The sequence below is a fragment of the Ambystoma mexicanum genome, chromosome 2q (assembly GCF_040938575.1).
Source record: "Ambystoma mexicanum isolate Mex_15411 chromosome 2q, UKY_AmexF1_1, whole genome shotgun sequence".
Lineage (NCBI taxonomy): Eukaryota > Metazoa > Chordata > Amphibia > Caudata > Ambystomatidae > Ambystoma > Ambystoma mexicanum.
The window spans coordinates 230771538-231348253 of NC_090924.1; the positions used below are offsets into that span (position 1 = coordinate 230771538).

Sequence of the window (576716 nt, forward strand, 5' to 3'; positions counted from 1 at the left end):
TAATGGCAGCCCGGTTTGGGAGAAGGATCTTGTTGGTTGGGGTGATTTCTTGGATGGAAGAAGGGCGTTAATTTAATGAGGTTTTGACAACTGTATTCAGAGCTATTTGCTGAATTAATTTGGGGTGTTTAGGTTCGTCGTTGGAGGGGCACTAGGCATTCTTGTATTTGCAGAGTATTTGCATTGAGGTGTTCATGTGCAGAACAGAGGAGCTATGCAAAACACAGTGGCCCTCATTACGACCCTGGCGGAAATCGAAAAACGATGGCGGAAATGCAATACCGCCATCGAATAGCGCTCGGTGCGACTATGACCCGTCACCGCAAAGTACGAAGCCATTAGCGACACCGTAGTGAACGCCAACGCTAACTGCACCAAGCACGCGCGCGCGCGCCATGCCAAACCGCAAACACCACCATGGTGCAACGGTACGCCAATTCCGACCCTAGCGGACATGTACCTAACGCCATCAGGCATGGCGGAATGTACCATTCCGCCATGGCGAGAAGTACGGCATCGCGAATCAACCGTAAACGGCCCCACTGAGTGCCTGTACACCGCTCCCTGCCCACAAAGTACAACTCCCCGTAGGTGCAATGAAGCCACAATGCAACCATTGAAATGTACAAGTCACCCATGCATGCCAACGAACAAAAGAAACACAACAGGGGCCAATGGGAGCTGCAGGGCACAGATGGCACGAATACAGAAGCCAATCCAATGGACATGACCACAGTCCCCCACCAAGAAACGCACGCAAACACAGGCACCTGTGACCAGCAATATACCGAAAACCACATCATTCAACCAGTCCACCTGGCTGACCGGCATCTGTTACACAAAACCCAATCCCCCGCCCCTGAGCATGACAACATTCAAACTGGCATATTGGCAGCCCCCATCCCTGACCTCACTGGGCTTCGTAGGCAAACGCGCACAGCACAGTACCACGCAACTAAACCCCGAAGCTGGAACCCAATGCAGATCTCCTCACAATACATCGCCCCCCAAATAGGCATATGCCACATCACTTGCAAAGAAAAACGCTACACGGGCCAAATCAGAATAGATATTTATGCACATCAAAATCACCAAGCACATACAGCCATCAGGCCATGAAATCCAAAACACCAACCACCATTGTGGGCTGCTTCCGCAAGAAATGACCAGCCACTACCTGTGTGTCGCCCTGTTCCCCCATGGTACACAGAGCCACATTCACGTCCGAAAAGGCAACATGGAAGCGCACAGAACCGCAGGGCCGTCCCAATGGGGAGGCACTAGTCCAGCTGAAAGGCCGAAATGTTGCTCCGAGCCACCAGTACTGCGTAAGGGCATGTGGCCCATTGGCGATCGTCCCATAAGATCGTAATGCTGCTCCACTGATTAACACGAAGCAGCAGGTGTCGGGAGTAAAATCCATCTGCAGGAGTGGCATACAGATGGCAGTGGCAAAAGGGGAGGAGATACCTGTCAACCAAAAGAAAAGAAAAAGAACAGAATGGCCATCAGAACTACATACCAACAACTCACTTCAATGATCACACGAAATCCACAGCCATATGCATGCTAGCCCACTCCAAAGGAACATCACCACCCCAAAACCACTTGCGACTCATAACCATCTATATCGAGGTGCAAACACCATCACAAACGAGTGTCTGAGGGCGCCTCGAGACAGGGAGGGCTCAACAAGGCCAGATGGACGATGGTCCCACTATGGCAGCCCTGCATCACATAGCGTAGGGGAGGCGGATAGATCCCAAGAAGCCCTGTACATGGCAAACTCTGTATCAAATCACCTGCCCATGCATCCATCCATCATTCCCTCATCCCGGGATCAAAATGCCTGAATAATTACTCACATGACATTAGAAACATCCATTGAGTCTGTGCGTTATGCAGCCTGCTAAATCCACAGTGCCCCAGCCCGTAATTCCAGTGTTGTGAAGTAACATGTATTTGGGAACGGACGGCCTCATCGCCCACGTAGCTATTGCGCATCCCAAACTATTCATATCAATCATTGCTCCCTCGCCATGGGCCCTGTCTCAAGGACATAGAACAATAGAACGTTACATTTGCAGTCAGACCTGTGGGCATCTCCTCGCCGCTAGCTGGAAACCGAAAGCGCCGCCCTTCGAATTCCTCATTTGCAACATCACGTCGAAAAGGCATCTGTGGCCGTTTGAAATCACTAATTATCCCATCGAGTGCGGCTGTGTGTGAAAATGGCAACTGCCTTCACCCACGAATGGGACGCCCCGCCCGTCGTTGCAACTCGGTACAGTGATGCATGAGGGCCCACCGTTACTCGAGTACTACGTCCCACTGACCCCTCACAAGTCTGTTCGCGACTGCACAGATAGTATGTGAAACAATGGGACCACAGCAGAATGAACATATCAACCAATCTTACACGGCCATCGGGTACTAATACATGATTGCAATAGCAAGATACAATTCCCCGAATTGCAGCGTTGTGCGCGGGACGTGCTCGGCCAAAGGGGAGAGCAGTTTGCACAGGTGGAATCAATCACCACAGGTGGAGGCCATACAGCCTGAAAACACATAAATTGCACAGCCAGTCCCCTCCCACAACCACACCGAAATGCTACCGGCAGGACTCGCGATGTTGGCCCTGCGGGACCTGATAGCACTGCAAGTGCTCCGACTCCAAGAAGTAGACGAACACCAACTACAACCAGCCGCACGGAGGAGACGCAGGAGGAGGAGGAGGCCAAGGCAGGGCCAGCAAGGCCCACCAGCACAGCCACTACCACCACGCAGGCAGCCCGCAATTCAACGCCTCCGAGCACATCCGTTCAACCTCACTGATGAGCAGATCCACACCCTCTACCGCCTGGACCGGGACACCATAGCCGCCATTGTGGACATGACACAGGCTGACCTTGTCAGCATGATAGATAGCCCAACCGCCATCCCACCCCTACTGAAGGTGGTGTCTGTACTCCACTTCCTGGCCACAGGCACCTACCAGCACACAGTCGGACAGTTGCATGGCATTTCTCAGCCACTGTTCTCACGGACACTATTGCAAGTGCTCGATGCCCTCCTGAAGCACGCAGACGACTACATCTCTCTACCACGCTCGGAGCAGGAAATAACCAACACAAAAGTGGGATTCCATGCACTTGCCGGCATACCGGGTTGCATTGGTGCCATCGACTGCACCCATGTTGAATTGGTCGTCCCACATGCCATGGAGGCCCAGTACCGCAACCGAAAACAATTTCATTCCCTGAATGTACAGATGGTGTGTGACTCCAACAGGATCATTACACATTGTTGTGCCCGATTCCCTGGATCAACCCATGATTCTATGGTCTTGAGGAACTCTACAATACCACGCTACATGGAACGACACGCAGGGAACAGATCCTGGCTACTCGGTGAGTCTCATTACATGCATGATGATGTGGGGTATGTGAATTGTCAATGACCTGCCAGGAAGGGGGGGGGGGTGTGCGTACGTATCAATGGCATTCCACATCATACGTTTCTCGTCCACATACAGGTGATGCTGGATATCCACTGAAGAGATGGCTCCTCACACCAGTCCGGAACCCACGGGACCAGCATGAGGAGGACTACAACCATGCCCACTCACGTACCCGTGTAGTCATAGAACAGGCATTCGGCCTACTGAAGGGTCGTTTCCGCTGCCTCAGCAGGTCTGGCGGGGCACTCCTGTACCGCCATGAGAAGGTTGCAAAGATGGTCATGGCATGTGTCATGCTCCACAACATGTGCGTACGTAGAAATGTGCCCATGCCCCCTGACGCAGAACTGCAAGCACCTGAAGATGGTCATGATGAGGGTGGGGATGTGGCAGCACCTCATGGAGTCTGCGAGGCACCGGAGGGCCGTGACATTCGTCAGCATCTCATTGATGTATGCTTCTAGCACTCACGCCTGGTGGCTGATGCATGGACACGGGACTCGTGGCACTGCGTGTGTCTGGGACATGCACAATATGGACTGTACGCCTATGATGGCCTAGTACACAAAGATCAATGTCCACACTTCTCATTGGTTGATCGTGCACTTTTTATGGCATATGTGATATCATGTTGAACACCCTATCGACCCGCCACCCAAGTGAGCCCAACACACCCCCTCCACCCTCCTACCTCCCACCCGAACACCAGTGTCCAAAGATGCTCATTGTCAGTGGGCTGTCGCTATTGCATGCCCCCTCTGCGGGTATCAGGGGCACCCCTGCCTGTGGAGCGCAGGTTCCTTCCAGATCTACGTTGGGGGCTGCCCTGGACGGAACTTGCAACGGATGATGTGTCTGCCTGCTCACGTCCATGCATGTCCCTAAGTGTTTGCGAGAGCTCAGTGAGCACACGGCGCACTGCGGCAAGTTCGGCACATACGTCTTTGGACGTCGCATGCAGTTCCCCCCTCAGGCTATCGGTGCTACTCTCCATTTGGACTCTCAGGCTCTCGGTGCTACTCTCAATTTGTGCCCTTAGCGTCTCTGTACCTCTCTCCATTTCTGCCCTAAGTGTCTCTGTTGATGTTTCTATGTCTGCCTTGGTGCCCCCACATTCATCGGCATGGCCCTTGAGGAGTGTGGCCATTTGCTGCTGTTGGACGATTAACTTGTCGAGGGACTGTTGCCTCTGCTGGGCCATGGCCATTTGCGGTGGTGTCACAGAGGGGCTGTTGTCCTCATGTTGCCTTGCCACAGGGCTTGTGGGGGATGGCCAGTCGTCGTCTTGTGGCTGCACCTGCGTGGTATCCTCATGTTGTACGGGAGGGGACAGACAGGGGGATTGGGACAGGTCATGGATGGATCTGACCTCGACATCCCCGTCTTCTGTGTCCGAGCATGCTGCCATCAATGGGGTGTCACCTATGGTGCTGCTGCCACCAGAGGCAGTGCCTTCTGTGGCATCCATTGGGGGGACCTGTGGTGGTGGTGTTGTGGCCATGCTGGCTGCTGGGGTGCCTGTTGATGTTCCCTCCTCTGTGCTGCCACCTGATTTGTGCTGCTGCCGTGTCTTGATGCGTGCAGCTGAGGTGGAGGGTCTCTGGCCGTTGGTCTTGGCCCTCTTTGCAGGTGTGCTGGTAGGGGTGTCCTGTAGCTCGTCGTTTGGATCGGACCCTGTGGTGGAGTAAAGGAGGGCGAGGGTTATTGATGGGTCAGTGGGAATTGGAATGGCATTGTATCACATGCATTGGGGTGGTACCTGAGGGTGATTTGGGTCGGGGTCTTGGAGGTGCTTTGATTTGTGTGTGGAGTGAGGGTGCAGTTGTTTGGCAGCCTGCAGTTAGGGTGTGCCTGCTGCACGTGTAGTGCGTGTTTTAGGGGTTTTTAATTAATTATGTATTTATTGTGGGTTTTAACGTGCGCTATCAGGCCGATGTGTGTGGACGTTCTCCTGGACATGTGTTTCTGTTGCACTATGGGGACACATGGTACTTCACATGAATGGACTTTGTGGATTTGGCATTGTTTTATCTGGCCCACCTACCTGAATCTTCGGATGTCTGCACTCCTTTCTCCATCCCTCCGACTCCCTCTATGCTCTCCATTCCGATGGTGGAGGCACAGATTTCTTCCCAGGGGGTCAACTTGATGGGTGATTCAGGACCTCCCCCGGTGGCTGTGGCAATGTTGCGGTTGGCAGAGAGTATGCTGCGGACGCGTATCCGCAGGTCGTCCCATCGCTTGCGGCATTGCTGTGGGGTGCGGGGTGCGGTCCCCACCGCACTTACCCGCTGTGCCACCAGAGCCCATATGGCCTTCTTGTTTGCAAGTGCCGTCCTGGTCATTTGCGTGGAGAAGACGACGGCAGCATTCTCCTGGAGGGTCTCTGTTAGCACGGTGAGTTCCTCACGGGAGTAGTGGACCTGCCGCTTGCGGTCGCACGCTTTCTTCGCTTCTGTTCCCATTATTCTTGGTTTCGCTAGGGTGGTTGACGGGTTGGGGTGTGTTTCGGGGTAGTGATTTTAGTGGTTGTGTGGTTTTAGTGTATTTATAGGTGTACGCCGGGATGTTTCCCGTTCCGGGCCCATGTTTTAGCTTCCGTTTCCGTATATTTCCGGCCACCGTACTTTCCGGTAGGCGCACACTGCGGTGACCGCTAAGAGGGGTGGCGGTATTGCACCTGGGGCGCCGTACGGCGGCGGTGTGGGCCGTTTTGGGGTCATTTCCGCCATCGCGGACTTTGCACTTCCGCCATGCCGTGGTGCTCGTGTCCGATGGGTCGGAATGGGCCGCACTTTGCTCCTTCGTACAATGGCGGAAACGCTATTTACGCTGTGGCGCTCCGGTCAGTCGCTTTCCGCCAGGGTCGTAATGAGGGCCAGTAGTATCTGATGGGACTGTTTATGACCACACAAGTAAATGTAGCCCAGTTCATAGGGAGCCTAGCAACACATCAGAAAGCAATAACTGCGCCTCTTCATGGACACACAAGTCAGGTGCCATAGCCCACTCGACAATAGTATAACACAAGTCAGTCGTGTGTATTGGTGGGTGTGAGGGGTGCACAATTAGATATCGTGACGGGGGTGCTAGCATGAAAGGAAGAGGGTGGGGCACATCAACTATTGAGCTTTTAATTTAACAAAACACTTTTAGGAGGGTTGTTAAATACTTACTTAAACATGTCTAGCACGTGACTTGCATTTTTGGATGATAAGCAGAAGTAAACAGGGACATACAAGGCAGAGGAGATTATGTAAAGTGAATCATTAACAACTCACAGCAAGTTCCAGAAATGAACAGCTGTCCCTCCTGGGGCTAGATTACAGAAACCTTCCACCGGTGCAAGTGCAATGTTGCACTGTATTAGCACTAGGGCAAAGTTTGCCCTATTTCTAAAAATACAGGTACATATTGGAGAACCACTGCACCATGACAAGTGCTCTTTGCCATGGTATTAGCACCAGGGCAAAATGCCACCTGGGAAAGAAATATAAACTTTGACTGCATTGTTGCAACAGGGCAAAGTTTGCCCTAGTGCTAGCATAAGGGCAAACTTTGTCCTGCTGCATAAATGCATTGAAAATTGATATTCTTTTTAAAAGGGCAATGTATTCCCTTATGCCGATACTATGCCAAACTGCACTTGTCATGGTGCAATGGTGTTCTAATATGTCCCAGTGTTTTTAGGAATAAGGCAAACTTTGCCCTTGTGCTAATAACGTGCAACTCTGCACTTGCACCGGTGCAACATTTCTGTAATCTGGCCTCTGATTATAAAATATGATTGACAGCACCATCAGGCGCAACTGCCAAAGGAAACACTTTGATGTGGTTTGCTGGTTCTTTAGTCGGGGTTTCCTATCAGAGCAGATGCTTGTCAGCAAACCACACAGCTTTGCTTTGGGGTTGGCGTGCCCGTTGCAACTCGGTCTATGCCGTCTGTACACGATTGGTGGTTTGCTGATTATAAGGCATGGTAAGATGTTGCACCACTCTAGAGGAAGTCACGTGTCACTTTCCAGAATTAGTCCCACGGCAGAGTTGACTGGTAGAAGTCATGTCTGATCCAAAAGCTCAGGTGTGGTGGAGAGTGCACAGGCCTGAGCTACCCATGCAGCGGGGATCTTTCTGTAGGGGCCTGAAGCACATCAGTGTTTTAATAGTTGCCCTCCCACTCAGAAAACGTTCCAATTGTAGGGGGGTCTTGGAAATGATTCACACCTGATCAAATGTGCAGTGTTACACATGATAATTACTGAAACGATGTATCAGTCAGCATTCCAAATTGTTTATATGCAATATTCATCATTTTAAAGTGTTCTTTGTACTCATAGGAATTCACAGTATACATAATTTAGATGATTCTTTAGTCAGAATTTCTGATTATCTGCATTTCTCTATATAGTAATAGTGTGTGTTCAACATACATTAATTCATAGATAACACTTGTGATTCAATTTTGTTCCATAGACACAAACATTTTTGTAAACATTTTTGACCAAAATTAAAGGAAAAAAATAATAAAGGAGCTTGACGCGTTTCAAGAATGAATTCTCTTCTTCAGGAGCAAAACGTCTCTTATCTTCGATTCAAACATTCAGAAACTCATTTCTATAACCCACATTTTAAAGAATATGTATATTAGTTTAAATTCTATATTTCAGGTTACTAAGTAGTCATTCTCAATACTGAATGATCATTATAAATACTGCACCTCACCTTGTTCCTCTTGATGATAGTTGGTGTACTGTTCAAGTGCTAATGATGTTCGTTCTGATGTTACCTTTGGAGTAGGAGTATATATATATGCATATATCCATAAAATGTATCACTACTGAGAATTCATCTGTAAGTATAAAGATAACCCGTTGTAAATGTACTTGTTGCCTTGCTCATGTCCTTAAATTTTCTTGAGAGATATAGCCCTTCATCATCTTCTGTCTTTTTTACACAATCTGTTCAAGAGTCTTCTTTCAATCATGTGCCGCCCAAGCGGTCTCCTATGGAGGGAGGTATACCATTCAAAACTATTAATGTGAAGACATACAGTCTACAGACTTTGTAGCAACGATATATAGTGAATACTCACCACTATGTGGTGTCAATATTGTCGACAATTGTATAAAACGATTAGAGGTAGAACAGCTTCTTCTTCTTATATGGAACTGCAAATGCATGTCAATGATAGGAATGTGTAACATCCTTAGCGGTGCATTTTAATTTGCTTACGTTGTACTAAGATATAGGGCCTCATTACAAGAGTGGCGGAATGGGTTAACGGGTGGCGCAAAAGGATGCGGACCCGTTAACACCATTCCGCCACATTACGAGGTCCCCTCGTGGGACCCTCTCTGCACGTCCGGTTTCACCAGACGTGTAGAGCGGGTCCCGAGAGGGGAAGAGGGAGCTAACAATGGGCCGGTTGTAATTGGCCCGTTGTTAGCTCCCTCCCCCATTCCCATTCAGCCGTATGGGGGCTGAAATGGGAATGGGGAAGGCCCGGGCCGGGTTCCTGGAGGGAGGAGTTACCGGGCCCTCCGAACTCGGAATGGCCCGGTAATTCCCCATTCTGGGAACCTGGACCCGATTTTGGCGGCAGCCATGCTAATATGGGTAAATGTGTATAATATTCTTAGGCTCAAAATACGTTTCGTTCAAAGAATGCTTTTTGAACGAATAATTAAAAAATATATACAGTGTGTCTCTTACCCAGGTCGTTGTGAGATTGTGGTATATTCATCGAACTCAACATGGAACTGGCTGCGACAATGTTCTGTTGTAAACCGTTGCTAAGCAATGATTTTCTTTTTATATTCTATGTTCGCGTGCTTGGTGTTCGCAAGTATAGTTGATCAGGCCTTATGGGATATGTAGTCTCAAAGGTTCTGTAATTCTTCTCATTTAGGTAACAATATTATTGCATACTAAGTGCAGTCGCATGGCGTTGGCATGTATACGCAATCTCAATGGTGCCATTCCTATTTTCGTCTCAGTAAAGGCTACTTTTTCACTCTATGTGTATTTGTGTGGCATAAGCACGTGTGAGGGATGTGGCCTAATCATCCTTGTTCAAACATATTGAAAGTCACGATTCTGTCCTTCACATATGAGATTTCTTATAATGGAATTACAAAGCGATGTGTACAATATTGAGGACAACATTCATTGGCCTAATATCTTCTGAGGTTACATTATGTCATAAAGTAATGCTTGGAGTTTTCAAAGAAAGTCACACGACCCAGGCGGAGGACCATGGTGCTAATAGCACCATGGTCCATGCCAGTAATTTACTGACTCCGCCATGGAGAAAGGGAGAATTACCACCCCCATTACAAGGTTGGCGGGCAGTAATTCCCCCTTCCTCCATGGCCCTTCCCCATTCCCATTTTTGCCCCATATGGCTCAATGGGAATGGGGAAGGCGCTAAGTACGGTGCTGAAAATTGCTGCACCGTACTTAGCACCAAGGTCCCTTTGCGGGTCCCTACCTTAACGGCTGTTAAAACCAGCCATTAAGGTCGGGTCCCGCAAAGGGACCTCGTAATTAGGCGCTAATAGGTTAAGGGCGCCGCAGCCTTTTACGGCGCCGTTAACCCATTAGCGCCTGGGTCGTAATGAGGCCCACAATGTTTGCAAATCTTTCGATCAGTATCTGACACGTTTAGAAATCAGAATATTCATCAATACAGGGTATATTTATCACATCTCCAAATAGTTCCATAATTACATGGCTATTTCGTGGAGTTCAATTAAATTCCTGTCATCATTTCACTATTTTTCTGAAACATTTCTTCAAACATTTGCTGTAAGATTTTAGTGATCATTATTGCATAACTAAATGACCCTCTCGTGGGGTTCCGTGTAATGAACATCTGGATTTACATGCAATGTATGACATTATTTCGACCCTTCCTTATAAGCATTGATTTGTGGTGAATTATATTTCTCTGTTGGGATTGTCAAATGTCTCCTCGTTAAATGACTCATTGTGTTCTGGATATGAGGATTTAGTAAGTGTATATTCACATCAATTGAGGTGGATATCTATGGTGTAATTAGACCATCATAAGAAGTCAGCTAACGAAAATTCCTCATTCATGCCCCGGGGTTCTAGTGAGTCCAGTTTATGGACCCAAAACAGTTCTCTGTGTGACATACAGGCCGATTCATGGAATAATTAGCGCGGCGCAAGTGGCCAAAAACGTGCGAATCGCAGTGGAATAGCGAAAATCGCAGTGCAAGTGCGAAAATCGCACGAAAAGCAGCGCACGTCGATTCATGGAAGGCCGTGCGCGAGAAAACCAGCGGATGTGCGATAAAAAAGTGCGCGGCGCACGTTGGCGCACAGGCCATCTAACAGCGTGCGCCAGGTCACAGCGAAAATCGCACAGGCCACAGCGAAATTCGCACATAGCGCGGCGCACGCAACAAAAGTAGGCGGAACACGGGCGTAACACTCGGAATGGGGAACAACTTGCCAAAACGTGGGCGTCACGGGGGAAGTACAGGGCACAAGTGCGCGGAACGCCCACACGCTCGCCTACAACACGTATTCATGGAATAGAATAGGGGAAAAAAGCGCACGCTCAAACCAGCGCACAGGCACAAACACGACCGCCACAAGAAAGCAGGCGGTAGCGTCTCTGCGGCTGTAAGAAATGTGTGCCAAAAGGTGCGCCAACAAATAGCACCTATATACTGCCATGATGAATGTCCCATACTGTGGCCCTCCAGGAAAAATGACGTGCAAAGGGGTACCAACAAACACGGACACCCGCTGACAAAAAATACGTGTGCGTGTATACCGGGGTGCGCGGGAAGTCTCACACGCGATTTCAGCAGGGTACGTGCATCACAGGGGTTCGCGTGAAGTTATTCACGCGATCGGGCCTGGGGGAGCGGGCTACGTGTATTTCAGGGGTTCGCGTGAAGTTTCTCACGCGATCGGGCCTGGGGGAGCGTGCTACGTGTATTTCAGGGGTTCGCGTGAAGTTTCATGCGATCGGGCCTGGGGGAGCGTGCTACGTGTATTTCAGGGGTTCGCGTGAAGTTTCACATGCGATCGGGCCTGGGGGAGCGGGCTACGTGTATTACAGGGGTTCGCGTGAAGTTCCTCACGCGATCGGGCCTGGGGTAGCGGGCTACGTGTATTACAGGGGTTCGCGTGAAGTTCCTCACGCGATCGGGCCTCTGGGAGCAGGCTACGTGTATTCCAGGGGTGCGCGGGAAGTTCCACACGCGAATAGCCTGGGCGCGTGTATTTGAGGGGTGCGCGGGAAGTTCCACACGCGAATAGCCTGGGCGCGTGTATTTCAGGGGTGCGCGGGGAGTTCCACACGCGAATAGCCTGGGCGCGTGTATTTCAGGGGTGCGCGGGAAGTTCCACACGCGAATAGCCTGGGCGCGTGTATTTGAGGGGTGCGCGGGAAGTTCCACACGCGAATAGCCTGGGCGCGTGTATTTGAGGGGTGCGCGGGAAGTTCCACACGCGAATAGCCTGGGCGCGTGTATTTCAGAGGTGCGCGGGGAGTTCCACACGCGAATAGCCTGGGCGCGTGTATTTCAGGGGTGCGCGGGAAGTTCCACACGCGAATAGCCTGGGCGCGTGTATTTCAGGGGTGCGCGGGAAGTTCCACACGCGAATAGCCTGGGCGCGTGTATTTCAGGGGTGCGCGGGGAGTTCCACACGCGAATAGCCTGGGCGAGTGTATTTCAGGGGTGCGCGGGGAGTTCCACACGCGAATAGCCTGGGCGCGTGTATTTCAGGGGTGCGCGGGAAGTTCCACACGCGAATAGCCTGGGCGCGTGTATTTCAGGGGTGCGCGGGAAGTTCCACACGCGAATAGCCTGGGCGCGTGTATTTCAGGGGTGCGCGGGAAGTTCCACACGCGAATAGCCTGGGCGAGTGTATTTCAGGGGTGCGCGGGGAGTTCCACACGCGAATAGCCTGGGCGCGTGTATTTCAGGGGTGCGCGGGAAGTTCCACACGCGAATAGCCTGGGCGCGTGTATTTCAGGGGTGCGCGGGAAGTTCCACACGCGAATAGCCTGGGCGCGTGTATTTCAGGGGTGCGCGGGAAGTTTTACACGCGATTTCTGCACGGTACGTGTATTTCAGGGGTGCCGGGGAGTCCCACATGTGATTTGACAGTGTGGGTCCTCCCAGGTGTACCCTGTACACCCGCCACGGCCCCTGCAGGCAGCCCACACCACAGGGGACTACCCTGCATCCCTGGTCATGTCCCGCAGGCAGCCCACCCAACAAGGGCATGCCCCCCAGCAAAGGCACATGTCTCCTTGAACTAATGAACACCAACTCATGTCCCCTTGCACCCCCACCCCCCAGCACTGTGGGGCACCTGCCAGCAGGCCCCCACCCATGTCCAACTCATGTCCCCCACCACCCCCACCCCCCAGCCACCAGGGTCACCCTCCACCAGGCCCCCACTCATGTCACCCACCACCCCCACCCCCCAGCCACCAGGGTCACCCTCCACCAGGCCCCCACCCATGTCTCCCACCACCCCCACCCCCCAGCCACCAGGGTCACCCTCCACCAGGCCCCCACTCATGTCTCCCACCACCCCCACACCCCAGCAGTGCAGTGGCACCCTCCACCAGGCCCCCACTCATGTCTCCCACCACCCCCACACCCCAGCAGTGCAGGGACACCCTCCACCAGGCCCCCACTCATGTCTCCCACCACCCCCACACCCCAGCAGTGCAGGGGCACCCTCCACCAGGCCCCCACTCATGTCTCCCACCACCCCCACACCCCAGCAGTGCAGGGGCAGCCTCCACCAGGCCCCCACTCATGTCACCCACCACCCCCACCCCCCAGCCACCAGGGTCACCCTCCACCAGGCCCCCACTCATGTCACCCACCACCCCCACCCCCCAGCCACCAGGGTCACCCTCCACCAGGCCCCCACCCATGTCTCCCACCACCCCCACCCCCCAGCCACCAGGGTCACCCTCCACCAGGCCCCCACTCATGTCACCCACCTCCCTCACCCCCCAGCCACCAGGGGCACCCTCCACCAGGCCCCCACTCATGTCTCCCACCACCCCCACACCCCAGCAGTGCAGGGGCACCCTCCACCAGGCCCCCACTCATGTCTCCCACCACCCCCACCCCCCAGCCACCAGGGGCACCCTCCACCAGGCCCCCACTCATGTCACCCACCACCCCCACCCCCCAGCAGTGCAGGGGCACCCTCCACCAGGCCCCCACTCATGTCTCCCACCAGCCCCACACCCCAGCCACCAGGGGCACCCTCCACCAGGCCCCCACTCATGTCTCCCACCACCCCCAGCCCCCAGCCACCAGGGGCACCCTCCACCAGGCCCCCACTCATGTCACCCACCACCCCCACCCCCCAGCCACCAGGGTCACCCTCCACCAGGCCCCCACCCATGTCTCCGACCACTCCCACACCCCAGCAGTGCAGGGGCACCCTCCACCAGGCCCCCACTCATGTCTCCCACCACCCCCACACCCCAGCAGTGCAGGGACACCCTCCACCAGGCCCCCACTCATGTCTCCCACCACCCCCACACCCCAGCAGTGCAGGGGCACCCTCCACCAGGCCCCCACTCATGTCTCCCACCACCCCCACACCCCAGCAGTGCAGGGGCAGCCTCCACCAGGCCCCCACTCATGTCACCCACCACCCCCACCCCCCAGCCACCAGGGGCACCCTCCACCAGGCCCCCACTCATGTCACCCACCACCCCCACCCCCCAGCCACCAGGGGCACCCTCCACCAGGCCCCCACTCATGTCTCCCACCACCCCCACACCCCAGCAGTGCAGGGGCACCCTCCACCAGGCCCCCACTCATGTCTCCCACCACCCCCACCCCCCAGCCACCAGGGGCACCCTCCACCAGGCCCCCACTCATGTCACCCACCACCCCCACCCCCCAGCCACCAGGGGCACCCTCCACCAGGCCCCCACTCATGTCTCCCACCACCCCCACACCCCAGCAGTGCAGGGGCACCCTCCACCAGGCCCCCACTCATGTCTCCCACCACCCCCACCCCCCAGCCACCAGGGGCACCCTCCACCAGGCCCCCACTCATGTCACCCACCACCCCCACCCCCCAGCAGTGCAGGGGCACCCTCCACCAGGCCCCCACTCATGTCTCCCACCAGCCCCACACCCCAGCCACCAGGGGCACCCTCCACCAGGCCCCCACTCATGTCTCCCACCACCCCCAGCCCCCAGCCACCAGGGGCACCCTCCACCAGGCCCCCACTCATGTCACCCACCACCCCCACCCCCCAGCCACCAGGGTCACCCTCCACCAGGCCCCCACCCATGTCTCCCACCACCCCCACACCCCAGCAGTGCAGGGGCACCCTCCACCAGGCCCCCACTCATGTCTCCCACCACCCCCACACCCCAGCAGTGCAGGGACACCCTCCACCAGGCCCCCACTCATGTCTCCCACCACCCCCACTCCCCAGCAGTGCAGGGGCACCCTCCACCAGGCCCCCACTCATGTCTCCCACCACCCCCACACCCCAGCAGTGCAGGGGCAGCCTCCACCAGGCCCCCACTCATGTCACCCACCACCCCCACCCCCCAGCCACCAGGGGCACCCTCCACCAGGCCCCCACTCATGTCACCCACCACCCCCACCCCCCAGCCACCAGGGGCACCCTCCACCAGGCCCCCACTCATGTCTCCCACCACCCCCACACCCCAGCAGTGCAGGGGCACCCTCCACCAGGCCCCCACTCATGTCTCCCACCAGCCCCACACCCCAGCCACCAGGGGCACCCTCCACCAGGCCCCCACTCATGTCTCCCACCACCCCCAGCCCCCAGCCACCAGGGGCACCCTCCACCAGGCCCCCACTCATGTCACCCACCACCCCCACCCCCCAGCCACCAGGATCACCCTCCACCAGGCCCCCACCCATGTCTCCCACCACCCCCACACCCCAGCAGTGCAGGGGCACCCTCCACCAGGCCCCCACTCATGTCTCCCACCACCCCCACACCCCAGCAGTGCAGGGACACCCTCCACCAGGCCCCCACTCATGTCTCCCACCACCCCCACACCCCAGCAGTGCAGGGGCACCCTCCACCAGGCCCCCACTCATGTCTCCCACCACCTCCACACCCCAGCAGTGCAGGGGCAGCCTCCACCAGGCCCCCACTCATGTCACCCACCACCCCCACCCCCCAGCCACCAGGGGCACCCTCCACCAGGCCCCCACTCATGTCTCCCACCACCCCCAGCCCCCAGCCACCAGGGGCACCCTCCACCAGGCCCCCACCCATGTCTCCCACCACCCCCACACCCCAGCAGTGCAGGGGCACCCTCCACCAGGCCCCCACTCATGTCTCCCACCACCCCCACACCCCAGCAGTGCAGGGACACCCTCCACCAGGCCCCCACTCATGTCTCCCACCAGCCCCACACCCCAGCCACCAGGGGCACCCTCCACCAGGCACCCACACATGTCCCCCTGCCCCCAGGTCCTGACGATACTCAATCATGGCAGTAATGGGCAGCATACCCAGCACAAACACCCAGGCAAGGATTGCATCCACCCACATAGTGAATGCAATTACATGATACAACCCCAATGGCAAGTCTGTAAATGAACACATGTCCGTCACACACACATACACAATGGGTGCAAGTCAATGTCAAAACCCATATCATGACATGTAACAAACCAATGAGAAAATAACACAAGTGTAAGAAAATATAAAAAATGTATTAAAAACCAAAAATAAGTGAACTTTTCAAACATACAACGATGTGGCTAAGTAAATAAATGGTCCATGTCCGAGAACAAAAGTGATAAACAAAAAAACAAAGGAATAAAAAATTAAAATGAATTTGTCCAAAGCAATATCATGTCATAGGAAATTAATGAAAAACCATTACGTCATGGTGAAAACAATAAGAAATTAAAAAAATGTATCTCCCAAAAAAACAAACTATATACAGGAATGTTCCAGGGTCCATGAGCCCAACACCAAAAATGAAACCTACCACTAACTAATGTAAAATATATGTACAAAAAAGTGGCCGTTGTCCGAGCGGTCCAAAATAATAAAAATAAATAAAGGAAACCTAGCACTAACTAACTAAATAACTATATACAAAGGCAGCGGGCAAGTCCTGCGGCTCACTTGGTGATGTTGCTGGCCAGGGCATCATCGAACTCCATGTCGATGTCCTGGAGGCGGGACTCTGTCCTGGCCCCGAGGTCTCGCAGGGACAACCCCATGTCCACCTCAAACTCCCTGCGAGCTTCCTCGAGGCACTCAGCCCGCCTCAATGCCCGACGCACGGAGAACTCCGCCCTGACCATGGCGAGCCGCTCCTCTTCTGCCCGCTGCCGCTCCGCACCTATCCGCTGGCCAAACTCCTCCCACACGGAACACACCACCATCCCAGGGTTGCCCTGCCCTCCGGCCGATGCCTGCCCCTCTGATCTTGATGGCCCCGAGCCATGATGCCTCCCACGTCGAGCCCGCTGCTGCCTCCGACGCCACTGCCTCTGCCAGCACGACGGCATCCAGGCTGATGGAAACCACCGACGCCGTCGTGCACGTGCCCTGCCCGATGATGCCGTCACATCTTCCATCTGCTGGGGTCCACTTGCTGTGTTGTCCACCCCTGCTGGACCTCCGACTCCCAACTGTGGCAGGGATGGGATCCCCACCAAGCTGGCTGCATTGGTCGGGGCAGGTCCACAGGGGGCCCTGGTGGCATCTGGGCCGGAAGACGGCAAGGAGAACGACCGGTGGATAGCCTGCACAGAGGAGGAGAGGGCCGTCAGATTGGCCAACACATGCAGGAAACCCCCGAACATGGCCGATCCCAATTGGGCCACGTCGGCACGGTGCACTTCGTGATGACGTGCGTGCTCCTCCCGGGAAGCACGCACGTCATCACGAATCACAGCCGTGCGCATCGCGACCCCAATCAGGACCTTCTCCACGCGGCCAGGGGTTACCACGTCCGCAGGTGGAGGGGAGTCAGGTGACATGGACATCCCCTCTACCTGCGGACGGGCCTGGGACGGGGCATCCCTGCAGGTGCATGGTGGTGCACTCACAGGGTCAGGAACAGTGACATGCACAGGCCCCTCCACGGTGACCTGTGCTGCCTCCTGCCCCTGGCCCTGGACTGCACCACTTGCACCAGCAGGGATGCTCCCACCAGGCCCCATGTGTGCACCAGTGTCGGCCTCCTCCTCCTCTGTGCAAACCACCAACCTGGATGGCTCCTCACCGTCTCCCGCCGTAGCAGGCCCCTGTGGGGGCTCACCCACCCCTTCCGCTGCAGCCGTGGGGGCATCCCCGCCGCCTTGCTCCACAGCGCCGTCTCCGCCCTCTTCTTCACTAGCCGCTGCGTAGAGGGAGACAAAGGACACAAGCATCAGGCTACTGTACAATGGTCCCCTAGACAGGAAGCAATAGCAGATGAGCACCACTGTCAAAGTACACTTCCATCATGTCCCTCCACAACACATGGGTCAGTCCAGGCAAAACACACACAGTAACAGGCATGGTGCATGCCATGGACATTTCCATGCATGTCCAATGGACTCTAGAAACATTCAATGATATGTAACTCACATGCATCATGGCTCATGCATATCACATGCACACACTTCACCTCAGTCACATCCATCAGGCCCCAAACACACCGAACACAGGCGAAACAAGGGTAAGTTGGGTGCGTCACTGAATCTGTGCATTGTCACACACATGTGTCATGCATCTATGGCATGCACAAGTCACAGACACGCAGGTCAGGCACACAGACATGGCTACCATATATGTACCTGGCATCAGCACCCATCCTTCACCCCCATCCATGTCCAGGTACAGAGACTGGCATGCTCTCATGTCCAAAATCTGCATAGGGCTCCCCATGCCGCATTTCAACACATGCAACAACCATGTGGGTCACACATCACTGGTCGCACATGCATTACCATGATGTCCCTGCACACATACATGCATACATGGCCCATGGCACACATACAGGCAAGTATCATAGAACCAGCACACCGCAACATGCCCTGTCTCACACAGTAATGCTTGGACTCATACCGCTCAACTCCAGACGGGCCTCCCTCTCAAGGACCTGGGCGTGGAGCGCTGGGCGTACGCGTTCCAGGACCCTCTTCTGGATGGAACTCATGCGGCCCCGGCCCCCCTCCACGAGGCGCCGGGCCTTCACAAGGGTCCTGGACCTCAAGTCCTCCCAGCGCTTCCTGATCTTCTGGACGTTGCGGGTTGCCACCCCCTCCGCGTTGATGGCAACCACACAGTCGGCCCAGATCCTCTCCCGTCCTTCCTTGCTGGCGCGGGACGATCCAAAGAGGGCATCATACTGCCCCAGGACATGCTCCACCAGGACACCAACTTCGGTGGCAGTGAAGCTGGTGCCCCTCTGCCCCTCTGGCCTGGGGTTGCCACTGGTGCCAGATGTGGAAGTGCCCGACATGGCAACCCCAGAGGCAGGTGTGGGTGGGCAACTGGGTCCTGGGGCTGGGCTGTGGAGCGATGTAATCCCAGTTGGGAGTCTTCAGTTCCAGCAGGGGTGGACACAGCAACTGGACCCCTGCAGATGGCTGATGTGCAGGCACCAAATGGCAGGGCACGGTGGCAGCAGGCAGGCAGGCAGGCAGCAGCAGATAGCACGTGGGAGGCTGCTCGGGGCACTGGGGGGCAGTAACTCGGCCTTCTGGGCAGGAGCGTGGTGTTCCGTGTGTTTTCGGGTGGCCAGCTTGATACGGAGTGATTTGGCACGTGAAAATCCTGCACGTCAGCGTGAAATCCGAGGAAAGGCCCTTAGCGCGTAAGCGCGTCAGCACGCATACGCGATTCTATTGGACCAGAGTCCCTCAGCGCGTAAGCGCGTCTGACGTGACCCGCACGGGCGTTCCCCACTCAGCACGTGATGACGGAACACACGTGGAAATACTGCACGTCAGAGTGTCATCGCGTGATTGGCCTATGTACGTGTATTTCATTGCGTGTAATTGGACAAAAGTGCGCGTACACGCGATTGGCCTATGTACGTGTATTTAATGGGTGCGCGGCCACTTACACACGCAAGTACGTCAGCGAACCGGTATCCCGTGGTGCGTGTGAATTTCCACACGCTATTGGACTGGGAACTGGATTCCAGGGGTGCGCGGGTCACACGCTGTATCCCGTGGTGCGTGTGAATTTCCACACGCTATTGGACTGGGAAGTGGATTCCAGGGGTGCGCGGGTCACACGCTCGCCTAGAACACGCGCAAAGCATAAAATTGCGGACTTTAACAATAACAAGCTCAGACGCCAGGATGAACATACCGTTCCTAGCAGCAGTGGCAGTGGGCTACCAAAGGAGGAGGAGGAGGATAGTCAGGGCCAGAATATTCACACCCAGAACCAGCCTTTTCGGGATGCCTGATGACCAGGTGTATGGGAGGTACAGGTTTCCACCACACATCATACTGGACCTGGTGAGTGAGTGGGAGGATGACCTCACATCACCCACCCTGTGCTCCCAAGCACTCAGCCCCCTGGAGAAGGTCCTCAATGTACTGCACTTCTTAGCCACTGGATCATTTCAGCGGACAAGTGCCATAGTGGGTGGGGTGTCACAGGCCACCCAGTCACGCTGCCTACACCAGGTCTTGAACATCATGACTGCACGCCCATCAGTCCGCAGGCACATATACCTGCCCAGAACACCTGCAGAAAGGCATGCTGCCGCCCTGGATTTTTACGCTGTGGCACGATTCCCCAAAGTGCTAGGTGCCATCGACTGCACCCATGTGGCTCTACGTCCCCCCAGGGCATCTGAGCACATCTATAGGAACCGCAAGCACTGGCATTCCATCAACGTGCAGGTAGCATGTAATGCCAAGGGAATCATCACCTCAGTATATGCCAACTATCCCGGCTCCACCCATGACAGCTTCATTTACCGAATGTCCACCCTAAGCCGGGACCTAGAAGCTGGGCGGCATGGCGATACATGGCTGCTTGGTGAGTATGTATGCCACTGCACATGCATGCATGTTGGATACTGAGCAAGGTCACAACCCCACCAATGATACCAATCACCACCTCCACAGGGGACAGTGCCTACCCTCTCAGCCCCCACATGATGACGCCAATTCGGAACCCCACCACGCCACCCCAGGTAAGATATAACACAGCCCACATTACAACCAGGGGCATAGTGGAGCGCACATTCGGAGTGCTAAAGTCACGCTTTCGCTCCCTTGACCGTTCTGGCGGGCAGCTGTTATACGCTCCCCCAGTAGTGTGCAGGATCATAGTGGCAGCATGTGTCCTGCACAACGTTACAACACGCCGGGGCCTGGCCGTGGACATGGTGGTGGCCCCACATCCCCAACCACATGCACAGCCGCTGCGCATGGGAGGGGAAAGGGCACGGGGGGAGGCAGCCCGTACACAGCTAGTGGCTAATTACTTCACATAGAAATCACACCCCTGTGGAGTGCACACTGCCCTGGCACATTCCATCTGACAATCAATAATGACTCAACCTGACACTGATCCTGAATGTCTGGAGAATGAACCGGGAATACCATGTCAGCCTGAGATTGTTCACCTGGAAGTGTCACAATGTGTGCATCCCTACCCACACAGACACCACCAATGCAGTTTTGTGAAGTTACACATTCAAGCAGCTAAAATGAATACCCACTTGCAAAATGCAACAAGAGGACAGTGCCATGTCAGCCAACCCAACCCCAGCACCGCCACACGACACACCGTGCCATGTCATGCTAATTGCAGGTAAACAAAGTAATCCCCACAACATGACATCAGTCTCACTATGTACAGTGGCACTATTAGAAACCTGCAACACCTGAAATGCTCACAGCAATGCCGGACCAACAACATACTTGAGCACGTAGTACCATTAACATGACATCACAAATGTTACATATTAGTAGTCTCACCACCTGGAAATGCCTGCACTCCCACCACTACCAACTGTGCAGTGTTGTCGCCATGTAGAGTTGTAGGTGCACTGCTGCCAACATGGTCCCCATCTCCAGACTAGAGGTCCTTGTGTGGACATGAGGAAGGGACCTGCAAATTGGGAGGTAGACACAGAAGAAGAGTTACACATCAATGCAACATGCAGTGTACAACACAACAGTAATATGCACTATGAATGTATACACAGTATTGACTACAGACTGGCCACACAGCTCATGGGAGTCCAACGTCACTGTGTAATTCACTGTCACTTGGGCACACCCTTTGCAAGCCCATGGAAACGGGAAGCAGGAGGGGTGTGTGTGACTCAAACCCAAGCATCTGAACCAAATACATTACAAGCCTGCATGTGCCCAGCCACAATGCAGCGTATGCCCACAGGAACCACGGAAGCCAACAGATCGAAGCCAACAGATCGAAGCCAACAGATCGTCCCAAAAAAATTGGGAATAAAAGAAATCAAAATAAAAATAAAAATAAGAAACAATCAAAAATGGCCATTGATGGGCCCGGGGGGGTTGGGGAGGCCACCCAGGAGGTCCGAGGACAGGATGCACACCAGAACCCACCTGCGTGGATCCTGGGAAGATAAAACACCTCCATGGGCTCATGGCCCACACGGCTACCCTATTGTGGGAGTATCACTGCTGTCGCTATTATCACCCTGTGCAGCTGCATCCAGAGGTGGTTGCACTATGGGAGGCAGCCCACGCAAGGCCCTAGTCTGCTCCTCCATGGCTGCAAGCATGCGGGTGTGGTAGGTCTGGTTCTGGAGGATGAGTGTGCGGAGGTCCCCATGCAACAACTCACGGGATGCCCGGACCTCCGCCCTCGTTGCCTGCATCTCAGCTGAGAGCGTACGGGTGAGATGCTCCAGCTGCTGTTCTGTCCTTTGGTGTGTTGAAGCCTCAAGCTCAACAAGAGTCGTCCTGAGGTGAAGGAGCTCCTGCCTCAGGGCTTCCCTGTGGCCCTGGGACTCAATGGAGATGGCCTCCTGCAGAGTCGCCAGTGCCGCCCGCCTGTCCCTGTTGGACCCCAACATGTCCTCCCTGTGTGACTGGCAGATGGAGTCGGTTGCCTGCTCTAGTCGCTCCATCAGCCTTTCTGGGGGGACAATGGAAGTGGCCACCCTATCCATGGCCTGAGCCATCATCTCGGATGATGCAGCCTGTTGGGTTGCCATACCGTAAATGGATTGCTCCCATGCGGTATTGCCGGGTGGCGTACGGCCACCACGTCGGCGGGCACCACACCTGTCTGGGGCAAGGCGAACTGCGCCTTGCTGTGCCGGCACTGCCTGAGGCTGCAGGACTGCATTCCCCCTCTGATCTGCTGGCCCAGGAACAGGATCAGATGTCGCTGAGTGTGACCCTGCATCCGTAACCACCGAAGGCGTAGCTGCCAACACTGACATCCCCATGGAGGGTTCTGACCCTGGTGCAGGTGGGTGAGACAGAACAGAATCCCTCCCTGGAACACTCACCTGCGACGGCACGTAGGTCTCATCCGAATCAACACCTGAGTACAGCTCGGGGGAGGTGCAGCCAGAGACACCCCTTGAGAGCACGACCTGCAGCACTTGTGGGTTCTCCCCCACCACCACACCACGTCCCTCACTGGTGGTTGGTCGGCCTTCGGACCCCTCCTGGGTCTGCACCATCTCCACAACCCCAGCAGTATCAGGTGCGTCTTCCCCTGCAAAGACATGAAAACAAAGAAATGGAAACAGGCATTAGCACCATGGCACACATTGAGGGCTGAGAAGCAAGAGAACCAGTACTTGATTGACACATGTCCCACATGACTAAAACCCTCCCATGCATGCACCCTCACTGCGTATGAAGTCCAGGCAAATGGCACACACTGATGACACCAAGATGGAAGATGAACACATTTTCTGCATGCTGCCTGGCAGTGGCATCACACATTGGCCTGTGATTGGCAGGTGAAACACACATGCCATCACACAGATGGCATGTACCATTGCTATTGAGTGAAGATGGAGAGGAGGGCAGCACCTATTCATTCAGTCCAGTTCCCGCATGTAATAGCTTTTCTATTTCTAACAGGTCAGATTTTTCACCTGGAGCTGCCAGTCTGAAATGGTCCAATTGCACAGGGACATGTGTGTACAAATGATATCCAGGTAACAAAGTCACTCCACTTTACCATACCCATGTCAGACATGTGACTAGTGGACAGCGACATGCCTAGTGAAAGTGGTGGAATGCAAACAAACTGACTGAATGAACAGTGAAGAAGAAGCAAATATGTTGTGGCAAGGTGACACTTCAAGGGCAACTGGCGTGCAGTTGGGCTAGATGTCTACTGTTGGCAGAAGGGATACTGCTATGGCCAAATGCAGCTGCGCAGGAAGGATTGCAGCTGCGCAGGAAGGATTGCATGAAGCACATGGCTGACCCATATGACTCAGGCGCACACACTCTCACCTGGCACCCGAACAGAAGCCCTCACACACACACCATGCACATGGATGACACACACATGCATGTGCACTCACCGGACAATGCCTCGTAATCAGCCAGATCTCCCACGCCTTGGATCTGTTCCTCCGTGACGTAGGTCCCAGCGACTGACTCATGTGGAGTGAGTTCCATGTCTACTACTGGAGACCCACCTCCAGTCACTAGAGTTGCGGCATGACTTGAGGCCAGCTTACTCTTTGCCCTGCGCTTTAGGTCATTCCAGCGCTTATAGCAATCATTGGCTGTGCGCCTCACAATTCCAAGGGCACTTACGATGTCCGCAACAGTCTGCCAGTGTGCCTGGCGTTGTGCAGGTGTGGTCTTGGATCCTGCAACAATGACCATCTCGTTGTCATGTCCGGACACATACTCGACAAGTGCATTCAGTTCGTCATCCGTGAAGCTGGGCTTCCTGGACGGGCCGGACTTTGTAGCCGTGTCTGGGGCATCAGCCTGTGCCGGACGAGCACTCTTCCTCTTCCGCTTGGAAGGTGGTGGTGATCCTGAGTGTCCTGCGCCGCTCTGGACACTAGGGGCAGGAGCCCTGGTGGACTCTGTATCAGGAGTGTGGGATTGCACACTCAGCATGGGAGTTGGTGCAGGCATTAGCTCTAGTGTGATGGTGTCAGGGGGAATGTCAGCAGCATGGACTAGGACCGACACTGTCCTGGATGGGTGTGTGGGGGCTGGGGTGGATGGAGCCGCAGCTGCCCCTGCAGCCTCTCCGCCCTGCCTACTTGGTGCAGCAGATGACCTTGCTGCCCCAGATCCACGTGGCATGATGGCATCAACATGCACCAGAGCACGTGTCGTAGCCCTGCTGACCTGGAAGTCAGCCATGGAGTCAGCCAGGTCTGGTGCCACAATGGGCTGGTCCAACAAGGGCTGAGCATGGATGGTGTCAGCCACATCAGCCTCAATGGGAGGGGGGGGGGATTATGGGTGCCCGTGACTGGTCCTCCACACATGGGGGGACAGGCTCACCCTGCAAGTTACGACCACGTCCCCTACCGGATCCACCACGGCCACCACTTGTGGCTCTTCCACCTTTGCCACCCTTACGGAATCCTCGCCTCCCAGCCATGGCACTGATGTTAATGTGCGTATGGGAGTGGATGTAGACTATTGTCCTGGGCAATTGGGGGTCAAAGGGGTTGGGTACCAGATGGTAATTGTACCCTAGTGCTCTAGCAAGGCTGAATGTAACCCCTGGGGAAAGATGACGGGTCACGCAACGCACAGGAGGCCCAAAAAAGGGAGATGACGTGCACGCAACCCCTCCTAGACCACGTGTGCAGAAAGAAAAACCTGCACTACGCTGTGGCACCCAGAAACACAAGAATGAACGTATGCGTGTCACACGCAGCCTAGAATAACCTCTGAAGGGGTAGGCTACACACGGGGCTATCACAGATGTTAGATACGTGCGTGACTCACCGTCTGCCAGGTAAACAAGCGTGTAAAAGGAGCACGTTTGGTTGGCAACACCCCCGCCAAAAGAAGATTTGTCCGCTGTCTGAGGAGACAGGACAACAGTAGAAGGGAACACTGTTTGAGGGAACAGGCCCAGGTAAACCAGTAAAGGAGAATACAGAGAAAAAGCTGTCAGAGGTAACAGGGAATACGAACTAGAAACGCCGTGAAGTAAATCGCGTGTGAAACGACAAGAAGTACAGAATTCACCCACTCGCTCTCCACGAAAAGCACGTACAAGGAAAACGTGTTCTACACGTACCTTTTATACAGGCCCACACGTCCAGCGTCACTTACGCGGCGTGTACGCGCTAGGGCCATTTCCACCTATTACATGCTTTGTCACTTCTGCGTGTAGGGCCATTTCCACCAATTACACGCTTTGTCACTTCTGCGTGTAGGGCCATTTCCACCAATCACACGCGATTACACTCTGACGTGCAGTCTTTCCACGTGTGCTCTGTCATCACGTGCTGTGTGGGAAACACCTGTGCGGGTCACGTCACAGACGCGCTTACGCGCTGAGGGCCTTTCCTCAGTTTTCACGCTGACGTGCAGGATTTTCACGTGCAAAATCACTCCGTACCAAGCTGGCCACGCGTACGCACACGGAATACCACGCTCCTGCCCGGAAGGCCGAACTACTGCCCCCCAGAGCCCGAGCACGCTCCCACCTGCTGCTGCCTGACTGCCTGCTGCCCCTGCACTGCTGGGGGGTGGGGATGATAGGGGACATGAGTGGGGGCCTGGTGGAGGCTGCCCCTGGTGGCTGGGGGGGTGGGGGTGGTGGGAGACATGAGTGGGGGCCTGGTGGAGGGTGCCCCTGGTGACTGGGGGGGTGGGGGTGGTGGGAGACATGAGTGGGGGCCTGGTGGAGGGTGCCCCTGGTGACTGGGGGGGTGGGGGTGGTGGGAGACATGGGTGGGGGCCTGGTGGAGGGTGCCCCTGGTGACTGGGGTGGTGGGGGTGGTGGGAGACATGAGTGGGGGCCTGGTGGAGGGTGCCCCTGGTGACTGGGGGTGTGGGGGTGGTGGGAGACATGAGTGGGGGCCTGGTGGAGGGTGCCCCTGGTGACTGGGGGGGTGGGGGTGATAGGGGACATGAGTGGGGGACTGGTGGGGGCTGCCCCTGCACTGCTGGGGGGTGGGGGTGGTGGGAGACATGAGTGGGGGCCTGGTGGAGGGTGCCCCTGGTGACTGGGGGGGTGGGGGTGATAGGGGACATGAGTGGGGGCCTGGTGGGGGCTGCCCCTGCACTGCTGGGGGGTGGGGGTGGTGGGAGACATGAGCAGGTGTGCAGGGTAGTCCCCTGTTTTGTGGGCTGCCTGCAGGGGCCGTGGAGGGTGTACAGGGAACACCTGTGAGGACCCACCCAGCCTAATCGCGTGTGTAACTTCCCATGCACCCCTGTAATACACGTACCAAGCCAAATCGCGTGTGAGAATTCCCGCGCACCCCTGAAATACACGTACCCTGCTGAAATCGCGTGTAAAACTTCCCGCGCACCCCTGAAATGCATGCGCCCAGGCTATTCGCGTGTGGAACTTCCCGCGCACCCCTGAAATACACGCGCCCAGGCTATTCGCGTGTGGAACTTCCCGCGCACCCCTGAAATACACGCGCCCAGGCTATTCGCGTGTGGAACTTCCCGCGCACCCCTGAAATACACGCGCCCAGGCTATTCGCGAGTGGCACGCTGGGAGACATGAGTGGGGGCCTGGTGGAGGGTGCCCCTGCACTGCTGGGGGGTGGGGGTGGGGTGGTATACATGGGTGGGGGCCTGGTGGAGGCTGCCCCTGGTGACTGGGGGGGTGGGGGTGGTGGGAGACATGGGTGGGGGCCTGGTGGAGGGTGCCCCTGGTGACTGGGGGGGTGGGGGTGGTGGGAGACATGAGTGGGGGCCTGGTGGGGGCTGCCCCTGCACTGCTGGGGGGTGGGGGTGGTGGGAGACATGAGCAGGTGTGCAGGGTAGTCCCCTGTTTTGTGGGCTGCCTGCAGGGGCCGTGGAGGGTGTACAGGGAACACCTGTGAGGACCCACCCAGCCTAATCGCGTGTGTAACTTCCCACGCACCCCTGTAATACACGTACCAAGCCAAATCGCGTGTGAGAATTCCCGCGCACCCCTGAAATACACGTACCCTGCTGAAATCGCGTGTGAAACTTCCCGCGCACCCCTGAAATGCATGCGCCCAGGCTATTCGCGTGTGGAACTTCCCGCGCACCCCTGAAATACACGCGCCCAGGCTATTCGCGTGTGCAACTTCCCGCGCACCCCTGAAATACACACGCCCAGGCTATTCGCGTGTGGAACTTCCTGCGCACCCCTGAAATACACGCGCCCAGGCTATTCGCGAGTGGAACTTCCCGCGCACCCCTGGAATACACGTAGCACGCTGGGAGACATGAGTGGGGGCCTGGTGGAGGCTGCCCCTGCACTGCTGGGGGGTGGGGGTGATAGGGGACATGAGTGTGGGCCTGGTGGAGGATGCCCCTGCACTGCTGGGGGGTGGGGGTGGTGGGTGACATGGGTTGGGGCCTGCTGGCAGGTGCCCCACAGTGCTGGGGTGTGGGGGTGGTGGGAGACATGAGTCGGGCATGAGTGGGGGCCTGGTGGAGGCTGCCCCTGGTGGCTGGGGGGTGGGGGTGGTGGGAGACATGAGTGGGGGCCTGGTGGAGGCTGCCCCTGCACTGCTGGGGGGTGGGGGTGGTAGGAGACATGGGTGGGGGCCTGGTGGTGGGTGCCCCTGGTGGCTGGGGGGTGGGGGTGCAGGGGGACATGAGCAGGTGTGCAGGGTAGTCCCCTGTTTTGTGGGCTGCCTGCAGGGGCCGTGGAGGGTGTACAGGGAACACCTGTGAGGACCCACCCAGCCTAATCGCGTGTGATAATTCCCACACACCCCTGTAATACACGTACCCAGCAAAATGGCGTGTGATAATTCCCACGCAACCCTGTAATTCACGTACCCTGCCAAATCGCGTGTGATAATTCCCGCATACCCCTGTATTACACGTGCCCTGGCTAATCGCATGTAAGACTTCCCGCGTACCCCTGTAATACACGTTCCCTGGACAATCGCGTGTTGAACTTCCCGCGTACCCCTGTAATACACGTTCCCTGGACAATCGCGTGTTGAACTTCCCGCGTACCCCTGTAATACACGTTCCCTGGACTATCGCGTGTTGAACTTCCCGCGCACCCCTGAAATACACGTACCCCGGCACCCTGGCTAATCGCGTGTATAACTTCACGCGTACCCCTGATATGCACGTTACCCGCTTTGCGTTCCTTGTTTGGCAGCCCTGTAAACTGGTCCAGGGTTAGCGCAGCCCTTTGCGATGATTTAGCGATTTTGATGGCTTTTCCTTGCGCGAGGGCGTTCTTGGGGGCGTTACTGGCGCTGCTGCAGGGTCGCTGCGATACTCTGCGCCACGGCTGGTTTGGGAGCCTAAAATCCATGAATACGCTGTGCGCGGAAATCGGTTTTAGCGCACGTGCCTGGCGCAGACAATCGCACGCGGACACTCTGCGCCAGCCGCTTGCGACACTTTTCTGCGAAATTCTATGAATTATCCTGATAATGTCTTGCATGTTACCTCCTCTTGGGGGTTTCGATATTAGGCCTGATCATGACCTTGGCGGTAACGCTAACGTTATTAGCGCGGGGGCTATTAGCGCGACCGCCATAGCCCCCGGCGCTAATAGCGTGGAATCACGAGTTGGGCGGACTTGGAAGTCCCCATTCCCCATTGAGCCCATTTGGGAATGCCCCATTCCCCATTGGGCTCAATGGGGAAAATTCAGGCTCTTACCGCCGGCGGATTTCCCGCCGGCGGTAATAGCATGAATTTTCAGCGGATTTCCCCCCAGCCAAGAGCTGGGGCAAAATCCGCCGAAGCCCTGATTCGGTGGACCCTTAAATCCGGCAGTAATAGCGCTACCGCCAGATTTAAGAGTTACCGCCGAGGTCGTGATCAAGCCCATTGTCTCTAGAATTACAAATTTAAGTTGGGATATTGAATGATGTTTTAATGCAAAGTGTCTATATGCAGGCGATTTCTCATTCTTCGTCCGTATATTCGACTTGTGCTCTGACAGTCTTTCCTTCGTTTTCCTGGAGGTTTGGCCCACCTAATACTGACCACATGGACAAATAAGTCCATAAATCACAAATTTACTGTTGCATGTTGAGAAAATATGTAGATACATTTTTTGGCCTGTGTATGGATGTCATATGCTATTTCCCTTTTGGACATTGTTGCAATGGCAACAATTGAGACATGGAAATGTTCCTTTCTTATGTTTGTTTAGGAAAAGCTGTTTATTTTTCTCCACTCTTTCTGCTTTTACCAGGGAGTCACGTACATTTTTTCCTTTGAGCAGGCCATTAGTGGTGGTTTAGGAAATAATTTGCTCAATTGTGGATCCAATCTGGTGATTTTCCAGTTTTTCTTCAGGATTCTGGATATCTGCATACTTTGTTGTGAATATTTTGTCAGGTATATTAGTGGTGGATCCTTCTTTATTCTTGTTTGCGGTGTCAGTAGTCTCGATCTGGTTTTGGATTGGCACTTGTTCTCTGCCTTCGTCAGAATTTGTTCTGGAAACCCTCTTTCCTTGAACCTTTCGATTTGGTCTTTTGCAGCTTCCTTATGTGTGTCTTCATCTAATACAATTCTTATTCTCAATAACTGACTAAGAGGCAAGTTGTTCATTAAGTGTTGTGGATGATGGCTTGTGTAGTGTAGGCTATTGTTGATATCGGTGGGTTTTCTGAAAATGGTGGTATGCAGTTTATTCTCTCTCGCTGCAATTTTTACATCTAGGAAGTGTATACTGGGAGTGCCCACTTCCAAGGTGAATTGAATTCTTGGGTTACAGGTGTTCAGGTAATCCAGAAATGTTTGCAGTTCCACTGCTGGTCCTTTCCATATTCCAAAGATGTAATCTATGTATCGCCTCCACATGGCCACTTTATTTGACCACGTGGGGTGTTCAAGGATGTGCTCTGCCTCGAAATAAAACATGAAGGTATTGGCATAGGCAGGTGCCATTGCTGAGACCATAGAGATGCCCTATATTTGGAGATAATACCGATCACGAAATTATTGTATAGAGTCATCTTTGCCAACTCTATCGCAAACACTTAATTAGAAGGAAAGTATTCTTCTTGTAGAAGAAACCATTCTAATGCTTCTAGGCCATCGCCATGTGGTATCGAAGTGTAAAGACTTTGGACATCTAATGTGAAAAGTCTCCAATGTTCTTCCATATGTTCGATTTCCTTGAGTGTGTTCAGGAAATGAGTAGTATCCCGTAGGTAAGTTGAAGTCTTCTGTATTAAAGGTTGTGACAGTTTATCTATGTATTTGGATAGCAGATCGAAAATACTTTCTGTGGTTGCTAAGATTGGACGAAATGGAGGATTGGTGTAGTTTTTATGCAATTTCGGGTTTACATAGAATACTGGAATTATTGGAGTTTTATTGCATAGAAAATCTTTAGTCTTACATGTAATCATTTTTTCAACATAGGCTCTATTGAGAACTTCCTCAATCATTTTTTGGATCTCGTTAGTCGGACTAGTGTGGAGACTTTGTTCCTAATTTATGTTGTTGCCTTTTGATGCCAGCGTCACTTATTTCTCCCTCGCACCCTGAACTTAATTAAAATTCTAGTGAGCTACTGGTTAGCTTGATACATATTTTGAGAATAAGAACTCACCATTTTTAAGCTTGGTGTTTCTTAGCCACTTCTTAATTTTGTGCAGTGTTACACATTAGCCTACTAAATGAAGAATCTGCAGCCTGAGAGCATGGTAGCATTCAGTCCATCTTTTCCATACCCACTCTTTACGCATATAGCACTGTTATATTACTGTTACATTGCAGCTTGACCCTAGATTGTTGACACTATTTCTGTGAGAGCATCGTCTGTAATCAACACAATAGTATGGGGCTCATTCCGAGTTTGGCGTTGGTGCAGCAATTTCGTTACCACCACTTTTTGGGGGGAAATCATGGCACCCTATCACATACTGGTGTTTTGACAGAGTACAATATGAGTGCCCCAGACTGTCCAACTTGCAATGATAACCTTGTATCAGAAAATCATTTTGATGGTTATTCTAGGTTTGGATAATGTGCTCTGCTCAGTAAAACAAGTATAACATTGTTGTTATTATGACTGCAACAAATGCTGGAAGTGATCAATAGAAATGAACATAGTACAAGATTAACAATAAACTCTTTACAGTATTAGTATAACTAAATACTTTCCTTTTCTTATAGCTTCTTTTGCAAATAATCTCAAAGCCCGTTATTAACGGGCCCGTTGTTAGCTCCCTCCCCATTCCCATTGAGCCCTATCGGGGCTCAAATGGGAATGGGGATGTCCGAGTCTGGGTTCCCTGAATGGGGAAATACCGGGCCCTCCAAAGTCGGAATGGCCCGGTATTTCCCCATTCAGGGACTACGGACCCGGACCCAGATTTGGAGGCAGCCATGCCCTTATTAAGCCTCCAAACTCGTAATGAGGCCAAATTACTTGTGCCCATCCTGAGCTGCAGCATATTTATGTGCCTCTATAGTCTGTATTCCCCAATCGTCCCTGCATTTCCTAATAGTTACTTTTCATGCTGTAGCATGTGCAGCCTTTTACTTGGCCATTCTGGTGTATTTGATGTGTGTCTGTGGGTGGCAGTGTGTTTGCTTGGCATTTTGTATCATTACAGACTGTTGTGTGCTACAGCATATGGTGGGGTGCCTTCCTTTTGGCTACCGTGGGTGGCAACGTGGGCCCAGCATCAATACTGATGGGGTAGGGATGAGCGCGCTCTACCACAAAAATGCATTTTCAGTTATGGCATCCTATTCATTCTGGGACTTGTGGTCCCTTCAGCCCAACTGCTTTAGTGTGTAGGGCATGGGGTGCTTGCAAGGCCTTATGGAGTATACCCCAGGATACTTTGTGCTAAATGTACATCTTTCCCCCTTCACTTCCACATTCACCTTCATGGATACATACCAAGGATCCAAGTGTGCTGTCCTATGTGTTTCTCCATGTACGCAGGAAGGGTGCTGCTTCGTAGAACCTTGGTGTTGTGACATGAACCTTGAAAATGGGGGCAGCAGTGTGTCACAGTAAGATCTGCATCACATGTACATTGCACAATCAGGGAATGGTGCTGTTTCCTGTTTCGAAACACATGCTCTGATACCTGGTATGCCACCAATGCCACATGTGTGCATACCAGAGCTGCTATTACATTGGGGCAGTGGGCAGTGACATAAAATCTGGCCTTCGTGGCATGGACCTCCGCAGGGGTGCTGGGCAGAGGGATGTGCTGGTGCACATGTTTCAATAGTGATTCCAGCACTTCTCCCTGCCCTCTGGAAAACATTGCTTGTGACATGCCATGCAGAATGCCAACAGTGTGCTGATATGTGCCTGTGGCACAGAAGCACAGTACTGATACCAGCTTAGGTAGTGGTGATAAGGCTGTTCGTATGTTGATGGTACTCTCAATGTCCAGCTGGATAAGGGTGAGGAGTTCTGCAATTGTTGGGCGGTTGAGGCGATACAGTGTTATCAGCTGTGCATCTGTCAGTGTCCAGGGCAATGGTCTGACTCTGGGTAGGGAGCCCTCCTTCTCCTCCTCCTTGGCCATGGCTGTTGCTGCTGGTGTGCTATCCTCTTTAGGTCAATATATAGCAGGAGTCCCTGTATATCATATTTAGTAACTGGCATGGGGTTGCAAGATGCTTGGAAGTGAGTTTGGGGAAGGTGGGCTCTTAACATACCGTGTTTGAGTCAGTTGGGTGCACCTGTGGCTTCATTTTCTTCAGCTTCTGTTTGGAGGAGGTAACTGAGCCCACCTTTTGGTGGAATTATTGCCACTTTTGTCAGTATTTTGTCAGTATTTCCACTTGTAGTACTGTGGAATTACCATTTTTATTCCTGACGGTAATACTGCTGGCAGAATTAGCCCGGGGCTAATTCCACTGGATTCCAGCAGTAATACCGCCAGCGCTAATACTGCCTGGGCTAATTCCGCCAGCAGAATTAGCACCTATTTCTTGGAATGCTTAATTCGCCATGCTTGTAATGAGGCCCATCATTCCCAGCTTTTCTTGATCAGCCACCTTTCCTGAGTATATTAATATGCTCAGCATGAAAATTACATCACAAATAATCCCCCAAAATAGACTATTTATTACTGAATACTCATAGTGCAAAGTGCTGTAAAGCTAGTTCTCCTTTGGCCTTTCTCTCAGTGCAATGTTTAAATATAATTGAAGCACCCAATCCGCATCGCTGTCAGGAATTCGTTTTAGGTGTAAAAGGATGGATAAACAATGAGTCAAAGCTCTTGCCATAAGTGATGGCTCCAGAGTTCATTTATGTATACATTCATATTGAGGGTAGAGTAACAAAAAGTGCATCAAAGTCTCCACATTGCATCAGAAGGAGCAAATGTTAATAGATTCCTTCGATTGATGTCACATGGGCAATGTATCACCAATAAGCATGTAGAGGAGGAGCCAAATACCCCAACTAAAAGCTCAGCCCCCATGTTACCTATATGTTTGGAACCAGAAATTGCAACATGTGCAGTACCAGTGAGGATGCCTATACCAGATTTCTTGATACAAGATATCCATTGAGAAAACCCTATATGCATTCACAAAGAAATAATGGTCTTCTTAAGAGAGTCCCGGAAGAATTATGAAAATTAATGAGAAAGGAGACTGGTGACGTCACGTGAAATAGAACTGACGCAACCAGAAAAGACACAAATGAAGAAGGAACATAAGAATTCTATAAGATCTGAAGAGGAGGTGTCAGAGATAAGTAACATTTCGGGATTGAAATGAAGATGCTCATGCAAAGAAAAATGGAGAAAATCCAAAGTAATTTTACACTTGTACAGATGCTGTAACGCAAGTAGACAAAGTAATCCTGAGGCTGGCTACATAGTGAATAGATTGCAGCGATGCACCCATGTATATACATAGGAATGTATAGAATCTGGATGGTCCACAATGCACTTTAGCAAACTTGAACCCCGTGAATGGAAAGCGCCTGATCGTGGCACAGTTGGAAAAGTAGCTGATGGCGAAGGAGAATTCAAGAAAGGCTGGCTGGCCCAACACCAAGAGTCGAGGCCACCGTGAGCCTGGTTGTCTGTCAAGAAGCTACATGAACGTGAGAAAGAAACAAACTTCTGTTTGAGGTGGGATGGAAAAACACTGAGAGTTGATCATTTAATAGTATTATATGCAACGAAAAGCCAAAAATGTGGCCTCCAGTCACATGGTCAGATTGAAATAGACTGTGGGTCGAGCTACACTGAAACCAGAAGATAAAACCATGCCACACTCCCTTTTATTCTTAGGCACAGAGAGATTCTGCAAGACCAAGTTCCAAGCCTAATTGAATGGCAGACCGCAGGAGTGATTATAGATGTTGGGCTAATTGGGTGGGGAGGCATGACCAGGCCGACCCTCCCAGCACCTGGGGCAACCAGCTTGCATGCTGCTGGCAAGTGGAATATTCCAGAAGTGTACAAGCCTGCCAACCAATTATAGAGGGCCACGTATCAGGGAGCCCAATAGTTTGTGTAACAAATTAATCATCAGGTATTTTGTGACAATGAAGATGACTTGCACTAGAGGAGGGCTTAGTTGTCCACCTGATCGTAGAGACCCAATCACGATTCCCGTCAGTATGGAACATATACCTAGATGTTCCCCGTAAGCCTATCACATCCCCAAGTACGTTTTTGTAGTTTGCCACATAGTGTGACACCAATAATGACACATTTTCACTAGATAAGAAAACCTTTTTATGAAATTCGTTGAGATTGCTTGTGGGACATCAGATGATGTCCGTTGTACTCCCTGTTGTACTCCCTGTTTTAGATCATTGCAAATAAAACAGTACTAAAACAGTACTAAGTTTTGCCAAATTCCTGGTTCGGTTTGATTATTGATGTATGAGTAAATTCTGCATCCCCATCCATCTCTAAGTTTTGCTACCTTGTCTTAAAGGGCCCCAGGTCAAGCAGGTCAAATCTGCACCTAGTCAGTCATTTCCTTGTGTTCCCTCCTCTCAGATCGAAAGGCGGTAGTTCTTGGTCACACCATAGGTGCTAATCACATAATGAGACGCAAATGTTTTTTTCTGTAATTCAGCATCCTCCCTAGACTCAGTAAAATGTTGGTTAATTTGTCCCCAAATATACCTTTACCTACTTTACCAGTGGTTGATGTAAGAATGTAAAGGTTGTCTAATTGCCTCCACGGCACAGGGTGCATCCATAGGACCCGATTCATGGAATTACCTGTGCAGAAAATAGGGTACTTATGAGCGATCAACTGCGTACAAATCCGCCTTTGGCGATTCATGGAATCGAATGTGTGGTACTTTCCCTGGACTTGCGTGGATTTCGCAATGGGTCATCACATCTGTGCAAGCCATCGAGGGCCTTGCGAGTGACTCTGAGCAGAGCATGGCCGTGGCCTGCACCGAGGGCTGGCAAGGGGGCGGAACACCAAAAATGGGGAAGAACTTGCAAAAATTGGGTGTTGCGAGGGATGGCCTGTAGGCGGTCCCTCGCAAGCCCACTATTGCATGGCACAAGATGGATTCATGGGTTCAAACGGGCATCATCTTGGCTTGGAAATGGCCACACAAGTCCTCCATGTGATCCGCCACCCAAAGGCAGGTGTAAATACACTTGCACATAGGATTTTCAGCACGCAGGTGGTGTTGCATGTCAGATTTCAGGGTGTGTATACTCAATCGGGGTTCTGATGTAACTTATGGGTGTGCGTAAGCAAGTGTGCCAGGGTGCAGGAATGTTTTATGTGGGTCTGCATGCAGATTTCCTGAAAGATTGCCGAGTTACGATCTTTTCAACGCATGTTGTCGGGATACTAGATACAGTTACGTGGGACCCTGCGCAGGGCACCCAAGCCGCAGGCCTGCTTACGGGGTACCCCACGCACTTTGAAGGGTGCGCCCGCAAAGATAGCTGATCTGGCAGTTTTCTGCTCTGTGTGTGGGCGTGGCGGGGGCGTTGCAGCCGCGACTTGTGTATACGGTTACTTTGCGCAAACAATTCCATGCATACGCGGGGTGCACATTTTTTCTTCTGCACACAGGCTTGCGGTGTCCTTTTTGGTGCGTGGCCCTTGCGCAATTTCTGCATGAAATTCCATGAATCAGCCCCTTAGGCAGCTCTCCCTTTCAGCTGATCAATAATAGACAAGTATTGGTAACTTTAATCAGTGCATTTTAACAGTGAAATGAGAATTGTGTATAACGTTTATCCTTTTCACCCTGCAATATTCCATTTGGCAGACTATTACTTTATTTTTACTTCAAACCAGTATCTTCCTTGTGTGATGCTAGGATTCTGCCACTAGGTGTGAGATAATATTGGAAACCCCGATAAAAGTTAACATGGGGCTATCATAGTGAATTAAAACTACATTGCTAGCAGGCGAATTTAGCACTTTGAAGACTGAAATAATGAGTAAAATACGTTCTACAACTCTATAGTTACATATGAATAGACTAAGAATCAGCAAACGATAGCTGTATGATATAATCCCATCTCGTTAGTGTCCGTGGTGGACACTTAAACTGTTTTAACATGAAATCCGGTTTCAAAGATTTTCAGTTGAGCACTTGAAGTTGCATTTATCTTTTTGTATGAGAAATGGCCAATTCATTTTTCAGCTGCTGGCATGTCTTCTGACCAGGGTCGGATTGGCCCATCTACCACTCGGCCTGTGGCCGGGCCAAAATCATGTGTAGTCCATAGGGGGTGATTTATGCCCACGCCTGGACGGTTTGAAAATAAATATATATATATATATTATTTTTAACAAAAAAAAGCACCCGCAATGGCATAATTCATCAAAGCAAGGTAACACATGTTACCTTGATGTCATGATTGATTTGCATGCATGATGTGTGCATCATAAATTATGATGCCTGCATCATTCACGCTGCTGCAGCATGTGGCCAACTTTGCACCAGACCTGCAGATGAACTTGACTGGTCTGCTGTTAAATCTCAGTTACCAGTTTAATGGCATCCACTACAGAATAATTGCTCACTTGGCTATAGCCGATATGATAGCTCAGTGGGGCGAGCGCTGCTGCTGTGATGTGTGTGTGATCTGCAGGTTGCAGGTTCAAATCCCAGCAAGGCCATCTCAGCTTTTCATCCTTATGAGTTCGATAAATGAGTACCAACACAGGTTGGGTGATATTGTCTGCATATTTGTTCTATAAAAAAGAGATTAAGTGGAAGTGCTGTACACTAGCATATTATCATTTGACCTTGGACGGCTGCTATTTGACAATATGGATCTATACACACAGATATTAATGATACATATGGTGGTCCATTCTTGTATGAAATACAAATCACATTAGTGAAATCATAATCATATGTTTCGCAGTGTACTTAGGAACAATGCTATTTGATGCCACTTCCTGTTTTGTCAAGGGGTGAAAGGTTGTGTTTCATCAGTTCCCAGGATGTCACTTTCTGGTGGGGAGAAATGACATCACTTCTGGTGATGTCATCAGATGTCAAGGGTCGTGAGGCGAGGGTTGGCCCACTTTTTCTTGGATGTCCGGGCCTATTTCTTGTCCCAGCCCGACCCTGCTTCTGACACTACATTGTGGACGTGTACATATATCACTACAGTGGATACATGTATTTAAGTCGTGTTGGAGTCTTATCTAGCAAAGTTCCCTTCTCCATCATTTAGAAATGCCTTCTTGCGATTCAGGTTTATTCTTTGGCCGACAAATGACATATTAGCAAGACAGAGAATTATTATGAAATCTGAAAATATATGTCGCTATTGCAAGGTGCCAACACAGGCAGAGTCACTGAAACACACATTCACGGAATGCTCCAAGCTTAATTATAAGCAGACTTTTTATTTGAAAAAACATTTTAAACATTTTTAAGATTCTTAGCTCAGAACGCCTTTGGCAACACATTTTTTGTACTAATCGAATATAAGTCAGAATTGCTACTTCTAAGTCTCTCGGCGATTCATGTACATTTTGGTTGTTCTGCAATTTTGTCTTTTGTTACTTCATGCAGGTTAAATATTATATTGTGTTTTAGAGTCGGAAGAAGTGACATTTGTATGTAACTTGTAAGTATGGTTTGGAATTTGTAAATAATTCTTTTGAATTTTGTATAGTTAAACGTTGAAAGGTTGATTATGATTCAGCCAAATCAATAAAATTAAAAAAATAAAATTAAGTCATGTATTCACTTAGCATGAAGCCAGCTCGGGTAACCACTTGTATTACCCTTTATCAACAGAGCACATTTTTATTTTTTATTTATTTATTTATTAGGCTTTATAAAGCCCGCAGCAGCCCATGGGCAAAGTGTGTCTGTTTAGCAGAGCACACTGTAATGCAGAAAACACACCCGAGGCGGGGGCATTTTGTAACATTGAGCACCATGCATTTCTGCTTCTTATGGTGGGGAGAGAGACTTCTGAACTATGAAGCCTTTGGGCAGTTCTTTTTAGGGTGTGTGTGATCCCACGTGCTTTGTGAGCCCATAGGTACCTTTCATTGGTCAGAAGAGTGCAGCTTCATGGGTGCACCATCAGTGAGGTGCAAGGATTGGATGACTGCGTCCAGGCCCGCGGACGGGGATCTGCTTATTTATGGGGCTGATAAAGCAGTGCCCCAGACAGGGGCGTTGCTAGGGGGGGGTAAGGGGGCTATAGCCCCTGATCTTTTGGTTGTAGCCCCGGATAGAATCTCAGGAGCTACAGCCAAAAGACTAGCTAGCCCCCAGTCCCAACAGTTCCGACATCAGCTTAGCCCCGGGTCTTTTCCAGACCTAGCAACTCCCCTGGCCCCAGATAGGCCAATTACATCCTCTGTGTCATCTAGATAAATAAGTAATTATTTGTGAAAATAAATCAGCCACCCACCCGTGGGTGATTTTGTGGTCACTTGCTGAGAGATCTCAGGGGGGGCACTTAAACCCCTTACTGCCCTTTGATCGCTTATAACTGCTTGCTTTTGTTGATGTTGTTTTATCTGCTAAGGAAAGGATGCTCGTGTACAGACAAAGCATGGGAGGAAGCAAAGAATGTGGCTGTTAGCAACTGTTCTGTGGAGTGGTTCATAACATGTCTATGGCTCACTGTGTGCTCTGGGCCGCGGCCAGTTGGAATCCCATCACGAATGAATTGTCTGCAATTCTGCCATCAGATCAACAAGCAACTTCTTGCCGAGCACCGATGCAGTGGAGTCCCCGCAGTCAGGGTTCTGCTTCAAGGAAATAATGAAAAGCAGAAATGTAAAGTAAGGAACGACTACACCATTAGAAATAGATGCCAAGCAGTTACTGTGGTCAGCGTGATGCAAACAGAGGGCAACAGCCACAGTTGCCCTCGTTTATCAAATGGGCTCCTCATGATAAATCATCTTAATTAAAAGCTCCTGTGACACAGACTGCCAAGCTCTACTCTACAACAGCGATTTACAAATTGGGGTCTCCACTATAGTTGAAATGATGTTAACAGGTCCTCAACAAATGTAAAGAGGTCTGATATTTCGCCCTTCTGCCATCTTTGTTGGCCATGCTAGGATTATTTATATTTCCTTATCCAATGATTTCAATCCAACTAAACATTCTGAAATTCTGATTATTATTGAGGCACACACACAACCTCAGGTTCATCAATGCTCCCTCCGCAGAACGACATGCAGCAGACACTGCTGACCTCAGCACCTCTCATAACCTATCACAGAAAAATGACTCAACCTCCCGTTTGCACACACATCCTGGATGTCCTCACAGGCTACAGCATCCAAAGCAAGGACCGCAAAGGCAGGACTGGCAGAGGGCTTGCTGTTAATCACCACACCTGCATCTATGGACAGCATCACTTTCCTCAGCAGCTCATCCACGATCAGACAGCTACCTGTTTGGCACCATGGACATTAAGTCACTTTCCACAGAACCAGAACACCACACATGAAACACACTGACCTAGTGTGTTGCACCTCCCCAGCCATTGTATGGTTCCCTCCCCCCACGCACCACCTTGGACTGGACAGACCATGCAACCATACCCATCCTGCTTCGCCACACACTGCCTCGACTACCTGGATCAACCCAAATCAGTGCTCTTTCAAGAACTTCCCAGTGAATGCAGTAGAAGGGAACCTTATTACTCAGACGTCTACGTCCAACCCTTAGAGAGTGTCAAAGCTCAGCTGAGCACACTCAATCATACCCTGCCTGAGACCACCAACACCCATGCACCACTGAAGCTTCGATGCAGCAAACATAAGCTCCTCACACCTTGCTACATTCAGGCACTTATAGGCAGCAACCATGCCATAAGCAGAGAAGCATTTTGCTGGAGAAAATCCCAGCAACTACAAGACCTCATCACCCTGAGAACCCTCCATTCAGCACACAGAATACCCATCACCACAACCAATGCAAACGACTACACAACAACCATAATGAAAGCATCTAAGAAGAGCAGAGCAATCTTCCAAGTTGTTAAGCAGTGTGTCAACCACCTGCCAGGCCCTGAAGTACCACGATCGACTTATAAATGCAAAGCTATCAACAACTTCATCATAGACAAGATATGCAAATAAGGCAACACATTGACAGCTCCAAGCACTCCACCAATGCCCAAACCATCCCATCTCATAATATGTCAAGTGGACTGAATTCAGGACAATTACTTCAGAAGACCCCTGTCTTGCAGCTCTCAAACCCACCATCTACAAAGATAACATTATCCTCTCCTCCTCCACTGTGAAGGTCATCACAGGTTATGGAGAAATCAGACTCACACATCAGTGTAGAGTAGCACTAGAGACACAGATAGCTTTATTTGCCTTGCAAGATAAAACCAGCCAACACATCTTCATTGTACCAGAACAAATCACAACAAGCTGACCTGCTCTCCAGAATGTTTTGTCATAGTCGGGTGACGAAATTGAAACTACCGAGAACCTTATGGAGCCTAAGTCATAGGCCTGCAGACTGTAGAAAGACGTCCCACCCCCATCAAGTCTATTCAAACCTCTACACAGCAGTCCATCATCAACGCAGATGGCCGTCCAACAGATCGCGTGACAGTTCCTTCTGAAAACTCTCACTGAAAAGAATTACCAACACTGCCTTTCATAGCACTCATTCACAATATTCATTTTGGATGTTCTGGTCTGTACTGGCTTATACCACATGCTTATAAAGGGCCTTGGCATGGAAAAGGGGAAGGCAGTAGTTTTGATATGAATTAATGCATGGGAAAGAAACACAGAATGGGCATAGAACACCATAGAACACGAATGATCAAGAGTTAGTCAATTCAAGATGCAGATGAAGTGTGTTTACAGAAAGAGAAACTCTTAGTTCATACAGAAAATAACAAAGTGTCAGACTCAACTTTCTTTCACTTGTGAAAAACTCATATCCAGAACCCCCTCTTACTCACCTGAATCTTTGGGCGTGGATTCCTGTTTTCGGCCTTTCTTTTTCTGACCCTGGAGTTTCTTTTTTGAGAAGAGAGTACAGAGGACCTCCTCCCGAGAGCGCCAGAGTGTTCAAAGTTTGGTACAGTCTCTGAATTCTGGAATGCAAGAAGTTGCCAAAGTTTCTTATCCAGAGTAGAAACAGAGAAATGGAGGCAGGCCCGGGAAAGATGATAACAGCTCACTACTTCTCAAAGTGGAAGGGTAAGCCTATCCAAGGACCTGGTGGCAGGTAAGGACTCCAAGTGAACGTTCCGCCCAAGAGTGGAACCGGAACACAAATAGAAGGGAATGGTACAGTAACAGAAGCAGGAAAGAGACATAGAGCCACGAAGAAAGCAGAATACCATGGCTATGGAAAACTGTAGAAAACAGTAGACGTACCGCACGGTAAGGGAACTGGTAGGTACGAAATAAGAAGGCGGAGCAAGAGAAGGAGCGCGACGGCAGAGGTAAGAGCGAGGACAAAGATAAGAGGGGCGGACCCTGCCGAAGTCGAGCCGCGTAAAGGCAGAAACAGAACAGGAAGGAAACTACGGTGAAACAGAAAGTGAAAGAAGGCAAAGGGTACAAAGGCAGAGAAGAGCTGCACGAGACCCGAAAAGGGGAGAAGGACCAAGAAGGCAGCAAAAGGATAAAGGGAAAAGTCAAAAACACAAAGCAGTACTAGCACGTAAACCCGGAGTAAAGTGAAGGGTTGCAAAGCGCCGAGCCAAAAAGTGGGCGGTGTTAAATACGGAACAGAAAACAGGAAGACAGAAAAGACTAGCACAGAGAACAGGAAGTAGATAGAACACAATGGAACAATATAATGGTGGTGGAGTCGCCTGCGGCCCTATAGACACCAAATGGGCAGGCATGAGTAGCACATGACAGTATGCCCCCTCCTAAGGGGCACCCCACCAGGCTTGCGGAGAGGTTCCAATGAAACTTCTGTACTAGTCTGGGTGCATGTAGGTGGGAAACGGGCTGCAAGGAGTCTTCAGACCGGGGGTAACCTTTCCAATGCATCAAATACTCGAGATGGCCTCTTCTGTATCTGGAATCTCAGATGTTTGACACTTCAAACTCCTCTGGTGTCTGGTCATCCACAGTGTGCGCTCTCGGTATGGGATGATGGTTTTGGTCTTCCTGATATCTTTTTAGCAAGGAGGTATGAAATACAGGATGTATGTCTTTCATATGTTTCGGCAACTGTAAGCGGTAAGCGACTGGGTTGATCCTGTCAAGAATGGTGTATGGACCCAGATATCTTGGAGAGAGTTTGGAGGGGTTTAACCAGCCAGGAAGGTATTTAGTGGATAGCCACACCTTGGTTCCCTTCTTCCACAGTGGGGAAGGAAGACACCGTGGATTGCTTTGTGAAACATAACGGAGCTAACTATCACAGAGGCTTTCGGTGGCGATCTTATGAGCTTCAGGGATGTTGGAAAGGACGGCATCCACTGAAGGTATCAAAGAAGCTGGAGCATTGGAAGACGGTAAGAAACTGGGATGAAACCCATAGGAACAGTAAAAAGGGCTAAGCTTGGTGGCGCTATGACAGGAGTTATTATAGGTGAACTCCGCCGTTGGCAACAGAGCGACCCAATTGTCCTGTTGATGGTTGATATAGCATCTCAAGTACTGTTCTAGTGAGGCATTTAACCGTTCGGTCTGTCCATTAGTCTGAGGATGATACCCCGAAGACATTGCCCTCTCTATACCTAATCTCCCACAGAGTTTTTTCCAAAAGCGAGAAATGTATTGAGAACCCCGGTCAGTTATTATCTTTTCCGGCAATCCATGTAGACGGAAGATATCTTTAGTAAAAATAGAGGCCATCGCGGCTGCAGTAGGGAGACCCACCAGAGGAGCAAAGTGAGCCATCTTAGTGAAACTGTCTACAGTGACCATAACCCAGGAACAACCATTGGACAGTGGGAGATCCACAATAAAGTCAGTGGTGAGCACATTCCATGGTCTGTTAGGTGAGGGTCCTGATGTAGGAATCCCACCGGTTTCTGGGTGTTGTGCTTAGCTTTACTGCAGACGGGACAGGAAAGTACATATTTAGTAACTTCTATGGTTAAACCAGGCCACCAAAAGTGCCTCTTGCGAAGATCGGTGGTATTCAATACTCCCCGATGACCTGCCACAGGGTCGTCATGGCACCATTTGAGGGCGCACAGTCAGGATTTGTGGTCCAGCAAATACAAATAATGGTTGATGAAGTACAAACTGTCTTGTTTGTGGAGTATGTCTTGTGGTTTAGCCTTAGGTGGTAACGATAAAGTATTTGTGGCCCCGCAGACCTCTTCAAGAAAGGAGGTTACGGAATTTATGATTCTTCGTTGAGGAAGGATAAGATCCGGCTGACGGTCAAGGGGAAGACCAGGAATGGGTATCCTGGAGAGTGCTTGTCACGACCCACATCCAGAAACCCCTCTGGCAAACCCATGGGCCAAGAGGGGTCTTGGCTCGGGTCTCCCACAAACTTAGGCATCCATTGCCTAGTCCCTTTTGGGGCCGGTCCTGGCGCCTTTGGCACCAGGCTCATATTTAATAAAGACTTGTGTTTAGGGAACTACTTTATTTCAAGTGCCAGCCAATATGGAGGCATCCACATAGCTTGGTTCCTTGGAACCAAGCTATGCGGTATAGTGTTTTGGGTGTGGTAGCCTAGGAACTACTTTACCTGGACTACTTTCTTGAAGCTATTTAAACAACACCCGACTTGGATAACACACTTCGTGTTACTTTGCAATCCTGCAACGTGACGTTCACTGTGTTCAGCTGTACCCGCGAACCTCGGAAGAACAGCACCTGTAAGAAGACAAAAGGACATCGTTAGCAGCAGCAGCTTACCTTTAATTTCATCGTTAGCTGCCCACAGCTCCTGCAAACAGCTTCCTAGGATCAGCGCATCTCCCAGACCGATGGATCTGCAGAAAAAGGAAGAAACAAGATATTAGACACTTTACAACATAACGAACTGTGCCGAAAGGCTTAACTCGCAAGTCGCCCCTCAACCAGCATCGCCTCAGAATTCCACACACCGGGTGAGCACCGCGATCTATGGGAAAGAAAAGACAACAGGTTAGCAAAGGCAAGGCATCACAGCGCTGCTCATAGCACCTACTTACTGCATCATAGCGCTCTTTACATGCCATAATTTACCGGCGAGACCCAATTCAGCCAACGCATCACACTGGACTTCCGCACACCTAAGGAAGAGGAAGAGACATTTATTAAACCAAGAAAGGCATGCAAGAATAACAACATACAACAGCAATAAGACCTACCTGAAAGACTCCAAACGGGCCGGCATCAGTGAAGTAACTAGATCGCATTCGCCCCCAAAGGACAACACGCCCCTGCCAAGAAGGCAGGATGGAGAGCACACCTGAATTAACAACAAGGTGAGGAGAGGCCCAGAGGGGCTGCGGGCATACAGGGCATTGGGGGGCTGATTACCCCAGTTGGCCAGTCTTGAACATAGCCCACCTGTATTCCAGGCAGAACTCCCCCGCTGGTGACACCTGGGAACCGCAGAGAAGGATATCAGAGTCCTTACAGCTGGGTGGCGTCCCCGTGGATACCTGGTGAGCGTAACAGAGCTTCAGCGAGCACGTTCTTGGAACCTGGCAGATAGGTTAAAATGAAGTCATATTGAGAGAAGAAGTGTGCCCACGTAGCCTGGCGTGAGTTGACGCACTCCATTTGTTGGATCACTTTGAGATTCTCATGGTCTGTCCTAAGTATGGAGGTGTGAGCTGCCCCTTGTAGGAGATTATTTATTTATTTATTCATATTTGTTGAGCCCGTGGGCATTGTGGCGCTTGTTACATAGTGTTTACAGCTTAGTTACATACATAGAAACATACATAGGACGGGAGACATGATCAAGGTTATACATGAGTGGTAAAATAATACACTGCTTATACTTCCTATAGGCAACTAGGCAACTAGGAATCGGGTCGTATAAGGAAGAAAAAGGAGTTAATTGAAGAGAGACGTTTTGAGGCTTTTGCGTAATGCAAGGTGAGATGTTTCGGCTCTGAGGGCTGTTGGGAGTGCGTTCCATAGTTTGGAGGTGAGGTAGGGGAATCCAATACCTCCAGCCATGATCCTGTTAATGCATGGTCCAGTGAGTTGGTTGGAGTAGTGTAGTCTGATAGGTCTGGTGGAAAGCGCTGTGGTAATCGTGTCTGATAGGTATGAGGGTGCTGAATGTTTAATGCATTTATGAGTGGTTGGGAGGATTTTGAATGTGATGCACTCTTTGACTGGGAGCCAGTGCGCGGTCTTTCTTGCTTGTGAGATGTGGTCTCTTTTAGGTATGTTAAGTGCAGCTCTGAGTGCGTTATTTTGGGTTGTTTGGAGTGTAGCTATGTTTTTTTTTTTGAAGGTGCCGGCTAGGAGAGCGTCGCAATAGTCCAACTTGGCTCCAATGGTGGCTCTGGCAATGGAGAGGCAGTTGTTCATTGTTAGAAATGGTTTTATTGCATTGATCAGTTTTGTGCTCAGGGCAGAAGCTGAGGTAATAGCGCTAACTTGCTTGCCCATGGAGAGCGTAGCATCAATGTGTACACCAAGAGTTTTAACAGAGGTTAGTACAGGGATGACACTGTCGTTGATACGGAAGTTTAGGTATAACGAGTCAAGATTGGCTAATGTGGATTTTTGGCCAAGAATGAGGATTTCGGTCTTGTCCCCATTGAGGCATAGACCGTTCGTTGCCATCCATGCTTGTATGGTGGAATAGATATTTTGTAGGGTGATGGTATCCTCTTTGTAGTTCCCAGTAAGGGGGAGGAGCACTTGGGTTTCATCAGCATAGCTTGTGTACGTGATCCCAAGTGCATCCAGTTTATCGAAGAGGGGTTTAGGAAAAAAGGTTATAAAGAGTGGGGGCTGTACAGGATCGTTGGGGTACGCCACAATGAATGACAGTGGGCTCATTGTGGCGTACATTCTTCACAAGCCAATTTCATGACGAGCAACTCTTTTTCTATGACTGAGTAGTTTGTCTGACTGGAAGAAAGAGTTTTGGATACATACGCCACTGGATGTTCTGTACCGTCCTGGTCCTGTAGCAAGGATGCGCCTACTGTCGCCGCAGAGGCATCCGCTTCTACAATAAATGGCCGTCGTTGGTCAGGCTGATGTAGTACAGGAGCAGAACAGAGAGCCTTCTTCAATAGTTAAAACACAATGTTGGCATCCTTGGACCAAAGCAACGGGGCTGCTGGCTTTTTCAAGAGGCTGGTAATGGGTAGCACCATCTTGGAGAATCCACAAATGAATTTACGGTAAAAATGTGCCAGTCCTAAGAACCTCTGAACGTCTTTCACAGAGGTCGGTGAAGGCCAATGTAGTATAGCTTCTACCTTTGTTTTTCCATCGCAACCCCAGCTTCAGACAGAATGTATCTCAGATAGGATACGGTGGAGACCTGGAAGACGCATTTTTCAGAATTAACCAACAGTGGTTTTCCTTCAGAAGATGAAGTACTTGTTGAAGATGCACCTTATGGAGTTGTTTGGAGGCAGAATACACCAGTATATTGCGACACAATAATGCATTGGAACAGGAGATCAGAGAAAAGACGGTCCATGAACCTTTGAAAGATGGAAGGTGCGTTAACAAGACCGAATGGCATTACTCAGTACTCAAAATGTCCGAATGGGGTCCAAAATGTGGTTTTCCATTCATCTCCTGAACTGACACGTAGCAAATGGTAAACCCATCACAGGTCTAGTTTGGAAAACACTGCGGCACCCTGCACAGCTTCCAGTACATCTTTGATGAGGGGCATGGGGTATCTGTCTCAGATTGTTACTCCATTGAGTCCCCGATAATTTATGCAGGGCCTTAGTTTGAACGTACCTTTTTTTGGGACAAAGAATAGCGAAGCCCCGGCTGGGAAGCATGAAGGCTGGATCAGTCCATTGTGTATATTGGAATCCAGATACTCCCTGAGTACCTCCTTCTCCTTGAGAGAGAGAGAAAACATCCGCCCAAAGGGGATGAGGGCATCGGGAACAAGATCGATGGCACAATCTTCGGGCTGATGTGGAGGTAACTCCTGGGGGTCTTTTTCCTGGAATACCTTGCTGTATTCGCATAGTTCAGTAGGTATGGTGTGCACCCGTAGGGTTGTTGGTGACTGTGCGGAATCTGTCACCGCCTTAACTGTAGCATAGTGGATTTCTGGTAAGCATGACTTAAGACAGCATTCAGAGGTGAAAGACAACTGATTCTTTTTCCAATCAATTGTGGGGTTGTGCGTTCGTAACCATGACACTCCGAGAATTACTGGGAAATGAGCCACCATTATTAGATCGAATCGTATGTTCTCAGTGTGTTGCAGCACCGTCATGGTTACTGCGGAAGTGGTATGAGTTATAAGTCCAGAGCTCAGGGGTTTGCCATCAACTCCTTTGACCTTTTGGTCCTCCTCCTTTTCCAGCCTTTCAATGCCCCTCTTGTTGGCCCATACTATGTCCATAAAGCATCCTTCTGCTCCACAGTCAATAAGTGCCAGGACATCGATATGTCCTTGGTTAACGTAGAGTTGTATGGCAACCACCATAAGCCGGTTGTCTTCGGAGGCTGTGGTGGAGGTCACTGACATCGAGACATAGGGACTAGGAAATCTCCCTCGGAAACTTGTCCCTGTTAGTTCCGAGGAGGGCGTTTCCTGGCCGTCGAGGCGGTACTTCAGGGAAGTCCCTCAACAGATGACGGTCGGAACCGCAATACATGCACAGGTTGTTGTCCTTAAGCCTCTTGCGTTCTTCTGAGGTTAGGGGGCCTCGAGTGGTTCCTATTTGCATTGGTTCTTCTTTAAGTTGAGGAGGTGAGGGGAGTGTCGGCATGGGTGGATCTGGAGAAGGAAACAAGATGCAACCCTTTCTTCGTTCAGACCTTCTTTCTGAGAGACGGAAGTCCAACTGCAGAACCGTGGGCCAAAGATCGGGCAATGTGTTGGGTCTTGGAACCCTTGCCAGTTCGTCCTTCAAGTCCTCTCTGAACCCTCGCCAAAAGATGGTATATTGAACAGTCTCTGGCCATCCGGTCTCTGAGATGACTCGTTTGAACATTGAGATGTAAGACAATAAGTCGGAAATGCCTTGACGCATGTCCAGTAGTTGTTAGCTAGCGACTTGAGCAGATTCTTGTCTTTCAAACGCCTCTTTAAATTGTGATGTGGAACCACTATAATCCTGTAACAAGGGACTGGCACTAGTGACCAGTGGGGTAGCCCAGGCTAAGGCATTCCCTGTTATATTAGATATCAGGAACCCTATACGGGCCTGGTCAGAGGCATATGTTTGGGGTTGGAAAGTGAAATAAATAATACAAGCTTCCATAAATTTCTTGAACTTGTGGGGGAACCTTCATATTTACCGGAAGCTAAAGACATGGGAGGAAGCTTGGTTCGTGGTTGGTCTCGGTTGCCTACCATCTGCCTGAGGGTGCTATTTTCTGCCTTGAGGGCTTGAACCTCTTCAGAAAGACCTTGTACTGTCGTGAGCTGCTCCTGTACTTGTTCTGCGGTAGTCATTGTGGGTCTGTTCGGGCATTGCAAACTGTCAGATTGGACTTTCTCGGCTTGTGGAAAACTCATCCAGAACCCCCTCTTCCTCACCTAACCCTGCCGAAGTCGAGCCGCGGAAAGGCAGAAACAGAACAGGAAGGAAACTATGGTGAAACAGAAAGTGAAAGAAAACAAAGGGTACAAAGGCAGAGAAGAGCGGGACGAGACCGAAAAGGGCAGAAGGACTAAGAAGGCAGCAAAAGGATAAAGGGAACAGTCAAAAACACGAAGCAGTACTAGCACGTAAAACCGGAGTAAAGCGAAGGGTTGCAATGCGCTGAGCCAAAAAGTGGGCGTGGTTAAATACAGAACAGAAAACAGAGACTAGCAAGGAGAACAGGAAGTAGATTTATTTATTTTATTTATTTATTTATGTATTTATAACGCGCCGAAGCTTCAAGCATCAGGGCGCGACAAGAACACGAAAAAAAAAGAGGTCACAGGACTACATAAAAGAAAAGAGGAGGACTCAAGGGAGTCCAAGCTGAATAATTAACGAATTACCGAAAAAGTAACGTTTTCAGCTGCTTCCTAAATAGGGAGTAACTGCTTTCCAGTCTGAGGTTATCTGGAAGCTCATTCCAGAGTGCAATGGCTTTGGTGGGAAAAGCTCTCCCGAGTCCAGTAGCTCAGTAGAACAGAATGGAACAATCTAATGGCGGTGGAGTCGCCAGTGGCCCCATAGATGCCAAATGGGCAGGCGTGAGTAGTGCATGACACAAAGAGGCACTGGCATCAAACCAATGGAGGGAGTTTTTAAGCATAACCCATTTAGAAAGAAATAAGAAAATTATCTGCGCCCACAAAGCTGAAGCACTTACACGCCACTTCTCAATGTCATGATAGCATCTATTACACAGGGCACCTTCCCATATGCACAAAAACAGAGAGATCTTCCCACTTTCTAAAGAAACCCACACTCAACCCAGATGACCTGGCTGACTGTTGCCCCCAACATGCATCTACGAATCCTCAGCAAAGTGGCGTCAACTACTGCATCACGTTTCGCCTGCGTACCTGTTCTGCATCTTCAGTCCATCATGGTGTGTCTAGACGAAACCCTGAAGAGCAGCTGAGCGATATTGGAAACCGGGACAACTACAGGGCTAGAGCTGGCTGGCAGGGCTAGCTACGAGAAAGGAGGAAAGGGGGCAAGGCAAGACAAGCAAGGGACAAGGCAGAAGGTAGTCAGGTCACTGAAAGACAAGTACGGACTGGGTGCATTAAGACATGTTCAGCCGTGTGTGTTTGGGGTTCAGATACCCCTCCTAAACTGAGGATGAGCCTACTGGCATGGTGTTGCAGCTGCCATGATAACCCAAGACTGACGACAACACTGTGAATGCGCGGAATCCGGGAGCTGGGCCGACGCACATACACAGTGACTCCAACCTACCAATGCCCAGGAAGGACTAGCGTTCACGCATGGCTTTCGCCGAAGAATTCACTGGGCTTAGGTGCCAGCAGTAATAAATGCGCCAGTATGGGCAGTGTCAGTAAGTGGAATGAAATACACGCTTGCCTGCAGCTTTACGGGTGCTTGTGAGGTCTGCGTATAGTGTGTGTGATACATCTGAGTCTGAATGCAAGCGGGTACGATGTTGCATGTGTGTGACAATTGGTTAAAAACAGTCGATATCCGTTGAATGAAAGAATTACTCAGGGAATTACTATCTGTTTCATGACAACGATACAGCAAAAAGAACGCCACCATTGTAGTTATTGATATTGCTGTACATATCCTAGAGAAAGGAGATGGCAGCTTACTTGTTCTTCTCTAAATTTCTGCCACCTTTAATACCATTGACCACAAAGCCCTTCTCAACATCCTTCCCGCAAGAATGATCTTTGAAGGAAAAAGTTCTGCAGTATTTCAATGTATACCTCTCCAGAAGAGATCAACTCTTCCAGATGGGCTCCAAAATATCCCAGTGACACCCAGTTATGTGCAGAGCTCCGCAAGGATCCATCCTGTGCCCTATCATCTTCAACCTCTACATGGAACATCTGGGGAAACTCATCGCTTACAGTGACATCAAGATACAGGAATACGAAGATGAAGATCTATTGCACCATTGATATCCATTGAATCAAGCACTGTCCACTGTCAGTCCCTCATCCAACACTGGATGTCATGCAGCGTCCTGATGCTCAACTCGACCAAGTCCAACATCATTCTCCTAGGAACCCCCACCAAGCATGCCTAAGTCCAGAACTGATTGACTGGCATAAAGCTTGATGCCTCAACTCTTATTCAGCTCTTACCCAGTGCAAAGTCTCTCAGCTTTACCATGGACTGTGACTTCTCATTTGAAATGCATGTTGCTAAAAAGACCCAAGCAGCTACATACACGCATGCACTGCTCAACGAAGTCAAGCCTTCCTAGCTTGCCACAAGTTTAAGAACAGTTAGCTAAAACCTTGGAATCCTCCATCTGGACAGTGACAGCACCACACTCCCAGGAGTCTCAGATGCCACCTTGGTCCGTTAGAAAACTAGCCAGCATGCCTAGTCAAAAGATTAAGAATAAGCAACCATTTCACTCCCATCCACAAGGAGATGCACTGGCAACCCACTCAAGTGCTCACCATGGGCTTGACAGCCTGCATCACCTACAAAGCAGTCACAAGCAAAACTACCAGGTCAAGAAACTCACCATATCCAGAAGCCATTGCTCCTCAACAACCCACAACATTGTTTGGCTTGAAACAAAGAACTGCAAAGGGAAAAATAAAACAGGACACTGCCGTTTCCTGCTATGCACCCTGTCTCTAGAATAAGATAACCCAGGCAAATTTGACTGTCACCCTCAATCCTACACTTCAGTAAGGACCTGAAGACCCTAATCGTTAAAGAACTTCTCGCCAATCATTGATCGCTCCACTCAACTAGTTCCTCTTGTAATCGCTCCCCTCTTGCGCCCACTTTCCATCCCAGCTTTCATTCTTCCCCTGAATCCTCACATGTAATCCCCTGGGGACATCCGCTATGTACAGCGCTCTGTTACTTCCCGGCTGCATAAATGCCACACAGGCTAACACATTAGAATGTATGATTGTTATTGATACAGAGAAGCAATCATCCATATACAGGACACCAAGTTATTCAAATGAGGAATCCAGAAATAGGATTTTTCTTCATTTTGTCAAATTTCCATTACGGGTACACCTCCTTGAATATTGCTTCCTCAGCCTGGGACCCACCAGACGCATAATGTTAACGTAAAGCAAGTAAAATTTAACAATGTGCACCTGTTGCCCAAATGAAAGTCCCAAAATAAAAACAAGGCAGCACAGGAACGTGATGACACCTCTTATAAAACAAAACAAATGAAAATGGCGGTTCTAATTTTCATCTTTTTTGAAAAATTATTTTTCTTTAAAGAAATTAGATGTTTTTCTGGAAAATTGTTTTGTTTAATGAGCTTGTCAAGATCTTCTAATTCTCCATTATCTAACAGTTTCGTCCAATGAGAGGTGTGTGTGCTTGCGCGTGTGTGTGAGTGCGCGTGTGTGGGCATGCATGTGTGTGAGTGTGTGTGTGTATGTGTGTCTAGAGAGTGAGAGTTTAACACTAGAGGAAAATCAGGGCTGACCATAGAAGCGAGGAGGAAAGGTGAGGGGAGGTGACCATGCCGCAGCTTTTTATGCCTTGCTACGGTCATTTCATGCTTTTCTAGCCCTTGTTATTCCTTCATATACCTTGCTGGTTCTTGTTATGCTATATTATGCAATGTTAAGTCCTGCAGCACAACGTCATATTCCCAGCCTATGCTTGGTGCAAACTCATGGTTTGCACTTGGTGGTCAGTTCGCCAAGCCCTCACACTGACTGCCCGCTGACATCTCAGAGATATTACAACTGCAGCACCACTCAGTTGCGCATGTGGTTAGGAAATAATGCAGTTGTACTTCCACTCAGAACTAGCAAATGCCAAAGCCAACCATGCACATTGCTACTGCATCATTACGATCCTGACAACAACAGTTAGCAGACAGTCGACCACATTTTGACTGATCACATATGCTGTTCTTCATGTAATGTGGCGCGAATCCCTCTTTGCAAAGCATAAAGGCCTTCAGCACACTCTGATGGTTCCTCTCCCACCCACTCACCGGAGCTTTCCAGGAAACTGCTGCTGCTCGGCCACGTGACCCAGCCAAATAACCACACAGCCTGCCCTCATGCTCATGGACTTTTTGCAAATCCACTTTCAATTCCACTATGCGTGTTGTTAACCAATTCTGTTTCCCAGCACTTTCTCGTCTTTCACTCCTTCTCTTGACTTTACTTTTATCCAGCTCTCTTTCATGAATATTTTCTGCTTTTCGTTGTCATTCCCTCATTCATTCCGAAAAGCACTCCACCCGTACCAGTATGCGTTCACAACTGTCTTATCCTGCTTCTTTCTCCCACCCTTTCCCAACCATTCCCAATGGTCTATGCAGTGCTCGCTCTGCATTCGACAAAACGCATGCATCTCTTGATATATTCTTCATAGGGAACCTGCAATGTCTTTGTCTTAATCAGGCATGAATCTTATCTTTAAATACTCTCACCCGTGCAATTACTTATTTCCCCCACACCGTTGGTCTCTCTGGGAATGGAGGAGGCACAGGCAATATTTACCACTTGATCTGTTCTTTCTCCCCACCTCCTTCATCTTCCTACAATCTTTCTACACACTACAATTTTCTTATTTCATTTTTACCACCTTCCCGCGAGAATTGGAGATTTTCTCATTTTCTATTGCCCTCGCTGCCTTTTGTCCACCTTCAGCTTTCCTTAGTTCTCCCAGCTCTCCTTACTTCTCACAGTTACATTTTCTTTTTCCCTGGTTGATTTAACTTGGCACTGACTTTCACCCACTTTTCCTCTTCTTCCTGTCCTCTTCTTTACTCTCACCATCTCCATCTTTTCCCTACCTCTCCCTCTCATACCTCAAAAATCAGGGGGCCATCTTCGACTCCAATCTCTCCTTCTCCTCTCACATCTCGGCCATCACTAAAAAGTCTCACTACTAGTTGCACCTCCTCAGAGATATAGTTCCCATTCTCCCTTTCTCACTTTCCCCCCAGAGGCTTACCGTCTCCATAGGCCTGGTCCTCGCTAAAATGGACTACTGCAACAGTCTCTTTTTCAAGCTGCCTACTTCTACCCTCCCACCTCTACAACTCATCCAGAACAGAACCGCAAGATTTATCTTTGGCCTCAAGCCCTGGGACCGCATCTCTCTGACGCTGAAATCCCTCCACTGGCTCCATGTGGCTGCAAGGATCAAGTTCAAGACCCTCTGCATAGTCCACAAGGCCTTCTGGGGACAGGGCCCGCACTATCTACAACTCTCTCTCCCCAAACACTCTCCCTCTGGAGCCCTCCGCTCGTCCTCTTCCAACTCTCTGCGGGAGAGTCATTTTTCCAAACAGAGATTTGGGGAGGATCTTTATCCTCAGCAGGTGCTTCCCTGTGGAACAACCTCCCTGCCTGTCTCTGTCTTGAGCCTGATCTCCTTAAGTTACAGAAACTCCTTAAGACCTTTCTCTTCTCTTCCTCTTTCTCTCTCCCTCTCCCTTGCTAAATGCCTCTCCATTCCCTCCTCATCCTCCCTAACTCTGCTCCGTTTCTGCTGACTGGACGCCAGGTGCACCTACATATCCCCCCAGGTCCCAGGCTCCCCCGCCAGTCTTTGCACTTGCCCCCAGGCCTCGGCACTCTGCTCACCACGACTGCACTTCTGGTATTTGCTCCATGAGAAGGACACCTATCTGCACTTAACCCAGGGCACTGCTTGATCGACGATGCACACTTATTCTCTTCCCCCTCCTTTTCACTTCCTGTTGTGCACTTACATTACCTAGAATGAACTAGTCCTAGTTCTCCTGGCCTAGTATAGTTTTTTTATTTCTGTTTGTTTTTCTCCTCCTCATCCGCTCCCTTATCACGTCACTCTTTGTCAAGCACTTGCACTATCTGAAACGTTGTTGGCCTAGTACGGTAGTCTATGGATTGTATGTCTCCTCCCCTGTTCACCTTCCTTCCGGTCGTGCACTTCACTAGTAGTATTGCTGTCAGGCCTAGTATGCTAGTCGTTTTTTGTTAGATCATTCAGAATCTTCAAGGCCTAAGAATGACGCTGTATTCCTTTGTTCCCTTCCCGCCTTGAGGCGCTTTGAAGCACTTCACCTGTGTATAAGCGCTTTACAAATAAACAATTACAGTTACAAGCACAGGTGTGTGCAGCATCACAAGTGCTTATCCAACCGACCATAAACCTTATTGGATCCACGGTCCAGGTCCCTTCATTAGCCTAGCCCCCTCCGATGCCAGTTTCAATGGCCCACCAATTTGTGCACCTAACCAGTGTTCGTTCTGCCCAACGACCCTCAAATACCCATTCCAGTGAACGGGTGCAGAGAACGCTAAATCCGATCTTCAGCTGGCTGCCCCAGGCGTAACCGCTGCACAGCACGTCTATCCCTATCTGTAATAATGTTTTATTTATTTATTTTTATTTTTACATTTGTAAAGCGCCACGCAACCCAGAGGCATCGGGCGCTGTTGCAAGAAAATGAATTAGTTGCAGTGCAGGGAGGGGTAGATCGAGGGTGTTACAGCGAGATCGTATCTACCCCTAGCCTGGGAAAAGGGAAGTTTTGCCTTTACAGAGGTTATAATGTTGTGGATATCAGCTTTTGGCTGCCCCACTCATTTGTACTGAAGCAGACCGGATATGGCAGAGAATAGAATGTAACGTGAAGCTCACGTGATGAGGAGGTAGGGCGTTGCTTGGATCTGCTTCTCGGATGGGAGCTAAATACTACCCTTCTTAAGAAGTGCCAGTGCTCAGCTCCGTCTCTGAGGGAAGTACTGGGGCTGGGCACCGGCAAACCCTGCCACAAATGAAGCACTGCTCTTCCTTAATCTATTCATAACTCTCCTATATGTCTTATTTTCCGCCATTGCATTTGTGCTTCTTTTTTAGCTTCCTTGTGATTCTCGTCTTTTCCTTCACTTTCTCTGCATAGACTTAAAATGTCTTCACAGTCTGGCTCGACCCTGTCCTTCTTTTCTGGTTTATTGCTATCAAACAACGCATCTGCTTGAATCTCAGTTTCTTCTTGCTGTCCCCAAACCTCCATGTGATCAATCACTTCTGCCCGTCAAGCACTGGTATTCATTAGCTCTCGACATTCAATCCTTTTCCCAACCATCTTTTCTTCACCCTGGACTCAAATCTCACGATCTTCCTTCTTTATCTCAACCAGGAGTGGACTGGCCTATGGGAAACTCTGGAGATTTCCCGGTGGCCTATGCACCCAGGCAGAGGTGGACTGGCCTACGGGGAACTCTGGAGATTTCCCAGTGGCCTTTGCACCCTTGGCAGGAGTGGACTGGCCTATGGGAAACTCTGGAGATTTCCCGGTGGCCTATGCACCCTGGGCAGGGGTGGACTGGCCTACGGGGAACTCTGGAGATTTCCCGGTGGCCTATGCACCCTGGGCAGGGGTGGACTGGCCTATGGGAAACTCTGGAGATTTCCCGGTGGCCTATGCACCCTGGGCAGGGGTGGACTGGCCCACGGGGAACTCTGGAGATTTCCCGGGTGGCTTATGCACCCTGTGCCTCTTTAGTGTGCTATTTCCAAATGTTCTCATAGGAAAAGGATTAGGCTGGCTGAAAATGTGTTAAATGGGGCCACTTTGAAAATTATTTCCATGGCCCCTTTTGTTCCCCTGTCAACCCCTGATCTCAAATTATCTAAGGTCTTTGTTAATTTATCTTGTCATATATTGTACCGTTGAGTCACGTTGTGCAGCATTTTGGCGGAAGAGCTATACAAATTCGGAGAAAGTACAAATAAAAAAATAAAGCTGCTAAATATTTACGATTTTCACCTGTCTCACACAATGTCATTTTTTTGTTATGCCAGTTATACTAGATAGATGGAAATAACGATGGAAATAACCTGATGTCAGTGCCCTGCCTTTCACCTCATCTAAACACAGTGCTTTCTAGTCTCGCAGCCGCCCACCCTCGTGGACATCACATACCAATAACCCTGAAACACTGCATAACAACCCCCTCGTACACAACTCCAAAGTCCATGCCATGCATGCATGCTTATGATGGGGCCAACACACAAACTCAAACTTGCTACTAAAAGACTATTTACTCCAGGGAATGTCGAGGCTGGAATTCAATGGGGACTGCACCTCTTTCCAGAAAGAGATCCTTGATTCTTCTCATCTGCACAAAACCACAATGGGGCAACAACCACCGAGAACTTCCCAACACACAACCCACATTTGCAGGTTTGGGTCAAGTCCTAAAAATTAAAGTGAGGGGGCTCATCAACAAACGCAATGGAATGTGGCGTTAACAGAAATTAGCATATCAAGGTGAAATATGCACATTTGATTAAAGTGGTGTTGCATAACCACCGAAACTGCACAGGATGAATGGCATGTTCCTTTCATAAAATCAACACACACACAAAACCAAGAGAGGCTATTTTCTGCTAATAGTGTTTTTTTTAAAAAAACGTTAAAAGGTGTGCATGTTTTAAACTCCAAGGACCAATACAAATGTTTTCCCTGGAGCTTGCAGTACCCAAATGGGACATTTCACCTTGAGTTGTTTGTAATTTTTCCTCAGGTTACATAGTGCAGTGGTGAAGCGTCCTACCTGCAAACCTAATAACTGCAGTTCGAGCCCTGAGGTTGGCTTTATTTAAAAATTTAAAGAGGACATTCAATGGTTCTCATTTTAGCTGTGGGGAGGGGACTCAGTCCACCCTCTGAAAAAAGTGGGTGTCCAACCACCTGCGTGTACCCACGACTTGAGCCATGTTTGCAGGCCATGAAAATGGCACCTGTTGTGCTGTATAAGGCCCAATAACATAACATAACACGACAATGCATTTAAGCACTGACGTATTACGCATCTTCACCTCTAACAAGGAGCACCTGTGTGCTGTTGTCAAAGGTTATTCAATGACCCATTCAGAGTTTGCAAATTACAGCTCATGTTACTTCTCAAACGTGTCTTCATAACCACTGAACTCTGAAACAATTCGGGTGAGACGCTGTACTAAAGGGTGAAACGACATTCACTGATCGTTTACGAACGTGCAGATTCCTCGGTAATAGTTTCCGGTTTCTGCCTGTAATTCGCAACCCATGAACAGCAGCAGCCAGGAAGTGGTACGCCTAGAACTGCTTTCTGTAAGCTTGTGGCTGCAGCAGTGGTCGGATACGGTTCCACAGTTCCCACAAGTGGAAGTTCTTATCCAAGTTCTCGGAGGCTCAACATTCCATATTGTTCCTTCCTATAAATACGGTTTGGGTACGTTTGCCCGTGTTTTTTTTGATCGCGGCAAACTGACCGAAAATTATTTGATCGGGTTCCAATTTAAACGCACATGCGTTTTGTTTTGTTTTTTGTCCTCCGCCTTCAATTGTAAGGTAGCGGCGGACAGGGGTGTTGCTAGGTCTGGAAAAGACGGGGGGCTACGCTGATGTTGGAACTGTTGGGACTGGGGGCTAGCTAGCCTTTTGGCTGTAGCTCCTGAGATTCTATCCGGGGCTACAACCAAAAGACCAGCGGCTATAGCCCCCTTAGCCCCCCCCTAGCAACGCCTCTGGCGGGGGACAACCCTGCACTCCTAAAATGGCAAAATACCAACCATGGGAAGTGGTGGACACCCCTGCAACCCCCGCTCTCCAGGGTTGGTATTTTGCAATATATGCAACCAAATTGCCCCGAAGGCCAAATTACCATTGATATGATATGATATGGCATTTATATCGCACCTATATACAAGTGTATCAAGGCGCAAAACACCAAATGGACCATTAGGTCAATAGTTTTTTGGTCAAATAGGCTAATACCATAAATGCCCTTCTTTTGACGGATTTCGACCACAAATGTGGCACTCCGGTATTGATATCTAAAAGGGTAGATAGGGGTCTGCTGTTAACTGTAGGGCCTTGTCTCGTTAGGACACAATCACCTTCCACCTACAGTAGCAATGCACCCAGCTCTTGAGTAAGCAAAGCCAGCAGTGCTGTCCTCTCTCATGCTCAGAAGTTTGGGAGGCAGGGTGCCCCATGATACCAGGGCTGGTGCTATGATTTGCAGGGCCCTGGGCCGCAAAAGAAATGTGGGGCTCCCTAATTTGCATAAATAGTGATATCAGTGATATCACAGAATGAGTCTTTAGTACGCAAAGGTATCATGGCAAGTTAAGTTAGAAAGATGTTGCCATGCGTAAGTACACTGTGACGTCCAGTATATGAATTGTCAATATAAATATTTGCCTATGTGGCAATATCAGGACTTTTTTTGAAGTAGCAGACAGCTGAATACATTGTACAGACTTCTCATTTTGGCACAAAAGTCATAGTGTGATAAAAGGATTTGCCTGGGAACACTCACTTTGGTTATGTAACAAAGCCTGGATTTGAGAGTAGCCTGCAATTTATGAACTTGAACACATCTCTTCCCAGATGTAATTGGTATAAATACTGTTTGCAAAAGTTATTTTTGAAACTTTGGTTTGAAAACACTATGGGCCTGATTCACAGAAGTGTTTTATAATGGTGCAATCCCATAGGAAAACATTCTGTGAATCAGGCCCTACATGTGGAAGGCATTGCAAAAATATGGGGATACATGTTTTTCTAAATGAAACTAACTGCTGCTTTTGCAGAAGTTTCACAATTGTTTTTATTTTTATTGTGTGTATATTTGGGCAATACTAGCGCCTAGATGCCTACAGGCTTAGTGTGATTTACAAATACAAAAATAAATAAATAATAACATACATGGTCTCCAAATTGGCAATATTCTTTTTTTTTAGAATCTACACATAAGGATTACTTTGACTGTCAAAAAATGAATAAGGCGACTGAGCAGGTTAGGAGACTGTTGCTGAGATGTTATATGTTTAGACCTTTCTGTAAATCATATCTTCTTTCCTATTCCTATGACATGTGCTGTAAAATGTGCTGTTTTGACATGCGGATGAGTACGACTCCCTTGTTTCACTCAGTGTGCAAACTTTTGCCCCCAGAGTGAAAATCAAAATCTGGCACCCAAGAACATACGAACAGTAAGTGAACATATGTTAAAGTGAAAGATACAAATTTAGTTTAATTCACCTTTCCCCTTGGTATCTCTTATTTGTCACTTAGTGGCCACCATGCCTCGATGACATTTGTAGAGGAGCAGCCGAATGCCTCTGCAGGAAGTCCCACCCCCCTGCTACCTGTATGCTGGAAGCCTGAAATTGTGTCATGCTTGACACCTGCAGTTGTGACCATTTCGCTGTCAATCTGCGAGAAAAGATACCCAGTGAGAAAACGATATCTGATGCATCCTCAAAATGATGACAATCTAATGGAGGAGCACCCCGAGTTGGTGACGTCACAAGAGCGAGCATGACGCACAGAGAAGATTGGCCGAGGAAGATGCGTGGGCCTTATAAGAAACGGATGACAAAATAAAGTGTTGTGTAAATGCTTGTATGTAAAATGAAGATTGCATGTGTGAAGAGCAGTGCAGAAAATACAAGTCATTTAATAACTTTACAGATGCAGAAACACAAATAGATTAAGTTATCATAGAAGCTGGTTATACGTAGCGAATAGAGTACAGGCGAAGCCGCCATTGTATAGTATCTGGATATCAATGTCACAACTTTAGTAACCTCAGACCCACTGAGAAAGATGGATCAAGAGCTGTGTCGCAGCAAAGAATTAGCTGAATTTACGGACTTGAATGGTGAAGCTGTCTGGCCTCGTATCAAAGTTAAAGCAAGCCAAGGCCGGTTATCTATTCTCAAGGCAGCAAATGTGATAAGCTGAATCGCTCCTTGTTAAGCTGCAAAGCAAGAACATCATGCATGACAAGTTTTATTCAATTAACACATTTAATTATTGCAAAATGGACCAGATCGTGGCCTCCTGTCACATGAGTCAAGGATAGAACTAGAGTTGGACATAGCCTTCCAGAACTTTGATAAGCGCATGCTCACACTCCCTATATTCCCAGAGGCAAGGATACTCTACAAGGCCAAGTTCAAAGACAATTTTCATGGCAGAAGGCATAGGTGATGAGCGTGGGGAGGCAAAGTCATGCCCAACTCCTAGCACCTGGGTATGAGCTTACGTGCTGCTAAGTAAGCTGAATGTTCCAGACTGGCACGAGCATGCCAACCAATTGTAGAAGGCCATATGACTAAGGGCCTTATAGTTTGAGAGCCAATAGTATACTGTGTACTTAATAATGATGAAGATGGCTTGCACTAGAGGAGGGCACAAGTTGTCCACCTGACAGTAGAAATCCTATCACAACCCAACCCTTTATAGAAAGTATACTTAAATGTTCCCTTTGAACAAATCACAACCATACTAAGTACACTTAGTATGATTTCACGTATGACACATTTTTTGTATAAAGGTATAATTTTTTAATAAATGCTTCCAGAGTGCTTGTGCGACGTCCGTTGATGTCCGTTGTAACTCCCTGTTTTAGACAATTGATATTAAAACAGAAATACTTGCCATCTTCCTGAGTTGGTTCTGTTATTTGGTGTAAGAGTTACTCTGCTTCCCATCCACTGCAGGATACGCTACCCGAAGGGCCGTATGTTCACGTGGTAGCAGTGTTGAATGGTTTTGATCCAAACCAGTTCTGCTCCAGTATTTCGGACGATCTGACATCCTCTGCCATCTAGCCGGAAGATTGCTGGGTTTCCTGTGGAGAGCGGGCAAATAGAAAACCTGCAAGTAGAACCAAGACTGTAGGCAGGGTCCCTCTTTGATGAAATACCTGCCTGGTTTCCACGAGCGCTCTGCGGATGCAAGGTGAAGTGGTCGGTTGGAGGAGACAATATCGAAGTCGATTGACGGATGAATGGTCAGTAGACTAAGGGGAATGGCAAATTAAAGGGACAGGGTTTTGAGAAGGTTTAAGTAACAGGAAATATTATGTAAAGAGATAATAGCGCCTAGAATCCTGGCTCAAGAGAGCTTCAGAAGAAATCATCTCACACTCCTGAGGGAGTCAAATAGGCTATATGTGAACAGGTTTGCATAAGGAGATGATTTAAACCCTGTGACAGGGTAGGAAGTGTGATTATGGAGTATTTGTATTGATGTGTAGAGTTGACTAGTCTGTATATTTTGTATTGAGTAAAGGTGTTGAAAAGGTGATAAAAAGTTGTGAAAATATTGAGACAAAGTGAAGGAGCTCTAAAGTGGCTATCTAGTGAAGTGGTTGGTACCAATCCAGAGGTAGACGGATTTAATTGAAAAGGTAGAGGTTTGAGAGGTGGTTGTTGGGGCATGTTCATTATGTTGATTTTGAAAGTATTGAAAAAATGGTGAGAGTATTTTATAAGGTCTGGTAAGTATTGACAGTCAAATGAGACTCATCACAAGTGGAAACACCCCTCTGATGAATTTATGCAAGACAATGCCAAAGCGCATGCCCAAGATAAAACAGTACAGTACGGAATGGGTGAAAGGCACGGCAGATAAAATGTACATGCCATGGCCACAAGGGGATTCACTATCAAAAGCAGTATTGCAACACATGACTACATACTTGCACCTGCCTACATGGGGAAGAAATAAGAGAAAAGGTTGGCTATCCTAGAATTCTGGAAAATGTACCAGGAAGAGAGAGAGGACCCACCACCCGAGAAGTGGATGCTTAGCCAGTGTGAGGAGGAAGGTGTTGGGCCCTTAGCTCCCATTACCTCGCCTAAATTGAAAGACGCTAGTGCAGAAGACGTAGGTTTGTATCAATTAAAGGAACTGAAAGCGGCAGCAGGGCATAGTAATCCAATATACGAACCACCCACTTATAGCAGTGACGATAGTCCAGAGGAGAATAAGAGATAATACAAGACAAGAAACAGAAGAGTGAGCGATTGAATGTGTCGACAAAAAGAGAAAGAGAAATTAAGAGATGGAAAGGAGAAAAGGACAAAGCTGATGAGATAACACTTGTGCAGAATGTATGGATGGGAGGACAGATATTACTCAAGCTAGATGGGAAAAGCATCGAAGAAGTTAGGCAAAAAGAACAAAAGGACGAACAGGATAGAAGGGATTAGGAATGGGAGAAGAGATTGAAAGAAGATGAGTATAAAAGAAAGAGCAGAGAGTGACGAGAGCAGATGTATCAGGAGGAGCAACAAAAGAAAGAAGAAAGAGCATAGGAGCAAAGAAAATATGATAATAGTCAGAGGGATGGAAGACAGGGCTAGAAGAGAAAGGACGAGAGAAGAAGAGGAAGCGCCAAAATTACTTGAAAAAAGAATACTGAGATGAAAGAGGAGAAAGAAAGGAGGGCAGGAGTAAGAAGGGAAGAACGAAGGCAAGAGGAAGAAAGAATTAGATGGGAGGAGAGAAAACTAAGGGAACTAGATGAAAAATTAGAATGAAAAATGAGACAGTGGGATTCTGAGTATACCCTTATTCGAAAGGAGCCACTAGAGCCAAATCCAGCAATACAATGGCACAGAACTGAAGAGTTCCTTCCATTAAAGGGAGCAACGCCACAGGCATCCATAATAGTATTAGAAGAGGGCTTTGATATAGGAGGCATCGGAGATAGGATCGATAAGGCTTATCAAGATTTGAAGGGTATCAACAACTATGGAAGTCGAGGGAAAGGGGAAGCGTCCCCAGCATTTCAATCAAGAAATGAAGAAGAAAATCCATTCTGTCTTGAGCATAGAGCCTTGTCCTTAAGTAGACTGAACTTAGACCAGGGTGAAGGAGAGAGCAGTCACACTTCTTGGGGACAAGATATGTCAGATGAAGAAAGAGAATATTTCCTTGGGGGAGAGGAAGGAAGCGGATGCACCCCCTTAGGAAGCCTGCAGGTAGATAAAGAAGTAAGATCGTCAGATTTAAAATAACCTATGGACAGGACGCCAGATTCCATAGCATATCCAGAATGTCCCTGAGGACGATGACATAACGAAAAGGGAGAATTATCGCCATATGTGAGCAGATTGAGATCGCTACCAGCAATGAGACGGTCAGGAACGATCATCCCTGCCATGTATAGGCTGACAATGGGAACAGATTGCGGGTTGGGGTTTACGCAATTTCCTTTACTGGAAAAAGGGGAGCAAGACCACAGTATATTCCATGGCCACAGATGGATAGGGATAACTTAAGATGCAAGCTCCCGAGTATGACATCGGGCGCAGAGAAATGGATATACGAGTTAGAAAAAATGACGGCAGGGAATACACTGGGGACATTAAGGGTCTCCTGGCAGCTATCCTTGGGGAGAGGGCTGATGACATATGGAGGAGAGCAGGGTATTCAGGTGTGACAGCACAAAATACAGCGCATGATGGTCATTTAATAACTGCAGAGCAGATGTTTGGAGGGCTTTCAGGGTACAGAATCCTTACACATCAGATATGGGTGCAATCATAACACGCAAGATGAAAGAGGATGAAGACCCTATTGCTTACATGCTGGATATTCATGAGCAGTGGCAACTCGAAACACGGGAGCCGTGGGAAAGGCAGTAGCATTGTTTTACCACATTTTATGTGAAGGGTTGCCTGAGCCAGTACAGAGGCAGATGAAGAAACAAGTGGGGATGGAAGCAAAACTGTGGCCAGAGATACAACTGACAATATTGCATCACTGTCAGTTACTGGAAGAGAAGAATAAGAAAAAAGATGGGGCCAGAAATATCGAGGAACAAATTGTCAAAATATGCCATTGAAGGGGCGGTATTGACAAGCCGAGAAGGATTGGGAGTGCAGCAAACAGTAGATGTTGTTTAGACCACAGATACCTATTTAAGAAGAATAGGGAAGACTATCCCTATAGAATTAGAAGCAACCATAGTACGGGGAAAAGGCAATGCTCGAAGGAATGGACGATGAGCGTAGACCATGCAGGACAGTAATAGCTCTCGAAGAAGAGTACAGATTGACTGATATCACTGATGACGACATGTTTAGGGAAGACCAAGCAGATGATGAAGTGGTGTTCTTCATGAGCATCACATACTGGATAAGAATAGAGAAGAGTGAAGTCCCACAGTGAATGTGGCAGCGTCCAGCATTGTTTGAGGAAGACTTGGAAAAAGTGCTGAATGTCCTTTAGACTGCAGCCCCCTATGATGTAGGGTTGCTGAAGGGGATAGGGGAAGTCAAGATCAAGTTGAAACCAGGAGCAATCTTACATCGAGCAAGACAGTACTCCATGTCTCGAGAAGCCGATGAGGGTATATTTAAGACCATTTCAGCAGTCATGAAACAGGACATTCTGCTGACAACAAAGTCATTGTGTAATACTGTGGTGAATCCTATCGGAAAATCAAAAGGAGGGTCATGGAAATGTATACAAGATGTGAGACAGATTAACCAGATTGTAGATGCAGAGTTTCCTTTAGTTCCTAATCCGGCGACGATACTATGCAGTATCCCAGTGGAAGCTTGATATTTCACAGTAATCGATTTGAAGAATGAATTTTTCTCTATCCCATTGCACAAAGACTCACAAGACATGACTTCCTTTATGTTCTGCCAAACTCAACTGAAACATACTCGTTTGCCCCAGGGGTACTGTGAGTGTCCATCGATCTTTAATAGAGTCCTGCAGATGGACTTAGACAATATTGATCTTAACAGTGCTGTAAAACAGTATGTAGATGACATTTTAATTTGCAGCACAACAGAAGATGAATGCAGACAAGACTCGATTCAGTTGATGACTATGCTAGCAAACAAGGGATATAAGGTAGACAAGGAGAAAATGCAGTATTGTCAAGAAGAGGTGTTATACATAGGGCAGGTGATTTCACATGAGGGAAAGAAGGTGACACCTGAAAGGGCTGAGGCAATCAGGAAAACGGCAAAACCAAATATAGTCAAACGAATGCAACCGTTTTGGGGATTATGCAACTATGTAAGAGCATGGGTGTTTGATTACAGTTCATATAAAAGACCTCATTTGCAAGTGTTAAAGAAGGCATAAGTGAACAAGGAAAACAATTGAGTGGACTGAGGAAATGAAGGAAGAGTTTGAAGAGTTGAAAAAAGACATTTGTACAGCTCCCATTTTGGGAATCCACAATTATACTGAGGAGTTTTATTTATTTTCACACATAAATGGGACAGTCATGACAGCAGTGCTTACACAGAGGACTACACTGGGGTACAAGCCTCTAGCGTATTACAGTGGGATTTTAGACCCAGTTATGAGAGGACAACCTCCTTGCGAACAGTCATTGGCAGCTGCTGCATTTGCAATTGAGAAGTCTACAAGTATTGTGGTGGGGTTCTCTATGACTCTCTTTGTGGAACATGCTCTGTTTGCAATTTTAGAGAAACATAAAGGCACATTGACATCCCAAAGAGCTGTAGCTAATGAGGTAATGATTTCGAATCCAGCTATCAAAATTGTCAGAAGTAAAATAGTGAATCCTGCCACGTTTATAGCTGAACCAATAGCGGAGGGCAATCAAGTGCATGACTGTGCTAATTATGTTGAATTCTAATACCCCGAGTGAAAGAAAATGCATTGCCAGGGTGACAAATGCTCTTTATTGATGGTTCTTCGAAATCTGACCAAACTAGTGGGGAAAGGCATTCTGGCGCAGCTGTAGTAAGGCATAGACTGAATGGAGAATTTGAAATTTGTAACAAGTGCAGGGCTACCGTCCACTTTTCAGTGCAAGCAGCAGAATTGGTGGTGCTTATTGTCGTGCTCGAGAAACATGAAGCGCAGGAAGTGACGGTGTACAGTGACTCCTCCTATGTGATGTCAACCGTACATGCAGGGCTAGCAAGTTGGACAAGGAGGGGCTACCTCTGTGTGGACAGCACTCCCGTGCAACATGCATCCTTATTGGACAGGCTTATTAAGGTACTACAACTCCCAATGGCCATAGCGATCATTAAGTGTGCCGCTCACACTAAACTAACAGATTTTATTTGTTGCAGGAAAGAAGCCGCAGATGTAGAAGCCAAGAGGGTTGCGTATTACCCAGCTTTTTCAAGCTTTGACACTCCTAATGTAAAAGAGAAAGTAGTCACAGTTATTGTAATGCAAGAAGGGTTTAATAAACTACTGATGACCTAATTAATGGAGATTCAAGGGAGTGCACTGCAGGAAGAGCAGGAATTATGGCAACAAAGTGGGTGTTCTTTACCCCCACAGAAGCATTATGGCGAGAAGGCAGCACTGGAAAGCCGGTGATGCCATTAGCATTACTAAAGGTTGTGCTTGAACACTGCATTGCCCTGCGCATGTAATTAGGGAGAGTCTTGCTGCAATAATTGCAAAAGACTGGTTCATTCCAAATTTGCTAGCATATGTTGCATTCTTTGTAGCAAATTGCATTGTGTGTCAAAGGGTTACCGCTAAGCACACACTAAGAATGATAAGAGGAGTAATACCTCGAGCTAACAGTCCTTTTCAGTATTTACATATCGATTATGTTGATATGCTGCAAGTATTTTGTGAATACGGGTATCTGATAGTGTTGATGTGTACTTTCTCTAGGTGGATCGAAGGCAGGTCCATGTACACACCCTGATGCCACTTGCACTGGAACATTTCTAGTACGCAAAGTCTTTCCAAGATGGGGTGTGTGTGAAGTGCTGCAATCCGATAATGGACCACATTTTTTTAATGAAGTGTTTGAACAGATAGGGCTTCTATTGAATATTAAGCACATGTTTTCTTATACTTATCACCCGTAAGCAAATGGGATATGTGAGAGACTCAACAACCTCCTGAAAGAAAGGATTGCTAAGATAAAACTGACTCTGAAGAAGGAATGGCTATATTGACTACCCTTAGCTTTATATGCCCTACAGAATCAGCCTGGTTCGAACCATCACCTCACCGCCATGAATTAGTGACAGGACAGTGAATGAGAATGCCTCTTACACCTCCATCGAGGAGTAGAGGTGATGCCCAAAATACAGCAAAACTCTTAGGTAATGAATTAAATGAATATATGACATGTATGCCATCTAGCATCTCTCTCATTTCAGATCAACACAGGTGTCAGAGGGGTCGGTCTCAGAACACAGATGAAGACAATTCAGCAACCAGATTATGTGAACTTTTATCAGCACCCAAGTTATTTGTTGGGGACCTTGTGCTCCTAATAAATGTACCTAAACGTGGCATTAGCCATGATTCCATGGCCCTTTTTGCATTGAAAATATAACCCCTTCAGCAGTAAAGGTCCAAGGCAGGCGAGCTTGGCTTCACTTAGGAGATGTGAAGATGTACAAAGGCAAGACCGCTGTCAATTCAGAAGCAAGACAGGAAGAAGAATTTCAGCGTGTGTAAACTTGATCGATGATGAAGAAGAAGGACGATAAGGAAACCAGCTGCTAATGCAGATTTTGTAGTTGGACTAAAACTCGATCGGCCACTCCTTACAGATAGTATAGCAGGAGTGTAAACCCTTGCTGAGAGTTTTAGGAATCTCGAAAAATGAACTTTAGAAATGATATTGACAAATCAAAGTTATGCCTAAACGTCAGTTTCTAATTTGCAACTGGAAACGTGCTCAGTACCCCTATTCATTTCTTGGTACATACTTGTTCTAAGCTGTAAACCCATAGTGTTGACTGATAGCGTTGTGCACCAACTTGCGCTTGCTGTTTTTGTGTTTATCCTTCAAGCTTATCCTGCTCTTGTCAGAAGAGATATTTATATTGACACTTTTTTACAGGATCCTAAAAATGTACCTGTAATCAGAAGGCTTCGTATTGCTATCATCGAAGAGATACTGCAATTACAAATGTAAAAAAAGGAAAAAAACATTTTCTTTGGATTATAGTAGAAATGAGACACACAGGAGTTAGCACGATTCTAGAAAATGAACGAATACAGCCAGACCCAGGATGGCGCGACAGATGGATGTCGATGGTCTTATGCATAGTATATGCTTGCACAATTACTTTTTTTGTCTTTCTGTTTCTCCTGTTTCACACTCTCTATCCTATTGGTTCTAATAAGGTAGATGTTCCTATGGTTCTCCCCAGTGTAAAAACTACTTGTGATTCACTTCATGGCCAGTACACACACCTTGCTTGTGGGAGATATAGGAGAGATGCAGAGGAAGATAATGAGGGGATAAACACATATCTAGATAATGCAGCACACTTGTGTAAGAACCTGTGGTACCAACACATGAGAAAGGTGTTAGAGAGGATATCCAAGGTGAGTTGCTATGTTTGTGCTCTCATACCCTATGCCATGAATACAGTATGAACTTTCATTTCTAGAGAAGCTTCAGAACACAATGCCAGGTGTCTCCTTCATCTTGCAGCATGCATGATCAGAGGACAATTCCAAGGAGTTTGGGCTACTCTGCGAAGGAGATCGAAATGGTCATTCCCATTCCACGATGATTATATAAAGACTATACAGATGGAAAAGGAGCCTGCATGGAAGAGCAAGATGCTAACGTACCCGGTGACCCAACAAGAAGAGGTAGTCATCACAGAGATGAAGAGAATGGACTACCCAGATAAAACACAAATAGCTGGATCGCCTGGATTTTGGGAGCGAACTCAAGTCTTAGTCTATGGACGAGTAAAATCTAAGAAGTTGTCCTGTGCAGCTAATTTGCTAAAACTGGAGTTCATGCAAGAAGTGCAGAGAGTAAACGATGGATGCTTAAAATTGTGGGCCAAACATGCTAAGCTGCTGACATGTGTAGAAGATGAATCCGGTCCTATGATTGTGATCCCATTGGCGAATGAAACATCATGCTTCTGAAGACATGGAAAGATACATGTAGGAGATAACAAAGGCTGCAAAACTACAGTTGATGTTATTAGAATGGGAGCAAGAACTGCTGTACTGATGGATCGATATTGGGCTCGTGAGCCAAGGGCCTATATGAAGCTGCCCAAGGATTGGGGAGGGACGTTTTCCTTGGTGCTCATCCATGTTCCAGCATTAGTGATTCCTCAGAGTGACCTGAATATTGGAGAATTCCCGAAGATAGATGCCCATTTGAGAAGGAGAATATTGCCTGAATTTCTCAATTGAACAAAGAAAGAGAATTACTTCTGCTTCTCAGCTAAATCAATAGATGCATATGAGGCCATCCCATATGAGCATAGGCTGTTCAGCAAGACTGCTTCAATCTTCACGACTATCTTCATGCTTGGGATCCAGCCAATGTCCAATGCTAAATGGTTGCAGATCACCAGATGGGAGCTCCTGCAGACAATTAATACCACCATAAAAGGATTCAATGCTATCAAGGAGGAGCCAAGGGCAATACAACTGATGACCCTGCAGAACAGATATGTCCTTGACATGACCACTGCGATGGAAGGAGGGGTTTGCGCCAAAATCGGGCCATCATGTTGCACATTCACACTGTCAGAATTCCTCTTCACTGGTTGACCCCGTAGTGTAGAAGATGAATTCTTCCCACTAATGTAACCCTCTGAATGGTACCAAGCACACATACAGAAGGATCAATTAATTGAAAGATATATGGAATTCCCATCGAGACCCACGTAGCTGCAGAAGGAAGGAAGCACAATTAGTATACAAGTATACTTTTATGCTTGAAACAGTCACTAACACTGCTTCCCCAATAAGCTAATCAAGGACCGAGCTAATCTCTGAGCATGAGTCATACTTCATAGTAAGTACTGCAAAACATTAACCACCCTTCTGATCACAACCCTTTAAGTATGAGACTGCCAAGAACACTTTAACTGTATAATAACTTCTTACCAGGCTGTATTCGCTGGACGGGTAGCGCTCCCACGTTGCAGCAGAGGCTGTCCCCCGGCGCAGCGGAGGCTGTGCCACTGGACGGCGAACGTTTCCCACGGTACAGCGGAGGCTGTATTCGCCGGACGGGTAGCGCTCCCACGTTGCAGCAGAGGCTGTCCCCCGGCGCAGCGGAGGCTGTGCCGCTGGACGGCGAACGTTTCCCACGGAGCAGCGGAGGCTGTATTTGCCGGACGGGTAGCGGTCCCACGTTGCAGCAGAGGCTGTCCCCCGACGCAGTGGAGACTGTGTCTCTGGACGGCTAATGCTACCACTTAGCCGTGATCGTATTGAGAAGGAAGAAAAGTTAACTTAGAAACGCAATCCTTTGAACAAACCAGGTCGTAACCACACAAGCAAAAACAGGCCAAGGAGTAGACAGATTCAAATCCAGGGACGGAAGACGAAGTTCAAGAAACCAGGATATCACCGAAGCGACGGAACAGACAAGGAGGATCCGAAAGCAAGTTCGGGTTCAATAGCAAAAGTCAGAAAACCAGGGAATCAGGAAACAAGATCAAAGACGAGGAGCTCCCAGAAACAATACTTGATCAGAAGCACCGAACAAGCAGGGAGGCGGTGTTAAGTAACCAAGAACACATGATCAGTGCCGTGACCCAGCACGTACGTTGCTCCTCCCTAGCAACGTATTGCCTAGCTTCCATGGCAACCTCCAGCCGCCTCGGAAAGCCGGATTCATAAGTATTCGTTTCCTGGTTGCATGAAGCGTGCGTAGCCTGGAACGAAACCTTGCAGGCATAACAGTACCCTCTCCCAAAGACGGGTCCCGTCCCCTCGAGGCCCAGAACTCCGATACCAATCGAGGAGCATGAATATGACTCACAGGCTCCCACGTTCTCTCTTCCGGACCGTATCCCTTCCAATCTACGTAATACATCCTGACACCCCTGGAAACCTTGGTATCCAGTATTTTATGGACTTCATACTCATCCTCACCCTTCACAGACAGAGGAGGCGGGCGGGAAGGGAGCGTGGTACCAGGATGAAAAACCTTAACAAGAGATACATGGAAGACAGGATGTACCTTCCACTTGGCAGGTAGAGACAGTCGTACCACAACAGGATTCATCACTGCCGTGATGACAAACGGCCCGATGTAGCGTGGGAGAAGTGTCCGTCTACCAGGAATATGCAAATTCTTCGTGGACAGCCAAACTTTATCACCCACTGCGTATGTAGGGGCCGGAGAACGATGGACGTCAGCAAAACGTTTAGCATCGGACTGAGCATTTTTGAGATGAAGTTTTACCTGCGTCTGTATTGAAACAAGCTGCTGAATACAAGCGGACGCCGCAGGGTGATGTGTAGGAAGAGCCGGAGAGAGAGGCATCGACCTAGGATGCCTACCAAATAAAGTAAAGAAAGGCGAAGAGCGTGTAGATGTGTGGAGAGAGTTGTTATATGCAAATTCTGCCATAGAAAGTAACGAAAACCAGGTGTCCTGATACTGGTGAGTAAGGCATCTAAGATACTGTTCCATGGTTGAATTGAGGCGCTCGGTCTGTCTGTCCGTTTGAGGATGGTACGAGCTGGAGTACCTTTCATCAATCCCAAAGGAATTGGTAAGAGATTTCCAGAAACGAGACGTAAACTGCGAACCCCTATCCGAAATGATAATAGACGGGAGGCCAAAAAAACGGAAAACATTCTTTAGGAACAGATCCGCCAAAACTGGCGCGGTAGGAAGACCCTGACAAGGTATGAACAACGCCATCTTGGTAAAATAATCAATGATCACCCAGATGGTGTTGAAACCAGAAACCGGTGGCACTTCCACCACAAAGTCCATGGAAATCATGTACCACGGATAGTCAGGAATAGGCATAGACTGTAGTAAACCTACAGGTTTGGAACGTGAACTTTTACACTGAGCACATACATAACAACGAGCGATGTGTTCTGCAACATCTTTAACCATAGAAGGCCACCAGCACCAGCGTTGTAGAATGTCGAGGGTTTTCTTCGTACCCGGATGTGCTGCTACCATCGAATCATGGCACCATTTGATGGCCTTTTTACGTACATCACCAACTGGAAGGAACAATACACCCTTGATATGGGGCAAACCGTTAATAACTTCAATATTAAGTGCAGCTGCTTCCGTAGGATTGACTCTCACCCATTTCTGCAATTCATCCCGCAGGGTAGGTTGTAAGGTACAACCACAAATCACCTGAAATGGCAATAAAGGACGACCATCTGTGTTTGGGGAAGAGGACTCGCCATGGAGGCGTGAAAGAGCATCAGCCTTCGTGTGCAAAGAACCGGAGCGATATGTTATGGTGAAGTTGAACATTGAAAAGAACTCATGCCACCTAGCATGCCTGGCCGTAGAACACTTAACTGACTGTAAAGCCACTAAATTTTTGTGATCAGTGAAAACCTGAACTGGGTATGCTGTACCCAATAAATGATGTCGCCAGGTCAGGAAGGAGTCCGGTACCGCTAACAATTCTCTTTCAGTGATAGTGTAGTTTCGTTCATAGGATGTCAATTTCCTTGAATGAAAAGCCACCGGATGCAACCCCTTGGTTTCCGGACACTCCTGAGACAAAATGGCACCAAGGGCAATGTCTGAAGCATCAGCTTCTACCACAAAGGGTAGGCCAGGATTAGGGTGTTGAAGCACCGGAGCGCTAGTAAATGCAGCTTTGAGACACTGGAAGGCTTGCTCACAAACCCTGTCCCAAAGAAAACTCTTTTTGTTGCTTGTTAAGGCTGTTAATGGGGCGACCAAAGCAGAAAAATCCCTAATAAACCTCCTGTAGAAATTAGCAAACCCCAAAAAGGATTGCAGAGTTTTCAACGAGGTGGGTGGGGGCCACTCTAAAACCACCTTAACTTTAGATTGACTCATTTGGATTCCTTTACTGGTTATGTCATACCCGAGAAACTCCACTTCTGAAGCATGGAAAATACACTTCTCTAACTTAGCAAACAGTTGGTTTTCACGTAGTCTATGCAACACGCGAGCAACGTGTGTTACATGTAACTCATAGGATGTGGAATATATCAAGATGTCGTCCAAGTAAACTATCAAAAATTTGTCCATCATGTCGTGAAAAACATCATTGATGAAATATTGAAATGAAGCGGGGGCATTACAGAGTCCGAATGGCATGACTCTGTATTCAAACAATCCGTACCTGGTTTTAAATGCCGTTTTCCACTCATCTCCGCTACGGATTCTTACTAAATTGTAAGCACCGCGTAGATCCAATTTGGTGAACACAACCGCCGAACCCAGTTGATCCAAGAGTACAGAGATGAGAGAGATGGGATATTGATTCCTAACAGTGATGGAATTGAGAGCCCTATAATCAATGCATGGACGGAGATCCCCCTCCTTTTTAGGCACAAAAAATAAAGGAGAAGCCGCCGGTGAACGAGAGGGGCGTATAAACCCTGATTTTAGCGACTGATCTATGTATTCTTTAAGAACGAGATCTTCTTTGTGGGTTAAGGAATATATCCGGCCTGATGGTAGCTTACCCCCAGGCACCAGATCGATGGGACAGTCGTAGGGTCTGTGCGGAGGCAAAACCGACCCACCTCCTTCATTGAACACGTCTTTGAATTCAGAATATTCCGTAGGCAAAACACTGGTTATAACCGCTCCAACAGTAGAGGCAATATCCAGTAGAGAATGGCAAGGACTATTTGCTGGGAGCTTGTTCTTCCAACACAGATTCTCACAATACCCTGATACAAACTCAATCCTACCTGAGTGCCAGTCAATGGATGGATTGTGTAAGCGTAACCACGGAAGCCCCAATATGAGCTTGAACTGCGGGGCAGTTATGAGATCAAAGAAAATAGTTTCTGAATGTCCCATTATAGTCTCCATTGCCAAATCCTCTGTTTGCTGGATCACCATTCCAGATACCAGGGAAGAGCCATCCACAGCGTTCACAGCTATAGGATTTGCTTTATCAATAATGGGAAGACCCAGCTCTCTGGCATACAAAGTATCAATATAATTTCCTGTAGCGCCAGAATCTATGATTGCTGTGGCTTGAACGAATTTGTCTTGTGATAGCTTGAAATTTACCTCCATTTCAACAGGTTGAACTAGCAGGGAGTCCTTGAAAACGTAATTACTCGGCAATTGGACTCCTTTCATTGCCGAGCTTTCGCGTTTCCCTGTCTTTTGGAGGGTTTCTTGGTACAGGCTTTCAATAGATGTTCCGATGATCCACAATAGAAACATAGATTGTTCCTCTTACGATTCTCTCTTTCTTCTGGCGAAAGAGGACCTCGTGTAGCTGCCCCGATCTGCATTGGTTCTGGCGCAACAGTAGACGATGTAGGGTTGATGTGGACGTCAGGAACCACACCTCGTTTCTCCCCTTTTCGAGCTGCCTTGCGGGCGTCTATCTGAAGGACTAGCTCTAGTAATTCCGGAAAAGAAGCTGGTACTACTGGAACCGTAGCAAGGGTATCTTTTAGGGTTTCGGATAATCCCTTGTAAAACAAAGAGGCCTTCTTATCATCAGGCCAGCCCGTCTCAGCCGCTAATTGATTAAACTTTGCTAAATAACCTAAGAGCGGCATATCCCCTTGTTGCAAATTTAGCAATTCCAACTCCATGACTTGGGCCTTGTAACGAGTATCGAAGACTTTCCCCATCGCTTCAATCAAGGCGTCACAGTCAAACAATAAAGGACTTCCCACTTCCAGGAGGGGGTTAGCCCAGGCAGCGGCAGTACCTCCAAGATGGGACAGTAGGAAGGCTGCCTTTGTTGCTGAATCAGGAAATGAACCAGGTCGACATAGAAAATGTAGGCGACATTGATTTAGAAACGTCCTGAAATGTTTTGGTTCCCCATGGAACCTCTCCGGTGGGGGCCAAAGGAAATTGAGATGTGACATACACTGGCCCGGCCCCTGCCTGTGCAGGTTCCAGTACCGGGGCAGCCGATATTACTGGTGCTGCTGGAGGCATTGGCTGAATAGCCGTTTGGAGTTCCAGAATTTGCTGTTGAGTAGCGGCGTGAGCATTAGCCATATCTGTTCTCAGATCTGCCACTAATTGGAGGAGGTTAGTTAAGGTCTCGTTGGGGTCCATGTTTAAAGGCTTCTGATTATGTCAGAATTCCTCTTCACTGGTTGACCCCGTAGTGTAGAAGATGAATTCTTCCCACTAATGTAACCCTCTGAATGGTACCAAGCACACATACAGAAGGATCAATTAATTGAAAGATATATGGAATTCCCGTCGAGACCCACGTAGCTGCAGAAGGAAGGAAGCACAATTAGTATACAAGTATACTTTTATGCTTGAAACAGTCACTAACACTGCTTCCCCAATAAGCTAATCAAGGACCGAGCTAATCTCTGAGCATGAGTCATACTTCGTAGTAAGTACTGCAAAACATTAACCACCCTTCTGATCACAACCCTTTAAGTATGAGACTGCCAAGAACACTGTAACTGTATAATAACTTCTTACCAGGCTGTATTCGCTGGACGGGTAGCGCTCCCACGTTGCAGCAGAGGCTGTCCCCCGGCGCAGCGGAGGCTGTGCCGCTGGACGGCGAACGTTTCCCACGGTACAGCGGAGGCTGTATTCGCCGGACGGGTAGCGCTCCCACGTTGCAGCAGAGGCTGTCCCCCGGCGCAGCGGAGGCTGTGCTGCTGGACGGCGAACGTTTCCCACGGAGCAGCGGAGGCTGTATTTGCCGGATGGGTAGCGGTCCCACGTTGCAGCAGAGGCTGTCCCCCGACGCAGTGGAGGCTGTGTCTCTGGACGGCTAATGCTACCACTTAGCCGTGATCGTATTGAGAAGGAAGAAAAGTTAACTTAGAAACGCAATCCTTTGAACAAACCAGGTCGTAACCACACAAGCAAAAACAGGCCAAGGAGTAGACAGATTCAAATCCAGGGACGGAAGACGAAGTTCAAGAAACCAGGATATCACCGAAGCGCCGGAACAGACAAGGAGGATCCAAAAGCAAGGTCGCGTTCAATAGCAAAAGTCAGAAAACCAGGGAATCAGGAAACAAGATCAAAGACGAGGAGCTCCCAGAAACAATACTTGATCAGAAGCACCGAACAAGCAGGGAGGCGGTGTTAAGTAACCAAGAACACATGATCAGTGCCGTGACCCAGCACGTACATTGCTCCTCCCTAGCAACGTATTGCCTAGCTTCCATGGCAACCTCCAGCCGCCTCGGAAAGCCGGATTCATAAGTATTCGTTTCCTGGTTGCATGAAGCGTGCGTAGCCTGGAATGAAACCTTGCAGGCATAACACACACCTTCTTATGATGATGAGAATGGAACCTTGACAGAGGCTATAACGTTGCTGACAAACCTGCACAACAAGATGGAAGATGAGATAGAGGACATTGCAGATGACAGTTGGTACTCGTCTATATTCTCATGGATTCCACAGTGGATGGCAAACATTTTCAAGTTCCTTGGAGCAGTATTAGTGATGGTAATGTTTGGATTCTGTGTGATAAGGATAATAATTACACAGTGCAAGAAGACCGCAAAGAAAGCAGTACGGATAAAGATCATGATCAATGTTGAGTCAGGGTTTGGACCCAAAGAATTGACAGATGAAGATATCAGAAAATACATGGAAGTCAGCATTGTAGCACCTGAAGGAACAAAATTCCTGTATCTGGAAAATCACAAGAAGTATGTTGGACAGAAGACATCTAAGGAGAGTTGCTATGTCTGTGCTCTCTTCCCCTATGCCATGAAGACAGTGTGAACTTTCATCTCCAGAGAAGTTCCAGAAGACAATGCCAGATTCCTCATTCATCTTTGCAGCATGTATGACCAGAGGACAATTTCAAGGAAGTTGGGCAACTTTACGATGGAGATCGAAATGGTTGTTTCCGTTCCAGGACGATTATATCAAGGCTACACAGATGGAAAAGGAGCCTGGATGGGAGAGCAAGATGCTTGTGTATCCTGCAGCAGGACAAGAAGAGGTAGTTGTTGAAGACATGAAGAGAATGGAGTGACCTGATATAAAAGAAACAGCTGGATCGCCTGGAATTTGGGAATAAACTCAAGTCATAGTCTATGGACGAGTGAAGTCCAAGAAGGGATGGGAAGGAGGTCTGATGACCTGTGCAGCTCATCTACTAAAGCCAGAATTTGTGCAAGAGGTACAGAGAGTAAATAATGGATGCTTGAAGTCATGGGCTAAGCATGCCAAACTACTGGCATGGGTAGAAGATGAATCAGGTCCAATGGTTGTTGTGCTTCCATTGGTGAATGCAACATTGTGCTTCCGAAGACATGGAAGGGAGCATGTAGGAGACTACATAGGCTGCAAAACTACAGTTGACGTTTCCAGGAAGGGAGCAGGGATAGCCATCCGGATGGATCAATATTGGGCTTGTGGGCCTAGGGCCTACATGAAGCTGCCCAAGGATTGGGGAGGAACATGTTCTTTGGTGCTCATTTATGTTCCAGCATTAGTGATTCCTAAGAATGACCTGAACATTGGAGAATTTCCAAAAGTAGATGCCCATTGGAGAAAAAGAAAATCGCTTGAATTTCTCAATAAGACTAGAAGAGAGAATGACTTTGCAGCCAAGTCAATGGAAGAATTTCACTCTATTCCATATGAACACAGGTTGTTCCGCAAGACTGATTCAATATTTACTACTATATTCATGCCTGGGATCCAGACAATGGCCAATGCCAAATGGTTACAGATTACCAAATGGGAGCTTCTGCAGACGATCAATACCACCATAAAGGGATTCAATGCTATAAAAGAAGAGCTGAGGGCCATAAGATTAATGACTGTGCAGGACAGATATGTCCTTGACATGATCACAGTGATGGAAGGAGGAGTTTGCGCTAAAATCGCCCCATCGTGTTGCACGTTCATACCTTCTCACGATGATGAGAATGGGACTTTGACAGAGGCCATAACGTTGCTGAAAAAAATCCATAACAAGTTGGAAGATGAGACAGAGGACATTGCAGATGACGGCTGGCATGCTTCCATATTCTCATGGATTCTGCAGTGGATGACAAGCATCTTCAAGTTTCTTGGAGCAATATTGGTTATGGTGATGTTTGGATTCTGTGTGATCAGGTTAATAATTGCACAATCTAAGAGACAGCAAAAAAGGCAGTATTAATGAAGATCATGATCGATGTCGAATCAGGGTTTGGACCCAAGGAGTTGACTGATGAAGAGGTCAAGAAATACATAAAGTCTAGCATCGTAGCACCTGAAGGAACGAAGTTTCTGTATCCAAAGAATCATAAGAAGTAGTTGGGAAGATGGGTCTATTGTAATCCGCATGTACAGTGCAACTACATGACTTCGAGTGTGAATGAACATGTTAATTCAGCCGGCACGCTGAGGGGGGTGATGAAGATCTGGACTCCAAAGAAGCTCTTCTTAAATAGAAAATATCAGGATGTGGAGACACTGAAGAGGTGGTCGATGACTCGACCAGAGGGTGGAATGTAGAGGAGCAGTTAAATGCCTCTGCAGGAAACCCCACCCCTGACCTCCTTTATGATGGAAGCCTGAGATTGTGCCATGCTTGACATCTGCATGTCTGCCAATTCCACTGCAAGTGTTTGAGAGAAGATATCCTCTGAGAAAACCCTATCAAATGTATCCCAGAAAAGACAATAATCTGATGGAGGAACTCACATAAGAAATATTAAAAAGAATGAAAGAGGAGCTGGTGACATCAAAAGAGATGAGTGTGATGCCCTGAGAATATTGGCTGAAGAGAACCTAAGGATCATACAGAAACTAATGAAGTTAAGAATCGAGTAAACTTTCATATGTGAAAATAAGATTGCACAGGTGCGAAGCACTGCAGAAAATACAAGCGTTCAATGATTGTACAGATGCTGTAATAGAAGTAGACTAAGTGATCATAGAAGTTGGCTATACGTAGTGAATAGACTGCAGGCAAAGCCGCCATTGTATAGAAACTGGACATCAGTGTTGTGAATGTAGTAATCCAGGACCCATGGAGAGTAAAGGCCGAGAATTGTGTAGCAGCACGAATAAGCTACGATGGCGGATATGGACGCCGAGGCTGTCTGGCCTGGTGTCAAAATTGAAGCCAGCCAAGGCCGGTTATCTATTCTTGAAGGCAGCGAATGTGAGAAGCTGAATCATCCCTTGTTAAAGTGCAAAGAAAGAACACCAAGCCTGCCAAGTTTTATTAATTTAAGACATTTAAATGCTGCAAAATAGTCTAAATTGTGGTCTCCTGTCACGTGAACCAAGGATGGAAATAGAGTTGAGTGTGGAGTCCTAGAACAATGATAGTGCGTGCTCACACTCCCATATATTCCCACAGACAAGGATACTTTGCAAGGCCAAGTTCAAAGACAATATGCATGCCAGAAGGCTTGAGTGAAGAGAGATGAAGGGCTAATTGGGTGGGGAGGTAAAGTCAAGTCCACCTCCTGGCACCTGGGTATGAGCATACATGCTGCCAATTGAACCAAATGTTCCAGACATGGCACGAGCATGCCAACCAATTGTAGGGGGCCATTTAATGAAGGGCCTTATAGTCTGAGTGCCAATGATATACTGTGTAATATGTTGAAAATGACATGTTTAGAGGTAGGCATAAATTGTCCAACTGACAGTAGATATCCAATCACAATCCCACCCCTTATAATAAAGTATACGTAGATGGCCCCCTTAAACCCTCGTAGGTTTTTCTTATTTTCCACATAGAATGACGTCACATCTGATGTATTTTTTGTATATAAGGCTGTTTTTATGTAAAATGCATTCCGTGCTCGAGCGAACGTCCTTTGATGTCCGTTCTAACTCCCTGTTTTAAATAGTAGATATTAAAACAGGAACCTTTGCCATCTTTCTGAGTTGGTTCGATTATTTGGGGCATTGCTAATTCTGCATCCCCATCCATTGCATGCACGATACGCAGAGGGCTATATGCTCACGAGAGAAAGAGTGGAAGCTAGAGGAAGCACAGGGAGAACGAGGAGCCCCAAGGGTAGTTGAAGAGGCAGAGCAGAGATTACGAGAAGCTTGTGGAGTTTGATAGAGGAGGGTAGATACAGTGGTCCCTTACCATGTATAGATTTGTGAACCAGGAGCATAAATTTAAATCTGGCCCTGTTTTACATCGTCAGCTATCCAGCCTGATAACGGTATGAGGAAGTAGCTGTGAAGTGAGGGAATTCAAAGAGAGTCCTGGTAGCAAAGTTTATGATCTTGTCGAGAGGACAGAAAGCATAGTTGGGGAGACCAAAGAGGATGCTGGTACTGTAGGCCTATTCCAAGGCCTACTTATGCTACATTCTTGGGTATTTGAACTAGGAATCTCTGTGATCCATTGCCCTTTTACTGGCATGTTTTTACTTTTTCCTTTCTTAAACTTAGTTCTATTGTTTTTAGTGTTTGACAGTGCTTCTTTTCTTCCACTTAGTACAAGTTTGGGGTTCTGAAGAAGGCAATGCAGTTACTTTCCGCTGAAACGTAGTTTCTATGTTGACCCTTTGATTGCAATTTACCTGCTTTTCTGTGTTCTTTATGCTTTAATTGACTTGGCAATTGTGTGATTGTAATCTACCTGTTGTTTTATGTTTCTATGCATTGGTTGACCTCTTATGAGACACCTTGAATTCTGTAACTGAAGTTGATTCTGCGAGTACAACTTATCCGTTGTTTATTTCAATCTCCTAGGAGACACCTTGATGTTGCTATGATCTCTTTGAGACATCCTTTTTTCTGAACAAGTACGATACTAACTTTGTGACAGTAACTAACTTGCTGAACCTATGTGGTAGACAATCTTTCTTAAAGAAGCATGACACTGACTTTGTATAAACAACAAGAAACTGCTCCCACCAGGAATAATTTGGAAATGTCTATGCTTAAAGACAATTACTGTCAAAATGATTTACCCAGATAGGGGTACTCTACTTCAACCATTTATATTGAACAAACCATCAAGGAAGCATATCATAATTCCTTACAGTTGCAATAAAATAAATAAATAGCAAATACAGTAAGACACTGACTTTGCGACTGTAATTAATTTGGTGGATTGTCTGTAATGTGTTAATATCTATCAATATTTTTTGCACTGTGAATTATACATTATGATGCTTACTTTTCTTATCAAATGTAAGATTGGACAGGTGACCACTTTTGGTAATAAAATAAGTGTCATATTGCAATGAACTCATTATTTTCTTAGACTATCCCCAAAGTTGCCTAATTTGATATGGAATACCAGTGGAATGTTCACATTAATTGTTTTATTAATTTGTAAATGCCATAGAGCTGTCTGAATACTCTCCGATAGGAACAATCTTTTGTGTATTTGTCTTCCCCCTAAGGAAGCCAGCCTCTCCTCCTGGGAGAGATGCCAGAATGCACACTAGGAGCATATAAGGTTTCCGGGTGCAGAAGCACCCATGAGTTATGGGAACACCGTCAAAGGCAGATGCCTGCAGCAGATGTTTCTTTCATCTGTAGGTAAAAGTGTAAAGCCGGAGCTGGGGGATGAAGTATGTCAGAACATGTGCTTGTGGCTGTTTCATTTAATCCCCTCATGAATTACTATATCTATCTTGGGGATAGAATATAGCTCATCTTTACTTTAGAACTATCCCTAGAAAGGGACAGTTGCCCTGCAACCAGATTCATGAGGTTAACAGTTAGCCGTTTGGTTGAGGTACTTTTTAAAAGCGTCACCGCTGTGCCGCTGAAGATTAATTTAGCTTTAGCTGCCAGTTTGTCATTCCATACCATACTTTCCCTTACATGAATAGAGAGCTGAATGATATGAAAGTGCTTCCGTAGCACCAATGGCGCTTTTAAAAGGAAGTCCAAGAAAACCCACGTGAGAGGCTGCTGCTCAGCTCCGGCATGTGCACATTTAAAAAAAGATAGCCAATTCAAATTTAAACTGCTGGGATGTTTGGAAATGCACATGAATGCATATGTGAACTATATGAAAAGCAGACTAACAAGGCATATAAATAGCCCGGCTATAACCCTTGACAGTACCCATTTAGCAACAGAAAATATGCAGAAAATGTGTCTGTTAAGCAGCACCACTTCCTTGCAGAAAAAAAACCTTCAATTGGCATGACAAACATACAAAAGCTCAGGATTGCACACCGTCTCAGATGTCATTCTGCAACAGTCCCTGCATGGGGGAACTGGTGAAACAAGTGGCAGAGAAAAGAGAGCTAGCTATTCTCTTTCACCCCAGGCATCCTGCTCCTATCAGGAAGAAACATGTTCAACCAGCTTCAGTAATTCTTTAAATGCTTCTGACATTCCGGCTCACCTGTAGGTAGGTTGCTTTGGTGTGCAGAGGCAATCTTGTGACAAATAACTATCATCCAGGGACCTCTCATAGGGGCAGAACCTTCTGCCTTCATTTTCCGGAGGTGTTTGGATGTTTTCAAGTCGACTTATTTGCCTCCAGGGTGAAGCCTTTCCTCCCCTGCTTCAGTTTCTAGACCCAGGGTTTGCTTGCTTAGAGTCTGTACTCACTGTCTCTGACCTGGCACTCCTGCTTTATAATGTCTTTCCCTGGCTGACCAACATTTTGAAAATCATCAAGGAGCAGGGTACAGCAGTGATTCAGTGTAGCCGCTCCTGGCAGAGGAGGCCTTGGGTTGCTCTTCTCTGACAGATTTTGATGGTCCAGGAGATGATTCCGCCCATTGATTCCCTCTCCTCTTCAATGTCCTCTCCTTCCATGCACTGCTTTCTCTGCACCCAATGGGCTGGAAGCTGAACAGAATGGCGTTCAGAAGCAAGTCATCTCACATGAAATGGCTCTGGCTATCCAGAGGTTCCTCAAACCTTCTATCATGAAATTACATGTCCAACAATCAAACACCTTCAGTTCCGGCCCTGGTGCATGCGGCTATCCTGTGACCCCAGTAAAATTACAGTTTTCTCTCAGGGAAAAACTCCAAGGTAGGTTTGAGGGCTACTAGGAGTTGCGGGCTCGTGGAAGACCCCAACACCTTCCCCCAAAAAGGAACGTAGACCCAGCCAGACAGCAAGTTCAAACTGTGGTTTGTTACAGCCAAAACCAACAGGGATCAGTACAAGCATAGAAGAAATCCAAAGACCTCTCAACGTTCCCTGGCTCGCAGGCCAGCTTTGTACCCAAATGACATCAGAGTGAGGTTACAACCAGGGTCCCTCTCCAGAAAACCTATTGCACTACTGGATTGGGTACTGAGTAATAGTCTACCTATAGTGGACACTATAAATGTTAGTCTATTGGCGCTCGTATGTCAGGTGGCTGGCCTGGTCAACCCCAAAATTACTATCTCTAAACAATGTTGAAAATGAAATGTTAACTCTTAGATGCTAGTTTGGTTTCCGACTACATAGAGTCATGTTCATGCAGGAGCAGGAGGAAGTCTGAGATTCTCTTTTTCTTACAATATTATACCCTTGTACATCACAGACCCCTGGAACATCAATAATTATTGGGTATGACCTATTTTATATATCCTTCCCCTCAGAGGCAGCACTATATGTACTATGCAGACACTAGAACAACCCTCTTCACTTACTGTTTTGTCGTGATTTCAATAAGGCACAAGATTTGTGATCACACTCTACAGGACAGTGGGCCTCATTACGAATATGGCGGAAAGGCAACAACGGTGCCAGTAGTGCTACCGGCGCCGTTGTTACCTCTCCGTCACATTACGAGTTTTGCTTGCCGGTGCCGGACTGCACGCGTGGTCTGACCAGGCGTGCAGACCGGCACCCGCGAGCAGAACTCATGATTGCACCAGCACCATTATTAACGGTGCCGGTGCAACCATGCTCCCGACCCCCATTCTGCCCTATAGGGCAGAATGGGGAATCGGGAGGCCGGCCATACCGGCACCCACGAATGGCCAATTACCGGCCCATTCATCTCGTAATGGCCCGGTAATGGCCCACTTGCGGGTGCCGGGGCCAGTAGCGAATTTGGCGGTAGCCGTGCCCTTAATAGGGGCACGGCTACCGCCAAACTCGTAATGAGGCCCAATCTGTCTTTTCCTTTTCCAATTAGGTATTGTTGGGAAAGGTATCTCTGTTAGCAACTTTCCCTCCATTTCTATGGACCCCCAAACATTTTTCTTTTTATTTCTGAATCTGACCTGAACTTTATGCAGTGCAGTGAAGACTTCTCCTTCCCTACACTGGCTTTTGCTCATTGTTATAGGGAAACTGACACGTCTTTCAGGCTGACAGTACTGAGAAACATTGGAGGTGTTCTTGTCCTCCTCAAAGCGTTTGTGAATCTTTAAGGAGTATATTCACCTTGACTAAATGATTTCTGTGTCATACAAGATAATTGGGAATATTTTTGTAGAATAGAGTGTAAGGATGACATCAATAGAACACCCACCACCATGATGAGACAGAGATCTTTATGCACCTACTACCTGGTAGGTTTTTAGTTGGATCCGCTCCAACGGTGCCTTCCAGCTTAGCAATGAATCGACAAGGATCCCCAAATATCTATAAGATTTTACAACTTCGACAGGCGCTAGATTTAAGGTCCAATCATATTTAAAACATATCTTACTGTGTTTAGGTCTAAACACATACATTTTTGATTTCCCAGTGTTAATTTAAAAAGAATTAAGATTAGTTTATGCTGAAGCTTGTCCAACAGAATCTGCAAACCATAAGGCATCAAGTCCAGTAAAGCAACGTCATCAGCATGTGCAAGCCACTGGAGCCCAACATTGTCTAGTTTAGGGGGGAATGGAGTTAGTAAGACCTTCTCTGAGGTCTGCTAAATAAAGATTAAAAAGGGTGGGGCAAGTATACAGCCGTGTTTAAAACCAGGGATAGTATCAATCCAATCAGTGGCTGTCCCAAATTGATCCATTCATACTCTCCCTCTGGTGTCATCATGTAGAGCTATGATCATATTGAGTAATACTGAGGGTATTTTCCAGTTCTTAAGCTTAGACCATGTGGATGTAATCTATATACGCCACATAGATCATTTGCTTGTGGATCAGCCAAGCTTGCTGAACAGTAGTTATTAATGCAAGAACGTTGACAGTAGTGTTGAAGCCAATCCTGAAGCCTGTTTGATTGGACGGTTAATGCTGAACCAGTTAAAATGATCTTGAATCCTGCCAAGTCCTTGTCATGTGTACCTCAGTACCCTATTAATAGACAGGCTGAAGAAGGTTTCCGTCCTGTAATAGAATCCCCTCTCCACAGCCCATGTAACACTCCTATTTTGCCCACTAAGAAACCAGGTAAAGAGGTTTATCGTTTTATTCAGGATTTGCATGCAGTTGATGCTGCAGTGATACCGGCTTTTCCAGTTGTTCCCAATCCATCCACCAGTTTATCATGTATTCCCTACACAGCTAAATATTTCATTGTAGTAGATTTATGTTTGGCATTTTTCTCCATACCCACACATCCTAACAGTCAGTATTTACACAATATGCGTTCACTAGTCTTCCAATGGGGTATGTAGAAAGCCCTATCCTGGTTTCTCACATTTTTAAAGAAGATCTTGATTCAGTACAGTTTGCAGGAGGGTTGATGCTTTTGCAGTATGTAGATGATCTGTTCCTGGCCACCCCCTCCTTGAAAGCATTTGAGGAAGACTCACTCATTCTGTTGAAAGTGCTTGCTGAGAAGGGTCACAAGGCATGCAAAGACACATTACAGTGGTGTCTACCATGTGTGTGATATCTGGGCCATGAGATTTCTGCTGTGGAAATACACCTGTCCCAGTATTGCATAGCAGCGATCCAGAAAGTTCCTAAGCCTCAGACAAGGATGCAGATGAGGGCATTCCTCAGGATTGTGAGTTACTGCACGCAATTCCTTTGTCTCCATTAAACAGGCGCTTGCAATGGCTCCAGCTTTAGGTCTGCCGGATTGCAGCAAGCCCTTTGTCCTATTTTGTGGCAAGTACAACGGGTTTGCTCAGGGTGTGTTGACTCCTTTACACATTGATACGCACCAGCCCGTCTCCTATCACAGCGTTGCTCTGGGTCCAGTAGCCACAAGACTTCCAGTTTTTCTGCAAGCTATCACTGCTGCTGCTCTATTGATATGAAAAACAGTAACGATTGCAGTTCCCCATGCTGTATTGTCATCATTGCCAAAAGGGAAGACATGACATGTGTCAAATCCCCAACATACCAGATATGGGAAGGTCCTCATTTCCACTGCTAATGTGACCCTGAGTTGCTGTTCAATTGTGAATCCTGCCTCTTTGTTACCAATCCCTGAGGATGGGGAGCCACTTGACTACCATGTTGTTGTGGAGACACTGTCGTCCCCTGTTATGTTATGTTATGTTATGTTATGTTATGTTATGTTATGTTATGTTATGGTATGGTATGGTATGGTATGTTATGTTATGTTAAAACTCTTTTTAAGCGCAAACATCCACCAGCTCGGGCATCTTGGTGCTCTGTGAACTAGTTGAATCTGAGGGAAGGGAAACTAGAAGAGGAGCATTTTAAGAGCACACAGAAATGCCAAATGATCATGCGCGGGGCTGAGGGATAAAGGAAAAGCATTCCAGAGCCATGCAGCAGCAATGGAAAAGGAGCCCCCACCAATGCGGGAGTGCTTAAAGCCAGGGATGGAAATACAGCAGGCCGATGATGAGCGGAGGCAATAGGTAGGGATGTAGGGGCAAAATTTGGCCCCTAAATAGCCTGGCCAAGATTTATAGACAGCCAGATGGACAATGCACAAGGCCTTGAAAATAACCCTCTTGGCTACCGGAGGCCAGTGGATCGAAGCTAACAGGAGGGTGACTGACGTGAGGCAAGAGGCTCCGAAGGCCACCCTGCCCACAGGATTAAGCTGGCTGAGACAGGTAGAGTACGTTGCAGTAGTCAAGAGAACTAGAGGTAAGTGCTGAGACAACCAGAGGGCGAAAGTGGGAAGGCAGATAAGGAAGATCATGCCGGGGGGTCTGAATTCTGAAATGGACAGCCTTACAGACCACTCTGACCTGTACTTCCATAGACAGTGAGGCAGATAACTACACTCCCTGGTCCTTAACGCACAAGCTGGGGCTAGGGAGGGGGTTCAGTTCTGATGGCCAAAAATCACCTGACCAAAGTGGGGCATAAGCTTTTTTGCCACCTGGAAGCTGGTGAGTGTCTGGTAAGAGCCTCCTGTTTACCTAAGGCCGCTTGAGTTGTTCCCGAGCCCCCCACTCGACCGCCTGCCTCCCCAACCCACCCCGCTCCCTCTTCCTGGTCTCCAGTGCTTTTCCCGCCCCCACGATCCGACCACCCCTTCCCATTGGCTGTAGTGTGCATCGTTGCGAGCCTAACGACTCGTAGTGCCCCACCTGCTCCATTTGCCACCTGGAAGCCGGTAAGTGTCTGGCAAGAGCCTCCTGTTTACTGAAGGCCGCTTGAGTTGTTCCCCGAGCCCCCCAATCGACCACCTGCCTCCCCATCCCACCCTGCACCCTTTTCCTGGTCTCCGGTGCTTTTCCCACCCCCTCAATCCGCCCATCCCCTCCCATTGGCTGTAGTGTGCATCGTTGCGAGCCACCTGGAAGCCGGTAAGTGTCTGGTATGATCCTCCTGTTTACCTAAGGCCGCTTAAATTGTTCCCCGAGCCCCCCACTCGACCGCCTGCCTCCCCTTCCCACCCCGCTTTTCGCACCCCCTCGATCTGTCCACCCCCTCCCATTGGCTGTAGTGTGCATCGTTGCGAGCCTAACGACTCGTAGTGCCCCACCGGCTCCATTTGCCACCTGGAACCCGGTGAGTGTCTAGTAAGAGCCTCCTGTTTACTGAAGGCTGAATTTAGAACTGTACCTAATAGCCTCTCTGTGCAAGACTTAGATTTAGAAGTGTGCCTAATAGCCTCTCTGTGCAAGACTTGAATTTAGAAGTGTGCCTAATAGCCTCTCTGTGCAAAACTTTAATTTAGAAGTGTGCCTAATAGCCTCTCTTTGCAAAGTTGAATCTAGAAGTGTGCCTAATAAGCGTGCACTGGTTGAACCTAGAAGTGTACCTAATAGCGTGCCCTGGTTGAACTGACTTGTGTCCCTAATATCCTCTCTGTGTAAAGTTTAATTTATAATGGTGCCTAATAGCCTCTCTGCGCAAGTCTTGAATTTAGAACGGTGCCTAAATAGTCGCTCTGTGCAAGACTTGAATTTAGAAGTGTGCCTAATAGCCTCTCTGTGCAAGACTTGAATTTAGAAGTGTACCAACTTTCCTCTCTGTGCAAAGTTGAATCTAGAAGTGTGCCTTGTAAGCGTGCACTGGTTGAAGTTAGAAGTGTACCTAATAGCGTGCCCTGGTTAAATTTAGAAGTGCAACTACTCTGAACAAAGTTGAATTTAGAAGTGTGCCTAATAAGCGTGCACTGGTTGAAGTTAGAAGTGTACCTAATAGCGTGCCCTGGTTGAACCTAGAAGTGTACCTAATAGCGGGCCCTGGCTGAATTTCGAAGTGTACCTACTCTGTGCAAAGTTGAATTTAGAAGTGTGCCTAATAGCGTGCCCTGGTTGAACCTAGAAGTGTACCTAACAGCGTCCTCTGGTTGAAGTTAGAAGTGTACCTACTATCCTCTCTGTGCAAAGTTGAATCTAGAAGTGTACCTAATTAGCGTGCCCCGGTTGAAGTTAGAAGTGTATCTACTATCCTCTCTGTGCAAAGTTGAATTTAGAAGCGTACCCAATAGCGTGCCCTAGTTCAACTGACTAGTATTCCTTAATAGCCTCTCAGTACAAAGTTGAATTTAGAAATGTGCCTAATAGCGTGCCCTGGTTGAATTTAGAAGTGTGCTTAATAGCATCTGTGTGCAAACTTAATGTTAGGATTGTGCCTAGTGGCCTCTCTGTATAAAGTTCAATTTTGAAGTGTCCCTAATAGCATGCCCTGGTTGAACTGTCTTGTGTTTCTAATATCCTCTCTGCGTAAAGTTTAATTTAGAACTGTGCATAATAGCCTCTCTGTGCAAGACTTGAACTTAGAAGTGTGCCTAATAGCCTCTCTGTACAATACTTGAATTTAGAAATGTGCCTAATAGCCTCTCTGTGCAAAGCTGATTTTAGGATTGTGCCTAATAGCCTCTCTATGTAAAGTTCAATTTAGAAGTGTGCCGAATAGCGTGGCCTAGTTGAACTGGATAGTGTCCCTAATAGTCTCTAGCTGAACTGACTAGTGTCCCTAGCAACCTCTCTGTGCAAAGTTAATTTTAAGATTATGCCTAATAGCCTCTCTGTGTAAAGTTGAATTTAGAAGTGTGCCAAATAGCCTCTTGTGCAAAACTTGAATCTAGAAGTGTGCCTAAATATCCCCTCTGTTGTAAAGTTGAATTTAGAAGTATGCCTAATAGCGTGCCCTAGCTGAACTGACTAATGTCCTTAATAGTCACTCTGTCCATAGTTTAATTTAGAAGCGTGCCTAATAGCGTGCCCTGGCTGAATATAGAAGTGTGCCTAATATCCTCTCTGTGTAAAGCTGAATTTAGAACTGTGCCTAATTTCCTCATTGTGTAAAGTTGAATTTACAAGTGTGCCTAATAGCCTCTCTGTGCAAGACTTGAATCTCGAAGTGCGCCTAAATATCCCCTCTGTCCAAAGTTGAATTTAGAAGAGTCCCTAATATCCTCTGTGCAAAATTGAATCTAGAAGTGTGCCTAAATATCCCCTCTGTCCAAAGTTGAATTTAGAAGAGTCCCTAATATCCTCTCTGTACAAAGCTAAATTCAGAAGTAATAGCAAAAGCTAAATTTAGACCTAATAGCGCTCCTTGCCCGAATCTAGAAGTGTACCTAAAAACGTGCCCTAGTTGAAATCAGAAGTGCCCCTAATGCCCTCTCTGTGCAAATTGAACTTGGAAGTGTACCTAATATCCTCGCTGTGCACATAATATCCCTCTCTGTGCAAAAAGTGCCCATTAACGTTGAGTTATTACGTGAATATAGAAGCATCCCTAATATCCTATCTGTACAACTCTCAAATTTAGAAATAGGCCTTCGTCTTCAAGTCTCACTTACACGCCTCAATCATCGACAACCAACCTTCCATTCCTTCCTGTCAATCACTCCTCGTTAAACTATCCCTCTCCCTGTCATTCTCACATAGCTTCCTAATAATCCACAGACCCCAAGGCTACGATAGACAATTCCATCCTGCCCTCACCCTTCTTGGAGATTTCAATATATGGCTCGACATCCCCACCAACCCTATGACTCACTCTCTGGTTGACGGTCTAGACGCGATTAACCTCCAACCCCACATAAACAGCCCGACTCACTATAATAGACACACTCTTGACGCCATCTTTAGTTCCCACAACCGGATACATCTAAACCCCCCACCCCTATCATCTGGTCCGATCACTTCATTGTTTCTTTCGCCATTCGCTCACCCGACCCGCTTCCCGTACTCGAACCTGAACCTCCGAATCTACGCAAATGCTGGAAAAAACTAATAATCCTTCCTGACCTAGCCAACGCACTCCTCCAGTCTCCTCCACCTACCTGCCAACTCAATAAACAACTAACCCCCGACGCCTTTGACTCATGGCTCAACACCTCACTAATGCGGTCACACCCACTTCCAAACCATCAGCCCGCCAGGGCCTGTTCCCTAGATGGTTCACACACACCTAATTTGAAGACCACTAAACAACTTTATAAATACTTAGAAGGCAAATGGCAGAAAGACAAAACCCAAGAGAGCAGAGCCACCTTGGCCCGACACCTTCATCATTAGAAAGCCGAAATCCGGAAAGCAAAAAAAGCCCACTACAACTCCTGAATCCTAAACTGCTAAAATCCCAGCAAAGAACTTCACAAAATCATCACCGATTTCACCAAACCGGTATGCACTAACGCCGTCCCGACCCCCTCACCATAACTGTGCGACTCACTCTCTCCACTTTTACGACACGGCTCTCGAACGAACAAATGCGCTAAGCACCAAAATGGCTCTCTTACATCCACCAGGCAACTCACCCCCCATACCAGCCACCCCACTGCCTGTGACCACTGCGCAACCAACGTTCGACTCCTTTAGTCCAATATCACCCCACCAATTTCTCAAAATTCTCTCTGCCTGCAAACCATCCGGCTCTCCGCTAGACCCTTGCCCGGTCAAAACCCTCAAAGAAATGTTTGCTTCTACCTGCGCAGGAGAACACGCAAGATCCATCATAAATGACTCCCTTTCCTCGGGTGTTTTTCCCGAAGCATTCAAAATGGTTCATGTCAAACCTCTAATAAAAAAGCCTTCGCTCGCCCCTCTCGAACCCAAAAACTACTGCCCCATCTCAAACACCAGGTTCCTTGCCAAACTCATCGACCGAACTGCCTACTCCCAACTAAATGCCTTTGTCGAAGCCAACAATCTCCTAGACCCCGCGCAATCAGGTTTCAGAGCCCGACAAGGAACTGAAACCACCCTAACCTCAATCTGGGATGACCTTAAAATCACGGCAGACTCCGCGGGATGTGCCGCATTAATCCTTCTTTACCTAGCCACCGCTTTCAACACAATTAATAACTGAATCCTCCTTGACCGCCTCCACTCCCTAGGAATTCGTGGAACCGCTCTCAAATGGATAGCTTCATTCCTCAAAGATAGGTACCAAATAACGCTACTCTCCAGATATTCCTCCCAAGCCAGACCAGTCAACACGGGAGTTCCACAAGGAGCTTGCCTATCTGCCCTCCTGTTCAATCTCTACTTGATCACCCTCCCACTAATAATTCGTTCACACAACATCCTATGTTACAACTATGCTGATGACACTCAACTAATTCTAAAACTCCTGAACTCAAATACCAACTGCCGACCTGACCTCGCCTCCTGCCTCCTCGACATAGAGCTCTGAATGACCCAAAGCCACCTCTTGTTAAACCCCTCCAAAACGGAAATCATGGTATGAGGCAACTCCGAACTTCTTCCGGACCCACTACCCTGGCCATCTGCCATGGGCAACTCACCGACTCCCTCTAACTCAGTAAAAAACCTTGGATGCACCCTTGACTCTGACCTAACACTCTCGCGCCAAGTCAAGAACGTCTCAAAGTACTGCCACTACCAACTTAAAACTCTTAGGCGCATCTTTCCATATCTCTCCTTTCCCAACAGACTCTCTGCGGTCCAATTAATTGTTATATCAAGACTGGACTATGCCAACCCCCTCTACCTCAGAGTCCACGCTTACCAACTGAACAAACTTCAAAGAGCACAAAACGCTGCAGCCAAACTGCTACTAGCGCTCGGCCCAAGAGACCACATCAACCCAGCCCTAAAACTCTGCACTGGCTTCCAGTGGCCCGAAGGGTGACTTTCAAAACCTTATGCATTTCTCATAGAGCATTGCATAAAGTCGGACCTCAATATCTTCAAGATAAGCTAAAACCCTATCACCCTGCACATACTCTAAGATCAAGCTCAGCCGGCCTCCTAGTCATACCTAAAACAAACTCAGTCAGGTTAGGCGGATCATCATTCTCAGCCTTAGCTAGCCCCCACGCTGTGTAACGCACTCCCACCCCACATCCGCCTAAATGAAGATCTATTGTCTTTCCGCAAACTACTGAAAACTTGGCTCTTCCCCTAAAAACCAACCCGTACGCAAATTAACCCAAACTGAATAACAGCATCTCAACCCAACAAACTACCAGATCTTGAATAACAATAAGACAAATAACAATACAACATCAAGATCCATGCGAGAAATCGACAACTAATAACCTCTAATATAAACTAAAAGGACAAACAGATTAGAACGAGTAAAGTAGCTCAAAGCAGTGAAGTGAAAAATAAATAAATAAATAAATAAATGAAATCGTACGAAAACAGTAATGAGGTTTAAATTAATGAAATGGATGTAACGAATGCGATAGACAAATGAATAAAATGGGCAAAATGAATAAAGAGAAGACGATGGAAAGATGAATACAAGAGACTGATGAGTACACAGACAGATGACACCGACTGACTGTATGAGTGCATGGCATCAATGGAAAGTACAGAATAGACGATACAAGTACATGAGACGGGTGTAGTGCATGAAACAGATAGAAAGCATGGAACGGATCCAATGCATATGACAAGTGACATGGCCTGAATTGATAATGCATAATGAATGAACAAAGTGAACGGAGTGGATGAAATCGTTAGAATGGATGAAGTAGGTGGAGCAGATGAGTGCGCTGAGCAGATGAATGCACTGAGCAGATGGGTGTGTAGATCGGATGAGTGTATAGAACGGATGAGTATGTTGAGCGGATAAGCGTGTTGAGCGGATGGGGTGTAGAGCGGATGAGTGTCTAGAGCGGACGAGTACGTAGAGCGGATGAGTGCGTAAGTGCGGAGGAGCATGTAAAATGCAGGAGTACATAGAGCAGATGAATGTGCAGAGCGGATGAGTGTAGAGCAGATGAGTGTGTAGAGCGGATGAGTGTGTAGAGCGGACGAGTGTGTAGAGCGGACAAGTGAGTAAGTGCAGAGGAATGTATAGAACGCAGGAATGCATAGAGCAGATGAATGTGCAGAGCAGATGAATGTTCAGAGCGCATGAGTGCATAGAGAGCGGATGAGTGTATATAGAGTGGATGAGTGTATAGAGCGGATGAGTGCCTATGAGCGAACGATTTTGTAGAGCAGATTAGTGCATATAGCAGATGAGTGCGTGGAAAGAACGAGTGCATAGAGCGGATGAGTGCAGGGAGCGGATGAGTGCGGGGAGCAGATGGGTGCGCAGGGCGGATAAGTGCACAGTGCGTGATGGGTGTGCAGAGCATGTAGAGCAGATGAGTGCGTAGAGCGGACGGAATGGGTGAAGTATGTGGATGGAATGGGTGATGTATATGGATAGAACGAGTGATGTATGTTAATGAAACGGGTGACATATGTGGTTGGAATGGATGATGTATCTGGTTGGAACGGGTGACGTATGTGGTTGTAACGGGTGATGTATGTGGTAGGAACGGGTGACGTATGCGGATGGAATGGGTGACGTATGTGGATGGAACAGCTGAAATATGTGGATGGTACACATGAAGTATGTGGAAGGTACTGGTGTAATATGTGCTATCCAGGAATGGTGTGCCGCCAATGACCTCTGCCTTAATGCCAGCAAGACTGAGATTCTACTCATCGGCACACCCACTCCCTCCTTCCCTGCAGCGCTCTGGCCAGCCTCTCTTGGCCCACTTCCTGCTCCTACTTGCAAGGCAAAAAACCTCAGGGTCATCTTCGACTCCACACTCTCCTTCTCTCCTCATATATCTGACGTCTCTAAGAAGTCACACTACCAGCTGCACCTCCTCAGAGGTATTCTTCCCTTCCTCTCCTTCCCCCAGAATCTCACGGTCTCCAGAGCCCTAGTTCTCTCGAAGCTGGACTACTGTAACAGCCTCTATCTAAATCTGCCTGCCTCCACTCTCCGCCCTCTGCAACTCATCCAGAACAGGACTGCGAGACTTATCCTTGGCCTCAAGCCCAGGGACCGTATCTCTCCAGGACTGAAATCTCTACACTGGCTCCCTGTGGCTGCGAGGATTAAGTTCAAAACCCTCTGCATTGTCCACAAGGCCTTCTGGGGCCTAGGGCCTAAGTACCTTCAACTCTCTCTTCCTAAATATCTTCCTTCCCGAGCCCTTCGCTCATCTGTCTCCAACTCCCTCAGGGTCAGCCGCTTCTCAGAGCAACGAGCTGGCGGTAGATCTCTCTCTGCGGCAGGGGCCTCCCTCTGGAACAGCCTTCCTGCCTCCCTGAAACTTGAGGAGAACCATCTTCGGTTCCGGAAGCACCTCAAAACCTTCCTCTTTGCTTCTGCTTTCTCTCTCCCTCTCCCCTGCTAAATTCTTCACTGAAACTGCACTGAACCTGCACCTGGGCCACTCTCACCGACCTCCGTCCTTGGCCCAGCCACTTTCCACTTGCACTGCCTCCCTGGCAACCCCTGCACGGCGGGACTGTCTCTTCATCCCTACAGCCCCCCACCCTCCCAGCACTTGTCTGCACTTACCTTGAACTTGCCACCAGCTGGCCCTATTTATTTATTTATTTTTTATTCTACTTACCCTGTTCAGCACTTCCCCCTCTCCCCTTCCCCTTGCACTTTTTCCCTTCCCCCTACCCCTGCACTTGCGCGATCTGAATGACACCTGGCCTAGTAGGATCGATGTCTGTCTTCCCCCCTGTTCCCCCCTCCCTGCCTCGTCGCGCCTTGAAACACTTGTGTATAGGCGCGTTACAAATGCCATATCATATCATATCAAAGGTACGGGAACTATGTGGATGGTACAAGTGAAATACGTGGATGGAGTGCATAAAACAACTTAGAAATACACAGAACGGATCGGTGTACATGGAACAGATTTGAATGCATGGAACGTATCCTAGTGCGTGGAACGGATTAGAGTACGTGGAATGGATTGGAGTGCGTGGAACAGATTGGAGTGGATGGAGCGAATTTGAGTGGGTGGAAAGGACTTGAATGCGTGGAGCGGACTGGAGTGCATGGGGTGGACTGGAGTGTGTGGGGCGGACTGGAGTGCGTGGGGTGGACTGGAGTGCGTGGGGTGGACTGGAGTGCATGGGGCAGACTGGAGTGCGTGGGGCAGACTGGAGTGCGTGGGGCGGACTGGAGTGTGTGGGGCAGACGGGAGTGCATGGAGCGGTCGTGAGTGCGTGGAGCGGTCATGAGTGCGTGGAGCGGATTAGAGGGCATAGAACTGCACGACTTATATGGAATGGATTGGAGTGCATAGAACGTTTGAAAGAGCATGTAACCCATTATATCACATCACCATGCTTACTCTCTTCTTTACACCACCACTCAACTAGAACACAGAGATACTATGACACCATTCGATATAGCTGTTCTCATACCAACATCTGCCGCATACTCCACATCACTCAACTAAACACTTCTGGTTACCAAAGGTGTTGCTAGGTCTGGAAAAGATCTGGGGCTACGCTAATGTTGGAACTGTCGGGACTGGGGGATAGCTAGCCTTTTGGCTGTAGCTCCTGAGATTCTATCCGGGGCTATAACCAAAAGACCAGGGGCTATAGACCTCTTAGCCCCCCCCAGCAACACCTCTGCTGGTTATACACCCCAGCCAGGCGTTTTCCTCCGGCCTAACGCAGCCACAATCGGTCTGGATAAATCCTGCCAGAACGAACACATACTCGTGATCTCTCAACCACCACACCTAGCGCTAAGAAGCAGCTATTACACGGATGCCACACCAGCTGCACACATATCCGGTGCTCACATGCACCTTTGACTCTCTCTACTCTCTCAACTGACTTGAACCTCGGTTCCCAAGGGCGTTCAATCTACCAGCACCTTCAGACCATACCAATGGTATGTAAGGCGCTATTTAAATGCAAAGTAACATAACATAACATAAGCGGCCAACCCATTCAGAAGCACTTCCATTTTCTCACCATCAACACAGAGGCAGTTGTTGGACATCCATGTGTGGATGGCCCCCGCAGGCAACAACGGCAGATAAAGGCAGTAAAAGGAAGAGAGAGATTAAGGCGCACCTGGATCTGAGTGTCATCTGCGTAGGAATACTACTGAAACCCAAAAGAGTGAATCAGTTTTATTAAAGGTTAAATCTACACATTAAAAAGAAGAGGGGAGGAGAGCTGAACCCTGAAGTACACCACAAGTGAGGGGTATAGCAGATGACTTAAATGGAGAGAGAAAAAGAGACTGTGAACGGTCAGAAACGAAAGAACGAAACCAGTTGAGGACCGAGCCCTCAATACCCACTGAGGTGAGCCTGTCGACCAAGATGGTGTAGTCGACTGTGTCAAATGCAGCAGAGAGATCTAATAATATCAGTGCACTAAGACCCTCCCCCCCCGATCAGCGATCTGGGCCAGGTCATCTACGGCGGAGACCAGTACGGACTTGGTAGCCCGACTGGGGTGAAAGCCAGACTAAAAAGGATTGAGGAATCCAGAGTCCCCCAGAAAAAAGCACAGCAAAGGGGTGACCAGAGACTCCAGAAGTTTCATAGGAAAGGAGAGAAGGGAGATAGGCCGAAAATGATAGTGAAGCAGAGGATCAAGTGAGGTTTCTTGATTAGTGGAATAACTAGAGAGTGCTTCAGAATAGAATGAACCCGTCTAGAGGAGAGGGAAGAATTGACAGCCAGAGTCAGAGCGGAAGAAATAGAAGGGATGATCTCTTTAAGAATGTTGTGAGGAAAAGTGTCAGCAGGAGAAGCTGATTTAAGGCCTTTGATAGGATGAAATCAGAAGCAGAAAAACAGGGAAAGTTGTCCCAGACCAAGACAGGGACAGAGGGATTCAGGAGAGGGGGAAACTGAAGGGAAAGGACGGCTGAGATCCTCTGGCGGAAGGCAGCAATCATATCCTGAAAAAAGAGTGAAAGGGAGTCACACAGCACTAGTGAGGGCACGACCGGATTGGAAGGAGAAACTGAAGAAAGAGATTGATCTCATTTAAAAAGTTCATGGGGCTAGTTACTACTAGTTTAACCTGTAAGGTGTAATGGGTGCAATTCACATCGATAATGACTCTCTGATACACAGCAGAGGCTTTGCGAAGCGCCAGGTGGGCAATGGGGCAGTAAGAGATACACCACTTGCGTTCCAGCTACCGGCCGTAAGCTCTGGTGTGAACCACGGTTCAGAAAGACGACCCCGAGGCTTAGTTGGCTTAAGAGGAGCCAATAAATCAGCAGTAGAGGTCAGAGCAGCAGAGAAAGACGAGAGGTCGGAGAAGCGGCAGGAGGCCAGAAAGCTTTTGATATTGGAGGAGAACAGGGAACCAGCGGTGAGATGTGGTTTGGGGCAAGACCGGAAAAAAGGCAACAGAGGGTACATTAAATGTAAAAGGGAGGATCATATGATCGGACAAGACACAATCAGAAATGAGAAAAGGGAACACAGGGCAGGGGGTGCAAAAGCAAGATCCAAAGTGTTGCCGTGAGAATGCGTAGGCCCTAAAACATGTCGAAAAAGGTTGAGGTCTGACAGAGCTGAAACCAGTCAGGCAGCCTGAAGATCTCAGGGGTCTTTAGGGTGCATATTAAAGTCCCCAAGCACGACCAAATCGGGGTACCGGCGCGTTTGCAGGTCAGTCACCACATCTAGAAAAGACAGGACAAATGAGGGATCCGGACCAGGCGGGCTGCAGACTAGGAGAATGTAAAGTTGTAAGATGAAGAAAACACAATTTGAGCCAAAAAGGCCTCCATACTGACAGTGTGGAAGAGAGGAATCAAGGAACAAGGAAATGAGGAGCGATAAATCAGGGCGAGACCACCCCCCGGATGGAACGAGTCCCTATCGAGCCAAAGAATGGAGTAGTGCGCAGGGAGGGCCGGGGCGATCAGTGGGAGGGGAGAGGAAGCATTAAGCCATGTCTGCATCACACACACTAGATCAGGGGAGTGTTTGTGCATAGAACTCCAAGACATAAGCCGCTAATGAGCGTGCATTACAAAGGAGACAACTGACAAGGGGTGCTGCCACCGCAGAGGGTCCGGAAACATCCTTACCAAAGTGAACACAATTAGCTGGAAGGAGAGTATCAGATGGGGCCCACGACAGCGGGTCCTTTCTTGTGTACTCTAAATCTGGATAAGTATGGACCGCCATCCACACGCCATCTGTAGAGTGGATGGGTGCAGATGGGCAGGACTTTGGCCGGACTTTGGCGTGGGAGAGGTGCTTCTGCTGCACCTGTCCGCTGCACCTCCGTGGCGGCAGTGTAGATGAATGACACATATTATCGCCATGAGCCAATTGGCTTGAGTTTGAGAGCAGCAGCAGAGAGGAAAGACTGGCGAGGTGTGTGCAAGGAAGAAAGCAGATTAAAGGCAGCCCTGCTGGGTGCGAGCCCCGGGGGAAATGCAAGAAGCTAGGCAACCGTGAACCGCAGGAGCGGTTACAAGGAACTTAATGAAATAAATAAATAAATAACTGTTAAAATATTTCAACGCAATCTGAGTGGAAAAATAAAATGTGAAAACTGGTGCCCAGTCAAACACCACAGGTGCAGAAGGTAGCAACCATTGAAAGTAACAAAATCAAATGTAAATAAAAACAAGAAAAGCAAATAACAATAGAAAGCAGGAGCAAGTGGTGCACACCAAACAGCTAGTCGACTCGCCTCTGAGTCAGAAAGCCGTAAGAGGCATAGGCCCCCAATCGGCCTGAGTTTGAGAGCAGCAGCAGCAGGGAAAGACTTGCAAGGTGTGTGTAAGGAAGAAAGCAGATTGAAGTTGGTGATTTGTCCGATGTACCTCAGTTGAATCCTGACTTGATTTCTTTTGTTGACGGATCTTGTATTTGTGTTCCAGAAACAGGGGAATTGGTTTCTGGATATTCTGAATGTACCTCCCATTCTGTTCTAGAAGCATATTGATTACGTTTGGCAAATTCAACCTAAGTAACTGAGCTTGTGTCTCTCACACGTGCGTGTACTCTGTCTCGAAATAGATCGGCTACAATATATACTGACTCTAGGTACACCTATGGGGTGGTCCACAACTTCAGAGTTTTATGGAAGCAACGTGGATATTTAACATCCACGGGCAATATTATTCCAACATTAAATGGAAAGTATCAGCTTTATTGTATGCATTGTTGCTCCCTGCAGCGTAAGCCATCATAACCTATAAGGGGCATGAGCCTTCACAGCCCTTTAAACCCAAGGAAATGCTTAAGCTGAAGGTGCAGCTTGCTCCGTGCTCTTGAGAGGCCCCCTGGCTCCTAATGAATGTCTTGTCTGTGTTGCAGTTCCACAGTCACCTATCCGTTCCCTGTACAGTTTGGCGATACTCCAAGATCAAGCTCCAGAAGCTGACAAGGTGACCTGGAAACAACATTCGTGAAGCCCTGCATGAATTGGCTACTGAACCTTTCCACCCTCTGCAACCAGTACACTAGGTCCTGGTAAAGGCCATCAGAGGAAGTATGTACCTCAGCCAAGGTGGTGTGGTCCCTTCCAGGTCCTATTGACCACCAACACAGTGGTGAAGTGTTCTAACATCCCAGCCTGGATTCATGCAGCACATTGCCACCAAGTCCCCACCCCAGCCGATGACATCACCTCGATGTCCATTGATCTTCCTCAGGTTGGTTCCAGTCGTTCTGTGATCACAGACACCACCAACATTGACGTTTCAGAGTGTTTGCTGATGTCAGACTTTTCCAGGGTTCCTGGAACAGTACGAACAGCGTAAGAAAGCAAGGGCATGATTCTTGGTCAGTCAATACGTTCACATGCTGAATCAGGACCTGCAACTTCTGAGTCTTTTTTACACAGCGAGGTCTCAGAAGGAGCTGCTGCTAAGGCTCCTTTGTCAGGCAGACAAAGTCACAAAGGGGACAACTCTGATTCAGGCCCCACTGTTGGTGGACCATCTCCAGTGTCCGACCCTTCTGGACCTCCCAACACAACCTGCAAGAGGTACGCCTTGGGATTTCATGGAAAGTAGCTTTGAACAAAGTGTCAACTGGCTGAATTACTTGCATCTGGATTTGTCCCATCAACAATGATGAATCCACCTAAGGCTGTAGTGCGCTGGCGAAGAGCAAATCCCACTGTGGTTAATTCACTGGTATCTGCAGGTATCTGCAGGTTATGGCACTTGCTGCTATCATTTGTTGATCATTATTTTTTTTTATAACAATCCTTATTTTTGTTTGGCTCTGTTATCTCAGATATTTGTAGTTTTGACTCGTAGGTGGAAGAACTGTGAGTCACGGATTCCCTTGTCCAGCACTTGAGACTTGGTGGAAATTTGGAAGATTGGTACATACTTGGTTGCATCTTTTCAGAGCTAGGAATACTTTGAACTGGAAACTTGGTTGAGCAGATTTCCTTTGCCTGGGCCCTACATCTTCCTAACTGGGATGATCTACAGTGAACTTCGTCTGCAAACCACAAACATTTATCCTGAGGGTCCGAGTCGACCTCAGAACTTGGACATTCGAGAAGCAGGCTCGGTGTGCAGAATGTCGGGCTAAATTTCTGTTGTTGTTGTTATCATTAGAATATTTATATATTCTTGTTTTACTGGGAGTGACATTTTCCGCACCACTTACCATGAGAATGAAGAATTCTTTGCACATCCGTAGGTTCACAGTGAAAATACTTATTTACACCTCTTTTGGCAGTATGCCTGCATCTTTAATTTGGCCGATGGCTGGGCTTGTGCTCATCTGCCACATGATTTATCCTACAGGTTTCCTATTTCGCCCATCCCCTTCAGTGGGGGGTGTCTGTCTGGATCTCAAGTTGGTTACTTAGGACCTTGTAAGGATGCCCATTCCCACTTGGGTTTTACTAGTGCTCCAATTTGCCCACCCAAGGCAAAGTACGCATTAAACCAATATCACTTCAGGTTTCCTCCCCTGCAGTGGGTATCTTATGCTATACTAACCAAGGATGATTGTTCATGGGAACTAGCAAATGTCAGTATTATTTGTTCACTATTTCTAGTGTGGTGATAATGAATGTCACCTTTGCCTTTTAACAAAATCTTTCATTCTCCCAAACTGGGTACGCTACCTATTCCGGAACGTACTTCATCTGTGGGTCAAAGCTTACCCCTGGTTGCTCTGACAAATCAAAGGTATTCATCCCTTATCCCCAGGGGGATCAACACCCTTTAAGGCTAGGGAGGTGAGCCCACACCATAAGACCCTCCCCAGGGGTCTGGGCAAGTGAGACCTCACTGGGAGTGATTCCCCCTTTGGGGACAAGGACTCATATTCCCACGAGGAACTCTCTAGACCAACCACCATATCTTTATATATGGGACTGCCTTTCATGAAGGATATCGTTTGTCCTCCTTCTATTTGGCTTCAGACAATGTTGAGTTAAACAAATCATTCCAAGGAAAGGAGAATAGCTCTTTAAGAAGAGATGTGTTTATAACCGGGGCTATTGGATCACAGAGTAGGAGAGAGTACTGTGTGCATGGAAAGACCCCTGCATAATCATGCCTTGGTGAGGCAGAACTAAGAAAAGCCGCGGAGACAGTGGTGATTCAAAACCTGAAGAACACAAGCTCAGGAAACCAGAGGAGTGGCAAAGCAGAGGAAAGAGAAGTCATATTGAGGACAGGGAGAGAAAACCTGCCCGACATGGTGGCGCGACCACAACCATACTGTGGTGAACTAGGCTCCCGTAAAACAATTCCAGGACCATTGCAGCGGAACACGCTGACAGCTCCCACCCGACAGAGTCCACCAAGCAGAGCAGCATGTGGAGACGCCAGGAATGGGAAGTGGAAGAAGGTTGGACTGAGAAGTGACCAAGCAAAGCAGTTTACCTGTGTGAGTGCCGAATCCTGCAACATAACCCTGGGCAGGTGCAGGTTCAGGGGCGAATGGGAAATGCAGTCGGCTGCTGGGGGATGGGAGTCCTATTTTGAGAAGAAGTACGTGTGAAAGCCATGAAGGCAACATTCGAGCAGTAAACTAGAGTGACTGCCTATTCAAGAAATGAGTAAAGAACGTAACAAACAAAACTGAGTGGGAAACTGAGGAAAGGTGGAAACAAATACCCTGGAAAGGAGGGAAACAGCCACATGCACTCAGGGGTGAAGAGTGGGGAAACCATCCTGTCCAAAAGTGTAATGAGGGATGTAAATTGAGACTGCCAAGTCAATTGAATAGTAAGACAAAAAACCCAGGAGAGTGAATCCAGGAAAGGGGGATTCCTAACACGGATCAAGTAATAACAAACCTAGGAAAGGTAGGATCTCAAGGATTTGAGAAAACCAAAGCCAAGGCAAAGACTGTGAGACAATATCACAAGGAAAGTTGATATAAGCATAACAGTGAAGAGAGTACAAAACCAACCCACATTTCGGATGAGCTACACAAGCTCATGAGGAAAACCCCAAGTTGGTCTTAGAGAAGATCAGCATAAGAACTATATTTCTAAACACAGACATTTGTGTTATTAACAATACAAGGAGCTAAGATAAAAACCTTGAGAGAGAGCGGCAACCAACAGGGAAGAAAGGGAAATGACCAAGAGATGAGAGACACTCCGTTTGCCTACTTAGTTGTTCATATTAGTGGTAGGGTCAGGTAGTGTTAGGTTTGGGACTGAGGACATTTACTGTAGACTTTTGGATGACAGGCAAGCACCTTTAGTTACTTCAGATATGCAGGGAAACCCTTTTAGCAATAGAGAGGTAGCCATTTTCTTTATAATTTAATTAAAAGTAACTTAAACATGTTCAGAGTGTGTCCGATTCCTTCTCGTGACCCCCTACATTGCCCAGTGATTGGGGAGGGAGTTGTTACATGGGGTATATTCTGCCCGCAGTGCAAATGCCACTGCATCCTCCCTGACTTTGTTGTCCTGCGAACAAGTAACCATCCGAACCATGATGCTTCAGAATGGCATGGCTCTAGATATTGTCCTGGCCTCACAAGGAGCTGTCTGTGCAGTCGAGAAGAGTGAATTCTGTACTTTCATACTGGAGTATGCAAGCAGCATTACTGACATCATCACCCACATTCGGCATACTGAAAGTATCTTTCACATGGATTCATAGGCTTCCTGGACCTTCAGGTCATGCATTGTCAGTCTATTGGACCCTTAGGTGCGTCCATTGGTCAGATCTTGCTTATAGCAGAAGTCATAATCGCAAATGCAAGTGCCTCTATTATAGGTTATACAATGCCTGTTCTGAAGTTTCGCAAACTGCTCAAGTGTTTTACTGTCATATCAACAAAGATATAATGTGTATGATATGCTGGAATGTGATATTTGTTCCCCCAGAGATGTTTGTAACGCGAATGGAAAGAGGGTCTCATAGAAGGTGACGGTGGGGGAAATGTGGGAAATTAAAATTGTATGTACTCCCCTTGCCTATTACTGTATTATAATATTGAATAGGCACTGTAATCTGACATGTTTAACCACTGTTTCTCGCTCATGCGAGGCAATGTCTGTAGAGTGTATTGCACGTGTCTTTGTAATGAAGGGCCCTCATCTAGCTTTTTGGAATGCTCCCCTTCACATCTCTCGCCTCTACCATGTTTCCTTTTTGGCATATGTAAGTGTGTTTTAGGCTCCTGCTTTCTTAGGTAAATTGGCACTAGTAGATGGAAGTCATCAGGCGTGCAAGCGCTCTTGCCTGCTTCTAAGCATTTGTGACCCTTTAAGGAGTATATTCACATTGACTAACTGAATTATGACCGGTTGACCTCTCTGAAAACACTAGCTAACATGAAAGAATGTAGCTGGGGTCAAAGGCTTGCATAACGAGGCTTTGTTCTCTGCCAGAAAGAAGAGTTGGGACGCATGTGTTCCATTGGGTAAAATAGAACGGGGCACTGAGGGAAGGGGGAACTGGTGCTGAAGTCGCATGTTGTTGTTGGGTCTGTCCTGTCATTGCTTTTTACAAATAAAGTCTTCACTAATACACCGGAATCGGGAGTGGTCGTTTTTCCACCACAGTATGAAAGGGCCTTATTCTGGTAACTGGTCTTAATCTAATCTGGGCATGATGTGGTAAATGGGCACATTGGAAATTGACCAGGAAGTGCTAACTGTGCATCCTGAAAATTAGCAATGATGCTGTAACTGACTCAAGGGCACTGTCAATTGTATGTTAATTGGGTTTTAACCACTGTTACAAGCCTGGAAATCTTCAAGTCCTGTCAGTCTGTGAGCACACTTTTACTGGCCCAATGAGCAGTGAATTATAAACCCTTTGACACTGAATTTCCAAAGAAAGTCCTAGAGGAGATCCTGCCGACCTCCTTTTAAAGTTGCTTTACAATCATACAGACTTCTCATCAATATCTGTATTTCAATGCTAATTAAAATGAATAACTTGCCAGCAGATGTTCAAAAACGAGAACGGCCAACTCCGGCTGTTAAGTGACTTTTATATCGGTTTCGACAGATGTTACCGATCAAACTGTGCTTGATAATTAGTGCATGCAATTTCTACAAGGGGAACTCTCCTGGGACCCATGTTGCAGGGTCGTACGTCAACCTCATTAGTGGGAGTTTCTAGACAATATTGCGTCCAGGGCAAAACACCAGAATATGCCCCCACCCACACGCTGCTTCTCTACTGCTACAATGCACTACATTTCCTCTCAAAAATCATTAAATCATTGCAATTTAAATACAGTTTTATTGACTTGCACTTAAAATTAATAGACAACATAAACAAAAATATTGTAAACCGAATTAATTTCTACCTCATGTTTTTATTAGTTGTCTAAATGAAGGACACTCTCCAGGATGTTGCTGGTGAAAAAAGCTTCTATAGCTCAGGTTAATCTATTTTTCCAACAATTTCGATCTCAATTGAAAGTGTGTCAAGAGAAAATAGCTCTCTTCAGTTGGTGAACACAGCGCTTAGAGGCCAGTGCAAGCAAAAGCAAGCTCTGGTGGAAGAACAGAAGATGGATGTAAAATATATGGATAAAGTTACACAGCTGTGAAAAAGAATGAAGTTCCCAGCTATACTAAGTAAGGTTGGATTACAAAGAATTTCTTGAAGCTACTTCAAAGGGCTACAGGGGAAGACCAGAGAAGCAGGTAGGCTATATGATCTGATTACCCAGACAAAGAATAACAATACCTGTCAAGTGGTGCGAGTGCATGAGCATGTGCTTGGAAAACCTGGCATATGGTGAGAGTACCCGAGTATGTATAGGATTGCAATAGCTAGAGAATGGCATGAATACATAGCCTTGTGATGGCTATAGCTGCCTAATAGTGCATGGGCATTTGATGTTAACTTCTGGCAAATAGTTGCATGCTGGATGGATAGCTCATGTGCAACGTGCTGGTTTTTTAAATGGGGCAATGCCAATGCAACAAGTTTGAAACCCTGGTTGCACTGACTAGGTCCGTCTTCATTAGAAGGGCAGTGAATCGAGTACCATTAGTGGGCAATAATAACACACATTAATACAGAGCTTAGAAGTTGTCAATCTACATGACGATATATAAGAATCTAATTATAATTATATGATGCAAGTACAACATGCCAACATATTGAAATTCCTAGTCAATTGTGCTTGTTTCTGTTGTCTGATGGCAAAAGCTGGCCATTTGTGGGAATAGCTGGCAAAGATGTGAGTTCCTTACTGTATGATGACAATGGGCCTCATTACACGGTAGGCGGTGAGCCATGGCGCTATTAGCGCCATGGGTCATGCCGGTAAAATACCGGCACAGCCTTGGCGGAAAAGGGATTTACCACCCCATTCCAAGGTTGGAGGGGTGGTAAATCCCCCTTCCGCCATTGCCCTTCCGCATTCCCATTTCTGCCCCATAGGGCTCTATGGGAATGGGGAAGGCGCTAATTACGGCACCGCAATTTTGCGGTGCCGTAATTAGCTGCGAGGTGCCTTAGTGGGTTGGATTTTAACGCCTGCAAAAAGCAGGCGTTAAATCCCCCAACCCGCAAAGGGACCTCGTAGTAAGGCGGTAGGGATTTACCGGTACCGGTATTTTAACGGTACCGGTAAATCCCTAACGCCATCCGTGTAATGAGACCCAATACCTGTAATAGGTTGTATGTTAACATATTCTGGCAAAACCTATCAGATGCAATTGTAACGCTAGGCAAATTGTGACTGTACAAGGGCATGTGATCTCAATGCCTACAGGAGCAAGAAAGAAAAGCTTTTTGAAACTATTTTTGCATCCCATTAAAGACCATTGCTTGGCAGAGTAAGTGCATGTCTGTGAGTACATGTTTCCAGTTCTGGGCTTTTGTGTAACAAATCAATGCATTCTGGTAGTTGTAGTCTTTTATCTCAACTGGATTAAAATACCAGAAAACAATGATTTTCAAAAGAACCCCCACTGGTGTTCAGATGTCATGGAGTCACTCAATTGATTGCCCTCAAAAGTCCCTTAAACTAGAACATGTGTCTAGTCACCTGCTAAAAGACCATACATGATTGCCCATTCCCCCTCCTCATATTACACCTTCCTTTTGCCATTTATTTTGCTCCCCCATTCCTGTTCCTACAACCACCTAGTATTAGCCCTTTTAATTAAGCCAGTACCAACACAAAAAGCACCTTTCAGTCCACTGTAAACATGCAACAGCCACCATTCAAGCATGCTAGTGTATGCAGAAGTTGTAAGAGGATTCAATCCAGCACTACAGCTAAGTCAATGCCTAGTCTGGGATACTGAATGGAAACCCTTATTGATATATCTTTATGTCCAGTTCATGAGTTCTGGATGACTATCCCTATATAACACCCCTCTCTTGGAATCCCCCTGACCCCACTGAGCCAAGAAGTAGTTTTGTTTTGCAAGTTAAAAGGTTTATTTGAGAATTTAAACAATATATATATATCACACTTTATAATAAATTAATAATTGAATATCACACTTAATCTGAGCAGTAATCAATAATGGATAGTCTGGCACTAGCACACTTCTTTATAATTAATGAGTGGTTATGGGATGGATCAGATAGCAACAATACTTTTCTGGGATCAAATGGATGCAAGGTGGAATGAAAATGCAGTACAGAAAATGACTTGGACAGGGTTTCAGCATAAGACAATGTAATCACTTTCTTGGACAATTCACCCCCCCTTTTATGCAATGTAAGGAGATGAAGATGACACAGTTCTTAGGAATGCAATCAAATGTAATTCAGTTCAATTCAGCAAGCTTATACAACAGATAGGAGTTTTGAAACACAGGCAAAATGCTTTGAATATGGTGACAATGCAGTGAGAAATATGCTGAAAATGCTTTTAATTCCCTTCAGGAGGTTCAGGGTGAGTGGTATCTAGTTAATATGAGTGCAGGATCACTCTAGCAATGATTCAGGGATGGTTCTTAAGAGGCAAACGAAATTTAGTAGTTCAGGCAAAAGCAGCTATCTTTTTACAAGTAAAGAAATCGGGCCAAATCGCAAATTGCGGCAAAATTCGCGAGTGTGAGAATCGTGATTGCGGAGAAAGTATAAGGAGTAACTAGGCTTGTTGGAATGGTAAGATTCTAAGCTTTCAGAGGAGAGTTAAACCAAGTTCCTAGCCCAAACGGTTACGGAGTTATGAACGATTTTGTGAAGGTTGTTTTTTGGACTTGAAATTTTAAAAGTTCAAAGCGACAGGTTACAGCTTGCAGCTAGAAAATGACAGGTGGCAGCTTTGCAAATGACAGGTGACAGTTAGGAGGCAGTTCTGGTTAGATTTAAAATAGATTGAATTATATTATTTTAACTAAGAGATTGGTTCTGCACAGTTCTGCTAGGTACTCACAATATATTTTGAAATAGGCCTCCCCACGGATCTGGTCAGGTTTTGGACTGGACTCCGGTTCTGGTCTCGGCACTTCACAGTGATCTGGGTCAGCTCTCTGGGTCTGCTAACAGCGGTCTGGGTCACTCTGGATCTCTGGCCTCTGGTTCTGGATACTGCTCTGCTTTCTCTGGGTACAGCACTGCTTCTGGGTCTTTCTGCACAGCTTTCTCTGGACCCAGCGCTGATCTGCACGGCTCCTGGATGCTGCTACCGCTGTTAGGTTTGCTGGATGCTGAGGCCTACTGAGAAGAGTTCTCAGTTTGTGGGTTTAGGCCCTTGCTTTGAGTTCTGAATCAAGTTCTTTGGAGTTTTAAAGTCTAAGTGTTGAATCTGGTATCTTCTGGATGTTGTATGGTCCGGCAGAGCGCGTTGCAGCAACGGGATTTGAATGTCCCTACCTGTCCCAGCAGTCTCTTTTTATGTGTTTTGAAAGTTGGTGGAGAGGCTAGCTTTCTAGGCCCAACCCCTTCAGAGTTCTGATAGGTTGGAGAATTCTTTGCGTTCTCAATGGAGAGCAGGATTGTGTGTCAGAATGATGTCATTTAATGGCTTGCAGAAAGGACACTCCCCTGTCAAATTGCACACAAATCTATATTTGATCAAAATACACATTTCTCAAATACATAGTGGTTTGTCATTGCATGTACATATTACCTATCGCATGAGGTATACTCTGTTCAAACTCTGCTCTTCCTAAGGGCTTGCATTCAAAAATGGCAACTTATTTTCGATTTTAGTGGGTTATGCAACCTTGGTTCTTCATTAAAAGTTATACACATATACACAGACTGTCCATACCTACTCCAGTAAATTCCCATATCTCTAGCTTAAACACAGAGTATGTGGTGTCAATAAATGGCAGGGTTTTGCCCCAGAACATCACACAAATTGGAGTTTGGGCTTGAATCGAAGGTACAATTTTTAAATTAAGGCTCTCAAAGTTATACATTCCTGTCATTTGATTACAAAGAGTTATCAGTGTTTCTGTAAAATATATATTTTGCTTTCAATTCAGTTCTCAGAGTGTTGGAGTCCGCCTCCAAGACTTGGGTGGGTCAGTGACCATGCCTCTGCTGGCAGGCAGGCCTTTGTTGACAGGAAACAGTCAAAATCAACATATTCTATTCAAGTGCCAGAGCCTATTGTGTGGTCTCCAGGAGGCTCCCAGCCAGTCTGCCTTCTATCAATCAAGAGGTCATGTGAGATTCTAACTCCTGGTGTGAATCTCTGGAGGTGAGAGGTTTCCCAGCCTTTGGCCTGTTAATTAAATCAGATTGTCTTCTGGGAACAGCATGTGGTTAAGATTTTAATTAACTCCCAGCCTTTGATGTAAAGGCCTCTCCTGCAACTCCTGACATGCAGTTTCCCTGTCAGAGTTTAGACCGCTAGCGCCGCCCTCAGTCAAAAGCGGGTACTGCATGCAATTTCTTTTGGATCAGTCTTGAATTCAAGCATTTTAAGAGATATTACATGGAAGTATATTGTACAGGTTCAACAAATGGCATTGGTGTAGTTCTGCAGTAAAATAATTTTGTGCCCATAAATTAGCCATGTTTGACCTGAAGAAAACGAATTCCCACCAGTTATGGTTTGCTTTTGGCAATCAGCATTGCCCCTTTTGCAATGGTTTTAGGCTCTGTGCCCTTCTGTGCTCACAACATAGGCAGAAATGGGTGGCAGCCTATTCTTCATGCATTTCCCTGTGCATTTTCTGGGAAGTTCTGGCCATCATGATGTTTTCCATGCCAGTACTGCACAGTTTTTGTGGTAGGGCTCGGATGCATGGGTAAAAACATCCCACAAGCATCACACTTTTTACACATTATTTGTTTTACAAAGAGATGCTAATTTGGGAGATGTGTTCCTTCTTAAAAAAAAGCTAAGATTGTTCTTGGTGACAATAAATACATTTGGTACATTGTATACTTGACAATGGGAGGCTGATACCTATGTTGCTCTTAACCAAAATTCTTGATTGTAATTGTCATGCCTTCGCCATTGGTGCACACATTGGCAACCATCATGGACAATGTGTTATTCATTTATCTTCGGAATACTTTTGGAACAACCGCTATTCACACTTTGGTACTTAATTCCCATTTGCGTGACTTTGGTGCCTTCTTATATAACTCAACTAACTACATGTACCACAATGCACCTTGCTACAGCTATCAATTCCTGGCCATTCCCATTCGTCAGCATTGGAACCGCAATCCCCAGAAGCCCTAGGGATCAGTGCTGCTTCCACCATCTCAAGACCAGAGAGGGAGGAGGCAGATTGTATTCAGGTGTGCTGCTCCAGGTGCTGCCAATTAGCCTGCCTCAGTACAGGGCAGGGCGGTATTTAAGCAGCTGCCTGCAGGAGCTCAGTCTCTTGCATCAAGAGTCCTCCCAGCCCCTTTTTGCCTTTTGTCTCGAATTTGTATGCTGTTCCTGCTGCTGCATTTTCCTGCTTTTGTTCCAGTGCTCTTTCTGGGTCTCCTGCCTTGCAGCCTGCTACACCCTGCTGCCTACAGCCCTAGCCTTTTGGGCTCCCTGCCTCACAGCCCTGCTCCGCTGGGCTTCCTGCCTTGCAGCCTGCTACACCCTGCTGCCTACAGCCCTAGCCTTTTGGGCTCCCTGCCTCACAGCCCTGCTCCTCTGGGCTTCCTGCCTTGCAGCCTGCTACACCCTGCTGCCTACAGCCCTAGCCTTTTGGGCTCCCTGCCTCACAGCCCTGCTCCTCTGGGCTTCCTGCCTTGCAGACTGCTACACCCTGCTGCCTACAGCCCTAGCCTTTTGGGCTCCCTGCCTCACAGCCCTGCTCCTCTGGCCTTCCTGCCTTGCAACCTGTTACACTCCGCTGCCTACAGCCATAGCCTTCCGGGCTCCCTGCCCCGCTGTTCTGCTCCTCTGAGCTCGCTCCTTGCTGCTCTGCTTTGCTGGGCTCCCTGCCTTGCAGCCTGCTACTCTCTTCTGCTTTCAGCCCTGACCCTCAGGTCTCTCTGCCTCTATGCCCTGTTCCTTTGGGTTCGCTCTTTGCTGCCCTACTCCTCTGAGCTCTCTGTCTGCCGCCTCCTACAGCTCTCAGTCCTGCTCCTCTGGACTCTCTGCCTAGCAGCCTACTACAGTCCTCTGCAATCCACTACAATTTTTCTGTACCTTGTACCATTTGGTACTGCAGCCCTGCTTCCTTGTTTGCAGCCCCCATCTTTCCTGGCTGCTGCTCCCTTGCTCTCTTCCTTGTTTGCAAGCCCTTGTTCTTGATCCCTGTCCTTCTCTTCCTTGACTCCTCTGTCCTCCCCTTTAGTTTACCCATTTCTATTGTACTGTTTCTTCCTTCATTCCCTTCTCCTAGATTTTTCTTAGACTTCCTTGTCCCTGTTTATTTCTGTTCTTGTCTCTCTTGTGTCTTATGTTGATCCTTTGTACAGAGCTTGACTGTTGGTTTCCGGCAGGCAACCTCTGCCCCTTCCCTTGTCGCGTTTTCTGTTTAACAGACACCCACAGCTGTTGTTCCCAGCCATGAGCAGACAGAGTGGGCCTTTGTAATAGTAATCCGTGCAGAAGGCTGGAGTTTCCAAAGGTCCGTGAAACACACTTTTTCCATATCTGCATACATCCCAAGAGGGAATCCAGTTTGTTTGTATCTTTGTATTTCCTGCCCCTTTCTGTTCACAACTACAGTTGCCTACTTTTCTTTCTTGATGAGTTTCCTGCTATGTGTGTACTTATCTGTCACCTTACATCAACACAGCCACCCAAACCCTACCTGGGGGCCCTGTGCCACTCTTGACAGAGTGCCATCCTTGACAGTAATGAAGGCACCCTGTTTTCTGTTTTACTGATTTTTTACACTTAAATACAGACGGAAATCACTCCTTTTCTTTTCAGTATTTATTTGCTAATATATGATAAAAAATTGAAATACAGGTCTCTTGTTGGGTCTTTGAGTTGTCAATCATGCATTGCAGGCCAATGGCTGTGCAAAGTAACATAGAGAGAGGTTGAAAAGCGAATTGTATTCCTTTTTAGTTTCGGATATTAGATGGCCCAGTAAGCGCTACCTTTAAAGTCAAAAGATATGTCATTAACATAGAGCTTCAAATATGGGCTTTGAAGAAGGGTGTCTAATGCTTTTCCAATTGAGATGAAATTTGAGGAGGGATACACAGTTGTAATCCCTCCCATTCCCTGCCCCTAGCCAATGTAATCCCTATGGCTAACCCCACCCATTCCTGCCCACCACCTCGTAACTCTTTGAGTTTTTTTTAGCTCGAACATGGAGGCAGCCATCTTGGATAACTGTCTTTAAGGAAGCTCTCTGGAAACAAGCAAAAACTAGCAGCCATCTTTGAATGGGAACGATACCATGCATCTTGTGTTCTACTTCCTGCATTTTTTCACACAGCTTGTTATGAAAAGATGTGGGACAGCCCTGACAAAAAGAGGCTTGGATTGAAGTTGACCCAAATATACTCAATAAAATGTTTACACTTAGCATATGTAAAACTTGTCTAAACGAAACATACCTATGATACATGTACTGCTCCCTCCCTGGTGCTAGATATGCCAAGGGCCGACTCAGTTGAGACGACCCTATTACTAGAGCACTAACTAAGTGTTACTAACGTCGGTTATATCTTCTTCTTCAGATGAGAAAGCAGATTCACACCCTTCCCCCAACTCCTCACCTTCCACTTTCTTCTTAAGTTTTCCTTCCTTGTGTCTTGAAGGCTTCTCCTTTTTTTTATGAAGATAAGGACGTCCTCGATAGGATGCCACTGTGCCACTAAGATAGGGGCAACGGGGGCGTTCCCACCGGGAGCGCCACCCAGGGGAAAAAGCCAAAGGCACAAAAAACACCTAAAGTCTTCCTTCTGGTAGAATTGGCGAAGCAGACTGAAACGCTGGAGAATGGTAGGTGGTGGAAGAGTCGACCAACCAACCGGCACAGGTTGGAACCAGGAGCACAGCGAGGTACCAGGGGAACACCAAGGCAGTTCGGTAGGTAAACACGGGACTGTAAACAGTAGATCCAGCTAGGTTCAAGGGAGTAGCAAAGGCAGTCCGGAGAGCAGGCAGGGTCAGTAAACCAGCAGATCCAACAAGGTACAAAGGAGTAGCAAAGGCAGTCCGGTGAGCAGGCAGAGTCAATAAACCAGCAGATCCAAACAAGGTACAAGGGAGTAGCAAAGGCAGACCGGAGAGCAGACCAAGGAAGAAAGAAAAATAAGGGAGAAGGAAGAAAACAGTTATAAGGTAAAAAGGACCAGAGCAGCAGAAGACAGAAAAAAGGAGGAGGGAAAAAGGAAAGGAAAGGTAGGCAGAAAAACTGGGAGGAAAGAAGGGAAAAAGCTAACTAGAATCAAGGGAGAGGCAGAGTAACCCTAGCAAGGCAAGATAGACGAGAAAAAATGCTAGTGGGAACAACAACGGGAGCGGCAGCAACACAGGAAGGAACCCGGAATGCTGCAACGCGCACGCAACCCAGAAGCGGTGGAGTTTATACCTCCGGCCACGTACGCGCGCAACGTCCAGGATGGCGCAGGGATCGTGGAGCAAGAAAATCAATGACGGACTGTCTCGCCAGCGATCCCGCGCCAGCGATTCCATACCCGCCATCTCTGCCGCGATGTAAAACTAAGAAAGAAATCACTTGTAAATAAGTTGGTAGTTTTATTGCCCCTGGCCTGTGTATGTGAGTTTCTTATACAATGCTTCTCACTCCAAGTTCTACGGCATGTATAAATAAGAGTGCCCACCCGGAAGCAAGCATCCAGTTTTCGTGTCTACATGGACTGATATTTTTGGGGAGTAGAACATGAGGGTAAGACCCTTTTGGCTGCAATTATTCCTTTCCTAATTGTTTAAAGTATAATATGGACACTAATTACACGTGTGCCTTTTTCCTTCCTCTCACCCCCTACCCCGCTTTGTTTCATCTACAGGTGGGGTCTCCTGTTAACAGCAAAACTAGCATGCCTCTAAGCAATTTTTAAGATGGCACACCAACAAGTGCTTGTCAATTAGCCCTGATGAAAGTGGTTCCAAATTATAAATACCACTGAAACCGGTAGGTTTTTTTTGTCTTCCGACCTGTCAAACAAGTGGTGAAGCAACAACTTGGTGATAGGCTGGATTGTGATCCCCTTACAGATTTATGTAGACGATAAAGATAAATTCCACGCTTTGAATAGAGTCTAAGAAAATTCCAAGACCTGTTTCTAAGTGTACGGGTGTACATACCGAGCAACCTCTGTCTTTTACTTAACTGTGTCTTTAGAGTTAAAACACCATTTTTTTGGCACTTTTTTTTGCCAAACCTTTTTAAATTGTGCTGCCCAGAGAAACTGAATAACATTTTGAAAACATTTCATCTGTTAAGCAGCCTTTTAAAAAATACTCAGTTTGAAGACTCTGACAAGAGGGCAAGAAAAATAGAATCAGCAATTTTTTGAAAACTGAAAAAAACTACAAATTGATTCACCCGAGGGCCATATTTGTGACTATGAAAAAATATGGGACAGCCCTGACAAAAAGAGGTTGGGACTGAAGTTGACCCAAATTTGCTCGACAAAAATGTTACACGTAGTGTAGGTAAAACTTGTCTAAACGAAACATACCTGTGATACATGTAAAAAATAGTAAGGAGTAGAGAGCACCACGTTTGACCCTTGCTCACCCAGAGGCCACCAGGGACGGCAGGGGGCAAGATGAATAGAAATGCGTGGCTTTCCGACACTGACAGTCAGAAGAAAGCAGCCCAGAACGCAGCCCAGAGCAACAGCCGTGGAGACAAGAATTGTGCTGGCCAGGCACAAATGCGCAAAGCACGCAGAAGATCCTTGCCTCCGGTATGTTTGACCAGGAAGGCGGACATGTTTGTGAGTTGGTGAGGGCGCTGCTGCCACCTCTGCTTAAGTTCAGGGCACCGACCAGCACTTAACAACCTGGAGAGAAAACCAGTTACAGCAGAGAACAGCGGCACCCCTCCTTACCCTTGAGCTGGATCCGGGGCCAGAGCGGTCGGTAGTTCTGGGGGCCACTGACAGTCATTCAGGGTGATGCCGCTGCTGGGCTGAGTTAGAGAACTGAGCCCCCTAAGTGAAACAATGTCCAGCACCGGTGAGAGCATGGAGGCCCTTTTGGGGCAGATGGATGCCATGATGCAGGACCCAGAGAGCCAGGTGAACACTGACTGCCTGCTGGTGAGTGAAAGACTCAGGGACAGGGAAGTGCAAAAGAAAAGTGCATACAGTGGTGCTAGGGAATGTCCAAAAGACATGCAGTGACGGATGGTGGGTTGTGAAGATGCAACCAAGAGTCTCTGAGGGAGTTCGGAAACATCACCATTTGACAGTCCCTAGATCCCAAGATGCAGTGCTGTTGGAGTGCTTGGAGCACCTCTGCCAACTTGTTGATGTCTGTTGAAAGCTCGGGGTTGTCGGTGCCTGCCCTCAGATCATTGTGTCAGTTCCTCAAGCTGATGTCAGTGTGCCCCTGCATGGGCGGCCCAAGTGCTTTTGTCCCAAGGTATGGTAGTTCCTGCACAGCTGCCTCTGCCCCAGGGTGTTACTCTGGGAGCCCGACACCTGCGGGCGAACTGTTTACCTGCCCCCGAGAAGCTCAGCAGCGAGGCTCCTTTGACAGACTTCCTCCCCTTGAACCCCAAATAAAAACCCTGTATGTATTCGTGCCTCTGGGCTGTATCTTTCCCATGCCCATCTCGTTTGGGTTAGCCAACTAGACCTGTTCTGTGTGTGATAAGTTTACACAGTGCAACGTGTACTACCTAACCTGTGTGATGCAATATTGCAGCCTGAATGGTAATTGGCCTGTGAGTCAAGCTTGCACTGCATCCGCCCCCAAAGTACGTGCTGAGGGTTAGTAAAAGAATCTGGCACTGCTGCTACTATGGCTGTAACAGTTCTCTGCAGGAGGAACACTCACAATGCTACTGGCTGGGATGTGTTTGCAAATGCAGCAGGAACATAGTATTTCTCAGTGGTTTAGCTGTTTTGTATAATATTAGCTCGCCAACAATGAATTATGATCCTGTTTGCAATAACTAAGGAGTCTTGCAAGCTGTTGAGAACCCCGGAACTGCCCATTTTCTGATGTCTAAAGCCAATACTCCCTCCTGTCCCCTTAAGCCAGACGGAGGTGGAATACCTCCTTCTGCAATGTTTGTAGTTGCATATTGCTGTGCTGTATTTCTGTTCCCTGTGGCTAATCCGTCAGTGGTACAGTACTTGTGAAGAGTAATCCTAATGGAATGGCAATTTAAAAGGGCACGGTTTACACAGTTTGTTTTTTAGACCTTTGTGTACATTGATTGTGGTCCAAAAGATTATAGAACAATAGTTCTTCATAGGCCCATAGCTCAGGTGTGACGCGGCACCGTAAGACTGCAGCGTGCAGCCGCAGCTGTCCCCACTGCGATTTCTTTGCAGGGGTGTAGGAAGGGTATTGAGAAATGCACAGCCTCGGAACATCAACCATACCAGGAGAACAGGCTGTACTGTTTTGGGTTTACTGCACTAAATTACCCAGACTCGCTTTTCAGTGGAAAAGGTCCCTTTAGTGTGACAGGCCACAGCTCACAAAACTGCTTACCGGGCTCCCTGGCCTTATAAACTAACATATCCATTTTAACAATTGCCAAACAAATACATAAATAAACAATTTAAGTTTCACAACAAGTAACTAAAGAATTTCAATTCCTTCCTTCCTGTCCCTTGCGCCCTCCCCTTAAATTCCTCTCAATCTCAATTCCCGCTTTCTCCCATCTTCTCCCTGAGGCCACACCCCTCCTTCTTCAATAACTCTTCCCCCTCGTTGTACCCCTGGGATAGCCCATTCATGCAAACAGCACCACCCCTCCTTTACCGCGCTAGTACCCCATTGTGCTTCCCCCACCCCTCTTCCAAAGGGCCATGTCCCTGGCCCTACCGTAGCACCAGAAAAACCCTCCCCTGACGTGTCCTTTCCGCCCAACCCCTTCTCTACCCAACTTCTCCTCTACCTCCAACTCTTTACGATATCCCCCACAGCCAACCTAACATCACCCAGGTAATACATGTTCCCCAATAATGACAAATGCACCCCATACTCCCGAAATAATGCTAAATCCTCGTAAATGATTTCCTGGTCAGCGTGTCCACCCCCCAGGATCCGCACAAATTCACCATCTCCCTGTTAATCTTTTCCTCGACCTTTCTACTGCACCTTCCTTCACAGCCCCCCTCCCTACTCTTCTTGGTAATAACTTGGTCCAAACCAACCCCACCTTGGGCCATATCTCCCTTTACCAACTCAGGGCCCTTTTCATCTTTTTTTAGCAGTGACACCCCTGTATCCTTAAGTAGATCATTCTCCCATGCATGCCAAATTATTGATGCCGGAACCCCGTGATGCTCCCTCAAACCCGCTAGCAAAGGCAGCAGTTGGTCCCACCTAAGCTCCCCTATCCCCGAACATTTCACTAAAGCAATGTTATAGCTACATCACGATTGGGTACAGAAAATTATTTTTGCTGCATCTTGCCCTGCCCATTTCACTATGGTGTGTCCACATATCCAGAACTGCGTCAACTCACCACTACTCTGTGCTACATCTGAAAAAGGAAAAATGTTATCAGTCATCTCTCCACCAACTGCATTACCCTCCACCCCCGCCAATCTCTTTCTTTTACTAACCGGCCCCATTACCCAGCTCTTCAATGTATCCTTTGTATTTTGTTGATTTCCATAGCCCCAAACTCTTAACCTTCTCTTCAGATAGGTCCATCATACTACCTTCCGATGCTGCCCCCATCCTAAAAGAATGAGTACCAAAATCTTCAGCTCTCTCCCCCGAAGCCAACAGAGACATCCTCATGACCCCCAGAACTTGAGCTGTCGTCACCTCAGACCCATTTTCATGCTGGAAAATCAAACCCTCTCTTCCCTAACATATTTCCTGCCACGATGCTCCTGCCCTGGCTGTTACGGTCCGGGGTTCACCTCGTCCTGTGCCTGGGCTCCTGCCACCATCATCTTTAGCAGCTCGAATCCCTAGAACAGTGAGTACAGATATCAGGAAAGTCAGGAGGGTTATAGCACTCCGCAAAAGGATAAGGCATAATGCTGCTCCTTTTTATACACGGTGGCAACTGCCGTGGCAAGTAACACGAAACTACGTTTCCCAGAAACCCTAGCTCCATGTTGTAGTTCGGTGATGGAGCCTCACTTTGTCTAGCCCCGCCTACTTCACTGATGTATTCCGTGGCAGCAGCCAGGACGCGGATTTTGTTTAAAGTTACACCCGGCTATGAGAAGTTCCTCCTTCAAGTGCCAACTCCTTCATTTATTACGGTATGGACCCAGATTCGTTAACTGGACTCCGCTTTCTTTGATCTCCCTGGCTTGTACTCGTCTACCTGTGTATCGGAACCTTGTTGATTTTCCTGGACTCCGCACTAACGTTCTGTCATTGTTTTTGCCTGCATGTGTACCGGACCCCTGCTTGCTTCCACGGACTCCGTAAAAGAACGTTCTGTCTTGGTTATTGCCTGCACGTGTATCAGACCCTTATTTGCTTCCGGACTCCTTTTCTACATGTTATGCCCTTGTTTGCTGCCAGCTAGCGTGCCAGACCTTGCCTGTTTTCACGAACTACATTTCCTCCTGGACTACCATTCCGTCTGGATGCTGCTCTCCTTTAAACAACTGCAACCTCTCTGCCACAAGTGGTAAGTCTTATCTCCTTTTGTGAACTGAATATTGGATTAAAGCTTGTTTTACTTGTACACATTGGGACGCTCTGTAGCTGTGCACCATCCCGAAACCAGTGCGACCCTCGTGCCGCTCAGGTATTAGTATCCTACTAACCTAACCCTTTTTCTTAGTTTATCCTTGTCGTCGTGTTCTGAATTTCTCCAATCCTTCAGTCCTCTTCCACTGGTAAGAACCTGTACAACTCCTGATTTCTGTCATAACTTATATCGAGTTAGATTCTAAGTCTCGTTATTTTCCTAGGTGGTTTCCTGTGATGTACCTTATTTTTCATGCCACGGGGGGAAAAGCTCAGGTATTCCATTAGTTAGTAAGACTCTCAGCGGATAAGGGCTACCCACAAAAACACTTACTTGTTGTTTTTTCCTTTGCAGCTTGGTCCATGGCGGTGCGTTCTCCCCGCTCTTTTGGGTGATCGGTCCACTTGCCTGGTTATCATACAGCAAGGGGTCATATCATTTAAAAAGTCTTATTCCCTCATAGAGAGGAGGCTTGGGTGGAGGCCCCACCCAAAGCTCTTCAAGCAACTTCCCGGTGGTACGGTTCTAGTCTCCTGTTTCACGTGCTCTCCTCTCCTCACCGGTGAGTAACAAAAACAAAAGCCATGGAAGAAGCCGATCCTTTGACCGTCTTGGTTCGTTTAGTGTCAGAGTTACGGTCTGACATGACAGTGGCTCATGATGCCATTCGCCAGAGGATCGATAGCTTACGGAGTGTTCCAACTCCCCCAACACCGGGTGTAGATATGGCTGGCGCGGCCGCCTCAGGTTCTGGTTTACCCCCAGCCTCTGCTTCGGGGTTTTCTGCAGCCTCGGTCTTGATGGCTACACAATTCCCGTTGGCCCCTCCAGAACGCTTCACTGGAGACCCAAAGCAATACCGGACTTTCATAAATCAATGCAAATTACATTTTCTGTGTCGGCCTACCACCTTTCCGAACTCCACCACCAAGGCAGCCTTTATTCTTTCCCATCTCCGGGGCACGGCGGCTGCTTGGGCCAACCCCTTGCTTGTGTCTAACAGCTAAGTCCTCTATGACTGTGATGAACTCATTTTGGCCAAATATAGAGTGTTTGATAACCGATATAAATCCCAGACATCAGACCTGGAGTTTCTGAATTTACGACAGGGCACGTCTTCTCTTTTTTCTTATCTCACCAGATTCAATAAGCTAGCTGCTGAAACGGATTGGCCCGAAGAGAAGAAATCAGCTGTGTTTTTTCCAAAGGGTTGTCTGAAGATTTAAAAGACATCCTTGCCACAATCCCGGTTGTCCCTACTTCTTTCGGCGAATTGTAAGAGTTGGTATTACAAATAGGAGGTCGGAAAGAAGAGGGGAACGAAAAACCCCGGTCCTTACCCCCTCGCCAGTGGAAGTAGTTAACCCTCCTGGTCCAGGTCCAGAACCTATGCAGATAAGGGTGGTGAGAGGCCCTCTGACTCCTGCACAACGTGAATACCGCCGTTCATATAGTCTGTGTATGTATTGTGGGTCATCAGAACACCAATTTAAGGACTGTCCTAAAAAAACAGTCAAAAGGGTGGGAAACGCCAGATCCCAGCGATAGACCGAGTCCCTACACCGGGAGTGCTTTCTTTGGACTCACATGGTGCTTCCTCTGCCCCTGTCGGTCTTCTGGTGGTATTCACCACTACAAATGATGTTACATTCTCCTCTTTGGCTATCATTGATTCAGGAGCTATGGGGAACTACATGGACTATGATTATCCATAGTACCCAAGGCTCAACCCAAGGTGGTTCATACAGTGGACGGTATGTCTTTGATATCCGGCTTAGTTACACAAAATACATCTCTTGTCTGTATGAAAACCGAAGACGGACACACAGAATTGATTTTGTTCGATCTAATCAAGGCTCCTCAATTTCAGGTCATCTTGGGTATTCCGTGGTTACAAAACCACAACATTGAGATTGATTGGGCAAAAAAGAGTGTTTGCTTCCCTTCTTTGGAGTGTAATAATGAACACTGTTTCCAGGACACGTGTGTATGCCCAGAGTCTTCTTGTCAGGCCTTGGTGGCTTCTTTGTCTATTATAGGCGCCATCACTCATGACACTGGTGCAGACATTCCTCCTGAATACAAATCCTTTCGGGACGTTTTCGACAAAGGTGGGGCAGATCAACTACCTCCTCATAGACCCTATGATTGTCCTATAGACCTGTTACCAGGGGTCAAGATACCAACCGGCAGAGTCTATTCGCTTACATTACCAAAGGACAAGGTTTTGAAGGAATACATATATAAAGCCCTGGCCACAGGCTTTATAAGGCCTTCGAAGTCCCCTGCGGCTTCTCCTCTCTTTTTTGTCCCTAAGAAGGAGGGGGACCTACGCCCTTGTATTGATTACAGGGCATTGAATGCGATTACTATAAAAAATCAATACCCCCTCCCGTTGATCTCAGTGCTCTTGGATCAGCTTGGTTCTTCAGTGGTGTTCACTAAACTTGACCTTAGGGGGGCCTATAATCTTTTCCGGATTAGAGCAGGGGACGAGTGGAAAACTGCCTTCAAAATCCGATATGGGTTATTCGAATACCTAGTGATGCCGTTCGGTCTCTGTAATGCCCCGGCCACGTTTCAAGCATTCATGAACGACATCTTCCATGACTGCTTTGATCAATTTGTTGTGGTTTATCTGGATGATATTCTTATCTATTCATCCTCTACGAAGGAACACCATGAACATGTACGTTTTGTGTTGCGAAGATTAAGGGAAAACCATCTATACGTCAAGGCAGAGAAGTGTGTTTTTAATTCGACCGAAGTGGAGTTCCTTGGCTATGACCTTACCAGCCACGGCATCCGAATGAGTCATTCCAAGGGTAGGGCAATCTTGGAATGGCCCATACCAACCTCTATCAAGGCTTTGCAGTCCTTCTTGGGGTTCTCCAACTTTTATCAGCGCTTTATACATTCCTTTTCATCAATCTCTGCTCCTTTGACTGCGCTGACCAGCTCCAAAAAATCGTATACTTGGAATCCAGATGCACAGCAGGCCTTTGAGACTCTGAAGGCCGCTTTCTCAATGGCACCGGTCTTACAACACCCGGACCCTCTTCTCCTGTTCCTTGAGGAGGCGGATGCTTCTGGCTCAGCTATCGGGGCAGTGTTGTCGCAGAGGTGCCCTGATTCGGAGGAAGTCCATCCAGTCGCATACTTTTCCAGGAAATTGACCCCATACAAACGCAATTATCCTATCACAGAGCGTGAACTACTAGCCATCAGAGATGCCTTTGCTGAATGGCGCCACCATCTGCTGGGTGCCCGTCATCAAGTCACTGTTTATTCGGACCATCGCAGCCTCCTTGCATTTAAATCGATGAAATGTCTTACGGCCCGACAGGCTCGTTGGCATCTCTTCTTCTCCCAATTCAATTTTGTCATCACATACCGACCGGCTCGTCTCAATGCCTGTGCTGACGCCTTGTCAAGGTTATCCCACGGCCCTTGCTATTCTAAGACCGATCGTCCCCTTTTGTTGCCTAACAGGGTGGTTTGCGCCTGCACACCTCAGCCATAACTCTGTGCCCTTATCTCGTCTTGGGTGATGTCTAATGTGGGGGAATGCGACTCACTCAACCTTGACATTGTGCAGGGCTTGCCCTACATCCAAGGTCATCTCTTTATACCTCCTGGGAAAGCACGTCTTCGGCGCTAGCCTGGTCACACGATTCGCTGATGGCGGCCCATCCAGGGCAACAAAAGATGCTGGAGGCCTTGCGCCGTTGGGCTTGGTGGCATCCATGTCCAGGGATGTTATCGATTATGTGACCTCCTGCTCGGTGTGTGCTCAATGCAAAGTCACTAGGTCAAAGCCCATGGGTCTTTTGTATCCCCTTCCGGTGCCACACAGACCATGGTATATAGTCTCCATGGACTTCATTGTGGATCTACCTCCTGTGAACGGTTATGATACCATCTGGGTAGTCATCGACTATTTCTCCAAAATGGCTCTGTTTGTTCCCTGCTCGGGTTTGCCCTTGGCCCCCGTCCTGGCTTCTTTGTTTCTTAAGAACGTCTTTCGTTTCTTTGGACTACCTTCTATCATCATTTCAGACCGCGGCCCACAGTTTACATCTCGCTTCTGGAGGGCGCTGACTACTTCACTTCACATTGATGACCGTTTCAGTTCTGCGTATCATCCACAGACAGATGGACAAACCGAAAGGGCTAATGCCACTCTTGAGCAATTCCTCTGAAACCTTTGTCTCCACTTTCAGTCCACCTGGCTGGAGATCCTCACCCCTGCTGAATTTGCCTACAATAATTCGGTACACTCCGCGTCAGGGGTGTCCCCGTTTTTTGCCTTATACGGGTTTCATCCACGGTCTTTGCCTTTGGATCCAGCGCTCCCCGTCGACAACCCGGCAGCTCAAGCTTGTGTTAGAGAGTTAGAGTCGGTCCGTATGGCAGTCCAATCTCATCTTCTGCGTGCCCAGGTGAGGGCCAAGAAGTATGTTGATCAACGTAGGATTACGGCCCCGGAGTACAAGGTGGGCATGAAAATTTGGCTGTCTACGCGTAATCTGCGCATTCCTGGCAAACGTCTGCTGCTGCCAAAGTTTGTGTGTCCCTTTCCCATTACGGACGTCTTGAATCCTGTGGCGGTTCATCTTTCTTTACCTACTTCATGGAGACAACATCCAGTGTTCCATGTCTGTCTCATTAAACCTTGCCTTCCCTCTACGTGCCTGCCTGTTCGACCTCCCCCTGTTCGTGTGGATGGCGATGATGAATACGAGGTAGCTGATATCTTGGACTTTCAACTCCGCAGGGGTCGTCCATTCTATCTGGTGGACTGGAAGGGGTATGGCCCTGAAGACAGATCCTGGGAACCTTTGAGCAACATACACTTAGCGGTGCTCCTGCGTCGCTTCCACGCCCGCAGGGGGTTGCCGCCGCCTTTGTGGGTGGATGCTGTTACGGTCCGGCGTTCACCTCGTCCTGTGCCTGGGCTCCTGCCACCATTATCTTTAGCAGCTCGAATCCCCAGAACAGTGAGTACAGATATCAGGAAAGTCAGGAGGGTTATAGCACTCGGCAAAAGGATAAGGCATAAAGCTGCTCCTTTTTATACACGGTGGCAGCTCCCGTGGCAAGTAACAACACAAAACTACGTTTCCCAGAAACACTATCTCTATGTTGTAGTTCGGTGATGGAGCCTCACTTTGGCTAGCCCCGCCTCCTCACTGATATATTCCGCGGCAGCAGCCAGGACGCCGCTTTTGTTTAAAGTTACACCCAGCTACGAGAAGTTCCTCCTTGAAGTGCCAACTCCTTCATTTATTACGGTATCGACCCGGATTCGTTAACTGGACTCCACTTTCTTTGATCTCCCTGGCTCCTACTCGTCTACCTGTGTATCGGAACCTTGCTCATTTTCCTGGACTCCGCACTAACACTCTGTCATTGTTCTGTTCATGCTAGGAGGTCGGAAAGAAGAGGGGAACAAAAAACCCTGGTCCTTAACCCCTCGCCAGTGGAAGTAGTTAACCCTCCTGGTCCAGCTCCAGAAATCTATGCAGATAGGAGCGCTGAGAGGCCCTCTGACTCCTGCACAACGCGAATACCGCCGTTTACATAGTCTGTGTATGTATTGTGGGTCATCAGAACACCAATTGAAGGACTGTCCTAGAAAAACCAGTCAAAAAGGCGGGAAACGCCAGATCCCGGCGATAGACAGAGTCCCTACGCCGGGAGTGCTTTCTTTGGACTCACATGGTGCTTCCTCTGCCCCTGTCGGTCTTCCGGTGGTATTCAGCACTACGAATGACGTTACATTCTCCTCTTTGGCTATCATTGATTCAGGAGCTACGGGGAACTACATGGACTATGATTATGCCACTTAAAACAACATATCCGTAGTACCCAAGGCTCAAACCAAGGTGGTTCATACAGTGGACGGTACTTCTTTGATATCCGGCTTAGTTACACAAAATACATCTCTTGTCGGTATGAAAACCGAAGACGGACACACGGAATCGATTTTGTTCGATCTAATCAAGGCTCCTCAATTTCAGATCATCTTGGGTATTCCATGGTTACAACACCACAACCCTGCGATTGATTGGGCAAAAAAGATTGTTTGCTTCCCTTCTTTGGAGTGTAATGAACACTGTTTCCAGGACACATGTGTATGCCCAGAGTCTTCTTGTCAGGCCTTGGTGGCTTCTTTGTCTATTATAGGCGCCATCACTCATGACACTAGTGCAGACATTCCTCCTGAATACAAATCCTTTCGGGACGTATTCGACAAAGGTGGGGCAGATCAACTACCTCCTCATAGACCCTATGATTGTCCTATAGACCTGTTACCAGGGGCAAGATACCAACCGGCAGAGTCTATTCGCTTACATTACCAGAGGACAAGGTTTTGAAGGAATAAATAGATAAAGCCCTGGCCACAGGCTTTATAAGGCCTTCGAAGTCCCTTGCGGCTTCTCCTCTCTTTTTTGTCCCTAAGAAGGAGGGGGACCTACGCCCTTGTATTGATTACAGGGCATTGAATGTGATTACTATAAAAAATCAATACCCCCTCCCGTTGATCTCAGTGCTCTTGGATCAGCTTGGTTCTTCAGTGGTGTTCACTAAGCTTGACTTTAGGGGGGCCTATAATCTCATCCAGATTAGAGCAGGGGATGAGTGGAAAACTGCCTTCAAAACCCAATATGGGTTATTCGAATACCTAGTGATGCCGTTCGGTCTCTGTAATGCCCCGGCCACCTTTCAAGCATTCATGAACGACATCTTCCATGACTGCCTTGATCAATTTGTTGTGGTTTATCTGGATGATATTCTTATCTATTCATCCTCTACGAAGGAACACCACGAACATGTACGTTTTGTGTTGCGAAGATTAAGGGAAAACCATCTATACGTCAAGGCAGAGAAGTGTGTTTTTAATTCCACCGAAGTGGAGTTCCTTGGCTATGACCTTACCAGCCACGGCATCCGAATGAGTCATTCCAAGGTTAGGGAAATCTTGGAATGTCCCATACCAACCTCTATCAAGGCTTTGCAGTCCTTCTTGGGGTTCTCCAACTTTTATCGGCGCTTTATTCATTCCTTTTCATCAATCTCTGCTCCTTTGACTGCGCTGACCAGCTCCAAGAAATCGTATACTTGGAATCCAAATGCACAGCAGGCCTTTGAGACTCTGAAGGCCGCTTTCTCGATGGCACCGGTCTTACAACACCCGGACCCTCTTCTCCCGTTCCTTGTGGAGGTGGATGCTTCTGGCTCAGCTATCAGGCGGTGTTGTCACAGAGGTGCCCTGATTCGGGGGAAGTCCATCCAGTCGCATACTTTTCCAGGAAATTGACCCCATACAAACGCAATTATCCTATCACAGAGCGTGAACTACTAGCCATCAGAGATGCCTTAGCTGAATGGTGTCACCATCTGCTGGGTGCCCGTCATCAAGTCACTGTTTATTCGGACCATCGCAGCCTCCTTGCATTTAAATCGATAAAATGTCTAACGGCCCGACAGGCTCGTTGGCATCTCTTCTTCTCCCAATTCAATTTTGTCATCACATACCGACCAGCTCGTCTCAACGTCTGTGCTGACGCCCTGTCAAGGTTATCCCACGGCCCTTGCTATTCTAAGACCGATCACCCCCTTTTGTTGCCTAACAGGGTGGTTTGCGCCTGCATACCTCAGCCTTAACTCCGTGCCCTTATCTCGTCTTGGGTGAAGTTTAATGTGGAGGAATGCGACTCACTCAACCTTGACATTGTGCAGGGCTTGCCCTATATCCAAGGTCGTCTCTTTATACCTCCTGGGAAAGCACGTCTTTGAGCGCTAGCCTGGTCACACGATTTGCTGATGGCGGCCCAGGGCTGTTATCGATTATGTGACCTCCTGCTCAGTGTGTGCTCAATGCAAAGTCACTAGGTCAAAGCCCATGGGTCTTTTGTGTCCCCTTCCGGTGCCAAACAAACCATGGTATATGGTCTCCATGGACTTCATTGTGGATCTACCTCCTGTGAACGGTTATGATACCATCTGGGTAGTCATCGACTATTTCTCCAAAATGGCTCTGTTTGTTCCCTGCTCGGGTTTGCCCTCGGCCCCCGTCCTGGCTTCTTTGTTTCTTAAGAACGTCTTTCGTTTCTTTGGACTACCTTCTATCATCATTTCTGATGATGATAGAGGGCTCTGACTACTTCACTTCACAAGTTGGAGTTGGTCCGTATGGCAGTCCGATCTCATCTTCTGCGTGCCCAGGTGAGGGCCAAGAAATATGCTGATCCACGTAGGATTGCGGCCCCGGAGTACAAGGTGGGCATGAACGTTTGGCTGTCTATGCGTAATCTGCGCATTCCGGGCAAACGTCTACTGCTGCCAAAGTTTGTGTGTCCCTTTCCCATTACGGACGTCTTGAATCCTGTGGCAGTTCGTCTTTCTTTACCTACTTCATGGAGACAACATCCAGTGTTCCATGTCTGTCTCGTTAAACCTTGCCTTCCCTCTATGCGCCTGCCTGTTCGCCCTCCCCCTGTTCGTGTGGATGGCGATGATGAATACGAGGTAGCTGATATCTTGGACTTTCAACTCCGCAGGGGTCGTCCATTCTATCTGGTGGACTGGAAGGGGTATGGTCCTGAAGACATGTCCTGGATACCTTTGAGCAACATACACTCACCGGTGCTCCTGCGTCGCTTCCACGCCCGCAGGGGGTTGCCGCCGCCTTTCGGGGGTGGATGCATTTACGGTACGGCGTTCACCTCGTCCTGTGCCTGGGCTCCTGCCACCATCATCTTTAGCAGCTCGAATCCCTAGAACAGTGAGTACAGATATCAGGAAAGTCAGGAGGGTTATAGCACTCTGCAAAAGGATAAGGCATAAAGCTGCTCCTTTTTATACACGGTGGCAGCTGCCGTGGCAAGTAACAACACAAAACTACGTTTCCCAGAAACACTAGCTCCATGTTGTAGTTCGGTGATGGAGCCTCACTTTGGCTAGCCCCGCCTCCTTCACTGATGTATTCCGCGGCAGCAACCAGGACGCCGCTTTTGTTTAAAGTTACACCCGGCTATGAGAAGTTCCTCCTTCAAGTGCCAACTCCTTCATTTATTGCAGTATCGACCCAGATCCGTTAACTGGACCCCGCTTTCTTTGATCTCCCTGGCTTGTACTCGTCTATCTGTGTATCGGAACCTTGCTGATTTTCCTGGACTCTGCACTAACGTTCTGTCATTGTTTTTGCCCGCATGTTTACCGGACCCCTGCTTGCTTCCACGGACTCCGTAAAAGAACGTTCTGACTTGGTTATTGCCTGCACGTGTATCAGACCCTTATTTGCTTCCGGACTCCTTTTCTACACGTTTTGCCCTTGTTTGCTGCCCGCTAGTGTTCCAGACCTTGCCTGTTTTCACGAACTACATTTCCCCCTGGAATATCATTCCGTCTGGTTGCTGCTCTCCTTTCAACAACTGCAACCTCTCTGCCACAAGTGGTAAGATTTATCTCCTTTTGGGAACTGAATATTGGATTAAAGCTTGTTTTGCTTGAGCAATAGGGACGCTCTGCAGCTGTGCACCATCCCGAAACCAGTGCGACCCTCGTGCCGCTCCTGTATTAGTATCTTACTAACCTACCCTTTTTCTTATTTTATCCTTGTCGTTGTGTTCTGAATTTCTCCAATCCTTCAGTCCTCTTCCACTGGTAAGAACCTGTACAACTCCTGATTTCTGTCATAACTTATATCGAGTTAGATTCTAAGTCTCGTTATTTTCCTTGGTGGTTTCCTGTGATGTACCTTATTTTCCATACCACAGGGGGAAAAGCTCAGGTATTCCATTAGTTAGTAAGACTCTCAGGGGATAAGGGCTACCCACAAAAACACTTGCTTGTTGTTTATTCCTTTGCAGCCTGGTTCATGGCGGTGCGTTCTCCCCGCTCTTTTGGGAGATCGTTCCTCTTGCCTGGTTATCATTCAGCAAGGGGTCATATCATTTAAAAGGTCTTATTCCCTCATAGAGAGGAGGCTTGGGTGGAGGCCCCACCCAAGGCTCTTCAAGCAACTTCCCGGTGGTACGTTTCTAGTCTCCTGTTTCACATGCTCTCCTCACCGGTGAGTAACACTGACTGGACACAACTCTTTACTACTGCTATCCAGAAGCACCCAAAGGCTCTTTCCTTTATGATCTGTCTTTGATCTGCAAATCTGTATATATATATGCTTATTTATAAGTGTACATCTTCCCACCGCAGACCTCCTTCATCTCTTCTCCCCGCTACCAGATCCAACACCCTAAATTGCCCAAAGAACAACCAAATAAAACAGGTCGAAAACATGTCCCTCTCCCATGATGACTAGTACACCCCCCCAAAACCTTGGACAACCTCAATAACAGGGCTGCTGAAACTTGTCTCCTGCTATCCTTACCCTTCCTTTTTTCCCCAGCCCATCCTTCCAACATCCTATGTGTCATTTCAGCACTACTGGGCTGAAAGCTCCAAAACCATTGCCCGTAAAAAGCAATGCCAACCCTTGTCCATACATCCCAGTATAAAATCAACCACATCATCCCTTTTTCTCTCCTCTGCATCCTCCATACCCTTCCAACTGCACGCTCCCCCTTTTATAAAGTCCAACCATGCCCTCTTGTATGCAGTCGTAGACGCTGGGGCTAGCAAACCCTCTACTAAGCACAGTGCTCTCAGTTTCCTAGCCGCCACAGCTCCTCCGGGATTTGATGACCGCTCACCTATGCTTCTGGTGCCATTCCACGGAAATCTCTGACATTGAAAACAAGATAATGCATCAGTGATGCCATTATCCTTCCCAGGCACGTACGTTGCTCTAAACACCACATTCAACTTCATACATCGCAGCACAAATTCTCTCATTAACCTGGCTACCCTCTGGCTACCCTCTGGTCCTTAGTTCACGATGTTGACCACTGCCTTATTGTCGATATTGAAATGTACTTTCTTATTCTGTAACTCCCCTCCCCACAACTCCATTGCCACTAACAACGGGCAAAACTCCAAAAAGGCTATGCTTCTGCCTCCTCTGTGCCAATGCTCAGGCCACTTCTCGGCACACCACTTATCCCTCAAGAACACTCCAACCTGCCGCGTCTGAAAAAACCTGAACTCCCCATGAAACTGGGTCCCACTGCAGCCACATCGACACCCCAATAAATTCTTCCAGAAATCTTAGCCAAATCTTGCAATCCTTCCTGACCCCTCCCGACAACCTCACCCAGTGATATGGGTACTTAGCCTCTGCCATAGAACGTGCCATGTTTCAACAAAAAGTGCGACCGGGGCCACTACCCGACACATGAAATTGAGATGCCCCACTAATCTCTGCATGTGGACCAGTGTCATTTTACGGCCCGCAATTGCCTTCTCAAGCAACCCCACAAGCCTGCTCACCTTGTTGTGTGGCAAGCATGAGGTAATGGCCACAGAATCCAGCTCTATACCTAAAAAGGTCAACACCACCACCGGCCCTTCAGTTTTATCCTCCGCTAATAGCACTCCCAATTGCTGCATCAATGTCTGAAAGACCTCTAGCATCCTCTAACATTCCTGTTCTTTGCCTGCCCCACTGATGAAAAGAAAATCATCCAAATAATGCAACACTCCCTTACAACCCGAACTGTAAGTAAAAACCCGCTGCAAAAAAGAGCTAAAACGCTCAAACAATGCACATGAAATTGCACAGCCCCTAGGCAACGCTTTGTCAACAAAAATTTGGCCTTCGAACTGTATCCTCAGCAGTCAAAAATCTTCCGGATGCTCCGGTAACAAACAAAACCCTGCCTTGATATCGCATTTGGCCATGAACGCCTCACAACCTTCCATTCTCACTAAGCCCTCTGCCTGGTCTACCCTGGCATAGGACACCCTGCAGTCTTCCCGTGCAATGAAGTCATTCACTGACATGCCGTCCAGCCATGATAAATGGTGAATTGGTCTGAATTCTCCTGCTGCCTTCTTAGGCACGACCCCCAAAGGAGACACCATTCAGTCACCCAACAAATCTGCCAATGGCCCTACCTCTCTCCCTGCTGCCACCACCTTGTACAGCTTCACTCTCAACACTTCCAAATACTCCCTAGCAAACTTCAGATTTTCCACCCACCGCTGCATACTTGGCGTCTGATTACCCAATTTAAAACCATCGCAAAAACCTTCCCCCAAAATCTTGCCCTCTTCCCTATCTGGGTAAAAACTGAGCCACTTTTCCAGAACCTCAACTTTAACTGGAGTATAGGCCTTTCCCTACAGCTCTCCCCCTGCCCCCTGTTTGAAAACATTGTGTAACCGGATTCCATCCTGCACATTGGCTACACTTGTGCCTAAATTTGCAAACCGTTCCTGTGCAGCTTTCCTTATTGATTGCCCAGCATGCTGCTGATGGCTGACCCATGCCTCCACCTTCCACCCCCTCAGAGGCGGGGCAACCATTAAAGGGCCGGTAAGGCAAGGGTAAACCACTTGCTGTATGCAGCGTTGGTGCTGGACGCGTAGGCGCCATCCACCGTAACCATAAGTCCATGTTGATCTCTCCCCATACCGCTTGCTTGTGCTCACCCATCCTTGTCTAAATTCTTATTCTTATCTCACCCAAGAAAATCCCCAAAACTCATAAAGGCTTTTCGTGTTATGCCCATGTATTTTAGCAACGCTACACACCTCTCAGGGAAGTTTTCGCAATAAACACTTGCATATATAATAAATGCTGATGTCCAATTTTCAATTGTCACCGGTACCCTTGGTCTTGCAGCCAACTCCTGCTCCTCTTCCTTGGACCCTTCTTTTTCTCTCACCTCCCTGTGTAAAAGTTTAAAAACATCCACAAACTCCCCTGCCCATATTTTCTCTTTTGTCGCCACCATCAGATGCGCACCCAGTGGCTTTGTAATGCCCATATAAGGCATCTTTGTGGCGTTCTGTGCACTCTCCAATGTCCTCTTCATAGGAACCTCTAGCACCCCTTGTGCCACGGGCTCCACAACCTTGTCCGTTTGTACTTCAACTGAGGAGACACTTCTTCCAATCACCCTCACCAATGCCCTTGCGGACAACCTCTCCTTCTCCTCCCCATGCCCAGTGCCCTAACCCCCCCACTGTGTGCTGTGTGTCCCTACCTAGTACCCAGCCTGACCCATGCCACCGATCACACCCTTTCTTGTTCACCTCTTCCTGCCCCACCGTCACTTAGACGTGTCATCCTGGCCTCCACACCGACACTCCTCCTCTCCTTCCTCACCGGGCTCCTGCTGCGAGGACGAAAAACATCAGCAGAATCTCCCGACCAATCTCCCCACCGTCCTCTCGCACTCCTGCTACCACCAGCCCCGTCTTCCCCTTCAAACCTTAAACCCCTCCGCACCTTTTCCCTCCCTCTCCACTCTCTGTGCTCCTTATCCTGCCAAGGCACACAAATCTCTTGCACCTGTTCATCCTCCCCTGTTAAATACCATTCCTGTTGCGAGCGGACGCTCTGGCCGGGCAGATCTTCTTCGGGCGAGTCCGGGGCATCCACCCCAATGCTCCTGTCACATCTTCTCGGCGGGGTCGCACCAACCCCTTCCTGCTCTTCTCTTCTCAGGCGAGGAGTTCTCTCCTCCACCCTATGCTCTGCCGTGCTAGGGGCCGTAACTGTGCCCTCTAGTCTGTCCTCTTCCGCCTGCCGGAGGGGGATCTCTAACCGTCTCCTTCCACCTTACTGTGTAACCAGAGGGCCATAACATTCCCTCTTCATACCACCCTATTTTGTGGGGAGGTCGTTCCATACCTTCCCCTTCCTTCCCTATCTAATGACATGGCCCTTTCAGAGGAGGGGTCGGGGAAGCACAATGGGTTACTAGCGCGGTAAAGGAGGGGTGGTGCTGTTTGCATGAACGGGCTACCCCTGGGTTACAAAGAGGGGGAAGAGGTATTGAAGGAGGGGTGTGGCCTCGGGGAGAAGATGGGAGGAAGCGGGATATGAAGACTGAGAGGAATTTAAGGGGAGGGGAGGGAACAAGGAACAGGAAGGGGGGAATTTAAATTGTTTATTTATTTATTTGTTTGGGAATTGAAATTGTTTCTTCATGTATTTGTCTGTCCTCCTTCTACCACCTGCACTCTTCTGGAGGCATTTCCCACCTGGGCCCCTCTGCACCGTCACCCCTCTTGGGTCCAAGCCGACCCTAACATCATCACTAACCCGTCCTGTGCCCACTTCTGTCCCCATCCTTCCCCCGCTAGCAACCTCGCCCTGCTCATCAACTCCCGGCCCACTACCTACCCCCCCCTGACATCTGCTCCCCCACTCCTAGTTGCCCTGTGGGGTTTACCCCTCCTACTTTTTCTGGCCCTTTTGGCCCATACCTCTCCCATACCTGCTGCAGGCTCCAAGCCACCACCGCTGCAAGGGCCCCGTCCAAAGCTGCTCTGTGTTGTGGCCTCCCCTTCCTGGCACCGTCTCCCCCGAAAACTGCCCGTACTGCCCCTTCCAGCTGGGTTTTTGATATCCTGCTAATAATGCTCAGTGCCTCCCGCAAAGCCTAGGCAAGGCACCCTGTATTGCCATCCTGCTCCACTAAGTAAAATGTATCAATTAATGACACTGACCCCAACAGCACCTCAAAAATCTACTTCCTGCCGAGCCTGGTTATTTAGATCTCCCTGCTACTGGCTTGTTTATAATGTATGTATTGTAAGAAAGTACCTAACTTTAAGAAGTATACTTTATATAATTTCTTTATTATTAGTTATGCTGTATACTCTTAATGACAGTCAGGGGCGACCCCCTTTCCAAAGCCGAAGGCTTCTAACAATGTCCCACCTCACTAAGGAGAACTATTTCCTGCCATCTATAATCAATATAGCATCCCTACATTCCTTAAAAGGTAATAATTAATAGAATTCTTCCCCACCCTGCCCAGAGCTGACAAGCAGCTCTCAATCAATCCTGTGTGAGGCTACCAAAAGGCTCTCTTTTTATTCTGTGCGTGTCGCTCACTAGGAGTGCAACCACACTGCCCCCAAGTGGCAACAACCGGCACCGCACTTGTCCCCAAGTGGCCACCACGGGCACCACTCGCTGGCCTGTGCAGCTCCCAAAAACATCCCGGCGGAAACGCTTGCGCGTTCCCCATGGGGCCCCCCTTCTATTACATAATTACTCAGAGTTATGGTTGTGTGGGTATTACAGCAGGGCCCTCACTTTCTTTACTAGGCGAACACGAGCACATGACAGTTGTCTAGCTTTACACCGATTGTAGTCCTGCAGATTTTAGCACGTGGTTTGTTGGCAGGATCAATGAATGACGTTTATCCGTTTGGTGTACTAGCAAATATATTCGTAACGTGATTATTTTGGTTGTAAAGTGGCACCTCTTAAAGAATGCACCTAAATTACTTCTCATATTTTCAGAATGTGTGTTGGATACAGAACTTAATTTGAGTCCAGTACAAGGATGAGGTATCTGAGTAGGTGGGGGAGGAGGACCTGTTTAGTTTGGGTTATTAGATTGCGCATAAGAGCCACCTATAAGCCAAAACAATTTCACATTGGAATACAGGTAGAAGGGAGATGACATGTGAGAAGGGATATACATCTTGTGGTGAGTGTTTGGTTATTTACCCTCCCATTGACAGCCTATGGCCATGCTAATCCCTATGGCCTTTTGCCCCACTACTTGCCCTGCCTTGACCAAAATACATCCTGCTGGGATCTTTTTGAGCTTACTCTATCAAGCAGTAATATCAAACCTTAGCCTGCCAGTGTTATTTCTAAGCAGGCTACTGAGAGTTATTGGCTTAATTGCATCCGTAAATGGCTACCGGTGTAATAAAAATGTCTTAACTAAGTGTGCCTTCAGCTACTGGATTCATATCTCTTCCATGCACTGAAATTCCCAGTAAAAACAAGCAACAACAAAATCAACAGTTTTGGGTGGAGGCATTAGATAAGCATTTGCCAGGTACTGACTTCATATTCTCAAGCAATCACTTCATTTTCCAGTTGTTGCGATCTTATGGCCAGGGAGCACCGTTGTATCAGTGCCTGGCAAATGCCTACCCAAAAGCCCAAACGGTTGGCTTTGCCAACGCTTGTTTAAATTGTTGAAATGTCTGCAGATATGCAGCACCTGTGCAAGAACGCAGCTGTAGGAGCTTCCCATTCTATTCATCCAGGTGCACATATTTTTTCCCCCTGTAACTCAATATGAACAAATACTAGTTAAAGCTTTTTTTTCTTTTTACATAGCAAGAAATATATGTGGATGAATACAGATAAAATGGCCAGCAATTATTATGGATAAATACAGACGCAAATGGTGCAAACATAAATACAATAAAACCGGGAGCCTTAATAGTAATGATCACTTGCTGCAAGCACGCACAGCACACTCCTTGAGAAATGTGTCATTGTAAAGCGGCCCCCAGGCCAGAGTAGATACTCAGCAGTGTTGAAGCTTGCACCCCAGAATAATGATCCTGCTTGGGGCTCTAGTGAATGGGTATGTTATTTTGTACATGCCTGCTTATGTTTACATTCTCATTGCAGCTGATAGGCGGTTGGGACTTCAGTCAAATCCCTCCCAGTCGGGCCGCCTCAGCTTCCAATGTAATGATTTACAGAACTACGCGAGGGCTCGCCCTCTTCGGATGCAGCGCAAGTTCTGGGAAGCCACGTGAGCAGCCATCTTCCGGGCGGGGGCTGCCCTGTGCGCGGCGGCGGCGGCGGAGGACTGCGGGAAACAAGCGCTTGTGTGGCACTCGCCTCTCACTTCACGCGCGAGGCGGCGGGTTGGCACAAGTTTGGACAGCTTCCCTCCCTTTGCCGCTCTGGAAATACGCCGGCTGCTCACCCTTGGCAGTCGGGAGAACACTTTTTTTTTAAAAAAACAGCCCGAAGAAGCACCCTGCGGTCTGACCAGGTAGGTCAGGGATGATATGTGTGGGTATTGTTATGACAGGACCTTTGATGGCGTCACGGGAAATGCATTGGCCAGAATGGGCTTGCCTTCTTGCTGTGGTGCCCAACACCTTCAAGGGACGATTTTGCTACCTCCGGGAAAGCTGATGTTCGGCCTTTGACTTATTTATCTGTGAATAAATAATATGCTGGTTGATAAAAGGTGGCTTCGCTTGTATGCATTGGCTTCACAGCCAGTCCCCCTGAGGTGAACTGCTGTACAGTTCTTTAGGGGAGCGCGTGAGACAGTCGTGCAGTAGTTCTACGAAACTGCCCAACTCTGCTCTAACTTTCGGTCGCGTTCATGAGTCACGGCACAGAGCTGGAAGCGTTATTTCTTCCAGGAATTGTAACTGCAGTATTTATCGGTGAACTGAGTAATGGCACACGTCAGCTCCCCCAGGTAAGTCTGCCACCCGGTTTTCCTTGAAATGTCATAATCCCCACTATAAGAACACTAACACGGGGCATTCACCAGAATGTATGTAATAGCGCCTGGAGGCATGGTGTGCCCGATTCAAGACCTCCGAGTTTTTTCTGCATTGCAGACTGCGCGAGCGCCAAGGACAGGGTGGAAGGCAGCGACTGGAGTGTCCATCAGCTGCCTGGAATCAGACACCGTAAACTAAGGAGCGTCTCCATCCTCCCACGGTAGGGTGACCAGATTTCCCAAAGCAAAAGCCGGTGAACTTCAGCAACACATACAAAAGGCATAGACGGAGGGAAACAAAAGCTGAATTCTAACAAATGGCATACACTGGCACTGGGGATGAATTCAGCTGAGAGCACTACCTTTTATGCCTTCCATTCCTTGAGCCCATCACTTTTTTTTTTTAGACATTGGCTATTTTTCCCCCAGTAATAAGAGTCGCGCGTGTTTCCGCGGCCTCTCCCCTCACCAATCTAGGGTTTAAGTGGGCTGGGGCTCAGTTTGAGGTGGTCTTAAAATAGACCCCACATCGGACCCTGGCCGATGCTCATTGACCCATTTCATTTAGCCACACACTGTGTGACTGACCCACTCCATTTTTTTAGTTCTCTATTTGTATCACTTTCTATCTATGTCTTAGAAAGTACACAAATCTCAAAACCAAACATGACATTTCAGATCAGAACGCTATAGAAGCGTGTTATGCAAAATGGGAATTATGCTAGTTTATTGTCTCCTTTACAAAGGAAAGTATACAAGAACCAGCATACTAATCTATGTGATCCCTGGGTGTCCATGTCATAATTTAAAGCTTTGCATACCCCAAACACACAAGGTTGTGGATTGCATTTATGATGCGCAGAAGAGCCTTTGAATTGTGCAAAAAAGTCGGCCCTTTTTTTGTGTCAAATAGGCAGACCTTAAAATATGCTTGCCGGAGGCCTGTGATATTGGGTGCCCTCTCTTCTGTCTAGGACCCCTTCCACTCAAATGGCCTACATACAAAGAAAGATCAAGTAAAAGGATAAGTAATGCCACATAGCATGTGAGAGGTAAACCTGTACACTGAAGACAACACAGTACTGGCAGTGATATAAGATGATTTGTCCAAGATCACAGTATCGTCTGCTGGCAAAGCCAGGATACGAGCATGAGCGCTTTGGTTATACAGTCTTGAATTTGGGTAACCATTCCAATCACCTCACCGGACTAGCAAGTTATGCTCCTGTTTGGGGGTAGTTTCCTAGGTTTTACAACCCATGTCTGAAGAAACCATTTTGTAGATCTTTACCGTAGTGATGCTGTCTTTGTTTTTATAGAAACTGCTATTTGGTGCAGGCACAGCAGTGATAATATGACTCATTGTGCTGCAAAACAAAGTACAAACACACACAGGTTTAGCAACCTCAAACATAAGACAGGCTGAGTCTGCATTGTGGAATTTCGTATTGCAATCTTGCATATGAACACACATCTCTGCAATGCGTGTTTAACACACTGAGCTGTATTGGGACCATTGCGGCACACAGATGCATTTATATGCATTTCCTTTTATTTATGGTGTGCCACAGCTTAAATAAACTTTTCACATATCATAGAAAACATAGTACTCCACATTTAACACAATGTTCCAACATCACTTTTTTAATCCAGTATAAACTCTTAAACATATGTGAAAATCAAGGTTAACCCGTCATATAGTATTTCCCATCATATATACTCCTACACGTGATACATTGTTAAAATCGTCGTATAATCGAGCATAATTCAGTAAAAGGGTTAACCAAGTTAGTTGACTTTCGTTTCGTTTGTCTGCAGACCTTTTAACTTCTTCGCCCTTAATGCCCATAACCTGCCCAGTGCAATGATTAGGCATATGTGAGTGCCAGATGGGCAGCAACCTCCAAAACGTTCTGTTTTCATATGATCAAGATTATGCACACATCGCCCTAAATGCACCATGTATTCATGCATCAAAAATAGACAACAGGTCAGCACGTGTCTATTGGTTTCAAGCAGAGGAGTTGCTTTGCATAGTGTACAATGTCCATTGGCTTTAGAAATGCCAAGCCGAGGTCCGTATACTGCTACAGTCGGTAATAGAGTCTTAGCACCATTAAGAATCTCCTTAAGTGTGGAGAGGGCCATCGTGGCAAATAGTCCCGAGGCAGCGTATCATTAAAGGAGAAGCACAAGTATGTTAATGATACCAATCCCACCCCTCTACCTTTTTTGTTAATGCTAATTTCAGCTGGTAATGATCATTATCCCATTCGAGGCCCCATCCCCATCCTTTCTCCTGAATAAACTTCTCATTAAGTGCTTTAACCTTCAATAATGAGTGTTCTGTAATGCTTCTCATTGCTTTGCCTGGGAGAGTTAATAGAGGGCATGCTGGCTCTTTCATTGTAATTGGTTATTTATAACGCGCTTAATACCCAGAGGTTTCTAAGCGCGGACCCGGGGACCAAACCCCTTGTTTCCAAGACGAGTGCGTTGCCCCTGGGCTATCCTCCCATTGGCTCTATCTGTAAGAGCTCTCTTTTAAGTAGTGCCTGACCTGTTAAAGAAAACAGCCCAAGATCTAAACGAATTGCTACTACTGGTATACATTGGGGCACGTGCATTTCCACTGATAATTGTAATCCCCATAGATAAGTGAGCATGCTACAGGCGTTGTGCCGTGGTGAACACACAATCTAGTGAACACACAAAGCATTACAGGATGAATTGGTCAGAGGCAGAGCACAACAGTCAAGCCATGAAATATCCTGGTGTGTGCTGTTTAAGTTTAGTGGAAAATGGGACCTGACTTCTTGAGATCAGACAGCCTTGTGGGCCCCACCAGGGTGGGGCCCCAAGGCACATGCTCCTTTTGCTCTCCCAATAAGACGTTTCTGCTGCCGCTGTGGGAGAAAGGTGGAGGGGGAGGTCGCAGATTTCCATAGCAAAGGGAAGACGGCAGGAGTTTAGTCTTTCATTGCAATAAAGTTAAATAAAAAACTTTCATTTTCACTCACCCCATAGTTGAGTACTGGTACTCTCTTTCAGGCTTTGAGAAGTGCCGGCACACACAGCCTCAAAAATTGGAAGTGCCGGTTGTGAGGAATTGCCATCTGGCAAGGGTGCAAAGCCCTGGCTTTTTTTATTTTTAGTACATAAAATGATGCAGGTGATTCCATCTTCAATGGGGTAATCTGCTAACCAGATCCCCCTTTGTCGCAACTCCATGCTAAAAGCATAGTGTACTTGTGCCCTGCTGTATAAGTAGCCATATCCGCAGCACCCGCTCTGCTTGTGGTGCAGAGCAGGTTCAAATGTCACAAGAGGCCCACTTGACCGCCGCGCTGACAGCAAAGTCACTGCAGCATAAGAGCAACATTTAAGATATGCCCAGTGTACCCAAACTACAACAATCATGCGTACCCCATGATGGTGGCAGGGTAATCACTAAGAATTTGCTGTGACTGAGTTCAGGCATAGTGCATGGCAATAGTTATGATCGTGGCCACCGCAAACCAATTGATATTGCACATGTGTCAGCTCCTTTGAGTCAGCTCTGCTGTGGAAGGGAATATGTAGTAGGGTCAGACAGGCCGATACTGCCACCTGGCTGGACAGAAACCCTGAAGACTCAGCGTCTCTGATTCATTTTGTAGGGGCCAGTAACCCCCTCTCCCAGAGACCGCCACACAGCCGGAAACGGCCCTCGGCCCAGGTATCAAAGAGGCACACCCATTCAGGAGGCGTAGCTTCATCCCGGGGCACTTGCTGCATGGCTAAATGTCTTTTGTTATCAGTAGGAGGTAACAGGGGTGGGAGTAGGATAGGCAGGAGTGCTCTGGATAATGGAAGAAGCCTTCCAACATCTAGTTTTTCACTGTCTCTCTTCCCCTTTCCTGTCTCCTCCGTTACCCCTGGAGCAAAGCACTTTGGCTGCAAGATCAAGAGGACAAAGTCCACTCCCGCCAGGAGCAGGGATTGTTCCCTAATGTAGGCTAGTTATAGACCAATCAACTGAGGACTTATGACCTTATTATGCCCTTAAAAGAAGGACTCTCGCACCCCTTCCTTAGAATACCTTCAGTTCCTCGAGGATCCTTTAAGGCCGAAGAGACTTTCTGGGGACTCTCACCTGGACTTACATTGGGACAGTTGCACTGTCCAAAACCGAATCTCTGGATCTCCGATCCTAACTTGAGGTTGCCACATGGCTTGCCCCAGCTAGCCTGAGAATTGCTGCCACATTGCTCGCACCACGACGCCCCCTTGGTCACCACTTCATGACCAGCACCTGTGTCTAAAGCCTGACTTGACCGGCGTAAACGTTGAAGCGTTCTTGGGACCGCCCTAAACCGCAGCACCTGAACCTTCACTTTTGACCCCACCGGGCACCCGTTTGGGACTGCCCTAACCTGCAGCACTTGAACCATCACCGTTCACCACACCGGGCACCCGCATTCGCCCCTGATTGATGCCCGCTTGCTGCCAGGGCCTCCGCGATCCTGCTTGCTCGACTGAGCATGATCAGCTTGCATAAATGTTCAACCTTGGTCTGATGCATCAGCCCATCAAGAACCGAATTCAGTTGCTGTGACACTGAAGTACCCCCACCCGATCCACTTGGGCCCTAGAGACTGATTAGGTCACGATCACCCCTGTATTGACCAAGATATCCTTTCTGGTAGTACCTTACCTACCACCCCAGGAACTAAGCTCAAAATGCTACTTTCTACAGTCTGTCGCATCTTCCCTGTCTTTCTTCTGGGGTGGGTTTTTGTATAGTAATCAAAGGAGGTATATTTCTTAACTGTCCCTGTTTTACCTTTATAATTGCGTTGTGTTTTGGTTTGTAGACGTGTGAGGGCTGATAGAGCCATTTTGTCCCTGCTCACCCTTGCACTCCGGAGAGGCAGAATACAATTTGCCGTATGAGTACTGAGGGCCAGGCAGGACCGGCCCATTTAAAGCACTGGTCATTAACATGGCAACACCTTTAACAAGACACTGGGCCTCATTACGATTGTGCCGGTCTGGTAACAACGGTGCTGGTAAGCCTACCTGCACCGTTTACCAGACCGGCACACTCCGAGTGTGCGGGCGGCTGCCGTGCCGTCCGCCAGGTCTGATCTGGCGGGTGGGATGGCATCCGCCCGCAGACCTTCATGGAAGCTCCGGCAGATGCTTCGTCATCCCCATACGCATTGATTCCTATGGGACTCAAATGGGAATGGGATTAATGATTTTCCGGCGCCTGACTTCCAGTAACACCAGGGTCGTAATCCACCAGTGTTTCCGTGAAGCCAGGCGCTGGAAAAATACACAAGTCAATCGGAAGCCTGCCGGATTTACCGGCACAGCTACCGCCGATCTTGTAATGAGGCCCAATGCTTTGAAAATAATTCACCTATAGAACCTTTTCCAAAAAGAGGGACATTTGAGACTTTTGAAGAAGCTTATCTGAATAGTGACACATGTTGAAAAAAAACATTACTGTCCCCAGTGCTCCAGATAAGATTTTGATGTGGGAGTATTTTTCTCCCTATTTTTTAAAGTTGGGAGTAAAATTATTTTTTAGGGAGTAAAATCGTAAGTCCAGTTCACAACAGGAGTATTTTATAAGCGAGTAAAAATGTTTTAACAGGAAAGCAGAAATGTTTTTGAAATAATAATTCCTTTGCACCTAGTTATTCATACATATTAAAAGACACAGGTTTACTTCTTCCAATTAGGCAGTAACAATAGTAGTTTCTTCCTGTGGTAATACCTACACGACCATGTCATCATATCCATGGATCCATGTGGATGAAAGCAGGTCCACAAGGTCCTGCAAGTCTTGTTTCCTATTTTCTGTTGGGAGTATTTTTACCCCCTTATTTTTATTTTTTTAGAGTATTTGCCTATTTTTAGGGAGTACAAGTCGGCGTTACACCCCTTATCTGTAGGGCTGACTGTCCCCCAAAACCTAGACAGATGACCACCCTATCCCATAAACACAGCAACGTAAGCAGACTCTATTATCCCCCTTCCACCTAAGTGCACACAGTAATCAGAGTAGCCCTATTGTCTACCACAGGGTTCTGCCACATTTGGCTCTGGCACGCCAGATGTTTTGGACTACAATGCTCGTCAGCCCTCGTGATCAATGGTAAGGCATCATGAGAGCCGTAGTCCAAAACATCTGAAGAGCCACAGATTGCAGCCCCCCCGACCCCACCGGTCTATCAGGTGAATGCAGGAATAACCTGCCTTTAATTTCTTCATGTTTAACTCTGGAATACATATATCCCCTTGTTTTCTATGGCTTATAGATTAACTCATTAGCCCGTTAAAATATTTCATTTAAGAGATTTCTAAATGCTGTTCCCGTCTATTATGACTTCATGCCATTACAATATGGAAGCCATATTCAAACTGATGGGAGATAAAAGTAGGGCAGTACAGCATTTTCTCTGCCCCAATAAGTCTTGGGTGGCGTTGAGAGGGGATGAGGGTGAGAACAGAGGGAGGTGGGGGATGGTGGCAAGACCTCAGGTATTTTTGTTTGTTTATTTTATTTGTATAGCGCAAGCCAGGCCCTTGGGCATTGGTTACAATTTTATTTATTTAGCTTTTTTTTTTAAGCGCTCACAAATCCTGGGGGTATCGAGGCGCTATTACAGGAACATGTCTCGTAGTTGCGTATTTATAATACGCTTAATACCCAAAGGTTTCTAAGCGCAGACCTGGGGATTGAACCTGTGTTGCTTCGTGTTGTCTTGTTTCCAAGGCAAGTACTTTGCCGCTGAGCTATCCTCCCAGGTTTGTGCCCCAGTGGTCTTTGTGTACTTTATACTTCTCCAATCCACTCCCACTACTGCGGGGCAATGGGGGAAGGGCAGGGGATGGAAACGGTACACTATGGAGGGCATACACAACATAAACGTGTAGATGGACATCTCGCAACAAATGGTTTCATCAACATCACACATAAGGTTTATTCGGTAAAAAAACCATCAAAGCATACACCATAAAAATAAAATGAAAAAAACAGTTCATGAAACCACAAGCAAAGAACCATACGGAATAAGACAAGTAATATCCCAGCAGATCATTAAATATATCATAATTAGTCAAACGATTTAAAACACACAGGGCCTCATTACGACCCTGGCGCTACGGGGTAAACAGCGCCGTAAAAGGTGCCGGCGCTGTTTACCCCGTACCGCCTCATTACGAGGTCCCCTCGTGGGACCCAGGAAGCAACGCCTGGTCAAACCAGGCGTGCTTACCGGGTCCCACGAGGGGAAGAGGGAGCAAACAACGGGCCAACTCGTAATGGCCCGTTGTTTGCTCCCTCTCCCATTCCCATTCAGCCCTCTGGGGGCTGAAATGGGAATGGGGAAGGACCGGGTCCGGGTCCTTGGAGGGAGGAATTACCGGGCCTTCCGAACTCGGAATGGCCTGGTTATTCCTCATTCTGAGGACACGGACGCGATTTCGGCAGCAGCCATGCCACCAATAGCGGCATGGCTACCGCCAAACTCTTAATGAGGGCCACTGTGTTGTTGGATAAACCTGCAAAGCACATGCAATTAAATAAACCACTAAGTTAAAAGCATGCAAAGGATCAGTTAACGTTAGAACAGATCATTAGATATATCTTATATGATAAGACCGATTAAAACTCAGCACTTGATGGGGTACACCTGCGTGTTCCATCTTTTAGTTTGTAGAATCACTTTTCGCATCCAGTCACATTGGGAGAACTGGTTTGTATTTATCAATCTGGACCTCCTCAGCCATGCCGGGTTAGGAATTTAGCCACAAAATAAATTATATTAAGATCATCAGAATATTTATAATGATCCATTGCGCCGTCTATCCGATGAATGGACGCAAGCCTAAAAGAGGGAAATAGGTATCTTGATCTTAGGTCTGTATAACCTGCAAAAAAACAACATTAAGTGGGCAGGTGACTCAGCTTGAGCTTCACAAACTGGACAGGCTGGACCACTGGAATAATTCCAGTTCTTAGTGTAGCTCGCTACCCTCAAGGAGTTGGACCTGAGTTCAAAATAAAGTCCACCTGCGAGGTGTGGGCTAATAACATCCAATTAAAGTTCAAATCCGAAATCCTGTGTGATTCTCAAGTAAGACAATCCACTACTGTGTTTAAGGCACGCTTCTTGCATAGATCGCCTCGATGCCAGCTCTTTTTACCTTTTCATTGGAACCTTTATTCATATCATGTGGTGACTCTCAGAGTTCAGCAAGATTCAGTTTAGTTAACCAAAGTTTCACGTGCCTGTACCAAAGCAGTATTTTGATATGATAGGTTATTTATAACGTGCCTAATACCCAGAGGTTTCTAAGCGCAGACCCGGGGATCAAACCTGTGGTGTGCGGCATCCTTCCAAACACAAGATGTATCTTAGTACATTTCTATCCCTGGACTGACCCGGAGCAAACCATATACTGGTCCAGTAAGGAAGTGTTTTCAGGCAAATAAGATCTTCAATTGGACATAAATCGCACTCCATGTGGAGAGTGGCATTTGGGGCACTCATCCGGGTGAATAAGCAAAGATTTCATTAATTTATTTTCCACAATTTCTAGAGCCTGGGCTTGCATATGTCCTCAGATCTCTGCACCATAGAGAGCTGACGGTATTACTTGCAGCCTATACAGCTGAAATGCACCCCCACCATGGCATGCTGAAAATCTCCGAACACTGCCGCTATACTTCTCCAGAGTCACTGTGGCTTTAGTCCGTTGTTGCATCCAGAGACTGTTTTCGGAGCATCTGGTGCCCAGATAGTCATAGGTAGATACCTGCTCAGGTTTTGTGCCATCTATTTTAATGTTCAAGTTGGTATGCTTAGCTAATCTGTGCCTGAAGATCATAGTTTTAGTTTTTGCTTTGTTCAATTTCAGGCATAGCTCATTACATTGGGTGGTAAATCTGTCCAGAGTGTGCTTAAGGCCCATCGTAGTAGTTGACAATAACACTGTCTCATTGGCAAAAAATAGCACCAGAAATTGATCTTTGCCCATCTTGGGAAGATCCAGATAGTGGGCTACCAACTCCCCAATTACCTTGTTGATATACAGCAAAATTGGAGGGGGGGGTGGCAAAACACACTCCTGTCCCACACCTCACTGAACATCGAAAGACTGAGTCAGTTCTCTACCTTGGCCCCAACGAGCAGACATTTGTTTCCAGAATATAATTCCTGGATAATGGACAACAGATTGTTGAGGATGTGCTGAGGATTGCACACTTGGTCAGGAAAAATACTCAATGATGGAGGACTCAGGTGCACGTCAAAACCCAGCTTTATTCAGACAACGAATCTAAGCCAGAACAACATACAAGCATTTCCTCTTGTAGCTCTCGTCTTCCAAATGATTACATGCTGGTTTTGTTATAAAATTGCATCAGAAAAGAGGTCAGATTACATAATTAGTATACACATTTTACGGGGAGTTGGGGTTGGTTAGTAGGTCGACCTACATATAGAATGTTTAGAGGTTAGTCACTCATTTGGTGGATACCTATCTGATGGCTCCACCTGGGCCTATCCTATTTACAGATACTATTTCTAATACAGCACTATAGGGCTAATCGATTGGTTGGCGCTATCCATCATGGGCGGTGTGACAAGGGAATATATTATTAGTTGGTATATAGCTTATCAACCTTCGACACTTTGACAGAATGTCGAGATACAAGCCAGATATAGAGTAGAGGGCGAGAGGCCCATGGACTGCTCTTCTTCCAATTAAAAGTTACCATCCCTCATTCTCAGACCATGAGACCCGGCAATCCCTTTGTACTTGGCCTTGTGTGGTGATTCGTGTCTACATGTGATTTTAGGGAGTATTGCAGGTTCCCCATCTGTGTTCACTTCTAATGAATGGCCAATGTTCTCCATGTCTGGGTCACGTGCTAAGAGGCCACGCGTGAAATTGAATTACCTTCTATACCTTCTATTTACTGAGGGTTTAGCTAATATTAATGGGCGTGTCATGTTTTCTCTTGCCACTGATGACACTCTTGAGTTATTCTTCATGCAGTCTTGTGGCTTACTGCTTTACTGCATCTTACTATCAAAGGCTGTTTGTGCCTTTCTGAAACCTTAATTAATCTGGGCGTATGCTGCTTGCCTCTTGGGAATCGTTATCTTGTGCCTTTGTTCCGCCGTCCCAATTCTCCCTTATTTCCCTCTAACCTTGGCATTTGTTGCCAGCTACTGCCTGGGCTTTGCGCAAATATGTGTTTCTGTGAATTCAGCCTTTTTGGGTCTTCTGAAGCCTGTGCTCATTCTGAGACATGCTGCTGCTTCCATCTTTGGGAAGATGACTTCCCAATTACACTCTCGCTTCCATGTTAGCGAGCTATATTCGCGTGTCATTCATGTTGCATTCAATTTATACATTGGTCATGTTAATGTTCTTCGTGTTTTATGGATGCTATATTAGTATTCTTCATGTCTAAATGCACATAATATCTATTGTATGTGTTCTTCACATGGAGTGCATGTTTTCTTCATGTCTAATGCATGCACTTCTGCTATGTGTACTTCGTGTGTATGTGTGTAGCCATACAGTTATTCTCTATCTCTATATACATGTATATACTAACATCTACCTGTCTCTCTTCTGGTCACACTATTCTATTCAAACCAACATCTTCATGATCTTAGTTACTTTCACCTTTCACCCCCGACTCTTGGGGCAGCAGGGCTGTCTCAGCTGGTAAAATTTCTCATCTGGACGATACTGGTGAAGGGTAGGATGAGGAAGTGGTACTTGCATACCCATCTGAGGTGGGGCAGCAGGTATTACCTGAGCCTTCATCTGCCCCATTTCAAAACTGTGAGGGATATTATAACCAGCAAGGACCTGCCACAATTGCCTCCTCTGAACACAGTCAAATGCGGTTCTTAGGCCAACAGAGGCTGCATAAACCCTGACTTTGTTAAGGACCGTGTATTTCTTCAGTATAAAATCAAACCGGGAGCTCTGGTCAAGAGTGCTAATGCCTTGCCAGAAATCCACCTAAGGATGACTTCTGATCCCAGCAGACTCAGCCCAGACCTGGAGGCTCCCAAGAATAACTTTGGCATAGATTTTACCTGCCACATTTAATAGAGAAATTGGGCCGTAATTCCCCGGGGATTCCCTCTCACCCATTTTATAAATTGGGAACTGTTCCCAGGGAGATAGCAGCATTAAAAACATGACATAGCACCGGTTCCCAAACTGATATGCCATCTTTATATAAGTCAATTGGTGTTTTATCAGGGCCCGGAGCTTCCCTGCTCCCCAGGGCACCTACTGCCTCGTCAACCTCCTTTATTGTGACTCTGTAGTTAGATTCTACTGGCAATGGCCTCCAGCCTGCTGTGATATCTTCATGATCAGTTACTGATGAGTCCCTATACAGCGCTCTAAAATGGTTTCGCAAAACGCCAGGGCGCATACTGCACTGCAGATCACGGGGATTCATTTACATCTTTGCCAACCACAAGCTTCCAAAACAATCGTGCATCGCTATTCTAACAGGCGTCTAACAAGGTGTCTCATCTATCCCTGAAAAAGGTATCCTTTCACCTTTTGGTGATGTTTTTGTAGTTGACATGAAGGTTACAGAGGCGTGGTTTATCTACTGGCCGACCCTCCTTCAAACATGTTACAATTCTCTTCTTGGCAAACCTACAATCTTCATCAAGCCAACCTTGGTTACTCAGCATACCGAGCTTAACCTTTCCCCCCAGGGTCCTGCAGGATATCATTGTCAACTTTGCCTTTGCTTCAGATGTCACTCAGAGCCCCATGCTGGAATAGTTCTCGGTTGGCGATAGCCAAATATAATTCTGTGATTGGAAACTGAAAAAGCCTCTAGTGTCACTATGTCTGCACAGCCTTCAAGGGACCATCCGTTGTCTCCAGGAAGAAGAGACAACAACAAACCACCGTTAAATGTATAGCAGGTGGCCAGAGAGAGACATCGCCATCTAAAGCATCAATGAAGACCACTGTTATAATACGAGTCTCTGATGCTTCCAGAGGTAAATAAAGCACAGTTCCGATGGCCCGTGGGCGGCACAGAAAAAAAAAAAAAAAAACTCTGGCGATGCATAGGCAGATAGAGGGTTAAAGAAAGCCCCTGAGGACCTCTCAGAGAATATATGCTTGAACCCAGCCTCTGATGCCCTTTGGTGGTTCACCTAAGCAGCCTCTGATGCCCTTTGGTGGCACACCTAAGCAGCCTCGGATGCCACTTGGTGGTTCACCTAAGCAGTGGACGCACCTCGTGAGCCATATTCTAGTTTCCAGCCAAAGGTCACTGCCACAGAAGGGAATACAGCTGCAGTATTTAGACACTACCCACATTCCTAAGGTATGCTTTCACCAAAGACTTTCAGGGAGATATCATGCTAGGTCTGCACTTTATATCTGCTAGACACATATTATGTACGAACAAGTATCGATGCAAAGCTTCATTTACAGTTAACGTTGCAAAACAAATATATGCTACATAATATGAAAGAGGTCCATTTTCTGATCTCTGCAAAACATTTATACAGTGAAACACAATGATCACATTGCTCCCTTTATTGAATGCTCCACCATTCAAAATGCTTGGAATTCAGAAATTGACTCCTGGGGCCAGATTACAGAACCTTTGCACCAGTGCAAATACAAAGTTGTACAGTATTAGCGCTAGGGCAATGTTTGCCCAATTTTTTAAAACAATGGGACATATTAGAAAACTATTGCTCCGTGACAAGTGCAGCTTGGCATGGTATAAGCACTAGGGCAAACATTGCTATAGTGGCAAAACTATATTTTTTCGATTCGTTTTTTCACCAGGGCAAAGTTTGCCCTAGTGCTAATACCATTAGCACTAGGGCAAACTTTGCCCTTTTGCAATAATGCAATGAAAATGTATCTTTTATTGGCCCAGGACAGTTTTTGTCTTGGTGCTTTAACCATGCCAAACTGTATTTGTCATGGTGCAATAGTTTTCTAATATGTCCCCGTGTTTTTAGAAACGGCAAACTTTGCCCTAGTGCTAATACCATTCGACTTTGCACTTGCACTGGTGCAAAGTTTCTGTAATCTGTCTGCTGGTATTGTGTTTGTTGTGGGCCTACCACATTGGCTTGCAATGTCAAGGGACAGGAGACTTGCACGCCCTTGGAACTCCCTGCTTCTGAAAGGCTGGTAGCTGTGAAGAACCATGCAATCCTCACAGGGGAGAAAGAGCAGAGTTCAGAGAGAGAGAGAGCAGAGAGTAGACACGCTGTAATGTTTGTTTTCACTTACTGACCCGTCAGGCTCGGCCACACCCCTCGGCACCGTCCCTCCCCTTTGCCACAGACATAAGATGCGGATAAACATAAGCAGTTGTATTATCATGCATATGTATAATTATACCCTGAGACAGATCATTGTGGCAATAAAAAGGCTGTAAGCTTTATGACACATAATACCAAATAACATTATACATATTATGATTCCCAACAGCAGGTGTGCTGTTTGTCTTTGCTCTGTGCTTTTGGGCACTTGGGCCAGACACAGGAAGGTTGCCCTTAGTCACCAGTGTGCAGGCATTGCGACAATAGCCATTTTCCACGTCAGTGCCAGTGGCATGCCAGGGTGCCCACCACGAGGTGATAGTGTTTCTGAATGGTAATACTTCCCTTGTCTCCTCATGCCATCTTCCTGTCTTTTCCCCAAAAAGGAGGCCCTGCAATCCAGGCTGACCTGTAGGGGGCGTTGTCATTTGTTAACAGAATATGTTGTGTAACTCGGGATTTATGTACCTTTTGTAACATCCCAATGCCCAACCCTCCAGCTGTTTCACTCCCTGTGACCCCAGGACTCCCTTCCAGGCTTAGGTTGCTGCTCCTATTCTAGAAGAGTGGGTGCCATATTCTTTGGGGTTCCATCCTGACATGGCGATCACTTTCTTCATGACTGCCTAAAATTGAAAACGGCTGAGTTCCACTCCATCTTGTGAATCCGCAACTGTACCCCCAGGGAGGGAGGGGCCTGTGGTGAGGAACTTCTTTGTGACACATATTATACAGTTATCTTTATCGTCTATGCAATTCAGGTCGATCATTCTACCGTTCCCTTCTCGTTCTGGCTTTGATCTTCTTATCAGGATTGTCATGGTATCTGTCCCCATGTGCACATCTTCCATGGCTAGCCCATCGCCTGCCATTGCGCTTGTGGCTATCGATTCACTGGCCCTTGTAGACTCTGTGTGTTCGAACCCTTCCACCTGCCAGTTTCACAAAGTGTGCTACTGCTGACAAGTGTGCCCTTGCCCAGGATTTCTTATTTTTCGGGCAAAAGACCCATTCCACAAACTTGTTAACATCATTTTCTTTTATATCTCTTGTGTGCTCCACATTTGCTACTTGTTTGACCTGTAGCCACTTACCGTAATGCTTTATTGTTCTTGTTGTTAGCTCCTTGTTGGCCAGCTCAACAAAACACGCAAGGTGACCTATGGCTCTCTCACAGGAGGGGAACTTATATTGGCACCCATAGCTGTGGTGCGTTTTGTTGCGGTGTCTTTTCATGACCCTGGCCCTTCAGCGTGGGCCTCTCTGTTGGTGTTAGCCTACTGTCAGGACTTCCTAAACCTCCTCTGGCACCTTTCCCATCTGCTGGTTTGCATCTGGACTGAGGCGTCTGAATGATTCCCACCGTAAGCGCGACGAAGCATCTACAACATCATTCTCTTGCCCACAACGTGTCTCGCCTTCACTTCTACATTGTTATACATAGCAATTTAAGCCATTGCCCTTAGGACATTCAGGACCAGCTGACATGATGTGCTTCCGCTGTTGATGATGATGACCACTGCCATGTTGTCTGACCAGACTTCCATCTCCTTATTGCTTAAATCCCTGACCCATAGCCACATGGCAATCCATATGGGGAAGATCTCCAGTAATGTAATGTTTCTGGTCCGCCCGTTGCTGTGCCATGCCTGAGGCCAAGGGCGGTCCATCTTTTTCCCAAAATTGCCCCCAAAGCCCTTGCTGGCAGCTGCATCTGTAAATAGCACTCTCCTCTTTTCCAAATTTAATGGTGTGCACGATATCCCTGATCCGTTAAATTTCCTGAAGAAACCTTCTAATGTTGCCAAATCTTTATTGACGCTCTCCATTCACCAACGAAGGGCTGCAGTGTGGCCCACTGGCAAGCAGTCTGGCACCACACAGACACCCCAGCAGCTGGCCCAACACGAAGGGGGTGGTGGGGACGCTTTGGTGCAAATCTGGGCTAATCATAATGATGTGATAATTATGTGTTATTTATATAGTGCTTTCATGAAGGCGCTTTACAGAGAACATATTTACATGCAGTATCACCCCACTGACACTGGCACTCATTTATCGACCTCGGAAGGATGAAAGGCTGAGTTGCCCTTGCGAGGATTCAAACCTTCCTTCCCCTTAACCAGGCACTAAGAGCCTACCCGAGAGAGGTGAGCTCTTACCTGGTTTGTGCCGCCTCTCCTTTTCCAGGCTTACTTATACCCCCCGGCCTTTTGTTCCTTCTTGGGGGTGGCCGGGCTACCCCCCCTTACTCCTTGCTGTTACATTTCGCACCTTCCCAGGTGCTGTTTCCAGCCCTTCCTGGGCTTTTGTTTCTTGCGGCGCCGTTCGGACGCCCCTCCCTACGCTTTCGCGCCGTTTTCCCCCACCCTGCACCTAAACTCCCAGACCCTCTATCGTCCTGTATTTCATGTGCCCGGGGCCTGGATCACAGGCTGAGTAGTGTGGGTTCACTTTGCTTCTCTTACCGGATCCCTAAGTAATAAATCACAGACTTCTTATGTGTATGAAAAAGTTGTAGGCTGTAGGCATTTTATTTTCTTACAGAAAATACAACACAACAAAATAATTACACTGCCATATGCTTTTGGGCACCTTGTGTCCAGTCCCGAAGTTGCCCAAGGCCCTTCCTGAGTCCTTGTTATCCCTGGGCCTTTGTTCCTGGGCACATGCCGCCACACCTGAGCGGGTGTTCTTGGAGTGCCCTAAAAATGTTGTCGGAAAAAACCCCCATCGCCTTCCTTGATAGGTGTACCCCATCCTGGTGAAACATGTCTGGATTGCTCCGGTGCAAGCCATGTTTTATGAAGTGCAGCCCTGTGTTCTTGCAGTACTTTTCTACTGATTTAATTAGTTTCTTTCTGGCTATTTCAATTGCGTGCCTCTTCTGTGCCCCATACCAGACCCTTCTTGGTATTATTTCTGACCTAAAAATCTCGGTTTTCCATCAGCTGTGGGCTATGCTATGCAGCGACTCGCAAATGTTCCTTTGTAATTTACCCCTGTTTGTGCTCACCAGGTCGTTCCCTCCGAGATGTATGACTAGGTACTCGAGGGGGGGGGGCCTGAAACCTATCAGGTCCGTCAGCCTGTCGTGGATGTCCTCCCAGTGCATCCCCGGGAGGCCCCACCAGGACGTAATTGTGTTCCTGAATTGTAGTCCTTGCTTCTCCTCTTCCAGCCACCTGCCTGCCCGGGTCACGAAAGAGTGCCCCACTATCCATACCGATTTGTAGGGTCCGGCCTCTATGGAAAACGGGGGAGATAAGTGTCATATCAGTTCTTCCCTTATGTATTTTTTAAAGCATTGCGACTTCCATCCCCCAACCCTTCTCACCCCCTTTGCTCCCAGTCCCACCGCCCATGCAGAGGTAGCTGCTCCTATCCTGAAAGAGTGTGTCCCAAACTCGGCTGGATCCCATCCTGCTTTTGCCACCGCTTGTTTCAATACTGCCTGAAACTGGTACCTGCTGAGTGCGCTGCCGTCCCTATGTATTAATAACTGTCCGTCGACCTCTGGTCGCAGATCTAGGAATTCTTGGGTGATGCATCTGGGACAGTGGTCCTTCTCTCTGATGCAATTGAGATCTATTGCTCACATCTTTTACATGCTTTTCGTACTGCTTACCCGTTTTGTATGTTAGGGCGTTCCTGGTCAGCTTGTCTATGACCCTTTCTTTTCTTCGTTCTTCTCCCACTTCTTTTGAGTCCACCTTGTGGCCAACCGTGCTTTCCTCTTTAGTGCCTCCAACGGGACCCATGCCTTCCGTGGCGTGGGCGTTCTTTCCTTGTCGACGTCCGGTCTCAGCTCCCTGAATTTTTCCCACTGAAAGCGAGAGATTGCATCAGCCACCACATTTTCTTCCCCAGCGATATGCCTCGCCTTTATGCATGTATTCATTTTTAGGCCAGTGTGATTGCCCTCATTAATTCCAACACTACCCTGCATGACGCACTTCCTTTGTTTAACATGTGCACCACCGCCATGTTATCTGACCATACTGCCAACTCCTTGTTTCCTAGCTCTTCCCCCATGCGCATAACGCGACCCATATCGGGAAGAGCTCCAGCAGCGTTATGTTTCTTGTCCATTCCGCCACTTGCCATGTTCTTGGCCACTTGCCTGCACACCATTTTTTCCCCAGTATTGCGCCACAACCGAGGCCACCTGCTGCATCGGTGAACAACACCCTTTTACCTTCCTCGTTCACCAGTGAGCGCCATATCACCAACCCCTTGAAGTATTTTAGAAATTCTGCCCACACTTCCAGATCTCTCTTGATTCCTCCCCCCAACCTTACTCTGTGGTGCCCCTTGATAGCACCTCTTGTCTTCAGCGCGATACTTCTTTCGAACACCTTTCCCTGTGGTATGACTCTTCCTGCGAATTTCAGCTTCCCCGCCTGCGCTTGCAATTCTCTCACTGTCGCTTTGTTTTTTCCCTGTAGTTCCTTTATTGTCTTCAGTAGATCCCTCACCTTGTCCTCCGGGATCCGACACCTTCCTTTGTTTGAGTCAATTTCTATACCTAGGAATTGGATAATCTGCGTAGGCCCCATCGTTTTCTCCTCCGCCAGAGGAAAACCCCACTCGCTTGTTATTTCCACGAATTTGTCCAGGGTTGCCCTGCATAGCTCCGAACCTTTGGGCCGACAAATATAAAATCGTCCAGGTAATGTACCATCATGGACTCCCTCATCTCTTGTGTTACGGCCCATTGTAAAAATGAACTTACCCTCTCAAAGTATGCGCATGAGATGGTGCACCCCATCGGGAGGCATTTGTCGATGAAGTATTCCCCCTCCCAATTCATGCATAACCATCTTGGTGATCCGCTGTTGACTGGCAACAGGTGGAATGCCGATTGAGGGGGTAATTCATGGATTATTTGCACTGAAAAAAACGGGATTTGTGCGCCATTCTGCCCGCAAATCCCCATTCGTTAAACAGGGATTTGCGGGCAGAATGGCGCACAAATCCCGTTTTTTTCGGTGCAAATATTCCATGAATTACCATATTAATGTCTGCTTTTGCCATCCATGCCCCTTTCCCGCTTTCCTGACCAGTTCTACTGCCTCCTCAAATGATACAGTTGCATCGCTCTGGGCAATGCTGTCGTTTACTGAGGCCCCCGGGGGGTGGGATAGGTGGTGTAACAGCCTGTATTCCCCTTCTTCTTTTTTCGGCACCAGCCCTAGTGGAGAACATATAAATTCTTCGAATGATAAGGCCGTAAATGGCCCCTCCACCCTCCCCAGTTCTACCTCTTTCCGGATCTTACTGGTCACTATATCTCTGTTCTCAGTTGCCGATTTCAGATTTCTAGGAATGTCTTGCACTCCCTGCCCTGTAAACGGGATGTTAAAACCTTCTCTAAAGCCTTGTCTGATCCGTTCTGCCGTTTCTTGGTCTGGGTATTTCTGGAGCCATCTTTCTATCTTCTCTATTCTTACTGGCGTGGCCCCTTTCCCGCCCCAGTCCTTATTTCCGCGTTTCATCACTTCTGCCGCTTGGAGCTGCGGCCCTTGTGCACTTGGAGCTGCTGTGGTCACCCTTACATCTCTCGCACTTGTGGCTGAACTTGCACTTCCATCCCCAGCTACAGGGTACCCCCTTTTCAAAACTCCTGCATTGTCCGGGTTCTGCTCGTTTTGTCCCCGTGCTCCCACTGCCCCCCCCCCCTGTGTTGTCGGGGGCAGGCTGCTCTGCCACCCTCTCTGTGACCCATAATTTCTGCTCCGAAAACTCTGGTCTCTATTTCTGTCATAGCTGGATTCGTACTTTCTGCCATTGTATCTATAATATGCTTTGTAATCATTCTGCCAATACTGCCTTCTCTGCTGTCCCCCTGTGCTCCGCTCCTTGGAATCCCATTTCTCCTTTAAAACGTTGAATATGTAGAGATTAAAGTTTTCTTCATCCCAGCCCATATCCGGAAAGCAGTCCATCTCCTTCCTGAACTCGTGGTCATACTCCAGCCATGCGTCACCTCCAAAAGCTGCGTGTACCTTCATCACCCTCTGTTGATATGGTACTAACGCTACCCCGTCTTCCGGGAATTTCTGTAATATAATTGTAGACATTATGGTGAAGGCCGACATCCAGTTGTCAAAACTCCTTACTACTGGCCCCTTTTTTAGTAAACTTTTCTCGTCCTCCTTCATGTCCTCTAGGGCCACATTCATCCCCCTCTTTTGGCAATCTGACAATGTAAAGATATCGATCAATTCTTTCCTCCATATTTTTTCCTTTACTTTGTCATTTATGTACCAAGCCATCGTTTTTATAGACCTGCCCTGTGCGTCTTTACCCATGGTTGGCCTGCCATATTTCGTCATGAGTGGCCCCCCATTATCTGCCGCTGCCACCATCAGTGCTGCTCCCGGTGGTGTGTCCCCTGTCACTACGTTTGGCCCTGCCGGTGCACCTTGCGGTGCCGGGATTATTGGTGCCCCTTGTGGCACGGGGCCTATCGGTGCCCCTTGTGGTGCTGGGATCGGGGTTTCCCTGGGTTATACTGATGCCCCTTGCGGAGCCGGGCCCAGGGGTTTCCCTGGGTTCTACACCAGCCCCTCTCTGTTTTTCCCTGCTCACCACTCCTCTCCATTTTACCCAAGCCCTTAAGTGATCCCTTTCTTCGTCATCACTGCTTTCTTCCGTTGAGGAATTCCTCTGCTGCTTCCCCCGTCTGCTCTTCTTGTCATTGGTTCTGGGCGACTTACCCGAAACCGTGACACAATTTTTAAACATTTTTATGATTTTATTCCCCACATTATTAGTACCTTTCTTTTTATCTTTTTTCTTTCTCTTGGTCGGTGCCTCTGTCTGTTCCTCTGATCTCTTCGACTCTGCTCTTCCCCTTTTCTGTCCTTGCGGTACCTCGTCTTCCCCTTCGCTGCTGCTGGGCTCTATGAACAGTAGAGGTGACGTTGTCTTCGCCGTTTCTTCTTTCTGCATTATCTCCAGCACCTATTGTGCCCCGTATTCCTTCTCTGCCTTTCTCGCCCATTCTGAGAATTCTTGGGCCCTTTTTGCTCTTCCTTCCGCCATCCTTCTCGTCTAAATTCTGTCGACCAAGCTTCTCGCTTGACTGCGACGAAACTTCTTTGTTCGTTCACCGCTGGTATTTCCGTGTCACTCCTGCTCTGGCACCGCTGGGCGACCCGTAGTCACTGCGGTTTAGACAAACTGAGAGAGGTAGAAAAATGCGTGAGCTCGCAAGAGCAAATGTTTTTCCTTCACCTTAACCAGGCACTAAGAGCCTACCCGAGAGAGGTGAGCTCTTACCTGGTTTGTGCCGCCTCTCCTTTTCCAGGCTTACTTATACCCCCCCCCCGGCTTTTGTTCTTTCTTGGGGGCGGCCGGGTTACCCCCTGCCGCCTTGCTGTTACATTTCGCACCTTCCCAGATGCTGTTTCCTGCCCATCCTGGGCTTTTGTTTCTTGAGGCGCCGTTCGGACGCCCCTCCCTACGATTTTGCGCTGTTTTCCCCCACCCACGCCTAAACTCCCAGACCCTCTATCGTCCCGCATTTCATGTGGCCCGGGCCTGGGTCATCATTTGCCTGTCTGTCAATGGAGGTTGATAAATGAAGACCTCTGAAGTGCATGCCAAGAAACAACCGTTACCTAAAGTGATAAGAAGGAGGTATTGTAGGTCTCTGGTCATGTGACTGAGCAAAACCTTCCGAGATGTCAAATAACGTAACACAGTCTATTCAAAATATGGCGTTCTGACTTTTCGTGTGCAGCGAATGGCTGCCCATCATTTTACTGCATTTGTGCCAGTGTCGCTCGCCCTTGCATTGTATAGGATTTCATAGTCCATTGTATTTACTGGAAGTAAGTAGAGTGGGTGTGGACATTAAGCTTCGCCAGCTGAGGGATCTTTCTAGCCTAATAAAACGCAATTACACATTGCATTACAGCAAAAGATTGAACGTTTACTAATTTACCAACTGAGATAGCACGACCCGAACACCCCTTCACACATTCTCATGAACTCACGCAACTAAAAATGACCCACCATATGTAAATTAGCTGGACAAAATGCAAGTTAGTAAAATACTCCCAGCTGCACACGCAATGAGCACTTGGATGCCCGTTAACCTGTCTCCGCTCACGGGACTTTCGTTAAATGCACCTCTTGCCAGAGTTTTGTGAGATGGTGAGCTCCAGGAAGGCCCTGGGCGGCAAATGGAAGTTTTGCTTGGGCGCCCTCCTGTATACTGTGCGTGCAGCACCCAGTGGGGTGCACCGTGCATAGACAGGAACATTTTATGCATCCACTAATTAAAACGATATGGGTTACTAAAACAAAGCTGGGACGGGGCGGGTGAGGGAGGGGATTGACGTGTTCATTGGGCTCTCCTGCCCCTTTGCACTTGGACCATTTGTGTCCGTGAGCCGCGCTTCTGCAGTGCCCCAACTCTGCCCTCGCCACATAATCCAGGAATGCTCCGTGGCAGGCCAACATTACCTGTACACATTTTGCTTGTAATACCCTTTACATTTACATTCTTTGTTTAGCACTATTCAGTGTCAATACCTTATCAACTTTGTGTGCACTTATAATATTATTTGCGTGCATTTACCAAATTTACATTTTCTATATCAAACGTTGGAGGACTGCATTCCCCAGCATCCCTAACGGGCCTTTATTTAACCTTGAATTGACCCTGACGGGATTCCATAGGTACTTGTCTGGCTAGGTGAAACGAAACAAAGCTCTGATGCTTTAAAGCAGCTTAGAGTATTTTCTTGGGTGTGTTTTTGCTAATCTTGGCGTGCTTGCTACAACCTTTTTGAGTTCATTCCTGTTTGTGCATTTATAATATTATTTGCATGCTTTTGCCACATTTAAATTTTCTACAACAAACATTGGGGACTACATTCCCCAGCAGCCCTAACAGGCCTTCACTTAATCTTGAAATGACCCTTGCAGGATTCCATAGGTACTTGTCAGGCTAGGTGAAACGAAACAAAGCTCTGATTCCATCCCAAGTGGTAAATTTACCTTTTGCCAATTTGGTAGCCCTTCCTCCTGGTGTACTTTGAGATCTTTTATACCTGACCTCACAAAGAACTTGTGACACCGCTTGAGGACTCGGCGCTCACAGAGTAGCCCCTTCTCTCTGGCCCGGTGATCTCGAGAGGCAGAGGACTGGTGTACCCAGGGCTCTTTTGCCTTCCATGTACCGAGTAACCTTGCGCAATGGGCTTTCCCGAAAACCTCCATCTGCTGTTAGCAGCCCAAAGAGCTAACCACCTTTCAATTGTTAATAAATACGTGCAATAGACAATCTCCATGATCATGGTCATTTCATATGCCCCAGTTGAGCGCCAACCTAGAAACACAGAATGCCTCCACCTGGAGTCCTATTGTACTAGCCCCGTTTTTGCAGTGTGCAAACATAGGGATTCCCCAAACCTCAAAAGTACCATTCTTTAGCTTATGACCACAGATTCCTCAGGAATTAGTCGAGGATGGGCGACCCACAAAAGCCCCAGACCAACCGCGCTTGCACGCCTCTCCCTTGCCCGCCCCCTTCCATCAGTCAGGGATCACCTTCACAAGCAACAATGAATGGGGGCAGTAACAATTAAGAAAGTTGAAAAAATAGCATCACTATACACAGGGTCAGGTGGGAAAGTTAAAATGGGCCCTTTAAACACAAGGTCCCTTAAAAAACACACCAGTGACATTAATGATTATATTATAGATAGGGACCTAGACATAATGTCTTACAGAAACGTAGAACACTGATGCCAGTGGTCCAATGATCGATTTGGCGGTCCTGGAGGGATACTGTATTTTCTGCTAAAATAGGGAACACAGCCATGGTGGGGGGTGGCCTTTATCACAAAGAGCAAACTTGAATTTTTCACTTCTCCTTGTCAATGTCAAGATTGTGATATCCTCCACATTAAAATGACACAGTCTAACCAGGTCTGTATTAACTTCAGTTACTGAGCAAATTTAGTGGCCTAGATTCTGCCACCCTCTTCTTAGGGGATCTAAATCGTTGGCGGGGACACACTGTGGGCAACGAGGCCATTGACTTGGAACTGGCCCTCAATAACATCAACCGCCATGTTCTCAACATTGAGCACACCACTGCTAAAGACAATATGCTGGACTGGGCGGTGATTAGAAATCTCACGGCACAATTGCACCTCCCCTTGTATATGGTCGGATCACTATGATGTTGATTTTCACATCCAGCTTCAGGCTCCTTCCGTGAAAATCTCTAACAATATAAAAAAAAAGTAATCTGTCAGAACTTTAATAAGGTACTTCCGCCTTATATCCAAGTTTGCCTGGAACCACTTATCTCATGCACAGCTGACACTGACTCTGCGGAGACCCTGGTGAACTCCTTCTCCACCACCTTTGTGGATATATCAGACAGAGTAGCAAAGCTCCGGGCTGAAGTTGGTTAGTGCTAACATTGGCACCAACAATGGTTCACTCCAGAGCTTAGCTCTCTAAAAAGGGCCAAAAGAAAACTAGAAGCCCAGTGGCTAAAATGCCCATATGATGAGAATAAAAATGCTTGGAAAGTGCAGGAAAAACTATATAAACTCAATATAGTGGAAACTAAATAGAACTTTTTTAATACTCAGATCAATGAGTCTTCAAACAGCCCAGGAAAACTCTTCGAGATATTAAAATCATTTGAGAAACCTAGAGCGGAATCCATAATACTCTCGTCTGCAGCTCAGGGCTGCACAGATGTACAGGCTGCCTTCGAAGCTAAAATAACGAAAGCCAGGGATAAAATTAAAATCAACCTGGCCTCTATTTCTTCGATTGGAAACCCACTGGTTTCAACAGTTACAAATCAAGAACACCTTAAATTCACGCTGTCCCCGATCTCTATCACTGACATGGAGTATGCAATCTTCTATGTGACCCACGATATGTCCAGAAAACATTCTTCTGCCCAAAGATATTCTGGAGCACAATTGCTCCTTTCCTTACCCACCTGGTTAACCCTTCCTTTTGGAACAATCATATCCTGGACTCAGTCAAGGCAGTTACGGTAAATCCCCTGCCCAAGAAACCCAGCATTGAGCCCAAAGACCCAAAGAATCTTAGACCCATCACAAATTGCAACTTCCTCTTAAATACTTGACAAAATAGTTACATCTCAGCTTCAAGCTTTTGTGGAAGAGAATGGTGTTCTTCACCCCAGGCAATCCAGCTCCAGGCCAGAACACAGCACAGAGATGGCTCTCGTTGATCTCCAAACACACATGCTGAGTACCATAGATAGTGGAAGGGCTGGTCTTCTGGTCTTAGTCGATCTGTCGACAGCGTTTCACCTGCTCGACCATGATCGCCTCCTCCACACATTTGGACATCTGGGCAATTGCTCAAACAGGCTAACGATTGGATCCAGTCCTTCCCGCCCTACTGTGTGTCCAGAATTCATTGGGAGAGGCCTTTTCACCTTCGGCCTCCAATCAGTGTGGTGTGCCCCAGGGAGCCCGCATGTCGCCTGTGTTGTTCAACCTGTATATGAGACCTCTCTCTTCGAGGAATCTGGCACATTTTTTACATTACAAACTACGCGAATGACACAGTTAGTCCTGGAAATCAGTGGTGACCACACACGGGATGGTGCCAATATTCTCTATACCTATAGTCTTATCAAGTCATGGATGACCAGTAATTGGATGTGCCTCAACGGAAGCAAAACCAAGCTTCTGATATTCGGCTCCTCACAGGCAGGATCGAACCTGAATCCTGACTATAAAAGTTTTAAAATCAAGAACTGTACAATTCCAGTGCCGAGTAAAGTAAAAAGTCTAGGCGCTATTTTGGAATCCTCCTTGAGTGCTGACGTCTACGTCAACCAGGTCAGCAAGAATTGCAACTACTACCTCCGCTTTAAAAAAAAAACATTCAGCCCTTCCTCACCGAACAGAACTGCGCCACTATCGCCCGAGCAACCATACTATCGAGGTTAGATTATTGCAATGCCCTGCTGATGGGGCAAGCAACACCTGCTTGCAGAAATGCCAAGTCATCCAGAATGATGCATGACGCATCATTAAGTGAGTTCCAAAGAGAGACCACACCTCCCATTATAGGAGAGACCTCCATTGTCTTCCGGAGCGGGACCACATCAACTTTAAAGTAGCTACTCTTGTACATCGCTGCCTCATTGGGACTGCCCCTCCCTACCTAAAGTCCTTAGTATCCCTCTACACCCCTACCAGATCATTGCGCTGCTCCAACCTGGCACAGATCTACTGCCCTGGACATAAACTCTCCCATGGCAGAGGAAGATCATTTCCAGTTTGCGCTGCTGAAGTTTCGAATGCCCTCCCACTAAAATTCAGATAAGTCAGAATACAGGGGCTTTCGGCAGAGCATTAAAAACCTTTCTCTTCAAGTAATCAATCACCCAATAGGCTAGCGGGTTACCTTAGGATCTTGATTGTCCTGTTATATTTGTTTGTTTAATTTGTGTAATTGTGCGCCCGGATGCCTGCGGGCTATCGGCGCGTTATAAATAAAAAATAAAGTGAATTAATAAGAGGCATTTGCAACAGTTAGTTTGGCAGCTTTACGTTTGAATTGAAGAGAAGCATTTTCGCTGCAAGCTCTTGGGTTTAGGACGGCAAGCTTTCTTTCTGGGGATTGAAACCGTGGTCTCATGCATGCAAAGCATGCGCTCTACCACTGAGCTACCTTCCCTTGCGCTAGTGGGACCTTTCTTATAGAGATGCTGCGGCGTGTGAAATAGTGCATTCCTTTAATGTCCCCAGCGCCATCCCTTACTGCGCACATTCTTGTTGCCAAATAAATATGATGTAATGGAGTGCAACTTCGGTCCATTTTTAAAGCACGGGCATCCGGGCATTACTCTTCCCTTTCTAGTTTCTTACCTACACCCCATTCAGCTCCTGCGCGCCCCTCTGTCACAGAGGGCTCTGGGCTTCTGTGGGACTGAGCGTGCACTCAGCACCTATGTGTGCTACTCCTTTGCTTCCTCGCTTGCTCCCACTTTCCCTGTTGAAGTGGGGACGTGTTGGGCCTTTTGTTGCACCCTCCCCGGCGCCGGCGACCTTCTGTGCCATTGTCCTTCCCCCCAGCCTATGCTGAGAGTTCTAGGATGAAGGTGATGCGTGGGGATGGGGGAGGGGTGCCTTTCAGTCGCCCTCTTAATTCTTCCCTCCCCACGCTGACCCCCAAGTCAGCTAGGGGTTCCATCCTCTTAATGCCTGTGCCATTTAGCTCCTTGGGTGCCCCGTTCCGAGGCACAGGGCAGAGAACTAATTGCACCTCCAAGCCACAACCTTGTGCTCTGGGCGGTATCAGGTAATAAAATTGCGGAAAAAATGTCACCGGAAAAAAAAATCGTGGTAAACACGCTGTGGTTTGACCCGGTAAAAGTGTACCCCATTATACCATTTAAGGGGAGCAGGGGTTGCGGGGGTGTCCTCCGCTCCCCTTAAATGGTATAATGGGTCCGGGGTTTGCGGGGGTGTCCCCCGAATCCTTTACATGATTGTGGCAGTAAAACCACAGCATTTTTGCCGCAATATTTTGTAAACGCGCCCATTTTTGCCACGATTTTAAGACATGGAACCTTCTGGGCTTCATGATGATTATTGGGCAAATATTCAGTGTCCAGGCATGCACCATGCCTGCACCGCATGCTGCAGTGATGGCATAGCAGTGTTCCATAGCATCACATTCTACTGCTTGTTTCCTCACAGGGGTAGGCCGACGTACACAATATATACATTGTCAGTGCATGAGGTGCTTATTGTTTCCTTACTTCCAAGTTTAAGTGTCCCCAAATAGTGCGTGCATATCTAGATGATGGCGTCATGGTGGAGGGGGGACTGTAGTGTATGATGCATGCTTGCGGCGAGGCAAGTGTTTGGAGAGGGAGAGAGAGAGATGCTCACTGTTGGAAGTCGAGATCTGATGCATCTATATGTTTGCATTTGCCTGCACTGAGAAGCAGAATAAAGAGTAATCTACCTCATTTAAGCGAGGGTTGGAGGGGAGGGCGGGTGGCATTTTCCAGATCTTTGTAAATTGCATTGATGGAACCTGTCACGTTTGCACTTAGGCACTAACAGGTTTCTTTTGTGCAATTGTTGTCATTTGCGCTATGAAGTGCAACAAGGAGGAGTAAAAAGCAGATGGAATTGCATGTATGCCTTCTTTTTGCATTTCGTAGAGCAAATAGTGTAAATACTGCCTGCCATTTATGCATGGCAGGTGGTATTTACAATGCATTCCAAAGGAATGCATCTGCCTTTATAAGGTGTACAAAGCAGGCAGATTTTATAGGGCTCTAATACAGTGTTGCTAGCATGAAATTCAGGTTTTTTTCTTAATCCTTTTTGTATGTGACCATCATTCACTTGAACCCTACCATCTGCAACTGGACCATGGTATGTGTTTCTTCAATGCTTACTGGTGTCAATGTATTTTTGCACTTTGTTGATAACTTACATTTTGTGTCGTCTAATATCCAACTGAATAACTCTTTAATTTTATATCCTAAATTGTGATACCTTTGTGTTTCATAAATATGTATAATATTGGACTTATACAGCCTTGAGGACGACCCGTAGTTCGAAACACGTGTCGGCTGTCCAATCTCTGAATAACTTCAAGTTCTTCACATGAGAATCTACGCATTTGTGGAAATTTCCATTTTGAGATTATTACTGTTATTTGTTCACTAATTGTGTAGACGTGAGCGCGTGATCCCTACCCACCACACACAATTCTGCTTGTTTGATTTTTCCAGCTCTTGCTGGATGAGCTGGAGGGCTTTGGAGTTCACGCTGCCTGCTAGACTGAATATACCAATGACTATCGTATATATTTAAGGAGTGGTCAAGAGCGCACAGCATACCCTTTTCGAATCCACAACATTTTAATCTTTCGTCTTAATAGAGTATCCTCACTGTTTATCAATAAATTGCTTCAACACTCTGGTATGTCTCATACAATTAGCGTATGTTTATTCCCAATGCACGGTCCATTTAAGTTTATCAGTGATCATGACACCCAAGTATTTATAATAACCAACTTGTTCAATTGGCTGAGAATCAAGCCTCCAAATTTTGAAGCAGAACTCTGTGCCAACGTGAATACCATAATTTTAGTTTTTTCAATGTTGATATGTAGGCCATTTACTATAGCATATTTTCCCAGAGTATCTATCAACAGTTGGAGCCCTCTCGGGGTATAGTCCAGGAAAAGCATATCATCTGCATATCCCAGCCATCCCATTTTTAGAGCCCCAACTTTAACTGGACAAACTGCCTGTGTGACCAGATCAGCAAGGTATAAGTTAAAGAGGTTTTGGGCCAATATGCAGCCCTGCTTAACCCCCCTCTTAGTTGGTATCCATTCCGATACTCTGCCCTGCACGTCTAGTCAGACTCTCACCCTGGTGTCTAAGTGCCGCTGCATGATCATCGGCAACAGGCCTCTGGGAATGTTCCATGACACCAGTTTCTGCCAAAGGAGATTTCTCAATGCAGTGTAAAATGCTCCACTGAAATCGATAAAAGCAGCATACACTGGTGGATGGCGTCTATTCTACTACCGACTTGAACCATAATTTGCTGCATAAGTGCTTTATAAATATTGAATAAAATAAATAAATAAAGGAACTCAGGTTGTGTATGGTACTCGCTTAGCCTCTAAATCTGATTTGGCGGGAGGATTTTCTTCTGAGCAATTCATTGGTTCAACCCGTCCAAAAGTACTCTTGCAAATAGTTTTACCTTATGTCTAACATCGTCAATAAGCAATAATTTTCAGGGTTCTTCCAACATCCTTTTTTTAATATATCGGCAGGATATTACTTTCCTTCCATATGCGGGGAACCCTCCCCTGCTTGCCAAAGCCCACAAAAAGTAGGTGTAGCGCAAGGGCCCAAGGCCACGGTGATGGTTTAATCAAGGCGTTTTTAAGTTTAATTTTCCAATTTGTATGGCAATGTGTGCCACAGATCTTTTGCAAGTCCAGGTTGCTATCATATTCGGCCTGTCCACATCTGCTGGTAGCTCAGCCCCTAGCGTGTTCCCTATGTAGGTGCACTAGTAATCATCGTAGACACTATTGACCGGTCATTTCTTCTTCCCTCCCTTAATAACACACAATATCCCAGTGTTGTTATTTACCCTTGTATACTTGGCCAACTGCATCCAGACTCCCAAAGCACAGAAGGTGGTGGTGACCCATAGCCATCTACAATACCTTGTTTTTAGTCTTTTGATTTCCTCTGTGACTCCATCCGGTGACCAACATGGCTGTATATGGTTGAGTGTACATGCAATGTCATGATGCAATTTCTTTTTAGCAGCCTGTATTCTGCTATCATAGTGTCTACTTTTTATGACCATTCCTATTCCATCTTTCACTGGCACTCTTATGAGTTATTTTAGTCATAATTTCTTCTTTAATGCGATTAACCATACTGACAAAGTCATGGATAAGGGTAGCTTCATCCCGACCGTACTGGTCAGCCATTTAATACTATATGCAGGGAGTTCCATTTCAACCACCCTCTGTGCCTTATCTAGGTTCCTAGGGTTCCACTGTATGCAATTTGCTCTATTATTAATAAAAATGTCCCCATTCAAGTCATATTGACCAATCTGTTCCTCGGATTTTAATAGAACACAGACGGGCAGATGATCACTTTCTGATGATATGATATGTTATTTATAACAAGCTTAATACCCAAAGGTTTCTAAGCGCGGATCCGGGGATCAAACCTACTTTGCACCGTGTCATCTTGCTTCCAAGGTGAGCACGTTGCCCCGGAGCTATCCGCCCGAGAATATCACTTTCTTCACGATTTAATATGACCAGATTTTTCACTTATCTAAGTGCAGCATAATTCACAAAGACATAATCAATTGTGCTAGCACTCTTCCCACTTTTGCGTGTAAATGCTTTGTGAGCATCCCCTACGCACTGTCCATTTAGCATGGTTAGTTGGTGCAGATACAATATTTCGGTCCATGCTTTACCCTGTCATTTACAGTCCTTCAAGTTGACAAGAGTAGACTTTTGGGGTCTGTGAAACCTTTAGTAGGAGGACGTTTAGCATTGAAGTCCCCTGATATGAATAGGGGAGCACAAGGATCGACACTGCTCATCATTGTTTTAACTGTTGTGATGTTCTGCCTATGCATCACACAGTTTGGGGGATCATAGATGTTGATGAGTATTATCTCCCTGCACTCCCCTAAATCACACATGATTCTACCTGCTAGCAACGTTGGAGTAGTCTGCTTTATTTCCTTAATGGTCCAGGGGTGACATACTGGGGTCTTTCACTGCCAGTGACTGTAGGCTACTCTTTCCATCAATTTCAATAGCCTCAGTCATCCATGTCTCTTGCAGAAGAACTACAGAGCTGTAATTTCCAACAGGCCATCATCAGCTGAGAGACGAGCAAAGCCCCTAGTGTTCGATGATCATATCATGCGCAGTTGTCAATGTGACAAGTTTGAAAAGTGGGCCTGAAAGACCTTTGGGAGCCATTGCCAATTCCGCTCAGCTCTTTCACTTACAACATTACTTTCATTTATTTCCATATTATGTTGACTTTGTATCAGAAGGGACCTATTCTCCTCTCTTTGTCCATGAGTTTCCCTTGGCAGTAGGGATGTAGGTGTTTCTTGAACGTCACTTTGATGTTGAGTTTACTCTGGAACATTTATTTACCAAAATATTTACCAAGGAACATCGATATCCACGCTTTAATATGCCATCTTCATACCGCAGAATGTAATCCAGTATTGCCTCAGACCTGAACCAAATATTTGATGTGGTCAATGCCACATCGTGTAACTGGTCTACTATTTTGATTTCATCTGTAGAGATTACTAGAGCGGTATTAATGAAAAATTGACTTTTATTCAAACAATAAAATGCAATCAACTCATTAGAAAACACTAGAAACACCCACCCCTGTAAAAGAAGGAGATTTTTGTGAAAGGGCACTCTGGGTGCATGAGCAGGGATGTTTAGACACTGCCAACAATGTCACTGTTCAAGGATATGTCTTTGAAAAGGGTAGAGAAGGGGGGCTTAAAAGTCATGATGGTCCCAAGAAGTGGACCAAGGGGACAGGGTCCCTCCACAGTACCTTAAGTCTTGTCTTTGGTGCTCAACAGCGTTAAGCCAGGCTTTTTGGTGTCACACCTATAATTGCTCTTAGCAGGCCGGTGTTGAGTGGTGAAGCAGCAGCGATAGGTCGCAGCAGTGCTGTTCGGCAGTTGCATCAGCTTGCAGGACAAGGATACTGGGAATGGCAGGCAGTGTCGGGTCTGCAGTGCTGGAAGACTCAGTGACCATTGAAACAGTGAAGGTGAGGCTTGCCTTTAGTTACAAGTGGGCTCGGCTGGCTCAACATGGCGTCAGGGCATTGCAGCAAATGCTAGAATACTCAGCAGGTCCCAGATACGGAGAAGGTAGAGATTTGGCATTAGCATTGAGTGAACTCAGAGATGAGGAGGCAGCCGAGCATCAAGGTCAAGGAGGACTTTGGAAGTTGCCTGGATGCAGCTTGGCTAGCATAGAAGTTTCCCAAACTGGGATTGAAGCGGTTTGATGATGCAGGAAGGGCCAGGGGTTGCTTCTTTGGTTCTGTGGTTGATGGGAGATCCAGTCCAAAGTCTCCAGATCAAGGTGAGTCTAGATGGTGTGCACTCTCACATCAAGGAGTTTGGTTTGCACCTAAAGGAGATCTTTCATTTCCAGTGTACAGGGTCCTGGTTCCAACACATGCAGCAGAGGGCTCCTAGTTCACAGCAGCTCACATCCAATGTTGCCTGGGGATGGCTACGGGTCGGAGGTCTCCGCTGCCTTAGTTTCCTTCTGTCTTCACCTCTATGGCCCTCATTAGGACCCTGGCGCTAAGGGGTTTGCGCCAGCGTTAGCTGCGCCGACCCCTTACCGCCAACTACGAGTTCCCATAGCGCCATGGACATTTTTCCGCCCGCTTTTTGCGGGCGTAAAAATCCATGGCGCTATGGGACCTTGGTGTTAATTACGCCACTGTAATTTACGGTGGCGTAATTAACTCCTTCCCCACTCCCATTGAGCCCTATGGGGCCGAAATGGGAATGGGGAAGGGTAAATGGGTCAATGGGGACTTACCGCCCCGCCGACCTCGGAATGGGGCGGTAAGTCCGCCATCCGCCATGGCGTAAAGGGACTTTGCGCCATGGCGGAAAAGTCCGCCGACGGCGGAAAAAATCCGCCAGGGTCCTAATGAGGGCCAATGGCTGAGGACTTTGGAGCAGCCTGTACTCCCAACAGAGGTCCAGTGAATTCATCATATACTTTTAAGAGTCCAAAGATGAATCGAAGAATAAGAGTGTATCCATCTGCTTTTAAAAGCAAAATGTCAAAGGGGATTGGTCCAAAGCAAGGCTGTGTGGGTTGTATTTACTCTGGAGTGTGCGTTTAGAGGGACTCGCCTTCAGCTGCTTTACAGGGTCTAATCCCTATTGCTTTAACAGGTGTCCCTTGCCTTCTGACATCACAGACAGAGTGCCATACTGCAGGAAATGAGGGGGTGGTGCACGAGGGGAGTGGGGTGTGACAGGATGTTTTTGAGAGCCCAACAGAAATCAAGATGGCAGAACCCCTCTCTTAGCCCACCTCTCCTTTCTGGCTACTCTAACTTCCTCCATTCCATGTCTGCTGACTTCAAAGGGATTTCAGTGGTCAGCACTCAGTTGTGAGTGTGGCTTTGTTATGAAAATATTGCCTCTGAACCACAGATTCCAGTGCCCTGAAAGGAAGGTATTGTCCTTCCTGCAGGAGGATCAAAAGTCATTATCCTGGCCATTGTTCCACAAAGCGGCTGTGGATACAGTCAGACCAGACACAAATAAGCATCAGTAATGTCATAGCTGGGCCCTGCTCAAAGAGATGACTCTTGTGTGAAATCAAATTTCTGTGGCTATATAATTGTATGCTCTTAGTAGTCACCATGCCCCAATGATACATGGTTTATATATCTGAAGATGTATGTGCCTGCACTAGCCTGACTAAGGCATGTAAATATTACATTTGGAAACATGGGTGCGGAAGATTAAACAGCCACCTGTGCCTGCATGAATTTTGTGTTCCAGTAGGTGTCTGGAATCCACATGTGACCTTTGTACCTGCCCTGTGCCACTGCAGGGCTGGTGCCAAAGACAACGCAAGGTCATGGGTGCACTATAATTTTACCATTGAGTATTTATGAAATGGGGTTCTGATAATCAGACTTTTCTTTCAGAAACAGAATTACTTGTATTGTTTTATATCAGTACAAATAATTTAAAAATTTTGGGCTATCCCACTCTTATTGGATGGCCACTTGGTCAAAGGATGGGTGTGGCCTAAGCAGTAATTCCTCCTCTGTACACTCTTCCATATAGATCAAGTAACATATGAAGTAGTTTAAATGCATACATAAAGGTTTTATGCATGCCTTTCATGTATGCTTTCACACTACTCTGTAAGGACAGCGATATTCATGGGTCTGTGGTCATTGACGAAATTGTAAATGGTTCCAGCCATGCCCAAATGGTAGGAGGCATTCACACAATTTGAGCATCAAAGTGCAAAAATAAGGTGTAAATGGAATTGCACTTGTTTTTACTCCTTGCACCCATTTTACAGGTGCCCATAACATTCAAGGAGGACCATGTTAAGTCACTAAGCTCCAAACGGATGTTCTCCATGCAATGTTAGTTATGTGCCCATGTATGCTTTCACACTACTCTGTAAGGACAGCGATATTCATGGGTCTGTGGTCATTGACGAAATTGTAAATGGTTCCAGCCATGCCCAAATGGTAGGAGGCATTCACACAATTTGAGCATCAAAGTGCAAAAATAAGGTGTAAATGGAATTGCACTTGTTTTTACTCCTTGCACCCATTTTACAGGTGCCCATAACATTCAAGGAGGACCATGTTAAGTCACTAAGCTCCAAACGGATGTTCTCCATGCAATGTTAGTTATGTGCCCCTTGAAGGGTAATAAGGAGTACAAACAGTCAGAAACACCCGCACGCCTTCTTTTTGCACTTTGTAGGGTAAATTATGCAAATACTGCCTGCTATTTGTGCATGGCAGGCAGAGCAGACGGAATCCATAGGAATCCAATGCATTTGCGCCAGCATAAAATTATCAGATATGTATGGCAGAGGCCATGGGGGTTGTCCACACATCAATTCTGTTATGGGCCCCGCTCCACAATACAAATCAAGCAAAACATTGCGTAGAGTTAAACGTTTTACACATGCATTTTCCTCATGCTTTTTACTCTTCTCCGTAATGAACATGACCACCTCTGTTTGTTGTGCAATTTCTAGACATGCCACAATAGTGCTGGAGGGCATTAGATACAGGTTTATTCACTCTGGCCAAGCACTACAAGCACTTTCAATTCCCCCACATTTATTCTTATTTTTTAAATGTAATCTCTCATATGCGTTCAAGTTAATATATTCCTTCAGCCATATATTCCTTCAGCCACGCTGATCCTTTCTTCCAGTAGCTAAACCTCCCTGGGAAGGATTTATCTATGCTATTGTGCCCAGTGTAGGTGTCTACCTCTCCAAAAGCACAAGGATTCTATTCTGGATGGTGCTGGGTCTACCTGACAACCTTAGTAATAAAAGGGGGCTGGTTGTCTTAGAGTGGAGTATATATCATGCGTAAAATGCATGAGTAAACATGTTATGCATGGATTTGACTCCACATTTTCATACATTTGTATGGGCACGAGGGGCCACGGAACAGAATTACCATTTGAGTGACCCCAAGCCTTTTCCCCTTACAAATGTGAACGCCTTTTCGTCAGCATGGGAATCGGACTGTTTCCATAACAATCCATTCTAGATGCTGCATGCCATGCGTAATTGACAGACAGCATTTACTCACTTTGCACTGCGAAGTGGAAAAGGAAGACGTACATGTGACTTTGCCTGCTATTTCCACCTACTGTTTGCACTTTACTGTGTAAATGATGAAAACATTGCAGAGTGAGCTGCTGTTTACGTCTAAGTGCAAGCGTAACGGGTGCCTTCCCGGCAGTTTACGACTGGAAGGAAAATGACCACCAGCGACTTTCACGTTTCAGACGTGATCTGGTCATAAAATGGATACTAATTATTCCATGGCTATAGATAGAGTAAATCAAGCGAGCATAAACGCCCCGGTTCGAGGTAGCACAATGGAAAGCGAGAGAAAGCTTGTACAGCGTGGCACCGGAACAAATAGAAGTTCCCTTTTCTGTAGAGGGTGGTACATGGATAAGAGCTGCCCAGCATCAGGGTTGCCATGGGCATAATCAATAACCAAATTCAACAGCACATGAAGTGACCCTGGTGAGAGATCCTAGTGTTGGAAGCAAGGACTATGCTAAAGACTATGGCCCTCTACGATGGTTCTATGAGGCAGGCGAATTGGGAGTTCAGATGGTCCTGGCAAGCCTTATCTGCTGTCAATATTTGTACATGAAAATAGTTTGGCAAACATTACTTGCCCCCGAGCACACTTCCTGGAACATTAAGGCACTGCCCTCAGACAGATCCTGTTTTGTCTTTGGATTGCTTTTGCTGTAGCACACTTGGACGTCCATAGTCATGGTTGCCCCCTAAATGAACCGTAGACCGCAGGTAACTCTAGATGCTCACAATAAAGGTCCACATTCAAAGCATCGCAGAGTGCCCCAGAGAGTCCAGGTGGAGGGACAAAAAGCATCACACGGAAATAGACCTTTCAGACACAGCAAGTCAAATCAACATGCTTGTACGGGTGCAAATGTGCAAGCAGATTAACAAGATTTGAATCCTTAGTTTAGCATGTTTTGGAAAATAAAAGGCGAAAATATATCGGTCAGGCAACATTTATGTCAGATTTGTAAACAGTAGTTTACCAGCCGCCAGCAGCAAGTAATCCTTTCTTTTTTTGAAAAAAATGTTTATTTGTGAAACATTATTTAATGTATATCTTTTTAGTACATAAAAAAATCAAAATGTAATTCGAAACTAGATAATTGAGTGATCACATCTCCAGTCCCAATGAAGTTTAAACTTTCCGAACGTATTTAACTTTAATTACTTTGTACTTTGAAAAGCATAATGCAACTTTTGCATCCCTTTCCAAGACATTCTTAAAAATTGCTCTATATCCTATGCGATTTTTGACTTCTTCTTGGAGTAAAATTAATAACCAACCTCCCACATAGCCTTCCGCAAAGCAATCAAAACGTTGTTATTTGTATGAACCTGCCGGCACCTAGCCTCTGCGCACACAACATGTCATACACAACGGACTACCTCGCTGCACCTAATGCCTAGTAATGTCTCTCATGTAACACTTGTATGCTTCTTGTAACTAAGTCATCTCTATGTAATACCCGTTTGCTCCATGTAACTAAGTCATCTGCATGTAACAGCGCCTCGATGCCCTCGGGCTGTCAGCACGCTTTATAAATGCAAAAAAAGTTTTAAAAAATAACATTTCACACGAGATTAGAATCTAAAAAACGTGTGTCACGAAGTATGTAATTCTTATTTTTACAATGATCAGTTTTGCCACAGTTGGAGCCGTATATAAAACGTGCAAATATTATTCATGTGCTTCTGAATTACTTCCAAAAACAACCACAGGTTTGTAGGGGTAACGTTTTTCATGACCATATGCAACATTCTAGGAAAGTCTTCTACCCAATAATATTGCAGTTGCACATGTTAGGCCTTTTCAAGGGATTCTTTTTGCCCTTTTGGTTTTGGGTCTTCGCGTGCGGGAGTTGGTCGTAGGATCGCACATACAACAATCTGGGTGCAATCCCCTTGCTTTTTCTTAATGATTTCTCCATACGAGGATGGGGATCAGGAGTCTGAATCAGAGTGTCTTATTTATTTACAGCATTTGTGTAACGCCCCGACCGGAGGTATCACAGCGTTTGTACAGGTATAGCAGTGAGCAAACAGCAGCATTAATGTACAGTAAGACATTAATCGTATTTGTTAAACAGCCAGGTTTTCACTAGTCTTTTGAAGGCTGTGCAGGAACGTTCGTTGTCTGATGTTGGCTGGTAGAGTGTTCCAAATGAGGGGATCTGTGACACAGAAGCGTACTCCTCCTGCTCTGGAGTTTTTGCATCATCGAATGAGCAGAGGAATGCTGTTGGATGATCGCAGAGAGCGGACATGATGTTTCTGGGAAATTGTTCAGGTAGCGAGGTGCCAATTTGTGAATGCAGCGCTGGGCAAGGGTAAGGGTTTGGAAGTCGATGCAGGCTTTGATGGGAAGCCAATGGAGCTCTCGCCTAGTTGAAGAAATGTGATCAGAGCGATGTAAGCCTAAAGCTGCACGCAAGGCTTTATTTTGGAGAAGTTTGAGCTTGGCAAGGTTAGTTGCCAACGTACCGTTGAAGAGTACGATGCAGTAGAGTTCAGCTTGCTGATGATAATGGCTCTAGCGAGTGTGAGACAGTTGTCCATAGAAAGAAATTGTCTGCTTAGGGAGATGAGTTTGGAAATACATGCCGTGGACGAGGTCAGGGCATTGATGTGTTTGGCTATAATCAGCTCTGCGTCAAGGTAGACCCCCCAAGGTTTTGACCTGCGTCAGAACAGGTTTGGCAGTGCCATCTATGGGGAACAAAGCGAAAGCCCTGTTGAGGTTTTTGAGGCAGTGCGGGGAACCTATAACAAGTAACTCTGTTTTGTCGTCATTAAGGCAGAGCTTGTGGATGGCCATTGAATTTTGGATAGTGTTGTAAACCCTATTAATGACAACAGTATCCTGGGAATGGTTGCCTGTGATAGGTATGAGGATTTGGGTATCATCTTCGAAATTGGTGTAGGTGATGCTATGGGAATCAATGACGTTCAATAGAGGCTTGGCCTAGGTATTGTAGAGGGTGGGACATAGGCAGGATCCTTGGGGAACACATAGGGGGACTGAAATGGGGTCAGCTGCTGAGTTTCCAATTAATACACTTGATGTGCGTTGACTCAGGAATGATTTGATGATTTGACCCAGGTACTGGCTTCTGAGGAGAAGTGGAAATGCGAGCCAAAGTACTGGCATAACATGTCATGGTCCACTAAGTCAAATGCTGCAGAGAGGTTGAGGAGGAGGAGAATGGTAAGGTTAAATGAGTCATGGATGCTGTCTAGCTGAATTTTAAGGTCAAGCACGGCTGTTTCGGTACTGTGTTTAGGGGAGATACCGGACTGCCTAGCACCTTAGACGTGGTGTAGTTCTAGAAATCTTTGGACTTAGGAGTAAGTAATACGGTCCAGTATTTTAAGTAGAAAGGGGCAGTATCTGGTCGAGAGAGACGGGATGAGGGATGGGTTTTTGAAGAGCAGGGTGACCCAAGCTGATTTGATACTGCTGGGGACCATGTTGGCCGCGAAGGAAGCGTTGATGAATTCAGTGATGATAGGTGACAAGGTTGTAGCTCACAGCTTGACGTTATGCGCAAGGCAAGCGTCTCCATTGCAGTTGGCGGGTTTCAGGGACTGGATGGTGTCCAGAACATTCTCTTGGAATACTAGGGAGAAGCTAACGGAGTGTGGCAAGGTGGTGTTGGGAGGGGCTGGGAGCCTCAGGGCGTCAGGAGTTGGGGGTTTGGTAGCAAGTTGTGTTTTTTTGCAGCAATTGTATTGCGAAGTAGGTCGGTTTTGTTAGCAAGAGTGACTTGGATGGTGGGAATACCAGGCTTTGTCGGCCATTGTCTGGTGTTATTAGGAAATGGGTTTTCCAGCTCTCTTAGTATAGAGATTCGTTTTTTGGCGTTTGAGCTGGTGTTGGAGATTCTGGTATTGTAGGATTTTGCTTTGTGCAAGATTATGGCCCTCTTGTAGCACTTGGACGCATTGGAGAGGTTGATGCAGTTGGCAGGGGTGGGGTGCTTCCTGTAGTGGTGTTCAAGGCCCCTCTTGTTTCTGCTGAGAGTGACCAGCTCATCTGAGAACCAGATGTTAGCAGGCTTATGCAGTTTAGGTGTTTTAGTTTTTAGTGGCACATGCTGGTCCATAGTACGGAGTAGGCTCTGGTGGTAGAGGTTTGCTATGTCTTTGGGGCTTCTGTTAGCTGGTACCATAGGGATAAGCAACGTTTAGAGAGTGGATCTGAGGGTCTCATGCATAGATTACATGTACTGCTGGCCTGAATGGAATTGGTAGGTGGAGTAGGGGAGGGTAGGGGTTTGGAGTGAGAAAGACATAACTCTCAGAGGAAGTGGTCAGCCCAAGGTACAGGGTTTATGGCGAGATGTTGATAGTGGAGTTAGTGGTGAGGATCCAGTCTAGCATGCGCCCTAGCATGTGTGGGAGACAAGATTAGTTGGTCAAACTTCATGTCATGAAGTGAGTGGGTAAGTGCGGCTGCTATTGCATCGGTGGGATCGTCAAAGCCTATGTTGTGGTCACCAAGTTTGATGAATTTAGTGGCTGGCTTGATGAAGGGTGTTATTAGTAGAGGGATGTCAGACTCAAGGGTGCTGAGGGAGTTGGGCTGACGGTAGAAGAGAGGAAGACTTTAAGTTGACTGCGAGTTAATTGTATGTTTTATGAGCAGTGTTTCGTAGCTGAGCATCGGAGGGGTGGGGATGGTTCTAATAAGAAGGGGGGATTTGGCAATAAGGGCTACACCAACTCCTTGGGTATTGAGGTGGTCTGCTCTGAAGATGGAGTAGCTGGGTGGGATGGCTAATGAGAGAAGTGGGCCAGAGGCAATGTGGAGCCAAGATTCAGCGGTGGTAAGCAAATTAAAATTAAGGTGATGGTCAATGATGAGGCCATGGATATCGACAGCATGGGCTCCAAGGGAGCGTGCATGCGCAGTTAAGCGATACATTCTGATTAGCTGGGGGCATTTGGGCTTCGTTGCCTAGGCCCAGATAAGACACAACAGGGGGGAAGGGGATAGGTGGAGGGTTGGTACGGGAGGTAAGCCTTGCTAGTTTAGATTCTCATACATTGGGAATGGTGAGGCCTAACACAGTTGGTGTTGTGCTGGAGATTCTGGAGTGTAACTTGCATAGACGTTGCATTTGAAGGCAAGAACGGGTAGGGCCTGAGGTGCCGTCCAGTTGTGAACAATGTGTGTTTTATGTTTGGGGGCAGCGTGTATGAGGGCAGGCTAGGGTTGCTGCAGTCTGGGCGCGTTGGTAGCATGGTTGTTGGTTGCTAGGCGAGAGGAGCTTGGAGTGAAAGTGTGGCTGAGACTGTGGGAAGGGTTTGGGTTTAGCGAGGGCATCTGAGTCTGTGGGTGAGAAGTGGGTGGAGGCCAAGGAAAGAAGTGGCCTGTCTAACAAAAAAAGAATAGAACCATCTCAGAAACCATGCAGACATTTCATGTACCAGTTCAGAGTTTTAGCTATGCAAATAAAGCTTCCTTTTTCTATTCTTGCTAGCAGATGAGTGAGCCTGGCTTGGAATATGGGTACCAGTGGCATGTTATATGTGACAGCTTTGAAGTGCTGGTGTAGGTGTTTTAGTGAAAGTTCTTGATCCTTGCTAGGACAGCGGTGGCTTCACTTTCGATTTGGCTGTGCCTTGTACTCTCAGCATGAGTTCATGACAAACTCTTGCAAATGTGTGCGTTTTGCGGTGCTTATCAGTTAGAGTCTGGACCATCCCTATACCACGGGGGGGAGGGCATTGATATGACCTCACTGTCCTTTATGATATGAAAACAGGCCAATGTTGTTCTTTACCCATGAGGGCTTCCGTGCTCTTCTGAACTGCTTCTGGGGGATGCTCAGATAATTCCCACTTTGCATGAAGTTGATGTTGTGGTTCAATGAGACTGGCTCATTATTGAAATGAGATGTTTGCAACAGTTTCTGCGCAAGGAAAACTGCACATTTCTGGAATTGATTGCCAGGGAAATACTCCCATGATGTCCTTGGGATACAGTAGCTTCTTGGCTGCAAATGTGGCTGAAGATCTCCAATCATTCATTGAAGAACTGACATTGATTGATGGGCACAGTTTTCCTGCGGTTAGTCGGCCCCTGTAGCACAGCCCCCCGTTTTGGCAGGAGGTCATCCTCGGTGTGGGAATGCTGCAGAACCCTGGTCATCACTCATGCTAATGACTCAAGATAGACATGGAATGGCATTGCAAATCATTGCATGCAATACTTCAGCTCTGGACAAACTACCAACATGCAAAGAACAGTATCTTCGAATGCCTTCATATTTTGTGTGTTGAAAAGGTTGTGATGGATTGGGACTCGTAATTCAGTTTCTCTAGGTGGTGTCCAGATTTGAAGGTCAGCTTGAAGAAAGCGGCATCTCCTGTCAGATCTGCAGTCAGGTCATTGATGGTAAATATGTTATGTCTCTCCCTGCACATGGCTGCTTCATCTCCCTCATAATCATGAATGATGAAGCCCATGATGTGAGCCCTTGTAACTTCCCAATGATAACAGCCTTCTTCAGTGCTTTAAGCTTTTCCCCCACATTTGTAATTTGTGTGCACCTGCAACGGCACTCTGTAATGCTTGGTGTCTCTTGGCTGGATGTTGTTGTTAATATAGAGCTTACTCACTTTTCCTTTTAAGTAGTAAAGGCCATTGAAGGTGGCCTTTAACTCTTCCATCATGTATTCTAATGCAGCGTCTTTCAGACACACTAAAAGTAAAATGTATTTATTTTATTTATTGTGCATTTTTAAGGTGCTTATACATCATGTACATTTTGTTACAAAGCGCCCACAGGCCAGAAGTGTGGGAGCATGGGAATGAAAATCAAATACAATAATGAAAGATAGAGGCGGCCCTACCAGGCCTTATGAGAATTCAAAACGTGCAAGTGCAGAGAGCGAACGGGATAAGCGAGTGTGGGGTAAGTGCTAGGTATACCAGGAGGCAAGTGCTAGGGAGTGAGCATCTGTAAGAGCCTAGGTGAGTGTGGTCAACTGCCAATAAATAAGTAAGTACAGGTCAGTGGTGAATAGACCAGTGGGTGCCATGGCTAGTGCTGGGAGCGGATGGAGGCTGAAGGAGATTGGGTCTGGGAGGCCAGGACCCAAGAGGACACATAAGGGCCTTGGACACCAATCTCAGCAACTGAGGAGGGAGGAAGGGAAGGAGGAGGTGAAAAGGAAAATCTTGACAAGCTTACGGAATTGAGGAGATCCAGCTCAAGACGAAGATGAAGGGGGAGGCTGTTCCATAGGAGGGAGCCTGCTGAGGAAAGAGATCAGCCACCCGTTCACTGTTTATTGAAGCGCTTGACACAAAGGAAGTTGGTGCCGGAGGAACGCAAAGATCTGGAGGCAGAGTATTTAGTGAGAGTAAGTTGTAGATAGCATGGTCACCGGCCCCGGACTGCCTTATGGGTGATGCAGAGGGATTTGAATTTGATTGTTGCAGCAACCAGGAGCCAATGGAGAGTTTTTAGGACTGGAGAGATGAGGTCCCTGGGCTTAAGGCAAAGAATGAGTCCCTCATTCCTATTCTGGATTAGCTGGAGGGGTCGTAGAGAAGAAGAGGGAAGATTAAGAAAAAGGCTATTGCAGTAGTCTAGCCTAGCGAGAACCAGTGCTCTTGAGACATTGAGCTTCTGGGTTGAAGTGAGAAAAGGAAGAATTCCTTTGCGGAGGTGGAGTTGAAAGTGGAACTTCTTGGCAAGGCCTTGAATGTGAGGGAGGAAGGAAAGTGATAAGTTGAAGAGGACTCCAAGGTTTCTGGCTTCAGATGAAGGAGAAGGAGGAGAGCCCATAAAGATGGCCAGAATGAGGGGAAGAAAGGGGGAGCAGAAGTCCCAATATGAAGGATCTCAGTCTTGCTGGCATTGAGGCAGAGATCATTGGAGGTACACCAAGACTGGATGGCAGATAGGCAGTCAGGAATGATGGAGGAAGTAAGGAGAGGGTTAGAGGGAAGTTTGAAGAAGAGTTTTGTGTCATCCGCGTAACACTGGAAGTTAGGGGAGAAGGTGGAAATGAGGTGTACAAGCGGAGCAGGATAGGTGTTAAAGAGCCAGGGAGAAAGGTTGGAGATAGAGGTGGGGAAGGAGAAAGAGCCCAGAATAACCTGGGATGGATGGTAATTGAGGAAGGTCAGCCAGTCCAGTGACCGCTCCGAGATACCAAGGGTATCGTTGGAGCCGTTTTATGAGGATGGAGTAGTTGACCATATCAAATGGAGAGGAAAGATCAAGTAGAATGAGAACAGCGGAAGAGTTAGTCAAGAGCTGCAAGCAGGTCCTGACGGGTGTTCAGAAGAGCTGTTTCCATGCTACTGGATGCTCGAAGTCCAGATTGATGGTCGTGGAGGCAACCAACAAGTTCTGCGAGCTGTGTCAGTTGGAGGAAGACAGACCAGCTTCTCCAGCAGTTTCCCAAGGAAGGGGTGATAGATATGGAGTGAAAGTTGGCTGGACAAGACAGGTCGGAAGAAGGTTTTTTTCAGGAGGGGCGCACAAGGGAGTGCTTGAGGGAGGAGGGAAAGAACCGGTAGCAAAATAGTGGTTGCAGAAATCAGCAAGTGCAGGGGCAAGAGAGACAATATTGTATTTAATGGTTCTGGAGGAGCAGGGGGAGACCTGTTTGGAGGAGACCTTCATGGAATGGACAATTCTGGTGACCTCATCAGATGTGATAGGAGAGAAAGTGGAGAGAAAGGCAGAGGGAGGATGGGGGGCCATAGGAGGCAGGGGGTGCGGGAGGGGCAGAGAGGGACGCACAGGTGCTCAGGATGTCCTGAGTTTTTGCAGTGAAGTGTGTGGCCAGTGCGTTGTAGAGGGCCTGAAGGGAGGAGGTGAGGAGGAGACTGTGGAAGGGTTGGCTAGATCCCTTGAGATTTTAAAGAGTTCAGCCGTGTTGTTAGGTGCACCAGTGATGCATTCCTGGATGAGAGCCCTTTTCTTGGTGTGGATGGAGTGTCTGTATGGCCTGAGGTCTGCCACTTCCGTTCCACAGCTCTGCACTTGCGTTTCAGGGCTGCAAGTTCAGAGATATACCAGGTGTTACGCTTGGAGGCATGTTTCAGGCAAATCTTCATGACTGGGGCTAGAATGTCAAGGGTATTAGTAATGGCAAGATGGAGGTTACTGAGAGCAGAGTCGGAGGTAGAGTCTGTAGTGGGGCGAGAGGGGGGGTGAAAGTAGATGGGAAGGCAGCAGCTGACACTCGTTTCATCTGATGGTTGTTCGTGCACTAGGTTGGCAGGGCTGGGGAGGTGTGGTCAGCAGGGGTGTTGCTAGGTCTGGAAAAGACCCGGGGCTACGCTAATGTCGGAACTGTCGGGACTGGGGGCTAGCTAGCCTTTTGGTTGTAGCTCCTGAGATTCCATGTGGTGCTACAACCAAAAAAACAGGGGCTATAGCCCCCTTAGCCACGCCTCTGGTTGTCAGAGGGCCGAGAGGACCCAGGTGAGAGGAGAGGAGGGAGTGGTCTGACCAGGAGAGTGGGGTGATCAGTGGGGAGGAGAGTGAAATATCAATGTGGATGAAGGCATCAAGAGTGCGTCCAGCCAAGTGGGTAGGTCCAGAAGGGAGAACAGAGAGGGAGAACAAGGTGCAGAGGTCACAGAAGAGAGTGAATGCCGTGATTGAGGATTCAAGGTGGATGTTGAAATCTCCCATGAGAAGGAGATTAGAGGTGGTAGGGAGGAGAGAGGAGGAGAAATCATCCCATTCAGAGAGCAATAGGGCGATGGAGCCAGGTGGCCTCTAGATAGTGGCAATTGTCAGGGAGGAGGTGGGATAGATGACCAGCTTGCAAACCAGGCTCTCAAAGGAAAAATAAGGCTGGGTGGGTATGAGGGAAGAAGGGACCCACTCAGGGAAGATCAGAGTAACCCCACTGCCAGCAGGGTTAGGGTGAGCTTGGAGATGATCTTATACCCATCAGGGAGAAGGAAGTCAAAAGCAGTGACTGAGCTGTCATTGAACCACATCTCTGTAAGAGCAAGGATATCGAGGTTAATGTCTTTAAGAAGGTGGCAGATGTCGGCAGAGTGTTTGATGGCAGAACGAGCATTAAGCGTGGCTAGATTCAAGATATCTCCACCTTTGAAGGTTTTCCGAGGAGGTATACAGAGGCGTGGTACACCAGTCAGAGGGGGAGGGTCAGATAGAGTGGAAGAAGAAGTAGCAGGTGTGGGAAGGAAGTTAATGAGGGATAGCAGGTGCCGATCAAAGAGGAGGAGGTTGGGTTGAGGATCCTTAACCAAGATAGTGCCATTGCGATAGACATTAATGTTAGACTTGGATGATGCGAAGCCCACCAAGAGGACTTCCAATCTGGCGCCACCATTAATGAGTGAGGATGTGAGAGGAGAGAGAGGAGAGATGAAATGAGGAGTCCATAGATCTAGAGAGGGGACAGAAAAGAGGATATCAGTGAAGATCTGTCTGGAAGTTGCTTTGACATAGGTCAGTGTTGATACGGTCACCTTGTTTGGCTGCCTTAAAACTGAGCTGCATGTCAGTTCCGGTTTGTATACTAATGTGCATCGATGACAGCCTTCTTCAGTGCTACCAGTTCTTCCGCCACCTTTATGTATGCCAGAAATTCCACTCTCAGATGCCTGGTGACTGTCGGCTGATGTTGTTCTCAATATAGGCCTTTACCACTTTGTTTTTGTATGCATTCAATGCGTTTGAATGTGTTCTGTAACGTCCATCTGGTCTTCTAATGCGCCTGTCCTTTCAGCTCCTTCTCTTCTAAAATTCTGTAAGGCTGGCATTTGCAGCCAGGTCTCTATTCAAATCCTGGATTTGCACCCTCTCTTTGTGGAGAGAAAAAATTTCTGGAAATGGCAGGACTCCAATGGAATGTGTATCCCCATCTCTTCTAGAATTCTGTGGGGCTCAGAAAACCCAGTGAGGCTCTTCTCATATCCTGAAAATCATTATTTCGGGAAACAAGGAGACCGGATGGAGTGACAGATGTTATAGCTGTTTTATCCTCACCTCTAAACCCTTATTCTGTCTGGATATATATATATGGTTCATAATTGCAAACACTTTAATGATAGGATGACAGTTGGGAAAAATGAAATGAGCACCAAGCCCACTGTGTATTATGTACTTTGTAATGCAAGCATGCAACCTTTTATAACAGCTATATTGTTCATAAATAAAGCTCTCTGGTCATTCTTAAGTACCCAGAATACTCTTTGATTTTAGGAAACTCAGCCAGGAACCTATCATTGGCGCTGTTTGTTGACTCCCCATTTCTTAAAGGGGTAATTCAAAAAAGTACAATGGGAATATAACAGACTGCTTATCTTGGAAAAATAACCTTCTATGTTAATGTTAATGTTAAAGGATATTTGTACCGTGCACTATAACCACCGCAGTGGTCCCCTTGCGCTCTGGCGGCTCTGAAAAAGGGGGGAAGAGGGGTGAGTTAGTGGAGATAAGCGGGGAAAGTGCAAGGGAGCAGTGATGTGTCGTTGGTAGCCTCAACCCGGTTAACACTGTTCGCTGGGCTTGCAGTGTTTTCCATTCGGTGGCCATCGTGTGCTGTTGTGTGAGTCTATGTGTGGTTTGTTTTATTGTTGCAGTGTAGTGAAGTTTGTGCGGTTTGATGTGTTATAGGGGTGTGTTTGTTTAGAGTTTGAGAGGTGTATGCAGAGGGGTGAAAATTGTTAGTGCATTGGTTAATTGGTATTGCTGTCTGAAAGCGAAGTGCTAAATTTCCACATTCCCTCCAGGTGTGGCACGTGAATATCTCTGCACCTCCCACCAAATACAGCACCAGCCGAGACCCACAATCTCTTCCACACATGATGCTTACCCGCATTCATAACTGTGTCCAAGTTCGGCCCCTGCCCACCTTTGTCAAACCTGTCTGTATGCGGGGCAAGCAAGGGTTTGTGGTTCCATCCAGAACTGGCTCTGATAGCATTCCCGATCCAGTCCATACGCGGCATCGGTCAACCAATGCTACTCCATCCAGATCTGGCAATGGTTGGCATCCACAGTCCTATCCAGCTGCTCATGCAGGCTACTGCTCATAGCCCCTTCGAAGCATGGCCCATGCCAGCACTCGCAACTACGTCCAGGCGCTGCACCTGCCATCATTCACAACTCCGTCTGGGCCCGGCGCATGCCATTGTCCACAACTCTGTTCAAGTCTGGCAACTGCTAACATTCACACAACTCTATCCAAGTATGGTAGCTGGTGGCATTCACAGAGAGGTGAGGTTGTTGGATGGAATTGGGCAGGGGTGCTAATTTATGTGTGCATCGGGGGGTGTTGTTTGTGTCCTGTTTGACCTAGCGTCGTCTCACTTGTTATTATACGAGTTCCCCTCAGTCGGTTCTGGGTGTCATCCTAGATTCAGTCATCTTGTTCTCTGTGTTTCCTGTTTGATTGTTTGGTTGCTTCAATTTGAATCTGCGGTGTTGAAGAGCCAGGTTTTTTGTAGTTTTCCGAATTGTAGGTGGTCTTTGGTGTTTGTTATTTCTTCCGGGATGTTGTTCCAGGTTTTTGCGGCTAGGTGGGAGAAGGAGGAGCCCCCTAGTTTTTTCTTGATGTATGGTTTTGGTTCCAAGCAGATTTCATTGCTTGATTTGAGGAGTCTTGTTGGCTTGTAGATTATTTTCTTTTGTAGGAATTCAGCTCCCTGTCCGTTGATTGCCATGTCTGTTATGCACAATGTTTTGAAAGTGATGCAATGTTTTACTGGGAGCCAATGTAGTATTTTCAGTGCTAGGGTGATGTGGTCTCTTCTGGATAGTTTGAGGAGGAGTCTGGCTGATGCATTTTGGATGTGTTGTAGTTTCTTCAGGAGATATTCTGGCACCCAGCGGTAGAGGCTGTTAGCGTAGTCAATTCTTGACATGATGAGGGCAATGATTGTGAGTGTTTTGTGGGCGAAGGAGAGGAAGGGTAAGATTCTTCTTGTTGTGTGAAGGAGGAGGAAGCATTTCTTGATTATTGCATTTATTTGTGGCTCTAAAGTTAGGGTGTTGTCCATCAGGACTCCAAGATGTTTTACTTCCTTATATGGTGTTGGCGCGGTTTCTATCAGAAAATGATGTGTATGGTTATTCTTGGTTTTTATTTGATTGTTATTTGTATTTGAATTTATTTGAAGAACAAGGATATCAATTCGATCAGAAATGACTTACAATAAACACATTGCCATATGGTGGAGGCATTCCTCCGAGAGGTGCCTGCTCAATAGCACAAAGATGAGAGCAGTTGGTGAGCCGGTTTATGCGGATGTGATCAAAGTGGACATAGACCAGGGACAAAAGGAAAAAGATCAAATAAACCCGTCTCTTACAATGGTAACATTAGTCTAGGTGGGTAAGTACTTTAAACTAAAGAGGAGTACTGTACAAATATATAAAAGGACCAAATTATGCGGTACTGGAGGGAGTTGTCAGTCAGGGAGTGAGGATGGGGGAACTCCCTCTTTGGCAAGTAGGTGAGGTTTAAGATGAGCTTTGAGGAGATCCATAGTCGGGCCTGCTTTGATTGTGATGGGCAGTGTGTTCCAATAAATCGGGGTGAATAGGGAGAAATAGTGGAAGCAATAGCAGGAATGAGGGGCATGAGATAGTGAAGTTGAGTGCAGAGGAGGAGGAGCGGCGAGACCTTGATGATGCAGAGGCAGAGATACAGTGTTCCCACTACTAAAGGGCAAGTCCATTGATAGCTTTGTAGACTAGGAGAAGGGAGTGGTTGTGCATGGAGAGACAACCAGAATGGTGTAGGTAGGTAGATGTGGGGAATGAACTAGGGAGTTTGTAGGGAGTGCAGGTAGCAAAGTTGAGGACTTTGTCTAGCGGGAGGTAGAAATAGAAGGGCAAGGAGCAGGCACACACAGTATTCCCGTTTGCTAAACACAAGGGTGTAGATTAGCATTTTAGTAGAGTGGTGAGTTAGACATTGACACATTTCCTGAATGTTGAGAAGTTTAAGCAGCAAAGGTGTTCAAAGCGATGACTTGTTGCAGCCGGGGGTCATTTCTAAAGGACTCCAAGTTTGTGAGCCTTGTGTGAGGGACCAAGAAGGTCAGGCAGGAGGGTGATAGGAGAGGGGAGTGGAGGGATGATGTTGGAAGCTGGGTCCAAGATGACATACATTTCTGATGAGTTTGGCATGAGGCAGCAGGGAGCCATCCAGTGACATATTGCATTGAGACAGTTGGTCATTTGTTCCGAGATGGCTTGAGTGACAGGAGGGAAAGGAGGACAAGATTTGAGTATCATGAGGAAAGAGGTGATAGTCAAAGCCTAAGGATAATGTCTTAGCTCAGTAAGACAAGTGTAACATTCCGATTAGGACTGCAAAATGTACTGGAATTAATCATTAGAAATTAGCCATCTAAAATGTTTATAAAGAACCAGTTTGTGAATTTAAATAATATCTTTTTTGTAATAGAATACCATTGAGTTCATTTTTAATATACAAATTCATCCAACTGATATATATAAAAATACATAAAACACAATACATCAGTTTACAATACTATTCATCTGAAAAATGAAGCAGTTCCAATCTTATTTTTCCTAATTCTCAAAACACTAATGTCCCAGTTCCCAACAGACACAAAGATCCTGACATTGCATGATATAAGACTAGGCAAATCACCATTGATTCAAATTTGAAGCTCTTAAAATTGCAAATAATTCTTTTTCACGCGGAAAGGAGTACCAGCCATACAATAATAGCTTAAAAATGTAATAACTTATGACCAAGAATACACACCATCATGTCCCTCGAAAATGCTCCTTCCTTCTCGGAAAATGTCAGAGAGAGCGAGGCGAGAGGGCTAGAGGAGAGAGCGAGAGAGATTGAGATAGAGAGAGCAAGGGAGTGAGAGAGAGAGCTAGATAGAGAGAGGGAGCTAGAGAGAGAGCGACAAAGAGAGGCATACATACAGTGAGACAGAGGGAGCTAGAGAGAGCTAGAGAGAGAGAGAGAGATAGAGAGCACGAGAGCGTGACAGCTAGGGAGAGCGAGAGAAAGAGAGCTAAAGAGACAGGGAGAGAGCTAGACAGAGAGCTAGAGACAGAGAGATACGAGTTAGAGAGCTCAAGAGAAGGACAGACAGATAGAGCTAAAGAGAAAGGGAGAGAGGTAGTGAGAGCTAGAGCTCAAAAGAGAGAGCTTGAGAAGGAGCGAGAGAGAGAGAGAGCTAATGAGACGGAGAGCTACATAGAAAGAGAGAGAGTTTAAGAGAGCGATTAAGAGACAGAGAGACAGGGAGAGCGAAAGAGCTAAAGAGGCAGCGAGAGAGCTAGAGAGAGAGTGACAGAGTATGCTAGATTATGACACGGATATGGTATGATTTGCTAAACAGCCAGTTTTGTATTAATACAGCAACACTTACAATTATTCACATTGCAATACATTGTTTGTACCATTCCAGGCACGTCTCCTTATCTAGTTTACCACTTTTCTATAGCCCTTTGCCCTGAGCCCGACCATGACGTTGGTTTTAATGATTTTCACGTCTCTTTTTTTCTAATTTCCTTGTTAGGAATGTGACGAAACATGGACCAAAGCAGCTTATAGTGAGCAGAGAGCACTGAGATGCTGCTTGTTTTTCCATCTGACCTGCCTGTGATTTGATTATTTCAATCGTTCATCTATAAAAGGTATGTGAAATTGGCAATCTAGTGAGCACATTTTTTGCAGAAGGAAAGTATACAGGTTTTATCAGACAAAACATGCAGGACGGACTGCTGTAATGTAATGTAAATAGATTTATTGAGTGCAATCAAGGCCAAAAGGTATCTGGGCGCTAATAGCCAAAAGCAAAAAAGAACCTAACGATCACAAAGCCTGCTCAAAACAAGAAAGTCTTTCCGGAATCAATTTAGTGTTGAAATCAATTAAAATAAAACCCAATTCTTCCAAAATCTTGGAACAAACATCAAGATATAACTTTGTGTGATTTTGTCTAAAATGTAGTTCATGTCTTCATATAAAGAATGTTTGACTAAATTTAAAAATGTATAAGTTAAATTTAAAAACCTCTTTTTGTTCTGCATGATATAGAATATAACCCTAATTTATATCTGATGAATGCCATTGGGACACAATTAGGTAGTATCAAAATACTGCTCCGCATTAGCGCTTCATAAAATTACAGCCTATCAAATATACATACGGGTGAGACCTCAATGCCATACAATAACTTTGGAATCACTCTACCCTCATAATATTTTATTAATGGAAGGATGGAGAATTTCCCTTATTTATTGTCAATACTTTTCATTTGTCTTCCTAAACTTTCTGCTTTGATTCTCAGGCGTTCCATGTTTTTTAAATTTAGCAGGCTTGCTAAAAATGGAAAATCCCAAATAAATGAGTCTGTCCATGCAAGTCACTTTTTCCTGATTTAAAAACCATGAATGATCGACTCTTATCTTCTTATATCATTTTTAGCATAGACAACAAAAGCATTAATGAAACCCTGTAAACCACGGCTAGTGCAGTCTAATAATATGACATTGTCTGCATATTCCATGCAACAATACTTGAATATCGCAATTTTAGGAGATGCAAATGCAACATGAATTATTTCCTCTTCTAAATCGGATATATATAGTTTGAAAAGGCATGGGGCTAAGAGACAACCTTGTCAACGTTCGGCGTCAGCTGAAATCTCTTTTGACAAGCATCCATGCCTATCCAACTTGACTTTAATGTAAGTGTTACTGTACAGTTTAACTATCCACTTCAAAAGTCGTTTAGGACTTCCCCATTTCACTAACTTATACCACAATAAATACTGGTTAACTGAATCAAATGCCATGGTTAAGTCTATCAATGCTACATAGCATCAAGGGCCTATAATTAGAAGGATCCTTTATGTCTCCGTTCTTATAAATTGGGAGCACATATGCAATTTGCCAAGATTTTGGAATGAATTGTGATAAAACAAGTGAGAAGTACAGAGTCATGATTTTGGCCCATAACTCAGGAGCAACTTTTAGCACCCTATTACTCATCCCATCCGTTCGAGGGGCTTTCGAGGGGCTGGCTCTCTTGGTGGCCAACAATATATGCTTGAATGTCATAATTTATCCAAGGTACTCAGAATCCTTGTCAAACCATGCAGAAGGATGTATAGTTGCCTCAGGCTTTCTATATATGGAAGCCAAGAGGCTTCTGAAATGTCATTTTGTTGTATATGAATTCCATAATGTAGGGGCCAAAGCCAAAAAAGAGCGCCCCGCTCGAATTTTGCACAAGTGCAGAACTTGCAGCAAATTTGCAGAGACTGAGCACAGGGGGCGAAGAGGCGTATATCGAGGATGTTTCGACTGAAAAAAAATATGTGCAGTGAGAGAAAAAGCCTGATGTGCAATGCACAGTGCCTTGAACTTTATGCAGCTTCCCACCGGAAGTCTAGCCAGTAAGAGCGAGGCGGAAGACTGTCTCGGAAGCATTCAGTGCCAATGGAGCTGCCAGATATTGCAGTATCTGGAGCCGTTGGATCGAAAAATCTGGTTCACCCAAATAGATGCCATTGCACGAAACTGCAAGGGAACAAAAGGGAGCACTTTCCTTAAAAGTCTCCGTTTAAAGAAACCCACATTACAGATCTCTGCGATCTGCCCCTCTCTAGAGCCAGAGGGGAGAAACTTGATACCTAAGCTCTTAACAGAGGGACTGGGGGTTGGACAGGGTCCCAGAGATTCAGATTCAGTTTTCCTGCTGTTTAGCCCTGACCACTTTGAGACATCCACTGATCAATCTCTGACAGGTAAGCTTTAGCTTAGAGGCGGGTTCTGATACCAGAGAATTCAGTCAAAAAATGAATTGTTTGTCATCGGCGTATGCATACAAACAAACACCAGACGAGGCAAGGAGATCGGCCAGCGACCCGAGATATAAATTGAAAAGTAGCGGGGATAAAGATGAACCCTGTGAGACACTGCACAAAGTAAGTGTGGGCGGGGGCATAGAAAGGAGGCAATGAGACAGTCTGCATACGGTCCGAAAGGAAAAAGAGAACCAAGTCAGGACGGCTACCACTTCCATACATGGTGCTTAGTCTAGATATCTGCACAAAGCCGACAAATCATAACACCATTGTGCCACCCATCGAACTCACCACTGGAAACCAAAACTAAAAAGGCAAAGATATAACTTACGCACATGCTTTCATGTTTGATTTTCAGAAGCCACAATATTTGTGAAGTTTTCTGTAACACTATAAATACTTTACGGATTAGGACCAAACTCATGGTGGGAATGCAGTGAAATCGACTTGAAACTACTGATGTCAAACAAGTATGTTTTCACAATGAGTTAAAAAAAAAAAAATAACAGCCCGAGCAGAGTAGGAAGATAGGTATGCTGTGGAACCTTGACCTATGACTAAACTTTCCCAGTTGGGGATGATATTCAACACTGGGGTTAAAAGGTAAATTGGCAATGTAGGAGAGACTGCGATAAAAATAGGACTTAGTATCACTTTGCATGAGTCATGTGAAGTGTGAAAGGTTTCTGGACGGCACCTTATGTGAATTTCTCTTGTAGGTAGAGGGTAAGTATTTCCTACTGAAAGTCACTTTCTAGTAGTGCGTGTCTTTTCGTTGTAACCTGGCAGTGGGTGGACACGCATGACGGTATATTTGACTTGCAGATCTGTTGCCCAATCCAGAGAATGTTTTGTAATTTTCCCAGTAACAGGAAGCGTTTTCTTTAACTCTTTTGTCATCCAAGTATCAGATATTTCAGTGTTTGCTTTAAAAGTGATTGCAATTTTATAAACTAAAGTGGATTTTTTAGAAGTCGGGGTTTTTCGAGACTGTTTTGAACTCCACTCTTTGAGGCCAACACGTACTCCTCAAAAAGCATAGCCATCCCCAAACATTTCACAACCATGTTCCAGAGAAATGCCAAGAGGTGTGGGATGAGAAGACAGATTAATTAAATTAGCATTTTACCAGGGTATTCAGTCCTTATTTTTGGATTGGATTATTTTCCGTAGGTTGGGAACAATAAAAACAATGTTTTTACAACAGTGCTAAAAAAATAAAAACGTTGCAAGCTGCAAAGACAGATCACTCCGTCCTCCAATTCTCCACATACACACAGCACACCATCTCTTAATATTTTGTTTAAATTGAGCTTGTATATCGCGCTTAATGCCCGAGACTGGCCTCTGAGCACTGCAGGACCAGGATTGAAACCCATAATGCTCTGCGCTGTTTTGCTCCCAAGACAAACACGTTGCACCTGAGCTATCCTCCCCTCTTACTCATTGAGAGTCCTTTCTCACTAACAATAGGTTAATGGCAAGTCAACATTTTGAGGCCTGATGACAGATAAGATTTGCTGCAAGCAAAAGTGGCTTTTTGGGAGATTGGGGGGTGGCTTGTTTCCTTTTGTACATATTAACACTTGTGGACTGTCTCTCCTCTAAATTTAAAGCTCTGCAACACACACCAAAGCAAGGTCAAACATTCATAGGACATCTATTTACATTAATTAAATCACCTATAGGTATTGTATGTGTGTGTTAGAGTGTATATAGTGCAAGCTTAGCTGTGAAACAACTGAGCGCTGTATAACGAATGGTTAGGATACATTATCTGGCTCCAATTACAATGAAAGAATATTAAGGGTATACGTAGAGATGTATACAGGTCTTGTGCACATAGTACAAACAAAAGGATTTATTAGACACAACACTAGAACGACAGTAAGGCTTAGAGAAACTGGTTCTTCAATAACAGTGCAGAAGGTCCAAGGAATAAAGAAACAAGAATAATTGAAGTTTGAAATATGGATTGTGGTCAAAATGTCTACTAGGTAATAGTCCATGTCAAGGTGAGCTCTCCTGACAGTTGTCCAAAGTCACTAGCAGTTCTCAAGTTTACAGTGTTTTAGTAAGCTCGCCTGGTGGCTGCTAACATACGATAACCCTTGAGGGCAAAGGTTGCAGGGCTAATATTACTCTATTTCTTCTCCGGCTGTCATGGGCCAATTTTCAGGATCTTGTCATTATGAGCACCTTAGCCAAGGGCAGTGCAACACCCAGAGGTTGATGAGCCCACCTGGCTCTATGCCTTCAGGAACCCCCTGGCCCTGCACCACACCAATCTGGTGTATGTTCTTTGGTTTTTGGGTGGGTTCCACCAGGGTCTGGTCTGCAATGTGGCTCCTAGCTGTGATGTCCTCTCTTTTTCTCCCTCTCTTACAGGGTCTCCAGATAGTGAACCCAACAATCCCTGGAAGCAGATCAAAAAAGTTCTCCCCTTCTTTAGTGCTTGTCTTTTGGCTACACCTATGCTTAGGCTCAGCTGTTTCCACTTCTCTGTGCGCACTCTTATCTGTCAGCCCTTTTGTCAAAGCAATGCCAGTTCTTTGCTTTTTACCTACCTTTCCACCCCCTTATCACGTCTTCCACCCTCTAATGAATTCAAACGTCTTCCTTATCTTGCTGTCTGCTACCCTCCTGTAGCTTCTCTGTCTCTCGACCAACAACCGCCTTCTCCTTTTTCATCCTTTGTCTATTTGTTTTATCTTTAACTTTCCCTTGTCCATTGCCTCCCAATTACCCTTCTTTTCACTCCTTCCTGCACTCTTCTCATCTTTCCTTCCAACTAGTCTTCGATTTTTCTTCACTTTCTTATTTCCTATACTCCACTCCTTGTTCTATCAATAAATTGCTGCACTGTCTACTTATCTCCATACTCCCACATCCTTGCTTACCGACGGCTCACTTTTTTTTCCTGTGTCCAACTTGTAATTAGGAATCTGAGGGTTGAAGTGCCTATAATATGTTGCTAACCTTCATGTGCATTGGGTTAGGGCTAGGTGTCCCACCACTGCCCCAGGTGTAGTCACTAATGTGTACATTATTGCTTGTTTGGGAGTGGCTCTGTGAGTCGAGGCCGTGTGTGCCTTTCATCGCCCCATACTGTGACTGATGATTGTTGACGAGTGTCCTTTATCCATGTCCACAGTGAAACACAGGTAAACCTACAAATGTAATCACACAGTAAATTGAGATCCATGCTTGTCTCCCCTCATGCCCGAAAACATTTAGCCACAACCGCGATCCGTGTCCACAAACCATGGGCACCTGGATCCACAAATTTGATCTCTCTTTCCAAACTGCAAGCACACAGGCACCTCCGTTTTTAAAGTCTGTTATTTCCAACCCATTTTGGGGTTCTCAGCGCCCATAATCTCAAGTCAAGATTGGGGAAAGGTGCATGGGAACCATACGTATGCTTCCTGCGTGGTGCGCTGGCCCGAAAGCTCCTCCCAACTTTGACTGGGCATTGAACTGCATATATGGAGTGCCACTCAACAAGATGGGAGCCTCCCAAATGCTGAACATGGAGCAATCAGACAATAAAACAATGGCTCCCTCCATTTATGAATAACAATTCTGCGTCCCAGTCGTCTTTCACAAATGTGATCAAACATTTTGTGAAGAAAAGCAGAAGGTAGTCACATATTTACTAACACGATTAGCAGAGTAATGCTTTCTAATGTTTTTTTTAGAGAATGTGGGTAATTAATAGCAAGTTTTAAAAGAAGAATAATCACAAGAGTACTTAAATAAAGACCACATACGCAGTAAATGACCTTAATCTTAAACTCGCATTCAAATGAATGATTACAAACTATTAGATTAAGCTATCTTTTAGCACTGTTCATGCAGATATTGTTTTTCATTGGGACAGTAACCATAAATTGGTAGCTCTTTTCTTTACAGATCCTTATCGTTTTTTTTAAAAGGAGTATAAACGAACTTTGTATTGATTTTACACCCACTTCTAAGATTCCCATTAGAAGTACACATAAATGAGGTGACTTATGAAGCCTACGGTGTATCAGCATTTGTGATATTGCGTACACTATAGACGATCACTGTGATAACTCAATGATTTCTGCAATTAGTTACTGATATTAGTTTTCTCTGATTACTTTCAGCACTTGTTAAGGAATATACCCCTGAAGGAGAGAACAATTTCTCGAAATGTGATGGGTTTTGTGTTATATTAAAGTTTGTCAGTTTCATGACAATAAAATTGGATGCCAAGAATAATTTCTTTCATGAACGATTGATGACTAACCATGTACTTCATGTACCTCTATGCAATCATACATGTATACCTTTTATAGATTGATTTGACTTTAATAGGCCTAAGATAGTGTGCAGGGGATGGGAGCTCCCACACAATTAGGAACTTTAGTTTCTTGTCTACAAGGCTTTTGTCCACAGATGAGAGCTTTTTTTATTCAGAGGTGGCCACCATGGGATAGTTGCATTTGTGTGAGGATAAAATTAAAAAGGATTAGGTTACTTATCAGAGTTAGCTTTGTACCCTGTACCAGGTTGACTCATTTTACTGGGTCAGCCTAGAATTGCATTTTTTTAGTGCAGGTGCGTAGCATCTGGACAGTATTACTGCTGGTTCCGTAGCACCTCCAGTGCTTGCCAGAGTTCATTAGGGCACGTTTGAACAACTTTGCTGCCATTCAGTGTGATCTGAACTGGATCGTCTGTTGCGACAGCGATGGTTACAGATTTATGAAGACTCCGGGGATCTCATGTGTCATCACAACCATTGTTCAGCAGTTATTCCAATCTGCAGCCCCCCTGACTAGTCCATCCTGCCTTTGTCAAAGAGATTAATTCTGTTATCAATGTTACTTTTGCAGATTTTTGAGCCCACCATAATTTCCATTAAGGCAGATTTGTTTGGTTGCTTCAGCACCAGATCCGTGAGATCTAGATTGCGGAGAGGTGAGCGATTCCAAACCCCAGAGCACGTCAAGGCATAATCCTTGGTGAGCTCCTTGAATGACTTCTTGTTCCATTGTCGATCCTGATGTCTTCCATCATTTGTATCTTCTTCCATATTCAGGTGCTCCTTATTGTTCAGTAGGATGTTAGGTTTCTTTCATAACAACACACCTGATATGTATGTACACACAAAGTTTCTCGATATACTGTCATTTTCAGTATACCTCTCTTAATGCACATGTTTGTTGGCTTCAGAAAGTAGAGTACAGTAGGACTTAATGTGTATGGCCCTCTCTAGACATTCTTTTCACCAGGTCTTCCCAATTCAGTGTCTTAGGCGTGGCGTTCTCTAGCTATGGATAGCAAAATTATAATAGTCCTTTAAGCACGGAAGGACTGACTTCTTTGCTAGTAGGTTTTCACAGCTTCTGTATCAACAACATCAGTTTTTCTTTTCAACACAAAGTTGGTAACCAGTTCCTTAATTTCTATGATTCATGAGACTGGGGAATACATGCTTGTAATTGTAGATTGTTTGCATTTTGGTCACCTGTAGGTTTTCCCAGAGCCCTAGCTAGAGGGTGGACCACCTCACTATATTAACCGAGATGCCTCAGAGAAGAGGATCCAGGTTCGGAAATGCTCTTGATGTTGTTTGGGAATGTGATTTCCTCGATCGGCAAGTTTTTGTTGAATTTTGAATCCGCTTAAGCTCCAATTGTCGGTTTCTTGTATAAGGGGGCATGATTGTTGATCTCTTCCAGTTTATCTTATATCCCAATACTCTGCCGTATGCACTGATCTTCTTAAATGTCCTGCAGGGCTGCTTCTGGGTGTCGAATGAACAAAAGCAAATGTACATCAAAGTTTTCACTTCTTTGGTCTGTAATTTGGCCCCTTTAAAATTCTCTTCTGAGCAAAGTCTGAAGGCCAATGTGTCAAGACTGTTCTAGGAATATGTTTTGAAAGGCAGTGTTGCAGAAATGTGTACACGCAGCACTCTCTCTTGCTGGACCTTCCTCACTGGAACAAATCCTGCTTAATATGAGGGCAACATATTTGCTGAGATTTCCGTGATCTTTGTTAAGATTTTTGTGAGTGTCGCCAATAATCAAGGATTTTGGTCTTTAACTACTGAATTGAGTTTGTTGCCGTCTCTTCCTGGCTAGCGGAACACATTTATGTTTCCATTCCTTGCAGGCAGGATGGATGTGATCCCCGGGCAATCCATTGCTGTGTAGCAGCCGTGCAATGGCATCAGTTCCTGAACTCAATAGGGAGTTCACTCAAGACAAGCCATTTGCCTTTCTGCACCGATCTCATGGCCCATTGTACTGCCTCTTGAATGATGGGAGCGTCCATGTCGTCCCTTGTCAAGGTCAATAATGTCAGGACTAAAAAGTCCTCTGGAACAGCTGCCGCTCCTCTTCCCTGCGTCTCTTTAGTTTTATAAAAGTCAGGAGAAAATGTGTAAATCGGATTGCCTCCTCATTATATCACATCTCGACGAGCGAGTCGAGATTCAACCATAATAATCAACTCCAGTGTAATGAATGCACTGCCTTTTCTCATCTGCGCAAATTGTTATATTTGCAATTATATCTGGCTTTTAACTTACTGCCAGTAGACGTTGCACACGAGGAAGCCGAATCCAAGATGGCCAACGGCTTTCCCGGTGTCCCTGCCTGACCTGCTTTGCCTCTGATTGGCCCACGGAGCATCTTTTCAGGCCAATCCATCGCCGTCAGGCAATCGCCGTCCCACCCACGAAGGACCACTCACAAAGGACTGCTTCCTGTCCTACCCTGTCCATGCCCGTCCCTGCCTCCTGCCAGCCACTCTGCCCAACGTTGACCGTGCCATCCCATCTACGGCCATCCGGGCCGAGCGCTGCTACAATGAGGACTCAAGAGGAAGGCTCGAATGTCACCTGCCCCATATAACCACTAATACCCATTAGGGGCCCTCCATATGTCCGGTGATCCACATGCTGCTTATGAATATGAAATGTAAGAGCCCACCGCGCAATGCCATCATTGTTATCCAGATGTAAAACCCACCCCACATCCTATCCCATCTGTACCATTATGCTTCAAAACCTGAAGTGTCAGTGTCTTCGTATGCTGCTGTCCAACCATATCTTAGCTTAATTGCCACAATTGTCTTACCTTTGCATGTAGATGCTGCCCTTCCTACTCTGAATGTAGGTGTTGCCCCATAGAATTACAGTTTGAGTGTTCCCACCCAATTTTAGATGCATTTTAGCTTAAGTGTCTTAACTCAATCTTAGATGAATTTTAGCTCAAGTGTCTTAACTCAACTCTAGATGCATTTTAGCTTGTGTTTTAACTCAATTTTAGATGCATTTTAGCTCAAGTGTTTTAACTCAATTTTAGATGCATTTTAGCTCAAGTGTTTTAACTCAATTCTAGATGCATTTTAGCTCAAGTGGTCTACCTTAACTGCACTAACAGTTTCTAACCTATACTGCATACTTGCACATCTAATTTATATTATCTAAGCCACCTCATCTTAGCCCAGGAAGCATTTGCTCTGTACGGTTTCCACCTATCCAATTACAACGGAGCTCCGCACAATGTTAAGCTCACTCAATATCTGTTGCATAATGGCCATATCCTCACTTTTGGTCATTAGCAATCAGGACTGCCACACCGATGTACCCCCATGTGAATCAGTATTCATCCTACCTAATATGACAGATACAGTTATAAATAACCCTGCCTACATCCGCTCAAAGCACCTTGCTGTGTCAGGACTAGTAGCCTATGCTTCCCAGCCCAGCTCGACCAATGATAGAAACAACAAATTACGTGCCAGACTCAACAAATTACATGAGTTACCTAGAAGACTTCTCCCTGCTACAAAACTTGAAATGAAATGCCAATATAATAGGGAATGTAATGCTCCTAATCTCGTCCCTACCCTACCAACCGCAACAAACTCTCAAACCCCCAAATCTAAGCCTAAGTCTAGTGTGAGAAGTATACCAAATCTTGCACAAATCAAAGTGGATACGGAGGCTCATTCCTACAAAGGAGCGCTCCTCAATGTAAGATCACTAGTTGCCCATGCCCTTGACATAGCAGACCTAATTACTGAAGCCAACTTGGACTTCATGGCTATAACCGAGACCTGGCTACATAATGCAGCAGGGCCGTCACTCATGCTGGCCATCCCTGACGGTTACACTATATTTAGGCAAGACCGAGAGGGCCCCGCAGAGGCGGAATTGCCATTATATCCAAAACGAATTTATCACTAAGGCTAGCCCCCACCCAAACCTTACAATCCTGTGAAGCCCTCACGGCTAAACTCCCCATAAACGACACCCAATCACTAACTATTCATCTAATTTACAGACCACCAGGCCTGCTTGGGACCTTTGAGGAGGATCTGCACAGTCTACTAACCAACAATGTCAAAACTACTTCACAACTGTTGGTGCTAGGAGACTTCAACCTAGGATTAAATGACCAAGCGGACGTGCACGCTTTGACCATCGCTAACTCTTAACTCAATAGAATTATCCAAGAAAGTTAATAATTCTACCCACATGAAGGGCAGAATACTAGACTGGGTCGCCGATTCTAGTTGCACAGCCACCATTTCTTCTTTCTCACCATTACCTTGGACCGACCACTCACTGGTATCCATCAATCTTTTTACCACCCGACCTTCGACCATAGCTCTACCTATGGCACCTTCATGCCTAACTAGAAACAAGAAGAACATGACAGTGGACAATAAAATTCCTGCTGTCCTCCCTAAACTAAATGCACTGCCTGACAACTTAGACCCTAGTGTACTAGTTCACGAATATAATAAAATCATGCTCGATACTATGGACAAAATCGCCCCATTCAAACTACGAACAAGCAAACCGAAGGCCCATCTAAACAAATGGTTCACGCCGGAACTCAAGGCCTTACGCCTAACAAAGAGAAAATGTGAATCTGCCTGGAAACTTTGCCCAACCGATGAGAATAAGGTGAACCTAACTTCCATTTCTAGTCACTATGCAAAAAGAAGTCTGCCTGGCAAAACGGAATTCATACCATGACCGCATTGCTAATTCTAACTCGAGTATGAAGGAGCTCTTCTCCATATTGAAGGAACTTGAGTCGCCTATTGCCACACCAGACATTTGTACCAAGGATCAAACCTGGTGTACAGATATCCAGCACGCACTAGCAAATAAAATAAACACCCTCCAAAATAAAATACAACTAAAAAAAGATTCATTAAACCTTCCTAATCTGCCCAAGCCACCACCCAATGCTACCCTCAACAAGGCTAATACATTTTCCTTCACCAAAACTACTACAATAGAGGTAGAGAAAATCATCCTCTCTCTTAAACCTTCTAATTGTAAAGGTGATATTTGCCCTACACAGATAATGTTAAGACGCTGCCAGAGATTTATCACCTTTCATCTCCAAACTCATTAATGCCTCTTTCGCCACAGGCATTATCCCCACCAACCTAAAACAATCTTGGGTGCTCCCGCTTCTCAAGAAGCAGACTCTTGACCCTCTCATCCCTACTAATTACCGTCCAATTACCACGGTACCATTTTTACTGAAGATATTGGACAAAGTGGTTTATACACAGATTCAAAAATACCACGAACTACATACACTACTAGGAGTTAGACAATCTGGCTTCCATCCACTTCATGGAGCGGAAACAGCCCTCATTGAATTAAAGACCCAAATAGATGAACTGAGAGATCGAGGAAAGACAGCACTCCTCTTCTTACTTGATCTCTCAGCTGCATTGGACCTTGTGGACCACAAGGTCCTCTGTAAACATCTGGACTCTGCTGCGCATTTCTCTACCCAGGCTATCAGATGGATAGAATCCTTTCTGAGTGAGAGAACTATGAGAGTTTTCTCCCCCTTGGCAGCAGCTGACCCGACACCCATCACATGTGGAGTCCCCCAGGGCTCCTGTGTCTCTCCAACACTATATAACATCTTCACCAAACCTCTGTTCGATGATCTGGACCATCTAGGTATCACCTACACTAACTATGCAGATGATACACAGATTCTCCTCCCGCTTTACGGTGATCATAGTAAGGACAGGGAGTTGCTGAATAGAGTGTATCTCATCATTCAGGCATGGATGGCATCTCACAGTCTCTGCCTGAATGATGATAAGACATAGGTGATTATTTTGGGCACGCAGGCCAACATCAAAAAATTAGGCCCGACTACTCCACGTTCAGCATAGACTGAAACACCATTAAGGTCTCTAGGGTAGTAAAAACGCTTGGTTTTTACCTTGATTCTACCATGTCATTCACTAAACAGGTTAATTCCTTAGCATCAACCACTGCCTACACCTGTAAATTAATAATAGCAGGCAAGCCCTTCCTATCCAACGACAGCCGCATGATCCTGGCGAGAGCCCTAATACTTTCCCGACTCAACTACTGTAATGCCCTTTACAGTAGTGCCAACAAAGCCATTACCAAAAGACTACAAATCCTACAAAATAATGCCCTAAGAGCCACACTTGGCATAAATAAAAGGGAGCATATCTCTTCTATTAGACACCAACATGAATGGCTTTCTATTGATAAAAAAATCCATCTGAAAATGATCTCCTTGACCCACAAAGCCCTTAATAATGCTGCTCCTAGTTATCTAACGATAAAATCAAGAGAAAAACATCTACCAGACCGATAAGAACTGCCAATTACAATTGCCTGTTAGTACCAAAATTTAAACTTGCCAAAATTGGCGGCATCAGCTTCCCTGTGATAGCCGCTAAACAATGAAATGCTTTGCCACATAACCTGAGAGCAGACCAACCCTTCTCACACTTCAGAAGGAATTTCATCAAACACATCAACTCGAATAACTTGTAGATACCCATGTATCGTTAGCCCAACTGGTTTGTATTGATGTTTTATTAGAAAACCACCAACAAATGTATATAATTCCAACATTGTTTGTAAACTTATTGTACCTTGTATATTACTTCTCTGTAATTATCTGCACACATCTGTAAATATGTAAATTGTTTATTTTTGTAACATTGTCATTGCTTGATTCTTGTAACACTGTAAGCTTTGCATATTCTTTCTGCTGCGTCCGGTTACCTTTGGGCCTGGCGCACATTACAAATAAACAAACAAACAAACAAACATCTGCTACACATTGGGTACCCAATTTATGTACATGTACATGCACATCCAGCTCCTGGTACTCCTCGTACCATCGCACACCAGTGTTTTTCTCATTTGAAGACCACATTAGGTTTTCTGGCGTATCAAAATTGTAGTTTATTGGTGTTTCATTACCCCGTCCAGTTCCACCAGTGCATTCTTTGACCTTTTAATCATCCTTGTAATCATTGTTCCTTTCACTTTACAGGACTGTTGTTTCTGGATGCAAGTCACCGGGGCAATTGTGTTCTCAGTGCTAGCATCCTGTAAACCCTGGGTATGATGTCCTTAAGGCTCTGTTTAGTTTTGGCTCTTAGGTGTTGCTTGTGATACCTATAAGCCTCCACTATTGCAACACAGTACAAATAGGTAGAAAAGGCATATAAGGAGGGGCACAAAACATGTAGGTGTTGTTTGGTTAAATGCCCACCCACTGACTGCCCATGGACATGATAATCCCTATGGCCATTCCCACCCAGCTCTTGCTCCTCCCCGCCCCCAAACACCTCCTCATGGTAACTCTTTGAGCTTGTTTTACTCAAATCTTACCTTTAAACCATGCACTCGAAGTGCCTGCCATTGCTTTTTCAAAGCAGTCTTTTGAGAGTCAATGGCTTAATTGGAGTTGCAAACCCGCAACTAGTGTAATAACAGTGGGCCTCATTACGAGGTGGGCGGTGAGGGTTAACTGGCAACGGTAAGGAGACCGGTGCCGGTGAACCCTTACCGCCCTATTCCGAGGTCCCTTAGCGGTTCCCGCTATGGGTGCCTGGTTTTAGCAGGCGCCCTTAGCGGGAGCCGCTAAGGGACCAGTGAGCTAATAATGGGCCTGGTATTAGCAGGCCCGTTATTAGCTCCATCCCCATTCCCATTGAGCCCAATGGGGGCTCGAATGGGAATGGGGAATGGTTCTCGGAATGGGGACTTACTGGGTCCTCCAAGGTTGGAATGACCCGGTAAATCCCTATTTCGACAACCCGGACCTGGAATGCGGTAAGGGGGAAGCCATGGTGCTAGTAGCACCATGGCTACCGCCTACCTCGTAATGAGGCCCAATGTCTTAACCAGGTCTGCCTTCAGCCACTCGATATGTAAGTAGTCTGCGTGTCCTTCACTGAAGTCCTATTAAAAGAACAGTTTTGGCTTGTGTATTAGTATTAGACATTCGCCAGGCACTGCTATTAGATACCCAGGTAGTTGCATCATTTTGCATCTGCTTCCATCAATGGCCAGTTATTACCACTACAGATGTGCCTGGCAAGTGCCTTTCCTGTGCCTTCTCAAAACCCCAAACTGTGACTTTGCCAATGCTTGTTTTATAACTCTGCCCGCTGTTTTCTGCCATCCGCTCCCCTGACCTGTACAATACAAAAATAAAAAAAATGGGTCACTTCACTCTTTCAAAAACATGGATTCGGTCAATTCACCTACATCCTTTGTAACATGCTACATCTAGGCAGTGCACACGCAGCCTTCGGAAATGCTGTGTGACTGCTACAAGTAAAGGCAGTGGTCTGCTGAAATTGTACAGGTCAGGGGAGTGGATGGCAGAAAATAGCAGACCGCGTTATAAAACAAGCATTGGCAATGCCAACAGCTTGGGCTTTTGAGTAGGCACAGGAAAGGGAATGTCAGTGATTTGACCGAATCCATGTTTTCGAAAGAGTGAAGTGACCGATTTTTGTTTTTATTGGGGGGGAGACCTCCTGCACCCCATCCTTCCTCCTACCTTTATTAATATCCCTTAGCCTACCCCCACATATATAATTTATTTTTAAATAATTTTTTTCGGTTAAAAAAAATATATCAAAAAAACAATTTGGTCAGTGCTTACTTGAAAACATTGGATTTGGTCACTTCTACAGTCTCGTGTTACAAAGTCTGGGCTCTGACAAAACCATATAGTTTATCATGCAAACATCATCTAGAAAAGGAGCATTTCAGTGGTGGGAGACCGATGGCCCTCAAGTTTTGGCCTACAGCTCCCATCAACCCCAGCCAACATATTCAGTGATGAGCTGTTCGATTCCAAAACATCTTGAGGGCTGCATTGATGGGAAGAGAACAGGGATGCGTGCCTTTCAAATGTCTAGCAGCGTCCAAAAGAACGAGACAAGCGCATTCAGGGCAGTGCTTGCAGTGAGCACAGTCAGCTCTCATGTGGTTTATTCGGCAATATCCAGTTCATTGAAGTTAAAAGTCGTCTAATTGCCAAAAGTGTTGCCACTTCAACCCGCTAGCTTAGAATTTGCAAAAGTAGATCAGATGAAGCTGTACATTAACCCCACAGTCAGCCACGTACAACCTGCTGTAGCAAACAGAGTGAACACACCACTTCTTAAAAACGTAGGTGTGTTTTCTGGGGACAGGTGATTTGCTGCCACTAATCCATGGTGATCAGACATAGACATAATACTGGGGAGGAGACGTATTTCAGGTAGACAGCACAATCATTCATCGAAGTAGATTGCTCAATCGCACATCCGCACATTTCTACGACTTAATCCATCTGTCACAGAAATGTTCCTTACCCATAAGAAAGGAAGCATTTTCCAAAAATGACGTGGAATGGCGGGGAACGCGGCAACCTTCGGCGGCAAATGGCGGGTGCCACCCTTGGTGGGGGCTCCCACCCAGCCAACCAAGGAGACAAACAAGGGGCGAACAATAGGCCCTGATTTGCGGGAGGGGGGCGGCATGAGGAAGCACGTTGCAAGGGGGCGACGAGGTGGATAGGGGGAGCTGGACCAAGAGAGGGGAGGGATATATAAAGCCTTTGACCCCCCGGTACATCCTCGTGGTCCTGCTCCCCTCACAGAATAGTGGAAATCCAACCCACCCATCCCACTGTATATATGTTCTTTACTGTCTTAATAATATGTGTGTTTTCTGTGTCAGAGCGTCCAGCAGAGTTACATTGTGATCCCCTAGAAAAGTACTGACAGATCCCATAGGGGACTGGACAGCCAATGGCTTAGAAGTAACGCGCCCCAGGAGGAATGGGCTCAGGGGAGGCCCCGGGAACAGGGGGAGGGGTTAGGGGGCTTGGAAGTCCTTCAAAGCCCAAATGCGAGGCAGAGGGGTGGAGAATGGAAACTGGGGGAAAAGGGAAGGGAAGTCATGGGGGAACGAAAAGAATGCGTTACAGTAAGGTTTGGGTAAAGACAGAAGTAGGGGATTGGATAAGGAGGGTGGGGTAAGGAAGGAGTGGATAAGGAAAGAAAATGGGGAAGTACCTCGGAGAAAAGGAGGAGCGGGGGACTGAAAGGGCTCTGGGGTGGGGTAAAGGTTGGCAGGGCTGGGTGGAATTAGGCGGTTGGGGAAATAACTTGCTGGAGGATGATGGCTAGAACCGGGGGGGGCTGCGGGAGGGGCCGGCAACTTGTGTAATAGAAAGAACTGAATATGGAAGCAAGGGGTGGCGGAAATGGAAGAAATCTAAAGGGGGGCAAGCACTGGGGGAATAGGGAGAGACTTGGGAACAAAGGTGGGGTGTTAGATGTGGGAAGGGGTCTGGGGGTGGAGAAGGATACGTTTCGGAATTAAATACAAAAGTAAGGTCAATGAAGACGGGTAGGATGGGAAATTAAGAACTGGGAATTATAATAGTAGCATACTAGACAGAACAAGGGAACAGAAAATAGAAGTGAAGGAAAGTAGTGAACACTAAGCACTAGAATTCGAAGGGTAGAACAAGGGAATAGAAATTAGAATGAAAAGAGGTATGTGAAATTGGTAACTGAAATATAGAATTGAAGACAAAAGTGTATTGTGAAATGTGTACTGTGAAAAGTGTACTGTGAAAAGGAAACAAAGAAATGGCCATGGGTAGAGAGAAAAATGTGTATGGAGGGACGGTCTTACCCGGCAGGGTCCTCAGGACACTGACAGCAGGGGGGGGAGAGGAGGGGTTCTTAAGAAGCCACACACTGTGTAGAATAATCCTGCGGTGTAGTGGAGTAACGGACCACCTGTAAGATAGCTCCTGGATTTATGCAATAAAGCTTGCTGCGGCATTGTTACTTCCACCTTGAAAACTGGTCTTGCCTCTTTATTCCAGGGAACCTCCTGGAGGTCTTGGCCGGGTGAGGGCAGGGAGTTAGGGTGTATGAATGTGGTAAGAGTGCCTGCGTCCGGGGAGGTGCAATTGTGGGATGTCCCCGCTACGGCTTCTTCTATGACCCTAGCACAACAGGCCCATCACAGAGCCCGCCTTCTTGCGTTCTTCGATAAGCAGTCCTGTTTCTTGCCGCTTTACTGTTTGAATAGAGCCCTTCACTTTTAATACACTTTCTGTGGATTGCTGAAGCCTTCATGTCTCCCAGGTGGTGAGTTTTACATAAACAAGGAAAATATTTATTTAGTGAAATGCTGCTATACAATCTTGACTCAAATGAGCATAGCAGCAAAGGGCGTTGAAACATTCGAGTATCTTATTGCCCTGCCTCGTCACTTGCTAAGAGTAAATAGCGTGACTTGCCAACATAAGCATATGCTTTCAGAGCTCAGTTTAGTTTAGTTTAGTTTATTATTTGATAATGCGCTCCAAACCCAGGAGTAGCCAGGCGCAGCCGTTGCAAGAATACTTAAGCTTAGGTACTTGCCCTTCCTATTTGCTAACAAAACTGTGGTTACTTATTAACGAAACAACACTAATTAACATGACCAATCATGTAATGAATAACAACTACAATTTGCACATCAGATTGGGTGTAACAATAAGCTTTAAATATTTCCCGCTGGATAAGGCTGTGCGACATTCAGAAGGGGTGAGGGAGGACTTTTAGTGTTACTCTGTATGCAGGATGGACAGGACAGACCGTGACAGACATGTGCCGTGATGTATGTTTAGCCAGGCTCCCTCGCAGAAGTAAATGCTATCACGCAGGAAAGGGAGGATTTACGCAGAACATGTTTACATTAATGCTCTTAGTGCCATTTGCCGGGATCAGGACTAGCAATGATTTTTCAAGCATAAGCGCCACACATTCTTTTTAGAGCTGCTGTATGGAAGCATGGGATCTAGGCCATCTGTCATTTGAACACTTTGTTTTGGCACTCTAGGGAAACATTGGCTGGGAGTCAGGGATTTAAAGAGCTGCGTTAATGTTTTAGAGCATTAAATAAGACTTAGCCTAATATAGAATTGTGGATTAAACAAACTCTATTTTTACGTGAGTTCAGCCAAAGCAATTTTAAATCCCAAGGGCAGCTTGCGCAGCAACAATGGGTTCACTTCCTCGACTCTTGAGGGAACTTGCAGGCCGCATCCCAAATGGAAGGCATGCTCCAATAATCACGTACACTGTCACGTATGTTATGCCAAAAGCTTGTACCCTGTGCCTATGACAACCTTGTCTGAGAAGAAGTCCCATTGGGCACCCCGCCCTTGGTAACCCTGGTAACCATCCCTAAATTCAAGCTCGCTAAGGCAGGCGGCAGCAGTTTTCCCATGAAAGCTGCTCAACACTGGAACTCTCTCCAGCTCAGAGAGGACCTACCTTACCTGATCTTCGGATGCAACTACATTAACTTGCTCAAATAGTCATTGTAGGCCTGTCTGTTATGCTTTGTGTGACACCTCAGTATTGTATCTATACCTTCACCCTAGTACCTTTTCACATGACTGTTGTATATTTGTATATATACTTGTATTTGTATATCTGTATTATTTTTGTGTGTATAACATGTACTTATGCTTATTATCTGTAACATTGTAACCTAAGCCGTGCATTTGCTTTAACTGTTGAGCCCTGATACCCCTGGGTCTGGCGCGCATAATAAATAAATAAACAAACAAACAGACAGTACTCTGTGGAGGAGGAAGAATGGAACACGGGGCAGGAGCAGGGTCGGACTGGGCCATAATTGTCTTGGGCACCAGTGAAAAAGTGGCCTGCCGTTGCAAATGGCTATTCATTCCGTGTGTGACACTGTTTGAATAGTAGGGGGAGTTTTTTGATAAAGTGTGATGCAAATTGTGCATTTTAAAGAATATTTATTCAGCAAAACTGGGCAAAACAACTAGCCGCAGAGTAAATTACCTCATCGAAATGGCCCAAATTGGCCCAAAAAAGTGTCCCACTATGACCAAAAGAAAAAGAAAAAACTGGCACCACCATTTTGTTTGGTTTGGCCATAGGCCTATTGCCCTAGAGGCCAGTCCTACCCTGTGCACGAGTAGGGGTAGCAGAAATGCAGGAATAGCACAGGGCCTGTGCGTAATTAATACTTGAAGCAAGTGACAAATTCCTCACATTTCCCAGAACCTGGTGTTTATGTTGGCAATACAACTTCAGCAGTAAAAACACTGCATGGGCGTCTCCCTTTACAGAGCTAGACCCTGATTCATGGAATTATTTGCGTGTAGAACAGGGATTTGAGGGCAGAATGGCACACAAATCCCCATTTTACTCACAAATAATTCCATGAATCAAGGCCCCAGCAAGGGTTTACATGTTGGTAGTGGGTCTATAGGGGTAGGGTGGTTAAACATCTGTAAAACTGCTACTGGCATTGTTTTTACTGGCATCATTGTGCTGCTGGCAAAATCATGTATGAGTGACAGATAGGGCTGTTGCACAAAGCTTCTGAGAAGCTTCCTCATTTTGCGCTTCTATTTAGTTTTGTAAATCAGACGCATTTTGCTCATTTATAGAGTAAGGGCCCTATTCATGAAATATTTGCCCAGTTGAAAGTGAATTTGCACTGCTGAAAAGTGACTGTGCACATAAACCCTGATTCATGGAACTGTGCAAAGTGTATTTCTGCTGTGCAAAGTTCAGGCAAAGTCAGCACATAGTAATTTTGCAGCGCATAGTCATTTTTGCAGTGCCATGAATCAGGGTTTGTGTCAGCAGTGCAAAGTCACTTTTCAGCAGTGCAAATTCACTTTGAACCAGGCAAATATTCCATGAATGGGCCCTAAACATCAATAGGCGATGTAAGTGCTTTTGGGAACTAACTTTCCCTAAGTGACTCAGCCCCTTAGAGTTCTGTCATGTGTCAGCCCCTCAGAGCTCTCTCACGCCCTGGCCAGTTACCACACATAAAGTTGACATGGTTTTAAAGTTTTATTGTTGGGTGTCAATTTACATTGAATAATTTCAAAATTAAGCAAAAAACCTGTCAAAAGCAAATTTCTCAATACATGCTCATTTGAAGGATTGGTGATTTATTTTATGTGCATTTTAAGGAAAAGTGTTCATTTGAGAACAAACAAAATACTGATCTCAAACTGTACTTGTCAAAGGAAAATTCAGGATGGAATGGCATTTTATCGCAAAATAACTCCTACATTGGCACGCAAAAGCTGTCAGCTAGCTTGATGCCTAAGAATGAGTCATACCCAGCACAGTATGCAATCATCCAGAAGCCTAAAAACTTTGGGGTAGGCGTTTTATGATCCAACACGGAAAAGAGGTCCACACTATGTAAATTGTACTAGGCTATGGTGAGGTTGGTTGAGAAGAATTGAAATGAGGGTTACTTTGTATTTTAGTTGGATTCTTTTTTAAAGTCACAGTAGGCAGCAACATGTAGCGGTGACATGGATACAAAGCATTATGCAATGCACAATTTGTAGTGCTGAGAAGTATGTAGTGGGGAGCTTTATGCATGCGTTAAAGGAGTTTATTGAAGGGGACACTAACATGTGGGAATTCAACAATATTTAAGATTGCAGACACATTTAGGGGATTGGAAATTTGGGGTTCATTGTGAGTACATGGATACATCGCAGAATGCAGGTTTCACCTACTTGGAGTTTTAAGAGGCAGCAGATTTAATGAATTCACAGGAATGGGTTTTTGCCTGGTTTGGAGAGCTGGATGACCTAGCTCACGTAAGGGGGTTGAAAGTGAACCACATATGTGCAGTTGTGATAACATCTCAAGGGGCTGAAGGTGAGAACTGGATGGAAAGCCATTTGTTAGATTTTTATGGCCAGGTTGGGTTCTTAGATGCAAAGTGTAATTTTCGTGGGAGCACAAAGGCTTATTTTTTTGGATGACCAGAAAGGTCTGGTTACATGGAGGGTTAAATTGAGAACTGATAGTTTATGGGTGTGCAGGGAAATAGGCCGAAGGCTGTATGACTTGAAATGGCAGTCGCAAATAGGACGTACCAGAATGCAGGAAAAATGGTATGGGACGCCTGGAGCATCTGGGAGGACAAGGATTTTAACTGCTGCTTCAAAGGCATGCTTATTTATTTTGCTCCCTCCCATGCCTAAAAGTGTTTATGGAAAACCTTGCATAATCATCATTTGGGTTAAATGGGGTTCTGTCACATGGTCTGAATAATAAACTGTTATTTATGAATGAGAAATATATTATGTGGAGTATGTCATAACTGACGAGGGAAGATCACATGTCTAAAGGTTGTTCTTTGTGATGTGAATGTATCCATTGGGGTTTTAGAGCTAGGGGGATTACATTGCTTTGTATTAGAGTTAGCTAATGGAGGGTTGGGGGATGATTTTGTAACAAAATATTTTTGATTATGTAAATTGTCTAACTGGGTATATAAACTGTAACTTTGTTGTCATTCAGATAGAATCAGGGTAGGTTTCAGCTCCAAGGAATTGACTAGCCCCTCCCGGTCATTAGCAGCATAGACAGGGTAGGGCCTGAGCAGGCAGGCCCACTCAAAATCTGTAAATGCCCACTCAACAGTGTACTGTGTGGGCATTTACAGGTGTTGATGTCACTGTGGTGGGCCCAACTACATAAGCTTCAGTCCCCATGTGTTAGGCAATCCGGACTACGCCTCTGCGTTAGCATGCAATAAACTTGCTTTCCTGGCAAAAATGCATTTGTTTCTTCGCTGAAGCCATTCTTTCGCATTGGAATGTTTGAGTTACTTCCTTTCAAAAGATGCTTGTTTCTTCCCACCTTATCCAGCCAACCCACGTCCCATGCCACATCCTGTTCATCACAATCTTCCTATCCTGTCTTGAAAGATGTTATATGTTCGGTTTCACCACACACTTTTTGAACCTTCATAAAGTGCTCTGAGCTCTGGTGGGGCCACTTTGTGGAATAAAATAAAATAACAATAATAACATTTCTTCTCAAGTTAAATCAGATTCTGATGCTTGTAAATCTGCTCTGCAAGTTCATCGGTAGGGGAATAGGTGAATTCACACTGACACATTTAGTAATACCCAGCTGGGCCGCTGGTGTGGCATGTCACTGGCTCCTCGATAATGCTTTTTTTCGATTCAGCACCTTGTGTTAAATCGTGGAATTCCTCAGGTTAGAGAATATGAATATCAAATTACGATCCTTGGCAAAGCGATGCTGGAACTTCACACGTCTTACTCTAAATGGCAGTCAAACACCAGGCCAGCATTCACAATAACACCATTTAGATTTTCAGATGTTCAGATTTTTCACTTCCACGATCCATTATAATCGTTTCTGAAACTAACCCAAAGGAAACATGGAGGAGGGGGCTGCACTAATTTCTATCCCCAGTATTTTAAGGGGTGACACCAGGGCTGGACTGTCCCACCGGGACACCCCCTGATAGGCCTATGGCCGGCAGGGCCTCTTTTTGAGCAGAAGAACACATGCACATAACATTAAGCAAATCGCGTGATTTCGCCTCGGCTTCTCCTGGGTGGTTTGCCTTGAATTGGCTGCCACCACCGACCGAGCCGAGGCAGGCACAGGCGCTGCAATTTCTTTTTCTTCTTCCCAGTAGCCGGGCTGGGCCCGCTTCTGTGCATGAGGGCCTCCTGGGCTGGGCGCCGGATTGGAATCCCACATGCCCTGCTGCAGCCCAGCCAGTGCAGGACACGCAGCCAGGCTGGTCCGCAGGGCAGGCTGCAGGCAGTTGGTCCGGGCTGCATGAGGCCTTGGCAAGCCGCAAGATCGTTGCCGATTGTCAACTAAGGAGGTAAGCAAGACACTGAACGTCGCAACAATATCACTATCATGATTTGAAGGAACTTTATATCGAGACAAGATTGTGTGATCTTTTGCTTGAGGATCTCGTTCCTCGATTAAATAACTCCTGGCCTGCCCCTCTGTCAAGTTCCCGTAGTCTCGACCCACTAGACTCACTCTCTGAAAGTAGGGGAGCAGTGGACTGGGCCTGGGCTGTGCAGAACGCAGTGCGTGAGGAGGCTGTGCGACATGAGTTGTTGCGGAGAGTGGGCTGTAAAAGTGAGTTGGGCCCGCTTGCGCCTTATATGCAATAAACATGCACACACAGTATTGCTGGCATGAGACACAAAGGTGTCCTATTTATTTACCTAAGCCCGCCGCATTCATGTCCTAGGATGTTTACCTGACTCTCAGCATTCTACTTCATAAGAGCAAACCCAGGCCCTGTCGGGCACAATATTGCATAAACACTACCGAAACTGCACCTCGTCCAACTAACCAACCCCATACCACGGCTGCACAAGAGTGGCAGCACCACTTCTACCGAATCGTGGATGCCTTTGTGCTGCTAGAATTTCTTAGCTCCTGCTCACTCCCTTAATGTTGGCTCAGGCACGATGATATCTCTGACCATGGAGCATAATGACGGGGCGATGGCTCTTGCTGCTCCCTGTTGCGATGAGTAGATGCCATTATGTGATGGGGAGTCCTCAAGCAATCGTGGTGGGAGTATGTTGCGTTGTCTGTCTATCTTACTATGTGCCACTGGTGGTTGCAACTAATGTTCAATTCTACGGTTCCCCCCTTACGCTGGTGATATGAGGAGGAATACAACCACTCCATAATGTTATACAAACTCCTTATAAGCACCAATGGGGCTACAGGCATTGAGAAGATCAAAACAGATTTTAACCTGTCACCTACAGTTTCTCAAAGGTGTCTGGGTTATAAGCCTACAAAGCTACATAGGGCTTTGTGAAGTTGATGAGAAACCCCAGTAGGCAAACCCAGAAATCTCCCAGGATGGATGGCCAACAAATACTACCAGAATATTCCATTTTCTTGGCTATTAGCCATGCTGTTTTTTTTGTGATCATATTTTGGAAAATAGCCTTAGAATGTTTGATAATATAGTTAATCTAAGCCTAGAAAAGGGCTGTTGAAGTCCATAAAATAAAAATATTGCCTATAATTGTGTGGGATATATTGACCCACTCAACGGCATTGCCCCACCTCACTTGAATTTGCACAAGAAACAGCAACCTGGCTGCTCTGGCTCCTGTGCGCACCAGGACCTCAAAACTGCATTTTGGCAGCAACAAAAAAAAGATGGCTGCACCATCCTGCCTACCACACTTCAGGTAAAATGGAACAAGGGGACACACTGAAAAAGTGTTCCAGTGTGTTCTGAAACCTATCAATGGAATCAAGTGAAAAAGCAGCGTTGCTTTGCTACAGAAGCCAAATTACCCTTCAAAATGAAACATTTTCACCCTTTAAAAATGCTGTTTTGATGCCAATTCCATCTGTTCATTCTGAAATCACTGTGGTTAAAAAGGCCCTGCCATGCCCAGGATATTTCACAGTGCTTCAACTATACAAGGCATAATTCCTGAGTGACAGGCCCAGCCAAACCAACTCTGACAGAAATCAATAAGCAACTTTACTTTCACTCACACAGGAACACACGTTTATTTCTTTCCAAATGTATCCAGGCTCAGCAGTTCAAATAAACTTTAATTCTCTGAGCCAGGTCAGTGTCAAATGTATCTATAGTTTAGATAAAACTCCTGCATTCAAGGAAATGACTACAGCTGCAAAGACAGTGTGGGCAATCTGAGGGAGCTGCCAAACCGGATTTAAAGAAAGAAATGCTAGCAGTTTTAGCATATATGGAAAAATGGGCTTTGCTGACTGTTCTCCAAGCTGGGACAATAGAAGTCCTGGGTCACTAACCTGTCAAGTGTAAAGGGGCAGTTGTTCGCTGTATACTGGGCCGAGACTAAGGTGTGCGTTGCCTGATTGAAATCCTTAACAATAGTAAAATGCACTAAACAACTGCAGTCCTCGAACTATTGGCTTATTTGCCAAGGCATGTAAACTTCGGGCAGCTCGGGCATCTGGGGTCACTGTTAACTATTCATCCAAAGGCTTTGTTTCATAGAATTATGAGGCTCTGACGCTGAGAATGGTACATTTCTGCTTGCCCATCCTGTTCCCTTGTAGAAAGTATATTTGCACACCTGTCCTAGCCCTTGTACTCATTCTTCCCTCTTCTGTACTCCCTGAAGCTGTGAAGAGCTATTTTTAACTCTGCCAAGCTAAGGACATGGCCCGCTTCACTGCAGGTTTGAGGCAAGTCTTTTCTCCAAATATTTATTTCCTACAAAGGTACACTTTGTATTCCATGCCAAAGGGATTTGTGCACCCTTTTGAACACCTTTTGAACACCTGCCCTTTCCCCACTCATCCTTTCCTCTTCTGCGCAGCTGCTAGTTTTAACTTTGTCCCGCCCACTTCTTCACTTCTTTTAAACTGTGTGATGAAAGGCATTGCTGCGTGATGTGTGTTTTCTGCAGAGTCAAGGGGAAGAGATAGTGACAGAACTCTACCAGTTCCATATCAGGGTGGGGTTGCCCACCTGATAATTGGTTTTATTTGTTGCATTCTGGTATGTCTAGTTTTCTATTTCAATTATGAATTCAGGACTGTAAGTCCCAGAATTATATGATATATGATTGGTTATTTATAACGCGCTTAATACCCAGAGGTCAAACCTGTGTTGCTCCGTGTTGCCTTGCTTCCAAGGTCAGCATGTTGCCCCTGAGCTATCCTCCCAAGCCTAAGAAACAGCCTATAGATTTAACCAGTGCAGGATAGTCTTCAACTGGGTTGAGGTGAGAACTCTGGTTCCATGCAAGCAGCATTTAAATACCTTTACATGTGCACTTGTCCAGTGTTCTCAGAGCCCCACACCTGCCTATCACCCACCCACAGCACACACACACTCGGCACTTCCTTTTTTGCACTACCTTAAGGTGCTTCCCTCGTAGACCAATGCTTTTAGTCTTGCATTCAGCAATGTAACAAATATATATTTATATATGTCACTTGCTGGGAGATGCTGATTGTGACAGTATGCCATTTATGAGGCTGTACAGGTCTGAGTTTTTGTGATACTTTTTTTAAAAAAAAAAGAAAATACAATGATACTGGTAATTCTGCCTCTGAAAGAGAGCTCTGCTAATCAGACCCACTTTCATAAATGACCCATGCTGAAAAGAAAAGTGTAGGCATGTAGCTCTGCTGGCCATGTCTACTGGCTCCCCTCGCAAGCTGTACCTCTAGTTTGGCAACATGGCAGTTACATAGTGGCATGTGCATTCCAACGTAAAGTTCCACCAGCTAAGTTCTTCAGTTTAACCATAGGCAGCTATTATTCATATTATATATTTGTGTGCTCCCAGGGCATGGTGGTATATTTAAATCTAAATTTAAGACATGGTAAGACAAATGGTAAGATCACATGGTGTGCAGGCATTTTGCTAGGGTTGGGGATCGTCAACACATTTTGTTAGTTGCTTTTCGGGTTGTGGAGGTTGCAGGGCTTTGCGTGCGGGCGAGAGCAAGAGTGGTGGGGGCGGTCCCTGGAGTTAGGGGACCACCATTAGGGGGTTATCAAAATGCATGTGCTGAACCTTCACCTTAGGGCAGATAGATAACGGGTACCAGGCCGATCGGGCCAAAGGGTGAATTAATTTTGCAACGGTCCATAACTGGGATCGTCGTTTTTGGAAATGAGGAATGCATTAAAGAGGAAACTGTGGGGAGGCGTGATGAGTAGTTGCGAACCACGGGTTGGGCATGCAGGGGAATGCAGGGGTCTTTTACCCTGGTTTTGTGTTTTATGGTTGAATTAGGAAATGTTAGTAGAACCGGATCCTTTGCAGTGTGCAAGAGCCGCATTCTAATTATGCTCAGTAAAACGTTTGGTGCACGGAAAATCATCAGTGTATTGAGGACGTCATGAGCCATTTATGCAGTTTGTTAAGAAAGGGTATTCTCCAATGAAGAGCTTAATGTATGCATGGGTTGCAATGCTTTCTTGCCCAGTAACGCGTTCGGTCTATGAAAAGCATCCGTGAATTAGGATCGCATGCAGGACAGTTTTGTGAATCACTGTGTACTAGGACGACTCATCAATAGCACCCTGGCCCTGAACCACACCCAAGCTCCATCAGACCCATGTCACGATAGATAGCAAGGGAATAGGGAACACCCAACCTCAGCTCCTACACCAGAGGGAGATAAATAGACATACTCAATCACATTATACAATGCTCATTAGGATACAACTGAGAGAACGCTGCACCTTCACACACCACAGTCAGAGAACCATTAGAGGAAATCAACAACAATCATTAGAGGAAATCAGCAACAACCAATCCCCTCATAGAAGGGATGGGCTCACGCGCTGTGCTCGCTCCTCTGGCGAAATATGGGGCCACTTTGAAAATAATTTCCAGGGCCACTTTTGGTTTCAAGTCCAGCCCTGGCTGACAACTTGCACAAATTGGGTTAGTCAATCGGGAGAGGTCAGTCAATCAGAGGTCAAGTCCTAAAAAAAAAAGTGGAGGGTTTCATTAACATACGCAATGCGATGTGACGTTACCGGCAATTAGCATTTCAAGGTCAAAAATGCACATTTCATTCAATTGGCTTTGCATAACCATTCAAATTGCACAGGACGAATAGCATTTGCCTTTCATAAAATCAACACACACAAAAACCAAGGGAGGATAGTTTCTTCTAATAGTGTTTTGAAAACGTTAAAACGTGTGCATGTTTTAAACTCCTAGATCCAATACCAATTGAAAAACTTGTGTACGATCGTGATACAAATAAAATATCAGTATCAATGTTTTTCCCCGGAACATACTGTCCCGATATGTGAAATGTCACCTTTAGTTGTGTGTTGTAGTTTATCAGGGCATATGGTGCAGTGGTGAAGTGCTTGGCCTTGGAACCTCCCAACCACAGTTCGAGTTCGGTGTAAATTGAAAAAAGTCAATTTTAATTTTTTTCGTTTTACGACAGCCTGTAAAATACCTAGGGGACTGCGTCCGCCCTCTGAAAAAAGTATGCGGACGCACTCGACTTCAGCCCTGCAGTCAATACATAAACGCTCACCATAGATTTTGAGCAGTCCTGATCCCAATGATTCACCAGGCTTTCTTGGAAGATTCAAATTGGGAGGGACAGAAAACTGATCGGACTGTGTACAGGAAATGCAGCAAGAAGCTAGCCAGAAGATGTAACGGTTCCATCTCTATAGTGCACCATTCTCCTGCCTGCATGTCTTTGTCTAGCTACTTTTGAATCTCAGCTTTCAGCTCTTCGGCTCCTGTATCCGATTGGGTTTCCCTACACACGCTCAATGCACCCTCGAAACAAGACAAAATCATGCCCATTTCCATATTGTTGTATGCCCGTTTACAGAGTAAATTGTGCTTTTCTTTTTCTCTGTGTGGTCCATGCTCCTTTTTTCATTTGAAGGGTCAGTCTCCCACTTCACCCTCCGAGTCTTGCCGATACCCATGCAAACACCCTACCAGACCGGCCTGCATTTTAAAAAGAAAAACCTGCAGATTGATGCCACCCATTGCCCTACCCACATCCACTTGTTAGACTCTGCCTACTGCCCCACCCACATGCTGGTACGCTCCACCCATTTACCCTGACCATGGGTATTTAAAAAAAAAACACACACAATATGATAGATATGAGGTGGGATTTGCTTGTTATACTGTGGTTGTGGGAGCAGTTGCTGGGACTTCCCAAAAATCCCAGAGACTCTGCACTGTTCCCCAGCGGAGTAACTTTGCTGAAAATGTTGGGGGGAACATGACATCTAAAGGAAAGGTGCACCTGCCAGATGAATGGGGATAAAATGGTGTGCCACAAAAGTTGGGGGGGCAAACACCCTTGCCCCCCCCTAAAATTAAGGCCATGCTCTTCCCCGAAGAAGAACTTGGAAACCCAGAGCCTCTGGGCTAAACCCGGAGACAAGGCAGGTCTGCACCCTACTACAAACACTGCCGTCCTCCTTGCCTGCCACTCTCTCCCCGCCTCTGTTCCCAATGTGTGGATCAGTGCCGCAAAACAAGTTTGGCGCAGTGCGGAAAGGACCTGTAATGGATGTAACTTTTGCTAAGTGAATCAGTTCATTAACAATCTTGTTTTGAAATGTAAACTGTCGAAGGGCACGCGAATGATAGAAGATGTTTCGCACTGTAAACCCAGAAGGGGTCAGTCACCACTTGGATACAGATAGCAGACAATTGCAGATGTAATATAGTGTGTGCAATCCTGTTTTGTTTCTATTGATGTTTGTCCAATGTTTTGCATGTACTTATGCGATTTTACAAGGCTTAACTTGGTCTTTCAGACTTTGATAGTGGGGTGCACAATTTTTGCCCGATAAGCCACTGGCCACCTTGGGCAAAGTGAATCTGGAGTCCTGTGTTGGGAGCAGGGCATAGGCTGATACTTTCCGATTCTAAATTACTCAACTTAATACTTTGCAGAGGAAAGGATGAGTCCAGCCATCCCGGATTGAGAAAAAGACGGAGGGGCCCATGCTATATTTGCGAGTGAAGTGTCCCTGACCAAAGCCTACCAGAGCTAAGTAAACAAGCCCAGAATGGACACGGTCTCTGCAGAAGGGTGTCGCTCCTTCCTGTTTGACTCTCTTGGTGACCTTGAAGACCTAGTTCCCCTTTGCAAAAACATGTAATACATGAGGAGGAAGGATCAGAGTTGGCCCTGGAGAATGTTGATCCTGCTCTTTTTTTAAAAAGTGGGAGCTGGAGCAGATTATGGGAATACAGCCCCAGCGGAGGACAAATCGTTTTTTTTTGTTTAGAATCATTGAGGTAGTTATAAACATTTCGAAATCTTTCCCAGGGATAATTAAATGGACCTTTTCGAATGCACAAACCACGTTCAATGTTTAAAAGGAAACATTAACCTAAGTGGAGCTAAAAGGTCCATCATCTTAGGCACTTCATGGAAAATGGTTCCTGCGTGACCATTCCCTGTGAACTGCCTAATGGAATAGAAGCAAATATGGTAGCAATCAGAAGAGCTGCATTGAGACTGTTTGGGTATGGATGGCTTGATGGCATGTTGTCATTAGCCTGATGGGTAAGGGATGTGACAGCATCTACCAGGCCATTTCTGTTCGCATCAAAATTCCAGCAGCGTGGTGACACTAAGAGCGCACTCCAACATCTGGCAAAGACAACCGTTTTGGCTTTGTGTTGGCTCAGGCTAGCCATTTGCCAGGAACTTCCATAGCGGTACTACTTGGCCATAAGCAGTAACAGCTGCAAAATGGTTCAAGTACCTGAGGAAATTATTGCAGTGCCTGACAAATGCCTACCTAACACCTGCATGCAAGCCAATGACGCTATTAGGAACTTTCAGCACACAGTGTGATGTCACTGCTTGATAAAGCTTGATTGGGAGCTTCAAACCCACTAACAATTTCACCCCTCTGCATACACCTCTCAAACTCTAACCAAACACAACCACAACCCTATAGCACACCAAACCGCACAAACTTCACTACACAGCAACAACAATACAGACCATACATAGACTCGCACAACAGCACACAAAGGCTACCGGCCGGAAAGCACCCCAAGCCCAGTCAACAGGTGTTAACTGAGCTGAGGCTGCCAATGGTACATCACTGCTCACTTGCACTTTTCCGGCACGTTCCCACTAACTCAGCCCCTCTCCCTTTACAGAGCCGCCAGGGCACCACTCTGGTGGTGATAGTGTGCGTTACAAATATCCTTTAACATTAACATTAATATTAACATTAAAGAGATCCTGAGGGGATGTGTTCTAGGTGAGGTGAGGCAGGCGGTGGGTGGGAATGACCATAAGGGATTAGTGTGGCCAGGTGCAGTCAGTGGGTGGGTAATTAACCAAGCAGCATTCACAGGATATGAGTCCCTCCTCACATCCCATCTCCCTCCCAGCTGTACTCCTGTGCAATCTTTTCATCTTATAGGTGGCACTTTGCACTAACCAATAGCTAAAACTAAAATTGGACAGGAAAAGACGAGAAAGGCACACTATCCCACTCAATATCCCTTTGGGATGCATCAAACAAATTCTTTGTTAAATGTGTTTTGTAATATTTAGTAGAATTGGTTAAAGAAAGAGGAATTCTACCATTACAATAGGTGCGTTTCAAAGGATAAAGGAGTACTAGACATGCTTGATAACCATTTTTAAAGCTGGGAGTCACATTAATCTCTGCAATGTTGACTTTTGGTAAGCATTCATGAAGGTAGGAAAAATAATGGGGCGTGGGGTGGCTGTTAAGGGTTTTGGCAGGGAATCACATGCATAGATACTGTAACACAAATAAAGGGCTAACACACCTGATATGTATCTGGTGCCACACACTCAACATTCAGAATGAAGTTAGGCGGGTGTGACTGGAGTGCATAAATCCTACGTGTTGGACAAGAGTGTCAAGGGCCAGACAGAGAGATTGTCTAGCATTCCTTACCTGACACAGGATCTCCTTAGGCTGTGCGCATTTGCTGCCTATCTAAAAGTGGATAGAAGAAGAATTGGACAAGCACTTTTCTTTTGGGCAAATCTCGTCACACACTTCGTAATAGAAACTCACTTCATTCACTCAACAATGAAGGCTTTCTGTATCCCAATTATACATACAATTATACATAAAACGGGGCTGATGAGGCTACACCAGACTGCTTGTGGCAAAACCTATTTTTAATGTACAGTATTCTGTGTGTGCTTATATTCCATGCCCCAATGGACATCTATTAAAATCTTGTGAAGACACCTAATTAGATCAGGCATGGACTAGTCAAGGTTCTTCGTCCCCAGTGATCAGATATCAGACTTTACCTTTACTTCAGTCTGTTTCGTCTACCGGTTTTCAGTGGTACAAGTTATTGTGGCAACTTTCATCAGGAGTGTCATCGTTAAAAAAGTGTAGAATTCTCACTAGTCTTCTATTTATGCGCTCATGAGGGATTTTCTCTCATAGCTGTAATCTTATTAGATTAGAGACTTGTGGGATGTATTTACCCATGCATCCGAGCCATACCTCAAAACTGTGCAGTACTGACATGAAAACATCATGATGGCCAGAGCTTCCCAGAAAATGCACAGGGAAATGCAGGAAGAATAGGCTGCCACCCATTTTTGCCGATGTTATGGGCACAGAAGGACACTGCCTAAAACCACCATTGGACTATCCACACAGTAGTCTGAAACCATTGGGAATGGCAATGCTGATTGCCAAAAGCAAACCCATAACTGTTGGGAATTCATTTTCTTAAATCCCAAAAATGGGTGCAGTACCAGTACTCACCACTATCCAAAAGCCGGCAGTTTAAAACCACCCTGTGTTTCTCTGAAGGCAGGCTCAAACTGTCTATTTTAAACATTGCAACACATCTAAAAACTCACTGGACACCAGCAGACATTTGGTGGAATGGAGTGTTGTGTGCCTACAAAATCTGGGAAATGAAGAGCCCAGAACAATGCTTATAACAAAACTGGCTGAGCTATGGAGTCAGCAGTTTAAGTTGCACTGGATTTAAAGACACTAAAATCGAAAATGTTTAGATCAAATGAGTGACCTATGTTTGGTGTCACATGCCTTTGTAACTGTTGAAATGCCATAGTTTTGCACTTAGAATCAGCCTTCTAGCTGCATATGTGAAAATGTTTAGTTTTATTTGAAGGCAGAAACTGGGGAACAAAAAGTGACATTTTATCTGAAACCTGGCTTAAGGAACTGAATTCTGCCTGGCAACTACCCCCATCAGGAGTGAAACTTGAGTCACAGCTGTGTTCCCAGGCCTAGCTGCCCTTTTGCTGCTCACACTAAGGATATGCCATCTATCTGATAATTGAATTACCTGTGCTCTGCAGGAAAGTGAACAAAGCCCTGTCCTGGCTCAGGCAAAGGTTTTATTGGCAGGAGTCGTAAATGGTCGTAAAAAGTGGCTTCCTCCTGAGGAAAGGGGAGGGGCACTGCCTGTGAGAGCAAGCTGGCTTGGCAGAACTGGAAAAACCAGAAATTCAACCTTGTGCTGAGGGTAAACCACACCCCTTTGGAGCCAGAACATAACTTTAAAAAGATGAATAACTCATAGAGCGGACATGTGAAAATTTTATAAATGATACCATAATTCTTGTGATTTTTCTGCCCACAGTTTAAGAGGTTTTTAGAACCGGTGGTATGTTCAGGGGGGTGTCTGCGGAAAAGTGGATATAACTCTAAATGTATGCATGTTAAAAATCTGAAACTTCATCAGTTAATGTCCATACTCCCTGCGCACATGTATGTAAAGTTGGGTCAATGTCAAGAATTGCAAAATCAGTTAAAAAGTGAAATATGTGCCATTTCTGAATGCAAGCTCCCAGGAAGAGCAGAGTTTGAACAGGGGATACCTCCTGTAATGCATGATGGGTGCATATGATTTTAAAACAATATGTACCTCTGCAAATATGTATTTGTTTCAAATCTAGATTTGTGTGTAAGTTGACAGGAGGAGTGGACTTTCTGCAGGCTGTAAAATGACATCACTCTGACTCACAGTTCATTCCCCAATCAAATGATAAATGGAAGTTTGACCAATTAGAAGCTGAGAGAGAGGTAGGGTCAGTGATGCTAGAACACACCCACATTCTAAACACATAAAAGCAGACAGACAGGACAGATAGGGACTTCTTCAATTCCATCTGCAGCGGGACGCTCTGCCGGAAAAATCCATACTTTACCTCCATCAAACCTCCAGAGAGCCAAACTAGAGACTTCAATCTATCCAGAAAGAGAGAGACCCAGACCAGCAGAGAGAGCTGACCCAGATCACTGTGAAGTGCAGAGGCCAGACCAGACCAGACCAGAGTCCAGTTTAAAACCCTGACCAGATCCGTGACGAGGCCCGAGAGAGCTGACCCAGATCACTGTGAAGTGCAGAGGCCAGACCAGACCAGAGTCCAGTTTAAAACCCTGACCAGATCCGTGACGAGGCCCATTTCACTCAAGAATATAGTGTGAGTACATAGTAAAACTGTGTAGAACCCATCTCTTAGTTAAAATAATATAATTCAATCCATTTTAACCTAAGTAGAACTGCATCTTAGCAATTGTGTTATCCTGCCATCATTTTTAAAGCTGAAAAAGTGTGCGTTTAAAATTTCAAATCTGAAAAACGACCTTTATTCAATCGTTCATATCTCCGCAACCGTTTGTGCTAGAGACTTTCATTTTGAAGCTGAGATCCTAGGCTTTCCTAGGACCCCAAAACGATAGAGATAGTCCTTGTGGTTCCTCTGTAATAGCGCTCGGCGCATCCGCGAATTTTGCCGCGATTTGCAAATTTCTTCACGTGTAAAAAGCTGCTGCTGCTTGCCTTCCATTGCCAGAAATTCGTTTAACCTGCTAACTATCCCTGCATCATTGCTAGTGTGAGCCTGGACTAATATTAACTAGATACCAATCACCCTGAACCTCTGAAAGGGAATTGAAAGTATTTTAGCATACTTTTCAATTCATTGCCAGCACATATCAAAGCAATTTGGGCCTGTGTTTTCAAACTTCTGTAGTCTAAGCTTGCTGGGGTGAACTGAATCACATTGATTGCATTTCTGAGAACTGTGTGTTTTCCTTCCATTTCCTTGCATTGCATAAAAGGGGGGAGGGGATTGCCAGAGAAAAGTGATTACATTGTTTTGCTGAAATCATATCAAGTTGTTTTCTATACTGCATTTCATTCATTCAACCTTGCATTTCCTTGAACCTTATAAAGCATTCTCTACCACATTATACTTCTGTACCTATTTACCAGTGTGCTACCTTATCCATTTCATGTCAACTCCTTATTGATTATAGAGAAGCGTGTTAGTGCCAGATTCTCCGTTGTTAATCTTTATCATATCAGATTAAGTGTACTAGTCAATTATTAATTTATTATAAAGTGTGATATATATATATATATTTTAATTTATCAAATAAACCTTTTAAACTTGCAAAACAGAACTACTTCTTGGCTCAGTGGGGTCAGGGGGATTCCAAGAGAGGGGTGTTATATAGGGGTAGTCATCCAGAACGCATGAACTGGACCTAAAGATATATCAATAAGGGTTTTCATTCAGTATTATAGACTAGGCGTGGACTTAGCTGTAGTGTTGAATTGAATCCCCTTACAAATTGGGGGCTCGAGCCGAGACGTTGGGTTAGATTTACCACTTGTGCAGCTTAATACAGTGTGCTAACTGACGGGATACATACATCCGGTCGGATCACCACGCTGCATTACGCTGTGAAGCATTCCTCAAAAGGGACACTCCAAGAAAAGTTCTGTTCTGCAAAAATAAAATACAAACTTCTGTAAGTCAGGACAGAGACCAATCTCTAGAATGACGACCTTAGTAGACATGAAAATAGCCAGAGAGCACCTCTTGCATAAGCTATTTGTGAGAGGTGAATGGACCGAACAGGGCCAGGATGTGTGGTTGCAGGCCATCACACAACAGGTCACTGAAACAGGGTCAGATATATATAGAGATCAGGGTCCCTTACATGTGGCCCTGAGTGAACTATATATGGCTCCTAAAGCCAAAGAGGAACACAATAAGATTGCCAGGATAGCAGCATACCTGTACCTATATATGGGAGACATGCAGGATAGATGTGCTGAAAGCCAAAATCTGGCAAATAGGCAACAGATGGCATTACAGAAGGCCCAATCTGATCTGGACTCTTCTGAGCAGAGGCTGCAGAGGAGCCAGGAGGCAGAAAATGATAGTAGGCAATATATCATTAAAATAAAAGAGGATATGGGCATCCTACAACAGGAAAAGACAGACCAGGATACCCGATTTCTGGCCCTGCAGAAGGAGCACCAAGACAGTTTGGACTCCTTACTGCAGAACCAGAAAAAGCTGGAGCAACAGATCAATTTCAACAGGGCATGCACAGAGCAGGTAGCCACCCTGCAAATCCAACTAGACAGAGAGAAAGAGGAGAGCAATAAACTGATTCTGAAAGACCTGGATACCCAGGCAGAGTTTGATGAGGAGCGCCAAAAAGCTGGTGCCCTTCAACGGCAAAGGGACGACCTGGCGGCACAAATGCAGGCTCTTAGTCAGGAAAGAGACGCCTTAGGCCAGGAAGTCTGCCATTTAAAAAGAAAAATGGAAGAAAATCACCTGGCCCTCCAGGGGCGGGGTGATCTCCAAAAAGAAAACCAGAACTTGGTAGAGCACACCAGAAGGGCGGAAGATGCTCTAGCAAGAAAGGAGCAGGCCAATAGGGACATTGCCCAGGAGGTAAACCTCCTGCAGCAAAGACTGGCCCAGTTCTCCAGGACCAACCAGGAAGCACAGAGGGAGAATGAGGCCCTCTGTCAACACAATGATAGGCTCCAGCAACAGGTAGCGATGCAGGAGAAACTTATAGAGTCGAGTAAGGCCTTAACAGAGGAACTGAAGGCACAAATGCAGGCTCTTGCATTGCAACAGGGAGCAGGGGCGGATAGAGATGAGGTTCGCTGGGAAATGGAAACTCCGGAGCATAACCTCAGGAGCCCTAGTACCAGAGGCCCTCATACCTCTCAGTCCCTGGACTCTGCCACCCCCATGTCCCCTGGCGCACATGAGCACAGGGCCACAGGGATGGCAGATTACTATCCAGCTAAGAGTATGGGGCTCATAGGCCAGTACCACTCAGGAATGGAGGGGTGGGCATCCGGGTATGGGCACCCAAGTACAGTACAGTTCAGTGGGGAACCCCAGGAGAGTAGGCCCATTAAGGGCATCCTGAAAACCTCTGCCCAGTTAGGTCAGTGGAGGGGGTACCCATCAAATCCTGGCAGCAAGGAGGAATCTGAAGACTCCTCTGAACTGCGCAGGACACAGGAGACCAGGTCCCCACATTCTGCCAGCCATTCCCAGGCTCGCAGAATCCGGGAAAACCTGGAAGATCAGACGGGAACCTCTGGGAGCAGTGCCTCTGAGTCCGAGGATGAATGGACAAGGGTTACCCGAAACAAAAAGGCCAATAAGGCAAAAAGGGCCTTGCTTAAGGACCCCTTAAAGCAGATTAAGGCGATCAGGAGCGTCATCACGCCTTACCATAAGAACGCTAAGTATTCTGTTTGGGAGCACTTAGAGTTGTTTGAACAAATGATGGAGACTTTCCATTTGAAGGACAGCCAAAGCTGTATTCAATATGTAAAGTGGACATTCTCCCCGGAATACTCCAGTTTCTTTGCGGGGCTGGAGGACCAAAATCATTTAAGATGGTCCACATATAAGGCGGCCATCCTGAAACATTTTTCTGTTCACAGAAATCCTCAAGAGGCTCGCAAGGCAGCCTACAATTTGCAATGTGGGGAGGATCAGGCCCCACAAGAATTTGTGCAGGAGTTAAAGCGTGCTTTTGCACAGACCACAAGAAGGGTGCGCACAGATAGTAGAGAGTTCATAAATACGTTTTTCCATGCCTTGCCCAAATACATCATGACCCAGCTCGTGAGGGATTTTCACGAGAAAAGATCCTTAGATTGGGTCATTGAACAGGCTACCCGGATCTATGAGGTGCAGAAACCGGTAGATAGCAAAAGTAATGCCCAGAAAAACCCCAAAGCCAACACCACCCCTGCTGCTGCCAAGGTGGCAGAGGTAAAGATCACCCCCATTTTGGATTTGGAGATGGGGGGGCCTAAAAACCTACCTGCACCTAATAATGCTAGGCCCAGAAGGTCCTCGGGTCAGTCACAGACAGGGAGCCAAGGAGACAGCCCCACAAATGGGGTCCCTCGCTCTCCTGATTATGTAAGTCCCCGTTACAAGGGAAATCGACCCATCCTGGGTTATGTGTGGACTCCTCCAGCCCAAGGGGGGGGATCCAGCCAAGCACCTAACCCAGGGAACTTCCCTCCAAGCTTCCCACAGGAGGGCAGAAATTTACCAAACCCTGGGCAGAACTTTTTCCCCAGATATCCACCCGACTTTCAGCCCCAAAACCATCCATCCTTCTTTCCCCAATTCCCTGAGCCCAGACCACTGAATCCGGGAGAGGGGAGGCCAAGGGTGGAGGGGTACCCAAATCTTCCCAACCCGGGGTATTACCAGAGGAGGGACAGCTACCCTTCCCGGGATCAGCCCAGGGGAGAAAACAGGGCCCCGTATCAGCCTGAGCGGGTTTCCCAGTTAGAGCGCCAGGTTCAAAACATGGCGCGGGATATGGGTCACATACTGAGGGCTCAGCAGAACCCTCAGATCAGCATGCCAGCGCAGAACGCACCCAACTCTGGACCTGGTGCTCCAGAACAATGACGGGGGCAGCACCCCGATAACTCACCGGTTCCCAGGGAGGAGGCACAAGGGGAAGGGGGGTGTAAAGCCTTGGAGGAAGCTTCCTTCCTCACTTGTAAACAGCCCCTGGAAACCCAGGAACCGGAAACAAAATCTCTTGCCCCTGAAAGTCTGCCTCCTAAGGAGCAGAGGGGGGGTAGGAGAAACAAAAGACCCAAACAGACTCAGTTTGAGGAGGAGGTACAGATCTTCCAATTTGAGGGAGAGGGATCCTCAGAGGATCCTGAGAAAAGGATCTTCTCCTTCAGAGAGGGGGGAACTCCTCCCAAAGAAAAATGGGTCCCTAGGAATGCAAATCCAGACTGGGGAGATGTGGAGACTGAGCTACCGCCGCCCACCATCTCATCCCAGAACCAACAGCAAGGAAATCCCCTGGTTCAAACCCATCCTGGTGACTGCCTCCAAAAAGGGGGGGGCGGCCCAGAACCGGAGCCAGGGGAACCCACAATGGCTCTGATCTCCAGTTGCCAACTTTTTCTTTCAGATTCCCAAGACTCTCCACAGAATTCTGCCCAAATCTCTACGCTAGCAATGTCCAAAACCAGAAAGTTAGCCCACCAGTTGTCCAAAAATGTACATTATCTGTGCCCCCTTGAGGAGAAGGAGGGAAGATATTATGCCCCGGTACAAGTACAGGGGCAGGGTACAATCTCGGCACTGGTGGACACTGGATCTCAAGCTACCCTTCTGTCCAGAAGGGCCTTTGATGAACTGAATGCAGGAAGGGGAGAAAATTACCAAATTCCCCTCACCTCTCTTCCGGGACAACTACAGAACTTTGACGGGAAGGAAATTCCCGTTGAGGGGACTGCAGACTTGGACATTAAAATTGGGCGACATAAGTTGAAACACCCGGTCATAGTTCTGACCCCAGAGGGCACCCCTTGTTTACTAGGGAATGACCTCCTGAGAAGGTTGTCACCCCTAATAGATTGTGTAAACAAGGTCCTCTGGACCCAGACTAGCCGACCAATAAAATTAAAACAGAGTGTCAACCATGTTAGTTTAAACGGCACATGCCACATGGTTGAACAAAAATCTGACCAAGTAGAATTTCACTTCCAGAATAGCCAAATTCCAGACGTGACAGTAATAGCAGTAGGACAACAGACTGGTGATGGAGGGTCCTCTCTATTTCTGAAAATCAACCTGCCTTCCAGTCTAAAGTGGTACTCCACGCTGGAAGGAAACACTCTGAGATTCTATACTAATCCACAATCAGAAACTCCCACTCCTATAGTCCAGAAAGATGTGAAATCAGCTCAGAGCCTGGCTGATATTCAGCAAATTGGAGAGCAGTTGTTCATCCCTGTTCAGTTAAATGATGGGAAGGACTCTGTTCTCGCTCGAGTGTGTGTGAACAACGGTAAGAGCTTCATCAGCGAAGCCATGTTCCGCCAACTCCCAAAAGATCCAGCCATTCCCACCTTCAAACTGATAGACAAATGGGAAATGGACCTGGAAGCACCTAATTCCAAACATCTCCTGCCAAGCAGGTGTATGCTCAAAATCTCCATTGGCAACAAGAGCATAGTCCACAATTGTTGGGTCGTGCGAGACGTCCCTGCCGCCTTTTACTTAGGCAGTGACATTCTCAATCGCTTTGCCATTAGTTTGGACCTAATAAACTTCAAAGCTTGGTCCCGATTAGCGGATAATCCCATGGGCTTTGATGATCCAGAAAAAGCATTTAGGTCAGCTCAATTGCTACCTTATGCAGTTGAAATTCAGATTAAAGAGGAAGTCACCATCCCAGAAAGGACCCGACAATTCTCCCTGGAAGTGAAAGTTAAAAGAGGACAACATTTGAAAAACCCTGATGCTTACATACATCTAAATGCTTCTCTCCAACAGCAAGGGTTAGGGGTAAACCCAACACCATTAGTCAACATAGAACATGACACCATTCTAATAAAGGTGGATAACAGCGACTTAAAGAGTATTACTCTAGCCGCAGGCACCATTATTGGAATGGCGGTTGATGACCGACATTTTTCCATCGACTTATTAAATGAACTGTTAGGACCAATCCCCAAGGACTGTTTTGACAGTGACAGTGAGGACAATACAACACCAGACAGGATTTTTACCCGGCATGGGGGGAACTTCCTGGTGTACACTTCCTGCCCTTATGGTAAGGAAGATGTGACTTGTGACTTCAGGAGGGATGAGGTGATTTTCCAGGTCCATGAGGGATGCCTTTCCCACCTGAAGCCTCCAGTCCAAATCAGCACTCTGACCAGGGACTTCTCCACCCAGCTGGAGGAGGCCGCTGAAATAGCCAAACCAGAAGTCTTTCCAGGCTTCAGGCAGATGGTGGAAGAGAGAGTCAACCTAGCTGATGCCTGTGTGACTCTGGAACAAAAGCAAAAGTTGAAACAAGTTTTCTTGGATTTCCAAGATCTCTTTGCGGTAGACTCATATGACTGTGGTCGCACTGACATCCACACAACAACAATCCCCACGGACCCTGGCATGACTCCTGTGTTTGTGAAGCAATATCGCTTGCCTCTCGCATCAATGGAGTCCCTTACTGAAATAATTAAGAACCTTGAGTCCCGGGGAATAATCCGTCCAGTCCACAGCACCTTCAATAATCCGGTGCTGGGAATATTGAAGCCAAACGGCCAGTGGAGACTCTGTGCCGACCTCAGGGAGCTCAACAAACGGGTCCATACTTCCCGATGGCCTCTGCCCTACATTGACCAAGGGCTGGCCCAGATCCAGGGGTCACAGGTATTCACTGCAATAGACCTGACCAATGGATACTGGACTGTGCCTGTCAGTAGGGAGGACCAATACAAGCTGGCTTTTACCTTTGGGGGCCAGCAGTACACCTGGACCCGGACTCCCTTCGGATACCTCAACTCCGGCAATGAATTCAACATTTTTCTACACAAGGCCATGCCTGACTTGGGTGCAAGGGGTAACCTGGCTTATGTAGATGATGTCCTCATCAAAAGTTCATCTGTGGAGGAACACATAGCGGAGATCCGTTATGTTCTGACACAGTTGAGGGCTGCCGGAGCAAAACTTTCCTTTCAGAAAGCACAGTGGTGTAGAACCCGTGTTAATTTCTTGGGGCATGAGATTACTCCTCAGGGTCTCTGTCCCCAGGAAAAGAAAGTGGAAGCACTTCAGAAACTGAAAGACCCCACAACTCTGCGGGAACTAAGGAGCCTCCTTGGACTGACTAATTACAGCAGAAAGTTCATTGAGGGCTACGCAGAGATCACCAGACCCCTGATTCATCTCCTGAAAGGGGGGGTCAAGTGGGAATGGGGTCCAGAACAAGCCGAGGCAGTAAAACAACCCAAAAGAAGCTTCTCACAAGCGCCTTGCCTAGCTTACCCTGTCAGAAACAAGGAGTTCTTCCTGGAGACGGGGTTCTCTAATACGTGCTTGACGGCAGTATTATACCAAAAGCATGACAAGGTCAATAAAGTAATCTCCTATGCGAGCAAAACTTTATCCTCTGTGGAGGAAAAATTCAACGATTGTGAGAAGGCACTCCTGGCAACGATGTGGGCATTGAAGAATTACCGCCCGTTTATCCAGGGGGAACACATCATAGTGGAGACTCCACACCAGCCTCTGCAATATCTCCAAAGTGACAGAATCCGGGCCGGAAATGTGAGTAATTCCCGAATTACTTCCTGGATTCTGTCAATGCAAGGCTTTCCTGTGGAGGTCAGATATGGCCAAAACAAGAAGAGTCCCCTCGCGCAAGGTCTGGCTGACTTGCATGATTGTGCCAGAGAAAACTGTCTCGAGGACGAAAGTCTAAAAATAAAGGACAACACGGAGGCATACCTTAATTCCCCACACAAAGTCTTTGAAGAAGACAAGTGTGAGGGAATGCCCACTGTCTATGTGGATGGATGCTCTTACCATGTTGACAACGACGGGGAGAAAGAACTGGTGGCTGGCGTAGGGAATGCATGGGTGAATGAGTCCCCAGAACCCTCCGCTGGATACAAAATCGGTCCCCGAAGTAGTCAGGTGGCAGAATTGATGGCTGTGCATCATGCCATCCTCACTGCTGTCCAGCATCAACTCCACGAACTGGTCATAATCACAGATTCGGATTATGTACGGAACGGGTTCGTGGAGCACCTGGTTAATTGGAAAACCAGAGGCATGTTATGTGCTAACAACAAACCCTTGAAACATGGGAAGTTGATCCAAAACATTGATGATCTGGTCACCTCGAATGAGATGACCATCTATTGGAAAAAGATCAAGGGTCATTCTAAAGTAGAGGGACCAGACAAAACTGGAAATGACTTAGCTGATCAGCTGGCCAAAACCGGGGCCATCCAAGGGGATCTAATTGAGATTGAGTCCCTGTTGGGGGAAATCCAGGTCACTGCTATCACTAGGTCCCAGACAAATGCTCACAACGACCTTTCAATTGTACAATGGAGTAAGGAGACCCCTGATGCTGATTTGATTACCGCTCAGAAGGGGGATCCAATTATTGGTAAATTTTACCAGCACCTTGAGGACCCTGAGAACTTTCCCCTGACGGATACCGATTACATTGGGAAAGAGGACCTAAGAGTGTTGATGAAATGTCCAAAAATATTCCGGATTCAAGACGGTTTGCTGGTAAGGAAATCCAAAGCTGGTCACGATCAGTGGGTGGTTCCTACCTCATTCCGAAGCCTGATGTTAAGTCACACCCATGATGCGGCCACCGCCGGTCATAGGGGGTTTCACACAACATTGGAAATCTTAAGAGAGGTTGCATACTGGCCACACATGGGCCAGGACCTCAACCAATATTTGAAAGGTTGTCTTGTGTGTGCACAATTTCAGCCGACATCCCTCACACACCGGGCACCTTTACAAAAGCGGGGGATGACACTGCCATGGTCAGATTTACAAATCGACTTTGTAGGCCCTGTGATTCGCTCGGCTAGGGGGAATAAGTACATGTTGACTGTGACATGCTTGTTTACCAAGTGGGTGGAATGTCTCCCAGCCCCAAACTGCAAGGCAGAAACAGCAGCTGCCTTGATGATTAACCACATCTTTTCCCGTTTTGGTCTACCTCAAAGGATTGAGTCAGACAGAGGTAGCCACTTCACCAGTGAAGTAATGACAAAGATGTGGGAGATACTGGGGGTCAAGAGAAAGCTGCATATTGCTTATAGACCAGCTTCTTCTGGGGCAGTAGAGAGATATAACCGGACAATTGTGAGCATATTAAAGAAGTTTGTGGCAGATTCTGGGCCAAGTTGGGATATCCGATTACCTCTGGTCCTAATGGCTATCAGATCTACCCCTTCATCTGCAACCAAAATGTCACCATTTGAGTTGATGACTGGGCGCAAGATGGTGCTTCCTCAGCATTTGCTCTACAGGACCCAAGAGCAGACACTGATAAATGCCTCCACTACTCATGAGTATGTGGAGAATTTAAGGAAACACCTTCAACATGCTTTTGCTTATGCTCAGCGGAATCTAGAAAGATCGGCTGATAGCATGAAGACCCATTATGACCTGAAAACTTCCAGGAAGGAATATCAGGTGGGAGACCGGGTCTATCTATACAACTTCCAAAGGAACCAGGCCAAGCAGCGCAAATTTTTGCCTACATGGAAGGGACCATTTGAGATCATCGACAAGATCTCCCCTGTGGCCTACAAAATCCACATCCCCAAAGGTCCTTTGGCAGCGGGGGAAGACAAGTGGGTCCACATAAACCAGTTGAAATGTTGCCACCCCAGGCACACTCTGCAACAACTGGAGGAATCCTCTGGAATCCTAGCGGGTACTATATCAGACTAATTCAGTTCCAATCATAAAACATACCACATCTAGTCTCTAACATACTGTGATTTGTATGAAACTGTCTCTTAGTTATACTGTTTTTTTTTCAAAATAAGAATGTAATGTTTCGTTATGATGAAATGCATATGCTGCCCCACTATCTCAACAGTGGTGGAAAAACGTCTATGAGTAGGTATTGCCGCTCTTCCTTTGTCGTCCTAGGAGAAAGAAAACCTGAAGACGGGCCAAGGAGGGCGATCCGGAGACCAGGAACGAAGATCCAATGGGCCCGGGGTACCGCCCAATCTTCCCATCAGGACCGGCGAGGAGAACCGATCGATCAGTACCGGATGGAGAAGAAGATGCTGAACTGTGCCATCTATTGGAAGAAGATGAGGAAACATCCCAGGTCTTGCGAGTCCCATTCGTGAAATAGAATGGCCATCGCAAGAGGGGGGCTTGTGGGATGTATTTACCCATGCATCCGAGCCATACCTCAAAACTGTGCAGTACTGACATGAAAACATCATGATGGCCAGAGCTTCCCAGAAAATGCACAGGGAAATGCAGGAAGAATAGGCTGCCACCCATTTTTGCCGATGTTATGGGCACAGAAGGACACTGCCTAAAACCACCATTGGACTACCCACACAGTAGTCTGAAACCATTGGGAATGGCAATGCTGATTGCCAAAAGCAAACCCATAACTGTTGGGAATTCATTTTCTTAAATCCCAAAAATGGGTGCAGTACCAGTACTCACCACTATCCAAAAGCCGGCAGTTTAAAACCACCCTGTGTTTCTCTGAAGGCAGGCTCAAACTGTCTATTTTAAACATTGCAACACATCTAAAAACTCACTGGACACCAGCAGACATTTGGTAGAATGGAGTGTTGTGTGCCTACAAAATCTGGGAAATGAAGAGCCCAGAACAATGCTTATAACAAAACTGGCTGAGCTATGGAGTCAGCAGTTTAAGTTGCACTGGATTTAAAGACACTAAAATCGAAAATGTTTAGATCAAATGAGTGACCTATGTTTGGTGTCACATGCCTTTGTAACTGTTGAAATGCCATAGTTTTGCACTTAGAATCAGCCTTCTAGCTGCATATGTGAAAATGTTTAGTTTTATTTGAAGGCAGAAACTGGGGAACAAAAAGTGACATTTTATCTGAAACCTGGCTTAAGGAACTGAATTCTGCCTGGCAACTACCCCCATCAGGAGTGAAACTTGAGTCACAGCTGTGTTCCCAGGCCTAGCTGCCCTTTTGCTGCTCACACTAAGGATATGCCATCTATCTGATAATTGAATTACCTGTGCTCTGCAGGAAAGTGAACAAAGCCCTGTCCTGGCTCAGGCAAAGGTTTTATTGGCAGGAGTCGTAAATGGTCGTAAAAAGTGGCTTCCTCCTGAGGAAAGGGGAGGGGCACTGCCTGTGAGAGCAAGCTGGCTTGGCAGAACTGGAAAAACCAGAAATTCAACCTTGTGCTGAGGGTAAACCACACCCCTTTGGAGCCAGAACATAACTTTAAAAAGATGAATAACTCATAGAGCGGACATGTGAAAATTTTATAAATGATACCATAATTCTTGTGATTTTTCTGCCCACAATTTAAGAGGTTTTTAGAACCGGTGGTATGTTCAGGGGGGTGTCTGCGGAAAAGTGGATATAACTCTAAATGTATGCATGTTAAAAATCTGAAACTTCCTCAGTTAATGTCCATACTCCCTGCGCACATGTATGTAAAGTTGGGTCAATGTCAAGAATTGCAAAATCAGTTAAAAAGTGAAATATGTGCCATTTCTGAATGCAAACTCCCAGGAAGAGCAGAGTTTGAACAGGGGATACCTCCTGTAATGCATGATGGGTGCATATGATTTTAAAACAATATGTACCTCTGCAAATATGTATTTGTTTCAAATCTAGATTTGTGTGTAAGTTGACAGGAGGAGTGGACTTTCTGCAGGCTGTAAAATGACATCACTCTGACTCACAGTTCATTCCCCAATCAAATGATAAATGGAAGTTTGACCAATTAGAAGCTGAGAGAGAGGTAGGGTCAGTGATGCTAGAACACACCCACATTCTAAACACATAAAAGCAGACAGACAGGACAGATAGGGACTTCTTCAATTCCATCTGCAGCGGGACGCTCTGCCGGAAAAATCCATACTTTACCTCCATCAAACCTCCAGAGAGCCAAACTAGAGACTTCAATCTATCCAGAAAGAGAGAGACCCAGACCAGCAGAGAGAGCTGACCCAGATCACTGTGAAGTGCAGAGGCCAGACCAGACCAGACCAGAGTCCAGTTTAAAACCCTGACCAGATCCGTGACGAGGCCCGAGAGAGCTGACCCAGATCACTGTGAAGTGCAGAGGCCAGACCAGACCAGACCAGAGTCCAGTTTAAAACCCTGACCAGATCCGTGACGAGGCCCATTTCACTCAAGAATATAGTGTGAGTACATAGTAAAACTGTGTAGAACCCATCTCTTAGTTAAAATAATATAATTCAATCCATTTTAACCTAAGTAGAACTGCAGCTTAGCAATTGTGTTATCCTGCCATCATTTTTAAAGCTGAAAAAGTGTGCGTTTAAAATTTCAAATCTGAAAAACGACCTTTATTCAATCGTTCATATCTCCGCAACCGTTTGTGCTAGAGACTTGCAGTAACTTTCATTTTGAAGCTGAGATCCTAGGCTTTCCTAGGACCCCAAAACGATAGAGATAGTCCTTGTGGTTCCTCTGTAATAGCGCTGGGCGCATCCGCGAATTTTGCCGCGATTTGCAAATTTCTTCACGTGTAAAAAGCTGCTGCTGCTTGCCTTCCATTGCCAGAAATTCGTTTAACCTGCTAACTATCCCTGCATCATTGCTAGTGTGAGCCTGGACTAATATTAACTAGATACCAATCACCCTGAACCTCTGAAAGGGAATTGAAAGTATTTTAGCATACTTTTCAATTCATTGCCAGCACATATCAAAGCAATTTGGGCCTGTGTTTTCAAACTTCTGTAGTCTAAGCTTGCTGGGGTGAACTGAATCACATTGATTGCATTTCTGAGAACTGTGTGTTTTCCTTCCATTTCCTTGCATTGCATAAAAGGGGGTAGGGGATTGCCAGAGAAAAGTGATTACATTGTTTTGCTGAAATCATATCAAGTTGTTTTCTATACTGCATTTCATTCATTCAACCTTGCATTTCCTTGAACCTTATAAAGCATTCTCTACCACATTATACTTCTGTACCTATTTACCAGTGTGCTACCTTATCCATTTCATGTCAACTCCTTATTGATTATAGAGAAGCGTGTTAGTGCCAGATTCTCCGTTGTTAATCTTTATCATATCAGATTAAGTGTGCTAGTCAATTATTAATTTATTATAAAGTGTGATATATATATATATATTTTAATTTATCAAAAACCTTTTAAACTTGCAAAACAGAACTACTTCTTGGCTCAGTGGGGTCAGGGGGATTCCAAGAGAGGGGTGTTATATAGGGGTAGTCATGCAGAACGCATGAACTGGACCTAAAGATATATCAATAAGGGTTTTCATTCAGTATTATAGAGTAGGCGTGGACTTAGCTGTAGTGTTGAATTGAATCCCCTTACAGACTGCAACCGTGGCCTTATATTAGAGGCAAATACAGAGAGTCACGGTGCTGTTACACATTATAGGCAAAAATCTATAGGATGCCGCGAAAGTGGTTGCGACTCATGTTTCTTAGTCTTGCCAACATTAACACAGAACAATTCGACATATAAAAATGACCTTTGTCTATTGCAATTTGTACATATTTAGAATAGTCCATGAGTGGTTTACAGAGGTATTATAAAGACCTGTATACATAGTGCTGACCTGCATGGCCCTGCTGATATCCCCATTTCAAGTTGTATTCAATTGCAGGATATATCTGAGTTGCTCAGCAGACTATAATTATTTTGTCTTTTCATGTGATTCTTTCCATGCACTAACAGAGAGAGAAGATGACATTCTCAGTTTCCCAAAAATATTTTTAAATCCAAAACACTTTTTTAAAAAACTGTCATTATTCCATCTTTTCTTATGATTGTTCCCATGCACAAATGGGGAACAATAGGGAGAGGAGAGGGAAGGACGTTCTTAGAGTCCAAACCTCTTTAGATTGCAACACTCTTTTTGGACAGCACCAGATCTATCTTGTATTAAAATATGAATATATATATATATATATATGTATATATAATGCCACTGAAACAATCTTGCGGGTCGTATATATGGGACAGGTTAATATAACTGTACCCATATCAATAGAGGATATTCCCCCCGCCTTGTCTTACTGTGTGGCTTTGTATGCTGGGCGCACCGTACATTTCCTTCTATATCGGGAACTCTGTAATGACTGACTTCCGTGCAGTGTTGCCAACTCCTCAGTAAGGAAAGTAGCTATTGGCTGTCCTAAAAGTAGCTAGAAGTATCTAAATGATGTCATCGTCTAATTTGCATAATCAGACATAATGCATAAGTGCAGAACAGCATGCATGTCAATATGTCGCAGCCAGAAGTAAATACCCAGGCCTCCAGATAAGGGTTGTACGAGTTCTTTTTATGCATGAAAATCTTGCATATACTACAGCTTTATTATTTTCCTCCGTACATGTATGCACAAGTATAGAGCAGTGGGCAGTGCAAAGGTCAGGTTACTTGACAAACCAGAACGCTTCTTTTGATTTTTATCTGCAGGTATGTAATTGCAAGCCATGGAGAAAAGTCTCTGAAAAAGAATTTATTTCTCTGAAGACTTTCGAAAAAAGAAACTGCACACTGTGATAAAAGGAATAGTTTCTTTCCATTCAGTTTCTGTTGTGTTGTCTGTAGATGTTCATGGAGCACACAGCAGCACTGTGCATATTTATTTTCCTAGCATCTGTTGTAACAAATTATGCTTTTTTGCCACTGAAAGCAAACCAGTATTTCACAATTGTATTTTTCAGAGTTCCTGTGCTGTGTGCATAATCATGTGGAGGCAGATCATTTTTACTTTTATAATTTAATTTACACACTAATTATAAAAAACAGTGTGTAAAATGATGAGTATGCATGGTCTCGTTTACATCCATTCAACCTTCCAATGAATGGGGTACATTACTATAAATGGTCAGTAGCAGCAGAGTCTTTGCTGAAGGGTGAGTGATTGTCATTACACCAATCACAGGTGTTATAGCCTCTCAAATCTTCAAGACCTGACTCTCTAGGAAGTGCAAGCGCTGTTCAGAAACAAATAAATGAAAGTGACATTTGTAATTGAAATAGAAACTCCGCAAAATCTGTCTGTGTGATAATCCAGATAGGTATTTAACTTTTTGTAGAGCTTCACACATGATTCGTCCAACATCTAGGCACTGTGATAATTATACCTCAGTCGGTACTCAGTTTACCGACCTCTGAAAAGATGGTAGCCAATAAGATAGCTCAGCCGGTTATGTGCTCCTTTCTGCAATCTGGGTGTGATCTGTAGGTTGCAGGTTTGAATCACGGCAAAGCCCACTCAGCCTTTCATCCTTTCGATGTCGATAAAGGAGTACCAACTTCGGTTTGGTGATAATTGTGATCAATATTTTCTATGTAGAGAGCTTTGCCAAAAGCGCTATATAAATAACAATTCGACCATGAGATTAGGTATAGAATTTAACATAGAGTCCTTGCCTCTCATACTTTAGGTAGTAATAGCTCCAGGAAATTAGGACTTTCATTAAACATCAAAAGACAATTCTACTATCAAACCTCAAAACACACAATACAATTCCTGTTTGCGTTACTATTTAATTGGCTAGGTTTTACATTTTTTACATTTAAATATATACAGGAAATATCAAATGGCCAGACCTTAGAGAATTAATGAAAGGTGTATTTTGTCACAATGCAGAAAGCTTCCACATGGTAATGATTTCCATACAGTTTTTTCACTCTCTTGAAATCATGTTTACTCTCACAGTTTAAAAGTAGGGAGTAAAATACTCCCACCTCAAAATCTTATCTGGAGTACTGTAAATACCTATCAGAAATTGTAATAACTATATTTTGTTTCTTTATGAATTGCCGGAAAAAGGTCCCGGGAGGATAGCTCAGCGGCAGCGTGCGCGTCTTGGAAGCAAGACGACACGAAGCAACAACAGGTTCGATCCCCGGGTCCGCGCTTAGAAACCTCTGGGTGTTAAAGCGCGTTATAAATACGTAACTAAAACAACAAAAAAAAAAAACACAATTACGCAACTAAGAAAAACAAACAATTCCTGTAACAGCGCCTCGATGCCTGTGGGCTGTGTGAGCGCTTTATAAATGTAAATAAATAAATAAAAAAATAAAAATGTGTAAAATTCCTCTTCAGGGCCCTTGTCCGCTTTCAAACCAGCAACTATTTCAACCCTAAATAGCTGTACAAGTTTGAACGCTATAGGAATCTCGAACCACCCAAATTTGAGTGTTTTGAATTTCCCTCGAAGTGGTTTGAGACGGAATAATTATAAGGGGTGCGTTCCGCAAACGTGGAGCGATATAATGGAAAAGGTGGTGCCGCTGCTTCGGCAGTAGAATATCACTTTTATTCAATGTAACAGCATATGCACATGGACCGGCTCGTGATTCATCATGTTGTCCTTTTTTTAGCTGGAACTGCACTATTGCTTTTTGGGAACAAGCACCCTGCCCCAATATTACAGAATAAGCAACGCCCCGAATGTGTATCAATAGTGAACAACAGCACACTGTGCCAGTTTAGCATTTTGGCACACAGACACCTCCACTATTGAACTTCATTCCTGGCCTGCAGCACCCAGTGATAGGTCAATCCTGTGGTCCACAGAAGCAGAGCAGCCATGCCAGTGCACATTTATCCTGACCTGAAACTTTCTCTTATGTTTCCGTACTGGGACTCACGTGCAGCTCTGCTAATGCACTTTGCCCCTGACATGAAGCAGAGCAACAGTTCCAGTACTGACACAATGCACTGCTCTGCCAAAACACCTCACTTAGCTACTTCTGATCTGCAGAAGCCCCTGCTAGGTCAGCGTCACAGTTGGACTCGGGCATATAATTGTCTCGGGCACCAATGAAAAAGCGGCTCACAGTTCACAATTGCAAAGGCTCTTCATTCTTTTGTGACAGACATTTTGAAAAGTACGCAAGCAGTTTTTGATGAAATGTGATGCAAGTTGTGCAGTTTAGAGAATGTTTATTCAGAAACAATGGTCAAAACTACTAGCCGCACATGGCTAGAATGAAATCGAACTACTTTTTTCTGTAGTTAGTTTTTTCTCACTAGCCGCTTTTTCAGTAGAAAGTCGCTAGGGAGGGTGTGATTTCTTGCTAATTATAGCGAGACAGTCGCCAAGTTAGCAACACTGCTTCCATGTCTCGTTGCACCCCCAGGACACGTGATTCTAAATATGATCATGTGCCCTGCCCTATGGTGCCGAAGGGCACGTACTTGTATCACGTACGTCGGATGTCACAAACATAGAGTCAGGCACAGCAGGCAGTTTGCTACATACTGCGAGTTGCTGTTCTCATTGATGTAACAATGTTTTTTTAAATGAGCATATCCCGCATTTCAGGGGCATTCGCACCTTGCCAGACAAATAGACAATTCTGCACCCCAAACTGAATCAAATGTTTTTGTATTTCCTAAAAAAAAATCTATATGTATATTTTTTGTTGCAGATTAAAAAGATCGATGACTGATCTTATAGGCAGATGCATAAGAAAATGTGATCAAATTTATTTCTACTTGATTCCTGTATGCATAGGATGTGTTCCCATGACAATATTTCTTGCATTGTATATATGAGAAACACAGTTAACCGGTGGTTAATATTGAAATTTTCTTAGTAATCATGTGTGTTAGTGGAAATAGCACACTGTTTTCAGTGAACCTGCTGTATGCATTCATCATACATATTATGCAAAGGTCCTATGTGCACAGCCTGTTATCCTGGGTACATTTTTCACAATATATCTGATATATTTCCATCTGATAGTATAATTCTGATGTAGATTTGTCAAAAGGGGCTTCCTAGATCTCATGAGTTCTGCCACACGATCCCTTCATTGAATCCAGTTTTGTCAATTTCTAGACGGAATATCAATTTTCGTTCTTTTTTTTAGAAGTAATGTCTCTATGTCTGCACCTCTAACTGGGCACTTTACCTTTTCGATAATCATCCACTGTATGTTTTGTGGGGTGAGCTGATGTGCCGTGAAATGAGACACCAATGGCGCATTGTCATGTCCCAATCTAATGCATGGATCTGTTTTTTAATTGGTCCACTTCTCATCCCTATATATTTGAGCTGCCAGGGACATCGGATCAGCTATGCATCATTGTGTGTGTTGCAATTGGTGAATGAATTCTGTTTCCAAGGTGTTTTGAGGTCTGAATTTATAGCACTCGTCCATGCTGTAAGTGGGCATACATTGCATTGTCCACAGGGAAAATGTCCCTGTGAAGGTGATGTGCCCCACAATGTATCTTGGCACTTGATTATTGCTGGAGGTTGGTAAGATTGCACCAGAGTATCTCTTAGATTCTGTCGATTTTTGACTTTTTGATTGCAAAATGTGGTTTTGGAAGACTAGATGACCCCACATTCAGTAGTGGCCATAATTTCAATATTTTTCTTTTGATTATTCTGTTGATTTTATTACAATAGCTAAAGACTGCAGTTATCACTTGTTTTCCCCTGGGTCTTTTGTCCTGTCTCAGGATTATCTCCCTGGGGATGTTCTGTGCTCTTTCTTGCATGTTTGATCAATTTTTTCAGATATCTCCTTTCTCTAAGATGACTGGTCAAGCTGTGGCTGGTGTATCATATTCTGTCAGCTCTGAGCAATTCCTTCTGTATCTTAAAAATTGCCCAAATGGTTGATTATCCCAGATATTCTGCAGATGGAAACTAGTATAATCAAGGACTGAGTTCCTGTCTGCTGTTTTTCGGAACACTGAGGTCGAGAACTTTCCATTGTGGGCTCTAATCTCTATATCCAAGAAGTGGATTATCTCTTTACTAAGAGTATAGGTGAAGTTTAGGTATCTATTCCTTGAGTTTAGCCATGATATGAATTCCTTGAATGTTGTTTGGTTGCCTGTGTATATGATGAGTCTATCATCTATATACCTGGTCCACAAGGTAATCTGTTTGCGAAATGGGTTGCCTTGCCCATAGATCTATTTTGTCTCAAAATCTCCCACATATAAATTGGCTAGGGAAAGGCACAAAGGTTGTCCCCATTGCCGTCCCTGAACATTGTTGATAGAACTCAGCCTTGTGCATGGAGAAGTTCCTTGTCAGGGCTATTTCGTTAATTGCAAGATAAATAGTCTGGGAATTTTGATCGCTGGTGTTAATTCCTCAAGCACCTTGTCAATAATCATTAGTGTTTCCATTTGGGGAATATTGGTATATTGGTATAGAGGGATTCTATGTGGCTAGGATCTAAGTGCTAGGATCGAAGTTCATTGTGTCAATCAAATTTAAGACTCCCGTAGTGTGCTTGCAATATGAGTGCATTTTGGGCATTTCTGGTTTCAGGAAAAAGTCAACCAATTGAGACAGAGGCTTGAGGATGGAATTAACGCCTGCCAGAATTGGTCGACCCGGTGGTGGAGTCATTTCTTTATGCATCTTGCGCAGGGCATAGAATGCGAGGACTTTAGGAAACTTGGGACATAGAAAATCAGCTTCTTTTTGACTGATGTATCCCTCGCAGAGTGCCTCTTCTGAGATCCCTGTAACCTGTAGTCTCAGATTGGGGGTGGCATCACATGGCAATTGTTGATAATTGTCCCTGTTGTTGAGCAGGGAGGATACCATCTCGTCATAGTCAATATTATTAATTATGATGATGGCTCCCCCTTTATCTGCTGAGGTGTGTCAGGGCAATGCCTTTTTCTATATACTCTGGAAATACTGTGTGTCCTCTGCTTCTATCTCCGAGTTTCCTCAAAATTGCCTATTCAAAAGTAATAGATTCCGCTTTACTGATGTTAGGATGAAATGTAGACTTGGGCTGTAGACCAGTCACATCCTTCTGTTTGTCCCCCTGGTTACTGTCTATCTCTCCACCCAAAAACTATTTAAATCCTATTTTGTCACTGGACAGTAAATAAGTGGATAGGCTAATGATTAGAAGTTCTGCGTCAGTAGCCTTCCTCTCCCCCTGCTCATTGTGATTCTGGGGGAATTCGGATCTTGTCTTCCCCTCATCCCCTACCCCTCCCTCGCTGATATAAAAAAGATCTTTTAAACTGTTCTTGCCCATGTCAATTTGGTCTGCCTTGGAATTGTACATGTCGGTCTCTCGACTTGTCTCTGTTTCTAGGTATATGCCGATCTTCTCCCATAGATGTACTGGGAGTGTTATCTTCTTCCGAGCCTGTGCTCGAGAAGCTCCAAGCAGCAGGTGTATTTCTTTTGTAGTTCTTTTTCATCAAGGTAGCACAGCAAGATTTGGAAAGATGGGCCTGTAAGTTACATCCCCCCAGATGTTCTCGACTACAGCTTCCATGATCCCTTACCATTCAATATGTTAATTATGGCGATGGGAGACTCAGTCTCAAACATCTGGAGAGCCAAAGGTTTCAGACCCTACTTGCACCTTGCAAATCTACCAGAAAGTCTTGGTATAGTGTGCTTTGCCACGAGAGATGGCTGCATGCTTTTTTTAATGCATATTAAAGACACCATTGCCGTGGAACAACAAATACCAGCCCCCTAAAAGAGCATGGGCCATTGCTAAGGTATCGTGACGGAACCTTCACTCCGGCGACAGACACAACTATGCACTTATATAAATGCAACTATTGGAGCAACATGGAGGGTTGGGGATAAGCTCCTAATGAATGCTGCTGGCTTTGTAACAGTCATAGCTGCGTGATGGCCCATTGCCATATGCAATGCCTTCAGACTTTCCTGGCTCTGCACATTGCATGCTGGGATATGTTGTTTAAAGTTTCCCATTAAAAATAGGGGTTTACAAGTCCAAGCATGTAATGTGGGAAACTGGCAATGACTGAAGTAGTCACTTATGACATGCAGGCACTTGGCAGCTATGGATGTTTGCTATTTTTTTAAATGAAAGTACAAAAACATGTTATACATTTCCTTCTTATATGTGCATACATTGCCACAGCTAATAGAACATGCTATTTTAGCTCTCCTTCATTTTTGGTTGAGGGTGTTTTGTTGTGTCAGTAACTCCTTCAGTGTTGTCTGTGTGTCTTGTCCTCTTTACTTCACTGTCTCATCCGCTGCATGTGTCCTGAATCCGGGCCTGCATCCCTTCTCTTATCCCACTGCCGTCTGTTACAGACAGTCCCTGTGTTGCGTTCCCTGGGCTCCCTGTCTCCTGTGTCTCCCATGATTGCCGCACGGTTTGAAGATGCCAAGGGAATCGGTGTGCAGCCGTTGTGGGGGCTTGAAAGGTTCAGGCCGCAACTGAGCTCTTGAACTCCATAAGTCTCCTACTTACCATCTCTTATCCCTATAATGAATTGTTTCTGCAAGTCTTGGTGTATACTGCTTCCCTCTTCCTGGGGACTCAATCCCCAATACTGCCGACGAGGATGGGATAATGCAGTGGTATTCAAACTATTTTGTAGTGAACCCCCCTTGAGTAAACCTATTGTTGCTGAGCCCCCCACCCTTGAGTAAAAATATTGTTGCTGCCCCCCCCTAGATGCAGCTTATATTTTATTTAAAGCAGATACCATACTCCTTTTTCAAAGAGCTTTTGCAAAGATCTTCACCCCCACTGGACATCCTTCAGTCACCCCTTGGGGGCCTGCGCCACAGTATGAATACCACTGTGCTATATAGAGTGCCTCTGAACTCCTCTCCTTTCCTCACACACAGGTGAGCAGAGCTACATCAGTGCTTCTGCTCTTGGTCAGAGTTGAGACCCTGGTCTACGAGGAGTCACACATGTGGTCTTTTTTGATGAGGCCTTGTGCTGACTTAAGTTCATGCTCGCCCCAGCTCATCCAGCTGCCACGGTGTTACCAACACCAATGTTTTTTTTTTTTTTTTTTATTTGCATTTGGTTCATAATACACAACAATTCATGCAGAACCTTTACAAAATTTAAAAATATTACAAATGATCGTTTTACAATTACAAAAATAGCTCTAATTCATTCTCGATGTATTTACAAAAACTTGCCAATTCGTATATTAAGGGTTTGTGACATCCCTGCATCATTCTGGTCCATAAAACTTCAAGACAGTCCTCAAATTCATTTTCCGCAAATTTCCTCAATTTGAGTGTCCTTATATTCTTAAAATGCGGACAGTACAGTATAAGATGTTTCAATGTTTCGTACGATTCATTACATTCAACAAATCGACATCCCACGCGATCATTTAATTTATTCATATCCCAGTTTTTAGTCCGTTCCCGTGTATGGAATAGATTCAATCTAAAGCGAATATATACTTTTCGGATATTTTCGCAAGGGAATAACGAAACATGGTCATAACGTGGAATGCGCTGTTTTACATGCATACTGTATTCCTTATATAACACATAGTTTTTAATTAAATCAATAGTAATACACCAATCCATTTCAAAAAGTTTTTTCTTAACATAACCGGGACGATATTGCATGTCCTCCACGGTTGTGTTTATATTACCTAAAATTTGTTGCATTTTCAATTGATAATTAAAAAGGGATTTTGGATTTTGCATACCCAACATTTTATTTAAATCGGTATACAGTGAGTTAATGGGAGGATAATGAATTTTAACGTAATTGGACAATTGTCTCCATTTCCAGCGAGTTGATAATGAAACCAGACCCAGTTCGTGTCGAATAATAGCATTAGGAGTTGACATCGGGAGAAACATTGCAGATTTTAAAAGAGAACCCTGTATACTGTCAAGCACGCTAGTCATGTCACACAGACAGATATCTAATGTGTACAATATGACACTTTCGACTTTCAATATCATAAAGTCTATTAGCGGGATTAAAGAGAGTTTGCAGTATTGGCTATAAATCCTTTTCATTTGAGACAACAGTGGTCGAGTTTTGTTCCTAATAATATTTGACCATGCGTTAATCGAGTTAAATGGTGATATGTAATACCCTAGATAGATAGCATTGTTCACTTGGCAAATTTGTGTATTCAATATTTGCCATCTGAAATTCGCGTTTTTTGATTTCACGCCAAAGGTCATAATGGCAGTTTTTACAGGGTTAGGTGTCAAATTATGTGCTTTTGCAAAATTCTCAAATAATGAGAGTTTGGTTTGGAGCCCTACTGGAGTAGGGTCAAACAAAATAATATCATCAGCAAATGCAATCCATTTCAAATGAATACTCCCCACTTTAACAGAAAATAAGTCTCCCTTTTCCCAATTTTCACCGAGATCGGATAGGTATAAATTAAATAAGGTAGCCGCGAGATTACAGCCCTGTTTTACACCTATTGTTGTACGTATCGGGGCTGTGGTCCCACCTTCTGGGGAAATTCTTATTCTATACGAAGTGTTAGTGTGCAACTTAATAGTCCAATACATCAAAACAGCTGGGATCCCTAACTTCAACATTTTCTTCCACAATAAGTTACGGACCACCGTGTCAAAAGCAGAACTCATGTCAATCATTGCTATATATACAGGATTAGAGTTCCTTTCTTTTACTCCAGCGATAACATGCGACATGATAAAAGCATTTAGGGTTGTACTCATAGACTTCCTGAATCCAGTTTGATATTTCGAATACATATCATTCGCCGTGATAACTTTCTCCAATTCATTTAATAGAAGGATAGAAAAGATCTTAGCCTCAGAATCAATTAACGATATCGGACGATAATTTTCTGGGAGAGATGGATCACCCTTTTTAAAAATTGGTACTATATTGGCAGTAAGCCAAGAGGGTGGAACTTCCCCAGATTTAATAATAGAGTCAAACTTAAGTTTTATGATGTCAGCCCACAACACGGGATCTGCCTTATAAAGACAGGGGGGAAGGCCATCAGGACCTGCAGCTTTTGAATAGGTCAATCTGGAAATCGCCCATATAATATCGTTACAATCCCAGTTCAACCTTGGGATATTAGAATATTCGAGAGAGACATCAGGGACAAAGCGAAATTTGCAAGGTAGTTGGTATTTTGCCTTTATGAAGGCTTGCCAAGTGTGCTCAGGAATACAATTTAACGAAAACGTTGCCACGCGTCTATTATCAGCTTTCAGTGTGCGCCAAATTACTCGTGTGTCATGAGCTAAGATGGCACGAATAAATGTACAATTAGCATTGTTATAATTTGATATACGAGCAGATCTCAATTTATGTTTGTAGGCTAATAGTATACCATTCCTCCTTGTCTTACTAACTTCGCTGCCCAAGTTGCCTCTCTTTAAATGTCTCAATGCCCTGTTCTTCTCCCTTTTCAATAGTTTACATGTATGATCATATGGATGTGGATGTTGCACATTACTTTGTGTATTGCGGAATCGTTCAAGAGCTGTTGCAACTATGTCTGAATACTGCATATACAATGTATGATCGTAATTTCCCCCTGCACTTCTAATCCTCTCAATCTCTGAGGAGATTTGTGTAACAACAAAGTTGCATATTCCTTGATTCCATCTAATGGAATGGAAAGGACGATCTATTTCAACCATTGCCAGAGTAATGTTAGGTGTAAACGAGTTAAATTTTAGTTGAAAGAAGGTAGAAAGTTGTGCATGATCACCTATCGCGATCCGACCTATTTCTAGGGGTGCCATATGCATAAACAGATTATGAGATACAAATATATAATCTATCATTGATTGCATGGATCCTCTTGACCATGTATTACCAAGACTCATGTCGTTTCTGACCATCAAGTCCATATCCCACTCCGTGAGGAGTTCTCTAAGTTTGCCTCCTCTGCTGCGTGAAAGAGTGGATGATTTAAATTTATTGATTATAGTCAAATCTCTACAATCGGAATTAAAATCACCGCCTATAATGATTTCACAAGTGCGGTATCTGATAGATATATCCAATAAACATGCATCTAATTCATCTAACATTTCATTGATTGAGATGGCAGCTGGATTCCAATATAAGGAAATTATCATAAGAGATGAGTACCTAAATGAGGGTATTACAAGATGAATCGCCAATATACTGACAGATTCCCAAGCTAATTCTGATTGAGCCTGCAAAGAGATCTTGACTCCAACCAACAAACCCCCAGATGGACGACCTAACAAAGATCTCCTTGCAGGAGATGTAAAAGTTAAATATCCAGGAATCGCAAATGGGTCAGTTTTCATCGTTTCTTGTATCATTATTATAGTAGGTTGTTCTGAGTAGGTTAGGGCAGAATGCCATTTCATCAGGTTTGCAAACCCACAAGAATTCCATGATAAGAATTGCATGCGTGTATCAATGCATAGCTATTTCGCCGGGATCGGAGGATTCGGACATAAGATTGCCGAGAGCATAGGTTCCAACCATGGTAGGCCTTTTGTATTAGCTGCAAGTTTCAAAATTTCCATCATTCCTCCCTCCAACCCTGATTCAAGTTGCACGCACGGGCCACCTGCAGTTTGAATTTTATCAGTACCCTTGCCCGGAGTTTCTAGAAATATTAAGGCCTCCGATTCACAATCAAAAGCGAACAGCGTCAAACCCTCCTTTTCTATTTCCTCACGATTAAACCATATAAATTTCATTATAGCTTCAGAGGCGAGATAGCAGATAGCCCTATGATTATTTGTACTTGCCAGAGAAACCCTTGTAATATCTTCTGATTTGATTATTCTCAATTGAGGAATTTTTGAAAATACAGAGAATGTATAGGATCGATTAATACGATTACCCGCCAATATCTTTGCATCTCCCTCAAATCCGATGATGCATTGAGTTGCCAATTCACTTCGATGATGCCTAATAGCAGGTGTACTTTTTTCTATGTTCGTTAGAGATACAACCTGTGTAGTTGTCGTAGAAACCGCACAGGGATTCGGCTCAAGTGAAAATGTACTCCTACTAGCAGGTAAAACGTAATCCCTATTTGAGTTAATGGTGTTAATTTGATTCTCAAGTAGGGACTTACACCAATGTTGTTCACACCCCTTTATGTTTTTCTGCATACCTTGGGGGGTTTCACCCTCGTTGTGTAAGGGTGTTTGAGGTATGGACACCTTACTACAAGCACAGAGTCAGTCAGCTGCACCAGGCTCACAGACGATGCAAGAGAAGGCAGAAACACATGACCTGGGACTGGGGTTTGTATTCTTGTTCAGATGAAATTGCCTTCTAATTCAGTGCAGGATTGGTCTGACTCATGGGTGGGATGTAGTTGCAAATGTCTCCCAGTGGTAGAAGGGTACCGAAAAAAGTAGTAAAACTGTGTTCTCAGCAAGGGAGAGGGTAGGCAGAAGTATAGTGCAACATGTAACAAGGTGTTGCGGCTGGGGCTTTGCAATAGTCTAAGTGACTAGTAATTAAGGCTCCTATTACAACTTTACACTTGCACAGCGACATAAATGAACAAATCTTCTATATAAAATGGTGAAGATGGTCATAAAAAGTAGAGGAATGGGAAACAGAAAAAAATGAAAGTCGTGGAACACATCTGCCGGCGGTTCCCTCTCACTTCGATCACTGAAGTCTCCCCTCTGAGGGCCCTGAGAACAAAAGCAGGTTTGAGGCCCTCTTGAGTGGCGCACAGTTAATCCAACAAGCTATTCTTCATAATTGGGTGTGGGTTTCTCACACGCCTTTGTATTTTAACATAATCACACTAAAAAAACTTTAGTCGAAACACAAAACATCAAATTCATTGACATTCCCTGGGTATATTTACTACAGTGACCATATAATTTGGACCCTGTCATGCACACTGCTCATGACAACACAGCCAGGGCTTACTTACATAGAAAAGCGGCGCTTGAAGTAAAGGTTTATGGGTCATTTGGGCTTGCATTTGTGTTGGCCCTCAAATCAAAATGAACTCATAGGCAGTCTGGGCTGCTAACCTAAATTTTCCTTAGCTCTTTTTGTTCCTTACGCCTAATTAAAACTGTGGGTACCTGCATTTCATCCATCATGTCATGTGTGGCCTGGTGAGCTGTGCATGGCGGGGGCCAAATTATTATTGCTTTAGAAACAATTTCTGGCTAGAGTATAGGATTTTTGTAATTTGTGTTGCTATCATAAAATCCCTTCAAAGTTTGTTTTTACCGTAAACATCTTTTTACTATAACTGTACTAGACAACTTTTTCCCCTATTTTTTTAATGATGTATGCTGACATACCTCAGGTGCTCTCTGCCCATACCCCAGGTACGTCAAAGTAATCAAGTCTGTCCAATGAGCATGGTTGCATTGCATGCCAAGTGACCACTTTGCCGGACGTTTGGCTATAAGCATGGTCTTGGGAGGATAGCTCAGGGGCCACGCGCTCATCTTGGAAGCAAGACGACGCAGAGCAACACAGGTTTCATCCCCAGGTCTGCGCTTAGATACCTCTGGGTATTAAGCGCGTTATAAATGACCAATTATAATGATAATAATAATAATGCCTAATGCCCCTGATACAGCCAACGTGCTTATTATGCCCCGCTGCCCTGCCCATTGGACACTGTGCCTGGGGCATGGTCTTTAGACATGCTCCAGGCTCCTGCCGGAGCCCCAATGTCATGAGACATATTGTCCTACTGGCATGCCCAGTGGGCTCTTTGCCTGTGGGTTGGCCTTTACCATGCCACTTGCCTCTCATTCCTACTCTCTAGTGGGCATGGCTTGGCTCATTCCTTTGCAATTGCTTTTTTGCAATGTTTCTGTTAGTTCAAGGGCCATGTTTCAGGGCTGTGAATTTATCAGTTATCATTTTCGTAGTTGGTGGACAAGCAGCCATATCCAGTTACGGTGTGAACTAGGCACATCTATCAGTAACTCTACAACACAACTAATCAATTCTGCTGCTACACCAAGGGCAAGAATCTATATATATAAAATGCTTAGATATGTTTCTGTACTCAGCTGATGCAATGTATCAGGGTTAGGTTGCCCTCTGCTGTCCAAACGGCAAAGTGCACCTCTGTGTGCCCTTCCAATTCAACAACAGCTATCCTTTTAACAAACAGAATGAGCACAGTACTACATGGTCACCTTCACCCTCCACTATCGCAAACATTCGGAATAATTTCAAGTTACTTCTTTCTATCCCCATCTCCACTTCTCTTTACACAGGGCATGGCGGTTCCAGTGTCAATGAACAGTTAATTACAAGCTCAACGTTTCAGTCTCTAAAGAGCAAAACGCTGTAGGACGAATGCCTCCTCACAAGCTAAAACTAAAAGCAGGTGATGTAATTATGCTACTACGCAATCTTATGCCATCACAGGGGCTCTGCAATGGAACAAGGTTGACAATTACGCATCTACAAAGACACATCATAGAGGCCCGTGTTCTTGATGAAACTTGGATACTGTTCATATACCGAGCATACCTCTGATTCCATGTGATACAAATATGCCTTTCAGATTCAAAAGAAGACAGTTACCTGTACTTTTAGCCTTTTCAAAGACCATTAATAAGTTACCGGGGCCTACGCCTCCTTCCTGGAAGCGATCAGTGGTGAACAGAAAGATGGAACGAGCTGCAGATTGGGAGAAAGGATGAGGGAAGAGTGCGATAGAATGAGAGAAAGGATGCCAGATGCAGAAGTAGCAAGAAAGAATGAAGGATGGTAGACTGACAGAGAAATTGGAGCATGTAAGGTGTGAGTTGGGAGTATGGATTTTGGTGTGTCAGGGACTGGGCTGTGCGAGTTGTGCCTAGGCAGAGGGCCAGAGCACATGAGTATGTGTATGAGCATGGGAGGTTTGGGAGTGTAAGTTGAGATGGGGTATTGGTGCGTGTGAGGGGTGTTGGTGAGAAAGGTGTTTGGTGCTTGGGAGATTGTAGAACATAGAAGGGGAATATTCTCACCATTACAACCGATAACAATCAAAGGGAATAATATTAAATTGGCATGCACATTAGATTAAAAACGTATTGCAAAACAAGTACTGTGCTATCAAGCCAGGGACATATGGGACTATTCCTATTAAATGTATCTAAAAGGTAAAAATAATGACAACCTGGCTCTCTTGTAGCCTTGCGCACTGCATCTTTCCTGCCATGTGCCAATTTTACACCCATCAGTCAATACAAAATGTGGCGCAAATATGCTGCAATAAATCCAACATTGTGCTGCAAAATTAGCTTTTTATGCCACAAAATGTTCAATTGCATGCCACAATATCATGGAGGTTCTAAATAGGAAGATGGCATATTACATTAATATGCGGTTTCCTTTCGAACATTCTCCAGCAGATTTTTCAGAATTGAAAAAAACAACCATTTTCTGTCTAAACAAAAAAATAAGTTTGAGTAGCTTTGTCAAAACTGTGCATGCCATTGAGATTGTGCCAAAGTTCATGACACTTGTGTCCAGACAATGGGAGTTCTTAGTCAAGCATATGGTCCTACAAGTCCATCAGGCTTAGCCATACACCCTGATTTCCAGACTGGAGAGAGGAGTTGGTCGTGTCAGCAAAGAGCAGTGCAAGGACTGCATCCTCTGCCTCTTAATGGGATGCACAGCCAATGCACATTAAGCGTATCTGCTGTGGAGTAGAACACCCAGGGAAGTGATGGAAGAGCAACCTAAATCTCATCCCTGTGTTACCCAAAGAACGACTGTACCCATGCACCTACCCACTGCTTGACTTGGAGGATCTCAGTTCAGTACAGGGTGCTCAGCATATGGTGCTCAGGAAAGGGTGCTGACACTTTGGACCCTGGGCCTCCACTTACTTTTGTGGCAGTTGTGCACACCTGGAACTTACCTATACAGTTAACTCTGACAGAGAGCTGTAAGTTCAGCCCGAGGAAAGTGGCTAACAGTGGTACTCATGGAAGGCCCTGGTATCTTCTTATGGCCAGGCAGAGATAGCAGATGCTCTAAGTCCTCAGTGAGATGGGGTGAACATCATGCTGCTCCAGAGCGTCCATCTGTCTCTTCCAGGTTCTGATAAGTTCACTATATTAATTGGTATGCCTGTCAAGTGAGAGCTTTAGCTCCCTCCCCGAGCTCTAGGTAGGGCACTCTCCCACTTACACACACACACACACACACACACACACACACACGCACATGCGTGCAATGCTCACAAATATGCTCGCTCATTCCCTCTCTCTGGGGCTAATTTTTGCAGTCTGGGAGCCCATTCACCCAACACACACCCACCCTACTCCCAGCCTCTCCACCCCCATCCCCACCCTCACTATCCCCACCCACTACCCTTCCCCCACCCACCTACCCTACACTCACCCTCTCTACCTATAATCCCCCACCCAACCCCCACTTTCTCGACCACCCCAAACCTACACACACCCTCTCTACCCCAATAACCCACCCTAGCCCCACTTTCAATACCATCAACCACTCCCTCTACCCCCAACCACCCTACACTCACCTTCCCTACATCACCTTCTTTACCCCACCCTCTCTACCCCCACCCACCCTATTCAAACTCTCTCTACCACAACTACCTACCCTACCTCCACTCTCTACCCTCACCCACCCTATGCTCTCTGTCCCTCACTCAGCATACCCCCCACTCTACCCCCACCCATCCTACCCCAACTCACTCTAACTCCACTCTCTCTCAAACCCTCCACCCTCTCTACCCCCACCTACCCCACTCACTCTACCCCACCCACCCTTCTCCCACTCTACTGACACCCTACCCCCGCTTCCTCTATTTCCACCCACCCTACCCATGCTCTCTTGTCCCCCACCCACCATACCCCTGCTCTCTACAGGCATCCCTCCTAACGCTGCTCTCTCAAGCCCTGACCCACATATTCTATGCACACTCTTTCTACCCATACCCTCTCTACAACCCCACCTACTTTCCCAACCCCCACTCTCTCTCTCTACCCCACCAACCCATCCTATCCACATTCTCTCTACCCCCACCCACCCTACACCCAATCTCTCTACCCCCACCCTATCCCCACTCTCTCTACCCCTACACACCCTACCCCCACCCTCTTTAACCCCAACCTTCTACCCCCACCCACCCTACCCCCACTCTCCATCCCCAACTACCTACTGTACCCCCACTCTCTACTCCCAACTATCTACCCTACCCCAATTCTCTATACCCCCACCTACCCTACCCTCCACTCCCTGTACTCCCACCCACCCTAACAACACTCTTTCTACCCCCACCCTCTTGACTCCCACCCTCTCTACCCACCCCCACTCTCACTACTCCAACTACCTACCCCACCACCACTCTCTGGATCCCCATCCACCCACCCTAGTCCAACTCTCTCTACCCCCACTCACCTACCCTACCTCCACTCTCTCTACCCCCACCCTCTCTAACTCCAGACTCCCAATCTTTCTGCCACCTCCCACCCAAGCCCCACTCTCTTCACCCGCAATCTAAAAAGTCCTACCCTGTGATGCTTACCTGTTTGGCAATAAGGTAATCTTGTTTGACGGGGAATTAGGTGGTCTTCTAGTTAATGAAGGAAGGAGGGATACTACTGACTACCATTGATGCTGCTGGTTAATGGGGCTAATAGCCAATGACAGGGTAAATTATGCCTTTTTTTAAATAACTCTGTTTATTTGAATTTAAACAGCACAACAACAACATGAATATAAACATAGGCATTCATCAGAGAAACAAGGCAACATTGACAACGGCAAAGGCGGTGCAGGTCAGAGGGGCCACGACACAGCCGCAAGACGGGTAGTTGCTGGCAATACTGGTAACGTCTTGTGTCCTCCATTTAAGGGGAGGGTGAACGGGAGGAGCAAGAAGGGGGGAAGGGGGAAGGGGAGGAGAGGGAAATAGGGAGGGGTGGAATTCAGTGAGCATCGAGCCATTTACCCCATATATTTTCAAATTTACGGGGGCAACCCTGCACATTATTGATTCGGCGCTCCAAAGCTGCACATCTGTTTAGTTCATTGCTCCAACGGTTCGAGTTTAATGGGTCTGCGGAGCCCCAGTTAGCTGCAATAAGGCTTTTGACCGCCCCCAGCGCAACTGCCACATTTTCTTTCCATACTTTGTCAAATCCACTTCTCCCCAAATTCCCAGAAGTGTCATTTTGGGGTCTTTAGGAATTGGTGTCACCAGGACGGTAGAGATCGTATTGATGCAGTCCTCCCAAAAAACTTGTAATACTCGACAGTCCCAGATCATGTGGTAGAAGGTGGCCGGCTCTCGCTTGCATCTAATGCATGTCCCATCCTCGGTCCTCCCCCAACTGGCCATGGCTGTGCGAGAGTAGTAAGAGCGGTGGAGGATTCTAAGCTGTATTAGTCTGAGCTTGGCTTCTATCCCAATCTCTCGGGGGGGACATTAATGCGTCTATCCAGTTTTCTGGTTCCATTTCACCTAAGTCTCTTTCCCACCTTTCCTTGAGCCGATCTATTTGTTTAGCCCCGAAGGAGTTGAGGGCCTGATAAAGGGTGGAGGTGACCTTGGAGAGAATTCGTTGCGGGAGAACATTGGTCTCAATGGGGGAGCAGGGGGTATGGTTGTTGTGTCTGGGAACTGGGTGCGAATGGCATGAGCCAGTTGTGCATGTCGAAACTGGTCCATAGGTGCTAAACCGAATTGATCTTGCATGGCATCAAAGCTTAGGAGGCGACCCTCTTGGATCATGTGCTCTAGTGTGTTTATCCCTTTTGCTCCCCAATGTTAAAAAGAGCCCATTTTCACTATTTCCGGGAGGTATGCATTATGCCATATGGGTTGGGATAGTGTTGGTTTCCCTTTCCAGCCAACCAGTTTGTGTGCGTCCCTCCAGGAGTGACGGATATGGCGTGTTATTCTTGGTAGTGTGGGGAATTGGTTGTTGGTGGCATACAAGACCTGTAGTGGGGGTATTGGGAACATGGTCTCCATTTCAATACGGATGCGTGGCAGTGTGGGGTCTGCGTGTAACCAATCATTTACCACCCCTATCTGTGCCGTGAGATAATACGTGCGTATACAGGGTAGACCGATGCCACCCTCCCATACCGATCTTTGGAGCGTATTAAGGGCAATTCTGGGTTGTTTCCCTCCCCATAGCAGTGTGCGGAGGTTCCTATCAATAAGTGTGAAAGTTTCCTGGGGGATAGTAAGCAGGAGAACGTATAGGAGTCTGGGGAGGGTCATCATCTTGAACAGCGTTGCCCTGCCCATTAGTGATAGGGGGAGCGATTGCCGGTGGAAGACATCTCTATTAAAGCGCTCTAATATAGGGAGTAGGTTGAGTTGAAGGAACCCATCTAGTGTCGAGTCAAGCCGTATACCCAGATATTTAAATTCCCTGATAAAGACATGGTACGGGCAAGTCTCTGGAATCGCAGACTCGCCTCCCTGGATCGGGAAGTAGATGGCTTTGGCCTCATTCACCTTTAGGCCTGCAAAGTTTTGGTATTCCTTGAGGATAAGAGAAATGGTCGGGCATGAGGTAATTGGGTTACTGAGGTATATAAGGAGGTCATCTGCGTACAGTGAGAGTCGATCTTCTCCTCCCCCTGACCAGGCGAATCCGGACCAATTTTTGTTTAATCTGAGTTCTATTGCTAGTGGTTCGATGGTGAGGAGGAAGAGAAGTGGAGACAGGGGGCACCCCTGTCTAGTACCTCAGCCCAGAGGGAATGGTCTGGAGGACCTGTCATTCACCCCTCACAGTGGCTTCTGGAAATGCATATAGGAGTTTGACCCACGATATGAAGGTATGCCCAAGGTTCATTCTGGCAATGATTGCCCATAAGGCGTCCCACCTCACAGAGTCAAATGCCTTCTTAAAGTCCACCGCCAGGAGGCCCAGAGGTGACGGTATTTCTGCGGCACTGCTCAGGACAAGTTGAACTCTACGTAGGTCCATGCGAGTGGATTTATTGGGCATAAATCCACAATGATCTGGATGGACCAGTGTCTCAATCACCTTTAGTAGTCTATTAGCAAGTGCTCTGGCGAGGACCTTAGCTTCTCCGTTGATCAGTGAAATGGGACAGTAGGAGGCACATTCCTCCGGGGGCTTTCTGGTTTTATGTATGACCACTATGCATGCCCTTCTGAGGTCTGAGGGGAGTGCGCCTTGCTCTTTACATCGTAGGAACATACGGTGCATATGAGTCGATAGTGCGCCACCAAGGCATTTCCAGGTCTCTGTTGGGAAGCCGTTGGGGCCTGGAGTTTTCCCCAGTTGAAGCTGTGCGAGTGCCTCTTGTATTTCATTCTCAGTGATTTCGGTGTTCAGGAGATCCGTTTGTTGTTGTGAGAGTTTCGGGATCTCAATCGGTCAAGGTAGCAAGAGGGCTTGGATGTGGGGCGTTCGGTAGGTGGAGTATAGAGTTTTTTTTATAGTAGGCGGCAAATGTTTTCACAATGTCAGAGTCTTCCGTCAGCAACGTTCCCTCCGGAGATCTGATAGCTCGCACCTGTCCTCTGCTTTGTTCACGTTTCTCCAAACAGGCCAGGGTTTTGTTTGCTTTGTCACCTTTTTCATAGATTTGGCTCCGGAACGAGACGATGGGCCATTTGTGCATTGTCCAGAGCTATGTTGCTGAGGGCTTCCTGTGCCGTGACCAGGGCTTCCTTTGCTTCTTGGTTGTTATGTGTTAGGATTTGTCGTTCACATTCTAGTACATGCGCTTCTGCCTCCCTAACCTTTTGGGCATGGCGTTTCGGGTGGACGGATAACGCCGAGATAGCTTCCCCTCAGAAGACCGGTTTATATGCCTCCCAAATCGAGATCGGGCATTCCATTGAGCCTTCGTTTATTTCGAAATATTCTGCGCTCTTTTCTCGAGTTCTTCCGCAATTTCAGGAAGCCGCAAGTGGTATGTGTTCAGGCGCCAATTGCTATCTGGGCGTTGACAGGCATTTTTCATGGTTATAAGGAGCGTAGAGTGGTCCGAGATTCCTCTTGCAAGGAATTCACCTGATAGAAGTCTATGGGTTGTGCTACGGGGGATGAAAGCGTAATCAATTCTTGAGAGCGATTTATGCACACCGGAGAAAAAGGAAAGCGCCATGAGTCTATTAGCCCCGGTGCTTCGACAAACGCGGAGAGCGATGTTGGGGCAAGTCGGCTTACAGTTCTCTTGTGGGATCTATCGAGTGTGACATCCATCACTTTGTTGAAATTTCCCCCTGTGACCCATAGGCTGGCTTCCTCCTCCAGGAGCAAGTTCCGTAGCTCAACCAGCAGTTCCTTCGTGATCGTGGGGGGGGGTGTAGATCGCAGAGAGACCCCATTTCTCACCCCAAATGTCTGCGAGCAGTATCACATAACGGCCCCGAGGATCGGTTCTTACTTTTCTGACCTGTAGGGGGACTCGTTTATGGACGAGTATCATTGTACCCCTGGCGCCTTTTGTACATCCAGTTTGGTAGGTGTGCTGGTAATTGGATCTTTTGAAGAAGCTGCTGTCTGTGCCAATCAGGTGTGTTACATTGAGGAGAACTATGTCTGGTGAGTATCGGGTGAGATACTGGAGCGCCAATCTTCGTTTCACGCTGGAGCCGAGGCCGTTAACATTCCAGGACAATAAGGAGAGCGTGTTGGTGTTTGTTTTATCTGCAGGGGTCACGTAGTGGGGCATCTGGGAGGATTAATGGTGGTTTCGTGTGTTTCCGAGGTGTCTGGAGGTATTCACAAGAGGGAGGCGTCCAGAGGTTGCCATGTGTTTGTGTCATTGATATCTGGATCGCTCGGGTATCATTGGCCCCGCCAGTAGCCAGTGTTTGATTTCCGTGCCGGTATGCGTCGGTGTCATGCCTCCTCATCCTGTGATTCTGGTTACTTACACCCTTAAACTCCCCCCACCCTGTACTTCCCACCCAACTGGCAGCACCTGTCGCCCAAACATTAAACTTACAACTCTTCGGGATGACCCGGACTGGGGTAGTGCCTACAACGCATACAATCACACACTAATCCTTTTAACGGTTGACCCACTGAATCATCCAAATGAACACAGGAACATACTAATCATCCATCCACAAACTAACAATCCTTTCAGCCTTCCTCTGTCCAGCAGACTTCCTGTGTTGAAAGGGAGTATCAGTAGGTGTGCCTGCTTGCTCCGGGTCCAAGACACCAAGGGCCTGATATACAAAGCGTTTTCCAAAGAGAGTGTGCCATTGTAAAACGCTTTTGTAAATCAGGCCCCAAGAGAGCTGACCCATCCCCTTTTATACCCATGTGAATTTTGTGTTTTGGTCCCTGATTGGTTCCTTTCCCAGATTTCTTTGGTAATCCTCTCTAGTGCTTATTTCCCTTTGCTAACTCTTTAAGAATTGGCATTTTTTTCATGTTGTCCAAAGGCTGCATGTATTCCCTTCGCTCTGGCATACAACTGGGAGGTTTCTTGTGGCGTTTCACGTGGCTGCAACTTTGTCGGATCTTGGTGATGCCTCTGACTGTGTACAGTGTAAGTCAGCTAAGCATCCTTGTGGCTTCTGCTGAGTCTATCTGTTTTAGTTTACAGACACTCATGCTTGCACAGTTCACCGATTTCTAAGTCTGAAAAGTGTTCAACTTTATCATGGTCGGCATAATTGTATCTCTGCCTGTTGGGGTGTTCGTATGTTGTCTGGATGCTATACTGGGGAAAGCTTTTACCATTGCTTAAGCCCATATTATTACAAGTGGCTGTTACTAACGCTGCTGGTACTTGTAGTTAAAGTTGCTTCCTTTGGGCAATGGCCCGCTTGGTGGAGCCACGAAACTAAAGCACCTCTTGGGGGGGTATCAGGCTTATGTGAGCTCTCCTCGTCCACCCTTGGGGAGGCACATTGGGTAACAGCCAGATCCACCCCATCCTTAGCAGCCCACTAACCCGCTTAGATTAATATAGGGAATTCACCACACCATCAACCAACCCACAAAACCACAAACATTCATCCATATGGCCACCCACTAATATATCCATGCAAAAACACTCAAGCATACCCGTCAACCCTCCCAATAACCCATCAAAAAAAGCCCACAAATGGTATTATGTGATTATAATGAACAAATAAATAAAGAATGAATTTTTACCGCACACAAAACAATGAAAGAAATATAAAACATTTTTGAGGGTGGGTCCCTGCTCCCATACCCCGGTTTTGCCATGTCAAAAGCTCTACCCCAGGCCCCTCCCCACCAGATTAACCCCTTACCCCACCGCCACACATATATATTTTTAAAAAATTGTATTTTTTCGTTGTTTGTAATTGGTTAAAAATTACTTCTTTTTTTTCTATTCGTTAAAATCACTGGATACCCCCACACCCATTTCTACACATTTAAAGCATATTGGGTCAGACATAAGGGACACAAATGTATAGCTTGCTTCTCATATGGAAATTAGAATTGTGGCATGCTATGTATTAGATCTGCGTTGTCCAATGGTAGCTTTTGATCACTGTTTGATGCCTGCTACCAGTCTGCTGTTTTCAGCTACTCTTAATTAAATCTTTATTTCGACCGTGAAGGAATAAACAAATACAACGAATGCTTGATTTATTTGAGGGTGGCTCTGCCTGCTGCCTTCCCAATCACTTTACACAGAGATACAGTCCAATACAGTTCCTGTCACCAGCAGTCTACCATTTAAAATCCCTGTAGTGCTTGATTTGTGGGGGTGTTTGCCAGGGCTCAACCCGGTACTTATTGCTCAGCCCAGTTTGATTAAGTTGTGTTTTTTTGGCAACTTTATTATGTTAATTGTCAGTCAGTTGTAGTAACACAACCAGCACCAACAGTGTGGCCTAGGTTTGCAGGTCATGGCTAATTATCCATTTTCATGAATAACAATGAGTTGGAAGGTGACAATGCTGGTCACTTATGCTAGCAATGCCTGCACATTGCTCCACTCAGCCTGCATGACATTGGTGCCAACTCTGTACCTTAATAACCAGTAGCACTGCCACAGCAGGGTGGGTTGGTAACAACAGGACTGTCACCAGTGGGCAGCCCCAACACAGACAACGTCAGTGAAAAGGTCAATGCGGAAGAGGAGTGAGTGACAGCCTATACAAGAAGACCTTGCTGCAGTGTGTTAAGTAATTCAATCAGGCAATACACCCTGTTCTCATCCTAGTATGCAGCGCACGGCTAAAATGCTTATTTTATTATATGTATAGGTTGAATATTCTGAGTGATATACCACTCATATCACACCCCTTCTCAAATACCCCAGGTCACAATTGTCCAGGAATCAGGCTGGTGGTAAAGATACTATTTATTTAAAATTCAAATCAAACATATACTTTTAACATATAATTTTAATAGGGAGTAGCAATAACCAATGTGGTGACAATAACAGATAGGAAGGTATGTAATGCACATAAATTCACTCTTTAGCAACACAGAAGGAACACACTAGAGAAAAGAGAGAAAAGAACACTTTTGGCTTGTTTGGAAAGATAGCACTTAAGTTAGGATTTCCCCCTGCAAGATTCCTCAACCCACAAACAAACCATTCTAAATAGATATAAGGAGGCAGCAGGTAATCGGGAATAAGGAATAGAACATAGAATTCAAATCTAACCTTCCCCTCTCCAAACAAGAGCGAAAAATGGATTGGAAATCTTTCACTTTAAAGTGACATTTTCAGAAATTGCTGGGTAAACACTGAATGTCTGCAAAAATTCTTAAATCAGTACAAATCTCTATGGGGCAACATTGGAAAGATACTAACAATCATGAGCTATAGTTTGAGCAAAAGTAAACACTTTGAATCTGAATAGAAGGTTGAAAATAATTTAAAATAAAAATCACACATGTAAAACTTTGCAAAATTGTGGATTTCCGCCTACAATTAACCAAACGGTTTTTAAGAAAAACGGGTGAAATATACTGAGTGCAGTTTTTGGGTTGGGATGTAGATTTAGGTCTTAGGTATAATGCAGAGTTGAAATGAAGTATCTAACTATTAAACTGATGAAGCTAAGCAATGTTCAATGAGAGGCGTTTTTAGAAAAATCGGGTAGTGAAAACAGAAAAGAAACTCAGTTTTGACAAAAAAATATTTACTATAGTTTTACTCTATGCTAGAGCATTCCAGCAAGAATACTAAGGAGGGACACAGTAAACTCTAGAGTTTATTCATGACTTCAACACCAGATCCCCAGTGCCCACTCTGGCGGAACCAGTCGGATCACTTGAAGGAGGATTGATAGTTTCAAGATTTACACAAGATAAAAATTACTAAGAAATGGCGCTTAACACGATAAATCAAAGACGGGACTGCAATAAGGATTGTGACAATGTGACAAGTTATTAAGGTAAGGACAGGATGGCTTAGAGATTGGGATGATACAAGGTAAGGCAAGGTATGCTGTGGTTTTCTATGATTCCTATTAATACTTACAGTCCACTTTAATTTAGGATTTTGGACCGTCAAGGGTTCTGGTCATCACACGGATCGGGTCTAACCAAGGACAGCTGGGCAACTCGGGCGGAACAGGATCATCTAGGGCATTTTGGTCACTGCACTGCACTGGACTGGCCTTTCTGGAGACTGGAGATTAGTGGGATGGCGAGTTTGCAGCAGGCATGCATATAGAAGTAGCAAGCCAGGTTGGATCAGGATGCTTCCCTTGGGTTTTTGGGATTTTTAGAATTAGAAGCCTAGCTGAAAAGGGGTTCAGCAATGCATAGGCCATGGCTTTGCAATTAAATCTGGAATCAGGATCTAGTAGGATAAAGAATCAGGAACAGGACGCCACACAGTAAATCAGAAAGAAAGTCAGGATTCAGTGTCTGTGTGTTATCAGGTTCCCTTATTTATCATGCCAAATTACATCACTAAAGTATATGGCAGTGGCAGGCTTACTGTCCACACCCATAATGCTAGGATTGGGCAAGAGCATAGTTTCCGCCTTGCTCTTCGCTGATTGGATCACAAAAAAGGATGTCATGTTTATGGAGTGACTTTCACAATGTCTAGAAACCTCCCCTAGCTCCAAGAACCAAAATCTAATTTTACCACAAAATACATATTTATACAGTGATAACCTCTGAAAAAATCAGATACACAGTTTACATATTTTGTGGGTCAAATTTCAATCAAAACCCCAAGTCTGTGGGACCTGGTTTAGCCTTTCTGCTACATTTTGACAATTTTAACCATGAAAAAAATTGGCCTAAAATTTCCCAATTTTGTACACAGATGTGCATTTACCCCTGTGATGTGTGTATAAAATGCTATGTGCACAATATCAATATTTTCTCCACAATCTGCCATTCTTTACAACTTCTGTTCCTTATGCAGTAGTGAGTTCTACCAAGTCTTCACAGAAAAAGCATAAAATCAGCTTTAAAACTACCAACTTTCATATTTTTCCTCATTTGTGCTGCAGAGTTACATTTCTTGAAAGTTCAGTTACAAAATAGGCTTTTAATACCAAAAAGAAGTCTATTGTCACTTATCAGTTTTCTTTCTTTTCCCCACTTGCTGTCAATTGTCACTTTCTTTGAAGCAGAATGAGTGGCCTCTCTCTTGATTGAAGGTTTTATTGCTCCTCACACTTGACAGGTGAGAGTCTGCTATTGTCCCAGCCTGGAGCAAAGACGAATGTCTGATGAGCTTGTGAAGTTTCTTTGTCCTGATGCATTTAAAGTCTTTCAAGCTTGCAATTAGCGCTTTCCAGTGCCAGAAGTTGAGGTGTCACCCTTTCTCAGGGCTAGCAACTGGCAGAGCAGGTTTTTTTTATATAGTTAACCAACTTATCCTGGGTTTAGCTTTGATTTTCACATTTTAAATCTTTACTTTAAACCTATGGAATTAAACAGTTTATAGGTGGATTTTTAACAGTAGCAAATCCTTTTACATTCTTAAATAATCAAGCCTGTACACAATAATATATTTTAAAAATAGGCTATTTTCTCTCTTCAGTTAGAAAAAGCACATTTTACTATTTCTTTAAATTCGGTTTTCATCTCCAGCAAATACACACTTTATGCAGCTATAGTTCTTTTCTTGAGTGCTGGAGTTGTTTCCAGCATGGATAAATGAATCAAGCATTTGTTTAGAATCTTTCTCTGGACAGCTGATTCTTTAGATACTGTTGCAAAGAAATAGCCTCATTTGTTTGTGTTGCTTTTCCAAAGATACTTTTTGTAGGAGCTGTCATTCAAATGAGGCCCGGTTCCTCTGAGACTCAAGACTGATCCTGGGCATTGCAGGGCCCCTTTGGTCACAGTGGTTCATAAAAAATGAATGGATTTAGCACCAAAACAGCACTTTTTAAGGTTGAAAAGCTGACATTTTAAAGAGGCATTTTGGGTTTAGAGCAAAGTAATGCTGTTTCTTTCCTTTGCTCCATGTAAAATGTTGCAGAGCACACTGGCACATTCCTGCAGTGAGTACTCTGTTCCACCCCACCTGAAATGTGTGTTGGCAGGGCGGTGTAGCCATTTTCTGGTTATTGCAAAGCACAGTTTTGGGATCTTGGCGCGCACAAGAGTCAGCACATCCATTTTGTGCTGTTTCTGGCATCAAAGCAAAAAAGCGGTGTAACATAGCACATCTGAGTGGGTCAAAATATCCCACAAAATCTGCCCCCCCCCCGACTTTGTCTGGACTTCCAGTCCTGGGGGAGTCGGGCAAGTGTGATTTTTCTTTCTTGAAAAAGCAGGTTCAGTTGGGTAGGAGTCCTTCTTCCATCAGCGAATGATGCGACACGCTCTCCTCGCTGCCTCTGTTTGGAATGTTGAACGATACCCTAGCCTTCTCTCAGGTTTTCTTTTCTGATGTGGAGTGACACTCCTAATTTCCTTGGGTTTCTCCTTCCGGGTCCCTGAGGAGGTCCTCCTTGGTTGTTAGGTATAATCAGTGCAAATCTATAAAATAGAACACAAACCGGTTATGACAATTTTTCCCCCTACTGTCCTCCAATTGGGATTTCAGCAGTGGGATATACGCATGCATTCAGTGAACATTGAAATATTCTATGCTTCAGAAGTATCCCTTACTTTGTTTTCTATGGACTCCTCTATTTGCCACAAAGTGTGCCTCGGGTGGCAACTCTGTAGCTGATTGATGTGGACCCACTTTTTTCTTATGTCAAGTTGCCCTTGGGGAATCGGATTCTGTAGGCGACTGGTGAGATTTTGTCCACAATTTCAAAAGGTCCCCGCCAGCTAGGCAAAAATGTGCGCTCTTTGGTTTGGTTCCTTTGGAAATTGTAGAAGTAGACCCTGTCTCCTACTTGATATTCCTTTTTGGTTGTCTTTAGATCATAGTGGGTAGTCATGATGTCTGCAGATATTTCTAGATTCCGCTGATCATACGCAAAAACATGTTGAAGGTGTTTTCTCAGATTCTCAACATACTCATGAGTTGTGGAGGCATTTATCATGTCTGCTCTTGGGTTCTATAGAGCAGATGCTGGGGTAGCACCATCCTTCGTCCAGTCATCAGCTCAATGGAGACATTTTAGTTGCAGAAGAAGGGATAGATCTGATGGCCATCAGGACAAGTGGTAATCGAATATCTCAACTTAGTCTGCCACAAATGTTTTTAGTATGCTCACAATGGTTTTATTGTACCTCTCAACTCCACCACTAGAGGACTGCGGTATGCAATGTGTAATTTCCTTTTTACCTCAAGGATCTCCCACATCTTTGTCATCACTTTCCTGGTGAAGTGACTCCCTCGGTCTGACTCAATCCTTTGGGGTAGTCCAACATGCGAGAAGATGTGATTGATCATCAGGGCAGCTGCTGTTACTGCTTTGCAATTTGGGGCGTGAGACATTCCACCCATTTAGTAAACAAGCATATTACGGTCAACATGTACTTGTTCCCCCTAGAGGAGCGAATCACGGGCCCGGTGAAATCTACTTGTAAATCTGACCAAGGCAGTGTCATCCCCCTCTTTTGGAGGGGAGCTCGGTGTGTGAGTGATGTTGGCTCAAATTGTGCACACACAAGACTTCAAGTATTGGTCGAGGTCCTGCCCCATGTGTGGCCAGTATGCAACCTCTCACAAGATTTCTAATGTAGTATGAAAATCCTGATGACCGGCTGTGGCCACATCATGGGCGTGACTTAGCATCAGGCTTTGGAATGCGGTAGGGACCACCCACTGGTCACAGCCAGATATGGATCTCCTCACCAACAAACCGTCTTGGATTCGGACATTTTTGGGACATTTCATCAACACTCTGAGGTCATCTTTCCCAATGCAATTGGTATCCATGAGGGGAAAGTCCTCAGGGTCCTCAATGTGTTGATAAAACTTACCAATGCTTGGATCCTCTTTTTGAGCCATGATTAAATCAGCATCTGGGGTCTCCTTACACCAGAGGGCAGTTGAGAGTTCATTGTGAACATTTGTCTGGGACCTAGTGATAGTAGTGACCTGAATTTCCCCCAAAATGGACTTGATCTCAAGGAGATCCCCTTGTATGGCTCCGGTTTTGGCCAGTTTATCAGCTAGGTAATTTCCAGTTTTGTCTGGTCCCTCTATTCTGGCATGACCCTTGATCTTTTTCCAGTAGATGGTCATCCCACTAGAGATGACCTTATCATCAATATTTTGTATTAGCTTGCCATGCTTGAGTGGTTTGTTGTTAGCACTTAGCATGCCTCTGGTTTTCCAATTTACCAGGTGCTCCACGAACCCGTTCCGGACATAATCGGAGTCGGTGATTATGACCAGTTCGTGGAGTTGGTGTTGGACAGCAGTGAGGATGGCTTGATGAACTGCCATCAGCTCTGCCACCTGACTACTACGGGGACCGATTTTGTACCCAGCAGAGGATTCCGGCGCATCATTCACCCAGGCAATCCCAACGCCGGCCACCAGTGCCTTTTCCCAGCTGTTGTCAACATGGTAGGAGCACCCATCCACATAAACAGTGGCCATTCCCTCGCACTTGTCTTCTTCATAGACTTTGTGCAGGGAATTCAGGTACACCTCCATGTTGTCCTGGATTTTAAGACTTTCGTCCTCGAGATAGTTTTCTCTGGCACAATTATGCATGTCAGCCAGACCTTGCGCGAGGGGACTCTTCTTGTTTTGGCCATATCTGACCTGCACAGGAAAGCCTTGCATTGACAGAATCCAGGAAGTAATTCTGGAATTACTCACATTTCCAGCCCGGATTCTGTCACTTTGGTGATATTGCATAGGGTGTTGTGGAGTCTCCACTATGATTTGTTCCCCCTGGGTGAACGGGTGGTAATTTTTCAATGCCCATACCATTGCCAGGAGTGCCTTCTCACAATCGTTGAATGTTTCCTCCACAGAGGATAAAGTCTTGCTTGCATAGGAGATGACTTTATTGACCTTGTCATGCTTTTGGTATAATACTGCGGTCAAGCATGTATTTGAGAACCCGGTCCCCAAGAAAAACTCCTTGTTTTTGCCAGGGTAATCTAGACAAGGCACTTCTGAGAGGCTTCTTTTGAGTTGCTTTACTGCCTCGGCTTGTTCTGGACTCCACTCTCACTTGACCCTCCCTTCAACAGATTGATCAGGGTTTCTTGTGATCTCTGTGTAATCCTCAATGAACTTTCTACTGTAATTAGTCAGTCCAAGGATGCTCCTTAGCTCACGCAGAGTTGTGGGGTCTTTTAGTTTCAGGAGTGCTTCCACTATCTTTTCCTGGGGACAGAGCCCCTCAGGAGTTATCTCATGCCTGAAGAACTTGACACAGTTCCTGCACCACTGTGCCCTTTGGAAGGATAGTTTTGCTCCAGCAGCCCTCAACTGGGTAAATAGGCCAGGTTACCCCTTTCACCCAAGTCGGGCATGGCTTTGTGTACGAATATGTTAAATTAATTGCCTGAGTTGATGTATCCGAAGGGAGCCCGGGTCCATGTGTACTGCTGCCCCCGAAGGTAAAGGCCAGCTTGTATTGGTCCTCCCTACTGACAGATACGGTCCAGTACCCATTGGTCAGGTCAATGGCAGTGTATACCTTTGACCCCTGGATCTGGACCTGCCCTTGGTCAATGTGTGGGAGAGGCCATCGGGACATGTGGACCTGGTTGTTTAGCTCCCTTAGGTCAGCACAGAGTCTCCACTGGCCGTTGGGTCTTAAAATCTCTAGCACTGGATTATTGAAGGGTCTGTGGACTGGACGAATTATCCCACGGGACTCAAGGTTTTTGATTATTTGCGTGAGGGACTCCATGGATGCGAGAGGCAAGCGCTATTGCTTCGCAAACACTGGAGTCATGCCAGGGTCCGTGGGAATTGTTGTTGTATGGATTTCGGTGCGACCATAGTCATATGAGTCCACCGCAAAGAGATCCTGAAAATCTAAGAAAACTTGTTTCAACTTTTGCTTTTGCTCCAGAGTCTCACAGGCATCAGCTAGATTGACTCTCTCTTCAACCATTTGCCTGAAGCCCGGAAAGACTTCTGGTTCGGCTATCTCAGCGGACCCCTCTAGTTGGGTGGAGAAATCTCTGCTTAAAGTATTGACCTGGACAGAAGGTTCCAGGCAGGGAAGGCAGTCCTTGTGGACCTGGAAGATCACCTCATCCCTCCTGAAGTCACAGGTCACCTCTTCTTTTACCGTAAGGGCAGGAAGAGTACACCAGGAAATTCCTCCCATGCCGGTTGAAGATCCTGTACGGTGTTAAGTCATTGTCGCTATCACTGTCAAAACAGTAATTGGGGATTGTTCCTATCAGTCCATTACCTAAATCCATGGAAAAATGTTGGTCATCAACCGCATTCCAATAATGGTGCCTGCGCCCACAGTGATGTTCCTAAGGTGGCTGTTATCCATCAATATTGGAATGGTGTTGTGTTCTATATTGTCTAATGGTGTTGGGTTTAACCCCAACCCTTGCTGTTGGAGATGGGCATTGAGGTGAACATATACGTCAGGATTTTGCAGTTTCTGTCCTCTTTTAATTTTTAATTCAAGTGGGAATAGTCGTGTCCATCCTGGGATGGTGACTTCCTCTCCAATTTGAACTTCAACTGCATACAGCAGCAATTGGGCTGACCAAAATGCTTTTTCTGAATCATCAAAGTCCATGGGATTACCCCCTAATTGTGACCAGGCTTTGTAGTTTATCAGGTCCAAATCAATGGCAAAGCGATTGAGAATGTCACAGCCTAAATAGAATGCAGCAGGGACATCTCGCACGACCCAACAATTATGTACTATGCTTTTGTTGTCTATAAACATTTTCAGAATACACCTGCTAGGCAGGAGGTGTTTGGAATTGGGAGATTCCAGGTCCATTTCCCATTAGTCAATCAATTTAAATGTGGGAATGGCTGGATCTTTTGGGAGTTTTTGGAACATGGCTTCGCTGATGAAGATCTTATCGTTGTTTACGCACACTCAGGCGAGAACAGATTCCTTCCCCTCAATTAATGAATAGGGATAAATAACTGTTCTCTAATTTTCTGAATATCAACTAAACTTTGAGCTGGTTTTTCATCATTTTGGACTATGGAATTGGGATTTTCTGATTGTGACTTAGTGTAGAATTTCAGGGTATTCCCTTCCAGTGTGGAATGCCACTTGAAACTGGAAGGAAGGTTGATTTTCAGAAATAGAGAGGAATTCCCATCACCAGCTTGTTGTCATACAGAAACTACTGTCAAGTCAGGGATTTGGTGGTTTTCAAAATGGAACTCAATATGATCCTGTTTTTGTTCATGGCATGTGCGATTTAAACTAACAAGCTTGACACAATGGGGGTCATTACGAGGTTGGAGGTAACCATGCCACAATTTACGGGTCCCGCGAGGAGACTCATAATAGGGCGGTAAGGGGTTAACAGCGCTGGCACCATTACCGGTGCCGTTAACCCCTTACCGCCAACCTCATAATGACCCCCAATGTTTTAATTTTATTGGCCGGTTAGTCTGGGTCCAGAGGACCTTGTTCACGCAGTCTATTAGGGGGGACAACCTTCGCAGGATATCATTCCCCAGTAGACAGGGTGTGCCCTCTGGCGTCACGACTATGACTGGGTGTTTCACCTTATGTCACCCAATTTTAATTTCCACATCCGCAGTCCCATCAACAGGAATTTCTTTCCCATCGAAGTTCTGAAGTTGTCCAGGAAGAGCGGTGAGAGGAATCTGGTATCTCTCCCCCTTCCTGAATTCAGCTGATCAAAGGCTCTCTTTGACAGAAGAGTTGCTTGGGATCCAGTGTCCACTAGTGCCGACATTGTACACTGCCCTTGTATTTGGACTGGGGCATAAAATCTTCCCTCCTTCTCCTCAAGGGGGCAGAGATAATTTTGGACCAGTTGGTTGGTCAATATCTTGATTCTTGATTCCGACACAGGGGTAGTTTGGGCATGATTTTGTGTGGGAGTTTGGGGAGCTGCAAGACAAATGTGGCAGTTGGATATTGGGGGAGTTTTGGGCTCTCCTGGTTCTGATTCTGCCCCCCCCCCCTTTTTGGAGGCAGTCACCAGAATAGGTGTGCGCAGTGGGGTTTCCCAAATTATCATTCTGGGGTTCAATAATGAGCGATTCTAACTCAGTCCCCACATTCACCCAGTCTTCATTAGGATCTCTTGGGACCCATTTTTCTATGAGAGGAGTTCCCACGTCCCTGAAGGAGAAGATCTTTCTCCCAAAATCCTCTAAGGACCCCTCTCCTTCAAATTGAAGGACACTAACCGCCTCCACAAAATGGGCCTTTTTAGGTTCTTTATTTCTCCTACCCGCCCTTTTTTCCTTGGGTTGCAGACTTTTGGGGGCAGAAGATTTTGGTTCTGGTTCCTGGGTTTCCAGGTGCTTTTCACAAGTGGGGAAGGAAGCTTCCTCTAAGTCTTTACACCTCCCTTCCCCCCGTGCCTCCTCCTTTGGAACCCGTGGGTTGTCTGGGTTCTCTCCCCGTCATTGTTCTGGAGTGCCAGACCCTTGGTTTGTGGGGTTCTGAGTCGCCATGTTCATCTGAGGTTTCTGCTGAGCCCTCAACATGTCACCCAGATCCTGGGACAGGTTCTGGACCTGGCGCTCCAGTTGTGAAACCCGTTCTGGCTGGTATGGGGGTCCCTGGTCCATCCTAGGTGAATCCCGGGAAGGGTAGCTATCCCTTCTCCCATATTACCCTGGGTTTGGATAGTTGGGGTAACCCTCCACCCTGGGCCTCCCCTCTCCCGGATTGGGCTGTCTGGGCTCAGCAAAGTGGGGAAAGAAAGGAGGGTTGTTCTGTAGGTTGAAGTTTTGAGGGTACCAGGGGAAGAAACTCAACCCGCCATTTGGGGGATTACTGCCCTCCTGGGGAAAGTTAGGAGGGAGGTTTCCCAGGGTGGTACATACCTGATACCTGGTTGGATCCCCCCTTGGGCTGGGGGAGTCCACACATACCCCAGGATGGGTTTGTTACCCTTGTATCGGGGCCTAAAGTAATTGGGGGAGTTAGGGGTCCCATTTGTGGGATTACCTCCCTGACTACCACCTGTCTGGGATTGGCCGGAGGGCCTTCTGGTTCCTTGGTTGGATGGATTTTGGACAGGCATATTTTTAGGCCCCCCCCATCTCCAGATCTAAATTGGGGGCAACCTTCACCTCCGCCACCTTAGCAGCAGCAGGGGTGTTGGCTGGTTTGGGGTTTTTATTTGTGTTCTTGTTATCTACAGGTTTTTGTACCTCATAAATACGGGTCACCTGTTCTATGACCCAGTCCAGTGATCTCTTCTCGTGAAAGTCCATCACCAGCTGTGTCATTATATATTTGGGGATTGCATGGAAGAAGGTGGCGATGAACTCCCTACTATCTGTGCGCACCCTCCTGGTGGTCTGCGCAAAGGCACGTTGGAGCTCCTGCACAATTTCTTGTGGGGCCTGATATTCCCCGCACTGCGGATTGTAGGCCGCCTTGCGGGCCTCTTGGTGGTTTCTATATGCAGAGAAATGTTTTAAGATGGCCGCCCTGTAGGTGGACCATCTTGAGTGGTTCTGATCCCCCAGTCCTGCAAAGAAACTGGAGTATTCAAGGGAGAATGTCCATTTCACATACTGTATGCAATTCTGGCTGTCCTTCAGATGAAAAGTGTCCATCATCTGTTCATATAATTCTAGGTGTTCCCAGACAGGATACTTTGCTTTTTTATGATATGGAGTTATTACATTCCTAATGGCCTTGATCTGCCTAAGGGGATCTTTTTGCATAGCTCTCTTAATTTTGTTTGCCTTTTTGGTTTTACTCACCATAGTCCACTCGTCCTCAGACTCAGAGGCACTGATACTGGAGGTGGTTTCTTGATCCTCTAGGCACTCCCTGATTCTGCGAGCTTGAGAAGGGCTTGCAGAATGTGGGGGCCTAGTTTCCCTATTCCTGTGGTGCTCAGTGCTCAGAAGAGTCTTCTGACTCACCGATGCTCCCAGGATTGGCAGAGTATACCCCCCCCCCACTGCCCTAACTGGGTAGAGGTCTTCAGGATACTCTTTTTGGGTTTATTTGCTGGAGTTCCCCACCAAATTTCACACACTGATCTTTTGGTAGGCGGTATTTTTGTGGATCCAATTCCCTGACTTTCCCCTCATAGGAGTCTTCCTGGTCAGAGATATTAGCCCTAACATTTGGGGATCTGTACAGGGACGCCTGTCCATCAATTTCTGTCAGTCCCATATTACCAACTCTATTGAATTCTGCCCTCCCCATGGCCCCCGGTTCATATGAGCCAGTAGACATGAAGCTGTCAGAGTTCATGGTATTGAAGGGGTTAGAGTCCCTGAGTACAGGGGTCCTTATGTTATGATTAGGGGTTGCTCTGTCCCTCTCTACCTTTTCTTTTTCAGCCCCTATTTCCTGGTGATAAGCAAAAATCTGAGCCTTTTGTTCCTCTATTAAAGCCTGACTGTTCTCAATGATTCGCTCCTGCATTGCCACTTGCTGGTGGAGCAAATCATTCTTTTCACAGAGAGCCAGATTGTCTCTTTGCGCTTCCTGCATGGTCTGGGAATACCGGGCCAATTTCTGCTGCACGAGACTCACCTCCTGAGTTTTAGCATCTTTGGTCTGGGTGTTCCCTCTCCCAGAGCATCCTCCACCCGTCTGGTGAGCTCTATTTAGCTTCCCATATTCTGTCTTTAATTCATTGAGCTCCTGGATGACCAACTTTCTTCCCTCTAGCTCTGTTTTTAATTGGTTTACTTCCTGGCCCAAGGCATCTCTCTCCTGATTTAGGGTGCCCCTCTGTTCAGCCAGGTTGTCCCTTTGTTTTTTTATAGTATGGGATTTCTGGCTCTCTTGATAAAATTTCTCTCCCCAGAGTGGAAGTCTCTCATAATTAATTTATTATTTTCCTCTTTCAAAGTTTCTATCTGCTTTTGTAGGGTAACTATCTGTTCTGTGCAGACTCTATTTTAATTGAATTGTTGCGCCAGTTTCTGTTGACTCTGTTGCAGAGAGTCAACCCTTTCCTGACACTCCTCTTTCAGTGCCTGTAATTGGGTGTCTTGCTCTGCATTCTCTTTCAGTAGGAGAGACAGACCTTCATTTAATTTTGTGACATAATCTCTAGATTCTGCCTCTAATTCGTGGTCCTTCAGTAGCCTTTGTTCTGCAGAGCCCTTCAGTAGCCTTTGTTCTGCAGAGTCTAGATCATTCTGGATTCTCTCTAGTGATTCAGTTTGATTCTGTGCCAGAACAATGTTTTCAGCATGCTTTTCCTGCATCACACCTATGTGGAGGTATAGGTAGGCGGCAATTCTGGCAATTTTGCTTTGCTTCTCTTTAGTTTTTACGGCCATGGACAATTCACTGAGCGTTTGATTTAAGGTGCCCTTGTCCTGCCATGTATCCAGGTTCATGGCAGTGACCTTTTCTGTGAATTCCTGCTGCCAGACATGTTCATTCTGTTCTGGCCACTCACCCCTGACAAAATGTTTGTGCAGGAGGTGCTCCCTAGCCATTTTGATTTCCACTGGGATCGGCATTTTGGAAATATCACTTTCTTTATTAATGATTTTGGGGTTGACTACTTTAACTTTTACAGACCGGCCTGGTTTTGCAGTATTTGTTTTGGGAGGCGCTTGTACAGTGTAGTACAGTACACCAACCAAGCAAATTGTCTCTACCCTGCAGGTTAGTCCGCTGTGCTAGACTGTCACGGATGGTAACTCAAACTCAAAATCACGGCACGAGTCCCCAAATCTATTAAGTATTTCAATCAGGCGATACACCCTGGTCTCAGCCTAGTATGCAGCGCACGGCTGAAATGCTTATTTTATTATATGTATAGGTTCAATATTCGGAGTGATATACCACTCATGTCACACCCCTTCTCAAATACCCCAGGTCACAATGGACCAGGAATCAGGCTAGTTGGTAAAGGTAAAATTTATTTATTTACAATTCAAATGAAACATATACTTTTAAAAGGGAGTAGTAATCACATGTGGTGACAATAACTGATAGGAAGGTATGTAATGCACATAAATTCATTCTTTAGCAACACAGATGGAAAACACCAGAGAAAAGAACTCTTTTGGCTTGTTTGGAAATATAGCACTTAAGTTAGGATTTCCCCCTGCAAGATTCTTCAACCCACAAACAAACAATTCTAAATAGAAATAAGTAGGCAGCAGGTAATCAGGAATAAGGAATATAAAATAGAATTCAAATCTAACCTTCCCACCCCAAACAAGAGAGAAAAACGGATTTAAAATCTTACACTTTAAAGCAGAGGTCTTCAAACTGTGGGGCACGCCCTCCCAGTGGGGCGTGGCCGCATCCCAGGGGGGGGCGCCAGAGCCCAGCATGAAATGTTAAAAAAAAAAAAAAATTTTTTTTTTAGATTGGAGGAAATGTGAAGGGGCAGCTCACATGGTCAGACTGGACCATAAATCAGTCTTAGGCACCAATGAAAAAATGGCCAGCAGTTGCAAATGGATATTCAGTCCTTTAGTCACAGACTTTTTGAATAGTACCCAAGTGGTTGTTTTTTGTTCAAATGTTAACAAATTGTGATATTTAAAGAATATTTATTCAGCAACAATGGTCAAAACTACTAGCTGCATAGTGAAGTAACTCCTCAAACTGGCCCACGTTAGCCAAAAAAGTGGCCCATTTTGACTGGCCTACACTAGCATTTTGCATTTTTGGTACGGTCATCGCCCTATTGCCCTAGAGGCCAGTACAAGCCTGCCGGCTCATCCATAATGGGTGAGGGGTGTCCACCCACTGGCCACCTCACCCATTATGGAGGAGCTGAAGAGCCAGCCCAGTGAAACACTGAGCACTCCCTCAGCTGCTTTTTCCAGCTGAGGGAGTGCTCCTGGGCTGGCTGAACTGTCAAAGGGAAACACTATTTCCCTTTGACAGTTCATTTCCCCAGCCGCACATGATCACTGAGCCATGCAACGCTGGGGGTGTTTTGCTTCGCCAGCCTTGCATAGCTGATTGGAAATGCTGGCTGGGGCACTGCATGTATGTATGTGCGAGGGGGTGCTCCTGCGCCTCCTCGCACATACGGGCAGAGCAACCTGGAGCGGGGCATTTTAGCAACCACGCACAGGCCCCTGCAGAAGGTACGTTTATGGTGATTTTTTTTTTATTTAAATGTGAATGGATGTGTGTATGCTTGTGTTATGGGACTGCTGGGAGCAGAATGGGTGGCAGCACTGGGATAGTGGTGGGAGTAGGGTGGGGAGATCCCAGGGTCTGTACTGGGAGTAGGGTGCGGTGACGGCACGCAAACGTTCTTAGAGATTTCTACATACTGTCTATCTGGAACTTTTGGGGGGGCCCGGCCTGCCCAAACTTTGCTCAGGGGGGGCCCAGGCCAAAAAAGTTTGAAGAACACTGCTTTAAAGTGACATTTCAGAAATGGCTGGGTAAAACACTGAATGTGTGCAAACATTCTCAAATCAGTACAAATCTCTATGGGAGCAACATTGGAAAGATACTAACAATCATGAGCTATATTTTGAGCAAAAGTAAACACTTTGAATCTGAATAGAAGTTTGAAAATAATTTCAAATAAAAATCACACATGTAAAACTTTGCAAATTTCTGGATTCCCGCCTAAAATTAACCTAGCTATTAAACTGATGAAGATATGCAATGTTGAATGAGAGGCATTTTTAGAAAAATTGGGTAGTGAAAACAGAAAAGAAACTCAGTTTGGACAAGAACATATTTACTATAGTTTTACTCTATGCTAGAGCATTCCAGCGAGAATACTAAGGAGGGACACTGTAAGCTATAGAGTTGATTAATGACTTCACCACCAGATCCGCAGTGCCCACTCCGGCGGAACCAGTCGGTTCACTTGAAGGAGGATTGATAGTTTTAAGATTTACAAAAGATAAAAATGACTAAGAAATGGCGCTTAGCAAGATAAATCAAAGACAGGATTGCAATGAGGATTCTGACAATGTCACGTTATTAAGGTAAGGATAGGATGGTTTAGAGATTGGGATGAGACAAGGCAAGGAAAGGTATGCTATGGTTTTCTATGATTCCTATTAATACTTACAGTCCACTTTAATTTAGGATTTTGGATCGTCAAGGGTTCTGGTCATCACACTGATCGGGTCTAACCATGGACAGCTGGGCAACTCGGGCGGAACAGGATCATCTAGGCCATTCTGGTCACCGGACTGCACTGGACTGGGCTTTGTGGTTACTGGAGACTGGAGATCAGTGGGATGGCGAGTTTGCAGCAGGCATGCATTTAGTAGTAGCAAGCCAGGTTGGATCAGGATGCTTCCCTTGGGTTTTTGGGATTTTTAGAATTTGAAGCCTAGCTGAAAAGGGGTTCAGCAATGCATAGGCCATGGCTTTGCAATGAAATCTAACATCAGGATCAAGTTTAATTAAGAATCAAGAACAGGACGCCACGCAGGAAATCAGGACGAAAGTCAGGAATCGGTATCTGAGTGTTGTCAGGTTCCCTTATTTATCATGCCAAATGACATCACTAAAGTATATGGCATGGGCAGGCTTACTGTCCACACCCATAAAGCTAGAATTGGACCAGAGCATAGTTTCTGCCTTGCTCTTCGCTGATTGGATCACAGAAAAGGATGCCATGTTTATGGTGTGAATTTTACAATGTCTAGAAACCTCCCCTAGCTCCTAGAACCAAAATGTAATTTGACCACAAATACATATTTATGCAGTGATAACCTCTGAGAAAATCAGATACACAGCTTACATATTTTGTGGGTCATATTCCAACCCAAACCCCAAGTCTGCGGGACCTGGTTTAGCCTTTCTGCTAGATTTTAACAATTTTAACCATGAAAGATTTGGCCTAAAATGTCCCAATTTTGTACACAGATGTGCATTTAACCCTGGGATGTGTGTACAAAATGCTATGTGCACAATATCAATGCTTTCCCCACAATCTGTCATTCTTTACAACTTCTGTTCCTTATGCAGTAGTGAGTTCTACCAAGTCTTCAAGAAAAAGCATAAAATTAGATTTAAACTACCAACTTTCATATTTTTCCTCATTCGTGCTGTTAAATGTCTTGAACGTTCAGTTACAAAATAGGCTTTTAAAACCAAAAGGAAGTCTATTGTCACTTATCATTTTCTTTACCCCACTTGCTGTCAGTTGTCACTTTCTTTGAAACAGGATGAGGGGCCTCTCTCTTGATTGAAGGTTTTATTGCCCCTCACAATTGACAGGTCAGAGTCTCAGCCTGCTATTGTCCCAGCCTGTAGCAAAGACGAATGTCTGATGAGCTTGTGAAGTTTCTTTGTCCTGGTGCATTCAAAGTCTTTCAAGCTGGCAATTAGCACTTTCCTGTGCCAGACGTTGAGGTGTCCCCCTTTCTCAGGCCTAGCAACTGGCAGAGCAGGTTTTTTTTATATAGTTTACCAACTTAGCCTGGGTTTAGCTTTGATTTTCACATTTTAAATGTTTACTTTAAACCTATGGAATTAAACCGTTTATAGGTGGATTTTTAACAGTAGCAAATCCTTTTACATTCTTAAATAATCAAGCCTGTACACAATAATATATTTTAAAAATAGGCGATTTTCTCTCTTCAGTCAGAAAAAGCACGTTTTACTTTTTCTTTAAATTCGGTTTTCATCTCCAGCAAATACACACTTTATGCAGCTATAGTTTTTTCTTGAGTGCTGGAGTTGTTTGCAGCATGGATAAATGTATCAAGCATTTGTTTAGAGTCTTTCTCTGGACAGCTGATTCTTTAGATACTGTTGCAAAGAAATAGCAGTGTCCCCCCCCCCCCTTGGAAAATGAAAAACAAAGTCCCTGGTTGCTTTTCCAAAGATACTTTTTGTAGGAGCTGTCATTCAAATGAGGCCCGGTTCCTCTGAGACTGAAGACTGATCCTCGGCATTGCAGGGCCCCTTTGGTCATGGTGGTTCATAAGAAATGAATGGATTTAGCAACAAAACAGCACTTTTTAAGGTTGAAAAGCTGACATTTTAAAGAGGCATTTTAGGTTTAGAGCAAAGTAATGCTGCTTCTTTCCTTTGCTCCATGTAAAATGTTGCAGAGCACACTGGCACATTCTGCGGGTGAGTACTCTGTTGCACCCCACCTGAAATGTGTGTTAGCAGGGCGGTGCAGCCATTTCCTGGTTATTGAAAAGCGCGGTTTAGGGATCTTGGCACACACAAGAGTCAGCGCATCCGTTTGTGCTGTTTCTTGCATCAAAGTAGCAAAGTGGTGTAACATAGCACATCTGAGTGGGTCAAAATATCCCACAATTGTTTCACAGGAAAGGTCATGAGTTCAGTAATGATTGTGCCTGTATCTGTACATCAATTCCCCATAGGAGGAAAGCATGTTTTTCTCTTTTGTCCGTGGTTAGATGGTCAACATGTTTCAATTGCCACTGATAGAATCAGAGCAAAATGTTACAAATGATGTGTTTTAAAGAAAGACTTAAACATTTATGTTATTTCAAGCCACAACTAATATGTTATGTCACCACTTTCATGTCAGATGATTCCTCACCTTCAGTGAAATGGTGGGAGTTGCAGCTTTAACCACAAATATTTGAACACTGTATGGAGCAGTTGTGGGTGCTATCCACCTCGGTTGGTCACAGGCGTGCTGGAAACTATTTGGGCCCTGGCAATAACTTTCTTATGAATTAAGCACTGCAGGCTGTATGCCACGTGCACAGTCGAGCACCGCAACCTCGATTCACTCGTCCAAAAGCCAGGCAGGGTTTACTCGGCTCTTCATCTTTCCTGAGTGGATAAGGTAAATTCAGTGCTATGAAACCGGGTAATATTTGAATCGAATATTACAGTGCTTTGAAGCAGAAAGAATCTGGCATTACCGCCGGTAGTATTCCTAAACTCTGCCCAATCCTAAAATCTGCCCAATCACTGCTTTGCCACTGTATCAGTGTGCCTGCCCCTTCCATGCATTACATGGCAAGGTGGTGAGAGGGAGAGCATCATGGATGCCCACTTTTTCACCCTCTTCCAATGGCCCCTTTCAAAAAGTATTTTCCCTGTAATGAACGGAAGTGCTTCTGCTTTTCGGAACTTTGCAGTTTGTACCCTGTAAAATCATGATAGTTACTGCTGGTGAGTACTAAAACCGGAAGTATTTCGCAAATACCTCCTGTTTGAGCGTTAGTTCCAAGGCTGTAATGAGGTACAAGGTCAGATTTAAACACCACCTTTTTGTCTGAGCTTCCATCATTACTTGTTGCCAAAGTTACATTTTATCGAAATGCATTGTCCTTTTCATTTAAGTGCAGTGCTCTGGGCAAAAACACCATGATAATGGTAATAAATTACATTCATTTATGGTGTTGCAGCATGCAGGGGTAACAGGAGTTTATCACAGGCCAGCTGGTTAATGCGTCTAAATGCAGCAAATGCACTCAGTGAAACTACTTTTCAACAGTGCAAATGCAAATTTGCATGGTATTAGCACCAGGGCAACGTTTTCCCATGTGCAAAAAACATTTGGGCCATATTAGAAAACATTTGCACTATTACAATTCATAGATGTACCACATGTAAATATGTGCAGACTAAAAATACAAACACCTGCGAACAAGGGAAGGCTGATTTGGAAAAGGTTTTGCAAATTTGCAATCGTTTCAGTCAAAACCTTCTATAACATGAAGTTAGTCCCAACAGTGATCTTTGGGGCCGATCGCTTTGGGACACTACCAGGACAAACATGGGAAATTCTGCAGGGCAGATTCTGTAAGAAAATGCTGAAGATTCCTAATTGTGTACCCTCTTCAACAATAATAATGCAAGAGCTTGGCTTGATTTCCATGAATGCTCAGGTCATTTGAAAATATCTGACCTTATTTCAGAACTGCGTCCTGGACACACCAGTCAGAGGCTTTGGTATCTTAAAAGAAGCAATCATGGGCGGTCGTGATAAAGATCTCCAGGAGTGGAGAACAGCTTGTCCGGATGTGTTGCAAGACCTAGCTACGACGGAACAACAGCTTATGACTAATCCGGTCTCGAAGGTCAAATTGCGGAGACAGGACTGGATCCAGACCCAAGACAAAACTAGCCATGTGAATTTCTGTCACCAAGAAGTTGTCGTATGCAGGCCTTATAATGTCTTGCCAAAATACCTGTTAAAGTGTGCAGGTAGCGGGATTCAAGCCAGATACACGCGATTCCGTCTGAATCTTTATCCCACCCTGGACATTGTAGCCTTAAGGAAAACAGATGGTGCAAGGAGTAATACATGCAGACTGTGCAAAGTAAAGAACGAGAAAGAAAAACTTAAACATTTTGTCCTGTTCTCTAAAGCAATTACTTCACACAGAACTGTGATGCTGGGAGCCTTTTTTGGAGAGTCCAGAAGATGTGACGGTGAAGACTGGTGGCAGATCTGCATGCAAGAAAAAGTGCATCAATGAAGAGGAATGACCTATCATCAGGGAATAGGGACCGAGAAGGGAACTTTGCAACTCATGTCTTGGACAGAAGAGTGTTTGAATTCTTTCTGTTAATTATTTTTGTAAAGGTTAAGCACCCACGATAAAGTTATAATACCTTTTTAATAAAAAAAAACAAAAAAAACGATTACAGTTACCATTTTGCATGTTATTAGCACTAGGGCAAAGTTTGCAGTTTGGCAAAAAACCCTTCTTTCAATGCACCTTTGCATGCAGGCAAAGTTTGCTCTGGTGTCGATTCAAAATGGTATTAGCACTAGGGCAAAGTTTGTCTTGGTGCAAAAATGCACTGAAAATATATATTGTTTGTCCTAGTACTAATACCATGTAAAATTGCACTTTCAATGGCGCAAAGGTTTTCTAATGTGGCCCCAATGGGTCTACTTTACAAAGCGTTTTCCAGTGGGATTGTGCCGTTGGAAAACGCATTTGTAAATCCGGCCTAATGTATTTTGCACTAGTAGCACTGTGGAAAATTGCACTTTGACCAGTTCAACGTTTCTGTAATCTGGCCCCTGGTACCAATCCACATGATACAGCCTTTCTGTTTTTGTATTTATTTTCCTTATGAAGTGTTGCTAGCTGAAACCTTTGAAAACGTCTGATCTATGACCCCTGTCTTATGTTTTTCAGCTGTTCAGCAATGAAGGTCATGTTTCCAAAGAAAGAAGAGTGCCGCTAACTGCAGGATGAGGGAAAGACAGGCTATCTACGTGTGGCTGCTGGTCGCCCTCTCTGGATGCTACTACAGTAAGTAATGAGCATGGAGCGGTGAATAAAGTTCCATAGGAACTGTTTTTTAAAAAGTCTGTAAAAATTCACATGATGAGTTGGGAAAATCAGGTTTGTCAGTTTCCACTTACACAAAAAACATGTTTACATAAAATAATTTCAGGGCATTGCTTCCAGTGAACATTGCCCTATTAGAATCTAATCTTAAAAGTGGAATCTACTTCCTCTTGTTATAGCACAAAGAACAGAAATTCATTGGGGCTCATTTAAAAAAAATAATGTAACCTGCACGCACGGGCAGGCCTACATTTGCACTTTATCCTCTTCGTGCAATTTTGATAATTTGCACTACGAAGTGTAAAGAAAAGTGTCAAGCAGGGAAAAACAGATTCACATGCTTTTGTTTGCACTTCGTATGTGCAAAAAGTGTAAATGCCTTTCACAATTTGCAAATGCTGAAGGCATGTACAGTGGATTCCTATGGAATCTGACTGCTTTTGGCATGTGCTAAAAGCAGGCGGATTTCATAAAAATCCTATGCATTAACACCAGCCTGTAAATTACAAGTTAATAATTATTTTTGGCAGGAGGAACATATGGCGCAGGTGGACACAGCAATTACATTCTTTGCCCCTGCTCTGGCCACCGAAATAATGAAAATGCCCTGGAGTGTAAAAACAGATGCAAAATGTGTCCTAAACCTTTTATGGCAGGCGTGTACACTTATTTTTGTACCGCACTGCATGCAAAATAAGCGCTGCTCTGTTATTGAGCAGTGTTGTTTTAACGTATTTTAAGAATGCACTTAGTGGTTTGTGGTACTGCCGTAGACTGGAATATCATGTTAAAAAAATAGTATACCTTCCCTTTTAGTAAGTGGGCAACTAGTCTTTAAAAGATGGATGCTACTGAGGAAAGACCAATATTGGTAGATTCCATTCGGACTGAAAAGTTGCAAGTCACAGTGCTGGTTGCAGGTTTTACGATCTAACTTTTGAAACAGTTTCACATTCTATTGTGTGGGATATTTTGACCCATTCCGATATGCCCCACTGCATCACTTTACAAATGTGGAAAGAAACAGTCAAAAATGGATGCGCTAACCCTTGTGCGCGCAAACATCTGCAAAACTGCGAATGGGTCACAATCATAAAAGGCTGCACACCCCTGCCACACACAGTCAAGGTGGGGGTGAAAACAGAATTCTCATTGCAGGAACATGCCAGTGGGTGCTGTTACATTTAACATGAAGCAATGCCATAGAATTGGGCTAAAAACCGAAAATGCATTTTAAAATGAAGCTTTGCAACCTTCAAAGTGCTGTTTTAGCGCTAGATCCATTTTATTTTCCAGTGAACCATTGGAATTAAAAGGGTACTGAAATTACAGATTATCTAGTGTTGGATTGAGGGGCTCAGATGAGCTGGGCCTCACTGACTGACAGCAGCTAAGAAATGTATTTCATGAAAAAGGCAGCCCAGCAACATTTGTTTTCAGTTCCACTGGAAAAAATGCAGCTAAAAATTGCAACATGTAACAATTTCAGCTGTGCAGAGAGAACTCCAAGCAAAGGCTGGATACATATATCCATACTACAAAGAAATCCCAGCACTCAAGGACAGAAATAATGCTGAATAACATGTGTGTGCTGCAGAGGAAAATCTGATGTAAAAGACTCAATTTAAATGTACTTTTTCATGAAGGAAGTGCAAAATCACCTGTTTAAAAAGCATGTTTTTGTGAAAGGCCAAATTCTTTAAATATCAAAATCCACCTATAAACTGTATTCATGTATGTGTTAATGAAGGATGTAAGGAACTTAAAGTCAAAAACCAGTCTTGAGTTAATTAAATAGTTAAGTCTGAGCTGACAGCTTCAGCCTGGGAATGGGTGACACCTCACTGCGGGCAGGAAAGGCTTAATTGCTGCTGGAAGGCCTTGCATACTCGGAACAAAGGCCCTCATTAGACATTCGTCCTTGCTTCAGGCACAGACAATATAAGAATTGGACATCCATCCTCCAAGAGGAGGGGCAGGATGGGGGGGAGGCTTCTTAGTGAACTTCAAAGGACTGGCCATTTGCTCACTTGGGAAGTAAGAAAAAAAACTGACATGCTGCAAGTCTAATATTGTATACCCGTGTTCTAGGGCTGATTACACAGATATGTACCGGGTTAGGAATTGTTAGGCTAAATCTTTATGATTAAAATTGACATAATTCCACAGAAAGACAAAGCCAGCTTGCACTGACGTAGGAGTTGGAGGTAAAGGTAACCCACAACATATGTCTGTGGGAGTTCCCAAGTCACATCATAGAATATGACAGCTCTTTCTGTCTTCCACCCAGAAGAAGGCAAGTGCCTTTAACCACTCAAAGCCGTGTGGGTGTGGACTGTAATTCTGCCCCTACTCTAAACTGAGCGAAGTCACTTGGCATGATAAATAAGGGAACTTCACAACACACAGACACACACTGATTCCTGACTCCATTCTGATTTCCGCTTGATGCTCTGGTCCTGACTTATTCATCTTGTTCCTGAATTCTTCATCTTGACCAAACCAAGGACTCAGCATTTGCTGAACTCTTTTCAGCTAGGCCCACATCCTGAAATCATCCCAAAAAACTTCAGGGAAATCATTCTGATCCAGTTTGGCTTGCTACCATTCATGCTTGCCTGCTGAAACTCACCATACCACTGATCTACAGTGTCCAGAAGGGCCAATCCAATCTGAGGTGCAGTCCAATTGACCAGAACCGCCCAGCTGATCTAATTCCGCCAGAAGTGCCCTGCTGCCTGTAGACCTGATCCGTGACGACCAGAACCTGACGGTCCAATCTTAAATTACAAGTGGACTGTAAGTATCAATAAGAATCCTAGTAACCCATAGTATATTTGCCTTGTCCTATCCCAATCTATAACCCATCCTCTCTTTAACTTAAGAACCTCTAATATTGTCAGAACCATTCTTGCAACCCTGTTTGTAATCCCTAGTGTTAGCGTTGATTTTTGCTCATTTGTTTTACAAGACCATAAGTGATTAGTGATTTGGATTAAAGTAATTCCCATAACGAAAAACAGAGTATCCGCCACGTGAAGGGTTACAATCGGCCGTGCGTAACTGTGGAGATTCACGGGTGGCATTCTCTTTTTCTTAGTCATTAATATAGTTTAAATTAAACCAATCTGTCATTTGAAAACCAAATTTCTGCTTTTCTCTGGTCTACTTTTCTCAAAAACGACTCTCATTCAAACTTGCATAAGTTCTTCAGTTTTATAGCTAGAGACTTAATTTCAACTCTCACTTAAACCCAAGACCTGTAGCTACATCCACAAACAAGAACCACATTGCGAAACAGTGTATTTGACCAGTTTTTATTAAAAATCACATAGTGAAATTTAGGCGGAAATTTGCAAATTTGCAAAAGTTTTACATGTGTGTTTTCCCATTCACAGTATTTCCAAACTCCCATTCTGATTTGAAGTGTGTTCTGTTGCTCAACTTGTGGCTTATGTTTGTTAGAACCTGTTCCGTATTGCTCCCATGGGAATTTATATCAATTTAAGGATTTTTGCACACTTTTGATTGGTTCACAAAGCCATTTTCAACTGTCATTTTAAAAAAGTGTAAATTTCCCAAAAACGTTTTTCTCTCTTGTTTGGGGAGGGAAGATAATATTCAAACACTGTATTCAGTTCTTTTAATCCTGAATACCTACTGCTTACTGACATATGTGTAGAACTGCTCATTTGTGAATTAAGGGCTTTGCAGAGGGAATCTTAACTTAAACGCTATCTTTTCTACAAACCAAAACTGTTCCTTTCCCTGTGTTTTATCTTCTGTGCTGCTCAAAAGTGAATTCAATTGCCTTAATTATTTTCTGATTATTTTGTCACCACATTCGTGATTGCTGGCCCAAATATATTAAAATTTGTGTTTGATTTGAATTTTAAATAAATAAATAAATGTTTACCTTTACCAACCAGCCTGATTCCTGGTCCAGTGTATCCTCGGGGGTGTTTTGAGAAGGGTGTAATATGAGTGGTATATCACTCAGAATATTCAACCTATAGACACAATAAATAAGTATTTAATCTGTGCATTACATGCTAGGCGAGACCTGGGTGTATTGCCTGATTGAAATCCTTAGCAATTGGAGCGATAGCAGTTCACTAATATTGGAAAGTGGCAAACTGTAACAATGGTATCCAGTCATTTTATCATAAACAAAACAGAGTGGAACAAAACAGAGTGGACAATAACAAAGGAAAACACTGAAACGTTTAAATAAATATATAAAGGAGATTGGGGTAAGGGGTTAAAATGGGTCAGGATGGGGTTCGGGTGGCTTTAAAAGGGAAAAGAAAGGGGAGCTTGGAGGGGATGATGAGGGGGCCACGCAAAGTAAAAAAACAAAATATCTGTGTTTTTTGGTGTTTTGTCAACAATAACATTTTCCACTCTGTAATTGAGGTCGGTAAGGTCACATATAACTGTAACAATGTGTGCATAAAGGCTGCATAAATCAACACATAGGCAAGGTCTCTTGTTACATGGTTTTGAAATTAGGACAATAGGGCTGAGGCTTTCTACAGCATCATTGGGTTCAAGGATGGAGTATCTGATCAATGAGTCTTGCAATAGGGACAATTGTTTATTTGCAGTAAGTGAAAGAGGTCCCAATTTATTCTTAATGGACAATATCATTGTTTTAAGTACTTGGGCATTTGTGGAACTCTGTTGCATATTTGGCTAGTAGGTTTTTGCATTGTGGCCTACAATCAGCAGGACCTTTTTGATAGTGAGCATTGATACAAGACAAATATTCAGGAGTCGTTCTTTCCATCCCAGGCATGGTAGACCAATCAATGCCAAATATTATTTCCTTGGGCTTGGTGATCATTGAATCTGCAACGGAATTCAATATAGGACTTTTGAAGTCTCCAGTGCCATGGGGCTATGTCTGGTGTCAAGAAGAGTTGGTCATGAATGCGTTCCGGAGTTCTGCAGAAATGATTGTGTAGTCAGAGCTAGAGATGGTCAACAATTTGGTTGATATGTCATAAAGTAGTGCATTGTAGGGTGGTTTCCTCTTGCAGCATCTAATTCAACACAGGGAACCACTTGGTCGACGTTGTGTAACTTTGCTATCATTGTCATTGCTGCCTAGTTCATCAGTGTCAACCATAGCCACAGTTCAATACACTGAACACTTACACACTCTGGCAAGGTGGCCACATTTAGGGAACACTGAATGCTGATGGTTTTGTGCCGGGCAGTGGGAATGATTGGCAATGTGGCTTTTGCTGAAGCACAATGCACGCGTCTTTCTAGTATGCCCTTTTCATACTTTCCATGGGATACTTAGGATTATAATTATAATTGTTCTTTTATAACACGCTTCATACTAGCAAGTGGTTTCTGAGCACGGGATCGGGATTCGAACCTGTATTGCGCTGCGTTGTCTTGCTTCCAAGACGACAAATACGTTGTCCCTGAGCTAGCCTTCCTCTATGATTGTGTAGATATTTGTCATTGGCAAAGCTTTGGTGAATGGTGGATATTTCGTTCTTCATTTCAGTCTGCATTGCTTGATGGATTCAAATTAAATAACGAGAAAAAACGAGCTAAAAACAACAATGTTGCTTTACTCGGATTTCGAATTTATTTTTCTTTTTTTGCACATTTTTTCAAAATGTAATGCAGTGGAAGACTCCCCACGGTTCCCTCCACATCCCCCACCTTAATGTATCCCCTAACCCTACTCTATATCTATTTATTTTGAAGAATTGTGGAAAAAAATCAAACAATTTGATTACAACATTTCAGTGTTTTCAGCCTCGTTATTTTCCAACTCGTTTTTTTTCAGGCAATACCTTGCTTTGTTCATGCAAAACGGTGAATGTTCAGTGGTTAAGGGTGTTCATTATTTCTTCCACAAGGGAGGGGTCTTTGTGCATCCTCAAAGCTTTTTGCACCTTTATGTTGTAGCATTGAGGTACTAACTGAGTGCATATGATTTGATCAGCCATGAAACATACACGTGGCTGGAAAAGGGTGCTGCCGGGGTTCCTAAAGTAGTCAGTAGCCCCAGCCAATGAGGCTGCTAGAGGCCAAGACCTTTTTTCTGCAGCCTGAAGATCTCACTCATGTGCGATAACTTCAGGCTGTATAAAATAATGTCTTTTCTTTCATAATTGTGGCGCAGGCCCGTGGCGGCGGGGGCAGGCACCACAATTGTGGAAGCAAAGGTGAGGCTTTTAGAAGCCAAGGCAGTTTTTTCTAAAGCCTGAAGCGAGAGCTTCAGGCTCTACAAAAAAGGCCTTGTCGTCGCCTTTTCTTGCATAATGGTGGAGCTGGGCCTGCACCTTTTCTTCCATAATGGTGGCACTGGGTCAGCACCACCATTAAGGAAGAAAAGGGGTGGTGTCGACCCCCACCAGGCATCCCTTTTGTTATGAGATGCAGGGCTCAGCACCCTCTCCCCCTGGGGAAGAGCGTGCTGATTGCTGCACATTTCTGCCTGGCAGGGGTCTCCTGCAGCTCATTCATTTGGCTGTTAAGCCGGGGCTTATTCAGTGGTTGTGGTCTAATGGGCTGCACGCTGAGACGACCCCCTGCTTGACAGCCTGTTACACCATGCCCCCTTAATGAGCCCCGGCTTGTTTTTCCATGCCACTTAAACCACTGACAGGGATACTACTCGTAAGTCGATGTTGCACTGCTAGCATTTGCAGATCTAAACAGAGGTGAAAGTGGGAGGGAACTAAAGGGCACGACGTTCCCTTCTCAGGCAAATCAGTCATAGTTCCTTTACTTTATGTCACCTGGAGCACCATTCCAGGAGAGTAGGAAAGGCCAGTTAACATTTTTCTTTAAAAAGACAAACAGCTCCCCTGCTGGAGACTTGAACCTATGCTCTGTTGTTGTCAGTCCTGTGTCAAACAAAGTTGTGTTATCTCACAAGTCTTGGCCAAGCCCTGTTATTTCAACAAACTGCCTGCGAATGAACCAGTGCCTTTGTACTACTTTAAAAACCTCTGCTAACACTAATGGAAAAGCAATTTGGCAAGTTTCTAGTTATCAAACACCCAATATCTTGATTATAAGCTTTTCACAGAGCTTTTATTTCATTTCATAGGCTAAGCCGACATGTGTTTCGACCTCTACTTTAAAGCTCCTCTTCAGGGCTTTCGCCAAAACAACAATAGCCCAAAACAATACATAATGTTGATATAAAAAATGTATACAGGCCAGTTCCACACCATAGGAGAATCACAACGTAGTGAAGAGAGGCACATTAAATGGTGAGCATGAAAATAATGAAGAGAAAAAACTTAAAATACAAGTCAAACATGAGATAAAAACATCTCCCTACATTTTACAACCAATACATGTCTGGTCATTATTGCTTTCTTGTTTCATGCAACTTAACTCATAAACCAATGAATTAAGCCAGTAATTCCGGCACACCATCACCAAAAAATACCAGTATTACCAGCACCGGTATTACTGGCAATTCCCCCCATGGAGTCCTACTGGACTCCATGGAATGGAGAATACCCATCCTTCCCGTCACTTGTACTCTGCCGGTAATTCCGTCAGACCAAGTGCCAGGAACAGTAATCCGGTGGGATACCACCAAACTCTTAATGAGGCCCATAGAGGGTATTAAGCAGGACTGCTCATGGTAAAAGACCTAGTGTTATCCCTCATGTACAAACAATCCTGGATTTTTAGTAAATAAACCTTTGCAGTCAAGGGTTTAGGGAGTTGGGCTTACCTGTCGCAGAATGGACAATGCCATTGGCCTAAAAGACAATACTGGTGTGCCAAGCATAACCTGGAATACTGGCCTGGCAAGCATAAACTGGAATACTGGTGTGGCAAGCATAACCTGGAATACTGTTGTGGCAAGCATAAACTGGAATACTGGTGTGGAAAGCATAGCCTGGAATGCTGGCGTGGCATGCATAAACTGGAATACTGGCGTGGCAAGCATAGCCTGGAATGCTGGCGTGGCAAGCATAACCTTGAAACTTTGGGGAGCTATTCTGAACTTGGATAATAAAGACAAGTCTCTGTCAGGTTCCATGGCTAAAGATGTGCGATTAATCCACTATATCGTAACCCCTAGAGCGCTAAACGTGTCTGAGGTGTCGGTTTTGTTTTCCATTGTAACTGCTGAACTGCAAGTTCCAAAATGCAAAGCAATAACAAGACTTGAATAGTGGTTCACACCTTACATGTGACAACTTTAGAGTTCGGAATTCGTTTAGTTCTTTTTTAAAATACATGTTTGTTTTTATTCTACTTTTTAAATCCATCCTCGCAAAATGCTATTCCCCACCACACCATAAATAAATCCCACGTCCTGTGCAACACACTGTGGGCCTCATTCCGAGTTTGGAGGCAGCCATGGCGCTATTAGCGCCATGGCTGCCTCCAAAACCGGGTCCGGGTCCGGTCTGGTTCAATGGGGACTAACCGGGACATTCCGACCTGTGCAGACCCGGTAAGTCTCCATTCAACCAACCATTCCCCATTCCCATTGAGCCCCTATAGGGCTCAATGGGAATGGGGAAGGCGTGAATTATGGGCCCGCGAATAGCAGGCCCGTAATTAGCACCCTGGTCCCTTAGCGGGACCCGTAAAGGACGTGTGGTCAGACCACATGTTCTTTGTGGCTCCCGTTAAGGGACCTCGGAATTGGGCGGTAAGAGTTTAACGGCACCAGTCTCCTTACCGGTGACCGTTATCCCTTACCGCCCAAGTCGGAATGATTGTGTGCACACATCTCAAACACTGAAATAACACTGAGATGAATATTGTAGTAACCCCACCGAAGAAAGCATTATTGGAAGTCAATGAACTCTGCCGCCATAACATGTTTCTGCAGAGATCGCCCATGTTGGAAAGAATCTTTAAAGCGCTCATATACATGCCAACATGGCCTATATCATTCGGGTGATGCCTATACACTCCTCTTCATTACTTTGTCTCCTAGAACTTGCAGTCCTGGATTTATAATGTGAAAAGCAGAGCTGCTAGTCCCAGAATTCAAACAGAAAAACAGGCCTGTGCAAACATCTCTTGAATGAATGGCGGTATGGAATTCTGGGTGGAACCCTCCACTCCTTTGATTGGGCAAACACTTCTCAATCAGAAGTGAGAAGAGGGCCCATAGTGAAAACTTTTCAGGAAGGTGGACTGCTCAGCCAAATCTCTTTGGCACAAATTCCTGGCCTTTGGAGGGCAGATGACAGGTTTTTCACTTTTCACTGGACACATGGGTCATATCTGCTGACCTGGTGGTACATTGCAAAACGCTCAGTCACCCATGTTAAGCTCAGGGTTTATAATTCCTGGGTTCTATTCATTTTCTGCTTGTACCCTAGATGACCCTGGTTATCTTGACTGTAGCAGCTACCAGGAGCTACTTTTGACTCCTCAGGCCAACTGGGGCCATGCAATTATACTTATGTGACTTAACTCTGTGTGTTTGGGATGTGTGTTTTGGAATGTGTTTAAAGGAGAATTAGGCCACGTCCATGGTAGAAGACATTTAAAGCATAATGGGTTATATATAATAGACACAAAAATTGTAGTTTGCATTTCACGCGTAAGTTAGATAGTGTACAGGCAATGTTCTTGCTCCTGTATCGTCTGAGGTAGCTCTTGCTTGCTGGGTGCAGCTGTTTTTAGCTCCTTCTAACCAAACCTTTTTTTGATCCATGTAAGTTGTCTTCAGACCCTCTGGTATGTTGACCAATATTACCGGACCAGTATGCTACAGATTGCTCAATTTTTCACTGCTTTTCAGCAAACGTCATTAGGAAATAAAACCAAACGTCCCATTACACCCCCATCCCATCCAATGCAATGTGGTCTACTGCATGTTGTCCTGACAAAGAAAGATAAAACAAGCCCATGAAGATGGGATCCCACATCCATGACTGGCTCTTGTGAAAAACATTAGATGGAGGTAATCTAAGGGAACTACGGATGAGTTCCGTATACAACCCCATATGTGAAGAGAATAACAGGAGAAGAGATGAAAATATGATACAAGTTTGACAAAGTTGAACAATCTCTAATGACATGCGCCCTGTTGTTTGCCAATCAGTGATTTGTGGTCCTGATGAATGCAACCCTGCTGTTATAGTTGCAGAACCAGTTGACCTCTTCTTCAGGGACATCCAGCATGTGCTGTGGATGCCCTTCCCTGGAAGATTGTTTTTAACCACTATATAGCAGAAATAATTCAAACGAGGGCAACATTAAAACATTAAAAGTACTTTGAAGTTACTGTATGAATGTTCTGCTTTTATCCCAATAATTCTAAACTTACAGCAGTGGGCCAGGCTAGAATATCCTTTGTAAAATACATGTCTTTAAGGCTGTAGTTAGGGAAAAAACCTGTTTTCTATCCCTAGACGACAGGCGGCCCATCACTGTCACTCAGGGGCAGTGATCCGGAATTTGAGGGACGGCTTAGTGCTTCCAAAAGGGACGATCAGTGACTTAAACAGGCTTGAATTAAAAGGGTTATTCCCGCTTGTGTGATTTAGAACTCGTGCATGTTGACCCATGTTACTGTTCAATAATCACTCACAATGGCTTGTGGTGATTTGAGGCCTGCTTTAAAGGTAATAAAACTACCATTGTTATGATTAATTTGCTCATGTATGCTGTGACTCCTTGCATATGTTTGGCAGTTCATAAATGCTGTATTATTCAGTGTCATAATTACCACCCAATCGTGTATGGTTGCGTTTTGAGGATTGTTACTTTTCAAATGTGCTTCCCGTTTACACATCCAACACTAACATTGTATTATAATAAATATTTGGTTTTGAGACGTACTTGCGTTAACACAGGAGTCTCTGAGGGTCTGAGGGTACAGGGATGGAGGTTATGTGGAGTGTAGGGGTGTGGCCATGTCAGGAGAGCATATCAGCCTTTTTAGATGGCCGCAGGCCTATTACAACACACGCAGTTCTAGTGGACCTACAACAAATACAAGTATTTTAGTGTGCAGCAATTAAACTAAGTACACACCCACATTATTATTATTATTATTATTATTATTATTATTATTAGTATTATTAGTATTATTAGTATTGTTGTTATTACTCATTATTTATCGATATTATTTCTACTATATGCACAAAGGCTTCAGCCTTCACTTCAAAATGGGTTGTTTACATAGTTACACGATAATGGAGTGGTAAATGCCCCATGTGCGCGGTACCCTGAAATGGGCTTAATGTGCCCTGCTGCAGGTTTCTGTCCATCTTGTGCTACTCTGAAGAAGCGTTTGGCAAATAGTCTCTGGTCACACAAAGCATTGGCATTTGTGCTGTTCAAACATAAACAGTATCTCTTTTAAAGCTATATTTTAAGATTTTATTGTGAAGATGGTTGCAGTTGTTAGTCTTATAGTACCGAGGTAGCATACACGTTATTCTTAAAAACCACCAAAGTAATCATTGTGTAGTGACTTGGGCTGTATCTGGAATAGTATGTGTGCATGAGCTGTGATGCAGTGTATGGAAAGTGGAACCTGGAGGGACCTGAGTGCTCCAGAGTCGCCAGATCCCCAACTAGGCAGATGTGCTTACCTGTTGCTCCTGCTCTTACTTTCTAACTGTACCTGTAATGCCTTCTAATTTCTACTTACCTGCTTCCCGACTCCTTCCTGAGTGGTTACTGCCATACCTGGACCGCAGATACATGATTTTGCCAGCACACACACTGATAACACTTACCTTTCTATTCCTAGTCTCATCCGTTAGCATTGCTCAACACTGCCACCCTGTCTTTGCACCACTTCTCACCATTAACCAACCGCACACCACTGCCCAAATCTTCCTCCACCAACAGTGGTTTCAGAAACATCATAATACCCTTCTCAACTTTTCTTCCAGGCCTCACCTTTACTACGGTTCCTTTCGGCATTGCCCCCTCTCTGACACAAATTTTCATATGTTTCTTTGGCTTTAATCTGATCTCCAATTTCCCTCCCCTTAACTACATCCTCTGCAACATCCTGCTTCTCTCACCTATGTTATGTTAAGTTATCCATTTTTGTACAAAGTACAGCGCTACATTCACTGAAGGGAATCTTGGCACTAAAAGACTGGTTCATTCGCAGGCAGTTTGTTGAAATAACAGGGCTTGGCCAAGACTTGTGATATAACACAACTTTGTTTGACACAGGACTGACAACAACAGAGCATAGGTTCAAGCAAACACATCCGTCAAACACTCCTCTGACATTTGTCACCTCCTTGAATATCTCGACCTTGATGTCCTCCCTCTCACCGAGACGTGGATCACTGCCAGCTCTGTCATGAGTTTTGAGCCTCTCCGCCCTGAGGGTTACAAGATCATCTCAAAGCCCAGGCCTAAACAGTTCGGGAGTGCAGTAGCCTGATCTTCCCTGAGTGGGTGCCTGCTACTATCATACCCACTCAGGCCTACTCCTGTTTTGAATGCCTCGTCTGCAAGCTTGGTATCTCTCCTGTCCTCTCTCTGATTCGGACCACCATCTACAGGCCCTCTGGCCAGGTCTCCCGCTTTCTCTCAGAGTGGGCTGACCTCAACTCTTCTCTCCTGGCCTCCACATCCCAGCTTCTCCTCCTCAGTCACTTCAATGTTCACCTCGGCTCTCCTGATGCAACCTCTGTGACACTTTCCCTCTCCATTCTTCCATCCAGTCCGACGCACTCAGCAGGGCACACCTTGGATGCTCTCATCTCTGCAGACATCTCCATCTCTAACCCTCTCATTACTCCTCTCTCCTGGTCTGATCATGATCTCCTGTCTTCTCACTTGGCCCTCCTGGGTGTCCCGGCTAAGCCCCAACCGTACTGCCAGTCTCCTTCTCCATCATTCGAACTATGAAGTGTGTTTCAGTTGCTCCTTTTGCTGCCACCTTCACTTCCCCTCCTACTCCTGCCACTGACTCTCGCTCTCCATCTCCAACACTCTGGACATCCTTGCCCCTGGCATGAGGATCAGCATGAAACCTGCCTTCAAACGCAACTCCTGGTATGACTCTGTCCTGGCCTTGCTGAAACGCAAGTGCAGAGCAGCTGAGCAGAAGTGGCAGGCTTCAAGCACATCCTCTGACACACTGGCCTAATGCCTGCTCCAAAGGCAACACAGACTTTCCATCTGCTCAAAGAAGAGGGCCTATATCCAAGCCGCATCTCTGGGGCCACTAACAACATGGCTGAACTTTTCAAAATCTGCAAGGAACTCGCAAATCCTACTGAAGTCTCAATTTCTCCTCTGCCTCCCCTACCCCTCTGCACTTGTCTTGCCACTCGCTTCATTACTAAAACTCAGTACATCCTGTCCTCACTCTCCTCTACACCACACCCTTCTCCTTCACCCACTCTCAAGCTTCTATTGCCCCCTCCCCTTCCCTCCTACTCTCCTCTTTCTCTCCCATATCACCTGATGAGGTTTCTCGACAAGTCCGCTCTATGAAAGTCTCATCCAAAAAATGACCCCTGCTCCTCTAGAACTATCAAGTATAACATTGTCTCCCTTGCTCCATCCTTGGCTGATTTCTGCTATCGCTCCTTTGCCACTTGATCCTTCCTGTCACTCCTCAAGCACTCCCTTGTGGAGCCTCTCTTCAAAAAGCATTCCGCTGACCCTTCCTGTCCAGCTAACTACCTCCATATTTCCATTACCCCTTCCTGGGAAAACTCTTGGAGAGCTGGCCACCTCCCAGTTTATCCACCACACTGAATCTGTTGTTAGTCTCCACAATTACCGATCTGGCTTCAGAGCGGGCAGAGGCATGGAAACTGCACTCCTGAACACCCGTAAAGTCTCTCCTTCCGTTCTCATCCTTCTTGACCTTTCCTCTGCCTTTGATACTGTCAATCATGCCTCCCTTCTAAATTGGCTCCATAATACCCTTGGCATCACGGACCTGGCTCTGGATTGGCTGACCTCCTTCCTCTCTGAACACCCTTCCCAGGTTCAACTGGGCCCTTTTCTCTCCTCCATCTCACTGTCCACCTGTAGGGTCCCTCAGGGCTTTATTCTCTCACCTTGGCTTTTCAACATCTAACTTGCCCCCCTTGCCCATTTGATCTCTGCCTTTTATCCTAACTTCCAGTGTTATGTGGATGACACACAACTCTCCTTCAAGCTTCCCTCCTCCTCCTCCTCTTCCTCTCTCATTCCTGACTGTCTGTCTGCTATTGAGGCATGGGGCACTGCAAACAATCTCTGCGTATAATGCCAGTAAGACTGAGATCCTTCGCATTGGGCCCCCAGCTCCCTCCTTCCCTCCTACACTCTGGCCGTCCACCATGGGCCCCCTCCCCTCACCCTCCTGTGAGGCAAAAAACCTTGGTGTCATCTTCAACTCCTCTCTCTCCTTCTCTCCTCACACTCCAGGCCTTGCCAAGAAGGCCCACTTACAGCTGCACCTCCTCAGAGGCATTCTCCCTTTCCTCACCTTCTCCAAGAAACTCAATGTCTCCAGAGCTCTGGTCCTCTCCAGGCTGGACTACTGCAACAGCCTCTTCCTCAACCTGCCTAACGCCTCCCTTCGCCCCTTCAACTAATCCAGAATAGGGCTGCAAGACGTATCCATGGCCTCAAGACCAGGGACTGCAGCTCTCCAGCCCTGAAATCTCTCCACTGGCTCCCGGTTGCTGCGAGGATCAAGTTCAAAACCCTCTTCCTCATCCACAAGGGTTTCTGGGGCCTTGGACCTCGGTGGTCAGTCATTTTTTCGGAAAACAAATGTCGAATGACAATTTTTGGGAAAAAATAATGTCGAAAAAAAAGTCAAATTCCGTTTTTTTAAATTATATATTTATTTTGGCGTCCGGGAGTAAAAAAAAAATGGGTAAAAAAAAAAAAGGGGTGGGGGAACAACCCCATTTCGAATAAAAAACGTATAAAAAAAAAATTAGACCTTTTTTTGACATTTTTTTCTCGAAAAAATGACTTTCGACATTTTTGCATTCGGAAAAATGACTATAAACCTATACCTCACTATATCCAGCTCTCTCTCTCTCTCTAAATACCTCCCTGGTAGAGCCCTTCGGTCTTCTAGCTCCAACTCTCTGCAGATCAGACGTTTCTGCAAGCGGAGAGTGTGGTGTAGATCTCTCTCCTCCGCCGGTGTCGCCCTCTGGAATGGCCTTCCTGCCACTCTCAGACTTGAGCTGGATCTCCTTAAGTTCCTAGAAGTTTCTCAAGACCCTCCTTTTCTCTTCCTGCTTCCCTCTCCCCCTGGTAATGTTCCCCCTCTGCCTCTTGACTGGCTGCCTGGTTCCTTCAGATTCTACAGGGGACCTGGCCCTCCCAGACTAGTCTACACCTGCACTTGGTCTCCTCTGTCCCCCACCAATTTGCACTTGCCCTTCTGGGCTCCCTCCCCCTGCACTAGCCTGTCTGGGCCTGCACCCCCAAGTCCTTCCAGCCCCTTCCTCGCACATGGACCCGCTGCCCGTGCACTCTGTTCTTCCCCAGGTTCTGTCCACTTGCCTCCCCTGGCACTCGCTTAACCCGCTGGTACCCCCCACACCTATCCCCCTGCACTCTATTTACTGAACTTGCACGATCCGAATGTCCCAAGACATAGTAGGACCATTTTATATTTTATCAACACCCCCCGCCCCCATCTTGTTGCGCCTTTAAACACTTGTGTGTAGGCATATTATAAAAACCAAATAGTAAAAATAAATTAAATAAATAAACCAAGAAAACATTTTTTTAAAAGCAAGATTTTCAATAGCGGCAAAACTGCAAGTGGTCGGCAATAGGCCGCAACACTAGCAGAAAGGTGTTCTAGAGCTTAGTAGCAGCCACTGAAAAGGCTTGTACACCGATCCACACATATCAAAATCCAGGGACTATGATAAGAAATCTGTTCTTAGATCGAAGGAGACGACAGGGGACATAGGGACAAAACTTGAGCTGCAGATATTCAGCTCCAACACCATGAAATGCCATGTGAAGCAACCACAAAGATTTAAAATGAACACGCTTTGCCACAGGGAGCCAGTGAAGAGCCGACAAAACTGGAGAGATATGATCCCTAAGCGGAACACCAGTGGCCAGCCTGGCTACAGAAGTCTGAAGAATCTGCAGCCGCTTGATCAACAAAGTGGGTTGTGCCAGGTGCAGGGAGTTGCAATAATCAATTCGGCTTAACACAAAGGTTGCAACTACACGGTCACAAAAATGCTGAGGAAGGAACCAGAGAATCTTCCTCAGAATCTTCAACTTGAAATTACCAAACTGTCAAACTGTACTGAGTGAAGCAGAACGTTTTAGCACCAAGATGTTTTAATGTGGGGACAAGAACATGAAGCAGACTAATAGAAGACGGCCAAAAAGAAGAAGTCCAAAGGGAGTACGATGACAAAGGACCCACCACCATCACCTCAGACATTCCCCCATTCCGTTTAAGTAAGTTGTCGCTCATCCAACCTCTCCTATGGCACTTAAATAGTCTTTTGACTGAGATGCGTTTGAATGATGAGCCAGAATTGATCAAATGATAATGTGTTTATCATCTGCATACGAATAACAGAAGAGACTGTGGGAACGAATGAGTGCAACTAAAGGTTTTATGTGACTGTTGAACAGGGCAGATGAAAGGGCAAAGCCTTGCGGAATACCACATTTCAAAGAAGAGGGTACAGAACAAAAAGGAGAAGGAGACAAAGACTGTGCACAATTAGAGAAAAAAGAACGAAACCAGGACATAACCATGCCAGAGATCCCAGCCCCAGAAAGACGACTTAGCAGGGTGGAGTGGTTGATGGAATCAAAAGCTGATGGCAGATCTAGTAAAATCAGTGCAGCCACTCCATCCTGATCAAAAAGACGTGTCAGGCTGTTCAGCACAGAAACAAGCACGGTTTAGGTGCCACAATCAGGAAGAAAACCTGACTGAAACAAATCAAAAAGACAAGTGTCTTCACAGAACTTACCGAGCAACAGAGATATCGGAGACTCTAAAAGTTTAATCAGGAAAGGGAGTAAAGATATCGGGCAAAAATTAGACAGGATCCAGAGAGGGCTTCTTGAGCAAGTGAATGACCAGAGCATGTTTAAGCTCAGCCGAGATCTCACCGAAGGAGTAAGAATGATTGATTGCAGAAACAACGTTAGTAACACTAATGGCATACGTTTTTTGAAAATGTTGAAGGAAATGGCATCAGTAGGTGAAGCAGATTCCATTTTATCAGTAGCGCCAAGAATATCCGTAGGAGAATAAGAGGGAAAAACACCCAAGAATGAGCGTGATCAGCAGAAGGCAGGACAGCCACATGCTCATTTGTCCTTAACCCAGACAGTACAATATCATTGTGGATATTCGCAATCTTTTGCACAAAGAAGTTAGACAAGGAATCACAAAATTCCAGAGTGGGAGGAACAGAATCCTGAGAGGAAGGATCAGAGGACAGCGAGCGTACCACATTTAAACAGTTCTTTAGGCTGGTTAAGCACATTCTCAATCCGATTGGTGAAGAAATTGCACTTAGCATCACTAATGGCCCTATGGTAGGTCATAATAATTGCTTGAAGAGACACCCTATCATTAAGAGCATATGAGGAGGGCCATTTCCGTTCTGCTTGCTTTCGCTTTAACCACAGTAATTTAACATCCCCATTAAACGATGGCTCTGACGGCCGGCCATGGACCCTAATACCTTTTAAAGGAGCTACACGATCAGCTGTAGTAGAAAGATCCAAGGCAGGAGAGGCAGCACACAAGTTATAAATAAATAGAGGCCCGATCAACCAAATGCCAATTGCGTTTGAGTATATTATGATTTCGGGATAAAGAGAGTCATTAAACTTAAGTACAAAGGGTATAACAAAATGATCAGACCAGTTTATCCTATGGGCTGACGCCACCCTAGTGCCTATAACCTTGGTGAAAATCAGATCAAACCGGTTAACTAGTCAAATTTGCCATAGCAGAAATAAAATTAGAAGCAGCATGATCAAAACCACTAAAGGATTGGCATGTTGCAGCTGTAAACTAGCTACCAAGTCAACAAAGCAAAAACTGAGTCAGAACGAGGGAGACAGTAAACAATCCAAAAATGAACTGACCTAGAAGCTGATAGAGCCATACAAATGAATAAAGCTTCCATCTTACTACTGGAAGAAAAAGGGATGGAGACAGAAGTAAATCAGATTTAAAAAATAAAAGCGACACCAACTCCAGGATGATCTGAAACCCGATCACATCTTAATATATTGTACCAAGCAGCAGTGGAGTAACTTTGCTGAAAATGTTGCGGGGGACATGACAACTGAATGAAAGGGGTGGGGTGAAGGGAGGGTGGATGGTGGCTCTGACGGATCATTTCGACCAAATTGTTAAAAAAAATTGGTTGAATGTTAGATTTGACTGAATTCGGTCACCACCATTAGTTCGAAGCAGAAGATACCGAACATAAAGAGCAGTGGTTGCAGGGGTGGCCCCTTCAGCCCATGTTCATATTTTTGGCTTTGGCGGCTGCAGGGTTGTCCCCTGCTTCCTCAGCATTGGTGGCACGGGACCCAACAAAAAAAAGAACAGAAGGGACGCTACAGTGTCAGATCCGAACAGCATTAATGGGATTGATCTGACGCTGAAGGTTACAGGAGAGGCAGCGGATAGAGAAAAGGTAAGTGGGGAGGTTTATGAGTGTACTGGCAGTTTGAGGGGACATGGGCTTGGTTTTTTGCACCTCAGTAAAAATGTAGTGAAAATGACTACTGTTAATTCCACTGTGATTTTGTACGTCAGTCAAACAACCTAAATCCCTGAGGGATAACACTAAACTACTGCACCACAAGACTTGCTGACACTCTGTTATAACTTTCATAAGACTGGTATCTTTAAAATTCAATTGGGCCCCCGCACATCTTCAGCCAGCCTGCGATGCACCCAGTGAAACAAAATAAGATTCACAAACTTAATTCCACTAGAACATACAAGCAATGCATTATTTATCATTCATTCAAACACAAAAGTCAACACACCTATGCTTGTACACACTCTAACTCACACACAAATGTACCCAGCACCTCCACTGACATACACTGTGTGCACACAACATTTATGTGTACATTTACAATAACACATGGAAACAGTGGCGCAATGTCCATTGAGCAGACCAGACGTGATCACCCCCTGATAACTGAAATTTTGGGTGACTTTGACTTGACCTAGCTGAACTATAAAGCCATGGCCGAAAGGACCAGATTCACTGGAATGTCATCAATTTGCCTGATTTTTCTTTTTATTCAAAGTCAGAAACCATTGGTTAATGCAGTGCAGTGGGTGACCAAGTATAATTGGTATAGATTTTTAAATGCCATATATCTCCAAACTTGCGTTCTGCACAGCACCTTATATGTGTACATGCTAATAGATGTTTTCTACAAGATTCTGACTGATTAAAATTAAGGTATGTTTTCCTGTGTGCAAATGGCTCCAAGCAGTGGAGTACCGACCGGGAGAGCCACAAGGGGGTGGTCAAGCTGCCCCCCCATAGCTCTTTTAAGAGCCAGACCGGGACATTTGCCATTGGGACACCTCTCCCATTTGGCACCTCAAAGAGAGTGCCCAACTGCAAAAATGTCCCGCTGCCAGGACAATGTGTGCTGAGCAATTCCTGCTCAGCACGCTCATTGTCCTGGCAGCAGGGCTCCATACCAGTTCCGAATGGTAGAGGTGTCCCACTGCCAGGAAAATGTCCCAAGGAGCTCCGGGCAACAGAGGTCCTCACGTTGCTCTGTATCAACAGAGTATTAGAATGTGAGCCATTAGGGACTGACGGGAGGGAGGGGGGTACTATTAGCAGGGACCTTTGACCCTTTAGAAATGTGAAAGGGAGGGAGTGATCAGAAGTGAGAAGGGTGCATAATGTGGCATGCATTATGAAATAATGCCTATGGGCCTCATTACAACCCTGGCGGTAGCCGTGCCTCGTACAGGGTGATTCCAACCTTGGCGGACCCTGTATGTCCCCATTGCCAGGGGCCGGAATCCATTACTCCCCATTCCCATTGAGCCCAGAAGGGCTCAATGGGAATGGGGAGGTCGGATGCACCTGCAGCATTAATAACGGTGCCAGTGCATCCGACATGCTGTGCTCGCGGGGTGCCGATCTGCCTGCCAGGTCCGACCTGGTGGGCAGAAAGGCACCCGCGAACACAACTCATCGTTTGCCGGTCTGGGAAATACGGTTCCGGCAAGCTTACCGGTACCCTAGGTCCCAGACCGGCAAACTCGTAATGAGGCGCTATGTCTTTAAAACCCAAGGAGGATGTGTTAGACTCACATTAATCTGCATGATGCTATTGCGAGTTTGCATGCAGAATGGGGAGAATGAAACTAAAGCCATACCGCCGTTGCTCAAAATATTTCTATGACAATGTATATAGTGTATGGTTAGTTTACTATGAAAGGCCAGTTTATTATGTAATGTGGTTTGCTTCCAACGCATTGCCATAAATAATTATAGGTTATATGTATTATATAAATAATAAGCACATGAAATGTAAAGCCAAACCTTAATATCGATATCAACTAAGCCTTGAAAGATGTGCACTGTTGCTTAAATTGTCCACATCCCAGTTTCACCATTTAACCAAGTGTGTGATCCTTAGCAAATTATTTAATCACATTTTGTGCCTTATCTTCAGCTCTGTAAGTAATTCTGATTCACTTCAAAGCTTATGTTAATGTATCATGCTATTATAATGGAAAAGCCTAATGACTATAGAATTGCTCCACATATAACACTGTGCAATTTAGGTATTTTGCACCACAGAATTATTTGTCACTTGGCTTATTTATGGCAATTTATTCTAAAGTGACTTCCATGGTGCCTCCAAGTATCAAAGACTGATGATGCGCCTTGCAATGTCCTTTTCTGTGAAGTCACTTCTGTTGGTGCAATCCATATGCTAATTAGGACGTTTGCATGTATTTTGCCTCTGAGGGCTTGACAGAGCTCCCCAACAAACATACACAAACACAATAAAAACATTTTTCTTTTTTAAAAAAGTACCTCTGCTCTGCTTTTAAATGCCGCCTGGGCCACGTCTCATGTTACACTGACCTAACCTCTTCGCACTCACGCGCCTCCAGACAGAAACCAGGAAGCTGAATAAGCTTCCTAGTTCCTGTATGTGTGTCGCATGAACACGAAGCCGGATAGCAATGCTCTGTGGTGCTGGTCCCTGGAAGTGCTGCTGCTAGCGTGACAGCACATGCGCCAGGCCCTGCAGCACCCAGTTCAGCACCCTGGCTGCTGACTTTGAGTCAGGCCAGCCAGGGTGAGGGATTGAGCCACGCAGGGCATTCCAGCCCTGAATATGTTGCAGCGCGGCTGCCAGGCATCTCTGCATTATGTAATGAGACAGCGCAAGCCTTGCTGGGCACCCCAGCCGGGCTCGCGCTGTTCAATTACATAATTTATGATTGCGGCCCACTGCCCTCCCTCCAAAAGATGGGGGGGGGACAAACAGGCATGCCACAGAAGTTGGGGGGGACAAAACCCCCTGTCCCCCCCTATAATTACGCCCATGCCCAGCAGGAAGCATTGAGACCACAGCAGAGCCAGAAGAATCTGACAGCCAAGTTTCTGTCACAAACATGTGGTGAGGCATAAGATCTTGCAAAAGAATGTAGCATTCGGCAGCGTGAGTCACTAGAGGCCGCGCATTACACAACATGCATTTAAACTCCCTAAAATTGTGAACAAGCTGACTGACTAGCCGAAGGGCCCAAGACAGAGCCCGGGGGCCAGTCGTTACTTAGTGGGGCTAAACACAGCAAGGCCTCACCGGACTGAGGGGCTTGCTTGTATAAAGAATGGAGTTGCAAAAGGGTGGATAACTTTGCGCCCCAAGGTCCACCCGAGGTTTGAGCGGGTGCAGACGGTCTGGACTATGGTGAGACTTCGACGTGAGAGGCCCGTTCCTGCTGCACCCATCCGATGCGCTTACGTGGCACAGCTCTGTCTTAAATACACATCATATCACAGTAGCCAAGGCCCCCTCATGTGATGACCAGCGAAGAAAGACTCACGCTGAGTCAAATGACTGCAGAATGAAAAGAAAGCCGCAGCTATCAGGCACGAGACCCTGGAGGCGGTACGGGAAGCCGGGCACCCTACCACTGGCTAATCCAGTACAACGAGGCAGAACTAAAATAATAAAGAAAAAGAAAAGGTACATTTAGCAGCAAGTATATTAAAATACAGGCGTCCACTCACCCGTCTACTCAGGAAGCGACTCATAAAAGGAAATAAATTAAAAAAGGGCCAAAAACCACTGCAAGTACAAGCAAACCAAGGAAACATAATATAATACAAAACAACCTGGCTGATTTCTCAACCTATACTTATATTTCCATCCTGGGTGCATTTTTGAATATTGAGGCCTCCTCCTCAACACCTCAAAAGGTGACCCTCCAGTAACTCGATGCAGCGCCAGTCTGTACTGTACCACTCTCTCCATTACCAAACGCACCCAATCTTCTCCCGTCGCAACAGCAATCCTTATCACATCTTTCAATATTCTATTGAATTTTTCCACACCAGCATTCCCCTTGGGATTATACAAAGCAGTTGGTGCATGCTGTACACCATTCTACTCCAGAAGCTCCTCAATTTTTTTGGCTATAAACTGTGACCCATTATCAGATGCAATTTTCCTCAGGAAACCTTCCCTCCAAAATATTGACTTCAAAAACGTCACCACTCTACATGCGCTGATGTCCTTGAGCACATGCACCTCAGGCCATTTTGACAACATCTCCACCGCTACAATCACATAGATGCCTTCACATCCTCTCCCAATGATAGGCCCCAGAATGTCGAGAGCCACCACACTCATTGGCGCTGCCCTGGCAATGAGCACCTTGTCACTGTCTCAAAATGCTTCTCACTCCTTCAACTTTCCCTCTATACCATCATCCATTCCCAGCCACCAGTATTTCTGTCGAATCACCCCTTCATCTTGCAAATTCCTAGGTGTCCCGCGTGTGCAACTTTCATTACACTTTCCCGTAAACCTTCAGGCACCACCATCGGTCACCTCTCACTAGCACTCCCCTATCCACAAGCAACCCATTTAGTATTCTCTTATACATTTTCAATACATCGTCCAGCTCCTCGTCCGGCAATCCTTTTTGCATGAACTTTATCACTGTCTTGTAAAGTCCGTCTTCAGCACAACGTGCCTCCCAATTCTCTTCATTGTCAAGCCAGCAATTTGCAAACACTGAACCTTCCATAACACCTGCATCGCCTTCCGCGTTTTCAATGGCATTGCCTGATAAAGCATCTGCAACCATATTCAGTTCTCCCTTGATGTGACGTACTTCAAAATCTAAACCTTGCTCACCTGTTATCCACCTTATTATCCTTCTTGACACACCATTCAAACCTTTCCTATCGAAGATGCTGACCAAAGGCTTATGATCCGTCACTATCAAGAACGTCCTTCCCCACACACATATTTAAAATGTTTCCACTCCCCAGGCGCATGCCAGAGCTTCCCTCTCCACTACAGAATATTGCATCCCCCCTCTCCTGCATGAGCATACACCCCAATATATTTTCGTGAGGTAGCGTGTCTAAGTGTACGTCCCAATCCTCTTTGAACCCTTTCAACATCGGGGCACTCGCCAAACTCATCCTGATATTCTCGATTTCCATTTGACATCTCTCAATCCGCCACAATATCACACCTCTTTTTACAAGTTCTCTCATGTTCTTGGTTCTCTCTGACAAATTTTGAATGAATTTCCAATAGAATAAAACCAGGACCAAATATGAAGACGACTCTGCCTTTTCCTTCGGCGTTTCATTTGTTCTCTTGCCTGCATTTTGGCCATTTTAGGATTGATGCCCTGAGCCAACAATTCATGACTCTTGTCCAATTGAAATGTACACTTTTTCATTGAAATAGTTAAACCAGCATCACACAGTCTTCTCAAAATCTCCTTCAACCTGGCATCATGCTGACCAAATATTTTCCCCACACCAGTATATCGTCCTGATGACCCTTGAACAATCTACTCATCACCTTTCAAAATACACTTGAAGCTGATATTAGGCCAAATGGTATCCTCTTGCACCGTTATAGACCAAACGGCATAATAAAAAATATTAACGCCACAGATGCAGGATGCAGATGAACCTGATGGTATACTGCTCTTAAATCTATTGTGGAAAATATCCCAGCACCTGTAATTTCTGTCAACAAATCGCCTATCTTCAGCAGCAGAAATCTGTTCGGTACCACACACTTATTCAAGGCCCAGAGGTCTAGACATAATCTCACACTTCCATTTGCTTTTCACACTGACATAATGGAACTGACCCACTCTGCTGCCCCTGTCTCCTCTATAATGCACATAAGTTAATGGCAATCCCAGGTTCATGTTTCACTGAACGCTGTGTCAAACCAGAGAAGACTTGTGTGGCTGTCATGTATTTGAGGTACTGTGATGGTTTAAATGAGATTGCCCTTAGCACAGCTGCAGCATCGGGAGGCGGAAGTACAATTGACTGCTACAGGTTATGTTTATGACTGCTTTGGTAAGCAATGAACTCACTAGAGGAACCATTGAAATGTCAATATATGAAGATTTGTTTATTTCATGGTGTACTGTTTAATCTCACAAAGAGTTACCAGTATCGAGTTCCAACCAGTTTTGAGGGACAGTTATGTTTTGATCCTGGCACTTATGTTTCTCTTTCACAAGAGCGGCAGGCAGGGCTGCTGTTTTTACCAAGGAAATAAGAGATTTAAGTGCACTAGATGATTTCAGGAATTTGATTACGCTACCAAGTAATCAAATAAGGTTTTAGTGATAAGTAAACAAGTGCTCTAGGAGCACGTGATGAGTAATCTTGGAAAGTGAAGTGTATTTCAAGTCTGTGAAGGTTTATCAATTTTGTTTTATTTTAAGTAATGCTATAGAAAGGAAAGTGGTTTTAATTGATGTGTTAAAGTAATGACTGATAGTAGAGTAGTTAATGGTGTGAAGTTAAAGGGTTGCGAAGTCATGTGACATTTGTGCATGACTGATTGTAGAGTTAGGTGTATGATAGTGCTGTAAGGATTCTGAGTTAGGGTTAGAGCAAGTGTGAGTTAAGGTTTTGTGAAGTATTGTGAAGTTTTTTAGGTGTACAGCAGCATATAGAGTGCATGTAAATGTTAGAAAAGACATGTTTAACCATACAATAACTGTCTAGAATGCATAGGTTATACTGAGAATATCTATAATGTGGTGACTAATCACCACTGCTATGTGGGAGTTATGATGCATTTCTAGTTTTCAACATATATGCACAGTATGTTTGATACAGTTAGAGTGAAAGCGAGGTGAACACATAGTAGTTGTGTGATGAGAGTGTGTTAGAGCGTATAGTTTTTAGCACTTTAGTGAATTGTAAAGCTGTAAGCGCTTCAGAGATTAGTACATTTTAAGCACATCGTTTTTATAGAAATAAAAGAAGTGAATTGACATGAATGCAAGAGTAAATGAAGAAGGCCATAGTGTGCTGAAGCGTAAGTAGCAGCACATATCATGCATAATCTTAATTAGTAGACAACACATAGATTGTAAGGGTTTAGGAGTTGAAGTATTTTACAGGTTAAAGCACTTTGCGTGCAAGAATGTAACAAGAGAAAGCACTTAGCTTGCTACAGTTTTGTTGTTTAGAGTTGGAATTGTGAGCCACAAGCACGTTATGTGTTGCAGTTTTACCACTGTTGTTAGGAGCAGTTGGCCACACCTTTTGGTGCATCATTTAGTGGCACGAGATGTGTCTTTAAGCCACTGAGTGCTCAGGCAATCGAGTAAATTGTATTTTGTATTTAAAGGTCCACAGTGGCACTGGAAGTGTTGAAAGTAGGAGACATACAAGATGACATTTGGATATATGTATTTTAAACATGGACTAAGGAGAATTTTGTGAGATGTTGTGGTTTTATCCATGTGCAATTAGGAATAGTTTTGTGTCATTAGAGATTGTTAAGATGATGAAGAGAACCTGTATAAGAGATTGTGCATGGATACAACACATTACAAATTATGTTTAATCTTATTGTGTATCACGCAAATATAGAAGTAGCTACCCCATGTTTGCGTACTGGGCTAATTCTCTACTTTTGTAGTTGCATTACAAGGCATAAAATAAGCAGTGTTGCACAGCAATTTGCTATGCAATTCTGTAGGTTTGCTCATTAAATTGACACTTGTGTAGCAAATCTAACCATTTAATTTACTCTGTTCAATGAAAGCACAACTTGCCCTGTATAGCTCTCTTGCCCTCACGGATCTCTCCACCCTACTTTCGCTGTTCACTGCAAGTTTAAAAGGGCTAACGGAGAGAGAGTGCAGCAGTAATCATCTCCTCTGCTCTTAAGTGCCAAAGGCTTGTTTGGGGATGCTAGGCAAGAATTGTTTTTCGTTTTCAAATAATTGCACACCAGAAATAATTGGGATGATATGTTTATTGGGCTAACTATATTCTGCCTGGTAAAGCACAATATGTGCTAACTTTACTTTTTCTTTTAAAAGACAGTCATGCAATTCCATTCCCAATATTATAAGTTGTTACATAATGCATAATTACAGTACTGCTACTGTAAAACACTGCATTTTTTATTTATTTAAAATTATTTAGTTTACATATTAAACTTTTCATTTATCGATTTTGATCCAGGTATATAAATAGAGTACAAGATACCAATACCAATAAAACAGAAAATAATCAAATCACAGAGTTGAATGGTCTTCATGATTGGGACTTGTCAAGTTCGAGAATGTTAGTTAGGAACTGGACAATAGTGTAAATTATTATTTTTTCCTTCCCGACTAAGATCTTTGCCCATCTAGTCTCTGTGTCCATTTGTTGTGCCACAATTTGAAAAGTTCTCCAAAGAGCTTTCTCTTTTGAGCACGTGCCGGGCATACCATGACAATGTGATGCAATGTTTCTTGTGATTGTTGGTTGAGACAGAAGCGACAGAATTGGTCTGTCATCATGATTTGTCTTGTTTTGGCTAGTCTGTATTTTTTGGGAATGGTATTCAGTCTGATTTTCATAAAGGTGTCCTGGATTTTGTTATCTGGAAATAGATTCAAGTAAGTTGGAATATTGTTGATGGCTCCTATCTCTATTTCAAATTGAATGTTCATTTGATATTTTGTTTTCTCTCTGAATGTCTTAGCCCAGTCATTCTGTTGAAATTTTATTTTGGCGTTTTGCGGTCATAGAACTAGCATTTTAATGGAGATGTCTCCCATTGTATTCAGAATAGTCTGTAGAATTTGCGTAGCCGGAGTTTTGTCGTTGTTCGTTATTTTGCGGAACAGATCCAATTGTTTCCATAAACGATGGAGGCCAGTGACTGGGTTGCGATTTCGTACCTTATTCGTGCCATCAGAAAGTTGTTAGGTAGAGCAAGGATCTTCCGCCAGAACGATGCTTCGAGCTTTTGCCACTTGATGTGTGAGGTATGGATCATTGATTCGCTGCCGTGAGTCATTATGGTGATTACCTTTTGTCTGTAGTATGTAACGATGGGCTTGAATGAAAATGTTCCATATTTCCGATGAAGAAAACGCCCTTGTCTCGCTAAAAACTGTATTCTTACTTCTTGGTGATTCACCCATTCTTTTGACTTTTTAGATTGATTTATAATAATGCCAGGATATTTAAAGGAGCTCACTTCAATAAGATCTTTCCCGTGCTGTCCAGTCAAACGGTCGAAAACATTTGATCGAATGACCATTTGATCGACAGTCAAATGGTCGGAAAAAAAAGGTCGAATTTTTTTATTTATTTATTTATATATATTTTTGTTTGGGTTGGTAAAAAAATGTTTTTAATAAAGAAAACGGAGGGTTGGGGGGAACCCCCCATAAAAAAAAACGACCCCTTTTTTTCGACCATTTGACTGTCGATCAAAAGGCATTCGATCCTTTTGTTTTCGACCAGATGACCTACAACCCTTTCCCGTCTAAGCTGATGGTGAGGTATCACTTCTTCTTGGATGGTTGGTTCGTTAGGTTCATGATTTTTGTTTTCTTTACATTGATTTGGAGTTCGTTGGTTCCCATGTACTCTCCCATCATCTTCAAGCTGGTTTGTAGGCCGCAGGATGTTTTGTTCATCAGGACTATATCGTCTGCATACATCATGATGGGGATTGGCATAGAGTTGATCTTAGGGCAGTTGAGCGAGTGAGCTCTCATATGGTCTTCAAAGTCTGCTGAAAACAGGTTGTGCAGGGTTGCTGCAAGAGGGCACCCTGTTTCAATCCATTCCATGTCTTTATGGGAATAGTAGTGGTCCCATCTTTTGTAAGTCTGATGGAGATAGCAGTATTAGAGTACAGGAGTTTTATCTGCTCTATAATCTCAGTTGGACAATTCCATGCCACTAATTTGTCCCACAGTTTTTGTCTGTTTATTGCATCGAAAGCCATATGGAGATCAACGAAGGCGACAAGGACTTGGGTTTTATTCCGGATGGCATTGTGCTTAATGAGGTTTAGAATCATTAGGTTCACCAGTGGCGGCCGCTATCATAGGGCGGCAGGGCGCCGCCCCCCCACCTGGGCCCCCACCAGGTGTGACAGTGTTCCAGTATAGTAAACAGATTCAGAAGAAGTTATTCTGAATGTGTTTGCATTTGGCAGCAGCACAGGGCGCTGTGGCGAATGCTGTTCTATGGATGCACCCGCTGTGGCAGCCGAGCCCATGATAAGAGTCCTATCATGGGCCGACTGCCACTGTGGGGTGCGTCCCAATTTGCACTGCTTTTCCCATTGTAAAGTGCGTGGAGCTTATAGCTCCACGCACTCTATGTAACGTTTGTAAATCATTTAAACTAGGAGGCTGGCGGGGCGCTTGAGGGGTGGCCTCGCCAGTCCTAATATGTGCGCAAACAGCGCGCTGAAGAAATGATAATTTCCCCCTGGCCAGCACAGATACAGTAATGTCATTGGCTGCTTACCAGCCAATGACATTTGAGCGTTAGGATTGGGGTGATGGCGCAGGGTGCGCGTGCGTGTTCACGTAGAAGACGACGAGCTGAGCTGCCCAGAGAACAGCAGGCCCACTTCACCGCTGCCTAGTTAACCCTCACCAAGCACCAACTCCGGTAAGTTAACTATTCTCCTTACTGTTCTGTTCATGTGCATTAATATGCTAACGTCTCGGCCCGAGCCGAAATGTTAGCATATTTAATGCTTCTCGGCAGTCGCTCTACATGTAATGTCGCACTTGTGGGTTTGCATGCTTATTGAAGATTGACTACTTTAAATAGTCAATCTCCAGTAAACGCGCGCGTGTGTGTGAGAGTATGTGCCTGCTGAAGATATCTTAGCCCTTAAAAAACCCTGCAGTCAAGCCTCATTCTGTCTGTCGTGACTTGCCAATTCTTGTGTTTTTCCCCTCTGAGCCAATTTGTAGTCCCATTAGAAGGGAACTGTGGATTGGCAAATCCGGCATTCCACAAGCTCTACGGCAGTAATTCAGCAAAGAACGGGTTTCCTGTATTTGCTCTGCGTCATGTTTATGTACTGTGTTAATAAATGGCGGATCCACATTACTATAAAAAGTTTACAGTGGACACATGTACTAGCTCACATGCACATTTTAAAATCCAGTGTCATGTAGAAAATAAAATGTCCCCCTGGCTTTCGTTTCTGGACCATGTCCAGTCCATCTCCCACCCTAGAGGTCCAGTTCAAATCACCCTGAAGCGCAATGCTTGTCTCGCTGTGCCTTGCCAACGTGCTTGGCAGCTGGGCCACGAACTAACCTCAGTTACCCTGTAACTCACTTTCTGGAACTAACTAAGTTGTATTCGAGAGCGTTTCACAGAAAGGGGGAAACGATGCCCGTGCGCAAGTTTCACTGGGTTACTCATGTCGCACTTGTGGGTTTGCATGCTTATTAAAGATTGACTACTTTAAATAGTCAATCTTCAATAAACGCGAGTGTGTGTGAGATAATGTGGCTGCTGCAGATATCTTCCCCTTACTTTAATTAACCCTGCAGTCAAGACTCATTCTGTCGTGACTTTTTGAGCACGTGCCAGCTGCCAGATTGATTGTTATTCCACTTTGCGCTTTCATAGGCCATGAGTGCACTACTCAGAATATTTAGCACACTTTCCCACCATGAATACGTTTCTTGAAGCACACACCCTACCCGTCCCCCCCTCCGGATACTCCCGGCCCGAGACTATTGTAAATAATAGCAGCGTGATGCAATTGCGGTGTGCAGATTGAGGTTTGCCAAGACACAGTGAAAGCAGGTCCAAATACCACTGCTGTTCTTCAATTCTGTAAGGAAGGCTGAGTCTGTGCTGTAGAAAGTGTTGGGGGTCGCCTGCCATGGACATCCGGCAGGCGCCCCTGGGTTCTGTTACCATCAGCACACCAGAGGCCCAGTGCCTGTGGGGATTTGGGGGCCTGCCATGGACATCGGGCAGGCCCCTTGGCACTATGGGACATCAGCGCCTTCAGGGTGGGGGCACAGCCTGCCAGGCTCCTGACCATGCAGATCCCTGCCACCGTTCTGGCACGAGGGTCCCATGGCAACAGGGCCTGTAGGCCTGGGCCACCACGTGTAGGCCTGCGGCCTACCTGGTTAATGAGACACGGACTCGGACCAACCTCTCATGGAGTCTGCAGCCGTTCTGTCTCACGTGCCTGCAGGAGCTCCTTTTATTAGCTTGGGCCATGACACAGTCATGGCCCATCTTAAAGGGGCAATACACATGAGGAAGGACACATCCCCTTAAAGGGGCAATGTACATGGGAGGCTCACCCATAACATTCCTCCTTTTTCATAACAAACAAACAAACGCGACTAAAACATACATGCGTCCCACCTGTTACAGAACGACAAACTACTTCTCACTTCAGACCTTACTGAATACCCAAACACTACAATATAACACTAACACATACCTAGCTAACTCAAAATAGTTACAAATATAGCACATACTAACCAATTCTAAGCATGCTCCGCGGGTGACAGTCGCGGTGGGTGAGCTGCCAGTGGAATGTAGGCAGTTCTCCCACAGTTTGCAAGACCCTTTATTAACCTGGGGTTCGGACCGGCAACCACTGACAAAACGCCACGGCCTGCGGCTGGCTCTAAGCATACCTCACAACTGCAGGGCCACCGCTTCCCCTTATTGCTCTTTACTGAGACCACTCTAAGCATGTGACTATTATGCAGGTTCACCGCAGCAAATGCACAGGATCACAGAGTCCTCTTTAAGCAATTGCCGTACCGCAGGGTTCCACCGGCGTCTTGTTCAGGAGTCATTTCCTGGGCCTAGGTCCCATGATGGTACAGTCCATGGCCGGTAAAGCCGCACCTGGCGGGGACCAGGGGCCACATCGGCATAGTTCATTGATGTTCAGAGCGGAGCAGCAGGGCACCGGTCGCCAGGCGTCCATGCCTCTCTACGTGCTGTTGGTGGGGCACGGTGCTGTTGATTCGGCATGGGGTGACAGGACATCACCTACCCCCTCTCCGGAGTGTCTCCATCCCTCAGGAGCGCACAAGGGCGCACAAGCACTCATACTGAGCTGCAACCCATTTCTAGCCTAATGTGCTGATTCCTGGGGGTTGGGGTCCAGGGCTGCCTGGTTTGCATATCAGTCCCACACTGTTCGAACTCCGGGGTCCTGCAGGTATCTTACCTCCCCCAAAACCCCGCCTTGTCTGGTCCTTCGGTGGCATGGCATGCAGGGTGTCCTTGGTGACCCGCATTTGGGGGCCACCAGTTTGGCAGGCCGGGTGTCTCGTGTTCTGCTGGCACTGTGCCGGTAGACGACTACCTCACTGCTGGTTGGCCTTCGTTTCTGCTTGCTGTTACAGTGCACCCTTCCTCGGGGTTGGGGGCACACACTTTGTTCAGCCTTGCGGCACCCAGAACACTGGACGTCCCGGTAATCATGACCATGAACCGTGAGTGGCGTGAGGGTGAGAGTCCCAAGTTTGCTATGGTGAGGCCATGGTTGGTGCTGGGTCGATGCCATCCTTCAATTGTACCGGGCGGTCATTGTTGCACAGAGCCATTCATCCCTTCCGTGCAGCACCCTGGGCACGGCACTGGTGATGAGGCACACTCAGGTGCACTCGTGCCTGGAGCAATGCTGTGGTGCTGGAGGATTAATTCTGCCCTGCAGCCAGTGTCGACATGGTGTATGTGATCACTCACATTCCTCTGGATTGAATGGACTCATCTCGACCTGCCCACTGCACCGCTTCTTCATGGCAGTGCCAGGGTTACCCATGTTCGCCGGTCCGACCCCCTGGTGGTTGGACTCAGGGGGGCGGAGCCGGCAGGTCTCTCCCCAGGCCCACGCTGGCCTGGTCCGCCGACCTGATGGCACGCCGGGCAACGTCAGCAGGCAGGCATGCAGGCAGGGCCACCCACTCCGCGGTCCTCAGATAATTTAGTAGGGGACCTTCGCGGCAGGGTGTCGAGGCCACTTGCAGGGCCGGCAAGGAGTCTTCATTGTTGGGGGGTCCGGCTCCTCGATGGCACTGCCATCCAGATGTGCAATGCACAGGCATCGGCTGCTGAAATGTCCTGGTTCGGAGTTCTGATGAACATGAGGGTGGGAGTCCCCTGTTGGACACACCACAGCTCTTGTTGGTGCTGGTGCAACGCCACCCTCGATCACCAAATTGCTACATATGGTGCGCCGCAGCCATTCCTTCTTCAGGCATAAGTGCGCACCCGTGGCAGTGGGACACACGTGTCAGGGCGAAGCTGGTGATGTGGTGCTGAGGGTGGAGTGGGCCGCCACATGTTCGTCGTTCAGCTCCTCTCGCATGGTGGCATGGAGCATTCCCTTGTTGACTCCGCTGGGCTGAGCTCACTAAAATCCCCTTTTATTTTCCAAGGCTCCGGAGCGCTGCTGTGAGTCACCGCCTTGAGCCCGGGGATCTTCATGAGCTTCCTGCGGCCAGAGTGCACATCTTCTGGGAGTATAGGGGGATCTGCGAGTGATATCACCCAGTCCCAGACACCCAGATCTGCTCTCCCCAGCAGAACACCTTAGCTCTGATGTTGGAGCTGCCCATTCTGCCCTGCTCCTTGGCTCCAGCGTGGAGCATAAACAATGTACATGTTGTCTCCTGGCCTGGGCTTTTCTCTTATCACCACCGGGCCCAGGATCTTTAGATGGCACCTCACACCATTCGACTCTGCTCCGGCCGTGGCAAACTCCCGCAGCGGATACTGGACGCCTGCACACGGGCTGCTGCCTGCCCGTGCCGGAAATGCCTGGAGCTGGCGGTGCGCACCATGTCCTTACTGATGCCCCCGCCGGCCTCCGCTGCATCCTCCAGCCCACACACACCAGACACAGCGAGCCGCAAATGTCTGGGGCTGCCGCGTATGGCGGATGCCGCAGGGGACAGCCGCTGACCCTCTCCCCAGCCGCACGAGCACCCCCCTTTTTGAGGGCCACGGCTAGGGGGGAAAGGACCGCCGGTGCCCTTTCCGGTGCCGGTAATCCCCTACCGCCTACCGTGTAATGAGGCCCTGTATATCTACAGATCTACTGCAATACCATACACTGTAGTTGGCCTCCAGAGCTTGCTTTGCTCTATGATTAGGATTGTATTATATATTAGCACCTTTGTGAGAGAGGTAGCCAAACTGTTTTATAGAGACCATATCCATCTGTGTCCATTCATGCTGCTAATTGTTTACATGTTACAGGCACTCAACCAGAGCCTTGCAAAGTCCTTTTGCCCACTCACATAGTCAAGTAGATTTTATGAAGGGTGAGTACCATTTGCAGGGGATGTTTGAAAAACATTTACATTGTTTGCAGTAAATGTCAAATAGAAGTTTCACTGTGCATGGCTGCCCTCTGTGCGGCCATAGTGTGCTAAACAAAGTGAGTTTGTGGTTACATGCACCATTTTACACAAAGTGCATTTACATTTTATGTCAGATACCATGGTTCGAGTGCATTTGTCTTAGGTCGAGTAGGTAAACTAAGCTACTTGACCATCAGGACTAGCAGAATTATAACACATTTGCAGGGCCTGACTCATCTCACTAATGACTTACTTCAGCGGTACACAACTGCTGTTTTGTTGCTCATTTTGTGTGCTGGGTACAAATAACTTCTGGTAACATTCAAAATATTAGTACAACATTGCTAATCAAATGAGTGTGTTTGCTTATCAAGAAAATGTTAATTAGCAAACTCTGCTTATCAATTTTTTTAAACTAATTTATGCCTTGCATTAGGTAAATTGCATCATGTGGGGAAGTGAAGTTACCAAATTCTGCTTGTGTGTACAAGTGTGCACCACTCCCTTGTGGTTGTGTGTGTTTTCATGTGTTATTGTTTAGTTTGTCCTTTTCCTTCGTATCTGCCTTTTCAATGTTTTCCTTCAGGAGAGATGGTGGTTAGTACGTGTTGCTGTTTGGTTGTCAGCTTGGTAGTTTGTTTGACTCCCAGTTTGGTGGTCTTGGTTCTTGGCTAGTGTGTGCATAGTGTGGCTTGACGCGATTTAGGACGTCAGTGGGATTGCTCTCTACACAGAGTTGATGCTCTTTGTAGCAGAGTGAGGATGGGCATAGAAGTGGCAGGCCTATGGTTTGGGGGTGGTAGACCCATGTTCAAGGAGCTAAGTTTTCTTTTACGTGGTTGCAAACGTTAGTAATTGGTTTCATTCTCTTGTGGACAGATTGTGTTTTGGTGTGGCAGGCCGCAGGCCATTTACATGGCAGGTCTGGGCATAAGGAGTCATTTTTCTTGATATGTAATTGTTCCTGTCTATTTAGTTCAGTGTGAGCCTTTTCGAGTGTGAAGCTTTCTGTTCCTGTTAGAAAGGGAGATGTCTAGTGACTTGTGCTGTATCTGAAATAGTATGTGTGCATGAGCATTGATTTGGTGTATAGAATGTGGAACCTGGAGGGACCCGAGGGCTCGTCAGTTGGGAACTGCAGAATTGGAGCCCTGACATGGAAAATGTGCTCACCTGTTCTCCTGCTCTTACTTTTTAACTGTATCTGTAACAATAATGAAACCTTCCAATTTCTACTTACCTGGGTCCAGACTCCTTCCTGAGTGATTACTGCCATGCCTGGGCCGCAGATACATCACAAATGCCATCTACAGTATAAGCAGCTAGCAGAACACGGCCAGATTTCATTGCGCCCAAAGCACTTCACAGACCAGTTACATTACACAAAGCAAGCACAGATTAGGGAGATTCCTTTATTTGAAATTGCTAAAAAAGAACAAAAATGTTCTACATTTAGCCATCTTTTTCTTTCCGTATGATAGCTCCCTCATATCCCACTGCCCACATCCGAGAGACTCCCTTTTTGCCCCAGTTGGCCAAACACTTCTCCATGAGCCGATCACAGAGTAGCCCGTCTCCTGAAGTTCCTCCCTCAGCCGATCTCCACAGAACAAATCAGCAGCTATGAGAGCTCGTCTCTACTTGTGTCCCTCTTCATCAGAGCCTCTGAGATCCTCTTTTACAGCCCCACCTACAGCCATCACTCTCAGACATGCCACTTTCTACGCATCAACTGTCTCACCTCGAGTCTCTCACGGACCTTCTCTCATCAAACCCTTTTTTCCCAAGAAATCTGTCCTGAACCTTTTTCCCTCAGCAACTCTGTGTCAGGATCTCTCTCAGCGCCTCTTAGGGTAGCTGTGCTCTCCAGAGCAAACCTCCTCATTGCTTATCTCACATCACTTTTCAGAGACACTGCTTTTCAGAGGCCCCTCTGCGTTAAATACCCTTTCTCCCAGGGGTACAGCATGTTTTGTCACAAGCCTTTTGGCGCCAACCGTATTGGCACACCAGTTTGGCTGCAGAGCGTTTTCGCCATGGGCAGATTGGCGCGAAAGCCAATTCAGCACCAGCCATTTGGCGCAAGGGATGTTGAGACATTGCTGACATTGCAGCCTATGTGTTAACGGCTCTTGTGCCAAATGGGCCCGCGGCCACCCATTCTACCCATGTACATGGGACCTCAAGAGCACAAAGGACTGTCACCCCTACTTGCAGGTTGAAGCAGGTCTCAGTACTGAGTGAGGGAGCCTGTGAATGAACCTGTTTCGCAGTAGGTATGCATGTGATACGGGAGTCTGTCCGATAGACCTGTTTTGCAGGATTATCAGGTTTGCATTATATGCGTGAGCTTGGCAGATGGCTTGCTTCCCAGGAGTCTCAGATATGCATGGTATGCAGAAGTCTGTCGGATATGCCGACTGTGCAGCATTCTGTCTGATATCTGCTGTGCCAGGACGGATCGGCGGGTGCCAGATCTGTATTTTCTGCTGCAATATGTCATATGTGACTTCTGTGCCGGAGACAATACAATATTTATTTATTATTGCATATTAGTTTATTACAAAATACAAACTTAGACAGTTCCTAAACTCCAAAAAGTCCCCAGAGTGGGAACTCTTCTTCAAATCACCCTGCTAGGACCAATAATTCTTAGGCCTGTACCATAATTTGGGTCGTAGTTTCCTTTCATCGTTTAATTCAATTTGCCCCCTTTTCAAAGGGCGTCACTGCTCAATTTATCCATAAAGTTTAAAGTAAAAGCCAGTGGTTGGCAGCAGGTCTAGGTTTTTAGATTTAGATATTCTCCATTAAATCAATCACGGCAATAGTTCATCCTACACGTTTCCACCATTCTTCAGAAGTTAAAGTTTCTTCATGTTTGATGAATTTAGCCAAATGCTTTAACCTCAGTTCCGTTATGTCCTCGCTTGCCGTCACTAGATGTTGCAGTGTTTCCTGGGATTCTACCAATCTGCTAAATCTGCTCGTAGGCAACATTGTGGGATATCTTCCTTTTGCTGCCAAGATCTCCCTAATTGGTAGGAGATTGAACCTGATACTCATCAGATTGGCTCTATAAATTGGATCTGGGAATTTTGCTGTATAGCTGAGTGGCTGGCTGTAAGCTTTCTCCTCAAACTCCAGCTGCTTAAATAGTTTGCATTCTTGGCCTTCATCCCCAATCTTTATCCAATCTCGTTCAGAGTTTCTGTTTAATTTTGTCTGGATTCGACAACAGCTCCTCTGGGGAGGCCTCAATTGTGGTTATCAGCTTTCGACACAAATCTCCCCCCCGTAAGCCTAGTGTATTCTTCCGATTTACACATTCAGCCTGTATCATTTCAAAGCAGGGAATGGTGATATATATTTCCTGTAGAAACGTAAAAATGTCCAGTCTGCTGCCCTTAGTGAAATTAGACGCAATTATTTTTACTTTTTGTATCAGTATTGATTTTGGTAATGCAAGCACACACTTCCAAAACTTCCCTTCAAGTATTTGCTACAACTGATTAGGGACAGACACTAGTGCCTCAGCTCCGTAGGTGGTTGTTGGCACCACTTTCGTTTTATAGAAGTCAATAACAGGTTGCAAAGGGAAAGCACAGAATCTTCTTTTCAGTATTATAGCTTGATTGGCCAAAAGTTCTACTTTCCGTGTCAAGGCCGCCATATTAGCCTTCTCTGCTTGCTTCACAGAAATCATCGGGCCCAGATATTTGAACGACTGAACATTCTCCAATTATTTCCCACCAATGTACCACTTAATGTTACTCTTTCCTTTGTGCTGTTATAATTGCATCACCTTAGTTTTCTCTTTATTAATTGAGAGTTTGTTCAGCTCTGTGTACTCTTCTAGGTGATTCAATTGCCTCTGTAGCCCCATTGGGGTTCTGTTCATCAAGACAAGGTCATCGGCATATAAAAGATGAGTCAACTTGTGTTCCCCTACTTTTGGGTACATGCAGGTGCAGGCTTAAATAAATGCAGCGAGATCTGAAATGTACAAGTTATAAATGTAAGGAGCAAGTGGGCAGACTGTTTTACTCTGCAGCCCTTTTTTATTTTATCTGTTAGTGATCCTTCCATATTTAGCTTTATTCTGACCGTGGTGCCCATGTGGAAAGCTCTGATCTGTGCTAGCAGATTTGGTGGATAGTTCCACTTGGTTAACTTTTCCCACAGCAATTGTCGGCTAATGCTGTCAAAAGCTTTTGTAAAGTCAATGAAAGCCAAGTAGCACTTACTTTTAGATTTTAGCAGTTTATTTTTCAGTAGAGCCAACATAACCTGCGGATTTGAGGTTCGCAGGGCTTTGGTGAAACCAAATTGGAAGGGATCTTGGTGTCCAACCTCTTTTGCTCATGTTTTTAGTCTCTGGAGAAGAAGGGTGGCATACAGCTTCCCCATCAGATCCAAAAGCGTGATCAGCCGATAGTTCCCAGGATCAGCACGATCACCATTTTTGAAGATCGGCACCACGATTGTCTCCCGGTTTTCTCCTTCCTGGAGTCGGGGATCGATCTTGCTGCAAGCACTGATTTCAGGATTGTATCCATGACAGAAGCCCATTCTGTTGGATTTTCTTTGAGCATTGAATTTGATAATCCATTCGGGTCTGGAGCACGGGAGGCTTTAGCTCTGTTAATCAGGGTGGCTATGTCATCTTGGGTATATTTCAGTTTCCAGGGAACTTCCTCGATTGCCATAAGTAGCTCTCCCTCAGGTGGTGCATATAAGGTCCAAAAAACGACGCCCACTGTCTTTCGGGGAAACCGTTTATTAAAGCATGATTTTGGCTGCTTACCGTGGAGTTTATAATTGCCCAAGTCTCTCTTGCATGATTCTTATTCATCAGCTGCAGCATCGCCTGGGCATTCTTTATAATCAGCTCCCATGTCTTTGCTTTCAGACAGTTTTTATAAGTTTTCTTCAAACATGTAGCATTCTTTGTACCCACACCCTTGTCCTGTCCTTTAAGGAGTTTTAACTCTCGTCTTATGGTGATTTTTTTTCTTTGCTATCTCTGTGTCACTTATGGTGATTTTTTTTCTTTGCTGTCTCTGTGTCATATGCATGTCTGTGATCAGTTTGGTGTGACTTGCGGTTGTGCTTTGGTTTTTAACAACCTTCCAATAGGGCTAAGTAATCAATGGACTTAACACCTTGCTGTTGATGGTTTCCTTTTAGTTGTATACTCAGAAGATTGGGCAAGTTGCTAGCGTCTTGTTTGAGGAGCCTTAGCCTTGTCCCGTCTGGCTCCACTGTCACATTGCCACGGTAAATCTGGGTTGGTGTCTTGATAACCATTGAACTCTCAGAAGATTGTGATCACTCTGCTGCGTGTAATTTATCTTCAATGAGTCAATGAGTCAATATTTCTTCTAGACGCAAAAATGTAATCAGTGACCGAGGCCTGTGATCCTGCATCCCAAGTTGGATTGCAGGTCTTGTCATCTTCAAATGCTCCGTTTATCATATGCATATCACGTGATTTCATCAATTTCACCCAGTGAGCTCCTCTTTTATTTCTTTGACCCATATTGTTCTTCCTTTCTTGTTCGGTCACGGGCGTCCCCGCCTCACAAATCAAATTTAGGTCGCCACAGAGTAATATATAGGTGTTGTCCAGGGTATAGACCTCATCTAGGGACATAGATACATATTGCAACATTTGTGTTTTCCTTTTTTTCCAGATTCCAATATATATCAATTAGAGCTAAGAATCTCAATTTCCTCTGTGTACTGGATTTAGTAGGCTCACATAATTTTAGAGTCGTCAGCTGCAGGTATGGGCCATAGTTCATAGAGCTAAGCGGTACAAACATGGACCCATTTTTAACCAAAGTCAACAGTCCTGCAGCAGGGCGACTCCGTGCATATGTTATTACCGGATTTATAAAGGACGTATCCATCCAGGGCAGGATTTCTTGAAAGCCACGTTTCTTGTAGACATGAATTCTGCATTAGACCATTCAATGTCATTTTTTTTGTCAGGTGAGTGAAACCTCTCTTATTCCAGGACACAAGTGATAAGGTAGGGTGCCCGTCCTTCTCCTCTGCTTGTTGCTTGATGTTCTTTTCCATGGAGTTTGAGACTCGAGATGCCAAATGGCGAGCCACAGTTGTCACCATTCTGCACTGACGGCTTTCCCCCGTCTTTTCAATTCGAAGGACCACATTTTTTCTCTCCTGGCTTGATTTAGATGGTCCTAGCCTTTGGCCATATAAAGGTTGATCTGTCCGCACAGTAGGAGAAGAGCTTCTCAAGTCTATGTTGTCCTGTGATACTTCTGGGGAGATCTTCTCAAGGCTAGTTGTTAATCTTGATTGCCTGGCTCCATTTGCGATTGCATTTTCTTGGGGGACTGCTCCACACAGGTTAGTTACATCAAAGTCAAACGGTAGCAGACTGGATGACGCTTCCAGCAACAGGTCTTTGATGATTGAAGAGCGTAGATGCAGGAACACCTAATCAATATGATTTTCATCTGGAAACTCCACAATGCAAATGTCACCCGGGACTATTAGTCTCATGTTCGGGATACAGTGACATAATTTCATGATGTTATGTCTATTCATGGGTGCACTCCTGTCCTTTATCCAGCACTCTTTCTATTCTGATACAGTGAGCCTAGTCCCTCTGCAGTTTCCGATGATAATACCCCCTTCTCAGTGGATCACTAGTCGTCTGGCATCGGCTCTTATCCATTCGCTTAGTAGGTTGTGATTTGAAAAAACGAGACGGTTTTAGTCGAGGACTTTCTATCAGCCTTGTGGCCATACCCTTCCCCCGGGGCAATATCTGGTGCACTGGCGACTGCCCCGGTGTTGTTTTCCTGGCCACTTATATCAGGCTATTAAGATTTATAGTTGGAACTTAAGTCCATTTGTCAATACCGGTCTTCATTGACACTTGATTCCTTCTTTCAGCCAGCATGAGGAACACGCTATTCCTCCTTCCTGGAAGGCTGTACTACCCGGCCTCATCTCGCTCTTAGTGTCGAGGGCCATTTGTGCTTCTATCAGCTCCTCCATCCCTTAGTCAGTTCAATATGAGGAGATGTTAGTTAGCAAGACATGATCATCCACCTCTCAAACCTGGGAGGTTATGTTCAGGCCTTCTGAATTTGGTTTGAGCCAGTCCATAAGTCTCTCATCCGCCAAATCGTCTATATGTATCGCATCCACATTATGGTGATCCGGTTCAGGTTGTTTCAATAGAGTTTTTTTTTTTTTGCTCTATTGGATTGACATTTTAGCTTTTTGCAAAGGGTTCTTTTGATTTCCAGCCGAGCCACAGGTATTTCCCCTTCCACTTTGCTCGGCCAGACCATTATTTGGTTTAACAAAAAGCAAGAAGCTGTTTATCCTGGTCTTTTCCTTAGCCATGGCAGTTCGTCTACTTTTGGATGGCCTGGCACTGCCAAGTGCATCCTGCTGCAGGTTACTCTGCGCCTCTTCCACTGTCTCAGTGGGCCACCACTTTTCCTGCAGCGTCGTATCACTTGTGACAGTGTGATTCGTAGTAGAACAAGGGGCTGCCTGCAGTTCGGGGCCCCCCTCAACTGCCTTCCCAGTCTGGTGTTTAATACTTTTTTTAAATAAGGTCTCCGGTTAAAGTTGAGGTTGAGCGTGAACGTTAGCTCGAGTTAGCGAACAAAGGTGTACTTTGAGTTGCCGCATCCCCTTGTTTTGAGCTTGCTATCACAAAGACCTCCAACAAAATCAGCTTGGAATGGAGCATAGCCAGCCACATTGTGTGGTCTTTCAATGTCTTGTTTAAAACTTTGTATAGCTTTGTAGATGGCGCTATGCCTATGGTCATCACTGACATCTGGGCCAGGAGGTCGCTGTTACCTTTATCCGTTTTCCTTATTTTCTTTGCCTCCCTTCGGCTGTATAAGCGAACTCTCACTCACAGAATGCCTCCTGATAGTAGACCGGGAATCAGAGGGGCTCTTCAAAGCTGCAGAGGCCACTCTCTCCTGCTCGTTCTCGGCATTCTCTCCTTGAATCCTAGTCCGTTTCAGCCGGAATCCGTCAGTCGAGGTACTTGTTTCCGGGCTTTGGGCATAGAAAGAGACCTTATCCATGATCCTTCCTTCCACCCATTAGTTTGGTAACGGAGCTGCCGCGGGATCCTTTTGCTTCAAAGCGTCTGTATGGCTAGACAGAACCATTAGGTCTTTTGGGGGTGCCAGTGAGTTGCCGTCGGGAAGTTTCTTGAAATCCTTACACACTAAGTTGGAGCTCTCCTGTGAGGATGTTGACAAGGAAACACTTGGTCTCTTCAGGGCAGGCAATCTCAGTGGTTCCCTGAGGGCTAGTACTGCTTCATCACCCAGTGGGTGCTACCAATCTTCGAACTCTGCCAGCCCTTCTAGAATTTCCCTGTCATTTGGTTCTTTTTCTGTTTCCCAATTTCTCCCAGTATCCCAAATGGATTTATGAGAACATTTGCCAATAGTTTTCACTCTTGGGCGCCAATCTCGCAATGGAGCTCATCAAAATCGGTCTGCAATCGGATGCAGGCCAGCTCTTCTTTGATTTTGCGGTGAAGAAGGCAACCTCCATTGGCTGACAAAGCCCTTCGCCCCTCTCCGGCAAGACCCCAGTGGCACCGGTCCCAGACTACATTCCCCCGTCTTTTGTGTGCAGGGAGACCTTGACCCGATTTCCGTAAAGGCCGAATTAATGGCTTGTAATGCACAAGAGGGGGGGGGTCTCCGTCACCAACACGAACCAACTCGAATGACTGTCCTGTGCCAACAAATGTCAGTGCCATCAGTTCTGAAGGATTCTGTCAGTTGGGCATTTTCGATGCATACTTCGGATACTGCCAGACACGTATTTCATACGGCACCTGCCCTAAACGCGTCTGTACCCATCTGTCCGTCCCATGTATCTGCTCTGCTGGTAGGGAGATTCCCAGACCACCCTTTGTTTTGATATATAGCTTACATACAATCCATGAAAACATACAGACATTAAAATAGGGAAAACACAGAAAACCTAACAGTATAGGTCACATTACAACAATCTCTAACACATATCTCCATACTAGACTAAAGGTTCTGGAATATGGGGCATAACAGGGCATCTTCAGAAGCAGGAAGCAAGAATACATTTGGCAAAAGGGAGCATCTTTGGATGCATAGTTTAGACTCTTTAAATGAAGGTTTGAACAACCAAGTAGAGTAGAACATGTTAAGATGTAATGTTATAGATGCACCCTGTCTGAGTATATGCAACTTTATATTTAACATTTCATCAGATGTGTGGCAAACAATATTTTCAAAGATGGCAATGGATTTAGATACACTGAGCACAATGACTGTTGTGATATGAAAAAAAGGTTTCACCCACATTCAGGGAAGATTGAATCTTTGAATTCCATTCAAAGATTGCCACGAAGTTAGGTACTTGTTGCTCTTGCCCTGATGCATGGGTGAGGCTGAAAGCCACTGTGGCAGTGCATCACTAATATTTTAAAAGCAGTTTCTCTTGTTACATGCGAGAGAGAAAATCTTTCAATGAGTATGTTATGCCGACAATGGTGCAATGATAACTGTTCTATTCTTTCAAAATGATAGCCAAGGTGAATTGTCTCTGAATGAGCCCAGATTCCGATTAGAATTTGAGACCTGCATAATAGCTCAGCCGTTAAGGGGTTAAATATTATTTGGCTAAGTGTTTACAATCAGGGGTGTTGCTAGGTCTGGAAAAGATCCGGGGCTACGCTAATGTTGGTACTGTCGGGACTCGGGGCTAGCTTGCCTTTTGGTTGTAGTCCCTTAGCTTCTGTCCGGGGCTTCAACCAAAAGACCCGGGGCTATAGCCCCCTCAGCCCCACCTAGCAACGCCTCTGCTTACAATATGTCTTGTTTAAAATTCTTAAAGGGGTGTAGATGTGTCAGTGTTTGCCCTGGGATGGTTGCACCAACCTAGTTGGAGTGAGAGTGCGGTTTGAGCTATGGGGGGGTGATACTGTCTGCAACAGGTGAGGACAGGGCAGGCACACCTAGCTCACCGGCTTAGGTGGGATGTAGTCAAGAAGTACCTCCTCACAATTTCTCTCACACGGATGTTACCATACAAGTTGGTGTGCTGAGAGTTAAGTTTTAATTTAGATCACATTCCCAGGAATATTGCCTCATATTCCTTGGTTACAAACATATCAGTATGTGACTTGGCTGACATCAAAAATAAGTTACATACAGGTGTTATGCATGGACCAACAATAACCTTTGGCGCACATGCTATCATGTTTCGCCAATCCTTTGGCTTTTTCTAGGATCAGTTGGCTAGTATCTGTCACAGCAGGGTGTGGTCAACCGATTAGTTACATTCATTCTTTACTTATTAGAGGTTGTTCATTGGTTGCTTAAATCCTGTCGTGGTAATAAATATCATGTTAGTAACCAAGGAATATGAGGAAATATTCCTGGGAGTGTAATCTAAATTAAAATGTAGCTGTCAACACACCAACTTGTATGTGGTAACATCGGTGTGAAAGAAAAAGACAGGAAACTGAGAGCTCAATTGTGAGGAGATACTTCTTGACTAGTTGTTTTAATTCTTACTCTACCATGATTATGAATCATAAATAGTTCTGAGTTTGTTTTTCTCTGCGTAATAGATTACACATACAATTTGGATTATTTTCATGCTTATGCTTGGTGGAAGTAAGTGCATTTTTAAGGGGCTGCTAAAGGAAGAATGCGCCATAGGTGCAGCATAAGAAGGAAGCCACAAGCAGCGGCTGTGCATAAACTCGTTGCACTGGTTGAACTGGTTGCACTGGTTGACACTTGTCTTTGGCATCCAATAAATGATTGGCATGAATGACCATATTATGGCCGCAAGAGGGGTGTCATTCATTTGGTCACCCCCGGCGGAGGTTTTCATCCATACATGCATTTGTTTAATGGTTATTAAGATTGCGCTCTGTACCATCATTTTTTAAAAATCGTTTTCCTGAGTTGTTCTTCGGTATTTCATGTCATTTTTAGTGAATATGTGTAATGGCCCTGAAGATGATGAGATCCAGTTGAAAGGGGTGTGTCGTTGAAACTAGTTGTTTTCGGAAGAAAATGTGGCCATCACATTTTAGGCTTTAGCCTTAAATAGTTGGGATTCAGACAATTTTACATACAAAGTTGTATGTGGTATGCAGATTGGTTCATAAACCTTTTTTCTAATATAGAGACATTTGTTATACATGTTAGTGATTTGATCTATAGTGTTATGTTTTCCATGTGTTGCCCATTGTAATGCCGGTGTGTGTTCATGTTAGCTATGTATTATTCTCATTCTCTCCGTCAAAGTAAACTTGGATAGCTAATTGGATGTTTATAGAACACCAGAAGGCAATTTCCAGTTTAATTCTCTGTGAGTTCTATTACATTTTTCTGAGCAATGTTTGTAATTGATCCAATGTGTTCATTTTTGTGAGATATTCATCACTGGTATTGCTTGGGTGTCTGGATGGTCTAAAGCTGGAGCTTCATGCCTCTGGGTTAGTGCAGGCCCTTCACAGACCAGTCCAGGGAAAAACATGCTCACAGCCGGCAACCATATTACAGGATTGCAGGCTTCGCAATACCTTAATGCCTCCTTCTTCTCAATGTCTACACCGATCCAGTGGTGGAAGCACCAGCTGGGCAGCAACCTTGGTCAGAGGCACATGAGGGGCATGCTTGCCAGTTTCTGTAATATAACTACAAATACTTTAAAAAAAGAACAATGAAAAGTATTGCTTGGCAAATTCAAAGTATATGCAATAATAATATATGATGTTTGGTAAATAAAATATGCTTTCACCGTGGAGAAAATATTCACAGTCCCGCCATCGGCTCAGGTGAGTGGAAGCTGGGGGAGTGAAACAATATTTCAGAGCTGAAAATAAAAATGCTCCCAACCAACCAACCAACCAACCAATTGCGGGGCTTTTCATTCTCTGAGGCAGAGAACCTCTGTTCGCAGTACAATTCCTCAAGCAGTGGTTCTCCAGTTTTGCCTCTGTTAGGTTGGAGTAAGACTTCACAGAAAGGTGGTGTGTTTTTACTGACTATCCTTTGTCTTTGCTCCGGTGTGAAAATATGGTTCGTCTAGCCCACAGCTGTTGACCAAACGGTTTTTTTATCGTTCAAGTTCAACATTTGCTTTAGGTTATGTTGAAATAGAGAGTTTTTGAATAGCGTGACATAAAAGGAAGTACAAATAAGATAAAGTGATAATGTGAAAGAAGAAATGATACCTGTTTTGCCACTCCTGAGAATGTAAATGACTGGTAAACTGATACTTCTTTGTTTCATGGTGTGTCTGCGGCTTCTCTCTAGGCAAAGCAGATGGGCAGATAAGAGACCTGAACTGTTTGAATGACTATGACACACAGATGATTTGTACGTGGGAGGTGACCTTCGACACCAACTGCTCGACTGAATACCAACTGATCTATGAACGAAGAGCAGTACCATTGCCGTAAGTCTTGTGTCATAAGCTTGCACAGTGTCATTAACACTGCACTCTAGTGAGAATCAACATCACTGTTACCTGTACAATTTATATGACTTGCCTATTGTGCTTCCTTTGGCTTTCACCGCATGCACCAATTTCCCATATTCAATATATGCCAGGAAAACGTTCCACTTCTCTCGCAAACACTAATCAGGGTTTGAGGTCAGTAGCCACTAAAACACTATTTACATCAGTTCTCCTCATGCATACACATTGTTAGGATAGAAAATCACAAAGCATTTGATGCTCGCCTTATCACCAATTTGCACCCAGGGGAGAGTTTCCGACTGATCATGTGGCCGGAAATGCAGGTGGAATCCCATGGCGCCTCCCACCAGATCTCTGCCATTTTTATTAAGCTGCCCCACTCTTTATCCCGCATCCCTCAAGCCCCCAACAACCCTTACTTGCCACTCTAGTCCAGCCCTAGGTCATCTCATACTTCCACCATGGAAATAGAAAAGGAACTATTCCCTTTTCTAGTTGCCATGGTAGTGGCCATCTTTATTTTTTTCCACTGGAGATTGGGCGTGCGCAACACGCATAGCACCCACTCCCTTGCACACAAATATTTTAATATTGTTAGCACTCTGGAAGGAGCCCCGTGGGTGTTAATAACGATACGCCCTGTAGTAGCACCTGACAGTCCTTAACAGCCCTTTGCCCTTGGCTACGCTCTGCCTGACTAGGTTTGGCAGGCGTTACTCGTCCTGGCAGGCTACCATTGCGGGGGTTTATCACTATAAACATTGACACGATTTATGTGTAGTTGCAATTTTCACTGAGCCACAGCACTAAATTTAAACCAAATTAAGATCACACCTAATTTGTTACAACAGATCTTTCCTCTACAAAAACATTTGAAAACAAAAAGATTAGTAAAATCATTTACATTAGTGACATTAGGAAAACAAAAACGTGTGTTTTTATCTAAGGTGCTTGTGAAAAGCAGGCATAATTGGAAAGGAAATTTGACGGATAATATCCTCTTCCCTTTGCCCCAATCCTTACCCGCTCTTGTCATCCTGAATTTCTAGCTGTGGGTGTTAGAATCGGGAAGGTAGTGTGATTGTATTTCCTCTTCTGCAACACTTCATCTTAATAAGCCTTGAGCACCACTAACATCACCAATCATCCGGATTTGTAATATCAAACATTGGTAGCAGGTTGCATCATGCTAACATTGAATTAGAATTTCCACTGGAAAAAGAACTGGGGGCAATCATCACACAACTCTGCAACTAAACTATACCTTATATATCTTATTCTAAGTAAACCAAGACTTTACACCTTTGACCTGCCCCAAAAATGCAGGGAGAAGAACAGAATAGCTGCCCCATTCTCGCTAACACCATCTCTGACTGGATGGAAAACATTTAAAAATCCAAGATAAAAGAAAAACACTGAACTATATTCGGGTTACCACCGACCCACTGAACAAACCTCATGGCTTTGGGCCCCCTGGTCAAGGGTTGAGCCACATGCACGCTGTTGGATTAACCACCAAGTTAAGCAAAACTCTACCAAACAAACTAATGCTGTTTTTGAGATCAAGAGTCAATCTGGCCACTTCATGCAACATACAACAACATATTACTTGCTGCACTAGCACACATATGCATTATCAGAGAAAGTACATTGTCTTGCAGCTTCTTTGAACCTCTAGCATCGCTTGGATCCAACTAACAGGGAGAGAGCAGTCCACGCAGCCCCTGAGTAGATATCCTAGTCGGTGAAGGCATATTTTACGGGTCTCTGGAGTCTTGCATTCTTCAGATAGAGCTCCACCACAAAGGCGGCAGTAGCAGTGTGGAATCCAAGTCAGGAGTCCATACAAGCATAAAAGAAGATTCCACTAATTCAAGAATTCATGAATCCCTTCCATTTTTATAAAGGGCCCCAGTAGAAAGCATAGAATGAATCAGTGTCTATGTACCTGGCATATGTAGGAAGCATTCTACAATACCACATCCTTGCTGAGTGTGCCTGCTCAAAAAACTGATGTGAATAAAGAATTCAGAGAGTGCATCTCATGTTACTTTCATTTGTAGTCTCTTTCACCATCGGGGCACAGTTAGCATGTGATGTGGATCTCAGCCTCTTTTGATACGATTGTACTCCACTCTCTCTTGGCTCTCAATTTCTATTTCAGCTCTCCACTCACGTAAGCACCATTCTCTCCAGGCATGCCTATACGTGATACCGTCCCCAGCTGGACCTTCAGATTTCCACAAGTACAGCCAGCCTTTACACCAAGATCTAGGGCCACAGGGAGCATGGTTTATCATTCTAAGATGGCAGGGGACCATCTCCTGATGTGCTCCCCCCCTTAGAATTTATGGTTGGATGATCCCATGACTATCTGATCTGTTATCATGTGCAAACGTTTAGCACATCTGTACGAGAGTTCTATTGGTATGGTATGATATGATATGGTATGGCATTTATAATGCGCCTATACACAAGTGTTTCAAGGCGCGACAAGGCAGGGAGGGGGTACATAGGGAAGACAGACAACGATCTTAATAGGCCAAGTGTCATTCAGATCACGCAAGTGCATCGGAAGGGGGGAGGGAAAGTGCAAGGGGCAAGGGAGTAGGGGAAAGTGCAGTACATGTGAAAGTGGAATAATAAGATAAATATATAAGGGGCCAGCTGGTGGCAAGTGCAAGGTAAGTGCAGAACAAGTGCTCGGAGGGGGGCTGTAGGGATACGGAGACAGTCCCGCGGTGCAGTGGTTGCCAGGGAGGCAGTGCCGGGGGCAGGTGGCTGGGCCAGGGCGCGAAATCAGTGAGAGTGGCCTGGTGCCAATTCAGTGCAGTTGCAGTCAGAAATTTAGCAGGGGAGAGGAGGAGAGAAAGCAGAAGCAAAGAGGAAGGTTTTGAGGTGCGGAACCGGAGATGGTTCTCCTCAAGTTTCAGTAAGGCAGGAAGGCTGTTCCAGAGGGAGGCCTCTGCCACGGAGAGAGATCTACCCCCAACTCGTTGCTTGGAGAAGCGGCTGACCCTGAGGGAGTGGGAGGCGGATGAGCTAAGAGCTCGAGATGGAAGATATTTAGGAAGGGAGAGTTGAAGGTATTTTGGCCACAGAAGGCCTTGTGGACAATGCAGAGGGTTTCGAACTTAATCCTCGCAGCCACTGGGAGCCAGTGAAGAGATTTCAATCATGGAGCGATACAGTGCCTGGGCTTGAGGGCAAGAACAAGTCTCGCAGTCCTGTTCTGGTTACCAGTTCAATGAGCTTTGTGTTCCTGTGATTCAGACAGAGCTGCTCTCTACTGATTTTTAAAATTGTTCTTATTTTAAGTTATACTTTAGGTATTACCCAAATTGTTCGTTTACAATTGTTCGACCTTTACACAATTGACCGTATATATATATATATATATATATATATATAGGGTTTTGGGGGGTTTGGCGTTGGGTGGTTGGGTGGGGGGTTGTGGGGGGCTTCCCCCCACATATATGTTACAAATGACCTTCACAATTCAGTCAATTGTGAAAAGGTCAATTGTAATTCGAACAGTTGTAAAACGAACAATTCGTATACAACCACATTTTATCATCAATGTACGTTTTCCATTAAATTAAAACACATGGTTTGTCCCCTTTAAATGTTTCATTTCTTGTTATTCGTTCCTTGTACACTTTTTTTTTTAGGCCAGGAGCGCGCCAGGTTTCGCTGTCCCTTTGTGATTGCTGCTGCGATAGTTCATAGTTCATTTCAGTTTTAAAACAATTCCAAGACGCCAGTTGCCATCCCAAGATATGTCCTTTCTGGACTGGACATTACTATCAGATGCACATCTGCCCTGCCTTTCTGCATCTGCGCAGTGAGTGCACACAACGAGTGCGCTGCCGGGGACCAGTCGGCCCTGCGGCTGGGCTCTCAGTGCTAGACCTTGTCCGTGGTGATACAGTGTTAGAGGATGGGTCACAGGCAACCTGCTCCTCCCATGCCTTCATATTTTAGCTGGCTCTCCCGATCCTCTCCTGCAACCCATCGCATCTTTATTGGAGTGATTGGAGTGTGCGGCTGTGTACTCTCCATGTGACCTTAATACCCTGGACCATAAAAGTAAGTTAACTGGTCAACCAAACAACTCATTTAGGGGTTAGGAATTGATTGCACTTCCATATTTCACGTTTTGTCCGCGTTAAACGTGCCTTTTAACGCATTCCATGAACCTGGAAGCCACTTAACTGCACATGGCACAGCCACACACCTTCTGTGCAAGCCCTCTCTATTGCATCCTGGCAGAGCTCCTTATCATTGCGGCCAAGGCCATGGTGCAGCCAGCAGTTCTCCATGCTGCAACTTGTACCATCTGCACCTGGCCTGGAGCAGAGGATTGTATAAAGTAATGGTGAAATATTTGTCATTGGAATGCTTGTAGCTGGCACACGTTTGGGCTTTCATATCCAGTGGTCGAAGTGTACGAAAAGAAGTGGAGCTATGTTTCCTGCTGGCCTGCACCCACTCCCAACAAACCCCATCGCCACGCCCCCCATCCCCAACACGCACAACACAAACCCATAAACACATGCACCTGCTGTTTAAGGGAACGCTCAGTGCAGTGCACTAAAGTGCGAGTTTCAACTGCTTCCTACACTTTTATTTTAAAACGAAACCATTCCGGAACGTTTTCTTTTTAAAATGAAAGTATAGGAACAGTAAAACTTAATTTAACAAAAGTAGAGCAGCAGAGCCTGCAACTGCTCCCACCCGCTTCGACCACTGTTCAAAGGCTATCTTTATTGCATTGTAAACAACAGATGTTGCTATTCCCCAACTAAATGGTACTCATTGTATCGATTGTGTGATAATGAAAAGTGTAAATAAACCTGCCAGAATTTGAACATATGTGCCAAAGTTCCACAACCATTTCTGGAGATCTACATATATGTGAACTGAGTAATTCATGAACATCTCCTCTCTGTGCTCTCCCTGGAGTTCTCTCTCTGCATTCTCCCCCTTTATTTTCAGAGCCCTGTAATTTGGTAGTTTAGATCACACTATATAATTATCTCTTCTGCCCCACAACAGTAATCTGCATGCCAGTAGTGCACACAATCCCCTGGCCAGGTTTCTCATCCAACGACTTCATTCACTCTCTAGTTTCTGAAAAATGTGCTGAAACGGAGCACCCACATTATGTTTTGTGAATCATTTTTTATTGCTGTATTTGTATGTATGTATGTATGTATGTATTTAGTTTTTATATAGCGCCGTAAGCCCGAGGGCATCAGGGCGCTTGTACAAAGAACACTGAAACTGCGAGACAACAAGACGGACAACACGTGTGAGACGGACAAATGGTACAGCTAGCTATTGAGCGGCAAGGTCTCAGAGTGAGGTCCTGCGCCCACGATCCTATCTAAAGAGGTATGTTTTCAGCCTCTTCCTAAAAACTGAGTGATTGACTTCGGACCTAAGTGATTCCGGGACGCTGTTCCACAGTTTAGGAGCCAGCACAAGAAAGGATCTGCCCAGCCCTGTTTTTAGCTTAAACTTGGGCACGTGCAGAAGGCATTTTCCACCCGAGCGTAGGTTTCTGGTGGGGTTGTAGGGCCTTATGTGTGTTTTCAAATATGAAGGCGCTGTGCCATAAAGGCATTTGTGGACCAGGCAGAGAACTTTAAACTTAATGCGCTCCTCTACTCTGAGCCAGTGCAGAGCTAGCCTCTCTTCGGTAACATGGTCTTTCCTTTTCAGATTTTTTACTATTCTGACCGCGTTGTTCTGGATAACCTGACAACTGGATAGATCCTTGGATGCGGCCCCCAACAACAGGGCGTTCCCATAGTCGAGCCGTGAGAGAATGATGGCTCTTGCTATCGTAGCCCTGTTTACTTCGTTAAGCAGTGGTTTAATTGCTTTCATAAGCCTAAAATAGTATGCTGTGTTTTTTTGGAGGAAGTTAGTTTGGGCGTGACAGTCGACGACTGAATCGACCATCATGCCCAGGGTCTTCACCTTGGGAACCACCTGGATAATGGCATTTTTAATTTGAAAAGAGTTATACTCTGCCCCCAGTTTTTCCAACTGACGACTGGAGCCAAACAACATTAATTCGGTTTTGGAGTCGTTCAGGCACATCCAGTTTGCCTGCATCCAGTCGTCAATTAGCTTGTAAACCTTGGTGAGCACTTCGCTATCTGTGGCGTGGTTCCTACCCCCCAACTCCAATATGAGTTGGGTGTCATCTGCGTAATTAGTAAATGACACTCCGGCTTTCACCAGAAGGGTGCACAAAGTGCGCATATATATGTTGAAAAGCATTGGGGATAAGCTAGCACCCTGGGGCACTCCGAATATGATGTCGCATGAATCGGAGAAACTGTTACCCCAGTGTACTCTCGCTTGGCGGTTGGAAAGAAAGGATAGGAGCCAATCAATAGCTCCCTCCGAGCAGCCAACGCTCTCCCTAAGCGCCTTGATAAGAAGGCTGTGATCCACTAGATCAAATGCTGCGCTGAGATCTAAAAGCATCAGCATCCCCAATTTGTTGTCGTCCAGCATCGTCAGCATCTGATTCTGCAGATCCAGCATAGCTGTTTCAGTGCTGTGGGATGCTCTAAAGCCGGATTGTTGTTGGTGCAGAATCTCCTGATCTTCGACGAAGTGTTGGAGTTGCTGTGTGGCTACCTTATCCAACAGTTTGAGAACAAAATTCGAGTTAGTTATGGGGCGAAGATTTGCTGGATCCTTGGGATCTAGTCCCGCTTTTTTAACGAGAGGAGTGATGGTGACTCTCTTCAGATCTTTAGGCACCAAACCCTCATGAAATGACGCGTTCACTATTTTCCGGAGGATGGGAGCAAATATATCCTTATGTTGAAGAATAATGCCAGGGGGCAGGACATTTTCTGCACAGGTAGTGGGTTTCATGTTATTCATCACCTCTAGCATATCTGCTTCTGAGATGGGGTCAAATTTAAAGAGTTGTTCCCTGACAGGTACATTCCCTTCAGTGGGGCGGATCTCCTGGTTAGAGGTAGATCTGGCCTTTATAATGTTTTGCCTCGCCTTTTCCGTTTTGGCTTGGAATGCATTGAGCACCATATTACAGTCCTCCTTGGATGGAGTATTGCTAGCATGTCATTTTGCATTCCGGTAGTTTCATTATCGATGGCTACAAATAGAATAATTCAATATGACGTGAGTCTGAAATCCACCATTGCTTGATTATTTCACACCTGGCATGTGACAACATGCAACCCGGAAACACGAGTTGCTTTGCTGTCAACACAGAGACTCACTCAAGATGAGCCTGTCTGATAAATCCTCAGCCTTTTAACCGTTTTTAACACAGGCATGCAGCTTGTGTACATGCTATTCATGCAAAGCATTAGGCATTCTGTGTCACCATGCATCTTTCAGCTCGCAGGACAGCTGAGAATACCAGGTTGGGCTTTGGAGGCTGGGGCACTAATGGTGGGCCTTGCACCTCATTCCATATCCTGCCTACACTACTGGTGCTAAACACCACAGTGCGGTTTTTCAGCTAAATCATGACACTCTTTGTGCCACTAATGACATGCTTACAACTAACTATAACATGTTATTTAAAAGTAACCGTTTAGAAAAAGCGTGTAGTAGCACTTGATTTTACAGATAACCTATAGGTTAAAAGGGTAACAGACCGTTCCAATGGTGAAGTTGACTGTCTTCATGTGCAACGCATGGTTTCAGGGTACTGCTCTTAAAACATTTCGATTTTGTATCACCTGCGCACTTTGTGATGCTCTTTTTGCCAATTGTTAAATTGATTGTTCTCGATTAAAGTTCCAACTTGCAGCCATCACTGTATAGCAGGAGACATGAATGTGTGACGGTGTGGCCCTGACCTTTCAAGCTAAGCTGCTGTTAGTACTAAGTTTCAACCAATTGGTTTCATCTTGGACATACGTTGGATGGTGTTCTCACCACAACATCTTAATTTGTCATCGATACTCTGCAAGAATCTGGTTTTGACTTGTTATTTTGGCATTCTGATTTACTTTTCTTATTTAAGAAATCATAACGAATACCAGTCTAAAGAAGTCGACCCAAGGAGAAAAGAACTGTTGATAACGCCTTCTGCGGCTACCTAGCCAATAGAATTTAGTTATGTACCTAATGCATTTTTGCTGTGATTTGTTTTACAGACGACATTTTTGCAGTGATTGTATTACCTGATACCGTGCTAAGAGTGTTGAGTGCTACACGGTCTGGCCTTGCCCCATAAAGCCCCACTACTATGATGTCTGCTGGACAATAATCAGGAATCATTGTGTGTTGTCTTTCTACACCTTTCCTGCTCACTTTCCTGGGGCAAGGGGCAGAGTATGGAACTCCATGGACAAGCATAGGTGTTCTGAAACTGTTACGGTGGAGTTTTGGTACAGTATACAATCACATTAACATAACATAACTTTCCTCCTCAACCCAGCCTCCAATATTCCTGATGGTGGTCCTGGTCCCTGGGCAGACCACAGCCCTCCGTGTTTTGGAGGGTCCTGGCTGTGCATGGGGGTCTGGCCTGCAATGATTTCTGTGCAAAGACTGGTGAGTCTGATTCTCATTTAACAGTTGTTAAGGCTTTCTGCAGACTCATTGTTCACAACTTCGATCCATGCCAGCTTGGACAAGACTCTTGCTATGTCATTAACAATCATGTATAGTTGTGTCGAATATAGCGCCATGCAATCATCTGCAAACACCTCTTTGATCTCACTGTTATCAGGGTTGGATTGGCCCCTCGGCCTTTCAGCCCGTGGCCGGGCTGAAATCGTCCCTGGAGGGTGGAGGCCGGTTTCTGGCCACGCCTGGGCCAGTTTGGAAAAAAAGAATTGAAAAAAGTACTTTTTTTTCATTTTTTTTTTCTTTTTTCAAAAAGCCTTTCGTCCTTCTTAGGTCGATAAATGAGTACCAACAACATGTTGGGTGATATTGTATGCATATTTGTTCCATAATAAAGAGCTCAAGCGTAAGTGCTATAAAATAACATATTATCATTTGGCCTTGGACGTCTGCTTGGATTCACAGTAATTTGACAATATGGATCTATACACACCAATATTAATGATACATATGATGATCCATTCTTGTATGAAATCTATATCAAATTAGTGAAATCATAACAATATTTTTCGTAGTGTACTTAGGAACAATGCCATTTGATGCCACTTCCTGTTTTGTCAAGGGGTTAAAGATTGCGTTTTATCGCTTCCCGGGATGTCACTTTGCGGTGGGGTCAAATGACATCACTACTGGTGATGTCATCAGAGGTCAAGGGTCGTGAGGCAAGGGGTGAGACACTTTTTTGAGGCAAAGGGTGGGCCACTTTTTTTTGGGTGACCAGGCCTATTTCTTGTCCCAGTCCGACCCTGATACTGTGACAAATAAATCAAACGGAATGTGTCTTTGCTGGGAACCAACTCTGGAGTCTGTCTTCCTTTTCTGTTTTCTGGGGCCATTTGACCCCCCTCCTGAAGTCCAGTTGAGGATTCCAAAATCTCACTGGAAAGATTGTCAGCTGTCTTTGACCGGCCATGTAGATCTTGTACCTATGCCGAGGAGGAACCCAGGTACAGCCAGGGAGAGATCTGGTGCATGCCCGGCTGACCGAAACCACTCTCAAAGACATGGTAATTTAAGGTACCCCATTATGGGAAGGCTGTATGTTGAGATACAGAGTGCTAAAGCCCATAGCAAACTGAGAAAACATTTCATTATTCAAACATGGCATATTGGAAAGCTATTGATAAATCGTCCAGAGAGAATACTAAGAAAGCATTTGTCTACTGAACTTCTCCATGTTGGGAAATTGAGTATTAAGTCCGACAGCAGAGAGAACAAACCTTTGAGAACTGATGCATGATATGTTGAGAGATAGAGTATGAAAGCTTACAGTGACCTGTTAAAACCTCTAACTCTTATTAGAGGACCTGATTGAACAGTAACGTCTCGGCGACAAGAACCAAACCACCTCCTAAGCCACCCTTTTGTTCATTCACTTATGAAGATACGTTTAACTTACAGTTCTGAGTCTGTCATATCTATATAAAGGCCACCAGTCTGTTCCATGTGGTTGAATAAGTGGGATTCATTGGACTTGACTTAGAGATCCCACCCACTATGGAAAATCATATCTGGGTTTTGAGAATAAGAGACAACCCCATGAAGAGAGACATTTTAGATGGCTGAAATGGCCCCCTTCCAATACAAACAACCTCAATTACCTACAGATAATGAGGAGAATTAGACCAAAGGTATACAGGAGGTATCTGTTTTTTTCAGGTATGCTCTGATCCAGAAGATGAGTTATAGGGACAAGCAAATTACTGTTCAGATCCCAAGAAAGGCTAATGGACAGCCAAGGAATCCAGAACCTCTAATGAAGGGACTTGAGAGAGGGGATATAACGGGCACCCTCCCAGATCAGTTCCCTACCGATTTACCACAATGCACAAGTATAGGGAATCCAGTCAAGACTTCAACTGACAAGGGGTGTCTCATTCAAACCTTACCTGCAGAGCGGAGAGTTGCACCGGCAGCCTTAAAGACCCACAGCGAGAAATAATTGTTGCCCAAGAATGCCAACAGCCGTTATCACTCAACTCAAGGAAGCCATACCACTATCACAGGTACACCCAAATACCCCCACCCAGGGCTTTAAGTGGGGTAAGAAATCGAGGGGGGGCCTCATTTGGGGGCGTGGCTTGTGGGAGGGGCGTGGCCTAAAAAGTACGCAAATCGTAGGGTATACCCACAAATATATATACATGTTATATATTTGTGTGCGTACCTTACTATGGTTTGTGTACTTTGCAAGCCATCTTTTCTAAACATAGAAATATGTAACATATTTCTACGTTTAGAAAGGATGGCTTGAAAAGTACACAAACTATAGTAAGGTACGCACACAAATATATAACGTGTATATATATATTTGTGTGTATACCCTACGGTTTGCCTAGTTTTCAGGCAATCTTTTTTAAACATTTCAGGTTTATAAAAGATGGCTTTGAAAGTACACAATTCAAGCCATCTTTTATAAAGCTTTGACTACGGACAAAATTGTCCGTCAGCAAAGCTTTATAAAAGATGATTTTGTGTACTTTCAAAGCCATCTTTTATAAACCTCGAAATATGTCGAGGAATCCCCAGGTTCGCCGAGGGTTAAAGACGCCTCGGCGACCTGGGGGAAACAAAGGGACATTAACTGCCTCTGGTGACCTCTCGCGCGAGGGGTCACCAAAAGCAGTTACTATGACTGACGGAAGTGGCAGCCAGTCACAGCGTCGCTGTGACTGGCTGCCACTTCTGTCAGCTTGCCTGACTTCATTGCAGGCGCATCTCCCGTCGCGGCTGCGGCCGCAACGGGATAATGCATCCCGCCAATGTTGCGGTAGGACGGGGCCCCGGCAGGGCCCCGGTTCAGCCCCACTTTTTGGAGACTGCCGGGGCCCGGCCCCAGCAGGCCCCGGCCCACTTTAAGCAATGCCCCCACCTCATACTTGGGAAATACACAGGAAATGAGGATCCTGTGGCCTTTTTAATCAACTTCATAAGAGTTCACAGAAGTGCCAGCAGGTTGGGGCAAAGATTGGGGCACTATGTCAGTTTCTTATTCACTGATGAATGCAAGGGTCTTACCAAAATACCATTCATATTGGGAAATTACCTTATACTTGGATCAAGAAAGTGATATTAGAATGATCAGGGGAGGACCAACAGACCTACCACCAGAAGATTCAGTCGCATCTTGAACCTCGCATGTATATGTACTACTGGCTTAAGGATCTGGCCCATAAGTGGAAAAGCACCAGTGATGCTAATAAGGTCCTGGAGGTTATTATCCTGGCACAATTCATGGAGTCCCTACCCACCCATATACAGAGACTGGCAATACAGCGCCAGGCACATGGTAGTATATGCCATTAATGTCATCTCTGAATTTCTGCAGGCAGGGTAACAATCACCAGCTATGGGTTGGACTGCCAGAAGAAACCTCCAAAATCAGATAGAAGACTACCTGTGCCTCAAGGGTCACCTGCGTTACCTACTCGAATACCCAGGAGTAACACTGAAGCCAAGAACTTTGAAACATGTACGCATCAGTATATATCAAACACACCAGTGTGTCTAGACGACCTGCAGAGATTCAGGCCCCTTCTCATGGCAGTGCCCCTGGACACTAGAGGATGAATCTAGGAAAACGGGGACAAGGCATAAATACCATCACCTTGTTTATCAAACAGATTTTCTGCAGACTGGCGAGAACCTTTGCACTTAGGAAGGGAAGGCGACCCCGAGTTATCTCTGTGTTGATACCTGTTTCTTGGAAAGACTTTCCTTGATAATCCACAGTTTGACCCTGGGAATTTTAGCTCCACCTAAAATTTCAGCGAGAATTACAACACCCTGGTCAAAGTACATAACTTAACAACACATAATGTTAGAATCAGTCAGTAAACAAGGCTTTCGTGCCTCAATGACTAAAACCGGGGGAATATGGGAATCTGTTGTTTTTTTCAAATGTAGTTCTACGAATTAGGCGATCTGCATTCTTTACAAAAGTAAATATTATCCTCATTATTATAAGCATATCTTACAAATGGGGGTTAATCATTTGCTTACTAATAAACAATCCATTAATATACGGTAGCACTGCTTAGGGAAGCGTTCACAAGTGTGGCAGAAAGCACTATGTGGCAAATGGTATGCCCCAGGTGGAGTAAGTGAAAGGGCTTTGATGGGGATCTAAGGGGCAAGAGACATGGATTGGGAGGTGCAAGGGGTGATCTGTCCCCTGCAAAGAGCAGGGCATTGTAGGCAGGGGAAAGTGGTATGCTCGGTTGTCCCTCCCTACAAAGAGCTGGAAAGAAGGGGGAAGGAGAGAGGATCATGTTGACACAGAAAAGTAGAATTGCAAGTAACGAGTCAGCAAGGTAGCACCTCTTTTGAGGAAAGGGGCCTACCAGGGCATAGAAAGATGATTTGAAGGAGACAATGACCAGATTTGGAACGGCTGATTGTAACGAAACGTGATCTGTGGAAAAAAACCTGGGAAGAAAGTCGTTCTCTGTTCACATACAGAATGAGCTATCCCAAGGCCCTGGTAACTTTTGAGATTGAAGGAAAGAAGGTTACTTGGAAAATGTCTGCAATGCCCCATCTTCTGTCCTGTGTACTCCTCTGAATAAATTCTACTTACTTTGAGTCCTTATTTGAGGACACAAAGGCAAAGAACAAGCTACGCATGAGGCGCATCCAGGTGTTCTCTCCTATCAGATCCAAATGAGAAGTAGCTGAAAAACTGATTTTTTGGATGCCAACTTTCAGTTAACAAACATGTAGATTTAAATTAGAGCACTCTTTCCTATCCTCTTCACCCTAGGGAAAAGCCAGGAGACGAGAGAGTTAAGAGGGAAGATATGTGACGTTTCATGCACAACAACTCGAGAAGCAACTCCTGAGTCTTTCTGCCCGCTCCAATAACCCATCCCACAGAGTGAGCAGAGATTCAAAATGGTCACTGGAGGAAGGATCAGTTGCCTTTCACCTTTGGCATGGAGGCCATATCTACTCCTTTGAGGAAACTATGTACAGAAAGAGATTTTATTATACTTGTGGCATAGAGGCCATGCCTGCACCCTTGATGAAACTATGTACAGAAAGAGATTGTTCTTATACCTCTGGCATGGAGGCCAAGCCTAAGTCCTTGAGGAAACCTTGTACAGAAAGAGATTTGTCTATTACGAGTAGATGGATCAAGTGAGCTGTGAAGGCAAAGGGATTACTACAAGGAATGTTGTGTGAGTACATAGGACTCAGGTTATGTCCAGTGCTGACATCTTCTCTTGCAAGAATGAGGAAAAATGACCGTGTGCCAGTCCCTGGCCACCAAACGTGAAGCTCCAAACTAGGGACAGGGGTGTGAACAGAATGAACTGAGAACATATTTGATTACTGAAATGCTGCAACTTGGGAAATTGAGAGTTCAAGCTCAGGTACGTCATTTAAGGGTTACCAGGGGGCACACTTGCGACCCCGAGGTCTCCCTTGCTACCCCTAAAAAAAAGGAAATAAAATGTTGTTTTTATTTATTTTTTTATTTACAAATTGAAGCTAATGGGCTGTGGCCAATGCCATGTGGCTCTTTGTTTCTAGAGTGGCTGGCTTTCTTGTTCAGGCTTCTTAAAAAACAGGGGGTTCCACAAGTGTAACACTTTGAGCAGTGACCCTAAATAACAAAGAATAGGAATAACAAATAATTTGTCTTTTTGGAATTCCATACAATAATTGCTAGACTCATTACAGGTTTTATTCAGGCACACTTCAGGGGGTGAATCACTGATTTAGTCTGTTCTTAAACACCTCAAATTCACAATGCAGACAAAATACTACAAAAAGCATTTAGAGTAGAATAAGCATCCATTTAGGACTATGTATTTTGCTTTTTGCAAGTTGCAGTTATAGCATGTTTTTTTCTGCCGATACATATGGTGATCCTTTCTTGTATGAAATGTTTATCAAATTACAGTGATATTGTATTCATATTTTTCATAGCATGCTTAGGAACAATGCTATGTGATTCCACTTCCTGTTTCGTCAAGGAGTAAAAGGTTATATTCCATCACTTCCCATAATGTCACTTCGGGGTGGAGTCAAATGACATTACTTCCTGTGATGTCATCAGATGCCTAGGGTCATGTGATTTCTCTTCTGCTACCCCTGGCATTTTGGTGAATTTATGTCCCTGTTCAAGCTCACAGCAAACAGAGAAAATATTTGATTTATGAAATGTTGCATTTTAGGAAAGTTACACCCACAGAACACTGAGAAAGCATTTGATCAAAGAAGCATTTCATATTGGAAAACTTAGTGTTAAACACCACAGCACAATCAGAAAGCATTTGAGTACTGAACTGACTGCTGCCTGTTACGAAATGAGATATTAAAGCCCGGACCAAAGAGAAAGCATATGATTATTGAAACGTTGCATGTTGGAAAATTGTTTGCTACAGCCCTCAGCGAACTGAGAAAGCATTTGATTACTGTGAAGGCATCATGAAGAAGGACACAGACAGCAGATTCCAAATTAAAAACAATCAATTTTATTAACTTAAATGTCAGGATGGAATAAGGCCTAACTTGCCCTATGCTATTTCCATTCCTAAATAAAACTAAGGAACGTCAGTGTCCAAAACCTATGCTTGCCCTCACAACTAATCTATACAAAGTGTAGGGATGTCAGCAATGAAACAAAAGTGTCCAACATAAAGTTCTGAGCTTCTTTCAGCTCGCAGCTTTCTTTTTGCTCCCTTCCCCAAACATAAAACAGTTCCACAAAGAAAAGTCTAAAAATGCCCTATCTTGGATTGAGGATGCAAGAATCTTATTCAGGTCTCAGGGTCTCCTACCATCAAGTTAGGACTTGAGTACCCTTCCCCAAGTTCCAAGTCATGCAATTCAAACAACCTTGAAATGAAATGCTCCTGGTCAGGGCTCAGGGTTCCCTTCCCCAAGTTTCAAGATATAGAGTTCAAAAAAGAAACACAAAATATCCTTTTCTCCATAGTTCAGGTAATGTTTTTTAAAAATATTTGTTCAGATAATTTGCAGCTTTCACTCAGGTTGAAATGTCACTGTTCATCAGGCTTCAGTGTCTTATTTGTATATTCCTTGAAGCCACATTAGCTTTCAAAATACTGTGGTTTGTTTAGTAATTCAATATATATAATGGTTTGCTTGTATTTCTAGTTTCTTTCCCCTTTTTGGGTTCAAAAGGTTTTAATTCTGTTCGGTAGCAAGGTTTCGATTCAGTTCAGTATTCAATAATTATACAGTTCGGTATTCAGTAATTATACATCTTGCTTATGGTTAATTTTCACTTCATCCATAGTTCAATATTTGATCATTTCACTTCAGTTCAATGGATCAATGTTCAGAGTCTTTCGACAACGTGTTTCTTGTCACATGTGACCACTCCCCTGTTTTTTATTTGAAAATGAAAGGATTGAAGACTTTCAAAAATGTGCTAATCCAAAGCATGTGACCACTCCGATACAAAGTATTCAGGAATAAAGAGTTCACACACGCGCGCACCGAGTTTCTAATTCACCAGAAACTCACTGGTCGCTATAAGAGTTTGTGCTGCAACGTGGATCACACAGACTTCTGCCTTTAGTGTCAGGGCTCCAGTTCCTGCCCCTTAGACACTCCTGGGGTGGTTCTCCACCACAGGGGAATGAGCACTTTGAGCAGAAAGGAAAGGGGCAGCCTCCCCGCACGACTCACTTCATGTTCTTCAATCTGCTCCAGGGAGTCCCAACTCCCACGCCACATTGTAGGGATCTTTGCTGCATACACTGGCCTCCTGGTCCTTCTCCTGTCGTTCCCCTTTGCCGTTGGGCAGTGCTCCATGTATACATATGCAGCCCCTTGACAGGCTGCAGGTGTGGATGATTAACCAGCTTTGTCTGACCACAATTAAAGGGAAATGTCTGACCTTCACTGCTCTTAGCTGGCATCTTCCTCGTCCCAGTACTAGTGTGGTCAAAGAGCATAGTCTTCATTGTTCTTAGTTACCTCTTCTTCGTCCCAGTACTGTAGAGTGTCAATTGTAGAGAAATGAGGAGAGCTCGCTTATAAAAACCCATAAAGGTTGGACAAGGGTTGGGTTGGTTGTCACTAGGGAAAAGGAGGATACCATGTCTTGCCCAAGGGCACCCCACTCCCAGTCCACAAGGACCCTCCACCCAGCAGCAGGGACATCATTTGGGGGTCACTAGGTGATGTAATGTACGTGTGTGTAGTACGTGTGTGTATATATCATGTAATATGTGTGAATGAGTACATGAAGTTTGGGTGGCTCAACGTGCATGTGTGAGGAAACGGTGAATGAGTGCATGTGTAAATGAGCAAGTGGTGTGTGAATGTGCATGCTTGTGTTAAATACCTGGATTACTTACCCGTAATCTTTATTACTCCTAGTCCCACTCTTCCTCATCCTAGTACTTGCCTATGAAGCACCTTGCCTCATACATAAGTACTGGGACGAGGAAGAGAGACGTTGAGGTAATACTGGGCCAAGGAATTGATTTTGGGTTTTGGAGAAGGCGAGTGGGAATCAGAGGGGACATTTGAGAAGGGTGGGGTAGGAGAGGGGTGCACTAATACATAAAGGTCATCAATGATAAAGCAGGCATGATATGTATTAATGGCATTTGGTACAGCCAGTCTAATCAATTCTTACTGTAGCATGACATTTTTACTGGCCAGCTATAATAAGGTAAGCATGATATGTGTTATTACCTGCCTAGCCTGGCATGTGGGTGCAGCCAGTACAGCCTTTTCTTACTGTGTCATAACATATTTTGTGGGCTTATATAATGAAGTAAGCATCATAAGTGTAATTATTTGGCTAGACTAGCATTTTGGTGCAGCTAGTCTAGCAAATTCTTACTGTGGCTTGGCATTGTGTACTAAGCATCTCTGATAAAGCAATCATGTTCAGTACAATTACCTGGCTAGACTGGCATTTGGGTGCAGCCAGTCTGTATTTTTCTGGGCATCTATGATAAAGTAAGTATGATAAGTGTTATTACATGGTTAGATTGGCATTTTGGTGCAACCCATTTAGGTATGTCTTACTGGGGCATGGCATTTTTTACTGTGCAATCTTAAGCCTACAGCAAACATGAGTGTTATTATTTGTCTATGTTATGTTATTTGGCATTTATATAGCGCTCTATATATCATTGGTATGACCTCAAAGCGCTGGTTGGTTGAACGTCCTCAGGGACCGTAGTTCAGGTCAGTTTAGAGAGTAAGGAGTCAAAGGGTGCTTGGGTGCACCAGTTATGTGTGCAGCTGATGCAATTGCCTGATGGTAGCTGCATCCGAGCATTAGGTGTGGTGGTATTGATATCAGTTGAATGTGTGCAGTCTGGAGGGTGGACACCAAGACTGGGTTCTGGCTGCGTTAGGCCTGTGTAGGCCACTTATTTGTGCAGCTAGGTCGGTTTGTCATGGGATGTAGCTGCGTTTTATTAGAATGATGAGGTGTACATGGGGTCATGTTCGTATGTGAGCAGCTAGGCCGAAATTGATCGAGGGGTGTAGCTGCACTCTTGTTGTGTGTTGGTGTAGAGTAGAGAGTAAGCATAGGGATATGGGAGGTGAGTGTTTGGGTGGAGTTATGATCTAAGGAGTTTGCTATTCCGGATTCCAAGCAAGCATTTGCATAATAGTGACTTAATACGCATATTCAGTGGCGTCAATGCTCAGGATCTCATTGAGCATTAATCATAGGGTTGCAAGGCTCAATCATCTCAGATGGTCGTGGGCGACATTACGGAAAGAGCCACATGTATAGAGCTTTGCAGAACGTCATATTAGTTGGGGGGGAGTGAGTTCCACAGAAATGGGGCCAAGGTTGAGAAGGCGGATCATCCAATCCTACCAGAGTTAGTGCTTGGAATCACTAGAAGCAGGGCAGTGCTTGATCTTAGGGTGCGAGGTGAGAGGTAGGGTTTTATCTTTTCTTGTAAGTACAGTGGGCTGGTCTTGTGCACTGCTCGGTGAGTGATGCATAGGGTCTTGAAGCTGGCCCTTTGTCCGACTGGGAGCCAGTGGAGGGTCCGTAGAGTTGGTGAGATGTGGTCTCTTTGACCCAAGGCAAGGAGCAATTTTGCGCTCTTTGGAGTTTGTTATACTATACTAGGTATAGGGAGGTGGCATAGCCCAGTCTCGACATCACAATAGACAGAATTGCGGCAAGTCTGTTCGGGTAGGAGAGGTAGGAGAAAAAGGAATCAGTCTAGCATAAATTGTGCAGCCAGTTTTGACATGTTTTCTTATTGTAAGATAGCTCAATGGTTTGGGTGCTCGCTGCTGCGATTTATTTGTGATCTGCAGGTTGCAGGTTTGAATCCCGAAAAGGCCAACTCAGCTTTTCTTTCTTCCGAGGTTGGTAAACGAGTAACAACAGTTCGAATGATAATTGTCTTTAAATGTGTGCTATGTATAGTGCATGAATGCTCCGGTGCATTGTGGGGGACTTGCATCTATTGGATTTTTGGATACTGTTATATCGCAGCAACTGGCAAAGTAGGGGCTCTACTTATCATATAATGACAATACCTGACATTCACCTGTAACTGGTATAATATGGAAGTAACTGCCCATACAATGTTGAAGTGGCATATCTATGGCAGAGCCTTGCCCTATATTGATTCTAGTGGATCTATCATATCATGACCCCATCCATGGCATATGAATGCAGCACCCTTATAAAAATGTGCTTGGTATCTAAATTATTCTTGTTTGCTTTAGTCCCTATTTGGTATTTAACAATGCTTATATGTATGTACTTTTTTTATGCCCGCAAGCCACTTCTGGTGTTGTCACCAGGGTTAAAGAGGAACTGACACTCTCCAGGTCAGATGGCCTATGACATCACTTCCTGTGATGTCGTTAGGTGTGTGATGTCACTTCTGCTACCCCTGGCATGTTGGTGAATCGACATCCTTGCAAGGCAAATGATTTGCTATCTCCTTTGATAGTTGTATGCCCAAAATGTGTAATACTTGCGCACATTCCAGCCAAACCAGGGAGTGTTGAATAGACAACCTTGGGATGCTAAAACATTTGTTGACAAGATTTGTCATATTTGTAATTTCCAATGTAAGTTGCTGATCACCAAAACCTCATCTTGGCTATTACGTAAGTCAGCCGTTTCCCTATATATGAAAAAAATATCTTTCAAACAAAGAGTGCCTTTTTGAATTTGTGTCAAAAAATTACCAGCAGATGACATTTCAGAGAACTTTTAAAAGTGTTGGACGATTTAAGTTCGATTAGGAGCTGAAACACCATCATTACAACTACTGTGTGCAATAATACGGATCTCTTTTTTTAGCTGGCCCCTCATTTTCCAATTCCAGTCAAGGTAATTTGGGTTACCTCTGGTTATCAAATGCCAAATCCTTACAAACCTTTTGCTTTATCTCCTGTTTCCCATATGGAATTTGATTAGCTAATTTCAAAGTCCAGACCTTCACGATAGCCTAGAATTCCTGCTCTTGTCAGCATAATTAAGTCCAAGATAAAAAAAGTCTGTTTTTTCATCAATAATTCACTAACTGAGGTGGACATTTCATCTGCTTTAAAAAATCCGCAGATCTTTCTTTGCTCGAAGAAGGCAAGCCTGAGTCAGACCTTATGTCGCATCTCGCTGTTTTGGGCAATCTTTTGAATGAACAGTGTACTATCAGCGGAAAGCCACTTACAGTCTAAAGCCCTTCAGGTACGGTCACCCGAGGACTCCATGCCATCAGGGGCACAATGCCCCCATTTTCAGGCTTTACATGTTCAATCAGGTGCATTCTGGTAGCTTTAGTCTTTGGTCACTTCAATTGAATAAAACAAACTCAAGTCAAATAAAGTAAAAGTAAAGCCCAGGACTGGAGTTCGGTATTGCCATCACTGTCACTCTTTCTGGGTCTCCAAGTGATCCTCCACTCGTCTCCCCTACAAGTCTCCCCTTCACTTTCTCTTCCACAGATCTAACTCCATATTCCACTTATTGGGATCTGGCCTCCGATATCTGAATTCACTCTCCCATCTTCTCCTCTTTTAACTTAGCTACGCTCCTCATCTCCAACATAGATTCACTTCTCCTCACGACTTTTCACTTGTTCTCTCCCCTTCCTCTCTTTCAGCTTCTCCTTCCAGCTCTCCTTCACCCCTCTTCTCCCCTCCTATTCCCCACTTTCCCCACCTTCTCCAACCTCTTTGGCTTCCCCACCTCCTCTTCATGTGCTTCAAACCTGTCATCTTCTGTCAAGCACTTTCTCACTTCCAACCTCTAACTTCTCCTATGTCTTCTGCCTCCTCTGCACCTCCAAGCTCCTCTGCAAGTCCGGCCACTCCCCCACTCCCCGTCTCGATGCTGCACTATTCCAAATAGCCACACTAACCTAGGCCTCCTCCTGCATTGTATGGGTCTCTTTCTCCACCCTGGGGGCCAGGCTACAGCTGTTTTGCATTTGATTAGTGTTATTAGTTGGAATGTGGGATTGGCTCTGCACATAACTCCGAGTGAAATCACCTGTCAACACCTTTGGACTCCTAGGGGGGCAGATTGCATCTACAAGGGGCTGGTAAACCATCTTGGTACCCTCTTTGCCAGACATGCCTAGTGACACGTACACCCTGAATTTTATGAGCAAAGGTAGCGCTGCTTGCACAAATCCCAGCTCACTGATCGATGCATGTTTCTTCCTTGCCTGTCATTCTTGCCTGCTCTGAGGATCAGTGGATGAGCTTCACTTGAATAAGCAATAATGTAAACGTATAATGCTTTAGATCCACACGGCGCAGTTTCCTCGGCCAGAGGCATGGCATTCCTGATCTAGCTTCCTTAGGGAAAGTCCAGCATCGTCCAGGGTATGCATGTTATAAACCCCTACTACTTGCTCATGTTGCTGTTGGAGAGAGAAGAGGATCCACTCCATAGCTCACTGGCCGGTGGTGGTTCCAGGCCTTTCAAATTCCACCTCCCCAAGCACCCCTCGGGTTAGGCAGGGTACATCATACAAATCCTCTGATATGTAGAACACCAGTCTGTCACACTGCACTTAGGGCTATTTCTCAGAACCAGTCAGTCAGGTCTGAAATCTTGGCATGATATGGATAGAAAATTAACTTGAATACCTAATGCAAACAAGATTGTTGGCACATGTTTCGCTCAACTGAGTCAGCTCAAGAAGCTGTTGCATTCTTTCTCTGTTCTCTATCAGGTAACTCTGGCAAATGCTTTTATATCATTCAGATGGAATGTTTGCAAGTCAATCAAACTAGGACATCCTGTGTATGCAATGACATAGGCAAGGGATATTCACTTTGCCACCACTAGGGCCCTACTGAAATGAATGAGCCAAGTGCGCACCTCACCAGCTCGTAAACCAACCGCACTGTCTACCACCAGTAGTGCATGGTATTATATTTAAGGGATTGTGCATGGCACATAATTATTTCCGCCAGAGACGACCAATATTCGCTGCTAAAACCCATATAGGCTGTGCCCACGCGTGACCCTTGTTCCGCACCTCTAAACCTGTTCAGAATAGACACACAGGTTTTTGTAAATTGGGCAAACACTCTTTCATAGCACTGGCTACAACCATCTCGAAATCTATTTGGCTGACTGTTAGAAAGATTAACAAGTATGCCCCGTTGCACAAATATCTTAAATCTTTGTTTTAGTCCCTCTTAAATCTGTGACCTTGCCTAGTTTGATTTGACATGCTTACGATGCTCCAAGTCGTCCACCTACATGCTGCCCCTTCACGGGTGAAAAGTCTGCACTTAACAAATCCCACTATAGGCTGGAATCCATAGATACCTTCCAAAAGTAACAGCGCAAGCAATTGTGGGTGTGGAACTCTGGCCCTCCCTTTAGCTTTCGGGATGTCCACGCAAAGTACATTTAGCTGTAGTAAACCTTATTGAGAATGGCTTATGTAGTCTGTGGTTCTTCTGAAAACCTGGTTTAATTGCCCAGTCCCGGAGGCCAAAGATGGAGACTCTTTTATCTGCACCTGTATTTTCTGCAGAGGTGAGAGCTTAACAGCCTGTAGAGAATCCCTGGAAAGGCAGAATCCACTGTCAAGATGGCGGCTGTGCCCACAGAGACAGCGCAGTGCAACCGACTGCGTTCATATTACCATTCGAGTGGTATCTGGCTTTGCATCGAATACCTTTCCATCAAATGCATTTGCATCGAAAAAATGTGCATCCAATGCATGTTTTTGGGGGATAACTTATCCCGGATAAGGGATTCATTTTTGTTGTGGGTTTTAAAGGGTAAAAAACAGGGGGTTAGGGGACCCACCCCCCCAAAAAAAGAAACAAAAATGCATTTGATGCACATTTTTTCAATGCATAAAATTCTATGGAAATGTCCCTCGGTGCAAAATATTCAATGGAAAGACCATAAACCCATTTGAATACATTACATTTCAAAACTATTCTAATTTAGGAACATGGGAACAGCAATAGACGTAATAGAAGCAGTTGCAGAGCTGGAATCCCAGATCCTTAACAGTTGCATGTTTCTCTGAAGAGGCATCTGCTTGACAAATATGCTGTAATTAATTTTTTAGTCACTTTGTGTTTACGTTTTTTTCACAGTTCCTCTTAACAAACTTGTAGTGCTCTTTACTATGAATAGTTTTCCTTTTATAATATTTGCATATTTGCCTATCCCCCAGTATGACATTAACAGAGTTCTCGAGCACACCTCTGCCGTGCCTTTTTTCCCCATCATACTTTTCAAGGTCCTTCGTCTTTCTCCTTCTTTTGCATTTTAAGCGTTTTTCCAGCGTGTAACAGGGGAAGTCCGTTGCTAATCTGTATTTTTCACCATGTCCGTTAACCACCTTACCACCGATTAACCCGTTCATCAGGTCCACGCCTTCGACTTGCCCCTTTAACCTTGAAAACTTCCACTTTTCTTCTTGAATGACTTACTTTTTCCTTTTCCCATTAATTAAAGAGCATGGCTATGCATGCACTCCTTTGTAGTGGCCATATGTCAGTGTAGCTCATTTTATTATAATCAAAGACATATTTAGACAAGTTTTCCATTAAGAACGAATGACAAAAAGACTGCATATCACCTTACCAGCTGCCAGAAACAACCATTTAATTACCTTTATGTTCTACTTCTATTTGGGCTGCCAGTTGAATATATTTCTTCCTATCACGTACGGTTTGTTTGTTTGTTTGTTTATTCATTTGGTAGAGCGCACCAAACCCGTAGGTAGCTGGCCGCAAGATACAGATACCACGAAGATGCAGATATCTACATTACACAAACCAATATAGCGTGCCAGCTACCTGTATGATAAAAGCCCCCATTCCATACAGAGCAAACATGGCATCATAGGCTGTCCACCTGTATGTTAAATCGGTATCCAGTGATAATATTGCAGGAAATAGAATACATTAACAGAGACGAAAAAATATTCCAAGAAATAATAGAGCGGGTAAAAAATACCTAACAGCAGAAAACATATCAAAATAAAGAAAGAAAATGGTATGGATGTGTTTTAGGTGTAAAAAATAAAATAAACAGATTTGGGTTAAAATTGGGATAAAGGGGAGGCAGACTAGGAGAGTTTATTTATTTATTTATTTATTTATTTATTTGGGATTTGTATAGCGCACTACAGCCCATGGGCATCGAGGCGCTGTAAGAAAATGTATGAAGGCTTGCTTCAGGGTTACAGGAGCGTGGTCCTGGGTTGATACAATTTGCTTAGTTACACTGGGTTAGTGGACATGTTCACGGGTTGCATTGCAAGATACAGTACATAGTATGAGAACAACAGAGGGCAGAAAGCACGGTGCAGGTTAGAAGGGGGAGGCCATCATACGAAGAGGCTGTTTTTTAATGCCTTTTGTAGTTTAGGAGTATGTGCACTGTAAAAGACATTTTGATTTTTTTTCTTGCAATATGTTTTGCACTCTGTAATTGTATATCTCTGTTATTTCTGTTATTTCTACAATAAAATCACAGTGAACTGTTATGTCTGGATATGATGTGATGTAGCGGTAGGAACCAGGGAACAAGCCTTCTCGAGAGGGACTTCCTCAACCATAGTCACACCCATAGGATTTTAAAGGACCAGACTGAGGTAGAAACAACAAGCATACCTACAAATAACCTTCTGGTGTACTACAAATACAAACAAGGCCAATGCCGATGTTCCCCGGACAGTTATCTACCCTCCCCAGCTGAACAATCAGCACAACATTGTTAGCAATCTGCCACCCAACCTCCTGGAATATGCAAGGCGGAGAAACCTTGACACAGAAACAACACTGGTTGCATTCAGACACCCTAGTAATGTGATACAAACAAGTGTCAAAAGCAGACCTGAAACCAACAATGCACAGGAAACACCCATGCATTTGCTAATGGATGTAAACCTGTGGACACAAGATGGCGCAGGTGAAATTAGCATACCACAGCACAATTACAACTTTACAATCTGCGCTTCCTTCTGCTGCGCTCCTGACCATGTGGTGTGTCAACAGTCAGGTACCCTAACCGTCATTTCCCTTGTTGGTGAACTAGGGCAAACATGCAGACAAAGGACAAGTAAGCACCATTACTGCATTAATCACAGAAACACAGTCACATCAGTGTGTTGCACATTTTGCAGGGCATTTGGCAAACCTCAGCTGGAAACTCCAAACCTCTAACGACAGACCAAATTGCAAGTTCACAATGATGCAGAAATGTAAGACTCCACAAAAGTGAATTAAACTGGAGTCAAGGGCGTATATATCCCACTTTTCAACTCGAACCCCATTTCCTCTGAAAGCAACCCACCGCCTTAAAGCTGCTAGGAAAACAGACATTGACCCAATTGATCTTGTGTTGCCAAGGTGAAGTATAAACCTGCCTCTCGCCCTGCGATCTTCCCTCGCCTTGTAGAAACAGCTAGAAAAGTAGAATGCAAGACTGCTTCAAGCAACCCACATAAAGAAGCATGTTTTACCTTTTCTGCTTTTGCTAAACTTGTATTTTAACCACATACCGCTAATCATTCGCCTGACCTCCCCTTTGATACAGGTACCTGGTTAAGTTGGACTGTTAAATCCTTATGCACTGACATATGTGGCTTTGAAAACCTGCTAGCAAAACAGTTCGTCTAATGAAGCCATCTTCCTTGCAAAATCACACTGGAGCACCAAAACCTAATTTGATGGTTCACTTTTAATTGCGAGCGCCACTTGCCACGTGCGCGTGGCAAGCGCCGCTCACAATTACAAATAAATGGGCAGCATTTCATTTTCATTCCAAGCACTGCTGGCAATGCTGCTGCATTAAGCGGGCGGACGACATAGGGATGGATCTGTGGTGGCTGCTCTGGTGCCAAGCAGTATTGATTACTGCAACGCTCTCTATCTCGCTCAACCGGCTTACCTTCTGCACCGTTTGCAGCTACTGCAAAATGCTGCGGCCCAAGCAGCACTTCGACTTTCCTTTAGTGCCCATATGTCACCTCTTCTTTGTCGGCTTCACTGGCTCCCCATTGAGAAGTGAGTGGTGTTCAAGTCACTGTGCATCGCTCATAGAGCCTTTTATAAACTTGGTGCTGTCTATCTTCAAGCAATGTTTCAGTAAGGAAGAGTATATCTAGGGAGTGTGTGCGAATGAGTTCATTAATTTCATGTGTGTGAGCAGGTGCAGGGTTGCAGTTGAGAAGAATGCAGGTGTATACAATTTGTTGTTTTAGTGGAGTGTTTAGTAGTTTAATTTGAGGTTGTGTGTGTGCACTGTATGTGAGTCATGTTAGTGGCAGCCTGTGGCAAATGGGCTAACAGAGAAGACAGAATGAAATAGCAAAGGATATAGCAGCAACCCTTAACTCTGTCTTCCCTTTGCTCTGGATGCTTGGCCGAATGGACGCCCAAAGGACAGCACTAATATACCCAAAGTAATCCGGAAGTAACTTTGTCAGAGGTCACACGAGCAGTCCCTAGATGGATCCTGGATGCTTCTTGTTGGTCCCCTGACCTTTGCAGGCAGCCTCAGGCAAATGGAAAGTTATTGATTACTAATATTATTGTCAATGGCACAAACAAAGTTCAATTAGGTTACATTTTTAGATCATACTTTTGCAAGCTCCACCTCATGTTTCTTATGCTTTCTTTGTTTTTTAGATCTAACTCCTGCATTCCAATAAACCTGAACCATCATGGCGTTGTTATTCCGAACAAGTGCTTTTGCATAATCGTGGTCCCCGCTTTTCACGTCGGTGATCAGTATGACATAGAGGTACAGTCTCACGGGACTGTGTTACAAAGTGACCTCATCTATCCATATCAAACAAGTAAGATATACAAATACCTCAAATTTACACATTGTACATCTTTGATGGCATTGGTGCACCTTGATGTCTCTCTTCATTGCCCAGGGTTATTCTGTTGCCATGTGGGAAGCCTTGAAAGTACCAGGTGGTGATCCAGCCAAGCTGTGATGATGACCCGCGTTGGGAAACCCGACCATGATCTGATGTTTCATTTGGTTTGAATGCTGCTATCATGGAAATGATAAAACGGCCAACTCCTGAAGCAGAGCATGTAGGCTGATTGAGCACAGAAGGGGTTCTGAACGGAATTGCTGACAACATTTGGACACATAGAAGACATTCTAAGCACAGTGGGTCTTATAAATGGACAACACATTATATATAGTGTGTAGCTCTTCTGTTGGACATGCAGCATGCCATGTACTTCTCCAGAGGTAGCACCTACTTACTTGATGGTGACTTATTTCAAGAATAAGTTTATTTGAGCGCCTGTTCGTCATATCTTTATTTTGATCCCGGTAGTTCCATATTTCTTTAGTCAATCTAAGATCACAACTGTTTTTTTTTTTTTTAAGTATGTGGGTCTGCTACATACTGTAAAGTACCCTAGTGGAATGTTCCTCCTGTAATTGTTTTTTTTATTTCCTTGTGTAATATATTGCTAAACTAATGATTGCTCCCTTTATATTTACAATAAAACATTCTTCACTATTATTTTGCACGTAACCTCGAACAAAATAATCCATAATTTACTTTTATGTGTCACTGGTATTAATGCTGGCTAGTAAAAAAAACAATTCCACCAATTCTTATATTTATAATGGTTAAATTACTATCAGTGCCTGTTTACAAATAAGGTAAAATCAGTGGAAATGTAATTAATCTATAAACATAATTGCAATGTATAATGAACCCAGGTCTCTGAATCTGTTGATCTCAATACACATAGGGTATAAAAGTACTGTGGGATTCAATGTAGCATCTGTCAATGTAGCATTTGTTAAGCTGCTATCTTTATCAAAAAGTAACATTAAACATTGTGATGTACGTGCTTGACAGTGTTATTTCAAAGCAATCTGCTAAAGGTTAGTGGCTCAATTGATGCTGCAAATATGCCCCTAGTGTAATATAAATGTCTTAACCACTTGATTTATACCCATTATGCATGTCCTTGCTTTGGAGTCCTATTAAAAACACGCATAAGCAAATCCAACTGTTTTGATTTGTGTTGATGAGCATTTGCCAGGGACTGCTACGATATGTCCAGGTACTTGAACCATTTTGCAGCTGCTACCGTTAATGTCCAGTTAGTGCTATTATGGTACTGGCTGCCAAATACCTATGCCAAGCCTTCACAAAAGTCAAAACTGTTGGTATTGTCTCTACTTGTTATAATTGTTCATGCCATGTACTTAGATCATATGCATGCGCATGCATTCACACCTCACAGTCACACCATTGTGTGCGCACATACACAAGCAAACATTCAGTCTTACAGAAGCAGAAATTAACAAATGCCCTCCCATTGATTTTTTTGTGCAGAGGCATTCGCTGATTCACAGACATGCGGCACCCACAGTCAGACGTATGCACTCTCACATATATGTACACCAGCAGCTAAAGCCATGTACAGATACACATGCGCATACCTATGTACTCACACACAGAAGTATTCGTTGACACACACATTGAAACAGCCACGCATTGACATGCACACATATCCGGGCACAAACATGCGCACACAGCTACACACTCATAGCAAATAGCCAGCGACACCTAGCCAGTAAATAGTTGAGTAGAGGCGGATATCCTGAATCACTATGCAGCATCCCAGGCAGCTGCGCAGGCAATGCCCTCTATGCCACAAGTTGGATAGAGGGGCAATGGGGGGATTTTGAGAACAGAGAAAGTAGCTCCCGCCCCTTGTTTGTCCATTGGGAAATAAGAGTGGAAAACATGCTCCTAACCGACAGTTCACTGAGGGAACAAACGCCAATTAGCCATTCACAGCGGTCGCTCGGCGTGATCGCAAATCAAAGAAGGGATTATTGAGCTGCAGTAGAGTACTGATTTCTTCATGCTGCACTTGAATCGACGGACTCACGAAGCAAAATAAAGTTTGCCTGGGGGTGGTGGAGCAAGCACGCCACCTGGGGTTTCCATATTAATTTCCCTGGATGTCTCCCCAGGACCTAAGGCAATGCTTCTAATGATGTCCATCAAATGCTGTCTTCATTGTGATCCCGGGAGGGACTAGGAAAACACTACCAGAAGTCTACACGTCGTACAATTAGCAGACCATTTCTGTGACATCCACAAGCTACCCAGAAACCAAAGTCCTCAGGTGTCACCTTTGATGGTTGAAGGTGGAAGACTCATGTTTCCCACTCCAGAAAATCATGTTTAGGATCCCCCTCAAGTGCTCAGCCCGATGGAGGGAGGGGGATATTTGGCGGATGCAGGCACAGAGTAATAGAAGGCCTACCAATCAAAAGCCTGGAATGCCCCACTGAGCATCAGAATGCTTTATGGGGGTATGAAATCAGTTTATGGGAGAGCAAGGTCTCCTTTGCCAACTTAATTGTGTAGTAGTTACTGACTCAGTTAGCAGTGGGGTTGAGTCTGCCAGACAACTTCTCCAGGCTCTGAGGTCCTAAGGTTGGCTCTTAGCACTTTTACTGAAGTAGACAACCAAAGCTCTGTACCATATCCTGTGGTCACCATATTTTAGCGTTGATCAAACAATATGAGCCAAGCATTCTGCAGCGGAATGGGGTGATTCAGATATACAGGGCCCCATAGGAAATAGGCAAAATACGGTTTAGTTTAAATATGTTCTCTCTTTGTTGTCTTATTAAATAGTGACTTGGAGTCAAATATAATATCCATTTGTGAAAAGCCCAAAAAACTAATTTTAGAAATAAACTTGTAAATGACATGTAACGGGCCGCTCCAGTTTATACTCAAGTATAAGCAGTCTCACTCGGTGCAATTTTGAGTGGTGTTGTCCGTGGATGTAAATCCAGCACAGAAATGTGGGCAGAGCAGGATCTCTGTGCTGTTGCACACTCAATCCCAAAAGCAATTGTAAATGCCACATGCAGTGTCCATCTACCTTTAATTCAAATCAACGGGGGGCAGAGATGCAAGTGCATTTTCTTCACTTTCTTTTACCTGGGAACGCCCAGAGCATCCACTAAATATGATTCCTGAATATGCCACTGAAATGGGCTCTCACCTCCTGAATACGTTGTTCTGTTTTGAAATTAAATGTGTACAGGAATCCCTGCGCTTCCACTGCACCTTATTTAGAAGTCCTTCTTGCTGTCTTCTGTGCCCTGCTTCATTTTTTCAAAAACGGTTGCAGGTCATTTGGTCGAAAACCAAATGATCGAATGCCATTTAATCGAGAGTCAAATGGTCGAAAAAATGGTCGAATTTTTTTTTTTTTTACATTTTATTTTTAGGGGGGTTCCCCCTAATCCCCCTTGTTCTATATTAATTTTTATTTTTTACCAAACAAAACAAAAAAATATAAATAAATAAATAAAAAAATGTGACCATTTTTTTTCCGACCATTTGACTTTCGATCAAATGGTCATTCGATCTTTTATTTTCGACCATTTGACCGGACACCTTCAAAAACTATTATTGTGCATAAAGTTTACAATATTAAAACCTTGCACATAATCCAACAATAGTGAAAACATACTTTCAACAATCATTTTATTCACAATGAATTAATACAACAGTCGTTTCATCTGCCATCCTTAAAAGGACCAACAAAGGATAAAGATAAAAAAGAAAAGGAGAAAAGTCTTCTGATGCAGTACGAAATTTTCCCATAATCGGTACAAAGAAGGTCCTACGTTTTTGTAGTAAATAAGGGCCTTCTAGAACTAAATGTCTCAGCGTTTCTACTTTGGTCTCGCAGAACTCTTTTCTTTCTGACCATTCCAGTCGCTATCTCTGCAGCCTTTTCTGTCTGCTGTTTCTGCTTTGGTGTGCAGGGTTCCTCAGAGCTCTGCTCTTTCTCCTACTTTGTTCAATATTTACATCCAACCTCTTGTGGCTCTTATCCGCTCCCATGGCTTCAGATGCTACTCTTACGCTGATGATACTCAGATTTTAGTTCGGCTGGACCTTCTCCATCCTATCCATGCCACTCAGCTGAGAGAGTGCCTGCAGGCCTTTGGGAGCTGGATGAGCGACAATTGGCTTAAATTGAATGGGGGTAAGTCTGAGGTTTTGGTTGTTGGCTTCAGTACACCCTGTTTTGGTGCCACTGTTTCCCTGCGGGCCTGTTCGGCGTGGCCAGTTCGCTGCAGCGGCCGATTTGGTGTGCCCATTTTGGAGCAGGAGCCTTTCAGGTGCGAGCGAATTGGCGTGAGGGACGTTTGGACGTGACTGCAGCCACGTCTAAACTCCTTCATGCCAAATTCAAAAGCATAATTCTTTTCAAATGCAGCACGTTGACAGGTACTGTTAACGTGTTGCATTTGAAAATAATTGTGGGTGTGGGTTGGTTTAAACTTTGTTCTCCCTCTTTCTCCCCCTTTATCGACAAAACGTTCTGCTTCACAATCATTACAGTGCACTAGCGTGCACCTATGCTGGAAATGCGGCCCCCTGCACAGTGTTCCTTCTAGTGCAAAGCATGATGCGAGATGCCAGCATAGTTACACAGATCATTACATCGAACACAAAGAAGGTGTAAATGTAAACTATAAAATAATTATGTATGTACTTTTTAATATTAAATTTATCTAAATATAAATTTGCCCGGCTGCACTAAAACTGTAAAAATAATTATATTACTTAACTCTTTTTAGAATTAAATTTATCCAAATATATGTAGTTATTTCTCTACTGTGATTTGCTCTCGAGGCCCGGTATAATTCGGCAACTGGTTCCTGGATCTCGTAGCTCGCTGAAGGGTTCCTACAACCGGCCCCCAACCCCTGCCCCGATGACTCTGCCCCCTCTATGGGGTCTCTACTCCAAACTCTTCTTGGGAGTTATTCTCACCCCCTGTTCACCCCACTTTTATCCAGCCACTGTACTCTGTCCACTGCCTAAGATACCGAGGCGTTGTCCAAGGTGCACCACCCCCCATTTAAAAGTCCCTGAAGGGATATCAGCTTGATGCTCGAAGTTGCCGACTTCACTCTTGCATTATAGGGTGCTCCTGTTAAAATCCAGTGCCAAGTCACGCAGCTAAACTTTGTTGCTGTGAGTGAATGGGACATAGACATTGCCATACATGGGTATGACTTCTGCTGCCTTGGAGGCACTGGAGGCAAGACATGATCTGCCCAGATAAATAACGCGATAATGTGATAAAAAAGATATAATTATATATATATATGTATTTTAAAAAAAAAGTAAAATATTGAATTACGCTGGTAAACTATGGAATTTGCGCACATTGAAATTACAGCAGGAGTTTGGCCTTGGGGTTTAGTTCTCTGCCCCACAGTCTGGCAGCGTGCCATGGTTCGTGGCTGAGCTAAACCTTTATTTTTTTTTAAATGTGCAAAACATTCCATTATTTTTAATTTAATGGAAAAATAAAAAAAAGGTTCAGTTTAGCCAGGAACCAGGGGACATGCAAGCCTCTGTGGCAGATGTCTTAACCACAAGGCCAAACCCACCTTGTAGTTAGTGTGTGCACAAGTGACATATGCAGCCGGCATGGAAAATGTATTTTGCGAGCTTCGGAATATGTATCTGTTTATTGCTTGTGAATATATTGGTTGGCCATTTTTTGCAGCATCCAGCCGGCATCTCTCGCACCAAAAGATCCCGTCGGCGAAACGTTCCAGTGCCGAACTGGCTGTGCCAAAATGGGCGCACCAAAATCTCAGCTGCGCCAAAGCGGTCACACCGAAACGGCCCGTGCCAAACTGTCCACACCAATACGTCCTGCTCCGGTTGGCTCTGCTTCTGTCACTTCCTCTTGAACTTTGTCTTTTTGGCCTTCTTCTTTTGGTTCTTTCTCTGTTGCTTTGCCAGTTGTAAAGAATATTGGTGTTAAACTATCTGCCTCTCTATGTCTTCTCAGATCAGCTAAGTCTGTCAGGCCGGTCATTTTCAGTTGAAGATTCTTAGACCGGTATTGCAGTATATCCTCTTTCATCTTCGCGCTTCAGTGGTTGCAGCTCTAGACCTTAGTCGGATTGATTACTGCAACTCTCTATATCTTGCGCGACCTGACTACTTGGCACAACGCCTTCAAATTTTGCAGAACTCAGCTGCCCGAGGGGCTATTGGCTCCGCCTTTAGGGATCATATTACTCCGGTTCTGCGCACTTTACACTGGCTGCCTGTGGTAAAATGTGTGCACTTTAAATCTCTGTGTCTTGTACACATGGCCTTCCATTCTGTCGGGTCTGAGTATTTGCAGCTTAAGTACCGGCCTTATGTTCCTGGTTGAATGCTGCGCTCAAAGGAACGATTTCTCATTGCGGTGCCTACATTTCACTTTGTCGGAATTGGCGCCCGCTCATTCTCGGTGAGGGCTGCCAAGCTGTGGAATGCCTTGCCCATTTCACTTTGTTCTACGGTGGCCCTCCTGCAATTCAGATGTGCTTTAAAAACGTTACTCTTCTGATTCTTTTGCTCGGCTGCGGTGCCTTCCCAGTCTTGTTAGCGCCAGGATGCCTTTTGGCATCAGTTGCGCTGTACTTCGGTTCAAAAATGGATAACATAAAATAACAGAACTGACAGATTTTATCAGCAAACCCCTACTTTTTCCATAGCAATCCATTTTCTTTTGTTCAAAGCGTATTTAGCCTGAATCGCAAATGGTGTGACACCATTTTGTAGATGGAAATTCGACAAACTAAGGGGCGCAGGTATCTACCCTCTTGTGTACCATTCTCAACTCAGGGAGTCTTTTATATTTTAAGACGCCCTCACCCGTCGGGCATCAATCAGCTCTCCAGAGTATTTTTTTAAATGCCCCCGCTTTTGCTATTACCCTCTCATATTTTAAACCATTTGAGTCCAATAACAATCTGCAATTTGAAATATGCCAGTCTATGGGGTCTTGCGTCTCTCTTGAAAAGGCATCAAACAGGGAAGCGGCTGCTAGGAATTCCAGATTTCTGCACAGCAAGCTTTGTTTCCATAATATCCTTGCATTCAAGGAGTCTAGCCGCAACTCAAATTGCATTGCAATCATAGGGACTTTTTCCAAAAGATCCTTCTAGGATGGTAAAATCTAGGTCGGCAAGTAAATGATGGATCACAATGCCATAGAAGGAAGCTCGAACAACATTGGCCTCATAAATGTTCCATACTTATTGTTAAGAGGTTTCATCTATATGGCCAAGTTGATAGCTGTCAGGATTAATCAGGTGAGTACAAAGGCAGCGAATATGGCAAGGGAAATGTGCAAAAAATTGCACAGTGAATAACCTTGATTCAAACAACGTGCACACAAGAACCACGACTCATATATATTAAAAACCAGGAGTGCAGATAGAGTGAAACAAAAATACCTATATATGAAAAGGGATGTGGGGTAAGCATTTAGAACCTCCTTATGACTGAAAGGAAAGTCGGCAAACTCCTTACCCACTATGCTATTACAGATACTGACAGCGCTAAGCCCACGTAGAGGGCAAGCAAGGACAGGATCTGTGTGCTGACACTCTGGATGATACTGAATAAGGAACTTAGAAACAGTACTCACGAGAACCGGGAAGACCACTTGAATGTCAGTAAACCCACGAACTCAGTTGATCAAACAGGGACCCAGAAGGCTATAACAGCAATGGGTGGAGGATAACTAAATACCTAAGACCTAAGTCAAGGAGCAAGTAGGAATTGTGATTAAAGAAATAATGAGGAAAACAAAAGGCATTCACACAGGGACTAGTTACAACAGCACCCCACACCTAAATAATCAAATGGGAAATAAATGCAGAAGTGAAATGGAAAACATGGCATGGATCCCAATAGGAAGTAAGGATCAGGAGCAGGGAAAATGATATCACAAAAGGAAACCTTACCCACCCATCCAAGGAGAAAAGGCAGGAAACTAAATCTAAAAAAGGAAAGACTAATGCATCAAGTTTTTCAGTAGCAAAGGACAGCATCAAAGAAACAGAAAACACAGGCAAATTGGGCTGCATCAAAGGGTAAAGCACAGAGAAAGCCTGCCTGCAGACAGAGGAAGACAGAAAAGGAAATCCAGAAAGCAGAAATCAATTAAGCACATGAATCTGAAATCCAGGGCGGAGGAACAAGAAACAGGAACTAGGAACTAGGCACAAAAGCCAGGAACAAGGAACAAGGGACTAGTCACAACAGAAACACTGCAACGATGACCAGCGCTTGACTGAAGCAAACTGAGGTTTTTAAAGCTGCTTAACAAGCACACCCATTAGGTGTGCCGCCTGCTGCACCTGCAGCCACAGGTGTTGCCTATCCTCCACCCAACCTTTTCCTGCAAGGGAGGAGGTGAAGCAGTGAGCCAAGCATTCTGGGAAGCATAGTCATTTGATTAAAGTAGCATGCTGGCTGCCAAAAACCTGGAATGGATCCGGAAGGGAAGTAACTTGGAAAATAAGGTTTTAGCGCTCCCAATTCATCACAGCACTGTAGCATTAGGTTCGGAGGAAATGTCCAGTAGGGATTAAACCCCAAAACATGTCCCCAAGTGGCGGGAACGGGAGCAAAGGGAGCGAGTCGTGACAATAGCCTTCTCCATATCGAAGGTCATTGAACCAGTTATGCTTGGCTGAGCTGAAATAAAAAAGCTAAGGTACCTAAATTCATTAACCACCTCAGTTTGCTGCCCCTTTGTCCACCACAAAGATCTTGTTTGCGCCCCTTTGCAAAGGATACAGTTTTGGTTTTAGCAGTGTTTATCAGTATATCGTTATTGTCACAAAAGGTTTCAAATGCCCTCAGTAGCCTTTGCAACCCAACAAGGGTTCAATCCATCAGCACAATGTCATCCGTGAAGGATATCCAGGGGATCCTGGCCCACTTAATGTACGGCGAGATGAAGGAGGTCTCACTAATAATCCTACCTAGATCCGCTAAATAAATGGTGAACATAAAGTGGGCCAGGATACATCCCTGGTGCAGACCCCTGGCTGTGGGGATTGCTCCGGTGAGATCACCCTCCAAATTTAATCGAACCCTGATGGTTGTGTTGGAGTGGCGGTGGATTAGTATTGTTAGCAATTCCATTGGCAGTCCCAGATCCCTTCATTTTGTCCAGAGAATTCCCAGATTGACCTGATCATATGCCAAGGAGAGGTCTATGGTGGTGGCAAAGATGTTCATGTTAACCTGTCCCCACACTGACTCCTGAACCGTATGTACCACATATCCTGCACAGGTTGTACCCACTCCTGCCCTAAGACCAACTGGTCAAGGAATGTTATTTACGCCGGCCCAGCAGGTTCATTCTTGACGCAGGAGGTAAGTGAAAATGTTGGAATAAACATCCAGTAAGGTTATCGGAAGGTCATTCGTAGATGTCAATCGGCTTCCCTTTTTAAAAATGGGCACAACGTGTGACTGCTTCCAGGTAGTTGGAGTTTGCCTCCAGTTAATAATTAACTGGAACAAGTCGCACAGTAGCTTGACCCACATTTTTGGACTAGTTTTCAGGACAGTCCATTCGGAACCTGGGGCCATTGATTTGCTGATCTTTATGATCAGAAGTTTCAGTTTCAGCAGAAGTACACAAAAGAGACCAGCTCTCCTCAACCTCCACGTTATAAGAGGTCACTTTGTCTTTCACCTCTTCATTGAGCTTTAAAAGTGGTGAATCCATCTACTCTCTTCAATGAGGTTCACCTGTACCAGGGACTGGAAATTGTCACCTTGGTTTATCAAGCTCCAGTATCTGACATCAGATTTCCTCATGATGCAGGCCAACATTCTTTCTTGATTCGCCAAGATATCAGTTTGTTTTTAAACTGACTTTTTAGGTGTTTTAACACTAGGACTTGTTCAGTTATGTCCGAGAAAATGTCCTGGCCCACCTGTGATACATAGTAAGGGTTCTTGTTGCTTCCTGGATGTCTCTACTCAGAGGCGTAGCCAGGATTGTCTAACAAGTGGGGTCTGAAGGTAATGCAGTTGGGCCCAACACAGTGACAGTAACTTCTGTAAATGCCACACGGTGCTGTTAAGTGGGCATTTACAGATTTTGGGTGGGCATTGCCCGCTCAGGCCCTACCCTGTCTACGCCTCTGTCTCTACTGAAAGACTCCCTTGTTACCGGCCCCTTTTTATTATTATTCTGCAGGGTCTTAAGATTGCTAATAATAAAACTAGGAAAGGTTTGAGGGTTGAGCAAGTCGATTCCTTATAGTCTATTCTCTATAGTCCTTCCCTCCAGTGTCTCCATGATGTTGAAGATGGCTGCATTAAACCTCTCTGCTTCCTTTCTGGAAAAGTCACTACTTATTTGTCAAGTTGCCCTGTATCTGCTGTAAAAAGCTGGACCGATTACGTTTTTTGTGGGGATTGTGAGACAAAGTATTGTCCCCTGTAAGTCTATTGGTAGAAGTGGCAGCATGCAGAAAAGAAAGCCAAGACCAGGTGAACTGCTCCAACGTAACACACGGCATCTTGAAATCTCTGGGCTGAGAGGGGTGTAGCTTCCATCTCCATACAATGCAGAAGAGGGAAATGAGATAGAGACTTACCTTAAACCCTAATATTGTACACATGCCAATCCTGATTGTATTACCTAGATTTGGTTATTTACGCATTCCTCTCAAAAATCGATTCCATTACATTGCAATCAAATCAAATCTGTCCCCTTCTTTGGGCCCGCTGTTTCACTTTCCTCTGGTAGGAATATATAGGGCACTCACTCACTCTGCTCCTGCTATGGTAGCTGACTTTCAGAGGGTGAACGCCAAACTGGTGGTACTGTTGCAAGGCAGCTTCACCTGGCTCTTCACCGCACCCAGGCTGAGCCACTTGTAGATGTGTGAACAAAAGGCGAAAGGAGGAGGCGTGTGCATTATGGGCTCGGCTGCATCTGTGGTGCAAACTGTGGATGGTTGAAGACGTACTGCGCAGACTGTTCTGCTGGCAGACAAGCAGCAGTGGCACAGTGGGGAGAAGTGATGTAGACACCCTTCGTCTAGAGCGAAAGAACCTGCCTCCACAAATGACAAGTCCTACCTACACCAAAAACTGCTAGTTTAACCGAGTTCAAGCCCTGCCACACCCCGTAGACCGGTAGCCTCCTGAGTGCCCACAGAACCATTCACAGGCACTTGTCCTGGGAAGTACTCATGTTGCTCTATGCTTATCTGCCTGTTCCACAGCTCTGCAATAACTCGGTGACAGTGATCTGAAAAGTTAGGTCTTTTATAATCGTTTGTCACCTCAGGAGTCTCCCACAGTTCCTCTGTCCTGTATGCTTCCTTCCTGCATGGTATCCAGGTTTTGCTGATGCTTCCGAAAAAAAAAAGAACTGCAGAATTTACTTAGCCAATGGCAGCCATTTTGAATTGGGATTTGGAACTTCTGTTTTATTTACTTTGAACATACAAATTGAGACTTCCATAAGCAACAATAATACTAATACTGCAATACATTATAATGCTGCAGAAAAGGGGAAAGGAACACTGTACTAAGAGGCAGGCAGAGAAACAAATCAAGCTCTTTAAAGCACCATTAAGCAAATCTCTCACACGCTGTAACATCTCCAGTGGCCCTTACAAAATGGTCATTGCCATAACAAAGCTTTGTTCAATCCTCTTTTGTATGCATCTTCCTTAGCTCTCCCTGTCGGTGATCAAAGCTTGCAGCAGCAAGGCTTACCAATCAGAATGCTTTTTACCAAATATTTCTCCTGCATTCGCCTCCGAGAGAAGGAGGGCTTTCAAAAGTAAGTGCTGGGGTGCCACGGTTGAGGACGCTACGCACATAACAAAATATGACTACATCTTCAAAATATATGATTTTATATTTAATGTATCTATATGCTTTTTAGCCCTGCAGTTGTAACTACCCTTTTCATGCCTTCTTTCTGCAAATCTACACTTTATTCCTCTGATAACTGGTCTTTCATATCCGACTACAGTTACTTTTGAAAAAACATTATTCAAGCAGATCTGCAGGTTCAATTTCTGATGAGGAGCACCAGTGTCAATAAACTCTGACCTCAAAGCCCTTTGCCCTATGAATAGGGCAGCCCCGGGATACTCCTCAAACCTATCTTTTCCTTCACAGACACACATGTGTTGTGTCCACCTGTCCACACAATGGTGTCATGCAAGGAACTCATTGTCGTGTTAAAACATAGATATATCTTTATTATATTTCTTATTTGAAAACATCAGCACCTAATGCACGTATCTCCCTAATCCTGTGCATTGTTTTTATCCGTTGGGGTTGTCAGGGAAAAATGAAATGGCTTCCTGTGTGCCCTACATTCCATTTGAAGACTTTCCCTACCCTACTCCAAGTTCTTTAATAGCCCAAAAAATATTTTAGCTGGAGATTATAGTCCCCTTGTATACAGGAGCATGAAAGCAAATACAGTTCCCTTTTTAGCATAAACTGCTTGCCAAAGAGGGATACGGTTGAGATAGATGTAATACAATTGTATTAATTAAATCCAGGTGTCTTTCTGCGTTCTCAGTTCATATTTTCAGTACCATGAATCACGTTTTAATCGGAATTATTTTTTGCTGTAAACATTTCTCCCAATTTGGACACTATAACACCTCCTTGCAACCTTTCTTTAAATGCTCCTCTCCTGGGTGAATCCTAGTGGCAATTGTTATCATACCATAGTGTTATCATTTTCATATTCTTAATTTCCTAATCCTTGTCTCCACCTATAGAGGTTGGCAAGAGTATTTTGAACTATAATAAACTGTGTGGGCATTTTCTGGAGACAGGTTGTGTCGAGCACGGTAAGGTCCTGGGTACCAGCATGGCTGGCAGAGAGGCAGATATTGCTCCAGCAGCAGGTCGCCCCTAATGTGTCCTGGGAATGGGTAGGGAATGGAGTGTGCCCGTGCCTTGGACTTCCTGTCTTCACTTCACAACTGGAGGATTTTGGAAAGGACAACTCACCCAACATGGTCCAACTAAATTCTTCCTAAAGGGTTGAAGTCCAGAGATGAATCAGTGAAGAAGTGAGTGTAAAAGGCAAATGCCTACATGTGATTGGTCTAAAGCAAGCCTGCTTTAGGGGTCCAATCCCTTTGCTTCAGAGAAGTGTTCTTGCCTTATGTCATGCCCGCGCCGCTGGCGCACGCATTGGCAACCATCATGGACTACTTGGTACTCATTGATCCTTCTAATACTCTTTGAACAACTCCTATTCACGCCTTGGTCTTTTATTTCCATTTGCTCAACTTTGGTTCTTTCTTATTTTATTCAATTAACTACATTTACCATAATGCACCTGGCTACAGTCCTCAATTCCTGGCTATTCTCATTCATCGTTATTGGGACCACAATCCCCAGAAGCCCTAGCGGCCAGTGCTGCTTCCCCCTGCTCAGGACCAGAGAGAGAGGAGGCAGATTGTCTTCAGGCGTGCTGCTCCAGGTGCTGTCAATTAGCCTGCCTCAGAACAGGGCAGGGCTGCATATAAGCAGCTGCCTGCAGGAGCACAGTGTCTTGCATCTTGAGATCTCCCCGCTCCTGTTTGCCTTGACCCTCTACTTTGTATGCTGTTCCTGTTGCTGCATTATCCTGTTTTGATCCAGTGCCCTTTCTGGGCTCCCTGCTTTGCAGCCGATCTCGCTCCGCTGCCTTCTACCTACAGCCCTTGTCCTCCGGGCTTCCTGCCTTGCAGCCTACTACAGTCCTCTGCAGCCCTCTATAGTCAGCGGCCCTGCTCCTCTGGGCTCACTCCTTGCTGCCCTGCTCAACTGGGCTCCTTGCCTTGCAGCCTGCCTCATTCTGGCTGCCTACAGTCCTTGTCATCTGGGCTCCTTGCCCTGCAGCCTGCCTCACTCCGGCTGCCTACAGTCCTTGTCCTCTGGGCTCCCTGCCCTGCAGCCTGCCTCACTCCGGCTGCCTACAGTCCTTGTCCTCTGGGCTCCCTGCCTACAGCCTGCCTCCCTCCGGCTGCCTACAGCCCTTGTCCTCTGGGCTCCCTACCTTGCAGCTTGCAACCCTCTGCTGTCTCCAAGCCCTTGTCCTCTGGGCTCCCTACCTTGCAGCCTGCACCTCTTCACTGCCTACAGCCCTTGTCCTCTGGGCTCCTTCCTTGCAGCCTGCTCCCTCCGCTGCCTACAGCCCGTGTCTTCTGGGCTCCTTCCTTGCAGCCTGTCTCCCTCCGCAGCCTACAGCCCTTGTCCTCTGTGCTCCCTGCCTTGCGGCTTGCTACACTCCTCTGCCTTACAGCCTGTTTTACACTTAGCTGCCTACGGCCCTGCTCGCCTGGGCTCCCTACCTTGCAGTCCTATTATTTTGGGCTCTCTGTCTGTCGCCTACTACTAATCTCTCTCTGACCTGTTCTTCTGGACTCCCTGCCTTGCAGCCTACTACAATTTCCGCAGTCCACTACAGTTTGCCTGCTCCTAGTGCCACTCCTGACTGCAGACCTGCTTCCTACTTTGCAGTCCTTCTGTTTTCCTGACTGCTGCTCCCTTGTTCTCTTCCTTGAGTCCTCTGTACTCCACCTTTGGTTATCTACTTCAGTCTAACTGCCTTTCCTTCATTTCCTTCTGCTAGATTGCTCATTGACTTCCTTTTCGCTGGATATTTCTGTTCTTGTCTTCTCATGTGTCTTATGTAATCCCTTTGTACAGAGCTTGCCTGTTGGTTTCCGACAGACAACCTCTGCCCCTCCCCTTGTCACGTTTCCAGTGTTACAGACACCAACTGCTGTTGTTCCCAGCCATGAGCATACAGCGTGGGCCTCTGTTATAGCAATCTGTGCAGAAGGCTGGAGTTTCCTAAAGTTCGTGGAACACTCTTTCCCACTTCAGCATACACCCCAAGAGGGAATCCAGTTTGTTTGTACCTTTGTATCTTTTGCCCCTTTTGGCTCACAGCTACAGTTTCCTACTCTTCTTTCTTGTTGAACTTCCTGCTGTGTGTGCTTATCTGCTACCTTAATTCAGCACAGCCACCCAACACCTACCTGGCTACCCTGTGCCACTCTTGACAGAGTGCCATTCCTGACACCTTATGACATCAAACCCAAAGTGCTTTCTGTTAGAGGAAGTGGAGGAGACAGGAAGGAAGAGATATATAGAGTGGAAACAAGATGGTGGAATCTTCCTCCAGCTCACCTGTGCTCACCCTCTCTACACGCTACACTAACTCCTCCCCTTCCCTTGTCGATACCATCAAAGACCCTTTTGGTATGCAGCACCCTGGTGTGAGGTTAGTCCTTTTGGGATAGGTGTGCCCTTTTAATCCCAGGCCAGCTCCTGCTGGGAAGATGGCTCACTGGAGAGAGGTTCTACTCAACATCACAATGGATCAAATGAGATCCATATCCATCCAGTCCCCTGCCCTGTCACTTGGCAGAGCTAGGCTGTCTAACAAGAATGCATATAGCAGTTCCACAGTTTAGCTGGGCTTGCAGTGCTGACACATGTATGATATCAAATTGATGTGGCTGTAATAATTATGAGAGATCCTAGCCCCCATACCCTAACTCAAGTATGGATTATATTTAGAATGTACAACTGCCATCAGGATTGTAACTCTCATAGTTATGTGGTTTTGGGAGCAGGCGTGCATATGACTTGACTGTCACTGCAACTGTCAGAATTCACCTCTGCCCACTGAACCTGCATTGGACCAGAATGGTTCTCTTGACCCATCACTGCTCCCCTGGTCATTCTAAGGGCCCTAGAGACTTGTTAGCCCACTTTTGCACCATTTCCACTGAGCAACATATTCTTTCTGAACACTGTGGTTGCTTTTTGCATTTGTATCCCTGTTTTCATTACCTAGAGAGCTGCATCTTTATATCTGTTGCTTATTTTGTGTTCCTTCTTACAGGAGTGGGTTGTATACTGTTTGTAATACTTTTTTGTACATTGGTGCATTTAATTAAAATATATCCTTTCCTCTGCCCACGTTACCACAAAAGGTAATGGAGGTTTACCTCTTGGCTGTGCCAGTTTTACATTTATGATTGGGATCCCTGTTTGCTTGTTGAAGTGTTGGGGTTGAGCAGGTGGTTTAGCCGCTGCTCATTCTTATACTCCTCCAGAGCAGAAGTAATTTTGTCACAAATGTAGTAACACCTTTTTGCCATAATGTTGCTTACCAGCAATTCTATGCATATTAGGACGCGTGTCCTATGGGAGGTGGTTCTTTTTGTGTTTTCCAATTTACAAATTCTTCATAACTGAGCAAAGGGCAAGTTAACATGAGCCACCCAACCAATGTGCTCTATTTTATTTCCATTGCACTTATCGTCCGATTGAACGCCTTCAGCTCCGGATATTTTTTTTGTGATTTTTATGTAAATGCCACAACACGCTCTAAAGCATGCGGAGATCTGAATCCTATATGCAGCGTTTACCACACAGAATCAAAGCCAGATCTCCAAACAGTCTCTGGTTGACTTTCAATCGCCACATCACTAGATATTGGGCAAAGAGATCTTCAGGGGAGACCTGCCGAGCCTACCCCGTTGCTCCCTAATGCAGAGCTCTTCACTCCCCCTGATAACACTGCTCAGCTTCATTCAAAACAGTGCTTCTATTCATTGCGCAGGCTTGATGTGGCTGGAAGACAAGTTGGTATTCTAGGTTGTCAATGTGTACAGAAACATGCAGTGCATTACTGCTTTGGCTGCTGAGCTCCTATCAGTTCATGCGCATTAACGTAGCATGAGGATAGAGTAGAAGCTCGATAACCAGCCAGATAACTCCCTCTGCTCTGTTCTGCACATAATGTAATATGTCATTTGTATAGCACCTTTCACCATTTGTATGTTCATAACCCGCGGTAGGTTGAACGCCCTTGGGGGGACCGGAGTCCAGGTATGGGAAATTCGAGGAGGGTTTAGTATGCATATGTGCATATCATACTGGACTTCCGAAGGTTCTGCACACAATGATATGCATCTTCTGCAGTAGAAATGTGAGTCAGCCCTAAATTGCAGAGCGGATGCAGCTTTCCTGAGTTAGCACAAAAGATAAAAGGTGTGTACCGGAGCTTAGTACCCATCGTGTCACTCTGTGCTATCACCCCGGGGACACTGCTGGTGGAGTCTACAGCCACAGGCACAACACAATGTTGGCTATATCATCATAGACTCAGTTTCTGTAATGCACAAATATTATTATTAGATAGCAACATTCATTTGTATACAAAAGGGCCATTTAAAAATAAAAAAGACGCTGAAAAGCTCCCAGGGCTTTCGATGTCAATTGACCGCATACCTTTGTCTTTTTCACATCCTGTGTGGTGGCACTCATGAAGCATAGTCCTGCAATTACAATTGAAGAGCGCTGAGAGAAAATATATCTTCAAGAGGTTCAGTGTTTGCTTGTGCTTCAATAATGAAACAGTGGTTAAGATTTCTAAGTATATTGATTATATTTTTGCTACAAAAACTCTATCTGGATCCATTATAGACTCCAAGATATCCAATATAATTATTTCTGACCACGCTCCAGTCATCACTTCCTTCTCCCTTACAGATATGAACAAAGGTTCTTCCAGATGGAAACTTAACAATTTTCTTTTAAATGATCCTAAATCTATTCAATTCATCAATACTTTCATTCAACAATACTTTAACGAAAACCAAGATCAAGATACCTCCACTGTCAATAATTGGGATGCATTCAAAGCGGCCCTTCGTGGTCACATAATGTTCCTATCAGGCAAGAATAAAAAAATCAGGAAAAAACATCTTGATGATCTTTATTCTAAACTCACTATTGCAGAACAACACTACTATACTGACTCTAACTCAGCTAACCTACGGCAAGTCATTAAGATACGCTTTGAAATCAATAAAGAAATCACTGAGTTAGCTGCAGGCACCATTCTTAAATATAAAACAAAGATCTATCAAACCTCTAATAAAGCAGGAAAAATGCTAGCTTCGTACTTAAAAACCAAAAAAGAAAAAGTTCAAGTCTCTCACATTCAAGACAAATTGGGCAAAGTGCATCATAGGTCTGAAGAAATATTGGAATGCTTTAGAAAATTTTATACGGATCTATATACTCCAGAATGTGCTATTCCCAGAGAAAACATTGATTCCTTTTTGAACAACATCAGCAGAACCACCTACCCTGAAATTGATCTATCTCATCTAGAAAAGGACATCACCTCTATTGAGATTACCAAAGCCATCCATGGCCTCGGAAAAGGTAAAGCACCCGGCCCTGATGGACTATCCACGGAATTCTACAACACATTTTCTCAACTCTTAACACCTAAGCTCAAAAAACTGTTTTCATATTTCATTTCACAAAAATGTTCCTCCGGATCCTTTTCTGAAGCTTTACTTATCATTTTTCCAAAACCTGACAAGGACCCTACTCTTCCTAGCAACTATCGACCCATTTCCCTTATCAATATTGAAAGCAACATTTTTGCCAAAATACTCGCCAATAGAATCGAATCCTCACTCCCTAGTCTAGTTAAACCAGACCAAACAGGTTATGTTAAAGGACGTAACATATCCTCTAATGCAAGACTCCTACTAAACGCCATAAACCTTGCAGCCAATGACAAAAAAGACACTCAAGGCTATGCGGCCATTGCATTAGATGCGGAAAAAGCTTTCGATCGTGTTGACTGGAATTTTATGTTTCAAACTCTACGTTGGCATGGGTGTGGTGATAAATTTATTTCACTGGTTAAACTTCTTTATTCTGCCCCCAAATCTGCTATTTACTTAAATGGTCAAACCTCCTCCTCTTTTCCCCTACTAAGAGGAACGCGTCAAGGTTGCCCCTTCTCACCATTACAATATATCCTCTATCTTGAACCACTACTTGAATTAATAAGGGCTAACAAAAACATCCCGGGAATTCAAGTCGGTGCCTCAATAAATAAAATAGCCGCATATGCGGATGATATTCTTATATTAATTAAAAACCCCAAACTTCATATTCCCAACCTCTTGAGTGTATTATCGCAATTTGGTCAGGTCTCAGGATATAAATTAAATACGCAGAAATCAGAAGTTATGCCCCTAAATCCATACTGCCTTAAACATGATATTGTCACTTTTGGCCTCAAATGGTGCAGTAGCTCTGTCAAATATTTAGGTCTTCGTTTTGCCCCAACTATCCCAAATACAATCAAACTCAATACTGAAACACTACTGGGCACCCTTAAGGATCTAACATCCAAATGGTCTCCACTATACCTCTCCTGGTGGGGGCGCTTAGATACTATCAAGATGATGCTTACTCCCATAATTCTATACTATTTGCAACTTCTCTCCGTCCCACTATCCCTTTCCTTTTTCAAATCCATTTACTCTATTCTACTTAATTTTCTTTGGGGAAAAGGAAAAAGTAAAAGAATTTCTCTGACGAAACTGAAAGGCCCCTATGATATGGGAGGAGTTAGATTCCCTGACTTTAAGTCATATCACTATGCATTTCTTATAAAACAATCTCGTCAATGGTTCATGGATCCTATATCCGCTGATATCCCGACCTGGTGTACATTAGAAAAACAAGTAGTTCTACCATACGACATCACGGACTATATATACATATTCAAACATTTGTCTAAAAAGATTTTAGACCCTATTAAAGTTTCAATCTCAGCTCTACAAACCTTTCTCTTTCCCCACACTATAACCCCAAATAAGCATCTTTCCCCAATATTATGGCATAATAAGAACATAGTAATTAACAATAAGATCCTCAACCGCAAAACATGGATTCAAAAAGGTATCAGATTCATCCAACACATTATAGATGACCCGCATATCCTGTCCTTCCAACGAATCTCTATCACATTTAACATTCCCAAGAAGGACTTTCAATTTTATAACAACTTAATTAATTCCTGCCTTGATGCACTTGCCCAATTTTCCAATGAAATTCTCACTCCAGATGCTCTTAGACTAATGCACCTTACCATAGTTGGTGAAGTTCGAGCCTCTAAAATATACAATATGCTCACCTCAACTTATAAGATGTTCCCTATACGTCGGAAATGGGAACTTGATTTGGGCTTCATGTTTGAAGATGAGATATGGTATCGTCTGTTTGCTAAGATCAAACAAATATTGGTATCAGAAAATATTTCACAACAGTATTATTTCTTCATGCATAGAGCATTCATTACTCCGGCCAAACTGGCTAAGTCCTATCCGAATTATAATGCAAAATGTTGGTCGTGTGGCATATCTCCCGCCACGTATATCCATATGTTTTTTGAATGTTCATTTATTGTTAAATTTTGGCAGGAAATTTGGAAGCTTCTTAAGTGTATCTTCTGTGTTGATGTACCCTTTTCCTATGTTAACATATTTTTAGGAAGTATAGCCATTACAACTTATTTCCCATCTGACTCTGCTAGACTTTATGATTTATTTATCTGTATAGCTTTAAAATGCATCACTGCTAACTGGAAAGTCTCTAGTTTGCTTTCTACCAAAATCTGGTGGAATACCATTTGTAACACTCATAAATTGGAAATGTGCATGGCCAATAATCATAACACAATTCCTAAATATAATGCTAAATGGTATTATTTCACCAGGTATCTTAACTGTTTTAATGCAACCGCTCATGGTACATGAATCTACACCCTTATATTTGCATCACTATCTATATTTCCATACTCATATTGAAATGCTCGAACTTAATAATGTTCGAAATGATTCGTTTATTTTGATGAAATAATCCAATATACCCACCCCCCCATCCTCTACCCTCCTGATTCTTATATGTCTCTTGTCTGTCTCCCTGTACGTCTCCCCCCTAATCTCTATATTCACTACATATAAGTCACTCTTTGCAGACTTGTACTACTATTAATTTTATACTACTGGTCATATTAATGCGGCTTATATCCACTATAGTTTATTTGATATTCGTAAGTGATTTTAACAAATTTCTTAACAAATGATTTAGCTATATAGAAATACTATTACAAGTGACCAGAATCATTTACTATGTCATTTCTTTATGGTTCTTGTTTTATTCAAAGTCTGTAACTTGTCGATATCTGTATCAAACTCAATATTTAAACAATAAAAATCATTAAAATAAAAAAAAGATTGCTAAATAATTTCAAAGGATATTTAAAGAATATATTATTTCTGATCATTGCATGATGTGGTGCCCAATGATAGTGTGTCATGTACGCCTTTACCTTTCCAAATAGAGTTTACAATAAACCGCATTATGTGTATGTCCCTCTCTGTGTGGCTGGAAGGGCCTTTTAAGTAGATGCTTCCTTGTCCAATTTAACAATGTGTCTACCATCTGTATCTTCTCTTTCAATGTAGTTAAACCAAAACCACCAGAAGGTCTTACTGCTGAATTTAATGAAAATGGTGATTCCATACTGAGCTGGGATAAGAAGTATTCCTCGAGTAACATTTTATCTAAATTCCTGACTTTTGAAATTTACTATTACAACAAACAGGATCCTTCTGAGGTAAATTCAAGTTTCTGTTCTTAGTTGTATTAAGTACCGTATGTTGGAGTGAACGATTTCCGTTGTCTTGCTAGATAACAAACTAATGATCAGGGTTACTCAAAACATGTTATATTGCGTTGCTTAAAATGCTCACACTACAAAGTTGTTTATAAGTGCTTTCAGGCCAGAATTCATGCAGGATTGGAGGGATTCCAGCATGGCTGCTTCGATTGCAAACCTTTGTTAGAATGGGTCTGTTTTCAGATCATCCCTACAGGGAAGAGAGAAGATCAGGCCTGGATTTTAGAGGAGTTGATTTAAGTAAGCTTTTGATAAGTCTGGCAATATGAGGCAGGGGACAAAGCAGGCCAGTTTTCATGTAGGCCTCACTCGGCTTGTGATAGAGGGATAGATGTACACAGTACTTAATTTGTGAAGAGGTGGCAGGGCTCAAAAGGTTGACAATGAGACAGCCATCCCAACCCGCGCTGTTGCCACACTCTGCCACTGTCCTTTATGACCACTACTACCGGTGCCACCGAACACCATCTCTGGCACCACCTAATATCACTGCATTCTGTGCCATCTCTGCGGGTTAGAAATCTTGGATTAACACCCAATGTTCTTAGGAATTCACAGGTTTAGGGCTACTATATCCAGTGTGCCACATAACACTCAGTTTTAAAGGCTTGATCCATGCCATTCTGGCAAGTTTTCAAATATTTCACAACTCACCAACGAAAGCATGAGACATAGAACCCAGTTAAAAGATATGCTATTGAATCTGATTGTGGAAGCACAACACAGTAATCGAATACAATACGTAGAGCATATGTACACATAGCAGCTAGTTTTAAAAGAAGCCTTAACAGAATGCACCTGTGCTTGACATACTGTCTAATCATTGACCCATGAGAATCCATGATTCATTGAACAGAGTGATTGCCAAATGGTCTCTCTTTCCCATTCTGTCTTTTCTTCCACACCAGCTCATTGCGCCCCCTTTACATTAAGTCTCAGCCTCTCTCTCGCTTCCTTCCACTGTTTTCACCAGTTTTTCATTTCAACTACGTCCTTGTCCTCTCTTGTCCACCCCCCTCTATGTCTACCTTCCGTCTTATGTTTCTCCGGACCTTGAACTCATCTCCATCTCCTCGTGCATTGTCTCGAGCTCTCCTGTTTCACACCATGGCGTTGCTGAAGACCCCCACTGTCCATGTGGCATATGTCCCTCCCTTATGTCGTCCATTTCCCTATGCACCCACCTCTCTCACTGAATGCACTGAGCCCATCCCTTACTTTAATTTCTGTACCCTTCCACTATTTGTGTCCCTGCGATACAGGCAAATGGTTAGAAGTTGGTTGAAGTGGGGGGTCCAAATGCAGTTTGATAAAACCAATCACATTGGTACTCTGTTCCTGCATCTGGGATCCCTCAGATTAGGGTTCTCACTTCCTATATCTGTGCTTAAAATACACCTGGCCATACATTATACATATATACCCTTAGACAGCACTTACCAAGGGCCTGATCACGAGTTGAGCAGTATGCCAGCTGGGATACTGCCCAACTTTATTAGCGTTAGCACCCACCTGTCCAGCGGTATTACCGCCGGATCGTGGGTTGGGCACTAACTGTTAGTCCCCATTCCCCATTGGGTGCATTGGACCCAATGGGGAATTTTTGTCGCAATTACTGCACCGTAATACCTCAGGCGGTAATTGCACTGAAAATGGGCATTTTTCCAATGTGTTTACCCCCAGCCCTGAGCTGGGGGGTAAACACGTCAGACTCGAGATTGGGTGGGCCCTTAAATGCGGCTGTAACATGGTTACTCGTGATCAGGGGCTAAATCCCCCTTTTGAGTTCATAACAGATGAAGTAGATTCCAAAATCCTCCAATCTTTACGTAATACATAATTTCCAGGGACGTGTGGCACGCATGACTGAGTTCCCATTATCTCAATTAGAATACATAGGCTGTGCCACAATGATACCCCATTTCAGAGCGCCACATGTATTTTATATTTCACAAAATAATTCCCATTAGCACACATAACAATCCCTATTGCAACGCACCATCAGATGAAATAATACCTTATGGTCCAAAGGATAATTAGCATTATCATACAAACCCGTTTCGGCCGAGCCAGCATGCATAGAATACGCATTTCATAGCGCCTACCAGGTACTCTTTCACAAGTTCCCCTGCTGCTCTCTCTGCCTAACTCCTTTGTGGTGTCTCTTCTCCACTGTCCTTGCTCCTTTCTCTTGTCGTTCCTCATAGCTGCCTGTGACGCACTTTGCAGATCCTCCTGTCACTCACTTTCTCTGCACCGATCGGTTCTCTGTGCTGTTACAGACCTTTATTTACCGCAGATATTTTTACCACTCACTTGTTACTGTTTCTTTCCTGCAAATTGTTGCTAGAGATCACCCGCACCCCTTCAGCAACCCTTTCCCCTCCCCATCTGATATTGCCATGCCAAGCCCCTTCCAGCCCCCTGGATTTTGCAGGAAAAAACAATCAGTAAAAAACGTGCGCCCAAAAAAATGTGCAGTGAGTTTTGCGTAGTAAAAAATACCATCTCTTGAATCATTGTGCATGTCTCTGCTATGTCTTCCCAGATGGCCGTCACACTTGCTGAGCCTGGTGCTGATGCCTGGCGTTGCAAGCACACAGCTGAAATGTGGGTGCGCAGTCCAAATCCAGCATCCTTTTATCATCCCCTCTCATACGGGGCCTCTGACCCTTTATCGAACATAGTAGGCTTCTCTAATCCACCCATCTGGTGGCAGGGGCTATATAATCCTAAACCCATTACTCAAAGTATATATGGGTATTTTAAATGTTGGTAGCTTCTGAGAGAGAAATCAGAAAAGGGCTCAGGACCCTTATGGAAAGGCGCCCCATATCTCCTGGTTTGTTTGCAGACTCACTGTTTCGAAGGGATGACCCGCCTCCTAATTATTTCATGCACACTGACACTGGAGTGATGGTGGCTTGGTGCAGCATGGCGGTGGTAGCTGAACTCTGGAGTGGCAGCAGAGAGATAGAAGCTCAGGTGACATGTCCCAGAATGCCAAGTTAGAAACAGGACTGGGCTAATAGCTCCAGAACGGAATGAGGCATGCCGGCACGCATGTGTTCCAACTGGCTTCCGGCATGCATCTGTGCTCTCCATCCATAGAGTTCGGCCGTTTCTTCTGTGCTCTGGGGATACCAGTGCATGTATGCCACAGCCCCACACGTATCGGAATGAACTGATCCACCCCTCAGTGTGGAATGTACACCGATTGCCCCCACTCCTCCTTTAAATCAAAGCATGTGCCTTCTCCTCGGAGCACATGCTTTTCATCTATGTCAACAAAAATATAGCGTATTTTATGTAGCCTTTAATCGTGTATTTCTCCTGTATTCACAGATTTTACCAATATCAAGGCCAATAGTAATCAGTGTATTGATTTCAAAGGTGTAAGTGGCTCATTCAGCCCGAGAACAACGCCTGTGACTGTAGGTTCAAGCATTAACCCGCTGAGGTACATGTCAAGCATCTATGTACATGTAGCATAGATGCTAAGCTCAATGGTTTCTTGGAGTTCAATTGGCAGCTATCGCTGTTGGTGCTTATTCTATCCACGTTGGAAGAACTTGTGAGTAAGTTGTCCGCTGCCTTTATTTAAGCGTGCAACCTTCAGGTTACAGGCAGACCACTGCAGTTGGAGAAGATAGGATAGGTTATTTATAACGCGCTTAATGCCCAGAGGTTTCTAAGTACGGACTCGGGGATCAAACCTGTGGTGCTCCATGTCATCTTGCTTCCAAGGGGAGCATGTTTCCCCTGACCTATCCCCCCGCTGATATGTCCCACATGACTCACTGGCATTCTATGGCAGGTGATCAGACACACAGACACTTACTTACAGGCAATAACAGCATCCCCAAAATATCTTGGATTGAGTTTTGCAAAGCATTCAGAACAACAATGCTAATTGGCGCTTGTTAGATCAATACATGTTGCTGACTCTATGCCAGCCTGACTAGCCTGCTCAGTCCAGCAAACTAGGCTGAGCAGGCTTGCCTGCTATCCTTGCGTGAGTCCTTCAGAGGAACCGTCTGCTGGCCAGGCTTTGGTCCACGGAACAGTCAAAGCCATGGCCTAAAAGCAGAAGCATGGACTGACGCAAGCACCTCTCTTGCGTGATGAGAGCAATCAGGCTGCTTCAGGGAAATGGCATCCAAAGCACCCCAACTGTCCCAGCGGTCTCATGAGCCAATAGCAAACAGCCATTTTGAAAAGAGCAGATCGGGGGCTGAAGAAACAGCACACAAGGTACCCAGGCCAGTGTAGTGAGACCCTGCCCACACACAATCAAGTCTGCACGCATTGCGTGGCAGCTAAAATGAGTTGCTTGGTGACTATCAGAGGCGTTGCTGGGGGGGGCTTAAAGGGGCTACAGCCACCGATCTTTTGGTTGTAGCCCCGGATAGAAGCTCAGGGGCAACAACCAAAAGGCTAGCTAGCCCCGAGTCCCTTCGCTCCTGATATTAGCATAGCCCCGGATTTTTCCAGACCTAGCAACACCCCTGGTGACTATGAAAAGTTACATCGGAAATAACGGCGTCCTAGTTAGGCGGATGACTTCCGCAGATCAGCGGCAATAATACAAGTTTAGCGACAACACTGCCAGAAGTGCTGATGCTCAACACCGCTTTCAAAATGAGTGCTGGGGCTAGGCACCGGAAAACCCAGGCACAAATTAAGTACTGGATGTACATAACATACACCTTGTTTGTTCCACGGTTCAAGTGCTTAAGTTTGATTTTAGCATTGAACAGGCGAGGAGGGGTTTGGATCACGGGAGTCAGGGGTGACTTAATGAAAAGAAAAGACAATCTGTATGACTGGAAATGCTTGAGGCTCCTGCGTGTTACTACGATTCCTCTGATCCCCCACTATTGACTATGGTAGCTAGGGCGGATGGGAGCTGTAGTCAAGAGCATCCGAGAGACAAATGTTGCAGACCCCTGTGCTAATGTATTGTAGCCATTGCTGATTAATCTAGACATCAAAGGAGGCTCTTTTTCTCACTCTAGTCAGTGGGCCAAGTCCTTACTTCTACAGACTGCCATTTACCCTGTTGGTTTATTCAATGTTAATGTTTATATAGTGTATCCAGGCCTGTGTGCAGGTTGATGGAATACAGAAGTGGACTCTGCATAGATTGTTTATAGGACCATGTGGTGATAATGTACTTGGCGTGCATGCTTCCTTAGTTGTACAGTTAGACTCCTAAATTATAAACCACTTTGGAAAATGAACAACAATGCGTGCCCACTGATGGGCCTTAAAGGGGACCTTAACAGGTGGCTGTTAATGTGTGAGTTGGAAAAGGGCCATGAGTTAGGAGGGTACCTTCTTCTTGAAGGCCCTTAATCCTACCCAGTATTTCATTGCATCCCATTGTAATTTCACCTCCAAGGAGCAGAGTTCTTCAGTTTGTCTGTGAACCATTTTCTGTGTGAGCGAAAGCTTTAGTGTCCAGGCTGATCCTTGCTGAAAGAGAGACACACGTGGTCCATGTCTTTATAACAAATCCATAAATAACAAACACTTGTTCAGTGAAGGAAAAACAACGAAAAAATGACGATTTATTTTCCTCTTTTTTCTTTTACGGTGCCACGCCCAAGGCCCCCATTCCCCTAGCTTTATTACATCCCAACCCCCCATGCTTTTTAAATCCCGTACCCCACCCCCCATATATAATTTAAACCAAATATTCGACATTTGTTTAATTATTTATTGTTCGATGTAAAAGCAGTTCGTTATTTATTTGTCATTATAATCACTGTATACCGGATTCATGGGTCTGTTAGGGAGAGCACCAACGTTTTTTCAGTGCTCCTAAAACGTAGAAAGTGTTGCAGATTTCCAGGCCGGTCCCAGAATCAAAGTCTACTGTTAGGTATTATAGTATCTTTCAGGTTTTTGAATACTGAATGAAGAGCAGGACACCAGCATAGCCCGACCATGTAATATGAATGTGGACTTTGGAAAGAATGACGGGAGCTGATAAAAATAAAAGCGTGATGAAGCATGTGTCCAGCATAATGGGTTGGTGCAGCCACTACTAGGAGTATCAAGCCGACGTCTAAAGGTGACCCTGTTAGGTCCTTGGCACGTTCATCATGTAGGTCCTCAAACTAGTAATTCACACCTTCAAGCACATTACAGGTAAATGGTTATTGCACAAGGAGAGGTCAGTGAATGCACTAAAAGTGCCAGGCTATTATGCAAGCGTACTCGTCCTTGGCACTTAAGGGATATTGTGCAAAGTGATGTTTCGTATTGGGTGGTCTGTAAACTGATAAAGTATAAACACACTGTTTAGTGAGAGCTTTTGCATGAGAACCACCCGGGCTATCCGTATAAATAAAGCTGCCAAGTCACCTTATCCTGTAGTGCAGGGGTATCTGCAACCTTTTGGTTCCCAGATATTTTGGACTACAACTCCCATCAGCCTTAGGCAGTATATTCGATGGCAAGGGATCTTGGGAGTCATGGACCCAAACATCTGGAGAGCCACAGGTTGCCAACTCAAGCTGTAGTGTGATTTTTTGGGTATAATCCTTTACCCATCCAGAACTGGAAACAATGAAGAGCTTTTGATCAGACAGGATTCACCATACATGGAAAGTCTGATTTATGTTGACAGATAATGTTTATTTAAATGTATTTACCGTGGCTTTGTTATTTCACAACATTCGGTGCCAGGAGTCAGAGGCCGGGGCTGATGATCAGTGCAGGAGAGATTTTGGTTTAACTCCATCGCCATCTAACTAAGAGGTGGGCCAGTGCACCCAATCTACAATGTTCACCAAACCTCTCTACCGTGGGTAGCAAGGCAGAACAGTCAATGATAACTCAGGGAGGCGAAGTAGGCTGACACTGAAGTACTGTATTTTCACACAGTTAACCAAAGAAACCCCACTGTTCTCCTGAAAAGTATACAACTTCATTAAATGCCACATACATATATCCATTAGTTTAAATATGTACTTGAGTAGACAATGCATCGTACAAAATACACATTGTATGTAAAAGAAAACAGTACATTGTCAAGGAAGACACTTCCCTCCCCTATACTAAAATTCAAGCCCACTATGCAGTGAAGGGCACAAACCATACATTAACTAGTGCTGTGAAAAGGGTTAAAAGACACTATTAAAGTCAGAAGAAGACCTCAATTGCCGATACCAAACGCAGTCTCAATATGTCAAACTCCAAAAACATGCTATCATGTATAACTCAAATGTGTACCTGATAGTATAGTAATAACATAGTAATTGTAGCGCAGCTCAAGTCGAGGGTACACGCGGGGAACAGACTCAGTCCCCACTAGCTAAAATTAGAAACATTGAATGTCCTCTTTGAATTTATGCATTCAAGGCGACCATGGGGATCGATCCACAGTCATCAGATTTGTAGGCAGGGCACTTCACCACTGCATTATATAACCTGATGAAAAATAACAAACAACTAAAGGTGAAATGTCCCATTACGGTACTGCACGTCGCAGGAAAAACATTTGCATTGGTCCTTGGAGTTTCAACCATGCACACCTTTTAACGCTTTCAAAAACACTATTAGAAGAAAATATTCTCTCGTGGGTGTGTGGGGGTGTTGATTTTAGGAAAGACAAAATGCCATTCGCCCTGTGCAAGCTAATTTGATTTAATGTGCATATTTCACTTTGATATGCTAATTTCTGGCGACGTCACATCCCATTTCATTTGTTGATGAGTACCCCCACTTTAATTTGTAGGACTTGACCCCTGAATTGTAGGACCCAGATGGAGAAAAAAGGGGCAAACACAGCAAGAGATCACCAAAGCTTAGGATGCATTTAGTCTCATGGCAACAGTAAGTTACCTTCCTAGAGAAAAATAGATGCATTAAGTCTAAATATTGTAATCAGGCACTCTCATAGGTATACATGTAATGGCCTAAAACTGCCTGGACCAGAGGTGAATACAGGACACATGTCCAGAGGGAGGTAAGTACCTCTAAAATCACTTTCAGAGGTGTTTTAGGTGAGTCAAAAATTCCGAATAGGAATAAACGGGACACAGTCAGTAGGCAGATCTGCATGTGAGGTTAAAACGTAATTGCCAGCTCTAGCCACAGGTGCGAAGATGGAGGCAACAAGCCCCAGGGGATTCCAGAGGAGACCGCCAAGAAGGGCTCCAGGGCCAGGTTCGTGTCCCAGCAGTCCCACGAGGAGATGCATCCAAGCAGGATTCAGCCCTAATACAAAAGAAATTGAAAAAGGCGGTAGAAACCTACCTGAATAGAGTTTCGACCATGAACCACAGAGACTGCTGAGGATAAGTACCAAGAACAATCCACCAACCTAGGGACCAGAGGTAAGTACTCATGGTGATGGTTCCTGAACAGATGGTTCAGGAAGCCGGAAACAACTCACTGAGTACACTCTTCTTTTCCAGGTTCAGTTTCCCGGAATCAAACAGCCAAGGGACTTAAACCCTGGTCCAATGACATCCCAGACGGCCGAAAGGAAGAAAAATGAGCCTTCCTTGGACTGCTAGTCTCCAGCACAGAAGTGAAAGCAACGAGGATGACTCCTAGAGGACCATGGAACCAGGCAAAGCAGGTCTCTGTGACTCTATAGACAAACGTAGGGCAGCACGCCGGCACAAATGGTGGAGTCAATGTGGGACTGTCCATAGACACCAGAAAGGCAGGGTGTCGGGATCCCAACACTCTTTGGATAATGGCAGCGTCCTACACCAGGTGGGCAACCAGAGCTTTAAACCAGGAAGACAGTGGTGCAACAGCCTAAAGGTGGTCCAGCATGCATGATCCCGCATAGCCCACAAAGAGGACCAATGGGACGTAGCGGACATTCCATTCAGGACATCCAGCAACCGGAAATCAAAACCAGAACCAGGTACAGAGACACAAGCCCAGCAAGTATGGCATGACTTGGTCTCAAAATTCATCAACTTTTCAGCCCGTACATTTTCCCAGAAGATAAGTAAACCTGCAGCCTTCATCAAAATAATCCAACAGAACTGAGGGTAACCAGAAGGTCTCCTATTGATACGCCGCCCCCACACACACTTACACACCAATCACACAAAGAGGTTTAAATTAAAGCTTTTAGCAGCTTACCTATCACGTTGCCCCCAAGAACATTCAGAATACCAGGATCGCCCCCAAAATATATACATTGGGCAACCCGTGGCGCTGACCAGTTCATATCACTATTGAGGGTGCATGGCTGGGTTCAGGGAGAGTCTTTGTGTGCACATCAGTCATTCTAGACCTGCCTTATACATTCTGTGTACAATGAAAAGGCCCCAAAAAAGCAGGACTTAAAAATTGCATTGGTACCCCCAATGGCTGCCAAAAAGATACTTTGTGCTACTAATGCAATAACCCAGTGTACGCCCTTGGTGACACCCAAACGAAATTACATCTACGACCAGCCTACTACCTAAAAGAATATAGGGTAATACAATTACCCTCATGCCACAATGATCAGCTTAAAAGCAACTCTTTCCCAATAGCCTTAGCTGATACCATGGGACTATTTACGCGAAAAGGCTTGCCGCGGCAGTGGACTTCAGTAGTTGTCCCTCTTCCCACACAAAAGGGCCAGAGATCCCACAAATAAGAGGGAAAAAGCAAAAAGTGTAGTTATCCCTAAAAAAAAAAAAACAGAACCACCAAAAACAGAATTCTGGCTTCACAAAAGAGCTGCACAAATGCCCAACCTCTGAAAGCTAGAAATGTGCCCCATGCACAAATGCCCATGCAGTGAGCCTGGGTGGTATGTATTTTCCATTCTCCGCATCTGAATCACCCCATCAAGAGGTGAAACCACAGAGTATAAGCAATAATTAGCATAATTGGTAGAGAATGAGTACTACTTATATTCTGTGGTTTCATCTCTACAGATCTCAAAGGGATCGGTTACATCCCGTTAGGTTTCATCATAGTGGGAAATTAGATATATATGTAGGGGGTGGGGGTGTGGATAGGTGGGACAGAGTGGTGGATTACATGGGTATGGGCAAGCTGGTATGGGGCACTCCATTAAAAGGAAAAAAGTGCCACAATGAAATCTACCATGATATCATTTGAAAGGGATTAAATCACGTAGACCCATACTGTCATGATCAACAGCACATCCAGAGTTTCTGTTGCTACTCACTAAAAGGCAATGGACTGGAGCAGAAATCATGCCTGTGACGTGCCACCAGCGTACCCCCTGCATGTCATCTGAGTACAGTTTTGTACACCCCCACCCCCTCAAACAATGTATGTCCAAGACCAGCAAGTGTCAGTAGCATCATGGGTACCTGAAGCTCAACCCCTACAAGACCAAATTCCTACTGCTGACCAACAATACCGAACACCCTGACATCCAGACCTGGATCTCTGCTATGAGCCTTGAGAGATTCACACCCCAGCTGACCACCTGTGCCACATCCCTTGGGTTCTCTATTGACAGACACCTGACGTTCAAAGAGCACATAGCAAAGAAGACTCAAACGGCCTGGCACCAACTTTCTCTCCTGTGGACAATCAAGCCCTTCCTCTCATAAAATAACTTCGGATTCACTGTCTAAGCTTTGGTCATCTCTCTCCCCTGGATGGTGGTAATGCCCTTTTGGAAGGCCATCCAGCAACTACCCTGGCACCCCTGAAATGTGTCCTGCATGCTACAGCAATACTCATTAAAGGACTTGGCAAATTGTACCAAATCACCCCGAGCCTCATCGAACTTCACTGGCGCCCACTGCAAGCTTGTATCATCTTCAAATTCTGTTGTATCATCTACAAGGCTGTCATCCTGAAGTCCGCAGGCTACCTCACTGAGAAACTCTGCATTTCCGAAGACCTGCGATGCACCACAAGAAATTTGCAGGCTTGAATTGTGACTGTTCAGGAAGGAAATAACCAGAAGACAGGCCTTCTCTGTCTAAAATCCAAGACTCTGGAACCTCTTCCCCGTGAACATCAGATTTGCCCTATCTCTTCTGCAGTTCAGGAAGGAGCTCAAGACCTTCCTCTTCAAGGAATATGGCTCCTCCTTAACACCTAGGTCCACACACCCTGCACTCCCTACCCTACCTAAGACTTTGTGCTCTTCTCCCCACTGTCTCCCACCTTGGTTGCTTGTAGATTTCTTGCTGCCAATTGCCCACCCTGGCTCTCCCCTGTTAGCTCCCTGCTCCTTTTTTCTCTGCTTCACTCACTGTGTTCTTATCCCTATGATTGTAAAGAGCGCTGTTGCTTACCGAAGCTTAGTCCGCGCTCAATGAATACACTAATAATTATAATAATAACGGGTAGGATGTGTCGCTTGAGACAGGAAATGAAATGCATTTCCGATCATAGTTAACTGAGCTGTTCATCTCAAAAGACCTGACCAGCTTTCATTTATGTGAGTATTGCTAAAACAGTTTGCAAACACGAACATCGCACATGGCATCAAGCAATAAAAAAGGAATTTGAAATATTTGATCCTTCCCTATGGTTTTCATGGCAAACTGTTTGAGTCGTTTATGGCAAATGGGGCAAATTTTGTATTGGGAGCACATTGGGCCATGGACGTTGGCCATGACCACCAGCTGCAAAGACCGTACAGAGATCATACGCTGTGTGCTATGCTCATGTTACCCATATTTGATGCCAAGATAATTCACTACATCAAGAATGTACCCCACGAGAATTATTTTTTTTCCTCATTTTTAGCAATACACTGTCCTCCTCAACCAACTGGAAACACGTTTTGAAATCAGTAGAAGTCAGTTAAAACTTGGCTACGAGTATGTTGCCAAAGTTCGGACAAAAGCAAAGGAAGTATTTGAAGGCAACTGGAGTGACTACAGCCCTGAAATTCAATGGCGGAATGGTGAGTTGTTTTGCTTGGGACTCAGTCATTGGCATATTTTGTTTTGGTATGCACGTTTCATAATGCAATTGCAATGATGGAACAGATTTGGAGGGTGTAGCTTCCTCTTTTGACATTCTTAGCATGCATCCCTTGCATACTGTTTCCTGAAAGGGGGGTGGAAGTAACACAACACAAATGGGGAGGTGGATGGGAAGGGGAATGGGAAGGGCAGATGGGTAGCTAGATGGGCAGAAAGATGGATATGAAGTAGATGGGGAGATTAATAGGCAGGTAGATTGTTAGAGAGATGATTAGGTAGGTATATGGATAGCGAGATGGGTAGGTAGGTGGATGGGTAGCGAAATGGGTAGAACGATAGTAAGGTAGATGGATAGACAGATGCGAGAGATGGATGGGTAGGTAGATGTCTAGAAAAATGAATAGGTAGGTACATGGGTAGAGAGGAGAGATAGACAGGTAGGTAGATGGGCAGAAAGCGGTGTAGATGGGTAGATAAGTAGGTATATCTGTAGGTGGGTGGGTAGGTTGGTGGGTGGGTAGATGAGTGGATAGATGTATGGTTGTGTAGATAGATGGATAGGTAGGCAGATGGGTAGCTAGATGGATAGGTAGGTAGATGGGTAGCTAGATGGATAGGTAGGTAGATGAATAGATAGATCTGGCCGTTTGGAGGAATGGGTTGCAAGCAGTGGGGTACTTTCCCCAGTACAGCTGGGATTTCGCCAGGGCTGGGTACGGTAGAACAGGTATTAAACCTTTATTTGATGATCACAAATTCACTTTACTTGACGTAAGAGTCTATCTATCTGGTGTTCATGGATCTGAGCACAGCTTTTGACAAGGTGAACCGTGCCAAGCTGTGGGAAATGCTTGGGTCCATGAACTGCCATCCGGCCCTGATGAATCCTTTGGCCAAACTGCATGACTCCACACAGGCTAGAGTGAGGAGTGGAGGTAATGAGCACTGTACTGGCTCCTTCCCGGTCAAACTGGGGATGCGCCAGGGGTGTGTGCTGGTGCCCTTACTTTTTTGTCTTTATATTATAGGTTGGTTCAAATATCTCCTTCAGAATTCCTCACCAGATGTTACGAAGTTAAGTGGCCTCCTCTGCTGGTGTTGGTGTAGGTAAACGATTCTGTTTTGATGGCACGCACCCCGAGGGCTCTCCAGGCTCTCATCACTGATTATGCAAAGTTCATGGAAGGTTTAAACCTTGTAGTGAATGCAGCAAAGTCGGCAGTGATGGCCTCTTGGAAGGGCAGACGCCTGATTAAATTCAGAGATATACGCTGTGGGAGTAGTGCAATCCCCAGGGTTGACTACTTCGACTACCTGGGGGTCAGATTTGCTGCTAATATTTGCGCCTCTGCCCATGTAGCAAAGCAGGCAGCATGATTCAAACAGACTCTGGGTGGGGTCACCAGGGCAATGTCTACGTTTAGAACCAGACCGATGGAGCCACTAACGCAACTGTATAGGGGCAAGGCGGCCTCTGTCACCAAATTTGGGATGGAACTCTGGGGCTTTGCCAATGTTAATACTATCCAGATTACCAAGAACCAATTTCTGAAACAATTGTTGGGCCTGCCCGATTCAGCCCCAAACTTTGGGGTCTACATGGAATTGGAGTGCAGGCCGATTGCTGATGTGGTTTCTCTGCAGCCTAGGTTTCACTGGCTCAGGCTCTGGGGCAATGAGAAAGCAAGCCTCATGCAAGAACTGATCATTTTTATGATCTCCAAAGATCGGGGTGGCAAGGTTCCATGGCTGTGCCATATTAAGAAACAGCTGAATGCGGTTAACATCACACAATTGTACCCACCAGTTGCATACTCTCTCGGGCTGAGATAAAATTGGGGACCGCCCATTTCTTTGTTTGTGTGTATGACTAGAGAGAATATGGCACTGTGGTAAACCAAGAATCGGGGGCTAATGGCTATCAGGTCACCATGTATACAAAGATACTTGCTGTAGGCAGAACGCCTAGGAGATAGGGTACTGATAACCAGGGCACGTTTCAACTGCATTACTCTGCAGGCAGTGGTGGCAGCATGGCCTGGGGAGAGTGTGGACGGGTCTTGCCCTATGTGCGAAGCGCGGTCTGAGGACCTTGCGCACTTGGTATTTTTTTGTCCAGCATATGCAAGGGCCAGGGGTTTGTTTTTATTGCCCTTACTGCAGGAATTGTTTTTTGTGCAGTAACGGCCCACTCTGATGTATTTGTTGTGGGTGGAGTCTACGTGTGTGGGCTGGTCTCTGCTCACATTTCTGAAATTTGCACTTTATTCACGGAAAAAGAAGTACTGAGCTTTGAGGTGAGTGTAGGTTCACCTATAAATGTTTGGGTCATGAGGTATAAACTGGTTACTTTGTAGGTATATCAGCTGTAGTTTTTATCATGTTGTAACTGGAAAATGTACCACATATCAAATGGTTTTTGTATATAACTTGCACTGTTTAAGATTTTCTACTGTTTTATGGAATGTTTTGTGCATATCCGAATAAACGTGATGATGATGAGATAGATCAATAGGTGGATGGGTAGGTATGTAGATATGTAGGTAAATGGATAAATATATATATAGGTAGATAGATACTGCAACATTATAATTTAGAGTACATGACACTTATATTTTACAAGAAAGTACACCTTGTTCTGTGCTTTTCAGCCTCATCCATTTAAGTTTACCTGATTTGGCAAACAACGTGTCTTGCTACATGTCAAAACACATGCAAGCATGGTGAACTTCCACATTAAAGTGTATTAAGCGTTTGTTTTGCATTGGGGTTTCCACAGATCCTCCAAAAATGTGCTTTTGCGAGCCCCACATCTCAAAATGGTCTCTTTGGTTTTTGAAATTTAAGGCATGCTCCGAGCCATGTTAGGGAACTAGTGAAATCTGCGAAAAATATAGAAATTTTAATCAACTAAACTCAATATATGCTTCCAAAAAATACATGTATAATTTTGATCTGCGCATTAGGCCCAGATACAAAAAATGATGGTAATTTGCAGATTATGTAGGTGTGTTCTTGCGCACACACACGCACCCACACATGCTGGATACAGCCTAAAAACACATGGGCACACAAATACAAAAGCACTTACATTACAGACATGATCATAGATACAGTTTATGGGTGCACACAAATATTCACAATAAGGATGTCTGCAGACATTCTCACCGATATGAATTTCAACCACCACCTGAATATTTGCCAGCATGGGAAAAATATGTATAACACATGCACAAACACAATCATCCTTCCAACCCTCACGTGGTTACCTCTAGATATTGCAGCAGGTAACTCATGCGCACACACACACACAATTACTAAGCAGACATTTCCCGACATTTCAGTGTATATGGATCACATATGAATTTTCACCATCAATGAATATTTCTTGATGCCAGGACAGCCAACTGGGACAAGTACAAACCCTCAAAAAAAGGGAGAGAATACCACTCATCTACTGAAATAGAAACGTCTTCAGTGCTCTTCTAAATGATAGATGATCCTGGATACTGTGCAAGAAGTAAGGCAGGGATTTCCACCAGGTAGGAGCGGCCGCCAAGAAGGCCCTCCCACTAACAGTGGTCTGGACAAAGTGGGGTACAGTTAGCAACAGCTGATTGGCCGAACACAACTGCCTGGACCATACATATTTGATCAATTTGTCATGCAGGTAAAGAGCTCCCATAGAAGGCTCTGTGAACAATACACATAGATGTAAAAATAAACTGTGCCACCGCAGGGAGCCTGTGTAGGCTCCAGAGTATCGAGGAGACATGGGTGAATTTGGGGAGATCCCCTGCCAAATGTGCATCAGAGTTCTGCAGCACTTTCAGCAGCTAGAGCAGAAATTTAGGCTGAGCAAAATGCGTGGAATTACAATAATTCTGTGTCCCCGAGATGGTAGCGGAAAACACAATACCCCGGAGGTTGGGCGGGATGAACTGAATCACCCTTCTAAGCATTCTCAAATTGAGATGATCAGAACCACATCTGTCACAACCACTTGCGTTTTAGCAGAAAGGGACGAGGCGATCTTGATTCGTAGGTTCTTAAACAAGGAAACAGGAGTGGGCAGTGGGCCTAGTGAAGAGGGCCAAAAGTCAGGTGTCCACAAAGATTGTATTTCAGGAGAGCGGCCCGCCACCATGGCCTCAGTCTTTTCTGCATAGAGTTTCAGCCAATTGGCATTCATCCAATGGCCTACATCAGATAAGCAGGTCCTAAGGAAGCAGGTCCTAAGGCGAGATGCCACAGAATCATGTTGGTGATCAATACGCAACACCAACTGTGTATCATCTTCATAAGCATAAAAGAGACACCCATGAAAGTGAATTAGTCTAGCAAGTAGCAGTAAATAGATATTAAAGAGTAGAGGGGAGACAGCAAGCCTTGAAGGACCCCACAGATGAGGGTTGAAGGAGCAGAAGAGAAAGGGGAGAGAGAAAGAGAGAACCTGAGTCTGATTAGTGAGGAATGATCAAAACCACCCAAGCGCCAATTTCTTCCAGTCGGTCACACAGAGTAAGATGGTCAATAGTGTTGAATGCCGCAGACAGGTCTAACAGGATGAGCAGGCCCACTCCTCCCTGGTCCACAACCATCGTAAGATCATCCATGGCAGAGATAAGCACGGATTCTGTACCCATTCTGGGACAGAACCCCAACTGGAAAGCATCCAGGATGTTGGAGTCTTCAAGGAAATCTCGAGCTGAGGTGCAACCACTGCTTCCAATGTCTTCATTAAAGACATAAGAAGAGAAATTGGCCTAAAATTGGCAAGAATTTCCGAGTCCAGTGTTGGCTTCTTCAGAATGGGGGAGACTATGGCACGCTTCAGTTCAGATGGTGTGGACCCGGAATGATTCAAAGCTGCCATCAGCACTGGAACAATATCAGCACCCAGTGCTTTAATCTTTTTTAAGGGAATGTGATCCAGAGGGGAGGAGGAGCTAAGTTTCACAATGATTTTTTGAACTTGGTCTTCTGTGACCAGATGAGAAGTCAAAAGTTGATCTTTGAACTTGATACACATAGTTTCTGATGAATTAGGGGAGCGAAACGCGTCCTGTGTAACTTGAAATATTACCCCAAACCTATGCCTGGCAACCACGCAAACACACAGAAGAACGACATACTTTGTAACAGCATTGGGAAACAGACACACAAACACTGTCTCAGCAGCAACATTAGTTCACACAGAGAGACACATATTCAAAAAAAGCATTGGGAAACAAACACTCAGCAACACACGCACACACACAGAAAAATGTGCACACTTAGCATGGGAAAACACACGAGGAAGTAAATTGAGAACACATGTTTTGAACAGAGTTAAAGTTGCTAACCATTAAAAGATAAAGTCAACAAAACAAATGTTGGGAATGCCAACATCAAGGTTACTACAAACGCTCACTGTAAACAAAGTTCTTCATGGTAGACATTAAGGGCCTCATTACACGGATGGCGGTAATGGTTAACGCCCACCGTTAATGGTAACGGTGACCGTTAACCATTACCGCCTTACTACGAGGTCCCTTAGCGGGTTGGTGCTTTAACGCCTGCTTTTTGCAGGCGTTAAAAACCAACCCACTAAGGGACCTCGGAGCTAATTACGGCACCGCAAAATTGCGGTGCCGTAATTAGCGCCTTCCCCATTCCCATAGAGCCCTATGGGGCAGAAATGGGAATGGGGAAGGGCAATGGCGGAAGGGGGATTTACCGCCCCTCCAACCTTGGAATGGGGCGGTAAATCCCCTTTCCGCCAAGGCGGTGCCGGTATTTTACTAATAGCGCCATGGCTCACCGCCTACCGTGTAATGAGGCCCTAAATCTGCATTCTGGCTGCAGCACTCCCTCACAACACTTTATGATTTGATATGTAAAGGCTGCCCAAGAAAGTGTGATCATTTATCTTTCTAAACCACTTGTTAGACACACACGCACATCATGCATCTGGATTACATGTTGCCAATTTTTTACCGAACAACATGTTGTCACAATTTAACATTGCAAAAAGCTGACATTCTTCCAGATATTGTCATGTTAAGAAATATGTTTGCATGTGATTCGCTTTTTTTTTGGTGTGATCCCATGTCAATCTGGAAGTAGCCATCAGTAACCTTAAAATCCGGTCTCTTAAACAAAAACAAGGTAGTCTTTGTTTAAGAGACGAGATTTTAAGGTTACTGATGGCTGGGCTAGAGGCATTTGTCTGGTCCAGAACGCTTGATCCACAGACCCACAAGAAAGGTTCAGTTTCAGCTGACTGGAGACAGCTAAATCTGACACACTCCAGAGGGGAAGGCGAAGTGGATAAAATAAAAAACAGATTTCTGAACTTCACTGCTGCTTTGAGATCTGCAAGGGGCGATAACATAGACAATCGAAATCTTACAAATACACACCTTTGAACCTCGCAAAGTGTCCTTAAATACCCGCTCTCCTCTCCAGAATGCCCAGAATAGAGTAAATACATTGTGCTCTGAAGAAACCTTGAGTTACCAAAGAGTTAAGACGCAAGGCCAGTGCTTCTTCACCAGGATTCCAAACTCCAGACAGATTAAAAGTCACCCAAAACATTTTCTTCTGTTTCTACTAATCCTAACTGACTGTCCCTAACTAACTAACTATGTTTTAAATGGTTTTAGAGTGTATGTGATGCAAGAACTGAGCCAATCTAGCAGGAGAACACGAGGTTCCTTTAACTCTTCTCACTTCTTTAACAACCTTGGGTTTCACCATAGGATCAAATCTCCTTGAGTTTCAATGTCTAACCTTTGCTCCTGTGTCTAGCTTTATGCTTTTCTGCTGCTGTGTTTGGAGTTTGCTCTGTTTCCTTTGTCGCGGAACACTAACCTCCTAAACGTCCCCCCTCACAACACTTTGTTGTTTGTGAATTAACTACAGAGACCTTTTCTCCTTAAACACTCCTTGGTACGATCCCTGATCATGCGCATTGGAGTTTCTGAAACGATGACACTTGTCCGTGCTTTTCGCCCTGACTAATACTAGAATGACATTTCCCCTGAACGACATGCAAGTTGGATTTTTGGTAATGGAGACGCCTCTGCTAATTACGCATGCACGCTGACAAATGTTAACAGGACACTTTACTTTGGAAGACATGCGCACTGATATTTTGAAAATGAACACACCTTTCCTTGAATCACGTGTGCGCTGGCTGCTTTGAAATGAAGACACTTTCCTTTTACCCTTTGCATAAGATGACAGTCTCTGAAGAAACGTTTCTCCCTTGAAGCATGTGCACTGGCTCAGGTGGAAAGCACATTGTTCTGTCTGCGCCCTGCATGTGTTGCAGCGTTTCAACAACAAACGTTGGACGAGTCTAAAGCTAACTTCTACACATGAAGCTCAGAATTACATTTAATTCTACAGATTGTAGTGGAACGGCTACTGATTAGGGCTGATTTGTTTTGTTATTAAGCGTCTTTTAAGCTTAACATGCTGCGCTCCCCCTTATATCTCCTCAGTCCCACACATACACCTAAACCTGCAACATGCTCCTGTTCCAAAGGTTAATTTCCTCTTTCATCACAGGACAGGCCTGAAGTTCTCTGGAGGCACTGCATACTGGACCGTCCTGCTTGACAATTTTTATTGAAAGACAGTTTAGAATTCTGGCTGAGAGTGCATGTTCCAAACTCAGTCTATCAACACTCAGCTGCCCCTCCACCATATTCGCTTTGGAAACTCTCCTGTCTCTGAATACAACCAGTTAAGCCCAGACCAACAGTGAATATAAAACTAAGAAAATCAGTGTCAATTGCGATAGAATTGCATCTTTCTCGGATCATGTCTATAAGCATGTTTCCTTTTGTTGCGTGAAAGTACCTTCAATGGAAGACTTACACGTTACGATTTCCGTCGCATCAATCAATTCGGTATGAAAGTTATCCCAGTGCATATTCAACTACGCTACACAGGTTTTGCTTCTTTGACCAAAACAAACATTGCATAGAAAACTTTGATATAATTCCATCAATCTCATGCATTAAGTAGATTTTTTTTGTAATAATATGTCCTTTTTTTATACATATTTTTCAAGAATGCCTGCTTGTATGGTTTTCGGTTGCCGTCCTAACAGCCATGACAAAAGTAAGGGCACAATCATGCATACATTCCCGAGGAATATTGATCTAATAAGAGAATGGATTCGATATTGTGGATTTCCGGTGGACAAGCTTACAAGTAGAGCCCAGGATGTCTTGGGAGACTTGAGGGCCAATCGATTCCACATCTGCAGCCTGCACTTTACCCCGGATATGTATGACCAATTGCAGTACACAAAAAAGCATCGACTCAGAATGTCTCGTAAATTGCTTCCAAATGCAATTCCAACTCTATCCATGCACACACTGCCTCTGTGAGTCCCGGATGATGAATTAGCTGTGGGCGGTGCAGTACTGAACAGGTAACCTCATGAATGGATTGGTGCTTTCGGTGTAAATGTGTATACTAATGTTTGCATATTTACCAGATTATACCACATTTTACTAAACATCTGTCCTTGGTTTATGGAGCATCATAGAAAGTAATTATGACCATAGAAAACAATGCCATAGTGCCCTTCAAAAGAAGCATAATCTTTTCATAATCAGTTGCTTGACATGTACATTTGTTTAGGAGAGCATACTGATGGAAGCAAAGACCCTCTTAAGTGACAAAAACACTGACATGCCCAGTATACCAATGGTGAGCACTACAGACTTGCAGAAGTTCATATTATCGAGAGTTGGATCTTCTCACAAATATAATGCAAATCTAATTTTCCCTTTTACCACTTCGTGACAATGTACTGAAAATGAAGGAGCAAGATTCTGCATCCATTTCTTTTCAGGAGTCAACAACAACTTTGAGCATCTATCATGTCATTTTATTTCACTTTTCAATTACGAGAATGTATTATGCTGGGAATTTAAAATAATATGAAATTGTTTATGTATCCTGTTGGTTGTTTACACTACGTGTCATTTATGGGTTTCACTTTATATGTACCATTTTCTTCATCCTATTTTCTCTGTTCCATTTCGCTGTTTTCATCCATACTAAAACAAGTATTGTGTTACAAGGGGATGCTTGTACTTCGACTAGAATGACATCATCCTTTGGAGCTGGTCCAGAGTATGAGGTATGCGTACTGACAGTTCCCTTGAATGAAATAAACTAAATCCTACATAGGATACTATTAGACACTGACATTCATATAAACATGCAGTGTTTCAAACTTTTATCATTTCAGTTCTAACATTACAATTTCTACTCTAATGCAGAATACATTACAATCATACATTACAATCAGTATGTTTTGCAAGGTGATCTCTGATAGAGTACACTTGCCATCATTCAGGTGAAATTCGAACTGTAGATTTTGACTAAATGACGTACACTGTTTACGAGGGCATGCATGTAAGTGATGTGTGTGATGAAAGATTTTAACTTCAAATACATTTGACTTTTGTTTTTTTTAATAAATATTCTATTCAAGGAATGTATACAAGGTCGGGAATTAGAAGAGAAGGCACATGTGTTGGACCAGCTTGCTGGTGCAGTCATTGCAGAGAAGACCACGGTTTCACAGCAAATAAAAATAACAAGGGTAACTAACAAACAATTTCGTTTACTAAAAGTATTTTGGGCTGGTGTTTTCTTCATAACATGATTTTTATCTAAAGTGCTATCTACTGATTTACATTGAACATGTTTTTACAACCCATCTCCTAGAGGCCCAGAGGATAAGAAGTATAAAGACACAGGCAACAACCAAAGATGCTGCTTGCCAAACAGATTTCACCATGGAGCAACTACTATTTGAGGCGCAGCAGACTCGAGATGCCCAATGGCCAGAAAATGAATTGAATGTGACTGGCAAAGCCAGCAAAGTGTTATTGGACCATTGCTACAATGTGAGAACTCGACAAGATGAAGGTGAAACTGAATATAATGAAGATGCTTTTGAACTTACCGCTGACCACTTGACACAATCTACACCCGCAATAAAAGGTCCACCCAGTAAACAATCGACGTTGATGGTTTCTCCAATTCATGTGGAAATAACACAAGCTGAACTAACAGAAACTGAAGCTTCAACGCAATTGACCGATTGAACTTGCCAAAGATCTCGACTGCAGTTGGTCTAGTTTGGGCGATTTGTCTACCACCACAGCTGAGTCACAAACCGCATTCATGCCGGACGATTGGCTAATTAAGGAGCAGAAATACATTGTATCCGACAGCTGCCTGGTAGAGATTATACTGATGCTGAAATGTGTCCATCCAGTGAAGGAGAAAATATGCATGGAGCCAATGGAGAATGTGACTTGTTTATTAAAAGGCATGAACCATGAAAATCCAAGCCACTTGTGCCCGTCTCCATGATACATTTTAATGGTCCACTCAACCGATGCTGGGCAAAGTGCCAGCTGGAAATCTACTGTGTTCAGCAGCTTTACTTTTCAGTGGGTCGACTTTTATTGAATTGTCAGTTTCTTTCAATTTGTGGGAGTTCAGTTCATTTCTAAAATGCAGTACTACAAATATCAACGAGAATTATTATTCCCCACTATTAGTTAAACTTGGCAAATTTAACAAATGTCAAGAGAAAGGACATTCGCTGGCAAACGGTTCAGGCTAGCTGGCGATGGACAGTGTGACAGCCCCGAACTTTCAGAAAAGTACTGCACATACCACTTTTGGGATATGGAAACTAAAAAAATGGTGAGTTCAGAGGTCGTGCAGATGTCCCAATGTAAATCCTCAGTGGCTATGGAAAAACTTGGTTTTATAAAATCGCTTGAACATCTTCAATCAAGGGAATTCAAATCGACATGATAGCCACTGACCAGCATTTTTCAATAGCCAACACCATGTGAGAGCAGTTTCCAAACATTTGCCATCAATTTGATGTATGGCACATTTCCAAATCAAGCAATAAAAAAAATCACAGCTGCAGGTAAAAAAAAGGGTTCTGAAAATATTTTTGCAGTGGTCCTAGTCTTTCAGCAACCATCTGTGGTGGTGCTCCAAAACTTGTGATGGGTCTGTGGAAATTCTACTCGAAAAATGGCACTCACGGATGCACCACTACTCCAACGTCCACTCATGGACAGAAAACCAATATTTTCACCAATCTGCACATGGACCTTTATCGAAGGAACAGGAACGCAAGAAGAAGTGGTTGGTTCCATCTTCACCTCCACACAAAGCACTTGAGAAGATTGTGGTTGATAAAACTCTTTCAAGAAACCTAAAGGGACTCACAGAGTTCTGTCACACCGGAGATTTGGAGGTGTTCCACAATATGTGCATAAAGTACAGGCCCAGGAGGTTGCATTTCGGCATAGACGGTATGCAATAATATTGAACATTACTAGCCGTATTAGCACATAACGAGAGTCTAAGCAGAGATCAATCGAGAACTGCAGGAAACTTTGGAATGCTTCGGTACACAATGGCCTTTTCAAAACTTTGACTCTAGTGGCCATGCATACTCAGGGATCGATCATAATTTTGTTCCTAGAACACATACATTACCACAAAACATTGCAAACGAGCCGTGTCCTCCAAAAGCGAAACTCGTTAGACAGTTGACTTCCCGGTTTAAATGATTAGCAGCGGTGTGTATGTTCCACAATGTTTGTACATTGTAAATGACCAATGGAAATCTAACTTGAATTTCAAAGCTAATAAAAGTTTTAAGAAGTATTGCGTCAAAATTGTCTTTTCAAATGTATCCTCTTTGTCATTTTTTTTTCAATAAGTGCCTGTTGGGGGATGCCATACAGTGTAACTCTGTGTTTTCCACCTTCCCGCTTTCGGCCAGCTATTGTGGGTCCTTCACTGATCAGGGCATGGTAGGGTCAGATGGTTATCAACATGAAGCAACTGTGGGGTCTTCACTTGCCTTAGCATGCACGCGTCAAAAAATAGACAGAATAAATATGTGTCCCACTAGGGAATGAGACCTAAGCTAAATAACAAACTTGGCATGCAAGAACTAATGACTGTAAGCAAAACACTGCTTGAAAGGGGGCTGTTGGTGTGAAATAGGTGCCTTCTGACCTATATTTTATGGGGGCATGTGTTAGGGGTCATTCTTTCGGATGCCTCTTTAGAAGGGAAGATCTTTGATGTGCGGCCTTTGGAGTCTTACGATTTCAAACACAGTGGGGATAGGTGTTAGTGTTACCAAGGTATATGACCACTCTAGATTGGGTATATGGTAGGAGAATTGGAAGTGGTGCGGGGGTAGGGTCTAGTGACCAGATGCGTTCAAAGGGAATAGGGGGGCATGGGTTCAGGGGACCATGGCCTGGCAGGGAGGGGGTGGAGATGGCATGAACTGTTTCCCGAAAATAACGAAACCACTATTAATATAGATGAGCAAAACATTATTCACGATAGCGCAGCACTGGAGGATGCCAGCAAACAATTTTTTATTTTTCGAACATAGGTTGAATGTCACGTTGGACGGCCGGGCTAATCGCTCCCATGGAGTCAAGGTCACTCACTGCGTTTGATGTTGCTTGTGGGCTGTTCACACTGAGGCATCCTGTACAGTATGTTTTTGATTTGTGGCTTTCCTTCACCAAAAGGAAACTTAGCATAGCTGCTCCTAATAAGGCTCAATTATTGTTTGTCCTTGGAAGAAAGGGAGAATTCGGTATGGATTGAAGGACGGGAGGTGTGTGATACTCTCAAAAACTATATGGTTGACCATTTAAAAAAAGAAAACTGTTGATCTGAACGGGCACTCTGCTTTATGCCAAGAGAATGGAAATACCAAATATAATGTAAGTTTTACTGAAGTTGGGACATATTGGTTGGGTCCTATTATGACGACCCACAAACACAACCTGTATCTATTTGTCTTTGTCCTGGGCACATGGGCCGTCCAGCACCGAAATGCATGGATTCCACATATGGGTGCCCCCAGGCTCCATCAACAGCAAGTTCGTTGCCAATATTCCGTTATAATACTGTCTATGTTTTGTTCAAATTCTTCCGTTAGCTTCCGTTTAACCATCTGATTGTGAGCTAAACATACACCACAGCACTAACCTCTGAAGCACATTGTACACTCCAACTTTCCACAATGTTTCCTCTGTGTTTCCAGTGTTTCTGGGTTGTGTTCATTATTAGATTTCACCCGGTGCAGAATTAAAGGGTACATGGATAATTTGGAATAAAGAATGGCTACTGAAATATATTTCTGTTATGTTTTCTACACAGCTACATCCTTCTTTTCTGCGAATGTCATTGTTTCCAGATACCAAGTGACGGGTTCGTCAACATGCAGTGGCAGATACACCTAAATGGTTGGATCTCAATTACGCTTTTGTGGGACGATCGCCCGAAGACCGATATGCCCTTTGGCAGAACCAGAAACAAGGAGCAACCTGACATTGTTTACGGTGGTCTAGCAAGAAACTGATGCCGAAGCCTTGCGATTCAAGGTGCGACCAATGCGCTTCTTCTAGCGAAAGGAACACCGTGTGCCTCATGAGAAAGATTTGATGTACGAACACAACGAATTTAAACATTTTGTTGAAAATGGAAATTGGCAGATGTTCTCAGAGCGTTTATTGTGAAATAAAAGCACAATAGAAATTGCAGAGTATTGGTGTTTCCCTTAAAAATAGTGTTTTCTATTCTGATTTGGGACGTGCTGTGCTATGAGAGGATGTGTGTGTTGATATTTCGGGTTCTGTGTCAACTAACAATAAGATGTAGGTGATAACTGGGCACGTTTGGTTACGCAGCCTACTAACGTCATGAAAGTAGGTGGAGAATATCGCTAGGAATAGTGATGTCAGCTACAGGGTCGGGGGATATGATTTACTGCCGCGAAGGCAGTTCACCTTAGGGCGATGCGGCAAAGGATAAGATTAGCACAAGATGGCTGTACCCTGCTGCTTGATTTCGCATGTATAAAAGTGAGGAAAACTAAGGTTAGGTGCATAGGATTTTTTTTTACAATCGATCAACATAAGCTTATAACGAATTGCCCGATCAATCGGGACAATAACATTTTTGAGCGCACTATTCCTTTAACATAACCAATTTGTAAGTAGAGGCAGGCGGGGCAATAGAATTGAAGGCCCCGCCAGCATTATTTTCTGCGCGAACAGCGCTGTCAGTGCAGATTTTCCATTGGCTGGCTGTGCACAGCCAATGAAAATCGGGATGAGTGTGTGGGTGGGGTGATGGGCGGACACACTCGACCTCACTTCCGTTCAGTTTGCGGTTTGTCAGGGAGTAGAGCCAGGGTGTGGTTGGCCAGGCCTAGGCGTAGCTGCTGTCTGATCCAGAGAACAGCCGCCAGCCACTTTTTGCACACGTGAGCCTGGTGATATGTTCGCCAAGAGGGACAGAAGTTCTCCCAATAAACTTATAGTCAGATGAGAAACAATGCAGTGGCTAGTTTGTGCAACTTCGTTCCCAAGGGAACTTTCTATGCAAAGCTAAAGTTAAAAAGCCCTGTTGTGCCACACCTTATATTAAAAGCCCCAAAGGCTGCATTTATGCAGCACCAATGCAATCCGGAAGTTTGGTGCCACTGCCAATAAATGAAATAGAGGATTTAATCCAAGTACCTAAAAGGCATAACAAAAACTTTCGAAGCTTGTCCACGGAGCTCAATTTCACAGTTGCTCAGCCTTTATTGGTGGAACCGTAGATTTAACCTTGCGGTTCAGCAGCACATGAGTAGACGGACCCGGGTGTGTCCTGTAGCATCGAATCAGCACTCGCTGGCGCTGCTTAACTGACCACCAGACTCCAGTCCGTCCGCACGCTGCTGGTTGGTAACTTAAGTCTCATCTGCTCCCTAGGATATGCATATGCTCTAACATCCCAGTACTCGTTCAAAGCACTTCTTAATATTTTGGGTGTTTCAGTGGGCCAAACTGTGTACATTTCCCTGCTCACTGTGCTCAGAGAGTCACAGCTTCACCTCACTGATGAGGCCCAACAAGGCTGAAACACGTGTATGGGGTTGCTGTTGGTACTCTTGTTCAGAGAGGAATTGCCATAGCATTTCGGTGCTGGACTGCCCCTGTGGGCGGGACAAAGACTGATATGCAAATGGGTATTTCCCATCTGTGAAAAGTAAAGTGAGCAAAAAGCGTGTGCTGCAAACTCTCATCCCAGAACAGGTTATCATGCCATGTTCTTTCTGGAGAGGAGCGCCTGCTACCTTTTTTGAAATATGGCCGGAGAAAATGTCGGGTCATGCGGCCATCCCCTAAACCAACAGGTCTGTTTATTGTTTCCATTCACTGATTACCAGTCACGGGTTCTGTACTTAAATACGCAGTCAGTGGTTAAACACCTCAATAAGGAACTAAACATGGCCAATGAAGAAAATCCAAACGAGTAAATCGTTTGAAGTGTCTGCTGGTTTTTCTGAATTGTAACATATTGTTTGGTTTTGTGTTTGTGTATGTTAAGAACTCAATTTAAGTACAGTTACTGTTTGCAGATTATTTTATGTGTACAGCAATCATTCTGAAACCTTAAAGGCGTGTTCCTGTAGAAGCAGGTGTGGGGGGGGGCAGCATGTGAACGTGTTAAATGAAGCACAGGTGTCGCTACTCCAGGCTTTCACATCCCATCATTTTTCCCTTCAGTCACTATCCGTTTATTTTCGTTAAAAGTATGAGTTTACCTGTACCAGCATCAAACACAATGTTCCTTAAAAATGCAACCGCTATGATACGAAATTCAAAAATCACCCCTTCATAAACTCCACCGGTCACTGCTGCAAGACAGAAAAACAATGAGCATTAGGCAGATCAGCGCCACCTCCCCTACCAAATGCATTGCTACTCTACTTCTCCAGCTGTCCCTTCTGCTTTGCAACCCTAGACAAACTTCAGATGTGTGTAACTCACTCTCAATACCACTCCCCCTCTTGATGCAACATCAACCCTCTTCAATTTCCTCCTCTTGGTCTTCTCATCTTTACAGGAGCTCCCCCAAACCCCCACACACACAATGATTCCCGATGCCACCCGTCACCCTTCAATTCCTCACATCCCCCTCCCACCCTGTGCTGCCTCTCCCTTCCACACCGCCACCCTTCTTGCCCTGTACTGCTGGAACACTTACTCCCTCCTGACATCAGCAACATCACCACAATTCTAGCATTCAGAAGCAGCACCTCCCTGTCCGTTTAAGGCATGCACTGACCCATCGCGTTGTCACACCTGATCTGCTAACTGTAGGCAATTGTATATAATTTTGAATGTTACAAAATGCCTGGTGTAGTAATGTACATGCCGGAAAAAAATTCCATACGCTTAGTATGGGTTCTCCCCTCTTTTCATATCCCTGTAAGAACCACCCACGCAAAACTTGGTAATACCAGGATTCAGTTGAGCGCGTAGTGTAGCCGTAGAAACCTTCCAGACAATGCAACTCCCAATAGTACAAAGGGACTATATTGGAAGGGGAATTGCCCAGAAGATTATATGATTCGGAACACAGCTACCTAGACAAAGAACACAATGTCAGGAGTTGGGGTCATGAAATAAGACATAAACAAGGCAAATGAATGTAGATCAAACAACGTACTCACGTAGGGAATACCTCTGGGCAAGGATAGTAAATCAGGCAGGACAGAGGGCCAGGATAACCAGGATGTCAGATTTGGTGCTTGACAGTGTAATATTCTTTGTCGTGGAAAGGAAGATGAAAGGAAGTTCGTCCAATGATAACAGCCCCGGAAACAGGGACAATCCAACCTATACCTATACCCGCCGGCACGCGGATGCCTAATGAAAAAATGTCCGTGAATACTCCGAGTTTCTTGTGATAAGTTCCAAAGGAAATGTGGAAGGTCCAAAGAACAATGTTCCGAGTGACAGTATTACCTAAGTAAGAGAGTTCCGTGATAAGTGCAAGAAAAGGTCCGAGACGCCAAATACAGAAAATGCCAGGCAAAAGAATGGTCGTTCGTTTCCGAGGTCGAGTAAACAGGTAGAATCCAATACAAGGTTTAAGGGTAGTTCAAGATCAATCCGTGAGACAAAAACAGGGTCCAAGAATAACAGGCCAGACAAGAACACAGTAGGGAGCTCCAAAAATCGAAAATTCAGAAGCAGCGTTCCGAATGCCGGGCGGAGATTTAAACTAATCACGTGACCCTGCGGGGAACGTTGCCATGATGTACTCGTGCACGAACGTGCTCAGGCAACCAACGTTTCTACGGCAACCCCCAGCGTTGTCTGATACTCTGGAAACGCTTCAGCTCTGTGTGTTTTGGAATTGTGGAACGTGTAGTTTTGACATAACGCTGGATGGAGCGCGGAGCAGACGCTGATTTATTGACAGTATCCTCCCCCAAAGATGCCCTCACCCCCCGAGAGGCCAAGAATCGAGCCAAGAGAACCGGAGCATGTACATTGGATTCAGGCTCCCAAGTACGATCCTCGGGACCATAACCCTTCCAGTCAATAAGGAAATACCGAACACCTCGGGAAACCTTAGTAGCTAGAATAGCCTTCACTTCATACTCCTCCTCCCCCTGTACTTTGATCGGAGGCGGACGAACGGGGAGCCTGGTCCCCTCCGAACAGGGCTTCAAAAGAGATACATGAAAAACCGGATGGATCTTCCAAGTATTTGGTAGTTCAAGTCTCACTGCAGACTGATTAATTACATCCTTGACAGGATAAGGACCAACATATTTGGGTTTCAAACAACTCCTCATAGGAATACGGAGATGTTTGGTGGAAAGCCAGACCAACATACCCGGGTGGTAATCGGGCGCAGGAGACCTATGCCGGTCGGAGTACTCCTTAGAACGATCCTGAGCTTCCTTCAAACGGGAATGCACCTGTTGATGTAGAGAAGTAATATCCCTAAGACTGTCTTGGACCGCGGGATTGTCTGACAAGACTGGAAGATCCAATGGCAAAGAACGGGGATGACAACCATACAAGGCAAAGAAAGGAGAAGTACCTGTGGAAGTATGAACTGAATTGTTGTACGCAAATTCGGCAGTCGCTAATGCCGACAACCAGGATTCCTGATGCTGCATAGTTAGACAACGTAAATACTGCTCAAGTGTGGCATTCAAACGTTCCGTCTGACCGTCCGTTTCCGGATGATAAGCAGTGGAATACCTTGCATCAACACCCAGGGACATAGTAAGATGCTTCCAGAAACGCGAGGTGAACTGCGAGCCTCTATCGGATATTATGACATCAGGAAGGCCGAACCGGCGGAAAACATGGCGAAGAAACAGATCCGCCAGAACCGGCGCCGTAGGCAAACCTTGACAAGGAACAAACACGGCCAGTTTGGAAAAATAATCGATTACCACCCATATGGTGTCAAAACCCTGAATGGGAGGGAGTTCAGTGATGAAATCCATAGATATCATGGTCCATGGTTTGCTAGGAACCGGAAGGGGACACAATAAACCCACGGGTTTCGTGGTTGAGGACTAACACTGGGCACAAATGGCGCAGGTAGAGATGTAATCCGAGACATCTTTCTGCATTGAAGGCCACCAACACCATCTCTTGAGCTGTTCCAGAGTCTTGCGCACCCCAGAATGGGCTGAAACCAAAGAATCATGACCCCACCTTAAAGCTGTTTGTCTGGAGTCGACATCTGGAAGATACAGACGACCTTTAACATAAGGCATGGAGTTAATTATGGTCATATTCAAATTCTCAATCTCCGGAGGATTCCCCGAAACCCATTCTCTAATGGATTCCTTTAATGAAGGCTTCAAGGTACAGAAGCATATTACCTGATTTGGTAACAACATTCCACCAAATTCCTTGGGAGAGGAGTCATCCCCATACCTCCTTGAAAGTGCGTCTGCCTTGGAATGTAGAGCCCCAGGACGATACGTGATCTGGAAATTGAATTGTGAAAAGAATTCGTGCCACCTGGCATGCCTGGCTGTGGTGCATTTCACTGACTGCATGGCAAGAAGATTGCGATGATCAGTGTAAACTTGTACTGGAACACCAGTACCCAGAAGAGGATGTCGCCACACCTTGAATGCATCACGTACAGACAATAATTCTCGCTCAGTGACAGTGTATCTTGTTTCATATTTGGTAAGCTTCCTGGAATGAAACGCCACAGGATGAAGGAAACCTGTGTCTTTGCAATACTGAGACAACACCACCCCAACCACTTGATCCGAAGCATCGGCCTCCACATAGAATGGTTGCATAGACTTGGGATGCTGGAGGACTGGCGCGGAGGTGAACGCTATCTTGAGGTTGTCAAAAGCTTTTTGTGCTTCCGCCGTCCACTTGAACCCATTCTTAGGACTGGTAAGGGCAGTCAAAGGGGCAACAATAGCAGAGAATGAGCGAATGAAACGTCTATAAGAGTTCGCAAACCATAAGAAAGATTGCAAGGATTTGATAGACGTAGGAGCAGGCCAATCCAATACAGCCCTTACTTTGGGATCGCTCATACCAACTCCCTGGTTCGTGATATCGTATCCCAGGAATTCCACATGCTGGACATGGAAGATGCACTTCTCTAGCTTAGCATAGAGATGATTGTCTCGGAGCCTTTGTAGCACCGTGGAGACGTGTTGAACATGGGTATCATAGTCCGGTGAGTAGATCAGGATATCATCAAGATATACAATGACATAGTGGTCGAGTAAATCACTGAAAACATCATTAATAAAATACTGAAACGTAGCCGGGGCATTGCTCAAACCAAAAGGCATGACCAAATACTCATACAGGCCGTACTTGGTTTTAAACGCCGTCTTCCACTCGTCACCCTTCCGTATTCTGACCAAATTATAAGCGCCCCGCAAATCCAACTTGGTGAAGATGGTAGAAGAACCCAATTGGTCTAGAAGAACCTAGATGAGCGGAATTGGGTATTGATTACGGATGGTGACAGCGTTCAATGCACGGTAGTCGATGCAAGGGCGCAAATCGCCTTCTTTCTTTGGAACAAAAAAAAAAGGAGATGCAGCTGGAGAACGTGATGGCCTGATGAAGCCAGAAGCCAAAGACTTGTCCAGATACTCCTTGAGCACTAAGTCCTCTTTGTGGGTTAAGGAATAGACACGACCAGGTGGTATAACAGCATTAGGAACCAAATCAATAGGACAGTCATACTGTCGATGTGGTGGTAGAATCTCAGCACCTCTCTTGTCAAATACGTCCTTAAAGTCTCGGTACTCCCCAGGTAATACCGAGTTCATGACTGCTCCAATGACCAGAGCGGAATCCAAGAGATGAGTACTGGGTCCCACAGATGAGGATCCTGATGTCCCACAAGACGTAGCACAGTATTCAGAATGAAAAGAAACCGTCCCTTTAGCCCAATCCACTAACGGATTGTGTTTCCTTAGCCAGGGCAACCCAAGGATTAACTTGAACTGGGGTGCTGTAATGACGTCAAAGGCTATTGGCTCGGTATGCCCAGAGGACGTAGTCATGAAAAGATCTACTGTTTGTTCAGTAACCAGACCAGATAACAAGGTCGTGCCGTCAACGGCGTTGACCAGTTCAGGAGAAGGCTTGGGAATCAAAGGAATACCATGATTCTTAACAAACTGGCTGTCGGCATAATTCCCAGTGGCCCCTGAATCCAATATAGCGTCCGCTGTACAAGAAACAATGGAAGGAGCGCAGACATCAACCGTTATGGGAAACAAAACCATGGTATCAGAGCCCGTATTCAAGGGACTCGACAAAGGGGCTCTCTCTATTGCCGAGCTTTGGAGTTTCCCTGTTTTCGTGGTTTTTTGGGGCACTGTCTCAGGAAATGTTCCGAGGAGCCACAGTAATAACATAAATTGTTCTTCCTACGATTCTCTCTTTCTTCAGACGAGAGCGGAGCCCTGAGGGTACCTATCTGCATAGGTTCAGGCGTAGCATGGCTCTGATCAGCAGCTACTGGCGTAGGATAGGGAACCAGACTCTTTTCCCCTTTGCGTTCTGCCCTCCGTGCATCGATTTGAAGAACTAGATCAACCAACTCCGAAAAACCAGTAGGAATCACTGGGACAGTGGACAAAACATCCTTGAGAGAGTCTGAAAGCCCTTTGTAAAATAGAGCCCCTTTCTTTGCCTCGGGCCAATCCGTCTCCGCCACCAGTTGGTTAAACTTGGCTAGGTAGGACAACAAAGACGAATCCTTCTGTTGTAAAGAGAGTAATTCCAAATCCGAGGCTTGGGATTTATACCGTGTGTCAAAGACACGGGACATAGCAGAGATGAGAGCATCACAGTCGTACAAAAGATGGCTCCCTTGTTCCAGTAATGGGTTTGCCCAGACCGCTGCTGTGCCCCCAAGGTAGGATAACACAAAAGCCGCCTTGGTAGTGGCATCAGGGAAAGACGTAGGACGGCACAAAAAATGCAGCCTACATTGGTTGATGAAAGTGCGGAACGTCTTAGGATCCCCCATGAAACGTTCCAGAGGGGCCAAGGGAAACTGGGCCGTCATGTACACAGGTGCATTCTCTTGTCGAGGAACGCCAGCTCCAAGGGCAGAACCAGAAGGAGAGGTGCTAACACCGCCACACGCCTGCAAACCGGCCTGAAGGGCGTCGATCCGAAGCTGGGTGGCATCATGAGCCGCAGTCATAACTGCGCGTAAACCAGCAACCAACTGAACCAAAGCTGCCAACGGATCATCGGCAGTGTCCATTATAATGGATATACGGCTTCTGAATATGTAAGAACCACCCACGCAAAACTTGGTAATACCAGGATTCAGTTGAGCGCGTAGTGTAGCCGTAGAAACCTTCCAGACAATGCAACTCCCAATAGTACAAAGGGACTATATTGGAAGGGGAATTGCCCAGAAGATTATATGATTTGGAACACAGCTACCTAGACAAAGAACACAATGTCAGGAGTTGGGTTCATGAAATAAGACATAAACAAGGCAAATGAATGTAGATCAAACAACGTACTCACGTAGGGAATACCTCTTGGCAAGGATAGTAAATCAGGCAGGACATAGGGCCAGGATAACCAGGATATCAGATTTGGTGCTTGACAGTGTAATATTCTTTGTCGTGGAAAGGAAGATGAAAGGAAGTTCGTCCAATGATACCAGCTCCGGAAACAGGGACAATCCAACCTATACCCGCCGGCACGCGGACGCCTAATGAAAAAATGTCCGTGAATACTCTGAGTTTCTTGTGATAAGTTCCAAAGGAAATGTGGAAGGTCCAAAGAACAATGTTCCGAGTAACAATATTACCTACGTAAGAGAGTTCCGTGATAAGTGCAAGAAAAGGTCCGAGACGCCAAATACAGAAAATGCCAGGCAAAAGAATGGTCGTTCGTTCCGAGGTCGAGTAAACAGGTAGAATCCAATACAAGGTTTAAGGGTAGTTCAAGATCAATCTGTGAGACAAAAACAGGGTCCAAGAATAACAGGCCAGACAAGAACACAGTAGGGAGCTCCAAAAATCGAAAATTCAGAAGCAGCGTTCCGAATGCCGGGCAGAGATTTAAACTAATCACGTGACCCTGTGGGGAACCTTGCCATGACGTACTGTTGCACGAACGTGCTCAGGCAACCAACGTTTCCACGGCAACCCCTAGCGTTGTCTGATACTCTGGAAACGCTTCGGCTCTGTGTGTTTTGGAATTGTGGAACGTGTAGTTTTGACATAATGCTGGATGGAGCGGGGAGCAGACGCTGATTTCTTGACAATCCCCTCTTCCTACTCGCAGGTTTGCTCATGTATATTCCACCACTGTTGTAAAGCATCTAGAAACAGGACTGTTGCGTGAACTGTTGTTTCTTTTATGCTGTGTTTGTTCAAACGTAACAGGGAAGATAGGGTTAAACTATAGTGGCATAACTTTGGCGTTTACTAGACATTAGAGAAAGCACTAGTACTCCTATGGAAACGAAAGGGCTCTGTTTTTCAGGGAGTTCATTATTCACTCAAAGGGCTATTTCTGTGGACAAGTCTGAAGGCGGGCAGATTGGGGCTTGGACAGCTGGTGGGGTGTTGTCACCTGTGCGGTGGGTGCAGTATGGCAGCCAGGATCGCCAAGTGGAGTGCAGTGTGTGTATTCCATATGCTATGGGGGAAGGGCCTTTAGGCGGGGGCCTGGCTGATGACCTTTTGAAGCATTGTAATCTCACACATGGATGCCAAATTTGTGAGAAAAAGAAGATATTCTCACTTTGGGTGAAAAGTACCACTTATGTACCTTCATGCACAGCAGTCACGCCTTCGGCACGAAGGGAAGAAAGGGGACACGGACTCAGGCATTCCAAGAAACACATTGAAGCATTTAATTTACAGTGCATTGGACAGCTCTGGCGGTTTCTTGCAATTTTCCTTTTTTCAAATCTGAAGTAAAGGTCAACATAAGACAAAATCTGCCTTTCTTTCCAGTTCAAATTACTCCGGCTTGAAATTGCAAGGCTGTGTGACAGGCAGGTAGTTGATGTGTAGGTTGCCACCTGTTCTAGCGTTCAGTTGTGTGCCAGAGGCAAAATAAGACGACCCGGCAATGAACTATTTCTTCAAGGGAATGCGGGCCTGCTTCCCAGAGGCCAACACAATTAGTAGCCACAATCTTCGAAATCGCGTGTCTTTCATTCCAGACAAATGCCGGGCGAGGTTTCGTTATAATGTGTCTGTGTGATTCCTGTATAACTTTCGGCCCTGGGAGGGCGTGCTGAACACCTTCAAATGTCAACACAGACCAATCCGTAAATGCCCACTCAGCAGCGTGTGTGGGCATTTACAGATGTTACTGTCACTGCGCTGGGCCCAACTACATTAGCTTCAGGCCCCAATTGCTAGACAATCCTGACAACGCATTCTCTGTGCAGTTGAGGAAGGGCATGGAGTGGAGAGAAGAGGGCCAGGGGGCAGAAACTGCTACATGGAGGTCAGGGGCAAGATGTGGCATTGTCAGATGCAAGAGGGAATCGGGTGGACCATTGCACACGTAAGAGTAATGTACCATCATTAGTAGCTAAAACCTAATGCGTTTTACGGCATGTGTGTGTGGGTCTGGACAGAAAATCACACATTTTGAAAGCCTTTTTCCAAAATGTTCATGGGGGAGAACCCCAAGCGGACCACCCTTGATGTATGCTGGGCTCGCTTGCAAATTCGCCCTGTGAAATGTACACCCCACCACCTTTCAAACTCACCAGCCGCCACTGGTCACAGACCTTGATCACCGACAAGGGCACGGCAGAGTATCTTCACCGGGGAGCGCCAGAGCTGCTGGTCTTTACCCGTGTTCATTCCCGCAATTCTGACTAGCGCAATTCTGACTTCTGCACGAGACCAGAGGTCGATGGTTTATGGTGTGTGAGCCAATGATGCTGCTTTCATATGACTGCCGTGCCGGACACATTCAGAGAGATGCACACACATGCCTCTATTTGGGATTGCTTGCATGTGTTGTAAAAGAAGCCTGACATTTTAAAAAATAATTGTATATGCACAATTTGGCTTTTCACAACATTTATGAATCGTCTGCTGTAAAACTAAGAGTATGCTTTTGTCACATGTGTTCAATACAAACCGTTAATTGAATCTTATATAATTTGGTAAAACCCCTGAATCGTGCATTTTTCGCTACACGTGGCTATATACCATTTCTTGCTATCTAGCACAAGATTCCAACTTGAATGAACATTGCTTAGCAACCTTTTATACACAGTGCTCTGATTAGATGTCAAAAAGTCAAAATAAATGTACAACTGATATTCCCATGTCAAGCGTGTGATGTTCAGCCAGTCCGTGCTGCGCATATGTATGTGCAGGCCAATATTTATAATGCAGACGGTAAAACTACAAGTGCCAGAATGCACCATTCTCTCTACCAAGTCCCTAACCATCCTAACCCCATTCTCTCTACCACTACCACCCTACCTCCACATGCTCTACCCCCACCCACCCTATCCTCACTATCGACCCCACTCTCTCTACCCCCACCAAGCTCACCCCCACTCTCTCGACCCCACCTAACCTCGTCCACTCTCTCTACCCCACCCAACCTCTTTGACTCACTCTAACCTCACCCACCCACCGTACCCCCACTCGCGCTACCACCACCCACCAAACTCTCCCTACAAACCCACCTCACCCCCACTCGCTTACCCCTCTCATCCTTCCTCTCACACACTTCCTTTATGTCTTACCCTCTCCCTCTCAACCTCTCTCTCTCATATGTCCTCTTGCTCATCATCAATGGCGCCCTCTCTTAATTGTTTCTTCCCTTGCTCTATTCTCCTTCCTTCTCTTCCACTCCCCCGCCCCTTATCGATTCCCCCATTGAAGCTTCACACTCTCCTCCTTGCACCCTGGTACATATAAATGTAACATTCAAATAACAGCTGGAAACGCCAAAACGATTGGCATTGCCAATGCTTGTTTTTTTACAGCTGCTTTCACGTGGGTTTACCATTCAGTGAATCCAAAATGTGCACACCCACGCAGGGTTGGGCTTTTCATTTCCCATTCCAGCTGGTTTCGCTTTGCATTGCATTGTAGCCAGTCAGGTCACCTCGTTCTGATCTACTATATTTTCTATCAGTTTAGTGGGAGAAAGTGACCTTAAACCCCTTGGTACTGGAGGACATTGGGCCCCATAACATCCAAGAAACGCCTCGTCGTATTTAAATTTGGCAGCTCCTCTCGCTCTTTGCCACATAGAAGACCTTTGAGGTACGTGCTCACGACATGGCTTTAAAAAGCAGCTTCCTTGCTCCGTCAAAGGTATGATGTAGTTTTAGTCCAAAGCGGTATGGTTTTCGTGAGCTTCCAACACAGACTGCTTTTGCACACAGAATAAGCGCATTTAAGAAATCCAGATATGCCACAAGGAGTGTTTTTTTTCTTTCTTGTGCTGACCCTTTTGTTGAAGTCTGAAAACAGAGAAAAAAAACGGCTCCACTGAATCTAGGTCTGCATAAATAGTGCTTCCAATATTTTCCTGAAATAAGTCTAAGTGGGTCATCTTAAACTAGATGGGGTGGTAACACAAGGGCGTTAAAGTGGGTAAAGCAAGGTGTGACGTGTTACGCCTTGCTTTACCACTCCATCCCATTTGTGTCCTCTTGCAAGGCATTGGAAACGCACACAGCGGATTCTGAAGCTCCGCCATGCATTCCTTCGCCATTTTAGCAGAGCACAGCAATTTACGCCTACAGGAGATTTTCATGCAGACGTAAAACGAATGGATTCCTATAGAAGTGGCCTCAGGCTAGCACCTGCTAATGAACAGACAGACCCTATAGGAGTCCTTTAGTAAATGTCTATGAAGCATCATTTTCAGGCAGAGTTTACTTTTTTGTAAAGGGGAAAGTAAAAGCATAGCGTAAAGGCGATTTTTGCCTCGTTTTACTCTTTACACCCTTACACCCCGCCTTGTCAAAGTTGAAAATTGCAAGCGGGGACCCAACAGAACATAAGGAAGTTGAAAACGCTGTACGGCGTGAATTCAAGACAGGAATCCATGAGTTGGATAAGAAGGAGGTGCCATCTTTAGTTAGAATCATGTTACGCTCTGGACCTTGGTAGAACATCTTGCCTCACACGTGGCCCTTCCTGCACTAGATCATTTGCCTCAGGGCACCTGTTCTGAGGTGTACTATGCTCCACAGCTGCACTGTTTCTAGAAGAACTCATAGCATCCTCCAAGCCTAATAACCTACCATAAGCCTACTAAGATCAGCATACCTGCTCATGTTAGGCAGACATAAAATTCCTAGATAAAATCTTCATTTCAATCCAACATGGAGTTGTTAAATTCAGAGAGCCTTACCGGTGGAGGCACTTTGCCCTTGTAACAGCGGCATGCCATCATGGATGCCATGTCATGCGCCGCTGACAGAGCGATGAGAATCTGGACTTAATATTGTCCTGCATACACTGATGCCAGGTCATCTCTAACAAAATACACACACAACGAATGAAAAAAGCTCTGCAGATATCTCTGAACCCTTCATTATCAACATTGTGATGTACACAGGAATGTCCCGGAATGCATGCACCATTCATGGACGTCATCTAGACACTTCTCAGAGCTGCCAAATGTCGCGTTTAGCCAGTAGTGGATTTTCATGTTTAACTGTGAGATTTGTAGTTTTGGTTTCTCTTCATAAATATGGGCTTACAAGTCCCAGCATGTAAATGGAAAAGTCAGGCCTCGCTGAGGGTGTCACACATGACACAGGGCCACTTGGCAGCCATAGAAGCCTACATCCTGTTCTCATGAATGTTGCGTGCCTAGAAAGAGAGTGCAGGCCTTTTGTTTCTTGCAAAGTTTCACTCTCAACAGTCTATTGAAGTATCTGGTCAACATTTATTTGTTGTTGTATTCTTATGATTTCCCATGTCCCCCCACCCCCTTTTGTCGTGCCTGGAAACACCTGTGTATCAGCGCCATACAAATGCCCAAAAAATAAATAAATAAATAAAGGATGTACATAGTAATATGTGTGTCTACAATAAATAGTGTCTTTCTGTAGTTAGGTTAAGTAGCTCAAATGTGCGTACATTAGTGCATTCGTGTTCATATAACACAGAAATTCAAGTGCTAACACAATTGCCTGTGCACTGGTACAAGTGCAGACAGCTACACTCAGCCCTACAGATATGGGGTGTATCAGCCACTTTCATTCCCTAAAAATAGGCAAATACTCCCAGAAAATGAAAAATAGGGATACAAAAACTCCCTGAAAAAATAGGAAACAGACACATAAGGTGCCTGCCCCCCTGCTTTCATTCATACAGCTCCACAGTAGTCCAAGTAGGGCCACGGAAAGAAACTGCTTTTATTATAGCCTGATCTGAAGAGGTACAAATGTATCTTTCAATCTGCATAAATAACTATGTGCTAAGAAATAAGGATTACAATACAGTTACACATATTGTTACTCGCTAAGAAACTACTCTCATTATGAATGGGATTTACATATGACTCTCTAAAAAACATTTTACTCCCAACTTTAAAAACCTCTCACAACTCTACAAGGGTGACGCCCCACTCAGCTTCAAGGAATGCAAGAGCCGCTTTCATCTGGCGGAGAAGGAGAGGTTCACATACGCCCAGATACGTCACTGGACGTCACTACTGGCGGTCCGACAAGGGGCCACACAGGATTTGCATCCTCTCAAGCACGTGCTCCAGGAAGGTGCTCACCGGGGTCACATCACCAGGTTGTATCGACTCCTTCAAGAAGACATGCTGACGGTCAGACCTCCGTACATGGCTAGATGATAGGCGGACCTGGGGCACCTCATCGAGGATCAGACATGGGTGGAAATATGGACATGGATCAACTCGACCTCCAGATGTGTTACACATAAGGAATGTGCACTGAAGCTCCCCCACCACTGGTATTACTCCCCGGAACACCTGCACCACTTCCACACACCGATAGACCCAAGCTGCTGAAGGCGCTGTGGCACACGGGGGACCTTCTTTCATATGTGGTGGGGGTGCCCAACAGTACATGCCTTCTGGATAGAGATCATACACATTATTGGGGACATAACTCAACGAAAGCTGCCCATGGACCCATAGGTGATCCTCCTAGGAGTAGCAAGTCCCGACTGTTACCCTAAAACACGGCACACCGCCAAACTGCTCACACACTTGCTACTGGCGGCTAAGATAACGGTGGCCCTCAAATGGAAAGCACAGGAGGGCCCCGCTATTGCCCCTCTGGGGGATAAAAGTTTGGGAAATCCTGGTGGCTGAGAAAGGCAAAAGAAGGAGCTCTCCATCGCTTCACTGACTGTTGGGCCCCAGTGCTGGAATAACATAACCGATTCCCAGCACTAACCTTCCAGCCACGGTTGGTGACAAACTTTCTGAGACCTTAGGGCCCCCATGCCGCCCCTGGTCACCAGCGCTTCATGAACAGGGGGGAGTTCACAACGGGGATGGTCAGGGGTATGGTTCGATATATTTTCTCTATCAGATGAAAAGTGGGTGGTTCCAGTGCTGATAACTAAACGTATATGCTGTAACCGGAATAAAGTTGTTAAAAAAAGGCATTAAAATACCCCTGCTTCAAGATCTTATCTGGAGCACTGGCAACCTTGTTTATGTGCATTTAAAATATGGTTTGGGTCATGTTACCCAAAATGAAAATTGCACAGGAGGGATCGGCCCTGTTTGCACTTTTGTGCCAAAATGTCCCATCCATGGAATTTTCATTTCTTCCGCTGCATGGAAAAGTTAAGAGTAAAACACAGGCGAAACTGCCTTTGTTCTTCACCTTTCCACTTCTCGACTATGGAAAAGTGTAAATGCCTACTTCAGTTACCAAATGAGTGAGGTTTTTACAATAGATTCCTGTATCTGCATGCTTTACCAGGTGGTAAATTCATGTGGATTCTCTAGGAATCCATTGGTTTACCACTAGTATGAAAACATGATGCAGGAAGCTAACCAGGCGGATTTGTTATGCAGAACGGAAAAAAGCCGCAGAGATGAGTAGTAGATGGGGCACCATCCTCTTCAAGTACATTTTGACAGGTGGGAACGCCCCTTTGTGTCTTTAGTCCCACCCCCTTTTGATAGGCGTTTGATATAAATTGTAATAAACATTTTTTATATCAAAAAGATATCAAAATGATATCAAATGTGTATTTTTATAGGAAGTTTGATATGTTTTGATATGAAAAGGGTATCATTTATATCAGTTTGATATACAGTTTATATTAAAATGATTTTAATATAAAGCTTATATTAAAATGTTTTTAATATGGGAGAGCGCGTGAGCGCTGTTGCTTGCTTGAGGGCATAGTGAGTTGTGAGGAGTTAGCCAGCAAGTGTGAGGTGTTGGTGACGATCTGATGACGCAGGAGTGGGTTGTGGCTGTGATGGTATGACGTCATGTTATATAAAGCTGGCCTTTGATAAGCCTTTTAATAATTTTATATGAACTTTATATTATTTATATTTATAAAAACAAAAAAACAAAACAAAAAAGTGCTATAAAAAATGTTTGATACCAAAAATGTTATATTACATTTTTAACAACATTTGATATCACATTTTTTGGTTGATATCAACATTTTTGATATCGAATTGTTTTATAGCAACATTATATCGGATTTTTTTATATCAACATTTTTTTTTAAATTATATTAAAAAAAAATGTTATGTAAAAAAAATAATTGATATCAAAATTAAAACCAATTTTTATATACAAATGTTCACATTTCTTTATATCAAAATGAAAAAATGTATATACATTTTTATATAAAAATTAAAAACAATTTTGTATATAAAAATGTTAAACAATTTTGATATCAAATTTAACAAAAATGTATATCAAAACATTTTTTATATCAACATTACAAACTATTTTTATATAAAAATGCTACAAACATTTTATATCAAAATGACCAAACTTTTATATCAAAAGTATATCATATTTTTTATATACTTTTAAAAAAATGATATCAAAATTATTTGGATAACCCTTTGAATTATTTTATATATACTTTATATTATTTTTATATAAATCTGGACTACATATAATAAGCCCTGAATACGTTTTATATAAAGCATGGGTTTATCAAAAGCTTCCAACGCATGTTTTTTAAAGTCATCCAACCCCCACCTCAGCAGAACACCCCCACATCCTGCCTATTCCCCGTGCAGTCTGCTGGGGAGCTTTGAAAATCCCTAGTCACGGGGGATTTAGAATACAATGGGTCAGTCACATGCCGACTGAAGATTACAGACGCCTTGGGGCTACGCTTCCTTTACAATGAATGTGGCCATGCAAATACAGTTTAGTCACACCAGGCACATGGCGGCGCGTGATTTCAATAACCTCGGGTCTTCGCAAGGTTGGATCATTCTGATGTGGCTTCATATCATTTGTAATAAACAGGGAAACAGAAATAATTGAGTCAGAGCTTCGGGTCTCATGTGTGTGTCGTCATCTGTGAATTCTCTGCCCTGCCGCTGCATTTTCATAAAAGCAAGCTGCAGATTTGTTGCTGGAACACTGCTTACTGCACAACAGGAATGTAGAGGAGGAGCCAAGTATCCCTACCAGAAGCTCCACCACCATGTTGCCTATATGTTGGGAACTGGAAATTGCGAAAAGAGCAGTACCAGTAAGGATGCCCATTCCACACAGAATTCTTGAGACAAGGTATCCATTTTGGAAACCGTATATGCATGCACAAAGGTTCTTCTGGAAGGAGTTCCGGAAGAAGTGTGAAAATGAATGGGAAAGAAGACTGGTGATGTCATGCGTAGTAGAACTGATGCACCCAGAAGAGATGTTAATGAAGAAAGAACATAACCATTCTATAGGATCTGAAGATGAAGTATCGAAGTTAAGCAACATTTCGGGATTGAAATGAAGATGCTTGTGCGAAGAAGCACCAAAGAAAATGCAGTCATTTATACAATTGTACAGATGCAGTAACGCAGGCAGACGAAGTAATCATAAGGCTGGCCACGTAATGAATAGATTGCAGCGATGCACCAATGTATATACATAATAATATATAGTCTCTGGATGTTCCACAATGTACTTTAGCAAACTTGGATCCATGAGAATGAAAAGGGCTTGAGTGTGGAGCAGTTGGAAAATAGTTGATGGCGAAGGAGAAATTTGAGAAAGGCTGGCTAGCCCAGCACCAAGAGTCGAGGCCACCGTGACCTGGGTGCCTGTCAAGAAGCTACAATGAACATGAGAAAGAAACAAACTTCTGTTTGAAGTGGAATGAAAAAACACTGAAGGTGTCAAAAGTTCATCATTTAATAGTATTTTATGCAACGAAAAGCTCAGAAACGTGGTCTCCATTCACATGGTCAGATCAAAATAGTTTTGGGTCGAGCTACACCGAGACCAGAAGATAAAACCATGCCACACTCCCTTCTAGTTCTCAGTGCCCAGAGAGCTTCTGCAAGGCCAAGTTCAAAGCCTTAATTGAATGGCAGACAGTAGGAGTGATGATGAATGTTGGGCTAATTGGGTGGGGAGGCATGTCCAAGCTGACCCTCCCAGCACCTGGTGTAACCAGCTTGCGTGCTGCTAGAGAGTGTAATATTCCAGAAGGCTACAGGCATGCCAACCAATTGTAGATGGCCACGTAGTACAGAGCCCTATAGTTTGAGTAACCAATGAATCGTTGTGTATATTGTGACGATGACGATGACTTGCACTAGAGGAGGGCTTAGTTGGCCACCTGATGTTAGAGACCCAATCACAACCCCCGTCAATATGGAACATATACTTAGATGTTCCCTGTATGCAAATCACATCCCCAAGTAGGTTTCTTAGTTTGCCACGTAGGATGACATCAGTAATGTCGAATCATTAGTATATAAATGTATTTTTATGAGAAATGCTCTGAGAGCTCGAGCGAATGTCAGATTATGTCCGTTGTACTCATTGTTTTAGACAATTGCAAATAAAACAGTATCATGTTTTGCAAACTTCCGGAGTCATTTTGATTATTGATGTATGAGTAATTCCTGCATCCCCATCCATCTCTAAGTATTGCTACCTCGCCTTAAAGTGCCCCAGGTCCTGGGGTTCAGGGAGAATGGTAGAATCCAGTGCACCAGCATTTTGCATGTGTTTGCCTGTGTTTTTTTTTGTAGACCTGGAATTAGATCTTCACTTTTCATTTTGTTATATATTATTAACTATATATTCAAAGGCCCTGTAACTCAGCTATTTATAAAAAAAAAAAAATGTGTGCAGCTTTTGGCCTATGTTCAGAACACTTGCTATCAAAACATTGTATATGATTTTTTTTATTTTGATATAAAGAAATGTTGATATAAAAAACTTAGAATTTTGATACTAAAAAATCCGATATCATTTTGATATAAAAAGTTACGACATTTTTGAAAAATGTTGATGTAAAAAATTGATATTTTGATATCAATGTTTGTAATTTTGATATCAACTGTTTGTAACATTTTTATATGAAATTATTTTGTAGTATTGATATACATTTGTTTTGATATAAAACGTTTGTCATTTTGATATACATTTTGAACATTTTTATATAACATTTTTTTAATTTTGATTTAAAAAGTGTGATATAAATTTGATATAAAAAAAATCTGATATCAAAAATGTTTGAGATAAAAACAAAATTTTATATCACATTTTTAAAAATTTGTATATACTTTTTTTTATATCAAACATTTTTTGATATCAAACCAAATTTTTTGATGCCACATTTTTCTCTTTTTTTCTTTTATAAAAAGAATATAAAGTTTATATAAAATTATTCAAAGGCTTATCAAAGGCCAGCTTTATATAACATCACAACATCCTACCATCAAGCCCATAACCCACACTTGCTTCATCAAAGCTTCACCAACACCTCACACTCACTGGCTAACTCCTCACAACTCACTATGCCCTCAACCAAGCAACAGCGCACATGTGCTCTCCCATATTAAAACAAGTGGCACAGCGAGTAGAGCGCTCGCTTTGACATCTGTGCAGAGCTTGCTGACGCAGGTTCGAATCCCGGCAGGGCCAAACTCAGCCTTTCATCCTTCTGAGGTCAATAAATGAGCACCACACACCGTGGGTAATAATAAGCAGTGCTCAGATAGGACTAAAGACACAAAGGGGGCGTTCTCACCTGTAAAAATTTACTTGAAGAGGAAAGGCGCCCCATTCTACTACTGACATGTAAAGACCGCCCTGCTTCCCCACTCCACCTAATTAATCCTACAACAACCATGCAGATTGGTAAAAGTGGAGATAATCATTGCTGCCACTTTTACCACCTCGTTTTACCAATCTGGGGCTTGGGAAATGACCTTCCAGGTGCCACAAGTGACACAAGATGGCCCCTAATCATGAGCTGTAACCAAGCAATATACAGAAACTGCACACCATAAGGAAATAACTACGACTGCAGAGAAAGCAGTCAGCAAATACCTTCACATCACTTGCAGGACTGCCAGGATCGTGTGGCTGATTCTTGGGATGAGAAAGGACAAAGAGAGCTCAGTTTATCTTTTCTCCACCACAAATGGAAAGTTAAATCACAAACAATATTTAAATGAAAGTGAAACACTTGCAAAAACAAACTCCAGGTGTGCAGCACTTCAGCTCAGAGTAAGTATTTCACTGAATTCCAGTAGAAAAAAAGCATTCAACTCCAGCTGAATAGCTATTTGCTCTTCGACTCCTTCGTATCTGAATGTAATGTAAACATTTTTTAATTTGATTTATTTTATTGTGCATTTGTTAGGCGCTTATACAACAAGTAAATTGTGTTTCAAAGCGCCCATCTCAGAGAGGCAACATGGTGTGCAGTTTGCAAATGAAAATGGGATTAAACATTGTCTGACAGCATTCCTGATTAAATATCTGACTACGGTAGATTTGTCTGGAGAGAACGAGTAGCGAGGGTGTGTGAGAGATTAGCATGGGTTCTTTCTATGGGAAATGCATTTGAGAAACCTGAAGAATTTACCACATTTAGTGGAGACCAGTATGGCTGAGGCAGTCGGTTATATGTCAGGCAGAGTGACCTGACCTGCCCCTGCCCGAGATGCCCCTCAGAGAAGCACATTTTGGGTAATCCCTCCAGTTCTCTCGTGGGCCTTTCTGCCCTAGGGAGTGTAGAGAGGCAGGTCTGAGGACTTAGTTTACATGGGACATAGTTAGAAAGCTACGCTCTGTTAATGAAATTGGTAGGAGGGGAGGGTGTTTTTGAAATCCGAAGACTTTGCAACAGACTGGCCCTTCTTCTACTTGAAGAGGGCTGGGGATGAGTCAGTTACATGTCAGGCAGTGCAAGATATTTCCCACATTTTCCACCCTTATTGGCCTGTTGGAAAAACATGCATGCGCACTGGGAAATCTATCGAGTAACGTCATATAACAGTCTGCCCCAACAGGCAAGGGCACATTTTGTGTAGAGAGAGAGCAGTGTGCAGGCCGTTGTTGGGGGTGGAGGGTTAAAGAGAGTGATACACAGAGAAAGCCTTTACGCCTTGCAGCATCTGGTGTGGTGGGAAGGAGAGGGAGTAAGTGGATTGACATTTGGGGGAATTGAGTGACTGCCAAGAGGCAAGTTCCTTCTGAGAGCAAATTCAGGCTTTCTTACTTGTGATCACTCTAGCTCTAACCCTATCCGCCAAAGGGATACTCCTCTGACTCGTTTGGCTTATGAGGGGGCTTCTCTAACCTCACACAAATCCGTGACTTGTGTCCGGCATGAGTGAAGAGAAACCATTTTAAAATTCTATGTGAGGTCCAAAAAGGTTTGAAACTCTCTTAGGACCTACTCACAAGAGGTTAGAATGTGTGCAGTTCTCAATGGCAGGTGTCAATTACAGCGTCCATTTTGTTCATTGTAATTTAGCGCTTTGCAGAGCCTGCCAATTCTTCCTTGCATTTGGTCTGTGTTTTTATGTTAATCTGTTCTTTTCTGGGTTCTATGCTTTTTTACAGCTGTTATATTTGATAAAATTAAGAGAAATACATTAAACATGCAGTCATATTTAAAATAGTGCTTTCATTTTTTTCCAAATAGTGTGCTTTTCAATATTGACCATGATGTAAGCAATAAAGCCACTAGTTATGTTCAAATTTCAACTTCGGCTGTCTACTTGACGAACCATTCGATATTCGGCCGAATGCTAAAAATGCTATTGGATAGGACCCTAATAGAAATAGAAACAGGGTTTCCTTACATTTTAGAAAACAATTTACTAGATGGCTCCAAGTACAGGAGAGATGGGGTTGAAGCAGGCTGAATTAATGGTGCTATGTTAGCAACTTTCACAGAGCACAGGATAGCAAAGGAGCTAGGCGCTGGTCTTGGAAGCAATACCACACAGAGCAACAGAGGTTTGAATCCTGGATCTGTGCTTAGAAAGCAAACTCAGGTATGGTATTAGGCATGTTATAAAAAACAATTAACTAAGTAAATTATCTGTATGTTGGATCATTTTCATGTTTTGAACTATGCCATTTTATGGTAATTCAGTCTAAAGGCTGGAACTGAACATGCATGTGAGATGTAATGCCTATAATAGCCACGTTTGAAAATGTCACCTGTCAATTTTTTTTTCATCTTTTAGATCGCACAAACAATTTTGTATTTGAGTCCATGCCACTGATTGTGACCTTAATCTGCCTCCTGATGTTAGTTCTGGTGGCGGCAGGCTACTTCTCCATACGCACGTAAGTACCGCACATTCTCTGTTAATGGCGACCACACTAATGTCAGGGCCAGAGTGTGGCGTACTTCTCGTCTTACACAGTGCCCACAGATGAGGTGATGAGCTGCGCTGTGTTCTCACCAAGACATTCAATGAATAGCGGACTACATTAAAAAAGTTTAAATAATTGAGCCTCTGTGTTAATTTGGCAGTCGAGTGCTTAATGGGGAAGGCAAGGGGGCTTGGGGGGGGACTATTTATGCACTGTGTGTATGTATCATACTGCTAGAACGATGCAACTTTCTGTTTTCACATTGCAAAACTGATGCAGTGCGCAGTTTGGGGGTGGGGGCACTATTTCCACAAAGGCATGCCATAAACAGGAAACTGTTTTACTCTACACCATTTTCATATAAAAGAGCACAGAGTGATGTGAAATTGTGTCTCTTCTGCTTGTTTTTCTAGAAAGTGTATTTGCGTGTGTGAAATCCTATGCTTTTGTTTCCGAGTGCAGTCTTCTGCAGGCATGGATTTCACAGTGACGCAGGTACATTTTCCAATTAGTCAGGCAGAAGATCACCGCTGCCCACTGCAGAGGAGAGCTTTGGGGGAAACGGGGAGACAGTAAAAGGAGCACCTCTCAAAACCCAAATTAAAAGAATGCTGTAAATGAGGGCTTAGTTCCGCTGAAACCTTCAGCATTGCCAGCGACATCAACAGGAATAGTACTAGTTGGTCAAACGGCCAGGACATTCAGGATAGGTGACCAGGGTCAGTTTACCAAACTGTCAAGGTAAAAGTACTCTCACCATTATGCTGACTGAACTTGCAAGGCTTGATGCTGTCCCTGTTTCCTTTGTATACAAACAGCCATTATGGATGATAACTGTGGAACCGGTTATCAGAATCATGAGAACTCAGGGTACTACATTGTTGGGTAATATGCTAAAATCTTTATGCAATCCAATATTAAATGGAGTTCTTTATCTTTATCTCAGAATCAGATGTCATTTGCACAAGCGGGAGGGCGCTCAGCCAATCAGGTGGCTGGATGAGAGAGCGAGAATACACTGTCTACCACCCACTCTTTCCAGCCACCCAACGCATTTCCCCCAGGTGGCGCCATCTTGATTGTTGGGAGGCAATAGGGAGCATCTCCCTGTTGGCTCCCCACTCTCCTCTCAACCCCCAGAACAAAACATACCCTTTCCCCAACCCTTCCCGCCCTCCCCCCTTACCTGCTGGAGGTAGCTTTGTGCTCTGGCCCCGGCGCTCCTCTCGCCTGTGGCCGCCGCCATGGAAATGTAAAAGGGACTTGTCCCTTTTCCTATGGCAGCAGCAGCAGTCTTTTTTCTCAGCGATATTGGCATCATGCAATGTGCGCACAGCCCATCCCCCCCAAAAATTAAAACAAAACTGGACCCTGGGCAAATGCTGGGGTGCAAATAGTTATCCCTCGCACCCCCCGGCAGGGGTGCATACATGGCCAGAAAGGGCCTGCAGCTCTCGCTGCTGCACTCGCTTCGCTCGGGCTTGCCTAGGCTCAGGCTGGCAGGCCATTACCCCCCATGTACGCCCCGTTACCCAAGGGTGATCGCTATTTCATGGTTTATCATCAGGCCTAGAGTGAATAAAGGTCTGTTTCACACAGTGCTCTTTACTGACGTTTCATTGGCCTACCCACAATCGTAACCATGTACCGAATAATAATCTCTGGAACAAGAAGTACGTATATATGTGCGATGCTCCATATCAGCCACATTTTAAAGCAACTTAATGTTTCTTTACAGCGTCAAGAAAAATTGGGACATGATTCCAGATCCATCCAAAAGCAACATTCTCTTTACAATCGTTGGCGGGTCAAAGGTATGTTTTGGCTGCAAATTTGCCCGGAAAATCCACACTCAAAAAGTGTATGATATAATTTAGGATTGTACAGTTTTTATTAGGCCCCCACACAATTTGAACTTGTTACTAGATGTAGTTGGTATTTCTTGGTACATCAAAAAAGTATTTCACATAGGTTGCATGGCCTAATTGGTTTAGAGAAGGGGCACAGTCGACATATTTGTCCGCGGTCCTCGCCATGCAATTTCTTTGGTGATGAGGTGTATAAATCACAAATGCAAATCCGGGTAGTCTTGAACACCCAGTCACAAAACAAAATCATGTTGGTGCTTGCCGGGCTGCCTTGCCATGAATGGCAGATGCAAAACAACAGAATAATCCATAGGGATTCTAGTCTCCCTACCTGCATGAACATGAAATGCGTTTAGAGAGGCATGCAGCTTTGCGGCACGCTACAGCTGGGGGAGTTGGAAGCAGGCCCGGCTCTCTGCATTACATCTGCTTGTAGCCATTCAGCGGTTTATGCAGACAAGGCATGTACTGAGGTCCAGTGCGTTCATTATAGAGTAATTTGTGAATTGTGGATTTGGGTGTCTTCTGCATGGTTGAAGAAAGTGAGGCCTTAGAAGTTGATACGTTCAAGTAGTGGAGTCATTCAGATGTTAACAGTATAGGAGAGAGACTGAATCCTTGGGGAACTTTAAATGTCAATTTGCAGGGACGTGAGGTTCAAGGCAACATGTGTGTTGTTTCATTTCCCTCTGTCGGAAATGCGGTGATCCAGCATAGCGAGGATCGTATTACTACATTATCCTCTAGCCACTTTCGTAGAATCTCATGCCTGAGGGTGTTGAAGGCGGCGGCACTGCCAGTAAGATGAATGCACTGGATGAGTTGTTGTCTATGTCATTTTTTAAGATGTTCCAGATCGAAAATAGTGTTGATTCTCCCACCCTCATTGGCCTAAATGTGTGTTGTAACTTCTAGAGTCGGTTGATGTTTTGAACATATTTCTGTAGCGGTTGGTATATTTCTTTGAGTTTTGTGGTGGAAGGTGTGTTGGAGAGTGGTCCATAGTTCTCTGGGTCATTGGGAGCAGCTGTGAGTTTTTTTAGCAGGCGTTTGGCAAAGCCTGTTTTAAAGACAAGAAAGTTGGCCCTTTGATGGTGGTGTTGAGGACAGATGGGAAGGCAGGCGCTAGTTGGGGTTGCTTCGTTATTGCTTTGTAGATGTTGTGGGGGGCGAGATCGTCCAGGGATTCTACTGGATTGGCGGCGTTGGCTGAGGTGAGAAAGTCCTGTATGGAGAAGGGATGGAAAGCTGGAAAGTCTCAGGAAAGGTGGATGTTTCAGTGCCGTTTCCCTTTTTGGTACAAGTGTAGTTGGTCCTTTCCTTTCTAGGTGTTCTTGGCATTACGTAATTGCGTTGCTGAAGTGTGTTGCAATGTATTTGCAGAGTTCCTAGATGGTGCTGGTGCTGTGTTGTATGTTAAAGGGGCTTTGAATTTGTAGATGATTTTGAAGCCTTCCCCTTTTCTATGTTGTGCTGGTTCTATTTGATTTGCAAATGTAAACCAGGCTTTGCTTTGATGACCAAAGCTGTTGATGATAGGCCAATTTGTCTAACTGATGATGCCGCCTAGAGACCCAAGCTACTTCTCACTGATGACGCCCAATGAGGCTGCAAAACCTCTCTGGGGATGCTTGTGGTCGCATGCAGAAGGGATCTGTCCTAGCAGTTGGGGGCTGGACAGCCCCTTTTTGGGTGAGACCAAGCCTCATTTGCATATGGTCTTTCCCATTCTGTAGTGGCGTGGCAGGCTGAGAAACGATGGTCTAGAGGGTTGCCCAAAGCTGTGCCTGTGGTTAAGATTCATTAATTCTAAACTTTCCATCCATCACCTTTTGGTATAGCTTATGTCACCCTGAGTGTGAAGGGTATGCCCAGATGTTGGTCCTGGGCCTGCTGGACCTAGAGACCCAAGCTACTCCTCACTGATGACGCCCACTGAGGCAGAAAAACATATCTGGGGATGCTTTTGGTCTCATGCAGAAGGGATCGGACCTAGTAGTTCGTGCTAGACTGCCCCTTTTGGGGTGAGACCAAGCCTCATTTGCATATGGTCTTTCCCCTTCTGTAGTGGTGCAGCATCTGCAAAATGATGGACTGAAAGACAGCCGAAAGCTTTGCCCATGCTTAATATTCATTCTAATCCTTCCAGCCATCTCCTTTTGGCAATGCTTATGTTGCAGTCATCCCCTTTCCAGAATTTCAAGCCTTTCATTTTCTTTTTTGATGAGATTTAGTTTTGGGGTAAACTGTTTGATGCCTCGTTTCTTTTATGAGAATTTGAAGCCCTTTTCTGGTGCTATGAATGTCATTAAGGTGGTCTCCCAGTGCTCTCATCTTTTCTGTTTTGGTTTGATGAGTTTGGAAGCTTTAGGTTTTTCGAAGATGACGTCCAGTTGGATCTCTTTCCAGGGTATATGATAATTTGTGGGGGTGATTTGATTGGTTTTGCCATTGGTGGTGCTTGGGTGAAGATGTTGAAAGGGTTGGAGTAGTGGTCTTCCCAGAATAATCAAACTGAGAAGGTGTTGAAATTCTCATTGCAGAAGAGTCCATCCAATGTGTGTCCAGCTTTATGGGTGGACTCTTTAATTAACCATTTTTTGAGGTCCAGAAAACGTGTTTACCGCGAATACTGGGAGCATGTAAAAAAATGCCAATAGCTAAGAAATGAATGAAAATGTAGGAAAATGTTGTGATCTGTTAGTTTGGTATAGAGTTATATAGCTGACAATCCACCTTAAATTTTGAGGATAGTGTCTTGGTTAGAACTCTTAATAAAAGCTTTCTAATGTTTCATCAGTAATATTCCATATGGCGAATAAATGGTCAGTGTATCTGGTCCTGAACAACCTCAGTCCATGGGTATTCAGAATAGTCTTTTGCAAATTAAAACATTAAAATACTCAAACTCAAAAAAGCTTTTTTTTTACAGCAAGTGCTAATATTAGCACCAGATTTTCTTATTGACATCATATGATGTTTTTTCTCCCGTGGCCTCCTTGCTGCTATGATACTCTCATCATTTGGTATATTAAGGTATAGACTGTCAGTTTCAGGCCTCATCTTGATTTTAGTCTCCCACAAGCCCCCAAACTCTTCTAACACATTCCAAAATTACTTTAAAATCCTCCACACCGATATTCCCTAGGACCACGAATCACCAGGTTTTGAGGCGGCGCCAGGACTTGGTATCCTTGTGATGCTGCAACCCTGTAGGGGGTTCTTTTCAATGAGACGAGGAACAGAAAAAATATAGAAGGTAGGGTGTAGAGTCCTCAAAGGTGCAGCTCCTACCTAGGCCTAACATGGAGTGTGGCAGCGGCAGGATGGAGAAGCGCATATTGTTATAAGGGTGTCCCAAACTCACATATTATTATCTCCATATAAATACCTCTTTAACCCCTTATCGAAATCTTTCTGGGAAATTGATCCTCATATAGCAAGCCACGTGAATTTTGGATGATTTCTACTCATCCTACACCCTCCGGGGCTGTGAGGCCCCTGCCACATGATCCCGCAGCAGACCTCAATCCCCAGATCCAAGGAGCGACTGCGCAAACTAGAGCCAGGACGAGGGCAGACCCTAAGTTCACCCTGTCCTCCCATCCTTCCAACTAACTTTTAATCACGAAAGTCGTGCAACCGTACACTTCCACTCACTGCCCATCAGACAACCCAGCAGTGCTTGTATACTGAACATACCCGTACCCTATACAATTTCTCATCAACAACGTGAACGATCACTGCTTCACAAACCAAGAGGTTGCCCTATGGCTAACCTGCGCAAGTACGTATCCCCTCCCAAGAACACAGAGTCTCCACATCATCACACAGGTAATGGCACTAATTAACACCACAGGTGTCTCTGCATCTGCCTGTCCCGATATTGCACTCGCACTTTTTTCTTACAGAGCCACCGACGCCAAAGGTATTGGCAGAAGGACGCTGTATAAGACCGGCTTACCTTATCTGTGAGCGTTGCACTGCATTTCAAAACATGAAATGTGAAGCATGGGCTTCCGAGACGTCGACCATTTTGATATTTGTGTCAATCAAAATACACGTTCAAAAATCATTTGCACTGACATTTTTGATTTTCAAATTCATTAGGCAACAAGGAAATCCTCCGAAATGTAGTTTCCCACTAAAAACTGAGATTCTTTTCAGAAACATTCCATAGCGTGTGCAATTCACATTAATAGTAGCTGGAATATTATCATTTCACTACCCTTTAAGTGCCAAGGACGAGGTATCTCGTCCTTAGGATTACCTCCCCAGTGCCAAGGACGAGATAGCTCGTCCTTGGCACTTAAGGGGTTAATGAAGGAGAAAATGTTAGAAGGCTTTGCATGGTGAAATACTGAAATCACCAAAAAGGCCTTGGCACTGGGGGGAAAACCCATGGAAGTTAAGCGAAGTCCACCACCTAGTGGTCGCTGTTAGTTAGCGAATTAACGTTGGCGTGTTGCTATTTCTATTATTATTAGCATTATTACAAGGACTTGTAAAACACAACAATCACCAACAAAGTGTGTTCTTGGGCTGTGCCCAATGATGAGGAACACAGCGAAACGGGATTATTGTTTATGGTATGTTAAGGCTCTATGGAATGCAAGATCACCCGACATCAAGCTATGATGGAAGGGAGGAGTTCCAAGAGTCGGGATGCGAGAACGACCAAAGGTTGTCCTCAAAACCTGATTTGTTGGCGCCTGAAAGGAGACAACGTTGTCCACTGGGGAGCAGAGGAATGTCAGCCTGGAGAGAAGCATTTACATCTGGAGGGGGGGGGGGTATGCTGGGCTCAGATTGTTGAAAGCTCAGTGCACCTTAGTGATAGACTTGAAGTGGATTCAGTTGGTTATTGAGAGTGCCCCAAAAACCTGGATTTTATGGCACTAGAAAGGTCACAAGCCAGAATAACTACCAACCAAACTTTCTTAATGTGGCTATCCTCGTTGGTCTTGCTTTCCATCGTCTGTTACAAAGACCTAGAGGTTGTCTCTATAGTTAGACACCGGGTCTCAGGCACACATGCATGCCGGCACAGACCGCACACGTGCATGCAGAGGCTTGCACACTCATTCAAGAACAAACTCAGGCACACACATACACAGACACATACGCACGTACACGCTCAGGCATAGATGCTGGGCAAAGCACAATGCGGTCATGTTCATTGGGGCGTGACGTGAGAAACACGCGTAACAGCCTTGCATAGGGCTTTTATGGCTGTTTTTACGTCACACCGCATTTTCATTCATTTGTAAGGCAGAGAGGAGGGGCAGAACGCAACTCACATTTCCGCTGCATCCCTTCCTCTCTGCCATACAAAGGCTGTAGCATTTGTGCCATCATTAATTTTAATGTCAGCGCAAATGTTAGGACTCCCTATGAAAACTGCTGGCTTTATACGCTAGCATAAAGCAGGCAGAACTCCATCAGGATCCATTGTGCAAGCTGCTTGCTATGCTCGCATAGCAGGCAGCGTGCACAATTAAACGCTGCCTACCATGCACGCATGGTAGGAAGCATTTACAATTACAATTACAACCTGCATGCCATTAATTTCAATTGTGAAGGCTGTGGCAGTGGTTACCAATTTGCACGGTGGAGTGGAAATGTGCAGGGCAAAAAGGCAGAATACACGCCTGCATGACAAAAATCTGGTGGCAGGGACCTCTGAAAGCAAATGTACCCAGTCCCTGACACCAAATTACAAACTGGAGCAAAATTAGCTGCAATAGGATTTTACAATTACAAAAGAGGCCTTTGGGGGTTCAATGCAAATGATTTTTGGGCCAATTATTTGCAAATGTACATTATGTAGCACATTGGGAAAGTAACATTTAGGTGCAGCTGTGGAATTTGGCGTTTTCCCAAAAGGAATTTTTGCAAAGGACAGCTGTTTGATCGTACCGAAGTACAGCGCAACCAACACCATGACACAACCTGGCGCTATGACTGAAAAACAAGGGCCTTGAGGGAGCAAGAAAACTAGAAGAGTAGAGTTTTCAAGGCTTTCCTAAAGTGAATATGGATAGAACAGGCACGAAGAGCATCTGAGAGGGCATTTGCAAAATAGCAGCTCTGACCGAAAAAGAACGGCCTTCCATTCTTGAGCGGTGAACTCTGGGGACAGCCAAGGAACGGTCCACAGAGCACAGAGTTCGGGCAGGGACATAGGTTTCAACTGCAGATACTCCGGACCAGCAGCATAGAAAGCCCTATGCACTAGGCAGCGGGATTTGAAAACCACACATTGCTCCACTGGAAGCCAAAGGAGAGACCTGAGAACAGGTGAGGCATGCTTCCGGTACGGAGTACCAGCAGCAAGGCAGGCAGCAGAATTTTGAAGGACCTGCAAACCATGTAATAAGTAATCTGGTTGTGCGAGATACAAAGAGTTGCTGTAGTCAATTCTGCTGAGAACCAGAGCAGAAATCACTGGAGCATACAGATGGAATGGAATGAAAGGCAAAACCTTCCTGAGAATCCTCAAATGAAAATGGGCAGCCTGACAGACCGACCCAATCTGGGAGGCCATAGAAAGAGAGGCTGACAATTTGACACACAGATTTTAAACTATAGGGAACGCTAAGGGAAAAGTACCCAGTGAAGACGGCCAAAAGTACCCAGTGTCAGCACCCACCACCATGACCATGGTCTTATCTCCATTAAGTTTCATCCAATTTTCACTCATCCAGCATCTCACGGCAGATAAGCAGTCTCGCAGCTGAGTGGCATTGGCAGGATAAAGTAAATCAAGCCGAACCAAGATCTGCGTATCGTCAGCATACGAGTAGCATCTGAAGCCGTGGGAGCGGATCAGAGCGATCAGTGGCTGAATATAGAAGTTGAACAATGTGGGAGACAAGGCCGAGCCTTGAGGAACCCCACACAGCAAAGCTGCAACTGCAGAGAGAAAAGGTTGAAGTAACAGCTGCTGAGACCTATCGGATAAAAAAGAGCAAAACCATGCAAGAACAGGGCCCGACATACCAGCTGCTGACAGACGACCGATCAGGATGCCGTGATCGATTGTATGAAAGGCGGCGGACAGATCCAAAAGGATCAATGTCGCCACACCCCCATGGTCAGCGATCTGCGTCAGATCATCATGCAGTGAGAACAAAACAGTCTCAGTGCCCCGACCCGGTCTAAAGCAAACATTGTATGTTTGATTTAATCATTACTGGACTCAGTGCTACAGATATTGACGCGGAATATGTTGCTGCTTATTTGTTTACAATTGGGAGTAAAATTATTTTTCAGTAAATAAAAAAGTAAGTACCATTCCTAATGGGCGTATGTTGTAAGTGAATAAAAATATTTTAACTCTATAGCAGAAATGTTTTTGTAATATGTATTTACTTTCAAGTAGTCATTCATTCACACTAAGAGCAGCGCATTATTACTGCTACTTGTCAGTCAGTAATAATTATCGTTGTTTCCTGTGGTACTACTTAAGCTTCTAATACAAACAGATCAATGGAACTGTGTGGTTAAAAGATGGGCGAGAGACTCCTACGTATCAATTTGCTTTTCTTTGTTGGGAGTATTTTTCTATTTTTCTTTGTTGGGTCTATTTACCTATTTTAAGGGAGTAAAAGTGGCTGATACTTCCCTTATCTATTAGGCAGACTGGACTGGATACATTCATCCCAACTGGAGAGTATTGTGCAAAGGCAATTATACAAGTAGATTTGGGAAGTGCCCCTTAAACCATTTCTGGGAAATGGTGTCGAAAAGGCGCATTAGTTTGTGCGCGCGCATTCACACACCCACAAGTATTCACACTCTCAGATTTATACACATGTATGCTTGTACATGCCCACAGAAATAGTCATAGGGACAGAGACGCATACATAGAGGCAAACAAACACACAGACATGCACAGGCACTCAATATCACACGTGGAATCATACAGGTCACACACATACAAAGGCGCAAACAAGTACACAGTCTCACATGAACACAGGGGTATACATACACACACACAAACACATCCAAACATAAAGCTGCACACACACACGCACATAACACAAAGGCAGCCCACACATGTGTGCAAAGAGACACAGACAGTTACATAGAGATATTGGTACATGCAGACAGACCCACCACGCTCAGAGGCATACAGATATACGCATACAAGCATGGGCAGTTCAGATTACGTCATATCAGTCACTCTCTACCCTTATCAGCATACCACATTCTTACTGGCGCCAGTGCTGAATTCGCTGGTTCTTTTTGTGCTGACACCACGTTGTGAAGTATGGCGGTTGGCAGGATCCGAGTTTGTCAAGGATCAGGGAGTTCATGCAAATGGGTTTGTCTTGATGTGATTTGTGTTCAGGTCAAAGACAGGGTGTAGCTTGCTGCAGGTCCAGGGCAGCAATGAAGGATAGAGTCAAGGGGAGGCCACACTGTAGAACATCTCCATCTCTGGTTTCTTGCACAGGTGCCAATATGTCTGTGGTGTAAGGGGGCGGAGAAAAAAATGAATACAGACCCAGCATTAGATGTGCTGCGCTGATGGTGATGGCAACCTTGTCAAATTTATCAAGAAGTACAGAGTTTTCATATCGTTCCCTGCGACGGGGCCCACACCTCCCACAAGTAACTGGAATTGCGATCTACTTTGTTCTTTTTGCTAACTTCACAGGGCTTACTTTGTTGTACTCTTTGTATTTGTAAATCCATACCGGGGAACCAGAGATATTGGCACATTCTTTGCTTGGCTTTGGCTACCCTGATGAGCATCATGACTCAATTGCATCATTTGCCTCTCACCACCACTGTTGGTGGGGGCAGCACTGGTTCATACGCTGGAATATTAGGGTTTGAGTCGTGGTCCTGCAGCCTCCTGTTATGCAGACACATTTCTGCCTGCCTCACTCCCGCACTTGACATCGCTCCTGCATGTTGCATACTGGGCAAGCTACATACCCTTTCTCACCTCTGAACTCTTCCACAACCTATGATATACATGATAGAGTGTTTTCATTGCAACATATCCCATTACATAATGCACTAAAAGGAACAGCAAGCGAGCTGTTTCATTAAGACCTGCTGCTCAACATAACTGTTTATAGGTGGCCTAGGTCATCTGAGAATATGAATAGGTTAAAGTTGCTGTACTACTTTCAGGCACCAAATATTTGGATGAAAAGATTTTATGTTATACTTTTTTCAGTATGTTCATTTTTATTTGAATCTGATGCCTAGTTAGCACCACCGTGCCGGTTCCTAGCAACCCTACTTACCACATCATTATCATTTTACATTATGCCCAGCTGTCAAATTGCCTTTTGCACGCTCAGTGCATTATTGCCATTTTCCAAAATGCCCAATTGGCAAACATCATGGCCAACCTCCGGCATACCCACTTAGCATGTCACTGCAAGTTTAAGTTAATAATTTCCCATTTTTGTTAGCATCCACCTCATGGCTAGTTTCAGTTATGTATCATGATCCATTATTGACAGTCTTATCTGCCCTCATCTAGCATTGACTTATTGTCAGGGTTCCATTAGATGTCTCTGCGTCTGATCATAAAGTGGTCCCGCATAAGAACAAACATTTCAGAATCCACAGTAGGGTGAACAGTTTTCACTCCAAAGCGGGATGCTCTTTAACTCCTCGGAATCATGGTTCGTGTTTTTTCCCGCTCCCTTTCAGGAAACGCTATGGGTTGCCTTGGAGACGCTGGCGCCCCTTGCATTCACGTAGGCTTTCAGGCCTTCGATGCCACGTTATGCGTGCGGTCAGCTGACCGGTATTTAAGCCCCGCCCCCGCGCACGGCGGTGCTTCTGAATTTGTAAAAACTTCCTAAGCTACGCATCTTCTTACCTTGTCTTCTGGCTCCTTGAATCCCTGGTCTTCTTTGTGACTTTCCTGCCTTGTTCTTGTCATTGCCTTCGTCTTACCAGCTCATTGCTAGACCCGGAAAGGCCATGACTGCATTTGCCTCATTCCACAAGTCTTACCTGCTCACTGCTAGACCCGGAACGGCTACGGACTACATTCACCTCATCCTTTATGTCTTACCTGCTCATTGGTAGACCCGGAATGGCCACGGACTGCATTCGCCTCATTCCTCACGTCTTACCCGATTAGTGCATACCTCAGAACTTTCACGGACTGCCTGGTCTTCTTCTTCACATCTTACCTGTTTGCCAAGACCTAAGTCATTTGGATGGTCCCCTCAACAATCAGTGCTACATCTTCACTCTTTTACCGCCCAAAGACTTTAAGGAACAGAAAAAACTGTCGCGCATCGGTGCAAGGATCAAAGGACATTAGCGCAACGGCGCTAGGATCAATAGACTCTTTAGGCGTCCTCGTGCCGGCGGGAATAGGAAACAGGACATTGTGTTTCCAGGACTACCCCTTCATTTCCCAAAATACATCTGCTGTTACTGCCCCAACCACTCAATTGTTAAGCACATACAGTTTGTTTCTTTCTTTTTTTTTACTCGTCTGTCCTCCTGGTAATCGTTGCCTTTCTTGTTTTAGGATACTCACCAATCTAGCTTGGAACTATTCAGTCCCATTCTGAATTTCTTGCTTGTGAGTATCGGTTCTTCACATTGTTTTGAGATTACAATGCTTTAAGCCAAATGTTAATACTTGGTTACTTTTTCTTGCAGCCAGCTGTCTGAGTACCAGGGTGTACAAATATTTTCGGGCAATACTCACCTCAATCTGTCCTTTTGTACTCTTGAGGGATATATTGTTAGAAAGACTCAATTGCATCACGACGTGTCAAGCCACCACTACTGGATTTAGCCCTTGGGCCCTATCACTTACCTCTGGTTGCCAATGCTTGCAGGAAGTGTGCCCATTGCTCACCGTGGTGGTCTCTTGGCCTCCACACACAGCGAGGCTGCCGCTAACGGTGGGCAACACAGTAACCATGCTTCTCTCCCAGTCAGTGCCTGCAATTGGTTTGCTGTGATGAGGGGAAGTGTCAAGCCTAGCCTGCCTCAGCCAGATCGATCTGCTTGACACCTCTGACATCACTTCCCCCTGGGAATAATTTTATGGAACACATCCATACGATCCCATGTTTATAAGAGTACCTTTAAAAATGAGAATGCTGGGAGTGAGGCTGTCATTGGACGTATTCATAATCTGGAACCCCCATGTTTTTCGATGGCAATGGCCTTGAGGTTGTCTCTTTTAGCTCGACTGTCCAAAATGCGTTCTTGCTGGAAATAACCTAAATAAACGTTGACACATTATAGTGAGTGAAAAGATGTGTTTCTAGCGCATTTAAAAGATATGCCAGTGCACATTTGGGAGAAAAAAGGTTTGTAAACATCCACATTTAAAAATGGTGATGTAAAGTAACAAATTCCTGTGGTGCGTGACTTCATAGAGGTCTCTCACACATCACTTCAAACCCACCAACAGAAGAAAAAGAAACAACAAAACCCAAATGTTGCAGCCTTAACAAGATTTCAGAAAACATGGCAGAAAAGGACCCTTAGTTATGAATTGCAATAAGGCTCGGCCACCTCTCTCCCATTTCTGCATAGCCCACCCCCATACCTGCTCCTATGCATTCCCCTTTGCTTTCCACCACCACACCAGTACTCCATGGCTCAGCATTGTAGCCAGACCCAATTCCTTTAGTAGTTTCAATTGTGCAGGCTCCTTCTTTGCAGTGTGACATGTGTGTCTGATACTGAAGATGACATGTTGTGTGGTCAGAGCACTGACCCACTTTGCGTTGGTCTTTGTGGTGTAACGTACTCGATTTGCAAGGCTTGTAGTGCCGAGGCAATAACTATGGCTGCTTTTAGCATTAGCATCATTTCAAGATTTGGAATGGTGGCAGCACCAGTACTTTGGTCACACATGTGCAGGTGTCAGCACTAAACGGAACACAAAGCTAGCTATTGCTCTAGACCTATCTGACCACACATCCTGCCTTGTGCCAGTTGTGTCATTCAACCGGCATTGTAGATTCTACTCTCAGTAATCATTTGCACCAATCGTAAGTGTGGTAATTGTGGTGGCCATTACACTCGTGCAAATCCTTTCATTGTGTCAGCGCTAAAATCACGGTAAATCCTTGCTTGCCTGACATGTAGCACAGAGAGTCTCTGCTAATAACGCTGATATACTCCCAGTTTGCACACCACACATCCTGTCATGATATATCATATCAATGCATGACATATTATGACAGCTCATGTCATGATATGGTACAACATGATTTGGCATGTCCTACATCATGATATGGCATAATATGCCATGTCATGTTAGGATATGTCATTTTATGATAGTTCTTGTTATAATATGTCATTTTGTGTTATGGCACATCATTATATGGAAGTCATATGTTATGTCATAGCATGATACATAATGTCAAGCTGTGTCATCTTATGATATGTCACATTATATGCCAACCCATGGATGATGCTATGATAGGTCGTTCCATGATGTGCCATTCATATGATATTGCATGACACTGTAGCATGTTATGTTAAAACATGTATAAAGCGCAGCCTACACCGGCAAGGACACCATGGCGCTAGGGAGACAGGATAGCAGGAAGCCTGGGCAAAAAACATTAGAACAGAAGGTTTTTAAGGCCTGGTGGAAAGATAAGTGATCCGAGGTGGCACAAAGGGAGAAAGGAAGAGCATTCCACAGGCGTGCAGCAGCAACGGAAGAGGAACAGCCCCTGATGCCAGTGCGTTTAAAATGATGGACCGAGATGCAGAGGGAAGCTGCAAAGTGGAGATAGCACGCAGGGACATAGGGAAGAAATCTTTCCTGCAGGTATTCGGGTCTGGTTTTATAGAAGAGCCAATGGACAATACACAATGATTTGAAATGTGCGCGTTTGGCCAAAGGTAGCCAGTGGAGAGATGAAAGAAGTGAAGTAGCAGACCCAAATCAAGATCCACCCACGGCCAACCGAGCCGTGGTGTTCTGCAGAACATGGAAACATTGTAAAAGGTAGGCCGTCTGGGCAAGGTATAGAGTTACAGTAGTCAAGCAAGCCAAAAATAAGCGATGACACTTCCAGAGGTTGCAGCTGTAGGGGAGGGTAGGGCAGAACTTGACGCAGGATCCAGAGTTTAAAATGAACAGCCTGACAAATTGCTCTCCCCTGAGCGTCCATGGAACGGCATGCCGAGAGCCTCACACCAGGATCCTTTACCACAGCAACCAGCATGGGCAAAGGACCACGCTCAGGGGGCCAGAAATCAGCACACCAAAAAGCAACATCTGAGGGTGACCATACTAAGAGGATTTCAGTTTTTTCGCCATTAAGGCAAAGCCAATTGGAACTCAGTAAACTCACTAACAATCACAGTAAAGCCCCATTTTAACAAACGAATTCAGCTCACAGTTTAAATACCTGGTATACTTAATCCCAGTGAACTCCCAGTTTACTGTTACACAATTCCATTATATTGCACAACTCCCATATAGGTCTGGTCTGCACAATGTTAGTATACTTGCAAATTGACAATCACAGTAGAGGCGCAGTTTTTACTGTTCCAGTAGTAAAACATGAGGATTGTTCACATATATGCTGTTTGGGGTTAAGAAATGGGTTAGGTTCATTAGTGGATCATGTCACTGTAAGCAAGGGCTAAGGGGTGCCTTGGCAATAGGCAGGAAAGGATGGAGTGCTTCTGTTGGGAATGTCTTGAAGATGAAATCTGAAAGGATGTTATCAAAGTAGGAGGTCATTTTGAAAGAAGCTAGGGTGTAAGTCTGGGCTGCAATGCTCAGCGTTTCAAAGTGGTCCATTGCGTTTTACGCAGTGGAATGAATTTGTTTGTTTCTTTGTTTATTCATTTGGTAGCTGGGCGCAACAAAGATAAGTATACTTAAGGCTTGTGGGCAAGTGTACATGTGTATGTATTGTGGCTCGCATCAATTTTTTGCGGATCTTGCTGATCGTGTTAATCAAAAGGTTGTTGATGGCACTAGATTGCTCGATGGAATGATGGATTCTAGGGTTGGGGTGAGGGTAGATTCACTGCTAAACTGCCTTGCAGATAGCTTTTATTTCATTGTTGGCTTCGATTATGGTCTTCCGGTAGTAGGTGCCTTTCATTGTGGTAACCATTTGTCTTTGGGCAGTCCAGAGTTTGTAAGTTGGGTTATGTCACATGAGGTTTTCGATGTGTGCCAGATTTTCTATTGGTTTTGGGTGACCCTTTTGCTGATATTAATTTCTTGCATGTACCAAGGGGGGGGTGATGGTTTATGCGTGATGGATCATTGTTGTTTCTCTGGGGCATGTATGTTGATGTTGGTTTTCAGGGTATTGTTGAAAGCTTCTAATCGGTCAACAGAGTCCTTATAACTGGGGTCCTTATAGGAAGTAGGTGAGCTTGGCGAGGTCAACAATGAGTGGATCTTTGTGGAAGACTTTGAAGGAATGGAATGGAATGTGTGCATGATAGGCTGTGGATGTGTCCACTTGTTTGGGGCAGAGGTTTCGATAGTGAAGGGAATGGCAGAGTGATCCAATCAGTCAAGGATGTAGCTATATTGTAATGAAGGGTCGGCAGGGCAGCGATGATGAGGTCTTGAATGTTACCTTGTTTGTGGGTTGAATCACTAGTGAGTTAAGTAATATTAAGAAAAGGGATTGCTTGACTTTGAAACACCTAAAGGCTAAGTGGGCACACATTTGACCTATGGACCACAGTCACATAGCTTAATTTTTCTCTGTCATAAAACATCCTTGCAAGGTCTTTTTTGCAGTCTAACATATATCAAATTATGCTAACAAACATGTCCGTTTTTAAAATGTTATGTATCATTTATGGAAAAGGGGAGATTAACAGCCTAATCCTTTAAAGAAAAGCAGTGATAAATTGTTGAATATTTATAAAAAATATTTGTTTAACCAATTGATCCCATCTTTTACAAAAAAAATGCAATTTGCTGGTAAACAGTTAAACAAATGTTACTCAGGGTTTTAAAGTCTTTGGGGCATTTTCCATATCTAGCTTTTGCTATCACACTTATAATTTAAAATATTAAGGGTAAAAATATTAAGGGTGTAGCAATCTTGAGGGTAAAAAGGATTGGATATAATCTTTCTTAAGGAAACCTGGCTGATACCTCGGGTACTGATTTCATATTCAGTGTCAAAACAAGCCTACTGGCCTGGGAGGTGGGGGGCGGGCGCTTGTGATTATTTTTCACAGTTGGCATAGAAGAGTTTGCTGGTGTTGAGGCTTTCATGGTTAAACTGTTTATCAATCATCATACCACATATCATTTCATTTGTATGTAGAGACCTCCACGTAATATGCCATTGTTTGAAGATCAGTTATCCTCCGTGCTTCTTTCACTTCTGAAACCCTCTATTAGAGTTATTATTCTGGGAGATTTCAACCTTTGGTATAATGACCAGCAGGGCCTTGTCGCCCTGTCTATTGATCAGCTGCTGACCAATCTGGGGTTCCTTCAATTAGTGCCTGGTCCCACACATACAGGTGGCAATACCTTGATTGGTTATGTAACACCAATATTGTGGTGAGGCAACCTAAGATTGCAGCTTGCCCCTGGTCAGACCACTGTTTTATATTTTTTTATCTCCCGATGCCCATGCTCCCACCTAGAGTGTATCCAGGCAAAGCTGTAACAACTAAACGTAATCTGTGTAAATTGACGCCAATCTCACTGGCCCCATTTATTGAACCATTAAATGCCCTGTCTTCGTCTTGCTGCATGCTATACTTACTGTCTCTCTGCAGCTCTTGAGGGTATTGCTCCTAGCTAAGGTGTGTAAAGTAACGAGGGGTTTCTCGAGGCGGCAGGGCTGGTTTACACAAGAACTGAAAGATCTATGGACTAAAATGAATAAACTGTGTAGGTGCTGGCAGAAATCTCTTCTTGCATCTGAGAAAGACATATAGTGCAGTTACCACCTGCTACAAGAAAGCTATCTTGGCCGCAAAAAAGGACTACCGTGATGGTCACATTCTTGATGCATTCTACAACTTTTAAAAGCTTTTCAAATTCATGAAAAAACTGGAAAAGCCGGATATCTCTCCAGTTGATGCTGTAGCCAAGGATAAGGATTGGTGTGCCAAGATACAACAGGCTATGTTTGAGAAAGTTGCCAATTTGAAGTTTGCTGCACAGCAAAAGGCGGCTTTGCTTTCTCCTATCAGCACATTGTCTCCCCCATGATCTCTGTACCTCGCTATGAGTTTAAAGGGGTGACAGATGGTGAGATCATTACTATTCCTCAAAATCTTAAACCCACAGGTTGCCCCGGGATCCTTGTCCCTCCAGTGTGATAAAGAAATGTGCTTCCTGCCTTGCATCGGCAATGGCAGCCTTTGTTAACTACTCCTTCTAAGCAGCTCAGGCCCCAGTCTCTATTAAAAAGGCCTGGATCACTCCTTTACTGAAGAAACGTTCTTTAGATCCCAATATTGTCACTAATTTAGATCAATCACGAATGTCCCGTTCCTGTTCAAATTCTGGATTGGGTGGCCTACTTACAAGATGAAGAGTCTTTAGAAATGCATACCTTTTCCGCTCTAAGCAGTGTGGCTTTCGAACCTCGCATAGTACAGAGTCGGCTCTCCAGGACCTGAAAGCTAAGATGTTGTAAAATCTGGACATGGGACATGTGTTTTTGCTGCTTTTGTTAGACTTGTCTGCCGCATTTGATCTGGTTTATTTTAATGTACTGTTTAAAAGGATTTGCTCTGAGGCTTTTTTCTCTGAGTCTGCTGCCTTTTGGATTTTATCTTTCTTATCAGAGAGAGAGAGAGAGAGAGCGAGAGAGAGAGAGAGAGAGAGAGAGAGAGGCAAGAGATAATGGCGTGTCAGCTGATCCTGCTCCGCTTCAATGCGGTGTACCCCAGGGGTCTTGCCCCCCCACTTTGTTTAATATCTTTTTAAAGCCATTCTTAGATTCATTTTACAATGACCAATTCACCATCCATGCTGATGACACATAACTACTATTTAGACCATCTGGCAACTTTGAGGATGATGTTATCAGGATTAAGACCATCTTTGACATTATCCAGAGATGTGTGGCCTTTAATGGCTTTGCTCCCAATGAATCAAAGGCTGAGTTGTTGGTGGTTGGCTCACATCTTAGATTAAAGAAATTGCCAGAATCTTATAAAAAATGTAATATAGCTGGCTGTGACATTGAGACTTTACCTAAAGTCAAGACCCTTAGCATCTACTTTGATTCCTCTCTATCAATGAAGGATCATTTTAATTTTGTAGTCTCTTCTTCAGTTGTATTATTTGAGACTACTTGGCAAGATTCGGCCCCTTGTTTCTTTAGAGAAAAGTGCCAACCTAGCAAGGGCCGTAATAGGAGAGAGAATTGATTATTGTAGAAGCCTTCTCAATGGTATAACCAATTACAATTTTGCTAGGCTCCAAGTGACACAGAATCATGCAGATGTAACTAGCTTTAAGCACTGGGATCATGTGACGGAAGCCAAGTGGTCCATGCATTAGTTCCCTGTGAGGGAACGATATACATTTAGGCAGTTAGCAATTACATGCAAGTACATGTGTGGAAAGAATACTGTATACCTTAAACAAAAACTGTGCATCAAACAAAATACACATACTCTGAGATCAAGCAATAGCAACCTACTTGCGGTACCACATGTGAAGTTGGATCGAGCTGGTAAATGCTTATTCGACTACATTGCCCCAGTGCTGTGGAATGGCCTTCTTAACACTCTTTGATTGGAGACTTTCATTGAGGTTTTGATGAAAAAACTGCAAACACCTTACTTTACATAATCTGCCTGCTCCGACTTGATCCCTGTGCCTGATTGGATCCAATGATTGTAACTCTGTATTGTATTCTGTTATCTACTTTTATATTTACTCTTGCGCTTTTTATTAGATGTGTGTTATCTCCTTCTAGTACCTCACCCTTTTTTATGTATATTTGTTGATTGCACTTGAACTGGAGTCTTCCAGCTCTTTAAGATGAGGTAGTAATACCCTTGAGATGGATGGGGATGCAGAAGTTACTCAAACATCAATAATCAAAGCGACTCAGGTAGTTGGCAAAAGGATAACTGTTTTAATATCAATTATCTAAAACAGGGAGTACAATGGACATCAACGGACATCTCAGCGTAAGATCTCTCAATGCATCTTAAAAAAACATTCTTTTATAGCAAAAAATCGTCATTGATGACGTTAACCTACTCATTACTAACGTCATCCTACATGGAAAACTACATAAACCTAGTAAAGAAAGTTATTGGTTCTTAAGGATCCTCTAAGTATACAATCCATACTCGTCTACAGGAGTGAAGAATAGGGATAGGCTTCTTAACATCAGGTGGGACAACTTAAGCCCTCCCCTTTAACCGGTCACTATGAACGTCACTAAATACACAACGTCCCATTGGCTACACAAACTATGGGACCCTTAATTACTCGGCCCCCTACCATTGGTTGGCACTCTAACCTCTGTCAGTACTTTTCCACCTACGTTAGCAGCACGCAGACTGGGCTTCCATGTGCTGGTGAGCTAGTCTCCAACCATAGCTTCCCACCAATTTGCATATTAATTCATCATCACCTGAGTGGCCTGCTGTCAATTCTTAGCTCTGTAGAATTCAGGGAGTGAAGGCATGCTCTGCCCTCATGCGTAGGTGTGACCATCATGCTCATACAACTTCATCCTTCCACGTGACTGAAGACCACAAAATCGAGCCCTAGAGTATTTAAAATACTATTTTCTAATAGACTTCTGACATCTTTCTTGTTTATGTCCATGCCTTCTGAACAGGAGCTCTGTTCTTTCACACAATTTGTATCCAACATCTGCTCACTCCAGCCTGATAAGACCTTGGCTTCTTGGCTCATCCAGTCTCGACTTTCTGAGATTCACTTTGTAATTCACTTGTTTTCTAACTGCAACACACTGGAAACGAGGCCTTCCTTCTTTAGCCCAGTTCTACTGTAACATGTAGTGGAAACATCAATTTTTTACTCACTTCGATATGTATGTGTATATTGGTGCAGGCCGCAATCTATTCACTACTTAGCTAGCCTTAAGAATACTTTGTCTGCTTGTGTTTCTTTGCATCTGTACATGTATAAACTGACTTGGCATCTTCATCAGTTCTGTATCTAAAGTTTCTTCATCTTGATCCCAAGATGTCACTTATCTTGATGCATTATAGAATATCTACATTTTTTAGTCTGCATCTCTTCCATGTGCGTCAGCTCAGCTCTGCATGACGTCACCATTTGCCTTTGCCATTGATTGGTCCTGATTCTTCCGGGATTTTATTCAAATGGCCATCGTACTGTCTCGTATGCAGGTATGGTTTTCTCAATGGGAACCTTGCCTCCAGGATTCTCCTCGGTATCAGTATTTTAACTGGTACCGCACGTGTCTCGCACTCTGGTTCCGAACATATAGGCAAGATGGGCGAGGTGATTGAGGTGGGGGTAATTAGCTCCTTCTCTACATGCTCGTTCACATCCGGGCATGAGGCATGTTACAAATACTTAAATAAATAAATTAAAGGAGATGTTATGCAGTGCAGGAAAAAAGGAACGAGAGAAAAGCAGTGCAAGCCACTCAGCATGAAAAGTCAGAGAGGCATTTGTGGCCCTCATTTGTGAACTTCAAATAACTCCCACTGCTCACATGGTGCCTTATTTTCCTTTATTTTGTCTTTTGTTGACTCCTTACTGGTTTCCTTATCACTATTTTTCACCTAAAATTGGTTTGTTCTTCTCACAGCTGCAGCCATTAATGTCCGGAGCTCAGCAGGGGGAAATGATGGGCAGACAATGAAATTCTACTCGATAAAGACACATTTCAGAAAGAGTATTTGGTCAAATAGACACGCATCAGAATGGCCAGGCAGCAAGACACAGAATGCTATTGTACTGTAATGTAGTCGAGCATCAGAGCAAGCAAATCCCAGGACGCCAGAGAGGGCACAACATAATCATGTTGTACGTGAGGGAAAATTGACAAGCTTCAGAATTGGCAAATAGCAAGAAATCAGAAAGGACATGGCGTGGGCAATGCAAAGTGATGTGTGAAGTAGATAAATAAGTGTATGTATTCGTATCCTGGCAAAATGTGCTTTGACGATTAAATAATAGATGCGGTGGCAAGCTGCGTCCCCTTTTCCCAAGGTACTCCCATGAGGGCCTTTATAGAAAAGTAAAGAAAATGTGATTCGGATTAGGGTATCTGCACTCTGCCTCCTGAATTTGTTAAGCTAAATGATTAGCATTGAAATCAGTTCAATATGTCCTTACATGGGTTCTTCCAAAAGACATTTATTCTTAAGAACGTGGTGGTCAGCCGACGCGTGTTTTGACCTTGGTTGTTTTCAAGGCCTTTGTTCAAAATATAGCTAAATGGTAACCATTTTAGGCTCTTGTACGTAGTAATAGATCTGATATGTCTCACTATATTCGTGATTATATTAGATTGTTGATTACAAGCGTTCTGTGATACCATATGCACATTGGCTGTATATTAGTAGATACGCGTTGGCTGTAAAATGATAGATGCGCGTGTTCCCCTGGAATAAGTGACTATCACCTGATTATTTAACTCAAAAAGGAGATCCAAGTCCAAGACCAATGTCAGCATGAGTAGTCTAGGTCCAAATACTTATGGCGTCGCATGAAGTACCCTTGCGTTATAGTCAACAGTGTCAGAACGGGCCAGCTGAAAACAAGTAACTGCATCAAATGTCACAGAGGTTAGGTTGAACATATCGGAAAAGAAATTATCAATTACTTTTTCTCTTGAGTATGGTTGCGGCCAGTATTAGTAATAGGACTGTTCTTTGTCAGTTCCAAGTAATGCAGAAGGGACTGCAGCGTCCATATTGTGGGACTTTTGGCTATGCCCAAAGAGTGTTTTGACTACTTGATGGAAATAATTGACTCCCAGGAGTGCAAGTTACAGGTTCAGTTTTCCCTGCTGGAAAACAAAGCACCACCAGCTAGCAAACACAAAGCAGCCTATATTCAAGGGAGTTCCTGCGCACATAGATGCATTCCTTTAGATTTAGAGGTTTGGAGAGGTTTGGAGTAAGTTGAGGGGAAGCCTCAGTTTTACGTAAATGTGCACTATACAGTGAGGTTAAATGTAATGGTGGGGAATCCCCTCATACAGAGCTCTCACGATTTCCATGGCCATGCGTTAGAAGATCATCCAGTCCTGTTTTTGCTTGTAATTCTCGGACTTGGTAGTCTTCCTAAATTTCAAATGGGAAAGAAAAAACAAACAAGGATCAGCATCCAAAGGGACGAAACAAGCCTTCTCACGCAGGACCACAGGAAATTTGAGAGCTCTCCCCATCATAACATATTGGGGCACCTGACTCCCACATTTCATACCCATCTCACCCACACAATCTAACCACAGTTTCTCCCACCTGGTTTGTGAATCTAAAAATCCAAAGTGGTCACCCATGGCTACAGAAAAGGATATGATTAAAGAGTATGTTACTTCTCTTTTTGGGAAGTTCGGAGCAAAAGGATCTGTTAGTGATTCAAAACATGTTTTTCCTTCCTTACTGGAATATTTGCAGACAAGTTCAACTAAATTTTAATTAAGAAAAATAGAATGTTTTCTTGTAATCCAAGCTTTCTTTACATCTGGGAGTTGCCATAAATGAGAAGAAGTGTTATTATCATATAGGCCGCCTCACGCCAGGCAGCACTACTGCAAAGGAATCATGTGTGGAGTAGGCTGCTCATGTCACTGAATGGAATACGTCACCTGAGCACAGGAGGTGGCATGAAGGGCCAGGCACAGCCAAAGCGGTCACTACCTATTTTTCTCAGTTGGGAGTTTTGATCTGTTTTTGGGGAGTGCAATAGGCAGGTAGGCAATTTTTCTATAGCGCTGATCTCATTCCATGTTTCTACTTTCGCTCTTTCCCTCGTCCCACTTTTGCATTTCTTCCAAACATCCCAAGGTCCGGGTAGGTCAAGGCTCCCTGGGGTTCTGCGGATATAGGGAAGCTTGCCTCTGTGCATGTCACTCCAGTATGGTGAGCCACATTGCATGTGCAGACCAATCTCATGCCTCTGCACGTAACTGCTCTCACCTGCCCTCCCCCGGCAGTGAATGTCCAACTGCTCAAAGATAGTCGGCTCTCACAGACTCCAGTACCAATGGACCACTGCGTTCCCACATCAACTAGCACTTCACCCTTACTGTTACATATAAAGTAAAACCATGCAATTATTGTGCATTAACTGCTGTGGTATTTAATTATGTAATTGTTTATGAGAAAAATAATATAAAACTCCTAAGTAATTTACCTATAATTTTATTTAATAATCAGAAGGAAAACTCACTCCCACCCAGCACTAGAGATGAGAGGTGTATCGGCCACTTTTACCCTCTAGAAATAGGCAAATACTCCCAACAAAAGAAAATAGAGAGTGAAAATATTTCCACCAAAATATGGGAAACAGACCCATAGGACTTTGCTCCTGCCTTCACCCACACAGCTCCATGGATAAGTTTGGACCAGTAGTGCACATAGTACCACAGGAAGAAACTACTATTATTAGTGCCTGATTGGAAGAAGTAAACCTGTATCTTTTAATGTGTATGAATAACTAGGTTCAAAGGAATAATTATTACAAAAACATTTCCATTTTCCAGGTAAAACTTGTTTAGTCATGTATCAAATACTTCTATTGGGAACTGGACTTACATGTGTACTCCCTAAAAATCATTTCACTCCTAACTTTAACAAATAGGGAGAAAAATACTCCCACATCAAAATCTTATCTGGAGCACTGCGCCCACCTTTATTTCTATGATTTGATCTGATTTTCATGAGAACACTCTATCCCGCCTTTATCTTAAACCTACATCAATGTTATAGATTTAATTATTAAATTTTTTTAAATTTGGAGCTCTCATTTTTCAATGTTTTCTCTTACAATAAGTGAATAGTGTTTCCAAACTTATTAGGGCATTGTATTTTTCTGGCAAATAAAATAATATTTGTGCTAGGCAAGGTTTCAGCCAAAATCTTCCCCTATAAAATCCACTAATACCGTACAATAGCCAGTTATTTTAAGAAAATCAACAGGATTATCGGCAGGGGGGATTTTGAATCGATTCCAGTTTCAGCGGAAGATAAGCAGCAAAAAAAACGAATTTGGGTAGCAGGAGAGCAGGCACAACGACCCTGCTGTTGTCTATTACAAAAATGATGTGGGGCTTTCAGGCCATTTAGAAGGAAGAATAAAGACACAGTGATATCAAGGGCCATGGCAAACTGGCCCCCGCAGCAATTTTACAGCAAGGTTGAAGAGGTAAATAACGTATGTAATGTTCTTGAAGTTGTCATGATGAAATTGTACTTGAAAAGTAAGGTCAATGCATAGAGTGCGGCTTTCACACAAGTGTTGTATAAAATCTTTCTGGGGAAGTTCCTTTACTCAGTCTCGACAGGTCTAAACCAATAGCTAAGCATTAAAAGAGAAAAAAAGGTTTTAAGGGATATCGAACTGTCGATAAACATGACGACCAACAAACCTGGAAGTTGGGGGTGGGAAAGTTGCCAAACTCTCCAGATTTAACCTGCACAGCATCAGATGCAAACTCACTGCACAGTGTTCTGCAAGTACTCTGCGATCGTGACAGAAGGGATCTCAAACCGTTTCCTTCTGGACAACAAAATACATGCAGGCCTGTTCTGTTTGTGGTTCACCCACTTTTTGCATGCAATTTATTTTTCTATTCTTCACGTCCAACCTGAGATTAATAAAATGCAGCTATTAATTTATGGCCTAAACTATGATGTCGACAAGCATTTAAGACTGAGTGACAGAATGAAAAAAGATTGCAACCTCAAGGGCTTGATTTACAAAGCGTTTTTGAATGGGGTTTTCCCAAAGGAAAACGCTTTTGTAAATCAGGCCCCATTTGTGCCTTTTTGTGACACTATCTTAAAATGTGTATGCTTAAAAAAGTTCGTTATTGTCAGTGTTCTAAAATATCTCATCTCTTCTAGGTTTCAGACGAAGCACATGTGTATGGTGCCCCGCCTTCTGGCAAGAACCAGTGGTCTCATGTCAAGATTACTTGGTAAGTATTTCAACTTTCAAAGCACTGTTTTTCAAGGTTGCACACACTGTCTCCCTAAGGCTGATTCTCACATTGTCCTTCTTGTTTCCTTAAATAGTTGGAGCTGGCTCGTTAGATTTAAATTTCCATCCACCTTGTTGGACCAAGACGCAGTACAAAGCCATGCCTCAAAAACTGCAGGAAACCAACCATCTGCTGGTGGCCCAAATGAAAAGTCCAAACCCATCTACTCAAAAAATCACAATGATACTAATAAATGTGATCGACCCATCTTGATACCAGAGTACACGCTTGTGGAGCCCTGCCAAATCCTCACTAAACAAAGCGCTATAGACAAAACTCCACATGATGAAGTGAATTCAGAAGAAGACAAAGAAGTCTTTGAGGGCAGAGATGACCTGTTTTTTAATCCTGCTATCAATGACTTGATTCTTGATCTGCTTGCAGTACCCATACGGCCATCGGAAAACCTGGTCATTGCAGTAGATGAGTATAAGCCATGTGATAACAATGGAAAGGAAAACACCCTTCTGTGCAAAAAAGACATGAATGGCCCAAGCGTTTTCTCCTTTTTTACTGAAGACAATCAACCCGTCAAGGATGAGGGAAGCTGTGGCAGCACATCACCCAAGCCAACGCTTTCATTGGAATCCTGTGAATATGGCTATCGTAGCTTTGAGAGTGAGGTTAGTCATTATGAGGAAAAGACACATTCAGGCTCCGATCATTCCAGCGGTTTTGCTCATAGTTCTGAAATGCAGGTTGATTTCTTGAGTGCCTTTGAGAATTCACAAACTGAATCCACAAATGAGATTGGAAATAGTCTAACAGGAGAAGATATGGGTGCATCCAGATTGGATTTTGACTCGCAGTATCGCAGCTTCACCAGTGCCGTAAGCGAAAGTCAGCTTGAAGGAAATGGTAGATTTCTTTGCCCGCCATCACCGGTATCTTTGAATCTATTTGATGTCAAATGTCCACTTATATACAATACATCACAGTTGCACGGTTCAAGTCAGCAATTTTACAACAATGAGAAACAACCTGCCTGCCAAAATGTCTCCTCTCAAAATTTCATTCCTGATGTTTTTGCTTCACATGAGGATGAAGGGGATTTGTTTTTCACGCCACATACAGAACTATTTGCGAACATCTTATCGCATGATATGCCCAGAAAAACATCACCAACTGAATTCACTTCTTTCATTGACCCAGCTGGTTACCAAAGCTTTGAGAATGCAATAAAATAAGAACAGATGCTTGCGTTTGTGGGCTGGTGGTGACCTCTTTTCAATGAGTAGTTCACTGTCTGACCTCTCCCTAGGAAAGAAAAAGAGGCTGCACCGTTCAAGAGCCTATTTGGCAACTTTGATATTCAAGCCAAAAAATCTGATGGTTATGTTTTGCCAACAAATTTAATACAGGGGGGTGTATTTGTCAGCGTCAACACAAGATAAATCAGTGATCCCAGGAGTCAGGAACCAGGGAAGAAATGGTTCATGATATTTGTCACAGTCAGGTCCACTTCACCTCTAATAGAATACCCTTAACAAGCAGAGCACGATGGACATGAGAGACCAAAAAAAAGAATTGTGCTTAGTGATCTGTGGTGGTCTGAGTAATGGGCCTCTTGATACAGCTCCGAATACAAAAAATATGATGCCTACAAAAATAATTGATCTTAACTGGGATTTGGTGAAAAATGCTTTGCCATCGAACACAGAAGATCAGTAAAAAACAGAGGAGATGCAATTGAAAATGACCAAATATTTGGAGAGAGAATTACTTGGGAAAGCACTTTTAAACAGTCTTATTAACGAAGCAGACACTGCCCTTTCCCGAAGCGCTGCAATTGTCACATTACTTCCCACAGAAACCTCCATTATTGACAGCAGGCCAGAACAGCGCAAAATGTATCCAGCCCACAGAAGGCAATTTCCTTTGGAAGTAGGTTTGCCCTGCAGCTTTGCAATATGACAATGCAACATATTTTGTGCACTCTAAGAATCCAGTTCGGCTTTTCCTGAAAGAATATCACACAATCAACACCCGAAAAATATGATATGATATGATGTCTTATTTGTATCAGGCTCGTACACAAGTGTTTCAGAGTGCGACGAGGCAACAAGGGAGGGGAACAAAGGAGGACAAAACAATGATCTTACTGGGCCCATTGACATTGAGAATGTGCAAGTGCAGGGGGGAGGGAAGGGGGAAAGTGCAAGGGAGAGGGGAGAAGTGGAAAGTGCTGAGCAGGGGATAAAAACAACAACTGGTAGTGTAGCCAGCAAGGTGGCAAGTGCAAGGTTTAAAGCGCAGACAATGGGTGTCTGATAAGTGCATGTAAGGGGACTGTAGGGTTAAAGATACAGACCCAAGTGCAGGGGTTGCCAGTAGGGAGTGAGGGTGTGTGGCTGAGTGGGCAGGGGCCTGGGTCCGAAATCAGAGGGTAACCAGGTGTGCCGAAGCAGACAGATGAACAGGGGAGAGGAAGAGCAAAGGCAGAAGCAAAGAGGAAGGTCTTGAGGTGCTTCCGGAACCAGAGATGGTTCTCCTCAAGTTTCAGAGTAACAGGGAGGCTGTTCCAGAGGGAGACCCCAGCCAAGGAAAGAGATCTACCCCCAACTCGTTGCTTGGAGAAGTGACTGACCCTGAGGGAGGTGGAGGAGCGAAGAGCTCCAGTGGGAAGGTAGTTATGGAGGGAGAGTTGAATTTGGTATTTTGGACCCAAGACCCAGAAAGCCTTATGGACAATGCAAAGGGTCTTGAATTTATTCCTTGCAGCCACTGGGAGCCAATGAAGAGATTTTAGAGCTGGAGAGATACGATCCCAGGGCTTGAGGCCAGGGATAAGTCTTGCAGTCCAGTTCTGAATGAGTTGCAGAGGGCAAAGAGTAAAAGCAGGCAGATTTAGGATGAGGCTGTTGCAGTAGTCCAACCTGGAGAGAAGCGAGGGACTTAATAAAAAAAAAAAACAGTGAAAGTGAACGAAGCTTTAGAGATTGAAGAACATTCATACATGTCAGTCACGACAACCGATAGTTGAGAGGCAGATCAAGAACTTGGGCATATACATTGACTAATTTGATATGCTTTAATAATGGTTATTCCCAAAGATAGATTTCTAGTTTTGGAAAGAAATAACATTAAATATTATTTTGCTCTCTTCATCCCTCATTTTGTCTTCCTGAAATGTAAGGTCTATTTTTTTATTTAAACAAATAAGTGATCGATTGATTTTGATAATTGTAGTGTGCCACTTGTCTGAAGAAGAGGTTAAGGGAGCAGAGTATCATCAATTACATTGTGAATAACAGGTGGATTGGCAAAGTCTTCTTAAATTTCAAATGTTCGTCCCTTTTCCATTCCAGTATGAAATTAATCTGGTCTTTCGAAGATGCACCATTGGAAAGAGTGCTTAAGTGTGATTAGTGGATCATCAGTTTCAATCATCATTTGATCTTAGAAATATGGTAGCTAGCATGGCAAGGTGCTTATTATTGCCCATGAGCAGAAATGGATATCCCAACTACCACATGATGCCCTTATTTGGATTTATAAATGGTTCCGTGTGATTTATAATGAATGCAATAATAACGATAACTTGTCATACTCATTTTAAATAATGAAAACATGTTGATTATTTTACTCTTTTTTAATTTGGGGGGTCCGCCTAACCCCCCTATATCCTTAGCTTTATTACCCCAACCTTCCCACCCTTTTTAATCCCTTACCCCACCCCCATATGTACTTTTAACCAAAAATGTTTGCGTTATATTTTTTGTTATTAAAGATATTTGTTATTTGCGTTGCGTTATAATCACTGTATATCTTTTATAAAGTTTAACAACATGGGTGAAATATGAAGCTAAAGTGTTGTGGTTCTTCCTAACTCATGCTGATTGCTGCTCTTAAAATGCATGCCATATTCAACCCGCATTTAAACTGTAGCTTAACAACACCATTACTAAGAAACATCAGAAGCGACACCTGCGATCCTCCAGTAATGTCTCTTAATATGCCACGCTTCAAACGAGTCAGAGCAGGAGGTGCAAGCTTCAGTTTCATAGTGCACGTCCTTTGGAATTCCTTGCCACCGACCATTAGAAATGAACCTTCCTATGCATAACTCAAGAAACTTCTAAAAACGTGGCTTTTCAATAAATACGACTAACTCTGCTTACTGCGCTGTTCCATTGCCATCGCGCCCAGATCGAAACTCCAAGCGCCTGCTTCCTCGCTGGCCTCTCACCACTGAACTTTGACCTTCTGCTTGCTTTCTCTTCTTCTTTGCCTGGTACAAACACTGTGATACCTACGGGTTTGGGCGTTACAACCATGTTATAAATAAATAAAGCATGAACATTCATGGTTACTATTTATTTGATTACTTTCTTTAATAACCAGGTGAAATATATTGAACTCATGATAAATTCCCTCAGGATTATTTTAAATATGCCTAGAAAAGTGCAAGTTCATTTAGGCATAGAAAGGTGTCTGGAGGATAATTAATACCTATTCCCAAAAGTCTTCTTCATACCCTAGAAGATGTGGTCTTATAACTTAATGGGCCCTCACAACAGTGATTTTGGCCTTGTTTTACTGCAAAGCTAGGTACCCGAAAACATGTTTTGAAATATATCATTAATGAAATAATGTAATTAATGAAACCCATGTCAAAAGAGCAGAATGCTGGCTCCTCCTATAAATCTATAATCTTATGACTAGAGGATGCCGGTGTGCAGATGTGCCTTCATGTCATGTCATGTTTACATGAGTTGAACAATGTGTTGGCTCAGGGAATAGGAGTATTGTGAATCTGATGAGGAAAAAAGATGATGTGCAGTGTCAGGGCGATGTATTTATTATTTATAGAGGAATGGTAAGGACACATTGTATTGCAAACATTCTAATGTTTTGTAAATTTGTAAAAATCCAGATAATTTGCTGATGATGATTGCTAATTGTTACATATAAGCACTTTTGGTTATTGCCACATTTTACTGTTTTTTCTTTTTGCATTTTGGGTTTTTCAAACTGAAACAAATAAATAATGTGCATTGAAAAACACACTTTGAGAATAGATTGTCCTCTTCTTCTGCTTGTTACACCAGCCTACTATGCGCCAACGAAAAAACTTGCCAACAGTATCCAAATTTATTTAGCAAAGTCCGATGAGAAATGTTCAACACCAACATGTGGAACAGTGCTTCCTTAGCTCAGACAAGTCTTATAAGTCTAGAGACATGTTGATGTTCTGGGGGGCCATCTTGTGTATCAATTGGGGACAAGTGATCTGTGCTGTCAGTATTCCTATGCATCTTATTGGCATTTGATAATGCTGGCTATCCCAGTTTCCTGTCCCGCCTAGAGTCTGCAGGGGGAGTTTTAGACATTGGTCACAAAGGGAACGCAAGAGGTGGCAATGGGCCCTTACACAGCACATCTGTCACTGGAGATGCCTTCTATAGCCCATTAGGTTTAATATCCATCACATTCATTTTCTGACCATTATCTCAAGTCAACGCCTATCCCGACGAAACATGGATGTATAAACCCTCAAAATGGGGTGAATATTCAACATGATGCTCCACTGAAATGTTTCTCTCAAATTGTGAAATGGATGCACAGTATTTAGCTTCAACTAGTTTCCTTATAAAATAAATGCTATTTTACACAGCTAATTAAAAGCCCAAACAAAAGAAGACTTAGTCTCGCCATCCCCTCTCTTAGGTTCTCGGGTGATAACAGGAAAGGCCAAAGGTCTGGCCATTTGAATCCATAAGGAGCTGTGCGTAAAGGTGTAAATGTGTTCCTTACATTGTTAACCACACGTGTATAATGTAAATAGTTATCACTTGCGGTCCAAAAGAAGAAAGCCAAGGGTGGTGGTAATATAACACTCATGCCACTGGTGGTCTTCATGCCAGTCGTACAAAGAATCTGAGTGTCCTGGTGCAAATAGTCCAAAATGACAAAGTATGTCTTAGAGGCAGTCACGGAAGAAGGAAAGTGCCTCTCTACTGAACAACACAATAGATTTTTCTTACTTCAGAAATGTGTCCACTTGACATGCGTTCTATGTTTTGCTTGTATCGAACGCCTCTTCACAACCCCAACAGGTCTCATCAGCGGGTAGTCGCGGTACCACTGCAACATTCTTTATATGTACAAACCTATAGAAATGTACAAACACTTCTCCACTCATTTCCTGTGGTGGACAAACAGTACATGTAACGGAATGATTTGAAGGATGTTATCATGGTTTTGATAGTTAATGGGATACAGGCCTGTAGGTTCTTGGGATTTATTTACAACTGTCTCTGTTGCTCTGGCCTATCTAAGAAACATTGTTAGAAGGGATTGAACAATAGTGTACCAAAGATCTCCTATCTAATAGGAATACTGGTCTCCATACAAGACCAGTCTTAGGGTCCTTGTCAGGAAATAAGTCCCAGCCTGGTCTCTGTGGCATACATGGAAGAGACTACCTTCCAACATGGCGCTCTCCTAGCGTTCAGTAATGTAATGAACACAATGGTCTAGTGGATATCCAAGATGGCGGCACGCCCTTTGCCACCCGAGTCATTCTACAGTTATGTATGAAGAAGCCGGGACAGTGAGCGTGACGCGAACCTACTCCTTAGTGACTGGCACTCCTGAGTGATTTAGAGATATTTGTCCCTTTGTTACTTGCTTCTTCTGTTCCTGTTACCCCCTTTTCTTCCCTGCTCCTTTTTTTTTTACATTCCTGCTTTTCCCAACTCTCAGCGTCTCCTCTGGGAATCACTTCTGCCTTTTACTTTGCTGCCTTTGGTTTTTGGTGAGCCTGTGTCAGTTCTTGTCCTCCTTTTGCCGCTCTCTACCATCATGGCTTTCCTGCAGCACCTTCCGCCACTTTTAATGCTGCTGTCCTCCTTTTGCTGCTCTATACATTAGCATCTTGTCGGCAGCTCCTTTCTGCCTTCTCCTCATTACGGCTTACCTGCAGTTCCATTTTTCCATCACCTGTACTGCTGGTCCAAACGTCTAATACTTTAGCCTCCTGCATTGACTGCAAGTTCTCTGTGACCCAGATTATCTTCTTCATCTCTCAAGCTACAGCTCAGGAGGTCGTGTACTCACAGGCTCAAGACATGAATCCATCACAGAGACAATGGGCCTGCCGGGGGCATTGTTTTGTGCACTTTAGGCAAAACGAAGAAGGCTGCTTTCTTCAGATACATTTTGCACAGAAAATGACCCTCTTCTGTACTAAGCCATTCCTCGTTCATTGAGTGACAGATTGATCTGTGTCACAACGTTTAACCCCATAAGCAACAACATCAAAAAAATTAACAACAAGAATTGCCACCTGGTGAAACAACCTGGGAGTTTATATAAAAAAAAACATGTTTGCATTTAAACACAACAGTAACCTTAGGCAGAAATTGGTCCACAATTATAGAGACATCAAAATAGAGAAGACGGTTCTGAATCAGTGTGGCCTGCCTCCTTTGACTGGACACCATAAATGTGGTAACTGTGCAGCATGTCCATACACAGAAACGAGACATCAGTTTTCCCACAAAACCATCAAATGGCAATTAAGACAGCACACGAATTGTCTCACTAAAAATGCGATGTAAACTGATCTATGTGGGGAAAACTACCAGACAAGTTCGGCAAAGGATTTCTGAACATAGATCATGTATCAGGAACAGAGTAGCAGACAAACCCCTGGTGGACCACTTTGTTAAGTGTGGACATACAGATAAAGACCTTAAATGGTTTGTATTACAGACCATAAAACCTCAAGCATGTGGTGGTGATTTAGCCACCCTCCTCCATAAAACTGAACAGAGATGGATTTATTCACTAGATACAGTACGGCATGGGCTTAACATTTCAGTGGAGTGGAATAAGCTGATAAGTATGCACTAATGGACATGCGCTGTACCTATGATATGTAAGACACTACGGTGACAACTATCCCGTCAACCAGTGCGAGATGTGGCTGTCCCAAGGCTGAGGGCCCCCATAAGGGTCTGGATTTAAACCATGATAGAACTGTATGCTCGAGATGAGACTGACGTAAGCAGATGTATGCCCTCAGAGTCAGAATCATTACACTCCTGTGACGATCGATGAGATGCTTTTCATGGTTTTTGGGCCAAGCGTTTTGGAGCAGGTGCATATGGATTAAACCAGGGTTCTGCCTTAGAGAGATGGAAAGTGGACAACAAAATATTATAGAATTGTGGTTGCCATCATCGCGGCGGACCGTCCAGCTGCTAGGATTATCAGCAACCATGAGAAAATGAGGCAACATAAGTACGAATATGTGATTACTACTTTTTCCCATTCGGTACCTGTGCTGGGGGAAAGCCCAGTGTATTTGAAAGATTCACAAAAGAAAGCAAATGAGCAAACTGTATCTGCAAGATATAGTGCATGATCTAGATGGTTGAACATTTAAGTGGACACGATTAAGAATGGGTGACTACAAATCCAAACTGCATTGGAGCGTGGTGCTATTTAGATGAAGCCCACAGTACTGAGAATATTGTCTCAATGATTTGTTCTGAGAACAATATATAGTTATGACAAGATTGCAGGAAAAAATAAACAAAAAAACCATTGGGCACTGGTGCTGGGATGGAAACAATATTACAGTGTAAAACAGGTGTAGTTCTAGTCCTGTTTCTATACGCATGCCTGAATAATGATCTTCCTGGCCTTGGTGGGCGGAATACGATATGCGCAGACCAACAAGAAACGAAGTGCTCAGCATGCAGCTACGATGGAGTAGAAGTAAGTGTGCAGGTACAAATGTTCAACTCTTTTTGACCGGCATGTTGCATAGCGGTTAAAAAAATAATTTATGTTATAAATCACACTAAAGCTCGGATTAGAGCTGGTAGTAGGGTCCTGTGGCTTGATGTGAAATGACCAAGCATGCGAGAGGGGACACAGCATCACTTTAGTCGATTGGGTGCACAAACGTCAGAATTATTGACCCGGCACATGTAAAACAGGGCATACCCAGGCTTGAATGTGTCAGATAAAAACCTAGAGGAATACATAAAACTCATAAACATCCAAATAGGATGCTGTGTGAGTCATGAACTAAGTGAATGCCTAACTGGAGCAAAGGGGTGAGAAGGGGCAGGTACCCCCCCATAGTGAGGCAGCTTTCCTATCTGGAGTAGTATAGGGGGAGTACAATAGGGAGGACAATGCACAAAGCCATCCCTGGAAAAAGGGACCGGCTATAAATGCACCTGCAGTTATGCCATCGACACCTGAATGCGTGATGTCAGAACAGGATAGTGTTGGAGCAGGGTGCAGCTATGGGATGAAGTAAAATGTTCTTACATGTGTGTATCTAGGTAGAATAAATGTATGCCCCGTGCCTCAATACAATGTGGGTAGCTGAAAATCATGTATGTAAGTACACGTGTGCAAACAATTGCCTAACACAGCAAACAATTGCCTAACACCGACTGTTAAAGTGCAATGTTCCAATGACGAGGTAGAAACATACATGTGCAAAATAGGCAAAAAGATGATCAGCGGATGGCTAATCCTCACAAAATAATTTATAACTAAAGTGCAGTTGGTATATAGCAGCAGCAAAAATATTAATAAAGTGAAAAACTGCCAAATCTGAATCTACCCTCAATTAAAAGGAGTGAGGCACGGAAACTGCTCTCCTTAACACCTGTGAAGACTTGCTCCTAAATCGCGATTCCAATTCCTCCGTTCTCATTCTTCTCAATCTTTCCTCTGCCTTTGATACAGTCAATCATGCCACCCTTATAAATTGCCTCTGTGATATGCTTGGCATCGCAGACCTGGCACTGGACTGGTTGACCTCCTTCCGATCTGACCGACCTTCCCAGGTCCAGCTGGGCCCTTTGATCTCCTCCACCACACTCTCCACCTGTGGCGTCCCTCAAGGATCTATCCTCTCGCTGTGGCTCTTCAACATCTACCTTGCCCATCTGGCCCACTTGATCACCTTCTCTCCTCAGTTCCACTGTTAAGCAGATGACACGCAGCTCTCCTTCAAGCTTCCCTCCACTTCCTCCTCTTCTTCCTCTCTCATTTCTGACTGTCTGACTGCTATTCAGCCATGGTGCGCTGCTAATGATCTCTAGCTTAATGCCAGTAAGACTGAGATCCTTCTCATTGGGAACCCTGCTCCCTCCTTCCCTCTTACTCTCTGGCCGCCCTCATGGGTCCCCGCTCACCCTCTTGTGAGACAAAACACCTTGGTGTCACCTTCCACTCCTCTCTCTCCTTCTCACCTCACATCGCAGACTTTGCCAAGCAGACCCACTTTCTGCTACACCTCTTCAGAGTATTCTCCCTTTCCTCCATAAACTCAATGTCACAGAGCTCTGGTCCTCTCTAAGCTGGACTACTGCTACAGCCTCTTCCTCAATCTGCCTTTATCCTTCCTTCGCCCCTTCAACTAATTAAGAATACGATTGCAAGACTTATCCTTGGCCTCAAGCCCTGGGCCCACATCTCTCCAGCCCTAAAACCTTTCCACTGGCTCTCGGTGGCTGTGAGAATCAAGTTCAAGACCCTCTGCATCATACAAAAGGTTTTTGGGGCCTGGGACCCAGCTACACCCAACTCTCCAAATACCTTCCTGCTAGAGCCCTTTGGTCTTTTAGATCCAACTCTCTGCAGATCAGACGTTTCTCCAAGCTTAGAGTGGGTGGTAGGTCTCTATCTTCGGGAGAAGCCGCCCTCTGGAATGGCCTCCCTGCCCTTCATAGGTTCGAGCCGGATCTGCATAAGTTCTGAAAGCTGCTCACGACCCTCCTTTTCTCTTATTCCTTCCCTCTCCCCCTCCCCTGCTAATGTACCTCTCTGCCACATTGATTGGCTGCCTGGTCCCTTCTGAGTCCACCGGGGCACCAGGCCCTCCTCGCCCAGTCTACCCCAGCACCCACACCTCCCTGACCCCCCTAACCTGCACTTGATATTTCAGGCCCCTTTCCCCTAACTAGCCTGGCATGGGGTGTATATCCCTACCGAGCCTGGTACCCCCTACCCTCGCACTTAGGATGTGGTCCTTACTCATGCACTCCCTGGATCCCCTGGCACTTGCCTAGCCCGAGGGGCCCTCTCTCCCCCCCACTTCCCCACCTGCATTTGTATGCCTCCACTCTCCCCCGCACTTCTCTCCCACCCTAGCATTATCCCTTCCCCCATCCTGCATTCCCCTCCCCATTTTCCTCCCCCATACACTTCTTGTTACTGCAGTTGCATGATCCAAATGACACAAGGCCTAGTAGGACCGTTATTATTTCCCTGCGCCTCAACCCCCTTTTTGTCTTGTGGCTCCTTGAAACACCATTTATTGTATAGGTACTTTATATATACCCAATAAATAAATAAAAATAAATAAAAAAGGGTACATCATGGTGTCTAACAATTCAATGAGCAGTCTCTAGATGAATCTCCAATGCAAGATCAGCAAATACATTAGAAGATGTAAGTGTGCAAATTCGCAAAATAATGTTACTAAAATGCTATCCTAAGGTATAAAAACCTGTAAAAGAGCACCCACAGTAACCACAAAAATGGAAAAGTGGTTTGGAAATCCATTATTACATCCCCATGCCTTTTTGATATTCTGAATTAAAGATATAACCCTGTAGCTCAACAATACATCTAAAACCTCTATAGGACACAATACACAATGTGATTTGAAGACAAGAAAGATTTTCGAAAAAGTGCAAACTAACACAATGTCAACAAATATGATGCATGCAGTAGCCCAGAATTAAAATAGAAAAATGGAAAACAGTCGCTGTGCGCAACAACGCTGACAGAAATTATGATGCAATGCAGGTACTAAGTCGCTGTGTACCTAAGAACGTGTATAGTTCCTCATCAACATTATGTACTTTTGGTTATTTAGTGTCGAAATCCAAAATCATCCTTGTCTCAAGTTGCCTGAGTTTAAGTTTTCCTGTCTCCTCCTCTTGGATGTTGCAGTACGTATGCACTCTTCAGCCTTACTGTTCGAATATTTGAGGAAGTGTTTAGCCATAGGCTAAGTATGGTCCACATGCTTGATAGCTCTTAACTGCGGGAGTACAAAAATGTTCAATTTGCATGTAGTGCTTCCCACATACCACTTTTCACATGGACAGCAAAGGGCATACACAACAAAAGTGATATTGCACGTGATAAGATGTTGTATTGTCCACGTTGTACCGAGCACAGGGTGCACACAGGTTTTAGAAGGCAATGCATTGATGCAAACCGTGCATTTCATACACTTAAAAACACTTTTGGCAGGATTGGATAACGTTTTGCGTGAGGGGATTAAGAAAACTGGCAAACAATAAGGGATTGGACGGTAGTATGGACGACAATTCCCTAATTTAGGGAGATGCCAGTGTTTCTGGACAATGGTTCTGATAGGTTGTGCTGCCTGGCCATATGTCAAAATAAGTCTGATTTGATTCAACTAATCCGTACTGGAGCAAGGAATCACTTAATAAACTCTGGTGATTCAAACCCCTAGCTTTGGCATAAGCATATTCAATCATGTGGGGTGCATACCCTTGTGACCTGAATCTACTTGCTGCCTTAGAGCATGCTATATCAAAGTCAACCATATCTGTGCAATTGTGGTGGTATCTGACAAACTCCCCATAGGGTATGCCCTTTTTTCAGTTGAACTGGTGGGTTTGGTGTAAAGAGAAGTATTGAAATCTGTAATGTCCAATGTGACACAGACAACCAAAAATATAACCCGATAATCCCTGTGACTTTGAATGAAATGTAAATTGATACTGTTATCATTAAGATGTTTAACACGTTTAATCCATTTTGAATCACCCCTTTCCAGATGATAAATAGGTCCTCAATGTAACACTACCAGGAAACCACATAGTCAGTAAAAACGTGCATTATACTCATCCCGAACTATAGTCTCTTCCCACCATCCCATTAGTGTGTATATATATATATATATATATATATATATATATATATATATATATATATATACACACACATATATATATATTCACTAACAAAAACATTATTAAAGGGGACGTTATGGTTAAATTGCACTCGCAAAAACCTATGAAATTCAATGGAAAAACATTGTTACGGGACGTTATGGAAAGGTAAAATCGAAAACCCCCCGAAATTCACCAGTTATGGTAAGATAAGCAACCATAACTTGCGCCACCACCGTGCACTGCTAAGACTAATACCCATGACATCAAAGATGACATCACTGATGACATCACATGTGCATTTAGTTTTCATGCACAGCCTCTACAAGGGATTCTCATTATAATGTTGGCAGAAAAATATCAAAAATCATTGGAAGAACTATCATGCACCAAATAGTTCATTAGGTGCTGCATTGCTATAAACACCATTGTATTAGTGACTTCATTCCAGTACATGAACAAACTCCTATACAAATGTAGGCGTTCTCTGCAGGATGCGCCACAGAGCTGCAATATTCAAAACCTTCCTATGTTGTATAGTAAAATGATGAATCCTTTGTGTACTGTGAAGCATGTAATAAGTACCTAGCAATGCCCACCTTACTGCATAAGTGTACTACTACACACAAAACATAAAGAGAGCACAATGCATACAAATACTTTCATATACAGGGAAAGTAAAGTAAGCAAAAACCAGCAGCATTACCAGAAAGTGTTCATAACCTAACTACTTAAGTTCATGCACATACATGATAGCTGTGATTCAAGGCTGCTTCTTCCCCTATGTATATGTATTATATGATGTGAGTGGATTCTAAGGAAAGTAGTGTAAGTACATATGAGAAGGGTAAGGTCTAGTAGCTTTTGCATTTTTACTTCCTGACTGTCAGTGAAGAAAACCACCTGGCCTACATATGTCAGTGAACAAAAAAGAAGAGGTAGCCAGACATGTGATGTCATCAGTGATGTCATGAATGACATTTGTGATGTCATCTTTGATGTCATGGGTTTAGCAGTGCATGGCGGTGGCGTGCGTTATGGTTGCTTAGCTTACCATAACTAGCGAATTTCCTTTTTTACCTGTTTTACCTGTAACCATAATGTCCCTGTAGCAACATTTTTCCATTGAATTTCATAGGTTTGTGCTAGTGCAACTTAACCATAATGTCCCTTTAACAATGTTTTTGTTAGTGAATTTCATAGGTTTTTAGTAGGGTACTGTAACCAGAACGTTGCTTTAGCATTGTGTTTTCTGTTAAGAAGATAGCTGTTTGGTACTGCAACAGAGTCATAATGTCCCATTGAACGGTTTGTTACTGATTCCTTGAGTGCCCTCATGATAAACGTGTGGAAAGACCAAATTGTGTGGTATATGTATCCATTTGCGCTACCCCTTCTTTTTCCGAATAGTGTTGGTGTATCTTAGCAATTACAGATGTACATGGTAAATGTTGGTGAGTGTTTCAGTAGTTTCTCTTTTTGTGTTAACATTGCATGGTTAATCTGTGCCGCACAGTACTGGCCGAGATGACTACAGATGAGCAATATGGACGTTTCCTAGTCAGACTGCACCTGGTCCGCGTATTTGCAAGCACACTGCAAGTATCTGTAGGACTCCATTAGTGCCTGCATCTTCGAATGCACTTTTAAGTAGTTGTGGAAGTGCATGTGTATCCGTTCCACACCTATACTCATGCACAGGTCACTGTGTGCTGGTAACACCACCCTGTTGCCAGCCCTACGGAATCATACAGTAGGCTACCGCATTTCAAGTACTCCTACCGACTATGCGGGTGGCTCTGCAAACCTACCAATGTGTGGCTAAAGCACGCCTGACTGTATGACGCCCACTGGTAAACAAGGAACAGCAACCTGCAGTGTAACGTGGGCATGATAAATGTCGATTGATGTGCTGCTTGCCTATCCATGACCCGTGAAACAGACACATTGTGTCTGCAATGAGCAGTGTGACAGAAAGTGTCAATAGGTCGTCTGTGGGTCGTACAGTTGAAGAAAACGTGTAACTGCAGGTGGGACAATTTGTAGTAAGTCTGCAAAATGGTAAAGTTGGTGAAGCTTGCTCACGCACACACTAGTGCATTTAAAGGCAAGTAAGCAAAAAGTGCCATATGCAGATCGCAAACAGTGTTAGTGGTGCTTAGAAAAGTACTGTACCTGCATGGGTCACACAGAATAAATGCCTTCCTCCTCCATGTAATGAAGCTGTGTTTCGCGTTGTTGTATACATTCTTGTATTCCAGAATGTATGCATCTCAGTGAATGCTACCCCTAAGAGTAATGGCGTAGCATGAAGTGTTTGTACTGCATGTGACGACAACTAAAATGAAAGCACAAGGGACCAGTGGGCAGTGTACCGCCCTTCCAACAATTAGGTAGGATAAATGCATGTATAGCATTTGCCACATCTGCTGCGGGCAACAAAAGGAGCACTCCAGTAGGGAAGCAGAGCTCTAAAACATTCTTGCAGACCATATGGCACGCTACAGACACTTACCCAGCAAAGGGCATTGTATTGTGCATGTACTGCAACGCGCTACTTTACAGAGGGAAGGTAATTGGAAGTGCGTGAAAAGGGTCCTTCCGGGAGCATGACAATAACTGGTGCCTATGTAGATGAGGGCCAGCCAATAATTCCATCTCTGGGCACATGCCCTTTGGTATCCATGCAGGTGCTGCCCCTTCTGTACCGTGCCTTTCCTGCTGTTCCTTCTGTGGGGTGTGTCAGGTAACTATAAGAAATGGAAATGAAGTGGGAATGGAAAAAAGGGAAATTAAGAAAGCACATTTTCGAGATGAACAATGGAATTGCCAATGTACGGATGCAGGGCGGGAGGTGCGGCACTGTGCAAAACACTTAGTTCAATCGGTTGGAAAGGGGGGGTCGCTGTTGAAAGAGGTTTATTTAGGTGTTGCAGAGCGTTTTGAAGACTGTCAGTACGCAACACTTACTACAAAAAATGTTCACTACTTTGAAGAATGGCACCAAGGCAATTTGAATGGGGTGTGCAGAAATCGGGATGGCATGCATAGTAAAATTAACGTTATAGCTGGGGAAAAGTGTTTGTTCTGTGAAACGCCATATTCCCATGTGTGAAGTACGCCATTTTCACATGTCGTACAAAGGCACAAATACACTTCTTCGCAATGTACCGCACTTTCTCCATTTGCAAACCAAATAGAAAATGACGCAGCCACATTGATGTCTGCATAATACTATAGTAAGTTATGCAAGAGATTGGAAACAAACGCATGACCTGGGCAAATGCCTCCTTTATCGCAAAGGGCACTGAAACTCGTGTAGCATGCTATACAATTTTCCCTCCACAATCAACAACAATAATATCGGCATGATTGCGTGTCACCAAAGTGTCACACAGACAAATCAAAATCAGTCCCTTCATTGTAGGTACTCCATAGCACTACACATCCACAGGATAGATTCCAAAATGAGCAGCCACTGCACAGTGATTTCCATTCACGTTAAGTCTAAGACAAAGGACCTCATTACGAGAATGGAGGTAATGAAAATAGGAAGGCGGAATGGTATTACCGGCATCGTTAACGGTTCCGGGCCATTACGACCTGACAACCCGCCAATACCGCCCGTACCATGCCCCTTCATACTGGCTCGCGCGCGTACACGCACCCCTTCGTGGTGTAAATACCGGGATGCCGGTAATTGGAGGACATCACAAGTCACGCGGGCATGCAATTACCAGCATCCCGAAGGCGGTTATTAGGGCCTGTACGATGGCAGCCATACAGGCATCACGGACCACCCATAAACAGCAACCTGCAGTCAAGGCAACTGCCACAGGTGCACACAATCACCACAGGTGGAGTCAATGGAGCCTGTCCCAACATAAAAGGAGTACACCCACACACCACACCCCTTCCCACACCAAAATTATACCACTAGCTGTTGCAATCATGGGGCTGGAGGACATGCCTGTAATGCTACAACTACAGCAACTACAACAACAACTACAGCAACAACTACAGCAGCAACAACAGGCAGCACAGAGTAGATGCAGGAGGAGAAGGAGGGTGAAACAGGCCCAGCAATTACCAACAGTGCAGCCAGTAGTACCTCATAGGCAGCCACCAATCCCTCGCATAAGACCCAGTCAGTCAGTGAATCCTGAAGGTGGCAGCTCAGAATGACTCACACAGACCTCTCTGTACTCCCATGCCGGTGATGGAGGATATCCCTTGAAGCCATGGCTACTTACCCCCGTGTGGAACCCGCATAACAGCCATGAAGAGGAGTACAATCGGGTACATATCCGTACCCGTGTTGTGATTGAGCAAACCTTTGGCCTGTTGAAGGCACGATTCCGCTGCCTAAGCAGATCTGGTGGATCACTCCTTTACAGGCTTTAGAAGGTGGCAAGGATCACCATGGCCTGTGTCATGCTTCACAACATGTGCGTCCGGAGAAATGTACCACTGCCACCTGACATTGACATGCATGCACCAGGTGAGGATGATGAGGATGAAGATGGAGGAGAAGCAGCACCCCTGCCAGTACGTGATGCACAAGATGGACGTTCTGTACGCCAATCACTGATTGACGCATACTTCTGAACACTGAGTCCATGTGGACATGCACACAGGGAATGTGTGGAGGTGGGCACTGTGCACTGACATGAATGAAATGAATACACACGAAATGAACAATGTCCAGCCATTGAATGATTGTGTACACAACGGGTGTATTAATATGAACTACAGAAAAGTGCTGCCCTCCCCCCCACTACACCAAAACACCCCATACCCCCCAATGAACACCCCGTACCCCCAATGAACACCCCATACCCCCACAATGAACACTCCATACGCCCCAATGAACACCCCATTCCCCTCAATTAACACCACCAACACCATGTAACCCACTCCCACTTCGTCCTTTCTTGCTCTCCGGGGGCAGCATTTCTGACTGCCTCGCACACCGCCTTGTCTGACGCACAGGGCTGGAGGGTGCAGAGGAAGTGGCTGTGGAGGATGTGGGTGTGGTGGATGGGGTGGTTGCCGCAGTGATTGTCACGGCTGGCACGGGTTATTGCTGCTGCATGTGCAGCAGGATTGAGGTCAGGATCTGCGTGGTGGCCCCCAGACTGTCTCGCATCATCACAGCAGATGCATTGATGGCGACAGTGTTCCCCACAATGGCCTGCGGCATTTGCCGCCTTGTGTCCTCACCCTCCGCTAAATATTGTCTTACTGGTTGCAGCATGGAGTCCTGTCTTGCGTCCACCCTTGCTAGCCGTGCCTCAAGGTTGGTGGGAGCAGCAGTGGTTGAGCGTGCATGCATTTCAGTGTGGCAGGGTTTGTGCCTCCATCTGGACATGGATATGTTGATGTGTGTGTGTTGGGACATACATTGCCTTGCCTAGACTCTATTTCAGATCACTTGTGCTACGTCATGATTTCCCCTACTGGGGTCTGCAGGGTCACTCACCTCCATCTCCAGATGTTGCGGCACCCATCTCCATGTCCCCGAAGCCCTCGACGAACTCCATCTGGATGAAGGTACTGCACGTCTCCTCCCAGCGCATTAGTTTTGTGGGTGAGTGGGCACCCCCACATGTGGCCTATTGCTGGCCAGGATGTTCCATACCCTAAGGCGGAGGTCGTCCCACCTTTTCTTACAGTCTTTGACTGTCCATGGGGTGGTGCCGACCGCAGAAACCTTGCGGGCTACCTCCTCCCAAATCTTCTTTTTCCTTAGCTGCACCTCCCTTTTCAGGTTGTGCGTGTTTATCTCCTCAGCATGGGCAGCGATGGTGTCCACCAACATGTTTAGTTCTTCATCAGAAAAACGCTTCTTGCACAGGCGGGGGTTTGATTTCTGCTTGCCTTGGACATGGTGATTTGGTAGGCCCTGGTCTGTCCTGTAAAACAATGGTGGTTTGGGAGGTTTGCAATGGATAGTGTTTTTAAAGATGGCCGCCGGCGCATTTCCCATGCATTTCCCATTCCTACGCGATGACATTACTTCCGGGTCTGGTATTGCAAGCCCAGTATTAGCATGGTGTTATTACTGGGTCGGTATCAAGGGGTTCCTCCTAGGCGGAGGCGGTATCGGTGGGTCCTGTGAAGGCACTATCGGGGGGTTGGAGGGCCTTTCACGGCATGCCATATGGCCATTACCGGCATGGGGGTTCGCGTGTACTCGCGCACTCGTAATCAGCCGCTATTAGCGGCGTCACACGAGCACGGACCTGCTGGTTCCTCCATGCCGGTAATGACCCCGTTTTAGCACACTTCTCGTAATGAGGCCCAAAGTGTCTCTGGCCTTTTTAGAAAATAACTTGTCCCAATAACTTTTGAACCCTTGCATAAAAAAATCTGAAAATAGTCCACAGTAATAGCATGAGTTAGCCGCCATTGTATGCACAATTACAAAATGGTGTATTAAGTTTAGAAATGTTTTACTTTGATCGCATTTTGACCAGCTTTTAACTCTGATTTTTCCCCTAGAAAAAATATATATTTTTTCGGGCCAGATATCTCAAAATTGGCTTCTTCGATTTTCCCAATTTTAGGCATGCGTCTAGATTTCATCAGGAATTGGTGCACTAAACATTTGAAAATCAACACCTAATTTTGAGATATTAATGTTTAAATGTATCTATATGATGCATGCGCAGAATTAATGCACATCTTTCCTACAAACTGTATACAGAGAGTATTAGTTTTACAGTTTGCACATTACACAATTAGCAGCTCCTAAAAACTCACATCAAAGGCAAGTCTCAGCTGACTTTGATGTCATTTTTAAGGTGATGGAATAAATGTACATACTTCATGTGAACTGTATACAGAGCGTATGAGTTTTTCAGTTCTCACATTGCACAATTAACATCTCCTAAAAACTCACATCAAAGGCAGGCTATGGAACAAATGTTTACTTTTCATGCAAACTGTACACAGAGCATTTTAGTTTTGTAGTTGTACATTGCACAACTAACATCTAAAACCTCACATCCACGGCAAGTCTCAGCTGAATTTATGTCAATGTTAAGGTAATGGAATAAATGTACACTTTTCATATGAACTGTACACAGAGTATGAGTTTTATTGTTCGAACATTATACAATTAACGTCTAAAAACTCACATTAAAGGCACGTCAGAGCTGACTTTGATGTCAGTTTTAAGCAGATGGAATAAATATACACTTTTCACACAAACTGTACCAAAAGGAGTATGAGTTCCTCAGTTCATACATATGTACTTTAATTCTGAAAACTGACATCAAAGCCAGGGCTGATTTTACACACATGCCTAATACACATAATATGTGTGTCTGTATACGACACATGCTCTCACATGCACCTATGACACATGCTTTTACAGCACATGCACCTACAACACAATCCTACAACACGTGCTCATAGGACATGTGCTCCTACGACAACACACTGCTATGACAAGTGCGCTACAACAGACACAGGATACAAAGTCCTGTGACATGTGCACCTACTACACACGTGCCTACTACACAGAACATGTGGACGTACAACATGTGCTCTCACAAGCACCTATGAAACATACACCTATGACACATGCACCTATGATGAGCATGCTCATACGACACACTCTTTTATGGCACACTTACTACACACTCTTATGACACACTCTAATGACACACACCCCTACAACATGTGATCCTACGTTGCGCGCTGCTAAAACATGTTCATTTACAACACACGCCTATGATACATGTTCCTATGACATGCACACCTACTACACACACACCTACTACACATAACATGTGGACATATGGCACATGCTCTTATGACACATGCTCCAACTACACGCACTTATGACACACACTCCTAGAATACACGTGCCTACAGCACGTGCTCCTATGGCATGTGCAACTATTATACATGCTGCTATGACACACACACACACACACACTCAGCATCTAGATTCAGCCATTCGAGCACAGATATATGAAAGCTGTGCGGCCGCCGTTTTTGTTCCCTTAAACACAATATATTCCATGTTTATAAGCCATATGAAGGTGCTCCGAATAATTATCCCACAGAGGACCAGACCCCCCGTTGTTCAGCACAAGGACCACGAGAATATTCAATCATGCTATTAAGTCGGTTCATTAAGCCATTCGAAGACGTTACAATGGATTACCCCGCGGAGAGGTCCAGACCCCCCGTTTCCAGTTTCTGGATTATGAAAATATCTCCAATCAGGCCACTAAGTTGGGCCATTAGGTTCTCGGGGCGTACACAAGACAAATATCCACTTCAAAGTTCTCCTAGACTTTGCACAGGTGCCAACACAATGATCAACTCCGTGGCAAATTCCTGCACACGGCAGAGCATCATAGGACACCCAGAATCTCACCTTTTACCGTCCCAATGAAGGTCTACCAAATGCCAGCTTCACTAAAAAGCCTGTATTTGGCCAAAACACAGTAGTGTCAACTACCTAATTGTTTTTAGAGTGTATATTGTCTACACTGTCATTTGAGTACCATTGTTCTGGATTGCTTATACATGTTATTTATTTACCACACCCCTGCTTCACATAGGGAACAATACATGTTTCTGTATTTTAATCCATCAATATGACCTGGAATGAAAAGTATATGTATTATGTACAAAGTTTATGTCATTAATTGTGTGTCCTACCTTATCATCTTGAAATGTAAAATTTAATTTGTACGCATTAAATACATTGAGGCAAAACATAAGAGATTGCCTACCATCTTAACAAGAGCAATTAGTTAAGTTACTTTGGGGAGCGGGAAGAGTGTGTGTGGGTCTCATTCATTCTAACCATTTGTTTATCAACACATGCTCCTATGACATACACTCTTCCAATACATTCTCCCACCACACATGTGCCTAAAACATGTGCGGCATGGAGGTACATTTTATATTAAAAACCTGCAAGTACATGTGTGTGATTAACATTTTGTATATGAACACTAATAGCACAAACTGTTACCCTACACACCCTTAGAACACATGCTCCTATGACACTTGCTTCTATAACATGCACTCCTATGACATACAGGCAGTTATATAACATGCACTCATATGACATGTGCTCCTACTACACATGCAACACACTCTTATGACACAATCCAATGACACACACTCCTATTACAGACACATACTTCTACGACATGTGCTCCTACATCACATAGTCTTAAAACACATACTCCTATCATGTGCGCTGCTATGACTCTCACATCCATGACGCACTCTTTTATGACACTTGCTCTTATGATGCATCCACCTACAACAGGTGCACCAACAACACATGCACCTAGACCAGATGCAACTGGAATACATGCACCTATGGCACATGCTCCCATGTGTTCTTATGACACCCACTCTTTTGACACACACCACACACTCTTATGATACACACTGAAATGGCACATGCTCCTATGACACCTGCCTCTATGACACACATTGTTATGACAAGGGTGCCACAACACACTTCTATGATACATGATCCTATGACATGCACACCCACTAAACACGAGCCTACTACATATTAAAATATCGATGTACAACACATGCTCTCACATGCACCTAGGACACATGGGCCTATGACACACTTGCTCCTATGACACATGCTGTTTTGACAAATCCTTCTACAACACATGCTCCTACCACACACGCTCCTACCACACACACTATTACCACACACACTTACCGCACACTTTTATGACACATAATCTAATGACACACACTCATATGGCACGTTCCTCTACGGCATGCAATGTTAGGACAAGTGCTCCTACAACACACACTCCTATGATATGAGATGCATACCCACTACACGCGTTCCTACTATACATTCAAATGTGGACATACGGTGCGTGCTCTCACATGCACCTATGACACATGCTCCAATGACTCACGCTCCTACCACACACACTCTTACAACACACCCTTTAATGACACACACTCATATGAAACACTCCCCTATGACATGAGCTATGACATGCATTCCTACAACACACATCTATGATAGCTGTTACTATAATATACGCACCTACTACACAAACATAACATGGCAACGTATGACATGTGCTCTTACAACACTTTCTCCAACCATACAAACTCTTACAGCACCCACTCTTATGCTGCACATTCTTACTATACACACTCCTACAATGACTGTTCCTACAACAGGTGCCCCTATGTCACATGCAGCTACTACGCATTCTCCTACTGCATGCACACACATGCTCCTCTGACACACGCTCCTCCTACATGCACTCTTGCAACAAATGGTCCTATGGCACACACCTACAACACATACCTCTACTACACAGGTGCATACAACATGGACTGCACTCACGTACACAGAGCATATGAGTTTTACAGTTTGCTTCTATGACACACAATTCGATGACACATGCTCTTACAACACAGAAACTTACAACAAACACAAGACAAATACACTTCCGCATGCTGCTATGCAACATGTTCTTTTGCCACACACACACGTATAGTACATCCTCTTACAACACGTTAGTATTTCAACACTCAGAATCAATAATCATGTAACAGTAAAAAAAAAGTTGAAATTATTTGAAATAATAATTTGACAAAAGGGTTATGGTTAAACAAATAAAAACTTAGTCTACACACATCAGAATAATGTAAAATTTGTTTATATTAAAATAAAATATAATGGCAAACTTACCTCATCCACACACTAATATTGCCATAAAATTCGAACAATTTCACATATTAAAACAAGTAATTGTATACAATGTAAAATTATTCAAATGTACATTAAAAGCAGACCTGCAATACATGTTAAAAGAAAGTATAACATTTTTGTAATACAGAATTACTACATAATAACATACTTAAATGATATTATACACAAGCAAAATTCCTCCAAAAAACTGCCATACAAAAATGTACAGAATATATATTTTTTAATTCTACAATGACAAAATATACATTAGCATTCAAGTATCATACTTTACTTATACAATAATATCAATTAAGAAATAACTTAATACATTAAAAAAATACAAATATCAACTAACAAGCTACAAAACATTATAAAATGTATACCAAACTAAAAACATATTAAAATACATGCATTTGCTTCTACAAATAACATTAATATATACATATTTGTTGCCATTAGACTGTGCATAAACAGTGCAAGCATGTAATATGTGTGCTAAAATGAAATTTAGTAAATAATGCAAACTTTAAACTCTAACAAAAGCAGTAGAAATGTAATAGACATTAAAAACATAAATAAAAACAGTTTAACATTTTTTATTTAAAACAAACAAATATTCACAAAAAGAATACATTATGTTGACTATAAAGCATTTTATAGCAAAAAGAAAATATTGTGAAACCAAAACAGGGTGAGTTAAGGTTGCTGTAATATTTGATTTTAATATATTACGTTGTTACCTTAACATTATTATTTCTGATGTTTGTACTTAACTCTTTTGTAAAAAATAAATCTTCAAATAATGTATATTATAGTGTGGCGGTCACTGCACTCTGGTTAAGTTGAGTATCGAGATACATAGGAATCATGATAAATGAATTTCTAATAACATTTGATTTGTATGACGAATTTGACAGATGTTTTGCAAACAAAAAGTTTGTCACGAGCCTCCCCAGACAGGAAATTTTGGGAAAACTCCTTTTAAAACATGAAAACGTTATTAAGAAAGTAAAAAAGATGCTATTTTGGCTTACACCCTATTCATTATCCCATACAGAAAAAGTTAAAATATCTGTGCAGCGTACAGCAAAAACCGCTGGAGGGAATTGCACCAGATATGAAGCAACCTGGGCACAAAGCATTGACTCACAGGGTAATTCATAGAAATTCGCACAAAAGTGGTGCACGCGACTTCCGCACAGCGTGCCCGTGCGAATGTCTGTGCCAGCCGCGTACGCTAAAATCGATTTCCGCGCACAGCGTATTCATGGATTTTCGCATCCAAAACCAGCCGTGGCGCAGCGACCCTGCAGCAGCGCCAGTTACGCCCCCAAGAACGCCCTCGCGCAAGGAAACGCCTTCAAAATCCCCAAATAATCGCAAAGGGCTGCGCTAACCCTGGACCAGTTCACAGGGCTGGCAAACAGCAAACGCCAAGCGGGGAACGTGTATTTCAGTGGGTCGCGGGAAGTTCCCCACGCGATTGTCCTGTGTATGTGTGCATCAGGGATGCGCAGGAAGTATCACACGCAAAATCAGCAGGGTACGTGTATTTCAGGGGTGCGCAGGAAGTATCACACGCGATTCCAGCAGGGTACGTGTATTTCAGGGGTGCGCGGAAAGTATCACATGCGATTCCAGCAGGGTACGTGTATTTCAGTGGTGCGCGGGAAGTTCCACACGCGATTGGCCCCGTGCGAGCAGGGTACTTGTATTTCAGGGGTGCGTGGGAAGTTCCACACGCGATTTCAGCAGGGTACGTGTATTGCAGGGGTGAGCGAGAAGTTCCACACACCATTGGCTCCGTGCGAGCAGGGTACGTGTATTTCAGGGGTGCGTGGGAAGTTCCACACGCGATTTCAGCAGGGTACGTGTATTTCAGGGGTGCGTGGGAAGTTCCACACGCGATTCCATCAGAGTACGTGTATTTCAGGGGTGCGCGGGAAGTTCCACACGCGATTGGCCCCGTGCGAGCAGGGTACGTGTATTCCAGGGGTGCGCGTGAAGTTCCACACGAGATTTCAGCAGGGTACATGTATTGCAGGGGTGCGTGGGAAGTTCCACACGCGATTGGCCCCGTGCGAGCAGGGTACGTGTATTTCAGGGGTGCGCGGGAAGTTCCACGTGCAATTTCAGCAGGGTATGTGTATTTCAGGGGTGCGCGGGAAGTTCCACACGCGATTTCAGCAGGGTACGTGTATTTCAGGGGTGCACGGGAAGTTCCACACGCGATTTCAGCAGGGTACGTGTATTTTAGGGGTTCTGGGGAGTACTACACGTGAATTGGCCGTGTGGGTCCTCCCAGGTGTTCGCTCTACAACCTCCACGGCCCCTGCAGGCAGCCCACACCACGGGGGACTACCCTGCACCCCTGCTCATGTCCCGCAGGCAGCCCATCCACCATGGGCATGCCCCCCAGCCAACCCACATGTCACCTTGCACTACTGATCAACAATGCATGTCTCCCAGCACCCCCACCCCCCAGCAGTGCACGGGCAGCCTCCACCAGGCCCCCACTCATGTCCCCTATTACCCCCACCTCCCAGCAGTGCAGGGGCAGCCTCCACCAGGCCCCCACTCATGTCTCCCACCACCCCCACCCCCCAGCAGTGCAGGGGCAGCCTCCACCAGGCACCCACCCATGTCTACCACCACCCCCACCCCCCAGCCACCAGGGGCAGCCTCCACCAGGCCCCCACTCATGTCCCCTATCACCCCCACCCCCCAGCAGTGCAGGGGCAGCCTCCACCAGACCCCCACTCATGTCTCCCACCGCCCCCACCCCCCAGCAGTGCAGGGGCAGCCTCCATCAGGCCCCCACTCATGTCTACCTACGACCCCCACCCCCCAGCCACCAGGGGCAGCCTCCACCAGGCCCCACTCATGTCTCCCACCACCCCCAACCCCCAGCCACCAGGGGCAGCCTCCACCAGGCCCCCCCTCATGTCCCCCTGCACCCCCACCCCCCAGCAGTGCAGGGGCAACCTCCACCAGGCCCCCACCCATGTCTACCACCACCCCACCCCACAGCCACCAGGGGCAGCCTCCACCAGGCCCCCACTCATGTCTCCCACCACCCCCACCCCCCAGCAGTGCAGGGGCAACCTCCACCAGGCCCCCACCCATGTCTACCACCACCCCACCCCACAGCCACCAGGGGCAGCCTCCACCAGGCCCCCCCTCATGTCCCCCTGCACCCCCACCCCCCAGCAGTGCAGGGGCAACCTCCACCAGGCCCCCACCCATGTCTACCACCACCCCACCCCACAGCCACCAGGGGCAGCCTCCACCAGGCCCCCAACCATGTCTCCCACCACCCCCACCCCCCAGCAGTGCAGGGGCAGCCTCCACCAGGCCCCAACTCACGTCTCCCACCACCCCCACCTCCCAGCAGTGCAGGGGCAGCCTCCACCAGGCCCCCACTCATGTCCCCCTGCACCCCACCCCCCAGCAGTGCAGGGGCAGCCTGTACCAGGCCCCCACCCATGTCTACCACCACCCCCACCCCCCAGCCACCATGGGCAGCCTCCACCAGGCCCCCACTCATGTCACCTATTACCCCCACCCCCCAGCAGTGCAGGGGCAGCCTCCACCAGGCCCCCACTCATGTCTCCCACCACCCCCACCCCCCAGCAGTGCAGGGGCAGCCTCCACAAACCCCCACTCATGTCTACCACCACCCCCACCCCCCAGCCACCAGGAGCAGCCTCCACCAGGCCCCCACTCATGTCTCCCACCACCCCCACCCCCCAGTCGTGCAGGGGCAGCCTCCACCAGGACCCCACTCATGTCCCCCTGCACCTCCACCCCCCAGCAGTGCAGGGGGAGCCTCCACCAGGCTCCCACTCATGTCTACCACCACCCCCACCCCCCAGCAGTGCAGGGGCACCCTCCACCAGGCCCCCACTCAAGTCTCCCACCACACCCACCCCCCAGCCACCAGGGGCACCCTCCACCAGGCCCCCACTCATGTCCAACTCATGTCTCACACCACCCCCACCCCCCAGCCACCAGGGGCACCCTCCACCAGGCCCCAACTCATGTCCAACTCATGTCTCCCACCACCCTCACCCCCCAGCCACCAGGGGCAGCCTCCACCAGGCCCCCACTCATGTCTACCACCACCCCCACCCCCCAGCCACCAGGGGCAGCCTCCACCAGGCCCCCACTCATGTCCCCTATTACCCCCACCCCCCAGCAGTGCAGGGGAAGCCTCCACCAGGCCCCCACTCATGTCTACCACCACCCCCACCCCCAGCAGTGCAGGGGCAGCCTCCACCAGGCCCCCACTCATGTCCCCCTGCACCCCTCCCCCCAGCAGTGCTGGGGCAGCCTCCACCAGGCCCCCACCCATGTCTACCACCACCCCCACCCCCCAGCCACCATGGGCAGCCTCCACCAGGCCCCCACTCATGTCACCTATTACCCCCACCCCCCAGCAGTGCAGGGGCAGCCTCCACCAGGCCCCCACTCATGTCTCCCACCACCCCCACTCCCCAGCAGTGCTGGGGCAGCCTCCACCAGGCCCCCACTCATGTCCAACTCATGTTCCCCTGCACCCCCACCCCCAGCACCCTGGTGGTCCTGCCAGCAAGCGCCCACTCATGTCCAACTCATGTACCCCAGCCCACATGTCATCACAATCTAGATCCCCGGTCCCCATGGTCAGCCTCCAAATGCAAAACACCCACCCGAGTATTGCATTCACCCACTCAGAAATGGAAATAACATGATAGAACTGCAATTGCAAGTTTGGAAACGAACACATGTCCCTCACATACACCCAATGGGTGTCAGTGAATCTCCAAACCCGTATCATGATATGCATGAAACCAATGAGATGATACTACACATTGAAGTTTGATCTAAAAATATGTATTAAAGAAAACAAGAATTGAATCAAAAATAAACAGAAATGTGAATTTAAAAAAAGTAAAAAGAAGCATGTCCATGAAGAAAAGCTAAACCAAAAATCAGAATCCAAAGGAATGGTGTCCAAAGTCACAGTCCTGAAAAGAAAATCCAATGTGAAATTATAATAGAAAGCCATTGCTCCATGGGTAAATGGTAAAAACAAACGAAAATCCAACAGATAACTATGTACAGGTGAACAAGCCAGGGTCCATGATCCCAACAAAAGAAATGAAACCTATCTAACAACACTACCTAATAAAAAATAACTATATACAAAAATGTGGCCCATTGTCCAAAAGGTCCAAAGAAAAAGCAAAAACAAAGGAAACCTAACACTAACTACATAACTATTTACATGGGCAGCGGGCTAGTCCAACGGCTCACTGGATGTTGTCATGGGCCAGGGCATCATCGAACTCCTGTTCAATGGCTTGGAGGTGGGCATGTTCCCTGGCCCCGAGGTCTCGCAGGGATAAAGCAGTGTCCAGCTCCAACTCCCTGCGAAGACCCTCGAGGCACTCAGCCCGCCTCAGCGCCCTCCGCATGGAGTTCTCCGCCCTGACCATTGTGAGCCGTTCCTCCTCTGCCTGCGCAACGCAACGCGACACCAATCAGGACCTTCTCCATACGGCCAGGGGTCCCCTCGTACGCAGGTGGAGGGGAGTCAGATGACATGGACATCCCCCCTACCTGCGGACGGGCCTGGGATGGGGCATCCCTGCTGGTGCATGGTGGTGCAGTCACAGTGTCAGGGACAGTGACATGCACAGGCCCCTCCACGGCGACCTGTGCTGCCTCCTGCCCCTGCCCCTGGACTGCAACACTTGCACCAGCAGGGATGCCCCCACCAGGCCCCATGTGCGCCTCAGTAGCGGCCTCCTCCTCCTCTGTGGAAACTACCAACCTGGATGGCTCCACCCCGTCTTCCGCCATTGCTCACCCACCCCTTCCGCTGCAGCCGTGGGGGCATCCCCGCCGCTTTGCTCCACAGAGCCGTCTCTGCCCTCTTCTTCACGTGGCGCTGTGTAGAGGGAGACATAGAACACAAGCATCAGGGTACTGTACAATGGTCCCCTAGACAGGAAGCAATAGCAGATGAGTGGCACTGTCAAAGATCACTTCCATCATGTCCCTCCACAACACATGGCTCAGTGCAGGTAAAACACATGCAGTAACAGGCATGGCGCATGCTATGGACATTACCATACATGTCCAAGTTATTCTTCAAACATACACTGTTGTTTTTGAACTCACATGCATCATGTGCCATGCCTATCACATGCACACACTTCACCCTAGTTTCATCCATCTGGCCTCGTACACCACAGACACAGTGGATGCAAGGATGACTAGGCTACATCAGTGAACCGGAACATTGCCACAGACATGTGTCATGCATCCCAGGCATTCACAAGTCACAGACACGCTGGTCAGACACACGGACATGGACAGCATATATGTACATGGCATCAGCACCCATCCCTCACCCATCTCCAGGAACAGAGACTGGCATACTTGCATGTGGCCATTCCGCATAGGGCAACCCATGTTGCAATTGAACACATGCACCAACCGTGTGGTTCACACATTACTGGTCTCACATGCATGACGTCCCTGTACACACACATGCATACATGGGCTATGTCACACATACAGGCAGGTATCAGACAACCAGCATACTGCGACATGCCCTGTCTCACACAGCAATGCTTGGCCACTTACCGCTCAACTCCAGACGGGTCTGCCTCTCAAGGATCTGGCCGTGGAGCGTTGGGCCTACGCGTTCCAGGACCCTCATCTGGATGGTACTCATGCGGCCCCGGCCCCCCTCCATGAGGCGCCGGGCCTTCAAGAGGGTCCTGGACCTGCAGTCATCCCAGCGCTTCTTGACATGTTGGTAGTCACAGACTGCCAACCCCTCCGCGTTGATGGCAGTCACGATGTCCGTCCAGATCCGAGTCCGTCCTTCCTTGTTGGCGCGCTTACTTCCGAAGAGGGCATCATACTGCCCCAGGACTTGCTCCACCAGGACACCAACTTCGGTGGCACTGAAGCTGGTGCCCCTCTGCCTCCCTGGCCGGGGGTTGCCAGTGGTGCCAGATGTAGCAGTGGGTCCTGGGGCTGGGCTGTGGAGCGATGGTATCCCAGTCGGGAGTACTCTGTTCCAGCAGGGGTGGACACAGCAAATGGACCCCTGCAGATGGCTGATGTGCAGGCACCAAATGGCAGGGCACGGTGGCAGCAGGCAGGCAGGTAGGCAGGCAGCAGCAGATGGCTCGTGGGAGGCTGCTCGGGGCTCTGGGGGGCAGTAATTCGGCCTTTTGGGCAGGAGCGTGGTCTTCCGTGTGCTTATGCGTGGCCAGCTTGATACGGAGTGATTTGGCACGTGAAAATCCTGCACGTCTGCGTGTAAATCGAGGAAAGGCCCTTAGCGCTTATGCACGTCAGCACGCATATGCGATTTCATTGGACCAAAGGTCCTTAGCGAGTGAGCGCGTCTGTGACGTGAGGCACGCGTGTGTTTCCGTCATTAAACGTGATGACAGAGCACACGTGGATTTCAACCAATCGCATGTGGAACTTCCCGCGCACCCATGGAATCCACGTACCCGGCCAAATAGCGTGTTTGACTTCCCGCGCACCCCAGAAATCCACGTACACAGCCAAATCGCGTGTTGGACTTCACGCGCACCCCTGAAATCCACGTACCCGGCCAAATCGCGTGTGGAAGTTCATGCGCACCCCGAAGTACACATACAATCGCGTGTGGAACTTCACGCACACCACGAAGTACACGTGCCCAGGCAAATTGCACGGCTGGGGGGTGGGGGGGTGGGAGACATGGGTGGGGGCCTGGTGGAGGCTGCCCCTGCAGTTATGGGGGGTGGGGGTGGTGGTAGACATGAGTGGGGGCCTGGTGGAGGCTGCCCCTGGTGGCTGGGGGGTGGGGGTGCAGGCGGACATGAGTGGGGGCCTGGTGGAGGCTGCCCCAGGTGGCTGGGGGGTGGGGGTGCAGGGGGACATGAGTGGGGGCCTGGTGGAGGCTGCCCCTGGTGGCTGGGGGGTGGGGGTGGTGGTAGACATGAGTGGGGGCCTGGTGGAGGCTGCCCCTGCACTGCTGGGGGGTGGGGGTGGTGGTAGACATGGGTGGGGGCATGGTGGAGGCGGCCCCTGCACTGCTGGGGGGTGGGGGTGGTGGGATACATGTGTGGGGGCCTGGTGGAGGCTGCCCCTGGTGGCTGGAGGGTGGGGGTGGTGGTAGACATGAGTGGGGGCCTGGTGGAGGCTTCCCCTGGTGGCTGGGGGGTGGGGGTGGTGGTAGACATGGGTGGGGGCCTGGTGGAGGCGGCCCCTGCACTGCTGGGGTGTGGGGGTGGTGGGAGACATGAGTGGGGGCCTGGTGGAGGCTGCCCCTGGTGGCTGGGGGGTGTGGGTGGTGGTAGACATGAGTGGGGGCCTGGTGGAGGCTGCCCCTGGGGGGTGGGGGTGGTGGTAGACATGGGTGGGGGCCTGGTGGAGGCTGCCCCTGCACTGCTGGGGGAGGGGGTGGTGGTAGACATGGGTGGGGGCCTGGTGGAGGCGGCCCCTGCACTGCTGGGGGGTGGGGGCGGTGGGAGACCTGAGTGGGGGCCTGGTGGAGGCTGCCCCTGGTGGCTGGGGATGGTGGTAGACATGGGTGGGGGCCTGGTGGAGGCTGCCCCTGGTGGCTGGGGGGTGGGGGTGCAGGGGGACATGAGTGGGGGCCTGGTGGAGGCTGCCCCTGGTGGCTGGGGGGTGGGGGTGCAGGGGGACATGAGTGGGGGCCTGGTGGAGGCTGCCCCTGCACTGCTGGGGGGTGGGGGTGGTGGGAGACATGAGTGGGCGCCTGGTGGAGGTGGCCCCTGCACTGCTGGGGGGTGGGGGTGGTGGGAGACATGAGTGGGGGCCTGGTGGAGGCTGCCCCTGGTGGCTGGGGGGTGGGGGTGGTGGTAGACATGGGTGGGGGCCTGGTGGAGGCTGCCCCTGGTGGCTGGGGGGTGGGGGTGCAGGGGGACATGAGTGGGACATGAGTGGGGGCCTGCTGGCAGGTGCCCCACGGTGCTGGTGGGTGGGGGTAACAGGGGACATGAGTGGGGGCCTGTTGGAGGCTGCCCCTGGTGGCTGGGGGGTGGGGGTGCAGGGGGACATGAGTGGGGGCCTGGTGGAGGCTGCCCCTGGTGGCTGGTGGGTGGGGGTGCAGGGGGACATGAGTGGGGGCCTGGTGGAGGCTGCCCCTGCACTGCTGGGGGGTGGGGGTGGTGGGAGACATGAGTGGGGGCCTGGTGGAGGCTGCCCCTGGTGGCTGGGGGGTGGGGGTGGTGGTAGACATGAGTGGGGGCCTGGTGGAGGCTGCCCCTGGTGGCTGGGGGGGTGGGGGTGCAGGGGGACATGAGTGGGGGCCTGGTGGAGGCTGCCCCTGGTGGCTGGGGGTGGGGGTGCAGGGGACATGAGTGGGGGCCTGTTGGAGGCTGCCCCTGCACTGCTGGGGGGTGGGGGTGGTGGTAGACATGGGTGGGGGCCTGGTGGAGGCTGCCCCTTGTGGCTGGGGGGTGAGGGTGCAGGGGGACATGAGTGGGACATGAGTGGGGGCCTGCTGGCAGGTGCCCCACGGTGCTGGTGGGTGGGGGTAATAGGGGACATGAGTGGGGGCCTGTTGGAGGCTGCCCCTGCACTGCTGGGGGGTGGGGGTAATAGGGGACATGAGTGGGGGCCCGGTGGAGGCTGCCCCTGGTGGCTGGGGGGTGGGGGTGCAGGGGGACATGAGTGGGGGCCTGGTGGAGGCTGCCCCTGCACTGCTGGGGGGTGGGGGTGGTGGGAGACATGAGTGGGGGCCTGGTGGAGGCTGCCCCTGGTGGCTGGGGGTGGGGGTGGTGGTAGACATGAGTGGGGGCCTGGTGGAGGCTGCCCCTGGTGGCTGGGGGGTGGGGGTGCAGGGGCACATGAGTGGGGGCCTGGTGGAGGCTGCCCCTGGTGGCTGGGGGGTGGGGGTGCAGGGGGACATGAGTGGGGGCCTGGTGGAGGCTGCCCCTGGTGGCTGTGGGGTGGGGGTGCAGGGGGACATGAGTGGGGGCCTGTTGGAGGCTGCCCATGCACTGCTGGGGGGTGGGGGTGGTGGGAGACATGAGTGGGGTCCTGGTGGAGGCTGCCCCTGCACTGCTGGGGGGTGGGGGTGGTGGTAGACATGAGTGGGGGCCTGGTGGAGGCTGCCCCTGGTGGCTGGGGGGTGGGGGTGGTGGGAGACATGAGTGGGGGCCTGGTGGAGGCTGCCCCTGGTGGCTGGGGGGTGGGGGTGCAGGGGGACATGAGTGGGGGCCTGGTGGAGGCTGCCCCTGCACTGCTGGGGGGTGGGGGCGGTGGTAGACATGAGTGGGGGCCTGGTGGAGGCTGCCCCTGGTGGCTGGGGGGTGGGGGTGGTGGTAGACATGGGTGGGGGCCTGGTGGAGGCTGCCCCTGGTGGCTGGGGGGTGGGGATGCAGGGGGACATGAGTGGGGGCCTGGTGAAGGCTGCCCCTGCACTGCTGGGGGGTGGGGGTGGTGGGAGACATGAGTGGGGGCCTGGTGGAGGGTGCCCCTGCACTGCGGGGGGTGGGGGTAATAGGGGACATGAGTGGGGGCCTGGTGGAGGCTGCCCCTGGGGGGTGGGGGTGGTGGGAGACATGTGTTGGTGATCAGTGGTGCAAGGTGACATGTGGGTTGGTTGGTGGGCATGGCCATGGTGGATGGGTTGCCTGTGGGACATGAGCAGGGGTGCAGGGTAGTATCCTGTGGTGTGGGCTGCCTGCAGGGGCCGTGGAGGGAGTAGAGGGAACACCTGGGGGGACCCACATGCCCATATCACGTGTAGCATTCCCCTGCAACACCGAAATACACGTACCCAGCCAAATCGCGTGTGAAACTTCCCGCGCACCCCTGGAATCCACGTACCCAGCAAAATCGCGTGTTGAACTTCCCGCGCACCCCTGAAATCCACGTACCCGGCCAAATCGCGTGTGAACTTCGCGCGCACCCCTGAAATCCACGTACCCGGCCAAATCGTCTGTGGGACTTCCCGCGCACCCCTGAAATCCACGTACCCGGCCGAATCGCGTGTGGAACTTCCCGCGCACCCCTGTAATCCACGTACCCAGCCAAATCACGTGTGGAACTTCCCGCGCACCCCTGGAATCCACGTACCCAGCCAATTCGCATGTGAAACTTCCCGCGCACCCCGAAATACACGCACACGTTATTTTTCAGTCAGCGGGTGTCCGTGTTTGTGGGTACCCCTTTGCATGTCATTTGTCCTGGAGGGCCACAGTATTGGACATTCATCATAGCTGTATATAGGTGCTATTTGTTGGCGCACCTTTTGGCGCACATTTTTTACAGGCGCAGGGACGCTACCGCCTGCTTTCTTGTGGCAGTCGTGTTTGTGCCTGTGAGCTGGTTTGACCGTGCGCTGTTTTGCCCTATTCGATTCCATGAATACGTGTTGTAGGCGAGCGTGTGGGCGTTCCGCGCACTTGCACCCTGTACTTCCCCCGTGACGCCCACATTTTGGCAAGTTGTTCCCCATTCCGAGTGTTACGCCCCGTGTTCCGCCTACTTTTGTAGCGTGCGCCGCGCTATGTGCGATTTTCGCTGTGGCCTGTGCGATTTTCGCTGTGACCTGGCGCACGCCGTTAGATGGCCTGTGCGCCAACGTGCGCCGCGCACTTTTTTAGCGCACATCAGATGGTTTTTTCACGCACGCCCTTCCATGAATCGATGTGCGCTGCTTTTCGTGCGATTTTTGCAATTGCACTGCAATTTTCGCAATTCTACTGCGATTCGCACGTTTTTGCCCACTTGCGCCGCGCTATTTATTCCATGAATCGGCCTGTCAATTTCCGCGGGGATCTTGGGGTTATTGCGTCTAGTAGTTTTTAAAATATTTGACAGAGAAGGGGGTGCCCCTTCTCCAAAATTATAGCTATATCTCCCATGTTGCTTTACAGCAGAGAGACTTTTCAGAAATGAAAATCCGTCATTTTTTTTGTTCTATGCGAGAGATAACCGCAGTTATTATGGGAAAAACCGCTCCTAGCAAAAAAACAAAAAGTGGAAAAAAATTCATTTGGAGGGGGGATAAGGATTTTGCAGTTATGTATAGTACATTGCCACTATGCCCGTGGTTATGGGGAAAAAGATTTTTTTAAAAAGAGAGTACAAAAAATGTGAATAATACAGCTTAACCTGGCACCTTCCCATTGCAAAGCCCACGAGCAGATTCATATATAAGAGAAGAGATTCACAATGATACTCCAAATGGCATTATGGGGGTCATCAAGGGGAGCAATACTTGACTTCCCACATCCGCTGGACGTTAAATCTGCTCAACTTAAATGCACCTTAACTAAAGTGTTTTTAGTGAATTGTAAGGGTTTTGTTATACCATAGTTATACCATAGTTTTTTTTACAGGCCGCTAGTCATGGCCTTCGGCTGTGTCCATTGCTCATGTTCCCTCAATATGCTTCTTTTGGACCCACTACGTAAGGCTGTGGCAACTCAATATGTCTTTTGGGCCCACTAGCCAGGCCCTTCGCCCATGCCCACTGTATCTTATAAAACACTACCTTTCCTTCCCTCTCACTAGCCATGGTCTTCGGCCATGACCATTGCCCTTGGCCTTTTGCTGAGGCCCCTTTTCATGGTGGCAAAGTAGCTTTCTTCCAATCCCTCTATCCATGGCACTCTACATATTGCTCCAATAGGTTTCCTAAATGGGCCCACCAGCCATTGGCTTCAGCTGTGACTACACCACTAGCTTTCTTTGTGCACATTAGCTATTGCTTTTGGCCGTGGCCACTCTACATATTGCTCCTATAGATTTCCTAAACAGGACTACTAGCCACTGCCCTCACCCATGGCCAGTGGCCACGGGATTTCGCTGTGGTCCCTTGACATGTTGCCCCAATAGATTTTGTTGGGCCCCTCTAGCCATGTCCTTCAGCCGTTGACAGTTCAATATTGCAACATTTGGTTACTTAAAGTAGCGCAGCCGCCATAGCCTTTGGCCACTTACCCCCCACTTAACTGTAGCTGTGACTTGCCACTTTTTTTGGTATTAATCACATCGAACCGAAACAAAATGGCAGCTTTTTCATTTCTGAAAAGTTTCTCTGCTCTAAAGCAACATGGGAGATATAACTATAATTTTGGGACAAGGGGGCAGCTTGTTGTTTGTCAATTGTTGGAGGAACTTGATGATCATTGTTATCAAGTATGTTTTGCCTGAACCAGTTTGACCACTTAAAGGAGGACATGTTTATAGTTTTGACAGGTACAAGTTTTAGTTTCGTGCTGCATACCGTGTTCTTTAGTTAATTCTAGGAAAATGCTACGCTGCTCATTGTTCAGTTGTGATTTTAGCAGAGCAGCGTTTTCTGCAGATTGCTCATACTGACACATGATGTTTTCTACTTACTTGAGTCAATGCTAATTCTGCCTCATTTCTATGAGTGGCTGTCCAAGTGGTTCTTGGCTTCCTGTAAGAGAAGGTTGATGGCTCTCAGGAGTGTCTACATTTAGTTGTGCTTGGGGTTCTTCTTCTTGTTAACATTCCTTGTCCAACATGGTTTTGTACTGTGTAAAGGTTTTATCTGTTATAGTGCTTTCAGTTATATTGAAAGCAGCTTCATATGAAATATGGGTGTTCAATAAATCTGCAGGGCTTCTCTAACTTTGTTTAAGTCTACTAGTTGCTGCCAAATTTGTTGGTCTTTTGTAGGTACACCATTCACTAGGATAATCAAAGATTGATCTATTGGCCGTTGTACTCCTAGAGTGTCTACATTTTCTTTGTGATCTAATAGCAAATAATCTACTTTGCCACGAATGCCTTTCAGTAATTCAGAGGGAGGTAGTTTTGCTGTCTTCGGTTGAAATGGGTGCACTGTTTGGATTATAATGCTCTCATACAAGTTAAGTTGTTGGAGTGTTTTTGGCAGTGGGAATATTTCCAAGTTATTAGTGATAGCCTGTGAAGGCATTTGATTATTGTCAAGTTTTGTAGTGCAGTATGTGCAAACTATTGAGGGGTTAGTTATTTTGTATTTGTTTTCTGCTATATGATAGAGAGCTAATTGGAACCACTGGGATTGCTCATTGTATTCTATTTTGTATGTTATATCTACAGTTTTGGTGCTATTTGTATAAACGTTCTGCGCAACACACACATACTTGGTTTGGTACTTCAGCAGATGTGCTTTTAAACTTTGCTATTTCCTTTTTGTTGACATCTGCAAGGTTGGTCATCATGACTAAAACCCAATATCTATGAACTGTTTCAAGAACAAGAAAGCTATAATAAACTCAAAAAAGATCCCTCCAATGAAATCAAATTGGAGATAGAAAGTGCAGTACAATATGCTCACAATCGCAACTGGATCACTGATAAGGAATCCAAATATCTAACTACAAGCCAGGGTCCACACCAACAATGTACGCCTTACCAACAATACACAAAAATTCAGAAAAACCTCCTGGGAGACTCACAATATCAGGCTGTGGATCAATGAGCCCTTATGCAAATTTGTTGACACCTTTTTGAAACCATTGAGTGCACAGATTGCAACATACCCAAGAGACATGACTCACACAATCCAAATCTTCGAGAATTACACTTTTGATCCAAACACCCAAAGACTGGTTATGATGGATATTAAATCCCTGTATAAAAGGATACCCCAAGACTAGGCTCTTAACTCCTCACCCAATTTGACTCACAGGAACGTGTACCACATCATTTCATTTTGAAACTCATGACCATAGCTTTGTGTAAAAACTTTTTCGAATTCAATGGTCAATTTTACTTGCAGACGAAAGGAACTGCAATGGGGGCAACATCTTATCAGAGTAAAATCCACACAGGGACTGCGTAGTAAACTGGAAACGCTATATAGATGATATCATCTTCATATGGAATGGGCCAGGGTCAGATTAAGAGCTGTTTTTGGTGTGGTTAAATAACATTGACTGGAACATTCAATTTACGATGGAATTCAGTGACAAAGCCATCGCATTTTTGGACCTTACCATCAAACACAAAGGCGGCAAACTCCAATGCTGTCTCCACCGAAACACCACTGCAAGAAACACACTGTTACATTATTCGAGCAATCACCCACGCCATCTCCGGGATAATTTGCCCTACGGACAATTTCTCTGCATAAGAAGAAATTGCACTGATCTACGTGATTTTTACAATCAATCAGATAAATTGAGTACCTGCCTTGTAGCAAGAGGATACTCTAAGAGACTTATCAATTAGGTGAAAAAAAGAGCACGTTTTAAGGATCATGACATTTTGCTATTCCCTGACACTATGCAGAACAAAACTATCAAATAAGACATGATCACTTGCGTTATCACCCATGGACCTCAGACATTTCATATCAAAAAACGAATTTCCAAATATTGGCCAATTGTCAAATTAAGTATCCCTGATACTCAACTGCCCAGGTTCGCTTTCAAAAAGCCAAAAATGTTCGAGACAAACTTGTACATTGCAATTTCAAAAAGACAGCACCAAGAATGGGTCTTTGGGATTTGCTAACTATGGCTGGCCATTTGCCTTGCAGCTCTTGTTCGGTTTTCCAATTCACCAAAACAATGAAAGATTTTATAATTGGTACCAAGACTTGGACGCTGTCCACTCTTACGAACTGAAAAAGTAAGCAGGTTATTTACTGTAATGAATGCCTGTGTGGCCGACGCTCGGTCAAACTGGTCGCCCAGTGCATATCAGAATTTCAGAGCATCTCTCTAGAATTAGGTGCAAAACATTATCTGCACCATTAGTTAATCACTACATCGAATCACACCACACTGCGAACGACATTCAGTGGTGGATTGTAGATGTTGTAAGAAATTCCACCAATGTCTCACGTAGTTTACTACAGAAGGAGCCAAGATGGATACACAGATTGTCAACCCACATCAGTGGTTTGAACGAGGAATTTCTTCCCCCGTCGAACCACGATACCATACTTTTAGAACTGCACATGTCTTTCACATTTGTTTTCCTAAATAATTCAAGCTCCATTTCATTTATCCACTCTACCTATCTTCTGGTTTGTTCGTTTGAAGTTTTTGGTCACATTACCAATATTAATTAGTTCTCTGTACAAACAAGGAGTCGACAAACAGAGGCCAACCCCAGCACCCACATAGCACAAAAGACCCAAAGCACTTCACCCGGTAGCGAGCCTTAGTGTGATCACAAAAATCGCAGAAATTCCAAGCATGCAACTTCAGACACATGTGGAGGAATCAAACTCCCTCCACCCACAACAGTCCGGTTTCCGCCCTGCCCACAGTACCGAGACAGCTATGTTAGATCTTCAGACCAAAATGCTCAGTATTATTGACAAGGGTAAGACAGGCCTTCTCATCCTACTCGACCTCAGTGCCGCATTCGACCACAACTTACTCCAGAATGCTCTAAAAAAGTCCACCAACTGCTCTGACAAAGCCATCAGCTGGATAATGTCATTTTTAAAAAACAGAAAAAGAATTCTTTTGTGGAGTTCCCCAAGGGGCCAGCATGTCACCACTGCTGTTTAATCTCTACTTGAGGTACCTATGCCTCGTTCTCGACCATATCAACACCTACTTTACTAACTACGCTGATGATACGCAGCTTGTATTTGAACTAATTGGCAATTATCAGAAAGACAGCGAGCACCTTACCACGATATATAACCACGTGGAGCAATGGATGGACTCCAATTGGATGTGCCTTAATGGGAAAAAAACGGAGCTCATGATTTTCGGTTCAACCTCCACCCGTGCTAAGTTATCCCCTTCCTACACATCCTTTCAGATCAAAGATACACCCATATCGGTCTTGAGCAAGATTAAAACCCTCGGTATGCTGCTGGAAGCATCCTTGGGGGCTGATGCCCAAGCACAATACATAAAAAAAACTGTGCCTACCATCTACGACTGATAAAAGCCATCAGACCATTTATATCAGAGGACAACTGCGCGACCATAGCAAGAGCCACCATCCTGTCGCGCCTCGACTATGGAAACGCCTTAGTCCTGGGTGCCTCCAAGCAGTGCCTGCAAAGCTACCAAGTTGTACAATTGAAGATAGGTTGCACTTTAAGACCTTAACCATTGTGCATAGATGCATTCAAGGAAAGGCACCACCGTACCTAAAAATGAGGATCAAACCATAAGTCCCAAATAGAACACTGAGATTGTCGCAACTCGGCAAAATTGCCATAGCCACACACAAACTTAAAAGCGGCCTAGGCAGAGCCTTTCCGATCGTAGCTGCCAGTCTCTGGAACAACCTCCCGGACCACCTAAGACTGGAACCCAACCACACTCGCTTTCGCAAAATGGTAAAAACCCACATATTCAAATAATCTGCCACTCTTCTAACTCCCATGTTAGAGTAATTTCTTGTGTTCGTCCCGTCCTATCCGTCCCACTACCTGTTTGTTCTGTCTTCTCGTGTTCTTGTTTCGGCGCCCCGAGGCTCGCGAGCTACCGGCGCAATATAAATATTAAAATAAAGTAAAATAAAATTGACAAATACATGTGCCCATTTTTGCGCTCACACATAATGTCAGACCATTTTTCCTGGCATGCATTATTGGCATACCATTGACTACCTGTCTTGAAAGAGGCTTGACACAGCACTATCCCATTACACTAACTTATGCTACGCGTCACAACAAACATACGCAGTGGCGACCAAACCGTGTGCCTGCTTTTAGAACTGTGTTTTTTGGCTATTTTTAGCATACATTTTTAGCATATTCTTCAGCCAATTGCAAAAATCACAATGTCAGACCCGTTTTCCTGACATGCATTATTGGCATGCCACTGATTACCTGTCTTGAAAGAGGCTTGACACAGCACTATCCCATTACTACCCTGCGCAGCGGTGACCATACTGTGTGCCTGCTTTTTGAACTGTGTTTTTTGGCTATTTTTTAGCATATATTTTTAGCACATTCTTCAGCTAATTGAATAAAATCACAATTATGTACTAATACACAACTCCATTCCCTGCTCGCAAACAACGTGGGACTCTATCTTGTATGCATTTTTGGCATATAAAAAAGACTTCCTGCTTCTAAAGGGGCCCGACCAACATTACCCAATCACATTGCACCGTTGTACTGAGTAATTTGACCGCCTTTCCATGACCCAGGGGCATGGTCTTAAGCAACCAATCTGCGTCCCTGAATCTCGGACTGATTTCAGGCCACTCTCGTCTAACTGCAGAGATCTCCAGACGCATGCAGACGCTCAGAAGTAACAGGTAAAAATGGACTGCTTTCTCTGCCGCCGAATGCACATGCGAAAGAGAAGGATGCATCTATGGCACATTTTCCTTCTTTTCCTTTCTTGTACAGTACTTCACCATGACGACTGTACTTTGAACAAGCTAACACATGCAGATTCACCAACACCGGACGATTGCACAAGTGAGACTGGTTGTTTAATTGAGACCTGGCTTTCCAGAACGCCATTTTTACACTTCCAGCCCATTCTTCTGAGGTAGGCTTTCTTCCTTTTCAACCAAAACCAACAAGGTATAGTAATAATATTTGTTCACATCTTTTGTGCAATTGGCAGTTTTTACCACTCAAAACTCACCCCAGGAGACTAGCGTGTCACCCTAATGTTTTAGTCACCACCTTTCCAGCCATATTGCAAGAGGTCCCATTTCCATTACTATTATTTTTCTGTCTCCAGATTTATTAAAGGCAAAAAAGAGTTGTACCCAGCGCTCTATCCCTAACAGTACTTTGTGCACTTCCGAGGTCACCCCAGCCTGCTCCCTAAAGGCTGTGCCCCTTAACTTTGGGTAAGCTGTCCACTAGGAACTCCAAGCAATGAAGCCGTCATTTAAAAACTAGCAATTAGATAAGCAGCCAAACATATTCTGAAAGCCATCAATAGACTTTACTGTTCTCTCTTGTGTCTGCCTCCCCATAGGGTTGAGTTGTTTTGTCGCCCTGAAGAAGGCATCTTTTGAATTCCATGCCCAGCAGGTGGCACTGTTGCCGAAACGTGTTGTGGATGTCCATCCTGACAGCAGCACATAGGCAGACCTGCTATGTGACCAATAAGCCAATTCAAAAATTAGGGATTTTGGCACTGAGATAAAGAAACAATTTCGTTATGTTTCTCCATTATTTACTATGAGAGTCATTTATTTAATATTATCACACACCCGATCGCTCACAAAAATCATAATTTTTATACAAACATGTTTTTGTTCTTTGTGTATTCAACAATCTTTTTTTACATTTCTATTGTGAATTTGTCGAATTGTTCCAACATGTGCTTTTTTTGTGTTTTTTCAAATACTTGTTTCCCTATGTGAAACAACGTTTCTGTTGTTACAAAGTTAATTACAATTCTACTATCTTTCTGAAATTGAATAAATGTACACAGTTTATAAAACAACTGATCTGATTGCTTTCAGAATTTAAGATGGCCTAAATTATAGACATTGTGATATCATAAAATATACACACAATACTCTAAGTATATGAATAATTGAACTTAGTCTTTGAGCACAGTGGAGCTTGTTGTTTTTGTTCAGGTTCGTGTCCTACTCCACCGTGCTCTATAGGACTCTCCCCAATCCTTTTGAATGGACATATGCAAGGTTGTCAGTACTCTTTTCTAAAGTTACTGGATTTTATAAGTGCTCTTTAGTTCCAAAATATTTGTTTTGGATGTGGTCTATTTCTTCGAGCAGTTCTTTGGCTGTACCATGTAGGAGAATGTAATTTAAATGCTCCAGTGCTAAAGCAGGACTTTTTGCATACTATAGTGTCTGAATGAGATTTCGTACAGTAGAATGGTGTATTGATAACATTTTGACGTGGTGGAAGGTGCTTTTGCAAGCAGGTCCAGAGATGCAGACTAATGAATGTGCTCGTAGTCCTGTGTATTTGTGCACTGGACAGGAGTCCATAGTTTGTAATATTTTTATTTTTAATTTGTCTTTGGCTTTCACATACTGATTGAGGAACTGCTGCAAAGATTTGAAAGATTGTTTGTGCATGTTACACATTGATGTGCACGGCTGTTTATACATGGGACATATTGGTTCGGTGGAATGCAGAGTGGATTGTAAGTTTGTTGGGGATATTGTTACAAGCAGCGTTTCTTCTCCAATAATGGTATTGTCTACCTTTTCATACCCTAGCCCACTGTGTTTGTTTGCTCTTGTTTGTATGCCTCTTCATTGGAATATGGCTCAGTGCTGGTGGTGTGAATGCACTCACCTGCACAGATGTTTGCAAAAGTATCTATACTGATGTGGCATCTGTTGTGAAGTACTTTTTGTAGTTTACTAATTAATTTTGTTAGTGGTTTCATTCTGTTTAAAACAAATATAAATTATTTCCTTTGGAGGACCATTGCACTGTCTGAGAGCTTCCAGGATTAGTTGTCTGTGGTAAGTTGTAAGGGTAGAGTGTAATTTCTCCCCTGTTTAATAAGGTTCTGAAGGATTCTATAGTGGAACATTTTTTCTAAAATGTATTGTTTGGAATGCTTACTTGTGGCTAAGTTACTATTGGTAGATGTAGTGTTTGCAGTACTGGTAGTTACATTCATTTTAATATGTTTAGTTTTAAATTTGGAAACAGAAGTTGCACTTTTTTTCCTGCTACCTGGTTCCGTTTTGCTTAGTGACTGTATTAGCTGTTTTGTTTGAACTTTTTGTACAAAGTCTGCTAGAGGTGGATGGGTATTTTGCTTGGCTTGAGTTTTATCTACTCTGTTTCTGCGTTGTTTTCTTCTACATAGTTGTTTTTTGGTAGGCATTGTCTTGTCTCTGTTGGAGAAAAAAGGAAAGTGTGGGTTTGGAAGTTGTGCAATGTATTTGGGGGTACTGTGGATGAGTGTTTGAGTAGGAGTATAGTTATATATAGAGGAGTGTAATTGTGCATAGGGTTGTTAGTTTTGGTTGGGAAGGTTGTAGTGCTATGTGTGTGTGTTCTTGTAGGAAAGGTTTATTTTAGTGTGCATAGTGTTCTGATGACAATAGAAACAGTGCACCTGGCAATGTTCAATGAGTAAGGGTGAAACAACTGCTGTGGGCTTACATAACATTGTCTAGGCTACAATACAACAACACTGTACTGTCTGAGTGACAGGCAGAACACTGCAACAGTACTGCACTTACTTTTTTGGATGTGAAGAGTAGGTTACTTCTGGGTTTTATCTTCTAGCAGAGACGTCACTGGCTTTCAGCAGGTGGTTCTTTACTGCAATTGCAAAAGTAGGAAGTTAGTGGGTATCTGTGTTAATTGTACACTAATAGCAGTATTAGAACACTGTGTTGTAAATTGTAGGAGGATTTGTTGGCAGGACGAGTTAGTGTGTGTGTGTGTGTGTGTGTGTGCAATTGTATAGCACTACATATGAGTTGGGACTTGGGAGTATTAGCATTGTTGGTATGGGGGCCAGTGCTGCAGTGATTAATGTGGCCTATGGGGCTGCACTTTTGAAGTGTGTGAGGTGTTTTTGTACTATTTGTTTTGGAAATGGATTAGTGGAAGTTATAGTAGAGTGAGAAAAAGGGCAGGAAGATGTAGAGATTGGAAAGTAGAATGTTACTGTGTGTGGAATTGTGTTAAGTTTCTGACACATAGATGCTTTCTATATGAGTGCAGACATTATTTTCAGTTGTTGCATTTATGTATGCAAAGTTACAGATAGCAGTGTTTCCAATGTACATGTGCATTTCTTTGCTTTCTTTCCAGTGGTGCATTTTGTCAATTGTGCAATGCATGTGCTTGGCATGCTATCCTAATTTAGATGTAGTTTTCCTTTTTTGTGTACATTCTGGCCATTTGACATAGGATCTGGCTCGTGCATGTGGTGTGGAAATGTTCTCAATGTGGTGTTCTATAAAAATATCAGAGGCAGTGGTGGCGAAATTGAAATATGTGGTTTGTGCCTGTCATGCGTGTGGGCAGTAAAAGAAAACTGTGAAAGCAAACAGCATTGTAAGTAACTGTGAGTTGATGTGAGGAGATGGTACACATGACAGTATGATTATTTGGTAGGTTATACAGGGCAAGTGCAGGCACTCTGTTTATATGCATGCAATATATGTACTTGGTATGCTTTGGTAAGATACATGCAGTTTTCTTTTTCTATGTGGATTCTGGTCATTTTACAGCAGGTGTGTTAGTGGGAAAAGTGATTGCAAAAGTGACATAAGAAAAGAAGAAAATAACAGTTTTCAATTTACATTGGGTGATAGGAGAAAGCATGCATGACATGGTAATAAATTGAAGTTTCACGTAGGATTTGGCACTTGAACTTGCTGTGCAAATATAACCAATGTATGTTTTTGCAAACAAAATAAGAGTGCTTCTAAAATTAAAATATGTGGTCTGCAGTTGTTATGCAAGTGGGCATTAAAAGAAATCTTTGAAAGCACACGACACTGTAAGGAACTAACACTTGATTTCAGGACATGGGACAAATGAGAGCATGATTATTGATTAGGTTATGCATAGTAAGTGGCAGGCACCCTGTTCAAATGCATGGAATCTATGTACTTGCTATGCTCTGGTAAAATACATGCAGTTTTCGTATTCTGTGTGCATTACAAAACTTATGCATACCTATAGTTTGGGTTGCTGGATGTAGATATGGATGAATCTGGAAGTAGAAATCTTGGGAGAGTTTTGTAGGACTTTTGGATGTAGGTGCTTGGGAATCACAGGAGACCTGTTGTCATGCCCCGCATTCCTGCTTACAGTCGTCCGGGGGCATCTATTTCCAGGTGGAAGCTGTCCTGGCGACTGTTTTCAGTTCGAGGAATACGCCACACTACATTATCCAGCATTCCTTCTTCCCGCGGTCACCTGAAGCGCACGCAACGTGCCTTGCGTCCTGAAAATTATACCGGTATTTAGTACGGCGTATCCCTGCAACGAGTGCTCCTAAACTAAGTAATTAGTTCGAGTGCCCAAATTATTGACTTTCTGATTCCTGTGTTTCCTGGACCCAGTTTATGCTTTAAGGATTTCTTTTGAACGTTTTGTCCCTACGATTTCTGGCGCCATTTCCCTCGGCTGTTTTCCCTTGGTAAACGAACTCACAGCATTTCTTAAAGGACTGTTTCCCTCTTGCCCTTGATTGTTGTGATGCCTTGGAACCTGTTAACCTCAAGTTTAACACGATACAGAACACTAGGAAAATCTGAACGAAACCTCTTTTCAAGTTTCTTTTCCCTCTTCTGGCTGCTAACTCCACTGGCTTTCTGAACCCTTCAACCTCACGTGTGTCACAAGCCCACAAAACACTCTTTTTCTGGATCTACCATCAACGCTGCTCTCATCACCAAACATTGCTCTACACATCGAAGTGACCGATTGAACACTCTCCTGATTTGGTGGTCACTACTTGGATTGGATATTTCCACTTTGGGGACGCTTTGCTGAATTCCTTGGGGATTATTTTTGGACTCTAGTTGCGCCCTCGTGCCGTTCGGGTTAGGTGGATTATTGCACAGACTTCCTTCAACTGACACTTCCTTCCTTCTTCACCTTGTCATCACTTTGCTGAACTCACATAGGTTGCGGGACTTCCTTTTGGCTCAGCAGGTAAGAGAGGGTAATTGCGGGTGGGTGATTGCTGCACTTTGGTAACTCTGGCTGCTATCTTGAACCATCGTTCTTGCTTTGTTCCCTTAGCTCTGTTGTCGCTGCACCTGCCTTTTCACTCAAGCCCCTGGCCTGTTAGTTATATTTTATTTCTACAGGCTGCACTCTTGGGGGGAAAGTCTTGTTAACATCGCGTTCAAGATATCCCAGAGCAGAGGGGCTCCCAAGGTGGATGCTGATTCTGTATCCTTTATAAGTCTGTATCCTTTTTCAAGTTGTGTTAAAGTGTGACAGATTTAGGAGCCTATTTTTGCCTGTCAGCCATGGAAACCGGAGCCGATCCAATGGCTGCCGTGATGCAAGCCTTTACGGCTTTACGCACCGACGTGGCATCCGCACATGCGACTCTCCATCAACGCATTGATGTGCTACAGAGTTTTGTGCAGCCGTTACCTCCCGATGAGGAGTTTGGCGATGTTGCTGCTGCAGCAGCCCCTCCTGTACCCCAGGCGCCACCACCTGCTTCGGCACCCATTGTGCTTCCTGGACCCTTTCCCTTGGCCCCTCCGGAACGCTTTTTTGGAGATTCGAAAACCTATCGGAGCTTCGTAAATCAATGCCGTCTGCATTTCCTTTGTCGACCATTGGCATTTCCAGACGCTACTACTAAAGCAGCGTTTCTTCTTTCCCATTTGGGAGGAACAGCAGCGGCTTGGGCTAACCCATTACTCGAAGCCAACGACCCAGCCCTGTATGATTTTGATGCCCTTATTCAGTCTATGAATAGCGTGTTTGACATGCGTTACAAGGCGCAAACTTCAGATCTTGAATTCCTTGCTATCAGCCAGGGCAAAACAGACCTTTTGTCCTATCTTGCCCGCTTTAATCAGTTAGCAGCGGAAACCACCTGGCCCGAACAGAAGAAGGCAGCCGTCTTCTATAAGGGACTTTCAGATGAACTAAAGGACGCTCTGTCAGTGGTACCTGCTCTACCGTCTGGTTTTCCGGAACTATTGGACTTGGTCCTGCAGGTTGACGCTTGGCTGCGACAAAGACGTGGCGAACGGCGTATCCCTGACCTTCGCTTCTCCGCCAAGTCAGAAACGGCCTCTCCTGCCCTTGCAGGAGAAGCCGAACCAATGCAAATAGGGGCAATCAGAGGTCCGCTAACCAAAGCCGAACGAGAACGGCGTATGGTTAACAACCTGTGCTTCTACTGTGGCCACTCTGGCCATTACATTCATGTATGCCCTAGGAGACCTGTTAAGACTGCGGGAAACGCCTAGACTCGTCCTTAAACCGAGCCCTAAGGATGAGTCATCAAATGGACGGCTCGGACCAATGTCCTCCCTTCTCACACATCTACCTTGCCATGTATTTTTCGATCCCTGGTGTTGAGCCCTTCACCAATTCAGTTATGATTGATTCAGGGGCTAGCGGGAACAATATGGATATACAATTGGCTAAACGCCATGGTTTAATGGTAGTTCCTAAGGGTAGACCTGAGGAGGTACATGCCGTAGACGGTTCTCGTCTGGTATCCGGGTGGGTAACAGAACAAACAGTCCCGCTTTGCATGTCTACCACAGAAGGTCACACCGAACAAATAGCGTTTGACCTTATTTCGGCTCCCCAGTTTGGGATCATTCTTGGTCTATCCTGGCTCCGGACTCATAACCCTGTAATTGACTGGATCAAACAAACGGTACATTTTTCTTCTGTGTTTTGTACCCAACATTGTTTTCAAAACCCGGATGTGCCCTCTTTGTCTCCTTGTTTAGCCTTGGGGGCTAATGTCTCCTCCATTAGTGCCATGTTGAGTGATCCTACCTCCGAACTACCAGCAGTGTACAAGGACTTCTCTGACGTATTCGACAAAGGGCTATCAGAGAATCTTCCTCCACATCGTTGCTATGACTGCCCCATTGATTTGGTACCTGGGGCAGTGATACCTCATGGTCGTGTTTACTCCATGACCGTAAATGAAGAGAAACATCTAAAAGAGTATGTGGATAAGGCATTGCGTTTGGGACACATTCGACCTTCCTGGTCCCCTGCAGCCTCTCCCATATTTTTCGTACCAAAAAAGGAGGGGGAGCTACGTCCTTGTGTAGATTATAGAGCCTTGAATAAAATAACGGTTAAGAACCAATACCCGTTGCCCCTCATAACGGAACTACTCGATAAAATGACATCCTCTACCATTTTCACTAAATTAGATCTCAGAGGGGCATACAATTTGGTGAGGATGCGAAGCAGGGACGAATGGAAAACCGCTTTCAAAACAAAGTTTGGGCTTTACAAATACTGCGTTATGCCCTTTGGGCTCTGTAACGCTCCAGCCACATTCCAGCACTTCGTTAATGACATCTTTGGAGACATGCTGGACTGTTATGTAGTGATCTACCTAGATGATATTCTGATATTCTCGGATTCACTCACTCAACACGTCCAACATGTTCGCTCCGTACTGCAGCTTTTGCGTGAACACTCTCTCTATGCTAAGTTAGAAAAATGTGTGTTCCACGCATACTCAGTTGAGTTCTTGGGGTTTCAAATATCCGCAAAAAGGGTGCTCATGTGCACTTCTAAGGTTAAAGCAGTAATGGACTGGCCGGTTCCGGACTCTGTAAAGGCGCTTCAATCTTTTCTGGGTTTTTCGAATTTTTATAGGCGCTTTATTGCCTCATTTTCGGAAATAGTGGCACCCCTTACCCGACTCACCAGTCCCAGGGTTCCGTTCTTGTGGGACTACAAAGCCCAGGCGGCCTTTGAGGCATTAAAAGAGGCCTTTACCTCTGCTCCCGTTCTGCAACACCCAAACCCTTCTCTCCCTTTTATAGTGGAAGCAGATGCCTCCGCTATAGCGGTGGGGGCCATCCTGTCACAGATCTGCCCCGCTACACAGCAGTTACATCCGGTGGCTTATTTCTCCCGAAAACTATCTTCGGCTGAACGCAATTACACCATCATGGAGAGGGAACTCTTAGCAATTTGAGCGGCTTTTAAGGAGTGGAGACACCATCTTCTGGGTGCTCGACATCCAGTAACAGTGTATACCGACCACCGGAACCTCCAGGCTCTCTCACATGCAAATGTACCAATGCTCGACAAATACGTTGGCATTTATTTTTCACGCTATTTGACTTCATAGTCACGTACCGCCCTGGCCCTCTACATGGGAAAGCGGACGCCTTGTCCCGTGTTGGTGCCGATTTTGACACCCAAAGATCGGTATCACCCATACTGCCCTCAGGTTCAGTTGTTTGTGTCTGTTCGGTTTCCACCTCACTCCTTGATCGAGTGCGGCAGTGGGCCAAGGACCATGTCTCTTTTCTCGACACATTGGGTGCCCAGATTGTTACAGGTCTTCCTTATGTTCATGGACTTTTGTACTTACCTGATAACCAAACCAGACGGAAGGCCTTGGAATGGGCACATGATACCCCGTTAGCTGCCCACCTGGGTCAACTTAAAACCTATGACCTGCTACATCGATGGTGCTGGTGGCCTGGTATGAAGAAGGATACCGAATCATACGTATCTAAATGTGCGATATGTATACAATGTAAGGGACAACCGGGGAAATCCTTCGGTCTTTTGATGAACATGCCCCTGCCACCACATCCGTGGCATACGGTCACTCTCGATTTTGTGGTAGAACTCCCCTTGGTCAGGGGCATGTCAACTGTGCTCGTGGTGGTGGAAGTTTTCACAAAAATGGCACGATTCATACCATGTTCGGGTATACCTACTGCTCCATTACTGGCCAGCTTGTTCTTTGATCATGTGGTGCGTTTCTTCGGTCTACCTACAATCATGATTTCCGATCGGGGCACCCAATTTACCTCTCGGTTTTGGAGACTTTACCCATTCCCTTGGCATAGACGCACGACTTTCGTCGTCCTACCACCCCCAAACGGACGGACAAACCGAACGTACCAATGGCACCATGGAACAGTACCTTCGTTGTCTATGTTTGCAACATCAAACCAACTGGTTATCCGTTTTGGGAACCGCAGAGTTTGCATATAATAACTCCCGACACACTTCAATAGGTTGTTCCCCGTTTTACGCCTTGTACGGGTTACACCCAAGAATCCTTCCTCCCGGCCTACCTTCATTGGACCAAATTCCTGCGGCAAAAACCACGAGGGACACTCTGGTTGCTATACGCGATTCGGTTGTTTCTCATCTACAGGCAGCACAGTCCCGGGCAAAGACGCAAGCAGATAAACATCGTTCACCAGCCCCCTCCTATGCACCAGGTGATCGTGCCTGGCTTGCGACCAAGTACCTCACTATTCGGGGTAAACGGAAGCTGTTGCCTCGCTATGTAGGCCCCTACAAGGTACTTCATTGTCTCAATCCTGTTGCTGTCCGTTTAGACATCCCGTCCCATTGGCGGATTCACCCTGTTTTTCACGTTTCCCTGCTCCGTCCTTTTGTGCCTGGCACCCGGCTTTCTGTTGCTCCTGCTCCAATCACTGTACAGGGAGAAGACGAATATGAAGTGCATGCTATACTAGACACCCGTCTACATCACGGAGTACGTTCCTACTTGATTGATTGGAAAGGTTATGGTCCCGAGGATAGGACCTGGGAACCGGCCTCCAATTTGCATGCACCCTGACTCCTGCGTGTCTTTTGGTTGGAAAGCTTGCGTGCCCACAGGGGTGGTCGCCCTTTGCGGGGGGGTACTGTCATGCCCCGCATTCCTGCTTACAGTCGTCCGGGGGCATCTATTTCCAGGTGGAAGCTGCCCTTGCGACTGTTTTCAGTTCGCGGAATACGCCGCACTTCATTATCCAGCATTCCTTCATCCCGCGGTCACCTGAAGCGCACTCAACGTGCCTTGCGTCCTGAAAATTATACCGGTATTTAGTATGGCGTATCCCTGCAACGAGTGTTCCTAAACTAAGTAATTAGTTTGAGTGCCCGAATTATTGACTTTCTGATTCCTGTGTTTCCTGGACCGGGCTTATGCTTTAAGGATTTCTCTTGAACGTTTTGCCCCTACGATTTCTGGCGCCATTTCCCTCGGCTGTTTTCCCTTGGTAAATAAACTCACGGCTTTTCTTAACGGACTGTTTCCCTCTTGCCCTTGATTGTTGTGATGCCTTGGAACCTGTTAACCTCAAGTTTAACGCGATACAGAACACTAGTAAAATCTGAAAGAAACCTCTTTTCAAGTTTCTTTTCCCTCTTCTGGCTGCTAACTCCACTGGCTTTCTGAACCCTTCAACCTCACGTGTGTCACAAGCCCACAAAACACTCTTTTTCTGGATCTACCATCAACGCTGCTCTCATCACCAAACATTGCTCTACACATCGAAGTGACCGATTGAACGCTCTCCTGATTTGGTGGTCACTACTTGGATCGGATATTTCCACTTTGGGGACGCTTTGCTGAATTCCTTGTGGATTATTTTTGGACTCTAGTTGCGCCCTCTTGCCGTTCGGGTTAGGTGGATTATTGCACAGACTTCCTTCAACTGACACTTCCTTCCTTCTTCACCTTGTCATCACTTTGCTGAACTCACATAGGTTGCGGGACTTCCTTTTCGCTCAGCAGGTAAGAGAGGGTAATTGCGGGAGGGTTATTGCTGCACTTTGGTAACTCTGGCTGCTATCTTGAACCATCGTTCTTGCTTTGTTCCCTTAGCTCTGTTGTCTCTGCACCTGCCTTTTCACTCAAGCCCCTGGCCTGTTAGTTATATTTTATTTCTACAGGCTGCGCTCTTGGGGGGAAAGTCTTGTTAACATCGCGTTCAAGATATCCCAGAGCAGAGGGGCTCCCAAGGTGGATGCTGATTCTGTATCCTTTATAAGTCTGTATCCTTTTTCAAGTTGTGTTAAAGTGTGACACCTGTACTCTGAGTGTTGAACAGTGTATCTGCAGTATTGAACTGAGATGATACAGTTAGATGTAGAGATCTTGGATGTGATTGGTGGATGGGTGTGTGACTGCTTATTAGTATCCAAAGAGAGAGTGCTGTTAAGTCTGAAGTGGAAAGGGAAGAAGGGCTGCCCCGTTTTACGAGATCTGCAGACACTGCGGTAGTCCGCAGATCACACATGCTGCATCTGGGGCTTGTCGGCATGCTTGGAATGGAAATGGGAGTGTACTGGATTATCCAATCAGGTGTTAAGGGTGTGCTTTATAGGCAGGGAGGGTTATACTTTTGTTCATTGCTGTGTTGGTTGTATGGTAAAGATGGCAGGATTTTGTGTCTGGGTACTTGTTGATGGGTTTGTTGCTGATCTGGAGAGGTATGCAAAATCAAGAGGTGTTTCTGCAGATTTTGGGTTTCTATGCATGGATGTTTTGTGGTGGAGTGTGCCTGGACGCAATTTGGAGGAACTGGGTTCTCTTTGTATAAACATGTCCACTTTTTGTAATCCAGACCTCTTTTTGGTGCAGTGTGGAGGAGAATATTTGGAGTACATCAGTGCCCCAAGTTTGATTCCTCTTTTGAAGTCCTTCGTGGAGAGAGTAATGTACATTTTTCCATGTGCAAAGGTGGTGTTTTGGGAAATATTACCAAGAGCACTATGGAATCAACCAAATGTGTTAAATCCCCAGCTAAATCTTGGAAGGGTGCATGTGAATAAATGCATGGGTGTAGTAATGCGGTGTGCGAATATGGTTTTTTTTCTTCCAATGATAACATTAATGTGGAATTTTTTAATGCCTATGGAGTTTTGTTGTCCATTCTGGGTGGTGCCAGTTTTTTCCGGAATCTGACGGATGCTGTTAAGAGGCTGATATGAGGAGGAAAGGAAGATTAAAAAAAGAAACAAAAAAATACAAAATAAAAGGATTTTTTTTTGTTGAAGCACCTTTAAAAAAAAAGCTCTTTTCACAGCCATCACTAAAGAGAAATCCCCTATGCTGGTTGAAATGTGTTCCCCCACCTCTGTGCAATACACGATATGTCAGCGGACACCGTGGTAGTCCGCTGATCGCACGTGTCACATCCAGGGCTTTTGAGGATGCCAGGCATGGAAATGGGACTGTGGAGGCAAGAGGATTGGTCAATAAGATTTCCTGGGTGTGGTGTGCAAGGAGAGAGTGTGGCAGAAGGTCTGTTTGCGGAGGGGAGTTCAAATGGCTATGGCTATGGCTGTGTCTTTCAGGAGGCAGAGTGTATGAATTTTGGGGTACTCATGGATACATTGGTTGCAGGTGCATGCAGAGCACTGTGGAGTGGCTGCACATCTTGGATTCCCTCATGTGTCTGTGCACTGGTATGGAGTGCATGGCATGAGGTGGCTGGAATTGCTTCCTCTTTGTGCCACTTTGGTGACACAGCATCATCCAGCCATTATTATTGTCCATTGTGGAGGGAACCGTTTAGGACATGTTACCAGAATCTCATGCAATTTGCAATGAAGGAGGCACTTGGGAAAGTCATGGGCCCTCATTACGACCCTGGCTATTAGCACCATGGTCCATGCCGGTCTCCCCCATGGTGGATGGCGGAATTACAGCCCCCATCACAAGGTTGGCGGGGCGGTAATTCCCCATTCACCATTTGCCCTTCCCCATTCCCATTTTGCCCCATAGGGCATAATGGGAATGGGGAAGGCGATAATTACGGCACCGCTAATAGCGGTTGCCGTAATTATCGCCAAGGTCCCTTTGCGGCACCCACTTTAACGGCTGGTCTACACCAGCCGTTAAGTACGGGTCCCGCAAAGGGACCTTGTAATCAGGCAGTAATGGTTTAACGGCGCCGCCTCCTTTTACGGCGCCGTTAAACCATTGCCACCTGGGTCGACATGTTTCCAAACTCCCAAGTAATTTTCTCTCACATTGGCCAGAGACTGATGTGGGTGCGCTCTTCTTCATTTGGTCCGCAAATGGAGAAAGTGAAGGGCAATGTGAACAAGGCTGTGTTAGCCTTTTTGAGAGATGTTGGCATGTCCTCCTTCCACAATGAAAATATTATGTTTCGTAGTAGCAACTTTTTTTGTAGAGATGGAGTCCACCTTACTTATGCTGGAAATCAGATTTTTTTGCGAAATATCCAGAATGCATTGCAGCCTTTTTTGCAACTGTAGGAAGCATTTTTGTCAGTTGGTGTTGTGCAGTTGAAATCTTTCACAAAGAACAAAGAAACCCCAAAAAGGCTCTTTTCAGAGCCACCACTTTCTCCTGGAAAAGAATGCAATGTTTTTGACAGCGCGACTCCCTACATGTTTTAGAAGTCCACGGACTACCGCTCTGTCCGCAGGCTTTTCGGAATGCCCAGGGCCCTGCACCTTTTCATTAGCACTTCTATTTTTAAACTGCAAAAGGTGGCTCTGAAAAGATCCTTTTTATTTTGTTGTTTTGTGTAGGTTTTGGGATTTTTAAAACACAACAGACAAGGGAGGGAAGGGTAGGGAGGGTAGTGAAGGGGCACCAACACAGGGATAAGAAAGGCCAGATGGAGAGAGGAAGATGCTGGGTGCGCCTCATAGATGTAGGGTGCAATTTCCTTCATGGTCCTGGACCGCATCTTCGAAACCACTCCAGAACTGCTCACCCCTGCAGAGCACTGCATCATGGTACATAAACAAAACAGTGACCTTGGAAATATAAGGATCCACTACGGTGCATATGGCCTGTGAGACTGATTGAGGAAACCTCTCTCCCACAGGAGTGCCCCTGTGGTGACGGGAGCGGATGTTGAGGATGCTGCAGAGGAACTCAACCTGCTATCCTGTTATTAGGGGACGACCCTCCAAACTGCTGCTTTGTGATTGGATCTTAGGTGTTGCTGCATGGAAGTAGACCCATAACTGTACAGCCCAGGTTTGCCATGACTGAGTATGAAGCCACACTCATAGCAGCAAACTTTGGCCGCACTAGCCTTGGGCTTATTTCCAACAGTGGTAAAGAGCCTCCACACCCAAGACTCACGCTGCAAGCTGGTAGTGAGGACTTCCACTACCTTCCACTACCTCATTCTCTTCTTCTCTTCATCCTCTGCATCGTCACACCTGTTGCCTTCTCCAGGCCCTTGGGGAGTTGGTGGTGGTGGGTGGTGCTGAGGCAGAGTCAGTAGCAGCAGGTGCAGCCTTGGATGCCATCACCAAAGGTATCAGGAACCAGGAAGACAGCAATATGCAAAAGAGGAAACAGCAAACAGCACGCTGCAGCAGTGCTTAGTAGTCCTGGTCACCAAGAAAGGAGCCAAAAGTAATTCCTGCTAGTAGCCAAAAGCAATTAAACCAGGAGCAAAAGCAGTTCTAGCAAGGAGGCAAAAGCAAAGTTGCAAAAGCACAAATGTGGAGCAGTGCTCTGCCCTGGTCAGCCAACATATAATGAGGAGCAGCACTGGGGTGTGGCCTTTTATAGGGGTGCTGGGGACCACTTTGCGACCTGCCGCACTCTCCGCAGACACTTCAAAACCCAAGCTGGGCTCAAAATGTTCCAAAAAGTGTCCCGATCATCAGGGCCATGGTCCGGGACCTCTGCAAGGATGAAGTTTCACAGTTAAACACCTTGGATTGCTCATGCTGCATACTCTGTATGTTGGTAGGACTAGGGGGAGAGATGCGCATTCCCTCAGTGTCTGCGGAACAGGGATGGGGTCCCCGAACTAATTAAAAGTATGTCACAACTTTGCAGACATGCAGACAGAAGCGGGGTCCTTCGGACACCTAATGTGCTGCCCTTGTAATGTTTGGCAGAGCGCGCTCCGGGCAGCACAGTTCTGTGCATGCACAATTTATCTTATATAAAACTTTGTTCTACTTGCAATATATCTCCGGGTCTCATTCCCTAGCAGGGTGCTTCCATCATTTGAAGTTTTGGATATTGTGTTGGGAATAGGCGCCTTCACTGTGTGACCGTCCGACATGATATTCCTTGACATTCCCCGTACTGCAGCGAGATCCAGGGCTTCCTCAACCTCCACCTACGGCTGACCAGTCTTAAACAAAAAATGCATACGCAGTGAAGAAGGTTTTGTTGGTCCCAGCTTTGTGAATACCCAGCTGCTCGCCGGGCAGGGCCACAAAGGGGAGGGCCCAACTTGTGGATAGACCGCAAACTGAGGCTCCCGGAATACCACGGGCACGTGATTATTGATTGCAAGTAAGATAGCAGTAAAGCAGGGAAAAAGGGGGAAGGTATGGCGCAGATTAATTAAAGGGAACACGCAAGGGTTGATAAGGTACATAGTAAGAGCCTCATATATTTAGTAGGCTCGGAAAACTAGTAGTATTTATTATCTTTAGCATTCTATAACTTTGTGGATGTAGGCCTAATAGGGGCAGAAGTGATGTGAGTGCTGAGTGTGAAAGGAGGAAAAACCTGGGTTAAATGAAAAGGGTGTTAAGTGTATATGACAATATCTTAAGGAATCATGCTTTATGTTTCATGTTTGATGTTGTCAGTATATTTGTTAGTTTGTCCTGTTGAAATGTTCAATGGTTTACGTTTTATGTACCTGATATGACGATGCATAAGTAATGTTTTAGAGTAAATACTTGCACAAAACTGTTGAGTGATATGCCAGAGGCTCAAGTCTGACAGTAAAGAGGAGATATGGCAGGAAGAGAAGTCCCTTGAACAAATATGGGCTTAGACACACCACTCTCACACATTTGTATAGTGACTGAATAAAGAAATACCACGGGCAGTGGGTAACTGAAATAAAAGGGGAGGGGTCACCACATATCTGGGCGGTAGAGGGGTCTTTTGACAGAGGGCTATTGGACCATGTGGCAACTTATTTAATGGCAAAATACAAGTGGAAACAACTCCAGAATAGACGCGAAGAGCTAGATTTGTGGAGGATGTTTGAGGAAACAACCCCTACAAATAAACAGGAAAAGGAAACGGCCCACAGCTGTGCCAAATGACGAGGGGGAAGGTAAGGAAAAAGGGATGGAAGAACCAAAAGAAATATACCCGTTACTTACCAGACCCGCTGGGTGTATACTGACCCAGTATACATGCCAGGAGCAAGTGCACCTGGGACCCCAGCAACCACCCCATCTCCTCCCTATGTTCCATCAAACAAAACCCCCTCCCCCGCAGGGCCCACTACTCGAGATTTAGAAATAGTGTTAACTTTTACCCAGGCAGAATTAGCACGATTACGAACACTGTGCGAAACAACGCTACCCTTGTCAGGGGGAAGACAACCTCCTTTACCACCCCCTCAACAAGTACTTCCGCAATACTAGAAGATGAATGGAAATCCGGGGATTTCCTTTTCAGAATAGACAGTGCCCCAATTAGAACATTACGGGTAGAACGAGAAGGTGAGGTAAAAAGCGTGGGATACGACATAGTAGCTTCAGAAAGAGATGAGGAATGTTGGAGTGATTTTGATGAGGCCGATGAAGGGGTGGTAGGAGGGATACAGCAGATCCAGTGGGCCACTCTGCAAGTAACCGTAGTATAAGAAGGATAGGAGGGGAGGCTTTGAAATAGGTTGGGAAGAGTAGCATTGGCAAAGAAGAAGAAGGAGTAAAGGTGAGTAAGGGGAAGGTGAGATCAAAACTACAAATGGCCCTCATCCACAAGGGAGCGGGTCAACCTCATTATGTGCCCTGGGCACTGATTGACAAGAACAATCTCCTCAAAGCACGCACTTCCACCACTTTCAGGGGGTATGGGAAAATGGATATATGCATTTGAAAAGAATACAGCAGGGGTCCCATTAGCAATCAAAGACATTAAAATCCTTTTAATATCTGCAGTGGGAGACCAAGCAGACGCAGTCTGGGTGAAGGCGGGGTTTCCGGGAGTGACCATAGGATATGACACGCATGATGTGGCATCCTTCAACAATGTGAGGGCACAAGTATGGGATGTACTGCGGAGGACCATCCCTAACACCCCAGATTCTTTTCACCCCAGATTTACACTCTGTAATGCAATGCACCATGGGGGACGAGGAAGAAGCTGCGCAGTTTATTCTTCGGTTGCAGGAGATGTGGAGGGTGGAGATGGGCACTGAGACCAGTCCCCCTCCCTATTCTATTTCATCATTAAGAGAGTCCTTCCGAAGGAGGCACAGAAGCCCTGATAAAATTGCTGGGATAGAAGCTGAAGGGTGGCTAGAGATACAAAGCATCATAGTACACCATTTCAGGAGGATCAAAGAAGGGGAAAAGAAAATGGCTCAGAGGAGATTAGCGGATGAAGCGAAGCTTGCGCAGAGTAAGTTAGTGATGGTCGCGGCTGCAACTGCAGTGCTGCCCCCAGAGCGGCAAGGAAAAGAAGGGGAGAGGTCACTAGCCCTACAAGCTAGGATGGCAGCTATATGGGCAGACAATGGCCAGGAGCAATGGGGTGGAGAGGAACGGTACATGGGACCCCAATGGCAAGGAAGACCTGCAAGAGGAAGAGGTGGGTATCGAGGGCAGCGAGGAGGAGGGGGAGGATATGGATATGGAGGACAAGGACCAAGTGGGGGTGGACCCGGACCATGTTGGTCATGCGGGCGGGTGGGGACACTTTGCAAGGGACTGTCATACCCGACCTGTGGCTAATTACCAGAATGCCCAGAGGTACATTCGCAAACAACTGTATGGGCACCCACACCCGGGTAACCCATACGGACTTATGAACCAGATGGGCAGCCTGACAGCAGGCCAATACCAGGGTACAATACACTAAGACACCCCCTGCACTGTTTACAGACCAGCCCGACTCATGAAAATCAGATCACACACACACATGCAAACCCATTCGCCACTACAGCTAACGGTGCACCTGCACCTGATCAGGTAACATGTGTGCTGAGCGAAAATGTTTTCTCTTGCCCAGGAACAAACACCCACCCAGATTAGGACAGCCCACAGAGAGCGCTTGCATATCCAGTCTTATCAACTACCTTATGCCCAGACGATGAACCACTGGTGGGGGCAGAGATAGGAAACAAACAGTTCATCTTTATGGTGGACTCGGGCCAGAGAAATCATGTCTATGTGAAGGTGATTTTCGGTTATCTGGCAAAAATCTTGAGACGCGAGGATTCTCTGGGGCTCTGGTCACGGTTCCTTACACAGAAGAGTTAGATGTCAAAATTGGAGGAAGAACAGTACGAGCATCCCTACCTTATCATGAGAACTCACCTGTGAATTTACTGGGACGTGATTTACTCAGCAAGCTTAACATGACCATCGAATTCACAGACATGGGGATAATATGCTCACCCCAGGCATGTGCTTCATGCAAGCGATGCTTCTCATACAAACAATAGCAAATGAGACAGCCATCTGAGGGGTACCAATGATGCAGACATGTTGATTTATTACATACAAGTGTTAGCAAGGGTGGTGCCAGAGATCACATGTAAAGATTGGAGAGTGATTTTGTTTTCTGCCCTGTTGCCACCCCCGAGATATTACTTGGCACTATTTATCTCTCGATCTGCAAGGGGTACAGGTTTCGGCTAAACGTACTGTGGCGATTGGCCGGACATGCATGGCTGTGAGTGGCGGACAGTACTGTGTATCCTCTCAAACATTCCATTGCGCGAATTGACTGATGAAGAGCTGTTCACTTACAATGACACTGATGTGGAAATAATACTGGAAATATGCATGCATTGTGACATAATAAGTGAAAACAAATGGGTCGCCTGTATTTTTTGTTATCGGGGGACCGCCTTCCTTTGGGGAAGAGACATGTGTAAACAGAACATGAAAGGCAATTACCCCACTCTCAAATCGACTTCTTTAAGGTTAGTCCACCATCTAGGACCTGTATCCTTCAAGAAAAATTGTGTGAAGACTGGTCATTAGAGAATGACTCAATACCAATTCAAAAGGCATATTGAAAAACATATTTTATTAAGAAAATATTTACAAAAATAATTTCTATATAAAAACATCATGGAATTACTAAATGACAGATGTCAAATAAAAATACATTCCTTATTGTCATTTTTTTTATAAGAAGGTGGGGTCAGTATGTGACCGTATATTTGTAAATCTTAGCAACAACTGAACCCAAAATTCATCTGTTGTCAATTTGTTGTATACATTGTTGTTGCGTATTCACAAAATGGATGGCTGCAGATGGCTCTATTCTCTGTCACATAAGATTGAGTGTTTTTAGCCTATAAGATGGTTGTCATATGTTTTGCCTTTTTGCAGTTAATGAGGCACTATACTTAGTACTTTTTTCGCAGTTGTAGCAGTCTTCAGGCCAATAGCACTAATTTTCTGATGTTGTGTTAAGTCACAATACCCCTTCTTTCGTGCAATAATTAAAGCCCACTGAAAAACAAGGATACATGAAAGCTATTCAGAACAATATCATAAAATAATTATTTTTAAAAGTTGTAGTAGAACACAGTAGAATGTGTCATTTCCCAGTTGTTTACGAACTTCTGTATGATAGGATAATTTGTCCCACAGAACAATACCACTGCCTTTGTCTGCTTATTTTATTACTAGTGTTTAATTGTTTTGTAGGTGTGTCAAAGCACTCTCTCTTCGCATGACAGGTTATCTGTATGGTGGTTCTTATGTTTAAGAAGTTCCTTAATTTCATGAGTGATTTTGTTCTCAAAAGCTATTATGGCTGGACTCACCATGGTGTTTATCGGATAAAACCTCCATCTACTTTTTATCCTACAAAACAATGAAACACTATTAATAAATCCAGTGTACAAGGGCAGTGGTATTTTTCTGTGGGACAAAATTAGCCTAAAATACAGAAGTTTCTAAACAACTAGGAAATGACACATTCTACCGTATTCTAAATAGAGACCCAACTGACAGACTAACAGAAGAAATAACCAGCTTGATGTACCATGCCTTCTATAGTGGTACCCTCGACTCAGTAATGCAGGGCCATTTCGCTTGCATACAAGTTCTTGCAGCGCTGCCTTCGCCATCGAAAAGAGTTCCACAATTGTGATGGGATGCTCCATCACATTGTTTGTGCAACACTCCTGGTTTGCCATGCTTGAATGATCCAAATCCACGCTCACAACACCGAGGGCCACAGCCTATGAAATTATCATCTCAAGTCCAAACGTTCATGTGATACGTTGCAAAACTGTAAACCCGGGCACATTCCTCACAGAGCCATATACAGTTGAGGGCATGCAGAATCATGATTGTGCCACTGATGAGGGAAAGGAGACGACATTCCCAAAGCAAGTGATAATGCCTTGAGCGAGGGGGAGGTGTACTTTGTAGACAGGTCAGCATCCATTTGCCCAAAGACTGGCGAAAAACATGTTGGTGCAGGGTGACCAGTCAAAGGATAAAAAACAAAAGGATCGAATACAATAGGGTCGAGTCAAAAGGACCGAAGAAAAAAAAAGGTTGAATGCCTTTTTGTAAATGTATTTTTATTTTTTTGGTTTCCGTATAGGAAAGAAAGTGGTATTTACACCAAAAACCCCTCCCCCCTCCCCCCCCCACAAAAATGCATCCTTTTTTTCCCGGTCCTTTTGACTGAAAACTATTGCATTTCGATCCTTTGTATTCGATCCTTTCACCCATAACCTTGGTGCAGCAGTATTGAGGCTGGAGGAAGGAGAGTATGAAGTATTAGTACAGAAAAGATTGCCCATGCACTATTCAGCTCAAGCAGCAGAATTAGTAGCACTAATTGAAGCACTGCATGCAGCCAAAGGGTGTGCGGTGACAATATACACTGATTCCGCATATGTAACAACCACGGTACATGCTGGAGTATCCAGATGGAGGATAAGGGGATTCAGAAGGGCAGATGGGTGCCTGGTAAAACATACTGAATTACTGAATTAATTGATGAAAGCGCTTGCAGAGCCATCAGTAGGTGCCTTGGTAAAATGCCAAGCCCACACCAATAAAAGTGACAAAATATCACTAGGGAATGCGGCGGCAGATGCCACTGCAAAGCAATCAGCATACTTTCAGAAAGAACTAGCAACAGAATGCATATTAAAAGGAAGAGTAGAAGAGCCCAAAGAAGAAAGATATAATGCACTTCCCACAGCACAAAAAAGAGCGCTCCAAAAGAAAGCACCACAGTTAAAACAAGAACTCTGGGCAAAACAGGGATGCACGCAGTCACCCACAGTTCTCCTATGGAGGCAGGACACAACAGGAAAAGTAGTGATGCCGGTAGATTTGTTGCAAATAGCATTCCAGCAGTTGCACTTTCCTGTCCACGCCTCAAAACAGCACATAACTGCAGACATCCAGGAGCATTGGTTCATCCCAAACCTCCAAGAATACCTTACTAAATTTTCAATTGAGTCTGTCACATGCCAAAGGTTTAATTTAGGAATGACCCTCAGAATACTACCGGGAACACTGCCCCGCCCTATCGGATCTTTCTGTGAACCGCACATTGATTATATGGACATGAGAGAGAGGTGCAATTGACCTAGATACTCAATAGTAGTGGTCTGTCCCTTTTCGCGCTGGGTGGAGGTAGGTCCCTGCACCCACCCAGAAGCGAAGTGTGCAGCAATGTTTTTAGTGAAAGAAGTGTTCACGCGGTGGGACATATGCAATGTCATATGCTCCGACAATGGGACACATTTGGTGAATGACCTTTTCAAATTAGTGACAACATTACTGTGGATAAAACATAAAATGCGTTCAATTTACCACCTGCAAGCGAATGGAGTGGTCGAAAAAATCAACGCCCTCCCCAAAAGTAGGTTGTCCGAACTTTGCCACACTCTCAAAAAGAATTGGATTTTTGCCTCCCACTGGCCTTATTCCAACTGCATACACAACCAAGTAAGGACCACCATCTATTCCCCCCATGGAATAGTAACTGGTCGACGTATGCAAACCCCATTGTCCCCAGTAAGAATGATGTCCGATGCCCATAGAACTTCATCAGAATGAGGAGAGGAATAACTCACTCAGGATACGAGCTGACGGAAAAAAACAAGAGCCCATCGGAAAACAAAACATAAACAACTCACGAAGGCTCAGTGGAAATCGCTTGGAAATACCACGTGATAGGGTAAGGAGTAAAGACTTAAAAGAAAGAAGGCCAGCCCCAGTAGGGCCGTCAAGATCAGAAAAAAGGTGATATACAATTAAGGAAACATAGGGAAAGCGAGGTAGAAAGGGAAAGGGAAAACAGACCCCTTTCAAAAAAGATTGATCCAAAAAAATGGACTTGGACTGCACCACAAACAAGAAGTAACATAGGCAACTAGCCATCAGATAATGACAGGGAAATTTTGGAGGAGGGTGTGATAAGCACAGCTGAACAGGGAACCCCCGCACTCATTCAAATGACATCTTGGAACACAAGAGGATTCAGCCACTTGACAATCCCGAATGACGCAGACTTGGGTTCAAATGTTATTATCTGTTTACAGGAAACATGGCTCGTGACAAGGCCTTCTTTGGATGGCTATGTCACAATACTAACTCCAGCAAAAAAAGGCCTGACAGGCCGGCCAATGGCCGGCCTATTAATTGCAGTCCGTTTAGGATCAGGCCTCGAAATTTGCGCACAGATATCAACGTCGCCTTTTATCCAAGCCATAGTACTTTCATGGAAAAGAAGAAAGAATATGGAAGCATCTATGGCCATAGAAATCATTGTCCTAATAAATACATATTGGAACCCGGAGGCCATCACAAATACAGAATATCTAACTACACTAACTGATACCTTAGATGAAGCCTCTGCAAATTTCGATCTGGATCATATCATTGTCACTGGGGACTTCAATGCAATTTGTGCAGACATAGGAGACCAAAAAAAGCACCTTGCATGAACTGCTCCAATTTTGGAAAGAGGTAAACTGCTAGAACAATGGATGGCTGGAAAAGATCTCCACAATCTTCATTGGACCCGTCAGAGCTCGAATATGAACACGCCTACTTGGGAACATAACACGCAAATCAGTACAATAGATCATACATACGTGTCCACAGAAATTTTGGGGCTTATAGAAAACTTTACAGTCATTAGAAATTCCAACAGCGACCATAATATCCAAAGAACATGCTGGAGAACCTTAAGAGATAGGAAAGCAAAAATGCAACATGAAATAGAACCGGAAAACCAAGGCAATAGAGTGAAGCTTTCCGAGAGAGCAATCCAGTCTATAACAAACAAGTATCTTGAAAACTCGTTAATCAAAACGAAAAATAACAAAGATAACAAAGCAATTGACTATACTGCTTTTCTTCAAGACCACACAACAAAAAGAGGAAACCATCCTGAAATAACAAAGCCTCATCATCATAGCTACGACATACGGTTGGTAGCGAAAAGAAAAATCCTGCAGCGACTAACGAGAATTACCAAACATTCTCTGACGCTGGAAAAGGAAGCAAGACTTAAGCAGGCCAAGATACAGTATAGACACTGGCTGACACAGCGAAAACACGCCCTCTATCAAAAAGATGCTGAGGAAATGCTCATAGCCATACATGGAAAAAACGCGAAAGCTTTCTGGTCGCTCATCAGAAACACCAACAGCTCAACAGAGGACGTCTTGATGAATACTGTTGGGGAAGCTAAATGGGTCGCACATTTTACCAGTCTATACAAATCTCCAGAGTTAAGAACAGATGAAACCTCGATAGGCAGCAAAGCAAAATGGGGGATCTCGGAGGAATTCAAAACAATCCTACTAAAAATCAAGAAATTGTCGAACTGAAGAGCACCCAGCCCTGAGGGAATATCCAACTTGAATTGAAGAAAGATCCGGAAGCCTGGGCAAATTCAATGAGCGAAATGTTCAAACAATGTAACAACGCAAGAGAAATTCCAGCCTCATGGAGAGAATCCACGGTAATTCCTTTCTTCAAAAGAGGTGCAAGGGACGACCCAGCCCAATACCGGCCGATTGCACTTTTGGATGTAATCGGCAAGGTGTTTGGATCTCTGGCTCTGGACGCCTTCCAGACTTGGCTAAAAGCAGCCGATGTGGCCTATCCTTTTCAATCCGGCTTCACAAAGGGCACAGGGACCGCCATTAAAGCAAAAACACTCCAGAAAGGCCCAACTGTTTATCTGGCACTAATAGATCTGGTGCAAGCGTTTCACCGAGTATGTAGAGAAAGGCTATGGAGAAAACTGGAAAGTAACAACTGTCCAGAGGAAATCTCAGGGCCAATACAAGCATTGTATCATAGCACCTCAATGCAAGTAAGACTGAATAAAGCAGGGGAACTATCTGAAGAAATAAAAACCGCCAGAGGCGTGAAGCAGGGCTGCCTGTTGGCCCCTGCGTTATACAATGCTTATATCGCAGATTTTGCAGACACTGAGAAAGAGCTGAGAATTTTTCCCCCAACAGCAGGTGGTGTAAAGGTCTCTAGAATCATCTATGCAGACAATATCATTCTGCTCGACATGACACCGGTGGGCCTACAAAGGCAAATAAACAACTTGATAAAGTACTTGGAAAGAAACAAGCTAGAGATAAACCAAAGTAAAACCAAAATTCTAGTCTTCGGAGAAGACAAAAAAAAGGAAAAAAAAACATAGATGGACTGTGAATGGAACAGCCCTGGAAAAGGTTGAGGTGTTTAAATACCTAGGTGTGACGTTCAGCACCAGAGCTCTGGAACAACCAATGCAGGAAGTCCTTTTTTCAAAGGTGCAAATGCTAACATCGCAGGCAAAGGCCATTGACAACAAATATGGCCGATTCTCTCTAATTCCAGTGATTGATTTTTACAAATCGAAAGTAACTACCAGCCTATTATATGGAACCGACGCCTTGCCACATCTCCCCGAACAAATTTGGGTAAAAATAGAGAGCTTTTTCTGGAGGAAGATCCTTGGTCTATCGAAAACCACATCTATAAGATTAATCCGGCGAGAACTCTGTTTACCATCTTTAAGGGCACTGGCGGTGAGAAACAGATTGATGCTTTTCAGGAAAACGCTCATTGAACCAAAAACAAAGATAATGCAAATCATCAAGGCAGAAATGGAAAGCAGAAAGAACACTGTTATGAGTAGATGGGCAACAAAAAACAAGCAGATGATGACAGATATAAATATCTCAACCCCTGAACTGTCGATAAATCCTAACAAAGCCAATAAGCAATAGCTGGAAATTGATTGGACTACGACCCTGGATATGGCGGAGCAGAATAAGACAACAAGAGATATTTCAACCATTTCTGCAAAAGTGAACACAGTAAGGAACTTTTTGGCTACATTTCCAGATAAAAAGTTAATCAGATTATTCCTGAGGTTCAGACTTAATCAGATCCTGACAAATGAAGTGAAGGCAAGAAGGAACCAAGCAGCTACAAATAACTTCCGGTTCTGCACAGGAAATGACACAATTGAAACCTCTCGCCATATGCTTCTGGTCTGCCCAGGTACCATCCTACAAAGAGAACAAAAATTTTGCCAAGCAAAGACTCCTATAACGCAGAGACATGGTGGAAAATTTTGGCAAGCGGGTCGAACACAAGATGGGCAATAGGGGTAGCTCTCTTTTTCCGCTCTCTGATGTTAGAATAACACGATGAACAATGAACAAACAATGAACTTACTTGTTCAATGAGCCCAAAGAGGGAAATAATATAAGGAACATATGGAATTGGACAAAAAGCCTTTTTTCTTTTTTTGTAAAAATTGTAAAACAATTAAACAAAAAATAAATAATAATAACACACAGCTCACAAGGGCAGTACAGGCAATTTCAAAACAAACAGCCCTGCCTTTCACCATAGAAAGCGAAACAGATACATCAACCGCCTCAGCAGAAAGCCCAACAAAACCTTTAAAGCCTGGGGAGTCAGTATATATCTGCAGCTTTATAAGAAGATGGAATTCTCCAAGATTTCATGGCCCTTACGAAGTAGTATATTGTACACCTTCAGCAGTAAAGGTGAAGGGCCTGAAGTATTGGATCCACCTGTCAGATATTAGAAAAGCACATGACAGTGTACTACCAGAAACAGTACAACCAGATGAATGTGAGCTAGCAATCCTTTAAGTAGTACTCAGTAAAACAGTATAGTGACAGCTAGACAACAAAACAGGAGTATGGTGATTAAGAGAAATGTATATATATGTGAGTGGTATACATACATGCATTGCATATGTACTATGTGAAAAGCAATGTATTCCTTATTTTGCTTTACTCCAACCACGTCTCTCTCTCTCTCTCTCTCTAATAATGTTTTGATGAAATTGTACATTTCCTCTAACTGCTCGTATCCCCTACTCAATTGAAGGTACGTTTAACCGATTCTATCCCACCCTGTAGGTGCTACAATGGCAGAGAGAAGGCCAGTGACGACTACTAGAACTGAGTTAGATAGCATTAGGAATAATATAAGTGCCACTAGGGCTTATTCATATGATTGTGGCCTTTATTTTACAGCCAGCATTATATTTTCTATAATATTGTTGTGTCTGGGAATGTACTGGGGTATTTCTTTTATTGTTGGTGACATAAAAGAAGGGGGTAGGGGTAAAACTAATACAAGAGGGGAACAAACTAATATGGGATGGGGTGAAATTGATATGGGACCACAACACTCCTTAAACCACACTACATTACACAAAAATGGCCCAATGGGGCCACCACGACATGGGCTACTTGTAATGAATGACAGGGAAAAAGTAATTTATGTACATGATGATTTATCTACTCCAGCAATGTTTACAATACCACAAAGTGACTCCTCGACAACCAGATACCCTACCTCAAATGAAATGTGTATACTCAGTCTCCTACTGACATATCAGATGCCCCCCAAGCTCCCAATACTGGCAACTTAGTAATGATACCAAAGTAAAATTATATGTGGGTCTCTTTCCTATTTATCACCTACATACTCTTAGTGCACACAGAACATCGAGTGTTGATAGTGAATGGCACAGAAGGTCGTTAAATAAATTGATACTCAGATGAAAGCGGCAAATAAAACAATACAAATAAGATGCATATCACGGGTTGGGGTTGGATAAGGTAGAGGATCTTCATCATCCAGACCAGTCTAACAAATGGTACTCTCACATGAGCGCCACGGGGAGACAGACCACCAATGGTAGCTGTTATGTGTGTTCACTGATACCTCATGTGTCAGGGATGCCTAAGGTTTTGGTGCCACAAGAATCCGCCCTAGTGGAAGCTCAGTGTCTCGTTCTTCTTGAACTGTGTAGAATCAGGAGCACCTTCCAAGCACATACAGTAAAACTATGGCTGCTTCCTCCTGATGAGAAGATATGCAAGAAGAAACCTGCTTTAAGGAGCTGTTCTTGCATTAAAAGGGACAATGTTCACTGAAAATAAATGGCAAGATACAAGAGTAACGTGCAAGGCAGAAGCCCTACGAGGCCTATCAGACAAAGGGCTGCTATGGATGGAAGACATGTGCGCCCAGATATGGTCCCAGCACATCACAAAGCTGACATGGGTCACAGTTCTCAAAAAAAAAAAATCAAGGTCCAGCATGAAGAAAAATATGAACTGTGTTTCCAGGGGGAAGGAAGAGTAGCCATGGGTTCAAATACAAACTGCAACAGAACTCTCGTAATACCTGACATGCGAAAAGGAACTTCAGCTTTGATGGACCATTACTGGGTGTGTGGCAAACAGGCATACTTGCACCTCCCGTCATCATGGAGGGGCTACTGTGCTCTGGCAATATTGTACTCTGCACTACTGGTAATCCCGGAGAAGCACAAAAAGGGGGAAGGGGGACCCAACCCACAGCAACTGGCACCCAAACCTGCGAATGAAGAGCCCCCCATCTATGACGTTTTATTGGTAGACAAGCTGCAAGATCAAGTGTCACGCAGGAAGAGATCATCCAACTACCTCTCTAGAGATTCTTCTGACCTCTTGGCACAGATCCCTGATCAATACAAACTTTTCAACTCAGCAGAGACATTTTTTGCATCACTTATCCCCAGTATCAAGTACGAGCAAACACCAAATGGCTGCAAATAATCAACTGGGAGCTGATCCAACTAGCCAACGACACAGAAGAGGGATTCAATGTCATCAAGGTAGAACTAAGAGCACGCAGACTAATGACAATGCAGAACAGGTACGTGCTCGACCTGCTTACGGCTATGGAAGGTGGTGTTTGCCAAAAAATCGGGAGTGCATGTTGTATGTTCGTGCCTTCCTCAGATGCTGAAAATGGTACACTTTTGCATGTAATATCAGCAGTGCATGGATGAAAAAAGAAGGTGGTGTTCAATCCAGTGACTGGATTAGCACAGCGTTCAACTGGGTATCATCATGGCTCGGGACTGCAATGAAGTTACTGGTCCCCATTATCGTCTTCCTTCTGCTGATCTTCTCTGTGTGTCAGTTAGGAGTTTGATGCTGTGCAGATGAGATTCCTAATAGTGCGATGATGATGGTGACTGTGGGCAATCCAAATAGAAATGGGAAGATGCCTCATGATACTAGGGAAGCCCAAGTACAAACTGGTGAGAATGACAAACCCAAATATTGCATCGTGGTCATTTACAATGCTGGGGATGTAGTAGATAATTACTATCACACAACCATCAAACAAGACATAGAGAACTATAAATATGTGTGGGTGACTTAGACGAGGATGGGGGTTGCATGTATATGACATGTACTCCTCAAGAATATGCACGGCATGGAGAAAGTCTAAGAAGTGTGTGCAGCACCTGGATGCCAATAAAAGGTACTCATGCATGGGATGAAGTGGTAAAGAGGGCAGAAGAATGTAGAGGGGGAGGGTATCCATTACTTTAGGAGTAACGAAAGGGCGGTATGTTGAGGGAGAGGTGGTCTTTTCTGCCCTTCTCATCATTCTCGCATGGACAGATCTCACTTGTGCTGAAGGGGGGAGATGTACCCCCTCCCACTCAAACGACATCTGTATAAATCGCCTTCTAATGACTAATTAGGAAAACATATAACCAAGCCATTTTTTTAACACACCAGACGCCATCTTCTACTAGGCCCAAAAATGATCTTTAAAATCCTGTCTCACCCTCTGCCCTGCACCTCACACTGCTAGCCCGGGCCCCCACCCCACTGCCTCCTGCCAGCTCTGCACAAATCCTGTTCTCATGGAAGTTCAGCCCTTCATAGCTGCAATATTTAGTGTCGTCCCAGAACAGAGGAGCTCACTATGCCATGAGAGACCAGAGCAGGCCTATGCCTGAGTGCTCATTCATCTCCACTAACCTGCCTGTGCTACCTTGACCCCCACTCTGCCAAGCCATAGTTCACTGGGCCCATGCCCCTCTGCTCTTTGATACAGATACACATCTGACCCCTCATGATGACCAGATAAGGACACCCACCGGAGCCTTGACCCCAGACACTAATCTATCCTTCCTAAACCTAACACTTGTCCATTCGTATCATGAGGCATCAGGTAGATCAAAACCCCCAAGATGCACACCTGGGTCGAGGACACTGGGTTTATGAGCACAGGGGTACAGAGGGTAGAATGCATACCTATAACTTGTTAGTGAACTCTGAGAAGCACCCTCATTCCTGTCAGACTTTTATGATTACCATTTGTCTCATGCTCTCAGATTCTGTTATTGTAGATTAGCCACTCAGGGAGTGTATCACTAACACGACCTTCACCCCCCAGAGATGATCCCAGCTGACCCACGTGCTGCGGGAGTGACATCCAAGCAACAGCCAATCCAACATGGTCATCACCTAAACATCTATAATGGACTAATGAGTCAAGCCATTGTATGTAGAATTGTGTACTCATAGCGCTGCGTCATTAGTGAAGTTTTTTCATCTTATAATGTGCTGCCCTTGTAATGTTTGGCAGAGCGCTCTCCGGGCATCAGAGTTCTCTGGGTGCCCAATTTATCTTAAATAAAACTTAGTTTTACTTGCAATCTGTTTTCTGGTCTCATTCCCTAGCGGGAAGTTTTGGATATTGTGTCAGGGAATTGGCACCTTCATAAGCATTGCTGAAACTTCACCTCCAGTTCAGAGGCACAAAAGCAAGTCATTATGGATAGGCAAATTAGCCCAAATGCAAGCCTTTTGCTCCAAAAACTGTCTTCATTTTACAGGGCAGTGCTACTCTATAAATAGCTTTATCAACCAAAGACAGACACTTTTAAAGGCTGCCAGACAACTACCTACCTGGTTTTACTCTTGAGTCTTGTGGTTGGAGCATTGAGGAATATTTTGCAAACACCAGCAAATAGCACAAGCATTGCAAGGATTGCCAAACCTACATACATGTGGCACGGCTTCAAAAAAGGCTTTATCAAGGTTGTTAACAATGCACTTGGACAGCTTAAATACTCTCACATCTGCTCCTGAATTTTAAAAGCAAAAGTATATTAAATAAGCCACATTTCACCATAAGAGAATGCAATAAGTCCACACTATGACCATGTTATTGTGGATCAATGGGTTTACATTACTCTATTTGGGAGTAATTACTATTATAATACATAGTGTGCACTTAAATAATACCTTATGTTAGTACACTATCAAACTGTTTGAACAGAGAATCAAACCTTAAAATCCTTTTGCAGATTTCCTATCTTCATCTATTTTCCTTCTATCCTCTCATTCTTCATTTTTACACAGTTAAATAGGCTTATGAAGAGCATCATTTCAGAAATCTGCAGAGGGGCTTGTGCTCCCATTAAAAGAACATTGTCATGTTTAAATTCAACAAATTGTAAAGGGGAAGGAAAAGGAAAAATGAAAATGTAACAATGATATGATTTGCTTACTCTTACATACAAAGAAAGGGCATAAACGCATTGAGAGAAACATTTCATTTCCGGAAATGTGTCATTAGTTTATGGGAAGAGATGATTACCCTCTGAGATAATAAGCCCATGGGGGGCATAGAATTCATTTTGATAATCGGTGTTGAATCGGTATGACATAATTCCAATTCTCTAGTACCTCTACATGGCTTCATTCCAATCCTTCCCAGATATACAACACTGAACAGATTGGGAGTTTCATTATGATTGTCCTGAAAACTGTAGCGCTATCGTGTAATCCCATTTTTTTTTAATCACCTTAAAACTCTCTAGTATACATATGTGAACCTGGTGTATTATTGATCCTATATATTGATTGCCCTAAGGACATACCAACATATATTTGTACAGAAATCACTATTACATTTCAGCATTTGTAGAATAGCTATTTTTTAGAAATCCTCACTTTGCTGCAAGTCTTATTGCAATGATTGACTTCGTATTTACAAATGGAGCACTTAACACAGTTAAAAATACATGTTATTTCTGTCTTTTGCTCGATTCCTCTAGTTTCTTATTCTCACTCTAACTGTATTAAGATATCTTTCAGATTAAGCACTCCTCTAAATGTCATGTTTGGATTGTATTAACATATCAAGCTGAAGAAATACTATATTCCAATGTTTTAATAATGTTACACAAATGACTTGAATGATTGCTAAATGGTATATCAGACAGCACAGTACATTAGACCTTTTCTTTTCCTTTAATGGTTCTTCTCTTAACACTTCTTGTGAATTTGCCTCCCGCATCTTAGGGTGCTTTAGTTAGCGTTCATTCAGATTACCTTGTCTCCTAAATGTTGAACACATGTTTTTGGTTGTATATTAAAGTCAGTGTCCATTCCACAAGTTCCTCGCTCTCAAGAACTTGCCTTAAAGCAAAGTCAATGTTTGGGTTGGATGATACGCATTAAATCCATTTCGAGTAGAAAATGTGAAGGTAGGTTTTCTATAGGGACATGCTGCAAGTTGTTCATTCACTACGTTGATAATGATGTAGTGTTATGTAGTATTTATGTAGGAACATTCAGAGGTGAACTTTAAATTCAAATGATTCTGATTAAGATGATGTATAAAGTATTTTTCAGATTTAATTTACTGGTCAACTTAAAGTTGCCAATTTTAGGCTAAACCATGTCAACATCTTATTTTTAGATGGGGAGAAGTTCAACTCCTTTGAAAGCAGCTCTTTTAAAAAAGGGTCCTGAGATGATACTACAAATTGACCATAATCATCCTGTGAGTCTTCTTCTGTGCATGATTCATAGGCAACCTCTATTGGTTCCTTCCATTGCTTTGACTGATTGATGATTCTTCTAGTCTCATGAACCTTCCTGAACACGCTATACATTCTGACTAATTTGTGGGTGTACTTGTCATGCAGAAATGTTTGTTGTTTATGTTTCTTAATTTCTTCCTGTTATTCAGGAAGGCTTTTCTATACTTGGTCCAACAGTGGTGTAATTGCTTCCACTGATAAAATTGCCAATATTTTAGTTTTTAGTACCAGTGCTTGCTTTTCATAACCATTTGAAATGTCTATTCTGATTTCACCAGCATTTCCATCTGTGTTTTAGAAACTTGTGTTGTGCAGCCTTTCCATTCGGCTAGAGGTTCTGGGTCTAGATCGTCAATTATAGACCTCTCCGAACACGTGAAAGGGCAAGATAATTCCTTAGTGAGGCATCCCCCACCATTTAAGTATTTACTTTTTCTGTATACTTTACAGTAGCCTACTACTCACGTTGATCTCCAGGGATCACCTTCTTTGCTCAGTTCCTCCCGTTTGGGTCGCTACACAATCCTCAGCTATACATCATGTTGGCACTTTACTGTGAAACTGGTGCTGGCAGTGATTCAACTCTCAGAAGCATGAGCTTTCTTTATTGTTTTTGCCCACAAGCCACTCAGCAATGGGCCAGTCCACGGGTGGTGCATGTAGAGTCAGAGACAAAACCCAAATAGCATTTTGCAATAGACCCCGCCCGGAGATCGGGACATGGGCACACACTACAGAAATCCCCAAAATCTTAAAATGAATTTGACTTGAATAGGTTTAAAAAGATAACAGTACCAGCACAGTACACGTGGCCGGGCCCGCTGATATTCATTTCTCCTTCAGCAGGCTTTGTCAAGGATGCCCGACAATGCACATGGAGAGTTTAAATACTCCACAATCTCATACTGATTTCTTAAATGAATAGTGCATTAATTGGCCAAATTTGAGAATGCACTAATGTAACAATATGGCTACCTCAATGAGAATACATGTATTTAGACCGCTGCTAAATTGCATAACATGTTCTTAAATAGAATCTTGTATTAGTTCAATATCATCAAACTGTTGAAAAAGAGAATCCAGACTCACAGAGCACCCAGCATGCTTCTTGAATATGAAACAGTGTAAGGGACATAGCGCGCAACTCACCATTTGCCTCAATCAGAGCCCCATGTGTATAGCACCCAGCTTGCTTTTTCTAATCTACTAATCCTTGCAGGGATGTAGTGCCCTGCTCACGTCTTGCAGCTCCAGGGTGCATGGTTCACAGCCTACTTGTCTCAGGGATATGGAGTTCCAATTGATTCTTGTCAGATCCCAGGGATACAGTGTCCAGCTCACTTCTTTCACAGCCCATGTGTCAGCTTCAGTTCAGAACAGAGGCTCTGAGTACCCTGAGCCCTGTTCCTATCCCCCCTCACCACATTATGAACAGGCAAAGGCCTCTGGGAGAAAGGAGTTAGAGGGTGAACTGGAGCGAGTAGGTAGAGCCTATGGGCAAGGGGTGAGAAGAAAAGAATGAAAAAACTGTAGTACTAAATTCCTAACAATTTCTCCCCATTTCCCATGTTCCTAACTTTCCAGCATGGCTTCCCTAACCAGAAACAATGAAATTCGAAATTACCAAGCATTCATGGCGCCCGACATGCATAGGAGTGACTCAGTACCTGTGGCCTAGCTACTAATATTCCACTGGGGTGGAAGACTGGCTTCCTAAAGGATTTAAACACCTACCCATAACTCTAGGCCAGTCAAACTACTACTTCCTTACTACTACACTCTCTGGTATACCTTTCTAGGTGCTATATCTAACGATTAAACACTCAGGTATTCCCTCATTTCTTGGATAAGCTATGGACTGCCCGCTAAACTGCTGTCACCTTGTATATACTCAGAGTCTAAAATCTGGCCAATCTGGAGTCTAAACATGTTCTAGTAATGTTTCAGTTTACAACATTCGAAGAGCTTTCATTATGCAACTGCAAGTGTGACCCAAATGTGGTTTAACCACATGCTGCAGCACTGTTCCAAATCACAACGAGAACACTCTGGCAATGTTCATCCCTTGCACACTAATCTGAGCGTTGGCTTGAGCGTTAGTCACTTTGTTCGGGAAACTTTAGTCTCATTCACACTGCTCTAGATGGTTGTGGTGCACATTAGTCAGTTTGTTCTTTAAAGGGGGCAAACTCTGGACTTGGCTTACCATCTTTGGCATCTTTAACATGCTTAGAGTGCCATCTCATAGCCTACCCTATCCAGCTCATGCTCCCACACAGCTCTACATCGCAACCTTACCTTTTGTAGATTCCTGCCCTTTCTTAGTTTTCTGAAAGGTGTGGGAACTCATCTCAGCATTTCCTGCCTCATTCAGGAACACTGGCTCACAAATACATGTCCTGGAATAGAGCTATTTAAATAAGGAAGGCTGCAGAGTGGTTGCAGGCCCGGCCGGTTGGACTTGCAGTCACCAAAGTATTTATCCCTGACAATCACCCGCCAGCATGCTCTGGAGCATCCCCATGAACCTACTGTCACCAGCAATGCCCTATGCATGTAGGCCAATGCCCACTGACCCCAAGTGTCAGGCCACCCAATTCCTCTTTCCATTAATATCCATTGGGAACACCCTTAGATTGTGGGTCTTCATACCGCTGCTTGTGGTCGATTCAGTGTCAATTAGAGCAAAGGGGTTTGAAGGTGACTGACGAATGCCAGGGAAGCAGTCCTGGCATCAGTTCAGGGAATATGTGGCCAGCTTACCTCTTTCATGGATCCAGCACCCATTAACATGCTGCAGCATGTGGCTAAGCTATATTTGGGTCACACTTGCAGTTGCATAATGAAAGCTCTTAGAATGTTGTAAACTGAAACATTACTAGAACATGTTTAGACTCCAGATTGGCCAGATTTTAGACTCTGAGTATATACAAGGTGACAGCAGCTTAGCGAGCAGTCCATAGCTTATCCAGGAAATGAGGGAATACCTGAGTGTATAATAGTTAGATATAGCACCTAGAAAGGAATACCAGAGAGTGTAGTAGTAAGGAAGTAGTAGTTTGACTAGCCTAGAGGTATGGGCAGGTGTTTAAATCCTTTAGGAAGCCACTCTTCCACCCTAGTGGAATATTAGTAGCTAGGCCACAGGTACTTAGTCACTCCTACTTATGTCGGGTGCCATGAATGCTTGCTAATTTCGAATTTCATTGTTTCTGGAGAGGGAAGACATCCAGGAAAGTTAGGAACATGGGAAATGGGGAGAAACTGTTAGGAATAAGTATTTCAGCATTCTCAGGTTGTACACCTTTCTAAGGTCCATTAGCTCTCTTAGGCCCAGGATCTCTTGTAGACCCTTTAACTTTTTTAAGCCACTCAACTACCCAGAGCCATCAGTTCCTTCAGGTACACCAGCCGGCACAACTTGCCAAGGTCAGTTCCCTGCTCCTGCTGAATTCCCGATCTCACCATCTCGCCATCACAGTCTCTTCTTCTGATCCAGATGACTGATCTCTCTCTGGAATTTGTCAGGACTTCAACATGCATCTTCTCTTGTCAGTCTGTTCTATTGCACAATATTGGTTGTGTTGCCTATCGTTCTATTCTACGCTTTCTCATAGTCTTTAGTCTCTCAATACGCCATTAACATTGTCTGTGTTTTCTCTGAGGTACTCAGAGAATATAAAGGCCATCTTTAAATAAGGTGGAAGACCGGTCTCCACTTAGGTCTGTGAGTCTACTTCTCCTGTCATGCTGGTTGGTTTATGTGAGGGTTGCAGCTGGAATTGGGGATTCTGCTGCAAAGTGTGGAATACTGCATTATCTCCCGGCAGTGCTGTTAGTTCTTCTGTCAGTTCGGTGACTGTCAGTGAGGGGCCAAGCTGGCATAGAGGATCCCACGGGCGAAGGGTAGGTGATATTTTTCATTCCATTTTTTGGCAACCTCTGGATATTGACAGTAAGTGTGGGCTTTGGGCCCTGAGGCTAGAAACTGTCTCTGCAGCCACATTTGTCTTGAGGACATAGAACAGGATTCTCCTTACAATAACAAGGGGCCTCTGACACGGACCTCATGTACAGCTGTGGAACTGGATGCAAGGTGATGGGAGGATAAGAATCATTATAACAAGCATTTTAGGAGCTGGCCTTCCTGGTTTTTGGAGGAGAGATATGGAGGGTGATTCTGCAAATCCCACCCATGATCTCCCTTCAGGCAGCTCACTTTTCATGTCCAAATTCCCTAGCAGGCTAGGCCCCCCCTTAGGCATTGGGATGGGGTCAGGATGCTGACTTTGTCACAGACTCTCTCTTTTCTATTTGGCTCTCCCTTTTATTTACATTTTATTCTCCCTCAATGTGTATAGAATCAAGATCGTATGAAGGACGCAAAGGCTAGAATTATGCATTTCTTTAAAGAAAACATATCGTACCTAAATCATTATAGATATGACATGCCCAGCATGTCAAATACAAAGCTATAATAACAAAATGTATTCTTTGGGCCACTTGACTCAAATACAATATAGTAGCAAGTTACATTTGAAAGAGAAAAAGAGGGAGTAAGGTAGACGGGTGGACAATGACAAATAGTCATGGGAAGGATTAGGTCACAAGACAGACTGTCCTGTCCACTTGCAGAGATTATTAGAGGCCCTCCAAACTGCCCCATACGTGTCCAGATTGTGTTACCTGGTATACAATATTTGTTCCCTACCTAAAAGGGTTATAAGGTCCAGTATGCAGTTTTTCCAAGAGAGCTTACCAGGAGATCTCCACTATTTCAATATCTCCTTCTCTGCAATGGCAATACCAACAAAATCCTTGCGGGAGAGGGGTAATGTTAGCATACCAATGACAAAGAATTCTTGGGAGGAACATTGTGGTAGCATTTGCTCTACCCCATAAATTCAAGTTGAGTTTGTCCCAGCGTTTATCTTCTTTCATGCTACTCAAACCTCAGCAGGATCTTACAAACAACATAAAGGAAAAAAACATCACAATTGATATCACAGATCTGCCTCACCTACATAATTATGCTACACCATGAGAGCATGCTTCTTTTTGGCAAGGGAACACCAAAGAAGTGGAAAGTGGAACCTTGCTCTAGCGTGTCACAGTCATCCAATCGGGAGACAAGTGGATTCCCAACAGGAGTGCATGACCATGGTCCTCATCCAGTAGATCGCAAGGCTGAAGAAGATGAATAATTCTAGCTTCTGCATCCTTAAAATCATGATGTTACCCATAGAGGTAAGAATCTATTTCACAGCATGACACAGAGGCTAGCATTATGTAAGTTCAAAGCCAAGCAGCCACTAAAGACGTGGCGCTTTGTATAGGTTGATAGTAGAAGCACTTCATCTTTGACTGTGAGACGCAGTCCCACAGCCTTCATGATGTCCAACAGGCTGTCCCCTGCGTGGACAGCTTTTGAGGACATAGAGCACATCGAGCAATGCACCCCCAAAAATTGAGTTGTTGGCACATGCTTCTTGCAGCAAGTGTTATAGACCCCCTTGCAAGCATGGTTGCAGAAACCAGCCAGGTATTGAGGGCCTTAGTCTAATGTGGGGTTACATCACCACATTGTCCTTCACCAAGATGATGGATCTGAGGAATCTTGGAGCGTGACGACCTAAGCAATTGTGCACTTGGAGAGAATGCTGGTGACCTCTTGGTGTATTAACACTGCCTCACTCCGATACAGGTGCAAGATGGAGGGGGGTTTGCTGGATGGGTTGATCACAAAACTATATTTCATGGCTACACAAAACCATATTTCATGGCTACACGTGGCAGCTAGTACTGAGGATGTTGCAGTTATCCTGGTGCAGGCCTCTTGATGGAGCAAGCAAAAGCCTTCCCCCTACCTGAAAGATGTATAAATAAGGTCTAGAAGAACAAAAGTATTCTCCATGGGATCACGCTTCTTGCTGGGTCATGTCCTAGAGTTCTAGGGCACCATTCATAGTTTGGGAAGAAGGACAGAAAACCTGAACGCAGGCCTAGAGTCTGCTGCATATCCCAGAATGGGCATGGTCAAGAAAGCACCCCATGAGGTTCACAGTTATTCCTAAACCTTTTTGATGTCTTTTATGCTCACAAACATGTCCATCTCTTTCAGGAACATAACATCCTCAAATAACATCCCTTGTGTGAAAGATCCCAGTTCATTAGAGGCCATTTCGGAAAACTTTGAATCTATTTTAAGGAGGATGCCCGACCAACATTAGGTCACCATAGGATGCTTCAAGCAAGATAAAAGTCAAAGTTCTTCATGAGAAGGCTAGATATGCTAAGGGGTTGTCCTGGCAGTCCATTAAGCCCTTAATAACCCCTTCACAGGGTTCCTTGCCCACAGTAGAGATGAGCTAAGGAAATGTGTGGTCAAGTTGTGGGGTGAAATGATTTCGAAAAGGTAATTTTGTCCCGGGGCTCTCTGAGTGAAGGTAAGCAGGAACATCCCAAGTCATCCGGGGAACGAAGCATGCAGGCATCAAGGAACTGTTCCCCATGGAGGATGGGCATCCTTTCTAGAGAGGGAGGTTTTCAACCACCTTGGACCTAACATTAATTACCCAAAAGGGTCCACTGTCCCTGTCGCAGGGCAGCAATCAGGGGCACCTCAAATGTCCCTGAAAAAGTGGTCCTTGAGGGGTCCAATGCCAACTTCAATGGGCAACCCAAATTCAGTATGTCATCCTTGGTACCTAAGGACAACAATGGTGGATCATGAACATCTAGCAGGGGGTCTGGTGGTGAGCAAACAGCATAAGCCACTCCAAGCTCTGTGTGACAGAGTGTATGGCAATCATGCAACCTTGGGCAGGAATTAACTGTCTGCACTGTTCATCAGGATACTTGAATACATTAAACAGAACCTTGTGGTTCCCCAAAGTGCCTTTGCATCTGCAGGCATTTCACCCCTGCATGCTTCTGTCCTCTTGGGCTGCCTGACACCCGGTTTCACTCAACCCACCTCCAGCCCCCACGGTGGTCCCATGGGTGACCATCATTCGCATAGGAGGAGTCAGGCCCACAGAAGCCTGCAGCCAGTCCTGAGAACTGGTGAGAAAAATCAAAAAAGCAGGGCAGCAAGCCAAGAGTATCAAGAACAAATTCCAAGTGCCTCGGATATGGCCACTTGAATGTCATCCTAAGTAGGGCCTGAGACACGGGTTCAGAGGTAGGATGTGCCTCCATGTCGGAGAGGGTATATTGCATCAAGTAGAATGAGTGCAGTGAACTAAGGTCAGAAACCCTAATCAAACTGGTACCATAAACATGTTACTTAAAATCCTTTAATATAACTACTTACAAGCACATTGTAGAACAAGTCCTGGTTACCTTGCAATGAGAGATTGTTTAAACGATCCTTTAATAAAGGATCTGACGCTTGTTGCTGTGTTGAAAAAGTGTATATTTTTATTTGTAGTGTAGATGTTTTGTCTAGAAAGAGTGACCACTTTCTATACAAAACGTCTACACTACAAATAAAAATGTACACGTTTACGAACACAGCAACAAGCATCAGATCCTTTATTAAAGGATCGTTTAAACAATCTCTCATTGCAAGGTAACCAGGACGTGTTCTACAATTTGCCTACTAGAGGTATTGGGATTACCTCTTCATACCTATGACCCTGCAAAGATACTACCAGTCGCAACAATCAAATACAAAGCCTGGCACTGGAATGTTCACATTCTAGAACCCACCCTCTAGCCCATTTCCTACTTACAAGTACAGTTGTAATATGTTTTTCTAGGCACACATTAAATGAACATTATATGAGTAAATAAAAGTACAATAATAATATTGATAACTTTTCATGAATATATATACATAACATCAATAATTAAAAGACAAAGGGAAAAACCTTATGCCGGAAACAGCGAAAGCCTTCAGCACTGGCTATACTTAACTGAAGTTTGAGCAACCAAAGAGGAGGATTCTGGCAAGGAGCAGTGGATTTAAGTAGCTGATGCAGCTCAGTGACATCAGCCATTGTGATGTTTTTTCTTTATGTTGTTTGTAAGATGCTGCTGAGGTTTGAGTATAATTAAGAAGCAATGCATAATGCTACCCTTTATACTTCTACATTAGCCTGCAGCTTACCTCCTGGTTGCTGACTCGGAAAGTATATGGTTGTAAGCGTAGAAACCATCTCATTACCCAGGCATTAATGTATTTGTGTTGGGGAATCCAAGAAAGGTGTCTATGGTGAGCAAGTTGTTTAAACATCCGTCCTGTTAGGTCATATTTTAGAGCTTCAATGGCCCGCCGGAGGGATAGGCATTCTTGTTGTATGACTGGATAGTTATTTCTCTTTATTAAAGTGCATTTTGGTCAAGACAAAAACCTTTTGCACTACAGTAATACAAAAGCAAAAACCATTGATAACAATTAAAATATGACATTTTTAGATGCAAACATTTCCTTACATTTATCATTTTTATAGACCAATCAATTAATACTATTTAAAACTGTTTCAATTAAATCCATTATTTGATAATAAATATAAGAGAACGTAAGGAATAAAAAAAAGTAGGAAATACAAGAGGAAACGCTTTCTTATACACAATCTCAAATTTCAAAGTGCAAAGTCCAACAGTGGACTTGTTTAGCTCTCATTCACCATATCGTTGTCTTGAATTGGTATTGTCTAGTCAATGTATAAATCATTGCTCTGGTGCATAATCTAATAATTTCATCATTTCATTCCATATGTGTAAAGCCGCTAAAGAAATAACCATGATTCCCCACCTATTAGGGTACCCAGGATTGATCAGATTCATAAACCCTGTCTGTATGGACAAATCTTCTATAGCCAAGTATGGATCTTTCTGTTAAAGTATCACAGTTGGTAAGAAGGTGTCTGCTAGTCACTCTACACCTCCTACAAAATCGACACATTCACTCCTTTTTAAAATTCCAAGCACTTATGTAATCTAAAGTTGGCAAAATATTCAACCGCAGGTAGCTGATCAAACGTATCGCTTCACGAGTACCGGGTTTATTTAAACAGGTTTTAGGTTTCTCTGGTTGGAAACCTTGTTTGCAGAATTCTCCATATCTTTTATTCTCCGCTAATTTACACAAATTAGTATCTCTATCCCATATTAAAGTTTTCTTTTCCAGTGCTTTTGAAAATCTGTGTATAGGATCCTCATTAAGTAAACCATGGTCAATGGCTTCTAGATGTTGTTTTACTGAATTTTCTAATTCTGCAAACAATTAATTCCTTTATGTGTTCCCCTTATTAATTGTAAATAACTGTAAAGTGTTTTGTGCTTAGTTTCAGAAGCAGAAAGAGAGTGACATAGAACTCCACACTACATATAAGCCAAATGGCACCAAATGATGGTGTCCCCAGCTCGCGCCAGAGCTCATCTACTGGTACCGCCTGTGGTACCCCAAATATGGAGTAGAGGAGTTTACCCTCTAATTTGTCCAACCAGGTAACCATTTTTAGAGGGAGGACCTCTAGTACATAGAGGACACAAGGCGTAATGCGTATACATTTCCCCATATCCCTCTATATTATGTCCTCCTTTTTCTGTGAATGAAATTACGTATGGCCATCCATTTCTTCATGACCTTAGAGTGTACATAAATACCCAAATAGGGCATAGATACAATGGGAATTGTAGGATATTTTGTGTAGTTTTGGGGTCTGGCGGTATTTTCTTACCACCAAAAATAATGGTCATTTTGTGATGACTACTCCTTGCATTTAGATTGGGTTTGGCCTTATTTCCTTTCAGTGACCATTCCTTAATATATTATATGGGATAATTTAGTGGTATACATTATTGTTGGTGAATTAGTGGTGAGCATGATTTTTCTGTTTTATTTATGACCTCAGTATACACAAAACCTTACTTATTCTTATAATGTTCTTGTGATCTATAGAGGGCCTTAGACCTACATTCAGAAACACCACAATTTCACATATAGTATTCTCAATAACCAGTGGTGTTATCACTGATTTAGATACATCAGTGAACTATGCTTCCATAGGCCTCATTACAAATGTATTACTGGTTCATGGACCCCCAGTAATATATATTTTGTATTAAATTCCATTCAGACACCATGCACTGAGTGGATACACGCACAGAGCTATTTATCACTGCTAGTTCTATCTATTCCATCTGCATGGGAAACATGACACATGTATTATCTAAAAATCTTCCCCCCTTTTCCGAGATATTATTCTAAATGCACCAAGAAAAGACAAAAATAAAAACACTGTACACGATCTGCGTATATCATTTGTATTATAACAGTTGCATTTCAAAGTAAAGCTCGTACCCTTTTTTTTACATTGGGGTTACGGCATTGTCTATAACAAAAAGAAGAGAAAAAATACAGCAACAGAACAACATTCACTTTGCAACATTACAGCGTGGCAATTAAACAAAGGGGATTCCCTTTTTCATATCTGCCTGATATTTATAGAAGGTCATTCGTACAGCACACAGTAACCTCAATTCACTTGGATATTTACCAGCTATCTGTAGTTCTCCCACACACGTCCTCTCCTCGCACACTTCTGAATAATGGGCCTCGCTTTGCCTTTGTAATCTCGAAGGTTGGGAGAGCACAGCGAGAACATGCAGTTATCTGCAGTTCTCAAGCAAGTGCTAATTGAAAAGTGGGCATGCCTGCCTCACAGCCCATTCTCAGATGATTCGTCTCAGCAGCTCAGCAAAAAGCCATCTGAACTTTTTTCTGTCAGACTTTTCTAGCAAAAGCCCTGCACCGTCCCACATTGCTTACGTGGAGCCACTGCAGATACTTCGCACCAATCAAATTAAAAAGACTGTATCACCCTTCCTTCCACAATAGCTCATTTGTACAGTAAGAAACTGTAGCTAAAATCATTTCCTGGCATGCAGATACTGCTTTCTGCAAACACAGTGAACAAAGAGAGAAGAAAAAGAAATTCAAGTGCACGTTTGAAAAACGAATTTCAGAACATGTATTTCTACCTCATTTTCCACATGGAGATCACATTATAGTGTTAATGAGTTAGCTCTAGTGATTAGTATTTGTTAATTAAGTCAGTCAATTAGATAAATTATGTGGTCTCCTGTGTATGAAGCAGTTCAAGGAAAGAAAAGAAAAACAAATATTCTGGTACACTTTTAAACCTGCAGCCTGTCTCCATTCGCATACCCATATGTTATGCTAGTAACATAGGGCTGGCTATATGTGTGCCACATTATTGCTGGCAATAGAATGCTATCACATTCAGTGAAGCACCATACTTCAAATCACTATAAATTATACTACATTATCCCTCCTTTTCTGAGAATTTGGCAGTGGTCCAAGCCACAATTGGAAGAAACTCAAATTGCGCTCTTTTTCTTTTCTTTTTTAAATGTATGCATATTGGGATATCTTTCATTCCCCGTTGAAGCTAATATCATGAGCAACATCTTCACTTTTATGGATAATTACTATCCTCCCATTAGTAGCAGCACAACAGCTAAACCCACCATAGTGCGTTCCCCCCAGGTTCCCCAATTAAACTTTTCCACTTCTATTATACCCAGGTTACTAACTGTGATATTGTTTTTTCTCAAATTTATTTTCACAGCATGTTTTCTTTATGATTCAATAAGAATTCCACATCCGGATCTATTGGGAATGCATCCCTTTGAAAAAATTCTATATTTTCTACTTGGCTTTCCCAAATATCAATTGTAATATGAAAAAATGTTAAACCTTCAATCGAAACAATTGTGTCCTTTGGAACCTGTAAGTAAAATACATTATATTTTACCTGTTTGACAACAAACGTTCCATGATTTAAATGTATTATTGTCAGATTCTTCATACAGGTGCTGACCAACCATTTACCTTTGACCATTTTAGCTTGTGCCAACTCTTCACCCCCCATATTGCTAATAACTACTTCACATCCTCTTGATATACTTCGGTCAGATTTCAAACCACAAATAGCATCTGTAGCATCAGGAATAAACGGTTTACCCAGACACATGTAATTTTGTTCTTTAAATTTTACACAGGTTTCCAAATTTGGGATCAAGTAAACCTCAGGCTCTCATGACTGAAATGCCACCACTTCAGGAGTCTTAATCTTAATGAACTTATCTTCTTGCCAAAATCCCACATTATGTTCCCACTTAGTTTGATAAATGAGTTCAGGAGCTATATATGGGATGCACAATAATAACCCTATTTCCAACCTTTCCAAATCCACATATAAGGGCATTGCATTGCCCATTTCAAATGCAATTTTCACTTGTACCACATCAATCTGCCTCCTGGTCAACCTTTCTATCATTTGATGAATAATATCTTGTGAAACGAAATACAATGGTATATGTCCTCGAATCAATTGTGAAATTGCAGTTTGAACTTCGCTTATGTAATTCGCCAACAATCTATCAACATGATTTATTATATTCAGGATCTCATTCAATGTCCGGTCATGCTTAATAATTCATTTAGTTGTCTGTTGAATAACTTCCGCTTGTTCATTTAATATAATCGCAGTTTCATTCATAAACCTTACTTGTTCATCCAATCCACCTCTAATTCCATCCAGGTTTTTTGTATCATTTCTAAATCAACACTCAGTTGTTGTGCTTTAGTACTCAGAGTCCCTACTGAAATGGCATTTGCTGCTGACATCGTGGTACCTATTATGGCTCCAACTATAGACAATACCAATGAGACCGCAAGCATTACTGCTCTCCTTTTCCTCTCCTTTTCTTTATGTCCGCTGAATACACAAATGTTTTTTCTAATTGTATTAACATATCTTTTATCGACTGCTTGGTGTCCTCTTTTCTTAGTTCTAGCCACTCTTTAGTCTGCTCAGCTTTAATTCCAGTATTATTAAAACTTTTTTCCATCAATGTATCAGGATTCAAGGGTACATAAATGTTCTGGAAGATCATCCTTCTATCGCTCATGATGAATCCTGGTGCTTCTTCTACCGCAATACCAGATGCTGGTCCGGGCTCAATGACAACGTGTGCTTCCAAAGTTTTGAAATTCCCTCTGATTATCATAACAATCAGCCATATCGCTGGCGTCATCATCAATGTTACTTGTTTTATAGATTTGGTCTTCGCCCCCCCCCCCCGGGGCTTTTCTGGAATCCGTCCTCGTGGACTCCGGGACTTCATCCTCCCGTGTCCTCCGGTCCTGTGACCTCCGACCAAAGATTTGTTAGTATTCTAAATCAAATAGAAAAGAGACAAACTAAGTATATAGCACAATACTGATTTCACCTTTTTACCAAAAAAAAATATATATATATCCCTGTGCTTTGCAAAATATTTCACCCTTTTCCTTTCGCCTTCTGAAACTAAGCACATGTTAAAAAGAGAACAAACATACATAAAGCATCATTGATCATTTAACATATTTCATCTTTGTAAAAATAATATCACTAGCTTCAACCCTCTTTTACTGATCATCACATATAGTCTTTTTATTCACATCTATTCTATTACAACAATCACTTCCATTTTTATTTCTCTGTTATTGTCCTATGAATAGACTCTTGTGTCTTCTTTATGTATGTAAGGGACTTTATCTGTTTCTACACGCTCAAGTCTCTTTACCTCGTGTTTGGGGTGCCAGGGTTTAATTTGAGTTACGTGAACAAACTGTTCGATTACTGTTTCACCTTCAGTTTTCAAAATTTTGTACACCACTGGAGATGTCTTATCTATAATTCGAAATGGCCCCTGCCAGGCTGCCAGAAATTTTGAAATTTTCTGTTTACCTTTTCCAAAATGAAATGTATACACCTGATCCCCCACACAATACTCTTTCACTGATGTCTTTTTATCATAATATGACTTTGCACTGTCAGCAGCCCTTTCTAGATTCCGCTGCACAAAAGCAAATGCATGTTGTAAATGCTTCCTCAGCTCATCCATGTATTCATGAACTGTAGATGTGCTTACAAGTGTCTGCTCATGTGTTCTGTATAGCAAGTGTTGCGGCAACACAATTTCCCTACCTGTCAATACTTCATGAGGGCTAATACCTGTTGCTTTGGCAGGAGTTGATCTGATTGCCATCAAAACCAAAGGTAAACGTAAATCCCAGCTGGAACCTGCCTCTGCTACAAACTTCTTTAATATATCCACAACAGACCTATTACAGCGTTCAATTTCACCAGAAGAGGCGGGTCCATATGTAACATGTAATTTTCTTTTCACTCCCAGTATTTGCCATACCTTACTCATTAGAGCGCTTGTGAAATGACTTCCTCTGTCTGATTCTATTCTTTGTGGTAACCCAAATCTTTAAAATATATGATTCACCAGTAATATAGCTGCTGTTTGCGCACTACAATCTGGTGCAGGAATACACTCTATCCATTTTGACATTAAACATACCACACTCAAAATATACCGGTTCCCCCTGCTCAACCTCTTTACAGGCCCTACATAGTCTATTTGCAAATCTGACCATGGAAGAGTTAAGCCTCTTTTCATTAATGGGGCTCTATGCATCGGTGAAGCAGGTTTAAATTGGGCACATACTAGGCATGCCCAAGTATATAATTCTACATCTTGGGACATATGTGACCAGTAAGCATAATCTTTCAGTATCTCCAATGTTTTTTGTGAACCTCTGTGTCCTGCAGTTATTGCATCATGTGCGTGGTGTAGCATTAGCCCTCTGAATGAAAGGGGTACCACCCACTGTATTTGTCCTGTTATGAACTCTCTGATCATGAGCCCATCCTGTAATCTAATTTGTTTCTTATTCTTTAATAGCACCCTCAACTCTTCTTTTCCCACACAATCATTTTCTGTTAAAGGGTTTTGTTCAGGGTCCATCAAATGATTATAATAGATTCCCAAAATTAGATCATCCTTTTGTGCCTTAATCAGATCTTGATCTGGTGTATCATAACTCCATTGTACCACTGGTTGTTCTACCTCCTTTGGAGCTTTAGAGCGTGTAACTGCATCAATTTGTATTTCACCAAGTAAATGTTCAATAGGTAGCAACTCTCCCATCACAGCCCCAATTTTAGCTAAATGATCTGCCTTATCATTTCCTTCCTTATCCTCTCCTGGAGTTTTTAAATGTCCATGACATGTTCTCCAGTATACTGTCAAATCATTCTCCGACACCAATTTGTCTATGGCTTGTATCATTTTTCCAGGTTTAAGGGGCTTTTTATTGTATGCAATCATGCCTCTCGCTTTCCAGCCAGGTAAATATTCCACAAAGCTATTTTGTGCATAATCAGAATCAGTCACCAGGACAATTTCATTAAATTTATTATCAACTGAAGTAGTAATTGCTTTATAAATGGCTGCCAATTCCGCTACTTTACTGCTCCTAGCTCCAATTCTCATCCCTATACTGGGAATGTCTTCACATTTCAACCAGACATTTCCTATTTTCAATGTGAAAAGCACAACCGTCAACATATGCAGTCGGCAAATCCTTGTATGTCTTTTCACCAAAAGCTTTGTGTGATGATTGCCCAAATTCCTGTAAACTAGATTCCACTTCTACTTCGTTTGATACATGTTCAGCTGCACAGTTATGTAGCTCTGCCAAACCTTGAGCAACTGGGCTCTTTTTATTTTGGCCATGTCTCACTTCTACAGGAAAGCCCTGTAATGCCAGTATCCCTTAAGTGATTCTGGACTGTGCTAGGTTACCTGACCTAATTCTTTTACTCTCTAAAAACTGCAAAGGTTGATGATTTGTCTCAATAATCACCTTTTCTCCCCGAATAATCGGGCGGAAATGCTGTAGTGCCCACACAGTGGTCCAAAGGGCCTTTTCACATTCACTGAATTTAAGTTCAACTTGGGAAAATGCCTTACCTGCATAAGCAATGGTTTTGTGATTCAAATCATGTTTTTGGGATAATACTGCTGACATACAATGTTCAGAGAAACCTATTTCTATAAAGAAATCCCTATCCTTTATGGGGTATGCTAAACATGGTGCCTTTCCAAGACATTCCTTTAATTTAGCCACTGCCTCAGACTGCTCTTTTTCCCATTTCCAGTGTGTATTCAGCTTTAGCAGTTTAGTCAATGGTTGAGTAATTTCAGCATAACTTTCAATGAACTTCCTGTTATAGCCCATCATTCCTAATAAACTTTTTAACCCTTTCACACTTTTATGGTCTTTAGTTTTTGTATGGCCTCTACTTTCTTCTTTTGTGGGTTAAATCCATGTTCAGTCACTTCATGGCCTAGAAAATTCACTTTTTTCTTGCAACATTTTGCCTTTTGTAAAGATACTTTGGTGCCTGCTTTTTGCAATTGGCCAACAACATGTCTTATTTCATCAAAATGGCTTTTCAAGCTTTCATTTTTTATCAGGACATCATCCATGTAAACTATGGTTCCTCTTTCCGCTGCATCAGGCATGGCCTTTCTCAAAAATATTCCAAATTCACTCCCACTATTGACATACCCAAATGGAACTCTAACCCATGCATATTGGGTCTTATCAAATGAAAATTAAAATAAATTCTGGATCTCATCTGCCAATGGCACGCACCAATATCCAGAGGTGAGATCTAACGTGGTAAACACTTTTGAGCCATGTACCTGAGCCAGGCCTTGATCAATGAATGGCAGTGGCCATCTGGATACTGGCACTCTTTTATTTAATTCCCTCAAATCTGCACATAGCCGCCATTGACCATTTGGCTTTAACACACCTAAAATAGGTGTGTTGGATGTGCTATGAATAAGCCTGATGATTCCCTGAGACTCCAAATTTTTAATCATCTCTGCCAATGACTCTAAACATGCTAGTGGTAACCTATACTGGTGCACAAATACTGGGCTTCTACTACATCCTTCCGATAGTGTGGCCACATGTAAATTAGTTAGGCCGCAATCATAAGCATCTTTAGCAAAGACATCTTTAAACTCCATAAATATTTTCCTCAATTCATTTCTATCCTCATCGCTGTCGCACGCATCTGCTGATAAAATCTGCTCCTCTACCATTTTTGAAAATTCTGGGAAATCTTCTAGTGGAGGAATCTTTGTGCTTTTTTCTAACTGTGTGCCTGTGTCTCTCTGTAATGCTGCCACTTTTAAATATTTTGGTATATCAGCTTCCACTTCAATGGGCTGATTTTTGGTTTCATTTTCATTTAAGTCAAACGTTATATAATCATCTTGATGACAGCACACTGTCTCATTTGAATCATAAGGGTACACAGAATTAATTTTAAAGATTCCTTTGGGCTGAGAATCCAGGTATTCTGGCAACTCACCCTTGGCATTCACATACTTTTCAGGGATATTTCCAATCACCATGTCATTTAGATCTGCAGTATAATGTGATTTTTGAATGGCCATTCCTAATGAAGAATTTTCTTCTAAATGAATATCTTGACACCCTTTATTATTCACCATAATTTTTACAGTCCCTTCACCAAAATCTATCAATGGAATGTATTCATAATTCAGGCCTTGCTGTTTTATGGATTCATTCAAGCACACAAATGCATCAGAATCCTTCATCTGCTGTCAATTTTTGCACTTTAGCGTTATTGCAAACTGCTTGGTGAATGCAGGGATAATAGTATCCTTCCTCAGCTGTAATTCAACTGCATATGGAACCAGTTGTGCGCAATGATAAGCCATTCTTTTTTCTTCAAATTCAGGTGCCGGCCCACCTAGGCATGACCATATTTTTTGATTACGGAAATCTAACACCATACACATTCTGTGCATGATATCATTGTCCATGTAAAAGTCACTCTGTGTCCCACTCACTATCCAAACATTATGGTGAATTGTTTTTTGTCCAATACTAATCTTCAGCATGCATCTGCCTGCAATTCGGTTTTCAAAGTATGGACTGTCCAACCCAGAGACATATTGGTTTTTAATTCTAAATTTCGGGATCTCCTCCCTCTCCATTATTTTTTGCAGCAATTTCTCATTAATCAAGCTTCTTTCCTGTTCAAGCGCTAAAGTGGCTTTTATTATTTTAGAATAGTCATTTATACCAATGTGAACCCATGGTTGCTCATCTTCCATGTGTATTTCAGCAAGAGTGGTGATGTGTTTTTCTGTATCTGTTTTAGGAGCAGTACTCTGTTTGCATGTTTTTTCTTTTAAATAAAAACGCAATGTGTGCTCATCTATGGCAGTTTGCCATTTTTTCCTTGGGTCTAAATATATTTGTACAGATTGTTTCTCATTTTCACTCTGCATTTTATCTTGACACATCAAGATAACAGTGATGCTAGGTATACAGCTATTCTGGAGAGATACCTCTACTGCATCATTTGTTTTGGCAACGGTGTGACATTCATTTATATTGCTGTTTTGTGATTTTAGTTTCTGAGGTCTCAATGGTTTTTTGGTTAAGGACCACAGTACTCAATTCACCCCTTCTATGAGAGGAGACAATCTTTTCAGGCAATCTGTTCCCATCAGAAATGGAATTTCACAAATAGATGTGATAAATACCTCCTTTTTCATTATGTGTTTTACTATCTTTATGTCAACTTCGGTAACACCTTTAATTGGTACCTCTTCCCCGTTAAAATTATGCACCGGACCTTCATTTTGCTTCACTGTGATCTGATTCTGTAGGGATCTCCCTTCATTGATACTCTTTAGATATACAATTCTTTAGACATAATTGTGGCCTGTGCGCCAGTGTCAATCATTGCAAATGTATTGCATTTCTCTTCTACAGTGATGGGAGCATAATACCTGTCTTCAACTTCCTCTAACACACATAAGAAGTGTGAATTCTTACTGATTTCAGGGCTCACCTTTCTCAGGCCTTTTTCACTTTTGGCTAAGCACATTGGTAAATGGAAAGATATTTTTCCCTCCTTTTTGTCCATTTCTGTGTGAGAAACTTTACTCCTTTCTTCATGTTCAGAGGTCTTTTGGAGTGTGGCCACCGTCAACCCATCCATCCAAGTATCATCAGAGGTCACATTACAATCCTCAAACTGAACATGTGTAATAATATCACTTGGTAATTTGTCATTGTCTAATTCTGTGCATTTGTAATTACTTAGTATGGTACCATCCCTTTTAACTTCTTCAAAAATATGTGGCTCAAAGAATTCTTTAGGTGATTGACCTGTACCCTCCTTTTGAGTATTTCTTTTTTCTGCCTGTGTTTGGTTATTGTTATGATTGCCCAGGGAAGGAGTTATATCATCCCCACTTACTCCCTGTTCAATGGTATTCCCCATGCATGAGTCATTTTTCTTAAATCTGTCTCTTTGTTCCTTTGGAATTTCATGTTTTCCTTTTTCATTTGTACAAATCTCCAATGTTTGATTTAGCTCTAGGTTAAACCGAACTTCTTTCATAAGGGTTTTTGCACTTTCTGTCACATGCTCATTTACCGGTATCTTTATTTTTGAATCTTTAGACATCTCAGAGTCATTATGGAAAATCACATCAGAACAATTTGTTTTCTTTGCACTGCAGGTATTATAAGTAATAAGTCACTTTTCAGAAACCACCCGGTCATTGCTATGGCCTTCAGCCCCCTACTTTGATGGCTGTTTTTGTGCTGTATAGAGCTTTCCTATTTGCTCAGCTAACATTTTCACTTGGGCCTCAAGACACTGGAATCTTTCCATCTCTCTAGAATCCTCTCGCTGTGGCCTAGATCTATATTGGTTGTTTTCCCCCTGATTGGATCTATTCTGATACCTCTCAGGGGAATGATTTCTATTGGGATTGTTCCTGAACTCTTGATTCATATGTGGGGGGAGCGGGGTGCACCCACCCTTTGGTTGTAGTCCCCTGGTGGGGAATCATTGTACTGACGTGGAGCGTAATTCATATTCTGCCTCATGTCCTATCTCTCATGTTGTGGGTACTGACCCCTATGTTGATTCCCATTATCAGTAAATCGATCCACATATCGGGGTCTATCCTGATTACCATATATCATGGTGTTGGGATCAAATCTGCTCTGCGTTCCCAATGTCTGGTAGGTACCATTATTTCTTTGATCCTGATTTTGTCTCTGGTTATTGTTCATACCTGACATATCAGGCCGATAGCCTGCCCAGGGCCTATCTCCTAAGTACCTAGGGCTGATGTAGCTCTCCCTATTACTAGGATCATGTGATTGAAACATTGGTGCAGGAGGTGACGACCTTTGTTGATTACCCCTTTGTTCAGGTGTCAAATTATTTTTACCTGGACTTTGAGCAGACTCAAGGGACATTTTGGCTGACCTGATTTCCATCACTGTTGCTGAGGGTTCTTTAGCTTTTGGTCTAGTGTCTTTCATTTTATCACTTTCTATACCCTGACAATAGAGTACTTCATATAGTTTTGTGCTTTGGTGTACAATTCACTCAAGGGACTTGTCACGATCAAATTCACGGACCAACTGTGATATGATGTCTTTCTGTAGCCCATAGAAGTAGGCAGTTTTAAATTCATTAGAATTGGGGTCAAAAGATACATCAAAGCGAGAAAATGCTCTTTTTAAGTCTGGTAAAAACTGGCGAGGGGATGTATTAGACCCAGCAGTGATTGTGTAAGCGACGTTCTTTGCCTCCTGCAATGACTGAAAAGGAGAAAAATGATGCCTAATCTCTTTTTCAAACTCTGCCCATGTCATATTCTGTTGTTCATTTAATCCCCTTATGATAATGGCTGTGGGAGCATCTAGAGTTAAATGAAAATACTCTCTGAATTGTTCCTTAGGTATCTGGAGGGCTTTAAATATATCATGCACCACCTCTAAGTGATCCTCAATGCAGCATTCCCCTCCTTTTTTAAATGGTTTGATCAGGGCTTTAATGGATTTAATTATCTTTATGGGGCTACTTGTTGCAATGCACGGAATTGCGGTACTTGGTGATTCAAACCTGGTTTCAGGTGTCTGGGATTGGTGGCGGCCCCCAATGGGTATATCAAATCCCCCAAGGACACTGCAACCAAGTTCAGTCACCGGCCCAATCACTGGGGCACTAGCTCTTTGGGTAGAAATAGGATTCACCTCAATTCCATTGAATGTGGTGCCCTGCCGTCTATCCTGGGACCTGGGAATGCACATTTGCTGTTCCAATTCCTTACGCTTCTTAAGGAGCCTATCTGCCTCTTTTTGCAAATAGTTGTTTTCATCACTCATTTTATTAATTACCTCCTGCATGTCGCACATTTGCATTTGGCGGTCATTGAATACTTTGTTTCTCTTGTCTCTTTCTTGAAACATTTTAACCATTTCCTGTTCTGCATTTTGTAGATCACTTTCTTTTTCATAATGTTCTTTTTGTAAAACCTGCATTTCCGAAACAATTTCATCTTTCTCTTGTCTAATGTGGTCTAACAACGCTTTTAAATGTACCAATTCTTGTTCACTGTCCTCAAACTGTTTCTTGCTTTTGGACAATTGAATATCAAGATCTCTACATTTTAACTGCATGTCTTTTTGACATCCTTCTAATTGTGCTCTTAACATTTCCTCCTTTTTACTTGCCCCATCTAGGTCGGCTTTTAACCTGTTAATCAGCTTAGTATCATTCATTGCATTCGCAGGGACCTATTCAAAATAAACCATGTCTTGGCACATAGCCGTATCAGACAATCTTTCTCTGCATGTTTATCAGCTGCATTTAATAATCTCAGAAGGCAGACCTGAATTATAATGCCTTCTGCAAAAATGTTGTCTAGTGGTTCTTTCTGCACTTCACCATAAATGTGGTCGTGCCATTCTGTGGCATTATTCGATGACCAGGTCCCATGTGCATATAACTATGCCTCTAAATATTGCACTAGTTCTGAGAATGTGGCTTCTATTTGAGACATTCTGAAATTAGTTTTTTAGTGATACACTGCTATTATGAAGTGGGTTACCTCAAATGTACAGATGGTAGTGTGAGACACACCTGCCACGCCCAGTAGGTGCTCTATGATCACTTTCCCAGCCTGCAACGCACCATAAATATGTAGGATATTTTGTGTAGATTTGGGGTCTGGTCGTATTTTCTTACCGCCAAACATAATGGTAATTTGGTGATGACTACTCCTTGCATTTAGATTGGGTTTGACCTAATTTCCTTTCAGTGACCATTCCTTATTACATTATATGGGATAATCTAGTGGTATACATTATTGTTGGTGAATTAGTGGTGAGCATGATTTTTCTGTTTTATTTATGACCTCAGTATACATAAAACCTTACTTATTCTTATAATGTTTTTGTGATCTATAGAGGGCCTTAGACCTGCATTCAGAAACACCACAATTTCACATATAGCATTCTCAATAACATGTGGTGTTATCACTGATTTATATACATCAGTGAACTGTGCTTCCATAGGTCTCATTACAAATTTATTACTGGTTCATGGACCCCCAGTAATCTATATTTTGTATTAAATTACACTCAGACACCATGCACTGAGTGGACACACGCACACAGCTATTTATCACTGCTAGTTCTATCTATTCCATCTGCGTGGGAAACATGACACATGTATTACCTAAAAATCTTCCCCCCTTTTCTGAGATATTATTCTAAATGCACCAAGAAAAGACAAAAATAAAAACACTGTACACGATCTGCGTATATCATTTAAATTATAACAGTTGCATTTCAAAGTAAAGCTCTTACCTTTTTTTTACATTGGGGTTACGGCATTGTCTATAACAAAAAGAAGATAAAAAATACAGCGACAGAACAACATTCACTTTGCAACATTACAGCGTGGCAATTAAACACAGGGGATTGCCTTTCTCGAATCTGCCTGTTATTTATAGAAGGTCATTCGTACAGCACACAATAACCTCAATTCACTTGGATATTTACCAGCTATCTGTAGTTCTCCCACACACGACCTCTGCTCGCACGCTTCTGAATAATGGGCCCCGGTTTGCCTTTGTAATCTCGAAGGTTTGGAAAGCATAGCGAGAACATGCAGTTATCGCCAGTTCTCAAGCAAGTGCTAATTGAAAACTCGGCATGCCTGCCTCACAGCCCATTCTCAGATGATCCGTCTCAGAAGCTCAGCAAAAAGCCATCTGAACTTTTTTTCTGTCAGACTTTTCAAGCAAAAGCCCTGCACCATCCCACATTACTTACGTGGAGCCACTGCAGATACTTTGCACCAATGAAATTAAAAAGACTGTATCACCCTTCCTTCCACAATAGCTCATTTTTACAGTAAGAAACCGTAGCTAAAATCATTTCCTGGCATGCAGATTCTGCTTTCTGCAAACACAGTGAACAAAGAGAGAAGAAAAAAAAAATCCAAGTGCACGTTTGAAAAACGAATTTCAGAACATGTATTTCTACCTCATTTTCCACATGGAGATCACATTATAGTGTTAATGAGTTAGCTCTAGTGATTAGTATTTGTTAATTAAGTCAGTCAATTAGATAAATAATGTGGTCTCCTGTGTATGAAGCAGTTCAAGGAAAGAAAAGAAAAACAAATATTCTGGTACACTTTTAAACCTGCAGCCTGTCTCCATTTGCATACCCATATGGTATGCTAGCAACATAAGGCTGGCTATATGTGTGCCACATTATTGCTGGCAACAGAATGCTATCACATTCAGTGAAGCGCCATACTTCAAATCACTATAAATTATACTACAGAATACTGAGATAAGTGTACAAGTTCACAATTTACACTCTGTCCTTGTCTAATTTCCAAATAATTCTAACACCTCTTTGCCCCACCTTACCAATCACCATTAATTCAATTTTACCAATATAACTGTTCATGTTTTTTTTGTTTGCGTGGTAAAGGAGGGCATTTAATGACCGTTGAAGACCTATTGGAGCACAGTCCATCAAAATGGTGCCATCTGCATATCCTAAATAAGAGACTACTACCCCACCCACACGAGGAGGAAAATTGCGCATCGATCTTAAGGTGGCAGCCATGTCGGCTGTGTAGTAATTGTAAAGCAGGGGGGACACAACATATCCCTGTTTGAGCCCAATATTTACACTTATGGGCTGTGTCAGGGAGCCCTCCACACCTAAGCGTACCAAAACTGTATTATTGGTATATAGTAATTTGATAAAGTGGAGCAAAGAGGGAGCTAGACACCATCTCTTAAGTATTTCCCAAAGTATTGGCCGAGGCACTGTGTCAAAAGCATAGGAGTAATCTGTATAACATAGTTAAAGTCTTCTTACCGTTGTTTGCATAATGTCTGCCCTGATATAATTAAGTTCCCAAATATTATGTCCAGTATTAAAGCCAGGTCTAAAACCAGTTTGTAGAGGAGGAAGGACACCCTTCTCATCTACCCATACATTAGATTTTTCCAACAGGAGGCCAGTGAATGGAATCTAGCATTGCCAATAATCTATTGGCATTCGGATCATTTATGTGCTACCCTTTTTAAGATCGGGATCAAAATAGAACTTCACCAGCTAGCCAGCAAAATTCCAGTTTCCCAAATGTTTGCAAATAAAATAGATAGTACCTGGGCCCAATATTCAGGATTGTTTTTAAAAACTACATTGGCTAAATGGTCTGGGCCCGGGGCCGTAGGTGCCTTGATTTTATTAAATCAGTCCCCTCAAAACCCTCCATACTAGAAGGACGAGATTAAAGAGGATTTTGAAGTAATGGTGGAGGCAGGGTATGGTAAAGCTAAGTGCTTTATTGGAAAGACAGACCCTGTGGCCGCACCGCCACTCAGCCCCCTTCCAACCGTCAAGATGTGGCCTGGAATGCTGACCGCATAGCAATGCGAGCCAGCATTCCAGCATTACATTATGACACTTCTCGCCCCCTTAGAAACATACGAAAAAATGACCAACAACAGAGAAGAAGAAAATGTAACAACAACTAGATCAAAATAAACACACCATTTGTGAGAAATTGAAAGGAACTGGAAAAAATGCTTCCTGGTCACAGAAAGCACCATAGAATTATGAACACTCAAGGAATGTAACATACTGTGAGAACACCCACAAATTGAGAACAACAAAATGCATAAGCATCCCATGGGAACAAACTGCAATAAATGAACTCACACACATCCACCACTCACAACCACTCTCCCAGACATAATCTTTCATTCTAACCGGAGGTAGCCCAACCCTCAATGGAAGACCCCCATCACTACCACCCGATGCACGAAGAACAAACTCCTCAGACGCCACACTCACTCTATCCCCACGACCATCACCAGTAGGCACTTCAGTGCATCCCGGTTCCAAATCCCCAGCGGACACACCCACTTGCTGTTCCTCTGAAAAACTGCTTAAATGAGGTTCCAAAACAGAACCACCTGAACTGATGGCACCACTGTAGCACCCCTCAACACAACTAATCTTCTATTGCTCCACCTTGTACCATCATCCAGAACCACATATCCTGAACCCACCCACACCACAACACGGGGGGACATGAATGCACTCCTCCCCTTTGGGACAAACCTAGGTTTTTTTAGACAAACGCAATCCCCATCCGCGACTTCAATGTTAAAGGTATAAAAATAAGCAAAAGAAAGGTTGGAGGATGAGAACAGAAAGAAGAAAGAGGAGGAGATAAACATCAGTTGAAGGTGGAAAGAAGAAGAGAGTTGGGCATAAATAAAAGGGAGGGTATGAAGCAATTGGCATTGCTCAGAGCGGTGATTCAGTCTTGGCTACAGTATGTTTGAGGTCATAGCCCAAACTCTGGCCTAAGCAAGAGTCAAACTGAAAAGGAGAGTGCAAACCTGCTTGGTGTAGGAATCCCAGACTTTCGGGGCTGTATTAATGGAGCATCCAAGCCTGCAGTGACCTATCCTTGGAAAGTATTGCTGGAGGGACAGAAGAATGACTGCATCCGGAAAATCGACGCCACACAAGTGGTAGGAAAAGTCTGCTGACGCTTACAGTCCCAGTGGAAGGGAGTTGCAGTGCCTCAGGAGGGGCTTGCTCTGAATCTGCCCGAGGGCTATTCAACCAGGTCATACAGCCCTGACCATGTACATTGTTATCTTAAGGAGACCAGGATGCAGGGCCTTAGGTCCTAATTAGGGAACGAGAAGTAAAAGCCTCTCAAGTGTATTGTGTTCCTCGTATTCCATTGCACGGTTGTCTTTAGCTATGATCTTTTGTGTTTTAGTTCCCTCCAGCCTTAGAGAAAAGTTGCGTAAAAGCCACATCTACTTCCTAAAAATAGGCAAATGCTCTAAAGAAAAAATGAGTAAAAATACTCTCAACAGAAAATAGGAAACAACTAAGAGACTGCCCTCTGCTTTCATGCACACAGCTTCATGAATATGTTAAAATGGTAACTGCAGAGAAGTACCACAGGAACACGCTTCATTATGATTACATCCTGATCTGAAGACGAACATGAACACACACATGCATATTTTAATGTACATGAACTACTAGGTGCAAAGAAAAGAAATTGAATTTCCTAAAAAGATATCTTGTTCATAGTATAAAAAAAAGTTTTTTGCTTGTCTACAAATAACACCATTGGAAATTCAAATTACTTGTTTTACACCGAAAATATAATTGTACACCCAACTTAATAAAATAGGCACTAAAATAGTCAAACCTCTAAATCTTATCAGGAGCTATCGTTCTCTTTGAATATTTCCTTAGGCCTTTTTCAAAGCCTGGTGATTTGCAAGAACAGAACAATGATAAAACGTGACTTCCTGCATCATAAGTAGGGGTGGGTGAAATGTCCGCCCGCAAAGCAAAAAGTGCGAAATTCACACTGAAATTCACTTCTGCCCATTGCGCAAAATCAGCATTACGATTCCGGCCACCACTGAAATTTCACCTGGTTTTGTGTGGTTTCTTACAGAGCGTGGTGTTTCGTTTCCATGTTTGGTTCATGTAGCGAGACGGGAAACTTCGCGCAGGTCTTTCTTCGATCCATGCTAGTTTCCTGCAGCGACATGAGAAACTTTGTGCACGTTTTTTTCAACTTGTGCTAATTTCGCACAGCGACATGAGAGCGTTTATGCAGTTTTCCCTGATCTGTGCTAGTTTTGAACAGCGATACAAGAAACTGCGCCCTGGCCTTTTTTCAATCCGTACTAGATTTGCGATGCAGCACGAGAAAAGTTGCACCGCCCTTTGTGATTCATGCTAGTTTCGTGCTGCGGCAGATGAAACTTTGTGCCACTCTTTTCGATTTGTGCTGGGTTCGTGCACCGGCAGAAGAAACATTGCGCTGCTGTTTTTGATACACAGGGGTGGCAGAATGGAAAAGCAGATCGAAATCGGACAGATTTCATTTCCGCTGCTGGCGTAACAGAATCTAACAATTTAGCCTTACCCTAACCATGATCCTTCCTTGGATTCTTGCCCGACTGTGTTAGAAAAGGGATCAATGGGTTCAGACACAGCAGTTCAACCCAGCGAACCACGTCCCCCATTGAAAGTGGTCCATTTATCAGCAAATGCTGAACATTCTTATAAGGCCACCATGAGATCTCAAGGTTTGACATTTACAGCGCTGAAGACTTAGTGATTGGTACCAGAGATAGGTCAAACCAACGTACAGATTCTGGGGCCTCCGGGAACATATGCAAGATATCACCCTAAAGTCTAGCTTAGCAGCCTTCACTGCATAGACGTAGAGGGCCAGAGCGGTAAACCTACATTACAGGTGATAGTGTTACACGATAATAAGGGAACCAGCCCTTACCCTCTGCTGACCAGTAATGCTAATGCACAACTCATGCCAGTTGATTTCATAACCATTGTCAAGAAAGTGAAAGCATTATTGTTGACTAAGCCTGGACAGACTTTACCAACAGAACCTCCAATCACACTAATTGTGGGGGATTCCATTAGGTCAAACGTCAGATAAACTTGTAAGAGTTCAACTGCAGAGCCTATAAAGCAGCACTTATGGATGGAGTTCCTTTTCTATGTTATGCAGCTTTCAGAGTGGCAGGAGGTCATTGCTTGAAGACTGAGTGTAGTTACAGGAGTTAGAGTAGTTAAGTAAAAAGAAGGGCAGCAATAGGTAGTGAGTGGTGTAGGGGAGGACTGGCCGCGAGGCCCTCCTCACCTGCAGCCTTCTCCCCAGGTGAGGACCATGACTCGGTGGCCGTCCCCTCATGCCACCCGGGCCCAGGTGGAGGAGGGGTCACCCGCCGACGACATTGCCCACACATATCCGTTCCCTGCATATACCAAAGTTCAGTTAGGCCTAGAAGCCATCTTGTTTAGCAAACATGGCGTGAGTTCAGCACACTGTAACGAGGCCCCCACCTTTGGAGGGCCTTTCATGCATCTCCGCCGCCGCAGTAGCCCTGGTAGATCCGCTGCGAGCGCGTTCCCATGAGAAAGCCGGGTATGAGCTAACCCGAGATGTTAACACTGTAACACTTCATCGTTCACAATGGAATATTGCACCCCGCACGACCTGGTCCGCGAGGCCAGGGTGACGGGAAAAAAGCTGAAGCATTACTAGCTGAAGAAAGTAGAAAATAATTCAAGTATTGGTATTAACGAGCTACCTCTGTTTAAACAGATCCTGTAAACTGTGAATGAACTATAAAGATGCAACGTTACATGATACCACCCCAGGTCTGGACTAGTGCTGCTATAACCACAGAGAAAGATGTCGACCAAATGTGTAGCCTTTATCTGTATAAGGGTTCTTACAACTTTATGTAGAAACCTGAACTCATATATGTTTTCTTAATCACCTAAAGCAGTGAGCATTAATCTCTGTAGGCCATAACCTAGAACTACCTCGTGTAACGTCTAATGTACATAAAATAATTATACCATGTAGTAAATATAATGTTAGGTAACGAAAAGGTACTCGGACCGACTGTATTAAAGAAATGTGTAACGAAATTGAAATATATATGTGTGTTTAAATAACATCAAAATAAGGCGGAACATTATAAAAGTTCTGCATTCAAAAGTTAGCAACGCACGAGGAAAAAACCTTTGTGAATACATGCAAGGCCATTCTCCCTCCCACCCTACCAAGCCTGCCAGATAAAGAAGCTAAGGCATGTGCCGCGCTCCCTCACCTCCCCCAACCAAGCTGGAGCCGCTTCAGAGAGTCAGAGGCCCCGGTACCGCACCCAAGGCCACAGCCCGCCACCTGTGTTATTTACAGCACGGTAATAAACCCACGTTTGAATCCACTGATCTACCAGCACCCTCTCGTAAATTCCACAACCCTCCCCCTAGACCACCCCAAGAAACATGACCCCGTGCAAAGACGACCCCCATCACTAGGACAAGACACAGAGACCCATTTATATAATAACTTCTAACGCGGCAGACAGACATGTACCATTCAGCTCAGGCCCCAGAGCCCAGCCCCTCGACCTAAAATACCGGTCAATAGGACACAGGTAAATCTCACCCCACCCGACCACCACCGGACCTCTCACGAGGTGCATTCCTCATGTGTTGCGTTTATTTTATAAGACAAACTACTGAGCGATTTATTGATGAACTTAGATGTCGTTTCTTGAATAACTGCAGTGTGCATGGCCTAGGGCAAACGAGTCAGGAAAGGTATTCATCTTTGTCACAGGCTGCCCCAGCATACCAACACCGCTCGGATGACCTCAAGCTGGCCTGCCAGGCCCAACCCAACCCAACCCACGAGGCTGACCAGTGACGTCCTCACGCCAAGACCAACCACGCTGCAGCAACACCTATAGTTAGTCGACGCCACCCAATCCCAATTAACTTGTGCCCCCTATAGTGTGTAGGTTCTGATGACGTTTTTTGTATTAGAAATACGCCTGTCTTTGCTATTGTCAGACAGAGCGCTCTCTGAGGTTGCAGAGTTCTTTGCATGCCCTAATCTTTGGATAAACTCCTACTTACGCTCACCCGCACTCTGTCTTGGTCTTATTCCCACTACGGGAGAGTCCCTTATTGTCTCTCATTGCGGGGAGGATCGTGCTGAAATTGGGGGCGCTTCCTTTCAGTGGTTGGAGGCTCAGTCAGAGTGATACAGAGTAGGTTTTGCTTGAGTAGCTCTGTATGACGCATTCCGTTTTTTGAAGTGGGTGAACAACATCATTGCCATCTGGTGAGTTTAGGGAGAGGGAATCCCTGAGAGTGAGGGCAGCTTGGGGAACTGTGAGAGACAAATACACATGACTTTTGATTTTGTCTGACACCTATAGAAGTTCGAAGTAAATACCAGTGATTGTTGGAGGAGATACCAGGCATTCTGTGGCTCAGTGATTGTAAGTGACACACGTGCTACGAGAAGAAAACTGTTCAGCTTGTGCTTCACACTTTAGAGGAGCAGGAGGACAGACACTCCCCGAGGGCAGCATTTGTGAGTGTCACAGGTGCATGATTTTTGTGAGAGACAGTAGCAGAGATTTAGGGAGGCATAAAATACACATCGCTAATCAGTATCCATCTTGTGAAGGGAGGGGACACGTGCTATTGGGTGACATTTGGGAGGAGAAGCAGAGAATCCCTTAGGGCAGCTTCTAGAAAACTCATGCTCACTGTATTATGTGAGTGGACGTAGCAGTGATTCAAGGAGGCAACAGATACCAGACAGTGTCCATCTCTTGAAGTGAGTGGACGAGACATGTGCTATCAGGCGGCACTTGGGAGGAGCATCAGGATAAAGAGAGAATCCATCCTGGTAGATTCTATGAGTCTCCCGCTCACCTCATTTTTGCGTGATATAGTAGCAGATATTGAGAAGGCAGGAGAGGCCAGTCACCAGACATTGGATGTCTCATGAAGTGAGCAGACGTGACATGTGCCAAAGGGTGGATCTCGGGATAAGGAGAAGCAGAGAGTCCTCAGGGTAGCTTGTGTGAGACACACTTGCATGAGTTTTGTGGGAGAATGCAGAAATTCAGCAAAGCAGCAGACACCAGTTAGTTTTAAACTCTTGAAGTGAGCGGATGAGACATGTGTCATCATGTGGAGGTGCAGAGAATCCCTGGGGGTAGCTTGCATGAATTTCATACTTGCGTTATTCTTTGTGGGAAGAAGTAGCAGCGATTCAGGGAGGCAGGAGATATTCTGTAAGTGAACGACACATTGGGACAACATGTCATTATTGCACCACGACCATGAACATCCACCAGGCCTGACAGAGGAGGTTGCACTTTCAGTTCCATCCATTGGATCAGGGGAAGAAGGGGGAATAGTGAAGATATTATCTTCTGAAGATCAGAGGAGAAGAACACACTTTGTGGTTGAGCACCGGGAGGAATTAGAAAAATGTCCTGGTCTCTATCTCCACATCTCTCATCTACTGATAAGTCAGGCAATAATGAAGATGATAAAGACGTGTATGATGGTTTAGACAAAGATTATGATCCATCAGAATCCGGACAGAAATGTGTGCTGCTGCGCTAAAGCAGTGATACTGAGGAGGACGAGAAGGACACCACAGGTACAGAGACTGTAGTAGTAATAGAAGCTTGCCCCTTACCTGTGTGCAGTATTATTGAGTAACAGCCTTGCTGTTACAGATCAGAAAGTATATTACATTGTTGCATGACATCTAGCACACCATCATCTCCAGCACCTTGGCACTCAGATGAGAGAACCTGGCTGCTGTTAGTCCACTACGAAAGTCAACAGTGTGGGCAGGACTTCACAAAGAATACACAGGAACCAAATCTCACCATGTGCACATGCTGCCGGAATAAACCAGTGTGCAGAGGGACGGAATGGACCAACTTGGGTGCCACATCTATGCCACCCCATATACTGCAGCACCATGCACAGTCATGGCAAGAAGACACAATGTTTGAAGTTCATCCCTCCTCATACTAGCAGACATGCAGCATTTCACCACCGGTCCACACAATAACCCTTTGAAAATACCATAGCTGCATCATGGCTTTGGACACCAAGCGCTACCCCCTGTATGCAAGCAATGCTTATCAGTGATCAGCCACAATGCCAGGACATTGTTGTGCTAGCATATGAGGTTTGACTGTTGACGAAATGTCACAAATTACATGAGAGTCAGTGTCTGCTTCATGCTAACCTGTTCAGTGTTAGCAATATGCATCTTGTCCTACTCCTGTGTGTAAAACTCTGATTTCTGGCAGTTTAGGGAAAAGTCTGATCACTCCTGAAAAGTTCCTGCCCTATGTTTTTTTTCTCGCAAGGTGGTACAAGAATTGAACAGCTAGGTTATAGCTACACTAGCTGTAGGGGGTCCTACAGCAGTACATGGGCCAAAATATCCACTTCACCATTGTCACAGGTGGCTTCACACATTCTCAGACACCAAAGGATGGTTATTGGGTCTTTATTTGCTCATGATAACAGTATGTGGTTTTATCATGGGTTTTATTCCCTTTAGGGCTATGGCCGGACTAAAGGCAATCCCTCTCTCCCTCTCGACCGCCTATGGACAACCTCTACCCTATCCCATGCTCCCTAAACCCCTCCTGAGAATAGATCTTGAAGACTAATGAGAGTTAACCCCTTCTATTGAAGTTTCTTCAATCTGGAAGGGAAACCTAAAGGCTGCGGCCTTTTCTCTCCATCTGCCTGTGTGTTTTTTCCAAGGGATACTTCTGGTCTGTTTTTACTGCCCAATGTCACCCAGGTTTCTCTTTATGTATTTACCCTTGAAACACTCCCTCTCTTTCTCTCTCACCCTCTCTTTCCGCCTCTATTTTCTGCTCGATCTCTATCTCTGCAGTCATCCCTCTATGATCTTGCTACTCTCCATCTTCCTCTAGCTGTACTTCTTCCTTCTCTCACTTCTCTCACTTGCCTCTCTTCTTCTCCTATCTGCTCCTCCTTCTTATTCCCTACTGTCAATTCAGGCACCTTCACGCAACCTGCACCTCTCTCCTCTCTCTCTTTACTCCTGATTTAGTCCACCCTCACCACTAGTCCTACCACCTTGCACACTCTCAACTCTTTTACCATACACCCTCTCTCTATCACTTCCACTCACTCTCGCACCAGCTCAAAAACCCCACACTTTCACTCTCTCTCTCTCTCTCTCTGTTTTCCTATCTCACCTTTCACACCCCCTCACCACTCTACACTCAATAGGTACCAATCTCTTCTACACACAATATCTTAACTGCACTCTCTCAGGACACTGCCACAGTCATCACCATGCACTCCACGTTCCTGCTCCACCTGGACCACAACTGCTCCACCTGGCCTCAGCCAAACACCTTCTAATATCCTCTGTGCTAACTGGGCTTTTTTAGCCCAGCATAACCCCTTCCAACACTCCTCCCGTCTCCCATTGGTCTCCATTGTCACATGTTCCCCTTTGCCAATCTCTGGATCCTTGTAAGGATTTAGGAAGGCTATTAGGCCTGCCCTCATTACAATCTCTGTTTAAGGGTGGCAGCCATGTGCTCAGGGTGCTCCTTTTTCTGGTGGCTTTCTTCCTAGGCTGGCGCGTTTCGTGCCCAACCGCGATTGGGGAGGATGTTTGTGTATCTCCTGCACCTATGCCGTCCCTTCTCACTCTCATTTCATTTTCTGTTGCTCCACCATTACCCGGGCATTTGTCAGCATCAGCCAATATTTCACATGCAAGGGGTGTAGAGCAGATGTGACAGGGGAGTTGACATCTGGCAGATGGTAGAGACACGTGGGTAAGGCCTTGACATTTGCATTTGGGCTTTGTTGCAGCAGGCAATGGATCACATTCCCTTTCTGACATACACACTGGCAACAAATAAAAACAATTATTTACCCAATAATAATTTCCTCCATATTCCCACAAATTAATGTTATGCAAAAACAGGTGGCGAACAGTCTTATCACAGGTCCCTGTCCCCACTAGTTTCTTCTACAAGATCAATTATAAATATTGACGTTGCCCGTTGATTTTCACACTGTATTGTTATACCTTTAAATTTATATGAGTCATCATCAGACCTTTGTGTCTTTGACTTGATATATCAAAGGCTTTTTTCGAACACGTGAAATCACTTAACTACCATCTATTCTAGGCTGCATTCTTGCAGTGCATTATTGTAATATGTGTCAAAAGTATCTTCTTCTCACTTGTCTCAAAAGTGGGCACGTGGGAAGCATGAATGCGCTCTTTGCTTAAATGACCTGCCAAACGCAGTGCATCTTGCGCCAGTTGACAGGATAACCTGCGTCCCTTATCTTGTCAATAGCCTTCACCTCATGGTCACAAACTTTATCAGCAATTGTCGGCCTATGAAAGAAATTGCTGCTTAGGCTAAGATGTTCAGCTTACAGTTCAGGCAGGTTTACAATGTCAAAAATGCACTGTGCCAACTGCAGGTGTGCCGCAGGTTGCCACTGCACAGCCTGAAGACCTCTGTGTCCACTTGTGTGAAGTCTACTTTGCACTGTTTGAACAAAATATGTAAGCAATGCAATACTATCACACTCACAACAGAGCTCTAGATGGGGCATTTTTGACACCGTGTCAGGGAGAGCTGATGTCTGCTGTCTGCATTGTCCCCCTTGTCGAACATTATATCGAAATGGGACATACAGAAGATGAACTGACCTGGACAATACTTAGGCAAGTTAGAGTAACAAAAAGAGGTGGCAGCATAGCGGCACTCTTACTTAGAAGAGAACAATTATGGATCTTCAGACTACAAAGTCATAGGTCTGGCTTAAACGAGGAAATCTTCTGGCAAACGCTGGCAGTACAATGAAAGAAGAAACGTACAAAGAAGACAGTTCCAATTCCATCTTGATATTTCATAATAATAACATCCATTTTGAATGAATCAAAATCCAGTTTCAGCCCTCCAGTTATCAAGAAATAGAGACATCCCATTTTCTCTCGCACAAAAACGAATTGTAAAAATGAATCTAAAACTGCCACATACAGTATCCTGCACTATAAGGGTATGGACAGTACTGACATCGATTTAAGTAGATACTTGCTTATACTTTCTGCGGCCAATATAGTTTAGCATTATCTATGAGTGACTGCCGATTGCCATGAGAAACATGTTAATTACTTTAGGACTATAACTTTGTTATCTATGGCCTGAAACAGCTTCCGCCCTGCATGTCAAACACGTGGTGTAACACTATTACACTACATATCCCATAATGCAGCCTGCACCGGAATATAAGATCGCCGCAAATATGAGCGTTGTAAAACACGTTACAACAAACCTCCGTTTGGACAAAAAGACAATTGCCATCTTGATGATCAGTAAAATCTTGTATCGCAAATTAACACAACACCAATACAGTGTGTATCATGCACCACATTGTCCATTGGAAAGCGGAGCAATCACCGTTGAACTACAATTCCTGAGAGATCGGGGGAAGAAATGTAGTCCTTTATGGACACAACATTTTGAGAAAAAACTCAGATTAAACAAATCAACAAATGAATATAATATAGGGAGTGTATTCTAGATACTAAAATATCCGGCACTTTAGAGTTATAGAAACGGACAAAAGTTTCATCTAAACACGACAAAGTCACGTGATTACATTGTCCATGTAAACACACGCCGAAATCCAAGATGGCGATCGTAATAATAGCCAAGCAGGAGACGAGACGCAGTGCAGACTAAGAGAAAGCAACTACGAGGTAAGAGGGGGCCGTCATTCATTTCAAAAACATAGACGTAAAACACTATGAGCATCTCAATGTTAGATGCGGCCACAGGCGAAGTAGTTTGCTACGCAATGCAATGAATACACTTTTTTGACATACCGCGTTAATTCCAATGGGACAATCCTGATATTGGCAAAATAACATCCCTTCATATTATGGGACTGAAATCAATATGCCGCTATAGATAGCGAGACATTAATTACCATTGTATGTACAATAGGGAAAATGGTGGGGACCCATACGAACAGGGACTTTTCCTCCGAGATAACAAATAAACTATGTATATCTGATAAGTACCATGGTTCTATGATGACGGGGCCTTTTTGTTTCTCATAGGCTCCATAGACACAGACGAACAACTTCTATACAGCTACTGTGAACCAAGACACAAATGCAAGACAGATAAAAACTTTGAAATAGCCGCATTTAGTTATCTTTCCAAGATACTCTCCAGTAGAATGAGAGATATCAGCAGTTGTATGCCATCTATTTTTAGATTCTAAAGGACACAGAAAGCTGGTCAAGTGATCATAGATTCCTCCGAGACTCCAATACAGCAAGAATATAGACGATACTTCAAAACAGACATAGGTAAGGCTAACATCTTTACACAATGTGGACTAATAGTTACAGTTGAGGAAAAAAGATACTTACCTCGAAAAAGCACTCAAAGACTGATGATAGTACATCTGTCTTTTTCCTTGTTTTTTAATCCCATAGGATCCAGGGACAAACCTGTTAAAGCCCATTGGATGCCTGAAGATACCTCTTAGCATCCATGGAAAAGAATTGAATTGCACGAAGAATGCAATACTAAGAAGCATTCGTCCTGAAGAAAGCGGCTACTAACTTGCATCGCTGAAACCGGTTGACTATTGTTGTAGTAGTATTGGACTGATAATCAATACTCCGAGACACTATATACACAGATGAAAGGGATCGTATAAGTAACCAATCCAAGCTGTATATACCCAATATGACAAATAACCTGCTGGGTGAATAGGATTTCAGCTTTTTTACAGTTCTCTGACCTCAGTGGTCATAGAAATACTTTTGGATAAGACACACATACTGGAGGAGGTACAAATAAAGATTGAAACCAACCACCAGTAAGTGTGCATTTATGTTTTAGATATTGAGGAAAGTAGTGAGAGAGGAAAGGGTGAGGACCTCTACACTTCCTTGTAGGTGGCACACCAGCACATACTAGGGCTGGCACTATCTACACAGTAGATATTTTACATACAGGGCTAATACTAGTTATGCTAGGGACACAACTGCAGGAATAACTTTTAAATAAATCTCCTTCTGTTTATAATGTGTTAAAAGATTAGGGTACAAACAGGAGGTGATTACCCGTCAACTCCATTTTGTAATTTCCCATTCTTCTGGCGGTGTCAACAACCGCGAGTCAGTGTACTAGGAGGACACTATAAATATTATGAATTACTAACAAGGATAAAGGTGGATACCACGCTTGAGTGCGACTTTCTAGAAAAGTGACCATCAGAGACACAATGGCAGAGGCCACATATTTGGCCTTTGCAGAGGAACTTATAGAAGGAATACTGGCCAACCCATCCATACTTGGCATAGAACAACAAGCTGCAATAGCTACCAAAGGAGACGATTGGAATGAACTAGAGATCTTACGAAAAAAACTGATTAGAACGGAACTCCATGGGGCCATTATGACTGAATACCTTCGGGCCCATATAGCACCTAATGGACTGATTATCAGAATTGAACCCAGAATCTTTCTGGAGGAACTCCAATTTAGGAAAGATTGGAGTTTCATAGCGAATAAATGTACAAGAGACTGGATCATTCTTATTATTAACACTGCAAAAACAGTATCAGAGAGAATAATTAATGAAATCATTACAAAACAGGACGCAATAACAGCCAAAATGATCATAGGTGACTATGTTAAAAGTATGGCAACCCTGGACGAAACCATCAAAGAATTTAAAGAGTCGAACCCAAATAAAAAAGTGACAAAGCTGAAAAAAGATATTCTAGCATTAACACATGAAAAGAAGTATCCCTATACGACAGATGCTTATTACGAACAACAGGAAAAGAATACCAATACACTAAACATGGGCCCCACAAGAGGGAGACCAAACCAGCAAAGAAATAGACCTAGACCTGGAACTTGGAATTTCTCCAGTGGCAGTTCGGACGAAGATACAGGCAGGACCAACAAAAGCCTACGTTTTGAAGACCAAGAACAGAATAGAGGCAGAAAAACTCAGGGTTTTCAGGCCCCAAGAGGCCGTGGACGATCTAGAGGGTGGTGGCAGGAGCAGTCGCCCAGGGTCACAAGGAAGAGAGGGAGGGGATGGTACCAACAGAATGCACCACAAGAATGAGAGCGTACCCAGAGCAAATTGAGAAAGAATCACTGGTCGTGAATCTCTGTACTCTCCATCTATCACCTACACACTTAAGAGTTCTTCAAAAAGGGTTGTCTTTCTTACCCAATGCTACACATGACCCTTTCCAGGCTAGAATAGAGATAACGCAACTCATGAGAAAAATTAGGCTGAAACAATACTTTTCTAAAAACAGCTATGAAGGAATAAGCGATATCACAGGACTCCATAACAAATCCACATATTATCCTCCTCCTCGTGCGATGACAGTGGAATCACAGACCTTTGAGAAACTAATTCTAAAAAAACTAGCAGAAATTGAGGCAGATACAACTAGCGATTTCCACAATTTGACTAAAATAGAAATCAGAGCATTGAAAGAATTACAGACTAATGATGAAATAGTCATAAAATCGGCTGATAAAGGGGGAGCTATCGTCATCATGAATAAACAAGACTATGAAGGGATGGTCAATACCCTTATTGAAGATCGCACTACATATAAAAAATTGGGGAGTGACCCAACTGACAAACTTATGAATATGATCAACCCTGTCATAGAAGAAGCAGAAGCTGAAGGACACATAAGTGCGAAAGAAGCAGCCTTTTTGAGTCCACAAAATCCTAGGTGACCTGCTTTCTACACTCTGCCCAAAATCCATAAGGGGATGTCTCCACCACCTGGGCGACCAATAATGTCTGGAATTGGTTCTATATTAGAACCTCTATCACAATTACTGACTTCTTCCTAAGAGAAGAAATCAGCAAGATGCGTTCATATACCAAAGACACTACGGCAGTCCTTGTACATCTGGAAAGCCTCCACTTAACAAGCCCTGACGTCTTCATTGTAACAATGGATATAGAATCATTTTATTCCAAAATTCCACAAAGAGAAACCTTATTAGTTATCGAAAAGGTACTACAAACCAAATCCCTCAATATGCCTATCTCGCTAATAATGCAACTAGCAGAGATAGCACTAATGAAGAACTATTTCCTCAACAAAGAAAGCTATTATGAATAAATAGCCGGAACAGCAATGGGTGCAACTTTCGCACCCACTTTAGCCAACTTATATGTTGCAGATTTTGAGGAGAGATACATTTACCCTGAGAGTAATCCATTCATTAAGAACATTGTGAGTTGGCATCCATATATCAACGATATTCTATTGCTATTTGATGGAGACAGGTCAACTCTAGATAACTTTATTTGCTGGATTAATGGATTAAACCCTTACCTCAAATTTACACATGAAGCTAGCAAAACAGAAGCCATCTTTCTAGACCTGAAAATCATGAAGATAGGGCAATCTTTTGAAAATACTGTCTTCCAAAAACCAACAGACAGAAATTCCCTTTTTGATTATAACAGCTATCATCAAAGATCACTGAAAGAAAACCTCCCGTTCGGACAGTTCCTCCGATTTAGAAGGAACTGCACGACTAGAAAAGAGTATGATCAACAATCAGAAAGATTAGCTAACAATCTCAAGGATAGACATTATCCCCACAGAATCATTAAACAAGCCAGAGAGAGGGCTAGGAATATACCTAGAGAAACAACTCTCATACAACATGATAAGAGAGGCAGAGGTGATAACAAGATCACAGCAGTTTTCACTCAGCAGTCACTAATCGACTGAAAAAACAAAATTCGCAAAGCATGGCATATACTGAATGTGGGAGAGAACAACTTACCAGAACCTTTATTTGCGATAAAAAGAAGGAAAAATCTCAGGGATTGATTAGTACATACATACAAAGAAGAACCAAGCAATATGAATACACAGACACTATGGAATATGTCTAGACCACTGGGCCATACACCATGTGGGAATTGCTCTGTATGTAGATTTACTAAACGCACAACTTCTATTGACATAGGCTGGAAATACCCCTGGCAACAGAAACATCTTACAAATTGCAACACCACAAATGTGGTATATCTGATCCAATGTCCATGTAATAAAAAATACATTGGAATGACCACGAGGGCCATAAAGACAATTATTAGCGAACATAGGTCCAATATTAGGACAAAGAAACGAACTGCACCCCTTGTCGAACATTATATTGAAATGGGACATACAGAAGATGAACTGACCTGGACAATACCTGAAAAAGTTAGAGTACCAAAAAGAGGTGGCAGCATAGCGGCACTCTTACTTAGAAGAGAACAAATATGGATCTTCAGACTACAAAGTCATAAGTCTGGCTTAAACGAGGAAAATCTGCTGACAAACACTGGCAGTACAATGAAAGAAGAAACATACAAAGAACACAGTTCCAATTCTGTCTTGATATTTCATAATAATAACATCCATTTTGAATTAATCAAAATCCAGTTTCAGCCCTCCAGTTATCAAGAAATAGAGACATCCCATTTTCTCTCGCACAAAAACGAATTGTAAAAATGAATCTAAAACTGCCACATACAGTATCCTGCACTATAACGGTATGGACAGTACTGACATCGATTTAAGTAGATACCTGCTTATACTTTCTGCAGCCAATATAGTTTAGCATTATATATAAGAGTGACCGCTGATTCCCATGAGAAACATGTTAATTACTTTAGGACTATAACTTAGTTGTCTATGGCCTGAAACAGCTTCCTCCCTGCATGTCAAACACGTGGTGTAACACTATTACACTGCATATCCCATAATGTAGCCTGCACCGGAATATAAGATTGCCGCAAATATGAGCGTTCTAAAACAAGTTACAACAAGCCCCCGTTTGGACAAAAAGACAATTGCCATCTTGATGATCATTAAAATCTTGTAACGCAAATTAACACAACATCAATACAGTGTGTATCTTGCACCACATTGTCCATTGGAAAGCGGAGCCATCACCGTTGAAATACAATTCCCGAGAAATCAGGGGATAAAATGGAGTCCTTTATGGACATAACATTTTGAGAAAGAACTCAGATTAAACAAATCAACAATTGAATGTAATGTAGGGAGTGCATTCTAGATACTAAAATATCCGGCACTTTAAAGTTATAGAAACGGACGAAAGTTTCATCTAAACACGACAAAGTCACGTGATTACATTGTCCATGTAAACACACGCCGAAATCCAAGATGGCGATCGTAATAATAGCCAAGCCGGAGACGAGACGCAGTGCAGGCTAAGAGAAAGCAACTACGAGGTAAGAGGGGGCCGTCAGTCATTTTGAAAACATAGTCGTAAAACACTATGAGCATCTCAACGTTATATGCGGCCACAGGCGAAGTAGTTTGCTACGCAATGCAATGAATACACTTTTTTGACATACCGCGTTAATTCCAATGGGACAATCCTGATATTGGCAAAATAACATCCCTTCGTATTATGGGACTGAAATCAATATGCCGCTATAGATAGCGAGACATTAATTACCATTGTATGTACAATAGGGAAAATGGTGGGGACCCATACGAACAGGGACTTTTCCTCCGAGATAACAAATAAACTATGTATATCTGATAAGTACCATGGTTCTATGATGACGGGCCCTTTTTGTTTCTCATAGGCTCCATAGACACAGACGAACAACTTCTATACAGCTACTGTGAACCAAGACACAAATGCAAGACAGGTAAAAACTTTGAAATAGCCGCATTTAGTTATCTTTCCAAGATACTCTCCAGTAGAATGAGAGATATCAGAAGTTGTATGCCATCTATTTTTAGATTCTAAAGGACATAGAAAGCTGGTCAAGTGATCATAGATTCCTCCGAGACTCCAATACAGCAAGAATATAGACGATACTTCAAAACAGACATAGGTAAGGCTAACATCTTTACACAATGTGGACTAATAGTTACATTTGAGGAAAAAAGATACTTACCTCGAAAAAGCACTCAAAGACTGATGATAGAACATCTGTCTTTTTCCTTGTTTTTTAATCCCATAGGATCCAGGGACAAACCCGTTAAAGCCCATTGGATGCCCGAAGATACCTCTTAGCATCCATGGAAAAGAATTGAATTGCACGAAGAATGCAATACTAAGAAGCATTCGTCCTGAAGAAAGCGGCTACTAACTTGCACTGCAGAAACCGGTTTATTGTTGTAGTAGTATTGGACTGATAATCCATACTCCGAGACCCTATATACACAGATGAAAGGGATCATATAAGTAACCAATCCAAGCTGTATATACCCAATATGACAAATAACCTGCTGGGTGAATAAGAATTCAGCTTTTTTACAGTTCTCTGACCTCAGTGGTCATAGAAATACTTTTGGATAAGACACACATACTGGAGGAGGTACAAATAAAGATTTAAACCAACCACCAGTAAGTGTGCATTTATGTTTTAGATATTGAGGAAAGTAGTGAGAGAGGAAAGGGTGAGGACCTCTACACTTCCTTGTAGGTGGCACACCAGCACATACTAGGGCTGGCACCATCTACACAGTAGATATTTTACATACAGGGCTAATACTAGTTATGCTAGGGACACAGCTGCAGGAATAACTTTTAAATAAATGTCCTTCTGTTTATAATGTGTTAAAAGCATTGCACTACGGCCTTTCGAGGAGCTTACCAATCTAGTTAGCCATCTGTGATGAATCGAGAGAATATGCCCCTTCTCCCCAAGGGGAAGCCCCCCTGTGAGGCCAGGGAGATGAGCCTGCTTCACAATATCGTCCCTAGGGGTAGGCGCAAGTGGGACCTCACCGGGAGGAATCCCTCTTTGGGGATAATGACTCACATTTCCGGGGGGGGGGGGCTCCCGCCAGTTGAACACATCATGGCATATATGGCATGTATTAAAATATCTGAAAACCAAAATTGTCAAAACGGGGATAAAGAAACTCCTAAAGGAGATCATTATCTGAGATGAGACGATGTTGCCCCTTTAAATCAGCATGCCGTCCTTACTGTGACAAGTAAGTTAAATGGCATACATGAAGCCCGGGAGGTCAGAGAAGTCCAAAAGGTGAGGAAAGCCCAGCAGGAGAGAGACAACAAGAGAGAGAATCACCTACGAAACTCGGGGGAGGCCCTATCATAAGCTCTGTCTTCACATTGTGGAGTGCTAGACCATTTGCAACCATCCAGGATTCAATAAGGTTGCAAATGAAATTAACAGTGGTGGTGTCTCTGCCGTGATCCCCTGAGAGTGGAATCAGGCACTGCATGTCATCAGGATAGTTTGCATACACCACCACTTCTGTATTGTCTCAAAAAGGGGCAACATGAAGATGTTGAAGAGTGTTGGTGAGATACATGATCCCTGTGGCACACCACAAGGAACCAGGCACTCAGTTGCCATGTCATCTTCAGAAAAGACTATAGCTTTTCAGTCAGAGAGAAAGAATTTAATCCAATCCACTCATTAATCCAATGAGGCAGAATTCCGTAATCTGGACAAGAGTATTGAATGGTCCACCAGGTCAAACACGGAGGACAAATCCAGAAGCGTCAGTAGTGCAGTGCTCCCTTTTTTCAAAATAATGCAAAATGTTTGCCTTGAGATCTAGCAATGTGGATTTGGTGCTATGAGCACTCCTGCTTTGCGATTCCTTCTGATCTAGGATGTTATAGGTGTCCAGAAAGTCTTGGATCTGAGTATAAACAACCCTATCTAAAATCTTTAGCAAAAAAGGTGTCTTAGTAATATGGCGGTAGTTCTCTGGTAGAGCATGGTCCAAGGACGGTTTCTTCAATAGGGGGAGATGCATACCTGCTTGATAGAATGGGTGACGAAATTTTCCAGAAACAAGCTATTCAAAAACTTAGTAATAAGTGTTATCAGCTGAGGGGCACCAGATTTAACAACCGTAGCAGGGCAAATATCCCCTTTCTAGTAGGTCGGTTTGAGTTTGACTAGGACCTTTGCAATTTCTGTTTCCGTGACCGGCCTAAATTTAAACAGGGGTGAAAGAGCATGTGATGTAACACTTTCCCTGCTTGGCCTGGTTCTATCCAGGGTGATGTGCTTTGCAACAACATTCTGTTCAATTCTCTATCTTTCTCCTCATAGCATCCTGTACTGAGATACACCAGTAAGTATCTTTATTGACAATGCACGTGATGGGACAGGGATTTTCAAGCTCATTTAATATTTTAAACAGTTCTCTGGAATCCGAGTTGGCATTATCAACAATTCCTAACGGTACATTCTTCCCCCTTGAAAGCCATAACTTTACGGCACCATTTGAGACCCATACAATTCTGCCCGACCTACCTACATAATATAAAAACTGCTTCCAATGGACCATTTCCTTTACACTTAATAAAGCCTGATCCTGCACCTAGTGCCCACATGACTCTTGGTCCAGTTCTCACCTGGCAGGGCGCATCTTCATTGAAGACTGTGAGGTGCGAACTGTATGCGCTGGTACCATTTGCAAAGCCTGACGTAACATTTGCATCACTCATGTATGTCTCATAGCTATTGCAGGAATACAATGCTGTTGGTTTCGACATTGCTAATCGAACAGTAATCTCATCTGGCGCAGTCAAAGGTGGAGTACCTAGGATTCTGTGTGGACTAAGGTCATGGTAGCCACAGGCAGGGAAGACTGAAGGCGTTCTGAAGATCCAATTGTAGATTGCTGCAGCTATTTGGATGCATAGCTTTTCGACTGTTGCTGGGAACCTCATGGCTAATCTAAGTACAAACAATCCTAATCAGCTAAAATGGGAACCCAAAGGTACGGGAGTCTTATTCCAGTCGCCACTTTGCATCACCATGCCAGATTTCACCAAGCCCTTTATCTTACAGCAGGCCCTCCTCATATGAGTTTCTATGTCAAGAACATCATTGCCATGAAAAACCTATCCTTTATATTAACTACAAGCTATTTTCCAGGGAGCAGAACAATTCCATTATAGAATTAGAATGTGTATGAAGCAGGAAGTGGAAACAATAAAGTATTATTTAACAGGATGACATTTCCGGTTAGTCGCTGGTAAAACCCCTTTCCTCTGGTTAACCTGGAATAAATACACCAATCCCGGATCATGAGGTGTTTCTTAGTATTACAGTTTCACAATGGCGTGCTGGGAGGGAAAGCTACCGCTTGATGAGGACTTCCTAAACTGACATTTACTTGCATCTGGGGTATAATCTAGGGTAGGCCGAATAAAAGGGAAGGGATATGCGATGATATCCCTTGTGGCCTGTATGTGATGGAGGTTCAGAAGACTCTTAGTACCAGGGGAAGCTACCCACTAAACGATGCACCCCAATGAAGCCCTTCTGCCCTCCTCAGTCTTCTGAGCCAAATCACTCCCATCACCCTGACACCCTGTAGGGGAGACTCAGAATCTGTGCCCAAATGGTAGACTTTGAGTTGAGGCCCTGAGTTACACTGTCATCAAGATGCATACAAAGAACAAGCAGTTTGAAAGCCATTCCGCGGTCCAATCACTCACCTGGCTGGAAAGATAGGAGTACTGTCACACATGGGGTTTGACCACAAGCCCAGAACTACAGAAATGAGTTGCAGGACTAGAAAGGCAGCCAGTTCTACGTGCTAAGTAGAGAACCATGGTGGGATCAAGCAGACACTATGACACTCCCACCTGATCCAAAAATGGTACAGGCATTTCACTTCTTGGCCCTATCTCAGCCATCAAACCACAGACAATTATGGAAATGAGTATCATTCCAAAGACATACATTGGAAGCATAAAGATATCAGGAGGGGCGCTTGGAAGGTGTGTGGGGTAGCAGGCACCTGCCAAACCAAAAAGTCACAGAAACTGACTGAGGCCGAACATACATCATGGTGCAGAGAGATGCTCAAGGGCTTTGGCCTCTCCCTATAAAAATGGACTGATTCAAGCACCGTGAGAGAAGGATAGCAAACAAGGTGGAGAAGAGAACAAAAGTGGAGGTGGAGGAAAAGAGAGGAGGACGACAAAGACATGGAAGCAAGGGACAGGCTGGGGAGAAATGGATAATAGGGGGAGGAAGAAAGGATCATCAGGAGACAGTAGGAAGAAGAGAGTGGAAAGGAGAAGTGAGGGAAGAGCAAGAACACTGCATAGATGGTGAGAGATGATTCAGTCTACATTGAAGGACCTTGCCCAAGGTCTGTTGAGGGCTATATTTAAAACATTGCCTTAGCCAATGCCAATTGAGAAGGAGAGTTCCCACCTGCTCGGGTAGGATCCCAGACACTAAGGGTTGGTGCAGCAGGAATGGTTGGAGTGATCCCAAGACCAGCACCCTAGTACAGTGAGGTGGACAGGAAACAGGAATATCTCAATGGCTCTTTTCTGACACCTGTAAAAGCCAACCCGTAAAGAGTAAGTGGTAAGCAGTTATTTTCTAGTTATTTTTCTTCCTGTCACAGACAGGGGCGTAGGAGACACATAAAATATGGGGGGGACAGGGCACACCTTGGGGACTTTGCTTTCTTTATTTATTTATTGTGTTTTAGTCAAAGAACTCGACTTTTCACAACATTAAAATTAAAATAGCAGTACGTATTAAATTACAAATATCACTATATAAAACAAGAGAAAACAAGAAAAGAAAACAGAATAAAATTAAAGGATGCAGCAGCAAAGAACATGTCTTTGTATGTTGCATTTCTGGATTTGTCATCTGACTATGAGCTCTTGGTAAGAGAGAGAAAATAACAATTACTTCCAGTGGGCCACAGCTAGGACGCCAGATCACCTGTAAGTGGATTCCTGCCAAATACAGGAGTTGCAGCCTTTTCTACCAACTGCAAGTTGCTACTTTTTTTGTGTGGGGCAAGGAGACGTGTGTCTCTTGGAATGGAAGGATGGCAGTTTTAAATAAAGAGGAAATCTTGCTTGTACCTCTGAGTAAGCCCTGTTATTGCATTAGAGGGACCAGGTGTGTGATGTTGCTTCTTTGACTGTCCTCCGGGGGGTGGGTGGTACAGCAAACAAGGAGGATGAGCGATTGCAAGCCCACCCCCTTATAAGCTCTCCCCAGGTCCGCGGCCAGATGCATCGGACCCGGGATATGCCTAGTAAGTGGGGTGTATGTGGACCCAGGGGGGTGGCCAGAGGGGCAGCCCTCTATGTGGACTGCCCCTCTAGTGCTCCTGTGGGGGCAGGGCCAGCCTCTCACGATGAGTCTGGTCCCTCTTATTCCATCACACGCTGGCTTTAGAGCCTAGCCTTTCTTTGCCTTTGTTATTCTGAATGCAGAGCTGGACTCTGTTCCTTTCTCGTTTAACATTTGTTGCAAAGCCTGATCTATTTGATTCTCTCATATGTTACTAGGACGGCAGTGCATGGGTCCTCTGCCCTGTTACACTATTCAAAGAGCCCCTCTGGCCTTTCTTTGCCTCTCCCTTGTCTCACTGCTTGCTTGCTTAATACACACCTCCTCGCTTGAACACTCAACATATTCTCCCTAACACAGCAATGGCAGCTGCAGTCTGTCTTAACTGTTATTTGTTCCGTGTCTTGAATTGGCCTCTTATTTCCACTTTACTGTCTGCCGGGGAAAGGCATTTGCCAGTCACTGCCATAATGGTTCTACCTGGCCATAAGAGGGCAACAGCTAGCCAATATTGGAAGAACATGGGCATATTATGCCAGAGGCTGGCAACTGCCTTCCTAATGCCTACACAAGAGACACAACTCTTGCCTTTCTTTCTAAAAGTAATGTAGTGGATGAAGAAACGCGAGAACACACATATTGCTTATAAATGAAGAGGATGATGTCACACTTGGTTAAGACATTTGATCACGCCAGGAGCTAATTTCCAGCTGCAATAAAGCGATTACCTTTTAGACTTCTGGCTTTAAATAATGTTAGTATCACCTGGAAAGCACATAGGTTGCTCAACAGGGTTCCTGGAGCATGAGGGGTACCCTACTCATGGGCATGGATGATTGGAGGGCATTCTTGCCCTGGTTTGGAGCCTGGCCCTTACAGCCATGATGGGGGAGGGCCTATTACTTTTGGTCGTACGTACCCTTTGAGGGTGGGCAGACATTGCCTCCTGCTTTAGCCCACTAAAAGCACTGCTTTGCAACTTTATCACACATACTTGTCAGGTGGCATGTAACTTAATGCTACTAATGTTATCAGCCTCGGAAGTCTGGAATCCTTTGCCACATCAACTAGGGTACAAGGCTTGCCACCTGAGACTTACCCATGTCTGAGTAGGGTTCTGTCGCCCTGTGGGGAAGACACACACAGAAAGAGCAGGGCACGGTGCCCTTGTGGGTTTTTCACACTTCTTCCTGGGGGTGGGCACAATTCACTCCGCAGAGAAAGTGGCACATTCTGGGCAACATTCTCCCACTTTGACAATGTCACCCAAAGAGCTAAATTGGCCATTTGAAATACCTCTGTCGAATTATTATTGTGCAATCCACACTGATGGGTTTAAGCACCTGTTTAATGTGAGATGGCAATTAAGGGCATTTGCCAACTCACTCAAGAAGCACAGGACACCCACACCCTCTTACCAGCGACCTGCCATACTCACTCATTCTGATCACGGATTGCCATTTATCTGGGGTCATGTTAAATGTATTCATTTATTTATTACATGTGTAGCATGACGCAAAACCCACAAGCATCAAGGTGCAACGTAAACTGCAGGGAGTGGACCACTTCCATTGGCGTAAGTGTTAACTTTTCCGCCACAAAATTGAAGATTTTAGCGTAAAACGCAGGTGAAATCACATTGCTTTTCCACTCTGGAAGAGTGTAAATACCTCGCACAATTAGCGATTGCTGGCAGAATTGACAAATGGCTTCCTCTGCACTCCGCCCGCTTTTACCAGGTTTAATTTCCAAGGAGATCCCAGAGGAATCCCTTTCCTTATTTCCAGCATGAGAACCCATGCTGGCAGTAAGGCTGAATTTGTCTGGTGGAGCGGGAAATACAGGGGGTCATGGTGTGTCCACTCGGCTCCCGAACTCCACCCAGAAAATGCACGAAAATCCGGCCAATTAGAAAAAGCGACAGTAATAGTGTTTTCCACCACTTCTTCTGAACCAATTGACCTGGAAAATGCTGTGATGCATCGGAAGCTGAATGCATTCACTCCACATATTATCCCACCGGAAGATTAAGGCAGGTGCTGAACACAGGTGTTACACATTCCTGTGCACTATCTGCATTTGGAGCATGAACTCATTGAGCTACCTTACAAATTATATCTCTTCTGGGGCTTTACCGTCTTAACCCCTTAACTAGAAGTAAATAAAGGGGTAGACCTGCACTCACAGTCCCTGATCCTTCAGGTAAAGTATCTAACAATCAAAAAAAGGGTGGATCAGTAGAATGGGATGACACTGGTTACATTAAATGTATATCAAAATATTTATTTGAAAAAACTCATCACATAGTCAATCATTTTGCTAGAATAAAATTCATAAAAAATCTTAAATCAATTCATGCCTTCATACGTATCCACATTCAAAAATACATTCAAACATCCATAAATAAAACACCCTAGTGTAGTAGTAACACCAATTTGTATTATTCCAAAATAGTTTCAATTAACATTTCCTATAGTGACCCAGTCCATAATATCAGGTGTCATTATATAGCTGGTTTCGAATATCACCAGATATCCCTCATAGAGATCACGTCGACACGTGTTTCGGTCAGAGACCTTCTTCAGGACGTCGGGCAGGGAGCAATTGCTCCGCCCTGTTCTCCACGTATATGGGCCAGTAATAAATCCCCATGTTCCAGCTTGCGGGACGGTAAGTCAGGACAACGGAAATCAATCCTCCATTGGCATCAATATCTATGTAGAGCAAACACAACGTAGCTGGTGGAGACTCCTATAGTGCATAAAGACCCAGGAACACCTCAGGTCCACGTACAGTTACGCCAGGTGGTATATCGGTCAAAAAATTCTCCGTAACACTGATGCTGCCTGGAAACTTGAAAAGCGCGCGTTTGCTAAAGGGAGGCTTTCTGTTGCTTTTTATTCCCATGAGACCCTGTAGCATTGTGTGTCTGTTTAAAACAGCGTCAGTGTTATGGAGAATTTTTTGACCGATATACCACCAGCTACGTTGTGTTTGCTCTACATAGATATTGATGCCAATGGAGGATTGATTTCCGTTGTCCTGACTTACCGTCCCGCAAGCTGGAACGTGGGGATTTATTACTGGCCCATATACGTGGAGAACAGGGCGGAGCAATTGCTCCCTGCCCGACGTCCTGAAGAAGGTTTTTGACCGAAACACGTGTCGACGTGATCTCTATGAGGGATATCTGGTGATATTCGAAACCAGCTATATAATGACACCTGATATTATGGACTGGGTCACTATAGGAAATGTTAATTGAAAATATTTTGGAATAATACACATTGGTGTTACTATTACACTAGGGTGTTTTATTTATGGATGTTTGAATGTATTTTTGAATGTGGATACGTATTAAGGCATGAATTGATTTAAGATTTTTTATGAATTTTATTCTAGCAAAATGATTGACTATGTGATGAGTTTTTTCAAATAAATATTTTGATATACATTTAATGTAACCAGTGTCATCCCATTCTACTGATTAACCCCTTAACTGCCATGGGTATTTCTGCCAAGGCCTTTTTTGGTGATTTCGGTATGTCACCGTTCAATCCTATGTAACTTTTTTGTTACATAAGATATCTCAGCCAAATTTGGCCCCTTTTTTCCCCAAATGTAGGCGGTCGTAACGTTTTGGACTTTGCTGGGGTTTGTTGGTAATAAATTCTGAGGCGATTTGCGCAAGTCTGACCTCTGTGGATTCCCACGGGTGCCCTCTTTTTTTGGAAATGCATGAGGTTCCCTGTTTTCCTTGGTGGCTTCAACACCATAGGCCCAAATCTGTATGTTGTCCACATGAGCAAAATCTGCTCTGCAGAAAGGCTTGCGGTTACCAGTGGGTTAGCCTTTTCCTTTTGCGCCCAGGTAAGTGCACCCACGCATGTGAGGTACCGTTTTCGTTGGGACACCTGTGGGAACGCAGAATGGTAGGACATGTGTTGTTGGCGGCGTGTTTCGGTGGGTGTCCAGAGTGAAATGTCTGAGAATTGAGTTTTTTTCCACCAAATTTCATAGACATTTCCCTCTGCCCACATACCGAAACACGCTGCCAACAACAGATGTCCTACCTTGTCGCGTTCCCACAGGTGTCCCGACGAAAACGGTACCTCATATGTCTGGTTGCACCTACCTGGGCGCAAAGGGAAAAGTCTAACCCACTGATAACCCCAATCTAACAATCTGCCCCCAGGGAGGGCTACATGAGATGCTCCCCATCCATTTGGGGTCGGGGGAGAGGGCCACCCCCTTTCCACTAATAACATCCATGGTGGTTCAGTGGCCCCCCACACCCACCCAAAACAAGTTATAATTTGTTTTATTTTTGTTTTGCCCCTTTCGTAGGGGCAGATGGGCACATGTGTGTGGCCATCTGCCCCCAGAGGGGCAAAACGTACTGCCCCAGGCTTGGGGGCCGGATCTACCAATATTTGCAGTGGTCTCTCCCCCCCACCCCAAATGGCTGGGGGGCATCTCATTTACCCCTTCCTAGGGGCAGAAATCTGCCCCCAGGGAGGGCTACATAAGGTGCCCCATCCACTCAGGGTGGGGGGAGAGGGCCACCCCCTTTCAAACACAAAACATCCTGGTGGTCTAGTGGGTCCCCCGGACCACCACCCCCACCCAAAACAAGATATAATATATTTTTTGTTTTGCCCCTTCCCTAGGGGCAGATGGGCACATGTGTGTGGCCATCTGCCCCCAGGAGGGACAAAACGTACTGCCCCAGGCTTGGGGGGTGGCTCTGCCAATATTTGCAGTGTC

The 576716-nt window shown here is 45.1% G+C and overlaps 1 protein-coding gene across 3 annotated transcripts; it reads left to right on the forward strand.

Moving 5' to 3' along the window:
• The first annotated feature begins 137106 nt into the window (after positions 1 to 137106).
• On the forward strand, positions 137107 to 455926 carry IL4R (interleukin 4 receptor). 3 transcript variants are annotated; one of them, XM_069647185.1, is made up of 11 exons: positions 137107 to 137378; positions 188688 to 188805; positions 281768 to 281884; positions 328103 to 328244; positions 355017 to 355186; positions 376582 to 376733; positions 388506 to 388665; positions 424756 to 424858; positions 426627 to 426702; positions 450781 to 450854; positions 450952 to 455926. In XM_069647185.1, the coding sequence occupies exons 3-11, from the start codon at positions 281824 to 281826 to the stop codon at positions 452102 to 452104; spliced, it is 2091 nt and encodes a 696-aa protein (XP_069503286.1). In that variant the 5' UTR covers positions 137107 to 137378; positions 188688 to 188805; positions 281768 to 281823; the 3' UTR covers positions 452105 to 455926. The 3 variants fall into 3 exon arrangements, with proteins under 3 accessions (XP_069503286.1, XP_069503288.1, XP_069503287.1); XM_069647186.1 differs by lacking the exon at positions 137107 to 137378 and adding an exon at positions 138050 to 138067; XM_069647187.1 differs by lacking the exon at positions 188688 to 188805.
• Positions 455927 to 576716: the final 120790 nt, after the last annotated feature.

Coding starts and splice junctions, on each gene's coding strand:
- IL4R (XM_069647185.1), top strand. CDS start 281,824: ATGAGGGAAAGACAGGCTATCTACGTGTGGCTGCTGGTCGCCCTCTCT. Junction 328,245..355,016: donor CGAAGAGCAGTACCATTGCC/GTAAGTCTTGTG, acceptor TTTGTTTTTTAG/ATCTAACTCCTGCATTCCAA. Junction 426,703..450,780: donor CAATCGTTGGCGGGTCAAAG/GTATGTTTTGGC, acceptor CATCTCTTCTAG/GTTTCAGACGAAGCACATGT.